The sequence below is a fragment of the Lynx rufus genome, unplaced genomic scaffold (genome assembly GCF_022079265.1).
Source record: "Lynx rufus isolate CCGP_SWC_20201006 ecotype Redwood Valley unplaced genomic scaffold, mLynRuf1.p SCAF_4, whole genome shotgun sequence".
NCBI classification, from domain to species: domain Eukaryota; kingdom Metazoa; phylum Chordata; class Mammalia; order Carnivora; family Felidae; genus Lynx; species Lynx rufus.
The window spans coordinates 145,539,118-146,027,234 of NW_025814856.1; the positions used below are offsets into that span (position 1 = coordinate 145,539,118).

General features: G+C 48.2%; 17 protein-coding genes, 1 long non-coding RNA gene and 2 other non-coding genes across 27 annotated transcripts in view; 12 read left to right on the top strand and 8 right to left on the bottom strand.

The window, feature by feature from the left end:
• LEP (leptin) overlaps positions 1–2,963 on the top strand; it is a 4,031-nt gene extending 1,068 nt beyond the window's left edge. The window contains exon 2 of the mRNA XM_047097669.1: positions 210–2,963. Within this exon, the coding sequence (XP_046953625.1) occupies positions 210–569 (360 nt within the window). The 3' untranslated portion in view covers positions 570–2,963. The remainder of the gene's footprint in view (positions 1–209) is intronic.
• Positions 2,964–46,963: 44,000 nt separating this feature from the next.
• Positions 46,964–78,046, bottom strand: RBM28 (RNA binding motif protein 28). Of its 2 annotated transcripts, none has more exons than XM_047097025.1 (19): positions 77,832–78,046; positions 73,524–73,682; positions 73,117–73,211; positions 72,619–72,694; positions 72,006–72,098; positions 70,833–70,904; positions 69,852–70,002; positions 69,547–69,689; positions 67,620–67,692; positions 64,157–64,266; positions 61,498–61,571; positions 60,193–60,328; positions 59,101–59,165; positions 56,667–56,825; positions 54,402–54,551; positions 54,015–54,089; positions 51,190–51,446; positions 50,469–50,568; positions 46,964–48,101 (listed from the first exon to the last, which is right to left on the bottom strand). In XM_047097025.1, exons 1-19 carry the CDS (start codon positions 77,947–77,949, stop codon positions 47,967–47,969), a joined length of 2,241 nt encoding a protein of 746 aa, XP_046952981.1. In that variant the 5' UTR covers positions 77,950–78,046; the 3' UTR covers positions 46,964–47,966. The 2 variants fall into 2 exon arrangements, with proteins under 2 accessions (XP_046952981.1, XP_046952980.1); XM_047097024.1 differs by having other exon boundaries at positions 69,547–69,710.
• A 5,466-nt stretch (positions 78,047–83,512) lies between these two features.
• PRRT4 (proline rich transmembrane protein 4) lies at positions 83,513–92,121 on the bottom strand. Its single transcript, XM_047097088.1, has 4 exons — positions 91,352–92,121; positions 91,162–91,266; positions 90,693–90,812; positions 83,513–85,852 (listed from the first exon to the last, which is right to left on the bottom strand). The coding sequence occupies exons 1-4, from the start codon at positions 91,995–91,997 to the stop codon at positions 84,027–84,029; spliced, it is 2,697 nt and encodes an 898-aa protein (XP_046953044.1). The 5' UTR covers positions 91,998–92,121; the 3' UTR covers positions 83,513–84,026.
• A 16,965-nt stretch (positions 92,122–109,086) lies between these two features.
• On the bottom strand, positions 109,087–125,041 carry IMPDH1 (inosine monophosphate dehydrogenase 1). 2 transcript variants are annotated; one of them, XM_047096175.1, is made up of 15 exons: positions 124,815–125,041; positions 120,582–120,680; positions 118,445–118,493; positions 116,353–116,454; positions 116,150–116,224; positions 115,679–115,885; positions 115,444–115,531; positions 114,447–114,646; positions 113,709–113,799; positions 113,365–113,460; positions 111,966–112,109; positions 111,715–111,859; positions 111,243–111,386; positions 111,029–111,112; positions 109,087–109,833 (listed from the first exon to the last, which is right to left on the bottom strand). In XM_047096175.1, exons 1-15 carry the CDS (start codon positions 124,982–124,984, stop codon positions 109,812–109,814), a joined length of 1,716 nt encoding a protein of 571 aa, XP_046952131.1. In that variant the 5' UTR covers positions 124,985–125,041; the 3' UTR covers positions 109,087–109,811. The 2 variants fall into 2 exon arrangements, with proteins under 2 accessions (XP_046952131.1, XP_046952130.1); XM_047096174.1 differs by having other exon boundaries at positions 120,582–120,683.
• Positions 125,042–162,099: 37,058 nt separating this feature from the next.
• On the top strand, positions 162,100–164,190 carry HILPDA (hypoxia inducible lipid droplet associated). The gene is given in 3 exon segments (XM_053722204.1): positions 162,100–162,207; positions 163,311–163,534; positions 163,537–164,190. Coding segments are annotated over 2 exon segments (189 nt in total). The 5' UTR covers positions 162,100–162,207; positions 163,311–163,380; the 3' UTR covers positions 163,572–164,190.
• An 11,983-nt stretch (positions 164,191–176,173) lies between these two features.
• Positions 176,174–188,010, top strand: GARIN1A (golgi associated RAB2 interactor 1A). The gene is made up of 5 exons (XM_047094590.1): positions 176,174–176,326; positions 178,389–178,573; positions 179,402–179,651; positions 183,097–183,215; positions 187,815–188,010. Exons 1-5 carry the CDS (start codon positions 176,174–176,176, stop codon positions 188,008–188,010), a joined length of 903 nt encoding a protein of 300 aa, XP_046950546.1.
• Positions 188,011–202,531: 14,521 nt separating this feature from the next.
• Positions 202,532–217,946, top strand: GARIN1B (golgi associated RAB2 interactor 1B). The gene is made up of 7 exons (XM_047095244.1): positions 202,532–202,780; positions 203,865–204,049; positions 205,160–205,412; positions 210,106–210,227; positions 212,896–212,933; positions 216,265–216,437; positions 217,887–217,946. The coding sequence occupies exons 1-7, from the start codon at positions 202,532–202,534 to the stop codon at positions 217,944–217,946; spliced, it is 1,080 nt and encodes a 359-aa protein (XP_046951200.1).
• A 6,512-nt stretch (positions 217,947–224,458) lies between these two features.
• On the top strand, positions 224,459–255,439 carry CALU (calumenin). Of its 2 annotated transcripts, none has more exons than XM_047096587.1 (7): positions 224,459–224,533; positions 234,658–234,889; positions 240,561–240,754; positions 244,429–244,595; positions 246,190–246,250; positions 251,338–251,537; positions 253,038–255,439. In XM_047096587.1, the coding sequence occupies exons 2-7, from the start codon at positions 234,669–234,671 to the stop codon at positions 253,140–253,142; spliced, it is 948 nt and encodes a 315-aa protein (XP_046952543.1). In that variant the 5' UTR covers positions 224,459–224,533; positions 234,658–234,668; the 3' UTR covers positions 253,143–255,439. The 2 variants fall into 2 exon arrangements, with proteins under 2 accessions (XP_046952543.1, XP_046952544.1); XM_047096588.1 differs by lacking the exon at positions 240,561–240,754 and adding an exon at positions 240,828–241,021.
• On the top strand, positions 240,114–240,221 carry LOC124525238 (U6 spliceosomal RNA). Its single transcript, XR_006965447.1, has one exon. It is a non-coding gene; the product is annotated as a U6 spliceosomal RNA (small nuclear RNA).
• Positions 255,440–256,514: 1,075 nt separating the features above from the next.
• OPN1SW (opsin 1, short wave sensitive) lies at positions 256,515–259,698 on the bottom strand. Its single transcript, XM_047097136.1, has 5 exons — positions 259,344–259,698; positions 258,859–259,027; positions 258,347–258,512; positions 257,573–257,812; positions 256,515–256,634 (listed from the first exon to the last, which is right to left on the bottom strand). Exons 1-5 carry the CDS (start codon positions 259,696–259,698, stop codon positions 256,515–256,517), a joined length of 1,050 nt encoding a protein of 349 aa, XP_046953092.1.
• A 6,369-nt stretch (positions 259,699–266,067) lies between these two features.
• TRNAP-AGG (transfer RNA proline (anticodon AGG)) lies at positions 266,068–266,139 on the top strand. Its single transcript has one exon. It is a non-coding gene; the product is annotated as a tRNA-Pro (tRNA).
• Positions 266,140–272,593: 6,454 nt separating this feature from the next.
• On the top strand, positions 272,594–300,579 carry CCDC136 (coiled-coil domain containing 136). Its single transcript, XM_047095245.1, has 18 exons — positions 272,594–272,669; positions 273,464–273,571; positions 275,412–275,666; positions 275,744–275,818; positions 279,951–280,274; positions 283,320–283,431; positions 283,996–284,164; positions 284,407–284,547; positions 284,890–285,048; positions 285,312–285,482; positions 286,327–286,512; positions 288,149–288,343; positions 288,834–289,061; positions 290,508–291,008; positions 291,346–291,567; positions 292,637–292,915; positions 293,621–293,920; positions 300,168–300,579. Exons 1-18 carry the CDS (start codon positions 272,594–272,596, stop codon positions 300,276–300,278), a joined length of 3,612 nt encoding a protein of 1,203 aa, XP_046951201.1. The 3' UTR covers positions 300,279–300,579.
• Positions 300,580–306,705: 6,126 nt separating this feature from the next.
• Positions 306,706–333,767, top strand: FLNC (filamin C). The gene is made up of 49 exons (XM_047095246.1): positions 306,706–307,060; positions 307,981–308,034; positions 311,391–311,660; positions 313,223–313,320; positions 313,469–313,619; positions 313,715–313,833; positions 314,042–314,119; positions 314,315–314,477; positions 314,654–314,854; positions 316,065–316,202; positions 316,598–316,724; positions 316,868–317,004; positions 317,219–317,412; positions 317,506–317,619; positions 318,223–318,366; positions 318,586–318,709; positions 318,845–319,005; positions 319,212–319,302; positions 319,392–319,561; positions 319,782–319,899; positions 319,989–320,251; positions 320,643–321,240; positions 321,903–322,076; positions 322,184–322,346; positions 322,627–322,787; positions 323,453–323,620; positions 323,701–323,824; positions 324,277–324,433; positions 324,509–324,698; positions 324,884–324,907; positions 325,030–325,277; positions 325,724–325,804; positions 326,106–326,205; positions 326,455–326,595; positions 326,865–326,993; positions 327,086–327,259; positions 327,887–328,048; positions 328,162–328,365; positions 328,785–328,937; positions 329,022–329,144; positions 329,258–329,500; positions 329,696–329,965; positions 330,066–330,203; positions 330,431–330,546; positions 331,123–331,255; positions 331,350–331,526; positions 331,677–331,895; positions 332,527–332,736; positions 332,861–333,767. The coding sequence occupies exons 1-49, from the start codon at positions 306,706–306,708 to the stop codon at positions 333,046–333,048; spliced, it is 8,238 nt and encodes a 2,745-aa protein (XP_046951202.1). The 3' UTR covers positions 333,049–333,767.
• Positions 333,768–337,853: 4,086 nt separating this feature from the next.
• ATP6V1F (ATPase H+ transporting V1 subunit F) lies at positions 337,854–341,001 on the top strand. Its single transcript, XM_047095983.1, has 2 exons — positions 337,854–338,069; positions 340,529–341,001. The coding sequence occupies exons 1-2, from the start codon at positions 337,912–337,914 to the stop codon at positions 340,728–340,730; spliced, it is 360 nt and encodes a 119-aa protein (XP_046951939.1). The 5' UTR covers positions 337,854–337,911; the 3' UTR covers positions 340,731–341,001.
• Positions 341,002–341,102: 101 nt separating this feature from the next.
• On the top strand, positions 341,103–343,657 carry ATP6V1FNB (ATP6V1F neighbor). The gene is made up of 2 exons (XM_047095982.1): positions 341,103–341,983; positions 343,548–343,657. Exons 1-2 carry the CDS (start codon positions 341,416–341,418, stop codon positions 343,655–343,657), a joined length of 678 nt encoding a protein of 225 aa, XP_046951938.1. The 5' UTR covers positions 341,103–341,415.
• Positions 343,658–344,294: 637 nt separating this feature from the next.
• LOC124523471 (protein phosphatase 1 regulatory subunit 37-like) lies at positions 344,295–350,924 on the bottom strand. Its single transcript, XM_047095247.1, has 8 exons — positions 350,417–350,924; positions 349,762–349,848; positions 349,524–349,685; positions 348,118–348,185; positions 347,708–347,811; positions 346,069–346,130; positions 344,610–345,758; positions 344,295–344,501 (listed from the first exon to the last, which is right to left on the bottom strand). Exons 1-8 carry the CDS (start codon positions 350,516–350,518, stop codon positions 344,295–344,297), a joined length of 1,941 nt encoding a protein of 646 aa, XP_046951203.1. The 5' UTR covers positions 350,519–350,924.
• Positions 350,925–351,700: 776 nt separating this feature from the next.
• On the bottom strand, positions 351,701–378,104 carry KCP (kielin cysteine rich BMP regulator). The gene is made up of 42 exons (XM_047095984.1): positions 377,856–378,104; positions 375,143–375,309; positions 374,099–374,288; positions 373,933–374,009; positions 373,152–373,236; positions 371,459–371,526; positions 371,165–371,261; positions 370,940–371,022; positions 370,618–370,711; positions 369,671–369,753; positions 366,839–366,932; positions 366,653–366,732; positions 366,482–366,575; positions 366,065–366,150; positions 365,909–365,990; positions 365,522–365,674; positions 365,328–365,434; positions 365,157–365,250; positions 364,317–364,490; positions 364,091–364,173; positions 363,845–363,938; positions 363,556–363,744; positions 363,089–363,259; positions 360,959–361,135; positions 360,254–360,339; positions 359,903–359,993; positions 359,688–359,770; positions 359,490–359,583; positions 358,348–358,521; positions 358,078–358,160; positions 357,381–357,501; positions 356,362–356,441; positions 356,064–356,163; positions 355,481–355,569; positions 355,036–355,138; positions 354,805–354,947; positions 354,338–354,510; positions 354,145–354,256; positions 353,957–354,058; positions 353,013–353,177; positions 352,274–352,580; positions 351,701–352,120 (listed from the first exon to the last, which is right to left on the bottom strand). Exons 1-42 carry the CDS (start codon positions 377,932–377,934, stop codon positions 351,870–351,872), a joined length of 5,058 nt encoding a protein of 1,685 aa, XP_046951940.1. The 5' UTR covers positions 377,935–378,104; the 3' UTR covers positions 351,701–351,869.
• A 2,270-nt stretch (positions 378,105–380,374) lies between these two features.
• LOC124523577 (uncharacterized) lies at positions 380,375–391,308 on the bottom strand. Its single transcript, XR_006965037.1, has 3 exons — positions 391,221–391,308; positions 382,621–382,737; positions 380,375–380,440 (listed from the first exon to the last, which is right to left on the bottom strand). It is a non-coding gene; the product is annotated as an uncharacterized LOC124523577 (long non-coding RNA).
• Positions 391,309–396,089: 4,781 nt separating this feature from the next.
• On the top strand, positions 396,090–407,645 carry IRF5 (interferon regulatory factor 5). 3 transcript variants are annotated; one of them, XM_047097570.1, is made up of 9 exons: positions 396,090–396,197; positions 400,243–400,448; positions 402,520–402,709; positions 403,124–403,188; positions 403,691–403,724; positions 403,892–404,164; positions 404,430–404,822; positions 404,908–405,026; positions 405,299–407,645. In XM_047097570.1, the coding sequence occupies exons 2-9, from the start codon at positions 400,254–400,256 to the stop codon at positions 405,545–405,547; spliced, it is 1,518 nt and encodes a 505-aa protein (XP_046953526.1). In that variant the 5' UTR covers positions 396,090–396,197; positions 400,243–400,253; the 3' UTR covers positions 405,548–407,645. The 3 variants fall into 3 exon arrangements, with proteins under 3 accessions (XP_046953526.1, XP_046953528.1, XP_046953527.1); XM_047097572.1 differs by lacking the exon at positions 396,090–396,197 and adding an exon at positions 398,398–398,925; XM_047097571.1 differs by lacking the exon at positions 396,090–396,197 and adding an exon at positions 398,978–399,424.
• A 199-nt stretch (positions 407,646–407,844) lies between these two features.
• TNPO3 (transportin 3) lies at positions 407,845–486,871 on the bottom strand. Of its 3 annotated transcripts, XM_047097569.1 has the most exons (24): positions 486,408–486,490; positions 474,449–474,609; positions 457,069–457,269; positions 456,031–456,104; positions 454,397–454,553; positions 449,137–449,280; positions 446,548–446,723; positions 445,945–446,083; positions 444,158–444,304; positions 441,847–441,954; positions 440,030–440,121; positions 437,953–438,092; positions 434,045–434,236; positions 431,480–431,571; positions 430,683–430,759; positions 428,672–428,732; positions 427,712–427,852; positions 424,695–424,811; positions 423,505–423,599; positions 421,790–421,946; positions 420,529–420,696; positions 416,748–416,860; positions 409,842–409,933; positions 407,845–408,202 (listed from the first exon to the last, which is right to left on the bottom strand). In XM_047097569.1, the coding sequence occupies exons 3-23, from the start codon at positions 457,189–457,191 to the stop codon at positions 409,873–409,875; spliced, it is 2,574 nt and encodes an 857-aa protein (XP_046953525.1). In that variant the 5' UTR covers positions 457,192–457,269; positions 474,449–474,609; positions 486,408–486,490; the 3' UTR covers positions 407,845–408,202; positions 409,842–409,872. The 3 variants fall into 3 exon arrangements, with proteins under 3 accessions (XP_046953525.1, XP_046953522.1, XP_046953524.1); XM_047097566.1 differs by lacking the exon at positions 474,449–474,609 and having other exon boundaries at positions 486,408–486,871; XM_047097568.1 differs by lacking the exons at positions 474,449–474,609; positions 486,408–486,490 and adding an exon at positions 464,875–464,898.
• Positions 486,872–488,117: the final 1,246 nt, after the last annotated feature.

Sequence of the window (488,117 nt, forward strand, 5' to 3'; positions counted from 1 at the left end):
TTCGGGAAGGACAGGAAGATAGAAGTCCAGGAGATCAGCTTGGAAGCTTGGCAGTCCCCGGGGCACAAGAATCAAGGGCCTGGGCCAGGGCGGTGAGGAAGGGGAGAGGAGGCAGCCAAGAGAGCGGACCTCCACATTCATGGGAAAGGCCGAGAGCCTTGCAGAACCAACTTCTCTGAGCCCCTGCTCTCCCTTTTCCTCTCGCACAGCAGTCTGTCTCCTCCAAACAGAGAGTCGCTGGTCTTGACTTCATTCCTGGGCTCCACCCTGTCCTGAGTTTGTCCAAGATGGACCAGACATTGGCCATCTACCAACAGATCCTCACCGGTCTGCCTTCTAGAAACGTGGTCCAAATATCTAATGACCTAGAGAACCTCCGGGACCTTCTCCACCTGCTGGCTTCCTCCAAGAACTGTCCCTTGCCCCGGGCCAGGGGCCTGGAGACCCTCGAGAGCCTGGGCGGTGCCCTGGAAGCCTCACTCTACTCCACGGAGGTGGTGGCCCTGAGCAGGCTGCAGGCTTCTCTACAGGACATGCTTTGGCGGCTGGACCTCAGCCCTGGGTGCTGAGGCCTGGAAGACCTCTCGTCCCAAAGTCGAGGAGAGAACCCATGGCTCCCAGGTGTCTTCAGCAGAGAGCCTGTGTGGGTGTCCTTTATCCAGGCCCCAGGCCATTAGTCTCTCACACCTTTGAGCCACTCTTCCAAAGGCATAAGCCTTCAAGGCACGAAACCAAAGATAGAATGCATGATTCCGTGCTCACCGGGAAGGGAGACCCACCCGGCAGTGAACCGGACCTGAGGATCTCACAAAAGCCTTCCTTCCTGTGCCACCTCCCCTCTCACCGCATGCTTCAGCGTGACCTGGGGTGATTTCAGGAGGCACCCGCTGAGCCTTTGGACCATCAAGCGAGGTTCTGTCTGAGAATTCTGAGAACACCATGACGGTTACATCCACATAGCTGCAAACTCCCAAGCAACACATGATTTATTCTGCGTTTTATCCTGGATGGATCTGAAGCAAAACAGCAGCTTTTCCAGGCTCTTTGGGGCCAGCCAGGGCTAGGGATGCTGCTTCCAGCCCCGCTGGTGGGCCTGGCTAAGGCAAACCCATTTCTATGTGACTTGAGGGCTCTCAAGTTAGTTCTTTGGTAACTGGTTTTGTTTCTACCGTGACTGATGTGAAATTACAGTGTTTGCAATGGCATTGCCCTGAGCAGATCTCCAAGGACCAGGTTCTTCCAAAAAGAAGATGAATTTTGTCAAGTGTGATATATAGATGTGTGCACCTGGAGGTGGGGGAACGTGTTAGTGGGAAGGGGAAGGATCAGAATGTATTTTCTGAATTACATTTGTGTGATGGGCTCTTCAGATGGGGTGGAGTCATTTTCTCATCTCTGCAGCCACTTAGTGTGGTTTTCTGGAAAATAACAAAGGAGATGACTCCTTTGGGGGGGTTGTGGGGTTTTGGCAGCCACCTATGGAGGGAGGCTGGGGACTGTCTGTTGGGACAGTTGTGAGCTCTGGACTTCTCCAATTGCGAGAGAGAGGTCTTTCTTATCAGGGAGTGAGGATCCCTCACTGGAGACCATGATCCCCAGAGCAGGGGTCCTTGGAATGGCCCTTGGAATGGTCTGGGGATGATCCCACACTGGATTTATTACATGGCAGTACCCCTACTTGGGATTTGCATGCCAAATTGTGGTTCTCATCAGACTGTCTCACCCAAAGCACGACCATATTTCCTACCCATTTGGTGTGGATTTTTATTCCAGTGGGAAGGTCTGTGGGCTTTAGCGGGTGGTCCCAAAACTTGGGCCAGCAATGCTGAGTGCCAGGACTCCCGGGCCAGGCTGCCAGGAGCGCCTTTCCCACTAGAGGTCATGGTTGGTGGGATGAATGAACAAGGAGGCTTGGGTTTTCCACCGTCCTGCCACTGTTAGGAGGCCATCACGTGACAGGTGGTGGATCTGTCCAAGGAAATTCGAATCAAAGCTATCAACGTTCAGACTGAGCACCTACTTCGCGCTCAGCCCTGATTGGTGCTATGGGCTAGAGAAGCTCACCAAGTAAACGTTAAAATCCAGTCTTGCCCTCAGGGACCTTGCATTCCCGATGGTAAAAACTTTACACAGCAGCGCTAAGGCTGGCCTTTCACCATGGTAACCAAGCTGCTGAAAGAGTGAGCTCCTGGGCAGGTGGGAAATGCTGGGCGGAGGGTGGCAGTCCTCAGGAGCCCACTGGCTAACCCTGCTTGCACTTGGTAGCATTTTTGCTTTTCAGGGCCCGGCAGCATTAATTACCGTGTAGTCACATCCCTTTGAAGCAGCTTGGCTGACAGTTTAAAAATGAGAAAATGCCTGAGACCATAACAGCTGATAGGTAGCTGGGCCAAGACTAGAGCTCAGGTCCTCTGGCTCCCCAGAGTGTCCCTGCAGCCAGGTAGTGCTCCCCGGAGGTACAAATAGGCACTGGGCAAGGGAGACCAGGAGTGATTGCTGGGAGAGAGGAGCTGGAGGCAACTTTGCAGGAGGTGAGGGATGTGAATTGCCTGGAGGCTGGAGGCTGTTTTGTTGGCGCTGAGACACCAGGGTGAAGGCACGTGCAGCCAGTTACAAAGAAAGGCAGACAAAGGACAGACACGAGAGGGAAAGGGACACATGGAAGAGGCCTTCTGGGGCAAAGAAGTTTGATATCGAAAGGGTTAAGAGTTGAAAGTTCCAGAGCAGAGCGATTCATGAGATGGACAGAGTAAGGCCCGTTCTGGAGAATACGACCTAGATAATCACTACCACCCAGTCAGGCTGGGATCTTTTAAGCCTTTCATTCACCAAAACCGGGCACTGTGGCTTATTCTCAGAGTGTAAAAGTTCTAGAATGTAAATGATTGTCTTTTTTTTTGTAACTTCAAAAATTTTTTTGGTTGTTAAAAAAAAAAATCCAAATAAATTAACTTTGCCCCATGGTCTTTGTTCTGCGTCACCCTTTGTGGAGGGGCTTTAGAAGAGCTATTGTGGGTGACAGGCCACGGCCTGGCTGGCCTCCAACCCCCACTGGGTTCAGCTCTGCCCAGGCTTGGCCACAGCCGGCCGCCAGTTATTCAGGCTAAAGGATTCCCCCAAAGCACAGAGCTGGCAAAATGAGCACATTCTGTGGGTCTGCAAATCAGCCTTGAGAAGCGCCAAATTGTTTTTTAAACAAAAAAGAACGACGACAACAACAACAAAGCTGTAAGCAAACAAACAACGTGCAGCCTAACAGCAGACCCAAGCAGGTGCATCGACCCTGGGAAAGACAGGACTCCTCTTGTTCCGGGCGCAGAGCACAATCGTCTCTGCGGTGCAGTTAGAACGTGACAGTTCCAACCCAGGGAGGACTGGAGGTGGGGGTGGGGGGCTGGCCCATCCAATAATCACTTCCATGGGCAATTTCAAAGTATAGTTGACAGCGGCCAGTCCTTTCCTGAGTACTCGTTTAAGCGGTGGAGGAAAGGGAGACAGAGCTGTGGAATGAGGAGAAACCACAGCCGGGGGGGCGGGGGGTATCGGATAAGGCAGGAACAGCCTAAATGGGTCACTTGGCAACTCGGGAAGTGGCTGGCCTCTGTACCCGTGAAGACTCCTGTAGCTGCAAGTGATGGAAACCCAACGCAAACCAACTTAAACATAGAAGGATTTGGGGCGCACATTGCTTAGAAGTCCAGCATGGTCTCTTACAAGACTTTCCTCTGCACTCATCCCCAAGGACCTAGAAAGGTACCAATGCCATGACCTCTCCAGTCCCTGCCTGCCTGAGGTGGGTAGCAGGGGCTTGGGGACAATGGGTTTGCCCCTTGGTGGCCACCTGGGACTGTCTGAGATGTCTTGTTTCTGAGTAGGCACGAGCCTTAGTAGCTCCCCGAAGTGGTCTGGAAGGCAGCCCGCAGTAACAGGGGTCTCGGAGCCGAGGCCTGGAACTGTCGTTCCCTTCTCGGTGAGGTGACTCCCAGGGTCAGAGTGGAAGGGTATGTTCTTCAAGTATCCTTCCAGAACCTTTCCCATCCTCGGGCATTCTCTTGCTCTCCCCCCCGAGGCTGAGCTCACATCTCCCAAAGAGCTGGCAGCGTCTGACCATGTCCAACCTCCAAAGGCAGGTCTTTTGCAGAGTCTGGTGAGAAAGAAGTCAGGTCAACCCAGCAGGACCTTTCAGAAGAACCCCATCTCAGATTCGTGCACAGCAGCATACAACCAAAAACATGACGCCCCGTTTCCCCTCAAAGAATTTAGAGTCGTTCATTCCAGGCTTTTACCATCAAGATCTGAGTCTAGTGCTGTCTGACTACCCAGAGTCACTGATTAGTTCACTGGTACATTGTCACCCTCAGCTCTTTGGGGTCCTTCCCCAGGAATGCACTGTCTCAGACCTGAGATGGTAGCGTGAGTCAAGGATGGAAAGAAGGTGATGGAGCCTCCATGCCCAGCCCTCATCTCAACCCCAGCTCCCAGCACAGAGGGTGCCTAACCCTTAGGCCAGTTACTTAATCCCTCTTAGCCTCAGTTTGTCATCTGTACAATGGGAATATAATATAGCACCTTCATCAGAGGATAGGACGATAAAATATTTGGGAAGCTATTAGCCCCATGGGTGAAGTACAAAAAGCAGTCAAAAAATCATGTTGTTGTTATCGGTACTAATGAGTCAAGGAAACAAAAGGAGTGAGAATTGCTTTCGCGGACAGCCCTCCTTGAGATAGTCACAGCTTTGGTAGGGACGCCTGGGCACAGGGCTTCCCTGTGGCTCCTTAGGAAGCCCTCTCAGCCCCCATGGGGCAGCCAGAAGGTGAGGGGGAGAGGGAAGGTCCCAGTGGAGCAAATCTCAACCAGTGAGGAATGGGGGTCTGTGGATAAATCCCCCAGCCTCCCACCCTCCGGAGGGGCAATTTTAAGGGGCAATCTGTAGGACTGGGGCCTGGGTGCACACGCCAGTCACATCCAAGGGGCATTCCTGATTGGCTTTTCCCCTTTCCTGGCCCCACTGTCCCTGCTCCTCGCTCCTGCTTCCTAGCGTCGCCTCCTAAATACGCCTCCTGCACCAGAACCCTTGTCTCCAGCGCTGCTTGTGGAGCAACACAGATCAGGCAACTACAGAGCAAATGGAGATAGATTTGGATGCTGGGAGAACTGTGAAGCCAGACTGCAGAGAGGTGTAGGAACCACACGCCAGAATTCAGAGAACCGTCCCTAGGAGCCCAAGGGAGAAAAGGAGAGAGGGTTCCTGAGGAGAAAGGAAATCCACTTGGGGAAAGTTTGACATGGGAAAGAAAGCGAGGACAGGAAAAGGAATCTACTAAATGGAAGAATTACAAGATTAATAAGGAAGGGAAGGGAAGGGGAAGGGGGAGGGAGGGGGGAGGAAAGAGGGGAGCAGAGGAAGGAAGGAAGGGAGGAAAGAAGAAAGGAAGGGAGGGGCGCCTGGGTGGCGCAGTCGGTTAAGCGTCCGACTTCAGCCAGGTCACGATCTCGCGGTCCGTGAGTTCGAGCCCCGCGTCGGGCTCTGGGCTGATGGCTCGGAGCCTGGAGCCTGTTTCCGATTCTGTGTCTCCCTCTCTCTCTGCCCCTCCCCCGTTCATGCTCTGTCTCTCTCTGTCCCAAAAATAAATAAAAACGTTGAAAAAAAAAATAAAAAAAAAAAAAGAAGAAAGGAAGGGAGGAAGGAAGGAAGGAAATGAAAAGAGAAGAAATAAATATAAAGTTAACATTGCCAGGGTCACCTGGGTGGCTCAGTCGGTTGAGCGTCCGACTTTGGTTCAGGTCATGATCTCACAGTTCATGAGTTCAAGCCCCAGGTCAAGCTCTGCGCTGACAGCTCAAAGCCTGGAGCCTGCTTCGGATTCTGTGTCTCCCTCTCTTTGTCTCTCTGCCCTTCCCCCACTCGCACTCTGTCTCTCCCTCAAAAATAAACATTAAAAAGCAAACAAAAAACATTGCCTGTCTTAGTGCATGTGGGCCTGCTAGAACCGAATACCTGAGGCTGGGTGGCTTGTAAACAACAGAAATTTACTTCTCACAGTTCTGGAGGCTGGAGCTTCAAGATCAAGGTGCCAGCAGCTTCCATGTCTGGTGAGCACCTGCCTCCTGGTTCGAAGACCACATCTGTGACTGTGTCCTCACCTGGTGGAAGGGGCAAGGGAGCTCTCCGAGGTCTCTCCTATAGGGTACTAATCTCCTTCATGACGGGTCCACCCTCACCCTAAGCACTTTCCAAAGGCCCCGCCTCCTAACACCTAACCTTGGAGGTTAGGATTTAACATGAATTCTGGGGTGACACAAACATTCAATCTATGGCATTGCTTTACGATCGCTGATTGGAGGAAAGATTAGGTCAAATCAAGGTAGTTTCAACCACTGACTATTTCTTGCATAAAATGTCTTCTTACAATAAAGGGACCTAATATTAGCATTTCTTCCTTCTACTGAGTTCCCATAGCCCCTGGTCACTCAGCACAGCTCACGGGGAATCCTTTCTGTTGAGGTCTCACCCCTACACCCTTCCCTGCCCCTGACTGTAAGCCTGTGCGGACAGAGTCGCCTCGCCCCGGGCCTGGCTGTTGTGTGCGGCTCAGTACAGGCCCCCCGCTCTTACTTGGTGACCAAAGGAACTGAGACTCCTATAGTAACAAGCCTGTTATATCAGGTCAGCAAATTCTATAAAAAGCCTGAAAACAGCCCTACCACGAAAGGGTAAACTTCTTAAAATTCTGCTTACTCTTGGGGTGCCTGGGTGGCTCAGTTAGTTAAGCATCTGACTTTGGCTCAGGTCATGATCTCATGGCTCATGAGTTCGAGCCCCATGTCGGGCTCTGTGCTGACAGCTCAGAGCCTGGAGCCTGCTTCAGATTCTGCATCTCCCTCTCTCTGTCCCTCCCCTGCTCATTCTCTCTCTTTCTCTTTCTCTCTCTCTCAAAAATAAACATTAAAAAAAATCTCTAAAAAAAAAGAAATTATATATATATAGGGTTAGATAAACAAGGTCAATAACATGTTGATAATTGTTAAAACTGGGTAATAGGTACACAAGACTTTATTACAGCAAACTCTCTACTTTGGGGCAGGATTTCCAGATCAACACTTTAGGGTAAGGTGCAGTCCAGCCTGGCCCCTCCACGGGTGGAAGCAGGAGGGGGTGAAGGGAAGAGGGAGAAGGAGAATACGATGTGGAGCTGAGTTGTATTCAACTTCACATTTGATTTCACTGCCTGGCAGATGTCCCAGGGCCTGGGGGGCTATGACAGACTGTCAGTGTGGGTGTGAAACAGCGAACTAAAACAGAGATTTAACAAATCAAACAAGGAGACAGTGGTGAGAGCCAGCTGCAAGATATTGGAGAGGCAAGTCCTGATGCTTATAAGAAAAAGCCAAAGGAGTGGAAATTAGACCCTCGGGCGTTGCCCTAGCTCTGCTGGGCCTTGGGGTGCCCCATGGAAGCCACGGAACTCCCCTTCTCCCTCCCCAACGGGGAATCGTGGTGTCCCCACCCCGTGGCTGTCCCTCTGTATTAAATACAAAGTATAGGGTGAGAAGCCCTGAGACCATTCGTGAAGGAAAATGGGATTCCTGTGTCTTTTCCCCAGCTTAAGTTATTGTAATAAAAAGGCACTTCGTTCCTACCTTCAAAACCTTGTCCCCGGGGTTCTGGATCTGGCTGCAGCCTGGAGCAGGGTCATCCCTTTTCTCCCCTGGCTTATGGCAGACCCGCCCGGTGTAGGAGCAGATCTCTGTTCCTCTCCACCCAGCCACCTGCGACAGAAACTTCAGAAGATTCGGAGGGTTCAGAGCGGGGCAGGCCAAGGGACCTACTCAGAGGGAGAGTGAGGCTTCCCCCTTTGGGTCTAAGCCAGAGCCCTTGGCATTGAATGCTATTGAACCTCAGACAGGCCCTTCCTGTCAAAGGCCAGTGTTTCATCTCAGGCAGATGTCCCCGAGGAATATCACAGACCAGAAAACCAACCCTGAGATCGCCTCGGCTGTCCCATCCTATTTTTGGCCGTAATTCCTGAGGAAACCCCAACCCTCGTAGTTTCAACTTTTCTGTTTATAAAATCTGTGTGTTTATCTGAGGGAAAACTAGCAGGTGCAGCACGAGTGAAGCTCCCCACCCCCACCCTGCCAGGCCTGAGACAGTGACAGAAGGGGACACCCCTGCTCCCTTCCACACTTGGGCTTGGACCTCCCATAGGACTCAAAATCTGGACCTGGTCTCCACAGGCCAGTAATTATTTGGAGATCACGGCAACGGCCCAGAACCCCCCTCCTTACTTCAGGATGGAGAGATTTGTGACCTTTCATTCCTTACAAGAGCAAGGCAGCGTGTTTGTTATTTGTCCCACATACTGGATGATGGCTTAGAGATTTGGCCCAAGACTTGCCCAAAAGCTCGTATCTGTGGATTAGAACCTGAGCCTCCAGACTCACCAGACCCAGAGGGATATAAGTGTCTATCTATCCCCCACCCCACCCAAGCCCACACCCACGTACGGATTTCCGGGTATCTTCTGTTTGCCGTCCCACCGCCTTCCCTCCCCATCAGAGGGACAGCCGTCTGGAAAAACACTCGCTGGCCACGTCACTGTCCTAATGTGAAGAGCTCGCAGTGTGGGTTGCTTGTGCACAGACACACACGTGGAAGCAGACGCCTGTGCAGAGGGCTCCAGGGTTCACCCTCCGTGTGCTTACCTTCCACCAGCACTCCTGAAGCTCCCCGCATTAGTCACCTGTCCTGTTACTTTTCCTGGGCAAGGAGCCCTTTAAACACAGACCAGAAGGAGCACCTGGGTGGCTCAGTCAGTTGAGCATAGGGCTTTTGATTTGGGCTCAGGTCGTGATCTCCTGGTTTGTGGGATCAAGCCCTGAGTCGGACTCTGGGCTGACAGTACAGAGCCTGCTTGGGATTCTCTCTCTCTCTCTCTCTCTCTCTCACTCTCTGTCTCTCTGCCCCACCCCTGCTCATACTTGCACTCTCTCCCTCTCAAAATAAATCAAAAGCTTTAAACAAAATCGCAGACCAGAAAACCAACGCTTGGGGCTCTTGGGCAGCTCAGTTGGTTGAGCGTCCGTCCGACTTTGGCTCAGATCATGATCTCGCAGTTGGTGAGTTCAAGCCCCACATGGGGCTCTGTGCTGACAGCTCAGAGCCTGGAGCCTGTTTTGGATTCTGTGTCTCCCTCTCTCTCTGCCACTCCCCTGCTCACACTCTGTGTGTGTGTCTCTCTCTCAAAAATAAATAACTTTAAAAAAAGTTTAAAGAAAAAAGAAAACCAACCCTCACCCGTCTACGTCCCCTCACTCGTATATATTTTATTTATACATTTGTTAACATTTCCCTCCTACCTCCACCCACCCCACCCACCCAACACATATAAGCCCCTGACAGGCAAGGATGCTCTTTGGGTCTGTTTTCTTTTCTTTTAATGTTTATTTATTTTGAGAGAGATAGCATGAATAGGGGAGGGACAGAGAGAGGGAGAGAATCCCAAGAAGACTCCAAGCTATCAGCCAAGAGCCGGGTGTGGGGTCGATCTCACGAAGCATGAGATCATGACCTAAACCGAAATCAAGAATCAAACACTTAACCCACTGAGCCGCCTAGGTGCCCTAGGTCTGTTTTATTTTCTACTCTATCTCTAGCACATTGGCCAGATCCTGGCCCAGAGTAAGTACAAAACAATTATTTGTTGGCTGAATGGGTATCCGACTTCAAGAGCTGAATGCACACATACACTTTGCATTTGGGCCATTAAGTTTAAGAACAGAAGAACACCCATGAGGGGAGGCAGAATTCTGGGCAGTCTGTCTACTTAGATGATCCCAAGACAGATATGGTTGCTAAAGCCTTGCCGTGTGGACAATGCTGGAGGAAGATTGGAGGTCAATAGGTAGAATTTAGCAGAAGGCAAATTTGGGCCTAAACTCACAGTTGGAGCTGCCCTACCATAGGGGTATGGGCGAACTTTTGCAGGGAAGCATCCCATGAGTCATGACTTTTAGTCTCCGTTCCCTTAAGTAGTCTCCTTCCACATGACTCAGAGCTTGGCCATGTGACTTGCTTTGCCCAATGGGATAATTACCATTCCATTGCCAACCATTCCGGTTGTATTAAGCATATTTTTTTAATGTTTATTTATTTTTTTATTTTTGATTAATGTTTATTTATTTAAAAAATTTTCATGTTTATTTTTGAGAGAGAGAGTGCAAGCAGGGGAGTGGCAGAGAGAGAGGGAGACACAGAATCTGAAGCAGGCTTCAGGCTCTGAGCTGTCAGCACGGAACCTGACGTGGGGTTCAAACCCACAGACCTGTGAGATCATGACCTGTGCCGAAGTCGGACCCTTAGACTGACCCACCCAGGTGCCCCTATTTTTTTGTTTTGTTTTTGTTTTGGCTTTGTTTTGAGAAAGAGAGAGAGAGCGCACAAGCAGGGGAAAGGCAGAGAGAGGGAGACAAAGCAGGCTCCAGGCTCTGAGCTGTCAGCACGGAGCCCGATGTGGGGCCCGAACCCACGCACTGCAAGATCATGACCTGTGCCGAAGTTGGATGCCCAATGGACTGAGCCCCCCAGGCGCTCCTAAGCATGTTTTTAACTATCTGTATTTTCTGATGCTTTGACATTTAGGGGCCTTGTTGACGCTAGAGGGACTGCACCCTCCATGGTTAGCTAATGCCCAGAGATAACAAACAACTCTGCAAGGAGCATTCCTTCCAAATGCAAACTAACCAATCAGCCACCACCTCTGTTGGGCTCTCACACTCAGGGCCACAACCCCCTGCTCTAATCACCCCAGGGCCAGGTAGCAGATAACTAGAGCTAGCCCCTGTGCCTTAAAATCTGCCAAGATCATTCAAACTGGCCAATCCTAAACCTGCCTTCCCTGCCTGGCCTTGCTTTTCTGGTGTGGTTAAACCAGTGCCCAAATCATGTCCATAGGAATCATTCTCTAACTCTCAGTTTTGCTTCCTTCAAAATTGGGGCCATTCTTAGGTGGTGGCAATGGTGACCACCAAAAACTCCAGGCTTCTGCTCTGCAGCTTGGCAACTCCCCAAAGAAGAGAACTTCTCCTTCCTAATTATTCCAGCAAAAGTCTCAGGGCTGACTCTCATTGGCTTAGCTTGGATTACATGCCTCTTGCTGAGCCAATCGTGGTGGCCAGGGGGATACAGTACTCTGGTTGGAGAGATTTGAGTCATCCCAGAAACTGGGGAAGGGCTCAATCCCACTTGGAATGAAAATGGGTAAAGGGTAATTTCCCAAAGGAAAAAAGGGTTCAATTGCCAAAAAGAAAGAGGAATGGATTCTGGGAAGGCAGCAACAACAGACAACCTGTCCAGGAATGCTCTGAGCTTCTCTGTCCTGGCCTCTTTGATAGCCTTCCGGAGCCTTGTTCCAACATGGATTTCTTTCTACGAGAGCAAAGAGAGGGGGGGTTCACTTTGACCCTTTACTAACTCGTGTGAAGAACCAAAACCAGTTACAACTGGCTTTTAACTTCAACCACACAGCGTCAAATTAAAAAATGATGTTTGACCTCAGGCTTTGAAGAGGGTGTGACAATTGTCCTTGGCCCTGAGAACTTCTGAAAAGAATGGAGGATATTTTTTGCTATTGGTTATATTGGATTGGGCCTTGGTATGAAATCACCCAAATTGTCATTGTTCACGTTAGGCTTATTCTATTGGTCTCTCTGCTTTGTCTGGGGTCACTCTTTTCCATTGAGAAAATTGGTTCCTTTTCTCCTCCCTTGTAATAGAGCTCATGCTCCCAATACTTTATCTTAGAAGGCATGGCTTTACAATAAGCATGATGCCCATAACAATCCTTTACAGTAGAATAACACCTTCCTTCTAGAAAGGACTTTCACTCATTATTGAATTTGATGCCCACAATAACCAGGGTGTAGGAGTGTAGTATTATACTCCTCTTCTTTAGATATGAAAATAGACTCAGAGAGGGCATGTGACTGGCTGAAGGTCACAGAGCCCTGTCGCCTTGGGCAGAAGGAAAATGTTGGCAAGGAATAAACAGGCATTTCTTCAAGGCTTCATTTATTTACCAAGATTAGACTTTATTGCTGCAAAGCTAATCAGGACTAAAACCCCAGAGGAGCTAGTTTGCAGTATGCAAACCACAGTGGCTCAGAGGGACCAAAACACAGACAGAGTCACAGGGCCACCCACAGCCATGACTAGAGCCCAGCCCAGCGTGTCTGCCCTTGGGCTCATCCACAAGCAGATCCAAGAGATGCAGTCCCAGCCCGGCCCCCTGGAGAGCAGTTCTCCATTCAGCACAAGCACCCGGCAGCCTACATCTGTGGCTCGGCTTTTCTGTGGAACTCCTCCGCTCCTACCTAGCGCCTTCTCTCCTCAGAGAGACTGGTAGTTGGGCCACAGATGGGACTGAGGCTTTGGTCTACAGAGAGGGAAGGGATACGTCTGGTAGGGCCTGGAATGCTGGAGAGATCTTAAGCCTGAGTAGACACTCCAGGCTGATATAGTCAGGGTTTCCCTTCCAAGGACTCTCTCCTTCCTTACCCACCTCCTTGCCTTTTCCCTCTGTGCCCATCCTCTGTGCTGAAATCCCAGTCAGAGAGCTAGCTGGCAGTCCTCTTTGGCTTGGTCTCCACGCAACTCACAAATTCTGCTTGCCACCGAAGAAAAGAAGGGACCCAGACTAGCCAGAGGAGACAGTGTCCCTATCACGGGAGGAAGAGCCTCTGGGGAACTGGGGGACCCTCCTCCATTCCTTGTCCTGCCTGTGGAAACTTCCAAGCCATCCTCTCACCCAGACACTCTAGACCCAGGACAGACTGGCCAGAGAGTAAGTGACCCAACCCCAGAGCACTCTGGGAAACCTACTGTGTTGGCCCCAGACCCCACGACGGGGAGGGTAGTAGATTTCCAGCCTTATCTGAGATGAATGGGACAGGGCTCATCAAAGCCTGCCTGGGCCAGAAAAGAAGGAACCCAGTGAGCTCACTATGCCTTCCCAACATCAGCGAAGCCTTGCCTAGAGGATCCAGGCTGTACGCTGTTGGGACACTTCTATTCTAGAAGTTTCCGCCAGGTGGCAGAGAAAAAAATCAGATGCCAGAAATGTATCCATCTGAAAGGATTTCCCCCACAGGACAAAAAACAAAAAACAAAGAACAATCATACCTTCTCCCAGTTAGAATGTCTGCAATTATGCACCCCCTGTAAGTGGAAAAAGGAAGCCAGGACTAATCAGATGACATCACTCTGGGAACCCAATGCATCCCAGCACCAATCTTTTTGAAAAGCTCCATATGGGAAGATACAAATTCAATTTGTCTTGTCTAGGGGAAAAATGAGTTTTAAATATGTTAGATCAAAAATGATATCTTATGTACCAGACATTAGTGATCCAGAACGAACGCCTTGGGAGAAAAATTGCCCTGAAAATTTTAAGTATTCAGGTTGCTAAAGAACTAGGAATTTATGCCGCAGTCCAAGCACAGAAAGTCCACACCGGACACCCACATGTCCCAGACTGGGCCACAGCCTCAGACAGAGCCCTGGTTCCTGAGGACCGGCCTGGCAATCTCCCTCAGTAACACCTCTGCCCACCTTTCTGGGACCTGCCGTTTCCATGGCTTCCTGTTCAGCTGGGTTGCCAAGGCCCGAAGAACTGGGAAATGCCCCGTGGAGCCAGTCCAAGGCCAGAGCAAGTTGGTAAGGGATGGGGGGAGAGAGAAAAAGAGGCCCAGTTTCCACTGGTTTCCCAAGCCTGGTGGACACCAAAGCTATTAAAAGGCCAGTTTACAAAAACACTGGAGGGCACTGGTTGTTCTCTTCCAGGACAAGCTGAAGGGACAGAAAGCCCCAGGAAGATCTGGGTTCGAATCCTAGCTCTGCCAGTAGCTGGCTAGTGCCAAGCGTCTTGGACAAGTCTCTTCTCTCTAATCCGTGGTCGATAAAACAAAGAGTTGGCTCTCAATGACACCCAGGTTGTCTTTCAATTCCGTGACAAAGATATTTTTCGTTCTTTCTGCTCTCTCTTTCTTTCAAGAGCCTGTAGAACAGGGTAAGAGCACAGTCTTTGCAATCAGTCTGCATGGGTTTGAATCCAGGCTCAGCTGCTTTCTAACTGTGTGACCTTGAGCAAATAACTTAACCTCTCTGTGCTTCCATTCCTGCTTCTGCAAAACGAAGATGACAGTCTCCGTCTCGTAAACGTGTGAAAGGATGAGTTAACTTTCGCAAAGGCCTCTGGGTAGCTCCTAACACGTAGCTGTTCTTTACTGAGCAATTACTGCATGCCAGGCTCCGTACCAGGCATAATAGATACAGAAATAAGCCAGAGGGATACGGTCCTTGCTCTCCAGGATGTTATTGTCTCCTAGCAAAATGTTGCCCAGGAATTTCCTCTCTTATGGTCACCGGTTTGTGTCCCAAAGGGCGGGAGACTCCTGGCATTCTGCCTTTGGCGTGGGGTTGGACAGGGAGTGAGTCCCCCCACAAACCCCCAAAGCACGCACCAGCTGCCCGACATCTCGGCTTTTTTCCTTCCTGCTCCTTTACTGCTTCCCACTCCAGATTCTACTTGCAGTCTGACTTCGCAGATAATAGAAATAAATAAAATCTGCAAACGAGCCTTTCTTTCTCCTCCCTCACCCCTTTCTCTCTCGAATCTTCTCCTGTCCCCACTGGCTAGTATTGCATCATGCAGCCTCACAGCCTCGCTCCACTTGCCCCGTTTGGGAACTACAAGATCCCTCGGTGCCTCCCTGCCCTCCTAAGAACACACTCTGGCCTCGCTCTTCCTAGAACCGGATGCAGCCATAATCTCCTTGGTTAGTGAGGACATCGGCTGTGGGAACATTCGGCTTTGTTTTCCCCCGCGGGACGGGGCCCGGGGAAATTGCCCAGCTCCTGCACAGTCAGCGGGGAAGGTAATAGGGATTAATCCGGGTGCGGCCAAATGCAGATGTGGCCCCAGCCTAGGAGGGAGGAAGAGCAGTTGCTGTCTCAGGGGCCAGCTGCGGCCCGCAGCGGGGGCCCAGGGACAAGAAGGAGGCACTGGCCCGGAACCGGCAGCCCCAAGGGGTTCCGTGCAGCATCCCGGAGGTCTGGGGCTGCCCTGCCCGGCCCCGCCGGGCCAGGAGGGCTGGTTGATTGATGCCTTTAATAGACATGCTGGGAACTGGCAGGCCGAGTGTTTATGCCCAAATGCACATTGGCTGTTTAAGGAATTCCCAAATCCCTCGCTGGAGACTAGATTATGAAAAACATTTCCAGAGGAATCCTGTGGCCTCCTTGCCACTCTGCTCATCCTGGGCTGCCAGTGGGTGGGAGGGTTGGGGGACGAGTGCAAAGGGCAGCCCTGTGGCCAGTCCTGGAAGGTTCTGGTCAGTCTAGGGTAAAGATAGTTGTAAACATTTCTTGGGTGCCTACTATGTGCCGGACTCTGGAAAAACAAAAACAATGGAGAGGAAAGAGAGGAGCTCACACCCCAATGGACAGACAGCTGCACAGAGGGAAAAGGAGGCTCCCGGAGTTGTGGGAACACACAAAGGTGGCCTTTGGGGTCCTGATGCCCCTGCCATACCCTCCCCACTCCCTCACCGCTGCAGGTGCCAAAATCCTTTTCCAGTCACAGCGACTTAATGAAGGGTTCCTTCCATCATGATTGGTTTAAAGAGGAAGTTCTTTTTTTTTTTTTAAGTTTATTTAGTTATTTTGAGAGAGCATGTGCACATGCAGTGGGGAGTGGGGGAGGGGTGGGGAGAGAGAGAGAGAGAGAGAGAGAGAGAGAGAATTCCAAGCAGGGTCCACACATCAGCACCCGACATGGGGCTCGACTTAGGGCTCAATCTCACAAACCATGAGACATTACCTGAGCCAAAATCAAGAATTAGATGCTTAACCAACTGAGCCATGAAGGTGCCCCTATAAAGGAAGTTCTTGAAACCTCCAAAGCCTCCAATAGTCAGGATGTTGGGGCACTATAATGGAAAGTTTTTAGGAATCCTGACAGATCTGGGGAAGGGGAGGAATCTAGGGGAAGGTCCTCAATAAATCACACACTGGCCTGAGTCAGGATATTTGGGATGTGGTCCATGCCTTGTCTCTCTAGCTGGGTGAGTTGGGGCAAGCAAAAGAAACTCTCCAGCCTACCCGCTGGGGTTCTGCACTGTTTAGGTGACATGGCAGATGGGACTGGGAAGGGGGAAGCACAGTGGGAGCCTTTTCTGTCTTCAGACCACAGTGATGACACATCCCTTCCTCCCATACCTAGTGTATACTTGCCGCTGAGTTTTGTTTTTTATTTTAAGTGATCTCTACACTCATTTTGGGGCTCAAACTCAGGACCCTGAGATCAAGAGTCCCATGCTCTTTTGAATGAGCCCCCCAGGCACCCTGCTGCTGAGTTTTGTATGGATCACTGTTCACACTCATTTATATGTAAATAGTTGTTGGGACACCTGGGTGGCTCAGTCGGTTGAGCCACCGACTTCAGCTCAGGTCATGATCTCACAGTTTGTGAGTTGGAGCCCCGTGGCGGGCTCTGTGCCGACAGCTCAGAGCGTGGAGACTGTTTCAGATTCTGTGTCTCCCTCTCTCTGCCCCTACCCCGCTCATGCTCTGTCTCTCTCTGTCTCTCAAAAATGAATAAACGTTAAAAAAAATGTAAATAGTTGTTGAAATAATACAATATTTAATGAGGGTAAACAGAAGACAAAAGGCTCTTATGCTTAAGTGTGTGTGTGTGTGTGTGTGTGTGTGTGTGTAGGGTGGCGTCTTTGTAACTGCCATATTTTGTGACCCTGCATCAGGCATCTGAAAAGGCAGTCTCAGGGCCATCCAAAACAGGCTAGATGGGAGCCAAGTTGCCCTGGGATCTGGGCAGGGGAGGTTATGGGTCTGCGATGCCCAGTTGCCAATCTTTCAAACTGATGTTCCCAGTGCCTGGTGGCCCAGCAAACGCTGGCCCTTCCTCCTACCCCACTGCCATGATGTCTGGGCCACAGGGACTCGCATCCTCACCAGACTTCCACCGCCAGGCAAGGTTGACCAGAAGGCCCAGCCTCATCCTCCACCCCTGATGATCAGGAATATGCACTTAACCTCCTCTGCTATCCCTTCCGTCCAGCCCAGAAACCACCCTGCCTTGGGGCTGACAACATGTGTTCCTGCTCTGCTTCTGGGCTTCTAAGCCCAGCTGAAGGGGGAGGTCAGGAAGCAAAGTCTAAAGTCTGGGGCTCAGGTATAGAGGCTGGGCTCGGGGAGAGCAGCAAAGTTATGTAAGAGGATTAACAAGAATCCTGTGCTGGGAAGCCAGACACAGCCATTCTACCTCGGATGTTGGGTGGCCCTGGACACGTGGGTTCACTTCTCTGGACCTCAGTTTCCTCATCTGCAAAATCTGCATGCTGGACTCCATTTCTTAGGTCTGCTCTAGATTTACCCCTGTACGAGTCCATAAATAAATGTATCAGGGGGAAAGACACCCAGCCAAGTCATCCAGCAGCCAGTTATAAAATTCTGAGCCAACATACCAATATAATGTGTGGAAAACAAATTTTATTTCATGTGCCAACTCAGGTCTGTGGGTAGTGTCTCTCCGGAGTGCTGGGTGAAGAAGGAATCTGAAGCCTTATCCAGCAGGAGACAGGATGGTTTAGGGTTAAAAGCTGGGATCAGAGACAGCCACCGCTCCCCTTAAGAGCTGTCTGATGTGAGCAAATTACTCAATCTCTCCCAGCTCTGGGCTGGTTGTGATGGTGAAAGAGATAATGCACAGTGAAATCCTCACATGGGGTAGGCACATAATCAATGCCCCACGCAGATGCATCAGGGCTGTCTGGGGCGGGCATAGGAGGGTCAGGGAGGGAGGTGGGCCAGGACGGAGCCCTGCCCTGTCACAGTATCTCCTTTCTCACATCGCAGTGATCATCCTGGCTGTTCACCCTGTTTCTCCCAGGGGTGAGATTAGGAATCTCCTTGGGACAGAATCAAGTCAGAGGAGACGGCCCATCCCCAAATCCTCATGAAATAACTACGTTGCTCCTTTCTTTTTCTTTCTTAAAATTTGTTTAACATTTAGTTTTGAGAGACAGAGTGAGACAGAGCACGAGTTGGGGAGGGGCAGAGAGAGAGAGAGAGGGAGAGAGAGAGAGCGGGGACACAGAATCTAAAGCAGGCTCCAAGCTCTGAGCTGTCAGCACAGAGCCTGATGCGGGGCTCGAACTCACAGAGCGCAAGATCATGACCTGAGCCAAAGCTGGCCTCCCAACCAACTGACCCAGCCAGGCGCCCCTTTTTTCTTTCTATCCCGGAGGAGATTTATCATTTCCAGAAATGCCTTTGCGGCGCCCCCATCCCGCTCTTCACGGAGCCCACCCTCTGCCCCTTTCTAGGGTCAGACGGCAGGAAGTGGGTGGCAGTCTCTGGTCCTCTGACCTTGTCCCGGAGGGGCTCAGGCCTCTCCTTATACAGGTCTTCCTCCAGATCTCGGTCCTGCCCCTGGACTCCAGAGGTGCGGGTGCTAAACGCACGGCCACCAGACGGGCTCCTTCCCAGATGCTCACTAACGTGCTGGGTCCAGGGAGAGAATTCCACCGGCTCAGCAAATTTCCCTTTGTTGTTGGTTTTGTCTGTTGGCTCCCCTCCCCCCCCAACCCCCGCCCCCCCCTTTCTCTTTTTCCTTTCTTCCCTTGAGTCAGCAACGCAGAGTCCAGCGAAGCAGATGGGGCGAAGGGGGATAGACGCACCCCCGCGCAGGCCCTCGGGTCCCTTTGCCTCGTCCCAGGCCAGCCCTGCCTTGCAGACACCCGCGCTTCTGGCCCTCTTTCTTGTCCCCGCCCCCACCGCCCCACCGGGAACTGAATGTCAGCCACTAGCAGGGGATGCAGGTGCCTGTCACCTGGGGTCTAGCTCCCTGCAAAGCCTCCTCCTTTCTCCTTAGCTCGTTGAACCCTGAAGACTCCAGAACCTCTAAGAAGTGCTTTACATTGAACTCATTTCAATCTCACTACAAGTCTGTGAGCGATCCTATTATTATCGCACACTGTTGCTGTCAGCAGGCAAACCAAGCAATAATAATAATATAATAATCCGAGCATAGCAAACCAGCAATTTTTCATCTGAGCATTAAGATTTGAAGGGATATTTGAAAGGCTCCTGCCCACAGAAATATTACCCTACACTCAGGTCTAAAAGTTTACCAGTAGATGTATTTAGCAGGAGTATGTCCCATGCAATATTTCTCTGTTGTTTGTCTGGGATATACTTGTACTAAAAAATGATCTGTTGTTTATCTGTAATTCACATTCAACTGGGTACCCCGTATTTTGATTTGCTAAATCTGGCAATCCCCTCCCGCTGGGGCCTGGGAGGTGGGGGGAGGGGGGGGAGAAGGGGTGGGAGAGGTGGGAGGCCCCAGGTCACTCCTGTTTCTGCTCCGTTCTACTGATTATACTCACCAGGATCTCTTCTTCTTCCTCCTCCTCCTCCAGCACTACAGCCTGTTGCCAACTTCACAAGCCCCCACCCCGGCTTGCTTGCCCAGCAAGCTTGCCCAGGCGAGCAGCTTGCCCCAGAGCTGGCCATCCAGGATGCTGCAAAAAGGATACGGGGTCTTGTCCAAAGTCCTTCCTCTGCAGCCCTAGTTCCATCCTGATGTCAGAGAGGAGAAAGACAAGAAAATATAAGAGGATGCAGAGCAAAGCTTCCAGATGTCTGTGCTGAATTACCAATGGAGTCTGCCAGAGAGCCAGTAGATTGATACATTCATGCAGCACGTGGTTATGTACCAGGGATACAGGAGTGAACAGCACAGCACATCCTGGTCCTGGATGAGCACACATCTAGCAGAACCAATTTCTAGGTAAGTAACGCCAGGTGACAAAGGTCATGCCGGGAGACAGCACACAGCAGGGTCCCAGTGCACCCAGAGGTCAGGGGGCTGGGGCAGAAAAGGACCCCTCAAAGAAGAGATGAGCTGAAACGCGAGGGCTGAGCAGGAGGTCTCCAGGTAGAGGGTCACAGTGGGTAGCTGGGGGATAGAGTAACAATATTTTTGAAGTTTCCAAAACAAGAGAGAGGCTCTTGGAAATATTATGCTGAGTGAAAAAAGCCAGACACAAAAGGCCACGTATTGTATGATTCTCTTTATATGAAATGTTCACAATCGGTCAATTCATAAAGAAAAAAAGTAGGGGGCGCCTGGATGTCTCAGTCAGTGAAGCATCCAACTCCTGATCTCAGCTCAGGTCATGATCTCACGGTTCATGGGATCAAGCCCCCCATTGGGCTCCGTGCTGACAGCAAGGAGCCTGCTTGGGATTCTCTCTCTCCCTCTCTCTGTCCCTCCCCTGCTCTCTCTCTCTCTTTCTCAAAATAAATAAATGAACCTTAAAAAAAAAATAAGAAAGAAAGTAGATTAGTGGTTGCCAGGGCTGGGGGATGAAAATATCACAGGGTTTAGAGAGAGGTAATGGTTGCACAAACTTGTGGCTATTCTAAAAACTACTTAATTTTACGCTTCAAAATGATGAATTGTATGGTATGTGAATTATGTCTCAATTCTTCAAAAAGGGTTTGCGGTGGGAACCCGAGGCCCTAATGAGCAGCTAAATGAAGCCCAGCTCACATGGGACGAAAGGGAGAGGTAGGCCAGGCCAGATCCTTCAAGATCACCTTCAGATGGACTTGATCTGAGGGCTGTGGAAAACCAGGGGAAGGTTTGAAGCTGAGACTGGTCAGCTTGTCACTTTAGAAAGACCCTTTGGCTGCAGTGTGGAGGGTGCATTGAATGGGGGCCAGAAAGACCAGTTAGAAGGCTGCTGCCATAGTCTAGATGAGGGATCGTGGGGACCTGAACCGGGGCAGCAGGGAAGGAGAGAAGTAGGATTCAAGGGAGAGACAGGCGGAACGGCAGGGCTGGGGATGGCTGGATGTGGAGGGAAGGGTGGGAAGAGGAAGGAGTGGGGTGTGCCCCAGGGAAACGGATTGGGAACCACTTACCGGGACAGGGAAGCCTGGGGGCAAGCCCAAAGGAGGAGATGTCTTGAGAAAAATGGTGTGGTCCACCTTGTGGAACACCACAGGGAGTCAAGCAGGTGAGGACACACAGGCGTCCACTGGATTCAGGGACAGCTCGGTCACTGATGACCCTTGAGGGGACAGGGCTGGACTGATAAGAGACTGAGGCAGATTGAGGAGGATGAATGGAGGAGGAAGAAGCAGAAACTGATTCTTGGAACAGGTTTGTGAAGGGGAGAAGTGAAGCAGGGGTAGAGCTGGCAGGGTGGGAGGGCTAAAGGTGGGAGGGAAGCAACCCGTTTGAATTCTGAGAGCCTGGACAGGCGGCGCTAAAAGCTGTATAGGGTTTCTAAGGAAGTGGGTGGAGCCAGGAGCACTGGCCTCCTTGTGGGAGGAGGGATGGACAGGTTTCTGGTTAGCAAGAGGGAAGAAGAAGGGGCAGAGCTGAGGTGGGTGGTGCCAGGGTTTGTAAGCCCGGAGAAGAGGGAAGGGAATCGCCACACGACTTCTATTTTATCGCTGAAGCAGGGCACAAGGTCAAACACGGAAGCTCTAGGCAAAATAGAGGGACTGGCCCAGCCTATGTCTGAACTGGCTCAGACAGCCTAATGTTAAACTTCCCAGGATGTTGTGAGCCGGTTATTGAACACAGCTGTTATTAAATTCTAGTAAATCCCCACAAAAATGCTCAACTATTTTTTTTTTATAAAGGTGCAAAAACATTTTGCTTTTTCAGTGAGTGGTTGCAGTTGGACCTCATCAGAATGAAAAGCTTTTGCTCTGTGAAAAACCTCCTTGAGAGGATGAGACGACAAGTTACAGACTGGGAGAAGATACTTGCAAACTACGTACCTGACAAGGGACCAGCATCTAGAACATATAAAGAACTCCCAAAACTCAGCAGTGTGAAAACCAAACAGTTCAATTAGAAAAACGGGCAAAAGGCACGAACGGACGTTTCACTGAAGACGGCATACGGATGGCAAATAGCACATCGAAAAAGTGTTCAAGATCATTGGACACTTTGAGAAATGCAAAATGAAACCACAATAAGATAACATGGCACACCTACCAGAAAGGCTAAAATGAAAAATAATGGTAACACCAAATGCTGTTAAGGATGTGGAGAGACTGAATCACTCATACATTGCTTTGGGGAATGCAAAATGGTAAAGCCACTCTGGACAAGAGTATGGGAAGTTTCTTACAAAACTAAGGGACGCCTGGGTGGCTCAGTCAGTTAATTGACTCTTGATTTCAGCTCATGATCTCATGGTTTGTGGGTTCAAACCCCTCGCCCGGCTCTGTGCTGACAGCATGGAGCCTGCTTGGGATTCTCTCTCTCTCTGCCCCTCCCCTGCTTGTGCACATGCTCTCTCTCTCTCAAAATAAATAAACTTTAAAAATAAAAATACATTAAAAACTGTTCCATACTGTATAATTCCATTGCTATAACATACTTGAAGTGACAAAATTAGAAAGATTGTGAGTTTCCAGGGATTGAAGGGTGGGTGGAGGGAGGGCTGCAGCTTTCAGGGGTCCTTGTGATGAAGCTGTTCTGTACTTTGACTGCAGTGGTCACACAAATCTGCACATGTAATAAGACTGCATAGAATTAAATACACAGAAACACAGAGACGTACACAAAGTGCGTGCAAAAGTGGCAAAATCTGAGCAAGGCAGATGGATTGTGTCAATGTCAACTTCCTGGCTGTGATGTGTCCTATTAGAGGTTATCCCTGGGTGAAGGGAGCTCTCTGTATTATTTCCTAAAACTGCACGCGAATGTACACTTATCACAAAATAAAATGTTTTAAAGATTAAATTATATAAATTACAATGAAATACATTATGTTTGAACCGATGAACACTGGAAACGACTCACTTCCTAATTATTTCACTACTATCTATGCTCCAGAGGCTATTTACATCTATTGTATCTACATGGTTGCTGACTGATGTCCTGCTGGTAGCTTGAAATGGGCCACGGTGGGAGTATTTATAGCGTAAGAATCAGCAGACACCGTAAATCAGGGCTCCCCCCGCCCCTCGCCACCACAGAGCCCGTTGTTTACTCTGCCAGCACACCACCGGGCTGGCCTGCTTGTTGGAGTGGAATCGTCTTTCCAGGGCACAGAATCAAGGGTTGCCTGGAGACACAAGGATTGCTAGGTGCTGCTGTGGTGGAGCTGAGGGTGGAGACCATGACTTCGAGGTGGCCCAGGCGGCCCAGCGCTGTGGAAAGCTGTTGGCTGCCTTTGTTGACGGTTGGGGCTTTGCCAGGTGCCTGCAAGGGAAGGACAAGATGGAGAGGGAATCTGGGATACAGACAATTCGTGCTTGAAGCTGGAGTGTGGAATCTGACCTGGGAAGGGGGGCAGGTGAAGGCAGTGGGGACTGGGTGATGGGGACGGTGCGAAGGTGTCCGTGGGCCAGAGGTCCCAAAGAGCCTGAGGAGCGGCGGTGTTGCAAGTGACTGAGCGTGTAGCCGAAAGGGTGGGGTCTGCAGTCAGGGGGACACAATGGCCGCAGGTGTTATCTCAGGGGGCACGGTCCTGGGGATGATGAATGGGCTGGGGCCACTGGATTCCAGTGCACAGCGTGGCCACGGGTGTGGGCTGGAATGGAGGGCAGGGCCCTGAGGATAAGGAGCCCAGGAGTTGGACATTTCCATGGAGGCTGGTGTCTCCAGGGACGGTGGCAGGACTTGGATTAGAGGGAGCACTGGGTGAAGAAGAGGATATGGGGGAGGGAACAACGGAGGGAGAAAAGGACAGAAGGAACAACGAAGGGAGAAAAGGACAGAAGGGAGGGGAAAAAAAAGAAAAGTCTTCTAAGGAGAGGCAAGAAGGAGAAACTAATGTGTAGAGCCGGAGGGTGTTTGGGAGCACCATTTAATGATATTAATCGCCTCTATTTTCATTAAAAAGGGCTAAAGGGCTTGGTGGAGAATCTAAATTCCCCCAGGGACCAGACTAAATTCCTGTCTTTGTCATAAGAGTCTGAATGTATCAGATGCTTCAGATTGTGTCCCAAATCACAGACAAAACATAATCCAGAAAACAAGTATCCCGTCAGTTCACTGGACCACCCTGCCGGCAGCTCCCAGAGGATGAGTGGCTGCCTCCAGGGCTTGTCTGAGGGAGGAGGCTTCAAAGGCAAAGAGGCATCAACCAGGAGGCAGGAGGTGGGACCAGATTTCAGCTGGCCAAGTCTGATTCCTCCAACGACCCAAACGGGGACCCAGAAAAACCCCTGTTCAAGCCCTAGGAATGTAAGAATGGTGGGAAGTTTTCTCAAATTGCAGAAACCAGGTCTTTCTTACTCACGTATGGATTCGTGCTACCCAGCCCAGGGTCATGCATATAGCAGGTTAGTGGGTGCTCAGTAATTGTTTGTAGAATTAAACAGAATTTATTTGAAGGGAGAGTGTTTCCGTGGAAGGGTGGGGGCCTTGTTATGCTTCCCTTCCAGCCAGATTTTAAATTTAAGTTCGGAGAGGGAAGGAAATATTAGCACAATTAACTCTCTGACGGTAGGCTTCCGGCTCTCTCCGCGGAAGTTTTCTTCCCGATGGAGGAAAGGTGGGAAGAGCCTTCCCTTTGCTTCTCAAATTGCCCCAAGGGCCCTGCTGCTCCAGCAGTCCGTTCAGGTCGCCCTGCTCACGGTGGCCTAGGTCAACTCCGCAGCTAGTGAGGGCCAGGCGCCCAGCTGAGCACTCTCCAAGTAGCTGACCCCGTTTCAACCTCACCACTGCCTCTGGGGTGGAGGGGGGCTGTTGTTACAGTCAGGACCTGCAGGCTCAGAGAGGCCCCTGGCTGACTGGCCAGAGGGGCGGGCCTGGGCCACGAAACCTCCTTCCGCCCTCCCAGCCCGAGCCCACTGCCGCTGCCCCCCAGCCCCAGCCCCTGGACTGAAGTCACAGCAAGTAGCCCTCTCTTCCCCAGCTCAGTGATCCATCCCTCCGGATAAACACCTGCCCCGTCTGTCCCCAAAGCCTGTGCCAAATCACGGTCTTGTTCTGTGTAGGTAGAGGGGAAGGCAGGGGACGGAAAAATCCAGATTCCACTTTGGAAAGAACTTCAATTTGGGGGCAAGGGCAGGGTGGAAGGAGGAGAGAAGCATAGGAAATGATTTAGAAACAGCTGAACTTTGAAAAACAGCAGAAACATCTCTCGGGTGCTGCAGAGGAGTGCATTTTTCAATGAAGCTGTGCCAAGGGACTGAAAAATTGCTTATGAGCACAGGACATTGGCCCAGGGAGCAGTCGAACTGACAGGGCGGACAGAACTGCTAGGAGGGCAGCTTGTTCGGAGGCAGCAAAGGAAACTTGGAGCACATTCGTAATCACTGAATTCCAGGAGGTCACCAAGTTCTACAGCCCCTCAATAATGTGACCGCTGCATAGGAGGGAGACCGAATCCGAGGGCCACGGAGTGCTACAGCCACTGAATACTACAGTAACCAAATCCTACACCTCACATAGAAAATTCTGGTATTAGTGCTCCAATAGATTAGGTCCTCCTTGACAATAATGTTTGTTAAAAGAGTAACAGTCTTGAGGCCCCTGAATTCACCAGTTGGTCCACTGTCTGGGGAGCCACAGTAACACGACAGTAGACATAGGTTGGGACCGAAGGGTGAGGAAAGGGAGAGAAGTCCTCCCTCCAAGCCTGGAAGCCAGCCCACACTCATCAGCCCCGCAACACTAAAATTGCTCGTGCCTATGTTTGGTCAAGGTGGATGTTTGTGGCCAAGAGGGATCTGGGTTGTAACTGTGTTTGGGATTTGGAAAGGAGAAAGTGTGGGGTTTTCGATTTTACCTGTTGGCCATTCTCCTGGGCAGCCAGGGAGCCCTGTTTGCCTGTGACTTTTCCCTGGCAGTTCACGTTGGCCATCCAGAGAGACTCCCGGAGGTGGAAGACGGCTCGGTCTTAGTGTGGTGGCCGCAGTCGCAGGAACTCGCCATGGTCAAGGGCCTCTCAGGGAAACTGCCTGCAAACACAAGGGACCTTGGCAGGACCTCCCCTGCCGCATGTGGTTCTCCTGCAGAGCCCGCATCGCCTCCCGCGCTGCCCCTACCCCCTGTCTCCATGCCTCTCTCTGCCCTCCCTGAGCCTGCCACAGGAGGACAGGACCGGGTTATGTCCCCTCCCCGTGTTCCCAGGCGATTTCACAGAGGGCACGTGACAACTCCTGACAGTTGCCTTGGGCTGAGCGTGGAGAAGGGCAGACAAGAGGCGGTCAGAGGGGGCCGAGGCCCAGTTCTCGTGTGCCTTCCCTTTCCCCCACACCCCTCCATTTGGCCTCACCCAGGGCTCCTGGGGTGGGTCACAGTTGTGAGGGACCCCCTAGGACCCACCCCCAGCACCCCAGTCCCAGGCACAATTCCCGCCTGCCCTGTGGCACCTTGATTCTCCCCTGTCTGAGGGGTCACTGAGGAGGGGGATGTGGCCGCTGGTCCAGCTGAGGGTCTACAGGAAGAGGACAGCCACATGGCCACGGCCCGAGGTGTGGAGGCACCCCCCCTGAACTGATTCTTCTGGGCGGCGAAGAGATTCCAGTACTGCCTGAGCCCCCGGGGTTTGCTTTCTTCCTTCCTTTCCTCATCACAGCGATCCCCGTTCATTGCGGAAAGTACGGCAAATGCAGAAAAATGTAAAGAAATGTAAAAACAATAACGGATGATCCGTAACCCCGAAGCAAGCGCGAGTAAAAGTTGCACAGACTGTCTGCAGCCTTCTCTGCTGTCTCCCTTCACGTGGCTTGTTTCTCTTATCAGCAGGTGATAAGCTGTCGGCCCCGGTGCTAAATGCTTCAAATACTTCGGGATGCTGTTTTAAAGGCTGTACGTGATGGTTAACTCAATTTTGTGTCAGCTTCACCGACCGGGCCGTGGGTTGGCCGGATTACATCTTACTTCTGGGTGCGTCTGTGAGGGTGTTTCCAGAAGAGACTGGCATTTGAATTAATGGGCTCAGTAAAGCCAGTTTTCCTCCCGAAAGTGCGTGGGCCTCATCCAATCCACTGAGGGCCTGAAACGAACAAAGGGCAGAGGACGGAAGAACTCGCCCCTTTTCTCTGCCCCAACGTGGAAGCTGGGCATCTCCCCCCATCTTCTGCCCTCAGACATTTCCCACCCTCAGCTCCCACAATCGGCTCCCAGGTTCTCAGGCCTTTGGGCTCAGACTGAATTACACCACTGGCTTTTCTGGGTCTCCAGCTTGCTGATGGCAGACTGTGGGACTTCTCAGCCTCCATAACCGAATGAGCCAATTCTTCATAATAAATCTCGGTAGATAGAAAATAGATAGATAGTTCTCTTCTCTGGAGAACCCCAACTAATGCAAAAGCCGTATCATATATCTACCCACGTATTTATTCAAAATGAGGTACTGAAACAAAGGGGGAAAAAAGAGAGACAACCCCCAAACGGACTCTTAACTATAGAAAATAAACAGAGGGCTACCAGAGGGGAGGGAGGATGGGAGAAATAGGTGAAGGGGATAAGAACGCAATTCTCATGATGAGCGCTGAGAAGTATCTGGAAGTGTTGAATCGGTATATTGTACACCTGAAATTAGAACCACGCTGTATGTTAACCACACTGGAATTAAAGTAAACAAACAAGCAAGCAACTTGGTTGGTCCCCTGGAAGGAACAGACGACACATCACACATAATGATACGGGGGAGGGGCGCCTGGGTGGCTCAGTTGGTTAAGTGTCCGACTTCGGCTCAGGTCATGATCTCACCGTTCATAAGCCTGAGCCCCACGTCGGGCCCTGTGCCGATGGCTCAGAGCCAGGAGCTTGCTTCGGATTCTGTGTCTCCCTCTCTCTCTGCCCCTCCCCTGTTCATGCTCTGTCTCTGTCTCTCAAAAATAAATAAACACTGCAAAAAAAAAAATTTTTTTTAAATGATACGGGGGAAGCAGTGAACGCCTAGGAAGGGTGCCCAGTCTCCAGCATGTGTGGTAGATGTGGAAGGCGGAGAGGAGAAAGGCTTCCAGAAAGAAGCTGAGAATCAGCTGGGAGAAGGAGGGAAAAGTGGGCACTCTGGAGAGAAGGTGTGGAAAGGACAAACAGCGAGTGGGGGGCAAAAACTGAAGGTGTGAAGTTTAGTTAGAAGAACAGGAAAATTTGGTCAAGTAAGCATGGCCCCAATTAAGAAGAGCTCTTAGTACTTCCAATAAAGTTGAACCTTTATCCTGCGTCTGATAGGGAGCCATCGTGAGGATGTAAGCAAGGGAGAGAGTGACATGCATGTTAGGGACGCGACCTCAGCTAAGGACGGAGCTTAAGATGACCCGTCTAGATGGCACGTGTCCAGGGTAAGCAAGGTCTGGCTCACGCAGTGGTGGCAATGGGAAGATCAAGGAGAGGCAGCCTCGAGAATTATTTAGGAGGTAGAATTGGTACAGCGTGGCAATGTCGCATAGAGGTGAGGGCAAGAGAGAAGTCTACAGCAACCTTGAGGTGCCTAGCTTGGATGATTTGGTAGATCATGATGCCACAAACTGGAACAGATGATGTAGGAAAAGGAGTGAGCTGGAAGGTATTTTAGTTATTTCTATTCCTGCATTAAAAACCTGCTTAAAATGTGGCCTTAAACAACAATTTATTATCTCTCATGATTCTGTGGGTTAAGAAACGGGCTGAGTACGGGGCGCCCGGGTGGCTCAGTCGGTTGAGCGTCCGACTCTTGGTTTCAGCTCGGGTCAATGATCTCACAGTCTGTGAGTTCGAGCCCCACATCGGGATCCACGCTGGTAGCGTGGCACCTGCTTGGGATTCTCTCTTTCCCGGTCTCTCTGCCCCTCCCCTGCTCATTGTCTCTGTCTCTCTCTCAAAAATAAATAAATAAACTTAATAAGTGAGTAAGTAAATAAAGAAAGAAAGAAATGGGCTGGATACTTCTGTTTCACACTCTGGGGTCATTCACTTGGCTGCATTGAGCCATTGACTGGGAAGGTCCATGGTCTTACTCACATGCCCAGCCTCTTGGTTCTCCTCCACAGGGCCTCTCTCTCCTCCCACGTGGCTAGCATCTGTCTTCTCCTGCCTTCAGACTCAGAAGAGGACCCAGGAGAACCTATGGTGAAGTTCCATCCCTATTCTGAGTCTGAGGGCCGGAGGAGACCAATGCCTCAGCTAGAAGACAGTGAGGCAGAGAGAAAGAATTCATGGAATGCCTGGGTGGCTCAGTCAGTTAAGCATCTAACTTCCGCTCACGTCGTGATCTTGTGGTTCACGAGTTCCAGCCCTGCATTGAGCTCTATGCTGTCAGCACGGAGCCTGCTTTGGATCCTCTGAAGCACTAAGCCACCCACCTCCCATTCCAGATGGAGGACTCGTTTCCCTGCTGGGAGTGCTGGCCGCTCACAGCTGGGTCTCTCTCCAGGAACCGTCCTCCCCCAAAGTTACACCCTCTCAAAGCACAGCCCCCACCCAGTGGCTGGAGGATGTGGGGGGCTACCAGAGCCCAGCCCCCTCACCTCTCTTCAGGACAACTCGGAAGGGCCATCCCCGCTGGAGATCTCCCCCTGGGATCAGCTGATGATTCTGTTGTAGCTACGCCGCGGTTCAACTTCTCCTCTGGTCCGGTCCTCTTCCCTCACTCCCGCTCCCATAGGGATGCTGCTCCCAATCCTTCCCTGTAACTAGACACAAACCTCTGTCAGGATGTGTCCCGCCAGCGCACGGAGGCAGAGAAGGAAGAGGCTGAGCTCTGACTGGGCCAGGAAGAGTTAGAGAGAGCCTCTGGAATGGAAGCAGAGCCTCCCACAGGCAGCAAGGTTTCTGAGGCTGCAGTCTGAGGGAGAGGTCTACGTGGAGTGGGTAGAAGGAGAGGATCAAGGGACAAAACACTGACCTAGCCGATCACTCATGTTAGGAATTTAGGTCGTCTCCAATTTTCATTGTTATAAAGAAAAAACAGCAGAATCCACGTCTTGATACCTAAATTCTTTTGTCCACAGTTCTAGTCAATTTTTTCTTTAGCCCAGATTTGAGCACTGAAATTGGAAATTACAGAATATAAGCATTCTTGAGGCTACCAGAACTGTCCAAGGCCCCTGTTCACATCGCCCTTACACAGCATTCATTCTCCTTCAGCCAAACTCCTAAATTTATAAGAGACTTGATTTAGGGAAGGTCATTGATTCAGCTAGAGAGTTAATTATTCATTTGAATTGGTTTGTGCAAAAGGCTCCAGAGAGCCTACAAGAATAAATTGAAATGCTATTAGAACTAACAGGCGAATTTAATAAAGTGGCTGCATGCAAAATTCAATAGCTTCCTCATCAACTAGCAACAACCAATTAGAAAATAAAGTGGGGGGGTGGCAGGGGGTAGAGAGCATAATTACAACAGTAATAACGGTAACAAAATGCTCAGGATTGACTTTAGCAGCAAACATGGGAAACGGGAAAACTACATCTTAAAACTCTGTGAACTTTCTAAAACACACGCTATAATTAATTAGATAGAAAGACACGCTATGTTTCTAAATGGGAAGAGTGAATGTGCTATAGCGTTAACTTGTTGATTTAACACCATCCAATTAAATGTCCAAGGAGGTTGTTGTTTTGTTCTTGTAAAACATGCCACAGTTATTCTAAAGTTTACTCAGAATAAATACACAGGCAGGAATGGCTAAGAACAAACGTGAAAATGAGCGAAGGAGGAATTTTGCTTCATCAGATATTAAATAGACAATGAAGCTAAAATTGTGAAAATAGCGTAGCCCTGATGCAAGAATTCGCAGATGCCCCCATGGGTCGCACTCACAAGCAGAAACTAGTGTGCAAGGATCTAGTGTCTGATGAAGTCCATGCCACAATCCTGGTGGAAGAGGAAGCATTATTTGGTAAGCGGTGTAGAGACAACTGGCTAACCATCTGGGGGGAAAAAATGATACCTTCTCTCCCACCACACATCCAAATAAATAAAATTCCAGTTGATGAAAGCATTAAGCATTGTTATAGGTTGAATTGTATCCCTTGGAAAAACTTTTTATAAATAAAGAAATACATAAATAAATATATATATGCACACATTTTAATAAAAATTATATCCAATTAAAAATTATAATGTAATATAAGACATTAAAATTATATATAATTTATATATTTCTATACATATATATTTTACATATTTCTATTATGTTATATAATATATACATTTCTATTATACATTATATATGTTATATTATGTATATGTTTCTATTATATATTCAATATAATATTAATATATAATTTAATATAATATTAATATATTTAATATAATATTAATAGATTTCTATTATATATATTATATATCCCAACTCCCTGCACCTCAGAATGTGACTTTATTTGGAAACAGGGTCACTGCATATGTAATGAATTAAGATAAGGTCATGCTAGAACATGGTGGGCCTGAATCCAGTATGACTGGTGTCCTTATATGAAGATAGCACGTGAAGTCAGAAGAGATGGGAGTCATATCCTCCCACAAGCCAAGGCACCTTGAGGCTACCAGGAGCTGGAAGAAGCAAGGAAAGAGCATTTCTGAGCAAGCATGGCCCGGTCCACCATCCCCAGACTTCTGGCCTCCAGAACTTGAGACAACACATTTCTGTTGTCCTAAACCACCCAGTCGGCGGTACTTTGTTACAGCCGCCCAAGGAAACCAACACAAACGTATAAATTAGAACCATTAAAAACATTCAAAGAAAATATAGGAGAAAGATGTATATACTTTTTCAAAAGCAATAAGGCCTTGATAAGCATAAAAGCAACGGAAAAATTTCAAAGGGAAAATCAATACTTTTTATACATTAAAAAAACTTAAACCTACATAAGAAATAGGTTTATCAAAACTAAAAGGTGAACAGCAAATTGGGAGAGTAAACTGCTACAAAAGGACAAGTGGCCATTATTCTTAATGTATAAGACTCTAAAACCCCAGTAGAAAATTGGGTGAACAACCCCCACAGACATTTCACAAAATGGGCATGACTGTGAACATTAAAAATGTTAATAATCATTAATTTCATTAATAATCAAAGCCACGTCAATTAAAAGGTGGAAATTTGCCTTTCAAATTAATAAGTATTTTAAGGGTGCCTGGTGGCTCAGTCAGTTAAGCATCTGACCTCGGCTCAGGTCATGATCCCCCAGTTCCCGGGTTCAAGCCCTGCATCGGGCTCTGAGCTGACAGGGAGCTCAGAGCCTGGAGCCTGCTTTGGATTCTGTGTCTCTCTCTCTTCCCTTCCCCAGCTCACACTCTGTCTCTCTCTCAGAAGTAAACATTAAAAAAAAATTTTTTAAAACCCAAATTAATATTTTATATGACAGTACACTTAGTAAGAGAATAGTAAAAATTGTCCTTCCTCCCATCATATCGTTCAAAGTATAAATTTCTAGTATTCAAAGCATAAAATTCTAAAATTTTTAGAATGCAATCTCTGATACTGGGTATAGAAAGTTTTAAAATCTCATATCCTGGGGCGCCTGGGTGGCTCAGTCGGTTAAGCGGCCGACTTCGGCTCAGGTCATGATCTCGCGGTCCGTGAGTTCGAGCCCCGCGTCGGGCTCTGTGCTGACAGCTCAGAGCCTGGAGCCTCTTTCAGATTCTGTGTCTCCCTCTCTCTGACCCTCCCCCGTTCATGCTCTGTCTCTCTCTATCTCAAAAATAAATAAGCGTTAAAAAAATTTTTTTAAATAAATAAAAATAAAAACTCATATCCTTAAAATTTTTTTTTTTTTTAATTTTAGAGAGAGAGCCCATGCTCAGTGTGGAGCCTGACATCAGGTTTGATCCCACAATCCTAGGGTCAGGACCTGAGCCAAAATCAAGTGACAGACACTCAACCCACTGAGCCACCCAGGCATCCCAAAAGTTCATACCCTTGGACCAAGTGATTCTCCTTCTAAAAATCTATCTTCAAGAAGTAAAATTTAGCCAAATATTAATCTACAAAAATGTTCATCACCGCACAATTTATAATAATGATAAATTAGAAACAGCCTCAATATCCAACAAGAGGGGAATCATTGCACAGCGTGTAATGTTAAATTATATAACCATTAAAGGAGGTGATTTCAACTTATTTAATGACATGGATGTATTTATAATAAAAATGTAAAACTAAAAAGCTCACTATTACATGTATGTTACAAAACACACACCTGCAGGGGACAACGGGAGATTGAAATGAAACAGAGTATCTTTTCTCCTAAACAGCATGATTTATAGATGGTTTTAGTTTTTTTATTGCATGAAATATATGTAACATACAATTTGCCATTTTAACCACTTCTAAGTGTATAATTCAGTGGCATTAAGTACATTTACAATGCCATGCAATCATCACTTTCATCCATTTCCAGAACTTTTTCATCATCCACATGCTGAAACTCTATACTCCTTAAACAAAAGCTCCCCATTCCTCCTTCCCCCAGTCCCTGGTCACCTCTATTCCAACTTCTGTCTCTATGAGTTTGCCTGTTCTAGGTACCTTATGTAAGTGAAATTATACAAATATTCTTCTTTTGTGGCTTATTTCACTTATCGCCATGGACTGAATGTTTATTGCCCGCCCCCCTCGCCATTCATATATTGAAATCCCAATCCCAAGGTGATGGCATTTGGAGGTGCGGCCTCGGGAAGAGAGTGGAGCCCTCATGAACAGGATTAGTGTTCTTATAAAAGAGACCCCAGAGAGTATCATCACCCCTTCTGCCATGTGAAGTGACAGTGACATGATGACCATCAGTGAGAAAGCAGGCTCTCACCATAGAATCTGCAGATGCCATGGTCTTGGACTTCCAGCTTCCAGAGCCACGAGAAATAAGTTTCTGTTGTTTATAAGCCACCCATACGATGGTATTCTGTTACAGCAACCTGAACAGATCATGACAGTTGGCATAGTATTTCCAAGATCCATCCATGTTGTGGCATGTATCAGAATATCATTCCTTTTTTACGGTTGGTTAATATTCCATTATATGTAACTTACATACCACACACTGTTCATCCATTCATCCATTTGGATGACATTTGTGGACATTTGTGTTGTTTTCCCCTTTAGGCTATTATGAGTAATGTTGCCATTAACATTAGCACACTCAAATGTTTGAGTTCCCGCTTTCAATTATTTTGGGTATATACCTAAGGAGTGAAATTGCTGGATATGATAATTCTAGGTTTAACTTTTTGAGGAATGGTTGGTTTTAAGTCTTAAAAATTTTCTTCTGCGTTTTTCAGATTTTCTCCACTGAGCGTGCATTATTTTTATAATCAGAGGGAAAAAATGAACATATTATTTTCCAATGCCTCCCATTGCTTTTCTTTCTTCTCTTTACACATAAAGCACTGCTCCCATGGAGCCAAGCAAAAGATTGCTCAAATTTCCCCCTTAACTGAGAGCAAGGGCTGCACACATCCACAGAATGACTATTCCAACATGCACCTGGGATTTGTTTTAATCAGGCATGGTAAGATGTCGGACATGGAGATGTTGCCTGTTTTTTTTTTTTTTTTCATTTTATTGATATATAATTGCCAGATAACATAATGTAAGTGTAAGGTGTGTAGCACGATGATTTGATGCACATATAGATTGCAAAGTGATTACCATAATAAGGTTAGTTCACGCACCTATCGCCTCATATGTTGCCATGACAACTGCCTTTACAAGAATAGCTTATTGCCTACAATTCCCAAGCAGAGGGGTCTGCCGTGCCACACAGGGAACCAGAGTCATTCAGAAGGCTGAAGGAGCAAGGGGAAAGCGTAGGCACAAGCGTTTATTGTGATTTCCATGGAAAAGGCAAGGCAAGCCAGTGTGGACAGATTTAGGATTGGCCAGTTTGAATCATTCCAGTGGGCTCTGGGCTAAAGGGGAGGCCCCTCCTTGTTGGGTACCTGGCCCAACAGGTGATTTAGGGCAGGGGGAATACTGACTTGGTGTGAGAGAGGTAGATAAAGGAGGTGGTTTGCATATGAAAAGTGCTCTCAGGCAAGGTGTTTACTATCCCTAGGAATGAGCTAACCCTAGGAGGACCATCAAAGTCCCAAGAGGGCAGAGCATCATAAAGTGCAGAAAATAAAAAACACGATTAATGCAGTGATGTGTGTGCAAGATTTCTCTTTAAAGCTGTTTGTAATAGGAAAGATTGGAAGCCAGTGAAATTTCCATATAAGGAAATAAGGAGCTGGTTAAATGTGATGTCACAGTAATAGAATCAAATGCTATTCAGTCATGAAAAAGAATGGAAGGATCTCCAAGAGGTGCCACAAAAAGGAAAAAACCCTGGTGCAAAACACCAAGGTCTCCATCATATGGACCCAGGTACTTGTAAGTGCAGAGAGTTATCTCTGGAAGGACGCCCAAGAAATTCTAACACGGGTGCCTCCAGGCAAGGGAACTCACTGGCCTCAGGACCAAGGTTAGGAGGGATAGAGAGGTACTATATCTTTTAATTTTGTGCCATGTGAATGTGTTGTTTATATCTAAAAGAATTATATTAAGATTTTTAAGTCATGGGCACCTGGGTGGCTCAGTTGGTTTAAGCATCCAACTTCGGCTCAGGTCATGATCTCATGGTTCATGGGTTTGAGCCCCACACTGGGCTCTGTGCTGACAGCTCAGAGCCTGGAGCCTGCTTCGGATTTTGTGTCTCCCTCTCCGTCTGCCCCTCCCCCGCTCATGCTCTGTCTCTCAAAAATAAACATTAAAAAAATTTTTTTTTTTTAGAGAGAGAGCATACTTGCACACGAGCAGGGGAGAGGGGCAGAGGGAGAGAGAGAGAGTGAGAGAGAATCTCAAGCAGGCTCTAGGCTCAGTGTGGAGCCCGATGCGGGGCTCAATCCCACAACCCTGGGATCATAACCTGAGCTGAAATCAAGAGTTGAATGCTCAACTGAGTCACCCATGCACCCCTATATTAACATTTTTGTTTTAAAAGAAGTGGGGAAAAGGCCAGAGGTCCTATTATGCCTGTTAGAGGTTGACCTGTATCTCCCAGAAAAATATACTGAAGTCCTAACCTCTGGTACCTGTGAATGTGACTTTCTTTGGAAATAGGGTCTTTGAAGATGTAATCAAGTTGTGACAACATCATTAGGCTGGGGCCTAATCCAATATGACTGGTGTTCTTAGAAGAAGAGAGAAATTTGGACACACATACACACACACACACACAGAGGAGAATGCCATGTGAAGACCAGACTCAAGTAGAAGGTGGCCAAGTAATGTCGAGGGAGAGATTGAAGTGATACATCTTATACCTAGGAATGTCAAGGCCAGGGATTACCAGCAAATGTCAGAAGCTAGAAGAGCCAAAGGGCAGATTCTCCCTCTGAGTCCTCAGAAGGAACCAACCTTGCTAATACCTTGATATTGGACTTCTAATCTCCAGAACGGTGAGACAATAAATTTCTATAATTTTAAGCCTCCCAGCTTGTCATGCTTTGCTATGGTAGCCTTAGGAAGCTAATATAGACCCTTTCTCAACTCCCCCTGGAAGCCCCAATTTCCTGGTTATAATGCTTGCAAATGCTTTGAAAGAAGCTCAGGGTGGAGGCACAATTTCTGGACATGAACCCTCAAGGACCATGCAAACTCCTTCCAGCCCGAAGCTCTGGCCTCTGGGTTCCTCTCTGTCCCTCCTCCAAGGAGCAGAGCAGGCTGAGAACCTGGGTCCAGACCAAACATCCGGGGGTGAATCGGGGCTTGGATCCTAGAATGTGAGCCCCAAGCTGGCTGGAACTGAATTCTGTTCACTGCCCTCAGCAGCTCCTATAGGAGCACCTGGCAGGAAGTCGGTACTCCATTAATAGTCGTTGAGTGAAGGGAGGCGCAGTCTCTCTTGGGTCTCACTTGATCATTAAATAAGCACACTAATCAGCATCCACCTCCTGACCTTATGAGGATTAAAGATGCTAATGCCCCTGAAACCCTTAACAAGATGCCTGGAATATAACAAGAGCTTGGTAAGAAGCAGTTATTAACACTGTTACATTTTGGCAAACAAGGCTGTTCCCTATAGCAAAATTGGCAAGAAGGTTTCACCTCACATGCCAACTCATTGTAGTTGTCGGGTGAGTTTGCCTAGACTGTTGTGTTGAAAAGATGCTGAGGTCAAGTCTGGGCTGGGTGGCAGGAGCCAGCTCCTCACCAAGGTAAAACATGGAAACCAGAGAGAATGTTCTCCCTGCCGTGTTGTGCGGAAGAAGGAAAGGCTGAGGAGGGCAGGTTGCCCTGGGGCAGAGCCTCGCCCACACATCTGGGTCTCCCTGCAGAGGTGGGGCCAGTGCTGTGCTCCTACCCTGAAGGACAGGGTGGGCTCCCTCACCCCAGGCAGGAAAGAGGTAGAAATTAGCCAGTGATCCGGTAGTGGGCAAACCCTTCTAGGACAATCGGCCCTTCTCCTCCTTCCTGTGAATTTACCCAGGGCACTGGGTGCAAAAGATATCATGGAGCCCCTTCTTCCTATGCACCCCAGATACTGCTGGCCCCGACCGAGGACTTCCCCACCCTTCACAATGCTTCTCCAGTCAGTACACACATAGTTCTGCAAAGTGGGCTTTATAGCCTCTACAGATGAGCAAAGGCTGGAGTGTCTGAGTGATGTGTCCAAGGTCACCCTCTTGTCCCTTGGCCTTTATCCCGTGTCACCACAGCCTCCTAGGGAGATGGACTGTGAACAGGGGCGGAGGGGGCGCTCCAGCGTCAGGGAGGGGCAGCCCCACTCTCTTTCCTTCAGCACCACTGGGGACACACTTGGCTCTGCATGGCTCCCGTGGTGCTTCTTACCCTCGGGAACTTGGAATCTCTTGGGAGGAGACTTGGCCTTTCTCTGGCTTTCCTTCGTTTGTCCCTCACTCCACTGGAGCAGGTCAGATTCTTCACTGCCTTCAGGAAAGGGGATACTAGTCCCCTGTTAAAACCCTACATTGCCTAAAGCTCACCAAGAGGGTCAAAACCCAGAGGCCCTGTGGCAGGTTTCTGGGAGCCATGTGGGCCCTGCCCCCAAGAACATTGATGTTCCCTGGAATATTGGGGCACACTGGCTCACCACGAGGGGCCTCCCCCCAACGGCGATTGCTCTCACTGCATTCACTTAAATGCCTGCTCTCTACATTTGCCCTGGGAGCTGGTCAGACAGAAGGAAAGACACTGCCCCCCACCCTCCTATAGCTGTACCCCAGCAGAGAGGACAGGCCCAGAGACTGTCAGTGGCGCCACTGAGGGATCTATTGGTGTTCCAGGTGCACAGAGGGGACAGGTTCAGCTAATTAGCCTAGGTCCAGGATGTATATTCTGAACTATATGGAAACGCATGGGGTGCTTGGTGCAGGTGGGGAGTCTCCTGTTCCAGAAGGTGTGCAAGCAGGCGGCAAAGGGACCTCCTGTCTACCTACACAGATTTCCCTTCTGTCTTCATCTGGGCCCTGGGTGTGAGGAAAGGGATGGGATACGCATTTGCTGAATGAGATGATCCTTAGCAGACACCCGACTGAGTGCTCAGGAATTGTCAGCTGCTATTTTCTGAACCACTGTACTTGATTGAGTTTAGGGCACCTATCGTCTTGTGGAGAGTAAGAGAACAGGAGGTAAAGGGTTCTTCCCCTTCGCCAGCCACATCCACACACAGCTGGCCACAGGGCAGGAGAGCCCGGCAGACGGGGAGCAAGGGTGTGTGATTTCCTGAGCAACCTCTTCAAGCTTAACATCCCTTTAATAGTCCTCGTTAAGTGCCCGCCCCGCTCACCCCAGAGATTTTCATGACTATGGAAAATAGCCATTATCTGACCTCCAGGGCAATGAAAATATCTGCAGAATTCCAGGAAAGGCTGTTATAAAACCCGAGTAGGGCCAATCCACCCTTACAGAAATGCAAAGCCAGGGTAAGGAGGAAATCATAAAGTAAATGTATTCACTGCTCCAACTCTCTTCACCTATTTTGATGTATATGAGTACATTTGGCCTCTGGTAGCATTGGAGAGGGAGAGACAGGGAGAGGCAGAGGGAGAGAAACAACAACAAAAATCAGTGATGACTCCTTTCTTTTGCCCTGGAGGGGAACGGAGGTGGTAAAGCAAAGGACTCAACGTTTAAGTTAATAATTTATCATGAAAACTTGGCATTATTGATTCCATGAATGAGGTTTTAAAAGGTTTTGCTGCCATCCAAAGAACATGTGAGAATAAAAATGTCCTTCCCTTTCTTACCACGTAATTTGAAAAAGACAAACCGTTTTTTATCCTAAAAATGTTCGATGTACCTGGCAAAAAGTGTTTTCAAATACAAGACAGCTCCTTAAATAGGCCCCAGAGATAACTTGGGGCCAGGTTGGAGTTCTGCTCTGGTCCCAGCTCAGGTGGCCAGGGGATCTTAGGAGGGGCATCCAGTTGTACCAGCTGTGAGACGGTGGGAGGAACGATTGCCCTTTGATGACCTCAGCCAGGACTGTGGCAAAGGGCACCTCAGGGGAGAGTAGGCAATGGCTCTGAAAAAGCAGCCCCCCCCCCCCCCCCGCCACTCAGGGGGAGGAGTGGCGCTCCAACCCAGCCCGCATGGGGGTGGGGGTGTGGGGACAGCGGGTCCTGATGCTGCTCTCCACCTGTCACAGCCGGACCACCTGCCCTCAGGCAAGCTTCTCCAACCACCAGGCCGCCCCCACTCTGCCTCTGGGAAGGGTCGGGAGGCGAAATAGAAGGAAGATGTTCTCTTTTGTGTTCTTTCTCCCATCAAGGAAAAGCCCCTCAAGTCTCGAGTCTCGGCTGCCCTCTCCCATGAGTGAGGGGGGGTGGCTGAGGTTGATGGGCAAGCCCCAGTCTTGCTTTGCCCACACTCCACTACGACACTGTCAAAACACAAAATTCAACTGAGTAAATCTGAAGATCTAATGGACTTAATTAAGCAATTCACGAATAGCACAGCTCCCATCTAGCTGGGGATGCTGGTAGAGGGGAGCTGCTGTGATGACGTACAAAATGGAAGGTTTTTATAGGAAGGAGTGTGGAGCAAGAAATTTATTAGCAGAAGAAAAGAAAGGAAAAGAAAGGCAAAGTCACCTCCCTTAAGGTATAAGGGCAGGGGGTCTAATTAGGTGGGCTCATCATTTTTCTTTGGGGGATGGAGAGGGCCCATGTAGTGCTTATCAGAAAATCCCTGATTGACAGGCTAAGATTCACATTTCTGGGGGAGACGGAAACTGCACTTAGGTTAGGCATTAAGCCCGGGTTTGGTGACCTGGCTTAAGTGATACCATCGTGGGCCTGTGGTTTGCCTGGGGTCTGATTAAGCGAGGGAGGCTGCTTTCAGACTTCCAGTGGACATCACCGGCCTGGTAGGAGCCAAAGCACTCCGTCTCTACGTTGTTCTTCATTTCTGGGTGGCGTTACTCAACTCTGAGGGAACACAGGCCTGCTCTGCTCCCCAGAACCCTGCTGCAGAGCCGGTGGTGTGTTATGAGGGCTAGACAACCTCACATACTTGGCAACTGATGGCCACTGGGTTACTGGAGCAGTTACGTTTGTTGGGACGCTTTTAAAAGTTACTGTCTACAATTCTGACACCAACTACAATTCTGCACCCAAGTCCAACGTGTGGATTTCCCCAGACTACGCGATTCTCCGACACCGGTTCAGTCGTCCTGCAATTCAATTCTGACACCATCTACCTGGAGATAACGTCAGATTCCACAGGTTAAAGGGCTCAGTTCTACAAGACTGCCTCCCACCTCCGCCCCCTTTAGATGCTGGTCACAAGCCCAGGTTGTCACCTGTGCTTCCGACCAACTAGCTATAAGATCAGAGGTTCCAGCAAGCACCCCCCTCACCTTGGGTTTGATTAATTTGCTAGACTGGCTCATAGAACTTACATTTTACTCACTAGATTGCCAGCTTATTATAAAAGGATAGAACTCAGGAAACGCCAGACAGGAGAAATGCATAGGACATGGTATGGGGAAAGGATGTGGAGTTTCCATGCCCGCTCCAAGTGTTCTACTCGCCCCTAATCTCCACGTGTTCACCAACCTGGAAGCTCTCCAAAACCCATCATTTTGGGTTTTTATGGATGCTTCATTACGTAGGCCCAAGTGACTAAATCATTGGCAACTGGCGGCTGAACTCAATCTCCAGCCTCTAATCACATGGTTGGTTGTTCTGGCCACCAGCCCTCATCCTTAGGTGCATCCAAAAATCACTTTTTTTTTTTTTTTTAAGTTTATTTATTTATTTTGAGAGGAGGGAGGGGCGGAGAGAGGGAGAGACAGAATTCTAAGCAGACTCTGTGCTGTCAGCATGGAGCCCAACACGGGGCTCGAACTCAAAAACTGTGAGATCATGACCTGTGAGCCCAAACCAAGAACCAGATGCTTAACCAACTGAGCCACCCAGGCACCCCCAAAAGTCACCTAACAGAAGACACCTTAAATTGCTCTCTTCACAGGAAATTCCAAGGGTTTTAGGAGCTCTGTGCCAGGACCAGGGGGCAAAGACCAAATATATATTTATTATAAATCACAATGTTATTAGAAGGTTGCACCAGCATTCTGTCCTCTCATTACAACAGAACAACGTTCTGGACCTCTCTCTCCGTCTAAGGTGCCAAGTGCCATGACAGGGTCTTCCCCAACATGAGCTAGCATACAAAGAATCTTTTCTGAAGTGGTCTCATCAAGACACAGCATCTGAATATCTTTTGGTTTAAGAGTGAGGTGGACAGTAGAGTGTCAATCCAGGAGAGAGGAAAAGGAGGGGAAAATGGAGAGGTTGGGAGTGAGCAGACACTTGAGAATCTGTTTCTTACAGCTGGGTTTTTGTGGAAAGAGCCTTTAACATCCAGCCCTATGCAGGAGGGCGGGGAGTCCCTTGGGCAGAGGGGGACAGGAATCAGATGGGTTCTGGCCACAAGGCAGACCAAGCAGCATCTGAGCAGACTGAAGGTCAGACAACAATGCAGGGAAGAGGAGGAGGACAAAAGGAGAGATGGGGAGGAACTGACACTTATTGAGCACCTACTGTAAGGAAGGAGATTGAGCAAAAAGAAAACAAAATGACAAGCTGGGGAGAAGTCACTGCAGCAGATATGTCTGGTTTACCCCTCGTCTTCATCATCCTCGATAACCAATCTCTACGGTCAGCCATGTGCCAAGTCCTGAGGCTGGGATTACAGGAAGCAGGTCCTTGCCATTGGAGGCTCACAAGTCTCCTTGAGGAAGCAAGACCTAAAGATACGACAAGCCATAGTAGCATATGCTCTGTCAGTGGATGCCAACTAGTTAAGTGTCAGAAACTGAGGGAGGGATTGCAGTTCCCTGGTTTGGGGAGGGTCCCCGGGGAGAAATCCGGCTTGAGTTTGGATGCTGGGTAGCACACAAGTGGAAAGGAGGGACAAACTGGTGTGGACAAGAACAGCAAAAAGGACATGGGCGGTGTGTTCAAAGGACTGTGACCAGCAGTTTATTATTCTTGTTCTGTCACTTTGTGTTTTGGGGCCCTTTCACATACGTCACCTCAGGAAATGACTCTCTTGTCCTTCATAAGCCCAGCTAAACCCTGAAACGGATGGCCTTCAGGGAGTTCCACGGAATGAAATGAACTCCTACTATGTGTAAATCATTGTTAAGTATTGCAGAGTATGCAGAAAAGTGTAAAATATAGTCCCTGCCCTCAAGGGCAGAAAGGATTTTCCTTCTGTCAGATGGCCAGTGAAAGAGATTCGGGATGACTCTGCAGCAGTGAAGTCCTATGTCTGATAAATGGCAGCAGGTTCTGGGCAGCATGGACAAGTCCAAGGAAAATTAGATTAGCCATCTATCAATGTTCCACTTGTGGGTGGTCCAAGGTATTCTGGTGACTCTGCAGTTTTCTTCTCAGAATTAGTTACCGGGCTCAGTCCTGTGTCTTCCATATTCTTCCCCAGGACATTCCTTAAGCACAGAAGCCTGTCTGCAGCCAAACACCAGTTCAGAATCAGAAGCCAGAGTAATTGCAGATGTACCCATAACCCATCCGTGGCTGGGCCACTGAGTAACACCCCAATCAATGAGCAGTCTCAGACTCCGCAATCCTGGTAAGGAAGAGGCATTAGAACAAGAACGAAAGAACCAAAACAAGACCACACATACGGATAACTTCTAAACTGGTCACCCTTGGACAAAGAAGTCTGAAAATCTCTATCTGGCCTGACAGAAACACAAAGCAACCTCATCCTGGCCCTTAAAGCACCAGCTAGGTCTGAGTACGAGAAAGCACAGGTGAGCACCATCTGAAACTAACTGAAATGCAAATTCATCTTGGGCATCCTCACAGTCTGATGATGGAGCTGCCACGATGGAGCGGGGAAGATTCTAGGAACTTTCCAAGTAGCATGGGCGGAGTTGCTACTTATATGACAGAAAGGGCAGATGTCTGTCAATCGGTTCTCAAAAAGTGAGTTATGGGGATATAAAGCAGAGAACTAGCCACATGGGTCAGTCAGTAGGCAGAAGACTGAAGATGGCCGGGACTCACTCTGGCATATTTGACCTCCTGCTTCCCCAGATGACTGAGGGCTAAATAGATGGGATCTCTGGGACCTTGAGGGTCTGGGCTCTGAATGTTTGGTTGGAAAAACTCTGTTCAAGGCTAAAACGTACCAAAGGATGTTTGGACGTATTCTGAAGAATGAATTCACATTCAGCCATAAAAAAGAATGAAATCTCGCCATTTGCAGCAACATGGATGGAGCTGGAGAGTATAACGTGAAGTGAAATAAGCCAGTCAGAGAAAGACAAATACTATATGCTATCACTCATATGTGAATTCAAGAAGCGAAACAAACGAGCAAAGGAAAAAGAGAGAGAGACAAACCAAGACTCTTAACTGAAGAGAACGAACTAATGGTTACCAGAGGGGAGGTGGGTGGGGGGATGGGTGAAAAAGGTGACGGGATTCCGAGTACATTTATCATGACGAGCACTGAGTAATGTATAGAATAGCTGAATCACTATATTGTACACTTGAAACAAATGTCACACTATATGTCAGCTATACTGGAATTAAAACTTAAAGAAAAAAAGAGAATGAATTCATACACTCTAACTGTAACAGAAGCAGCTGACAGATCTCACTTCAAGACAGCTGAAACATAATGCTAGCTGCAGGCTGACCCTCAACGAAGGGACTGTACATCCTGGGTCAGAGCGGATTCTTCAAGACCACCAAGTAGCCCCCCAAAAGCAAAGAAAGCACACAATCTTACAACTCTTTATTTAACCAGGCTACCAAGCAGGAAGATGCTACCGAAACCTGCCAGTCTGACTGCTGGCAATAGGTCTTGGATGTTAACAAGAGGTTTGTTGTTGTTGTTTAACTACGTACCTCCACCTTCATGTTTAATTCAGAAAGTTCCATTCCGTGAAACTTTAGGCCCTGAGGCAAAGAAGTGAGCACAAGTCTTGTGCATTAATACTCCCAAGGCAAAGGTAAATGGAGCTGCCCAGATAACCCGTGGTAAGGTGTCCCCAAGGACGATACCATATAAGGAATCCGGTTGTTGAGAAAGTGATGACTGGTCCACATAGCACTCATATCACTTTTTAAAAGAACTGAGCAATAACTTTCCAAGCAGTTGAACGATGTTTTAAACATACTGGGTTGCTAAAGCTATCAGAAGAAGCATCCAGATCTAAGAGAATAAGGCAAAGCTGTATGAATGAACCCCAATTTTTATCTATTCTAAATATGAATTTATACTTTTGAATGTTAATTATATATATTTGTATACCCCAAAAAAGTATCTGGTGAGCAGAGATGGCAAAGGGAAAACAGGTTAGCTGACCGGCAGGTGGTAGATATTCTTAATTATTATCATACCTATATGATTATTATTATATTATATACCTATATTATTATTATTATACCTTAATAAAGTATCTTACTCCCTGCACAGTGCACAGACCTTCCTAGGACAGAAGTGTGGCCAAGCTATTGTAAGAACATTTCAAACTCGCCAAGTCTCCAGTCTCAAGATAACGCTGGAGATACAGCCCCTGTCCTTTTGTTCTCTCCCAAGAAAGGTTTAATTAAATATTTCCAGGGTCTTTCCTTTATCCATTTTTAAATCAATAAAGGGCATTTTTGACCATTCACTGCAAGATACTGCATTGGCCATATCCCAAGGGTTGCAATGATTCTGAAGAAAGCATCATTTATTACAGCATCAGGTTGGACTAGAAAGTCCAGAACTTTGGACAACATTTCCAACTCTTCTCTGACCTACTGAGTACTGTTTCTTCCTCTGCCCATTTTTTTTTTTTCATTCAGAAAATATTTACTCATTACCTTTAAGTGCCAGGTTCAATTCCAGGTGCTGTTGTCTCCAGGACCAATGAGAGATCAAGTTCCTTTCACAAAGCATACATACTAACTAAGAGAACAAACAAATAATTTCAGATAGACCTGAATGCTAGAACAAAAATAAGCAGAGTAACACAGTTCAGTGATGGGGGCAGGACAGAGGGGAAGAAAAGCCCTTCTTTAGCCAGGAAAGAGCTCCTGGAGGGGTTTACAGCTCAGTTACAGATCTGAGTTGATTAGCAAAAGATCTGAGGGAAAAGCTCTCCAGGTGAAGGGAACAAACACAAAGGCTCTGAGGTGGCAGAGACAAAGGAACTGGAGGAAGGCCTGGCGGGAGAGATGGATAAAGACAAGTAGGGGAGGTGACAGGGGCTCCAGAACTGAGGGCACTGCATGTTACAGGAAGGAGTTAACATTTCAACCAAAGTGAGATGAGAAACCACTGAAGGGTTTTAAGCAGGAGCTACACCATCCCAACCCTGGGGCAGACTTATTGAGGACCACGGTTTGAAGGACACTAAACAGAGAATGAAGAGGTTTTCTCTAGAAAGGGGCCTCAGGGACCAGGGTGAGACATGAAGCACATCTTCAGGTCATCCTGGGGCCAAACATTAATGGGCTGGCCAATCCTTACCACCTCCTCTAGCCCAATCCCCTGGAACCGGAATCCCCTGGCAATAGCATGGACTTGCTCTACTCGGACTGTTCCAGACATGGAGCAGCCACACTGAAGTTCTTCTAAAATCTGATTCTTTGTGACTTTTACTCATCTGCTTCCACGTACCCTTCTGGGCTCTACTAAAAGCTAATAAGACCCCAAGAATTCCCTTCTCAGGCACGTCAGTACGAGTTTCCTTGAGTTACTCATGTGACTTTTTAAACTTTTTATTATGGAAAATTTCAAATGTCCACAAAATCAGAGCGAATAGATAATCTCCATTTACCTACAACCAGCTTCAACAATAATCAACTCGTGACTCACTGTTTTCCGTCTGACATTTTTATTTCCTTCGCCAACTTGGTCATCACATTTGTCTTACACATGTGCTCTGGCCAACCCAGAGGCCTAGCAGCTGACTCACCAGAGACATCCCATTTCCACTACAACAGCCAAACAGTCCGATTACACGTGTGGCAGCCACACTGTTGCTTCATAATGTGAATTCGGTGGACCCGACTTTCCCACCAGAACTTATGCAGTAGGGTTTTTGAACCCAAGTGAAGGAATTTATGTTTGTTCCCAGTGATTTTCACCTTATCAGGTTTAGCCCATTCCTCAGGCTATCATGATCTTTTTGGATCTACACTAGTATTTATTCACCATCCCTCCCAGCTTTTGCGATACCTCTAAAATTTTGGAAGTAACCAATCATCTCTATCCTGAGTTTAAAAGAGGAGTATGGGGGCACCTACCTGGGTGGCTCACTCGGTTGAGTGTCCAACTTCGGCTCCAGTCAGGATCTCGCGGTTCTGGAGTTCAAGCCCCAGATTGGGCTCACTACTCTCAGTGCAGACCCCACTTCGGATCCTCTGTCTCCCTCTCTCTGCCCCTCCCCAAACTGTGCACTCGCTTGCTCTCTCTCTCTCTCTCTCTCTCTCTCTCTCTCTCTCTCTCTCGCAAAAATAAAGAAAACATTTAAAAAAAGGAGTATGAATTACAATGAATGAGTTAGAAAACGAGCAGAGCCAAAAAGGATAAGAGAAAAAGTTTACATTCCTTACGCTATAGATAAGAAACCTACGGCTCAGAGAGTCTGTGTTTGGTTCAAGGCCACCCATTAGGTTAAGGGCAGGACAGGCTCGACCCTAGGCCTCATGTTCAGAGCTCCTTCCATCAGACCTTACCTCTGTAAGTCCTAAGGAGGAAAGAAAATGCGGGTTATCACCAGCTAGGCTAGTGTCTGTGGGGCACTGCAGACTGATTTCTACTCAACTACTAATAATAACCCACTCATCTGGCAAACAATGATCAGATGTTGCTCTCTGCCAGGACTCACTGCCCTCAGTGACTTTCCCAGTCACTGGGAGAAAGTGGGGGGGAGAGAGAGAGCAATCTCTCAGAGATTAGGCTGGAAATCATTTTTCTCCATTCTTACTTAATGCCTGCAGTATGTGGAACTATGTAACTGAATGAGAGGAAAGTCAAAAACGTTCATTAATAATAAAGGATTCACATCCATTAGAAATGATCATTTGTTATTAAAAAAAGCCACAAAAGATCTCATTTAAAGAAGACCCTTAACAAAATAGACATCTTAAAAATTCACCCCTCAAGAATGCTCTTTACAATTTTTTCCATTTGAGAAACAAAGGATTGAGTAACAGTTATAGACACAATTCACACGGTAACCTGGATAATACACAAGAAGCATCCAAATGTTTTTCTGAGCTTTCTCTTTGTGGTTCACTAATCACCCACTGGGGAGGGCCCAAAGTTCAACCATGCAGAGCCCAGGGGGCCTCTCACCAAAGTGGTGGTGAACTGGGTAGGAAAGGGAGTGTCCTGTCAGAGAATAACATGAGGGTGTGGAGGGAGATCTGGGAGCTTTACCAAGAAGTGCACAATCCAGCTTCTTATCCAGTCTGCTACCATCATCAACTATCAAACCATTTGCTCCTCTTCGCAAGAGGTGCTCCTTTAGAAGGTCCCAATAATTTCTGCTTATATTGTTCGACCAGCTGGTTGAAGCGGATTTCAGTCTTATTTCCCTTAGCTTTTCTCCTAGGTGTCTATAAATGAAATAGGGAAAAACAAGATTATGAATTTCAAGCACTGAATATCACCTCACCCTTAACACCACCCAAGAGAGAAAATAAGAAATCCTGTTCGCCACAAGAGGTGAACTTCCAGAGAGTGACCCTTAGAAAATGCAAAATGAATTGTCCACTGGCAAGAAACCAGACCAGGAATGCCTAAGAGAAGGGCCCCTCTAAAACACTGCAGGTGCTCCTGAGCTCTAGCCCTTAGATGCTCACATGAGTCTTCTTGCAAAAGAGTCAGCCCAGAGTCTAGACCTTCTCGCTGGCCCTTTCCCTTAACAAGAATACTGCTTATGGGATTTCAGAGACAGAGCTCCATAAGATAGTACAACATGGATCAGACTTCCCAGAGACAGATTCCTTGAGGAGGAGGAGAGGCTAATGCTTCCTTTGCCCTTGAAACTTAACAGAAAGGGACTAGGGAAGGAGAAAAGAATGCTTGACCTCAGATGTTCAAGAATGTAGAACAACCATTCTCTGCTAAAAGAAACTAGGGCTGCTTGGGAAAATGGCTAATGCCAGGACCAGGGGAAAAATTATGTAAGATGAGCTGCAACATCGGGTTGTACCAGAAAGCAAGGACACTACCACAGACAGGCTCATATCAGAAAGCATCGAGAGCCACCCTGAAGGGCTTCTGCTGGCCTAAGATGGGACAAGAATAATAACTATATCTGACTGAAACATATCAAGTATACAAAAACTTACGAATCTATAGTACTAAAAAAATCCCACTGGTAGGGCACCAAATCACTACTCTGAAAACGGACAAAGAGAAACGAAATCAAGCATTTATCCTGCCTTTCCAACACAAATGGTATTGCATGGTAACCAAATAGTTGACAAGGGAAAATTCTTTTCTCTAAAGTTCTACTAAAACAATGTAGAAGAACTGAGGAAAAACAAAAACAAAAACAAAACCCTAAAAACCCGCCATCTGGAACCCATATTGAAATCACAGATCTAGATAGCAATCATCAGTATGTGCTAAAACCATCAGGTGAGAAGCTGATGGGAACTTTACAAACAGAAGACAGGCAGACAACCCCTAAGCTTACAGATCTACTGATCAACCCCTGAGCATCACTAAACATGGGGCAACCAGACATTATGTGCCTTAGGGTGTCAACACACCAGAAAGCACCAGCACTACCCATGAAATACTCTTGCCAAGAAAAGTGAACTTGAGGGGCACCCGGCTGGCTCAGTTGGTGGAGCGTATGACTCTTGATCTTGGGGTTGTGCCTTCCAGCCCCATGTTGGGTGTAGAGATTACTTAAAAATAAATAAAATCTTTCAAAAAAAAAAGAAAATGTAACTTGACTCTAATCAAGCCGGGACATCTAGCTACCAGTTTACAGGCACTACATGGTTATCACAGGAACAAGTTAAATGATACCACAAGGAAGCAAGCAGCTAAAGTTAAAACGTAATACATTCTAAAGGGCAAATGACTCAGTTTCTCCAAGGAATTATCAGCATGGAAAAAGGGAGGTGATAAGGAAGAGTATTATAGGGGGAAAAAAAGATTTAAGAGATATAAAAACCAAATGTAATGTGTGGACTCTTTCTGGACCTTGATTTGTACTAGCCAACTATAACAGAACATTTTTGAGGCAACTGGGGGCATTTTAATATGGGCTGCATATTAAATGATATTAAGGGCTTCCTATTAATTTCATTAAATATGATAATGGCATAATATATGTATATTTTTAAGGCCTGGTAAGTTGGAGATGCATTCTGAGGTATTTTTCTCAGCAATATACCTCATTTTCTTATAAGGCATATTTATATGCGAAGCAGTTTGCTTTAATATGTTGTGGCCAGGGGACAGTACGTATGAGGAATAAGTAAAATAAGATAATTGTTGAAATAGAGTAACTGATACACTTGGTCCTCTCCACTATTTTATTTATAATATTTATTTATTTTTTATTTATTCATTTTTCAACATTTTAAAGTGCTCTCTATACCCAATGTGGGGCTCGAACTCACGACCCTGAGATCAAGAGTCAGCCAGGTGCCCCTATTTTTTTAACTTTATTTAATTTTTTTTTTTTTTTTTTTTTAGTAATCTCTATACCCAACATGGGACTCAAACTCACGACCCCAAGGTCAAGAGTTGCATGCTCTTCTGAGTTAGCCAGGTGTCCCAGATTCTCTCCACTTTGAAAACTATATATTTACCTCAACATCCTCTATAAAGCTGTAGTCCTGCATGTAGCTGCAATCCAGAAGCCCTTTCTTTTTGCTTAACTAATCAGGGCACAAAAGTGGATGCCAGCCCCGGGCAGAGCTATGCTATACCAAAGCCCGGTGCCCTATAGAACTCACCTGCTTGGAAGGTAATTTCTGCTTCTCTTGCTTCTGCTGGTTTATCTGGGGCTTTGGCTTTTTCGGAGGGAGAGACTTCACTTTGCCTTTGTCCCGGAGCCTGAAATAAGAGGTCAAGTAAGTGTCACTCTGAGTTCTTCCTCTAACTGGCACCTCTGAGGCTGTCTAAGCCAGAAGATAAAATTCCTTTTTTAACACTGGCTCTAAGTCCATGACAAGTCATTCTAAAAAAGAATACTGTAACAGAATATCCTAAGGCTCAACATTTTGTATTTGTTCTTGTTTCAGCTTAAAACCTCACAGGATCCTCAAAAACCTTCACTTATTTAACAAATATTTTGTAAAGACTGACTTTTGTGGATAGCACTAATCTGTTGCCTCAAATAGGATCTGCAAGATAACCTTGAGTAGGTGGGCCTCAGCCAACAGAGACAGCCCTGCAGATGGGAGGAGGCTCTTCATAAGAGGGAAAAAGGCACGAAGGCCTGCCCTAGAAGGCTGCCCCGAGGTCCCCTCTGCTAGTGCGTCTTCCAGCCTCCCGGTGGTCCAAGAGCACATCTCTGCTAGTGTAGAGATGCCTGCACACGAACCCCTCGTGGGGGACTGACACGGTACTAAACATCCCTTTCATCCAAACAAAAGCTACAATAAGAAAGCATTAAGTGAGAACAAACCCTTTTAGAAGCCACCCACTGCTCTATGCCACAGTCCTGCATCTCACCTGATTTTGGGGCCTCGGTGTGAGGGGAGCACCAGGACCTTCCTTCTCTTCTTTCCATCAGGCAGCTCCACCTGCTCCACTTCAGCCTTGGTCTGGAACCCCGTCCACGAGGTAGAATGCACCTTTCCCTTCTGCTCCAGGGAGGCCTTGCTTTGTTCCTGTGTGTGGTTTTGAGCTGCTTTCCGCTGCCGGTCTTTTCCAAGCACTGGCTGTTCCTGCTGGGGCTCACCAGTTGCAGGCTTGGATTTCACTTTTTGCTGCATAAAACAAGAGACTGCCATCAGGTTTCTGGATGAGGCTTATTTGCTGGAAACACTCAGCAGAAAAGGAGCTTTATGTGAGCGTAGTGAAAGCAGGGGAGTTTTTCCCCTGAATAGTTACAAATTATAGGAAAGTGAATACATAGTAACAGATGGTTACCAGTTTGGGGGACATAAAACCACTACTTCCCTCCCCATATGCAGAGACAGGGGAAAGTACATGTATGTCCAAGACTCAAAAGCCAGTAGGAACATGCCAGTAGCATGGGACAATTACCAAAGGTGTAATACGTGTGTGAGAGGAATCCAAGAGGGAGAAGAAATATTTGAAGTAACCGGGCTGAAAGTTTTCCAAACTTAGTGACAGACACTAAACCACAGATCCAGGAAGCTCAGCCAAATATATACCAGTAACTCAACACCCAGGCACATCATACAAAACTGCAGAAAATTAAAGACCAAGTGAAAATCTGGGAAGTAGCTGGGGGGAGGGGGAGGGTAGAGAATACCTTACCTACAGAGGATTACACTGAACTCTTCAGAAACCATGTAAGAAAGAAGAGAACACAGAAATATTTAAAGTTGGGGGGGGGGAAGTCACCAACCTAGAATTCTGTATCTAGTATAATTATCATTCAAAAGTGAAGGAGAAATAAAGATTTTCTCAAAAAAAGAAATAAAAACCACACACACACACACACACACACACACACACACACACGCCAAAAAACTAAAGGAAGGAATCTGTCACCAGGGGACCTATCTTGCAAGAAAGGCTAAGTGAATTTCTTCAAAGGAGGAAGATGACCTAGGTCAGAAACTTAAATCTACATAACGAAAGGAAGAACACTAGAGAAGGAATAAATGAAGTGAAGATGCGGAAAAGACGCTATGAGAAGGAAGGCATAAGGTGTGTTACAGATTTATGTTGCACTGTAGTAGAAGAAGAAAAAGCAGATTCACATGAAATTAGTGTAATAATTGACACAACAAAGATCTGCTATGAGCCTGTACTGTGCCAGTGTCAGTTTCTAAGGTAAGGGTCCAGAGGGAAAGAACAGTGTTTCCCTTTCAGTACTTTCAGCCTAGTGGAGACAAGAGATACACAAACAAAGCAAAGTGAAAAACTAAAGATCTTAGGGAAGTTCACGAAAGTACAAGTAAGGAGGTCTTACCTCTTCTGAGAGAGGTAGAAAAATGCTAGAGGAAGCACATTTGATCTGAACATGAAAACTGTGTAGAAGTATCCTTGAGCCAAGGGAAAGGGGCAATTTTACACAAAGAGCAGTATGTACACAAGTATAGGCAACAAAAGAGCCATCTGAGTAGTTTTCTAAGTCACTAGCTTCAGAATCACTCCACAGCAATAGCTTACAGCAGTAAATAAGTCTACATCTAGAACAACAAAGCTGCCTTGAACAAGAACCAGATCCCAGGTTTTCCGACCCAAGACCACTGTATTAACCACCGAAACTGCTCTTCTATTGGTCAGTCCACCATACACACCACAAAGAGTACAAATATTTGGTATATAAGCAAGTTTAGATATGCCATCAATGGAGGCTGTAGGAGTTATGGTATCAAGAATAACCTGGCCTCCTACGCCCTGGGGCAAGATGGGTAAGCAAATGAGTGCTGTGTGCTGACCATGCACTGTTACCACTTAATCCCTGGCAATCATGCAAGGTAGATGCTGTTGATCCTATTTTACAAACGAAACTGAAGCTGAGAAAGGTACTAACTTGCTAAGGAACTCAGAGGAAGAGCTTGAGCCCGACCATGACCGTAAGTCATGTGCTTGTTCTTTCCTTGACACCACACTGTGCTTGTTCTGTGCTTGTTCTTTCCTTGACACCACACTGGCTTAAAAACAACACTAAAACACTATCAGGCATCACACTTCGGGAGCCATCTAAGAATTCTGGAAGAGATAGATGAAATCTACAGCAATGTAAAACTTTCATCTGGGCCACTACCTCTGACATGTACCATCACCAAACACTGTACTGGCATTGCTCATCGCTAATAATATCAGCCTGATTCTCCTCTCTCCTTCCTTTCCCTCCTGTGGAGCTATCACAGGATAGGCTAGCAGAGGAGAAGATGGCCTGAGAGTTCTAGGAAACTAAGAGTAAAGGGTAACAAAGAACCGAATCAGGTAGAGAGACCTATTTCAAGGGTGCAGAACCACAAAATGAACAAAACAGGAGTTTAAATATATTGTTTTAACTGAAATAGTTTTTTTTTAAGCTTATTTATTTATTTTGAAAGACAGAAAGTGTGCACACGAGTAGGGGAGGGGCAGAGAGAGAGGAAGAGAGAATCCCAAGAGAGAATCTGCACTGTTGGTGCAGAGCCTGATGCAGGGCTTAAACTCACAAACCATGAGATCACGACCTGAGCTGAAATCAAGAGTTGGACACTTAACCAACTGAGCCAAAGTGTCCCTGAAATAAATCGTTTTAACTGAACTGTACACTTAAAAATAGTAAATTTTATGTTATGTGTATCTGACCACAATTAAAAACAAACAAACAAAAACAGAAAAACATTTCAGTGCTGTACCAGGCTGCGCTGAATCCTCAGTTCCTTTATTTTAAGTTTCCTTCGATCTTCCAAAGAGAACTCCACTATCGGTCTCTGTGTCAAAAGGAAAATGTCATTCAATAGATTTCTTAATTTCTGAGTGCAATGACCTAAGCTGTCCTCCACTACTCCCCTCTCTCCTGCTCACTTACTCTACTTAAAGGTAGGGGGCCAGCTCCGCAAGCAGGCTGTCCAATTTAGATTTCAATTCCTTCTAATCATCAGCTGAATCACTGCCATTCCCTCCACCGACTGGCTATTCTTCCCCACCACACACAAGTCAGAAGACACTGGACATAAAGGAGAGAAATGGTTTTCTGCAAATGGCCCTCAGAGGATCAGGTCTCCCCACAGGAAAAGGCTCACCTTCAGAGGCCCAAAGATCTCGGGATTGTTGTTGATGTGGCGAAGGGCTGTCAGGGCATGCTCGTGCTCCTGGAACTCTGCAAAGGCGTAGCCCAGGGACTGACCCTTAACCTTTCCATGCGCTCCTTTGAGATCTCGCATCACCCTACACTAAGAGTACAGCAAGAAAACAAAAATCCTTGATTACAGGATAAGAACATGAACAGATTCACTAAGTAATCAGGTTACTGGAACAGAATCCTGATCTATATCACCATCACAACAGTCATACTGGAAAATATACTTACCAGTGTCTGTCTTAATAGAATACACCTACTAGAAAGCACAAAACCAATTAAATAGATACCTCTGGCTTTCTAAGAGTTTACAGAGACCAACAAAAACCTATATATAAGCACGTAAATAAAACAAACTTCCTCCCCCCAAAATTATGACAGCTAACTGCTAATAATACATATAAGTTGAGAGGTTTATAGAACTTTAAACTATACAAGTTATCACTAAGGATGAAGCACCATCCATAGATCTCATCACTGAAGAAACCACTGAAAAAGAAAATTACTGAAGAAGGGAAAGAAGGCCTGATGGCTTTAGTTAAGAAATACATTCAGGTGTGGGGAAGAACCTGCCTAACATATAACCTAGAAAAACAGGAAGAAGCTTCAGCTGGCTTTGCTCAGAGCTCAGATTGTCTCTGGTGTGATGTTTCCTTAAATCCTTTACTTAAATGTAACAAGCATCCTGGGGCATTGAAGATACCATATCATAGCGGTCTATCTTAGGATACTGTTTGTATGCTATTACTCCTAGAAGCTGTAGTTACCACATAATGGAGAAATGTAGGTATTAAGGACATGTGGATGCTGCATTTGGTATACTTCTGGTACTTCTCTGTCCCTAGAGCTGTGCCATGTACTGTAGAGAAACCAAGAAAAGCATAAAATGAGGTTCCTGTCCTCAAGAAGCTTATAATCTTGCTGACATACTATACCTTCATGAGGTGAGCATATGAAAGAATTAAAGAGAAAATTCAATACAGTGCAAACACTGTAAACTCCTAAATTTTCCTAACTGATGATGTACAGGCACTTACTAAGTATTGTGGATGCTGATATGAGAAATTTCACAAGTGACCCCTACACCAGTAACACTTTGAACAGTTTTACTAAGAGCAGTGTCAGATATGTGCTGATATGTTCACATTCTCTCATGTAATTCTCCAAATACCAATGCCATACATTTTAAGAGATTTTCCAGGATTAGGAAAACAGCTTATAGTCACCAATCAGAGCAAAGCAGATTTATAATACTGGCTACGTTACTTATTCAATAGGTACTGATGAGAGATGACTATGTTCCAGGTACTCTGCCAAGGACTAGGAACAGTGGGATACCTACTCTCCAAGAGCTCAGTGTGGTCGGGAGAAATGACTGGCAGACAATTACAGGACAGTGTAATAGTAAGTGCTATCACAAAGGGTTACAGAGGGTGCTGTGGGGGCAGGGGAACAGTGTCTGCACTCACTGTGTAATCAAGTCTTGGTCTGAATCCAGTGTTTGTCTAATACAACTGTTGAAGACCCGTGTGGCTCTCTGTGCTTACCACATACCACTGAGGACTCTTTTTATACAGTACGGGCCTAAATGGCAGTAAAATGTTCTTCTAAAGACCAAACTACACAGATTATTTTCTCTGCAAAAAAATTAACATTACAGCACCTGCTATGATGCTGAGCACATAGCAAGCATGCAAATTAATTCATGAGGCAGACACTTCCTCGCATTCTGCTGCAACTTGGACAGTGTGTGTGAAAGGCCATTCTTTTTTTTTTTAAGACTGTCATTTAAAGTTTTTCTTTATTTTGAGAGAGAGAGAGAAGGGGCATGAGGGAGGGGCAGACAGAGAGAGAGAGAGGGAGAGAGAGAGGGAGAAGGCACATGGGGGTGGGGCGGGGGGCGAGAATCCCAACCAGGCTCTGCGCTGTCAGCACAGAACCTGACTCAGGGCTCAATCCCATGAACTGTGAGATCATGACCTGAGCCAAAATCAAGAGTCAGACACTTAACCAACCGAGCCACCCAGGTGCCTCTGAAAGGCAGTTCTAAGAAGAGAAAATAAACAAGCAAACGTGAAAACTACCTTAACTGTTGACAACGTGTCCAAAAAAAAAACCGCTGTCAATCTGCTAGCACCAGTCTGAAATAAATGCTCAAAACAACCCATGATGAGTACTGAAGTTGTGGGTGGGCAGGGCCAACTCTCACCTCCTTGAGGCGCACCCCTTTTTCCCCTCGTGTGGCATTCAGCAGCAGCTTTCTGAGCTCTTTGTCATCCACAGCCTTTGGGAGGTTGTGCAGGCAGAGCCTGGTCTGGGAGACAAAGATATTCTGGTCCTTGAGTTTCTGATGTTTCAGCAGCTCAAACTGAAAGAACAATAAACTGTTAACAATACAATCTACCTTTTAAAAATGCAGGTTCCTAATTCTCCAAAAGGAACAAACTGTGACCAACCCCCCCCCCAAATCCAATAACCACGCATATAGAAAAAAGAAAGGAAATCGCCCACCCACAGCCTTATGATGTGTAGCCTAGGGAAAGACAGGTTCAAAGAGGCCAGATGGTGGGTATGTGGTTAAGATCATGGGCTCTGGATTCAGACTAAATTAGAAATCCATCCTAACTGGCGAAGTTACATGAAATTTTTTAAGCCTCAGTTTTTCCCCCTACAAAGTGGAACTGTAGATCAAAATACCAATCTCTCAGCACTGATGTGAGGCTGAAATGAAGTAATACACAAAAAATCCCAAACTCAAAAGCTGACCTAAAGCAAATAATACATAATCCTGTGGTTAACGTCTATGCCCAGTCCTTATCTGTCCACCAACTCAAACTAATTTTCTAGTTTTTCCAAAAGGATGTGGAATTTATTTACAGAATACTTGCTAGAATGTTGTCTCCACTCTGCCACCTTGAGGCAGAAGACTGTCTATGATCACAGAGATGAATTCTGCTTCTAGAGCACTGGCCTCAAGGATGTTGCACCAGTCCCAGGGGTCCATTCTCCAAAGTGAGAGGATAACATTCTTTTATGCTTTGTTTTTAAAATTAGGTTAGTAGATGGGGGCGCCTGGTTGACTCAGTCGGTTAAGCGTCCAACTTGGGCTCAGGTCATAATCTCACTGTTTGTGGGTTTGAGCCCTATATCAGGCTCTGTGCTGACAGCTCAGAGCCTGGAGCCTGCTTCAGATTCTGTGTCTCCCTCTCTCTCTGCCCCTCCCTAGCTCCTGATCTCTTTCTTTTTCTGTCAAAAATAAATAACATTAAAAAATTTTTTTTAATTAGATTAGTAGAAAAAAGTTTTAAATTAAATTTTTTCTTTAATCAAGTCTCATTTCTGCTGTTCCTTATTTGGTAAAGGTCCTAACAAATTACAAAATGATCAGAGTCTCTGAAAATGAATATTAAAGGGTTATTTGAAGTGGCTCGCATGCCTACGTTCAACAGTCTTAAAAGAAACAACTGTGGGGGCGCCTGGGTGGCGCAGTCGGTTAAGCGTCCGACTTCAGCCAGGTCACGATCTCGCGGTCTGTGAGTTCGAGCCCCGCGTCGGGCTCTGGGCTGATGGCTCAGAGCCTGGAGCCTGTTTCCGATTCTGTGTCTCCCTCTCTCTCTGCCCCTCGCCCGTTCATGCTCTGTCTCTCTCTGTCCCAAAAATAAATAAACGTTGAAAAAAAATTAAAAAAAAAAAAAAAAAAGAAACAACTGTGAATTATGATGCATATAATCCAGTGAGTTTTTTGCTAGAAAAATTCATTCTAAGGGAAAATTAAACGTGTCACTATCACATTGTGATCAGAAAAGGGCATATAATGCCCCCCAAACACCATGGTTTCCAGATATTCACTACTAAAAAAGTTGTGAACATGAGTCTAGAAACTGTACACCGAAAAAACACACTACCTCTTGGTGTCATTATATTCTCATCTCTGTTCTCCATCTCTGTACCTTCAGACTCCAAAGCTAATTGTCTTTTTTTTTTTTTTTTTTTAACATTTATTTATTTTTGAGACAGCAGATACAGTGTGATTGGGGGAGGGGCAGAGAGAAGGAGACACAGAATCCGAAGCAGGCTCCAGGCTCTGAGCTGTCAGCACAGAGCCCGACACAGGGCTCGAGCTCACAGACAGGGAGATCATGACCTGAGCTGAAATCAAGAGTTGGCCACCTAACCAATGAGGCACCAGGCACCCCCTAATATGATTTTTCTAATCTGAACATAACCTCCTACCAAAAAAGGACATCTTAACTCTTCCAAGAACCCCATCTACCTCTTTCCCTACTAACTCCAGCCTATTCTCATCTTCCTTTCTTACGTCATTCTGTATTTACGCTGACAATTATACACAGCCTTGGCCTCCATGCTGTAGAAAGCATACTATATGGCCAACACTTACTGCTGGGCATCGGGAAATTACACAAGAAGACCCAGTCCTTATAATGGCATACAATGCTCATGTATTATGTTCAGTGTTGGCTTCTTTGCTGTTTCATCTGTATGCTTTCCTCTAACAAGAGCATAAGCAGGGTCTGTGACTGATGCTTAGCTCTCTGATAAGCACCTCCAGCATTCAACAGTTATTATTTACTGATTTGTACGAAGTCATGCAGATCTCGTAGGCTGGCGCCTAATCTACCCACCCGTTCTCTTTTGGCCATATCAGCGGCGCTCACACCCTCAGCAGCCTTAGTCCCAGCACGAATCACTGCAGAAAGAGGGAAAAAGGCCAAGACATCAGCAAGGGAATTTTCACTGAGCAACAAGAGGAATGTGATTTGAATGATGCAAGCTCTTTGTACAGGCCCAGAGGACTATGCTGGCCAGGACATAGTGGCATTTGGGTAGGTCCAGAAATAGGCTACAGGGCTAAGTTCTCAGCTCTGAGCTGCTCTCAAGGACTAAAAACTGAACATTTTGTGAATTTGTTCCTTTTCTCCTTCCCTCCCCTCAAAAACTTCTTGTGCATGCCCGAAGTCTAATGGAAAGGCCTAGAGGAAGGTCTGAAAGGAAGTACATTTTAGATATTTGGAATACAAAACCACTCTACTTGTAACCTGCCCTTGGAATTTTACTGTCCCTCATGTATTAAGTACTGTACTTAGTACTGCCAGTAGAAAGCAGTGAGTTAAGCCAACCCGAAAACAGCAATATGGCCATAAGAGGCCTAGAACTGAAGGCTAACAGCCTTACATCACCAGTCCAGGCTGTGCAGCTGTGCAGCAGGTGGGCTGACAAATACTGCATGACCTAGAGGAACGGATTTTTTTTTTAATTGAAGCTAATTTCCGATTATCTTTCTGACATTAAAGGAAAGGTACTGAGCACACAATTTATATTCATAATCCAAAAAAGCAATAATTTTAGTGATAATTTTCAACTCCTTCAGGAAAATTATCAGAACTCATGACAAGAAGCAAAGGCAATTTGAATTTTTCCTCCCTCTTTGCCCTGCTAATCCTCTGATCTAACGGTCTAAAAGCTAGCAGGCAGACAAGAGATGGGCGAAGTCTTCCTAACAGAAAGCTACATCTGCTAAAGTGGAATAATATAATGCTGTTATATTATAAGCTATAGTGTTATATTATAAGCTAAAGTGGAATAATATAATGCTGGTAAGGAGGACATGTGGGTTTTCAATTTGAAACATGCCCCCAAACATCCTACTGCTGCTCACTGCCACTGCACAGGGCCAGCTACTCAAGCCTGGTTCACCGCTCCCTCCCACTACTCACAGCCTTCTCTGGCCAGGTAAAGGTTCCGGGTTCCAGTTGGCTTCTTCACCTTCTTTGTCTGGAGCTTTGCAGCCTCGTCACGCGTCACGGCCAAGTCGATTCTGAGCAGTCGGCCATCCAGTTTAAGCCCACCACCCTGTAACAGACCGCAACTCTCTCTCTTAAAATTCATAATGGGTAGGGGCGCCTGGGTGGCGCAGTCGGTTGAGCGTCCGACTTCAGCCAGGTCACGATCTCGCGGTCCGTGAGTTCGAGCCCCGCGTCGGGCTCTGGGCTGATGGCTCAGAGCCTGGAGCCTGTTTCCGATTCTGTGTCTCCCTCTCTCTCTGCCCCTCCCCCGTTCATGCTCTGTCTCTCTCTGTCCCAAAAATAAATAAACGTTGAAAAAAAAAAAAAAAAATTTAAAAAATAAAAAAAAAAAAAATTCATAATGGGTAGAAATTAAGCACCTAACAAGGAATGCCAAGGAAAGGGAAAACAGCAAACCCCAATTATGCTGTGGAACCCAACCCCTAGGATGTTTTAGCCCAGGCGGGTGCAGGTGGACCACTGAGTCTAATACTTAGTATAGCTGTGCAAAAGGCCACATGTAGGGGTGCCTGGCTGGCACGGTCGGTAGAGCATGCGACTCTTGATTGCAGGGCTGTGAGTTCAAGCCCCATGGTGGGTGTGGAGCCTACTTAATTTAAAAAAAAAAAAAAAAAAAAGCCACGTGTACACTTAGGGCAGTTAGCAGTAATTTATTTTATAGGAGTTGATTAGTACCAAAATAGGCCCGAATTAAAGAAAACGATCTTTAAATTCTAAAGAAAGCTAACAAAATGGTAGTGTTAACTCTACTTAAGAGAATTTAAGAGATAATGGCAATACAGGATAATTTATCTCAGAACAATTTATACTGGGCTATAGAACACACAGAAAAATTCTCCATCACACATACATTTTCTCTCATTTACTCCACTTCATAGATGACCTTAATCCCTTCTTGTCCCATCAGCCTAGGATAGAGGCTGACGTACAGACAGTAATCAATAAACATTAGATACATTTTTAACCTGTTTCCTTACTTATAAAATAGGTATAATAATTTTACTTACGTTACATACCCCCGTAGAAGTGATACAAGGATTAAATAAGGTAACACATATAAAGCTCAGTGTCTAACACACACTAAGTTCTCAGTAAGTGTTGGCCTTATCTTATTACATTATTGACAGTAATCATCAAGCTGTATGTGAACAGCAGACTCTGGCCTTTGGAGCCATTATCCCCTAAACTATGGAGTAAAAGAAATGTCCTCCTTACCTCAGTCTCTGGAGAAGCAGCTTCAAGGCATTTCTGCGCTGCTTCTTGAGTCATGAACTGGGCAAATGCACAACCTGCACAAAGACAAAATTAAGTGACATGCCAAACTCCCCTGGCCCACCAGGGTGCCAAAGATAACACCACACATGGCGGCAGCCTGAGACGAAGTGGACAAGACTCCCATCTTGTTAGGGTGCTACGAGACAGGCACCGTGTCGGGCACTGAAGGTTCAAAGGCAGACAAAATAGGACAGGTGCTTATCATGAAATTTTACTATTACTTCATCATCTTTTCCAATGCTTCTTAGAACTTCAGTCTCACCATCGCTCTCCTTAGTAAGAAAAAGCCGCAAGATATGGTAGAGAAATTCCACTCGATTCAGCATCACTTACTGCTTGCCTTTTAGAGGAGTAAAAAATGAGGCAGGAACCACTTAACCTGAAATTAATTACATATCTCACTGTCATCAAAGCTACGTGGGAGACATCAGATATGGGCAGACTGACTTCTTGGAGTCAAAGTCCCTGGCCTCTATCGCATGAATACAGCAGTGAACCAGAAAGCCATAAGCTCAATTCCTGACTCATACTCTAGAATTTGCAAAGGCACACCTCTGACTGGTTAGACGCAGGGCCAATCAACCCATCCTAATTTCTGCTACTGATAAAAAGCAGTTTTTATAAGCAAAGAAAAAAAGTTCACCTTATAGTAGACTCCAAAAAAGAAATACAAGTCTCATAATATTTTGCTAGTATTCCTTTATACAAATTTAAATATTCCCTCATATATGAAAAAAATGTCAAACTTCCTAGAGCTACTGGGGCACTGATTGATCTTTTGTCCCCTACAAGAATGAATGGCAGCAGACTGACACAACACATGTGGCAGGCCGACCCAAAAGTCACCATCTAGGTGAGGTCTTCCCTGCCTCCTCCAGGCAGAGCCAAGTACCCCCCGCCCTCGTCCCCCTCAGTCCTCCAATCACATCTCTCTATTACAGCACTGGTCAGGTGGCATTATCTCAAACAGAATGAGTGTCTCAGGAGTAAGGCCCATGTTTCTTGGCTGTTTCTATATTGCTAGCACCTATCATAGTGTCTGGCATTAACAGACACTCACTAGAAGAAACGAACGATACAGAAACAAAGAAAGGAAGATGGAGGAAAATGTTTCTAATAGGCAGAATAGCTTATTCATCCAATATGAAAAAAATGTGTACTTCTCTCTGAATGGGTAAGAATTTTATTACTGGAATTCCCAGGGTCAGTATTGGGTTTAGACTTAACACTTTCCTAAAGTCTAAATTTTTAGCTCTCCTAGACAGCAAAATGGCACGCAGACAGAGATAAATGGTAGGAGGAGGCCAAGGCTGTGTGAGTAGGCAAAAAAATTTAGTATGAGCTAGAAAAAGACAACACGTTAAAAAAAATAATGAAAACTATGCTAAGATTATTAACTCTGAGCTAATATTAATAGACCAAGAAAGAGACTGAGCAAGTTAAGTACTGACCACATTCTGAAAATACCAACCCAATACACTACTGCACTCAAAAAGAAACAAAAGATATCATCAAAATAAAGCAATATCCTACAGTACTTGGAACATTCTATGCAATTCTAGTCATCTGTTTTTAGAAAAACATACTGGAAATGGAGAAGGTCCAAGAAGTATAGTTGAATATTAAGGGTTGAAAGCACCTTAAGTGATTACTCTAGTTGAACCCATTCATTTTACAGATAAGAAAATGAAGCCCGCAGTGGTTAAACAATTTGCCAAAAATCACCCAGCTGGTCTATGGCTCAGCTACAATTAGATCTCTAATCTCCAGGAAGCAGTTCAGTTTTCTTTCCATCATACTGCCCTATTTATATCTTTTTGGCTAAGCAAAAACCAAAACCAATCAGGTTTCATCAATTTGGAAAGTAAGGTTTAGAATAGAGGTTCTGTGAATCCTTGAGTAGATTCCAGAGAGCCCACAAACCCTCAGAAGTGGCATTTTTCTGGAGAGAGGGTTCATAGCTTTTGCTAGATCTCAAAGGAATCAAGAATCAGAATGAATTAAGAACTCACTGCTTTAGGAGAATGATTGCAGTTGATGAAATCAAAGATCATGAATAGGCTGTGAAGATGCTGCTTACCTAACAACAGTATACTAAAAGGAATTGTGGCCAATCCTTAAAGTTCAAAGGAAACAGCTTCAGGAAAAAAAATCTAAGGCAGCAGTCCTGCTATACACAGTTTTCCTTCTGACTATTGCTGCTGCAACAAAATTTCTGTTAGCTTCCATCTCTAACAAAAGCAACTGAAAAAGATCCCAGTAATTTCAAGCAATGTGGAATGATTAATACCCATGAGATGCTATCACATTTGAAATTCAAAGGAGAACAACAAATGGAATTCATTACCCTAAAGTAAATAAGCAAGGGCTTAAAAAGCTTAGACAAAATTGTGGCTGGCAGCACCATTAAAGATGCTGAGTGTGATATCTTAGAAGACAACCTCAGAATGTCCTTGGTGCTTCTATGGGCCACAGAAATCCAGGCTGGGTGGACCGTAGACCCCTCAGAATGGCACACGTTGTGCTTTCATGTAACCTAGTCAGTGCCCATGGCAGCAGTCTCAACCTTTTTAGGACCTGCCAAGCTGACAGCAAATACCTTTAGAATGCTCTGTGTCTGGATGTAAGACAACACGGACGTATTTGAGATCTCCAAATTGCTGGAGGAGCTCCCCGAGTTCTTCTTCCTCTGAGTCAAAAGACAGGTTTCTATGGAAGACAGGTCACAAGAAAAGCCAATTACAAAAGTGAGATCCTATGTTCTAGTACAAGGTAAGACACCAACTGAAGTGGCACTCTTGCTCACGGCCACCCTCTCTTGTTCGGGAATAGCACCAATGCACAGGGGCGGCCTCCACCAGCCTAGCCTCTGCTGTGTGATTCTGTCCCTCAGCCATTATTGACTGGCCTTTCTGCGTCCATCAGATTCTCTCCCCCAGGAATTTAAAACTTGAACAGGCATATAAAAAGACCAGAAGCGAAGATGTAGATTCATTTCAAAATAGTAGTACTCAACCCAAAGGAAACTCCTGGGAAGCTAAAATCTGAAAATATTCTATAGATTGATCTGGGTGGTGGTTACATGGACATACATGTATGAAAAATGTCACTGCACTGTACGCCTAGATTAATGCACTTTACAGAATATATGTTATACCTTAAGAAGGAATAAAAAGGGGCGCCTGGGTGGCGCAGTCGGTTAAGCGTCCGACTTCAGCCAGGTCACGATCTCGCGGTCCGTGAGTTCGAGCCCCGCGTCGGGCTCTGGGCTGATGGCTCAGAGCCTGGGGCCTGCTTCCGATTCTGTGTCTCCCTCTCTCTCTGCCCCTCCCCCCGTTCATGCTCTGTCTCTCTCTGTCCCAAAAATAAATAAAACGTTGAAAAAAAAAAAAATTTAAAAAAAAAAAAAGAAGGAATAAAAAAAAAAGGCAGTGTCCCCAGAGAAAAAAACCCCAGCCTCCTACAACTAGGGCCCCAAACATCCCAGATTTTCATCTCCTTAAGGTTTGTTTTTTTGACACCTTTGATTCTGTGAGCCACCCATGTTCATCCAACAAACAGACTTTTTCACTTAAATTGACCAAAATTAGTTTCTCTTACTACAACCAAAAGAGCAGGCTAATAAGAAAAGTCAAGATACACGTGTGTGTATCTAGCTCTCTCAATTACTCACTTCCCCCCTTGCATTGCTGTGAAAACTAGGTTTCAGTTAAAACTATATAAAAGTCAGAAAAATCCTAAAAACAAAAAACAACAAACAAACAAAATCCTTCAAATAATAACTCAAAAGCAAAACATGGAAAAGTTTACTAGCTACATGCAAAACAAGAAAAGAATAAGTATTTCTTTTTTTTTTTTTTTAACGTTTATTTATTTTTGAGACAGAGACACAGCATGAACGGGGGAGGGGCCAAGAGAGAGGGAGACACAGAATCGGAAGCAGGCTCCAGGCTCTGAGCCATCAGCCCAGAGCCCGACGCGGGGCTCGAACTCGCGGACTGCGAGATCGTGACCTGAGCTGAAGTCGGACGCTTAACCGACTGAGCCACCCAGGTGCCCCCTTTTTTTTTTTTTTTTTAATTTTTTTTTTAACAAAGAATAAGTATTTCTCTCGATGTAATTAAAAAGTGTTGGAAGATTTTGTTCTACTAAATTTCAATACATTCTAAGGATCCTTCATTTTCCCAGCTATGAACATCCTTCCAGGGTAAAAACAAACAAACAGTCCCAAATAAATATCTATAATTTTACTTCTCTTAGACTCAGTTAACAACCCCATAAACAATTCCATCTTATGAAGTAATCGAGACAAAAAAATGATGTTCTGCAATAAGACATATCCTAGCCACGTTATTTTTTCTAATTTGCATTATGGGTAGTTTTCTCTCTCCCACCTCTTAACTTTCCTCAGTTTTGTGTTTTTTTTTTTTTAAAAATTTTTTTTAACGTGTTATTTATTTTTGAGACAGGGAGAGACAGAGCATGAACAGAGGAGGGTCAGAGAGAGGGAGACACAGAATCTGAAACAGGCTCCAGGCTCTGAGCTGTCAGCACAGAGCCCAACACGGGGCTCGAACTCACGGACCGCGAGATCATGACCTGAGCCGACGTCAGCCGCTTAACCGACTGAGCCACCAGGCGCCCCCCTCAGTTTTTTATTAATTAAAAGATGTAGGAATGTTAAGAAATGGTATCCTTGGGATTGAGGTCACAGGCTCTTAAGTGTGACAGTTCTTCCTTCCTATCAGACAGAATCCTCTACAAACACAAAATTATTTATATGGCCAATTCCAAACGGTAAAAACAACTATGGAGAGACACTGTGTTAAGGCAGAAAATGGGCTACAGCATGGCTTCTATAGGTTAAACCCACCTTTATAAATAGCTATGATGTGGGCATGTGTGTGGGTGTTCTCTGAGCAATAATTAAGGTTAATATTTTTGGGTGTGTTTTTGCTCACTTATTTCCTCAATTTCCCACAATAAGCACAAATTACTTGTGTATAAAAACAATCTTAAAAGACTACAGGAAGGAGCTCCTGGGTGGCTCAGTTGGGTATGCGTCCAACTTCAGCTCAGGTCACGATCTCATGAGCCCCACATCGGGCTCTGTGCTGACAGTGCGGAGCCTGCTTGGGATTCTCGCTCTCTCTCCCTCTCTTTGCCCCTCCCCCGCACGCCACACACCCTATCTCAAAATAAATAAAACTTAAAAAAAAAAAAAAAAAAAAGACTTTACAGGCAGAAAGAATACACATCTTTAAAATATGACCCAAACAGCCCTAGTACATTGGCACTTAAGAAAAGACAAGAAGGCATGCCTGAGGTATACTGAAGACAGCCTGACTCTGTGAAAAGGCCAATCTACCACAGACTAAAACGGCAATGACAACATAAAATAAAATCTATTTCCACCTGACTCCCTCCTTAAGTTTCCCTGGAAACAGACGGGATGCCTTATTCTATTCTGGATAAAGGTGAGTTGGGAAGAAGACAGAAATTACTGGAGACAAGTGATGTCACCTCTCCCCAGTACTTCCCCTAAAACAAAGGCCAGAAGCAAAATGTTTCTAACAGCTGAAGAATTGATTTGTTCCAAATGATGCTACCCAAATTACAAAGAATGAAATGTAAATGAGGATAAAATATGAAGATCCCTGCTATTTATCTATTTATCTTCTGTATATAGTTCTGGTTCTCATAAATTCTCACTGTTGGCTATATTCCTAGGGCCCGATATATTAACGGTCTTAGAGGCATCTGATTTTCTGGCTTACCTAGAAGAACTAGTACAAAAAAAAAAAAAAAAAAAAAGAGTGGGGCACCTGGCTGGCTCAGTTGGTAGACCATGCAACCCTTGATCTCAGGGTTGTGCGTTCAAGCCCCCCAGTGGGTGTAGAGATTACTCAAAAATAAAAAATTACTCAAAAATTACTCCATTTTAAAAAAAATGGAGAGACAGAGACAGAAAGGGAAGGAAGGAAGGAAGGAAGGAAGGAAGGAAGAAAAAAAAAATCTGTGCAGACAACATAAACAGCAGTTCTCAAGGTACAAAAGCATACCTGATAAAAACAGTCTTCCCTTCATTCACATCAGAGGGTAACTTCCTCTTCTTTTTCTTTGAGACTTGTACATCTAAAGTAAAAAAAAAAACAAAAAACAGAACAAACTGAAAAAGACTTAGTGCCACCCACATGACAAGGGGTTACTCTACAGATATATAAAAATCTTGCATAAACGAATAAGAAAAAATCTAGTTAAAAGTGAACAAAGAATATACAACAAAACACTTGAAAAGATGCTCAAACTTACTCTCATAGCACAAGAAATAAGATGCTATTTTTCATTCCAACAGATTAGCAGAAACCAAAAAAACTAATGAAATCCAATGTGGTAAGGGTGTGGGGAAAAAGACATTCATACATACTATCGTGACTGTATAAACATTTAGAATATTTGAAGAGAAAAAAATACACATTCACATACACAAGGACACACTATATTGGATGTGCGTGCTCACACACATTTTTCCTTACAAAGGTATTAAATAGATACACAAGAAACATTTAATACTGGGTGTCTCCAGAGAGGGGCCCTAAGTGGCTGGGTACAAGGGAGACTCACTGATTTTAAAAATAGACGTATATGCTTACATATACATAGAAAACTTCTGAAACAATGTGAAAGAAACAACAGTGGTTACTCTGAGGGACTCTTGGGGGATTGGTGAGAAACTTTTTTTTCAATTTGAGCGAGAGAGCATATGCATGAGTGGAGGAGGGACAGAGGGAGGAAGAGAGGGACAAGGGGACAGGGAGAGGGGTTGAGGGAGAAGGAGAGGAGAGAGGGAGAGAGAAAGAGAGGGAAAGGGAGGAGAGGGAGAGAGAGAACTTCAAGCAGGCTGCACACTCAACATAGAGCCCAACGTGGGGCTCAATCCCACGACCCTGGGATGATGACTCGAGCTGAAATCAAGAGTCGGATGCTCACCCAACTGAGCCACCCAGGTGTCCCAAGAACATTTCACTTTCTATATTGCACTCTTCTGCGCTTTCTTTTTTAATTTTCTGCATTATGTATTGGCCCAGTAATTTTTTCAAGGTAAAGAATGGTACGAGATAGATGAACATGGCTGTTGAATGCAAGGTCTCATAGTCCCCTCAGTATACAAGCTTCTTTGATTCTAAGGTGTCTACCATTCTCTCCTCATGGAAAAAGCTTATTTCCTCAATTTTTTATATGGCCAAACCAATATGCCAGACTTAACCTAAGGAACCAGTTATTGGCCATTCCTTATTCCGTAATGACCTGTCCTCCTTCAATAAACAAGTTGAGTTTCACCCAACATTCTTTATAAAGGTACCAACAGGGTTTGATTACACTTTTACAAAATGCCCCAAGAGGCCCTTTATCCCCATCTTAACTCCTAAAAGTTGTCTAAAAGCCACCTCAGTGTTAGGACACAATATCCTGCTGATCCAGTTATTCACTCACCTTGGATGAGCAAGAGATGTAGTACCTCAGCATTAAGCCAGGTTTTAAGTTCCCTGGGAATCTTCACCCTCAAACATCATGCCAAACGTATTGAAAAATCAAAACAAGAACCTTTAGAAGGATTATCAGGTATCCTTTTTAGCACATCTGACAGAACATAAGTTAGGATCCTATTTAAAAAGAGGCCTGTGCTGAACTGCTGCACATTTCTCAGTGACTGATTTCACTTTATCAAAAAAAAAATTTTTTTTAATGTTTATTTTTGAGAGAGAGTGAGAGACAAAGCGTGAGGCAGAGGCAGAGAGAGGAAGACAGAATCCAAAGCAGGCTCCAGGCCCCTGAGCTGTCAGCACAGAGCCTGACGCGGGGCTTGAACTCAAGGACCATGGGATCGTGACCCGAGCCCAAGTCGGACACTTAACCAATTGAGCCACCCAGGCGCCCCTCGGTAACTGATCTTCAGTGCAAAGTCGTCTACAAAGATCCCAGGCAAACCTTCATCCTCTTGCTGTTCACTGTCGGTGTCACTCTGAGCCAGTTCGTCTCCATCATCGAAGCTATCGCTTTCCTCCGGGTCGCTGTCCTCGTCAGAATGATCCTCCTCGCTGCTCTCTACAGTTGGGGCCTTCTTGATGGCTCTGCAATGGCACAGTTCAGAACTGACAGGGTTAGGATCTAATCCTATCCAACTTCATGACACGCGTCACCACTGCGGTGATGGGGGCAGGGAAGACATCATGCTCCTCCCAGAGACCATCCTAAATCTTCCTCCATTATCTCCAACGAGCTGAGCTGCTTACTTCTTTGGAATTTGTGTAGGCTTGGTCACCCTTGCTTCTTTATTGTCCTCCCCCTCCTCCTCCTCCTCTTCTTCCTCTTCTGTACCATCCTCTTCTTCCCTGCCATTCTCTTTACTTAATTCCTGATGTTTAGGTCCAAGCCTCTTCTCACCTACACATGGAAGTAAAGAAAATCAGGAATTCACTTAGTATCCAAAACAAGGTTATTTGGACAAGAGTAACTAACACCCCAAGTTCCTAGTTCCTCGGGACTAGGGCTAGGACCTTAAGTGCCATTTTCCCCCAGTATTTTTCTTACTGTATATGAGAGAAAGCATGAGGGGAAAAAAGCTAAAACAACAACAAGAACCCCTCATCACAAAGACTGCCTGGAAGCCTGTCCCATTCATCAGAAGCCTGAGGGAAAATCAGACTCAGAAGGAGAAAAGCAGCCACTGAGACTCCACAAACAGCCTGCCATCGTGCACCACAGCCGGCAGGGTGCTCACCGTGGAGCCCAGGCATCAACTTTAATCTCGGTGAGTTCTGTTCTCTGAGCTCCTGGTGGCTTAAAAGCCAACTGTTTTCTAAGTAAAACTTAAGTTGTAAGTCTCCCTATTCATAATATTCTATCACCCTCTATTATGAGAAGTTGGGAAAAGAGAGCCAGCAGAGGGGAAAATGAACTCAGGCCCCACTCCTCACTCACGTTCACACCCAGGGGTGGGCTTAGATTCAAATGATCCTATGTTTTGAGACTAGATCACCAGATGGCACAACACGAATCAATAAACAGCTCTACGCTCATTTCTGAGCCTGTAGAATTCAGAGTTTTTCTTAATCCTCAGTCTCATTCTTTCCGTTAATCTTGTGCTTTTGGTATCTTTCACCCAAAATTCTGACAGACTAGCAGGTTCCCTTATAATTTTACCGTAGGTAGAGTTGTTTCCATACTCACCTCAGGACATACAATCCCTCCTGCCCACCACCACTCCATCTTACCTGGTGCAGAGGCAGACTGTGTATTTTTATATTTATCCTTTGCCACGGCCCAATCCACAGCCACTGTTCGCCCTGTCAGACAGAAAAGTAGCGTCAGAAGGTCCTCCTCTTTTTAACATCTCTTATAAATGACTTCCTATTCATCAAAGACATCACCAAAGATGGCCCAAGTCCTGCCAACCAGTCAGAAAGATGGAACCAAAACAGACAAAGAAACTGCCGATTCAGAGAATGTTCGTCCTAAAATAAAGCTCAGAGTAGCCTATCCTTTTTAAACCTTAAGCTTTTATTTTTTTTGTGATGTTTATTTTTGAGAAAAAGAAACATAGAGTACAAGCAGGGGAGGACCAGAGAGAGAGGGAGACACAGAATCCGAAGCAGGCTCCAGGCTCTGGGCTGTCAGCACAGAGCCCAATGCGGGGCTCAAACTCAAGAACTATGCGATGATGACCTGAGCTGAAGTCAGACATTTAACTGACTGAGCCACCCAGGTGCCCCTAAACTTTAAGCTTTTTATCAATAAGCAGTTATTTCACCTTTCTATACAACCACCGCACCTGGGATGAGAGAGTAAAAAAGTAAAGAAAGAAAGAATGGGAACAGTGCTTACAGTTAGACAAGTTTCCAGTTAGACTAAGCAAAAGGCAAAACAAATATCTGGAATAATCTGCAATCTACACAGAAGTTGCCAAGTCTGTCAGAATTTTGGGTGAAAGATACCCAAAGCACAAGATTAACAGAAAGTTACCAAGTCTCTAAGCCAAGCCCTTCTTTAGTACCTGGTAAATGAACACCCCGAGTGGCCTCACAGTCCGTTTAACAGCCCACAGGTGCTGAATAGTGATCATGACACAGAGGGAGAAATCTGCAAATCCCACAACCCCTAGACAGCAACCAGCATCTATCAGTGATTATTTCAGGGACATTTTTTCCATTAAGGATTTAAATGCACACTCATAACCAAATAAAGACAAGTGAATAATGTCATGGGTTCTTTCAAGTTGAACCCTAAGATCAAGCACTAGGAATATTTCACCAAAACAGCTTCTATATTAGCAGTAAGACTCTCAACAAATCAAACACCTTTTGAAAATGTAGAAAGTGGGTTACTGTGCTAATTCCACCCAAACACCAGAAATATCTGGGTGAACAGTAGGGGTATAAAAAACTTACCTTTTATCTCTTTCATGTTCATGCTTTTGAGAGCTTTTCCTGCTTCTAGGAGGTTTTTGAACTGGACAAAAGCAAAACCACGCATCTTTCCATCTGTGTGCAGGATGTACAAAGAAGTTAGAGGCAGCAGGTGAGGAGCCAACAAACACCAAGAAGGACACTGCAGCAACCAGGGCTGGAAAGATGGCCCAAGTCCTGCCAACCAGTCAGCCCTGAAGCAATAGCTAATGTCCTCCTGCTGAGTATACCCTGGCTCAAGCTTGGGGAGAGCAATGCATTTCCCTAAATTATAACTTGTCTTCTAAAACCAGTTCTAATCTAACTAAAAATGCCATCCAGGAAATAAGGACTATTTTTGAGTTTTTGCTGTGTCAAGCACTGTGCCTGATACTAATATATATATATATATATGTATATGTATATATATATATATATATATATATATGTATATATATATATATGTATCTCTCCTATCATCTGGGGCTCACAGAGAGTATGACGTGAACCTTGTATTTCTATCTCAAATAGTGGTTAGTTCAAGGGTGAAATGGAAAAAGACCATTATGTTACGTCATCTTAATCTAACTCACAACAAATGATGGCGTGCTAGTACCTGGCTTCCTGGGGATGCTTACTTCCAGGACAGCTCCATATTGAGCAAACACCGTTCTCAGGTCATCTTCTGAACACTGACACCAAAAGTGAAGAAAAAGAGATATTATCACAGAAAATAAACATGAAACATCAACCATTAAATTAGTCCATGACAAAGAGCTTGAATATTTTTACTCTTTTACTTTTGAGACTAGGACATAAAACATCTCTGAACAGAAGCCATCTTGCTTTGCACCTAATAGACAAAGAGGACAGATATCAAAGAGCTCTTCCTCCCTCCTCCCTATCTCAGCAGTAGTGTCCCAAAAGGAAGGCATCTTCACACTTACTATCCTTAATTAGTCCTTATTTATACAGGCCCATTTTCTGTATTCAACAAGGCTACAATTCATTCCCAGAAGGAATTATGTCCAATTAGACCATCCTGGTGAAGAGTTCAACCAATGAGCACCAACAGCCTTCAGAACAGGTAGTGTTAGTTTTCTCTGTCACTCACCTTAAAGCTTAGGTTCCGAATAATTAACCTGGCTTTCTTATCAGCCACTTTGGGATTTTTTGGCTTCAGCTCCTTCTTTGGGGACTCTGAATTTTCTAAAAAATAAGAGGCAACAGAATAAGTCTGTGATCCCAAACCACTCACCTCTAGGCCCAGAACATCACAGGAAAGAAGCTACTAGCAAAAGATGACATTTCCCACAGGACTAAGTATGGCAACACCCAGGACCACCAGATTTCCAAAGTTAGAGTTAAATAAAAGACAAAAATGAGTAATAAAATACATTAGATGATTTTGGACATCAAAGGGAAATTTAGGAAGCTTTCAAAGCAGAAGCTATCCCCCCAACCACCCACCTCTTCTTCCTCACCCTAAGGGAAAATTCCTTTAAGTTACTAGAAACTCACCATTTTCCCCCTTTTCCTTGGACTTCTTCCTCAGTTTCTTCTTGGCAACAGTCACATTGATCTTACAGCCTTCAAAGGTGGTAATCTCCTTGAGGGCCCTCTGAACATCTTCCAGCATAGAAAAAGTGACATAGCCAAAGCCTCGACATGCCTTACTTCCTGAACAGTAGGGGAAAGGGACAGAACTGTAAGCCAAGAGCCCTAAACCATTAAATTGGCAATGCCCTAAACTAGCAGATACTGTCAGGCCATCCCATTTATTAGTTTGCCAAAATTCTCAGGAGGGACAAAAATGAGATTGGCATCCGTGGCCCCTTCCCCACTTTGCTCAAAAATTGTCAGGCTTCCGGGGCGCCTGGGTGGCGCAGTCGGTTAAGCGTCCGACTTCAGCCAGGTCACGATCTCGCGGTCCGGGAGTTCGAGCCCCGCGTCGGGCTCTGGGCTGATGGCTCAGAGCCTGGAGCCTGTTTCCGATTCTGTGTCTCCCTCTCTCTCTGCCCCTCCCCTGTTCATGCTCTGTCTCTCTCTGTCCCAAAAATAAAATAAAAACGTTGAAAAAAAATTAAAAAAAAAAAGAAATTGTCAGGCTTCCTCTTCTAATTTGGTGCCTTCACTGTTAGCCTCTCTTCTTCTTCCTTTTCTGATCATCTTGAGAATATGGAGGGCCCATGATATCTATTACATCCCCAGTGAAGAACTCAACCTCAAATAGAACGGAACATCACCAGAGAAGGTGGGAAAGGGAAGTATGGCAGCTTTGAAAACTACAATATAATTATGCAGATCAGAAATTAATGCCTGAGGCCCTGACAAAAGAACCTCAATAAACAATAAGCATTGCTTTGGGAGCCTGCAGATACTATTACCATTATTACCAAGCCTTAGCAATCAATATCAAATCTAACCTTTTTCAAACTAGCTGTAAATCTCTTAACTCACTTTTATCTTCAGAACCACACTAAGGTAGGTAAAGTGAATACTATCATCCCTTCTTTCCAAATAAATAACTTAAGATGGAGGAAAGTAAGTGAACTGGCTAACGCACCAGAGTGTTAGTAGCTGAATGAATTCCTCATGACTTGCCCCATGTTCTTTCCATGGGACTCCACCAATATAAAGGCCACAGAGAAGAATATTAGGACCAACCAGATGAATAGTTGCAAATAAAAACTGTAACCCACCTTTGCCCTCTCTGGTTTGCTTTTCCTTGATAACATTTTTATGTACTAAAATGTTAAGTCATTTACTGCATCAAAAAGGAAAAAGACAGACCAAGTAGTCCGCCTATGACCCAAAGAAGAAATACATGCTCTGCTTCTTTTTGAACTACACTCGAACCTACTTCAAGGTAGAAGCCCTCAAACACAGGATGTTGATCCACATACACTGGTTCAAGCTGACACTGCATTAGGAAAGCATACTGTGATTTGGAGATTGGTGTCTTTTTTCTTGGGACTCCTTCTCACAAAAGCCTGCCCACTCAAAGTCAGAAAATTAGAACAAGAAAAATCAGGGCTCTTCCTGATCAAAGACAAAGCAGCTGAAATGTAAAGCAGTTCAGTACCAAAATACAAGTATGTGCTCACAACATATTTGCACAAAGCGTCATATTTTACAACCATCCTGTACAATTATTCCCATCTTAAAGAGGTGAAGTCACCTCTACTAAGACCTCATCCCACCCACCCCCAACCCCCACTCCTTGTTCCCATCCCATTAAGTACAACACTCTTTCCAACACATCTTGCCTATCTGGACAGAAAAATACATACTATTTTAAACAGGGAATAAAGCTTTGTATTTCTTAAGATTTAGATCACATACACAGAATACAAGGTAAGGTTATACTCTGTCTAAATTCTGAGGACACAAAAGAGAATTCCCATTCGATGGTCTGTTCTTCCCTGGGACAGAACCACCAAGCACTGGACAGTTTGACAACCACAGTAATGAATGTAACTTATAGTAGAACCCAGTACACATATGCCTTTTTTATATAAAACCAAAGGGATGCCTGGCGAGGTCACCCGGTGGAGCGTGTGACTCTTGATCTTGGGGTTGTTAAGTTCAAGCCCCACACTGGGTGTAGAGATTACTTAAAAATAAAATCCTAAAAACAAAAACAAAAAAGTTTTATGAATACTAACCCTTTACCAAGTATAGATAGATACACTCTATTTTAAAAAATTATTGACCCACTCAAGACCCACTAATGAGGAATGATCTGCAGTTGAAGAAACACTGCTGTTGAGCCCTCTCATCTCTCACTCGCCCATATCTATGCTTAAAATGACAAAGAACCAGGCAGGTGTCATAGCTTGTAGAGCAATCAGAGCCACGTCGACAATCCTAACTCTAACCTCTGTTACTAACAAAATAGAAGTTAATGACGGAGGATTATTAGCACACAAGTTAGCCTGTCTACTCACATACTCAGATACCATGGGGGAAAACAGGGATCCTCCAAATGCCAGTTTCCACCAGTTGTTCTGCTGCAAGGCAAAGAAGCAGCCACTTACAGAGACAGACTGATGACTTAGAAGGGAGTGAAATTTAACATCAGGTGCCTATCAAGTGTCCCCTGAAGTCTAGGTTAAGAAGAAGGAATGCTTCTACAATTAAAACCCTTACAATTCTTCCTCCTTCCAATACATGCCAACCCTTTCTCCTAGTGATGCGATGAGCAGCACACAGAGTATAAGCCATGTAGCAGTATTCCACAAATAAGCAAATATCCCCAGTGGCTCAAGCCAAAAATCTTGGGAGTCAGACTTAACTCCTCTTTTTCTCATACCCCACATCTCACCATCAGCAAATCCTCTCAGTTCTACCTTTGAAAATATCCGTATTCCAATCACTTTTTACCACCTCCACTGCTACCATCCTGGTCCAACACACCGTATTTCTTACCTGGATTGCAAGAGGCTAATGTCTGGTCTCCCTGCTTTTGTCCTTTTCTCCAAGGGCGGCCTCAGAGGATCTTTCAAAATGTAAGCCAGATCATACTTACTGCTCCCTATCCAAAACTAGTAGTTTCTGGTATCAGAGTAAAAGCCAAAGTCCTCCAAAATCTTTGCAATAGGTCCTACATGATCTGGTACCCTAGAATCTCATCTCCTAATTCTCTTACCTTCACTCACTTATTCTGTCATCCTGTTCTTGCTGCTATTTCTTCAATACACCAGGAGTAGTCCTCTTTAGTATCCTTGAGCTTAGTGTTTCCTCTGCCTAGACTCCTCCTCCCGGACAGACACATGTTCACTCCTTCATCTCAGGCAGGCCTTCCCTGGCTACTCTGTAGATAACTGTCATTTCTCACCCCCCACCACCCCCACACACACTCACCAACACAGAGACTCCTTATCCTTATTTTTCTCCTTCATATTTACCACCATTATCACTATATATATATATATATATATACACACATATATATATATATATATTTTAATGTTTATTTATTTTTGAGAGAGACAGCACAGCAGAGGCAGAGAGCGAGGGAGCCAGAATCCAAAGCAGGCTCCAAGCTCTGAGCTGCCAAGCACAGAGTCCAACTCGGGGCTCGAACCCTCGAACAGTGAGATCATGACCTGAGCCAAAGTGAGCCGCTTAACCAACTGAGCCACCCAGGCGCCTGTATCACTATACGTTTTGCCTATTTGTTTATTGGCTGTCTTCTCCATCTTGAAGACTTAAGAGCAAGTTTTTTGGCTTGGTTTGGGGCACTGCTGTATCCTAATGACCTACAACAGTGCCCAGTACACAGCAGACATTTGAAAAATATTTACTGAATAAATGAGTAAATGAATAACATACTAGTTAGGAGCTTCGGGTCTCATGATCAAATTCTGGATCCATTACTTACAAGCTGTATGAACTTAAACTAAAGTTACCAAATTTCCCCAAGCCCCAGACTCCTGTCTGTAAAATGAGGTTAAGACTGTCCACCCAAGACTGTTGAGAAAATTAAACGAGATTAACACGAGTGGAATTCAGCACGGTGCCTGGCACTCAGTTGACTCTCAACAAGGTTCATTAAAAGTTAACTATTACATTGTTACCAAATGAGACAGCATGTGTGAGCGCGCATACTAAACGGAAAGCGCTTTGTAAACCTAAGGCAATGCCTTGACTTTCAGAATCGGGCCTCTATGGACTCTTCCAGAGCCGAGTCAGTTTAAAAAAGAAGCTCAATCCCCCTTCCCTTCTCATTGGGGCGGGTCAAGAATTCTACGGCTCGCTGATGTCCTCGCCGGGATCCCGCTCCCATGAACCCCAGCCCTAGCCTCAGCAGCCCCGCCCCCTTACCTTTCTCAGTCACCACGAAGCACTGCTTCACCGGCCCCACTTGACTGAACAGCTCCTCCAGCTGCTCACTGCGGGCCGAGGGCGGCAGGCGGCCTACAAACAGGGTCAGCCCCGCCATGAGGCTGGGAAAAGAAGGCGCGCGAGACCACAAGCAAACCAGGCCCGCGCACGCGAGTCACGGAGCCGGCTTTAGCAGGCCGACCACGCCAACCTGCCCGGAGATTCCGGAAGTGCTCGTCATTCAAAAGAGTCCGGAGGAAAACATGGTGGGAAGGGAGAAAAAACGTTCCGGAATGAAGGGGGGGGAAAAAAAAAAGGTGCCGCCCAGTAGCGGAGCTTCTTGAGCGGGTCTCCACCCCTAGTCCCAGTACTTTCGCCCCGTCCCCTACACCCTGGGCTACTGTAGAGAACAGGTATCGCTAGCTCCTACCCAGTTTATTTATTTATTTTGTTGTTGTTGTTGTTGTTGTTTTTTAAGAGAGAGAGACAGAGTGTGAGCATGGGAGGGCAGAGAGAGAGGAGACACAGAATAGGAAGCAGGCTCCAGGCTCTGAGCTGTCTGCACAGAGCCCTACACGGGGCTCGAACTCACAAACCATGAGATCATGACCTGAGCTGAAGTCTGACTCTCAACCGACTGAGCGACCCAGGCGTCCCTCTCCTACCCAGTTTAAAATCTCACTTCCAGGATTATGGATCCCAAAGTACCACGGCAGGCAGAGGAAGTCGTTTTTTTGCTCGAGGCCTTACATATATTGGCTATTTAATAAATACTTTCTTTAGGGGCACCTGGGTGGCTCAGTCGGTTGAGCATCCGACTTCAGCTCAGGTCATGATCTCTCATGTTTGTGAGTTTGAGCCCCGCTTCGGGCTCTGTGCTGACAGCTCAGAGCCTGGAGCCTGCTTTGGATTCTGTGTCCCCCCCCCCCCCCCCCCCGCCCCTCACCTGCTTGTGCTCTCTCTCTCCCTCAAAAATAAATAAACATTAAAAATTTAAAAATAATAAATGTTTTCTTTAGTGCCACCACAGACTCCCAGATTATGTGTAAAAAAATGCAACCAGAATGCACATAGATGCACACATCAAACACATTATTCGAACAATTGTCATATTCTCAGAGAATATGAGACATCTGTCACACTATAACAGATAACTATAACTGTGCCAATGACAAATAAAATATAGCTGCCAAAGCGCGCACACACACAGATCACACACAATCATTCTTTCAATAAATATTTACTGAGCTCCTACTATGTGCCAGGCACTAGGATACAATTGGTGAGCTAAAAAAAAAAAAAGAGAGAGAGTCCCTGCTCTCATGGAGAATCAAGTCTAGTAGGGGTAGACAGACATTCATTTAAAAACTTTACAAATAAATCATAGCATGCACGCTACAAGATAACATGGGAACATACCCAAAGCAAACATAACACATACACATAGACCCAGAAGGCAGGTCCTCCCAGAGACAGGAGAAGACCTTCCCTCGGGTCAGCTTATGGGTCAGACCCAAGGCTGAGGGATCTTACTGACCAGTGGGAGATCTGGGTGCCCCTAGAACCTGGAAGGCAGAGACTATTTGCCATTTCACTGGGTTCGGGAACCAACCTGTGTGCAAGACTGCAGTACCCTGCAGGACATCCAGCTGAGAAAATGCACTTTTTCAATAATGATTTTTATTTTATTTTATTTTTTAATGTTTATTTATTTTTGAGAGGGGGGGAGGGGCAGACAGAGAGGGGAGACAGAGGATCCAAAGTGGGCTCCGCGCTGACAGCAGAAAGCCTGATGCGGGGCTGGAACCCATGAACTGGGAGATCATGACCTGAGCCAAATTCGAACGCTTCGCTTAACCCGCAGAGCCACCCAGGCACCCCTCGGTAATTACTTTTAAGTGGTATAATCTGAACACACGGTAGGTAGAAAATTCAAAAAGTACAAAAAGTACAGTGAAAAATAAGTTTCCCTTTCTCTTTTTTTTTTTTTTTTTTTTTTTTATTTTTATTTTTTTTAGTTTCCCTTTCTCTTCAAACCCCATTTGCTTTCAATACATTTTGGATAGATGGGATGACTGATTGATGGTAATGGCAGGGTGGGGGGAGGGGAGAACACTTAACTTTAGATTTATGAAGCTATGGGGCGCCTGGGTGGCTCAGTCTGTTGAGCTTCCGACTTCAGCTCAGGTCATGATCTCACAGTTCCTGAGTTCAAGCCCCACACTGGGCTCTGTGCTGACAGCTCAGAGCCTGGAGCTGCTTCGGATTCTGTGTCTCCCTCTGTCTCTCTACCCCTCCCCCGCTCATGCTCTGTCTCTGTCTCAAAAATAAACAAACATTAAAAAAAATTAAAAAAAAAGATTTATGAAGCCCCAGCTCCAAATAAATAGTGTATGCTCAAAAGAAAACACCAGTTATTTTTAAACACATAACTCAAGAGACGAAGTACTCAAATACAAAACAGATTTTTAAGGCTGTGGGGTTAATCCTATCCAGGATAAACAGAAACAAATAGACAAAAGAAGTAAGGTGGGTCATTGAAATAAAGTTGGTTTGGGATTCCACATTCCTCCCTCTTCTTTTCTCCTCCTCTTCTGCCCACTCACCAGTTTAGAAATCAAAATTCTATCCCCAAAAACTAAACTGCAAGCTTCAGGGCTCTAGCTATAGGAAAGTCTTCCCAGTGCTGGCTGCAGTATACACAGGGTAAAGAACCCTTAGAGGGCTGTTCCAACATCCCTTTGGGCTACCCCTACAGTGCGGTTTTATTATTATTATTTTTTTTAAGTTTATTTATTTTTGAGAGACAGAGAAGAGAGAAACACAGAATCCAAAGCAGGCTCCAAGCTGTCGGCACAGAGCTCAACGCGGGGCTCGAACCCACAAACCACCGCAGGATCATGACTCAAGCCGAAGCGGGAACCCAACCGACTGAGCCACCCAGGCGCCCCCCTACAGTGCTGTTTTGAATGAGTGTTGTCTCACTCAGACCATCCTTAGAGAACAAAACAAAACTGTGTGCCTGTGCCCAACAGGGGGCAGCAGCCACTCACTCACAATGCGGAGGACTTCTCTGTCCCCAAAGGAGGACATCGATTTCAGATACCCAGTTTCCGACCTGGCCCCCCCCCCCCATCTCGGGCTTCCAGCCTCAACCTCAGCCCCTCCCCTCCTACCCATTCACATCTGGGAGGCCACGTGGTGCTTCAGTCAGGAATATTTGCTCATCCATCTACCCAGGACACACGCAGCGTTCTTTATTAAATAGCAGGAATTGTGGTGCCCTGCACCACATCAGCAATGTGGCTTCCAGGGGAAATAAATTGTTGGCTTCTCTCTCATCCATCACTGTGCAGGAGCCCGGAAAGGAAGGAAGAAAGGCCTGGGCTGTGCTCTCTCCCAGCCAGCCTCTCCCAGGCCCCATCCCTCTGGTTCCCTTCCCCCTTGCAAGCCAAACCTTCATACAATACCACTTACTTCTTGTTCTTAGCACCTCTCACAGCTGTAGTTAGTGCTATTGTAATTATTTATATGATTGGCTCTTTTATTTAATATTTTATTTTTAAGTCATCTCTACACCCAACGTGGGGCTTGAACTCAAAATCTCAAGATTAAGAGTCACATGCCCTACCGACTGAGCCACCCAGGTGCCCTTGCGATTAGTTCTTCAATGTCTGCCCTCCCCCAAAGGCCTTCAGGTTCGTAAGTTCCGGGCTGGTGTCCACCTCGTTCACCTCTGTCTCTTCAGCACCTAGCACGTTGTAAGCATTCAATAAAATGTTTTAAAGACATTGAGTAAACAAGGGTGAGTCTGTCTCTCAGTCCCCTGCAGTGCTGAGAACTGAAGCTGAAGGGTGTACGCATTAGGATCTACCTGGCTCCTCTGGGAAACCTGCTTTGGGTAAGGGCTGAGGCATGGGACAAAAGGGAAGGGTTGTCTCACCAAAGTATTGGCCTCTATACAAAGTCGAAGGGCTGGGGTCATTCTTGCTGAGGAAAAGCAAAGAAGTTGGAGCTGGTGAACACTGAGCTATATCCCTCCTCCTTGTCTCACCAGCCCCATTCAGAGCCTCCAGACAGAAAAGGAGTGGGTGTATGGAGGGGGGAGAGACAGATAGACAGGCCAACAGACTGACTGGGGGTATGTGGGCTAGGACTGCTCTATCAGAGCGCGTGTGCATGAACTCCGGGGTCCCCTGGTGGGTAGAGTGAATGAGCAGGCTGGCAAGCATTAGGGCGAGGAAGAGGTGGCCGAGAGTTGAGTGTGAGCAGAGGCAGATGGGAGCATACGTGGGGAAGAAAGGGAGCAATTTATCCGAGCAGCAAGCACTCCTTGCATGAGACAAAGCAGCTCCGATGCTGGGTCCGCTACGGGCGGCGACGACAGCAGTGAGAAATGCCTGTAATTAGGAGGCTGGCAGTTCTCTGGGCCTCAGCCCAGAGTGACTATGCAGCAAGAATTTCTGAGCCAAGTTGAGCCAGGTGATGGAGGAGACACGGTCAACACCACTCTAGTTCCATCCCCCACGGTGCCTGCCCCTCCCTCTTCTCATTGTCTTCCCTACTATGACCCTCACTCTCCCCAAACATCACTGACTCTTCCTTCCTCTGAGGTCCCAGACCCTGGACACGCCCCTCAGGCAAGACAGATCTTCATGTGCAAGGAGAGCAGTGCATTAATTCTTCCACTAGTGCGTGGACCTGGTCTGGTGAGGGCCCACCCCTCCGGGCCTCTCTGCTTTCCTTCTGGGTCCCCCGCCTTCCTTCTCGGATTCCCAAGAGTTGATGGGCAGACTTGGAAGAAAAAACACTCCCATTCCTGTTTTTCCACTTCAAGCCCGATATGTTGTGCCCCTCTAGGTTTCTGTGATGTGCGAGACGTCTGCCAGAGCACCGGCAGATTTTCACTTTCAAACCTAATCTTACGACCCCGTTTTGGCGCCACTCCGAACTTCCTGCATTTTAGCCAAATGACAAATGCACTCTGCAGAGCGCAGAGCCAAATGCTCTGAACAAGGGAGGGGTTACAGAGTGCCTGGTGGCCAGGGTCTCTGCACGGTGAGTTCTGCTTTGGTGAGTAGGACGGGGCAGGGGTTTGGGAAAGGCAGGCTTTCTTCAGGGAGGATCTGCACCTGTGGGAGAGGAGTGCCAGGGAAGAGGGTTTGTGAGTCCGACCTTGAAGAGGCCCTATTGGTAGGTGGAGCAGGTAGTTTCCTCTGTGAATCCAGAAATCCTCTGTAACATGGCAGGGAGATGGCTGGGGATCCCAGATCAAAGTGATCCAGCCCTCGACGTATCATTTCCGTGAAGGACTTCACCACCAACTGGTCCCTAGCCAGCTGTCCACCACAACCTGCAGCCAGGCTCCTAGGAATGCAGACACTTCCACCAGTGACCGTGGAGTTCCCGCCTCACCTCTCAAGGCCGGTTTCATCTCTGACAAGCCACTTCCCAGAGAGTCAGAGGGCCTTCCAGGGGTCACTCCCAGGACCCTCACTCATTCCAGCTACAGGACAATACTTGCAGTCAGGAAGGAGGGTCCCTGGGGTCTGAGATGAACTCACCCCACCCCAACACCGCTTCTCTTCCCGAACTGATGGAACCGCTGCTGCTGTTGCCTCATCTAAGCTTTTCCAAGAAGATCAGACCTTTCTCTGAAAATATTTTATTGATAAATTAACTCTGAAAGCGTTCACCTCCCACCCAACTGCTGTAGAGTCTCCTAGATGAGCTATGGACCCTTCTATGGGGAAGGATCGCATGGAGGACAGGGAGGCTCACTCATACAGGAATGGGATTCCTGGGTATGGCAGAGGTGGGTTTGGGGACTGAAGCCGGTCTCGAGGTCCTCTGAGGACAGCCCCTCTCACTCAGCACCAGAGTGGGGAGTGGTGGTCAGGAGTGGAGCACCTTGGGGCTTTATTGCTGGTGAATGCCAAGGAAAGTGGGACCCCTGCCAGCCTAGAATTGCAGCAGAGGGCATCAGAGCCCAGGGCTCCAGAGGAGGTGGCACTAATTCCCAATCAACAGAGCCTGGCTGCTGACCCACCCACCCAGGGACCCCTGGATGGAGAAGGAAGCGGGGAGAGGTATCTGAGCCAGGCAGGATTGAGGAAGGGTTACAGTGTGCAGGTCTCGGGCAGAGCAGGCGCCAGGAGGGGGCGTAGGCTGGTGCACCTAGGGGGGGGCGCCTCTTCACAGGTCTATGGTGTCGCTGCCCACGCTCAGCTCGTCGATCTGTCGGCAGGCGTCCAGGAATTGCTCCTGCAGCAAAGCTTCTGCGGCCTGCAGCTCAAGAGTAGGCTCTGGGGAGTCGCGGGAGGGTGGGGACAGGGCCTGGTAAGAGCCTGAGCCCGGGAGGCTAGGGCTGCTTCCCGAGGGCCGCGGGGGACTGAGGACGCAGACCAGCGGACAGCGTGGAGGCCTGTCGGGGCTGGAGCATAGCAGCATGGACGAGCTGTCCCTCGAAAGTCCGCACAGTGAGCCGGAAGAGGCGCTGCTGCCCGCGGGCCAGGCCCCGGGAGAGGGGAGCTCCTGCGGTGCGGGAGAGCCAAGGGCCTCCTCAGACCTCTCATTGGGTCCGGCCCCGGTCTTCGCCCCCAACGAGGCGGCGCGGTAGAGGCCCAGCCCAGGCAAGGCTTCCCCGTAGGCAGGGCCCTGGAAAAGGCCGGGAGTGAGCAGGGCCTCGCTGCAGAGGGCCTCCTCAATGCTGCGCCGCAGGTTGATTGGGGAGGGCGGGCGGAAATCCACGGTGTAATCGCTGCAGGGGGAGGAGGCCGGAGAAGGGGCCGGGTTGGCCGCCGCGCCTTCGAAGCCCCGGCAGCCGCCTCCCTGGAGTAGGAGGTCGGGGCCCGGCCCCGCCAGGGCGCACAGCTGCAGCAGCTCCGCGTCGCCACGCGCGATGGCGCCACCCAGGGGCTCCTTGTCGGGGGGCCCGGTGACCCAGCCCCCGGGCAGCAGTGGGGCCGCGTGGCCCGGGGACAGGCGGAAGAGCTTGGCCCAGCAGCGCGGCGGCACACGGGGGCTGCAGAGCGCCGGGTAGAGGCCCAGCAGCGCCAACGGGAGCGCGACGCCCACCTCGCCCAAGCGCAGGCCTAGCTGGAAGGCCCACCAGGGCCAGGGTCCCTCCAGGCCAGGTTGGCCGCCATAGCCCAGGGCGTGCAGCACTTCGTAGCCCTGCAGGGCTCCGCTCAGCAGCCCGAAGGTGCCCGCCACCGGGGCTGTGCGGGCCGCGCGCCGCCAGGACTCGCGCGGGGCGAAGGGGCTGCGCGCCTGCGGCAGAGGGGTGGCGCCCTTGAAACCAGACCCTCCCAGGGGCGCTCCGGCCCGCCGCCGCCTTCCCCCCCAGCAGGAGAGCGCCAGCAGGAGCCCAGAAAGGAGGGCGGCCAGGAAGGCGTGCAGTCCGCGGGAGGCGAGCCGCAGGGGCCGCAGCGGGCGGTGGGCCGCGCTCCCGAGGGCGGCGGCGGCCGCCAGCCCCAGCCCCAGGAGCAGGAGCGCGGCCAGCCCGGCGGGACACCGCGGCGGGCGCGGCCGGGCCAGCAGCAGGCAGGCCAGGCCCAGGCCGGCGGCCAGGCAGGGCAGCGGAAGGTCCTGCAGCAGCAGCCAGGCGAGCGGGGGCAGCCGGTCGCGGTGCCCATAGGCGTCGTAGAAGAGCGGGAAGGCCCGCGTGGTCCCGGCCGACAGCAGGAGCAGGTCCAGCAGCGCCAGGCAGGGGGCGCCTGGCGGGCAGCGCCAGGGCAAAAGGGCTAGGGCCAGCAGCGCCAGCAGGGCCACTAGGCCGAAGAGCGTGCCTACCCCGTACACGTGGGCCTCCCAGGCCAGCCCCCAGCGAGCTCTGGCCTCTGCCCAGTCGGCCTCCAGGGTCAGGAAGAAGAGGGCCCTCGGGGCCACAGGAGGCTGCCCCTCGCGTTCAGGCAATTCTCCCACGCTGCAGGGCCCTGGCCCACACTCTGGCTGCACGGAAGGCTTCCCAAGGCTGGCAGGAGAGGGGTCATCCGGGCCAGAGGTGGGCCTGGTGGGGTCTGTGGGCAAAGAACGTTTGTCTGAGGCAATTATGCAGCCCTCCTCCTCCCCTCCCCACAGCAGGTGACCTGTATACCAGTCAGAGTCTCATAGCATCTAGGACACCCTTGTCTGAAATACAAGGCTCACCCTCTCAGCTGCTCGCCTTCCCCTCCCCATCAAACTCCTCACACAACACTTTCAGCTCTCATCCCTTCCCCCCCATCCCTAACCCACCCCCCACCCCCGCCCCCTGCTTTGTTCGTTTCCCTTCATCACTCTGTGATTCTACTGAAAAGAGTTTTTAAGAAGCCACAGAACTTTACAACCGGAAGGACCTGGAGAAGCCCCCTCTAGTTCAATCCTCTGACGAGAAAGAAAGCTTGATGAGAACAAAGATTTTTGTTTGCTTTGCTCACATCTGAATCTCCACGCCTAAAATGGTACCTGGCCCAGAGTTGGCACTGAGCAGATATTCGCTGAATAAATGAATCCTCTTTTTGCCCCGTGAAAACACCGAGGCTCTACAGAGAAGCGAAGTGACTTGTCCAAGGTCACAAATCGGCAGAGCTGCCACTAGAATCCAGACTGAAGCACCAGTCTGAGCCTCTTCTCGTGATTCCAGAGCTTTTTCATGACACTGATTTGCTTATCTCTTATTCTGTGCCCCTGACTCCCAACTCCCACCTTGGTGCTAAGAGAAGCTTCCCTTGCCCCTTTTCAACTGCCTCCCCCTTTCTGTCTCTTCAGGAATAGCCCCTACACACATATGCATGCAGGCAGCAGGGGGAGAGGTAAGACATTCCCGTCCCCAGCACCTGAGGAGAACACAACCTTTCCCATCCACAGGCCTTCCTGTCTGCCACACCCCCAACCCTTGGCTTACTCATGGCCCTCGTCCCCATCCTGACTCAATCACAAAGCCATTGGTCTAAGACTCTGAATATATAAGCCACTTCAGTTCTCCATTTTATAGGTGACATTGAGATGGACTCCCGGGGGGGTCTCAAGGCTACCCTTGAACTCCCAGGAAGGAACCACTGGGAAGATCATAGTGGGATAAGGTGCCATCTTCGTGAGTGAGCCCCTCAGGTGCCCTAGGGTTTGCTAACTTAGGCCCCTAGCCCCACTCTGTGCACCAACACCTTCCCCACCCTCCCTGGGGAAAGGGAAGTCAAGTCAAAGAGGGTGAGGAGTAAGATCCCTAATTTACTTTCCTGGAGCAAGAGAAGAGTTGGAAAGAGATCCAAGGATTCTTCCCACGGCCAAGCAGCAAAAGAAGATGCTTCAGGCTGAACCTCTCCCTACTCCACCTAGCAAGCTCAGCAGAACGGCAGCTGCAAACACTATGGAGGGAGAAACATGGTGGTGAAGGATGGAGACACCCTGGTGAGGAGGGGAAGGTGCACAGGAGGCAGATGCAGAGTGAGGGAGGGCGGGTCTTCTGACAGCCAGACCCCTGCCCCAGCAGCCTGGCCGCGCTCCAGCCTTGCCCCAGCTGTACAATATAGGAAGACCCCAGGTGCACTCCCACCCCCAGGCACTGCCAGCTCAGGCTGGGAACATGCGAAACACAGCAATCCTGAGGACAAGGAAAAGGAGCGAGGGGGGCAGAAAGCAGCTCTGGAGAGAGAGGAGGGGAAGATAGAATCAGACAACTGGGGAGGGCAGAGAGGGAGCAGCCAAAAATTAAATATACACAGCTTGCTGCCTACTGCAAATGGCAGTATGTGCCCTGGTTCCTGTTCCATCACATTCCTCAAGTCTGAATTGGGGAAGAGCACCTATTGCATAAGGCTGTTAGGAGGATAAATGGGCGACGTGTCCAAAGCTCCTCCGAGTGCCTGGTGCATAACAAGCATTCGAGATGTGATCGTTGTTGGTATCATCATCATCAGCTAATGTTTATCACCGATCAGTCATCGGTTTGTGTCCGCGGGAGTATGACTATTTCTGGCCTCAAACTAGTTCTTGATTTAACTAACGAAAGGCTGCTGTCTCTCAGCACGTCCTAAACTTGCTTAGGAAGACCACCGTTAGTCAAATGAGCAAACATCAGCACATCGTTTCACTGTGCGAACCCTATCTGAAGAACACCATTTGGATGGACTGACCACCCCTGAGTGCCTAATGAAGACACAGACAGGAATTAAAAGGGGAACCATTCAGCTGGGATGGCTTGCTCCTCAGGGGTAGGCATCAGTCCCACATGAACAGGTTCAAATACTTGCACCTCCTCCTTCAACCCCCTTCCTTCGTCCTCTCAGATGCTCTTGCCCAACCACTTCTGGAAAGTGGATGAGTTCGCTTGGCGTTTCCTCGGCTTTAGCAGGCTCTGCCGAAAGGCAATGAGACTGTGCCCGGGAGCCCCACACCCCTCACGGCCTCCTCTTTGCTCACTGTGCAGACAAGTACAGCTCTCAGAGGTCTGTCCTACCTCACCTTCCTCTAGCTCCACTTCTGACCCAAGGGCCAAAAGAAACCCCATCTCTCACCTCTGTCCCAAAGCACTGTGGCAAGGAGAGCAAGTATTGAACATTACTGAGAAGCCAGAAGAAAATCAAAAGCAGAAAATAGGCAAAGTGTAGGCATAGCTCAGGTGTCAGAGGAGGGAGTTCTGAACTAGGAGCCTTCCTTCCTTGGGAGACTGGGCATACCCTGTGTACCCGGGGTTGGGCCATGTTGTAGGCAGGGACAGGCAGAGAATACCCAGCTTCTGTCTTTGGAGAGTCCATTTGAGCTCATCGCCTGTTTTCCCACTTGAGGCTTGCCCAGAAAGAGCCCTCGGTCTCCCCCAGAGGAGTCCAGAAGATAGTGACTTCCTAGATCCCTCTCTGGAGGAGCCCTCTCTTACAAGGTAGTCCCACTCTGGCCCTGTGGCCCCTCTTGACCTCAGGGGCAAGAAAGGAGACAGGATGTCAATGTGAGTAATTGGTAAGGTCACAGCTGGCTGGGACGGAGTCAGGGAGAGGGGCCTGCTCGATTTATGGAAAAGTCAGGCCTGATTATCTACCAGCTGCCCAGATCAAAGGGCTGGGGAATCTCTCTCTCCCAATAGAAGCTGTGGTCCATTCAACGGCCTGGCCCCATTCCTCTCCCCACCCCCACCTCTCGGATCATAGAAGATTGATCCTCTTTGTAAGGGTCACTGGCATTTGAAATACTGGACAACTGTAAAGGGCACAGATGGCAGCCAATCAGAATAGATGTCGGCCAGGGTGTCTGGGGAGTGGAGGGGAGCGAGTGCTCAGGGGGCTAAGCCCAGTGGGTACTTATCAACTGGTAGGAAAGTCTTGTGATATGTTAATGACCTGCACAACTTCTTCCAGCTGCATGCTGGTTCTGTCCAAGGTGAAGGGGACCCAATTCAAAAGAGAGGTCCTAGAGTCAAAGGTTAACCACACCTAGGTTAGAAAGATCCCAGAGGAGACAGGGACTCCCCTTGTCCCCTAATACACTGCTGGCTTGAGCAAGGCCCCTTGGCCTTCTCTTCAAGGGGCCTGTCACCCTCCTGGGTTTATCTGAGAGAACTAGCCAGGAAGAGGCTGAGTCCCTGCAGCCGTCAGTAAGGAGGGGGGAGGGGGTGGGGCAGCGAGCTGCGCTTCCTCTGATACTGTCCAGACTCATTAAACCTGCCTGGCCAGCACTGTCACCGAGGCTGACAGACCGCCAGCCAGCATCCTTCCCCCGGGGCCACAGAGCCTGCCCCCCACCCCACAGCAGATCTCTGGATGGGGAGGGGACAGCAGCCTCCTCGCCCACATGCCGGGAGCGCAGTGACTGCTCCAGAGTGAGCTACAGTCAGGTGCTGTGTTAAGTCCGGAACTGGAAGAAGCTGGGGGACCAGAGCTTTCCACTGCGGAGCTGGTTCCTACTGTGAAGGGCTGAGCGGATTCACAGCTATAGTAAATGCTTTGCAGAACAAGGCTGGGCCTAGGGGTCCCTCTTCGTGGCTCCCTTGGCCTCACCTACCGGAGCCTGAGAGTGCTCTCTGCCCTGTGGGTCATGGTGGCCATCACATCTTGGCGCCAAGGTTGCGGGGTCAGAGAGGTAGGCTCTGGAGGTGCATCTGGGATGCAGTAAAGGCAGAACCAAGGTTAACAGCTACTATTTAAGAAACTTCAACTTCATGCCCAGCCTCATGCCAGGAGCTTACATGCTCTGGAAGCTTCACAATAACAAGATAGGTACTATTATTAAGCCCAGGATACTCAAGCAAAGTTAGGCTCAGGAAGAGTTAATAACTTTCCCGAGGTCACCCAGCCAGCTGGTCAGTGAACTGGGATTCTAAGCCAAGTCTCAAGATTCCAGAGCCCCTAGTCTTTCCTCTGCACCACCAGCCTGTCTGGGTGCATGTTCTGAAAGACTCCTTTAAATAAGGGTGGCGTCTGTCTGCTGAAGGTCTTCTCTTCACTGTCTTCCCAATGAGGGGCCCAGTTCTGCCCATATCTGACAACATGTCATGTCAGATCAGACGGCAAAGGAGAGAGCCCCAAGGTTGGGGTGGGGGGGGGGTGGAGAGGCAGGCCAGGCAGACTGGAGTGAAGGGTGGAGTTGGTACTGAGGCGGTGGGAAATCATGAAGGAGTCCCTGTGTCTGTCTGCCTCTGATACATTTGTCTACATCCTGCGCTGCCTGTGGTTGCAAAACTCCCGGAGGACCATTACTTAACTCTGTGTGGGACCGTCCCCAGCAACACTTGTTCTCAGACCATTAATATGTACCGCCATGGTGACGATGAAGAGAATGGTGATGATGATTATGATGACAACGAAATAAAAGAGCCCCAGAACGCCAATGAGTGGCTAGCATGTAGTAACTGCTAAATAAATGTCACGTGCAAGTGAACTGGACACTTACCTAGTGATGCTGTTGCAACCGTGACAGACCTTAGGGAAGCAGCTGGGTCCAAAGGGCCTGAGCTTGGGAGCTTTCTCTCCAGGGGGGTGGGGGGTGGGGACACAGTGGTGCCAAAGAACCCTGCAAAAGGAGCACGTGGGGTTCAAGCACTATCCTGCCAGCCAGTCTTGGCAGCTGGGGCTTTGGAGAAAATCCTGTCCTTCCCCAGATCTTGCCCTAAGGGAGCCAATGTATACCGAACAGGAATTGTAGCCACGTGTACGCTGGGAGCTCAGCTTCAAGGACCAAATCAGACTCAGTATGGCAAAGAGGGCATTTCCCCATAGGAGCAGTGGCCCGTGTCCCAGGCCCGGGGGGGAAAAGCAACACAGAGTCAAAGAAGACAGGGAGGTCTGATTAGGCCCCTAGCACAGTGCCTGGCACGTAGAAGTGTGCCCTAAGTGTTTGTTGCAACAAAATAAACACTCACCTGGAGAATCGGAAACTCTAGAGGCAGAGCTTGGGGATCGAGTGGGGCCTAGAGGGCTTGGGCCTGAGAAGTTCCGCAGCGGGGACAGAGTAGTGCCGAAGAACCCTGCAAAAGGAGCCCGGGCTGAAGCTTCCTCCTACCTGCCAGGCTCCCCGGCAGGGGCTCTTCTCCAGATGGGGTAGGTACTCACCAAAGGGTCCCAGGCGCCCAGCAATCTCTGCCAGGCTGGCCCGCAGGCTGGGCAGCAGGGGCAGCGTTCGATGCCCGAGCGTGGGGGCTGCGCCTGCTCTCAGTGCCATGTCAAACTTCAGCTCCAGCTCGCTCTGGCGGAGCCTGGGAGGACTGGATGGAGGTGCCGTAGCTGTCAGAGCAGTGTCCCAGGTGACAGTGCCCATCCCGGGCTGATAGGGAGCAGTGGGCCGGTCAGTGGGCCCAGAGAGGGGGAATGTGGACTCTGGAGACTGGGAGGAGGCCCAGGGCGTAGAGCTGCCTTCAGCAGAGCCCCACTCCGGGGGGGAGTTCCCAAGGGAGCCCACCAGCAGTTCCCAAATGGGGTCGGTCCTCAGCCCCCTGGCCACCTCTTCCTCTGGCTCCCGGCTGGGCCCAGGAGAGAGCGGCTGGGTCTCTGTGACAGAGATCCCCCAGGCAGCAGCAGGTCCCCGAAGGTGGAATTTGAAGTTAAGTCCCAGGTTGAGAGACAGCATAGAGGCCTCACTCTGAGGTGGTGGGGTCAAAGTGGTGAGAGGGACACCCGAGACGGAGGAGACAGGCTGGGGGCCCACAGGAACAGCAAGCAGGACCCAGCAGAACAGCCCCAGACAGCCATGCCCTGCCATGGCCCCACCCGGCCTTGGGTGGTGGCCTCAGTGGGCAGGGGGCTCAGTTCTTCAGCACCTTTCGAGCTTGAAGATCCTGGAGAGAGGAGAGGCGCTATGAGCGCTCGCTGCCTGGGATCAGATGCCCCAGAGAGAGGTTGCTGATCACAGAGAAGCAGGTGGTGGGGACAGGACGCAAAGGGCTCTGCCCAAGGAGAGTTGCCAGCTCCTCCCTCCATTCAGGCCCAGAACAGATCTCTTCCCTGCGGTTCCCCTTCTCTTCTAGCTAAAGCCCCTCTCCCCAAACCCCTGCTCCCCAACCTGCTCAATCTGGGGGCTGGGGCCTAAAGGCAATCAGCCGCCCTCATCCTCCCTGATAGCTGAGGGGGGGCACTCAGACTTCCCGACTCAGATCCTTTCCCTCCCTCATTCTGTCTCGCCTCCTGTCCTCCCTCAGATATTTATTGAGGCCTACTATGTGCCAAGCACCCTTCTGCTAGTACAACTGTGAGCAAGCGACACTCATGGAGAAGCCTCACGCTGCTCCCACCCCCCACCCTGGGCTCCAACCTGAGATGTTGGCACCCTCTCTTACTCAGACCCCAAGGGACACAGGGCCCTGGGAGGGGCAAAGCGCAGAGCCCAGCGATCAGGCTGAGGTGAAGGCAGCCAGGCTCCCGCCAGAGAGGCAGGGGGACCTGGTCTGGCAGAAGCTGTCCCTTCGGCCTTTCTCCTCTTTCTTGGGGCTTGGCCTGCTCCCTTCCCCTTAACCCTAGAAGTATTTGGGGGGAGGGGCAGCTTGGCCAGCTCCGGCTTCCCGGGGAAGATGGCCAGGCAGGCAAGCCCCGCAAGGGGCTGCTGCAGCCGCGTCCTACCTCCTCCCTGAATACCCCCTCCATGAACACACATCTGGTGGGGGAAGGGGAGGGTGAGCCAGGGATACACGTGCACCCGGCCCCCTTACATCACACACAGCCACACCTAGCACCCGTGACACACTCACCCTTCACACACCCCTGCACACACACGTGTGCACACACCCACATCCGATTCCGCCAAGCCCCCTCCCTCTTAACACGGGTTCAGACCCAAGCTCTGTGAGCTCCCAGCCTCCTCTCTCTCTCTCTCCCTCTCTCTCACACACACACACACACACACACACGCACACACACGCCTCTCACAGACACGCACAGTGTATACAGTCACACAGAGAGGCACACACACCCCTACACACACATTCACACACTCCGTGCAGACACATCACACACCTTCGTCCCCCTACACACCCACCGCCCCTCGAAGGCTCGCTCGCTCTCTCGCTCACGCTGCTCTCGCCCTCTCTCTCCCCCTGCCCGGACCCGCCGACCTGTTCCTCTCGCTCCCTCCCGCAGGCGGGTCTCCTCTGCCAAGTCCCCCGAGAACCGGAGGTCGCGGCGGCCCAGGCGCCCAGCTGGACAACGCTCCGCCGAGTCTCGCCCGTTCTCTCGGTCGCGCCCGACGCCCCCTCGGCGAGTCCCGGCGACCGCGGCTACGCCGCCACACTGCCCCCGGTCCGGCTTGGCCCTGCCGGCGACCCGCAGCGCGGTCCCCCGCGGCCGGCCCGGTCCGGCCCTGCGCCCCGCGCTCCCTCCCCGCGGCGCCGCCTCCTGGCTGCGAGCCCCCCGCTCCCCGGCAGAGCCGCCCGCGCCGGGCTCCGCGGCAGCCGCGCTCTGACCGCCCTCCCTCCCTCCGCCAGCTTCCCTCGATCCCGCCCCTCCCTCCCTCTCCCCTCCCCCTCCCCCTCCCACCCGCGGCCCGCCCCCTACCCCGGCCGGCAGGCGGGCGCGCACCGCAGCGCCCAGCGCCGCCGCCTCTGTGCCCGACGCCCCGACGCGCGCTCATTCACCCGGCGCCGCCAATCGGCCGCGGCGAGCGCGGGAGCCTCGCTCTCGGCCCGGCGCCGGCCGCCGCACACTCCCTGGGCGGCCCAGCACACACATCCGCACGCCCTCCTTCCCCGGGAAACACAGCCTTGGGCCGAAGCCCCCGCGCGCGCACACGCGTGCACACACACACACACACACACACACACACACACACGCGTGCGCGCGCGTACGCGGCAGCCTCCCCCAGGACGGCACCCCGGGCCGGAAGAACCACGGCGTTTGTTAAGCCGTGAGTAGAAGTGTAATATCTCATTAGTCCTCACCACAATCCTCTGGGTGTCCCCATTTCACAGATCGGTAAATTAAGGCTCAGAAAAGTACCGAATTTGCCCAAGATTACACAGCTTGTCAGGGACCTCGTACCCAGTCTCTCTGCTGCCCTCTCTACAACCTGGTGGCTTTCGACAGTTGTACCGCTACACGGAAGTGCCGGCAACACTTCACAGGTGAACTGCAGGATGTCAATCAGTGTGTACCCCTTTTTTTTTTTAAACTGATCTCCCCCCAAATACTCAAGAGTTTCAGAAATGTATGCCAGCCAGAATGCTGAGACTAAACTGCATGTGAGGCGTGGATTATAACTTTTTTCCAGCAAGAGATGAAAGGAGAACAGTGAAGTCAGAGTGTGCAGCTTCAGGAATGTGAAAGCCCAGGCCAAGGCCAACCCAGTGTTGAAGATGACGAATGAGCAGAGTGGTCACTGTGGATACTTTATGGACCCTATTATACTGTCCCAGCGACTGATTTAAGTAGTTCCAGCTCTTCTGTTTGTATTATCTTGGGTCTCTAAATCCCTCCAAGTGTTCCTCCAAAAATGCTAGTATTTAGGGGCGCCCGCTGGCTCTGCCGGTAGAGCATGCGGCTCTCGCTCTCGGGGTTGTGAGTTTGAGCCCCACGTTGGGTGTGGAGATGACTTGAAAATAAAATATTTTAAAAATGCTGAAACAAAATAAAAATAAATACTAGTATTTAAAAGTATCAAGAGAACATAAAACAGGGGGTTCCTTGCAACCCATAAAGCTGTCCTTCAAAATCCAGACATCCCGTTGTGTTCCAAGCATTTGTGCTAGATGCTTTAAGAATATCCTCACTTATTCCTTATCACAAGCCAGAGGGAGAAAAATTATTGTCACTGTGCTATGGCCTTGGATGTGACCCTGACCCCTTTTCCATCTCCCCCTCCCCTGCTGCACTGTAAGGTTGGGGAGGGGCTGCTGAAAGAGTTACCTAGGGCAGGTTCTGTCTCAGTCGCAGAGACCTCACATAGAGAGCTCACATAGTCATAAAGAGCTCACATAGAGAGATGCCCGGGTTAGGTGCTCAATGAATATTAGACGAGTAAATAACAAACAAACGAATAATTCTGGGGTCCTTTGGACCATGGGGTGTGTTTCAGAAAGGCATCTAGGGCTCACCTTCTCATCACAGAATCCCTTCAATTGGTGTAAGATAAAATCAGGCAACCCACCGATCCCTTTTCCAGGGGATGCCTACGATGAAGGCTGGTATTTCTTCTGGGTCGCTAAACGTAACATTGCGAAGGGCATTCCCTGGATGCATCCTCTGGGATCGCTATAGGATCCCTGTTTTAGTAGGGATCCTCCCCCCAAGCCCTTTAGGGGCTGCGTACTGGGATCCAGCCTCTAGTTTTCTCTCATATACTTAATAAAAGTTATCCTGCTAGAGACACTTCCCTTGAATCCTCCTCATAGAAGGGCTCATTTCCTGCTAGTCGTGTTCACTTAAAGACTTCTAAACGGGAAGACAGAAATAAACACACCCCAGAACATTAAAACAGCAATCTTCCGTGACCAAGTAGGGTTATTCCCAGGAATTATATTTTAAAAAATATATTGAAAAGGGAAGTTAGGGTTTTGGGTTAAGATGGTGATTAAATGCATATATCTAATTTCACTCCCTCCCAAAACCCCACTAAAATTTCGATAAAGAAATTTTTAAATCAAGAGATAAACCCTGAAGGATGGAGAGAGCAGGAAAACAGACAACAGCCACAGAATTTTTGAAGCAGGATGGCAGACAGCCATGCGGTTACTGACTTATCAGCCCTGAGGAAAAAGACATCTCAACTGGCAGTGGGGAAAATGGAGCCAACTTGATTTACATTGCAAGGTTCTCAGAAGGCACACAAACTCCCAACCAAGGTCCCTCTGGAACTGTGGAAGAGTTTGCTAAAATAAAGGCCATGATGAAAAGCAGTTAAATCCCTAGATTTCCTCCCTAACTCCAAGCCAGGGGACTACAAGTCCCTCCCCATCCCAGCCATGGTCTGGAAGATTTTCCTCTGAGGATGGTAAGATAGAGAGGGTAATTGGGGGCGCCTAGGTGGCTCAGTCAGTTAAGGGTCCGCCTTCAGTTCATGTCACGATCTCACAGTTCATGAGTTCGAGCCCTGCATTGGGCTCTCTGCTGTCAGCACAGAGCCTGTTTTCAGATCCTCTGTCTCCCTCTCACTCTGCACCTCTGCCGCTCTCTCTCTCTCTCCCGAAAATAAACATTAAAACATTAAAAAAAAAAAAAAGAGCGTATCTGGATTGGAGAAGCTTCAAATGCAGTTGTGAACAGCGATACCATACTGAAAACACTAAAAACAAGGGGATTAAGTGACCATGTCCTATGGCACAGAACCCTAGCCTTCTGTTGGGGTCCCAAAGTGCTCAGAGTAGGACCTTTGCTGTTTAGGCAGGAAACTGGAAGATTCTACTCTGGGGTATTTCACCAGCCCTAGAGGGAAGACCTAAAGATACTAACATAGAGGTTTCCCCCAAAACAACCCAGCTGTGTCACCCTACAGTGGCGAATCCAGCCTGTGAGTTGGCTCAGAGTTTTTGACTAGCCCTCTAGCCCTCCACAACCTTAATCATGGCCAAACATTCCCAGACATGCAGGAAATTTTCTAATGCAAAGAGAGAGACAAAAAAAAAAAATAAGAGAAGTAACTTGCAGGAAACACGTTATACAGAGAGAAGAAAGGGTCCAAAAAGCCCATTTTTAATATCCCTAGAGAGATAAGACAAGGTAGTACATCTATGAAACAAGAACAATATGCTATAGAAAGGAACACCCAGAATATAGCAAGAGCAACAATTGTGTCTCGAAAAATAAAATCACGACAGCAGAGACAAAACGTCAGTAGAAAGATAGGAACAGGGGCGCCTGGGTGGCGCAGTCGGTTAAGCGTCCGACTTCAGCCAGGTCACAATCCCGCGGTCCGTGAGTTCGAGCCCCGCGTCGGGCTCTGGGCTGATGGCTCAGAGCCTGGAGCCTGTTTCCGATTCTGTGTCTCCCTCTCTCTCTGCCCCTCCCCCGTTCATGCTCTGTCTCTCTCTGTCCCAAAAATAAATAAACGTTGAAAAAAAAAAAAAAAGAAAGATAGGAACATAAAGTTGACTAAATCTCCCTAGAAACCAAGCAAGCATACTAAGAAAATAAAGAAGACAAAAGAGTAAAACATTACAGGACAATTGCAGGAGTTCAACATCAAAATAACAGAAGCTCCAATAAGAAAAAAAAAAAGGTGAGGGGGTGGTGCCTGGGTGGCTCAGTCATTTAAACATCTGACTCTTGATTTTGGCTGGGGTCATGATCTCGCAGTTCTTGAGTTCAAGCCCTGCGGAGGGCTCTGCTCTGTGAAGCCTGCTTGGGATTCTCTCTCCCTCTCTCTGCCCCTCCCCCCACTTGCACTGTCTCTGTCAAAAATAAATAAACTTTTTTAAAAAAAAAGGAAAAAACAAGGGGCGCCTGGGTGGCTCGGTCAGTTCAGCGTCTGACTTCGGCTCAGGTCATGATCTCACGGTCCATGAGTTTGAGCCCCGCGTCAGGTTCTGTGCTGACAGTTCAGAGCCTGGAGCCTGTTTCAGATTCTGTGTCTCCCTCTCTCTCTGCCCCTCCCCTGTTCATGCTCTGTCTCTCTCTGCCTCAAAAATAAATAAACGTTAAAAAAAATAAAAAAAAAAAAGGAAAAAACAACCCAGGAAAATGGAAGAGAAGATATTCCTCAATGAACTAATTTGAGGAAATTTTCCAGAACAGAAGGACGTGAGTTGCCAGGTCATTAAAGGTGTGTCCACTAAGACCCAACACTTTAGATGGAAATAAACTCCCACCAAGGCAAATTAAAGAGAAGCATCTAGAAACTTCCAAAACAAAGTAACATACAAAGGATTAGATACCAGAAAGGCTTTGGATTTCTCAACAGCAATGCTAGAACTTAGGGTGACCTTGCCCACTGACATTTGCAGAAAAGGTTCTGGTAAACTCTCAGAGAAGCCAAAGCCACACCAAGAACCAGAGGCTCTGCTCGGCATCCCTCTTCCTGGAAGTCTCCACCTAGTACAAAACCATCCTGTCCTTTACCAGCTAGATCATTCTTGCTTCTCGGCATTTTTTTAGGAATACGCACAAATGTGGTGAAGGCATAAACGAGAGCTGCGTGGGGCAGCCCTCCCCTAGGAGGTCAGAGCATCTTCCCGGGCGTCCAGAAGGCCAGTGCCTGCAGGTGACTGCCGGCTCTCTCCAGGAGACACGAAGAATGTAGAAGTGAATGGAAGGAACAGCGGTGAAGGGAAGGAGGCCTGAGGAACAGAGATGGGGACCAAGGGGTCCTACCCTGCTCTGGTCCCCATCCTTCTTTCCTCCTGCCACCGGCTCCTAGGCTAGGGGAGCTGAGGCAGGCTGGCAGAGGGTCCCTCCAGTGAGTTCCTGCATTTCATCTCTTTGTGTCTTTAGCTCTTGGGGATTAGGGTGGAGAGGGCAGGGGTCAGGGAGGTCTGCTGCACACATTATGTTGTAATTTAAAAAAAAAAAAAGAAAGAAAGAAAGAAAGAGAGGACCGGTGCTTTAATCTTTTGACAAGGACAGCTGCTCCCAGGAGTCTGCTTGGTGGGTCTCTATCTCCTTGTTTCTGCAGCCCTTAGACTTAACTCAACCTTACTGTGCTCCAGTGTATCAGATTCCTCATTTGTAAAATGGGGATAATAGTAGCCCTTCCCTCACAGAGTCACTGAGACCACTAAGTGAGTTAGTATCTATGAAGTGCTTTGAACACAGATGTACCGTAGAAGCGTTTGCTGCCGTGTTACTATGGTGTTAGGGTTCCAGGAGTGACAAATAAAGCCGCTGGGCGGGGGGCTGGGGGGGGGGGCGGATGGAGGCGGAGAAGTTTGGGGGCAGGGGACCGGAGAGATCGCGGGGTGATGGGGAACCAGGGGCAGCGGGGACAAGGGGGAGATGAGGTGTCTGGGGGAGGAGGATTCCTACCAGGGGATGGGCCACCAGGGCCGCACTAGCCAGCAGGTAGAGGTAAAGAGGCTGTGGTTGGGAGGAGCTGTGATACCATCTGTAAGCTTGATCTGTTTAAGTTTTATAGGGCAGAGTAGGCCCCAGGGAAAAGTGTCCTGATTCTCACATCCCTGTGAAAAAGCACACGCCCTGCTTAGAGCAGAGGTCCGCTACTCTGGACCACCCAGGCGCAGGATGGGGGGTGGTGCTGAGCGGACAGGTCCATGGCCGAGCTGGGGGCTCAGCGGCAAGCCCCTCCTCCCACACATGGGGGGGGGCAGACTCAGCCGGGCTCTGGTGTTGGACAGCCTGAAGCCTTCCCACAACTGCCAGGGGGACTCAGCTGTTTCCCCGCAGCAGGGGGAGCGGCCACCCTGAGCCCCTGCTGCCCGTGACCCTCCCCCTTCCCTGGTTGTGTCCCCATCCTTCGCGGGCGGGCTCGGAGGACAGAGAGGAACAGCCGAGGGGCCTGTGGGGTGGGGGTGGAGGGCGCTGGAGGCCACACCAGAGGCGCTACGTTGGCACCCACGTGAGGCCTGGTGAGGGTGCCGCGGGAGGGGGGCACCCCCTTCCAGCAGAGGTGAAGCCAGCAGCCCCAGCACAGGCCCCATGCGCTAGCTCTCCTCAGCGGGCTTCCCTCACCCCTGCCGCCGAGGGCTGGGAAGGAACCTTAAAGCAATCTCTGTTCCTCATCTCAGCCCTCCTCCCTGCTTCCTGAGACGCGATGCCTTGGTTATGTAAATGGCAGGATGACCAAATGGCAAAGTTGATGCTGGGGACACTCAAAAATCCACCTCGCCTCCCAGAGGGCCTGGGCTGGGCAGGGAATGAGGGAGGGGACGTTCTCTGTGTCTGGGCTGGGAGAGAAGAGAGGAACCCTTCTGGACACCTTCCGGTCCTTTCTCTCCCTCACCCGCCCCTCCTATCCTCTCTCCTGGGCAGGGAGTGGGGAGTTCGCTACCAGGGTGCAGGCTGTGGGTACAGAGGCTTGTGTTCTACCTGTGTCTGCCCTCTGCGCCCTGCCCCCACCACGGGCATAGCCCCTGATCAGCTGCCTGCGGGAACTCCTTGGTAGAACCTTTCCAGGAAGAAGGGCACAGGTGAAGGGGACAAACCGGAAACACTATGGCTTCGGGCTATTGGAGCAGATTGCTTAAAACACACTTCTGGTTTTACAAGGTGAAAGCAGCCGTTCGGCGTGCTCTAGCCTCAATTCTGACACCCTAACGATGTGCCTGAATCAGTCTCACTCGGGAACCAGAAGACCCGTGTTCCAGTCCTGTCTTGGGCAGAGCTGTGAAGAATGTTCCATGGCTTCTCTCAGGACTGGGCCACTGCTGATAGGAGGGTGAGGTCATGTGTGCAAAGGGCGATGACAGGAAGAGCTTGGAGGACGGGGCCACTGGGAGGCCTGGAAGGTGATAAGGGGACCCAGAGGTGAGGAGAGCCTGCTTCATTCATCCTGGTCCCCCTGAGGAAGGCTGTGCTCCTCCCCGAAGGACCAGACTGCTAAGAGTAAGGAAGCGTCCTCACAGCCATTGTGTGCGTAGGAGGCAGGGTGGGGGGTGACATGGGAGGGAGGGCAGACAATGATATATTCTAAGAACTCAGAAGCATTGAATCATTGAAAGGGTGCAGGGGAGAAGGGGATAAAGGTGGCTGCTCTAGAGCCATGCTAATTCAGGGAGCTCCATTGACCAGCCCCTCTTCCCAGCACGTCCTCACAGCCTCCCCCCCCCAACCCCCCTGCCGCCATGGCCCCTGGTGCTGAGTGAACTCTGGTAACAGGCTGGTTCAGAGAAGGAAGCCCAGGAAAGGGGGCTGGGGGCAGACCCTAGAGCAGGATTTCTTGATCCTTAGAAATTGAGCCCCTTCTGAGAATCTAGTGGAAATTCTGCTCCCTCTGCCCAGAAAAATGAACAGACAGACACACAATCTTGGCACACACAGCAGGGGGGTCATAGGTCCTCCGGAGCCCATCCCTGAACCCCAGTCCACAAATCCGATCTTTCCTTCTGTCTCAGCATTGCCCAGGTACTTATTCCTCGGTGCCCCACGCCAGGGCCCCAAGGGCAGAGACACAACCCCTGCCTCAGGGAGCTTGCAGGCCAGATCAGGATGCAAACCCCAGGGACTTGGAGCCCAAGCAGAGGGCTTCCTGGAGGAGGCGCTCGTTTCCAGGCTGAGGAGACAGCCTTGGGATCACAGCAAACCCACAGGCTCTGGAGTTAGTCAGGCCCTTCATCTATAGAGTGGGGACCTACGCCCACCTCACAGGGATGGTGAGAGATAATATTGATGGTGTTTAGCATGGGGTAGAACGAGGCTCATCATAAACGTGCTGTAAATACTCCCTCAGCTGTGGAGGAAGTGAGCATCCTGGCTAGGTGTGGAAAGTTGAATAACGGCCCTCCAAAGATGTCCACATCCTAATCTCTAGGATCTGTGACTGTGTCACCTTACGTGGCAAAAGGGACTTTGCAGGCGTGACTATGTTAAGGGTTGGAGGTGGGAGATTATCCTGGCTTATCCTAGTGGGCCCAATGTAATCATAAGAATCCTTATAAGAGGGAAACAGGAGGGTCAGAGTCAGCGCAGATGTGAAAATGGAAGTAAAGGTCAGACAGACAATGAGCTGCTGCTTTGAAGCTGGAGGAAGTTGCCACGAGCCAAAGAATTCAGGCAGCCTCTAGAAGCCGGACAAGACAAGATAAAGGGTTGTCCTCTCAAGCCCCTAGAAGGAGCACTGCCTGGAGGATCTATTTTCGATTTCCAACCTCCACAAATATAAGATGATAAATCTGTGTTGTTCTGAGCTAAGTTTGTGGTAATTTGTTACAGCAGCAACAGTAAACTAATACGCTAAGCCTTGCCAGAAGAGGCCAGGGCCCGCTGGGGAGAAGTTACGGGACAAAGGGAGTTCGGAGGGGAGTTTCTGTAGCTGGGCAGGGCGAGGAGTGAGCCTGTGATGGGAGGGGAGGGCCGGGCATGGAGTGCTCAGCCTGTGATCTCACCCTTGGCCAGCCACAGCTGCCCTGGCATCCGGACGCCTGTCAGCCTGGGGTTACATGCCTCACTGGGCCAGAAAGGGATCCCTGTGTAGCCAGGCCCCAGGCAAGGGTGGGGGTGTGGCAGAGAAGGCCGGTGCCAGGGGAGGGAGCCCAATCAGCCCTGGGGCTGCAGAGGCCACACGAGTGGAGGGAGGAGGCCAGCAGGGGCTGGCGAGGTGCCCTGTCACCCAGGGCCCCACCAGCTCGGTCCTGCTCTGCTTCTCTCCTGAGGGGCATGAGCGTTCCCTTCCTCTCTCCTTTTTCCTCCTCCATCCCTGGGGTCTCCTGGGCTCCCCCCGGGAGAGAGGGAGGGGTAGGGAATTTGGGGCTAGGCAGCAAATGGTTGGGTCACAACTGGCTCAGTGACGGACCAGCTGGGCGACCTTGGGCAAATCACTTGGCCTCTCTGAGCCTCCTTTCTCCTCCAGAAATGAGGATGAAAATAATACATTAATTATTTCTGTATTAAATGACCCCACGCATGAAAACACAGTCCCCAGCATAGAGTAAACCCTATCTTTGCCTCCTCTGCTTGCTGGCCTCAGTGATGTATGTTAGGTGAGGAATGTTTTAGAGTTTCATTCGTTCTATTCAACACGTATTGATGAGCAACACCGTTTTTGATGAGGAAGACATACAAGGGAAAACAGACTATCTGCCCATAAGCGGAGAGCGCGCGATGTGTTATGGAAAACAACGAAGCAGGAAAAGGAAGTGCCAGGGATTGAGGTAGGGGAGTGGTTTGCAGTTTTGTGCAGGGGCCAGGGAAGGTCTGTCTAACCAGGTGCTGCTGGAGCGGAGACCTGAGGGCAGTGGAGGAGTGAGCCGCGTGGGCATCTGGGGGAAGCAGAGGGAACAGGCCTGGTGGGAGCACTGGAGGACAGCAAGGAGGCCGGTGTGGTTAGGACAGAGCTGGCGAAGGGAAACAGATAGACAACAAGGTCTGACGTAGCGGGGCTAGGTGGTGAAGGGCCTTGTAGGCCACAGTAAAGACTGGATTTTACTTTTACTCCAGGGAAGCCACCGGAGGGTTTGGAGCAGAAAATGATATGCTTCGGCTTACGTTTTAGTTATTTTTTAAAAAGAGTTTTGTTATGTATTTGTTTATATTTGGAGAAAGTGGGAGCAGGGGAGAGGCAGAGAGAGAGAGGGAAAGAGAGAATCCCAAGCAGGCTCTGCACCAGCAGCCTGGAGCCTGACATGGGGCCCAACCCCCCGAAACCGTCAGATCGTGACCTGAGACGAAACCAAGAGGGGGACCCTCAACCGAGCCCCCCAGGCGCCCCTGCTCCGGCTAACATTTTAAAAGAACCACCCTGGTTATGCTGTGAGAAGGTTCTAGTTGGGAAGCAACCCGGGGGCGGAGGGGTAAGAAAGCCCAAGCTCCTTGCAGTAACCGATGCAAGAGATGATCGTGGCCCAGACCAACCGATGCTGGGAGAGAGACTGGAAGAAGCAACCAGACTGACGACATATTGATGGAGTCTCGCCGACGGGATTTGCTGATGGATTTAACACAAAATGTGAGAGAAAGGGGAGTCAAGGGTGGGTCCGGGATTTTTTTGTTTTCGTTTTATCTGAGCAACGAGAAGGACGGAACTGATATTTTTTGACACGGGGTAGCTTTAAGGGGGACCAGGTCTGGCACGATGGTGGGGAAGTGTGATGGTTAATTTTACGGGCCAACCTCACTGGGCCACAGGGTGCCCAGAGAGTTGGTCACACACTATTCTGGGTGTGTCTGTGAGGGTGTTTCTGGGTGAGATTAACATTTGAATCCGTAGACTGAGTAAAGCACATTTTCCTCCCCAATGTGAGTGGGCCTCATCCAATCCATTGAAGGTCTGAATAGAACAAAAAGGCTGAGTAAGAGAGAATTTGCTCTCTCTGCCTGCCTGACTGTCTTCGAGCTGGGACACTGGTCTTCTCCGGCTTTGGGACGTAGACTCGGACTGGGTTGCTCTCCTGGTTGTCAGAAGTAAATGTTGGCGGTTACGTTCCGCGTGAGATCCTACTTAATATCTCATGGAGACGTGGAGCAAGCCGGTAAGTGAGATCGTGAGGGAGTGAGAGTAGATTAGATCTTTGGACTGGATGTGAATCCTCCAAATCTGTCCCTTGACCCAGTTCAAGCCGGCCTTCTCTACACGACTGCTGAAACGGAATCCTTTCCTGCACTGTCCGGGGCCCCAGCCGCATCCTTGGAGAGCACTCCTGTCCTTGGTTTCTCTAGAAAGTTCACATAAGCTCCAGAATTCCTAACCCCCCCTCCCCTCCAACTCTGTGGTCCTCCAACAGAGGCGAGCCTCACTGCAAGGTCAGGGGTGAGCGGAGGGGGTGCCCCACCCAGGCCAGGCAAAGGGGGGTCGCACTGCAAGGGGCAGATTCATCTTTGGTCTCTTCATCCACGCCTAGTACTCCTGGTCCCCCAGCAGGCCTCACCCCCAAGCCCCTCACACCAGCTTCCCTTAGGGGCTGGGACACCACACCCACCAGGAGGGAGGGTGGAATGGATGGCAGGATGTCCAGGCAGGCGCAGCTTCCTAACTGAGCTCACCTCTTATCATTTGGTGACTTGGGAAGTCACTGTCTCTCTGAGCCTCATTTTCCCCGTCCACAATAAAGGACTATGTGCTGCTCCTGCCTTATGGGATTGCTGAGAATAAGATGCACCTACCACAGTGACTGGTGCTTGGTAATAAACCGCCGTGGAAAGCAGGTCTTTTCGACTCTGTTACCCACTCCCAGCCGGCTTCTCTCCTTTCGGAGTGATTATTTTACTCCTGTGTTCCTCCTGTCCTTCAGAAGCCAAATTTTACCGTGGACATGGGCAACCAGGGAATGGTTGCCAAGGGCAGGGCTTTGGGAAAGGCTGCCTGTTGCCTAGGAAACTGCCCCACTCCAGGGTCCCTGGGGTTGCCCAGGTCGATGGGTACTGGCGCCACCTGCTGGATTCAGTGCCACACTGCTCTTAAAGCACTCGACCGAGGGATTCCCTTCTTCCGCAAGCAGGGAAGGCGCTCTGCCCCTGCTCTCCTCCCCCCCAGTATCTCCACCATGAAAAGTCCGTCCCTCCTTTGCGTCCCTGGATATTCCCAGAGACCAGAGGCACAGAAAGGAGTTAGAAGCACCGTGGACCATGAAGCAGCATCCTTCCCCACAGAGAAGGCCGGAGGGCTGATTCCCGGTAGTGTCGGATCCAAATGAAGTTCCTCCCCTTAATTGATTTCCTGGAGCCTGGAACATATTTCGTTCCCCACTAGCCTTTCCACAGGGAAAGAGCAGTAGGGAGGGAGAGGTTAACGTTGGGGGTGGGAAAGTGACGTGCAGGGTCATGGCAAGGTCTCTACACAACAGCTTCTGGCTCCCTCTTCCTTCCCAGCCGCTCTACCCCTGGTGACCTACGTCCTGATTTCCCTTTTCTGGAGAACCTTCCCACCCACCTTGCCAGCTTGTCAGAGGAGACCGCTGTGGCTTCAGACCAAGCCCAGGGGGCAGAAGAGAAGCAGAAACCTGCTCTGAGAGACCAAGTCTGCTGAGTTGGATGCAGGCAGCCCCTGATGTACATTTGCCCTGATGTGTGGGGTCAAAACACGGGAGGCTGTTGGCTGGGGTGGGGGTGGGGGTGGGGGTGATCTTCCATCACGAGTAGAGAAACTAAGGCACCCAGAGAGGGAAAGGCTGATCTCTACGTGTGCCAGGCTAGTACTGCACCCTGTTACCATACCATTCCTCCTCCCCGACACTAGCTGGGATGCGGGGTACAGCTCACTTGGGAGCCAGACACCCTGCAGGGTAGGTGTTGCCCGGGGTTGCATGCTTTGACCCTGGCCCTGCCTCTGACCAGACACCCTGCTCAGCTAGAGGTGGAGGGTCACTGGGGGAAGGGCATGAGGTGGAAAGAACTGGCCCCCTAGCCCCAATAAGGGAGGGGTCTATGTGAAAAGTGGGAGGGGACACAGATCCGGAGAGGTTGGGGTCAGAGTCTGGCTCTTACAAGCTAGGAGGAGTCCTGACGGAACAAAAAGCTTTAGTGTGAGGGTGGAGGGAGGAGCTGCCTCTCCCCCCATGGCTCATCCCTTTTCCTCTCTAGACCCCACTCCTGATGTGAGGAGATGGGACGGAGAGGGAATTGAGGGTAGCTGGGTCGTGCACAGCTGGGGTGCTGACCCCTCTCCAGGTTGGCTGCCTACCCACTTCCTGATTGGCACTAGAACCACAGAAGCTCAAAGAACCCTCGGAGGGCTAGCCTGGCCCCTCCCCAGCTGACAGGTCAAGCCATCTGAGCGCCCTTGCTCTCAGCCTGCAGATGTGGGGCGGGGGGGGGGGGTGGTGGTGGAGGGGAAGGTGGGGCCAGAGTCGAGGGCCACTCGCCACCTCTCCATCTGTCCTCCAGGGTGGGCCAACCATGGCTGCGCTGCTACCCACCAACTCTCTGACTCCTTCCCCTGTAGTGCAAGCCGTGCCTCCCAGGGTCCCCCCCGGGCTCCTGCCCTGGCTAGACCAAGTACCCGCAGCTCTCCCTGGCCCGTGGCTTTGATGTGCTGGCCACGGAGAGTGTGCCGAGCCACCTCCTGTGGGTAGCGGGGCAGGCTGCCTGGGGGCTGGCGTTGTTGGGGGGGACTGGGACGCTGGCCGGCTGCCTGCTGGTGGTGCACGCCCTCTCCCTGCGTGGCTAAACCCCCGTGCAGATGCTGCGACCCGCGAGCCAGGACCTGGGGCGCCGGAGCAGCGTGGCCTGGTGCCTGCGTGACCACATCTTCCATAGCCTGGTGGCAGCCAGCCTGGACTACATGGATAGGCGAGTGTGCCTGGGTGAGGGTGAGGGGGTGCCTGGGCCACCCGCACCAGGCGGGACCAAGTGGACACGTTCTGCTGACCCTGGGGTCTATGACCTGCATCTGTCCCAAATGTGGCTCTGGACTGCCTCTGAATGTCCATCTGATGTGGCCTTCCTACCCAGAGCGACTGTGCTTTTGTCCCAGCCGGGGCCTCCCCTACCGTGGCCGAATTATACAACCCAGAGCGAGCGTGTTGTCTGGGGCCAGCCCTGCGCGCGTTCGTCTCCAGCCTCCATTCCTTTGGGGAGCGTGAGGGCAAGGAGGACGCGGGAAGCCGGATTTACTGAGCACCGCAACCTTCCATGCACTTCTCGCATCATCCCTGCAGCGCGGGGATGAGGTAGACGCTATGCTGTGTCATCTGAAACTCTTCTTTGGCAAGTCTCAGAAATCGCGTAATTGGATTCCCAGATTTCCTCAACAGTGATTCGCTAACTTGGGTCTTGTCAGAATCACCGGGGCCCAGAGGCCCAGAAAGCATCCTGCTTCAGTGAGCCTGGGCTCGTTTTATTTTTAGTTCCCCGGGGGATTCTGACACACACCAAATTTAAGGACCATTGTGCTTGAACTTCCTCTAGAAGAGCCAAATTAAGGCTAACATACCTCAAGTAACGCAAAGGTCATTATTACAAGGTAACCCATTGTATTGGTCAGCTCTAATGGACCCCTTAGGTCTAGCTCAAAAGGAAAATTCTCCCTTTGAACCACTCACACCCTTGATGCTGAGCGGCTCTGTATTTCTCCAAAAACCCTTAGATCTTATCCATCTCCGTTGCCGGTCAAGCTGATTGTTGTACGGTTTTTGTAAAGCAATGTGCGAGACAAGCTATGAAACATGGCCTCGTTGTGGTCCATCCCTTCTCGGTTTTTACCGTCCCCTGGTATCCGTGCATCCTTCTCCCACCGAGCTGTGTCACCTCGGACTCTGAGGTGCTCACTGAGGCCACAGACACCAGGGTGCAAGGCCTCCAGGGACGCTGAATGACCCAGTCACTTTGCAACAGCCCCTGGAGCAGTCACTGAACTAGCTCTGAACCTACCCAACGGTCCTGCCCTCCAGGTCTTTCCTTCTCATCCCTGAAGATGCCACAAAACTGGAAAATGCCACAGTGGAAGGCTGGCCCCAGCCCAAGGGGCTCTTTCAGGAAGGGCCTGGGAGAGGGTAGGTACTGGCATGGGATGCCAAGAGTAGCCTGAGGCAAGCCCCCCACCCCCAGCAGTCACGGGGATGTTTCTGGCTGTTCTCCACCCACAAACTAGCGCCTCCTACAGCCTTTGCTCATTCCTGCCACTGGAGCATTCAGGCCATCTTCTTTGCTCCTGCTCCTGAGTGATGTCTGCACCTTGGTGGCACAGCTGTGTGTCCAATGACCAGCCATAACAACAGAGGCAGAGGAAGGCAACGTGAATGTCCCAGGACCCCCAACCCTAGGGATATTCAGCAGCCCGTGTGTCCCTGCTGTCCCCATCAGGAGGGGTTTGAGGCTAGGACACGGGTCCTGAGCAGCAGACGAACAGTGGGAGCTAACCCACTCTACCTGGTACCCACATGTGTGTCTCAGCTGGTGACACTGCAGGCCCTGGGCTCAGCGGTCAGGGCCACGGCCGTGCTCTACTTCTGCCCGTGTCCAGGCTGCACCGTCCGGCATCACCAGGCTGTAGCGGGTACTTTCGGGCAGCCACAGCGAGGCTCCCGATGCCCGTCTTCTACAACCACGACCACCCCTCTGCCACGCTGCCTGTGTGGGCTGCTGTCCACGGGTAGCAGTGAGCGTGCCGGTGTAGGCACAGGCCTGGGAGACCTCTCGTCACGCGGCCCACCTGCGCCAGTACCCCCTGGAGCACCGCCAACGCCCTCCTCACCTTCCTGGGGAGGCTGGGCCTGGTGCCCCTGCCCCACCCGGCCCAGCTCTGATGGGGGCTCTGGGCTGCAGCTCACCACCAGGATAGGGGCCAACTGCCCAGTGGATGAGGGGCAGAAACAGGATGGCAGAGGTATTGAGACCTCTTGATTTATTCAGGTTATTTAATATACAATGACGCAACTGTGACCCCAAAGTGTGCAAAGTTAAAGCCTCCGACTGCAGCTGAGAGGAGAGGGCAGGAACGGTACACCTGGGGATGGCGGGGAGCCAGGAATGACGGTCAGCCTCCTCCCCAGGGCCAGGAACAGGGGGAGTGGCCTGAGGAGCAGGGCCTGGGGAGCCTAGGGCCAGGGGAAGGGGGCAGAGACCTCCCTCTGGCCTAGGTCAGGAGCCCAGAAGTGCCACATGGCTGAGCGGGCAGCAGCCCAGGAAGGGGCCAGAGGCAGGGCCAGGAGAGCACCATTTCTGGGGTGGGGAGTGGGGAGGGAGGTGCCCTACAGAAGCCAGGAGGGGCCACCTGCCCCAGGGGTGGGAGCCAGGCCGGAGCAGGCTGCAGCGAGAAAGACCTGAGGCAGGCACAGGGCCTGAGAGCCCAGGCTGGCTAGGCTCAGGGGGACTGGAGGAGGGGGGGTCCGGGGGGCTCCCAGGGCATCCGAGCCCCAGGAACAGTCCTGACTCTGCAGGGGAGGGCCAGGAGGGGCCGCAGACCCTCAGGGGCTCCCCTCCTCTCTCCCTGGAAAGGAGCTGGGGAATCCGTAGTGCAAATCTATGGACCACTCAGTTATGGAGGGAGGCTGTGCTCAAAGGGGCATCCTGGGGTGCACCCCCTCCACTGCCCCGGCTTCCACCACCGTCCTCAGTACAGCCGCTTCTCGTAACTGTGGGGACAAGGCAAGAGGGGAGCCAAGAGTGGGTGTCTGGACCCTGCCCTCTTCCCGGATTCCCTTGCCATTAGGCCTTGGGCTGCCAGGGTGGCCCCACATGGGGGGCCGGAGGGGGAAAGAGCAGGCCCTGTGCCTCTGTCTTCCCCAGGCCAAGGCTCCTCAAAGAACCATGCCAGGTCCAGAGACAGCCATGCTCCTTCTGGCCACAGCTACAGCTGAGTAGACTGTCCTCAATGCTGGGGGTGGAGACAGAGCTCAAGAAGGCACAGCCCGGTCTCCTGGAGCAAGCTCAGAGCAAGCCGAACCTCTGCTGCCCGTGTCTCTGCCCCACCCCTGCACACACGGTGGCCTAGGCCCCTTGCGGTCATTGGGTCCAATCCAAGACGGGGAAGCCTCAGGCCTGCGGGCAGGGACATCTCTCTGCACCTCCGCCGGAGGAGGGGCTACTGTCGGCTGCCCCCAGCACGGTGCTAGCCCTAGGGTCCCTGTCCCACGATTACACCCCAGTGCCCCCCTCAACCCAGTGCCCCCCACCCCGAGCCCAGGTCCCACCCACACTGCCCCTGCTCTACTCTACACTTGGCCCCGGGCAGCGCGGTTACTTACACGGCAGAAAGGTATAGCTACGGGAGGATGGGGCAGAAAGAGACACAGGTTAGATGCCCGCCTACGCCTGGGGGGCCAGGCCCTCTCGACCAGGGCGGGGATGCATGCCTGCAACTTGCTGCCAACTAGCACTGCTCCCGCCCACGGTGGCCCCGGCACCGGCCCTGGCATCTGTCTCTCTGCCCTTCCCGCCAGAGGGCTCGTGCCCCCAGCCTCCACCAGCCTGCTCGATGCTGCCACCAGCAAGAGCCCAGCACCACCAGCCCCTGCCACCAGCCACCAAGCTTCTGAGCAAGCAAGGGACTGGGAGCCCGGGAGGGGCTAGCAGCCGCGTCTCCCATGCCCTGCTCGGGGAGATGCCCGAGGGGAGGGGAGGGGCCTTGTCTGCATAGGGGCTAAAGGACAGGGTTCAAGGGTGGGCTAGGCCCTGCAGGACAGGGTGATGGGGTCATCCTGCAGCAGCATCCATCCCTGGAGCAGATGGCCCACGGGATCCCTGAAACCTCAGCTTGGCCCCTGAACCACGGCCCCACCTGCCCGACCCAGTGCCAGCCAGATGGGGCAAGGAGGCCACCACACTTACGAGTGCAGGCCATGGACGCCACCCTCGATCTGAGCCGACATGGTCCGCTTCTCAAACTTGAGCTCCCCTGAATACATCATGGACCTGAGGGCGGGTAGGTGGAGCAGGTCAGGGACACCACAGGAAGAAAGAGAGAGGAAGCAGGGAGGAGCCAGGAGCCTCCCAGGTGTCCCCCCACCAGTGCCCCGTCCCGCCCACTCCAAGTCCCACTCACCGCAGGACTGACAGGCTACGGGCACCGATATCCTGGCAGCCGTGCTGGATACCTGCTATGAGGTAGGGCACGAACTTCTGAATGGAGCCTTTGTCCTGGATGGAGCCTGAGACCCCCTGTGCGATCTTCACCTTGTCCCCCTCACTGCATGGAGGGCGAAGAGACTGAGCCAAGCCGCCCATGATTCAGGGGAGCCCACCCCCCCCCTCGAGGGTACCAACAGAGGGGATGCCACCCAGAAGCCCCCCCCCCACCCCGAAAGTAGCCACTCCCCGGCTGCCGTGTAAAAGCGCCTGCGTTCTGAGTCAGATGGCCCGGGGGCAACCCCACGTCCGCTGCCTGTACCCTGTGCCTCGGTTTCCAGAACTATAATAGGGGGGACTGGGCACCATCTTAGGAAGTCAAAGGCGGTGGTGGAGGCCGAAGGGTTACGGGCCGATCTGCCTGGGGGCAGGGTTCAGAAGCAGGGCACCTGAAGTATCGTTTCTGGCTGCTGCTGCTCTTCTCCATGGCATCCAACGAGCCCATGCCCCGGTATTTCTTGAGCCTCACCCCATCCGAGAAGAAGTACTCGCCAGGGGCCTCCGTGGTGGCGGCGAGCAGGGAGCCCATCATCACTGTGGTGGTCGAGGGTTAGTGCCTCTGGCCCCATAGATCTCCTACTGCCCTCGCCCGGCTCCCAGCCCCCCACCAGCCCGCCCAATCCCCAGCAGACCCCCTCACCTGTGGAGGCTCCAAGGGCCAGGGCTTTGACCACATGACCCACGGTCTGGATGCCACCATCAGCGATGACCGGCACCCCAAAGCGCCGGGCATACTCGGCCACCTTGTACACAGCAGTGCCCTGGGGCCGACCGCAGGCCATCACTGCGGGAGGGTACACAAGTCAGAGGTGCCAGCGGCAACACAGGAGCCAGGGGTGGGCCCCTTTCTCCTTGTGCCCGACCTCTGGGAAAAGGAAAAGGGCTGGGTGGTATGTCTGAGGCACAAGACGGGTGGCAGCAAATAACACAGGGTGACTGTCACTCCAGGGACCCCTCCACCCGTCACAGCACTGTGCGGGATTCTGAGGGGGGTGTGCCAGTACTGGCCTTCCGAGTACAGCGCCCCCACCCCAGACTGGTGCGTCCCCAGCATCAACCTCTCTCATTTGCAAAGCCTGATACCAGGGTTGGGTGCTCACAGCCTCCTTGGGGATACTGGGTTGCATTTCTTTGAGTTTAGTTGTCCAAAGCCTTCAAGTACAAGGTTTTGCGTGGGAATTCTAAGGAACTAGGACTTATTGAGGGCTGGAGATAGAGAAGAGGCCTTCTCTCCAAGTACCCGTGTTTGTCTTGACCCTGTTGCATCCCAAGATTTAGAACAGTGCCTGACACATAGTAGGTGCTCAATTAATATTTAAGTTACTGAGGAAAGGCCCATGTTTTACCACAGCAGTCAGCTAAGGCGAAGGGTAGAAGCTTAAAAGCAGAGGCCCTAAAGACCAAACGGGTCACTCAGTGTTCTAGAGAAATGACTCTCACTACAGGGGCCGGATACATCCCCTCAGGTCAAGCCAGGACCCACAAGTCAGACACCAGGCTCCAGGGAGCACCCCTCAACCACACAGGGACACGCGTCAGGGTCTCGCACTGCCCCACTTCATGCTCAGGAGCGCACCCCGCAAAAGGGCTTTGTGACTGAATGGATCCCCCTCTCCCACTGTTGCCACGTGGCCATAAGGGCGTGTATGTCTTTTCACAGGCAGGGACGTGCTGTCTCCATGCCTTAAGCATCTGCCCGTCACAAAGCTGGTCCAAACTCTGAGCTGGCTTCCAACAAGCACCTCAGAGAAGTATTCACATCAGCCTCGGACCTCCAGATTGGGCCTTCCTGACCAGAATCTGAGAAGCAGGCTGGCACACACCCGAAACTCGTAGCAACCTTATCTTCCACCAGCCTCCCCCGAGTCAGTGGGCCGGACGGGCAGAGTCCGAGCCCAGGTCAGCCCCGAACCCACCATCCTGGGAAGGGGCCTGGCGCAGCAGGCATTTACCGCGCATCTGTGCAACGAGAGGGGGGCCCCAGCGCCTGTGGAGGGCCAGTGGGGTGTTCTGATTGGCATCACTCTCCTGACACCTACCTTCTTGGGTGATGCAGATGGAGCCACAGCCCATCCCCACACGCAGCCCGTCCACACCAGCATCGATCAAGTTCTTGGCCTGAGCTGCTGTCACCACTGGGGGTGGAGGGGACGGTTTGGAGGAGCGGGCAAAAGAGGAACAGTGTGAGGATGGGATGCCCCTGGCTTGCCCTGGGGCTGCCTGGGACCCCAGTCTAGCCCCCCAACCCAGAGTGACCACGCCCATTCATTCAGCCCCCTGTGCCCGTGCAGGAGCGACGCTGTCACCTAGGGATGCTGAAGGCCAGAGAAGTTACACAGCGAGGGGGCAAGGGCTGGGGGCTGACAGGGGACCCTGCACTCACCATTCCCCCCAATCACCTGGAGCTGGGGGTACTTCTGCTTGATGTAGTGCACCATGGCGATCTGATACACAGAGTTCCCTTGGGAGGAGTCCTGTGAGAAGGGGGATGGGAAAGCTTAGGCTTCGATGGCTAATAGTCCTCACGGGGGGAGGCGGGGATCACGAATGAAAAACTCCTGAAATTGTATGAAAAATGTCATGAGAAAGCTCTTCCCCTGCCCCCACCGGGGAAAACACTTGACGACTCTCAGCAGACTGAGTCTCAAAGAGGCCTGCTTTCCCCAAAAGGTTGAGCACCACTGGTTCACAGGCTCAGAGCAAGGCCCCATCGTACCCACTGTGTGGACTGGTCCTCACAGCAAGGAGATGTTGCCTGGGGCTACATCCCGTTCCCACCACTCACTACCAGACGAAATTACTGAATTTCTTCAACCCTGGCTTCTTCGTCTGACAACGAGACCTGGTATCGTACCTCAGGGAGCTGTTGTAAGGTTAAATGAGTTCATCTACATAAAGGTCTTGCAGGATCTGGCAAGCGGGAGGCTCTCGAAGAACGTGAGCTGGAAGTATTAGGGTCAGCTTACGAGTGCAGGGGGCCCTCAGAGGGGACTAACAGTTTGTTCTGAGCCGTCGGAGTACCAGTGACCCTCCTAATTCCGATTCCAAGCTGAGGGGCAAACCTGAGTCTTCATAAGCTTCTACTCTACGAAACCACCCTGCTCCAGGGCAGTGCCCGTACCAGCACAATGACATCGGCGCCTGCCTGGGTGAGCAGGTCCAAGCGGTACTTGTCATCCTCACGGGTGCCCACGGCCGCCCCGCACAGCAGCTGCTTGTGGGAATCCTTGGAGGCCAGAGGGTAATCCCTGTTCTTCTTCAGGTCAGTGCGGGCAATGATGGCCACGAGCTCATCACGATCATTGACAATGGGCAGCTTCCCTGGCGAGGAATGCAGAGGTTAGGTGAAGGAGCAGGCCTCTCAGGGCGGGGGTGGGAGTAGGGGACAGTGAGGTCAAAACAGACCAGGCTAGAGATCCCACTGAAGTATCCAAACCAGCCACTAGGGGACAGCACCCGCCCGGGAAATGCTCCTAGGGACCTGGACCTCTTCCCAAGGAACAGGAAGCAAAGAAACCTCGCGGCCAAGTAGGTGCCAGAGCTCTTCCTGCCCTGTGGCCTAACCAGGCTGGGTGGGTGGCCCCTGAGCACTGGCAGCCTTTCACCTGCTAGGCCACAGGCCACAGTGGTCGAAAACTTCTAACCAGGGCACAAATGTGAGGCTGTCCTGCAAGGAGGAACATGTGCCCTCCCCAATACCGCCCCTAAGAAACAATCCAGCATGAGCCACGGAAGCATTTCCCAGTGTCTCCCACGGGGACCTGATGAATATTATGTCAGCAGCCCCTATGTCAAATAAATTTAATTACAGGACTTCTCAGGGCCTTCAATAAGCTGACACACAATTTCTTATGGAATAAGGGGGTTAGAAAGCAGCATGTTTCAGACTTTTTTTGTGTGCGTGATGAGCATTTCACAGGACTGGCTATTTGGGGAGACATACTGTGGAGATGCTGAATAAGGACGTCAGGATTCATGCTCCAGGCTGGGATTGTCTGAACCTTCCCAAGGCCCAGCCTGGTTGCTGGGACAACCTGCAAAGCTCTAAGGAGACAGGGGGCCTGGGGTACAGGGAGCAAGTCTGGGGGGTCTTGAGATTTCCGCTTACTCCCAGGTACCTTTCTTGCTGCGTTGCAGGATCTCATTTGCCTCTTTCAATGTCACACCCGCTGGAGCCACCACCAGCTCATTCCGCGTAGTCATCACCTGTGGAGCCAGGAACATTTGCCTGCGGGTTGGCAGGTGAGAGAGAAGGGAGCCAGGCCTCCCTCTGGTCCCTGGTCACAGGAACCAGCGTGAGGCCCCAAGATGTCAGCCATGCCCCAGCCACACTCCTCCCTGCCCTGGAGGTACCTCACTAAGCAGGGTGGTGTGGTCCTTCTCGGCAAGAAAGTCAATGTCTCGGGAGGTTACGATGCCCACCAGCTTGCTGCCCATGGTGCCTGTCTCAGTGATAGGGATGCCCGAGAAGCCATGCCGGATCTTGGCCTCCAACACGTCGCCCACAGTGTGTGAGGGGCTTAGCACTACGGGGTCTGTGATGAATCCCTGTTCAAATTTCTGTGGGTAAAGACAGGAGAAGGAAAAGGCTAGAAGTCGTCGAGCCATGCCACAGAGAAGCCAGGGCCCTTAATGGGGAGAGAGGGTGGTGGGAAGATGAGGGCTGGGCCCCGTGTCCCCACCGTGGCGACGAGCAGACAAGACCCCACGGCCGTCGGCCAGGGGATGCACCAGCCTGCAGGGCTGGCGTGGGAGGGTAGGAGGATCTCTAAGGAGGCGGCGGCCAGGTCGCATCTTCTTTCTGGGGACAGGCCTGGTACTTGCCTTGACCTTCCGCACCTCATTGGCCTGGAACTCCGGGGTGCAGTTGTGGTGAATGAAACCAATACCGCCCATCAGCTGGGGGTGGAAGGGAAGCATGATCAGAGCCAGGGGCCCACACTCTCACGCTGCAAACCTCCCTTCTGAATCCAGCCCACCCTGTTCGGTTCCCCAACCCTGGGTCCCCACCCAGGTGTCTGACTCACAGCCATCGCAATGGCCATGTCAGCTTCTGTCACAGTGTCCATTGGGGAGGAGATCAGCGGTGTCTTCAGGGTGATCTTCCGAGTCAGGGCTGAAGTCAGGTCCTGAGAATAGAGGCAGGGTCTAGGTGAAGAGTTTTACCATTCACTCAACAAACATTTATTGAGCCCCTATGGGCACCCAGCACCAGGACAGGCCTGCAGCTATAGAACTGAACAAGGCAGGTGAGGTCCCTGCTATCCCTCCTGGAGGTTACATTCTACTTGGAAAGAAAGGTGACAAACACGAAAAACACATAGGAGATTATCTCAGTCAGGATAAAGGCTCCAAAGAAAGACAACAAAGAAAAGTGGCCACCGGAAGAAGGATGTGGTGGTCAAAGCCTCTTTCTTGGGATGTGAAAGTGAGAACCAATCAAGTCAAAGTCTGAGGGGCTGTCGTTGCAGGCAGAGGGAGCTGTGTGTGACACCTGCCTCTGGTTCCAAGTCTTTCTGAGGTGTATTTAAGAAAGAAAAAGGCTAGTGCGGTAGGGAGAAAAGGGAGGGGCGGGAGCTAAGGGGTGAGGATGTGTCGCCTTGAAGGCCACAGAGCGAAGCTTAGATTTGACTCTGAGATGAGAAGCCACTGGGGGGGGCGGTTAGGGTCTCAGGCAGAAGAGAGACATGATCTGATTTATGTTTTAAAGAGGTCACTTAAGGCTCCAATGTGGATAATGGACTCTACGTGACGAGGCCTGAGGCAGGGAGGCCACCGAGAAGGCCGCTGGACAGGGCCAGGTGGGGCCAGGACAGGGCCAGGAGGAGAAGGCACGAGAAGTCTATCAGGCATCCAGGAAAGTAAGTGACTAAGGGTCTGCCACTCGGAGAGAGGTCAGGGCTGCAAATACACATTTGGGAAGAATCTGCCTCTGAGATTCAGGCCAAGAGCTGGTGGATCCTAGCCCCCAATGCACTCACAGACTTTGGCATATAATTTTTGGAGATCCATAGGCCCTTGAAGCCCATCCACAGATCCTGGTTCAGAACCATGGCCCTGCAGTCTAGAAAACTCCCCCGTCTCCTCCTTCCCCCACTGTACCACAGGGCAAGAGCCACAGCCTTCCTGACACAGGCCATAGGATGGGGACATCCTGAATGGCCAGTGGGGAGACTTTTCCATCCCTTTCTTCCTCGCACCCCACTCAGGTCTGGCACAAAGCCAGAGAGCTTGGTAAGCTTTGTTAAACTGAACAGCTGAACCAAGACTTCCTGGATGCTGTCAAAAAAGACATATCCAGAATAGCCCGAATTTCCCCCTAAAAATCTGTCTGCGTCAGCCCTGGCAAGCAGGCTGGACATGAGTTTCCCCAACATAAAAGCGATCCAGGTACACTCAGGCCCTTTGGTCTTTCATGAGGATCAGACCTAAATAAATATCGATAACAGCAACAAAGGAAACTATTTTCTCAATGTGCACAAGTTCATCATAGAATAAGCTAACTTTTCCATGAAATGACTTCTACTCATCAGCACTTAACCCTTGGCTTCTGTGATTTTGTCACATACTAACTGTGTAAAGGACATTGTTCATTCACTTGGCTCCTCACTCATCACTTGGCCCCTCCAATAAAGCGAGGCACTGTGTTTCCTTGTATTTGTCCAAAATCTAATTCTTTCAAATCCTCTCGCCAATTCCTGTGCATTATGGATCCACAAACAAGTCTGTCCGCCTCATCCAAAGTCGCCATAATTTGACTGGCTTCTGTCATGTCCTGGCTCAGCATTTCAGACAAGATCCAATCCTTCCTGTCTAAGGTAATAAGGCCGCCACACCCACGCCCATCTTCTCTTGGGCCTTTTGGAACCTCACCGCGGGCGCGGTCAGGGACAGCCCTCCCGCTCTGTGCCTGGCCCACCACTCAGCGTACCCCTGAATCCCCACAGCTGCCTCTGCCCCATTAGACATAACCCACTGCACTGTGCCAGTTTCTGTGGCAGAAATAGAGGCTACATTCCCAAGAAAAGTGTCCCCCGCACCCCGCCCCTGAGCATGAAATCAGCCTCTTCTGCTACACACATAGTCCCCCTCCCCCAGGTCAGCAGAAGAGATACTCACCACCTCATCAGCTATGAAGTCTATGAATCCTGGGAGAATCAGGAAGTCGCTGTGAAGACAGAAAAGTGAGTGTTATTGGGTGGGGAGGGGTACCCGAAAGGGCCAGGGCCTGCCATGCCAGGGGAGGCAGCATGGAGGTGGGAAGAGGGGCAGAGAAGGGAGCCCTCCGGTCCCTGCTGTTCCCTGGTCAGGGCTGAAGCACCCTCATGCCCCCCCCACTAGCATCTTGCTGACTCCGGCCCGGAGACCCAGAGCCAAAGCCAGCAGAACGTCTGTGGACCTGGGGTGCCACCAAGGCAGTTGGCCCCAAATGTCTATTGCCCTCAGGGCTAAGAGTTCATCGAGGGGCACAGAAGTTCCTGTAACGACACATGTAGCAGACACAGGGCCTGCCCTTGAAAACTTCTCAATCTTCATAGGGGGAGACAGTAAGGAAACATAGAATGAACCCGAAAACAATTCACTGGTGCAGCATGGCATGGACACCACAGAGCACGGGACACGCTGCACAGCCCGGTGCCAGGGCTGCTGAGTCACACAGGGTTCAGAACAGTGTGGAGGGACCCCAGGGGGCTGAGCGTGAGGCAGGTTCTGACAGAGCAGGCACTCCACGCCAGTTGAACTGGAGCGACCTACAGACACAGCCCGGGATGCGGAAGGGAAGGAGGGGGCTTACAGTTGTTAGGACCAGGATGCTGGGGCCCTTGCCAAAGTATGACAGCTGCCAACCCTAGGGTGGGCCACGGTCACAGCAAACCCCAGAAGGGGAACGCAGGCCTGCATGGGTATGGTAAGGTGCCGTGCCATAGGCCCTATGGGCTCAGTCGGCCTGAAATCACAGGGCCTTCACAGACTCACCCAAAAGCAAATGCTCCACACTTTAGGAACACTCCTAGCTGGACTAAGCAAAGAAACGGCACCCCAAATGCAGGAACGAAAAGCTAGAGGGTGGACGGGAGGGGTGGGGTCTTTAACCTGCCCCAGACCTAGAGAAATTCCTAGGAATTTCTCTTAGGGAGTCTTCCTAGAAGACTCCAGTGAATGATATAGCAAAGAGATACTTTCTCCTCCTTCATCAAAGACCACCAAACGAATAAAAACCCCTAACTGCCCCTGCCCTTGGCAGCCTTTCTGTCGAGTGAAGAGGCCTCTGTGGCTCACTGAGAGGCAGGACAAGAAACGCGGGAGTCAAGGCCCCTTGACATTTTCTGAGTATTATACCCATCCCTCACCTGGCCCATGCCTTAGCCCAGGCAAGAGGAACCACTGAGGAGTGACTGGGAATCCTGGGGTCTAGGGAAACGGCCTGTCAAGCAGGAACACTTATAGGCAAAGGCAGGGACTGGCAGGAGACAGGGCAGAGATGCTTTCGGGTCGCCAGCATCCCTCCTCCTCCTGGTCCCAGGTTCTGATGCTCTTTCCTGGCATGGACACAGTCCTGCAGCCAGGAGGAGAGCTAGTGCCAGGCCCGCAGCCCGCAGGACAACTGGCCCAGAGCCCACGGAAAAGCAAACTAAGCCAGGGGCAAACAGATAGGTCGCACCCTCCTCCAAAATCCCATATGGGGTGGTAGTCACATAATACTAATGTCCCCGGGGGCACTAGTGCTAACCTGTGGGCAAGCAGGGGCACAAGTGGAAGGCTGGATGGGTCCCTGGGAACAAGGAGCCATCCCAACTGCCCAGCTGGGCCTCTCCTGGAGGCAACACCCAAGCAGCTGCCTTAACTGCACTCCAGGGTCCCTTCTGCTCTCATGTGACGCTGGGAGCCAGAGGGTGTCCTGGACCAAGGTCTGGAAAAAGTCTCTCCGTAACTCCCACATCTCCAGTTCCTACACACCCCAAGTCCCCTCCACGGGGCCAAGATGCCCAAGAGAGGAGGAAGGGGGCAAGCCGGACCCGGATCCGGCCATAAACGGGGCAAAGCACCGAGGGCCCGTGATGTCGCTGTGCCACGTCCGTCTGCTCTCAGCGCGGGCCTCCTTCCTTCCCTTGCCCAGCCCCCTCACCCCCCCCCCTTCCAGTCACTCGAATCGGGCGTCACCGAGGGGGGAGCCGTGCACGTGCGGCGCCAGGGCCGGGGGATCGCGGCGCGTTGGTGAGTGCACCGGTGTGGGGCCGAGGCCCCCGGGGCTTACTTGTAGGTGAGGCCGTCGGCGTTGGCGAAGAGCTGCTGCGCGGTGAGTCCATCCTCGGGCACGTAGCCGGTGCCGCCGCTGATCAGGTAGTCCGCCATGCTGCTGGGAGACACCGCGACCCGACATAAACACCCGCGCGGGCCGCCCCGCTGCTGTTGCTGCTTTCGCTGCTGTCGCCGCCGCCGCCGCCGCCGCCGCTGCTGCTGACGCCGCGCCGCGGCCACGCTGCCGCCGCGGGCCAGGCGGGCCGGGGGCGGGGGCTGCGGCAGCGGCAAGGCGGGCCCGGGGCGCCGCCCTCTCCTCCCGCCCCTCCCCCCGGGAGACCGCCGCCTCCGCCCCGCACCGCACAAAGGCCCGGCGGAGCCCGGCCCAGACGCCGCCGCCGCCCGCAGTGGCACAGCGGCCCCGCGTACCGGGCGGGGGAGGGAGTGTGGATCCAGCGGGGGAGGGGACTGAACCAGGCCGGGACACGCCCCCTCCACCAGTTTTCGTCCCGCCTCCTAGGCCCCCCGCAGCGCCCCCTTTGCCTCCCCCCCCCCATTCGCTCCCTACCTGGGTGGCCGATACCTGGCGCCCTCCCGCCCCCCCCCCCACCCCGAGCCTGCTGGCCCCCGCAGACCTGAGTCTCTCCTTGTCCTACTCCCCACCCCCAGGGTACCTCTAACACGGTTTGCCTTTACCCAATACTAAAGGCCAGACTCTGATCAGGGCTTGCAGCCCTGAGAAACTGGTTTGGGCTCACAGCTCCCCAACACACAGGAGTTTGTGGTTGTGCCCTCCCAGCAGTGTGGGTTCCCATCTCCCCCAGCATCATTCCTAGGGGGCGGGTATTCTTAACAATGACACTCCTTGACCTTTAGGAGGCCTTGAAGCCCTCTGCCGTTTATAAGGCATTTTTCATAAATGATCACATTTACTCTACAATCCATTAACTGACAATTATTAGGTATTCCCACTTCGCAGATGCAAAACCTTCAGTTCAGAAAGCAAGGAAGGATGAGTACTGCCTCTGATTCCTGATCCAATGCCTCTCCTATCCCCAGCTCAGAAAGTGGTGTGTATATCAGGGTTTTAAGCCCACAGAAGAACGTTTGTTTTTATTTGGGAGCGTAGTGTGGTAGGATGGTGAGGGAGGATCATAGGCCTGGCTTAGGCAAGTATGCACACAAATTAGGACAGAGGCTATGGAGGTTTTGAGGATTTCCCAAAGCAGAAGTTTGGTGGCCCTGTGGGCCCAGCAAGACCCAGATTTCTACATGGGGGCACTAAGATTTGGTAGCAAATTGATTCACATGGGGAGAGGAGGGGTGGCAGGGGGGCAGACCCTTCCCTCTGTGTGACCGGAACTGCTCACACTACTCCCTGACCAAAAGCTAGAGAGCAGACCCCCAACCCAAATTCCAGGGTACCCTCCCTCCTCCTCCTGTGGTCCCCACAGCTTACTTCTAGGTAAGGGAAGAGAAAGGCAGGGCAGGGACACAGTCCTCCCCCTGGCAAGGTGGCTGTCTGTGGTGCTCCCTCCCTCTCTCCCCAGCCCTGGGAGGCTGGATTTGTTTACCTCTCCGCAGTTTGGTGGCAGCCAGGCCCAGGGGAGGCTCCCTAGGACGCCCAGCCTCCCCCAGCGACACCCCGGGACCCTGCCAGGAAAATACAGACTGTTCCATCTGTATGCAGAGGGGAGGGGGACCTTCCCACAGAGCTAGGGCGATGAGGCCCATGAGGCTAGTGCTGGAGGAGACACACAGATTCCAGTGTCCTCTTTCCTCTTACTGTGAGGGATGAAAACATCACAGACCCCCCTCCCCCAAGCTTCCCTGCCCACCAGTGGAGCCCTGAGGAGGGCTCCTGATGGGGATTTCTGAAGGCGCTCTGGCACTGGAAGGGAGGGAGTGGGCCTGCCAGAGTTCTCTGCTGAGTAGGGGTTGGGCCAGCTTGCCTCTTCTGGCTTCTCAGCACCCATGGACTCAGCCTGAGGGCCCATGCCCTATGGGGGCACCTGAGGGGCACAGCACTAGGACCTCTCATTGGCCATCTGGAGGCAGAGCAGTGAGACAAGCCAGAGAAAGGACCTTAGCCATTCAAAGCTACTCTGGGGCATTTTTCTAGCTGCAGAAAGGCCATTGCAAGCGCAGAACACAGCTTCTCCTGTGGTCTCTCTAGATCTCTAAGGAACCTGCTCTGGGGCACTATGCTCTACAGCAAGGATCAGGAATGGATACGGTACTATTCAGGATTCCACCAGAGCTGGGGCCCAGGACAGCAGGTGGATTCTGCCATCTCAGATGACCTTAATGTGACATCGGCCCCAGCCCAGAACTTGGACCCAGGGGAGGAGGCTGCCAGGCTGAGTTATGGGGAGGGTCATTTTCCCAGTGATGACAGACCTTATGGTTCTACTCCCCTTCTGCTGCCTCACACCCCCTCCTGCTTTGACCTGTGTCAGGGCTCCTCATTACTCTAAGCTGCTGGGCTCAGCCCTGGGTTAGGCTGTCCTTTTCCAGAGACTGTTAATCCATCCCCGTGGCTTTCCTCCTCCCTCTTCCTGATCTTCCCCAGCTGCTTCCTCCATGGGGAGGAGACACCGAGGCAACCAGTGGGCCTTGTCAGCCTGAGGAAGGGCTTTTGGTCCCCGGAGGCTCCCCACCTAGCAGCTGTGAGGCCAGGAGGGCAGAGGAGCAGGCCTAAGCCCCTTCTTCAGGGCCGTGGGGCAACAGTGCCCAGGCTGGGAGCCTGGAGATCTCTGTCCAGGGCTGTTTGAAGGGACAAGAATTCAAAACAATTTTGAGGGAAGGGTGGAGATGAGGAGAAGAGGTAACAACAACAATGTTACAGCACTGTTGAGCTGGGACAGGGGACATGGCTTGGCCAAGTTCAAGCCAGGGAACAGTAACACTGGCCTCAAACTCAGGACCCAGGATTTCTTATCCAACCCTGTCCTCTTCCCACAGCTCTAAGCTAGTGATAGCAGATGGAGGTCTAGGCAGCAGGTTTGGAATCTCATTACACCACCTGGCTGGGGCTCAGGTTTTACACAGGTTCTTCCCAGACTGGCGGGGGCGGGGGGTGGGGGATGGCCCCTTTGTGCACAAGTACAATCTGGAGAAGGAATGCTACTTCGTGGCCCCAGCCTGAGCTCTGAAATGATACTTTTGCAATACCTGTTCTAACCAAGGCACTGCCTCCATCAAGTGCCCAAGTGCCCTAGCCTGTTCCCTCAACCTTGTCTGGCCTCTCCCTATCTATCACCCTGGACCCTGCACCCTAGAAGCTGGGTTTCCTGGATGCGGGGAAGGATAAGGCTGCCTGGACCTGAGTCAACTCTAGAGAGGCAGCCTGTGAGGGCAGGAGGGGCCAGGCTTCACCCAGCAGCCCCTTAAGCCTTTAAAAGTTCTTACATAAGCTGCCAGCCCCTGTGCCGAGCTGCAGGGCTAATTCCCCCAGACCACCCCCCCCCCCAAACCGAGCTTCCAGGTCACCTCTCCAAGCTGCTGAGCACCAACAGATGGGGCAGAGAAAGAAGTCCAAATCCTCTGGACCGGAAGGACAGTGGGATTGCCTTTCAGGCTGTGATACAATCCAGAGATTAACCACTGTCTCCTTTTCAGCCGGTCTCCCCCGGGGCCCAGCTCAACACCCCCACTCTTCCTCCAGTGACTCTTACAGACCCCAGCAGGCTAAGGGCAGGAGGGGGTCCTGAATCTTAGAAGAAACCCTGAGGTGAGCTGCACTGGCAGCCTCGTCAGACCTCAGCGAATGGTGAGGAGGGGACAGTGTCCTCACCCGGCTCTGAGGATGCATCCATCTGGACACCTACACCTGCCAGTAAGACTCTGGAGATAGCTCTGGGAGGAAACAACTAAAGGAGGAGTAAACAGTTTTGGACAGGGACTCCAACAAGCACTGTTTGAACCCCAGGAGTTGGAGCCACTTGGACCAGGTATCGTCGGGTGGTGTAGTGGAGGTCCGATACAGAGCTAAGATTTTACGGAGCGCTTTCCTGACCTGCTCCCATATGCAGCGCGGCACCGAACCCTTTGCCCTGCGCCTGCCCGCATCCCCCAACCAAAGCCAGGTGCGTGGCGTCGGAACCCGGTTTCAGGAAGTTAGGGGTTGAGGAGGTTAGAGGGCAAGGGTGCTGGGGCCTGCCCTTCCCCTCCCCGGCAGCGTCGCCCGGTTCCCGGAGCCGCCGCGCCCGCCCCGGACGCGCCCCGCGCGCTCTGCCCTGGGCGTCACCTCTCGGGCTCGTAGCCGGCCTGCAGCAGACGGGCGCTGTACCGCTGCGCCGCCGTCTCATGTCCGGGGTGTTGCCGGGCTCCGGGCTCCGGAACAGCGGCGGCTCCCCCTCCCTGCAGCGGCAGCGGGAGTAGCCCCGACCCCGCTAGAGGAGCCAGCGGCCCCTCCATGCGGAGGCCGCTGCTCCGGGCGGGCGGGAGCCTCTCCGCCTGGAGGCTCCCCGGGCCCCCGCTGGGGAGTGAGCGCCGCCCAGGCGGGTGCCGGGGAGGGGACTGGGCCTCAGGGGGTGGGGCCTGAGAGTCGGGGGCGGTGCTTGAGTGCCGGGGGTGGGACATCCAGGGAGAGGGAGGTGCGGCCCTGGCAAGGTGTTCGGACTCAGCCTGTCTCTCCCGTCCGGGGATCAGTGAGGGGATACCGGGAGATGACCGTGGAACTGCCAAGGAACCCGCCCCCACTATCACTTTTCCCGCCGTCTGGACCGTCAAGGTTCTCCCGGCTCCTTCTAAGAGAAACCAGAAGAGGACAGGAGCCGAGCGTCTCCAAAGACCAATGGAATGATCCTTTGGGGCGCCTCCTACCGGCCATCCGCAGACCTACCTCAGCTAGGACAAGATAAATGGAAATTATCCGGCTCCGTTTGCCTACTGCCCCCTTTACCTATTCAACAGACTCCCTAACACTGGAGGAAAATAGGTTTTCCTCAACTCTTAACTGCCACTGCCGGAGGAAGGAACAGATTAGGCTTCAATCTCCTTAAGGAAAAGGGCCTTGTCTGCCTTCGTTTGGGGTATCCCATAACCAGGGAGTGGGGCTGACCACACAGGTGTTCAAACTTGTTCATTTCCTGACTAGAAAACATAACTTTTCCTCTTTCACCATTGTTGTTATTCTTGTCGACAATGATCAAGCATCTAGCAAAGATGGCAAAGAGCCCTTGCCCTCAGGCAATTTCTTTGAGGAGACAGAGTAGATAGAAAATAAACAGTTGACAATTCTTATACCATACACTTAAAAAAAATCTGACAATCTGAGGGAGCAAATGGTAAATACTGAATGACTGGGGGTGTTTAAAATGTATTTCAAGAAGGCAGAGTTATGGATCAGACTTCTCAGCAACTATTTCACAAAGGAAATTGAATTTACGCTGTGGTAGGATATTTCATTTTATCCTGCCTGGTATCTTTTCCTATACATGTACACAGATCGACTCCCCAGATTTAGGATTAAAACACAGTTTCTCTGATGCTTGGCCACACACGAAATCCTGTTACCATAAATGCCATTACAGACAATATTTTTGCTATTGACTGTTTGTGTCCCCTCAAAAGTCCTATCTTGAAACCTAATCCCCATTGTGATGGTATTTGGAGGTGGTACCTTTGGGAGGTGATTAGATCACAGGATTAATGCCTTTGTAAAAGAAACCCCCAGGGGTGCCTGGGTGGCTCAGTCCCTTAAGCGCCCAACTTCAGCCAGGTCATGATCTCATGGTTCATGGGTTTGAGCCCTACGTAGGACTCTGTGCTGGCCGCTCAGAGCCTGGAGCCTGCTTCAGATTCCGTGTCTCCCTCGCTCTCTGCCCCTCCCCCCTCTCTCTCATAAAATGAATAAAGATTAAAAAACAATTTTTTTTAATTTTTTTTTCAACGTTTATTTATTTTTGGGACAGAGAGAGACAGAGCATGAACGGGGGAGGGGCAGAGAGAGAGGGAGACACAGAACCGGAAACAGGCTCCAGGCTCTGAGCCATCAGCCCAGAGCCCAACGCGGGGCTCGAACTCACAGACCGCGAGATCGTGACCTGGCTGAAGTCGGACGCTTAACCGACTGTGCCACCCAGGCGCCCCTAAAAAACAATTTTTAATAACATAAAATAAGATAAAAGAGACCCCAGAAAGCTCCCCCACCCCTTCTGCCCTGAGAGGACACAGCATCTATGAACCAAGAAACAAGCTCTCACCAGACATCAAATCTACCATTGCCTTGATCTTGGACTTCCCAGCTTCCAGACTGTGAGAAATAAGCATTTGTTGTTTAATAATATGCAGGAACAATGGTTAGTGTAAACTAAGCTGTGGCTAAGTTCTGAACTCTTGACTCACAGCTCAATGCAATATATTATAATTTCTATTGCATATTCATTCAACAAATGTTTACTGGGCACTTCCCCTGTACCAAATCACATGGTCATTGTCTCCGCTCTTGTGAGCCTTCGAGGCCACTGGGACAGACAGACAAACGGGCAAGGAGACTAACGGTGTGAGAGGGGCTCTGACAGGGAGGAGACCCTTCTACACAGCCAGACTTCTGGCAGCACACAGAACATAGCCAGTGGTTCTGAGAAGGAAATGAGTCAGGCTTCACTTCAAAGGCCACTGGAAGTAGGCAGTATGATAAATAAATGACACGCACAGGATAAGTAGCCCGGAGCAGTGATCGAGATCTGGCCTCTCACTACAGGGTAGTTCTGTCTTTTCTCCAGAGCTGCTGGCTACAATGAGATTTTTCTAGCAAACTATTCATTAAAACAATCACTTTTGATAGGATAACCCGAGGGCATCAGCGTTTCATATGAAGGGATTTTACCTGCAGTAATGTCTAGACCAGTGGTTCTCACTGAGATGTTTGGCAATGTGTAGGGACATTTTGGATTGTTACGACTAAGGGAGAAAAGGGTGTATTGCTGGCATCTAGAGGGTAGAGGCCAGAGATGCCGTGAAACACCCTGCAGTGCACAGGACAGAGTTATCAAGTCCCAAGGTCAATAGTGCCGTTATTGAAACACTGGTCTAGAGGAACTGTTTGAAGAAGCCGGAACTAAAGCAAAACTACTTAATCTTCCTAAGCCAGCAGGACAATGGGTGTTTCAGTCGTTTGTCTATGAAAGATCTATGTATCCTCATTGGGCCTGTTTCCTCATCTGAGAAATGAGAGTGTTGTTGGATTAGATCTTGTAGAAAGCCCTTTCCAGCTTGCAACAAAGTATATGAGCCAAATACTTAAAGGATTAAGAGGCAACTAACATGGGGCCGTAAGATTAAGGGGTGATGGTCAGTCCAGGTGCTAGTCTGTCTGTCCGTACTCCCTCATCTTCCAGACTTCCTGAAGTTAGGTACACCATCTATTCGTCAAAAATGTATGGAGTACTCCTATGGGCAAGGTGCTGTGCTTAGGTGTTAGAGGGGTACACAGAGGCATTAGATACATCTCTTGCCCTTGAGTTACCCACACTGTAGGAAGGTGGAAAAGGCGAGGATAACTGCAATATGAGAGGGAAACTAATGGCGAGACCAACACTAAGTATATACGCATCAGACACCAGGCTGGGCAATTTGCTTATCCTTTTCTCAGCAAACCTGCTTCTCATGATTTATGTCTATTTCTCAGGCGAGGAAACTGAGGCTCAGGAAGGTTAAGCAGTTTGTCCACCGTCAGAAAGTAGTGATTGGTGGAGCCCCACGGCTTGTTTACTCCAACACCTGAGCCCTCAGATGTCATCCTAGTAACTCTCATCTGCTCTACCCTGTACAGAACTGGACACCTTCGGCAGAGAATCTAATACAAGGTACAGCCTCTTGCAATGAACTTCAAAGGATGGTTCAGATTCTTTTGTGATTCAGATTTTGATCTGAACAAGTTTTTCTTGAGAGAAGTGGAGTGTAGCTTGGAAATATTTTCGTTATGGGACAGCTGGGTGGTTCAGCCAGTGAAGTGTCCAACTCTTGATTTCAGCTCAGGTCATGATCTCATGGGTTCAGGTTCCTGTGATCAGGGCCTGCATGAGGCTCCGGCGCTGATAGCTGATAGCACGGAGCCTGCTTGGGATTTTCTCTCTGCCCTTCCCCCCCCCCCCCCCCCCCCCCGCCAAGTCCCCACTTGCCCGCCTTTCTCAAAGTAAATAAACTTAAAAAAAAAAAAAAAAAAGAGGGGCGCCTGGGTGGCTCAATTAAACCTCTCACTTCGCCTCAGGTCATAATCTCGAACGGTGAGTTTCAGCCCCGCCTAGGGCTCTGTGCTGACAGCTCAGAGCCTGGAGCCTGCTTCAGATTCTGGGTCTCCCTCTCTCTCTGCCCCTGCCCCACTTGCGCTCTGTCTGTCTGTCTGTCTCTCTCTCTCTCTCAAAAATAAATAAACATTTAAAATTTTTCTGTAAGGAAATATTTTCTTTATGGGTCCCACTTATTGTAAAATTTCGTAGCAGACATCACAAAGTTCCTTGTTAACAATTGTTCCCCCGATTGTGGGAAGAAAGTGGACTGACTTTTTAGGGACAAACGTAAACAACTCTACCCCACAAAAGTGTACCTAGGCCTAAAGGAAGTTGTAATGATCATTTCCACCTGCACTTCTTACAATTGAAAAAGCGTGTTTGATTTGTTCAACAGATAATTATGGAACACATGACGGGTATAACAGTGTGCGAGGCACGTTAGGATAGATGAAGGAATCTAGCTGGGAAAATGAAATATCAAAAGCTAAATAACAACATAAGGTAATGGCTCTCAGCTGGGGGCGATTTTGCCTCCCAGGGTGCATTTGGCAATGAGTGGAGGCATATTTGGTGGTCACATCTGGAGGGGCGCTGCTGGCCTACACTGGGTGGGGGCCAGGGATGCTGCGGAACGTCTTAAAATGCACAGGATAATCCCTCACAACAAATGATTATCCAATTCAAAATGTCAATAGACCTGAGGTGGGGAATCCCTGATATAAAGCACGCACGTGCTCATTGGTAGTGCAAACTAAGCGTGTAGAAATTGTAAGAGGAGACCCAATGCTATCAGCTGGAGTAATCAGAAAAGATTTCACTGAAGGAAAAGGATGAATCTGGGTTTTGGAAGAAGTTACTTTTTTTCCTTTTTTTTAATGTGTATTAAAAAAAAATTTTTTTTTTAACATTTATTTATTTTTGAGACAGAGAGAGACAGAGCATGCACAGGGGAGGGTCAGAGAGAGGGAGACCCAGAATCTGAAACAGGCTCCAGGCTCTGAGCTGTCAGCACAGAGCCCGGTGCGGGGCTCGAACTCACAGCCCTCACGGACCGCGAGATCATGACCTGAGCTGAAGTCGGCCGCTTAACTGACTGAGCCACCCAGGCGCCCCTTAATGTGTATTCTTGAGACAGAGAGAGAGAGAGAGAACGAGCGGGTGAGGGGCAGAGAGAGAGAGAGACAGCAGATCTGAAGTGGGCTCCATGCTGACAGCAGTGAGCGAGGTCATGACCTGAGCCGAAGTCCGACGCTCCACTGACTAAGCCACCCAGGCCCCGCCCAAAGAAGCTATGATTTAGGAAAAGAGGGGAACCGGGGCGGGGGGGACATTCCAAGGGGGGAATATAGCATGGGCAGAACTGCTGAGGTGGAGTGAGGTAGGGGGTTTCTGGGACAGTGAGCAGGCTATCCTGGAGGGAGCACTATCTCCACTCCACAGACTGAGGGTGACACCAGGCAGGTGTTGACCTGTGAGGAAGCCGAAGCACAGAAAGCTTAAGAGAGGACCCTGTGATGGCCTCTGAGCTGGGGTGACAAGCCAGTCCTCCTGTCCCCTGGGCCCTGGGCTTTCCCCACTGTAGTCCAGCTCACCCGAGCCACCGCCCCACCTTGTACTGATATCTTTTACCAGGAGCCAAAAGGAATTTGGGGGGGGGGCATCACCCAAACCAAAGCTTCCCTCTGTCCTGAATCCAGCTGGTCTGCTCTGGAACATTACCATCTCTTTACCTGAAATGACATCCTATAGAAACCTCAACACACACACTCATACGCTTATCAAGTAAGAAGAGGAGGCTGGTAGAAATAGAGTCACGTTCTGAAGAGCACCAAACACACAATTAATAGTCAACAGACTAACTGAGGGAAGGGAAGCCAGCAGATCAATAGAAACAGACTAGCTTCTGGCTGGCTGTGGCGCGAACGAAGAAGCCAGTAGGCACGGGACAGTGGGGAGAAGGAGGAGGCCTGGATGGGCAGGTCCTCGGGGTTGTCAGAGCGGGTGAAATGGGGGGGAAAAATCTCACCTGGTGGAGGGGAAGGGAGACCGGGAGTTTCCCACTTAGACAATCAGAGGAGGCACAGGGCAAAGGTGCCAGAGGGGCAGAGGCTGTCCTGACTGGTTAGTGACTCTCTCCTCTCCAGTTTACATTTAGGGGACGGTGGAGGCAAGGCATCCAGGAGCAGGGTCAGAACAGGGTGGAAAGGAGAACAAAGGGCAGGTGCTTTAGGTCAGAGGAGAGGATGCGGAGCCTGGGATTTGGGGAAAGCACCGAGTGGATTGCCAGGCGCTGTCCACAGGTTCCTCAAAGAGTCATCCACCTGTGCCCCCAGACACTGAGGACATGGATGAGGTTAGGTGAGAAGGAGCCGCCCAGGGAGAATAGCAATTGGGGGTGCTACAGGAGGTGGAGCCCCAAACCTGGGTCTCAGTCCCACCCCTGCCAGCCAGCCAGCCCTACCCAAATGATGGGGGTAGATGGGAGGAGGCAGGACCCAGGTGCTGGCCTCAGGACTCTTCTCCCATACCCTTCCTTGTCCTAGTCCTGGCCTCCCGGGCGTAAACAGCCCGACAACTTGGCCCCATATCACTCAGGTAGTGCATGGTTTTCCTCTCCAGTGGGGATGAGGTTGGAGTCCGGCAGGGTTGGTACAGGGGTGAGAGTGGAGAGGGGTGGTGGGTGGAGGTCACCAGTCCAGGAAAAGAGCCATGCCAAGACCACAGCAACTCCTTGTGCCCATTCCCATAGCACCCTCCACCTTGAGTCCCCACCGAGACGCCCTTCCCTTCACTCCCAAGGGTGCAGGTGGCGCACGAGCCTGTCTTTGAAGGCAGTCTGCCCACCCTCTCTTGCTTCTGTTTCCAATCATTTCTCAGCCTTGCCTCATGAGAAAAATGTAAGCAATGTGCAAAGCACACTTTTCTCTTGCCTGGGAGGCCCTGACATTATCACAGCCACAACAAACCGCGGCCTTCACCCCAACCCACTCCTGCCTCTTGTCCAAGGCTGGAAAGCAGAGGGATGTAGGGTGATGGTGGGGCCAGTGTGGGCCCAAGGCACCAGGGCGGGCCCCCACCCTGGTCGCCAGGTCGCTGCATCCGCTGGCCTGGGGAGTGACTACTGTGGGTGCTTTGGGTTCCCAAGGTGCCGTGAGGACAGGAAGGTCAAGATGTTCCCAACCAGGTCGGGAGGGCAATTAGGCCCTAAGTTCCGGAAGAGCCACACCCTCTTTCCTTGTCTGCCTAAGCTTCGTGCCAGGTCACAGTGGACAAGCAGGACAGAGGGCAGAGGGGAGAGTGGTGAACGGGGGCCTCTGCCTTGGGGTGAAGGCTGGTCTGTTAGGGGGAAAGAGGGCAGCCTCAGGACCACTTCATCCCCCCAAGTCTCCCTCCACCCCCAGCCATTGCCTCCCACTCGCCTAATCCGGCCAAGGGTACATCTGGGAGTGTTACCTCTCCACCCTGCTCCCTGGGGGCTCCCACACTCTGTTCTCTCTCCTGCCCCATCTGCTCACTCCCCTGCCACGCTCAGAGGAATTACCTGTTTTCCTGTTTCCACCCCCTCCCCCAAGTACTCCAGCTCAGCCCTCAGGGTGGGTGTGAGGGCTGCCCCCGGGGGTTTCCTGCTGGAGACTTGGGCCTCTTGGCAGATCCCCAGGGCCCCAAGCAGGCCTCCAGCCACACCTGGTTACCTACAGGCAGGCCCTGTATCCACAGCACCGCCTTTCCCTCCCTTAGGTGTATCTGCGCCTCGGCCCAGAGCCGCTGGGGAAGGCTAGGGCACCAAATTATCAGAAAGGGCAATCTTGGGGGCAAGACTGAGGAGGCAATACCTCTACCCCCTCGAAGGTACAGAGGTGGGCCTGATGACCCCAGGTCAGAGGGAGATCTCGTTGGGATACTGCGTACCCTTCTTTCTCCTTGTCACCCTCGTTATAGTCCTACACTGTCTCACTATCCCCTACCAGAGCTGTGGAACCCTTGACACAATCCTACCCACCTTCCAGGCAGACCTGCCAGTGAGTGTGAGTGTGTGTGCGGTGGGGAGGGGGGGAGGGAGAGAGAGAGAGAGAGAGGAGAGCATGACCTGGGGCTCCTTCTCTCTACATACACTGCAGAAAGGAAAAAGGGCATCTTATCTGCCTGTAGTCCCCAAACGCTGCGAGATGCTGTCCTGTTTCTAGCCAATGAAACCAAGAACTCTCTCGAGACTGAGAACAGATTTAGGAAGCGGTTTGGAAAGTTTACATCAACGCCAGGGACCTGTCCCAGCGTGGGTTTCTGTGGCCCCTGGAAACCCGAGCCTCCGGGGATAGGGTTCTGGTGTGGGGCATTCCTGACAAGCCCCCTTGAGTGCTCTGGCCCCAGGATGGGGGGCGGCAGCGGGAGGCGGGCGGGGGAAGAGGCGTGAGACCCTGGCACTTGGCACCCCCACCCCCCCGGGCTGTGCTCATAACAGCGTGAGTAGGTAGGAGCTTCCGCAGCCACTCTGAAGCAGGTGGCCCAAGTACGCGTCCACTCCTGGCCAGCACGAAGTCTCTGCTTCCTGTGGTCCACCCTTGGTTCTTCTGAGGCCTGATTGTCATTGCGAGGGAGTACGTTACATGCTAGGGGAGGTGACAAATGCGGTAAGTTCCGTGAAAGTGCCTTGAGACGTGTTGAGCACTGTACCGACACAAATTCTTGTTCTCAGTGGTTTCGTCAAACAAGGAGCCCGGTCGAGGGTCCTCACCCCACAGGGGCAGGGGTGGAGTGGGGGTTGGAGGTGAGGTTCACCTAATCCAGCTCTTTTCATTTTGCAAATGGGAAATGTGAGACTTGGTGAAGCGAACTGGGTCTCCCAGGGCAGGACGGAGTGGTTAAGCCAGAACTGGAGTCCTGGAAAGCCGCTGTCATAGAGCATCCAAGGTGGGACACTGCTGTGTGACCCCCAAAATGGGGCCCTTTGCGTACATCAAACCCATGCCACACAACAGCCTGTCAAGTAGGAATATTAATTTTATAGATGAGGAAACTGGTTGCAAAAAGTTCTTTTTTTTTTTTTTAAACGTTTATTTATTTTTGAGACAGAAAGAGACAGAGCATGAACAGGGGAGGGGCAGAGAGAGAGGGAGACACAGAATCTGAAACAGGCTCCAGGCTCTGAGCGGTCAGCACAGAGCCCGACGCAGGGCTCGAACTCACGGACCGCGAGATCATGGCCTGAGGTGAAGTCGGACGCTTAACCGACCGAGCCACCCAGGTGCCCCAGAAAAAGTTCTTTTTTTTTTTTTTTTAATTTTTTTTTCAACGTTTATTTATTTTTGGGACAGAGAGAGACAGAGCATGAACGGGGGAGGGGCAGAGAGAGAGGGAGACACAGAATCGGAAACAGGCTCCAGGCTCTGAGCCATCAGCCCAGAGCCCGACACGGGGCTCGAACTCACGGACCGCGAGATCGTGACCTGGCTGAAGTCGGACGCCTAACCGACTGCGCCACCCAGGCGCCCCGAAAAAGTTCTTTTTTTAAAAAATTTTTTAAACGTTTATTTAGTTTCGAGAGACAGAGTGCAAGCGGGGGAGGGGCAGAGAGAGAGGGAGACCCAGAATCTGAAGCAGGCTCCAGGCTCTGAGCTGTCAGCACAGAGCCTGAGGCCGGACTCAAACCCATCAACCGTGAGATCGTGTGACCTGAGCCGTTGTCCGACTGAGCCATCCAGGCACTCTAGCGAGAAAGGTTCTTTTTAGTTCACTCTTCCAAACTGAGATATAATTCACATAGCATAAAACTCATTTAAAAATGTACAGTTCCGTGTTTTTAGTGTATTTGCAAGATTCTGCAACTCTTACCACACTAATTTCAGACCAGTTTTGTCACCCCAAAGAGGACACACCCCCCACCTTTTTGCGGTCACTCCCCATTCTCCCCCCACCCCTCCCCAGCCCCTGGCAACCACAAAATTACTTTCTGTCTCTATAAATGTGCCTATTCTAAACTTTTCATATAAACAGAATCAGACAATATGTGGCTTTTTATATCTGGCTTTTCACTCACTCGAAAATTTTCATTTACCCACGGTAAAATTCACTCTTTTTGATTTGCAGTTCTGAGTTTTGACAGTGTATGGGGTCATGGAACCACCGACAGGATCCAGATGCGAAACAGTTCCCATCGCTTCATGCGCCCCTTTGGAGCCAGCTGTCCCCCTCCCCACCGCCACACCTAGTCCCTTGCATCCCCTAATCTGTCGTCTGTCCCTATCCTTTTGCCTTTCCTGGAGTGTCCTGTAAGTGGAATCCTAGCTCTCCAAGTCTGACTTCTTTCACTTAGCACGATGCATTTGAGAGTCCCCCACATTGTTGCCTATGGCGGTGGTCTCCTCTTTTTTATTGCTCAGTAGCATTCCATTGTGTGGCTGACCCACCCACAACTGAACACCGTTTGGCAATTATGAACGAAGCCTCACACACAGGCTTTTGTGTGAATGTAGGTTTCATTTCTCTTGGGTACCACGGGACTGGGAGTGGCAGGACATAGAGTAAATGTGTAGGTAACCTCATAAGAAACGGCTAAATCAACTTCCAAATGGCTGTTCCATTTTGCGTCCTCAGTTCTACCGGTTCTGCATCCTTGCCGGCATTTGGTAGGGTCAGGGTTTTGTTTGTCTTTTTTGCCATTCTAATGAGTATGTATGAAAAAGGTTTTTAAAAAAAAATTTTTTTTAACGTGTATTTATTTTTGAGACAGAGAGAGACAGAGCATGAACGGGGGAGGGTCAGACAGAGAGAGGGAGACACAATCTGAAACAGGCTCCAGGCTCTGAGCTGTCAGCACAGAGCCCGACGCGGGGCTTGAACTCACGAACCGCGAGATCATGACCTGAGCCAAAGTCGGACGCTTAACCGACTGAGCCACCCAGGCGCCCCGAAAAAGGTTTTTAAATTTGCCTCAAATCGGGGCGCCTGGGTGGCACAGTCGGTTAAGCGTCCGACTTCAGCCAGGTCACGATCTCACGGTCCGTGAGTTCGAGCCCCGCGTCAGGCTCTGGGCTGATGGCTCAGAGCCTGGAGCCTGTTTCAGATTCTGTGTCTCCCTCTCTCTCTGCCCCTCCCCCATTCATGCTCTGTCTCTCTCTGTCCCAAAAATAAATAAACGTTGAAAAAAAAATTAAAAAAAAAATAAATTTGCCTCAAATCATACATACGGTGAGCGGCAAAGCTGATATTTAACTGTAATCTATGTGTCTCCTAAATCCATTCCCTTTCTTCTACGCATACACATCCTTGAACACTTCGTTTACCCCACCTTGACTCAGTGTGCAGTGATGGGGGGCCGGCGAATACCCTCTACCAGCCAGAATAACCTAGGTGATGTTGCAGTAAGAACAGCAACAACGAGGGGTGGCTAGGTGGCTCAGTTGGTTAAGCGTCCGACTCTTGGTTTTCAGCTCAGGTCATGGTCTCGCCATGGGTGGGTCTGAGCCCCACGTTGGGCTCCTAGCCAACAGTGCAGAGCCTGCTTTGGATTCTCTCGAGCACTCCCTCTCTCTTCCCCACCCCCACTCACTTTCTCTGTCTCTCTCTCAAAACAAATAAACCTAAAAATTAAAAGAAAAAAAAAAAAAGAACAGCAACAACTCCTCATTCCAAACTCAGGCTGATGGAGTATTATTCTCTTGCTGTGGCAGAGGAGAGAGCTCTGAAGGGCTTAAAAAGGCATTTAAGGACTAGAGCCTGAAAGCAATACCATTATTTCCACTTACATCTTATTGGCCATAACCGGTCTGTGGCCACACCCGTCAGCAGGGACCAGGGACCCAGCAGTGCAATCCTACTGTGGGCCAGAAAGCCGAGAGGAGGAAACATTGGGTGAGTGGCTTTAATATATACCATATATTTTATAGATAATTGTTGATTACTTAGAAGGTGCAGGTAACACTAAATGAAAGGGGTTCTTGTAAAACATTGCATTATTTAAAAGATCAGTCCCATCCAGGATTTTCAACGCCCTCTTCACAGTTGCGACAGAAAGCCTCGACAACAGACAGGCAGCCCTTTTTTCCTGGAGTCAGGAAGAGCCCGCATGGCTTACAAACATATGTTCCATTAAGGTTTGGCAATGGACTGAAAATCCAACCCTCCTGTCCCTTATTCCGTTCCCCAGGTTCATATTGCTGTTCTAGCCATGCCCTAATTCCCTTTGATCTGTGATTGCAGGCAAGGCTCTTTCTTCAGGGGGGGAGGTGCCAGGCACCCTCTGAGCCTCAGGGTCTTAAAGCTATAGGGCAGCTCATGCTAGATAGGCCAGGGAGATGTAGGCAAAGACACCTTCTCTACACAGTCCTGCCTGAGACCTTGGACTAGATGTGGGAAAGTCTCCAGGCCAAAGCTACATCGACTAGAACAGCTGGGTTCTAGTGAGTTCATGAGCTTGGCCAATAGATGGCCTCCCTCAGTTGTCCTCATATCAGCTGTGTGACTGTGGCCAGAAATTCTCAGTGTTGTTTCTTCATCTGGAAAATGAGGATGATCATGACCTCTGTTAAGCTATGAGAAGTAGCAGTTTATAAAGGAAGCACCTGGCACATAGCGGTTGCTTAATAAACAATAGCTATTATTATCATGACACTTGGAGCTAAATGGAAGCCCTGTGCATTTTCTTTTTCTTTTTTTTAATGTTTATTTATTTTGAGAGAGAGAGAGAAAGAGAGAGAGGGAAAGTACACACATGTGGGGGGTGGGGGGTAGACAGACGGAGAGAGAGAATCCCAAGCAGGCTCCACACTGCCAGCACAGAGACCCATGCGGGGTTCGATCTCACGAACCACGAGATCATGACCTGAGCCAAAATCAAGAGTCTGACCCTTAACTGACTGAGCCACCCGGGCGTCCAGCCAGCCCTGTGTATTTTCATACACAGAGAGTAAAAAATCTGCAGAGAGTGAGTTCTGAGGTGTGATTTTTCCCTTGACCTTGGGAATGAAGGTGTTATTGTTAATTGGTTAAAACTAGTCCTTTGTCTCCTGACTATTGAAATAACTCTTCCATTGTTATTGTTTTCATTAGATTGGCACACCTATTTTGCGTGGCTGACATATATGCCCAGTATGAATAAGATATAATTATTAAAACTCCAAATGGCGTTTAAAAAGAAATCTAGAGAAACTTCTTGCGAAGGTCTACTGCCAGAGAGCCTTAAGCAAGGAAAAAATAGCTTTCTTTTCTTTTACAGTTTTTACATTTCGTTCTTGTTTTAATTCTTGAGTTTGTAATTACTCTATGTATTATTGTACAATGGCTAATAAAGAGAAATAAACTCTAGAAGTTTAAACTTTTAAACTTTTATTCACTTAAACTTTTTCAAAACAAATTGGTTTGGATGGCCCTACTGAAACCCAAGTCTGGGTCTGAGACAAGGGTGCCCCCTTCTGGTACTTTTCACTACCGCAATGACTCCATAAACTGGTTAGGCTGTTGGCCTCACGGAGCTGAGAAGGGGTCCTGGTGAACCCCACCTTCTGTTTCATTCTTCTCAGCTGTGGGTTTGCGGGTCTCTGCATGGTGCACAGACCGGCAGAGGGCAGTGGCCCTCAAGTGTTGTGGGGTTTTACTCTTTGGGATCACATCTTCTAGTTCCCAATAATGCCCCTCCATCAGTATAGCACCAGCCACACAGTCTAAAGAGCAGCTCATGAAAACCCTATGATTTAAGACTGAACACAGTTATTATTCTCACTTTAACGGAAGAATAGAGGTTAAAGAAACAGCAAGTGATTGCCCAAGACCACACAGCCCCTGAATGGGAAGAAAGTTCTCGAACCCAGGCCTTCACATACCTAGTTATGTATTTTCTCTGCCTGACAACATTACTTTTATTTTTAAAATAGCCTACTCACTGTGTACTAGGTCAATGAATCTCAGCCCTGGCCACACATGAAAATCTCTTGGGGTACCTTAAAAAAGTAATTCCTATGCCTGTGCCTCACCCCAGCCAATTACATCAGAATCTGTGGGTAGGGTTCCTAGCATCCATGAGTATTATTAACCTTTCCAGGTGATTCTAACGTAAAACATCAAGGGCCATCGCATAGGTGCTTTACAAACACTTCAGTTCAACCTTATCACAACCCCCTCAGCTACTACGTATTATTATCCATATGTTACAGGTGAGGAAAACAAAGCACAGAAAAGAAAAAGTAAATTGCCCAACTGATCCTGGATAGTCCCTAATGCCCTAAGGTTCTCCACATTCCCGAACGGGGGTTTTCAGGAGGGGGTAACACCTATGTCTGTCAACACCCATGTGAACTAATTAGCTCAAGGCAGTTCACCGTTTCTACAATAGGCGGCGCTAAATTCCTTTCAATGACCTATTTTGGCAAAACTGAAAATTTCTCCCGGTAGAAGGGTGTGGTGTTCAATCTGATTCTAAGGTTTGGGAAGTAACACAACACCCAACAGTCACAATATCCCATTAGTAACTGTGGTCGTTTGAGAATTAATCAAAATATTTTTTCTTTGAATTTATGTGTACTATTTTTTCAAATGGTTATGTTGTTAGGATATATATATATTTGCTAAGTGGTTTGGTCTTGACTAGTTAATAAAGGGAAATTTATGCCATTAAAAAAAAAAAAGGCACTGATGCACTAAGGTCTCCACCCTAATGCCAAGGCCACCCAGCAAACGTGCAGAGGGAGGATTTGAATGCGTTCAATCTGACCCCAGAGCCTGAAAACCTACCCTTCCTTCTTAATTGGCCTCAAGAAGTACTTCACTTCTCCGTCCTGTCCTAGATGCCAAACCATTGGGTTAGGAGCCAACCTGGAAAAGATGGAGCAGACATAAATTGGACATCACTATTAAGGCCACAAATCATTTCGATGTCCTTTGGCAAGCTACCTAACGTCCATGAGTCTCAGTTTCCTCATCTGCAAAATGGGGATGGTGAAATCTACGCTAGAGAGTCACAGGTTGAAACAATGTTAAAATCATGAGGTGCCTGGGTGGCTCAGTAGGCTGAGCGTTTAGCTCAGGTCATGATCTCACCGTGTGTGGGTTTAAGTGGGCTCACTACTGTCAGTGCAAAGCCCACTTCAGATCCCCTGCCCCTCCCCTGCTCGTGCACACTCTCAAAAATAAACATTAAAAAAAATTTTTAAAGTAAAAATCGTAAAGTATCCGGTATAGGACAGGGTACTCAATGTACTCGATAAATGGGTTTGTTTGTTTTTTTTTTTTTTTTACCTCTCTTCCCTCCTCACTTCCATGACTGAACTGAAGGCATAGGGATACACCATGTCCACAGAGGTATGAAGCACACATACACACACACACACACACACACACACACACACACACACACTCTACACCATCTGTTAATTCCCAATCCTCAACCTCAAGCACATTATTTATACATACATACATACATACATGTAATCACAGCATCTCAGCTGATGAAATCAACACACAAAAAAACCCTGACAGAACGATGAAGCAGATGAGTTTTTGAACTAACTCTCCTTTTCCCACATAACCTTCATGGATGGCCACTGCTATGTAGAGACCCTCTGCCAGCCCCACAGTATTGTGTAGACTCTAGAGATCCAAACCCTCTCCCTTTCCAGTTTCCAACCACATCACTGTACATAACCCCACTGGCCCAAGGGGATGCTCAGGACCCAAAAGTGTCCTCCACTTCGTCTCCACACACAAAAACACTCCCACCATTCGTTCTTAGCAGCATCTGTCGCAGATTGGATGACCACCTCTCCCAGGTGTTATTTGCAGGAGGAACCCTCTACACAAGAGGGTACCTGAGCTTTCAACTTTAGATATCGTTTCTCTGGGCTTAAAGTCTTTTATCAGGTAGACCTCTGTCTGTGAGAGGCAAATCTCATGTCTCACCTGGCCGGTGGTTCAACTTCGGGTCAGCTTCTAGGGAGGAAGTGGATGAAGAAACAGTGTGCTTAATACATTCATCTCATAAATATCTAGTGAGTATCTACTATGTGCTAGGCACAGGGGCATGGACATGAATAAGATGTAATCACCGACTTCAAGGCTTATGGTCTAATAAAGGGCACAGGCTGGGAAACAGGCGATTACAAATCGCATGTGACATATGCTAACACAGGAAGGAGGCATAGGCATATGGAGCACAGGAGAAGGGCACAGAATCCACACTCAGAGGGTCAGCAAAGACTTCCTGGAAGAAGGGACATGTAGACTGACACTTAAAGGTTGAGAAGGAGGCGTGCCTGGGTGGCTCAGTCAGTTGGGCGGCCACAGCTCAGGTTATGATCTCATGGCCTGTGAGTTCGAGCCCAGCATCGGGCTCTGTGCTGACAGCTCAGAACCTGGAGCCTGCTTCAGATTCTGTGTCTCCCTCTCTCTCTTCCCCTTCCCTGCCTGTTCTCTTTCTCTCTCTGTCTCTCAAAAATAATAAACACTAAAAAAAAAAATTTTTTTTAACGTTGAGAAGGAGTGAGGCACGCGGAGAAGGTCAGGAGCATTCCGGGAGAGAAAACAGCAGCACGGGTAAGGTCCAGGGATGGAAAAACAGAGTGGATGAGAACTAGGTGCACCTCACAATTGTGCAAAGGATTGGGACATGGTTACGACCACTTTTGAGTCTTTTTTGAGTCTAAAGCTTTGCCCAAAGTTTTCATTTAACAACTATTTACTGAGCTCCTACCACGAGTAAGGACTGTTTGCTGCGTGGGGTCCGTGTGTGTGAGGAAACCCACACACCACACCAGTGTGAGCCCCACATTAACCTTTCTTCTCTTGCTGTGCCCAGACACTCACTACCTTCTTTAAGACTCTCGTGATCACGGGCCAGTGTCCTACCTGGATGGCAGGCCTCATTTGAGTCTTGGTTCTCATATATCCTCGCTAAGGTCTTGCTTTGGATTCTAGCAGCCCTAATGAGAACTGTTCCAGAGTTAGGCAGGGCTTGTATTAACCCTTCAGCCTCCAGGAGCAGGGGCTCAGAAGTGAGGTGACAGCAAGGTGGCACTGCATCCATTCTGAGTTTGAGGGGCCTGGAGCCACCTCGCTGCTGCATCAGAAACTTAAGCATAGGGAAAGTGGCAAAGATGATATTTACTTTTTAGCTGAGGGTTAAGCACCAGAATTCTGGAGATAACTAAGGGAGAGGATTTGGCCTATTCTATTTAAACCATTGGAGCTCCCGGGGTTGTGCAAGACAGGGGGTTGGGATGGGTGGGTGCCAGGACAGTCAGTTCAACATGCTTGCTATCTAATGTCCACAGAGTGGCTTCTGGGCATGATGTCCCCAGGGCCGGTCCTGATGCCCATCCCCCATCCCCACCCTGGGACTCTGAGTTACCTAAAATACCAACCTCGCCACTTTTGTAAAACACCAACCTCACCATCTTTGAAAATCAATAAATTAAATTAAAAGGTTGTAAGTGAAATCAGTCAGGACAGAAGTCGCCCCTAAGGAGACACTGCTGCTGAGAAGCCATCAGCTTCCAGAGGGCTGCTCAGCTCTTGACCTACCTGCTTGTGACTGGGGCAGGACCTGCCCACTTCCGGGAAAGACTCAGTCACTCTGGCCCTGCCCGCTTAGCCCAGGTGTGCTGACTTCGTGAGTGCTGATGGAGGCTTAGCTCAACTGATACCTTTCACCTCCTTCCTGCCCACTCACTTCCCTGCCACAGCGACCTCCCTACAGAGTGAAGGCAGACACCTGTCACACTGATTCCTCTGGTTGGGGGAAGGGGACTAGACTCTGCCACGCTGCGGGGCTGGGGGGGGGGGTGGACGTTTACATCTGGCCCAGGCTTTGGGGGCTCCCCAGGGCTTCTCCTCGGGGTGGCTGTGTGGCCATCCTCAGGAAGGTAGAGCGGCTGCCTCACTGAGTTCGGGGACCACCGCCTTCTGGAGGCCCCTCCACACAGGACAGTCTAGGACAGCCACTGGCAGCACCCCCCCACCCCACCCCCCACCCCCCCACCCGCCACCCCGCCACCCCCCCTCCCCCCGCCCCAAGAAGAGGTGGCTCCCGAGGTGAAGGTGACTGGGAGTCCTCGGTATCTCAAAGCACCTCCAAGCCCGCCTGCTCAGCCTTCCCCCGGGGAGCAGGGATTCTGGCCCCCCAGGGTCTGCTGCCTCTCCCTGCCTGGACGTCAGTCTGTTCCAGGGGAGAGGTGAGCAGGGACTCCTTCCCGTTAAGAGCGGCCCAGGGCAGTTTCCGATTGAGTCAGCCTCCCGGGGAGAGCACCGCTCGGCCAGCTCAGAGCTGGGTGGCCGCAGGGACTTGCCCGCTCCCTTCCTCCCAGCACGCGGGGCAGCTGGGCAGCCCCCGCGGCAGGGCAGACCGGCAGACGCGCAGACAGACCGACAGACACTCGCGGTGAGTGAGTTAGAGCGAGCTCCAGCAGGGAGCAGAGCCGGGAGCAGAGGGCGGCGCGGGGGGTTCCTGGGCCCCTCGGGTCGTTGGACGCCAGTGCTGTCCAGCCAGAGAAAGCACTTGACCGCAGCAAGTCGGGGGTGGGGTGGGGCTTGCTTAGATTTCTCTTCCCTCCTGGGACAAACTTAGTACCATCCAGGACCTTGCATCAAAGACTGGTACTTTCCGCACCCAGGATTTCCCCCGGGGAAGTAACTTCTGCCGCTGGGAGGAAGGAACGGTCGCCCCACCGCCCCTTCCACTCTCAGGAAACACACATGAGGCGTACAAGAGAGGCGATGTGGAGAATTAGTTAAGAGCATGGATTCCAACTTGGGTGAATCCTGATCTTGTCATTAAAAAAAAAAAAAAATTATGTTTATTTTTGAGAGAGTGAAAGCAGGGGAGGGGCAGAGAGAGGGGGAGACACAGAATCTGAAGCAGGCTCCAGGCTCTGAGCTGTCAGCACAGAGCCCAATGCGGGGCTCGAACCCACAACTGTGGGATCATGACCTGAGTTGAAGACTGATGCTTAACCAACTGAGCCACCCAGGCACCACTAAAAAAATTTTTTTCATGTTTATTTATTTTTGAGGGAGGGGGAAGGAGCAGAGAGAGAGGGAGATTCAGAATCCGAAGCAGGCTCCAGGCTCTGAGCTGTCAGCACAGAGCCCCAAGTGGGGCACCGTGAGATCATGACCTGAGCTGAAGCCCAACGCTTAACAGACTGAGCCCCCTGGGTGCCCAGTGATCTTGTCATTTTTGAGCTGTGTTACCCTAGGTGAGTTCCTGTGGTTCCTCAGACACCAGCTTCTTCACATGTAAAGTGTGTAATAATTACTATTGCACCTGTTTCTGAGGATTGCTGAGAAGATTAAATGAGACAGAATTCAGATCGCTTAGCTCCCTGCCTGGCACAAAGTTTGAACCCAGCACATGGTTTTCAAGTGTGCCTTTCACAGGAAAACACCGTACCCCAAAAGGTGGTGATTTCACACAAAAAGGAAAATACGTTTGGGCAGACGGGTTTTGGATTACCACCCAAATCGTATGGAACAGATGACAGCTTGTTTCTCACCAAGCACTTCAGTTTCCTTCTGGATAAAGCAGTCCTAAAGAAAGGCGAGCTGGATGCAAAAAGTGCTTCCTAAAACCCTTCAAACATGACTTCATCAATTCTCCCATCTGTACCCACCTCCCCCCCACACCCACACACACAAGATTTCAGCCCAGCCCCCCAGAGCCGCAGGCCAGGAGGCAAACACGGATGTCTCCCTGTTGGCCTCACATAATCAATATCTATTATTTTTTATTTTTTTTTAATTATATGGGTTCTTCCCTTTCCCTTTGTCCTTGTTGCCCTTGTCCGAAGTAGAGTCAGTTTCTGGAGGCACCAGAAATCTCAGCTGAGTCTGAAACGGTGAATAAAAGTTCCCCAGAGAAAGACAGAACAGGTCAAGTATTGAGAAGAGCAGAGGCAAGGCTCAGCGGCTTCGCCAGACGTGTTCTATGGAACAGCATGAAGCTCTGTGCAGAGGAAGCGAGGTCCCAGCTGAGGCACTGTGGCCTAATGGCTTCGCACACCAACTCGTGGGCTGCCCTGTCTGGGTTGGAATTCCAGCTCCCACCTTCATCAGCAAATTACTTAATTTCTCTGTGCCTCAGTTCCTCATCCATAAAATAGGATTTGCTGTAATAATACCCAGCTCCGAAGGCTGTTGGGAGGGTTAAACAAATTGATATGTGGAAGAGAACTGAGAACAATGATTACATATAACAAGCGTTCCATGCATGTTAGATATTACCCTTTGCAATTCATATGTAAGCTTTGGAGTGGCCCGTTTTTTTTTTTTTTTTTCTTCATTCAAAACCCCAAGTACACCCTGTATTTTTATTTATTTATTTTTGATGTTTATTTATTTTTGAGAGAGAGAGAGTGAAGCAGAAAGTGAGTGGGGAAGGGGCAGAGAGAGAGGGAGACAGAATCCAAAGCAGGCTCCAGGCTCTGAGCTGTCGGCACAGAGCCCAACGATGGGAGGCCTCGAACACACAAACCTCAAGATCACAACCTGAGCTGAAGTCAGATGCTTGAGCTTAACTGGCTGAGCCACCCAGGCGCCCCCACCCTGTATTTTGATTAATCCGTAATGCAAACCACCCAAATGCACTTTATTTTTCTGTATTAATGTCTTCATCAACGTATTCTTCAACGTTGGCCTGGGGGTTGGGCAGATGAGTAGAGGAATTTACAGGGGCCCCTGGTTGGCTCGTTTGGTTAAGTGTCCACCTCCAGCTCAGGCCAGGATCTCACCGTGTGTGAGTTCGAGCCCTGCATTGGGCTCTCTGCCGTCAGCACAGAGCCCACTTTGGATCCTCTGTCTCCCTCTCTCTCTGTCCTCCTTCCACCGCTCCCATGCCTGCACACTCATTCTCTCTCTCTCTCAAAAACAAACATTAAAAAAAATCGAGGAGTTTATTGCAGAAAATCAAGGAGTTGTCTTGTGACACAATGAGCCAGTTATACAATCAACATTAGTCAGCAAGGATTTATTGAGCACTCACTAGGTGCCAGGTACTATGTTTCACACACCTTCCTCTAGAGCCCCAAATAGGAGAGTTAGGTGGAGAGGGATTGATTTAAGGGTCTCAGAAAGACCAGCCTTTGTCTCTAATATCTCTCTTCGTGACTACTTGAAATATTCAGGACTGATTTCACTTTTTCAAACCCCTCTTAAGGGTGATGCATTCTGGTTGGGTCACTGTTCTACGGTACTCAGTGAGGTCACACATCTAATATCTAACACCAGTAGGAACTCCACTGTCTGATTAACTCATCTTCTGGAGCATGTGGATCTCTAAAGGCTTCAGTGGGGCTGCGAAGACTAGAAATCGGGTGTTTATTTGTGCATTTTTCCCCCTTGGGAGTCCTATTACAGGCAATATAGGAGCTAGGTAATAGGACAGCCTTCCAAATACAAAACACCAAAAACATGACAAACATTCTTTTAAATGCATAGCAGAGCTTGAAGAAAAAAAAGAAAGGGAAATCTACAGAGTCAGAAGACAAATACACGAAGCAAAGCAAGCGGACCTGAAGCCAGCCTGGGCTGTCCTGTGGGTGTTGGCTCATCTCAATAACCAGAACCTGGCAAAGAGCTGGAGCCCTCAGGGCTGTGCTCTCAAGGAAGGGTGGGCCAGGAGAAATCTAACCATCAGCAAAGGGAGGGGTCAGAAATATGTCTCTGTGGTGCATTCCAGACCTGAAAAAAAATTTCCCATGAGAATTTGCTATCATGCCCTTCAGATGCATTTGAGACTACAATGGATACTATACCTGGTCTGGTAAAACACTAGAGGAAACATTAACAAAACTTCAGAATGATTGGTGGCTCTTTAAAGAATTTTGCACCTGGGTGGCTCAGTCAGTTAAGCATCTAAGTCTTGATTTTAGCTCAGGTCATCATCTCACAACTTGTGGGTTTTGAGCCCCACATCGGGCTCCATGCTGACAGGGCAGAGCCTGCTTGGAATTCTCTTTCTCTCTCTCTCTGCCCCTCCTCTGCTCACTCTCGGATCTCCCTTTCTCTCTCAAAATAAATGAATAAACATAAAAAAAAAAAAAGAACTCTGCACAAAGCTTCTCTGGAGGAGCTACCCCTCCCCCAGATTCCATAGGATTCCCTCAAAAACAAGTTTGGACAAGTAACGCTCAAATACAAAACAAAACAGAGGAAAAAAGCCTCCGTGAGCAAATATCAGCATAACTAGCAAACTGCTGTGTAAGACCCCTTCTATCTCCTGATAATGGAATTATTAGGTACAGCATTAAAAAAACTAAGACTTTTGGGGCGCCTGGGTGGCGCAGTCGGTTAAGCGTCCGACTTCAGCCAGGTCACGATCTCACGGTCCGTGAGTTCGAGCCCCGCGTCGGGCTCTGGGCTGATGGCTCAGAGCCTGGAGCCTGTTTCCGATTCTGTGTCTCCCTCTCTCTCTGCCCCTCTCCCGTTCATGCTCTGTCTCTCTCTGTCCCAAAAATAAATAAACGTTGAAAAAAAAAAAAAAAACTAAGACTTTTTAAAAATGTTGAAGGAAAACAAGAAGACACTGAAAACATGAGAAAAGCACTACATGCTATCAAAAAAGGCAAAAGAGTTTTGATAAACAAGTCAAATTAGTCATGGAGAAATGAAAGCCATATTAATCCAAATTTAGAACTATTTAGGCAAGTTAAACAGCAGATTAGATAGAATGGAAGACAAAATTAGTAAACTAACAATAAACCTAAGAAATTACACAGCATGCAGCAGAGATGGACAGAAAGAAGGAGAATATGAAGGAAAAACTAAGAGACACAATGACCAGAATGACTAACATCAGGACTGATATTCATGGAACTGGCATTCTGTAAGGGAAAATAGAATAAAAAGAGGACCTGTTCTAAGAAATAGTGGCTGATAATTGTCCGGAAGAAACGAATGACAAGAGTGCTCCCCTTCCATCATTAATGTAAGCTAGATGACAAAGGAATAATATTTTAAATGTCTAAGAGCAAATAACTAGCAAACTACAATTTATACTGAGCCAAACTAGCACTTAAAAGTGAGACCACCAGGGTGCCTGGGCAGCTCAGTCAGTTAAGCATCCGACTCTTGGTTTGGGCTCAGGTCATGATCTCAGGGTTCATGAGATCATGGGGCTCTGCACAGACAGCACAGAGCCTACTTGGGATCTCTCTCTCTCTGCCCTTTCCCATCCCACACATGCATAGGCACTCTCTTTCAAAATAAATAAACTTAAAAAAATAAAAGTGACAGGGTCGCCTGGGGGGCTCGGTCGGTTGAGCGTCAGACCGATTCAGTTCAGTTCATGATCTCACGGTCCGTCAGTTCGAGCCCCTGTGGAGCCCCATGCTCTGTGCTGACAGTTGGAACCTGGAGCTTCCTTCGGATTCTGTGTCTCCCTTTCTCTCTGCCCCTCCCTCACTCGTGCTCTCTCTCACTCAAAAAATAAACAAACATTAAAAATAAATCAATAAAAATAAAAGTGAGAGCACCCATGGAATGGGAGAAAATATTTGCAAATCATGTATCTGATAAGGGACTTGTATCCAAAACATGTAAGAGCTCTTGCAACTTAATAACAAAAAGATAGTCCAATTAAAAGATGGGTAAAGGAGGGGCGCCTGGGTGGCACAGTCAGTTGAGCGTCCGACTTCAGCCAGGTCACGATCTTGCGGTCCGGGAGTTCGAGCCCCACGTCAGGCTCTGGGCTGATGGCTCAGAGACTGGAGCCTGTTTCCAATTCTGTGTCTCCCTCTCTCTCTGCCCCTCCCCCGTTCATGCTCTGTCTCTCTCTGTCCCAAAAAGAAATAAACGTTGAAAAAAAAAAAAAAAAAAAGATGGGTAAAGGAGTGGAAGGACTTTTCTCCAAAGAAGATAAACAAATAACCAGTATACATGAGAAAAGATGCTCAACATCATTAGTCATTACAGCTTAGACTTTTTTTTTTCTTAATGGAGGTACAGTTCATACACGGTGAAATCCACCCGTTCAAAGTATACAGTTGCTGAGGCATATAGTAACTCCATGTGTAACTTCCTGAGGAATTAGCGCATGTTTTTCCAAAACAGCAACGTCATTATATCCCCTGCTGCAGTTCCTGAAGGTTCCAGTTTCTCCACATCCTTTTCAACACTTGTTACCCTCTGTTTTATTGTTTTATTTTGTTTTGTTATTGCCTCTGCAGCTGAAGGTCTGTGGGAGTGGCATTCAATCTTGCTTTCATTGTATTTGTATTGTAGGGTCTGTGATCTTTATGTAGGGTTTATAGAGTTGGAAAACAAAAGACTCTACTCTCTATACACCCTTCAGAATTAGGAAATCAGCCTTATCCACGCTAAAGAGCGTCCCAGGATTATTTCCAATACTGCAAAAATCCTGATATAACCCACATTAGGGTTCTTAGGCTAACTGAAATGTCAAGTGATTTAATTTTTTATTTTTATTTATTTTTTAATTTTTTTTAACGTTTATTTATTTTTGAGACAGAGAGAGACAGAGCATGAACAGGGGAGGGGCAGAGAGAGAGGGAGACACAGAATCTGAAACAGGCTCCAGGCTCTGAGCTGTCAGCACAGAGCCCGACACGGGGCTCGAACTCACGGACCGTGAGATCATGACCTGAGCCCAAGTCGGACCCTCAACCAACCGAGCCACCCAGGCGCCCCTCAAGTGATTTAATTTTAACTAGAATTATTTTAGCTGAGGAAGAAAAGAGAATGCACTTCCTTCAGTCTGTTTCACCGCCAAAAAGCACAAACCTGGCATATAGTAAATGTTGAAGTGAATGAATAAATCATTATTAGTTCTCACTTGTTAATCAGAATCTCTGATTGGCAAATCATTGGGGGAGACAGAATCGAAATGTGGATTAATGGATGAGGCTCAAGAGTTCTTAGTGTCAGAAGAATGGGAACTTTGCCTCTGGAAAATCCAGAAGTGTGACCTGTCCCCAGAGTTACTCCTTGGTTAAGACTGATGGGACCACTCTCCTTCTAAGGCCTTTGCCTTCCCCTGGACCTCTGCTCCCAGCTCACTCCTGATCTGGCCCCAGATACGCCCATCCCCTAGATGCCTAGTGTCCCACAGCACAATCCATCTCCCCCCGCCCCCGCTGCCTTGCTCCTTTCCCCACCCCCACTGGTGTCCTAAAATGAGTTAATCTGACATTCCTGCAGATGTTAAATGATGTCAGTTTGTGTTAGAAATCTGTATGATTTCCCTAGGGCAGCCGTAACAAAGCACACTAAAACAACAGTGTGTATTCTCTCACAGCTCTTGAGACCAGAAGTCCAAAGGTGGTGGCAGGGCCATGCTCCCTCTGAAGGTTCTGGGGTAGAATCCTTCCTTGCTGTTTCCAGCTTCTGGGAACCCAAGCACTCCTTGACTTGTGGCAGCATATCTTCAATCTGCCCCTGTCTTCACACGGCCATCTTCCCTCTGTCTGTGTCCAAATTTTCCACTTCGTTAGAAGGACACCAGTCATTTTCCAAACATGTATCATGCTATTTGGTAGAACAAGAAATAAGTTCATTTTTTGCCCTCAGAGGACTTCCAGTCTGAGATTTTCCTTGATGTAAAGTGACTTTCTCCGGGCACCTCAGTCAGTTGAGTTTTGGACTCTTGATTTTGGCTCAGGTCATGATCCCAGCGTCATGGGATCGAACACTGCATTGGGCCACACTCAGCATGGAGACTGCTTAAGACTCTCTTAATGGTGAATTATTATATTAACCATATATTGTGCATTTTAAGTTAGAGTTTACTTTTTTATTACTTATGTAAGTGAGTTATATATAAATTTAAGTGATAAGGCCCAGAGCCTTATCAGCCAAAAGTATGAATATACTATTAAGCTTCTAGACCTGTAAGTTGAATAATCAGAGGATAAGAGGGAGGAAGTGTCCTAAAGGCAAGTAGTGTAGGCTCTAAAACGCCCTGCCCGGTGCTTATTCATAGTGACGCTTAGTAAATCATTGTTGAATAAATGAGTGCAAAAGAGAGGAAAACAATCATAAACAAAATTAAAAGCAAGTAGGGAAATATTTTTTCATAAATGCAACAGGAAAGGGCTCAACTTCTTAATACGTCCAGAACTTGGAAAGTCGATAAGGAAAACAAGAAATTTTTAACACAAAAATGGCAATGCCAGATAAACGCCTCTCCTGGAACTTAGCGTGTTAATTTTGTAAGAGAATATAGGGGGCCACATGAGGATAAGTGGACCTCGGGTATGTAAGAAGGGGGACTCAATCAGAAAATGCAAGGAGGCTAGCAGCAGATCTGGGTTGGACCTTTTTCAGATGAGCAAGAGGGCAGGAGGGGAATCACTCTGTGTTCGGACAGGATGATCTGATGTCCCAGGTTGGGGATAGCGGCCAGGAAAAGCAGAGGGATACACTGATGAGCTTCCTGCTTTGGGAGCAGGAATGTGACTTTCCTGGGAAGGACTTAGAGGGTGAGCCCATCCTTTGGGGAGGAAATCCAGCTCTGGCAGTGGACATCACCCCCGGGGGAGAAGGGTAACATCCTCCCTGGAGCTTGAGCCAGCTCTGTCTTGCCCTGACAGGTCCGGGGAGCCCAGGCTTGGGAATAGGGTTTGTTGAAATCTGGGCTCTGCTGAGAGCGGCAGCTTCTCATTTTTGTCTGGCATGGGAAAATGTCCTTTCCTTGGTCAACCAGGTAATGAGACTTGGGAAGTCAGTAATGCAAGATTGGTTACTGAGCTTGTTTCCAGGCCATTGTCTGGCCTCCAGACTGCGGAATAACTTTGACTTTATGCCCTTCCCACTAGGGGCCCCATGAATGATGTCTCATCCTCAGGAGATAGTTTCACAATGCGTCCCCTCTGTGGGAAGGGGCTGTTCAGGTGTGCTGGCCTCTGGGAGCATGGAGGGGAAGGATTCCCCTCCTTTCCTGGCTTGGAAGAAGTAAGGGAGCTGTAGGCAGCCCGTGTCCACTATTTACTGGGTGACTCATAATCCAACCAAAGAGCTTGAACTTCCTGCAGTGACTGAGCCCAGCACACAGTTTCAGGTACACAAAAACAGCAACAGTCACATGCCCGTTGACCAAGTGACCTGTACCAGGAGGCTTTGAAAGTCACCTGCCCAGGCACTCTGGGGCAGTAGGAATCACATCGACAATGAGAACATCAACAGGCTGAGAGCCACTCACAGTGTCAAGGTTCCTAAGTGTGCCCACACCTGCCCCGATGTACACACTCAGAGCCCCCTGGGCTCTACATGTCCCATTATATACCTGCTCCTTCTTCTGGGTGGCTCTCATTTTGCATGAGTCCCTAAGCCGGTGGTTTTCTTCACTGTGGAAGGAGATTTTCCACATCTACCTCTTTTTCTTTTCCCTTGATTCCTCCCTCTCCTGCAGAGACGGAAGAGGCAGGGGACAACTATGAGTTTATTCCAGAAGCCGGAGGACAAGAAGCTGCCAGGATGCCATGAAAGCCCTGAGTTATAGAATCTAATCCACTAGAAGGAGCTTTAGAGCATTACGTAGCTCAGTCCCTGTGTTTTAACAGAGGACCCTGAGGCTGCACCGAGGAAGGGATGTGCCCCTTTGCTTCAGGCTGGGCAGTGGCCAAGCCTGAGTTTGGTGATGTGGGTGACATGGGCAGGGAGGGTACAAGTTCAGTCTAGCTAAAGGGTTTAGTGACGTCAGGGGGCTCACTGATATTTACTGCTTGTGTGTGATAAGAGATTGATCAACAGATCACCACTAAGCATCTGGTCTGTCCAAGGCACAGATTAAAAAGACGCTATATTTTTAATTTTTAAAGTAATCCTTCCTCTCAAAGTGATGACAACCTAACAGTAGAGATAAATAAATCAGTAAAACATTTGTTCTAGGGGAACAGGAGGTTTTCTAGACAGAACACCTTTATCGATTGAAAGACAAAACGTTGAATGCTATGATATCAGGAAGTGATACTTGAGTATGCAGAAGAACCAGAGGTAGAGGGACTGGAGAGGTTCCCAAGGCCAAGTGAGAGAGCTGGGAGCCTGGCATACTGAGTGAATTTAGCTGCCTTTCAGGATCCATCGGGGTGTTGGGGGAAGTATGCGGGGGTGGGGTGGATTGGGAGGTTGGGGTTGGGGGCTGGGTAGGGCTCAGGCGGGCTGGACCATCCTATCACCATTGAAGGGAAGGGAGGGGGAGAATTCTGGCTGGATAGTCTTTGCCGGCAGCAGCTTCTGCCCTTCTTGGCTGGGATAAGAGGCAGCAGGGCGGCCCCCCTGCCCTCCACTAGCCAACTTGAAACAGAGCCCCGCAGTCAGTCAGTTGGCAGCAGAAATGTCTGGGCATCTGTGTCTGGGGGAAAGGTGCCAGCCTGACAGGAAGAGAGAATGTGCCCATGTGGGCACATATGTGTAAACACAGGGCATGTGCGTGTGTAGCCACATGCAGAAGAGACGGCGGTAGGTGTTGTAATTATGAATGAAAACGGCACAGACATCGGGACGACCCCATGCCTCCCGAGCCCCCCACCCCGACGTCCATCCCCCTAGTGCAACAGCAAAACACCTGCCTCCTTCTGAAACTCCTGCAGCCACTTGCCAAGCAGCACAAAGCCCACTCTGCTCCGTGCCTGGCTCGGTCACAGCTGACCTGGGCTCCCTGCTCTCCACCCACTGTGGTCACCAAGACAAGGACCAGGAGGAAGGAAGACTTCCTCTAGGTCTTAACATTTAATAACGTTATGATTCCATGAAGGAAAGAGGGAGCAAAATATCAATACACAGATTTACTCTAATTGTTGGGTGGACATAACTTAGTTGACAGCCCAGAAACAGAAAGCTGTTTAAAATACATGTTTTGAGCGAGTTTCCCTTCTGATTATTATTACCTACAGAAATCAAAGGACTAGGCAGTCCTCGGCCTTTGTGGAGATGAGGAAATAGTGCTTCTTCACCCTATATTTTCCTCGGCTTTTTCACGCACGTGCTTTCCCAAAGTTCATCGAAGTTTTCTTCTTTTTACTTATTTTTTTAACTTCAAAAAAATATGTATTTATTTTGAGGGTGGGGGGAAAGGCAGAGAGATAGGGAGAGAGAGAATTCCATGCAGGCTCCTCACTGTCAGCACCAAGCCCCATGTGGGGCTCAAACTCATGAGCCGTGAGATCACGACCTGAGCCAAAATTAAGAGTCAGAGGCTTACCCGACTGAGCTACCCAGGCATTCTTCTTTTTCTTCTTACCATATATGCTTAGAATAGAAAATTGGAAACTACAGGAAACTATAAATCTACCATTTACCCATTTTAAGAAACTTGCACGATTCCTACACATGCCTACGTAAGCTGGATGCCTCCAGCACATTAAAATACACCCATAGCCCACATTTCAAGTTATCAGGTTGAACTGAAATTGTCCAGTTGACATGATGTCATATTTGGAGAACCTTTGATTAAGTGTTTATTCATTTTAATTTTGCCTTTTAAAAAATCTTGAAGGGGCGCCTGGGTGGCTCAGTCGGTTGGGCATCCAACTTCGGCTCAGGTCATGATCTCCCAGTTGGTGGGTTCGAGCCCCGCGTCAGGCTCTGTGCTGACAGCTCAGAGCCTGAAGCCTCGTTCACATTCTGTGTCTTCTCCTCTTTCTGCCCCTCCCATGCTCATGCTCTGTCTCGCTCTCTCAATAATAAAAAATAAACGTAAAATATATATATATATATTAAAAATAAATAAATAAAATAAAAAATCTTGAAGCAATTTCTTCTCTTTTCCATATCTCAAATATTTTTAAGAGTCCTTGAAAAGTCTATAGGTCGCTGGCACTGAGCTTATTGTGATTAATGAATTAAAGGGCCCGCCTAATGAAAAATAATGTCAATGTTAATATTTCAGAATGCACCCTGTCAGTCTCTCCCATGTATATATACATATATAATATGTACATATTTATGTGTGTGTATATATGTATAGTTAAAGTATATGGTCCATATAGTTTTGAAAACTATTCTTTTCTACTCTGCATGGTTCATCGAGCAATTCCCAAATGGGGCTTGTGGACAGAGGTCTACAGTGTCTTCCAGACCCACTCCCACCCATGCCGCAGCTTCTGGAACCACACACCCCTGAGGCAGAAACGCTGAGAAGACAGTTCATTTGCCTCCTCCCTGCATTTCACAGGGAAAGTAACTTGTCCCAGGTCAGTGAGTAGTTAGCATCAGAACCACACTCAGAATTGAGGCCCCTGGCCCAGGTAGGGGGCGAAGAAGCCTCTGTTTGCCTTGGGTGCTCTTTGCCCATCTTTGGGGACTGGCTCTACCTTCCATGGCTCCACCTTCCTCTGGTGCCCTGCGCTGCCCTAGCCCGCCCAAACACCCCACCTCCACAGCTGCCACTGCTCTTGACCCAATTTCCCCATCCAAACTCCCTTGGCTGTCTTCCCCTCGTTGCATATCTGCTGTTGTCACAATGTTGCACAAGCAATTAATTTTACAAAATGTGAGTTTAAATTTTTAACGTTTTTTCTCCAGTTGTAAAAGTAACTCATGTGCACGCGAGAATAGTCTGGGGGATATCTCGTAGTTGTATCACCCGGTAATGCTCATTATTAAAATGTTGTACAACAAATACAAATAAATGAAACCAATCAGTGAGCAGCTGTTCCTTATTCACTCAACAAATATTTGCTGAGCACCTACTACATGCCAGGCAGCGCTCTGGGTTTAGCATAGTAATTGACAAAACAGTCCAAATCCTTGTCCTCAGGGAGCTACCTGCTAGTGAGGACAGATAGTTGATCCGTACATAAATATAAAACACGTTTGATGGTATTAAGTACTATGAAGAAAAAAATAAGCAGAACATTCCCAGCTTAAATGTTTACCATTTTTAAAAAAGTGGTATTATCGAAAACGGTTTTGTTCTTGTTTTTCTTAACCTTTAAAAGTTTTTTTTTTTTTGAATTGACTTTGGACTTAAAAGTTGCAAAGCAGTAGAAACACTTTCCATGCACTTCCCCAGCCTTCATATCTTGGCTGTTCCCGTTGTGATGGTCCAGCCAGCGGGTTCACACAGATGCAGCTGTATCCACTAACCCTGACGGGTTTCTTCGAGGTTTCATCCGTGGTTCTGCTGCCGTCTGTCCTGGGCGAGGACCTCTCCGATCTCACATGCTGCACTCTGTGGCCGTGTGTCCTACCTTCTTCTGGTCTGGAAAGGTAGTTTTGAGTAGTCATAATTTGTTCGGTTTTATTTCGTTTTCCCAGTGTTTATTCACTCTTTCTTCTTGAATCTCACGATTTTTTCCCCTAGGTTCAGTTTTCTTTTCAGGTACATGCTTGCAAGTTTCCTTAGTAAGGGTCTAGGGTGGTTCATTCTGTTTTTTGTTTGTCATTTGAAGATGTCTTCAATTTGCCTTCCTTTTTAAAGAATAACAGCTGTATGAAGATCCAATTCACATGCCCAAATTCACCCCGTTAAAGTGTGAAATTCAGTGGTGTAGAGTGTATTTACAGAGTTGTGCAACCAGCTCCACTGTCTAATTTTAGAACAGTTTCATCATCCCAAGAAGAAACCCTGTACCCATTAGCTGTCATTCTTTATTCCCTTCTCCCTCCAGCCCCTGGCAACCACTAACCTACTTTCTGTCTTTATAGATTTCCCTATTCTGGACATTTCATGTCAATGGAATCGTACAATACGTGTCCTTTTGTGTCCGGCTTCTTTCACTCAGCATAATGTTTTCAAGGCTCACCCATATTGTAAGCATGTATTAGAACTTCATTTTTTATGGCTAAATAATATTCTATTGTCTCACATTTTGTTGACCTGTTCATCAGCTGATGTACAGTTGGGTTGTTTCCACCTATTTGGCTATTAGGTATAATGCTGCTATGAACATTTGCATATAAGTTCATGGTAACTCTATGTTTAACTTTTTCAGGAACTGCCAAACTGTTTTCCACAACAGCTGACCACTTTACATTCCCAAAAGCAATGTATAAGCGTTCCATATCCTCACCCACGCTTATTTTATTTTCTTTAAAAATGGATATATAGGGGGGCGCCTGGCTGGCTCAGTCGGTTAAGCATCCGACTTCGGCTCAGGTCATGATCTCACGGCTTGTGAGTTCGAGCCCCGCGTCGGGCTCTGTGCTGACCGCTCAGAGCCTAGAGCCTGTTTCGGATTCTGTGTCTCCCTCTCTCTGACCCTCCCCTGTTCATGCTCTGTCTCTCTCTGTCTCAAAAGTAAGTACACGTTAAAAAAATAATAATAATAATTTTTTAAAAATGGATATATAGGGGCACCTGGCTGGCTCAGTTGGTTAAGCGCCCAACTTCGGCTCAGGTCATGATCTCACGGTTTGTGAGTTCAAGCCCCACATCGGGCTCTCTGCTGTCAGCACGGACCCTGCTTTGGATCCTCTATCTCCCTCTCCCTCTGCCCCTCCCTTGTGCGCTCTCTCTCAAAACTAAATAAACGTTTTATATATATATATATATATATATATATATATATATATATAGCTATATATATATATATATATATATATATAGCTATATATATATAGCTATAGCCATCCTAGTGGGTAGGAGGTGGTATCTCATTTTGTACATCCTGTCTTGCGGGTCTGTTTTAACACAAACTGTAGCATACGACAGACACACTACACACTTGGCTTCTTCCACTTAATGTATTGTGGCGATCACATCCGTATGTACAAAACTGCTTATTCTTTTTGCTGACTTTACGGTGACCCCCTGTATGAAAGTGCAATCCCGGTCATTTACTTAACCAGGTTCTCCTGATAGGCTGCTGTGCTTCTTCCCAATCTTCTGTATCGTAAACAGTGCTGCAACGATTGCCTCTGAATACGCCATTCTCCACGTGCAGGACTTTGCCTGCAATGACAAGTGAAGGTCTAGGTTAAGGGGCGTACACATTCTTTCGTTTTTACAGCCATTACCGAACTGATTTCCATACGGGGTACCCATTTGTACTCACCAGCAATGCAAGACATGTTCTTTAACCGGACCCAGGATCATAAGATAAAATTTGTGAGGATAGTGTATTCGTCACACAGTACTCCCACGTGGGCTGACTATGACTCCATAGGGGGTGTGAGATAAAGATAGGGTTCATAAGGAGCTTTTCTTTTCCTTTTTTTAAAAATATAATTTATTGTCAAATTGGCTTCCATACAACACCCAGTGCTCACCCCAACAAGTGCCCCCTCAATGCCCATGACCCACTTTCCCCTCTCCCCCACTCCCCATCAACCCTCAGTTTGTTCTCTGTATTTAAGAGCCTCTTATGCTTTGCCTCCCTCCCTCTCTGTTTGTAACTTTTTCCCCCTTTCCCCTCCCCCATGGTCTTCTGTTAGGTTTCTCAAGATCCACATGTAAGTGAAAACATATGGTATCTTTCTCTGACTGACTTATTTCACTTAGCGTAATACCCTCCAGTTCCATCCATGTTGCTGCAAATGGCAAGATTTCATTCTTTCTCATTGCCAAGTAGTATTATTCCATTATATATATAAACCACATCTTCTTTATCCATTCACCAGTTGATGGACATTTAGGCTCTTTCCATAATTTGGCTATTGTTGAGAGTGCTGCTATAAACATTGGGGTACATGTGCCCTATGCATCAGCACTCATGTATCCTTTGGGTAAATTCCTAGCAGTGCTATTGCTGGGTCATAGGGCAGCTCTGTTTTTAATTTTCTGAGGAACCTCCACATAAGGAGCTTTTCCTGATAAGCAGTCCCCAGTGAGGAGGTAGAACGCAAAGAGAGTTTGTCTTGGGACCCTACCTACTCTCCTTTGGTGGAACAGTGGGACCTTACTAACGATGCTGGGTAAGATAGTCATCTTTTCCTATATTTCTCCAATCAAAAATGCTTACTTTGTTCCCAGTTTTCCATTTACTCATGGTGAATGTTACAATTCCAGATCCCCAAACAAGGCATCTCCACCCTAGTTATGTTCTTACATCATATTTGCCTACCACCCAGTTCTCTCTCTTCCTCTATTTCTGGGCTCCCAAGAACCGCGGTACATTCACGATAGTGTGCTTTGAGAGCTAATTAGATGAATAACCACCATTTATTTTGCCCTTAGTCTATGCTTAGTATTTTACACCCATTCTTTAGTTTAATCTTCGTAACAGTCTTATTAGGTTAGAACTATTATTGCTTCCATTATATACATGAAGAAACTGAGGCCAGCAGAGCCCGGGGGCAACAACTAACAAATTGTGGACCAGGATTCACGCTCCAGTGTGACTAATTTCTAACCAATACTCCTACAGTACCTGGGGCTGGTAGTTAGATATTTTAGGTCTTATCTATCCAACTAGATGACAGCCTGCTTAGGATAAGAATTTGCCTCTAGGGGCTGGCTCAGTCAGTGGAGCAAGTGACTCTTGACCCCAGGGTTGTAAATTTGAGCCCCATGTTGGGCACAGAGATTACTTTTTAAAAAAGAATTTGCTGCAGGATCCCTGGGTGGCTCCGTCGGTTAAGCATCTGATGCCTGATTTGGGCTCAGGTCATGATCCCACTGTTCATGGAATCCAACCTCAAGTCTGGCTCATGCTGAGCATGGAGACTGCTTGAGATTCTCTCTCCCCCTCTCTCTGCCCCTCCCCTGCTCATTCTCTCTCTCTCTCTCTGTCCCTACCCCCCCTCTCAAAATAAATAAACATTTAAAATAAACATGTTTCTTTAAAAAGAAAAAAGAACCTGCTTCTAAATGGCTTAATAAAACAATAGCCACTACTTACTGAGCACCTCCTATTTATTTATTTATATATGATTTTCCCTAATTTACAGATTAGGAAACCAAGGCTCAAATAGATTGATTAATTTGGCCAGTGTTGGAGCCAGGACAAGAATCCTGACTTAGACATCCCAGTACCTACCCAAAGATGACAGCCAATAATATTTGTAGCTGATAGTTGGGAAGCAAAGGGTTTTCTATATTCACTCAAACCCTGGTTATCTTCAGCTGGCATGACATTCAAGCAATGACAGTGAATATGGGGGAGAGGGAATTGTCCGAGAGGTGCCCATCTCTTCCTTCCAGCTGTGTGAAAATAAAGATTTAAGGCTCACAATATGCAGACCCCAAAGGGTTATTGTGGAACTTCGGGGTTTGAGCACCAAACGTAGGCTACTATGAACAAAGTCCCTCTTTGGGACTTTTGTGGTCAATGATACAGATGATGTTAACACTCATGGAATGTTTTCTAATTTTTTTGTAAGTTTATTTATTTATTTATTTTGAGAGAAAGAGAGGGAGTGTGAGCAGGGGAGGGGCAGAGAGAGCGAGGGAGACATAGAATCCCAAGCAGGTTCTACACTGTCAGCATGGAACCCCCCCCCTCCCATGTGGGGCTCCAACTCACAAACTGCGAGGTCATGAGCTGAGCTGAAACCAAGAGTCCAGCACTTAAGGGACTGAGCCACCCAGGTGCCCCCCATGGAATGCTTTCTATGTGCCGGGCACCATTCTTTGTGCTATATACAAGGATGAATTCATTGACTTTCCAGCTAAGGGCTATTATCATTCCACCTAACATGTGAGGAAACTGAAGCACAACAAGATTAAAGGATTTGCCCAAAGCCCCCAACTAGCAAGTGATGGCTTTTGGGACATCTGGCAGTGTGATTTTGGCGCTCTAGCGTCTCCTAACAACAGAGCAAGAGTCACCGGGTCCAGCACAAAAGCAGACAAAACTCTAAGGAAAGACCAAAAATTCTTGCCGGCTAAACAGAAAATTTAGTTTCTAAGTGCCTGCCTGCCAGCACGTCTTCATCCCCAACTTTCTCCTTTCTCCACCCACTCCTCCTGGAAAACAGAAGACTGTGAACCCAGAAAGTAGGGGAAAGGTCGCAGCTGGGATTTGGCTCCTCCCTTCCTGCTTTTTCACTAAAGGGCAGAGCACGGCAGGGCTCCCGGGTTCTCCCCCAACCAGCCTCGGCACATGATCCTGGCACGTGGAACCACCAGTCCTACAGCTCCGTGGACCAGCCTAGACTCACCTGCCCCAGCGCTTTGGCCCACTGACCTCCTCCTCCTCCCCAGGAGGAAAGCAAGGAAACCACTGGCAGCCTTCTTGCCTGAAGGTTCCTTCCCAGGTGCCCGCTGACTCCTGGTGTCTTCCCAGGACTCTCTATTTTCCGAGATCCGCCTTTGGGTGCTCTCACAGTAGAACGGTTACATTTCTCTGGTTTTGCGGGGGTGGCGGGGTGGGGGTAGCGGTGGGATTAGCAAAGCTTCGCAGCCCCCAAATCTGAGACTGAACTGTCACCTCCTAGCTCTTTGGTTCAATCTGAAAGTATCTTTAAAAATCATCTTGTAGGGGCGCCTGGGTGGCTCAGTCGGTTAAGCGTCCTACTTGGGGTCAGGTCATGATCTCACAGTTCATGATCTCACAGTTCCTGGGTTCAAGCCCCGCTTCGGGCTCTGTGCTGACAGCTCGGAGCCTAGAGCCTGCTTCGGATCGTGTGGCTCCTCCTCTCTCTGCCCCTCCCATGTTCATGCTCTCTGAATAATAAGTAAACGTTAAAAAAATAATAAAATAAAATCATCTTGTGTCCACATTTTAAAGGTGAGAAAACTGAGGCCCAGTGAGTACAAAGTGACGTCTTTGTGACGTCAGAACAGGCACCAGGGCCAGCTGAGTGTTTCACATTTTCTAACACATGACAAACTTTCGTAGAAAGCAGAACTTAATACGATGCGAAAACGCCTCACCATTCCAATGATATCAGTGGTAAATTAAACCTCAGGCCTTGGACTGGAGAGTGGGGGTGGTGCCCGGAATGCTGACACTTCTAGAAAGTGAAAGTCAGCTCTTCAGTCCCTGGAATTTAAACACTGGGGGCAGGGAGTGGGGGTCTGATGCCTTCTGACAATCTGTGCTTTGTTGGAATGTCTGGTGAAGAAGCCCTCCTCCGCAGACCGGTCTTCATCTGACCTGAGGGTCCCTTGGATTGGGGCACCTCAGGTGTGTCTTCCAATCCACTTAGTACGGGGGTAAATGTGCTGATTCCTTCCAAAGTTTCCTGCAGCAGGAAAAAGCAGTCCGAGTTACCACACACGCTGACCTTACTGCCGATCTCAGTGACTCAGAACCCCAAGTTGCGTTCTTTCCCAAACAGGTCGGACTGAGAGCCCTGCTCCGAGACCCCGACCTCGGACCGCCCCGCTTGGGGGCGGGGCCGCGGACGTGCGTCCGGGCGAGTGCGTGCGGCCCCAGTGCGCATGCGCGGGCTCCGGGGCTGGGACGTGGCTATAAGTGGGCGGTGTGGGCGGCCTCCCCGTGTTGCCTGCGGAGGGCTGCGCTTTTGTGCTCGGAGAATCTTCTTGGTTGCGATTCAGCTCTGTCCCGGGGCTGACTTTCTCGACTCCTGCACGACCCGCTGTTACCGCGAGTGGACGGCTCCTGGCCCTTCCTCCTGGAGGTGAGCGACCCTGTGGGCTTCCCCGCCTTCCCGCCCCTATTCCCGGGCTGCGTGCCCCTCGGGCCGCCTCGGGTTCCTGGCCTGGGGCCGCGCTGCCTGGAGCGGGTGCTCCTTGCTCCGCCTCCACTCGGGTCCGGGAGTCAGCCGCTCCAGCTGTTTTCAGGGATGACCCTGTGTTACATGACGCCCTCCCCATGCTCGCTAGTGCTGGATTAGGTGTCCCAGTCCTGCCCTCCCGAAGAACCCTTCTTGTCACAGCACTTGGCGCGGTGGGTGGGTGGTAACTGCCTCTCTTGCTTAGATTGTCCGCCGGATGAGGACAGGGTTCGTGTCTGCCGGACCCCGTGTGGCCGTAGTACCTTGCAGAGCGCCTAACACACTGTACTATTCAGGGCGTAGTTGTTAAGTGAACTAGATAGATTTGACTGTCTTAGAATTATTTTTACTTATCAAAAAATTTATGATTAACAGGAACCTGACTGAGATGTGAGGGAGACCTCTAGACAGGTTGCTTTCTCAAGGGCATGTTCTTACAACTCCTCCCTCAGAAACAGACTCGGTTCTGGAAGATTTTTGGCCCCTCTGTGCCCTGAGCTGTGGCACAGGGATTGTGCATTGCACCAGGCGGGAGGAGTAAAAAGGTTTTGCTTCAGAAGAAGTGAAAGTTTTGTTTTTGTTTTTTTTTTAAAGTTTATTTAAACTTTCAAGAGAGAGGGCACCCATACATGTGGGGGAGGGGCAGAGAGGGAGAGAATCCCAAGCAGGGTCTGTGCTGTCGGAGCCCGATACTGGGCTGGAACCCACAAACCGTGGGATCATGACCTGAGCCTAAATCAAGGGTGGGGGGGAAGCTTACCCCTGAGCCACCCAGGTGCCCTAGAAGATGTAAAAGTTTTGAGGAGTGCTTTTGAGTTAGCCCCAGAAGTAAGTCTAGCTCTGGGGCCATGGAGTTTATAGAGTAAATATGCTGGGAGATTCTGTTGCGGAAGAACATGCGCTGGTCCCTATCTCCCTGTCTTAGCTCCCTAGGAAGACAGTAGTCAGGGCCAGATGCATGCATATCCCAGAAGGCTTACAGGTTAACCACACCTCTCTTTCCTCAGCATCCAGAGGCCTTCCAGAAGTGGAAGAAAGCTTTACTGCTCTGCAGAGGAGTGTGGGGTCCTTTCAGCCATGAAGCCTCTGTTGAACCTCTATCTCTTAGGTGTGGTGTTGACGCTGCTCTCCATTTTCGTTAGACTGATGGAGTCCCTGGGAGGCTTACTGGAGAGCCCGTTACCTGGGAGCTCCTGGACCACCAGAAGTCAACCAGCCAGCACAGAGCCCCCTAGGGCCTTCCAGACCATCCATCCAGAGGGGTGTGATAAGACCTCACTCCACCGGCTATAACCTTGGAACACCAGGCAGGGTCCGGGCAGGAACTGCGCAGGCAGGCTCCGAACATCAGTATTATCAGAACTGTTACCAGGCCCTTGAAGGGCCTCTCCGTCTGGATGCTCCTGTCCTGGAAAAAGAGCCTGTCCGATGTGAACGGGTTGCCTATGACTGTGATGGAATGATGTCACTCTTCCCGGGGTCTGCTGTACCCTCTGGTGTCCTTGACAACAGTTCTCTGACATCTCTTAGCTAGGGGCTTGTGCTTCATGTTCAGCCGTTGGGAGATGGTGTCGTTTTCGTCCCTGCTTCCTCAACATCTGCCAAGAGTTCCTTCGGACTTGCGCGTCTTATGGTCAGTCTGTATGGTGTTCAGCCTCTCTTCGGTGAGAGCTTGTCTGTGTGGGAGTGATGTATGGGTTGGTGTATGGGAGGGGGAATGATGAAATAGTGTCCAATTCTTATTGTTTCACATGTTAAATGCCCTCTCTCCAACATACAGCGAACTTGTGAATATCAGTCTGAAGGGGACACTGGGATGACAAAGCCTGCTCAGGACATGGCATTATGGCCACCATGTGGCTTAAATGGATTTCTAATGAAATAAAAGTTGAGTATATATTTCTACTTTGTGTCATGTTGACCTCTGCCCTTGAAATTAGTGGTAGGGAAGGGGCTTAATTCCTAGATCTGGGGTTTGACATCTTAAAAACTTAGAAGCAGAAAAGTACTTAAAACACTTTGTTTAAAACATAAGGTAAATACACCTGAATTTGGAGGCCAGGGTAGTTGTGTCTGCCTCATATCAACAAGTCTTCTGATCCTGGGCCAAGAATATTCCAGTATTCTCTTGACTCTCCATTTCTAAAGAAGAATGATTATTCTAGCACCCTTGCCTTCTGTCTCTGGGAGAAGGAGACTGTCAGTCCAGTAGGCCTTGGTTTTTTCCTTCTGCACTGCTGAAGTAAGGAGGGCTCAACTCTGTTCTCCAAGTCATTTGGTAAAATGCCCACATCTCACAACAGTTGTTTCTGTTCACTCCCAGATCTCTGCAGCGTGGCTTTTATACAGAAATGGAGAGCTATTTTTTTTCTACTTGTATCCACCACTCCTCCATGTTCAGGTGCATTCACTCCTCTGTCCCTCGTAATATAGATCCATTCACAGTCTCTTGATTTGTGTTATTTTATGTAAGGTGAGTTTGATTTACTTTTGCCCAAGGGTAAGACTGGAATATGGTCTTCTCTGCTGAACTACTTTTGCTTCCTGGGTTGTTCTGAAGCTTAAGTGCCACGCTCTAGAAGCTAGTGGTTTGGGCATTACTTCTTTTTTTATTATTATTATTTTTCAAATTATTTTTTAAATGTTTTATTTATTTTTAAGACAGAGAGAGACAGAGCATGAGTGGGGATGGGGCAGAGAGAGAGGGAGACAGAATCTGAAGCAGGCGCCGGGCTCTGAGCTGTCAGCACAGAGCCCAATGTGGGGCTCGGACTCACGAACTGTGAGATCATGACCTGAGCCGAAGCCGGACACTCAACCGACTGAGCCACCTGGGTGCCCCTGGACGTCACTTCTGTTTATTGCACAGTGGTGGTCACTGGTGCTATTTACCAAGTATTTCCAGCTTCCCACCTTCTGGGCACATAGTACGATTGGGCTCCCTGATCCTTTGTGGATGGCTGGGGTTATGTGAACTTGTGTTTCAGCAGCATAGTACAATCAAAACTATAGTTGGTTTTTTATCTCTGATTTCAGGCACTTTCATGTGCCAGTAGTTTTCCTAGACAGATTTCTTAAATTTGATATATTTTCTTATTCTCACATCTCTCCGACTCATTTGGTATGTTTCAAATTTTAAGTGGGAGAGTTGCATTTTAAGTCTCTTCCCCAAGCAGTTTAACTGCAATGGTTTACAGGGTGCCACAACCTTTGAGGTCTTTGCTCTAAGACAGTTGGATCTACTTGGAGGTTTTAGGTTTTAACAACAGATATGATGGTCATACCACTGTTACAGTCTTTCCTATGAGTAGGGTCACCTGCTGTCCCCACTTGGTTGGCAGAGGGGTTTTCTGGGGTGTAGTACTTATCAGAGCTAAAACTGGGACAGGTATAGGTAAACCTGGTCAAGGCAATTAGATGGGTAAGATGGCCAATCGGTTATTCTACCTGAAAAACATGAGTTCAAAATGGCGTCTGTCATTCCAAACATTTCTCAGCTTTATCTGTTAACCAGTTAGGGATGAGAAGCAGTTGCTTCTGTGAACCCTGCAAGCCCATTGATTTCTGTAGTCTCTCTGCGTCCCTTGTGCTGCTTGCAAACTAGCCAGTTCAGGTCTTGTCTGAGCTAATTCTGTACTTTGTTGATGGTGACCAATAGTACCCAATTCAGGCTGCTAAAATTCTGTTCTCTGACTTTCTCTTACTAGATAGATTAAATAATGTGTGTCTTCTAAGTTACTGTAGACAACAGTTTTACCAGATACTCTTCTACTGTATAACATGAGTTGTCCTCTTTCTTTCAATAAGATCTCTTTGCTGCCCTCCAAGTAAGTTAATGTCACACATACTAAGGCTTTTTCTTTTTTTAACATGCAACATTCCCCCCCCTCCCCCCCCCCCCCCCCCGCACTGCCCCCTGCAACACATACATTCCTGTCTCCTTATCAGTCAAGGACACATTAGATTAGGTTATGCGGCAGCAACAACCCTAAATTCTCAGTAGCTTAAAAGAGAGTACATTTGCCCAAGGCAGTACTCCTAGGAAGCAGAATTGGGGCCTAATCAAGGAATATTCCCTTCCTCGGGGTAAGGGGACTTCACTGCATCTGCTCAGTGGCACGTCGTAATCATGAGGCTGCTGTGTTTCCCATTCTCCCCCTTTCCCCTCAGTGCATTCATCTTGTCCCCATTCCACCAATATTTACTAATTTTTTTTTAACATTTATTTTTGAGAGAGACAGAGCATGAGCGGGGGAGGGGCAGAGAGAGAGGAGGAGACACAGAATCTGAAGCAGGCTGCAGGCTCTGAGCAAGCTGTCAGCACAGAGCCTGATGCGGGGCTCGAACCCAAAAACTGTGAGATCATGACCTGAGCCGAAGTCGGATGCTCAACCGACTGAGCCACCCAGGCGCCCCTCCACCAATATTTATTAGATGTGTGGAAGCACATGGCTTGTCTTTTTAGTTTATAGATCTCCATCTCAAGCCACATCCAAAACTGGTATAGAAACCATTGTGCATCACTTGGAGATTCTTCAGTTCGGCCTTGATGTTGTGGCTGAAGGGAATTATTGGATTGTCTCCTTCAGGGGAGGTATAGTGAATGGATTCCACCTGCAGGAGGGATAGTGAGCTGAATGATCATTCACTAGAAGGTTCAGTAGTGGTACTCATTAATGTTCTCCAAGTATTTCTGCCCTTGCCTTTCAAGCACATGATAGAAGTGTACTCCCTGACACCTTTGTGGTCGGACAGGGCCATGAATTAGTTCTTGCCAATGAGTTGTGAGTAGAAGTGATGTGTGTTAATTCTAAACTGGAACACTTAAGCACTGGTTCAAAAACCTCCAAAACCTTTAACCTTCTTTTTCCCTCCACTACAGTGACTATCAATGCTCCAAATGCAGCTGTTCCATTAATGTAGGTCCTGGAGTGAGGAAGTCATGGAGCAGAGCCCTTTATCTCTGGTTCATCTCTGGTGAACATGTAGTATAAATGAGAAAGAAACCTCTGTTGTGTTAAGCTACTGCAGCATAACTTGGCCTATCCTGACTGATACATTGCCTTTGGCACCTACTAGGTACCATGCATTGACTAAGATTTCATTACTACCTACTTCAGATAACATGCATAATACAGCGGGGGGGGGGGACACGTAAACAAACCCATAACCTCTCAAGATTCTGTGATAGAAATACGCGTACAGGATTTGAGTACATAAAGTTATTTACTGGCAGGAGGCAGATATTAAGGGAAAGCTTCTTAGAGGATCTGAATTTTTAAAAATGAATAGGTACCCAAGTTCAGAGTTTCCCACGAGAGGGAACCGTGAGCAAAGGACATGGAGATGAGCTTAAGCACCCAGAGCGTATTTAGAAAACTGGTAAGTACAAATTTTAAATCCCGGTTATTAGGTTGAAGTCTTAGCACTAGTGCCATCTAGTGGAGGCTAAGGAAGAAGGAAACACTAAATCCATGCTGTGTAATGCTTTCTGAATGTGAAGGGCTGTGCCTCTACAGCTTATGATAGATATCAGAATATTAAGGGGTGGAAGATATGATCTAGTCTAATATTGTCCAATAAAAATGTAATGCAAGCCACATAGGTAATTAAAATTTGTTTAGTGGTTACATTAAAAAGAAACAGGAAAAGATATATATATATATATCATTTGTTACAATATTTTTTATTTTAGAGAGAATCTTAATCAGGCTCCATGCTCAGCGCGGAGTCCAACACGGGGCTCGATCCCACAGGATCCGATCTGAGCTGAAATCAAGAGTTGGACGCTCAACCAATTGAGCCACCCAGGCGCCCCAGGAAAAGATATCTTAAACACATTTAACCCAATATATTAAAAAACATTATTTCAACATGTAATCAACTTAAAAAGCTATCTATGAGATACATATTTTGCATTTTATTTTGGTACTGTGTGTTTATATTGGTATTTTACACTTAGAACATATTTCATTTGGATTAGCCACATTTCAGGTGCTCAGTAGTCACACATGGCTAGTGGCCACTACATTGGACAGCATAGATCTTTTCATTTGACTGCAGAGGAAATGGAAGCTAAGTAAGTTAGACAATAGCATTGAATTAATGGGTGGTAATTTCCTAGTATGCAGCTCTTTTTTCTACAACATGATTTTTTTTTTTTTTATTAAAATTTTTTTTTTTTTAACGTTTATTTTTGGGACAGAGAGAGAGCATGAATGGGGGAGGGGCAGAGAGAGAGGGAGACACAGAATCGGAAACAGGCTCCAGGCTCTGAGCCATCAGCCCAGAGCCCGACGCGGGGCTTGAACTCACGGACCGCGAGATCGTGACCTGGCTGAAGTCGGACGCTTAACCGACTGCGCCACCCAGGCGCCCCCAACATGATTTTTTTTTAAGAACTCTCCAAAATGCAGTGTAGCAAAATATGTCAACAATGTGCTTTTTCACCCCCAAGGTAATTCTTGTCTGGGCACATGTGAGGATTTTTTTTTTCTAAGAAAACCTATTATTACAAATCAAAATTATGAAATGACTGTAACTTGCAGTGTTTACATGCTGCTTTGCCCATAGACTGTCAGTAATGCCTCAGACTTGACTTGCTTTGTATGGCAAACCTATATCAACTTAATAACTCATAATTCATCACTTAAACATTAACTTTTTATTGTGTTTCCTTCTAGACCTTTTTCATACACATTGGAGATTTCTATATTGTAATAGTATGAATGCAATTTGGACTCTTCTTTTCCCTGTTGCTTAACATTATGAAATGGAGAAATAAATAATTGATAAAAGTAGGTAGTTTTATTTAATGTGAGGAATTCTAAATTGGAAAATATGTTCATAAGACTTATTAGAATAGTGTACTCATTTATGTAAGAAGGGATAGAAAAAGTTAAATGTATTATACTGGTATAAGTATGTGTAAACTCTAAAAGAATAGAAAAAATAACAACAGTGGCTTCATTTTGGGGCAAGTGTGATGGGAACTAAGCCAATGATGAGGGTGGGAAGGAGCTCTTCACTCTCCCATTTGAAAGTTTATGATGTTTGTACCTCATGAATGTGTTATTCACAATTTTAATTTTTAAATGCCTACAGTCTTTTACAGTTTCTATTGTAACAGCCTTCTGGAATTTTAATTGGGATTTTATTGAGCCTACAGATCTTTTCTTTTTTTTTTTAAGTTTTTATTTATTTTGAGAGAGGGGCGGAGAGGGAGAGAGAGAATCCCAAGCAGGCTCTGTGCTATCAGCATGGAGCTTGATACTGGGCTCAATCCCATGAACTGTGAGATCATGACTTGAGCTGGAAATCAAGAGCTGGATGCTCAACTGAGCCACCTAGGTGCCCCCAGCCTATAGATCAATTTGGGATAAATTGACATCTTAATATTGAATCTTCCAGTCCATGAACATAGTATATCTTTCCTTCTGTTGTTGATAAAGAATTTTGTATCTCTCTTCATGAGTAATGCTGGTTTGTGGTCTGTTACTTTCTTTTCTTGCATTGTCTTTATCTGATTTTGGTAATGCTGGGTTCATAAAATGAGTTGGGAACTGTTTCCTACTCCATTTCCTGAGTTTATATAAGATTAATATTCTTTCTTCCTTAAAAGTTTGATAGACTCATCCAGTGAAGACATATGAGCTTAGAGTTTTATTTGTGGCAAGATAATTACAAATTCAGTTTCTTTTATGAATGTATATTTATTTGATTTTTCCTAAATCTCTTTTTAAGTCATTTTTTTCCTAAGTTTTAGTAATATCTGTGTGATGACATTAGTATAGAACATTTAAGTTGCCAAATTTACTGGCATTAAGTTGTTAAAACTATTTCCATATTATACTTTTAAAATGCACAAGATCTATAGTGATATTCCCTCCTTTTTTTTCAGATTGGCAATTTACATATTTTCTTTTTTTTTCTAGATCTCACAAACTATATGTTTTTCAATTTTTAGAAATTTAACTGCTCTTTTATTTTTTTAAGTATTTTTTAATGTTTGTTTATATTTTAGAGGGACATAGTGTGAGTGGGGGAGGGGCAGAGAGAGAGGGAGACACAGAATCCGAAGCAGGTTCCAGGCTCTGAGCAGTCAGCACAGAGTTCAATGTGGGCTCAAACCCACAAACTCTGAGCTGAAGTGGGACGCTTAACCGACTGAGCCACCTAGGCACCCCAACTGCTCTTTTTAAAAAATTTAACTTTAAAAAATTTTAAAAAAAAGGGGGGGGACCTGGGTGGCTCAGTTGGTTAAGCGTCTGACTTCGGCTCACGTCATGATCTCACGGTTCATGAGTTTGAGCCCCTCGTTGGCCTCTGTGCTGACAGCTCATAGCCTGGAGCCCATTTGGAATTCTGTGTCTCCCTCTCTCCCTGCCTCTCCCCTACTCATGCTTTGTCTCTCTCTCCTTCAAAAATAAATAAACATTAAAACATTTTTTTTAAAAATTTAGCTTTAGAAGTAGGTTAATTTCCAAATACCTTGACATTTTCCAAATATTTTTTCTTTCATTGATTTCATTGATTCCAATTTCATTGATTATGTTAACAGAACATACCTTTATAATTTTAATTAGCCAAAATTTATTGAGACTTATTTTATGGCTCAATATATGGTGTAATCTTGGTGAATGTTCAATGTGCACTTGAAAAGAATGTCGATTCTGCTATTGAGTGAGCTGTGTTTTACAGAAAGTGTACAAAATATTTTTATCAAAAGTATTAAAAAATACAAAACAATTTTTTTACAAAATTACATAAAGTTCGTTGATAGTGGGGCACCTGGGTGGCTCAGTCGGTTAAGTGTCCGACTTTGGCTCAGGTCTCACGGTTTGTGGGTCCGATCCCTGCATCGGGCTCTGTGCTGACAGCTCAGAGCCTGGAGCCTGCTTTGGATTCTGTGTCCCTTTCTCTCTGCCCCTCCCCCACTCATGCTTTCCGTCTCTCTCTGTCTCTCTCTCTCTCTCAAAAATAAACATTAAAACAATTTTTTAAAGTTGGTTGATAGTTATTTAAGTCTTCTGTATCCTTATTGATTTCCTATTTGTTTTAGTTTCATGTTTTTTTAAACTCTGCTATTGGATACATATACCTTCAGGATTGTTATGTCTTACTAAATTGACCCCCTTATCTTCTTTAAATGTCCCTCTTTATCAAGGTGTATTATTCCTTGTCATGAAGTCTTCCTTATATGATATTAATATAGCCACCTTAGCTAACATACGATTAGTGGCTGCAAAGTTTTATCTTACTCAATCCTTATAACTTATGTGTCTTTATATAGTGTGGATTTCTTGCAGATAGCATTTAGTTGTGCCCTCCTTTTTATACAGACTGGTAATATCTGATTTTCAATTGGAATGTTTAGGCCATTTAAATTTAGTGTAATTATCCATAAGGTTGGGTTTAAATCTTCTATCTTGTTATTTTCTATTTCCCATCTGTTCTTTGTTCCATTTTTCCTCTTACTTTCTTTTGGATTGTGAATTATTTAGTGTTCTATTTTATCTTCACTATTGATTTATTAGCTATAGATCTCTGTTTAGTTTTTTTTATTTTTTTTTTTTTAAATTTTTTTTTCAATGTTTTTATTTATTTTTGGGACAGAGAGAGACAGAGCATGAACGGGGGAGGTGCAGAGAGAGAGGGAGACACAGAATCGGAAACAGGCTCCAGGCTCCGAGCCATCAGCCCCGAGCCTGACGCGGGGCTTGAACTCACGGACCGCGAGATCGTGACCTGGCTGAAGTCGGACGCTTAACCGACTGCGCCACCCAGGCGCCCCTGTTTAGTTTTTTTTAATGGTTCCTCTATTCTAGGATTCACAACAAACATCTTTAACTTATTATAGTCTGACTTCAAATAGTATTTTATTGGGGCATCTGGGTGGCTCAGGCAGTTAAGTGTCCAACTCTGGCTCAGGTCACGATCTCACAGTTTGTGGGTTCGAGCCCCGCATCAGGCTCTGTGCTGACCTCTTGCTCAGAGCCCAGAGCCTGATTCTGATTCTGTGTCTCCTTCTCTCTCTGCCCCTCCCCCGCTCACGCTTTGCGTCACTCTGTCTCTCAAAAATAAATAAATGTAAAAAAAAAAAAAATTCAAATAGTATTTTATCACTTCAGGTATAATACCAAAGCCCTGCGATACTACACCTTTATTTCCCCCTCTCATCCTCTGTTCCTTTTTGTCTTATATTTTACTTCTATGTATGTTCTAAACCTAATGTTTCATACTACATTATCACTTAAAAATTTTTAAATGTTTACTTATTTTGAAAGAGCAAGTGAGAGAGTGGGGCGTGGGCAGAGAGAGAGAGGGAATCCTAAGCAGGCTCCACACTCAGCATGAAGCCGGACATGGGTCTCCAGCTCATGATTGTGAGATCATGACCTGAGTCAAAATCAAGGGTTGGATGCTGAACCGACCGAGCCACCCAGATGCCCCTGCATTGTTACCACGTTTAAACATTCAATTTTTGTTTAAAGAACTTCAAAAATTATATGTGTATATATATTAAAATGTTGACTCATGTATTTCAAATTTCTAGTGGTTGCTTACTCTTTGTGTAGATGTAGGTTTATAGGTTTTTATATATTTGAAGTCTTCCAGCCCGTATTTATTCAAATATGTGTCTTTATCTCAGGAAGTAAACAGTTATGTTCAATACAGCCCTGACCACATGTCCACAACTCTGGTCAGACTACTTTTGGAGCTAATAATGATTCTTCCAGTATGTAGCATACTATGTACATAGTTGCTTCTCAGCAAATATTTGTAGAGCCATGTACAAGAAATTTCTTTACCACTTTTTAAAATTTACTTAATAAGGAAACACTTGCTTATGGTAAATAGTTCAAACAGTACAAAAAATAAAGTGTGAAAAATAAGTCCTTTTTTCACCACCATTACCAATGCCCTACATTTTTATTCTCCCAGAAATGATCTGGGCATGTTCAAGCATATCCTTTTTTTAAATCCTTTTACCCAAGTGATAGCATTTTATATATACTGTTTTTCATCTTTTTCTAACTGTATAGGTCTCAGTAGTCATTCCATATCAGTATATATAAAGTTGCCATATCTTAATGGCTGCAAAACATTAATATAGAAGTATCATAATTTAACTGGTGCTTTATTGATGGACATTTACCTTTTATAAGGAAAGGAGAAAAAATGTCAAGAACAGAGAGTAAAATAATGCAAAAAAAGCCAAAATAATGACCTTGAAGGTTGTTTGAATATTTGAATTTCTACTATTATAATCTTTGCATCAATAAAAAATTGTAAGAGTTAATTTTTGCTTCCAATGAGCAAGTCTTTTTTTTTTTTTTTAATCTTTATTTATTTTGGAGAGAGAGAGAGCATGTGAGCAGGGGAGGAGCAGAGAGAGAGGGAGACACAGAATCTGAAGCAGGCTCCAGGCTCTGAGCTGTCAGCACAGAGCCCGACGCGGGGCTCGAACTCATGAGCTGTGAGATCACGACCTGAGCCAAAGTCAGACACTCAACCGACTGAGCCACCCAGGTGCCCCACGATGAGCAAGTCTTAAGAAGAAATAAGCCACTACGATACAAACTTCTGCCTCTGATGTAACAGGTTTGGAAAAATACCAATGAGAAGCAGGCCTCCCACCCTATGTTAAGAGAAGCACCAGGAAATTTAACTCTGGTCACAGGAGGATTGTGCCCGTGTGTCTTGAGGGTTTAAAAGACATGAAAGAACCGACTTACCTCCTTGGCTCGCTCCTGTACAAACACCAAAGCGAGAATGCCTGATAGCTATCCAGTCCTAGTCTGAGAGGATAACTAATAACTCACTCCTCCTCAACTTCATGCATCCTGAAGAAGTCTTTAAGTGGAAGTTTCTTCTCCTGGTACCAAAGATAGGAGATTGCAAGGGGAGGGCAGGAGTTGGTGCCACTAAATGGTACACTAGTAAATGTTTCACACCAGGTCTCCGAGTGGGGATATACATATAATATGTAAAATAATAATCATACATGCATACACATGTTATTATTACATATATATACATATACGATATGTATAGTGTTATATGCATTATAACTACAATTTAATATACATTATAATTAGTCATATTATATATTATAATCATATCATTATAATTATATAATATATATGTATGTATATATCTATATGTACATATACACATACATATAAGTATGTATATTTTCTCTGGTTTTACTGACATAAAGTGCGTATAGCACCCAATTTACAACTAACAATAAAATACACAGTGCTCTTGTACGTTTCATATAGCCAATTGATTCTCACAGAAATCTTTCACTGGTTTTTGTCAAACTCTTGTATTCCTAGCCAACCAACGCAACTGACAAGTACAGTTCCGACCAGAATGTTGGCTGATTTTTCCACTTATATTAACGAGTAAGATGAAAGTGAATTAACCTAGTTGTATGTTGGAACTTTACACGTTCATCAGCGACTTCGGCAACTTCTTTGCTAAATCAGATAATAGCTTTCAAATACTGAAAGCTACTGAGACTCCTCAGATTTTCTGTGTGCCTACAATATGACAGCAACAGCCACATGCAATTTACATCATTCTTTCTATCCCTTTATTTTTTTTTTTATGTGTATTTTTGACAGAGAGAGAGACAGAAGAGTGTGAGCAGGGGAGAGGCAGAGAGAGAGGGAGACACAGGATCCGAAGCAGGCTCCAGGCTCTGAGCTGTCAGCGCACAGCCCGACGCGGGGCTTGAACTCGCGAGCCGTGAGATCATGACCTGAGCCAAAGTCAGACGCTTAACCGACTGAGGTATCCAGGCACCTCTTTATCCTTTTAGGCAGCCAACAAAACAATAAATCGAGGCTTAATTGATTTCCATGGTGTAAATAACTCCCAACATGGCTGGTTTCAAGATAGTGACTAACATGAAGTGACCAACACACCCCGAGAAGATAGGACGAGGTAGTGCAGCATCACACAGTGTTTCTACCCTGTAGATACAATCGACGTAAATAACCTCAAGGGTATAGAGAGTAGTAAAATATAGTAAAACAATTAAGAAGTGGTGAGTTTGGGTCATTACCTTTGCTTTTGTATAATTTGTTGAAGTGTAAGTTTCCGTAGTTAAATTTTTACTATTGGCTATGTTTAACAATGGCTCGTAAAATGCCTGAAAATCCGAATCGTTTTCACAGGTCTCTTTTGTGCTGGCTCCAGCACGCCACTGTGCTGCACTTCATCTGCCCGCTGTTCCCAAAGAAATAAGCCTCTTTGCCTTGTTAACAGCCCGGTGTTTCCAAAAAGTTCTCATTTTCTCCCATGAAACGAGGTAGGGAAGATTGGCGTGAATTACTCGTCTTCGTCCCGAGCTCCTCTGGCCCGGTGAGTGCCTGACTTTAGGGAATTCACACAGATAAAGTTTTTGTGAGGGGCTTCACCATCTGGGGAGAGGATCGAAGGCTGTGGGTTTCTGGAGAAACTGCCTTGCTGTTCCGGCCAGCTCACCACTGTCTTGCCATAACCGTAGTGCATTTTCCTCATGTATGCAGAGAAACTGAGTGAAAAATGGAATAGACTACTATTACTGCTAGTTTGTAGTGCGTAGGAAAGGGGAGAAAAAAGCTCTGCTTATCCCCAATCCTCCCTTGCGTCTTCTTTTTTTCCTTTCCTGTTGTTACCCATCACATTCCTTGATGTCATGCCTGCCATTGTGAGCCGACAGGCCCTCCCTGGCCTGGTGGACAGCTTGTAAGTCAGGAGGGGAGGGGGAGCTGTGGAGGTTGGGGGGAGCAGTGGTCACACCAACACCTTGGAATTGGGCTGGGTCTGAGTGGAGCCCCAGAGATGTTCTCCAGCCCATTCTTCCCAAGAACCAATGAGTAAAATTAGGGGCCTCCCACCTGAGGTCAGGGAACCAGGCCCTGGAGTGGATCTGGGGGTGGAAGATGGCCTTCTTTGTCAACTGATTCATTCTCCAGAATTCAACTTGTTCTCCGACTCGGTGGTATTTGAAAGCAACTTTATCCAGGTACCTGTGTGCAGCTCAGAACCCACTTTCTTTCGCTTTCCAGAACTTGTTCCTAAGGGTTGGTCCAAAAGTGCTGGTCCAAAAAGGCCTCTGAAAGCCCTGGGGAGGAGAAGGAGGCTGCTATGGCTAGGGACAACCAGAGGGTCTGGATCCCAAGTTCAGCTCAGTCTGTGCCTACAGCATGATGGGGCTCCTTGAAGGTCATATGCTTTCAGGAAATAGAATTACAAACTGCAAAAGGGGACCTCAGGGCTCACCCTCCAGGCAGGGTCCATGGGCCACTAGGGAAGGAATGGTTGGTTAGAGGGAATGAAGGTTGTTTTTAGAATCCCTGCTCTGAAACCCAACCTCCTCTCCATGGGATGGTTTAGAAATAGCCTTGTTTGAGAGCCAAGCCCCTAGAATCGGCCTTGCCCAGATTCTACATCCCCTAAAAGGCGGTGCTATGGCCACTAGAAGTTAGCATTTTTGGCCTGGGAAGCATGAGGCCACTGGGAGTATGGGATAGTCATATGACATCTTGGGGCACCTGACTGGCTCAGTGAGTAGAGCATATGACTCTTTGTCTTGGGGTCATGAGTTCAAGCCTCATGTTGGGGGTAGAGTTTACCTTAAAAAAAAAAAAAAGTGCGTGTGACATCTTACTGAGGGCCTGCCCACCTACCTCCCTCTAGAAGTCTAGCTGGGATCTGCATACCTGTGCTCCTTTGCAAGTGCCGCATGACCAGCTTCTCATGGTCTGTGTGCTGTGTGCTGTGTGCGGGGCAGGAGATGCAAAGAGAGGCCAGATGGTATCCCGGCCAAGGAGCTCATGAATTTGTCAATTTAAAGGGCATGTTATAACATGGTCACTGCTAAGAAAGCTCTGGCAGGTGGTTTGGACCAGCTCATCCCTAAAGCATGAGCAGAGAGAAGGGTGCTAGTGTCCAGGGAGTTCAGCGCACTTTTTGGAGTTTGGCAGTTGAAGAAGGCTCCCCAGAGGAGGAGGTGAAGCCCTTCTTGGAGGTGTCCCTAAGACTTTGGTAAGTGGAGGAGCAGAGGGAGGACACTGCAGGCCAAGGGACTTCAGTTACCTGGGTGAAAGTGGGAGGCTAGAACCCATAGGGAGGGTCTGTGCTCAGGAATCCATGTGATGGGGTCACAAAGCAGTGAGGAGTCACAGGAGAGAGTGGAGACAATTTGAGCTCAATTAGAAGACGCGTTCACAGAGCAGCAAGCTACTCCCTGACGGAGCCCCCCAGATTTCAAAGAGCCAGTCCGCCGCTCCGAGTGCTCCCCGGTTCCTGCACTGCTCCCAGGGGGCTGCAGAGTGGGGCAATCAGCTGGCAGCCCGCGGGCGTGCTCCTTCCTAACACAGTCTCAGCGGAGGAAGAGCAGGGACGTGGCAGATCCAGACTCGGGATAGCGAATTCCAGTCATTTCTATCTGGGTGTGAGGTTTTGGCAGGAGGTTTATTCTCTTACTCTGTTCTCTTTGACCTGCTGTTAAAACTGTGTAGATTCTCTGGGTGGACACTTAGTGATTCATGCAGCAGGAAACTCGGACTGTTCCGGGGAGGGCAAAGCCCGTGGCAGAGTGAAAAGTTGACCTGAAAGGAATCACCCCACACAATTAGGTGGCTCCCTTTCTCCCCCCTCTTCAGTAGCACCTCTCTGCCATCACCTGTAAAAAACATCACTCACAAACCTTTACTTAGCACTTACTCTCAATGTGTGCCGCCCCTGTGTTTCGTAGTGCATGTGAATGTCATTCCGCACTGTGGGCTCCAAGAAATGTTTGTTTTTGTTTTTTCCTTCAAAACGAAAATGGACTTTTCTTAGCAGCACCATCTAGTAAGGCGTATGGGAACTGAAATTTCAGTTATTCCTGGGGCTTTCCCCTTGTCCCCGGCTCCACCATGGTTGTGAAATGGTGTCAATGGCCCTACAAAGCCTAGAACATTGGGAGAAGGCTCTCTGGTCCGAGCATGTCCCCAAGTTAAAGTGCTGCTTTCCAGCACCTGTATTCTCCCACCCTTGCCTTCCTCTTTCTCCCTGACCCATGTACCTGGGCTGATTTCCAGGTCACTAAGCCCGGGAGCTGGATGGATGTCTATGAAGGTTCTACCACTGTGATCCTCGGGGTGACCTCCTCAGTGCCCTCCTTGCCACTCCCCAACATCCTCCTGATGGCCAACGTCACCTGGCCCCAGGGTCAGTTTTCCACCTGGAGCTCACCTGATTGTGCTCCAGTGGTCACCCTCAGCAGGTAAAGAAAGGCTGCAGAAGGGGTGGGATGACCGCATTGTTTTGCAGCTGGATTTTAGATAAAAAGAAAGGACAGTATATAAGCTATGTGTATACACGATGTATAGTGTATAAACTATGTAGAATTCATTCATTAAAAAACATGTCTTTCGTATCTGGATATACCAGACACTGTGCTTGGTGAAGTGATAGAGCCCTGGTCTCTGTCTCAGCCTGGTCTTTGAGGATCTTGGCTTCCTTTTATTTACTTTTATATTGTCACTATAGACTTAGGGGGTTTCCCCCACAAAAAGGCGAGGGGTATGAAAGTCAGATGGGATGATGGAGTGTTACAATTGAAAAAAAAAACCAAATACTGGATGTACAGGACACATCCACCCTTCTTACTGTCTCAGCAAGGTTAACTAGGATACAGGGAGGAGATCTGGATGGAAATAGGGTCAGAACACCTGAGTTCCAGTTCCTACTTAACGTGGTCTAAACTTGGGCACATCAGTTAGCTGTTCTGAGCCTCAGTTTCACCATCTGTACAATGGAATGAAAAATACCTTTCTTTCATCAAAGGGTGTGAGGATTGAATGAGAGGTTAGACATCGTCTATCAGCCATTGTTATTGATGTGGGCAGGTTCTTTAGTGATGAAGGCCCTGAAAGTCAGAGAAGAGTTAGTTTTGTAATCATTCCCACTCCCAGACCATGAGCTTTCTCCCATGGGCATCCCCCAAGCAGAGGCGGGAGCCTAGTGAGATGGGGCCAGGCTCTAGGTAGGCACGCATGATTGATTGAATGCATGGGCCCCTCTGCTGTGGGGATTTCCCGATTGTGTCCAGGATTCTCCCCCTGAAGTTTGTGGAGCTACAAATCTGTGACCGGCTCCAACGCATCCTGAGGGTTAGGACAGTGACTGAAAAGATCTACTACCTGAGGCTCCACGAACACCACCCAGAGGCCGTATTTCAATTCTGGATCCGCTTGGTGAAAATTCTGCAGAAAGGTCTGTCCATCACCACCAAAGACCCAAGAATCCAATTCACGCACTGCCTGGTGCCCAAAATGTCCAACAGCTCCACCGAAATAACGGTAAGTGGGGCCTCCCGCCAAGACCTGCAGCGAGACAGGGGATGGGAAGCCCAGCTCCTTAGAGGATTGGTGGGCATTAAAGTCTGGTGTTGCAGGGGCAGACTTTGTTTTCAAGGGCCAAGGATACACACGCATCAAACTGGGGTCTACAAACATAAAAAGCAAATGAATTTCTTTTTCTTAAAAAAAGAGCTATAAAGTGGTTAACTCACTTAAAAATTGTTTTCTGTTGGGTTTTTTGTTTTTAAGTTTTAAAAAAGGAATAATGCTCACTGAGGAAAATTAGAAAATCACAGAAAAATCACCCCTACTTCTCTCCAACCCCAAGCAATCACTTGGAACATGCTGGCATACTTCCTTCCAGTCTTCCATTTTATGTACTTTTTTTCCTTTTTTTGTTTGATCTTTATTAGGTTTTGGCATTAGAGTTATGCTGTCTTCTTAATATCAACTGAAGAATTTTGCATATGCTTTCACATTGTTGAATATATTGAAACTTTGAAAACATTTATTCTTTAACGTTAGAGGCTAGATTGAATTTGCCAGGTTCTTTTTTTTTTTTTTAATGTTTGCTTGTTTATATAGTTATTCTTTCTCCAATTTTTTATTTAAATTCCAGTTAGTTAACATACAGTGTAGTATTAGTTTCAGGAGTAGAATTTAGTGATTCATCACTTACCTACAATACCCAGTGCTCATCACAAGTGCCTTCCTTAATGCCCATCACCCATTTAACCCTCCCCTGCCCACCTCCCTCCATCAACCCTCTGTTTGTTCTCTATAGTTAAGAGTCTGTTTCCTGGTTTGCCTATTCCTACCACCACCCCCTGATTTTTATTTGTTTTGTTTCTTAACAGTTTTCCATCTTTTTTTCCCCCTAGATCACTTTTTAAAAAAATTTACATCCAAGTTAGTTAGGATATAGTGCAACAATAATTTATCCATTTAGCCCATCCCCCCTCCCACATCCCCTCCAGTAAGTAACCCTCTGTTTGTTCTCCATATTTAAGAGTCTCTTATGTTTTGTCCCCCTCCCTGTTTTTATATTATTTTTGCTTCCCTTCCCTTATGTTCATCTGTTTTGTATCTTAAAGTCCTCATATGAGTGAAGTCATATGATTTTTGTCTTTCTCTGACTGACTAGCTTCGCTTAGCATAATACCCTCTAGTTCCATTCACGTAGTTGCAAATGGCAAGATTTCATTCTTTTTGATTGCCGAGTAATACTCCATTGTATATATATACCACATCTTCTTTATCCATTCATCCATCAGTGGACATTTGGGCTGTTTCCATACTTTGGCTACTGTTGATAGTGCTGCTATAAACATGGGGGTGCATGTGCCCCTTCGAAACAGCACACCTGTATCCCTTGGATAAATACCTAGTAGTGCAATTGCTGGGTCATAGGGTGGTTCTATTTTTAATTTTTTGAGGAACCCCCATACTGTTTTCCAGAGTGGTTGCACCAGCTTGCATTCCCACCGACAATGCAAAAGAGATCCTCTTTCTCCACATCCTTGCCAACATCTGTCATTGCCTGACTTGTTAATGTTAGCCATTCTGACAGGTGTGAGGTGGTATCTCATTGTGGTTTTGATTTGTATTTCCCTGATGATGAGTGATGTTGAGCATTTTTTCATGTGTCGGTTGGTCATCCAGATGTCTTCTTTGGAGAAGTGTCTATTCATGTCTTTTGCCCATTTCTTCACTGGATTATTTGTTTTTTGGGTGTTGAGTTTGATAAGTTCTTTATAGATTTTGGATACCAACCCTTCACTGATGTGTTGTTTGCAAATATCTTCTCCCATTCCGTCCGTTGCCTTTTAGTTTTGCTGATTGTTTCCTTCGCTGTGAAGAAGCTTTTTATTTTGATGAGGTCCCAATCGTTCATTTTCGCTTTTGTTTCCCTTGCCTCTGGAGACGTGTTGAGTAAGAAGTTGCTGCGGCTGAGATCAAAGAGGTTTTTGCCTGCTTTCTCCTCCAGGATTTTGATGGCTTCCTGTCTTACGTTTAGGTCTTTCATCCATTTTGAGTTTATTTTTGTGTCTGGTGTGAGAAAGTGGTCCAGGTTCATTTTTCTGCACGTCGCTGTCCAGTTTTCCCAGCACCACTTGCTGAAAGACTATCTTTATTCCATTGGATATTCTTTCCTGCTTTGTCAAAGATTAGTTGGCCCTACGTTTGTGGTCCATTTCTGGGTTCTCTCTTCTGTTCCATTGATCTGAGTGTCTGTTTTTGTGCCAGTACCGTACTGTCATGGTGATTACGGTTTTGTGATACAGTTTGGGGTCCGGACAGTCTTCCATCTTAAATTAATTTTTAATTTATATATTTGAGGATATTCAATACATAATAAATGTCTGAATGTTGCTTTTTTTCAGTTGAGATTATATCAGAAGCATTTTCCCATTTCTTTTTAAAGCTCTTCATACACATCATTTTGATAATTTCATGCCGTTCCAGTAGTTGTGTGAATGAATTAAAATTTACTTTGCCATTCTCCTGTTATCAGACATTTAGAGTTGTTTCCAACTTTTCATTATGGTAAATGATGCTAGAACAAGCATTTGTGTGAACTGACCACATTTCTGCTTGTTTTCTCAGAATAGATTATTAGAAGCAGAATTCAAAGGGTATGAGCATTTTTAAGGCTCTTGATACATATTGCCAGATTATTTCCAGAAAGCTCATGCCAAAGTATACTCTCTCCAGTAATATGAGTGTCTATGTCACTGTGTCCTTATCACAATAGAGAAGAATAAATTTTAATAACTTTTCTAGTATGATAGGTGAAAAAGTAACAGCCATTTGATTTTCAATGAGTTTGAACATCATTATACAGTCTTTTTGTGCCCTTTGGCTATTTCTCTATTGGCATTTTGTGTTTTTTTCTAAACTGGTTTGTAAAATAAAGCTTTTTATGTATCAAGAAGTTGAAGCCTTGAATCACAAGTGTCTGTAAACCTTTCCCCCAAGGATTCACTTTTTCCTCTCAGTTTATTTGAGGCTCCCCACCCCCCAGCCCTTTTGACACAGAGAAGGCGTTTCCAGGACCTGCTTAGGGTAGAAGCACAGAAAGAAAGAGATCGATAGGCTGGATTGCCTAACACCTTCAGATTTCAGAACCTAAACCCTTTCTTCCTCTTGTCTCAGTTGAAGGCCTTTCCGTATTACTATCACTGCCTTCCAAAGTCAGCTTCCCAGCCCTGCTGCTCTCGTTCTTAACGTTCAGGCACAGTAGCCATTGGCAGCCCAGCAGAGAGAGGACGTTATCCTGCCAGGGCCCAGTTGGGCTCTGATGATTCTGGGGCTTGATGCTTAAGGAACAGGTTTCCGGGTCGAGGCTGGAAGACTCAAGGCTGAGTCCCTTCAAGGTTCTGGCCCAAGGAGGCCGAGAACTCCAGGCAGACCTGGTCATCTGACTGTAACTTTCTCCACCCAGCCTGAAGGCAGCCTCCTGCCATCCGCCCAGCCCAGCGAAAGCTTCATGCTGTTGACAGCCGAACAGACCAGTGACAGTTTCTCGAATATCACAGGGAGGCCCCAGCTGACAGCGGACAGGTGGGTCCTCCGTGCAGGCAGCTCCAGCATCCCTTCCCGCAGCACTGAGCCGTGGGTGGGGACGGTGGCACCCTCGGCCAAACTACCTCAGTTCCTTCTTTTTATTCTAGACCATTATGCATATGATTTCTCCCCTCAGTTTTATTATAAGCCTGTCAGAAACAGGGTCTGTGGCTGTTGGGTCTGAATATTCCCTAGGCAAACTGCAGTGCTTTCATAGACGGTGCTCAATAAAAGGAACGAGGGGTGAGTAAGTTATCAGAGGAGGGTCAGCTGATCAGGCAGGTTCATGGAGCTCCATATCGACTACCTCCAAACCCGGTTCACCAGGGTCCCCTGGGTAAGACAGTTCTGAGTTCTCTTCACCTCACTTATCTGTTCTGTAAAATGGACAGAATAGACAGTAACCCAAAGCAGACATGGCTCCAAAGCCATTTACTAATTCACTAATTGTATGAGACTCTTTGTGCAACGAGCGATGGAAAACGAAAGCAAGATCACCCAATCAATACATTGAACAGGTACAACTTGCAGGATACCATCAAAATGTAAATTTATTTGGGGGGCACCTGAGTGGCTCAGTCGGTTAAGCATTCGACTTTGGTTCGGGTCATGATCTCACGGTTCGTGGGTTCAAGCCCCGCGTCGGGCTCTGTGCTGACAGCTCGGAGCCTGGAGCCTGCTTTGGATTCTATGTCTCCCTCTCTCTCTGCCTTTCCCCCGCTTGTGCTCTGTCTCTGTCTCTGTCTCTCTCAAAAATAAACACTAAAAAAGTTTTTTTAATGTAAATGTATTTTTGTCTTCCCTTTATAATTTTTTCAGTGGGAGTTTTCTTCTTGCCCTTAGATAAAAGCTGATTCTCTGACGGGCCCCCTAAGCATATGGGCTCCCTCTTAGAATATAAAAGGTCCTCTGGTCCCTTTAAACTGCAAAAGAAGCATCAATTCTGAAATTAAAATGTGGCTGATAATTACCAAAACTCTGAACTGTTCACACCTTCCCTCAGTCTGGCCTCATGTTAAGATGGCCCTTCACGGTGGGCACTGGGTTTTCACTCCTCTTCTCCTTCTGTTTCCTAACTTAAAAAAATTTTTTAAATGTTTATTTATATTTTGAGAGAGAGAGAAAGAGAGCGGGGGAGGTACAGAGAGAGACAGAGACAGAATCCGAAGCAGGCTCCAGGCTCTGAGCTGTCAGCACAGAGCCAACACGGGGCTCGAACTCATGAACTGTGAGATCATGACCTGAGCAGAAACTGTATGCCCAGCTGACTGAGCCACCCAGGCACCCCCTGTTTCCTAACTTCAAAGCTAATTTTTTCTCTTAGAAGCTTCCTTGGGTTCTTTAAAGTCCCACACCTGACACCCCCCTCACCCCCAACTGCAACTCTGGTGATGCTCTGACACCTTCCTTTCCTCCAGCCACCACCCCCCTCAGGCTCTGGCTGTAAGGGCGTTCTCTTGGGCAGGGCTTAACAATGGCTCCAGGCTGGCGCTCTCTGTCTCAGGTATAGTCCACGTCTGGCCCTCAGGAAATGTCCTCTCAGACTTTGATGAGCCCTGGACACAGGAATGACTCCTCTTCACTCCTCCACTCAAGAGACCTATTCTTCCATCTTTCCCGCCCTTCAGATTTCCTGCTCAGGACTTGTGTCCCTACCTATGGGGTCTCCGAGGACCCCTGCCTCCAGGGGGCCCCAGTTCAAAATCTCTCGATGATCCTAGGAAGCCCCTCTCTTTCAGCTTCAGGGGGAAAAGGCAGCAGCTTTAGACAAGGGACTCTCCACACCCCTTCTCTCTCTCAGTGCTGTTTTAGCCTCCCTCTGGGGCAGGGTCCCCGTGGTGGTCATGCTGGGCTGCTCTCCCAGGTCGTTGCGTGCCTTTATATGTGCTTCCCAGTCTTGTGGTTCTTGGGTTTGGTTTTGTTTTGTTTTGCTTTACTTTCAAGATAGTTGTATTGAATTATAATGCAAAATTTTCTCTTTTGGATACTCTTGTTATTTGAATATTGGCTCATCTTTGCCTATCTAATAGAGCTGTCATTTTCTCTTTTTCTTTCTTTAAGCTCTCCTTCTATTCTTTTCTTCCTCTTAAGGCACTGTCTGCTTTGTTTGCTCCTGTATTCTTTCTGGTTTAGGCTTCATTTTGGGAAATAATGGTTTCTTTAAAAATGTTTGACTCTCTCCTCAGTTTCATCACCCCATTTACAAATCTTTTAAGTTCTGACTTGGGTGGCACCCTCATATAGTCTATCACTTTCTTAATTTCTTTTAGCTCATTTTGAAATGCTAGGTTGTACTTTTCATTTGTTTTGCAGGCATATCTTTTTAGTGTGCTTTCATTGTAAGCATTTAGTATGCTTCATATACTTTGTTTTTCTAATTTTGTGTGGCGTTTGATTACTATCCTTTTCCGACAGTTATTTTTAATGTGAAAATGATTTTCCTGAACCTTTGGGAATGACGGTCAGTCCAGGTTGCTTTCTGGTTTGGTCTCTAGAGCTCCCTCTTGTGTGGCTTTTGGGAAGTGTTGATGGCCTTGCACTTCTAGGGCTGTGATCCTCTCTCCTGTCTTTAGCTGATCTTTCTCTTTTCTTTGCTTTTATTCTTCCCGTCCTACTCAATTTGGACCCCATTTCCAGTGGCTTTTCCTTAGTGTGAGGCTGTGTCTTGCAAGAGAGAGTGTTCCGATGGCTTCAAGAGACCATAAGGCATGTAGGGCTCCAGCCTCTTCTGACTTTACCGCAGCCAGAGCCCTTGTACTTACTTCCAGTTTCCTCCTCCTCAAACTGTCCCGGGCACTTTCCACTGAGAACCTGTGGAGGGAATAGGAGCTCCCCTGTCTTCAGATACATCAGATGCTCTGTTGCTACTCTGTGCGTCCTCGTACACAGATATGGACAGATACGCAAGATAACCGTCTGGGTCTTGGAGCAGTCTGTAGCTGGAATTTTTTTTATCCTGAGCTTTCTCAAACAGGCCTTTACCTTTGGGACTCATGTTGGCCTAAACTGAAGTGGGTAAAACCTGAGTCCGGGGCCACCAAGACTGGCAAGTCCCTCGGGCACCCCCAGCTTCAGCCCACACTTTGCCAGTCTTTAATTTTTGACCCCTGGGATTTTTCTTTGCTTTTTGTGGGCTTAGCAATACACTTTAAATTATGTGATTATATTTTATCTAGCATCTCTAGGTGTCTTATGGCAAAGATTTTGTAGACTATTTGGCCATTTTGCCAGGCTCTGGCTACATAACTCTAAACTTATTTTCACTTAAAAAAAAAATCATCGCATCTTATCTTTGAATAGTTACAGTGTGAGTGATTTTTATTTTCCATTTGGTGCTTTTTTGTGGTTTCCCTTGTTTTCTTTTTTTTTTTTTTAATTTTTAGAGAAAGAGAGCAGGGAAATGAGGCAGAGGGAGAGAGAGAGAGACTCTCAAGAAGGCTCCACACTCAGTGAGGAGCCTGGTGCGGGACTCAATTCCACGACCCTGGGATCACGACCTGAGCCAAAATCAAGAGTCAGATGCTCAACTGACTGAGCCACCCAGGTGCCCCAACATGGTTATTTTAAATGAAAAACAAAAACAAACCGGGGGTTCCTGGGTGGCTCAGTTGGTTAAGAGTCTGACTTGGACTCAGGTCATGGGTTCAAGCCACGCACCGGGCTCTCTGCTGTCAGCACAGAGCCCACTTTGGATCCTCTGTCTCCCTCTCTCTCTGCCCCTCCCTTCCCCCAAAAAATAAACGTTGAAAAATAAGATAAAATTTTTAACATAAAATAAAATAACCATGTATTTCACTTAGAATCAAAATTTTTAAAAATGTTAGCCACACTCTGTGTTTTTCTAGGCACATTCAGTGGCTGTAACTTTTTTCAAAGCTGTTACTGTTTTGGAGAACTGTCGTGAGGTTTTCTTTTCCTTACGCTGATAACTGTCAGGTTATAGTGGGCATCAGGCAGATCCCACGGGGCTCAGATCTTGCCTTTGAGTCTTAGTTAACAAATTAGGTTCTCACCACATAAAAGTGGTGCTTAAGATTTGGAGGGGTATCTGTTCCACTCCAGCAGAGCAGACCTTAGCCGGAGCCTCCCTCCTGCTTGGTTTTCTTTGTTCAAGTCACTCTCTCTCTGCAGACCTTAGCCGGAGCCTCCCTCCTGCTTGGTTTTCTTTGTTCAAGTCACTCTCTCTCTCTCTTTATGTTTATTTATTTATTTTGAGAGAGAGAGAGAGTGAGAGAGCGTGTGCATGTGAGTGGGGGAGGGGCAGAGAGAGGGAGAGAGAGAGAATCCCAAGCAGGCTCCGCACTGTCTGCACACAGATCTCACGGGTTCAAACCCATGAACCCGTGAGATCATGACCTGAGCTGAGGTCGGACGCTTAACCAACTGAACCATCCAGGCGTCCCCAAGTCTCTCTTGATGTATCATACCATTTATACGTGTCGTCCCTGGCCATCATTCCCACATCCGCATCTACACTCAAGGCACCTGTACTGGAAAATAGACAATTTAGAAACAGTTTTTTAAATTAAACTTTTAACAGTGCTTTCTCTTTCTTTTATTGCTTTCAATGACTCCAAAATTCCTGGGCTCCCACAGTAACACCAATGTCGCCATCAAAAGAGACAATTTGGACAGCTCTAAGACCACCTTGCGGGTGGCATCTCCAGTCAGTTTGAAAATACCCATGAGAGCTGCCTTGAGCCACAGCCTCTGGGAACAAGAGAATCCAAATGAGCACTTTCTGCAGGCTCCTGTTGCCAATTCCCTAGGAGAGAACTTTTTTGGACCCTGACACCTATCCGGAACGGGGCGATCTTCCCTGGCTTCATTCTGTGCGCTTGCCACGATCTCCTACCAATGCTGTTTTCCCACTGGGGGCCAAAAGACCGTGGGAGAGGTATGAGGGTGCTTATAACACAGTGCTTTGTACTTCCACCAATAAACCTCCAAGTGAGTTCCTAGTTGTTACGGGCTGTGCTCTGCAGGGCTTCAGGCTGGGGATGGACCGATTAGGAACGGGAGCTCACCCCTTAGGAAAATAAATGGGAAAAATGTTCTGTCTGCTCAGCTGGAACCCCAAAGCAGCCAAGCAGAGCCACGAAGTCCAGTCCAGAGGAACGGGCCTGAGGAGAAAGCCAACTTCCTCATTCAGGGGGGTAGGGGGAAACAGAGGCAGGGCTGCTGCAAACCCAAAGTGAGAGAAATCTTGACAATGATGCCGACCAACTATGACGATGACCACCAGTGACCAGGAGTCCTAACGGATTTGGCTTTTCCTAGCCCGGGCCTAATGAAAGCAAACTGGAAGACACAGTATCTGTGTGTATGAGGGGTGGGGCAGGAGCTCTGGCCAGCCTCTGGACAAATGGTAAATACTTACGTGGACAACACTACCACAATATTCAGTAACTATTTATCAAGCCCCCTCTAGGCGCCAGGCACTGTGCTTGATGCTGGGCATATTAGAGAGGCCCAAACAGACAAGTTACCTGCCTCGAGGGACGGTGTGGGAGAGATACTGAGCCCTATTCCGGAGACACAGGAAGCCCACTGAGGCTGGCATGGTGTTTGAGCCACGGGTCTGCAAATCAAGGCTAGAGGACCCACCTTTCTAGAGTCCACACGATAGGAAATAGAGTGACAGAGTGAGAAAGAACGTGCCCCTCTTCCCCTTGTGCACACTCAGGTGGGCTCAGCTATAAATCCTGGCTCAAGAGGATCATAAAAGACACGAGCTGGGCGTATGCCCAGTGTCTGTGGGTTTCTTTTCATCTGCAATAAAAATAAAAACCAAACAAATTTCCTTCCAGCCTGCTGTAATCAAGCTGAGCAGTGTTGGTGCTGGTGAGGGACGTCTAGCAGCAGAACTTAGAACAAGCTAATGTGAAGGGTGACCATGCTCCCCAATGTATGCTTGTGGTCCTATATCATTATTGATATGTGCCCATGCCACTCTCAAAGTGTCCCTGTATGAATGGCCAGTCACTCAACTGATGCAGTGTATTTACAAACATTTAGGGGCTCTCTGCCCTCATTTCTATTGCCTTGGTTTAAAACTCCATCAACTCTCACCTAAACTATTGCGATGACCCCAGCGGGTCTCCCAAGCTGTCATCATTATGCCAATAATAGCTAACTTCGTTAGCAACCTACCATGTGCCCCTCCCTCTGGTGAAACTTTACAGAGATCACTTAATCCACGCAACTCATTGGGAGGTAGATACTCTTGTTACCACATTTTACAGATGATGAATATGAGCCTCAGAGAGGTTCAAGAACTTGCTTAAGGTCATAGAGGGAGTCAGTAGCAGGGCCAGGACCTGAACCCAGTCTAACTCCAAAGTCCAATGCGTTTCCGATTTCTCCCAACCCACTTCCCTTCTTTACTTCGAAAGAGCGATCTTTCTGAAACACCATTCTGACCACAGCTTCACCCTTGATAAAAACTAAACTCGCTGTTATGAAATGGCCAGGCTTGGATCGATCTCCAGCCCCTCCGCTTCTCCAGAGGCTGCTTCCATTGAACCTCACGTTCCCACATGCTAAGTTTCTCGTGGTCTCCAAAACGCACGGGGTGTTTAGACACTACGAGGGTGTTGTTTGTCCTTCACTCTACGCAAGGAACTTTCCTTGCATTTCTACCTATTGCTGTCGTGATCCTTGTCCCTACCGATGGGAGTTCCTCTACGCTAATATCGTACTCTGTGTCTGCCTGTTTATTGCCCTTCTCACACCTTTATCCTTGTTTACATGTTCATTTCCTTGGTGGGGCTAGGAACCCTTTGGGAATAGATGCCACTGTATGTTAGAGTTCTTTGCCAATAAAAGAAGCTGACTCAAATTTAAACCAAAGGGAATTTATCGGAAGGATCTGGGTTAGCTCACAGACTCAAAGGGACCGTTAGGGAGCCAGTCTTGGAGTGCACTGACATCAGAACAGCTCTGGGCATTCAGGTGAGGGTGGCTAATTGAACATCTCATCAAACGCTGCAGCAGGCCGGGTGGTTTCCCCAAGGGAAATTGAGGGGTGTCACAAGAGAACGGCTAGGGGAGCGGATGTCTGGTGGCTGACAATAACAGATGTCCACCAAAATCTGACTCTTTGCTATCTGTTCAGGGAGGCACCCCTCCAAGCATCTCTGTACATCCTTGCTAAGTTAGCCAGGGTTCACTGGCTTGTTTTGCTCACTTGCATGTTTCCGGATAGGGATGAAGAGTTTAGACAGATTGTGTTACACTTTGCGTGTTCCCTTGAGACAGTTTTTCTACCCAACACTGGGTCTGAAGGATTCCAGTCTGATCGGCGTAGCATTTTGGGCCCCCCTGCTGCCCCCCCGTTGGTGTTAACTCAGAGTCAGTAGCCCGAGGTTCCCAAAAGTTTCTGTGTTTTCCTTTTATGAGGGCACATTATCACTGTAAATGGCCTAAGGTCTCTTTGGAGATTCCTAGAAGGAACATTCATGGCAGGTGGTTTTCGGTGTTTGTAATAAGATCCCCGGTTAAGGGTCCCGGCCTTCCCCTCATTCACAGATCCCGGGTGTGAGCACTGACTGAGGACTGAGGAGTGATAAGCAGGCATGATTCTCTAACCGTATTCATCAGAGCCAGCTTTCATTTGATGATACAAATGACCTGAGCCATTGCCTATCAATTTGATTCCTAGAGACCCCAAACCAGTCCTGATATTTTCGTTGTCAACAACCAACTCTAGTTCAAGCATGAAATGAACATCTCAAAGGATATCCAGTGGCTGACAGAGTTTCTGGAAGGGCAAGAGAGAAATGGCTTGAGGGCTTACGTAGCCGGGACAAGGAACAGTAGCCCAACCGTGACTGCTCCAAGGAGGACTCCGCGCCCCCACTGTGGCACGTATCCTTCAGCTCCCACCAGTGGCCCTGGCCTGGAGCGTGTCGCCGCTGCCTCCTAAATCAGATGCTTCCACTGCCGCCTACTCCAGAGAAACAAGAGGGTTTCACGCAGATGAGTCTGCCTGGCAGAACTCAGGTTACAGGATGCGCTTGGGCTGAAAAGGAGGCTGCGAAAGTCAGGCCTGGCTTCCGCCTTGAGGAAGTGAAACTCACGATGTGTAAATCCCCAGAAAGGAGGACAGGCAGCCAGATGGCATGAAAAATGTCCCGAAAGCATCCTTGATTAATGAACCACAGACACAGAATCTCGAAAGGTCAAACCATTCTCGGCTCTGATTATCATGCAGAACTACGCTTCTGGTCCTTGAGTGCTCCCTAGAACTCTCTTCTCGTCACTGAGATTACCGAGCCCATTTACGCGTTTAAAGAGAGCCTCTTAAACATGCTAGCGCTTTCTCAAAACCTTGAGGATGTGCAAGCGTTCAGGGCCTTCTCAAAGGATGGAGTCAGGCAAAGGGCGGCAGTAGGTACATGATAGATCCAAGTCAACTTTCTTGTCTCCCAAAGGCTTTGAATTCCTTTCTCTACATCGCATCAAGGAATTTCTGGCCTCTCACCATTCTTTAATGTGAGCCAGGCCGAATTGAGTTTCGCTTCAGCCAACTGTGAGAAATAGCACAATTATGATGTCATCTCTGGTAACAGCATTCACTTCAGTGAAATAATCCTCTCTAAAAATTATGTTCTCCCTCCCTGATGGAGTGCCTTAAAATTGGTACTCATCAATATTTACAGACTTTACAGATAGAAATTGCCCAATTCCTTCGATACGTTTTCCTAGGTAAATGCTTTCTCAATTTGACAATAAATTTCATATATTGAAAAAAAAATGCTTTCTCTTCCCTACGCTGATTCCCATACATACCTACCCACACCTGCTGGGGCATCATAGAGTTGAATTCTGGTTACTGGCCTCATAACACGGAAGGGAATCTTCAGCACCCTTCTCGCAAGGAAGGAACGGCTTCCTCTCACACGGGATGGGCAGTGGGGAGTTTTCAGAAGGACCCGAGGGTTTGGGTCTTTCAGGCCTTTTCCAATTGGAGTCTCACTCTTACACTGTGCCTCTGTCACACAAGAGACTGGTTTGAAGCTGTGACCTCGACAGCCTTCATAATTCAATAACCGAGAGAACCAAATGTGAGTTTTTCCCTTTAACTTCTGTTCTCTTTGAGTTATTCGGTGTCATCAGAAGCACCCATTCTACTCCAGTGTTCTGGAATTCTTCATACCCTTTATCTTGTCCTAAGGCAGCAACCGCCTGCCTCCAGCAGACACGTCTGTTGTCAAGTGGTCCTTGTTATCGACTACTGGTTATTTAATTAGCTGTGGACCACTGACGGCTAAGTTTTCACCCCAGAATGTTCATGGAATCTTGCTGCATTCATTCTATTCTATCTTGTTGGGGACCTATATGTCCTGCAGCCCATGCTGTAGTACCAATCCATACCAAACTAGTACCAACCAGAATTCTCCAGGTGCAGTCAACAGGGACATCTCTGAGGCAGGAGGAGCCTGGGTTTTGTGTCCTTGTGTCCATTTGAGAATGGCTCACAGAATCAAAGAGATCGCTGAAGAAACTGAAAAGACTGGAAGGAGCTGATCCAGGGCGCCACCAAGGATGTAGGACTTGGATTTAATCTCCAGTCTGTTTGGGACATTCAGTGGCATGAATAAGTCCCCACCATGTGCTCTTTGTGTTTATCCCCTTAACGTTCAGTGTCCCAGGAATCCTGACTCGGGCCTTATGCCTCTGTGTGCTAGATACTTCCCTTCTCCTTCCAAATCCAATCCTTTTTCCACCTTCTCCATGCCCCAGAACTCTGATTCCTGCCTGCTCTCCAAGCTGATCTGTATGGGCTACATCGAAGGGCCCATTGCCTCTGGTGTCCAGGTGGTTTGCCCAGTAGGAAGTCCAGGTAGGAGGTCAAGACAATCACTCCGTCTCTTGTAGTCACATAAGTGGGCTGTGTCCCTGAACAGAAAGAAGCTGCTCTTCTTATGGTGGCCTCTTCTACTCAACGCTTTCCCAGTTTCAGGAACCAGCCCTTCTGCTAACCCATCAGGTCCATTGTAAGGACTTGGCTGAATTTTATATACTGAGCAGGGGTATCATCCCCTTTACTTCTGACGTTTCCTCCTGGTAAATTGCCATCCATAGACCCTCATAGCCATGGCCAGGCAGCCCTTGCTGGACTTCCATCCAGGCTATTGCTTCTCTTTTGGTTTCTGCCTATCCCCCAAGCCTGGTTACTTTAACGTTCATCTGTGGTCGAGACCCGCCAATAGTCTTCCAAGAAATTCCCTTTGGCTAAGGTTGACCTGTCAATTTCTGTGATTACAACTGTGAAGTCTAACTAATGTGGTGCTGTTCCCAGAAAAGTGGATGCTGTGTTGGCAAATACACCAACCATAGGTACCTTATTCGCTTGTGTATCCTCCAGTGCCTGGTTCCTGCTGGACACCCAATTAAAGGTTGTTAAATAAACCCATTTCTGCCATAGCCAGCCCTGGCTGCCCCACGTTGTTCTCCCCTACCCAACCAACCCGGACCCCAACAAGGGAAGAAATGACAGCCTTTGTTTAGCGGACTTATCGTTGACATCAATTTCCCAGATGAAAATGAAAATAACACCACATAAGGGATAGTAAAGTTTTTAATAACCAATAAACACATAAGTTAAAAGAGAAAAGAAACAAAGCATTGTGATCCAGAGTCAATTAGAGCCCATCAGGATATGACATGTGCAAAAAACAATCCCCAAAACAATGTAAGGACGCATCCTAAAGTTTCTGAAATGGAATTCAGAGAAAAAAGAAAATGTCCTCAAGGAGTAATACCAAGAACAGACCCACTTAAAGTGTGCGATGGAATGAGATTATAAAGCCTCGCAAATGCCCTTATAAATCAAAAATAACAAATGGCTGGCCAACTAAGACTCTAGTGTTGTGGATGAGATAGGAGGTAGAGGAAGCAGAGATTCTGGGGACACTGAACATGTAGAAATGACTGGTCCTGACTTGCATCCTGAGCGGCCCGAGGGAACGACTGATGAACTCTCAGAACCACAGGCCTTTGATTTAGAAAACAAGACAAAACACAGGGGTCTTGTCTTCAGCAAGAATCCTATTAGGTCAAGTTCACCAGAATCCCCCTTACTACTGATATTTCCTCAATAATTTTCCATCCACCGGCTCTCACCCTGCCCTTTGGCTACACATTCCCACTTGCCCACGTAGCATTGGGAGTGGAGCCCAGAGCCTCTCCTGCACTGCAAAATTCCTTGACAACCATCCCTCTGCCTATTGTAATAGCCTGGCCCTGCCCCACCCCCACAATGAAGTCTCCCTTACTATGCTGGAAAAACAAACAAAACAACAAAAACAAGAACCCATAAAAGCCCGCAAGGGGTCAATCTTGAGAAATCCAAGACTTTGGTTTCAAAATAGGGAAACAACAACTCAAAGTGGTAAAGCTTCAGAAAACAAGCATTTAAAAATGAACATTTAGAATGATTAAAGCTGAAGTCACTTACAGAAGCTATACCATGAATGAAAACAGCCAGAAATACAATAATCTAGAGATATTTTGAAAGGGGGGCCATTCTGATTTTTGCTCTGTCTCTGATTCCTGCCTGACTAGGATAAATAAATTTCCCCATTGGGGATGTGGATAATGTTTTTTTTTATTAAAATATCACTAAAAATTTTAATTATGCCCAAACAAAACTCTGTTTTTGAATGTTAATAGTTGCAACAGAAAACATCCCATGTGTCCATGACATATAAAGAAATAGCCACAGATGGTTTATTCTAAAGTGGTTTTATGGGCCCCTAAAGTCTCCAGTCAGGCACACTGCCTTGCACAAAGAAGGAAAGGAATTTCTGTCACATCCACTCCCTCCCCCATTCAAGGGACAGATCTAGATGCAAGAAGAATGTGACCAGCAGTATGAGGTTACCACGCATGCACACTCAGGACATTCTATTTGTAAATGCTTTGCATTTTTAGAAGTGTCTCCACATCTACAACCTTTTTTTTTTTTTAATGTTTATTCATTTGGGGAAGAGAGAGTGGGGGGAGGGGCGGAGAGAGAGGGAAACAGAGGATCTAACGGAGGCTGGCGCTGTCACCAGAACCATGAGATCATGACCTGAGCTGAAGGCCGAGGCGCCACCGACTGAGCCGTCCCTCCACATCTGCAATCTAATGTGATTCTCGTAATCGTATGAGGCTATTTATTCCGAACCGTACTTCATAGATGAGAAAAGTAAGGCCCGGAATAGCTTGGCATGATCTTTGGGCAGCCCATGACTCTCCAAGTCCAGAGGGCAGTAGGGCAATGGCCTCTGGGCCTCTGCTCACAGACGTCAGTCTCCATCGTGCCCAATCCGGTCACCCGTCATCGCTGAGACCTTTGGTTGCAGGCTCAGCGAAGCCAAGGTGCCCGGCCAGCCCCAAGATGGGCATGCCTTCACAAGCACGTGTAAGCAGAGAGGATAACTGCCACCAGGTGGCGCCCCACCGCAGCTGGGACCCCGGTGGTTTGGATGAGCGTCTGCAGCCCCTTGGCCGAGCAGGCGAATCCCAGGCCTGTTGTTAACTCCGCTATAACACCATTCCATCTCCACTGACTACTTGGGACCCCACTTATAGTGGAGCTTTACTGTCCTCGAGTAACCAGTTCAAGACGCCCTTACAGGTCTAACTTTTTTAACTACTACATCCTGGGTATTTCTGATTATATTTCATTCCAACCTCGAATAGAGTCAGGCACAAGCCTTTACCTATGGGAGCACGTATTATTTTATTACAGTTTTTTTTCTTTTACGTTACGGCTAGGCTAGCATATCGGCTTTTTAAAGTGATATATACAGGTAGGTTAAAATCACTGCATTTTGTTTCACAATGGCAAAGGGGATGTTACAAAGTATTTGGCATGAAAAGGGGGCTTGGGTGTGACTAGGTCGAGAAGCACCGTATTGGAGTATTTACATTCTCCTTGATATTGCCCCGTTGATGTTGATGATACTTTGACAGCAACATTTATCCTACTATACTCTCTCCGCTCGTTCTAGTCCCACCTCACGCTGCGGCAGCTCCTCCAAGCTCCTTTGCTCTGCGGGTCCCACACCTTCTTCGCTCTCAGGGAGGCAAGTGTCGTCACAGCATCACGTGCGCCCCAGTACCATCCCAGCCCCGCCACCACCGCCCCTTCAGCCTCTCTCCTGCCCTTCCCGGGCCCCACAGCGACATCTTGCCTGTTTGACCTTCACCCCAGCTCACTTCTGGTCTCCGATCTCTTCTGAGCTGTCCGTCCAGTGAGGCTATGCTCTCTCCTTTTTTATTTTTTTTATTTTTTTTAATGTTTACTTATCTTTGAGAGACAGAGCAAGAGCAGGGGGCGAGGGGCAGGAAGAGAGGGGCACACAGAAGCTGAAGCAGGCTCCAGGCTCCCAGCCTTCAGCAGAGCCCAACGCGGGGTTCGAACTCACAAACCGTGAGAACATGACCCGAGCGCAGTCAGACACTTAACTGACTGAGCCACCCAGGCGCCCCGTCTCCTGACAGTTTTTAAAATGTGATCTTTTCTAGTTGGGGGTATATCCCGTTCTCGTGGGGTAAGCTTTGTCAATTCAGCCTGAAGACCTGAGAAACAGAGAGCCCAGAAGAGCTTTCCTGCCTCGGTGGTGAGACAGTGCTGTAATCAATAGGGGCTTCTGCTCTTGGAGGGTTTTCTATTGTTTTCCCTGAGCTGATTACTCACTCCCTCAGGCTGTCTCCCTCCAATTTGGGGGGAGTGGGGGGTGGGGTGAGAGTGGGCGTGGGTCATTTGTAAGAACACACATAATTATATTAAATAGCTTACTTTCTCTCTTATCAGGCCACATCCAGATTTCCCACTCTATTTTTTGGCCACCACTTAACCTCTTGTTCGGTTGTCACTAAATTTTTGCTATTAAAAAAATTATTGTGTATTTACTGTGGATGTCAGAGGGAGTAATTCGGTGACATGGCTCCTTTGCAGAGGCTGCCAATTATATACCGATATCCTTAACCCTTAAATAATAAATAACAGAACCCACCAGTTCTAGGAGGGCGCATGGCCATCTAGCTGAAAGCTACATGACCCAGCTTCCCTTGTACCTGGGTGTGGCCACGTGACTGAATTCCGACCAATGGGGTGTGAGCAAAAGTGATTATGCCCTTTCCAGGTCATGCCCTTAAAAGGAATGAGTGTGCCCTCCCCTTCCCCTTTCCCCTTCTCACTAGCCAGTATGCAAACATGATGGCAGGAGCTGGAGCGGGCACTTTGAAACCCAGAGACAGAAAGTGATATATTGCGAATGGCAGAGATACTCTACCAGCTCAGGACGGCCTGTCTGTGGGCTACTGTGTAAGAGGAAATCAAATTCTATTTTAAGTCACTATATTTTGAGGTCTTTTGATTGTCTGGACTATACTATAAGTAATACAGGTTCGTGCCATTACCTTTATCCAGGAGCCTGTGTACTTCCTAGTTATTTGTACTTATTTGTGTTTTCTTATTCAAATTGTATGTTTTATGCCTTCCTTTTCTAAAAAAGTAAACCGTTAGCTAGTGGTCTAATTTTTTTTTTTCTCAAAGAACCAGCTTATGGATTTATTTATTCAGGTGTGCGTAGTAGTTTAATATTATTTTGACTTCCTTTACACTTGAGCGAATGTCATTCGATTTAAATTTGTGGAATTCTTGGGTCACATCCTTTCTCCTCAACATCCTTTTACTTCGTTCCGTTGCCTTATGGCATCTAAGGAGGCTGAAGTCTAAAGCCAGTCTCATTTTATTCCCCTTGGTAGAACGTCTGCTTCTTCTATGCAGATATTTGTAGCAGGAGGCTTTTGTTTTGCCTAAATTCAGGAACTTCACAAGGGCTATGTTGGTCTCAATGGTTTCTTCATTCAGTTTACCTGGAATATAGTAAATCCTGTCTGTTTGCCAAATTGTTTTTTGTTTGTTTCAGAAATGGCTTTTTCTTTTATGGTTTTGACTACTTTTTCAGTTCCATTCGTTCCCTCTTCATCAGGGAATCTAGCTGTATGTTGGATCGACATAAATGTCTTACATAACTATCGTTTTCTTTCCATTTTCTTGTTGCTTGCCCTTCTTTATTGTGCTCTGTGTGAAAGTCTCAGTCCTGTTATCCACGTCACTGACTTGGTTTGCTGTCATGTCCCCTCCATTTCTTGTGGCTTCTAACGTGACTGTCAGACACTGAGTGGGTTTTTCTTCTATTTTCCCCTTAACTCATCAAATCCTCTCTTCATCTCATTTTGGCACCTGATTTTGTTTGTTTGTTTGTTTGTACAGAAAAGATTCTCGTCAAAAGCTTTATTCTGTTTCCTGGAATCGTTTTTCTCCTGATACCTATTCCTCCAATGTATTTTCCTGTGGACATTCTTTGGGAAAGAAGAGTAATATCGTACATAGATCCCAAGGTAGCTTGTCATTAAGAAATAGTGACTATTTTAATTAAAAAAAAAAAAACACTTTTACCTGAATCTATCAGCCCTTTAGATGTAAACTCTATTTCACAGAAAAGATAGTAACTAGAAAAGCAAACTAAACACAAGGAAGTAACCAGACAAATCTAGAAGGTGGGATTTTCTGTAGGACAACTGCCTCGATTGTTTAGGAGGAGTCCTAAAAAAGAGAATGTCTAGATTACACTAAACTTAAGGGGGATGTGTGGTCCTGGATTCAATGCTGATTTCGATAAATCAGTCATAAGAATAATTAGAGTTAAATGGAGGAGTTTTAATATGGCCTAGAAATTAGAGGAGATGAGATAAAAGGATAGTGAAACACAAAGGCAGAAAGTGTTGGCTAAATGATACAGGTTATAAAAAAGTCATAAAACCATTTTCAGAGTACAATCTCAATCTCTCTCTCTCTCTCTCTCTCTCTCTCTCTCACACACACACACACACACACACACACACATGCATACACAGACACCCAAGGTTGTTGCAGTGATGTTCTCTGGGAAGTAAGAAAATGCTGTTTGTTTTTTTAAACTTGTCTCTGTTTTCTGATGTTCTACAAGCACATGTGCTGCTTATGTAATAGTTTTCTTTTTAAAATAGTGACACAAATTTAAACGGGACAGATTTACCATGAAGATAATAAAGCTTACACTTCAGGGCCCTTTGTTCACATGGAAACTTCTGAGACCCTAGGAGGGCTCTGAGCAGTTTGTGTCATACTTTTGTGGGGACTTTTTATTTTGTCTTTTATGTTTTAGAAATGTTTTACTGTGGGAAATATACGTGAAACTTACCATTTTAGGTGTAGGGTTCAGTGGCATTACGTACATCCCCACTGTTTGTACAGCCATCACCACCATCCGTCTCCAGAACTTTGTCATCTTCCCAAACTAAAATTCTGTACCCATTAAACAGTAACTCCCTATTGTCCTGTCCCTCCAGTATTTTTATTTTTAAGTGTCTCCAAAATTATATAATCTTTAAGCTCCACAGAACCCAGGTCCAGCCCCAAATGACCACCAGATATCCTGGTCACTCCTGAGCAAGCTTTGAAATGATACATGACATGACCAATTGATTTTAGCCTCAAGCCGAAGGACTATCAACATTGGCAAGAAGACTCTCACCAGAGTGCTCATTACCAAAGGTGCCCAAAGCAGCAATTGTGGCGGCATTGACACCCCTGCATACACAGGAAGACAAGAGCCATGAGTTTCTCATGTTCTTGGGATATATATTTATACAACGTTCCTCCCTAGAAGCGACAAGTTTGTCATTCCTAAGATCCTAACTTCCTGTGAATTAACCCTATCGTCTTCATTGCTTAGAATTAGTGGTAAAGAGTACCATTATGTCCTGTAAAATTGGTCCAGAAGAGTAGATAGGAGTTTTATATAGTTGTATCAGCAAGTTTTAAGCCCAGCTCAATGTGACAGAACACCCAAATTTATTTCTCTCATCCATAAGGAAGTCTGGAGGTACGCAGTCCAGGACTGGTATGGCAGTTTTATGATCATCAAGGAATTGGAGCCCTTTTATATTGCTGTGCTACCGTCCTTACAATGCCACTTCATGGCCCAATGGGGCTGCCAAGCTCTAACCATCAAGTCTGTATTCCAGCCAGGAGGAACAACATAAGGAGTGAAAAGAGCACTCCCCTTCCTACAAGGTTTTCTCATAGCAGTTGAACCTTGGGCTCTCATCTCTGTCGCCAGAACATAATCACATGGCCTTACCTAGCTGTAAAGGAGACCAGGAAATGTAATTTTTATTCCAGATATGTGCCCAACTAAAAATCAAGCATTCCATTAGTAAAGAAATGGAGAGAATGGATACTGGGAAAGGCAACTAAGCATGTTCCAAATGGATTTTAAAAAGTTTCAGTGTGCTACTTTGGAGGGTTCGATAGGGGCAAATAGGAAAAGTAGACATCTTTTTTTTTTTTTTTTTAACGTTTCTCTATTTTGAGAGAGAGAGTACATGTGGAAGGGGCAGGGGGTGGGGGGAGAGAGAATCCCAAGCAGGCTCCACACTGCCAGCATGGAGCCTGATGTGGGGCTCGAACTCACGAACTGTGAGATAACCACCTGAGCTAAAACCAAGAGTCAGACGCTCAATCGACTGAGCCACCCTGGCGCCCCTGGAAGGGTAGACATCTTAAAGACATTTTATCATTGCTTGGCACTTTGTTTAGAGCCGAAAGCTCACTTTCTCACAATTAGCTTTCTAGGCTGGGTCCTAAAGTCTCTTCCACATACCACGGAAGTGGACTCAACAGGCTTGTACAGAAAAGAGAAAAAGTCATCTTCCCAGCTGAAGGGGACTTTTGGATGTCTCAAGGGCCAAATATATCCAAGCCATGCATCCAGGCCAATAAGCTTTACTGTTGTGGGTAAGCTTTAACTTATATCGGTGTGTTAATTGCCATCCCATTTGTATTGTGTGTTGTTCCTAGGGAAATGTAAACCACGGGATGGGGTCTCTTGGCCCCATCCTTACAGAATGTTCCATGGAGGACATTTTCCCCACATGATAAGCAAAAGAAAATGAGGAACGTGAATAGGGAAGTTGCTTTACCAACCTAGGAGCTGTTTCAGGTGCTTGAACAGGTGCATAATAGAAGTGACCAGGTGAGGGGCTGATGGAATCAGATCAGGAAAGCCTCATGACCTTTCAGCCATCTCTCAGACTTGACAATGAATACAAAAATAAATCGCTCTGCCTGTACGTCACATATATTGGTTGTCAAGTTGTTTTTCTTTTTTAAAAACTTTTTTTTAAGTCTATTTTTGAGAGAGAGCAAGCATGAGCAGGGAGAGAGGGAGCACAGAATATGAGGCAGGCTCCATCGAGGCTCCGAGCTGTCAGCACAGAGCCCAACGTGGGGCTCAAACTCACAAACTGTGAGATCATGACCTGAGCCGAAGTTGGACGCTTAAACGACTGAGCCACCCAGGTGCCCCATCAAATTGCTTTTCTAAATTGATCATATTTGATTTTGATGGATAATACATCATTTAGTAAATTCTGGAACTTTGTCCAAATTAGAATACAATTTCTCCCTGAAGTGGACTTGAACAATGGTCAGCCTGCTGGGTTCTTTGCCCTTGACCTAGCCACCGCAGGATATGGGCTCTCGCACCTTCTGGCTCCAGGATGAGGAACGCTGTCACTCTCCGAGAAGGGGAATGGCTTGTTGATTCAGCAGAAACGCCCATCCCAGCTCTATTCTTCTCAGCTGACACCCTCACAAAGCCAGCCTCTGGGTAAGAAACTGATTACTTTACTTCTCCTTCAGTTTTACCTCCTAAGGAAAATAAGGCCTGTAGAAGTAACCACCCAGCCGTAGCAGAGCACGGAGCCCAGCAATTCCTTCTAAAACGGAACAGGCTCCTGCAGATAAACCAGGGCATGTGTGCTCCCGCATCGTGCAATGCTCTGAAGGGCTGGGTTTTAAATAGACACCGGCCCTTAAAACTGATTGCGGCAGGTTGCATTAGGAGTAAGAGAGGGTTGACAGGCAGGGAGGAAAATGCCCTCCCAACAGCCTTCCTTCCTTCCTTGCTTTCTACCTGGCTCACCACTTGCTCAGCAAGTTCTGGGGGCACTATGTCCCCGGTTCCGACAGGGGCTGGGGGGCATGAGGGCATAAACAAGCCTTGAAAGCGCTCTGGAGGAAAAGGGAGGCTCCTCTGCGTTTCCCTTTCCTGCAGGCCTGCCCTGGTTTTTTCATGATGTCATCCATTCATCATTGTGAGCTGATTGGCGGTCCCAGGCCTTGGCCAGCCGCCCAAGGCCAGGAGGGAAGAGAGAGTTACCAGGACAAACTTGTGGTAGGCCCCTGAGCATGTGCAGAAATGTTGTCATCAGTTCCACAGAGAAAGACTCAGTGGAAATCAAAGAAGACAGTACAAGTCACGAGATCCTATCCAATCTTCCCCTCCCTGAATGTCGGGGAAGAAGTCAGGGGCCTCTTGACTGTGGATGGGGAGCCAAACCCTGGAGTGGGCCTGGGTGTGGAGGAGGGATTGCTCTGCCAGATGGTTCACTCTCCAGAATTCAACCTATTTCCTGACTCAGTGGTGTTTGAAAGCAACTTTGTCCAGGTACTCTTGGGTTGTGCAGAATGGCACTCCTTGATTCTTCTAGACCTGTTCCCAAGGTGTGACTGGGAGAGTCTGTCCCTGGGACTGGCGTGGAGTGAGAACGGAGGTAAGGAGAAGTCAGTGGGCCTGGAATGCATCTGACCCTGACGTTGCAGAGCCCCAGACAAGGCTTCTTCTGGAGACGCTTGTCATCGTGGGGACAGAGGTCAGGTGTTCTCTGCTCTGAGTAGAGGATCTGGTATCCGAATCCCTCAATTTGCTTCCTCCTCCAGGCTGTCAGCCCAAAGGCATGAACAAAGAGGCAGTGAAATGAGCTGCCCTTTGAGGGTTTGTGACAGAAATGCTGACTGGTGAAAGACCAGCAGCTGGGCACCCGGAGAGACCAGGGCTCAGAATCTGCTCTCTCATCAGGAGGTGTCATCGTGCAAGTGACCGGCACACCCTGAATCCCAGTTTCCTGTCTTGTAAAAGGGGTTGGACCAACCTGGTTATTACACGCAAACACAGGAAGCAAAGACCTAAGTACGAGGGCACTCGGTGCATTTTTGTTTCCTTGCCTGGGTTCTCCTCAGGCCAGCTGGAACCCAGAATAAACAGACCTTGGGATGGCACGGGACCTTACGGTTCAGGGAAAGGAGATTATAGGGCCCCTCAAAAAAGGGCCTATAGACAACCCTGTCTAAGAAAATCCAGGAAACTGTGGGGGAGGGGTCACAGAAATGTAACACATGTCCAGGAACTCCGGGATTATGGTTCTTATAGGCGTTTAACCAATATAGGTTAAAACAGTGGTTTCAGCAAACATTGATTTTGCACCCACCCCCCCACACCAGGGGGCTTTTGGTAACATCTGGAGATATTTTTGATGGTCACAACTCGGGTGGGGAAGGGATCGCTGCTGGCCTCTAGTAGGTAGAGGCCGAGGATGCTGCTAAACATCCCCAGAGCACAGGAGACCCCTCTCCCCCAAACAAAGAATTATCCAGCCCGAAGTGCGTAGTGCCAGGGTTGGGAAACCCTCAGCTAAAATACACTGCTCCTTCTGCCAAACGCTCAGGGCTGTGCCCACGGGACTGCTTTGCAGGTCAAAAAGGGCAGGAACTGGATAGACATCTACAAAGCCTCCAACACCATGGCCGTTGGGGTGACCTCCTCCGTGCCCTGCCTGCCCCTTCCCAATATCCTCCTCATGGCTAGTGTCAAATGGCACCAGGGACAGAGCCAGACATGGAACAGACCATCTAAAGCCCCAAACATCATCCTGAAGAGGTAAGCAACACAGAGGGGAACAGAAGAGGAGTAGGGCGAGGGGCAGACCCAGAGCGGGAGGCTGCTTTGGGACTCAACTCAAGACGGGGAGAAGCAGAGAAGTCATTGGCAGTGACGTTAATTTTTTAGGCGACGGTAGCCCAAGCCCGGGTGCACTGGGAGCATCAAGGCTAAGGGGTGGGGGGCAAAGGGAAGTGTTCTGTGGCCGGTAACGAGAAGCGAGTCAACAGCCCACTTCCCTTCTTGCTGCACTCACCGCGCTGAATTCATAGGGAATCTCTCCGCCTTGGGCCGAGCGGCCAGGAAGCACTGAGGTCCAGCAAATGGAGCACCGTTTGGGAGAACACGGGTTCTAGTCTTTGGTATCCAACTGACCCCAATAATTTTTGAGTCACAAGTTATTTGCTGCCTCTCAATGTTCCTGCTAGTAAAATGAGCGGAACCAAGTCTCACTTAGAACCGTAACATACAGGGACATCACACCCCTCTGGGATGAAACAGGTCTATGTGATGTTTGGACCTCTCCAAGTAATCTGTAGGATATCTCAAGAATCCCTAGATCTTCCCAGAAATCCAGGTAAACGCGTGATGTCTCCCTGTTGACTCAGTGACCAACCTCGCCTTTATGTTCTGCGTGGGGCGATAGCCAGCCCCCTGAACTTTAGCCCCATTGCGAAGAGTAGTTGAAGCATTAGGGTCGATGAATGTGCCAACTCTGTGGCAGAGGAGGGAAGTCCCCTGCATGCTGTCAAGGAGGAAACTAAAAACCCTCTGACCCCAGCCACCTTACTCCAGGGCTGTCTCTCTCAAGCAGGACCCCAGGGAACACCGGCGTGAGAATCATGGCAGATTTCAGGGCCACACCCCAGACCTGCTGAATCGGAGTTTCGGGGGCTATCTTCAGGCGTCTTCATTTTGATCAAGCTCCCCAGCTTGATCTCTCCAAAGTGCAGCCGATCTCTCCAAAGTGGGAGCACCACTGTGCCAAGCCCTCTCTCTCCTACCCCCCAAAGCCTCAGTCCTGTGGGAGACGCTCCTCATTTTAACGAAGAGAGGGTTGGATCAGAAGCAATAGGGGTCGCCCATGTGTGTCTTCCCTTGTGGCTTCAGGATACTCCCCCTGAAGTTTGTGGAGCTCCAGGTCTGTGACCGGCTTCAACGCATCCTGCGGTTGAGGACAGTCACTGAGAAGATCTACTACCTAAGGCTCCACCCTGACCACCCAGAGACTGTCTTCCGCTTCTGGATCCGACTGGTTCAGATTCTGCAGAAGGGCCTGTCCATCACCACCAAAGACCCTAGGATTCTTGTCACTCACTGTCTGGTACCCAAGAACAGCTGCAGCCCCTCGGGAGACTCGCACGTAAGTGGGCACCAGAGCTGGCCTGTGGAGTTTAGGTGAGCTGGTATGTGAGGGTGATCCCTGCCTTAGGCCTTTGCTAATCAGCTTTATTGAGGTAGAGTCTACAGTCATGAAACCCAGCATTTTAAGGGTATAGTCCGACACTTCTCCGCAACTGTATAGAGTTGTGCCCCCTACACTGCAATCCAGTTTCAGAATACTTCATCACCCTAAAAATTTCCTTGGTCCCATTTGCAGTCATTCACATGTTCCCATTTCCTGCCCTAGGCAGCCATTGACTGGTATTCAGTCTCTATAAATTCATAGTTCTTGGACATTTCATATATATGGAACCCTACACTCTAGAGTCTTTTGTGTCTGGCTTCTTTCGCTTAGCGTGATGTTTTTCAGGCCCATCTGCGTTGTAGCATGAGGCCAACTCTGGCAGAGTCAGACTATCAGTATTTTCACTGCTGAGTCGCATCCCACGGTACAGATATAACCACATTTTGTATGTCCGTTCGTCAGTGGGTAGACATGAGGATTTTGTCCAGATTTTGACTATTATGAATGATGCCGATATGAACATTTGTGTCAAAGCGTTTGCGTAGACGTGTGTTTGATGTGTCTGGGATACATTCCGAGGAATACAATAGCTGGGTCATATATTTATGTGACTTCAAAGTAAGTTTCTATTTAACTTTTAAAAAAACTGACGAACTGTTTTTCAAAATGGCTGCACCATTTTACATTCCCATTAGCGATGCGTGAAAGTCTCAATTTCTCCGCATCCTCACCGACATTGGTGTTATCTAAGTTTTTTAGTAAGGCCATTCTAGTGGATGTATGGTGGTTTTCATTTGGGTTTCCTGAATAGCTAATGATCTTGAGAGAGTTTCTCATGGGCTTATTAGTCATTTATGTATCTTCTTTGGTGAAATGTCTATTCAAGTCTTTTGCCCATTTTTAAATTGTGTTTTGTCTTCTTATTGAGTCGTTAGAGTTCTTTGTGTATTCTAGATATAAATCCTTTATCAGACATATGTCTTGTAAATATTTTCTCCCAGTCTGTAAATTTCTTTTTCGTTTTCTTAACGGTGTCCTTTGTGTAGCAGAAGTGTTTAACTTTGATGAACTTCAATTTATCAATTTTTTCTTTTATGGATCAGGCTTTTGATGTTGTAGCTAAGACTTTTTTGTTCAGCCCAAAGTCACAAAGATTTAATCTATGGTAAGAAATATTTACTAAAGGTACTACAGTAATAGCTCAGTCACTTGCAATCATACGTTGCTGTTTTAATGTGTATCCATTTTTGAGAGACAGAGCACGAGCTGAGGAGGGGCAAAGAGAGAGGGGAATAGAGGATCTGAAGCAGGCTCCACACTGAAAGCAAAGAGCCTGACACAGGCTCAAACTCATGAACCAGGAGATCATAACCTGAGCCAAAGTCGGACACTTAACTGAGCCACCCAGGTGCCCCTAATCTATCTTTACTTATAGAAGTTTTATAGATATAACTCTTCTATTTAGGTCTATAACCTATTTTGAATTACTATTTGTGTATGGTGTGAGGTAAGAATCTAAGTACTTTTTTTTTTTTTTTTTTAACATGTGGATACACAATTGTCCCACCACCATTTGTTGAAAAGACTATCCTTTCTCCATCGAATTGTCCCGGCAGCTTTCTTGAAAATAAGTTGACCATAAATTTAAGGATTTACCTCTGGGTCCTTAATTGAGAGTTCTACTGATCTGTTTGCTTATTCTTAGGCCAATACCACATTGTCTTGATTAATATAACTTTATACTACGTTTTGAAATTTGGTGATGTACATTTTCCAAATTTTTTTCTCTTCCACATTATTTTGGCTATTCTAGATCTTTTGCATTTCCATATAAATTTTAGGATCAGCTTGTCAATTTCTGCAAAACAGCCTGCAGAATTTTTACAAGAACTTGTTGAATTTACATATTAACTTGGAGCCAATTACCATCTTATCGATATTGAGCCTTCCAGTACATGAATATGAAATGTCTTTCCATTTATTTTGATCGTCTTTAATTTCTCTTAATGTTTTTGTACCTTTCAGTAACATGTTTGCATCCTTCATTGATAGTATACAGATATACAATTGATTTTTGTGTATTAATCTTGTTCATTAGATATAGCTGGTTTTATGGATTCCTTGGGATTTTCTACACACACATATACACACACATACACACACAGATGTCATTTGCAGGCAAAGACAGTTTTACCTCATTTCTAGTCAGGATCCATTGGTTCATTGCCTTACCCAGAATCTTCAGTGCAATGTTTGTTAGAAGTGGCAAAAGTAGGGGCACCTGGGTACCTCAGTCAGTTAAGCATCTGACTCTTGATCTCAACTCAGTCCTTGATCTCAGGGTTGTGAGTGCCAGGCCTGCATTGGGCTCCACACTGGGCTTGAAACCTACTTGGCTTGTTCCTGATCTTAGGAAAATAACATGCAGCCTTCCGTTAAGTATGATGCTCATTATGAGATTTTGGTTGCTGCCCTTTATCATGTTGAGGAAGTTCCCTTCTATTCCCTGTTTATTGAGAGTTTTTACCATGAATGGGTATTGGATTATGTCAAATGCTTTTTCTGCAGCTACTGAGATGACCACGTGGTTTGTCCTTTATTCTATTAATACAGTGTCTTGCATTACTTGAGTTTTAGATGTTAGACCAACCTCATGTTCCTGCAATAAATTCCACTTGGTCATGGTGTGTATAGTCCTTCCTCAATGTTATTGGATTTGGTTTGTTAGCATCTTTTTTTTAAATATTGATTTTTATTTATTTTGCGAGAGAGAGAGAGAGAGAGAGAGCGAGCATGAGCAGGGGAGGGGCAGAGAGAGAGAATCCCAAGCAGGCTCCCCGTTGTCAACGCAGAGCCCAACATGGGGCTCGATTGCTCAAGATTATGACCTGAGCCTAAATCAAGAGTCGGACGCTTAACCAACTGAGTCACCCAGGCACCCTGGTTTTTGTTAAGGATTTTTGCATCTATGTTCGTTAGCGATATTTGTCTGTAGTTTTCTTGGGACACCTTTGTGATACTCTGGCTTTGGTCTTAGGGTACTATTAGCCTCATTGAATGCTTTTGGAAGTGTTCTCTCTCCCATCTATTTTCTGAGTCTGTGAATAATTGGTATTACCACTTCTTTAAATATTTGATAGAATTCACCAGTGAAGCCACCTGGGCATTGCCCCAGGCCTTAAGATGTGACATAAGACCAATTTGAGCTGGCACATAAACTCTTTGAAGGCAGGGGTTTTTCTCTGTCTTCTTAGCATGATCCCTAGTGTGTGGCACACAGCTGACATCTAATACATACTGAATGAATGAATGAACAAATGAACGTGAGGAGTATGAACAGCTAGAGTGCCTTTGGGGACATCACAGGCAGCAAGAAAGAGGGCAATTTGACCTTCGTGTAAAAAGCAGCTCAAAATGGGATTTTTCTTAGAGAAATTAATTTTTAAACCATTCATTAAATTCTTACAACAGGTATTTGATTCCCCCTACATTTAAATATAAAAACAAGTAACAAGGGACACCTGGGTGGCTCAGTCGGTTAAGTGTCCAACTTCGACTCAGGTCATGATCTCGCGGTTCATGAGTTCGAGCCCCACATTGGGCTCTGTGCTGACAGCTCAGAGCCTGGAGCCTGCTTCAGATTCTGTGTCTCCCTCCCTCTCTGCCCCACCCGTGCTCATGCTCTGTCTCTGTCTGTCTGTCTCTCTCTCTCTCAAAAATAAATGAACATTAAAAAAAAATTAGAAACAAGCAGCATAAGCTTTTTTAAAGCTTATAAGAATAGGCTATTCAGGGGCGCCTGGGTGGTGCAGTCGGTTAAGCGGCCGACTTCAGCCAGGTCACGATCTCGCGGTCCGTGAGTTCGAGCCCCGCGTCGGGCTCTGGGCTGATGGCTCAGCGCCTGGAGCCTGTTTCCGATTCTGTGTCTCCCTCTCTCTCTGCCCCTCCCCCGTTCATGCTCTGTCTCTCTCTGTCCCAAAAATAAATAAAAACGTGGAAAAAAAATTAAAAAAAAAAAAAGAATAGGCTATTCAGTAACACAAGAAGGTATGTTAATAAGAATAGATTATTGGGGAGCCTGGGTGGCTCAGTTGGCTAAGCGTCCTGCTTCGGCTCAGGTCACACACGATCTCACAGTTCATGAGTTCAGGCCCCGCATCCCGCTCTGCACTGACAGTGCGGAGCTTGCTTGGGATTCTCTATTTCTCTCTCTTTCTCTGCCCCTCCCCTACTCTCTCTCGCAAAATAAATAAATAAACTAAAAAAAAAAAAAATAGATTATATACCAAGCACTAGGTGTAAGTGATGAATCACTAAATTCTACTCCTGAAAACAATATTACACTGTGTGTGAACTAACTCGAACTTAAATAAAAATTTGAAGGAGAAAAAGATGAAAAAGATTATCTACTAAATGATGTCTAAAGTTTTCAATGACTATAGTATCCTTAAGGCACCAAAGGATATTTACAAGAATACAGGGAGTATAAACAAACAGATATGGCCTCAGAATTGCCTCTCTGAGCAGCTGACACGGCAGCCCAGTCGAACAGTTTAAGCCCCAACACTCTCAGGTCTGGACCACGATTAGGAAAATGCAGACACCCTAAGGCGTTAACCACCTGGCTTTGCTTTTTTTCTCCATCTAGTTAGTACAGAAGAAACCCCAAGCCTCCCAGCCCAGCGAGAGCCTCATGCAGCTGATGGCGAAAGGGGAAAGTGAAGCACTCTCTCAGATTTTTGCCGACTTGCACCAGCCCCGCCAGTTAAGGTACGTGACTTAAACTGGGCCAGTCTGACACCCCTTCTGTGGCCCAGATGGCCTGGGCCATGAGATCCAGAAACCAAATAACTTGGGAAAGGAGCAGAGGGAGGAGCATGGAACGCTGCACTCAGTACCCAGGCTTTACCCTTGACTAGGGCCAACCTTTTGCCGGTTCTCTTTGCCTTATTCTCCTCCACACAGCAAGCACTGTAGGCTTGACTCCAGAGGAGGAATGTTATAAAAAAACAAAAGTAACTCTTCAATTATAAGAACACATTAGTAGCACAGGTGGGAAAGCAAAACCTTGTTTTGAATCCAGTTCCTAGTTCTACAGAGAAATAACTAAAACATTGTTTCAAACGTTATCTACTCACTGAGTTCACCTGGCCTCTGCTGGGATTCAGGGAGCCTCTGTGGTTGTTTTCTAAATGTATAATCTGTTCTGGAAAACTCCATGGTCCAGGCCCATCTTATCCATGCCTGAGGAAATGTCCCTGTGTTGTGCAGGTGACTTAGGATGTAGTCTTAAGATTGGTTGACGTGAGACAGGCGTTGAAGGCACTTAGATCACAGGGCACCACGAGCAGAGCACAAAGATAACGTGGGAACCGGTGTCCTAGAGAACCGAAATCAGTTGCTAAATGTCACCAGAAGAGAAAAATGACGTTTTAGAAGATTTTTGTCACAACAGGGACCAGCAACTCAGAGACACAACAGAAAAAAAAAGAGGCTTTTTTCCCGAGTGCTGGGGGTAAACCAGTAGGGTTGGATAATCTCTTAGTAAGAATAATCTCTTACTGTGATTAAGAGCTCATGCAGTCCTGGGCACAAGTCACTGCTCTGACCGTGAGCCCTTGGGCACATTGTTTCATTTTTCTGGTCCTAAGTTTTCAGATCTGCAAAATGGAAACTATGATAGTGCCAACCTCATCCAGATATTGTAAGATTAAATGAGCTCATACGCATCAGTACTTGGCAGGGTCCTCAGCAGATTTAGAGGCAGACATAAGGAGATTCTCAATATTAACTTGAATCATTAACTTGGGCTGGAAGCTGTAAAGTATTAACACAAGAAAAAAACTTGTTAGTTGCCCACTGCTAAAGAATTTATACTGGAGGTTGTCACGCTGTGTATCACACAGAGACCTGCAGTTAAGAAATTTCTAGGTAAAATGTAGCATTGCTGAGCTGGTGACCCCTGGACTCTAATAGAGAAAGATAGATTGAAACAACTTTATGACTGTCTCAAAATGTTAAATCATGGATTTTTTTTTTTTTTTGCGGAAGGATAGCTTTTGTTTATATTCATGGCCGCAATTCAGTCGCATGGCCATACCCAACTACGAGGGAGCTGGGAAACGCACTCATCATTGTGCATAGAGTACATAATCATGTGCCTAAAGCAAAATTAGATGCTCTGTCCCCGAGGGAGAAGGGAAGAAGGGATACTAGGGGTCTATTGGCCAATTCTGGCACAGGCAGCTTTTAATATTTCCAGAAGGTCAGAGCAGTGTAGGAGCATTAGGCACTAACCAGATAAAGGGTGGAGAATGCTGTGCAGGTTAAGGGGACAAACGAGGTTTCGTCCTGAGGAAGAGACTTGGTGAGTTCGGAGAAGGAGAAGGAAGGGCCAGTGGGGAAGCAGCGGTGGCGGAAGGACCTAAGTACAAGTGGGCAGGGTCTGGGGCACCTGGGTGGCTCAGTCGGTTAAACGTCCGACTTTGGCTCAGGTCATGATCTCACAGTTCGTGGGTTTGAGTCCCGTGTCGGGCTCTGGGCTGACAGCTCAGAGCCTGGAGCCTGCTTCTGATTCTGTGTCTCCCTCTCTCTCCACCCCTCCCCTGCTCACGCTCTGTCTCTCTCTGTCTCTCAAAAATAAATAAATGTAAAACAAAACAAAACAAAACAAAAAAACAAGTGGGCAGGGGCCGAGCGGCAGCTGGGAAGCCATGTGAATGAATTTAGAGTTCAGTGTAATGGGAGCCTTAGCCTCATCTTAAACTGGGAAGTGATGTGATCCAATTTACATTTTGGAAAGGTCATGCTGGCTGTTCAGTGACAGTTGGTTTGAAGAGAGGGAGAGTAAGTGTGGAGAGACCAGCCAGGAAGCCGGGGCAACCTAGTCTGGCTTGTCATGTCCCAAATGGATCAGAGAGATGTGAGAAACAGGGGAAATGACTTCCGGCTGCACTGTTATCTCAACAATTTCTTTGTGCAGGCATTTGGTTTCTTCTCTTTAATTTCCCGGGACGAGGCCCCGAGTGATGATTTTTCTCCTCATTCAGGCAGGTTCTAGTCTGGTTGCAATTATATCAGTTTTTGCACATTGGCAACAACAAGCAACTCACAGCAAATAAAAATAAATGGCTGAGACAAAGGACCAAACAGATGGAGTCACACCCATTCCTCCTCAGCAAAATCAGCGGCATGGATTCTGCTCCCCGTCCCAGCCCCCTCCCTCCTCTCCCTTCCCTATTTTTTCTTCTGGTGCTTTAACATGCGTCGCACCCACCCAGTGTAGCCACAGCTGGTCTTTTTCATATTTATATCTGCCTCTCAAGCTTTTGCATCAAGCAAAATAGAACTAGAGACAAGATTTGAAATGAGAGTTTCATGCTCTGTTCTTTTCCTTTTGACCTTCATCTCCTTGATCCTGAAATGGCTGGAGTTCCAGGAGCAGCAAAAAGACACAGACCAAAAGGGACAGCCCAGGTAACGGAGAGCACGGGGCGCCCATTTCTTGGAGAACTTTCTGCTCCACAGGTGTAGGAATAAGTTCCCCCTCCAGCTCCCCACCCCAGCTTTCCTGGATCTCTGTCTTCCTTCCGTACGTTAGTGTGAGTTCCTCTAGGCTCTTTGGCCACCAGAGTCAAGTTGGCAACAAATCTTACCAATTTCTTCCTTTGAAGTTTCTCCATATTCTTTACTTCTGTTCTACTCCCGCGGGTTCTCCCCTAGTCCACCTGGTCAGCTCATGCCTGGCCTGCGGTCATTTTCCACGAGTGCGTCCATTTCCTCATTCAGAAACACGCAGTGGGCACTTGGTAAGCGCCAAACACTGTTGAAGGCTTCCGATCACAATGAAGAAAGAGACACAGTACCCCCCTGGAAAGCGTTTACAATTTGGTGGAGTCAGATGGGTAAATCCTAAAGTCACAAAAACTCTATTTCTAGGCAACATTCAAAACTCACCCCTGGGGTCCCTCACTCCTCCCAGGAAGCTGCTCAGGAAGGCGGGGGTCTGAGCGGAGTCAGGGAGAATGAGTACAAGCAGGGCTGGCCGAAGCGGAAGAAGCAGGGCATGCTAGGAGGAGACAGGGTCTGTGTGAGAGAGCATGAGACATTCTGGAAACAGCAGCCGGTTCCCCATGAATTTCCAGGTTCTGTTTACCCCATATCCACTCATTTTGGCGTGCATGACCCTGCATAAACTTCCCCTCTTACCCATCTCACCCGATCACTTTCTCCCCCTCAAATAGAAGCCCCGTCCGTGCCTCGTCTTCTCCAGCCCAAATCTGCTCCATTAAGCCTTGGCTATGCTTCTCTATGCCTTATTCATCCCGTCTGCTCCACCCTAAATCCTACCTGTCCTTCTGGATAAATCTTTCCTTAGTCATAACCTCTCTTACATTATTCCCTAATTGCTACATAGGCTTAAGTCTTTTTTTTTTTTTTTTAACATTTAATTATTATTGAGAGACAGAGTGTGAGCATGGGAGGGGCACAGAGAGGAGCAGACACAGAATCTGAAGCAGGTTCCAGGCTCTGAGCTGTCAGCACAGAGCCCGACGCAGGGATTGAATTCACAAACTGAGATCATGACCCGAGCCGAAGTCAGACGCTTAACCGACTGGAGCCACCCAGGCGCCCCAACATAGGCTTAAGTCTTATCTCTTCAACCAACATTCATTCTTTTCATGCCTCTGAATTATTTAGCTGCCGTGGCAAGCACAGGGCTAAGAACACAATAGGGCTTCCATAAGTATCTGTGTACCACACCACTAATAAATTATCCCTCCACATTGGCTCAGAAGGCAACCGTAATGTCACAGTTAGGAATTTAGAGGAGCGTGTAGATCCCAGAGAAGCTCTACCAACTTTCGTCCAAACCAGGGATTACAACTCAAACATCTGGAGAGTCTAGGTGTCATATAAGAAATGGTTGACTTACGGGGCACCTGGGTGGCTCAGTCGGTTAAGCGTCCGACTTCGGCTCAGGTCCTGATCCTCACAGCTCGTGAGTTCGAGCCCCGCGTCAGGCTCTGCACTGACAACTCAGAGCCTGGAGCCTGCTTCCGATTCTGTGGGTCTCTCTCTCTGCCCCTCCCCTGCTCACATCCTCTCTCTCTCTCTCTCTCAAAAATAAACAGTAAAAAAAAAAATTTGAGAAATGGTTGACTTATCTCTCAACTCCACTGTAAGTTAAACAACAGCTGGGCTGACACCTGGAGGTCAGCACTGAGGAGGCAATAGGACATGGCAGGGACAGTGACAATGACAAAGTGAAGGTTTCAGTGGAGCCTTTAATTGTCACCATGCTGGAACACAGATCTGGTGTTGCCAGATACCCTGAGTTTTCTTTTTCTTTTTTTTTTTCCAACGTTTATTTATTTTTGGGACAGAGAGAGACAGAGCATGAATGGGGGAGGGGCAGAGAGAGAGGGAGACACAGAATCGGAAACAGGCTCCAGGCTCTGAGCCATCAGCCCAGAGCCTGACGCGGGGCTCGAACTCACGGACCGCGAGATCGTGACCTGGCTGAAGTCGGACGCTTAACCGACTGATACCCTGAGGTTTCAAGAAAAGCCCCAAATCTGGATTTTTATGTGACCCTGCCCCATAAAAATGCTAAAGCACAGCATAGGCTGACAGTGGGTAAACTAAAGGTATCTGCAGACCAGATTCAGCCTGGAGGCTGCCAGTTCACAGCCCCTATTCTAAACGGTGAGTAGAGCTGGCCCACGTTTTCCCCAAGGCTAAGAATGCTGTCTCCTGTCACGTGACAGATAATACAATGGTGATGCATTGTATTGAATGTTTTCACACTTACATTCAATCACACACCCACGCTCAAAACATACCCCATGGGATTATGGTTGAGGAAGACAGAATATTTCAGTTTCAGAGTCAGAGGATATGTGTGCCATGGGAACTACCACTCCCGAGCCGTCCCAAGGCTGTTTTCGATGAATTATCCTAGGACGTCCTCAGGACCCTTCTCTTTCCTTGAAACTGAAGAACCGTCTTTCCTCCGCGGGCCAGGTAGCATACCCTTTGAGTTTGGAAGGATAGTCACACTTCAGCCTCCTGGAACTTCTGGATGAAAAGAAGGAGAGAGCTACATTGGGAAAAACCAGCGTCCCAAAGCTTACCTGTGTGGCTGAACCTTTCAACTCCCCATCGGTGTGGGTGGTGGGGCGTATTGTGGGGCTTCCCAAGCTATAATGTGCAAATAGTCCCCGGGGAATCTTGTTAAAAATGCAGATTCCGAGTCAGTAGATCCGGGTGGGCCCGAGACTCTGCATGCTCCCGGGTGATGGCAAAGCTGCTGGGCTGCAAGCCACCCTTTGAGTGGCTGAAGCCAAGTGGACCAACAACAGGCTCTGGCCTAAGGCCATCTGGGTTCCAGGCCATTGCCAGTTCAGCTAGCTGAATCTCCTGGGGGAAATTCACTCAGTGATCCTCTCCAAGCCACATGGGTTCTCTCCTTTTACTGGCACTGCCTTGTTCAAATGGTAGGATGGTTAAAACATGGGCTCTGTTGCCTAGCTTTGAATTCTGGCTTTGAATTCTGGATCTGACTCCTCATTTCATGACCATAGGTAAGCAAGTTAACCTCGCTGGGCCTCAGATTCCTAGGAAAATGGAGACTAGAGCAGCACTGACCTCTCGGGGTTGTTGTGAAGATTAAAAGAGCATTAATACATGGGATTGTTTGGAACCATATCTGGCCCATAATAAGCACCCTACACGTGTTGGCCATAACCCGTGAGACTGCTCTGTGAATTAAAGTACAAACAAATGCATTCCCTTTTTAACCTAGAGAAAGATACTCCCAGTGAAGACAGCATCCCTTGTACCCGAGACCTCAGCTGGAGGGACTCGTTCACTTATGGAGAGTGGGAAAGAGAGAACCCCTCGGGTCCACAGCCCCTTTCACTCCTCAGCACCCTGGCAGCCTCCACGGGGCCACAGCTGTCCCCACTCATAGGTAAGGTGATGGGATTAATCTGACCGCCTTCGTGGGACAGGCCTGGGGTTCCACCTCAGGCCCGGGGTCAGGTCCTAGGATCCTGGGGGTGATTCCAGGAGGCCGTGAGTGGGAGTGGGGGTGCCAGCCAAAGGCAAGTTCACCATCTTTGTTTGTGCCCTGTTCTCTACCTCCAACTGGGCTGAGCGGAAACCTTAAATGTTGCAGTTGCAAAGCCCGCAGAGGCCCCTGGGAATTCCTGCAAGTGGCCCTGAAGGGACAGAGACCAGGACATCACAGTTGTGGCTAGCCCTGCTTTCTCCCCCGCTGTGCGGGGGAGTGCCTCTGGGGCTCTTCCCCTGAGGGAGTGGGAAGCTGGCTCTCCCTTTGCCTTTCCAGAGCTCTCGGGGAGCCCCAACCTTCTGCAGAGAGTGAGAAGGAGCAAGGCCAAAACGGGTGGGGTGGAGGTGATACTTCTCTGGAGCCCAGCTCTTATCTTTCCATGTTCCAAGGCTCGTCCATCCATCCATATATTCATTTGGCAAATATTCGTTAAGTACTTCCCATGTGTCTCTGCTTGACCAGAGATGATCTCCCAAGAAGGGAGGAGTGGTTTGTGTTTTCTCAAGTCAAATATTATTAATAAAGCACTAACTCTTACAAGTACTTGTTATTAATAGTTGACAATTTAAAAAATAGCATATCTACATGCCCATAGAAGAGCTTTTTAGGCAAGCTATTGCTCATGGGACATCTTTCTCTCCTACACTAACAGGAAATTGTATTTGAACCACGCTTTCATTCTGGGGAGAATCTATGCAGCCCTCACCAATGCCACTCTGCAGCCTTCAGCTTTCTGAGGGACTCTATCTGGATGTGGAGGAGGAGAAAGCTGCAACTAAGGAAACACTAGAATCATCTCACGCTGATAGCATAGCCTTTCCTTGGAGAACCACTTGCGAGCACGGCTCCGGGTGAGAAGTATTATTCCTGCATCGTTCTAGTATGTAATTCCACGTACTCGGGGTCCGCACCGCCACCTGTCACCACACCTAGCCTCCATCCCACCACCAGAGCGAGCACAAGAAGACACGCTCTCAGAAGGGCCAGGGCCCAGAGGTGGAGAGAAGGAAGGAAAGGGAAGCAGGACCGGAGGAGACGTGGAAGAGACCAAAGTGGAGACGAAGAGAGGAGGTGGAGGGAGGAAGTCCGAGAAGAGGGGAGATCTCGCGGCGAGGCGGTAACAGAAGGAAACAGAGGGACCTGAAAAAGAAGCTGGAGAGGATAAGAGAAGAAACACACCACTGAGAGATGCCTCACCAAGCTTCTATTTATCTAATTTAAAACTTGAAAGTAAGGCCATAAACCAAAAGAGAAATGTCTTTTCTTCTCTGTCCAGATTACTCGGGGTAAATAGGAGGGGCCAGAAACTCATTCCAGCCAAGAGCCTCTCCTTAAGTTTCCTTTTTTGCCAGTTTTTGTTGGTGGTGGTGGTGGTGGTGGTCATCATCGTCGTCGTTGTCCCTCTCTTCTGATTCAAGCTTTGCACCTCCTTCCTTAGGACTTGCTAGCCTAGCCTTGGCGATTCAAGTGAAGGTTTGGGGTTGAGACTGCAGTTTCCTGCAGGAGGCAGTGTAAGTGTGTGAGGTGGGGGGAATTTCTCTTTTTGTGGTCAAACTTTCTAAGTTTGCTGTTGTGCCTCAGTCCTACTAGCACTGGCTCAATTTCTTTTGCATATGACACCCCCATGAAACGTCGACATACCTCGTTCGTGCTTATTAAACTAGCGATTCCGCGGAGAGGAGGTACGGCCTCAAAGCGTGGGGAAGTCAGAGGTTCCAGGGTCAAAGCGAAGGTAAAGTCAGAGGTTCACAAGTTATAGGTCAAGGGAGACACAAAGGAGTGTCTGTCAGCTGGCCGATGGACTGGCCTCTTTGTTTAAAATGTACACTACTTCATATTCAGTAAAAAACAGGCTATGAGCGTTTCCAAAAAGCTGCCCAGACTTCCAAGTGGAAAACTTTTTCAGGTGTCTTGCTTTGTTTTAAGATATTCTAGGAAGGTCTTTTCCTTCACTGGAGTAATTTTCAGATTGAAATGGTTGGAGGACTAAAAAGTCAGTTCCTGGATCACCACCGCTCTTTCCAATTGTTTTGTCCTAATTCTTGGTGATTTCAGTATCCACCTAGATGATTCCCCCCATGCCCTGGTCACTGTTCCTTGAGCTGCTGCCCAGTAATCCTGCCCATTACTCTCATCGGCCACTGACTCCCATGATTTTATCCTGGAGTCTGTCATTAATAACTGCACCCCTCCCCCATTACTCCCACTCTCCACCTCCACTGCCTCCCCTCTTTCCCTGAGTCCAATAATCCTTCCACCCACCACAATCTTCTGCTCCTGCTGGGTTTCCACGGTTCCTCACCCTCCTCGTGTCCTCATTTCCCTCCCCTCCAGCCTCGATTCCATATTCCATATTCAGCATGCACCCTCAACACCTTGTGTCTCTTCCACTTTATTTCATTCACTTGGCTAAGTCCAGTTCTGCCCACTCCATGCTCGCATCATGCTGCAAAACTTGCTTGGAGAAAACCATGGGACATACCCACCAGTCTTACCTCCAAGTCGTCATCTCAAGTCTCAGGAGGGTCCTTAATGTTGCCCAGAGATGCGTCCCTCATCTGCTGTGACAGCTGAATGGCTACTTCATACCTCTTGCCTCACACACACACCCCCAGTGCCTTCTGATGACCCAGCTTCCTTTTTTTTTTTTTTTTTTTAATTTTTTTTTTCAACGTTTATTTATTTTTGGGACAGAGAGAGACAGAGCATGAACGGGCGAGGGGCAGAGAGAGAGGGAGACACAGAATCGGAAACAGGCTCCAGGCTCTGAGCCGTCAGCCCAGAGCCCGACGCGGGGCTCGAACTCACGGACCGCGAGATCGTGACCTGGCTGAAGTCGGACGCTTAACCGACTGCGCCACCCAGGCGCCCCCCAGCTTCCTTTTTATTTATTGTTTTATTTAAAAAAATGTTTTATGTTTATTTATTTTTGAGAGGGAGAGAGACAGAGCACAAGTGGGGGAGGGGCAGAGAGAGAGGGAGATACAGAATCTCAGCTCCAGGCTCTGAGCTGTCAGTGCAGAGCCCCAAGTGGGGGCTTGAACCCAGAGACTATGAGATTATGACCTGAGCTGAAGTCAGACGCTTAACGACTGAACCACCCGGGTGCCCCTCCTTTTTTTTTTTTTTTAAGTTTATTTATTTATTTTGAGAGAGAGTGAAAACCAGAGGGGGTGGGGGGCAGAGAGAAAGGCAGACAGAGGACCCATGTGCTCACAGCAGAGAGCCCGATGTGGGGCTCAAACTCACGAACCGTGAGATCATGATCTGAGCCCAAGTCGGACGCTTAACCGACTCAGGTACCCAGGCACCCCTCAGCTTCCTTTTTCACCGAGAACATAGTAGCTAGCAACTGAAAGAGAACTCCAAGCTCTCATGACCATGTCCACCACTTACCAGGCACCAGACCTGTAGATCTAGTTTCTCTCCTTGTTACTATGGAAGAACTGTCTGAGTTCTTTTTTTTTTTATTTATTTATTTTTTAAATTTTTTTTTTCAACGTTTATTTATTTTTGGGACAGAGAGAGACAGAGCATGAACGGGGGAGGGGCAGAGAGAGAGGGAGACACAGAAACAGAAACAGAAACAGGCTCCAGGCTCTGAGCCATCAGGCCAGAGCCTGACGCGGGGCTCGAACTCACGGACCGCGAGATCGTGACCTGGCTGAAGTCGGACGCTTAACCGACTGCGCCACCCAGGCGCCCCAAGAACTGTCTGAGTTCTAAGCAAAGTTCAACTCTTCCCCTTCAGTACTAGATCCTATCCCATCTCTTCTACCCAAGGACACTCCTCCAACAATTCTCCCTTTTTCTTACATCAGTTTTATCCTTGCTCCTAGATCCCTCCCAACAGCAATAAAACTGGTGTTGCTTGTAGAAGAAAATAAAACAAAACCTCTCTCGGTCCCTCTCCCCCTCTGCTCCAATTTTCTCTACCCCTCTAAAGCAAACTCCTTGAAAGGGTTTCCAATTTCTTGCTTCCTATTCTGTCCTGAATCCCTCTAGTAAGTTTTTGAACCCACTTCCCCACCAAACCTGCCCCTCTATTGCTCAAGTCAGTGGCTAATCTGTCCTCATGTTACTGTTACCAGCATGTGACATATGTAACTACTCCTTTCTCTTTGAAATGCTTTCTTCACTTGGCTTCTAGAACACTGTATTCTCTTGGCTTTCCTCCTTCACTGATTTTACTTCTCAGTTTCCTTTGCTGATTCGTTCTCATCAACACCCTTATACCGTCTCCAAAGCAAAATTTTTGGTTGCATATCACACATAAACCAATGACTCCCAAGTTTGTATCTCTAGTCCAGATCACGGTGGCTTGTTTCTAATCTCACCCTCTTCAGCCAAATGTAGCCTCGTGAAACTCTTAGATCACGTCATTTTTCTGCAAAACCTTCCAATGTCTTCCCATCTGCATCAGTTAAGGAAATGCTAGCTCTGTAAGAGATAAATTCTAATATGTCAGTGGCATAAAATAGCCAATAGAAGTTTATTTCTCAGAAAAAGTCCCCAAATGGCGTCCCTGTTCAGTAAGCAGGTTTTTTTTTTTTAAGTTTATTTTGAGAGAGAGAGCACGCGAGCAAGCATGAGTGGGGGAGGGGCAGAGAAAGAGGGAGAGAGAGAATCCCAGCAGGCTCCGCACTGTCAGCGCAGAGCCCAATGCGGGGCCTGAACCCATGAACGGTGAGATCATGACCGGAGCCAAAACCATGAGTCAGATGCTTAACCAACTGAGCCACCCAGGCGCCCTCCGTGAGCGACTGTTTAACAAGAACCTGGGCTCCTTCCATCTTGCGACGGCCCATCTGCAATACACGGCTTCTAGGGTTGCCACAGAAAGAGAAAGAACTTGGAGAATGGCATGCGGCAGGTTTGTACGGCAAGGACTAAAAAGTAGACATCATACCTGCTACTTTTCCTTTGGCCAGATCTGAGTTACCTGTGCACACTGCAGCCTAGCTGTGTCCATAGAAGGAAGAGGAAAGAGTCTGGTAAATAGCCAGCTCAGCCACAGGAAAAGGGAAAGTCCTTACAATAGCCTAAAGGCTCCACGTGGTGTCCCTCTCCTCCTCACCGCCATCTCTCCTGTTACCTCCTCTCCGGCCTCATTTTCTCCACTCTCCTTAATTACCACAGTCCAGCCAAACTGGCTCCTGGCTGCTTCTCAAACACTCCAAGCATGCTTCAGGTCAGGGCCTTTACTCTTGTTCCCTTTTCCTGGAATGTTCCTCCACCACCTTCGGATGTTCACTTACATGTCCCTCTCTTTATGAGCCTTCCCTGGCCACTCTTTCTAAGATTACAACACCACTCTGGAGAGTCCCAGCACTCTCCTCTCCTTTCCTGCCTTATTTTCTTCCTTGGTACCTATCACTACCTCCCACTCTATATATTTTGCTTTTTTACCTGGATTATTAGCTGCATACCAGAACACAAGCACCATAAGAGAGTTTGGTCTATTTTGTCTGTTGCTGTCTCCCAGTGCCTAGAACAGCATCTGGCACACAGGAAACAATACATTTATTTGTGGAGTAAATGCTTAGTGGCACCGTACGGGCAGAACAGGGAATGCCTCAAGAACATCAGCCTTTTGAGGTTGACATCACACCTGCCGTAAACATTCCCTCAGTGCTTCTCTCAGAGACAGAATCCAGGGCTAATGGGCTTTGGGTACAGGTAAGGTGGCATGTCTTGTGTGCGTCACCCCTTGCGTCCTCTTCCTCCTCCACCTACTTTCTAACTCTGGGGCTCCCTTGAAGCTCAATGTGCTTTCTTCTCCTCGGAAAGCTCACTTGTTCTCATGGCTCCCTCAGCTGTCTCCTGGCCAATGACCCTTCTAAGGATCTCCTCCAGCCTATCGGCTCTCTCTTTTTAGTGTTCTGCCATCGTCTTAGATTTCCCATGTCTTGAGCTCAACTCATTTCTCTTCCACCTACCTAGCTCATTCTCCCTGTTTCCTATGACTAAAACTTTACATTTCTGGGTGCTTCTTCATTTCTGTCATCTCAGCAGTCACTGGGTCCAGGACTTGTTATTTCCACTTTAAGAACTTTTCTCGTATGTAAGATTTCTTTCCTACTTTTCTTGCTCTGCCTACGCAAAGCCCTTATCCACGGGGATCTCAGGGTTGCAGGGCCCCATCCCCGGCAGAGTCCCGTTACCTTACCCACCTTCCTCTAGAACGCTTCCGAGATGGGTGGCTCTCCCACTGGTCTGCAGTTCCGTGAGGGCAGGGGCCATGTCCTATCCATTGTGGGTTTACCAGCACCCGACTTCAAGGAGTCACTTTTTAAAGTTTTTAAATTACTTCCTGATGCAGTCAGTTCTGTAGTTAATCCCGATTAGGAGATATTCCTCCTAGAAAGAACCGATTTCAATCTCCTACCTCCCACACAGGTGCAAGCTTAGAAACCTTCAGAAGACCGACAATTCCTACTGCCTTCAGCTCAGGCTCCTCAGATTAAGACTTTGCATTACTTTGAGAAACTTATATCTGTGTTCTCTCCTCATCTTCATGCCCTTCCCCCACCTTTTTTACACCTCTCATCCCCAACCTGGCATGAAAATTTTCCTGCTCCTCTGTTCCCCACTTGCCCTTGTTCCTGTTACTGCTGTTGCTGAGTATTTGCATTCAAGAATTCCTTAGTCCAAAAAAATAAAAAATAAAAAATTCCTTAGTCCAGCCTGAGTCACACCTTCTTAGGAAGACCTCTCGGGCTACCACCAAGAGTCACTGTCACTCCTGTGTCTGAATTCCCAAAGCATTCAGTCAGCCTCTCACCTTGGCACTTAAAAGTATATTAACTTGCTTTGTATTTAACTCTCTCATCAGCATACTATGCGTTTCCATTGGCTTTTAAATTATAGAGGCTTTGCTAAGAACATACGTTTATGTTCCATTTGTTTCGCAAACGTAGTGGCCCTCATTTAATGCTTCTTTGAATTTCGTGACATGAAAATGAGTAAGTGAAAAATTTCCTATATTCCTCTTAAATCAGGGAAATACTATGGGTTCCACCCATTCAGTTTACTTAACATCATTAACCATTTACTCTGAACTGGGCAGCAAGGTCAGAGCTGTAGATAAAAAGATGAGGAAGTCCTGTCTCTGCCCTGGAGCTTAGCCTAGAGGAGGACATATGGATAAGCAGCTTTTTATAGCAAAATTTGGCAAAGCGTATTGAAGATACAAAGTGTTAGGAAGGCAAATAAAGGATTATTATGTCTGGTGGGGTCAGGAAAGACTTCTAAAAAGCTAACCGGGACTTCTATTGACATTCATAACGCAGAGAATCAGGAAAACGCACTTCGTCCAGGCGGAGAAGGTCACTTGAAGGCAGAACACCAAAGAGATGTGAAAGGGCCAGCCAGCTGTTAGGTAACACCGAGATAATGGTGGACAGAGCACAAGATCTGTGAGAGGGAGTAGATAAAGCAGAAAGATACACTGGAGCCAACGACTTTAGACCCTCTTGTAGGCCACCCGATCAGAGAAGTAGGAAAAAAATTGGTATTGTTTAATACAGCTGGGGACTGATGCAGGCGAATTAATTCGGTCCTACGTGCTAGTGGGCAAGGAGATAACTAGCAGAGTAATCCAAGAAGCCCTGTGGAGGCCGAGTCATGAGCTGTGAACTGGGACGTGGCTGCCAGACAGCCGCGCCCACAAGCCGCCCGGAGTCGGGGGCTGGGGCTCATCACCCCCACACCGCCGGGGACCAGCGTCGGGCGGGAATCCGGTCCACGCACTCGGCGCGCTCGCGGGGACGTGGCGCTTTCCAGCCAATCCCGGCTACGCGACTGTAGGGCCAATGGGTGTCCGGGGAAGCTGTGCGTCAGCGGCGGGCTCGTTGATGATTGGTCAGGAGGCCGCCGGCGAGGCGGATGGGGGCGGGGCGCGGAATCGCTTCCGGTTGGGCGGTGCTTGCGCGCGTGAGCTGAGCCCGTGGGTGAGAGGCGGCCGTGGCAGCCTGGGCTGGGGGCGCTACGAGGAAAGGTAGGTGTCGTGGCCCTCCGTCCTTTCCCTCGTCCTTTCGTCCATCTCCCTTTTTCGCTTTCTTTCGGTCCTCGCTCTCGACGCGGCATAGGTCCCCTTCGTTCGGGGCCCCTGTTTCTGCTAGCGCGGGGTTACGGGCCTTGAGCCTGCTCGCGACCCCCGAGCCCTCAGCGCGCAGTCTGAATCGAAGGCCGCCGCTCGCCCTCCCGCGCGCTCTGGGAAGGGGCCTGGTCTCGGCGAACTCCGGCTCCCGGCTTTGCGTTGTGTGGGGTACTGTTTTGTGCCTGGCTTGCCACGTCCGCCGTCCTTGGGTCCCGTCTCTCAACGAGTCCCTCGGACTAGAGGGTCACTCTTGTTTGCCAACTGAAGGTCGGAGGGCAGTGGAATAGTAGTATTGTAACAGTTCTCTGCCACCTCCCACTAACCGGCCTACCTGTGTCCTCCAGCTCAGCCCCAAGGCCACATCCCGAGTGCGTCTGCCAAGAAAGTCGTGTTCGCCGACTTTGAGGGTGTAGAAACGGGGCGGGGGGAGCGGGGAGAAAGCGGGAAGACATTTTGTGATTTAAAATAAAACTTTGTGTAATTTTAAAGAAAAGCCGACTATTTCTAGCCTTCATGTTTGGCTGCATCGTTCTGTCAGCGACAGAAAAGAGTTTTTAAACCTTTATTAGGGAATTGTAGCTTTTACCTTGTTTTGTTGCTTCTAGGTGCAGACCCTAGTTCTGTTTTTTGGCATATTATGTTCAGAAGTAAACTTAATTCCCTGTAGCTGCCCTGATTAAGAGCATAGTTGGTGATCGATAGTTTTGAGAGCAGCTTTTGCATCAAGGCAAAAGTTTCCTGGGTCTCTTGCTAAAATTTTAGGGCCCTTGATCTCAATTACTGAGCGTGTAAATTCCCAAAATAATGTCTCTGGGAGTTGAACTGCATTCACTTCCTGGCGGCAGGGACCATAAAGTCAACGTTAATGAATTGGCAATAAGGTTGCTTCTAATACGATTTTATAACTGGGAAGTAGAGAACGTATAATCTCTGATAAAATTTTTTTGCCCTGGAGTGGAAGACACAACACAAATGCATGTCTGACCTCATTCAGTAAATTTAGTTAACCAAGTAACAAACGATGGCCATCACTGAAGAATTTAAGTAGTATAGTACACATTTACAGTACAAACCTGTAAGTTGTAATTGTGTGTAGAGGATAGGTTGCCTAGGCCTTATCTGAGTTTTACAGTGATTTAGGGATGCCCAATAGGATTTTTTTTGATGATTACAGCTAGGAGGCCCATGAACCCATAAAGATGAATTGGGTATGCCTGAGTGGATGGTACTGGGTTTCAGCTGTGAAATCAGTTCATCACTCTCAATATAATTGTTTGCTTCCATTCATCCAGTGATGTGTTAAGATACTTACTGGTGGCATTTTATTTACATTGCACCTGTATCAGTAATTGATCAGTATGTTGATGTTAACATCAAATTTCTAAAACATGGGTGTGGCAAGGGTGTTGGAAAGACAGAGGTGTAGCCAGGCCTAGACACTGGAGATGCTAGGCCATAACATCCTAGATCCTCTGTGAATTCTTAAATATGGGTGTGGTTGATGGTGTAATTTATGTATTAGAGTTAAAACAACTGAAAGGCGCTTTTCTGATGGCCAGATCCGGTAAGGGGAATTGGGGGTTGGGAGCAGGCAGGAACTGCATTTCTGCCAAGTACTGTCCAGCTAATCTAGTAAAATGGTATATAAAAAGTGCAAGACACTGTATTAGGGACATAGAAAGATACCAGTTTCGGGGCGCCTGGGTGGCTCAGTCGGTTAAGCGTCCGACTTCGGCTCAGGTCATGATCTCGCGGTTCGAGAGTCAAGCCCCACGTCAGGCTCTGTGCTGATGGCTCGGACCCTGGAGCCTGTTTCGGATTCTGTGTCTCCCTCTCTCTCTGACCCTCCCCCGTTCATGCTCTGTCTCTCTCTGTCTCAAAAATAAATAAACGTTAAAAAAAAATTAAAAAAAGATATCAGTTTCTACTAGCTGAGAGTCCTGCCTTTTAAACATGTAATATTTAGGAGCGCCTGGGTAGCTTAATCAGTTAAGTGTCTGACTTCGGCTCAGGTCATGATCTCATGGTTCGTGGGTTTGAGCCCCGCGTCGGGCTCTGTGCTGACAGCTCAGAGCCTGGAGCCTGCTTCAGATTCTGTGTCTTCCTTCCTCCCTCTCTGCTCCTCCTCCACCTACACTCTGTCTCTCTCTTAAAAATAAATAAAACATCAAAAAAATAAAATATCTGTAGGGGAGCTAAGGAGACAGAGTAGCCTATGATCTGTTGTGGAGTGGTACAAACAAATTTTATACAAGTTGGGAGTAATTGGTATAGATTACTTCCAGCTGGAGTAATCATAGTAGGTAGATCTTTTCATCTAGGACTTTAAAATTATTTATAGACATTTGGCACAGAAGGGGAGGTTGAGCTAAAATAACTACCAAATTCTCAAGGACTTTATGCATGTTAAACATGCATGGCAAAGTTACAAGTAGAAAACAAAACTCCCGTGGCCACTTTGCAAAGCATTCCTGTGGCAATTAATTATGTTTTAAAGTTTCATCAGCCCCAAAGGAAACTTTTTTCTCTCAGAATTTTCTGGAATTTTTTCTTAAATTTTTTCTCCATAGCCGGAACAGTGTTAAATTTGTACTCTGTCGCCCTGGGTATAGAACTCATGAAGCCCGAGTAATAGTTTGTCATTCTTAAAGCTGTTCTATTGCCAAATTTTGCAGTTTTCTGTTCTCAGCTCTTATAAATGTGTGCTCTCAGTACCATAAATAGTGTAATCAAAAGGTGTTTGGCTTGGGTCATGACCTCACTGCTTGTGAGTTCAAGCCCCAAGTCAGGCTCTGTGCTGACAGCTCAGAGACTGGAGCCTGCTTCAGATTCTGTCTCCATCTCTCTGCCTCTCTCCTGCTCGTTCTGTCTCTCTCTCAAATATAAAATAAAAAATATATATTTAAAAAAGGTGTTAATGAACTGTTGTAAATTTGTTTCATCACTAGAAAAACATTGAATAAATGGCTGTCATAACTTTTATCAGATCACGAAGGATGACATTCCTTTAATGTGATAATGCATTGGTGGTACTTGTACTAAAGTCATAAGTAAAGAATGTCAGATAACCAGATAGCTTTAATTTCTAGATTTCATAACCTGGGCCTTATTATAGGCCCAGCCTGTTCCCCTAATTCAAAATTGAAGTAGTCACTTAGGATTGCCTTTTTTGCTGAATATCCAGCTCAGAGAACGGGAATTTTACTGCCACACCCATTTCTCTCACTTGTTAACTTTGAGCAGTGGGTCTTTGATCAACCAGAGTATCTGTGGGATCACTCAGTGGTAATGTTCTTGAGAAGTTGTATTTAATCCAGACATCTAAATTTCCCTGAAACAATTTAAGTACTCTATGACCAATGACTGGGAAGGAAGGGAGGGAAATAGCAAGAATTAGAGCTTTCAAGGAAAATTTTGGATGACTAAAATAAACTGATTCTTCAGGCTAATCTTTGTTATTGAAAGAAATTCAAGCTTATGATATTAATCTTTTCTCCTTCTAAATTAACTGGAGCAATTCATGAAAACAACTTTGCAGAAGACCCTTATTGGTGACATACTTCAAAACGATGATAGTTACTTGATATTTTTTTCTGTTCTATTTAGTTTGTGACTAACATGCCACTATCCAATAAAAATACAGTACAAGTCACATGAATACATTTCACCTGAAATTTTAAAGCAGGTTAAATTAATAATTTATTAAATCCAGCACGTACAAAATACCCTTCTTTCTATGTAAAGTATAACACATATCACATCTTAATTCACACTAGCCACAGTTCAAGTGCTTAGCAGCCCATGTGACTGTTATTGTCCTGAACAGTACGGGTCCAATTTTTTTTTTTTTTTACGAGAAAATATTAGATGTTACCCTTGGTGAGGGAGGGGCAGAATTTTAGAAAGAAAAAACTTATAGGTCATTTAAGAAATAGATGGGGAGATGCTTTTTGCACAATCATTGATTTACCTTCTAGATCACATGGTAAAAATTCATACAACTAAGTCCTTCATTTATGTTTTCCTGATATCTTGTTATCCATTGATGTGTAGCTGTGATGAAGAGGGAAGGAGAAAAAGAAGGGCCATTTCGTTTTCTATCATTTGGTCTCAGTTTGGTTGAAAAGAGAAAGATGCTTCAGAAATTAACGGCACTCATGTAGTTCTTCAATACCTCGTGTAAAAAGTTGTACTGTTCTCACATCTTCCCACATAAAATATCCTTTGTCTTGGGGGATATTCTTTGTTTCTACTTGAACATTTTTTGTATGCTATATGGATTTAGATAAATCTAGTACAGTCTTTTTTTAGTATCCATATTCATGGAACAAGAGGCCTTTGTAAAGTTTCTAATAACCAGGAGTTGATATATGTGAGCACAAAGAGTGTATATTTTTAAAAAAAAAAGTTATTTTAAGTGCAGGGCTTTTCATTGCCCACTGCAGAGAGATGAAGTTAGGACCATAGGCTTTGTCCATCAAGTGGTCTTTGATGACTTGTTAAAGCAGTTGCATCAGTGGTAGATAGCTAGATTTCAGGGTGGCAGTAGGTAGTGAGGAAGCAGAGATAGCAGCAGAGACACTCCTACGGGTGAAGGAAAGGGAAGGGCAAGCTTGAGTGAATAGCAAGGTCTGAACAAGACTGATTTTAGATTTTGGAGACCTGAGAAGTATTGATTGACAGAATGGTGGAAGGAGACTTTACAGGGGTGGGATTGGAAGATTAATTGAGAGAGGGAAAGGAAAAAGTTGGATAGATGATAAAGCAGGAGCTCTTGACTTTTACTCTGGAATTCTTCTCTTGTTGTCAAGATGTTAAGCCTGATGGGGCGCCTGGGTGGTGTCCGACTCTTGGTTTCAGCTCTGGTCATGATCTCATGGGTTTGTGGGTTCAAGCTCTGTGCTGACAGCATGGAGCCTGCTTGGGATTCTCCCTCTCCCCCTCTCCCCTCTCCCCCTCCCCTCTCCCCCTCCCCCTCCCCCTCTCCCCTCCCCCTCCCCTCCCCCTCCCCCTCTCCCCCTCTCCCCTCCCCCTCCCCTCCCCCTCCCTTCTCCCCTACTTCTGTGCCTGCACTGTGTGCCTGCACGTGTGCTCTCCCTCTCAAAATAAATAAACTTTAAAAAAGAAAAGCTAAAAAAGAAAAGCGATGTTAAGCCTGAAACTTAAATGTTTTCCCTCTAAATCACAGTGAATCAGTTACATTTCTCTGTTACATGTATCAAAACTTTGCACGTATCTTTTCCAGGCCCTGGTAATGAGCTTAATGCATTTATTCATATTGTAACATTTAGGGTTTACAAGAGTTGTTAAGGTATTATGCCAGAATTGTTAAGGTATTTTACTCTGGGGATGTAATTAGTCATTTATAAAACTTTTCTAAATGTGAGGTTCCCGTACTAATAGGCATAAGGAAAATCTGTTGCAGTGACTTGATTTTACTTGATTTTGTAAACCTCTAGATACTGTTTGGATGTGTAACAAAATAACAGAAATTTGTTGTCTCTGGAGAGTTTTGTAAGTCTCAAGAATTGTTTCTAGTTTGAGATGGAAGTTTTATTTTGCCCTAAAATAAAGGCATACTCACTTTGGCATTTAAGAGAGCCACTAAATCTCTAGTTTTCTCTTTACTGTTCCACAGATTTGATTGATCAGTTGAATTATTGAAGGGTAGCCTGAAGTTTTATTCTAGAACAGCATGTTTTACTTTAAAAAGTTTGTCTTTGTCTTAAGAGTAGTTGTTTTTGCTTCAGTTTCCTCTTTCAATCTAGAGAAATGGCTTGAAAATGTTTGTTTTGCAATACTGAAAAGAGTTTTTATAATATTGTTTAAAAACACAAAGGGGTGCCTGGGTGGTTAAGTCAGTTAAGTGTCCAACTCTTGATTCCGGCTTGGGTCATGATCTCACAGTTCTTGAGTTTGAGCCCCAGCCTGCTTTGGATTCTCCCTCTCTTTATGCCCCTCATCCCCCCACTCAATAAATAAATAAACCTAAAAATAATACCAACAGATAATACACATGAATGTGTACTCATTTACAAAATATAGACAACAGAGTACGGTATTAAAGTTCACTCCAAGCCAGCCTCACCACCCCACCCCATCTCTTCTCCCCTGAGCCTGGGGTTACCACCATTTACAGACAGATGTTTATCCTTCCATGCTATTTTTGTGCATGTGTTATATTGTATACAAATATAAACAATCTGGGAGGCTGTTTGGTTTTTTTTATGTAAATGAGATCTTGACATTGATTTGCAACTTGCTTTTTTGTTGTTGTTCAACTTAACATGTCGGTAAATTTTCCATTTCAGTGCAGACTGATCCACCTCATTCTTTTTAACCTTTGCGTACTGTTCCGTAATACAGATTTAACGTGTATTTACTAGTTCTCTGGTTTCGTTTTCCTTTTTTTTATCATTATAAACTGTCATTGTTCAATATCTTTGTGCAAGTGCCTTTGTATACAAATTTGGGTGTTTCGATGGAATAGCATGGAACAGAATCCTTATAAGCTTTCAGAAGCATATCTGAGTTCTAACATTGGTGGGAACAGCTTAAGTACCACCTTCCTGTTTCTCTGAGTCTCTTGTTCTTTCATGTTGCTTCTCATGGGTTTTCATCAGTCTTTTTTATTTTTATTTTTTAATGTTTATTTTTGAGTGAGAGAGAGTGTGAGTGAGGGGAGCACAGAGAAAGAGGGAGACACAGAATCCAAAGCAGGCTCCAGGCTCTGAGCTGTCAGCACAGAGCCCGAGGTGATGCGGGACTTGAACTCACAAACCGGGGGGATCATGACCTGAGCTGAAGTTACATGCTTAACTGACTGAGCCACTCAAGCACCACGGGATTTCATCAGTCTTAACAACCATCAAGTGAAAGTACTTTTGGGGTGGGGGGGGTTGGCATTCGGGGAGTGACTGCCTTCCATTATCTCCTTAGCTGAGTTTCTGTTTGACTTATTGGCAGTGTCCTATTTACTCTCTACTCTATTGACAAATCCTCCTCTGCCATTTCAGGACCTTCTCACCCTTCTCCACTGCACTGCTTTCCCAGGTGTTGGAAATCCTTGTATGCATTTACAGGCTGAAAGTTATTCATGGAGGCCTCAGGTTTTGCTTTTGTATAATCAGCTCTCTAGGTTGTATTGGGATTAAACATATTTCTCCTATTTGCTTTCCTTCTGCTTTATATAACATGCTCACCAACAGCTGTGGTAAACATTTTTTAGTTTATTGAATCCAAAGGACTCTAGAGGTGCTGAGTCGGTTAAGTGTCCTGACTCTATTTTCGCTCAGTGTGATCTCAGGGTTTTAAGATCAAGCTCTGCATTGGGCTTGTTGGGCTCCATACTGAGTGTGGAAGCCTGCTTGGGATTCTCTCTCAGCCTCTCTCCCTCTCTCTCTCTCTCTTTAAAAAAAAAAAAAAAAAAAAAATCTCTCTCTCCCTAGAAGTAATTTTTATTTTTTTAATTTTTAAAAATTTTTTTTTAATTTTTTTTTTTTTTTTTTAATTTTTGAGACAGAGAGAGACTGAGCATGAGCAGAGGAAGGGCAGAGAGAGAGGCAGACACAGAATCCGAAGCAGGCTCCAGGCTCTGAGCCGTCAGCACAGAGCCCGATGCGGGGCTCGAACCCACGGACCGTGAGATCATGACCTGAGCTGAAGTCGGACACTTAACCGACTGAGCCACCCAGGCGCCCCAATTTTTAAGAATTAAAAAAAATTTTTTTTTAATCAAAGAATTCTGTAAATCCAAGGTAATGCAATGTAACTTCCTTTAACTGCTCTTTGGAGGTTACAAGAAAGATAATTAAAATACATCTAATCTGGCGTATTTAATTTCTTTATCCCCTGGAGCAATTCATTCTGGTTCCCAAAGTTTTGAGGCAGGATCAGATATATGCAGTTTGTTTATATTAAGTATACTTCCAGGTCAAACTTCTGAAGCTATCACTATGGCTGTTTGAGAGGTTAATTAAAATAGTGGTTCACAACCTGACTGCTTTTTAAAAATGTTAATAGTTAGGAGTGGGACCTAGTGGTCATATTTTCTTGAGTTTTTGGGTAATACTAGGGTGCAGTCAGTCTAGATTGAGAACCCCACTGAGTTAAGTTATGCTGAAAGAATTTTCATGTTTTTAAAAATATTTACATAAAAATTATGAGCCCTTGGACCAAATGGTTCCACTAGTGACATCCTGTGGAAAGTGAAGTCTGGCTAGTTTAATCTGCAAATTAGGATAAAGTAATGCGTTTAACTTTCATGTGATGCAGTGACCTTCTGCATACTGAGCCTTTTATTACTTTCCTCCGACTGCTGTAACAAATTACCACAAACTGGGTGACATAGAAGTTCATATAGTCTCTCCTAGTTCTAGAGGCTAGAAATTAGAAATCAAAGAGTTGGCAGAGCCATGCTCTGTCTTTAGGCTCCAGGGGAGGATCCTTCCCTCCCTCTTCGTAGCCTCTGGGGTTGCCAGGAATCCTTGACTTGCAGATGCATCATTCCAATCTCTGCCTCTTTTCATAACTTGGCATTCTCTTCTCTGAGTGTCTGTCCAAACTTCCCTCCTTTTATAAGCATATCAGTCATTGGATTAGAGCCCACCCTAATCCAAATGACCTCATTTTAACTTAATTACCTCTGCAAAGATCCTGTTTCCAAATAAGGTCACATTTGCGGGTACCAGGGTCAGGACTTCACATCTTTTTAGGGAGACACAGTTCAACTCACAACAAGCTTCATGCCTAATAACCACCTGTCTACCCAGTAAGGGAGCCATTAATCACAAACGGAAATGAATAAGAGATTACATGAATTTACAAAAACTTAACTGCAGGGGGAAAAGCATTCAGAATCCATATTCTACTGGTGAAAGGTTAGTTAAAATACAAAAGTTGGGAAAATCTTTCCTTTTGATTTTTAATTTTATAGTTTTTTCTCTAAGACCATAACCTCTCTAGACAATACTGAGGGGTATCTGTAGAGTCTGATAAACAAGTTGCCATCCTGCAGCTTCTCTGCAAGTTTTTTTTTTCTTTTTGGTATTTTTATTTAATTTTTTTAAATTTACATCCAAGTTACTTAGCATATACTGCAACAATGAATTCAGGAGTAGATTCCTTAATGCCTCTTACCCATTTAGCCCATCCCTCCTCCCACAATCCCTCCAGTAGCACTCTTGTTTGTTCTCCATATTCTTTGCAATTTTTAATCATTTTTCAGTAAAGCGTTCCAGCCTTGTGCTTGTTCATTAGAATCACCTGTGACTGCCGAGATTCTGACAGTTGGACTAGGACCTGGGAACCTGTACTTTGAACAGCACTCTAGGCTGTCTTTATGCCCGGGCAAGTTTGGGAAACACAGTATATGGAATGCTGAAGCAGTTGTTATCCATCACTGTACCATCTGAATGGTTTGATCTTTGAAGATGATTTGAGATTGAGCATAAATAATGAGAGACAACTTGGTGCTATATATAGGAGAAGGACTCTGCTCAAATGTTTCATGGTTCCTAATCTAATGATCATCAGAATCACCTGAGAAGCATTTAAAACTACAGATGCATTCATTCAACTTCAAAGATTCTAATTCAATAGGGGGAATTTTATTAAAGCTTCTTAGGTGATCCTAATAACCAGCCAGGTTTAAAGACCAGACCTCTGATGTAGTACAAAAAGTAAAGTTGTTGGGAGTCAGTAAGTTAGTTTGAATTTAAATGTTGGTTCTTTGACTTTTTAAAAGGATTAATGTTCTACTTTGGTGTTTTTTAAAGGGGGCCTACTTACAAGGTGGATATTTTAACTGATTCCTTGTCAACTTCCAATCAGATGAAGGAAACTTGGTGAAAAATTATTACCATAAAAATGGAAAGTCTCATATTCTACCATTCTTATTTTATGGATTAAGTAGTAATATTTGGGGTGAAATCAAATTAGTAACTGGATGTAAGCTTTTAATTTCTTGTTTAATTACAAAGCACACTGCTTCTGGAATTAACTAATCTTTGTTTTTCTTTAAGATCTGATTATCATGGACCTGCGACAGTTTCTTATGTGCCTGTCCTTGTGCACAGCGTTTGCTTTGAGCAAGCCCACAGAAAAGAAGGACCGTGTACACCATGAGCCTCAGCTCAGCGACAAAGTTCACAATGATGCTCAGAGTTTTGATTATGACCATGATGCCTTCTTGGGTGCTGAAGAAGCAAAGACCTTTGATCAGCTGACACCAGAAGAAAGCAAGGAAAGACTTGGGTAAGGTGCCAGCTCTCAGGGGGCTAAAGTAATGACATTTCTTTATAAGCCAGCTCATTCTTTTTTTCTCTTTTGGCTTGGCAACCCAGTAAAGTTGTTTTGAACTGCATCTTCTGAAAGCTAGCCACAGGATTGCTACCACTAAAATGTAATTAATTGCTTGCTTTCATACATTGCTCCACTGAATAATGGTTTTTTACCTCATTCTACAAAGCAAAGTCATTTTTGCACAAAAGCACCAAATGCTACAGGACCCAGATTGAATTGCGTCTTGTTCCCCGAGGAACATTACAGGGGAGGCTTCTCATCCCCAATACTTTTAATTTTTAAAAATGATCTGTGACCAAGTATTCATTGTGCCCCAAGCCAAACCATTGAGTGGATAATAAACTGCAAATGAGACCCCTGGGCTAATTTCTATAAAGTTGATGATTTCTGAGAACATCCTTTATCCTCTTTGTTTTCATTCTCAGATATTTGCTTAATTAAAAACAAAAGCAAACCAATCATGCCTTTTAGAAGATTGTAATAAGTAATGGTCTTAATGTCCAAGTATTAATTGCCGTTTCAGTAACAGCTGGGTCATAGTTGGGTTCTGTGGTCTTAGCAGGCATCTTTGTACCTGGAAAATTGATGGTATACCAGTTGATAATTTCTGAGCATCTGAGAATGTTTTTGTTTGTTTTGGGTTGTTTTGTTTTTTGTTTGTTTTTGGCTCTCCTAAAGCCTTGTTTTTTAAGGAAATGCAGGTTATTTGTTTTTGAGAGGGGTAGGGGGACAGAGGCTCTTAAGCGGGCTCTGCCACTGACAGCAGAGAGCCCGACGTGGGACTCAAACTCACAGACCGTGAGATCAGGACCTGAGCCAAAGTGGGATGCCCCCAATTTATTAATTTATTAATTAGTTAATTTAGTGAACATTTTCTCCTTAATGAGCACCATTGGTGTAACTTTCTGAACTATATTCAAGAGGTTTGTTTGGAAAGTTGTACCACAGAGGAATTTCCAAAAGTATTTTGCCATCATGGATAGTGCTTTGATTAGAAGACATTATGGGGTTTGTTTGGGGGTGATACTTCAGAATAAATTCTATCCTTTCATTGGATTATCTGCTAACTGATCGGTACTATATTTTATTCTTTTAAGAGTTTAAAAAAAAAATTTTTTTAACATTTTATTTATTTTTGAGACAGGGAGAGACAGAGCATGAACAGGGGAGGGTCAGAGAGAGGGAGACACAGAATCTGGAACAGGCTCCAAGCTCTGAGCTGTCAGCACAGAGCCGACGCGGGGCTCGAACTCACGGACCGCGAGATCATGACCTGAGCCGAAGTCGGCCGCTTAACCAGCTGAGCCACCCAGGCGCCCCTTAAAATTTTTTTTTTATGTTTATTCCTTTTTGAGAGACACAGAGATAGAGTGTGCATGGGGGAAGGGCACGAGAGAGAGAGACACAGAATCCCAAGCAGGATTCAGGCTCTGAGCTGTCAGCACAGAGCCCGACATGGGGCTCAAACTCACAAACCTTGAGATCATGACTTGAGCTGAAGTCAGACACTTAACCTATTGAGCCACCCAGGCGCCCCGAAGAGATTTTTTTTTTTAACATTTATTTTTTTTGAGAGACAGAGTGTGAGTGGGGGAGGGGCAGAGAGCGAAGGAGACACAGAATCTGAAGTAGGCTTCAGGCTTCGAGCAAGCTGTCTGCACAGAGCCCAGTGCGGGTCTTGAGCCCACGAGCTGTGAGATCATGACCTGAGCTGAAGTTGGACGCTCAACTTACTGAGCCACCCAGGTGCCCCCAATATTTTATTCTTAAGCACTGACAGAAATACTCAAAAGATTTTGCTATGTAGAATGAGAAACTATCTCCAAACATTTGAAAATAGGAAAAACAAATACATTAAGGACTCAGTCTTCTGTTAGGTTGCTTTTCTAATTTTAAGAGACCATGCTCACTTTTAATTTTAATCTTATAACTATGCTAACATTTGGGCTAAAAATAGGGGTGCATGAGAGTATTCTCGGTCTTCATGTCTCACCTATTAATAATGTGCATGTCTGACCCATATTTGGGTCTGTACATGGCTCTTCACAGAGTTACTCTTAAATAATGAAGGGCCTTTAGACTTGGTGTTAATCAGTGTGTTCTGGCTCTATATAGGTGGTGGAGTAGCTCTGCTGGCAGTTTTCAGTAGAGACAACGTCCCTTTTTGTCTTCAGTAAATAACAAAGGTTCAACACACATGAGCAGACTCCATATGATTAGAATAAGATGGGTAAAATCATGTTTTTCATAGAATGTATGAACAAGTACTATATGCTTCTCCTAAATTTTGGAGATAATGACAAATGAGGTGATATACTATTGTAAGCAAGGATTCCAGATGAACTTTTTTTTTTTTTTTAAGCTTACTGTGGCATTTTAAACATTGTTTTGGTAGGTGACTATATACCAGAGGTTGGGAACAACAGATTCTCCTCCTCTTTTCCATCCATATAGAAAGCAAGTGATGGACAGAAGATCATTTTCATACCTGTAGTTGCAAAAATTCACTACTATTTTTAAAACAGTTTAATACAGTTTTCCCTTTTTCTTTTTAATTTTTTTTTTTAATGTTTATTTATTTTAGAGAGAGAGAGCACAAGCTGGGGTGGGGCAGAGAGAGGGAGACACAGAATCTGAAGCAGGCTCCAGGCTCTGAGCTGTCAGCACAGAGCTTGACACGGGGCTCGAACTCACGAACCATGAGATCATGACCTGAGCCGAAGTCAGACGTTTAACTGACTGAGCCACCGAGGCGCCCCTAGTTTTCCCTTTTTCTTAAGAATGTTAGCAAATAGAACATACTTTCTTATGTGTGTATTCTCCCCCAGTCACTCACAGTGGTCTTAAGTCTACTTAATTTTCATTTATGTGTCCTTCAAATGAGGGTTTGTTTGTTTTGAGGTGGTGAGCCTAAATATTAAAAAGTTCTCACACTTGGTGTAGTTGCTTTAGAAATGAACTAGAGCAGTTCATCATCCTTTTTTTTAGGTCACAGGTCAACCCCTTTGAGAGTCTAAGGAAAGCAAAAGACCCTTCCTCAGAACAGTGCACGTAGGAATATATATAAGATTTTGTATGCTGAATATTTCAGGAATATTATGAACCCTCCTGGAGCCTACTTACTGATTTGCTTTTTGACTCTTGAAAAAAGTAGAGTAGAGGCATATGTTACCTCTTAGGAGAAATAACATAAGGTCCACTAAGTGCATTGTGTCTACCCTGGAATAAATGCTTACTTGATGGCATCATAACTTACATCTGTAGGTCACAGGAAAACAACACCATTAGCTTCATAAATTTGCACCGGCCTTTAGAGCTAGTGCCTAAAATGGGACATACCCACTTCCAGCGTATTTTCACAGCTGCCTGCAGGCTGGATGGCCAGCAAGATAAGAATGGCTTTTATATTTTTAGATGGTTATTAAAGTATAGACATATGTGACAAACCATATGTGGCCCACAAAATCAAAGCTATTTACTATCAGTCCCTTTTCGGAAAAAGTTTGCCAACATCTGGGCTAAACCATTTGAGATATTTCTGTTGGAATAAATGGAATGGCATTCAGCCAACTTCATTAACAAAAGCCCCTCTTGAGCAGTTATGTGCTCTTTATCTGAGAGATCCTTATCTGAGTGACCCTCTTTAGGCTGTTTAAAATTTTCATTTGAGAATGGGAGGCATTCTGATACCTTACCTTTTTTTTCTTAATGGTACAGTAGCACTATTGCACTATTGGTAGTTAGTACCATTTGGACATAAACTAGGTCCCATTATAGATAATGCAAAAGTTTTTAATACTGGTATAACTTAATGTGTTAATATTTTTTAAAATTCCAGGGTTAAAGTTACAAAAAAACTTTTATGTCCGTGTAGATAGAGGAAGGTATTTAAGAGATAGCTTCTTCCTGCTTTCCCTTTTCTATTAATACTTTAGAGCAAAAGCTGAAAGATTACATATTTCGTGAAGGAGTATGCTTGTTAAATTAGAGAGTTTAAGTACTAGCCAGTTAAGGCTAACAACATACCAATATCAAGATGATATCATACGATATCTTTTCATCGTATCACTAGTAGTCTGTGATTTTTTTTTTTTTAAAGTTTTTTTTTTTTTTTCAACGTTTATTTATTTTTGGGACAGAGAGAGACAGAGCATGAATGGGGGAGGGGCAGAGAGAGAGGGAGACACAGAATCAGAAACAGGCTCCAGGCTCTGAGCCATCAGCCCAGAGCCCGACGCGGGGCTCGAACTCACGGACCGCAAGATCGTGGCCTGGCTGAAGTCGGACGCTTAACCGACTGCGCCACCCAGGCGCCCCTTGTAGTCTGTGATTTTAATCACTTTCCGATGTAGTATTCATGAAACGAATGCAGACTGGGAAAAGACATTATTTGCTACCAAGTGACAGTCTTTGTCCATCTTGCAAATAATAGAGCATAGGAGTATGCCAAGATTTCACTTGGACATCTTGATTTGAAGTTCCTATTCCATACTGGGCCACTTGGTTGACTTTTCATAGGTTGTCTTAGCCTCTATAAGTGAGCGGTTGCATCTTTAGGGATTTTCCTATCATGCACTTATTTTGAAATTCTTAAGTTAAACTGAGATGCCAAGTCTGGAAGAAAAGCTCATGAAGGGTGAAGTATATTGATTGTTTAGCTTTGTAGTTTTGCTTTATCATCTGTATTCTCACCCTCTCAACTTATTAACATTCTCATAATCTCATGTATGTCAGGGGTGGACATTCTTACCACATCATTTCCTCAAAGTTCTCTGTTTTTGTGGTTCTATGTGAAAATCCAAGTCAACATAGTATATAATTAGCTGTTAGCTATTTTTTATAACAAGCATGCATCTGTCCTTTTGTCTTTGTGTACCTGTGTTGTTTTTTTTTCTTTTTTGGTTTTGGGGTGTTTTTGTGTATGTGTGTGGGTTTTGGTTTTTTCGCTTTTGTTTTTTAATAATCTTGACTTGAGGTATAAGTGATCCCAGAACTATCTTTGTTATCTTTATATTTTTAACAAAAGTGTTATTTTCTTTTTAAGCAGCTGAACTTTTTAAAGTCTGGTTTACATTTTTGAATTTTTAGAAAACCCTATCAGTGATTTGTGATTATTTACCAATAAATTGAGATTCTCCTAAAGCAATAAAGAAAAGCATAAGGATTTGCTTGTCATGCTCGCTTCGGCAGCACACATATTGGAACGATACAAAGAAGATTAACTTTAACGTGGCCCCTGCACAAAGGGCAACATGCAAAGAAAAAAAAAGATTTGCATGTTGTTTGATACAAAGAATGGAGAACCCAGATAGGAATGGATATTCACCCCTGGATTCTGACCATTGGCTGTAACTGACCCCTAAAAGGATGAGAATGGGTTTGCTTTTGCGTGTAAGTGCACCAGCCATGGACTGCGCTTGCCTTGTCTAGATGGCTCGTTACCAGTAACAGGCCACTTAAGAGAAATATTTTCAGTTGCTTATCTGGAAGGTTTTTTTTGGAGACAATTTTTATGTCCATGCTTTAGCCCTGGGCAACACCTGTGGTCACAACACACACCTGGCTAAGTCTGGAGCCTTGTGTCTTTTTAACCTCTTGCTGGATTTCTCTGCATTTTCTACAGAAAGATTGTAAGTAAAATAGATGGCGACAAGGACGGGTTTGTCACTGTGGATGAGCTCAAAGACTGGATTAAATTTGCACAAAAGCGCTGGATTTACGAGGATGTAGAGCGACAGTGGAAGGGGCATGACCTCAATGAGGACGGCCTCGTTTCCTGGGAGGAGTATAAAAATGCCACCTACGGCTACGTTTTAGGTAGGTCCCTACTATCTGGGGGAAAAAGCCTTGTGGAGCTGGCACCTTGAAACGTAACTGTTTTGTCTTGTAGAATGATTGTAGATAAAATAGACGTGGATAAAGATGGGTTTGTGACGGAGGGGGAGCTGAAATCCTGGATTAAGCACGCCCAGAAGAAATACATATATGACAATGTTGAAAACCAATGGCACGAGTTTGATATGAATCAAGACGGCTTAATCTCCTGGGATGAGTACAGAAACGTGACTTATGGCACTTACTTGGGTAAGGGGCAAGATGTCAGCCTGATAGAGACCATGGTCTTGAGTCAAAGAAACAAATGGGTCACACAGTGAAGGAAAGGGAGAAATTGTGCACTTTAAAAATAGTCCAAATGCTGTGAACGGATTTTCCTTTATTAACTTTAAATGTGTATATTAAGTATTTTAGTTTTGTAAGGTCCGGCATCTTCTACATCTTTAGCATTTCAGTTATTATTTTAGCAATTTTTCTTTCTGTGATCCCTCAGATCATTTTTGGAGCAAATCTCCTCTAAAAGGCATTATTTCAATAATGCAAAGCAAGAGACTTTGAAATATCTCTTGACGTGGTCACGTTAAAGTGGTGACCCTGAAATTCAAGCTAGATTCCTGTATAACTGGTGAGAATAGGAAAATTACTGACCTTCCATAATAAAATAAAGATCAAATAGCTTTCCTTAATAAAATTTAACAATTTTAGTATGCTTACTGAAGTTTAGAAAAGAAAATTTCCCATTTGTTTTCTCTGGCACATGAGTTTATCAGCCTGCTATGCAAATGCTTCAAGGCAAATGTGATTGCTTTCTGTTGATTTGGTAGCTTGTATGCTTGGGCCACCTGTTAGTAATCTTCTTTTACTTATTACACTTGCCTGTTGTTGAATGCTAGGTGGCAGTCTTACTGAGTTGATGATTAGGGTGTTTTTGTTATGCGATTCCTCTTCGAAGTTACAATTTGAGATAATGTATAAATGTTACTTCTTGCATTTTTATCCTGGAAATGAGGCAAATTTCTGGGTGAAAGCAGGCATTCTCCACCACTGATTAACAAGCAGTGAGTGTATAATGGTCTGTTTCCCCCACTGGATAGCCAGCTGTCTGTGTTAATTACAGGACTGCATGCATTTCTAGTGAAGAGACTTTTATTTCTGTATTGAGCTTGTTCTCATTCCTAAGACGAAAGTGGCAATCTTTCTTCATGCTTGACACTTAGCCAAGAACCAAACATATCCTTCACCCAATTAAGAACATGTGTATTAAGAAGTCAGTGCAGATGGAGAGGCACCCGTGTTTCTTGCTTTCTGGCTGAGACTCAGCACCCTCCTGATTTATTTGGACTTATAAATATAGAGCAAAGGCTAGGTTATTGGTGATCTAAACAGAATGGTGTGTTAATAAATCTCAGTTCAGACCTAGGCACTTACTTGCTACCCAAAATGAATATTAAGCTCTTTGTATGATTATGTGCATAAAAATCTGTTGAGAGCTCCATTGCGCTCTCAGGTCAAATGATTCAATGTAATGGGTATTTCTACTGAGACTGAATAAGCTGAAGCACTGGCTAGAGAAGCAATATCTTTATAAGGCATCTTTCCCTGGAGGCATGTGGGTGGATAGCACTCGGGGTAATGAGGTGGCTTAGAGGAGCGCTGAGGGTTTTTTTTTTTTTTTTGGTGAGAGTATGTTCTTGATTTAATCTTGAGTTCAGGTATAAGTCATCTTAGCTTTTAATTAAAATCTGTCTTAATGAATCTGCTTTCCACAAAAGGAAGGTTACACTGTTTCTGCTACAAGCAAAATATGGAATACTAAGATCCATCCTGGCTATCCCAAAACTAGATCAAGAGCCTACTTGAAACTGCAGGCTGGCTAGCACAATAAGCTGGTACTTAGGATAGATACGGCACCCCAAACAAGGACAGCAAACACATGAATTTAATTATTTAAAATAAAATATTTTATCTTTTGTGTGCATGTTATCAGGCTACTTGATTCCAGTCACCACATTTTACCCTGAGGTGGAGAGAAGGGCTCTTAGTTAAGAATCTAGTCTTGTTGTGTCAGTTGTCTGCTGTTATCTTTATTTTTTACGGAGTCGGTACTGAAACTTTGTTTAGAAGAGACGACTTAGTGTCTTTAAAAAGTGTATTTTCCTTAAATTCTCCATCTTCAACCTATTATGGTTTTGAGTATCCTGTATAGTCACGATTCAATAAGCTGTCTTACTGAATTTTGACGCTCAACAAAGCGTGAAGTTTCAAACTGCCCAAAACTCTCTCAAAACAGAGTGGTAGTTTGTTTTTGTTTTCCAAACCGTGCTTGAAATTTGGAAGGACTGAACTTTGGTATCAAAAGTCAGCAGTGTGATGTTATTGTTAAAGGGGCCTTGTGGGTTTTTTTATAAAACTAGTGCCATATCTTTCTTTATTTAAGCAATATGTTCTAGGAACAATTGTTTCTTAGCTTGATTGTGGTGTCTTACATTTCATGATATCTTCACATGCTTTCTTTTGGTCCACGCAGCAGATTGAAAAGGTTTTTTTGTCCATTTATTTTGGGCTTTTTCCTACAGATAACTCCTTCAACTTAAACTGAGTTTCATTCTTCTAGAGACTAAATAGCTACTGCTTATATAGTTCAACATCATAACAGATGGATAGGTCCAGAAACAGTTTGGTTGTAATCTAATGTTTACTTTTTGTAACAGCTGTATTGAGGTATAATTGGCATATATAGGACACTGCACATATTTAAAATGCACAATTGATGAGTTTTGACATAGGTATATGCCAATGAACCCATTCTTACAATCAAGATAAACGAACTTCTCCATCACCCGAAAAAATTTCCTCATGTCCCTTCGTAATCCTGTTTACCTTCCCTATCCCCTATCCCCTATCCCTAGGCAACCTCTGACCTGTTTTGCGTAACTCTAGTTTTACATCCTAGAATCTTACATAAATGAGGGAGGGGGTGGCAAACGGTACCTGTAATTCATGGTAGATAATCTGAGTTGGCTGAAAAAACTGAAGTGTGACTTTTCAAACGGTAATAATTCTGTTGCTTGAATCAAAGTGACCTTAATATGAGATAGAAAACCTTTGATACCTAGCTTCTCGGTGGGAGTCGAATCTTTAATAAAAATAGCAATAGCTAACATTTATTGAAAGCCAGCTATATGCCAGGCACTATTCTCAGCACTTAGATTTATTTGCTCATTTACCCTCATAGCAGTCCTATTATTACCTCCATTTAGATTGAAGCACAGTTACTTGTCCACAGTCACACAGCTAGGAGTGGTAGAGTTAGGATTCAAACCCAGATAGTATGATTTTAAAACTACCACTGCCTCTCAGATATAACTAGAAAGCCGGAACCCTCTAGTAGCCTTAACACCAAAAATAGTGAAGCGGTACCTAGGTTAGCCAAGGAGCCAGGGTTCCATGTTGGATGGCAAACATTTACATTCAACTTGGACCTGACTTTGATGACCAAAACTGAATGTTTTCACACTGTTAACAATTTTACCTGTGTAATCAGGTTGTTTCTTCATTGCTTGGTTTATCCTTCTTGGAAATTGATTCCTCAGCCCATACATTTTCATGTTTTGTGGAAGTCTGTTAAAATTTGACCTAAATGTTTTGTTTTCTAGATGATCCAGACCCTGATGATGGTTTTAACTATAAACAAATGATGGTTAGAGATGAGCGGAGATTTAAGATGGCAGACAAGGATGGAGACCTTATTGCCACAAAGGAAGAATTCACAGCTTTCCTGCACCCCGAGGAATATGATTACATGAAAGACATAGTAGTACAGGTTGGTGGAGAACAGTGATTCTCAGCAGAAACTCAGTTTCTCTTTTTGGGAGAATGACTTATTTGGGAGAATGACTGTATTTGGGAGAATCACTTATTTAAGTAAGCTCTAAGCTCCAGGGTAGGGCTTGAACTCAGTGACCCCGAGATCAAGAATCCCATGCTGTAATGACTGAGCCAGCCAGGTGCCCCAGGAAAATCCTTTTTTTTTTTTTTTTAAATGTTTGTTTATTATTTTGAAGAGACCAAGAGTGAGCAGGAGAGGGACAGAGAGAGAAGGAGACACAGAATCTGAAGCAAGCTCTGAGCTGTCAGCACAGAGCCCAATGTGGGGCACGAACCCACAATCCTCAAGATCATGACCTGAGCTGAAGTTGGACGCTTAATGGACTGAGCCACCGAGGCACCATAGGAATATCCTATTTTTTTTTTTTTCAACGTTTATTTATTTTTTGGGGACACAGAGAGACAGAGCATGAATGGGGGAGGGGCAGAGAGAGAGGGAGACACAGAATGGGAAACAGGCTCCAGGCTCCGAGCCATCAGCCCAGAGCGTGACACGGGGCTCGAACTCACGGACCGCGAGATCGTGACCTGGCTGAAGTCGGACGCCCAACCGACTGCGCCACCCAGGCGCCCCAGGAATATCCTATTTTTAAAAATATCTCATAACCGGGACACCTAGGTGGCTTAGTCAGTTAAGCATCCAATTTCGGCTCAGGTCACGATCTCACGGTTGGTGAGTTTGAGCCCTGTATGGGGTTCTCTGCTGTCAGTGCGAAGCCCACTTTGGATCTTCTATTCCCCTTTCTCTCTGCCCCTTCACCACTCAACGTCCCTCCCTCCCTCCCTCCCTCCCTCCCTCCCTTCTCTCTCTCTCTCTCTCTCTCTCTCTCTCTCTCTCTCAAAAGTAAACATTAAAACAAAATCCCATAACCAGTGATCAGACACTACTGAAGAATTATCACAGAAGGCAGTTACCAATAAAACATAAACTGTAGACTTTATAGTTTTGTAAACATAAAACATAGACTACATAGTTACAGACCTACGGGTCATATCTGTTAGAATGACTTCATGACTAGGGCTACTCCACATCATTATCGGCTTGGTGGGATAGGTCATTATTAAATAATGCCAGTGTTCCTCCAAGAAGATTCATAATTATTTAGGGTTAAAGCATAAAAAATAGTTAATATTTTACCATTTTTTCGGCTAGAAAAACAGCAACTTCCTATGCTTTAACCATACCCACACATGTACATATTTGTTTTTAAAATTTTTTTTAATGTTTATTATTTTTGAGAGAGAGACAGATAGAGTGTGAGCGGGTGAGCACAGAGAGGGAGAGAGACATAGAATCTGAAGCAGGTTCCACGCTCCAGGCTGTCAGCACAGAGCCTGATGTGGGGCTCGAACTCATGAACTGTGAAGTCATGATCTGAGCCAAAGTCAGATGCTTTAACCGACTAAGCCACTCCCGTGCCCCTAACCATACCCGCATGTTCATGTGTGTTTTTAATGAATGATAAATGCCTAAACGAATTCATCCAGATACTAACTTTAATAGTCTCTTCTTACTCTCTTTTGTCCAGGAAACAATGGAGGATATAGATAAGAATGCTGATGGTTTCATTGACCTGGAAGAGTATATTGGTAAGTCTGTTTCTCCTGTTTTTCCTAGAGGAAGCTGAGAAGTTGTGGAAGTGTGTTTGCCCATAGAAATAATTTACCCCAGGTAGCTTCGCCGGTTGAGATTCTGACTTTTGATTTTAGCTCAGGTCATGATCTTACCATAGTGAGATTGAGCCCTGCATCGGGCTCTGCGCTGGGTATGGAACCTGCTTGAGATTCTCTCTCCCTCTCCCTCTGCCCCTCCCTGTGCACACCCACAAGTCTGAGCTGTCTCTTTCTCTCAAAATAAACAGGGGCGCCTGGGTGGCTCAGTCAGTTAAGTGTCTGACTAAGGCTCAGGTCATGATCTCACAGCTCGTGAGTTTGAGCCCAACATCAGGCTCTGTGCTGACAGCTCAGAGCCTGGAGCCTGCTTCAGATTCTCTGTCCCTCTCTCTGTCTGCCCCTCCCCGCTCATTATGTTCTGTCTCTCTCAAGAATAAACATTTTTTATGTTTTTTATATTTGAGAGAGAGAGACAGAGTGTGAGCAGGGGAGGGGCAGAGAGATGGAGACAGAATCTGAAGCAGGCTTCAGGCTCCAAGCTGTCAGCACAGAGCCCAACATAGGGCTCAAACTCACAACCATGCCGAAGTTGGTGGCCCAACCGAATGAGCCACCCAGGCACCCCTCAAGAATACACATTTTTTAAAAATTAAAAAAAAATTGTTTTAAATGAAAGAAATTTTTTTTAATGCAAATTTAAAAATAATTTGGGGTGCCCGGGTGGCTCAGTCATTTGAGCGTCCCACTTCAGCTCAGGTCATGATCTCACAGTTGGGGGTTCGAGTCCTGCATCAGGCTCTCTGCATTCAGTGTGGAGTCTCCCCTTCAGATCCTCTGTCCCCCAACTTTACTCCTCCTCTGCTCGCTCGCTTGCTTGCTTGCTTGCTTGCTCTATCTCTCTCTCTCAAAAATAAACATTAAAAAAAAAATTTACCCCATGGGTCAACTCTTAGCACATCATTAAGCCAGACCAGCATGAGGAATAGTGGGTCATGATAAAGTGTCTGTAGCAGCACTGTCCAATCAAAATGTAAATGTGAGCCACATGATATATTTTTACTTTAAAAAAAAAATTTTTTTTAATGTTTATTTTTGAGAGACAGAGCACGAGTAGGGGAGGGGCAGAGAGAGGGAGATACAAATCCGAAGCAGGTTCCAGGCTCTGAGCTGTCAGCACAGAGCCTGAAGTGGGCTCGAACCCATGAACCGCGAGATCATGACCTGAGCCAAAGTCGGCACTTAACCGACTGAGCCACCCAGGTGCCCCGTGTTATTACTTTTCTAATAGCTAGATCAAAAGTTTTTTTTTAGGGATTCCTGGGTGGCTCATTCGGTTAAGCATCCAGCTCTTGGTTTTGGCTCAATCAGGTCATGATCTCATAGCTCCTGAGTTGGACCCCTGGGTCAGGCTCTGTGCTGACGGTGTGAAGCCTACTTGGGATTCTCTCTCCCTCTTTCTCCGCCCCTCCTCGGCTGGTATGCGCGTTCTCTCTCAAAATAAATAAACTTAAAAAAATTTTTTTAGCATGATTAGTTTTAATATATTTTATTTAACCTAGTAATCTAAATTACTTTCATCATGTTATCAATATAAATTATTAAGAATTTTTTTCATACTGTTTGCAGAAGCATCTTTTATACTTACAGCACATCTCTGATCAGACCAGCCATAGTTGAAGTCCTTGATAGCTCCATGTGGCCAGTGGCTGCCATATTGGATAGCACTGATACAGTGCATTCCAGATGCCCATGGAATTGACAGTAAAGAGTTGTAGGGAGCCTAAACTGGTGTTAGGAAACCCAAGAGAAGAATATAGGGAATAGGATAAGAGATCAGTGGGTTACCCCAAGTTGCCGATTTCTCTTAGAGTATTTCCTCCTTTCTACGATATTCTGTTTGTATTTTCTGTCTAGGTCCTCTGTTCCCTTTTTTTTTTTTTTCCACCTGTCCCTTGAATTGAGCAAGTTACTTTTCTCAGATTTTGTCTAATTATACTTGCTCTTTATATTTAGGGTTATTCCCATTGAATTACTCCCTGAATATTTACTATTCTTCAAAGACTCAGTGATGTGTTTTGAGTTTTTTTTAGAGAAAAAGGAATGAGCAGTGGAAGATCTTCCTTCCTTCCTTCCTTCCTTCCTTCCTTCCTTCCTTCCTTCCTTCTTTCTTCTTTCTTTCCAAAATGATTCTTTTTAGTGGAGTTCATCAGCACAGAGGAAGTAAATGTCTGGCTGCATTTACTGAGACTGCTTCAAAGTTGACTGTTTCTACTTTTAAATATTTTATCTTTTCATTCCTGGCTTTTGCCATTTTATCACTATTGCTAAAACTGAGGAACTCATTTGAACCTCCAGAGGAGAGGAATTAAGTTTTATAACTGGTAAGTACCATCATTTGTCAAGCATCGAGGTCAAATAAGGAGATATTTCTTTCTACTTCTCCATCATACATATCCAAGGGCAGAGGAATTGTATTTTGAAACTGTTAAACCAAGTGTGTGTGTGTATTTCTTTTGCAAACCATCAACTAACATAAATACTTACACCAGGGATGCTGGATTTTGTAAACCTAAAAGTCCCCAAACAATATCTTCCAGTTTCTAGGGATATGCTAGTTTCTGCCCTATTGAGGAGAGAGATCATAAACAAATGGTCAGTGCCTCTTTCATTTAGCATTAATAAGAAGTCCCCAGAGTTATGCTGTTGGATTTTTTATTTAAACTTGTTGTAGAACATTGCAGACATGTACAAAATTAGAATTCCATGTACCTATGCCCAGCCCTAACAGCCGTCTACTCATGGCCAATCCCTTCACATCTGTAACCAATCCATTTCCTTACTTTTTTTATTATTTTGAAGTAAATTCCAATCATCATCTCATTTCATCTCTAAGCATTGCATTATGTATCCTAAGAACATTTTAACGTAATCTCAAAAAAATTAATTTTAGTATCATTATACAGATTAAATCCTTTTTAAATAGAAATTTAAATAGTATTATTTTTATCCTTACTCATCTATCTTTGAAATGCACTTACATTACATTGTATATTCTAGTTTCTATTAAAAGGATGTCTTTTGGGGGGCCTGCGTGGATCAGTTGGTTAAGCGTCCGACTTCGGCTCAGGTCATGATCTCATGGTTCGTGAGTTTGAGCCCCACGTTGGGCTCGGTGCTGAAAGGACCTTGCTTTGGATTCTGTCTTCCTCTCTCTCTGACCCACCCCTGCTCATACTATCTCTCTCAAAAATAAACAAACATTAAAAAAAAATATTTTAAAAAAAGTATGTCTTTTAAGCACACATTTATTTCCTCTGTAATTCAGAATTTCCCTATATGTGTACTATGAAAGGTCTCGACCCACAGGACAGCTAAGGCAGGGCACTGGCCCGGTGGATCATACAAATATTACATTTTCTGAATGTGCTGTAGCATAGAAAAAAACAGGCAAGTCCTGTCCTGAGGTACTCCTCCTTTGTTTAAAACAGAAGTAGTTCGGGGTGCCTGGGTGGCTCAGTCGGTTAAGCGTCCGACTTCGGCTCAGGTCACGATCTCACCGTCCGTGGGTTCAAGCCCCGCATCGGGCTCTGTGCTGACTGCTCAGAGCCTGGAGCCTGTTTCAGATTCTGTGTCTCCCTCTCTCTCTGACCCTCCCCCATTCATGCTCTGTCTCTCTCTGTCTCAAAAATAAACGTTAAAAAAATTTAAAAAAAACAAAACAAAACAGAAGTAGTTCTACTCTTAGCCCTCAAGTTCAGGAAAATGACAGTACCAACTGTCAGGTGACAATAATACATTTTAGTAATGAGTTCATCTTTTATTCAAGGGAAAACAGCCTATAGACTGGGGATCGTTGTGCCCAACAAGCAGTGGAGCGCTCTCTCTTCCCAAGGGATTTTGGGCAAGAGCCGAGTTTTATAGAGCATTAGAAGCAGCAGCGTAGAAACAGCATGACTGGCTAGCAGGTCCTATTTTCTAGGGTCAGGTAAAGTAGCTGAATCTGAGTTGGAGGATTGTGATTGGTGTACGTTAAATTTCCTTGGCAGTATGGTGTTTCCTCTAAGTGCAGGCTAACTTGTGTTCAGATTTGTGACTTGGGCTGTCTCCATTTTGTGGGTTCCTACATATAAAACCTTTACCACAACTAAATACCTTTGCTTAGAACTGCTGGAAACCATTTAGACGTATATAAGGTATGCTCCCATACCTTGCATACAATGCACACACACTGATGTATATACCTCAGGAATCTTCAGACTTTTTCATTCACATAAGTCTAAAAAAATTTTGACAAAACAGTATTTTATTGCACATTTTAAAATTGGTATCTTTAAATAGCTGTAAAGAAGAATCTCTGTTGGTTGTAAATACTGAATTTCAAAGTACCTTAACTCTTAAATCTAGTAAAATTCAGGTATACAATAACAACTTCTTAGCCACCAGCATTCATAGAAGTAATTTGAACAAACTAGCTTTAGAAGATAATAGTAAATTCAGATTTGGATTGAGTATTCAGTAATACCAAAAAATTGATTTTGTGAAACATGATAATGACATTATGGCTATATAAGAATATACCCATTATTTTTAGAAGCAGGTTCTTAAAAAAAAATTTCTGAAATATACTTAGTAATTGGTAGACAGTTTGGGCTTCTAGTCTACACTTCTCAAGTTTTCTTGAGAATTTAAAATAGCACCTTTCTAATACCAATAGTCAGGTTTAACTAGTTACCTTGGATTGAAAAGGAATGTAGGAAACAACTATCTTTTGAAAGTTAGTCTTTATCTTTCTGGATGTTAGTCATCTCCCTTTATTTTTTCAATTTTTAAGGGCTAAGGATTCTTTTTGGACTCACTAACTCAAAATCAACAGCTGGAAGTATTCTTAAAGGTCATTAGTTAAACCTCAGGAAAATGCCTTGCTTTCTCAGGCCTCTCTGACCTATAAAATAGCCTTGTAACTGCTACTACGTTCCAGATGGGGGAAAAGTTAGGCCAGATTAGCATGTGGCAGTCTTGGGAAAAATACTCACCTTTTGTATTATGTATGTCTATGTACGTAGGTGACATGTACAGCCATGATGGAAATGCTGATGAGCCAGAATGGGTAAAGACAGAAAGAGAACAATTTGTTGAGTTTCGAGATAAGAACCGTGATGGGAAGATGGACAAGGAAGAGACCAAAGACTGGATCCTCCCCTCAGACTATGATCATGCAGAGGCAGAAGCCAGGCACCTAGTGTATGAATCAGACCAGAACAAGGTAAGTCTGGCCAGGCCCAAACAACCTAGCAGTGATCAAAGTCTGTTTCTAGGGGATTACCTAAAACATTCCTGTTGAGGTACATAGAGCATGTAAGGTCTTAATTAGTCTAAGTCTGCTGCAAATCTTAAGTTGGCGATTGAAAATTTACAGGGCAGTGCTAGCTATCTGATCTCATTTTAGAAATCCCTTTGCCCAGTGTTCACACCATTGGAGGCATTTGGCTTCAGCAAAGAGCCTCTGTACGTAGCCTGTGCCCAGCGTGCTTCATCTGTTACCTTTGGATCCCCAGGAAATTTTCCCTAATTTTTTTTTCCCCATTATTTCCTTTGTTCTTTTATCTATCATAGGCTCATTTTCCCTACTCAAAGTTGGTCATCTCCCTCTTTTTTTTATTTTTATTTTTTTTTTTATTTAAACAAAAATTTTTTTTATTAATGTTTATTTATTTTTGAGAGAGACAGAGCTCAAGAGGGGAAGGGCCAGAGACAGAGGGAGACACAGAATCTGAAGCAGGCTCCAGGCTCCGAGCTGTCAGCACAGAGCCCAATGCAGGGCTCAAAGTCACGAACCGTGAGATCATGACCTGAGCCGAAGTCGGACGCTCAACCGACTGAACCACTCAGGCACCCTGATCATTTCCTTCTTAAATATGCTTTTTAAAACTAAATTCTTAGTAGTTACGTTGTAAATCAGCTTTTCTCTGGAGCCTGTTAAAATTGTCCTCAATCAATTATCTGAGGCATTTGGTTCATTAAAAGAGTGGTATTATCACTAAACCCTGTCACCTTTTCAGCAATATGAATGCTTTGCTTAGAGTGAGCTGAAAGTCAATCTAAAGACGGGCGGGGTTTGCATTCTGAATATTTCTCCTGTCTAAGCCTGTCTTCTGTTTCAAATGCAGTGTTTTATCATCAAGCCTTTTTAAGGGTCGGTCTGTTTTGAGTTCTTGCTTCAGTCACTTAAAGTAGCCAAGTGCTGTGTCCTGACTGAGCTATGTGAGAAAAAGAAACTCATAAGGTCAAATCTTGGGAATCTGGCTTACGTAATGTTTGAGATGAGTGTCTCAGCCTTCATTTGGGGTTATGTCTGGAATCTGATTGGTGGCTACAGTGTAGTGGGGGTGAGGACTATGTAAGGATGTTAGCAGATTTCATTGTTCCTGTGAGGCAGTGACTTGATTCACTTTATTTTACCCAGTTCTTCCTATCTCTTACCTATACCTAGAAGATGTCCCACATCTTGCTTGACATATCTCTAGCATTAAGTTATTGAGCTATATTATTTCCATTCTTCCAGTTTTAACTTAATAAGAAAAATGTATTAATTGTTGCTTTCTTCCCTCTGTATGTGGAAGGGGTCAGGGATGAGGATTGAGTTCCCATTTAATTTAGTGGAGTTAGAATCTCAAATCCTCACCCCTTTTGTTCTATAGCAGTGTTTCTAAATTTGAAATGGGAAATCTGTTTTGCCGCAATTCACTCTTCTCTCTCGTTTCAGGATGGCAAGCTTACCAAGGAAGAGATTGTTGACAAGTATGATTTATTTGTGGGCAGCCAGGCCACAGATTTTGGTGAGGCCTTAGTACGACATGATGAGTTCTGAGCTGCAGACAGAAGAACCTGCATTTCTTCAAAAGTAATTTATTTTTACAGCTTCTGGTTTCACATGAAATTGTTTGCGCTACTGAGACTGTTATTACAAACTTTTTTTAAGACCTGAAAAGGCGTAATGAAAACCATCCCGTCCCCATTCCTCCTCCTCTTTGAGGGACTGGAGGGAACCGTGCTTCTGAGGAACAACTCTAATTAGTACACTTGTGTTTGTAGATTTACACTTTGTATTATGTATAACATGGTGTGTTTATTTTTGTATTTGTTCTCTGGTTGGGAGTATGATATGAAGGATCAACATCCTCAACTCACGCTTGTAGGCAAATATTAGCCCTTCACTCTTTCTCAACCCTTGCCATATAATTTTTATAATTCTGACTTAACTAATTTTTTAAAGCCTGAGATCAATAAGAAATGTTTAGGAGAGAGAAAAGGGAAAAAAAAAATGCCCCACAATTAATATTTAGAGAGAGAACACTTAACCTTGCCTGTTGAAAGTATGTTTTATAAGTAGTAGGGGCCACATAGTCCATTCAGTTGCTATAGGTCCAGCAATTGATCGTGGCATTATCTGGGCAAGGACAGATCCCTGTGCTGTCAGGAAGCTTGGCTCGACTTGATTTTGTTCATTTTTTTTTCTTCCCAGTAGGACTAGCTGTTTGCTAATTTTGCTGGGCACAGCTGTGGTGGGAAGAGTTAGGGCCAGTGTCTTGAAAATCAAGTAGTGAGTGTGATCTCTTTACAGAGTTATACATAGAAACAGCTGGAAAATTAAGGGAAAAATACAAGTGTTTTCAGGGCACTTTTTTCTGGGTGTGCATCTGTTGAAGTGCTCAAGACTGTCTTGCCTATTGAATCACTGTAAGTGCCCCATTCAGCTCCTATCTCCCCAGGTGTTCTGGGAATTAATCTTGCTTTCACTGCAGTCAAATTGTATTCCTTTCCAATTATGTCATTGAAAGTGCCTTTAACAAGAGAAATGATCACTGAATGAGGGTTCTATTAAGAAACCCTAAAATAGATTATTTGGACCCCCTTATATGAAATGAAGCTTACAACCTCCCAATGTATTGGGGATTTTTTTTTTTTTTCTTTCCTTTCTCTTTCAGACAGTGGTTAAATAGCAGTATTAGTTAGGAGCTTGGTTGCAGTGTTCTTATCTTGTGGGCTGGTTTCCAAAAACCACATGCTGCTGAATTTACCAGGGATCCTCATACCTCAGAATGCTAACCACTTACTACCAGGCCTATTTCGGTGTCAGCTGAAGAGCTTGAACTCAGACTCAAAGATGAGAGGGCCTACATAGAGGACTCTTTGGTTTGAGGACCATTGCTCAACCTTCTTGCCTTTGACCCAACACTCCCTTTGCCCCCATTTCCCCTTCTCCCCACTGCCCCCAAAAAGTTTATCATGGATCAGCAGATTGCCAATCCTTGTCAAAGAGGGACATTGTAGAAAGAGCTGAAGAAGCCACCTTCTGTTCCCAACACACTTTGCCCATATTTTATGTAACACGAACTCTGTCTTTTTTGGTCCCTTTCTTACAGATGGACCTCTTTTGAGAAGAAGAATTGTATTCCAAACTTTTTTAGCCCTCAGGTTATTAAGATAAATGTATGTATATCTAACCTTTATTATTTCATATATCTTTATGGATAATACATTCAGGTGGTGCTGGGTGATTATTATAATCTGAACCTAGGTGTATCCTTTGGTCTTCCATGATCATGTTGAGGTGGACTACTTGGCCTGGTAAAATGCCGGATTATCATGTAACTTCATCCTGGCCTTTGCATTGAGCTCTTGAGAGTAGATAAACTCTTTTAAAGTTTAACCCCAGCATAGGGGAGTGGAAATCTCTGCTCTCCAGATTCCCCATTTTTACTGTTAAGATCAGAGATAATAATGTCAGCTGGGATTAAAGAGAGCACATGAGTTGTGTGGCAAGACAGCCTCACAGCTCACTAGGTACAGAGAACCCAGGCCTTATGTTAAAGTTACTCACTTAGAAAGCAAACCTTCATACGCTAAAATGGCAACTTCTGGATGCTGGGTGCTCAGCAGCAAGTGTTATACTCTAATCTCTAATGATCCCCCTGGATTATCTTTTTGGTTTAAGTCAAGCCTGAGGCTGGTGAACAGTGGCTACACACCCACATTGTGTGTTCTGTGAATGCTAGCTCTCTTGGATTTGGATACTGGTAATTTTTTATAGAGTGTAAACCAAGTTTTATATTCTCTAATGCAAACAGGTACCTATCTGTTTCTAAATAAAACTGTTTACATTCATTGTGGGGTACATATGTCCTTTATTCTTTTAAGAAGTGGAACTCTTGCTTAGAATTACAGGTGCTATAAAATGTCAAAGAAAAGGAGGTCTCCTAGAGGTTTACTGTACTCCCTCCCATCCCAGATAAGTTCTGCCTTCTCCCAGATTAATTACTCCTTTCTTAATTCTGAAATCTTCTGTCATCCTTCTCACTACAGCTGTACCCCTTCTCTGCTTTCCTTAGGCTGTATAACTGGAGAAGAGCCCAGCTGCTCATTACATAATTATCTGATACCAAACACAAGTCATTCCTGAATGTACACACGACATTTATCTTGATTTTTATTTCAAAAAGGCTTTTACAGGGGGAGCATGAAGTATAAGGTAAAACAGTTTTTTCAACACTTTTTGAACATTATAAACTGTATAAAGGTGTGTAAATTCATTCTGAGAACATGAAGAGAATTAACTGTTAATACACAGCTTAAGACAGATATATAGGTTTAGCCAAATTGGGTGGGGAGCACCTGGAATAATTCATGCTGGCTCAGGAGCTTCTGGACACAGCTGTCCCTGCCAGAGCTATAGTGATGATTGGAGGTAATGGCATAAAGAAGTTCTTTCAAACCCCTATTTTGGGCCTACTTGAGGTTTAGTTTGTTCTTTCTTTCTATCTCTCCCATTTCTAAGATGTTTATGTTTGTTCTAATTCAGATTGTATTATCTTAGAGCCCCAGTAAGGGGGGAAAAAAAGTTTTTGAAAAGGAAGATAATTGTTACCCGTACACTGAAAAAGCAGCCATACTCCTTTATAGTTGCCCCATATGTAGAAATCAACTCTCCGGTGCTGTCAGTGGTGCCACTTAGAATTGGAGGATTGTTGACATGGCCTTTGGAATGGTCTATAGTAGACCCAGCTGGAACAGCAGCTTTGTAGGCAGGAAAGGAATGGTAGGAAAATGGGAAGTTGATGCCCCAAATTTGCCATATTCCCCTTCCCATCTTCTGCATTTGTTAGTAGCTTGGTTTTTGAGAGAAAAAAGGAATTCCCTAAATGTGAAATCCTAGTTGCTGCAAATAAGCCAATATGGCTCCTTAGTTTGGGCCAACCTGGCTGGAAGAGAGAGCAGAAACTTCAGTTTTCTGGGAGCTGGACATTTCAGAATCATCTGTCATGGACTTCCCACACACCATCTCCATGATGCAAGCTCGGAACTGGAAGGAAAGGGCAGAATTGGAGTTAGTCCCATGCAGACCAGTACAGAAGAGACGACATCGGGAAATGGCAAGAGATCTCATTCTCCGTATCTCCAAAGCCTCGCACAATGCCATATACCCAGCATCTCCTCGTGGTTTTGAATACATCTTCCCAATCCTGAGAGCTACTGCAGGGCCTACAACAGTAATCCCTCCACATTTTGGCTCAGAGGTTCCACTGTTGGGAAACCTCACGAAGCAACCTGCCTCAGTAAGACACTCAAAAGTGGTGCCAGAGTAGGCCCACCCACCCACCCCTCCATTACTAGAAGGTGCTCCCAATTGAAAAGGATTGCCAATTTTGTTTCCATCCAGCAGTTTTGAGTCCCATCTCTGAAGACGAAGGAAACAAAACAGCTATTAAGAATTCTCAAAGCAGGGGGTTTGCCCCACAAGATAGGAACTCTCCTAGATTCATCTGAGCTTGGGTTTTTTTATTAGCTCAGATTCAGGATTTGGGATAGGAGGCCACCTGGTACCTTCAGATGATAAACTGTTTTAGAGACTTACGCATATGTTGTTATTTCTGTGCTTTGCATATGCTCCTGCAGGCTGGAAGTTGGGAAGGATTAAGAACTTGTGAAATGGAAGCACTAGGAATTTAGGGTGATGGTTAAATCTGTTTGTTTGTCAAGAAAACAAAACCCTTCCACTTCACATCCTTCCCTTTGGAGCAACCTGACTTTTATGGCTCAAATTCTGTTTTCTCTGGGTTCTATTACATTGTTTCAATGACCAAGCCTTTCTCCCTGTGCTTATTACTGAGAGCTTCCCTTGTTCACCCCTAGAAACCTTTTGAGTAGAGTCCAAGGTGCTCTGAATTAAAAGTCATTGGTGAGAAAAGAACCAGGTCTCATGAACTAGAGTCTCATAGGAATGTAAATAGAGAGCTTTACCTGCTTATTCATGAAGCAGTAGATGATGGGGTTGTATACACAAGCACTCTTGGAGAAGAAGGCAGGAATGGTGACAAGCCGTAAGTCCAGCCCATGGTTACGGTTGTTGACCATGTACATGGCCATCGCAGCGTAGGGTGTGTAACAGACACAAAAGGATCCCACCATCACCACCACCATGCGGCTCACCTCCCGCTCTGCCTTCTGGGTTGAGGCTGACTCCTGTTGCTGGGCTGCGACCTGGGCAGAGCACAGAGAAACATCCTCTTCCCGGCCCTCAACTCCCAGATCTCAACCCTTTTCCACCAGGGCGCATCCGCTCCAATTGCCTCTCTCTGTCCCAGCTTCTGGCCTAGCGCCTCTTGTTCTCCTTCCTTGAGGAAGACCAGATGGAGATGGCTGTCTGGTCTTTGACGTTGGAAGGGATCACAAGAATCTCTTGACACACATTTGAGCAGAGAGGACCCCACCCTACTCTTCACACCATTTCATCATTCTCCCTGCCCCACTTCCTTCACTGCTTTCAGGCATCTCCTCTACCTGGCTGTGAACATTTCCAGATGTCAAACATTCTTTCTTTTCTTAAGTTTGTTAAGTAATCTACACCCGACGTGGGCCTCGAACTCACGACCCCAGATCAGGAATTGTGTGCTCTTCCGACTGAGCCAGCCAGATGCCCCCAGAGGTCTTATGTTCTGAAGCACTCACCCATTCTTCCCTCCCATCTTGGAGCCCCCGACCCCCTCCTCCCTGAGCCTCACACAAATCACTCACGACTCTGAGGGCTCCCAGCAGCTGCATGTAGGAGAAGCAGATGAGGGAGAGAGGCACGATGAAGCAGAAGATGAAGAGGAACCAGGTATAGTACTCGCTGCGGTATTTGGTGCCCACGGTGTACCAGTCAGGGCCACAGGAACACTGCAGGCCCTCGGGGATGAACCTGCATGGGACCAAGCACTCACCCACTGGACAGGCACTTGCTCACCGCGGGGTTCACCACAGAAATGAGTGGAGTGGAGCTGAGATCCTGGATTATGCTCTCCACTTAGAACCCAGAGGATGCCCACGGACCTTCAGGCAGGGGCAGTTTCTGTCTTTACCAGCTGAGGCTATAGCAATTCCAACTGCAGGATAAACGTTAGCAGTTGCCTCCCACAGCCCTTGCCCTCACCTACTCCACCCGCTCGTTAAAAGTGGAGGTCAGAGACGAAGGTTATCCCCAATTCTTTCTACCCACGCCAACCTGAGCTCCTAGCTAAATTAGCACCACTGCCCTACACTCTCACCGGCTCCAGCCAAAGAAGGGTGGGATGGAGACGCCAATACCAATGGTCCAGGTAGCCAGGACCACCATCAGTGCGTGCTTGGAGCTGAAGCGGAAGTTGCCGAAGGGCTTACAGATGACCAGGTAGCGCTCAAAGGCCAGGAAGGCCAGTGACCAGCCTGTCACCAGACCTGTAGTGAAATGTGAGGGTAATTGGGGGTAGATGGGCCCACCCGGCCTGGCAGACAGAATGGAATACTGACAGGGTGGAGCAAGCATAGGGAGACAGAGCATTGGACTGAGGGTTGGTGTGGAGTTTGGGACTCAGTTGGTCAGACTTCTAGTCTCTGCTGCTTTACACCCCGGTGAGAAAAAGCACCAAACTCCTTTTCCCCAGACTCCTCTTTAGGGGCCCACTCTAACCCAACAGTCTGGTTCCTGGTTCCAATCCTAGAGCAGTCCTTTGTCTCCCCCACCCCCCCCACCCAGTCTCCTTCCCCTGCGTACCTGCCGTACAGCCCATGAAGGCCTCCCAAGCACAAACATGGCGGCCAAAGATGAAGTATGCGTGACAGCTGGTGATGAAGACGATGGAGACAGAGGAGACGCAGTAGAGGAAGCCCCCCAGGGACACATTGACCAGAATATAGTTGAGTGGCTGCCGCAACTTTCTGTAGCGGAGGGTGGCCACCAGCACCGTGGCATTGAGTGGTGTTCCTACGAAGAAGACAAAGCCCATGAAGACCGCCTGGAGGTGGAAGGCCCAGACAGGGGCAATGTGGTACTGAGGCCCATCCCATGGCCCCACCAAGGAAATGTTCTTGAACAGATAAAACTCCTCCTCCCCTGACATCTTACTCATGGGACGCCCCCCACCCTCTGATTCCTCTTATAGAGTACCGTCCCGCCACTTCTCCCCCACCTTACAAAGAACCCTCTCTCCAAAGCCACTTTTGGTCTCCTTGAACGATCAGTACTGATCCTAAGCCTCCTAAGGACAAATTCTGAGATTAGAGATGTCCAAGCCCCCACCTAAACCTCCTTTTGTGGACCCAAAGCCGATTGCGTGTTGAGAGGATAAAAATATTGGGCTCAAAGAATCGACATGCAGTGCTGGGTGCCGGAATGAATAGGAGGAGTCAGCTCACTGCAACTGGGAGATGCTGACCCATATTTAATAGAGATGCTTCATCACTTTTTTTGTGTGTGCGTTCTCTGAATGGCGCTATTGAGGGCGCGACTTTGCATTTGGCTTCTGACACCACCACGTCCCTACAGGTTTCCGCACCCATCTGCTCTTTTGTGGAAGGTGGCCCCTAAGTCTCCCTTTCCAGAGGTCTTGGGCTCACGGCCAGCCTGGGAACCGGCCTCAGGCTGCAGGAAGGGGCAGGGAACGGGGAGCACCCAGGGAGCACCTTAGTCAACAGCCTTCACAGATGGGTACGGGGCACCTTGAAAATGCTTGAAGTCTAAGGCCTCCCTGGATGCTTCTGTTTCTTCGTGTTGAGTCTACCCAGAGGATGTATGTTTTCTACTCAGACCCCACCCCACCCCCAGCCCGTCTGAGGTTGCTTTGCTCACGGCCCCCACGCCTTTCGCTCAGCAGTACTCAAGTTACCACGGTCTTGCCCCATCTGCCCTGGAGTCCTGCCGGGCTCTCGAAGCCTAAGTCAAGACCTCTTCCGTGCAGCCCCCCCCCCCCCCCCCCCCGCAGTGAGGCCAGCTGTGCTCTAACCTCCACCTGTGCTTACACTCAACACTATATCTCAGCTCTGAATGTACCGTCTTCCCCACCTCCGCAGACCCAGAATGCAGAGATAAAGGTGACACACTTTAAATACGGATACGTGAAAGGATGGCCCCCTGATGGCATAGCAGTTTGTATCAGATGAATCCCTCCCGTGGGTAAAAATCATCAACTCCGGACAAAACACGAAAAACCACTACTGGAAAGTGCTATCAAGTACCCCAAAGCAGGCAGAGATGTCAACGACCCAATCCTTGAATGACCAGAACCATCTCCATTAAAGTGGATTCTTTCCTGAGGGCACTCCCCAGTCTAGATGGCAAGGCACAGCCGGAATTCAAGCAGCAAGGCCCAGCCGTTATGGCTTGCAGAGTCAGAGGACAGTCTGGAGGACCCCAGAGTAGCTGAAGACTGACGGTGGGTTTTCTAAAAGGAAGGAAGCCACAGGAGAGGAAGCTTTCAACTCTGCATGCAAACTCCCCTCAAATGCTAGGCTGCCTGCTGAGCTACGCACCGAGGACTAACTGAGGAGCCCAGCAAAAAGCAAGAGGTGCTTCAGATGTGAAGCCTGAGCAGATTGTTTCGGCTGCCATCCAGGGCAGCAGAGAAAGAATTTTGAGTTTGATTCCCAGCAGGTTAGAGGAGCTGGGCAAACACTTCTGGCTTTCCATTTGGGACTCCAAAAGGCCACTTGGAACTCCAGAAGGCCACCCCTTAGGACTAAAGTCTATGTCCTTTGAATCCTGAGCTAGAAAGGCTAGAAGGAGTCTTGTCAGCCATTTGTGGAGACGACGTCCCCACGTACATGCGTGCATACAGACACACACACACTCCACAGACGCTCGCCCGCAGGTAGGATCCTGGCAGAGACCCGGTCAAGCACCCAGGAATTGCAAGGCCGCTGGGTTTCCACTAGGTTGCCTGGGTCAGCTGTCCTCTGTCCTGGGCAGGCCCTTATGACCGGGGCCAGAGGCCATCCCTAAGGCTGTGTCTACCTCTGGGCAGGGCAGGTGGCCCGTGAGACCGTGCTGAGTGGAGCGAATCAGCCTCTGCTGTCTTCAGGGCTCAGCTGAGGTGCCCACCTCTGTACACGGTTCTGACAGGAACCCTTGGGCTCGGCCTGCCAAGGCAGCTGATGTAGGCCAAAGACACCCAGGCCCTCTCACTCGCACTACCCAGGCCAAGAGGCTGCACCCTTGGCCTCTCCTAGGTCTGTCCTGAAACCTTTCCACACAGTCCCTTCCCACCTTATTCCACACACCCTCAGAGGGAGGGGCAGTGGGCCCAAGCTGGGAGCAACCCAGCCCTCGGTGAGATGGGGCAGCTGCTCTGGGAGCCGGCGGGGGAGGGGCGGCAGCTCAGGCCAAAAAGAGCCTTAGCCAAGTACAGGGTCTTACTGGTACCTTCTACGCAGGGGACAACACGTTTTTGGAGTCCGGAAGCCATGGAGTAGGGAGCAGGAAGATTTTGAGGATGGTGCCTGTGGTAAAGGTGGAGGGTAATGATATAAAAACTGAAGGCATGTTAAGTACATTCAATGTAGACAGTGCCCTTTTCAAGTTTAAAGGCACTTTATTAGTTTAAGAACATGATAATATATGCTAAGGCTTTACACAAGATTATGTTAGGTATGTTTTTTTTTTTTTTTAACGTTTATTTTTGAGACAGAGAGAGACAGAGTGTGAGCAGGGCAGGGGGCAGAGAGAGAGGGAGACACAGAATCTGAAACAGGCTCCAGACTCTGAGCTGTCAGCACAGAGCCCGACACGGGGCTCGAACTCACAGACCGCGAGATCATGACCTGAGCCGAAGTCGGCCGCTTAACGACTGAGCCACCCAGGCGCCCCGGTTAGGTATGTTTAGACCAGGGTTTCTTTACCTCCATATTATTGATATATTGGGTCAGATAATTCTTTGTCGTCAGGGGGCTGTCTACTGGATTGTAGGATGTTAGCAGCAATCCTGGCCGCTGCCCACCGGATGCCAACAGACCTCAGTCGTGATAGCGAAAAATGTCTCCAGACACAGATATCCCCTGAGAGGCCAAACCACCCCCTGCCCCCTCCCCTCCAGTTAAAAACCGCTGATCTAGATTTGGATGTATAAATGTCCAGAACCAAACGGAAAAGAGTCAAGAGGAAATTTGTTTTTCTAGTTGTTCTGATTGTCCAGAAAAAAAGGAAAGTCCTAGAAAAGGAGGATATTTTGAATAGTTTTAGCATATGGGTTTTGTTTTTTTTTTTTTTTCCTATTCTTTTTAGGAGTTTATTCATTTATACGCCCACCTTTTCCGGAAATAGTTTCAGGGAGGTTTGCGGGAATATATGGGACACAACAAGAAGTCCTGAATCAAATGTAGAAGCAAAAGGAGAAAGAGAACAGCAGTGGGAAGTTCAAGAGTCAGAAATTGAATTGAAATAGGACCGCACATTGGTGCTTTCCAGCAGCTACACATTGGCAGAATTCAGTGTCCGGAAAATAAATGCAAACCAACTCTTCTTGGTTTTGTGTTCTTGGGGTTATGACAGACAAGAATGCCTCCCTCGGGACCTCACAAAGGAGACATCAGTGTCTTATGACAAACACTGTCCTCAACAACATTCCCGAGTAGACACAACAACCAGTTTCACAGGATTGGGTATTGAGTATGACCTCTCAATAGGGACTCAACACAAAGCATAAATCAGAACTGGACATAAACCAGAACCATTAGGCTGAGCACCGAATACCCACTCTGCTGGGTTGCCCTGATCCCAAGGACCTTTTGGGTCCCTGGGGGCTCGAAATACATTTCTCCTTGCCCTCTCTAATCATTGCTTCTCAATGCTTAGATGTCCATAATTTAATTTCTGTTTTTGAGTGGATTATAGATATGTCCAAGACTGAAAATTCAAAAAGTACTAAGGAATATACAGTGAAAAATAAGCTTATTTCGCACCCAGGCTCCCAGACACCCAGTTCCCCTCTCCAGATGTGGCTTTTGCTGTGTCGCTGGCACGCAGGAGGTGACAATGAGCTTGAGATGATGTGTTGTGACAGTGCTGTCTGTTAAATACTGACCTGTAAGGCCCCTCCAGACAGATGCTGAGATCAGAGTAAGGTCTACCCACTGTTGTAGAAATGAGGAATCGTCAAAGGATCTGCCTGACCGAAAGCCATCCCCTCTTGGGAGGAAAAGGAGGAAGCCCCTAGAAGTAGCGTCACCATTCTCCCCAGAGAACTCCATCTGTGGCTTGTTAAACGCAGAGTCAAACAAGTCACCGAGGGCCTAATGTCCCAGTGCCCACAGCAAGGCCGCAGTGATTTTAGCCCGGAAAAGAAATGTATGGTAGGTGCCAGTGGGTCCCCACCTGAGCAGTTCTCCTCTCCCCAGACCCCTGCCATCCTGGAGGCATTTGGAAGTGTGCGGGGCGGCGGGGGGCGGGGCGGGGGGGGCAGTGTTTTCCGACTGTCTCCACGGGGAAGAAGCGATTGTTGGTATTTAGTGGGCAGGGCACTCTTCCAGACAGGCCCCACCAAGAAGAATGATCCTGCCACAAATTCGAACAGCACCCCCAGAGAGAAGCACTGGCTGGAGTCCAACCCCTGTCTCATCCCTGAAACATTCTCACCCCCTAGGAGCCTCTTCTTGGAGCGGCCTCACTTCCAGGCACATCCACCAACAGGAGCAATTTAGGGAATGTGTGCTGAGGTCAGGGAATGACGCGTTGAGTGTGCTATTATTTAATCAGCCAGTTTATAGCTGGGGAACAGCTACCCCAAAAAAGTCTCTTCGGTTTTACAAGAGATGAGCTGTTGCCTTTCTCTCTGGCCACGATGAGTTGGAACCAGTTGCCCGGCCCGGCACTCCTGGATGGAGACCATGAAACTCCCCCCCAGATACAGACGCAGGCGCGCCGATCCTGTCCCTAAAGCCAGGGGCCATCCTTGCTGCCTATCCCAGAGAGGAGTTAGTTCGTTAGGAAGCCTGCTTAAAAGGTCGGAAAGCAGGAAGGGTTCTTCAGCCTTGTGGTTTCTACTTGGAGCCAAGAGATGCGGACTGACCTGAATATCTGTTGCCCCTAGCGATTTTTTTGTGTGCTCTCCCGAGACTTTTCTTTCACGTACGCACTCACTCCTTCATTCATTCCACAGACGTTTGCTAAGCGATGTCTACAACAACAGTTGTGCTGTGAAGATGAGATGAGATCAATCTGGTAGAGTGATCACACAGAGCCCAGCACACAGACGTGCTTGGGCGTCGCTTGTCAGCAGGACTGACAAGCGCCAGACGCGAGGCTGGACCCGGAGACCAAGAAGACAAGAAGACGGGGCTCTGCCTCCCGCGAGCAAGAAGGTGGTGGCGGCAGGGGGGGCTGGGGGGGGGGACGGATAGAAAGAGAGCCTGGCAGCGCCCACTGGGATCTTCCACAAGGCTCCAGGCTCCGAGCCTCCCCCTCACTCTCATTTGGGAAACTCCCAACCAGAAGGAAACCACCCAGGCCACACTCAGCCCGTTAGCGTTAGCGGGTTTTTCCTGCCGCGTCCCCAGGCAGGGGGAGCAGGGTAGGCTGGGGCGTGGGAGGGAGTGTGAGTATTTACAGGATGTTTTCCCACCGCCGCTTTGCTAGAAAGGCTGGGTAGCAGCGTGCACTGCGTTTAAAACAGCCTTCGCATTTAGATAAATGTGCCTCTTGTAAGCCGAATGTGGAGAAGTTTCTTTTTCTTACGGTGGGGATGACACCTATCTCACAAGGTTGTTACAAGATCTGTAAAGCACAGAACACACTGCCTGGCCCATACTGAGCATTAAAGGGCAACTTTCCTATGATTTCCCGCCCCCCGCCCCTTCATGTTGCCATCATAATAACCCCTCTGCCTCGCACAGCACCTTACAGTTTGCAGACTGCTTGCACAGACGTTGCCCCACCTGATCCTCAGGTGAGAATCACCCTGGAAGGCACACAGGGCAGGTGTCACTTCCCCAGCTGACAGACGAAGACACTGAGTGACTTAGCAAGCGTCATCTAGTCAAGGTGACCCGCGTCAGTCTTCCGCTTCCTCGTCGAGGAGGTTGATGGATTTGGAGGATTTTTTTTTTTTTTTCCTGGTGATCTGATCAGGAGGTAAGAAAGAAGTGTTGTTCTTCATGGGGTGCCGGGGCTGCTAGACAGGCTCCCTCAGACCTGGGGCTCCCCTGGAAAGTGGAGGTCGCTGGACCCCGGCTTTTTCTCTGCCCTCTCCCACAAAGTCCACATGGTGGCCCTGGGGGAGAGGCGGCTGGTCATGGGAAGAAGGGGCCTGCCTGGAGCGTGGGGCATCTGTGTGGCCCTGCCGTGGGCCAGGGAGGTGCGGAGAGAGCCACGGGAGAGGCAAGGCCCGCTGGAGCGCAGCCGGCCTGGGCTGGCTGCCAGCCTGGGAGAAGAGTCCGCCTCTAGGAACCACACACTGTGCCTGCTGCTGATGTGGCAGGGAAGGCACATCTGGCCAAGCATAACCATCAGTGGCTCGTTGGTCTAGGGGTATGATTCTCGCTTAGGGTGCGAGAGGTCCCGGGTTCAAATCCCGGACGAGCCCTGGCTTTTCTGATTTTTTTTTTCCTGTACCCCAACATACACATATACAGTACTTGCCCTTTTTAGTGTAGAGGCATAAAGATGGCCTAGCGATGAGTGAATAAAGGACCGTAAGGACAAGCTGCTGGTCTGTCTCTCCATTGGCCGTGGCCTGTATATACCCCATAATTTCCACTGAGGCCAAATGGGGCCGGAGGGGACTGGCATAGCATGGGGAGCTGAGCTGGAGAAGGTTAGAGCCAAAGGGCTGTGCTGTGTCAGGCAGGAGGAGGCTCTCAGAGGGCCTTACATGAAGAGCAAGTGATCAGGACAACTTGGGGGTGGGTCCGAGCTGGCGGTCAAGAAAAGGCAAGCTCCTTTTATAAACCCAAGCCATGAAACGCACTGGATTCGAAGTCCAAAAGGTAGGATTAAAGTTACACTTTTGAGTCTCAGTTTTCCTCTTGGTAAAATGGGAACAGTAATACTTATTTCTTAAAGTTGTTGGAAGGATTAAAGCAGAGATTGTATGTGAAAGCCCTTTGCAAACTATAATGTACCTCACAGACATAGGGATTGTTTGGAATAATGCTAAAATAAAGGAAATCTAAAGGCACCTGGCTGGCGGAGTCGGTTAAGTGTCTGACTCTTGATCTCAGCTCAGGTCTTGATCTCAGAGTTGTGAGTTCAAGCCCCATATCGGGCTCCGCACTGGGCATGAAGCCTACTTTAAAACAAAACCAGAAAAAAAAAAAAAAATCTAGAGAGGAACTTCTGGCAACATGACAGACTGAACTAATGCAGCTATTTCCTCACCCAGTGCCCTCCTAAAACACACGCAGAAAGATTGCATAGAATAGACTTAAAATTTTTTTAATGTTTATTTATTTTTTGAGAGAGAGAGAGAGAGAGAGACAGAGAGAGAGAGAGCCCACGGGGGAGGGGCAGACACAGAATCCGAAGCAGGCTCCAGGCTCTGAGCTGTCAGCACAGAGCCTGATGCGGGGCTCAAACTCACGAACTGCGAGATCATAACCTGAGCTGAAGTCGAACGCTTAACCAACTGAGCCACCCAGGCATCCCTGCATAAAATAGAATTAAAAAATTACTATCTAGGTTGGGCATCTGTGTGGCTTAGTCAATTAAGCATCCAACTCTTGATTTCAGCTCAGGTCATGATCTCAAAGTTTGTGAGTTTGAGCCCCATGTTGGGCTCCAGCCCCGTGTCGGGCTCCGCGATGACACATAGAGCTTGCTTGGTATTCTCTCTCTCCCTCTCTCTCTGCCCCTACCCGGCTCACGTGCTCACTCTCTCTCTAAAAAAGTAAATAAGTAAACTTAAAAAAAAATGAATATCAAGGTGCCTGGCTGGCTCAGTTGGTAGAGCATGTGACTTTTGATTTCAGGGTCATGAGTTCAAGCCCCACACTGGGTGTAGAGATTATTTAAAAAAAAAAACACTAAAACAAAATTAATATCTGAATAATGCAAAAATTTATTTTTTAAAATGAAATTCCCAGGATTAAAGAAGGAATACAAAGCCAAAGAAAAGAGAAGAGGAGGCTGTCACAGTGCCCCGTGGTGGGTTTCAGACACAGATATATGCCCAGGGACCTGGGGCTGTGTTTTAGTGCTTCCGGTTATAGGATATATTGCTTCAGTCCACCGGAGACAAAAAGCTGGGACTGAACACCCTGTTCAAGATCAGAACACCAAAGATCAGAACACCAAATATCAGACCGCCTGGATGGCTCAGTTGGTTAAGCATCTGACTTCAGCTCAGGTCATAATCTCGCGGTTCATGAGTTCAAGCCCCATGTCGGGCTCTGTGCTGACAGCTCAGAGCCTGGAGCCTCCTTGGGATTCTGTGTCTCCCTCTCTGTCTGCCCCACCCTTGCTTGTGCTCCATCTCTCGAAAATGAATAAGTCTTAAAAAGAAGAAGAAGAACACCAAAGATCTACCTTGTCCATGAAAAGAAGATGAAAATGACACACAGCAATCCAAGGAAGCAATGAAAAGGAATAGAAACACAAGTCAACTCGGAGAAACTGAAGTCCCAAGCCTGAGCAAATGCTTAAGTTGCTTCTGGATTTATGTTATCTACATGATGCTGGATCCTCAAGCGGTGAAATTAATTCTAAACCTGGTTTAGGATCCTTGGAATACCATATAGCCCCACAGAAAGCAAGAAAGAGCTCTGTCACCATGTTTTCATAACCCAGGGCAAATGGGACTCTCACTAAACAAACAAACACCTACTGCAGAAGAGCTCACGATAAAATATCATAAACTAGACAAGGAAGCAATCCACCATAAGGAAGAGTCAGCAGACACAACAAATAGGAGAATTAACATTCCAAGAACTGTTCATGATAGAAAAACATGAAAACCACTCTACAATAAGCATACTTAAAACTACCAAAGATTAAAGACAAGAAAATAAACCATAATGAAAACATTGCACTATTAACAAAAGCACTTTACTGAGGGAAAAAATAAAACCTAGGGAAAGACACACCATTGAAATTAGACTCAATGACCCATTAAACAGTAGACTGGATCCAGCTGGTAAGAGAATTAGTGAATTGGAAGATAGAGCTGATGAAATCATTCAAACTATGGAGAGGGAGAAGTGAAGAGATTGAAGGTATGAAAGGATAGTTAAATGACACTAGGGAAAGCTTAAGACAGCATTAGCAACAAAAGAGTATAGAAAAAAAAAAACCCAGAATATCTTCCAAAGGCCAAGAGAAAACTGTCAAACTAAAATTTTATGTCCATTAAATTTCCATGTAAATTATAATGATATAGGGGCACCTGGGTGGCTCAGTTGTTTGAGCATCTGGCTCTTGATTTCTGCTCAGGTCATGAGCTCACAGTTTGTGGGATTGAGCCCCAAGTTGGGTTCTGTGCTGGCTGCACGGAGCCTACATGGGATTCTCTCTCTCCTGTCTCTCTGCCCCTTCCTCATGCTCTCTCTCTCAGAATACATAAATAAACATTTAAAAATATAAATTATATGAAGTTAAGACATTTTAAGGCAAAGATTGAGAATGTTCACCAAAGACTTTCACAAAAATACCACCAAAAGATATATACTTCAGGGGCGCCTGGGTGGCTCAGTTGGTTAAGCGTCCAACTCTTGATTTTGGCTCAGGTCATGATCTCACTGTTTGGTTCATGAGTTCCAGTCCATCGATGGGTTCTCAGCATGGAGCCCACTTGGGATCCCCTATTCCCCTCTCTCTCTGCCCTTCCTCTCTTGTGCTTTTGCTCTCTCTCAAAAAATAAACATAAAAAAAAAGATATACTTCATAAGAAGGGAGCAAATAAGAAGGAAGGAGTGAAATGCAAGAAGGAATGGTGAGCAGAGAAATTTATAAATATGTTAGTGAATCGTGAATCTAAACAAGCACTTGAAAGCCACTGTTAGTGGAGTGTAAATTGATCCAACTACTTTATAGAGCAGTCTGGCAATAATCGATTTGCACATATTCTATGACTCCGAGATTCTATTTCTTGGTACCTACATTAGAGAAGTGCTTACCTATGTGCCTAGGAAGCATGCACAGCACTAACCACTAAGGTATTGTTTTCTAACACAGAAAACTCAAAACAACCTAAATGCCCATTACCAGAGTAATGGATAAGTAGATTGTGGATATTCAAACACTGAAATTGTATTCAGCCGTTAAAATTCATGAATTGGGGCTAAATAAAACTTGGAGAAATGTTTAAAAAATTTTTTGAGAAAAAAGAAAAAAAGAACGTTTGTAGAATTTTTATTTTATTTATTTTTTAAGTAATCTCTGTGCGCAAAGTGTGGCTCAAACTCACAACCCGGAGATCAGGAGCTGCATGTTCTACCAGCTGAGCAAATCAGTATTTTGTTGCTTGTGGATACATACATATAAAGAAAAACTGTAAAATAATAAATAGGAGGGCTATCTGTGAATCAAATGTGGCAAGAATGGACAGTTGGATTTCAGCGGTGAGTACGTGGATATTTGTGGTTATACTCTGTACTGTACCTTTCTGGTTTGTTGTTGTTGTTTTAAATGAAGGGATCTTGGCATTTTAGAAATAAGGGTAAAGGGGGATAAATGGCTGCATCGATCTTCAAAGAGGATGATCTGATGGGATGGGATTAGGGGAGAGGCTGAGTCCAGAGTCCAGGGATTACAAGGATTAATTCAGATCATCCCCCTAAGCTGATTACCTGGCTGGCGCCCCCACCACTCCTGGCCCTTCAGATATGCATCCCTGGACCACAGTCAACTCCCCCTCCCCCAATGCCTGCCAAGCCCTTACCTCCTGACTCCTAACTTCACCCCTACCTTCAACCCAGTACTGACGCGTCCAGGATTTGCCCAAATTTGGGTCCTGAAAATAGACTGGTTCAGGTCTCTCCTGAAAGCTCCCCAAATCAAAGGTGAATAGTGACCCATACCCCAGGAGCCAGGGAGAGATGAGTCCTAATACTCAGGATCAGAACTCCCTGAGGAGAGCCTGGATCACTGGATGTCACAGTTGACAACTTCCTCTCCTGCCCCTCCCTCCATGAACCAAGAAGTCAACGGTCAAGGTCAAATGCTAACTGAACTTGCTGGCTGAGCCAGGACTAGAAGGAGCTGTGTTTGGGCAAAACAGCTATTGGGGTTCCAACGTTCCAGTCTCTGTCAGTCTCCTGAACTCTACACCCCCATCCTGACACCTCACCACCCCCATGCCAGTCATGTCCGGACAGGCCTGATATCTACCGCAGGCTCTCTGAAAAGCGTCTTTGTAGGCTTGTTCAACAGCCTTGCCCCACAAATGGATTACCTTGACCACAGGATCTGGGGTATAATCCTGTCCCCCGGGGGAGCAAATGAAATCTCCTTGATCTGTGCTCATCATCTCTCAGAGCACCAGGCTGGGGGTTTGAGAGGGAGAAAAAAAGGAGGGAGCGGGAAGAAAGAGACTTATAGGGCAACATTACAGTTAATAGGCAACATTTAACTCCCTAAGTGTGAAATCATCTATTACATGATAAGACAACGTGTTAACTGTGTAGTTAGAGATTTACCTCTCTCATTTATTGTGTCAGGTGTCAATGGAGATGCTGGAGATACAAAAATGACTAAGATACCTCCCAATCTTCCAGAAGCTGGGCAGACACAAGAGTCAATTGAGACCTCAAATTGACAGGCGCTGCCCTAGAGGGAAGGAGGCCAGGGTAGAGCCCAGCAAGGGCCTCTCCTGGTCCAGGGGTGGGCATCAGGGAAGGCCGCCTAGAGGTGACTCCCGACTGAGGGTTGAAGAATAAGTGGGGGGTGTCCAAGCAAAGAAGGGCTTCTTTCCTGAGGAATGTGGAGGGCTTGTGAAACTGGAAGCCTGTGGGGGTGAACACAGACAACGTATGCCCATAACCTGCCGAGTGCACATGCAAGAAAAGGGATTGGTGTGTGTCCCTGGCTCAGAAATCTAACACTTTTCTGGGTGTGCTGGGACTGCCTGGTTCCCAAGTGTACCCACTTCTTTCCTGGCTGAGACCTGTAGAGACATGAGAACAACTCAAGATCCGGCGCCCGGTAGGAGTTCCTTGAATGAATGATTGAATAAGCGAAATAGGCTGGGTTTCCACATCTGCTATGTACGAGAGCGAAAATCAGCAGTGCTCACTCTGAACAGGCTACAGGGGCAGGGTAGGTAGTGGTTCAGGCTCACAGCGCACAGGGTGTGGGGCCAGGTGGGAAGGCGCAGTGGTGGAGAGAAGAGGTCTTCAGGCAGCGAGGGCTGCGTGGGGTCAGGAGCCGCCCCCCTGAAAGGGTCTCCGGTTCTAGGCTTGTTGCGGGCGCGGGGGAAGCAAAGAAGGAGATCAGGGCCCCTCAGTCCGTATCTCTCCGCCTTGGCTTCCCTCCTCCAGCCCTCACGCAGCCCTGGGACGCAGGAGACCACCGCGCGGGAACCGGGACTGACTGCGGAAGTGGGGGACGCCGGATCCGTTTGGTGGGCGTGTGAGTTTCCGCGCGTTTGGAGGAAACAGGACCGGAGGATCCGTCCCGCTTTGTCCCTTTCCTCCCCCATCACTGCGCGGGACGGGGCTCTGACACCTGGCCCCGAGGGGTCCCCGCGCGCAGCCGACTCCGGGCAGGACCCTTCGCCAGAACCAGGGGATCTCGTGGCCACTCCTAGGGCAACCTCCAGCTCCGAATAGCTCCCGTCCGCTCCCTCTCTCCTCCACGCGGGCCCTGAGGTTTGTCTGGGGACGCGCTCCCTTGCCCTCGCCGCGCCCGCTCGCTCGCCTCCATCAGGTCTGGGAGCGGGGTGGGGGGAGGGCTTCCGGGCGGGGGCGGTGTCAGGTGGCCGGGCCAGGCCCCGCCCCCTCGGCCCTCCCTCCCTCCCCCTGCGCACCGGCTCCGGGCGCCCGGCCTCACGGCTGCGGCGTCTGCTCCGGGCGGCGGCGGCGCGAGCGGCGGCGGCGCGAGCGGCCATGGAGGCGGGCGCCGGGGCCGGTGCGGGCGCCGCGGGCGCCGCGGGCGCCGCGGGCTGGAGCTGCCCCAGCCCAGGTCAGAGCCGCCCCTCCCTCACCTCTCCACCGCCACTCCTTCCTCTTCTCCATCTCTCCTCCCTCCAGACCCCCTCGTCCTCCCCCCCTCCCTCCGCTGCTCCCACCTTTCCCTCCTGTCTTCCTCCCTCCATCCTGCCCCCCACCCGGGCCCGATCTCCATCTTTCCGGGCGGGTCTTCCCCACACCGGCCTCATCCTCCCTGGTCGTCCCTCGCCCTGAACCCTCTCCACCCCAACTGCCCAGCCCTGGGGGCCCCAGACCCTGCACCCACTCCGCCCCAAAGGCGTCTGAGCGCAGGGCGAGGGTGGGGTGGACGAGGTCCACTGAGAGAATGGAGGGGAGGGGAGCGGCTCCGGCCCAGATCCCCTTGCCACACGCCCCCCACCCCCCCACCCCGCAGCCCCTCCCTCCCCTTCCCCGCACCACCTCACCATGTCAGCCTCTTTTTCCCAGGTTCCTGCCCTCTCTTCCATCCTTGCCGGTCTCCTCCCTGTCCCCTCTTGGCTAAAGAGGCACACACCCTTTCTGTCTGTGCAGGGAGAGGAGCCTGGAAAGGGGGTGCTGGGGGGGTTGGGCAGCGCAGGGCGGGGTCCCCGTAGGCCCAGCTCGAGGGGTGGCTGAGGGAGGGGAGTCGCAGCCTAGGCCAAGTGAGCCAAACACTTCCACCGGGATTAAGAACTCCAGGGCTCCAGAGGGCTGGAAGGCACGTCCCCATCTCTCTGCCCTGCACCCCAGTCCCAGCACCCCCCCCCCCCCACATTCCCACAGTACCTCCTCTCTCCCTGCTTACAGGACCCACAGTGACCACTTTAGGCTCCTATGAGGTGTCTGAGGGTTGTGAGAGGAAGAAAGGCCAACGCTGGGGGTCCCTGGAGCGGCGGGGGATGCAAGCTATGGAGGGTGAGTTTTCCCAAAAAGCGTTCTTTCTCTCGCCTCAGCCAATTTCCCTTCCCTCCTCCTTCCCCCATCTGGCCCCCAGAACTCTGAGCCAGGACAGAGCCCTTCCTCCTGCTCACCTGAGCCCCCTCTACCCTTCAGGGCTGAGTTTGACCCCTCCTGGGGTCAGGCTTTGAGGGGAGGCTCTGGGTGCATTCCCTTTGGGGCCCTAATCACCGGCTAACCAGGTTGTTTCCTCCCGGGGGTGGGGGATGGGGGAGCTGCCAGACAGAGAAAGAGGCCTCGTTGGGCAGCTTTGAAGTAGCCTTTCAGCAGGGGGTTTGTTCTCACTGCCACCCGACCCAGATCCCAAGCTGTCTCCTATTTTTGAAAAGCAAGGAAGTGAGCCTGTGAAGTCAGCATTGTCTTTCTGGTGCCATCACCACTCACTTTGAATGTCAGCCTGTGGCTTTGGTTCTCTAGCATCCCTTACCGCCTGAAAGAATTGCCTGGAAGGGGGCAGGTGAGAAGGCCAACCTCCCAACACTCACATATCACCACTGCACCCATGTGACTTGGCAGTTCCAGGCCCCTGGAAGGATGCTGTTCCATTTTCCAGGACTTCCTGTGAAGTGTCCCCAGGCCCCTACGCACACTGTGTGGGCAACCCTGCTCCCCTAAAGGTGACAGATGATGCAAAGGGTTCCAGATGAACCTCAGGCTGCTGTTGTAAGTAAGGCCAGGGATTCAGAATTTTAAAACAAAGCAAATAATCAGAATCCAGACAAAATTTTGCTATTTCAAGGAACTGCATTGCAGCAAAAGAGGGGGTACTCGCCAACCAGAGGCTGTGGACCAGTACACCCCAGTTTCTTGGCTCATTAAGATGGCAGGCTTTCTTTTCCACACAAGTCCAACCTCAGACTTCCCCTGAAAACTGCCCTATGGTCAGCAGGGGAGGAGGGCACTTACAGCACCTGGGGAGGGGGGAGGCCTCCTGACACTCAGCAGAGATAAGGAAGGTGGACCTTGCGGAAACTTTCAAAAAGGCTTTATGATAGAATACGTTTGAAGGGGCCCCGGGGTTTGTCCAGTAAACCATTTAGAATCATTTCATCCAGATGTTTTCTTTCTCTGCCTACTGAGAGCAACACTTTCTTACTATGGAAAGGCTAATTTCTCCCAAGCCACCTGGATACTTTTTTAACCGGACAAACCCCCCAAACTGTAACTCTTGCCCCATGTGGCCTAAAGACACACCCGGTGTCTGAATCTTTTCTTCTTCTTTTTTAAAATGTTTATTTATTTATTTTTGAGAGGCGGCGGGGGTGGGGGGGGGTGGGGAGGAGGGGCAGAGAGAGAGGGAGGCAGAGAATCCTAAGCAGGTTCCGTGCTGTCAGCACAGAGCCCAGTGCGGAGCTCGAACTCACAAGTTGTGAGATCATGACCTGAGCCAAAACCAAGGGCTGGATGCTTAACCCCCTGAGCCACCCAGGCTCCCTGAATCCTTTCTTGAGTACTTGTCCCACAGAGACCACCAGGTCTGGAAGAAGCAGGTGTCCTTGTACAAGCTCACATGGCTGCCAGCACCCAGCTGCTCAGTTTGCCCAAAGACAGTAATAGGAGGCCACCTGGTACGATATTGGTCCCGAAAGGGCCTGGGAGGGAGATGAGCCACCTCCAAATTTGACCCTTGCACCTGAGGACTCATCACGAGTGCAGGTCGAGCCCAGGAGCTCCTTGGGGGACAGCAGGTGGCACTATGATACCATCGCTGCCCTGGGACAGTGAGCTTGAGAGCCTTCAAAAGACTCTGGAAAGGAAGCTGACTCTGACCCCCTGGTGGGATGGGTTTCTCTCCTAGGGGAAGTGTTGCTCCCAGCTCTCTATGAGGAGGAAGAGGAAGAGGAAGAGGAGGAAGAAGGGGTGGAAGAAGAGGAAGAGCAGGCGCAGAAAGGTGGCAGTGTGGGCTCCTTGTCTGCCAGCAAGCACCGGGGACTGAGCCTCACAGAGACGGAGCTGGAGGAGCTGAGGGCTCAGGTGCTACAGCTGGTGGCAGAGCTGGAGGAGACCCGGGAACTGGCAGGGCAGCACGAGGATGACTCCTTGGAGCTGCAGGGTGAGTGTCCGGGATGGGGCCAGAGGGCCTGGGCTCGCTGGATCCCAGGATCACATCTGCTCCCCCTCTCCCTGCAGGGCTCCTGGAGGATGAACGGCTGGCCAGTGCCCAGCAGGCAGAGGTGTTCACCAAGCAGATCCAGCAGCTCCAAGGTAATTCCCAGCACTTGGACTGGAGGGGAGGCGGCCATCCACCTGAGCGGTTGGCTGAAGCATTAGCAGACAAATATAAACTAATTCAGTACTTCTTCCTCATTTCCCCTTACTATGCTCACCTTTTCCTCCTTCTCTCTCTCCATTCTTTTCTTTACCTAATTGATGTTCTTTGCATCTCTGCCTGGCTCTTCTGCCCTTCTCTGCCCTTTCTTGCCCTCCCACTTCACATCTTCTCTCTCTGGCTAACACTCTCCCTTTTCTCTCCTCCAGACTCCTCCCATCACACCTGTATCCCTTTTTCTTTGCTCTCCAGGTCTGGGGGTAGGTAATCAGGGCTGAATTCCAAACCAGACTGCTTTTCCCTGTCCCTCCAGGGACACCATGGGAAGCGCGGTGAGCCAATGAGAAGTGACTGGAAGGGATGCTGCATCTTTTAAGGGAAGCAGATGAGAAGGTTTCTCTTGCTTCCCAGGACCAGAGCTTGGGGCCCTAAATCCCTTTCTTCTAACGCCCACATCGCTTTGTCTCTGGGAAGCAGCAAGGCAGGTGTCCCACATTCCACTGCACCACCAAATAAAGAAGGAGCTTTTGTTACTTCTGTGGGCTTCCAGAAGGTTTAGGGGAGCTGCCCTAGAAAACAGCAGGGACTCTCCAGGGAGAACTGAAATCAAACCAAAAGAAAAATATAAATGGAGAAAAAAGGAAGGCCGGAAAGCAGGCCTGAAGAGCAGCAAGCAAAGGTGGAGGAAGGGGAGGAAAAGACAAGGGAAAGGTACAAGCCAAGGTAGATGCAGGGAAGTGGACAATGAATGGGGAGAAGGTAAAGGAGAGAAATGGCAGGAGATGTGTTGCACGGGGAAAAGCATGTGAACATTGGTCTCAGAAAACCTAGATTCTTGGGTCCAGTTCTGCCATGTAACAAGCTTTGGGATCTTTGGCAAATCACATTTATCTTTCTGAGACTCAGTTCCTTATCAGTAAAATGAGGCTATTTTATCTGTTTATCATTCATTTATTGAGTGCCTATATACTTGGAGGGCAAGCTATGGACAAGACAGACCAGATCCCTGCCCTAATGAAGAGTGCATTCTAATGGGGGAGAAGCAGAAAATAAATAAGTTCAGGTAGCAATAAATGCTAGGAAGATAATATAACAATATGATATAGAGGGGCAGCTGGGTGGCTCAGTCAGTTGTGTCCAACTCTCTTGATTTCTGCTCAGGTCATGGTCTCATGGTTTGCCTCGGTTCAATCCCCCCATCGGGCTCCATGCTGGTGGCACAGAGCCTGCTTGGGATTCTCTCTCTCCATCTCTCTGCCCTTCCTCCAATTGCTCTCTCTCTCTCTCTCTCTCTCAAAATAAAAACAAAACAAAAAAAATTTAAAAACAATATGATATAGAGAGATGGGGTGAGCTGGGAATTTATTCTATTTTACTTTATTATTTTTTATTTGAGAGAGAAAGAAAGAGAGAATGCAAGCAGGCGAGAGGGGCAGAGGGAGAGAGAGAGAGAATCTTAAGCTACCTGATCAATGTGGAGCCCGACGAGGGGCTCAATCACACGACCCAGGGATCATGACCTGAGTCAAAATCAAGAGTAGGGCGCTCAACCAACTGAGCTACCCAGGCACCCTGGGGGATTGATTTTTGATAGGGCAGTTAGAAAAGGCCTCTTTGAGAAGATGACATTTGAGCTATGACCCAAATAATGAGAAAGATCTGAGGGAAGAGCATACCAGGCAGAAGGAATAGCAACTGCAAAAGCTCAAGGGTAGGAATGAGCTTCATGTGTTTGAAGGACAGAACAAAAGTCACTATGGCTGAAGCAGACTGCATGTGGAGGACCCTGGTAAGAGACAGTTCTGAGAGGCAGGCTGAGGCCAGATTACAAAGGGCCTTGGAGTCCATCTGAGAGGTTTGGCTTTCATTCTAAGGACTGTATAGTAAAAAGACATGGCAGAGTCTTATATTGAAGGTGGAGCCCTCAGGACTTCTGATGAATTGAAAGGGGTAGGGCATGGGGATGGGGTTGGGAATCGGAGAGACACAAAAGATGACTTTGCCTTAAGAAACTGGTTGGACAGTGCTATCATTTACTGGGGTGGGGAAGACTTGGCAAAGAACAAGTTTGAGGGCTAGGGGAAACATTTAAGACATGTTTTTGTGTGTTGAGTTTGAAATGGCTATTGATATCTAAATAAATATGTTAAGAAGGCACTTGGATATATGAATCTAGAACCAGGAGGGAAATCAAGGCTGGAGATATAAATTTGGGAGTCATTAGCGTATATATGGCATTTGAGTCCCTGAGACATCACTATGACGTCATATGGAGAGATATAGAAAGAAGAGGAAAAGGCCCAGTCCCAGGGATAGTCCAGTATTTAAAGGTCCAGTAGAGGAGATATGAACAAAAATGACTGAGGTAGGAGGAACTACAGAAGCATTTCATGTCCTGGACACCAAGAGCAGAAAGTGCTTCAAAGAGATAATAATTAACTGTGTCAAAAGTTGCTAAATCAAATAAGATGGCCATTGGATTTGGCAAGATGGAGGGCTCTGAGATATTTCAGTGAGGACTGAGCCTGATTGGATTGGGATTAAAGAGGAAAGGGGAGGTGAAGTAGAGACTGGAGAGTGTGCATAGTTACAGTGGTCATGCTCTGAAGGGAAGCAGAGAAATAAGGGAAGAGGAAATGAAGTCAAGAGAGAGTTTGGTTTGTTTGTTTGAGATAGGACCCACTACACTAGATTATGTTTGCATCATGAAGGAAACGATCCAGTAGAGCAGAAAAAGGCCTTTGCTTGGAGAAGGGACATACTTCCTTGCAAATAGGGAAGTCAGTAGAGATGCAGGTAGGCAACTACTTGGGGAAACGAGTTCTGTAGCGACTCCTCACTCCACTCATTAGGGTGTTGACAACTGGGCAATGGATCACGCGCCAGCAAGCTAGGGGCTACGGGTCTGAAGAAGACGCTCAACTCCCCCCCCCCCCCCCCCCCCCCCGGGGCAGGAAATAAAGGCCGTCCTTGCGCACGCGCGCTGCCCGTTTCCGCCAAGAGGGGGCGCGCGCGGCCTCAGAGGTAGCTGGTATCGAGAGGCCGTTCCGGCCGCCACAGCCCCGCGGGGGCCGGGACCGGCCGGCGGCGGGAGGCCCCCCAGAGAGACCTCTTGCGGGGGAGCCGACAAGATGGAGGCCATAACCAGTGAGTAGGAACCCACTTTTTGCCCCGCAGCCCGGTTCCCAGGCTCTCGGCTTCGCCCCGAAGGTCCCACGCCCCCTGGCAACGGGCACTACCTCTCCCGAAATCAGAAAGGAAATCGGAAACCGGGTTTGGCCCTTCCAACTCCCAGCCAGGGTCCGCCCCGCCCAGCTTTTGGATAAGCTCCTCCCCCTCGGGCCTGCAAATCCTGGCCCTCCACGGTGGACAGGCCCTGTCCCTTTATGCTCCAAATTGCGAGCTTTTGTGGCTGAGGGAGACCTTTCTCCATTCTCCAGTGAATCTGAGAAAGCGGTTTTTGTTTGTTTGTTTGTTTTAGGACCAGACCCCAGAGGGGAACCTAAGGGAAATTTGAACCCTAACATCAAGGATGTAGTGGGAAGTGAAGGTCATAGCCATATTTGGTTATCATGTGATGAGCCTGCATTTTAATTTCAGCTGTGAACTCTGTACATTATTAGGGGGCCAGTACTTCCCACAGGCAGTTCATGCGAGCTCGGAGGCTCTGTAATGTCTAAGGTTCCAGACTGAATAGATGAGAATAGTCTGTGTACATTTTTTTAGACAGGGAATTTTTGGAAAGACGAGGTGCATCAGTAAAATACTGTCAGTTAGTTTTGGTCTTCAGTGTAGATGCACCTAATACTTTTTGTTTGCAGTAGCCTAAGGTGTTGCTTTGGTGCCAGGCCTCAAAATCTCCCTTTCTACTGCACCTTACTTACTACATTCACTCTTCTTAGGTATTCCCTTTATTCCATATCAGATGAAGCTATACTTCTCTAATGTGCTAGAGAATAGGTTGAAAGTAGTTTCCAGATAATAAGTCTGCCTTTAACTTTCTGCCTCTAGAACATGATAGATGAGTTTACTTCTCCTCTTGACCATCCCAACCATTGGACTTTGCAGGTGAGCTGCGGTCTCTACGAGAGGAGATTTCCCTGTTAGAGCGTGAGAAAGAAAGTGAACTTAAGGAAATAGAACAGGAGTTGCACATAGCCCAGGCTGAGATCCGGAATCTGCGGCAAGCAGCAGAGGATTCTGCGACTGAACACGAGAGTGACATAGCATCCCTGCAGGAGGATCTCTGCCGGATGCAGAATGAACTCGATGACATGGAGCGCATTCGGGGAGAGTATGAAATGGAGATCACCTCCCTCCGTGCAGAAATGGAAATGAAGAACTCTGAACCATCCAATAGTTTAAGTGTCTCAGATTTCTCTGAGATGCAAGGTATGAGAGGCCAAACCCTCTTCCTGGTCTGTCAGTAAAGTCAAGCAGAGAGAGTTATATGCAAGAAGATGGTGGAAGGTAGTCTTAGATCATGAATTGGGAACCTCTAGAAAAAACCTCCAGGTTGAATTTAAGGGAGACTTAAATTGTGACTGGGTGTCACACCAGTCAGTGGTGGTATAAGAAATAGCACTATGGAGGTGTACCCTGAGAATTCTTCTTCCGAGAGACATTGGACGTTTGTTGATTTGACTGTGGGAAGGCCCTTTCTGAGAAAGTTTCCAGTTCCAGGATGGGAGGATGAGGGGCCTGTCATCTTGGGAAACTTCTTGCTGCTCTGGCATCACGATGATTGCCTGGACTGTTTTGTGGGGGGCCTCCAGTCCTGCTCCCAGGTCCTAGGTTGCTAATTTTAGGCTCCTTTAGCCCTGTCCAGTGTAGAAGCTTTAGGGGACAACAAATCAGAGCACAAGACAGCTGGAGAGGAAAAGAGGTTATTTCCAGTAATACATGAGGTACTAAAAAGCTTAGAGCTCTGCTTTCAGACAATGAGTCTCCCAGCTAGTTGCTAGGATTCATGACATCAGAGAGTTTGCCTTTATTCTGAGGCTAGATTTATGATCTGGGTATAATGGGAGGCCCTGTATTAGGCCAGGTCAAGCAGAGGCAATCAGCAAGGAATCAAAGAACTGCAAATTTTCCCAGCTGTAACAGGCTTCTCAGAAGAGCCTTTGGACTGGTGGTGCCAGGAGAGGGCGGCCAGCACAGTGGGAAAGCTTGGGTCAAAGTTAAACAGAGCTGAATTCAGAATCTCAGTTCTGCTAATTAGCGGGATGAACTTGGCTTGGTTATTACCTCTCTGAACCCTAGTTTCTGTGTCTATAAAAATGTTGGGTAATAAAACTTTACAGCCGTAGGGGATCCTGGCACAGGGAAAGGACCTTAGAACAAATGGAGAGAAATCTGTTGATGCCTTAGTTGTGACACATGTACTGTGGTAAGATGTTAACGTTAGGGGAAATGAGGTGAGAACTCTCCCAGGGAATTTCGCACTATCTTTGCAATTTTTCTGTAAATCTAAAGCTATTGTAAAATTAAAAGTTTATTTAGGGGTGCCTGGGCGGCTCAGTTGGTTAGGTGTCCAACTTCGACTGAGGTTGTGGTCTCAGTTTGTGAGTTCAAGCCCTGCATTGGGCTCTGCACAGTGTAGAGCCTGCCTGGGATTCTCTCTCTCCCTCTCGCTGCCCCTCCCGCGTGTGTGTGTGTGTGTGTGTGTGTGTGTGTGTGTGTGTGCGCGCACACGCGCATGTGTACACTCTCAAAGAAAAACTTTAAAAAAAGAGAAAGAAAACCTTATAGTGCTATTTTTGGGATTAAATGAAATGCCTTGTATGTTGAAGTACTCATACAGTAACTGAATCTGAGGCTGAAACCATCAAGTCTAATGCTTAGCACGTGGTTGCCTTGTATTAAAGATTAGTTTCCTTCCTTCTGTGGTAATCTGTAGTATTCTAAGGAGTTTTGATTGGAACAAAGGGGGGACATTAGAAGTGAATTTCAAGGTGTTAAATCTTACATAGGTAAGATAGGCCTGTGTTCTAATAGAGCAAGTTAATATTCTTTAAATATTGGGGGAGTTGGTATTCTAAGAGAAGTAATTCTTTTTTTTTTTTTAATTTTTTGAATTAAAAAAATTTAACTTCTTTTTAATGTCTTTTTTTGAGAGAGAGAGAGAGAGAGTCCGAGCGTGAGTGGGGGAGGAGCAGAGAGAGTGGGAGACACAAAATCCAAAGCAGGCTCCAAGCGTTGAGCTGTCAGCACAGAGCCCAATGCGGGACTTGAACTCACAAACCATGAGATCATGACCTGAGCTGAAGTCAGATGCTTAACTGACTGAGCCACCCAGGCGTACCCTGAAAGAAATTTTTTTTTTAAGTTTATTTTGAGAGAAAGAGAGCGAGCATGGGAGGGTCAGAGAGAGAGTCCCAAGCAGGCTTTCACACTGTCGGTGTGGAGCCCGATGCAGGGCTCGAACTCACGAACCATGAGATCATAACCTGGGCCAAAACCAAAAGCTGGATCCTCAACCAACTAAGCCACCCAGGCGCTCCATAAGAGAAATAATTCTTAAATCAGGAAAAAACAAAACAGAGGTGTTTGTATAATTGTAACTTTAGAAAGTATTGGTTCCTGGTACTTAGGGACATGTTCTGCGACATTTCAACCAGATCTCTGCTGATGATTGAGGAAGATATGTCGGTCTGGTTCGGATGGGCTCTTTTGTCAGCAGATAAAAGATCATTAGAAAGAATTCTTGATTGCATGCGGTCCAGTGTATTTAGTGTGGTGGTGAAGTAAGTAAAAGAATGTTCAAGATGCTTGGGCTGTCTCTGAAAGGCCAGGACTGTCAGTGTGACATCTGGCAGTTCACGTCCCTCAGCTTTTGTACGAAAAGAGTAATAGGAAGGTAATCATAAACAGTTTGATGGAAACTTGAAATCCAGTGATCCAGAAACTCAATTAAAACCTTCATGAGTTGGGGCGCCTGGGTGGCTCAGTTGGTTAAGCGTCTGACTTTGGCTCAGGTCATGATCTCACGGTCCGTGAGTTCGAGCCCCGCGTCGGGCTCTGTGCTGACAGCTCAGAGCCTGGAGCCTGCTTCTGATTCTGAGTCTCCCTCTCTCTCTGACCCTCCCCCGTTCATGCTCTGTCTCTCTCTGTCTCAAAAATAAATAAACATTAAAAAAAAAAAACCAAAAAAACCTTCATGAGCTCCTGAAATGTCAAGACTACCTTGGTTGGGGTTTTGAAGATGGGCACACAGGGCAGATCTGGGAAGGTGCAAAGAAGGGCAGCTACCTGCAAGAGGACAAAGACACAAAGCAATGTGGAATTTTCAGGGCCCTGTCATCTAAGCCGCTGCATGTGGTGTCTCTTCTGTCTTTAGAAAAAGAGAAGCTGTCAGATTTCGAGGCAAGAAAATTGGGGGCTGATCATCTGTGCTTTCCCCCTAGGATCTCACATCTCTCCATTTGTCTTCTGCAGAAGAGTTGCAGCAACTGCGGGAACGCTACCGCTTCCTGAACGAGGAGTACCGGGCCCTGCAGGAGAGCAACAGCAGCCTCACGGGGCAGCTCGCTGATCTGGAGAGTGAGAGGTACAGCCAGCAGGCTGCTGGGGCTCCGTAGGACCCTGCTTTGGGCTTTTGCCTGCATAGAGTCGGTGAAGGCAGATGCCAGGCTAATGAATGTCCCTCTGCTCCTAGAGAGCTGGTCCTTTCCATGGTGTCCAAAGGGTATGGATGCTGCCTAGAAGCAGGCATGGGGATCCAACTGTCTCAGCACTCAAGTCCTAAAATTGAGCTTTCTTTCATTCTGGGAATTGGGGTCTGGTTTGCTCTCCCTGGAGTAGATCAGAAATGATTCCTTTGTGGTCTGCGTCTAATGGTGTAGGGCCTCCAGATTGGAGCTGGCCTGACACGAGGCCCGGCCTTGAGCCCAACTGGACTAGAACTCTTAGGTCTCCCAGAGCCAAACATGCCTTGATTGAGGTGCTAGGAGTTTTTCTTCACCTGCTCAGCACGTTCATTTGGGAGATAAATCACAAGAGAAGGCTCTTACCATCTTTTGCCTAAAATAAAGACATCAGGACCGAGCACACCCGGCAGGCGATGCCAGACAGAACACTTTCCCAAACATGGCTCTGGGGTTCTGGATTACAGGACACGAAGAGCAACAGAAAAGTGGCTGGAGTCCCAAATGGTAAAGAATACGATGTCAGCAGAGTCTCAGACTTCAGAAATGGATTTTCTAGAACCTGACCCTGAAACCCAGTTGTTGCGACAACAGCTTCTGGGAGCTGAAGAGCAGATGCATGACATGCAGAACAAGGTAGGGGGACAGGCGCCTTCCTGCCTCTTTTACCCTCTCCTGGCCTGTGGCAGAGACCTCTCCTTAGGCATAGGGCTGACAAAGGAGGCATGTGCTATGGCAGGTGGTGGCGCTCTGGCGTCTCGCTGGCTTGCCTGGTGTAAATATTTCAGTGAAAAGAATACCATATTCTTCTAAGCCTCTTCTTAAAGTGCCTGTGGAACCTATACTCAATCAGCCCTTCCGTTCCATGTCCTGCCCAGTGTAAGGAATTGTGTTGTGAGTTGCAAGAACTACAGCATCATCGCCGGACCAGTGAGGAGGAGCAGAAGCGGCTGCAGAGGGAGCTCAAGTGTGCACAGAATGAGGTGCTTCGGTTTCAGACTTCCCACAATGCCGCCCAGGTAAACACGGCTGGGGGAAGGGCATTTGGGGAGGGCAGAAGGGCCTACGTGGAGTTGCTGCATCAGGGAAGGATGAACGCAGAGCACGGCTGTGCTCTGCTGCCTCTTGCCCTACGATCAAGGGTACGGTCTGCTGGAGACCGGTTGGAGAAGTCACGTAGCATTGGCATCGCATTACAGAAATGGCAGTCATTGCTGAGTGTCTGCCTCAGAGAAGAAACCAAACCATAGACCCGTGGGAGCTCGTCAAGGTGTCTGCGTCTGGAAAGGAACCAAACTGGTCTGTAGAGGGGTCTGCTGTTTCTTGAGAGTAACTGTGCTACCCACATCCTCCCACCACAGAACGAGGAGCTGAAGACCAGACTCTGTGCCCTTCAGCAAAAGTATGATGCGAGCCAGGACGAGCAGAACGAGCTCTTGAAGGCACAGCTACAGCTTCAGACTGAGCTCCGGCAGCTCAAAGTCATGAAGTCCACAGCCGTAGAAAGCCCGAGTGAGAAGGTAACAACAAAAGGAGGTGAGGGGCGACTTAGGTGCTAAGAGGTTTTGGGGCAGGTGGACCAGAGCAGAGGGTCACGGTAAGTGCCGCTGCCACCTGTGCAGCGCCGGTGACCCTGCGGCCACCCTCGAGTACTACGCTAGATGAGAGGACAGCAGGGGGCGGGGACAAGTCGGGGCTTAGACCGTCCGCGCCTAGAGGGACTCTGGCAGAACGAGCGGGTTGAGGATCCCAGAGGTGCTGCCCAAAGCTCCCTCCCCGGCAGGAGTTAATGTGCCGGCTACAGAAGCTGCAGCTCCAGTACCAGCACATCACGTGCGAGAAGGATAAGCTGCTGGACGTGCAGCGACAACTGTGTGGGGACCTGCGGTACCACGAGGCGGAGGTGCAGCGCCTCAAGGACGTCGTGGCCTCCTTCCAGGAGAGCAGTGAGAAGGTAAAAGAAGCTCCAGGTGAGGGAGAATGTAGCCAGGTGGAGTCTTCTGTGAGAGCGATACTACGGAGGAGGAGGGGGCATGGTAGGAGTTCTGTGGTACAGCCATTGGCGGGGTTGTGGGGGGGGCTGGGAAGAGGTGCTTAGTAGAAAGGTAATCTCAGAAGGTCATGGTGCTTTCAGCTTCCTTTTTTTTTTTTCTTTTAAAGTTTATTTAGGGGCGCCTGGGTGGCGCAGTCGGTTAAGCGTCCGACTTCAGCCAGGTCACGATCTCTCGGTCCGTGAGTTCGAGCCCCGCGTCGGGCTCTGGGCTGATGGCTCAGAGCCTGGAGCCTGTTTCCGATTCTGTCTCCCTCTCTCTCTGCCCCTCCCCCGTTCATGCTCTGTCTCTCCCTGTCTTAAAAATAAACGTTGGAAAAAAAAAAAAATTTAAAAAAAAATAAAGTTTATTTATTTTGAGAGAGAGAGAGAGAGAGAGCGCGACTGGGGGAGGGGCAGAGAGAGAAGGAGAGATGAGAGACCTGTGAGCTCATGACCTGAGCCTAAATCAAGGGTCGGGCGTTTAACCGACTAAACCAGCCAGGTGCCCCAGCTTCCTTTGTTTTTAAATCAGAAAATCAGCCTATAAAAAGGAAGCCCTCTTTCTTTCCCCACCTCCCCCAAAAGGAAGCCCTAGAAGGTCTCTGTGTGGAGCCCATTAGGGTCTGGTCCATCTTGGGTAGCACCCATTGGGATGAAATTGGGACTGGAAGGGACCGGGTAGGATCCCTTCGTCCCTGTCTGAGAGGAGAGAGTGCAGCTGCAGGGGCTTCTGGGATGATGGCGGGGCCTGCCTCCCCTACCCCAGAACGCAGAGATGCACACCCAGCTTCAGGAGATGAAGCGGCTGTACCAGTCCAGCAAGGAGGAGCTGGAGCGGCAGAAGCACATGTATGATCAGCTCGAGCAGGACCTCCTGCTCTGCCAGCAGGAGCTGAAGGAGCTCAAGACCACCAAGCCCATCCCAGAGGACAAGGGGAAATGTGCTAATAAGGTAATTGTGATTAAGAGAGGTGAGCTCTCCTGGGTACTTCCTCTGGAGAAAGGAGGTGTAAGAGCAAAAGTGAAGCCATCCAACCAAGGGGCTTGCTGAGCTCCCGGTCCAGTCACAGCTGAGCATGCAAGGCAGGAAACAGAGGCAGAGTCTCGTGCTGGTAACTTTTAAACAGTTTGCCTTGATCTTGACTTTGAGTCCAAGCCACAGCTTAGTAGGAGCAGTATAGCTGGATCCGGTCTGAACACCTGAAGGTTTTGCACTTGATTCCATGTGTGTAGACATTTATACCTTGTTCTTCAAACTGTAGTGATATATTATCTTATCATTTGTGGAGAAGAACATGCACAAAAGCCCCTACACACAACTTTTATCACCGGACCTAGAAAGGGAAGGTCCAGTTTTCTCAGGCAGATGGCAGATGTTCTTGTCAGAGGACACGGTCTTGTGCCCCGAGTGCTGATTGGGTATTAGAAGGACCTAGGTTCTCCCAGGGTTTATGCTGTGACTTCAGAATAGTGAAGTTCTCTAAGCTTGAGTTTTACTCTCTTTAAATTGAACAGAATACTGCTCTTTTCTCACCTCCTTTAGTAATAAATCATGGTAGTGATAAATAAGGCCTTCTTTACTCATTTTTTCTTTTTCCATAGTGTGTAAAATGCGGGTCATTCTCAGTTACCCTGTGTTGAGCACTTTCAGCTCCTGATCACTGATAGAAAATGGAAGGTGTTAAAACGTGATGGAGAAAAGGCACAAGATTCTCCAAAGCTGGTGGAGCAGGTCACCTTGTGCCCGATGACTCGGTGGCTCTTTCCTCTGCCAGCAGCAGGCCGTGTCCCCAGAGAAAGGCCTCAGAAGACACAGAATGGGGAGGCTATGTGGGCCACTCCAACAGTCTGCCTGCCTTTCTGCGCCCAGGCTCACATTTCCTTCTTCCATTCCTACTCAGTCTAGAGGCCCAGCTTGTCCACGACTTGCTCATCCCCTCCTCTCCTAGTAGAAGAGACTGTGGGGAGGGAGGAGCACGCTGACACAGAGGCAGCTTTTCCTCTTGTCCTGAAACAGCAATGAGATGAGTGTGGTATTAGGAGGTTTGGGTTTTTGGAATCATGGGATAATTTAGTCTTCTCAACCCAAATTCAGCAGTCGCTCGTATTTTTCTAAAGATTTAAAAAGCTGATTATGAAAACAGAATGGGGACAGATAGGGTGAAGTTTTTATTGGTAAGAAGTATAATTAGGTATAAAACCAACCGGGGATAGTGACAGTGACGGGAACTAGAACTCCCAGCAGGGCGGGAGAACAGTGTGCACCGAAGGGAAGGGCCAAAGGAAAGGAAGGTGGGGAAATGGGAAGGGAGGGGCGGCGATAACCCTCCCCTCACAGGACTCTTGGGGACCGGGAGACAGAATTTACAGCACAGCCAAACGCTTCTGAGCGGCCCGCTGGGGCTTCCCGTTCGGTGTCTAAACCCGTATGGGTGCCACGTGGCTTGGGACGGTCAGTCCAAGGGGACCGCATGGGGAGGGAGCCCCTGGCGAGCCACAAGAGGCAGGAGAGCACGGAAGGGCTCTGCTAGGCACAGTGCCGAGAAATACGTCCGAGTAACCACCGTCCGCACCCGCCCCACCCACAGTGTGACACAGTGCTATCCAGACTGACAGAATTGCAGGAACAGTACAAGGCCAGCCAGAAGGAGTTGGGGCAGCTGCAGATGGAGCAGTGCGAGCTCCTGGAGGATCAGAGGAGGATGCAGGAGGAGCAGGGCCGGCTGCAAGAAGAGCTGCACAGGCTCCCGCTCGCGTTCCCCAGAGCTGGTCTCTTCTGTAAGGTAACCCCAGCCAGGGGACGGCTGCTGACTATGGAGAGGCTGCTTTGAGAAGCTTCCCAGGTGCGACTGTACTTGGGAAAAAGAACAGGGTGGGGACTGAACCTTTTCTGAATCAGCCACTCCTTACTTGGTCACCGATCTCTTCGAGCCAGAAAGTTCACTCTAGCCGATTAGGGTTTTAAAGCTTAAAATACGCGTTGTGCCCTGAAACCTGTCCAGCTTTCTATTTAGAGTTTTAGTCCATCTGGAGAAAACTTACTCCGAGTGCTCTCTGTAAACTGCAGAATACCTGCAGACTTGTGAGATCGTGATTCGTCAGCCAGCAGGTCTCCATAGAAAAGCCACTCCCCCATCCTGACCCCATCCCAGATGGCCGTCAAGAGACCACTCAGAGACTCCCAAGGGAGGGGTCCCCAGCAGGAAGGAGGCATGGGTCTTCCCATGTGGCCCCCACAGTTCCTGCCCGCTTCCTTCCCACTCCACCTCACAGAGTCAGGAGCTGCTTACAAAGTTACAAGACCTGTGTGAACTACAACTGCTCTACCAAGGCATGCAGGAAGAGCAGAAAAAACTGGTACAGAATCAAGAATGTGTGCTCAGAGAACAGTCAGACCTGCACGAAGAGCTACATCTTTTCAAAGAGGCTCGTTTCCAGGAAGTCTTCAAGAATCCCGATGATTCCAAATTGTCTAAGTCCTCCAAGTGTGGTCCTAACAAGGTAACCAGAACAAGAGGCAGGGGGACAGTTCTGGGGACGATAGCATGGTAGGGAAGAGGGTTCCGTGGAAGGGTCAGGGTTAGGAAGGCCTGTCTGGCCAGAAGTAAGAATGAGACTGAGGCTCTGTCCTTCTTCAGCCATGACCACCCACGGGCTCATTAAGATGTGGCTTTAGCTACGGCCTGAGGACCTCAATCAGATACGTGCCTAATCGAAGTGCTGTCAACACTGAGAACCAGGTGACCTGGGAATCTAAGCGTCTGATAATTTGATGCGGCCCCTCCAACATACCATTTTCCAGATTTATAATATCAGCTTAGTATTTGTCTGGATTCTTTGAGACTGACTCTAAGCATGTCATCCTTTTTTTATAAGCCGGCTGATAATTGACCAGTGCCACTTTTCAGTGACCAAAACCTGTGTTGGTATTCTGCATGAGACAGATCTGGGGCCATTCATTCCCAAGGGAAGAATTCCTAACATGTGGCATTCTTGCTACTGACCACACTGTCTTCATGAAAACTTTGATAGCAATAAGAGCCACGTCGAGGGGGGTTGGACCAAAGAATCCATGCATCTCAAGCACCAGGAAGGGGTCACGCCTCTGAGGTCATGCTGGTGGAGAGTTCCACATAAGTCTGTTCAGGATTATGGGATGCATTTGGTCTGAGGTCTCAGGGTGGGCAAGGAAGAGCAGGGGGACAGTTTCAATCTAGGCTAGATCTGTTCATGCAAATATTAGCCTCGATAGGGAGAACAAGGGAATTGCAGAAGTCCAAGCTGAGATTTGGTCAGATTCAAGGGGCATCAGATTTCAGCCTGGGTAACACAGAGACCAGGAACCAGGTATAAAATATTTCCTTAACTGATCAGATCTCATCCTGGGCATCAGCAGCCAAGAAGCCAGGCCCAGAGGGCCTGGGAAACGTGCCCAGAGGCCAGATTCAGAATTGGGGCAGGAGGTACAGGGCCTTGTAGTGAGACCTTAATTCCAGGTCCCCATCTGCTGAGGGAGGAATTCTTTGTAGGCTCAATTCAAGGCCAGGGCTGATTTTAGACTTGGGGGCAGGGGAGGGGACTGAGCCCCAAGATCAGGATAATGGGTATATCCTGACTGAGAAGAGGGGAGGGTAGGGAGCCAGAGTGTTCCTGCTACCCACTCAGCCTTGCTGCCAGGAGAGTTTCTAAACCAGAGTTTAGAAACCAGCAGAAACAGGAGCCCAGAAATCACAGAGTAGCCGCCCTGGGGGGATTTCCCCCCAGTGAGCAAGAAACCGACACATGCCAGTAGCTGGGGGCTGTTGAAGACCTAGGCTGTGGTGACTGGAGTGTGGGTGTGCAAGCCTCTGAAGTGTGCTGTCAGATGTCTGCCCCAGGAGGGGCGCAGCTAGAAGCGTGGCAGTGTCTGGAGTAATGACAATGTCTCCCCCCGCCCACTCCTGGCAGTCCAAGATGATCATCGCCCAGATACAGGCTCTGCAGGGGCTGTACGAGAGCACTCAGACCGAGCAGGAGCTACTGCAGCAGGAGCAGGGCAGGCTCCTCGAGGAGCGGAAGAGGCTGCAGGCCGACTTGCAGCTCTGCCTGGAAGAGATGCAGCTGCTCCAAGTCCAGTCCCCTTCTGTAAACAGGAGCCTTGAGTCCTACCAGAAGACCTACGGCGGCATGGCCGCCAGCACCGAGTACGATCGTAAGAGCTACGGTAGCAGCGTTGATGACAGCGAGAGCTATCACAAGAGTTACGGTAGCACCCAGGCCAGTGATGAGAGCTTTCTCAAGAGCTACGACAGCAGCACCAGTACCCACAAGACCTGTGATAGGAATTACAGCAGCAGCAGCAGCGTCACCTATAAGAAGAGTTACGGTAGCAGCAGTAGCTCTGACACCTGTTACAAGAGTTACGTCAGCAGCATTGAGGATGAACCTGCTGAGCCTGAAGATGTAGAGGTAAAAGTAGCCAGATGAGAGGTCTCACAGGGACAGAAGGCTCTTGTCCTATTCAGAGAGAAGTCCATCAGGGAAAGGTGCAAGAAGTGAGGTGGGCAGCGGGGTCGGAGGTGAGCTGGGTAACTCACTGGAAATGAATGAGGCGCTCCATGTGTCTGATATGGAGATGCTGCCATCACAGTGCTGCTGCTTCGTGGGAAGAAGTGCAGAATTCGCCCCAGGGCAGTTTCAGATCCTCGTGGCCATTATTCTGTACCCACGAAAAGGCCTAGCAAAGAGAGCGGGCGGAGGGCAGGTGCTTCTCAGGGTGCAGACGTTACTCCCCCACCCTCCGCAGCGCTGTGAGGACATGGTGGCCAAGGTGTTGATCAAGCTGCAGGGAGTGCAGGCCATGTACCAGCTCAGCCAGGAGGAACACGACCAGCTGCAAGAGCGAATGAAAAAGCTGCTGGAACGGCAGAAGGAGCTGAAGGAAGAGCTGGATGCCTGTGAAAAGGAATTCAAGGAGTGCCTGGAAAGCCGCGAGAAGCCTGTTGCCTCCTCAAATGACAGGAACGAGGTAACGGCTGTCTGGGAGGCAAGGTTTCTTCTAGGAGCCCCTAGAGCCAGAGGAGGTCCTAGGTCCTGGCCATTTTGGAGAGGCTGAGGAAAAAGGGCCAGGAGCTCACTGCTTGCTCTCGCTCCCAGGAACGGAGCAGGGGCTGAATCCCAGGAGGCTGGGCAGTCTGCTGCGTCACTGGCGGACATTCCTCAGGTGCTCACTGTCCTGAGATTTACTCACCAGGACTCTCAGAATAACTTTTCTCTTTTTCCTTTTACCACTCTTCTCCTTTGCCGTGTCCCAGAGCACTTCTATAGAGTTGTATTTTTTTTCACCTTGAGTTATTTTTGGGTGTATTGGTCCTGTGTCTTCAACTAGACTGTGAGCACCTCAAGGGCAGAGCCTTGCCTCCTCTTGGATCTCTTATAATGCCAAGAAAGGTGCCCTGCATCCATGAGGAATGGGACAGAAGGCATCATTTCTGCCCTAGAGCAGTCCACAGTCCGGCAGGGCTCACTGTATATGCGTGGGAGAGTCTAGAGAGCAATCAGCATGTGGGCCTAGGTTGCTTAGTATCGCTACCTACCAAGGAGCCTGTGATGCCAGAAGTCGGGAAAGACGAAACCAGAGGTTAGGGAGCAGGATTAGAATGTGCCTCTGTTTCCAGGGCGAGGCACTGGAGCCCAGGTACACTCTCTGGAGTGGACAAGAACACGGTGTCTTAGGCAGTTGTACCTATTCGAGAACTTGCTTGGATGAAGCAGGTGTCTGTAATAAAGTCGTGGGGTTCAGAAGGGGTAGCCCTCTAGCTATTCCCCAGAGAGGTCACAGTAAAAACATAATTTAAATCCTCCTTTTTTGAAGATGTTAGAGGTAAATCAGCAGGGGCCTCAGGTTAGAGAGAAACTATTTGCGGAACCGCTTTAGAGGCTCGCCTTCCGCAGGTTGATGTTCCCTCTCTCGCCTACTTCCCCGAGGGCCTCAGCAGGGGAATGTCGGGGCAGGATGGGGGCCGAGGTTACCTGTGAAGATGACAGGCTGGCCGAGGGGGTGGTGCTGGGGGTGACTGGCACTCCACCACCAACAGATCAAAGAGCTGCAGGCCAAGCTGCGGGAGCTGCAGCTGCAGTATCAGGCCAGCATGGACGAGCAGGGGCGGCTTCTGGCCGTGCAGGAGCAGCTGGAGGGACAGCTGCAGTGCTGCCAGGAGGAGCTGCGCCAGCTCAAGGAGAGGTCCTCTGTCGCCACAGAAACCAAGGGGAAAAACGGCAATAAGAATATGAACAAAAATGCCAACGGGGTTAAAAATAAAAAGGTGACCAAACCAAGCCTGGACGGCTCTGAGTACAACTGTGAGGACGAGAAGGTGAGTGATAACCCTAGTGCCCAGATAAGCAGAAAGGCAGGGGAGACCCTGGGAAGAAAAATCATCTGCACCACCGTTTCGACCAGGTGAGGTATTTGTAGAGAAGCTGCTGGTCTCTCTGATGTGTTAAGAGTAGTTCCCTCTTGGTAGCAGTTGGGTCTTTCACCCTTTTCCGGTGAAATTTTTTAAGGGGAGTGGAATGCAGACCACTTCGACCTGGAGGCACAGCCCCCAAGGCCCATAGCCCCTGGGTTGGACGACTGCTCCAACGAGCTCAGCCCAATCTTCTGGGGCCCCTTTTCTTCCTGGGTTATGTGCCCAAGAGAGGGACCAAATGGATGAAGAGAGAGGAATTTATTCAGAGCAGTTGGAAATAAGTGAGAGCGGATTGGGTAAAAGAGGAGTCACAGTTGCCCTGCGGGGGTAGGAAGTAGCAGTTGAGGGACAGAGCTCAAGAATGTAGCTGTGGTAGCTGTCTGAGATGGCCGATGGCCAGTGGCCAGACGGCTGTGTGGGGCCCGAGGCTGGGCATGACTGCCCTCCACACTATGCGCAGGGAGAGACCTGGTCCCAGAACGTGGGGCTGCTCGCGCACCGTGACATGCTGGGAAGCAGGGTGCTCTTGAGATAGTCCAACTTTGTCGTGAAGGGAGTCATCTTCACAGGTAACCGCAGCCCCCATCCTGCCCTGCCTCCACCCTGCAGAGTCTGGAGGTGGTGCTCTACTACAAGGCCAACCACACGGATTTATATGATCTCACAAAAGAGGAAATGGAGGAGGGAAAGAAGGAAACCAAAGAGGAAACGAAGCAGGAGTCCTGGGAGGAAGTAGCTTCTCAGGCATCAGACCCTGCAGAGGTGAAGTCCACAGAAGATAAAGAGGGGGCTTATGAAGAGTCCCAAGAGCAGGGGGGCAAGGAAGAAGACAACAGAGATGAGAGTGACGACGCTTGCCCTGAAGCTTCAGAGGAAAACAGCCCCCTCAAGCTTTCTGAAAACAAAAAGGTAACCGCAGTCCAAGACTGGATCAGGTGGGAAGTGGGCTGTCGGGCTCAGGTGCCCGAGGATGGACTCCTGCAGGAGGAGAAGCCGGCAAGCCCTGAGGCGTGGCGCTCAGGGACAGTGGAGATGAGCCGGGAGTGGCGGAGACGGTCTCTCCGTGGGAGATGGCAGGCTTAGACCGATCTGCTGTGGACCTGGGTCTCAAAGATCCCTTTTTTGGAAACTAGGGTGGGCTCATTGCAGTCTGACCTTTCATCTATGTGGTAGCGCTTGTTCCTTACATCAGGAGGGTTCTTCACCCTTCATCTAGCCCTGCGCTGAGAACGGGGATGGTGTAAGATCTAAAGGCTGTTTGTCAGCCTGGGCAAGTCGCTCTGTCCTGCTTCCCCAGGGTGCCCTATGAGGTTGACCTCTGTTGTTGCTGTTAGGGATGTGGGGAGGCTGGTGTTGCTTGCGGGCTCCGTATATCACGGGGGCATGAGGTGGGGAGCTGCGGGTGGTCAGAAGTAGAATATTTCAGTCCGTACGGCAGGGGCGTTGACCAGTCTGAGGAAGGGCAGCCAGAGCCCTAACCAAATTAGTTGTTAGATCTTGAGAAGTTGGGATGGGAGTTTCCTGGGTGACTTACCAATTGTACAAAAGTGTTTCTGTGTTTTAACTACTGGTACATCTGTACAGGAATGTACCAGCTGAATTCCTGCCCTGGTTGAGGTTAACTGGGGGCTCTGATTCCTTGAAGAGTGAGTACTTCCTGAATAAGTCCTTGGTTTGCACTACAGGCTCTTTCCATCTCTCTAAACACAGGGGAAGAAAATAAGTCTCTTGTGGGACATCCCAGTCAGCTCTAAGGCTACCTGGAATTTTCTGGTAGCTCAGCAGTTGTCAGCACTGGCTCACAACCCAGCGTGCAGCTCTCTGTTGACCTTGTGTCAGAGAACCATTACTTAGGATGTAAAAAGTAGGAGCAGCCGCATCCTCTTCCCCAGTGTTCTGTTTCTTTGAATTCATCGTATTCCACCACACGATGGGTCAGAACCTCCTAGATTTCCTTGTCTTGGGTGCCACATCTCTAAATGTCAAAACGGATTCTTGTACTTTGAAGTCGAGCACACTCCTCGTTGGCTACATATGGAGGTGTCCCTTTGCCTCACAGGTCCTGCATCTCTTGCAGGCAGATCTGATGGCATGTGTGATACTACCTGCAAATTCACTTTCTCTCTGGAAGATTGTTGCAGTCAAAGAACTAGCCCTTCTCCACTGTTAGCCTGGTTTCGTGCATTTTGTCTCACAACAACGGCATTAGACTCCTAGGGGGTCACAGGGATCAGAGCCCAGAACACCGAGACTCGGTGGAGAGCAGCCAGAACATGTGGCCTCACAAAGGGACAGGTGGCCTGGCAGGAGACTGGCTCTTCCCTGAGTGACCTAGAAGTGTGCATCCGCCTCATCTGGAGAGCCCAGCTTTACCCTCGGAGCTTCACTTTTCCAGAGTTACTGACCTGCAAGAAAGGTCTAGTGCAGATAACCCCTGCTTGACAAGATGTGAGAGGGGTATGACAAGCCAGGAAACGACCCACCACCTGATTCAGACCTAAGCAGCTGCTTAACCCGTTCAGGTTTGCATCTTCCGCAGGCCGCCAGTGGGAAGAACCAGGCCCGGGCGCAGAGAGGAGATGCGGCTGCCCTCGCTACCTGTTTAACCTCTTGATCTCTTTCTCTTTTCCCTTTGTTTTCTCATCCTCATTATCCATTGGATTCATATGTTTATGTCTTTTTATACCACCCCTCATCTCCTGGCCTCTCCTCGTGCTTCCTTCTCATTTGATATGTCGCAGCCATCCCCTGCCCCCGAGCCCCCCATCTTCTCCTTGCCTCTCGTAGGCCTGGTGGTCATATCGGCTTTGCTCTGGTGCTGGTGGGCCGAGACGTCGTCCTAACGCAGGTACTGGTATCGAGTCCTCTCCTCCTGAGGGGTAGAGGGGGGGTGCAGGTTGCCCTGGCCTCTCCTCTTTCCTTTTTCTCTCGCTTGCTTGCTTCTTGCTTTAGTCCTCTGACAACAGATTACTCAGGGCTGAGTTTTCGCCCTGGCTTCTCCTTGGGCTACTGCAAAGCCCCCGTAGCATCCCTGAGCACGTCTTCCTAACACACAGCGAGTGGGAATGCATATCGCTGACATGGCTTGAGTTTCTGTTTTCTGGCTGGGAAAACTCTGGATGATCCCAGCACTGTTGCCACTTTGAGAAATGCCTGACCACTTCTGATGAGCTGATGTCTGTCTGCAAGGCTGGCCTGGGTGCTCTTTGTCTTTGTTTAGCCCCAGAGCCAAGCTCTCGACTGCTGTCGCCACCCAGGACGGCAAAATAAGGAATCGCTGCCTCCCCCGTTGAGTGAGAGAGGAGTTCTGGAGAGCTGTGACCAACCCCAACCCTAATCCTAAACCCCCTCTCAGGGGCATTTGGAGGAGGGCAGCCTCAATTTGTCCTTCAAACATGGTGAAAGTAGAACAGAACCCCCGCCATATTATGTGCTTTCTACTGAGAAGTTCTCTGCTTTGGGACTTCTGGTCTTCAGAAAAATCAGAACAAGAATGCCAGGAAATGTTTTATAGTTCTCTCTTTATCCATTTTGGGGGCCAGATTCTATTGTAATTGGCTTCCCAAGCCAGGCTTTTTGGAGAGAAAGTGGTACTGGTGAAAAGAATGAGGTGCGAGGATTCTCAGGGCACCAAGGCTGACATATTCTGGGCACCTTCCACTTGGCTGCGGTCCATGTAATCTGGTCTGTCAACAGGATACCAAATTTAGGAGGCAGACTGTGGTCCTGGGGCCCAAGGTAGAGCCCTAGGGTTCCACCTGTCTTCAGAACCCATCAGTTGTTCTCTCCTGGTCCATTCTGGCTCCTTTCTCCTGCTCCCCCCACCTCCACCACACCTCCCCTTCCCTTCTCACCCCTGCAAATGGAGTGGAGCTGGCTTAATGCACAGGTTAGGGTGGCAGCTGAAGCTTATGTTGGTAGCACTTTCCTCCTTCCTTTTCCCCTCAGATTTTTCCCTCTTTTTCCTTTCTCCTTCCTCGTCTTTAAGGCACTCCAGTTATTAACTCCTTTAGTGACAGGGTCTCTCCCTGTACCTGTTCTCCCTCTGTCCACATCCAGATTTCTCAGTCCCTAGGGGAGGAGACCCAAAGCACTCAGCCGTAACCTTTCTCCACCTCAGCCAGGCCCAAGCAGAGTGAGAGGAAGGAAGTCCAGGGTCAGGGTGCTCTGGGGAGCCTGGCTGTGCCTCACTCTGCAGCTCCCCGTCCAGGAGCTGAGTGTAGTACTGTAGGAACGTGGCCGACAGGTGGTCAGAGAACCTGGCCAAGTCTGTCTCTGCCTCGTACCGCTTAGTCCCAGTAGGCAAAATGCATAATCAGAATGTTAATTTCTTCAAATAAAAGCAAAGGACAGTAAAATCTCTGCCTTCCTAATGTGAAAATCACCTGAGTTCATGTTTATGAAAGTGTTTCATAAATGATAAAACACCACAGAGATAATTTAAAAAGAACATACACTTAACATAATACATGCTCTGTGCCAGGCACTGTTCTAATTACCTTATGTATATTAACTCATTTAATCTTTGCAACAACCCAATGAGGCAGCTTTTAGTATTTTATATGTAATACAACTAAGGCATAGAGAGGCCAAGTAATACAGCCACCGAGCTGTGAGGTGGATTCTAAAGACTGATATTAGCAACAGATAAAATTCCAGTCCTGCTTCCCCCTTAACCATCTCTCCTCATTTTGAGCAGTTTTCCTTGGTTGCTTCCATGTAATTAGGAAGACCCCACGCTTGTCTTCACACAGCTTCCAATCGCATTAGCCCTCTTGACAACTAGAATCAAACCTTGTTAACTTCCTGCATGTATTGTTTACAGAGCTCCTTTGCATGTTGCATGTGCTAAGCATCCTCCCCCCATCCTCTACCTGCAGTTGGTTTTTTGGATCTGAGGCAGAACTTTTTATTCATCCCTATTAGGTATAGTCCATTGATGTAATCTGTGAAGTTTTTTGTTTGTTTGTTTGGTTGGTTTTGAGAGAGAGAGAGAGAGAGAGAACAGAGGCAGAGGGAGAGGGAGAGAGAGAATCTTAAGCAGGCTCTATGCCCAGCTCAGAACTCGATCTCACGACGTTGAGATCATGACCTGAGCCCAAATCAAGAGTCGGATGTTTAACCAACTCAGCCACCCAGGTGCCCCTGTTTTTTCTTTTTTTAATCTTGACCCTGTGGTTTCAAATTACCCATTTCCCTGCCAGCTCTACACCCTCCTCAGGGGTGACCAGCCCACCTCCATATGTTCGCACACATTAAAGTGAGGGCCGAGCCTCCGGAGTGTTGTCTTTTCCAGGCTCTCTTTTATCTAGCTCCTTGGTCACTTAACAAATGGTCACACAGCAAACTGTGCAAACATCCTACTTTTATTTCCTCCTGTTCTCCCCAAGATCATGGAAAATCTGTCAGATGTCTCAATAAAGTCCAAAACCATTTCTTTGATCTGTCAACTCAGTAACCCAGGCTGAAAGGAAAGCCTGACGTGACTTACCAGCCCTCCACTCAGCCAGTCTGGAACTTGCCTCTGACTGGTATAAAGGGTACCAGTTCACATTTATGGGTCCAGCTCCATAAATGTCCTCCTTCAAGAATGTCAGACTGACATATGTATGTATGTATGTATTTAATGTTTTTATTTATTTTTGAGAGAAAGAGCATGCAAGTGGGGCAGGGGCAGAGAGAAAGAGGGACAGAGCATCTGAATCAGGCTCTGTGCTGACAGCAGAGAGCCCGATGTGGGGCTGTGAGGTCATGACCTGAGCTGAAGTCAGACACTTACCTGACTGAGCCCCCCGGGCACCCCTCGACTGATGTTTTTAGCAGTATATATTAGTATATAAGCATCTGAGCATGTACATATTTTTCCTAACTTCCTTTCCAGTTCTTTTTTTTTTGTTGTTTTAATTTTTTTTTAATGTTTATTTGTTTTTGAGAGAGAGAGAGAGCAAGCAAGGGAGGGCAGAGAGAGAAGGAGACACAGAATCTGAAGCAGGCTCCAGGCTCTGACCTGTCAGCACAGAACCCAACGCGGGGCTCGAACCCACGAGCTGTGAGATCATGACCTGAGCTGAAGTTGGATGCTTAACCAACTGAGCCACCCAGGCGCCCCTCCAGTTATTTTCTTACATAAATTACTCTCTGTATCTGCTTCCAGCATTGTTTCGCTTTCCATTTCATTTGTTCTGTTCTTTTTGGTAACTATTTCTACAAATGTGAGAGATCTTGCTCTTTATAGTTGACTTAAAATCCTCTTCTTAGATCCATTATTCTCTAAGCAAATGCTTTCTTAGGATCAATGGGCTATACTCTGTTCTTACCTAAAATCATCCTTCTGTTATTACACCATAGCTATGACTCAAAACCCAAATTCTGTCTTTCAAGTAATGCAGTAAGAAAAGGTAACAAAAATAGAAACTACTTCCCTAAGTATGTATTTTCTTGTCCAGGATTTCATGTTCCCTAAATGATGCTTCTTTGTTGTCCCACGAACCGGCAGGATTTGCTATGGTCAGTGGAGTCTGGAAGCCTCAGTGCACCGGCACATGCTCAGGAAGTCAGTCAACACACTGGTGACCGGAGATGTTTTCAGGACCCTGGCATTTGCCGCCCAGGGCCAGTGACTGGCTTCCTTGAGTTTTCTCAAACCAGCAGCATTCTCCACAAAAGGTCTGGGCTGCCTCTGAACCTCATATTTGCCTGCACTCCACGGTGCGCCCTTTATTTCCCCTCAGTCTTACCATTTTGACCGAGTTCATTTCTCCTGTATAAAGCCAGTGAGGCACTTCCGCTTTCCCCAGAGGGCCCAGTTTACCCTCTTTTTCTTGCCACGGCGCTTGATCCTTTCTCATCGCAACCATCTGGATGCTCTTTGACGTCTGGCTCCTGAGCTGGCTTCTACACACACGAACGGGTATTCTCTTCATTCCGTGGGGCCTGAATACACGGAGTCACCTCAGGTGATACACGTAGCGTTGTTCCAGATACCTAGTGCTGCCGGGACTAGGACTGCATTGTCTTCAGCAGTCACCCAGGAAGTGAGAGAGACCCGGACCAGGAGGTTCCTGATGTCTCTCCAGCGCCAGTAGGCAGGGAAACCTCTGGCTTAGGGAAGGGTTCAGAAGGCTGGGCACTCACCATTTGTCTTTGGTCCCCACAGAACATGTTTGGGATGTGGAAGCCTATCGTGTTCTTGGCTATCGCGGCTGTGGCTCTGTATGTGTTACCCAACATGCGACCGCAGGAGTCAGAGTTCTGCCTCACGGAGTGATGGCAGACCTGGGCCAGCGTCGGGGGCAGATCCCCAGCGGCCGCTGCCCTCACACTGTGCCAGAGTCCCCACCCCACCCGTGTGTCCCGTGTGTCCCCATCTCCTCAGCCTCAGTCACCCAGGCTGAAAAGGTCATGGGGAGCTGCTGGCTGCCATCTCCTGCCTTGTATAAGAACCTGGGTTCCGTGTAATTAAATATCAACCTAATTACGTGAGACTCTGTGGCCTTTTATTTGCGAAACACCTCACAACACAACCAGAACAGAGCAGTTCCCCTTTAACGGGGTACCTCACATACGGATCGGGCTCCTAAATATGATTTCTCACCCTACAGGTGACCTCAGAGATGAGGGTGGCTCCTCGCGTTGCCAGCCAAATCGCAGATGCATTGGTCTGCACATATAAACCCTATCTCCAGCAGCTCATCCGAACACAGAGAAATGGAATGAGCTGGACACTGTGTGAGGGGGGGCAAGTGACTTGCCCTTAGGTCCATGCCCACACCCATCTGCTGTGAGAAGAGTGCCCTGAGAAGATCTGCATCTGAGCCTTCGTGGCTCTGCCCTTGTGATGCCTCATGGGATTCGCTCTCAGAGAGGACTTACTGTCATGCAGAGTCTGACGGTGAACAGGTGGCACACTCCAGAGCCTTAACTTGAAGAGTGTTTAAATGAAGGGACTCTGTACACAGGCAGAGTTAGAGAACCAGCAAAGAATAGTGAAATCCCCAGATACCAGCAACAGTGTCTCCCATCACAGACCTGAAGGAGAGGGGAGGAGGGCAGGGCTAGAGGACTGGAAAGGGGCCCCGGACCCACAGAACGGTACGGCCCTTGTCAGAGCCTGACACCCTCTCCCCCCACCTGTCCGTTTCCTAACGGCACTTCTCATTGGCCGATCCCAGCTGCGAGCCAGAGAGCAGCGATGCCCAGGTGACACAGGTCAGTCTCCTGGAATTCAGAGTAGGGCAAAGGATGGAGAGGGGATCAAAGTGGAGATAGAATGATAAGGATAATTTATGAGTGTCCTTGGTTACCGTCGTTGCTGTGGAACCCTCTGTGATTGGTTGTTTCATATGAATGTTTCCATAGGAGAGCCCTCAAGTGCATTCATGAGCCACAGTGGACAAAATGGCGCCATGACCGCTGGTTTCCCGGAACGCCTCTCTGCCTCTTTTCTACCTGATGCCAAAGGAGTTTGTTCCATTCACCCAAATGTCCGAAGTAACGTACCTATAGAGCATGTACCGTAGTGGGCACTGCTAAGCATTAAATGAATTCACTTCTTCCCCGGCCTTTTCCTAGGGGGCCTGGGGCCAGTTCTAAAATCGTGATCAGTCACTGTAAACAGGGCTGCACCTAGGCAGATTGAGGGCATTGCCACGCATTCCTTTCTCTCCCTTTAAATGACTCCTCTTTGAAGGCAGTGCTGCTTTGGGGTGGCCTAGCTCCTTGCAATTCCAAGTGTGGTCCACAGACCAGCAGCATCAGCATCATTAGCTTGTTAGGCGGTATCTCAGGCCTCACATCAAACCTACCAACACAGAATCTGCATTTTAACGAGGTCCCCAGTTGATTAGTATGCGCACTAGAATTAGAAAACTGCCCTCGGCGACATTAGGTTGTATGTGCTCAGTTGTAACCTAAATTGAAGAAATTCCTTCACAACCCATCCGGTACCACTGGCCCCTTGCTGTTGAGTGTAGGTAGGGGGACCCTGTTTTTAATCCACTTAGGTCCGGCCACCAGTCGGCTGGAGAACATTTGTGGTGGAAAGGACTGGAAGATGACTTACCAGTGAGGATCACTGATTTAACTTGGAATTAGAAGCCAAGATGGAGGTCACGGTCTGGGAGGCAGTCAGCCTCCAGTTAGGACTGCATCCCATCCTTCCCAGGCCTGAGCCTAGAGCCTGAGCAATGCGCAGGAAAGTGGTCCTGCTTTTCGTCCCCCAGCCCTTTTGCTCATTTTAGAAAGCCGTCCTCTTCATCATTTGGGTCTTTGTGCCTCCTGGTCTTGTTGATATACTGTTGCCAGAATAAAGAGGACTCTCTGTGTTGAGTGTGAAACAGCCACTTGAGCTAGCTTTAAGTCCACAAGGGTGTCTCTTAGAAGCCACCACCAGGCACGCATCCAGGCTGAGGTACAGCTAGAACCAAACACCTGGGGGCCTCCATCTGCCCACTGCTGTGCTCTGCACGACTCTTCCCTTTCTGCACAACAGCCCCTCTGCTCGCTCTCCCCGGGCCACCACCTGCCACTCCTGGGTAGTTCTAAAGATCAGAAGTAGTCTGGCTCCAATTCTGGCAGATGCAGTGTTAAGATACAGGGGAGGGGAGGGGAGGGGAGGGGAGGGGAGGGGAGGGGAGGGGAGGGAAGGGAAGGGAAGGGAAGGGAAGGGGGAACAGTGTAGGGAAGGGAAGGGAAGGGGGAACAGTGTAGAGAAGGGAAGGGAAGGGAAGGGGGAACAGTGTAGGGAAGGGAAGGGAAGGGAAGGGAAGGGGGAACAGTGTAGGGAAGGGAAGGGAAGGGAAGGGAAGGGGGAACAGTGTAGGGAAGGGAAGGGAAGGGAAGGGGGAACAGTGTAGGGAAGGGAAGGGAAGGGAAGGGAAGGGAAGGGAAGGGGGAACAGTGTAGTGATCCCGGCAACGGACTCTACAGGGGATAGGGATGGCTGTGAGGAAGCGCCTGCTCACTAGAACCTTCGTGGCCCAGGGGCGCCTGGGTGGCTCAGTCGGTTGAGCATCCGACTTCGGCTCAGGTCATGATCTCACGGTTTGTGGGTTGGAGCCCCGCGTCGGGTTCCGGGCTGACAGCTTGGAGCCTGGAGCCTGCTTCCGATTCTGTGTCTCCCTCTCTCTCTGCCCCTCCCCCACTCATGCTCTGTCTCTCTCTACCTCTCAAAAATAAAGAAACGTCATAAAAAAAAAAAAAAAAAAGAACCTTCGTGGTCCATAAGGCACCAGCACAGGAAACAAACTTACTTTTTTCTGGTCACCTATTAGCTGCTAAGCACTGAGCTAATCACCTCGCATGCTCTCTCTTCTCATCTTCACACATAAAAAATCTCCTAATCTCCTACAAGGGTACTATTAACTCCATTTTACAGATTCGAAACTGAAGCCCCAAATCATTATATTACCTGCCGGAGGTGGCAGAGCCAGAATTGAAGAGGGCTATGGATCTTTCTATCCTACCAGAGTGTCCCTGGCACATAAGTCAGGGCCACAGTCAGTATCACTGACTGATCAAAGTGCCAACTATGAACTTGGCCAACTTGGTATCCTCATAGGTGACTCTGGAAATGTCCCTGACTCCAGAAAAACAAGATTTCCAAACACAGCCCATTGGACCTGGTCACTTAGATTCTGCTCACCCCAAACCATGGCCAAAGTCAGTGGCTGACAAGCAGTGCCCCTTGATGGGAAAGGCAGGGCCAGGTGAATAGCCAGGCAACCTGGTCTCTTGAGACAGGTCAGTGGGTGGTGAGTCAGGGGGTTATAAAAGGCGTATGGCCCCAGCCAGCTCTGCCCCAAATACTCAGCTGATGAAACCCCCTGCAAACCCCTCTCTGCGCCCCTGCCTGACTCAGGGAGGAGGAGCACATCAGCCCTCCTCAGGGAGTGGGGGGGCCCACTTGGCAGGCCCCAGGACTAGCATTGTGCACGGTTTGTTCCAGCACTGATGGCTGTGCCTGGGCTCATGGGCTATATTCAGGGCTGAGTCACCAGCCTGCTCCTGGGTCAGGCTGACTATGACTGGCTGGCTGGGGCCTGAGTCAGGCCCCGATTTATCCTGGAGAGCAACAGGTTCAGGTTTCTGTGGGAGGGGGTGAGAAGGATGCCGGGAACCATCCTTGGCACTGGGCACCCTTGTCTGCCAACCATTCACTTACTCCTCTGGGGCTGCACGCAAACCTTTCTTGCAGGGAGGGTAGGAGAAGAGGGAGAGAGGGGAGAAAGAGAGGGTAGGCTACACTTGGGAGTTCTTTCTTCACTCACCGGCTTCCCTCTGAAATCCCCCCTCCTTAACGGATGCCCTCAACTTACTGGGGGACCTCAGGTAATGCCCACAAAACTGTGAGCCATTAGAGTTTGTAAAGAGGCTGTCAGCTCCAAGCAAACCCACCCTACTCCTCTCTCTCCTCCCCAGGAGAGCTGTCTCAGATCTGTACCTCAGTTTCCTCATCTGGGCTTCAATGACAACCTCGCTGAACCCTGAGCTGGCACCTCAGACTGGGTGTCAAATGTCTACGTTTTTACACACACACACACACACACACACACACGCACACCCCTCCCTCCCTGTGAGACCGAGCTATGTGTCATGTGTCCCCAGCTGGGCATCTCTCCACAGGAGAGCTCAGCCTCTCAAGTAGATGGTCAGTACTGATGCCTGATGGTTGGTTTTGGACATGGGACAAAGGTGGCATGGGGGGGAATGAGAGTTCTGGAGATGGGGGCGTGCCAATAGGAGAGTGGGATTCCTGAGCACCTCGTCACAGGCAGCCGACAGAACATGAGCCGCAGGGCCCAAGCTATTTATACCTCGCCTGTCATTATCAGGGCCCCCAGAGCTCCCCCCTCCCAAGCCACGCACAGCAGGTCCCTCTTCTGTTTCTGGTCCCTTCTCTACTCCTCCCCCTCCCTACCTAATGAGAAGGGAAAAATCATTCATGGACTCCTTTTGCCATAAGCACTGCCCCCCCAAACCCCCCTTTTTCTGAACTCCATAACAGGGACTGCCTTCATTCTGCCCTTGAAGAGACAGCCCTCAAAGATGCCCACTGTCTTCTTCCTTTCCACACTGCCTGGGGGTAGAAGAGGAATAAGATAGAATGATTCACCTAGAAGGTCCCAGAACCTTCTCAAATGTCAATCATCAAACAGCTTGAGTTGGGGAATGTCTGGCCCAACCTTACTGTGTCAAGAGGGATGGGGCAGCTGAGGAAATTTGGCCTAAAAGGGGTACCAGGAGATATGGAATACATGTACGCTACACAGAATTGCAGGCTGTATATTCTCTATATAAGTACATTTGATAGCTCTTTCCCCTCACTCCAAGCAGCTCCTCTGAGTGCCTCAGTTTCCTTGCTGTCACCATACCCTAGGCCTCCAGCTGCCCTTGGCTTACCCTGAGCCCAGTCCCGCCTAGGCTTTCTGCCTGGCTCCCTTGGGCTCTCCCTGCCCACCAGCCCCGTCACGTTTCCCCTTGGCTGTTCTGGGCAAGGCTCTCCCTGTTTCTGTCTGGCTAACCCGCCCTTTTGCTGGAAGGATCTGCCTTGCGGCCCAAATGGGCACATTGCCCAGGGGGCTCCCTGGCACAACGGGCAGTCTCTCCTTGCCCTCTCATCACCTTGGTTGAGTCAGACATGGAGGGGGGACACGGTGTGACTCATTGGGTACTATCTTCCTGAGCTCAGCTTCATTCTGAGGGGATGAGGCCAAGCAGGCTGGTGACAGGGACACTGAGTCAGGGGCAGCCTCAGTCTTTCCCCTGGGACCCTGGGTTTGGGCTTCAAATGAGGCTTTTCTACCTGTAAAGTGGAGCACCCCCAAGCCTTCTTCCTAATCGGCCTGGGCAGTGTCCCTGCTTCCTCTCAGCCCATCTGTACACAAGCACACACACTTCCTTTCCCCTGCAGGTGGACAATACCCTGGGCCAGGAGCCAGGACTCCCAGGCCCTGTCAACGGCTCTGCCACCAATTCACCCAGAAAATTCTGTCAGCACGACTTCAGTGTGTTTTGCCCCAACCGCTAGCCTCAGTTTCCCCATTATGTCTTTAGTCCCACAGCGTATGAAGGGGGTGTATTTCATCTCCGTCTGGCGACGCTCAGTTTGGGGGTATAGGGTGCGCTCACCCCTCGCCTTTCAGCTCTGAGATCCACCTCCCCAGAGCGGCTGCGCAGGACCGAGCCGCCTGGGCCGCAGACCCAGGCCGAGGCTGGGGGGCGTGTGTTGGGGCGGGGGGAGCCCTCCCGCCACCCGGGCCCTGTGGGGGGAGGGGAGGAAGGAGGCGGGGCCGCCCGCTCCGCTCAGCCCCCACCCGCGGGCCGGGCGGCATTCCTGGGAGGCCGGCGCTCTGACGTGGACTCGGGGGCCGCAAGCGCGGCGTGGGGGGGGCGCGGCCCCAGGGGCTTCTTAAACCCCCCGCCCCGGCCCGGCCCGCACTTCCCGAGCACTGCTCCGCCCCCGGAGGGAGAGAGAGAGAGACAGAGAGAGAGAGCGCGGCCGAGGAGCCGAGGAGGCCAGCCGAGTCCCACCAGCCAGGGCGCGAGACAAGTTGAGAGCAGCGCAGCGCAGAGCTGCGAGTCCCGCGGTCGCGCCCCGACAGCGCCCCGACAGCGCCCCGACAGCGCCCCAGCCCCAGCCCGAGCCCAGCCCGAGCCCAGCAGGCAGAGCAGCCCCCGCCCCAGCCCGCGCCAGCATGATGAACAACAGCAGCTACTCAGAGGCCGCCGGCCTCGGCCTGGGCGACGAGGTGGACGACATGCCGTCCACGGAGAAGGACCTGGCGGAGGACGCGCCGTGGAAGAAGATCCAGCAGAACACGTTCACGCGCTGGTGCAACGAGCACCTGAAGTGTGTGGGCAAGCGCCTGACCGACCTGCAGCGAGACCTCAGCGACGGGCTGCGCCTCATCGCGCTGCTCGAGGTGCTCAGCCAGAAGCGCATGTATCGCAAGTTCCACCCGCGCCCCAACTTCCGCCAGATGAAGCTGGAGAACGTGTCCGTGGCCCTCGAGTTCCTGGAGCGCGAGCACATCAAGCTCGTGTCCATCGGTCAGTGCGGGCGAGCAGTGCACGGACACAGCGGGGAGGGGGAAGTGCCCCAAGAAAGGGCTGGCCCCTGGGGGCGGCGGACACAGGTGCTGGGTGGGTGCCGGGAGCTGAGGTAGGACAGAGAGTGGCCCCCTGGCCCAGGGAGAGGGCCCTGGCCCCTGCTCTCCTGCCATCGATGCAGGCCATATGGGCAGTGCCTTCACACCCCTTTGTCCCTTCAGCGGGATATTGGGGTTCCCCAGGGGAGTCCACACCTTACCGTTTCTAAGTCGTCCAGCTCAGCCTCCCGGCACACACTCCCATCAACCCGCCTCTACTCATTGTCCCCTTTCTTGCCATGGGGCCATCCCAGCCCATGCTTGAGAAGACAGGGTGCCCATTACTGATTCCTGGGGGGCATTTACTCCCTAAACAAAGCAAAGAGCTTCTTTGCCTCCCAGCACGTCCATGGGGGAGAAGCAGGCTGAAGGCAGGTCAGGGAAGCTGGTGGCTAGGCAGGCATGGTGGGGGGGGGGGGGGGGGCGGAGCAGGCGGGCTCCACAGGCCTGTGCTTAGCAGCTGGGTTCAGGCCCCTGGGCCAGGGCAGGCAGGGCCCAGCCTCAGAAACCTAAAAAGGCACTAAGAGAGGGCAGAAAACCTTAACCCCTGCCTATCCACCTCCTGCTTTAGCCTGCGCAGGAGGGTGCTCCCCTAAGTCCATGCCAGGCCCCAGCCCACTCCCTAGGACTGGATTGGCTGCAGCTAACTGTCTGGGTTGAGAGGAGGGAGGGGAAGGCCTGTAGAAGGGAGGAAGTCATTGAGTGTAACCAGATTTGGAAGGTGTATCAGTGCTGGTGGGGGTGGGGAAGCGCTCCAGGCTTGGGAGCTTGGGGAGCTGAGGGTGGGCTCTGAGTGGTCAGAGGCTGCTCCTCCCCTCACAGCCCTGCAGTCCTCCCTGCTGGCTGGGGGCCTAGGGAAGACCCCCTACCCCAGTGGTGAGCTCTTAAGAGTCTTGCTGTGATTTACAGGAAAGGGCCCCTTGGGGTGCACCCCAAAACCCCAGGAGAAGAGTTTCACATGGGGTCCGATGCCTTCCCCCACCAGGCTACCCCAAAGATAATTGAATATCTGTCCACCCCCACTCTCCCTCAGGGCATCTCTAGGCCTCCTGAATTAGCAGCTGAAGTCAGTCCGGGGCCCTTTGCCCTGTCCAGTCCCCTCTCTAGGCCTTACCCCTCCTGCCCCAATACTGCCCCCCCACCCCACCCGCTCTGGCCTGGAAATAGCCCTGCCTCCGTGACACAGCAGATGTCTCTGAGCTTTCCAGAAGGACAAGCCTGAGGACAGGGGTGGGGGAGGGGACCCTGGTGTGTAGTGGGGTGAGGGCTACAGAGTGTGTGTGTTGGTGGGGGGTTGGTCGGAGGATTTGTGTGGGGGAATCAGAGACAAGTCAGTCCTGGGGCTGTCATCCCCCTGCATGCTGAGGTTTGACCGACAGACTGGCGGTCCCAGGTGGGGTCTCAAGAGGAGGGCCTGCGGCCTCACCAGGACTTTATAGGAAACTGCTCAGCCTTCCTCTCCCCTCCCCGCTGCGGGGGCCGCCGGCCCCTCTCCAGGCCTCATCCTTCCTGAGCGCACCTCTCCCCTCCCCCATGGTGGTGCCTGGCTCCGGCCCCTTGGCTCAACAGCGGAGGGGCCGGCTCAGAGTAGAGGGGGAAGAAGGAAAAGATGGTTTGGGGGCGGGAGGGACGCTCCTGGGTTCCCGCTGAGAGGAAGGGGAACTGTTCCCCATTTGGGCCAAGTGGCTCACTCGTGCTGATGAGATAAGCTGTCAGCAATTTGGGGCCGGGCCTGAGGCTGAGGGTGGAGGGAGGGGGCACAGGGGGCGGGGCTGCTCGACCCTGAGGAGATGTCAAGGGATTCCCCACCAGGGGCGGCTTTCTGCTTCCTCTGGTTCCCTCTGGCCCGATCAGTGGTGGGAAGGGGCTGTGGGGGGGTGGGGGCCTCCTCTGGGCCTTATCTCAGGACTGCGATGGAGCATCTGGGCACCTGGGAGGGGGTCAGAAAGACTCCCCACTTCCCTTTCCAGGAGTGGGGTGGGGGCTGGGGGCTGGGAAGTCCAGCTAAAGAATGGGGTGCTCAGCCCGGGTTGAAGGAGCTGTATGCCCTTACCCCAGCACCCCAACCCGGCCCCCACCAGCCCCTCAGCCCCTCCAAACAAAGAGGCCTAATGAGGCAGCTCTGTGCCGCAGCTGTTCCCCAGTTGCTACTCCTTCTAGAGCCAACAGCTGAGGGAGGGGCCAGAGGGGGGCAGCAGCTGTGCCGGCACCTCCCTCGCCAGGGCCCTCTCTCCTTCCCCACCCCTGAGGCCTGGGGTGGCCTCAGGGTCTGGCTGTAGGGCTCTTCCCACCCCTTTGGGGGTGTCCCCAGGCTGGAGAAGAAGTGGTGGCTCAGGGTGGGAGGGAGGAAGCCTGAGCTCCCCTTTTCTGCCTGGCCTGGGGCAGGAATGGGTCTGGAGAGGAAGGTCATTGCTCCGGAGCAGGACTGTAGGTCCCTCTCCTGCCCCAAGCCGCAGTGGACCACTTGCTGTCTGGCCCAGGGCCAGTCACTGGGGAGAGACTTCTCCTTGCGGCAAATATGAATGACACCCCCTCCGACCCCAGCGGCCTCAAGGCCTCCCTCCCACGAATCTGGCCCCCCCCCACCCCCCCGGTTTGCAAGAAGCTCTTCTGGGTGTGTGAGCACTGGCTTTGGAGGCTGTCGGGGTGGTGAGAGGCCTCGGGGCACTGGGTGTGGGTGTCAAGACTGTGTGAGAGTATGGCGGCCTGTGTGTTTGAGAGAGCGCCCTGAAGCACCGGGAGGCCGGGAGTGAGTTGTGTCATGGAATCTGAAAGCTGCCAAACCTTTGTGCTGCAGCAGAGCCAGGGGGAGAGGGGGCGGGCTGGGGAGCTGCCGGGGAAGGAAGGATGAATCAGTGAAAGGGTGGGGGAGCCAAGGGGGCCAGAGCTGGAGGCCAGAGGGATAGAGAGGCTGCGATTCCCCCTCCTGGGGGCTGGTGGGGATGGGGTGGGGGATGCTGGGGTTCCCCAGGCCTTTGGTCTCCGGACTGTTTTCTCCCAAGATCTAGGGGAGGAGGAAAAGTTGTGTAAGGGGTGTGGGGGGGGGGGAGGGGGGGTGCGCCTCCAGCCCCACCCTCTCCCATCTCTCAGGCAACACCAGTAAACAAGGCTGAATCTTCTGTCCCCCCTCCCAACCTCCTAAAAGTAGTGTTCAGGGAAGCTGATGGATTTCAGGCCTGCATTGCCCTTTACAAATAAGCTGGCTTCCAAAGACTCATACTCTAGGCCATCCCGGCTCCTGGATATTTCACTCTGGCTGTTGAAGGAGAACGAGGTCTCCCAAATCTTGAGGAAGCGATTCTGGTCCCTAGTATTCCTCCAAGGTGGGGATGGGTGAAGAGTCTCAGCTTCTGAGACTTGAGTCCACACGGGTGACATTCCTCCTGGCTCATGTGAAATCCCACTGGCCCCAGCATTTGAAAACATGATTTTCAAGCCTTACCCAAGCATGCACTGTACCCCCCTCTCCCTCCCCCTCCCCGAACTTTGTTCCAAAAGCCTTTTATGGTGTTCAAGAGGAGAATTCGGCTGGAACCAGGTTAGTTCTCATTCCTCTCTAATTTCAGTTTTTTTAATATTCATTCAACTAGTATTTACTGAGATCCTACTAAGTCCTAGGCTCTGAGTGTAGAGAAATAGTGTCTACTGTGAAAGAAACCAAAGAGTACTTACTATATGATTCCATTTGTATAAATCTCTAGAAAATGCAAACTAATCCATAGTAACCAAGGGCAAACCAGTTGTTGCCTGGAAAGGAGGACAAGGAAGGGCAGGCGGAGGGACCACAAAGGGGTACGTGCAAGGAAATCTGGGGAGAGGTGGATAGGTTTATGACTTGTGGTGATGGCGTTATAGGCACATACATGTTGTCAAAGCTTGTCCAGTTTAATACGTGCAGCTTGTGTGTCAGGCACACCTCAATAAAACTTAAAAAATGAAAACGGCACAGCCCCCCCGCAGAGGCTTACAATCCCGGATGATCGCCAGGGGGCCTGTAGCCGGATGGAGGCCCACGCACGCGCTGTTCCACAGGTGAAAGTACCTGCCGTGGGGCATGCTGTAGGTAGACCCAAAACGTTAGGCCTCTGGGCGCGGCCTTGGCCTTGCTGGAGGGTGAGAATCCGGTAGGCAGAGAAGGGGGCAGGTTCCGAAAGCGGGAGGCCTGACCCCCTCTGCTCTAGCAGCTGCCTCGTGAGCTGAGCTGTGGAGGGCAGCCCCCTCGCTGAGCCCAGCGTGTCCCCTCCACTCTGCAGACAGCAAGGCCATTGTGGATGGGAACCTGAAGCTGATCCTGGGTCTGATCTGGACGCTGATCCTACACTACTCTATCTCCATGCCCATGTGGGAGGATGAGGAGGACGAGGACGCCCGCAAGCAGACGCCCAAGCAGCGTCTGCTCGGCTGGATCCAGAACAAGGTGCCCCAGCTGCCCATCACTAACTTCAACCGTGACTGGCAGGATGGCAAAGCTCTGGGCGCCCTGGTGGACAACTGTGCCCCTGGTAAGTGGACCAGTGGGCCCATCATGGAGCCCTTCGCTGGTGGTGCTGAGGGCTGTGGCTGTCAGAATGCATATCTCCGCGCTGGGGGATCAGGACGGCCTGTGGGGCTTGCCCTCTGCTCCAACTGAGAGTCATTGCTGGTGACAGGCCCTTCCTGCGGGTGTGACAGATACTGCAGCTTGCAGCAAAAGGTTCAGAATTCCTCATTTTGCAGACAAGGGCAATGAGGTCCAGAGAGGGCCAGTGATTTGTCCAAGATCACACAGTTTATCTGTGGCAGAACTGAACTTGAGCCCAAGGTCTCAACTTCCTGCTCCATGAGTGTCCTACTTTGCCATACGCGTACCATTTCTGCTGAGCTGAGAGAAAGGAAATATGGTAGGACTTGTAGCAAGAAGCCCAGAAGTCAGACCCTGAGAAGGTTCTTCTTTGTGAGGCTCTGGGAGAGGTTTGAGGAGGGACTGAGGCTGGTGTGCTGCTGCCCAGTGACAGGTGGCCCAACACTGTCCTCTCAAACGTAGGCCCTGGCCTGGTCAGGTGGGGGGGGGGCAGTCAGGGCCCGTGAGAAGACTGAGGCCCTGACTGGCTAGAGCCCTGCCCTATATGCATCTCTCTTTCTGACCATCACCTCCCAAGAAGATAGATCGCCTTCTAATCCGAGTCGGTCAGCTCTGCCTCTGGGGAGCCACGGCCCCTTGGGAGAATCCTCCCCAGTCTGGGGTCAGCTGGGGAGCAGGGGGTGGGAGGCGGGGGCACCAGCCGCCTGGGAAGCATTCCCAGCTGCTGAGCCATTGCCCACAGCTGGTGAGGCCGCCAGAAGTGAGCTCAGCTGTTCCGGCCGGTCATGGATTCCAGCCTTTGAGCCGGCCCCCTCCCAGCCAGTGAGCACCACCCCTCCTCCAGCTCTGGCCTGGACCAGGCACCCCCTGACCTTTGCACCCCTTGACAGGAGTGATCTGGAGCTGCCTCAGCATTCTTCCCATTAGGAGGGCTGTGTTTTGGGTGGCCACAGAGGAGAACCTATCCTCTCATAACATGCCCTTATGTGCCTCAGTTTCCCCAAGTGCGTAATGAGGAAGGAGAGGGTGTCTTAGGCTCTAAGGCTGACGTGGGAAGTGTTTGGAGCTCTAGGACTTGAGGGAGGCTGTGAGGAGACCTTGTAGAGGATGGCGTCAGAGGCATGTGCAGGATGGAACCTGCTGCCCCGAGGCAGCAGGAGTGAGGCGGGAAGGACTGGGAGGGGGGCGGTCCTGACAGGGTCTGCGCTGGGGCCTGGGCCAGCAGAAGGCTGACTGGCAGGGCTGGTGCCAGGCTGCATCAGCCAGGGCAGAAAGGCCTCATTGTTGGTGCTAGGGAGGGCTGCCGCGCCTCCCAATGGCGATGGGCATCCCAGCGATGGTCCGTAATGTAGGGGGGCAGCAAGAACCTGGCTGGTCAGGGGCCCAGAGCTGCGCGCCAGCGGGCGTGACCCCGCAGCCTGTGAGGGTGTCGGGTGAGCAGATGCTCTGCATCCTGACTGGCTGCCTTCCCCTACTCATCGTCTCCCTCTACCATCTCTCTAGGCCTGTGCCCTGACTGGGAAGCCTGGGACCCCAACCAGCCTGTGGAGAACGCCCGGGAGGCCATGCAGCAGGCGGACGACTGGCTCGGGGTGCCCCAGGTACACGAACAAAGAGGGTGGGGGAGAGTAGGGGGCCAGGAGGGCCAGGACGGGGGTTGGGTCTATGAGAATGCCCGGTCAAGAGGGGGGAGAGCACCAAGGTCACTGGGTAGAGGGCACCCTGTAACTCCCTTCTTCCCTGTGGCAGGTGATTGCCCCCGAGGAGATTGTGGACCCCAACGTGGATGAGCATTCTGTCATGACCTACCTGTCCCAGTTCCCCAAGGCCAAACTCAAACCTGGTGCCCCTGTTCGCTCTAAACAGCTGAACCCCAAGAAGGCCATCGCCTACGGGCCTGGTACGTGTCGAGTCCCTGCCGGTCTTCCCTGGGCAGTTGGGTCCATCCTAGGATGGGTCTCCCTAAGTAACGTGGCTCTGCCGTCTGTCCCTCAGGCATCGAGCCCCACGGCAACACTGTGCTACAGCCTGCCCACTTCACCGTGCAGACGGTGGATGCCGGCGTGGGGGAGGTGCTGGTCTACATTGAGGACCCTGAGGGCCACACCGAGGAGGTATGGAGAGCTGCTGAGGACGAGAGGGAATGGCATGGGCTTCGAACCAGAGACCACGGGCTGCTAGCAGGACTGGCCTGGAGATGGCTGCCAGAATTAACTACTAGGCCGGGTTCTGGGGGAAGCATCACCGTGGGTGCTGCCAGGCACTGTGGGGTCAGCAGGGGCTGCAGCCTCTGTGACTTCCGGTCTTTTCCCTTCCCAATAGGCCAAAGTGGTTCCCAACAATGACAAGAACCGCACCTATGCTGTCTCCTATGTGCCCAAGGTTGCTGGGTTGCACAAGGTATCTCCCTGCCGACCCTCCCCATCCCGCTCACGTCCTTGGCTCTGTCGTCGTGGAGCCCTCTCTCAGCTCGCAGCCCACCCCAGCATGCCCAGCAGCCCACCTCTCCCCAGCCTTGGTTGCGCCCTGCCCATCCACCCCCTCTCAAAAGAACTGCTTTCCCCAAGAGGCTAACATTTGGCCCCTGACCTGCAGGTGACTGTGCTCTTTGCTGGCCAGAATATCGAACGCAGTCCCTTTGAGGTGAACGTGGGCATGGCTCTGGGAGATGCCAACAAGGTGTCAGCCCGTGGCCCTGGCCTGGAGCCTGTGGGCAATGTGGCCAACAAACCCACGTACTTTGACATCTATACTGCGGGTAAGGATGGGCCCTAGGGGGATGTCAGGCGGGCAGCGCATGACTACATGGGGTGATGTGGATGGGGGACAGGGGCAGGGTCTCAGCCAGAGGGTGGGTGGTCCCAGAGCGAGGGAGCCCCGAGCAGCTGTTTGTGTCCAGAGAGGGGGTTGCTGACGGCTTTTTGTGCACGGCAGGGGCCGGCACTGGTGATGTTGCCGTGGTGATCGTGGACCCGCAGGGCCGGCGGGACACAGTGGAGGTGGCCCTGGAGGACAAGGGCGACAGCACGTTCCGATGCACGTACAGGCCTGTGATGGAGGGGCCCCACATGGTGCATGTGGCCTTCGCTGGTGCCCCCATCACCCGCAGTCCTTTCCCCGTCCATGTAGCTGAAGGTAAAAGGCCCTTCACCCAGCCCCACAGTCACCCTCCCTGAGGCCAGGACACAGAGAGAATTGCCACCAAATTCCGGGGCTGAGGGTTTATGGGAAACGAACCACTAAATCCAGGGGTGGGAGGGGAGCCGACGTTAAAATAGGTAGAATATCCATGGGGCGGGGGCAGGGGGTAGCTCTGGAGAGATGTCATCCTGGTCATCTCTCCACCTACTATCCCAGGGAGGGTCTGGAGACCACAGCAAAGTATACAGACAGGTGCCACCTTGCAAGGGTTGTGGGGGCATATGTGATGGGCACTCATACCCCAGGCCCTCGGGTGGTGACTCCCGCCACTTGGTTCTCTCCCTGCCGCTCAGAGCCCTTGCCGTCACACGTCCCCTCCGTGCCCATCATCCACCAGGCCAAGAAAGTGGTGCCACGTTAGTACTGTCCAGGGGAGGTGGGGCCAGCATGGCCACAGCTGACTGGCCTCACCTGTGCTGTGTGGAATGGCCCAGGCAGTGTGGAATTGCCCCCCTTCCGTGGCATTCTGTGACGGGCCCCAGGTTCTGTGCCATTGCCTGTGTCCTGTGGTAGGCCTGGATTATACGTCCTTGCCTGTTTTGTGGCATCCCGTTGGGTCCTATGCCATTTTATGTGTTCCGTGGCAGTCTGAGATCACTCTTCTTTGGCCTGTGTTCAGTAGCAAGGTCTGGGTTCATTGCCACTGGTAGTGTTCTGTGGCAGGCTGATTTCCATGCATTGCCTGTGACCTGCAGAAGGCTTCATGTTATGTTGAATATCTCGTTCTGTGGCCTCGCTTAGTGTTTTATGGCATGACCTAGTCCTAAAGCTGCTATGGTGGCTCTGCCTGAGAAGGCTCAGATGGCTCTGGGTGGGTGGCTTTGGGTGGTTTGGGGCCTTCCCCTATCTCTCTTTGCCCCACTCTCTGCCCAGGCTCTGCCATGTCTGTGTCCCAAGTGACACTGACTCTGAGAAGCCCAGCAGGGAGGGTTTCTTGTAGCCGGCTCCTTGTTCAGCATGGCTCCCAAGGGCCCCAGTTGTGTCGGGGGCCCTGGGGAGCACGGGGGAGGACTGCATGAGGCCATAGCCTGTGCCTGTGAGGGTCAGGAAGACTATGTCCAGTGAGGTGGGAAATGAGTGGTGAGGGGCTGAGGCTCTGTCTCCAGCCCCTCAGCACCCCTAATCTTCTTCTTCCAACCCCCAGCCTGTAACCCTAACGCCTGCCGTGCCTCTGGGCGGGGCCTGCAGCCCAAAGGTGTGCGTGTGAAAGAGGTGGCTGATTTCAAGGTGTTCACTAAGGGTGCCGGCAGCGGGGAGCTCAAGGTCACAGTCAAAGGGCCAAGTGAGTGCCGGGGCCCAGGACTGGGGGGTGGGAGAGCAGGGAGGAAATATGGCCTGTGGTTCTGGCTTCCTGAGGGCAGTGACAAGAGCACCATGCCCCGCCCCGGAGAGACTCCAAGAAGAGACTCTGCCCAGAGGTACCATGGGACCTTAGGCATGTTGTCTCCTCTCTTGCCTCAGTTTCTCACCTGCAAACTGGAAATGATCCTTTTCACCCTACACGCTACTCTGGGTGTCATGCACAGGGATGGCATGTGGTCCCTGCCCGAGTTTCAGCTCTGTCCACTAGTCGCACTGCCCTCAGGCTGGGCCCGGGTGCCGGGGTCCCTGAGGGGATTGAGGACCTGTGGCTCTCAGACTGGTGATCACCTCCCTGTGTGCTCCCCGTCTCCTCAGAGGGCACAGAAGAGCCAGTGAAAGTGCGAGAGGCTGGAGATGGCGTGTTCGAGTGTGAGTACCACCCTGTGGTGCCTGGGAAGTATGTGGTGACCATCACGTGGGGCGGCTACGCCATCCCCCGCAGGTAAGCACCACGCACCCGCCAGGCCTGCCTGTCTGGGGCCTCACAGGCTGGGGAGGGGAGGACGGGCTGCCTGAGGGAAGAGAGGACTGGTACCTCTGGCAGAGGTGCTTCCCGGCATTGACCCCAGATCCCTCTTCGCCCAGTCCTTTTGAGGTACAGGTGAGCCCAGAGGCAGGAGCGCAGAAGGTACGGGCCTGGGGTCCCGGCCTGAAAACTGGCCAGGTGGGGAAGTCGGCCGACTTTGTGGTGGAGGCCATTGGCACGGAGGTGGGGACACTGGGTAAGTGGCTGGGTGGCAGCAAGCGGGAACGCTGGGGAGTGGTGTGATGGAGGGACACGGGGCGGGGGGTGACTGGGGATGGGAGGCGGGAACGCTGGGTAGTATCAGGATGAGACGGAGTGGGATGGAGGGGTGACTGAGGGAGCGATAGGAGACCTGCCCGAGTGTCCAAGCTGCCTCTTGGACCCCCTGATCTTCCCTCCATCGCGCCCAGGATTCTCCATCGAGGGGCCCTCACAGGCCAAGATCGAGTGTGATGACAAGGGGGATGGCTCCTGCGATGTGCGGTACTGGCCCACGGAGCCTGGAGAGTACGCCGTGCACGTCATCTGCGATGACGAGGACATCCGAGACTCACCCTTCATTGCCCACATCCAGCCAGCCGCACCTGACTGCTTCCCGGATAAGGTGGGGTCCTTGGGCCTGCATACTAGCCCGGGATGGGGTGAGCAGACCCTCCTCCAGTCCCTAACCTAGCCCTCCGCTCCTCCCCCTGCACAGGTGAAGGCCTTTGGGCCTGGCCTGGAGCCCACTGGCTGCATCGTGGACAAGCCTGCAGAGTTCACCATCGATGCCCGTGCTGCTGGCAAGGGAGACCTGAACCTGTATGCCCAGGTAAGTCACTGCCCGGTCCTGCTACCCCCATTGCCCTGGGCAGGAACCCTGGGAGGGCGGAGGCAGGTGAGAGGCAGAGGAAATTGTAGCGTCACTGGCCCGGCTTGACTCTCACAGATCCAAAAGAACTATGGGAAATTTAAAAATGTTGTGTTTTCTGATGATAACCTTATGAACATATTTTACCAAAAGTGTATTTTTTTGTACTAATAATTTTGCAATTGAAAGACGATTTGAATATAACATTGACTTCCCAAGTCCGTTTCTCATGCTGCTGTCCGCTAATCCCTAGAAGTTAATGAATGTACTCTTGGGTTCAAGAGGATGATTTTCCTTTAACATGTTCACTATTCAATTTTAGAAACATTGATTTAACTCAGCCTTTTCCCAGCTAACACATTGCAGATGCCTGGGTTGGGAGGCTGGGCCACACAAATGGCTCCCAGGGCGTGCTCCCCGCCACCATAGCACGTGGCACTGGGCTCTTCTGGCCTGAGGTCTGAGGCAGTAGGTGAGGAGGGCTGCCTGAGGCCAGCAGAAGGCGTCAGTGCTCTGAGGAGGCCGGAGTGTTCTTAAGACTCTCGTTTGGTTACCCCCCCCCAGGATGCTGATGGCTGCCCTGTCAACATCATGGTCATCCCCAATGGCGACGGCACCTTCCGCTGCTCCTACGTGCCCACCAAGCCCATTAAACACACCATCATCATCTCCTGGGGAGGCGTCAATGTGCCCAAGAGCCCCTTCCGGGTGTGTCCTCCTGTCCTGCCCCCCTGCCGCCTGGGGTCCCAGAGGGAGGGTGGAGCCCCATACAGGAGATGTTGGTCGTCCCTGGGCCCTTGTCTCCACTCCCCACCTCAAAACCCACAAAGAGGCTGAGTCTGGTCCCGCTGAGGCCGGGGCGGGTAGTGATGGGGTATGGGGCCTGTGGGAGGGGCCCTGGGCTGAGCATCAACCTCCTCCCGACAGGTGAACGTGGGAGAAGGCAGTCACCCTGAGCGGGTGAAGGTGTATGGCCCAGGCGTGGAGAAGACGGGCCTCAAGGCCAACGAGCCTACCTATTTCACGGTGGACTGCAGCGAGGCTGGGCAAGGTGTGCCTGGCTGTGGTCAGGGGAGTGGGCGGGGCCTGGGAAGGTGGGGCTTGCACTGTGGCCAGATCCTGCTTCTAGCTAAGAGGGGGCGGCCATTGAGAACCCACTCATGGCCCTGTGCCTGCCTCCCCTCAGGTGACGTGAGTATCGGCATCAAGTGTGCTCCCGGAGTGGTGGGCCCTGCAGAAGCTGACATCGACTTTGACATCATCAAGAACGACAATGACACCTTCACAGTCAAGTACACCCCCCCAGGGGCCGGCCGCTACACCATTATGGTGCTGTTTGCCAACCAGGTACCCTACCCTTGGCTTCTGGCCGTCACTGGTGGCCTGCAGCCTCCAAGCCTAAGCCACAGCTTCACATCCTGTCCTTTGGGGACAGTTGCGCAGCCATCGACAGAGCACTTTCTGTGTGCGGGCGGTGGGCCTCAGAAGGAACAAAGGGGCTGTTTCAGAAGCCACCTTTGCCTGCCCTGACCAGATCTTTTTTTTCCACCCAGGAGATCCCTGCCAGCCCCTTCCACATTAAGGTGGACCCATCCCACGATGCCAGCAAAGTCAAGGCTGAGGGCCCTGGGCTGAACCGCACAGGTAGGCGTTTGGGCGGGGGCTGGGCTGGGCCGGGATCGATGCTAGGTGTCCACCAGGCCCTCACCGCTGTCTTGGGGTGGGCTCCCCAGGTGTGGAAGTCGGGAAGCCCACTCACTTCACGGTGCTGACCAAGGGAGCCGGCAAGGCCAAGCTGGACGTGCACTTTGCCGGGGCTGCCAAGGGTGAGGCCGTGCGGGACTTTGAAATCATCGACAACCATGACTACTCCTACACCGTCAAGTACACCGCCGTCCAGCAGGTGTGTCCCGCTTCCTCCCCACCCCACCCATCCTGGTTGACGAGGGTCCTGCATCTCCTTCCGCCAGTCTCCTAGGACCACTTCTGGGTCGTCTTGGCCCTTTCCTGGCACCTATCCTCTCTGGCTGTGCCACTCTGAGCCCGAGGTCCACATCAGCCAAGGGCATGTTGCCAGGCCGTGTCTAAGCCACCCAGTTCTAACCTCTTCTTGTATCCGATAGGGCAACATGGCAGTGACGGTGACCTACGGTGGGGACCCTGTCCCCAAGAGCCCCTTTGTGGTGAATGTGGCACCCCCACTGGACCTCAGCAAAGTCAAAGTTCAAGGCCTGAACAGCAGTAAGTGGGGCAGGAGCCGCCCTGGAAGGGAGAAGTGCTGTGGGGTGGGCCGGAGTCTCTGCTCACTGTGCCCCTTGACCTCTCTGCAGAGGTGGCTGTGGGGCAAGAACAGGCCTTCTCTGTGAACACACGTGGGGCTGGTGGTCAAGGGCAGCTGGATGTGCGGATGACTTCACCCTCCCGTCGCCCCATCCCTTGCAAGCTGGAGCCTGGGGGCGGAGCTGAAACCCAGGCCGTGCGCTACATGCCCCCTGAGGAGGGACCCTACAAGGTGGATATCACCTACGATGGTCACCCAGTGCCCGGTAGCCCCTTTGCTGTGGAGGGTGTCCTGCCCCCTGATCCCTCCAAGGTAAGTAAGGAGATAGGAGTTGAAGGGAGCTGGGATTTGAGGGTTTATAGGGAAAATGAATAAGTCACGGAGGCAAGAGGGCCCGTGTACCTGGAATGACTACAGCCCTGGGTCCAAGGCCACGGTGATCCCTCCATCTCAGGACCTGCCTTTGAAACAGCCTAGTTATGAAGAGTGTGGCCTTTGATCACACCGGGCTTGGGCTCCAGCTTCACTAACCGAGACAAACTATTTAATCTGTCAGCCTCCGTTCCCTCATCTAGAATTGTTGTAAGGACTCAGCCTGTCATAGCTGCTACAGTTAAAGGTGCTTAGTTGGGTGGGGAGCCACGAAGACCAGGCACGGGAGAGGCCGGATGTACGGAGACTATATACCTGCTCCTCTCCCTAGGTTTGTGCTTATGGGCCTGGTCTCAAGGGCGGCCTTGTAGGCACCCCGGCACCGTTCTCCATTGACACCAAGGGGGCTGGCACGGGCGGCCTGGGGCTGACTGTGGAGGGCCCCTGTGAGGCCAAGATTGAGTGCCAGGACAACGGTGATGGCTCATGTGCTGTCAGCTACCTGCCCACGGAGCCCGGCGAGTACACCATCAACATCTTGTTTGCCGAAGCCCATATCCCTGGCTCACCCTTCAAGGCCACCATCCGGCCCGTGTTCGACCCGAGCAAGGTGCGGGCCAGTGGGCCGGGCCTGGAGCGTGGCAAGGCTGGCGAGGCGGCCACCTTCACAGTGGACTGCTCGGAGGCTGGCGAGGCTGAGCTGACCATCGAGATCCTGTCGGACGCTGGTGTCAAGGCCGAGGTGCTGATCCACAACAATGCCGACGGCACCTACCACATCACCTACAGCCCCGCCTTTCCTGGCACCTACACAATTACCATCAAGTATGGCGGGCACCCTGTCCCCAAATTCCCTACCCGCGTCCACGTGCAGCCTGCTGTCGACACCAGTGGAGTCAAGGTCTCAGGGCCTGGGGTGGAGCCTCACGGTGAGTGAGAGAAGCGGAGCTGGTCAGGGAGCCCTGGACATCAGCAGGAGGGAGGGAGCAGGGCTGAGGGCTCAGGGAGGGCCAAGGCAGAGGTAAAAGGAGGGTCCTTAGGACTCAGGTACCCCAGAGAAGGAGCCAAGGACCAGAGGCTGGGCATGGAGCTTTGCCTCTGCTCACGTGGCAAAACTGTGTCTGCCTATGTGCGTCTTTCCGGGGAGATCCCAGCTTTCAGATCAGGTGCCTGATCTGAGAAAGCTAAGGACCCCAGTGTAGAGAATAGAGTGGGAAAGCTTTGGGTAGAAGGTCAGGAGATAGTTCAGCCCAGTTCAGTGAGTGTGAGTGGCCACCTGTTGGAGGCCAGCCCCTGGCGAGGCATGAGAGTGGAAGGTCAAGGGAGACAGAAGACCCAGACCCACCCTTGAAGGGCCCACAGCCTGGTGGGGTGCATGACATGAACAGAATATCACACGGTGGTGATGGGAGCGAAGCAGGGGCTTGGAGCACACGGGGGCGGGGGGGGGGGGGCGGGCAGAGGGTGGCTGGGCTCAGGCTGGGAAGTAGCGGATAAGAGCAAGAGCCTGAAAGCTGGGGAGGGTGGAGGCATGAGCGACTATGTGAGGCTGCCCTTGACTCACACGGAGTACTCCTTTCCTGGGACCCAGGTGTCCTGCGTGAGGTGACCACTGAGTTCACTGTGGATGCAAGATCCCTAACAGCCACAGGTGGGAACCACGTGACAGCTCGTGTGCTCAACCCCTCGGGTGCTAAGACGGACACCTATGTGACAGACAACGGGGACGGCACCTACCGAGTGCAGTACACAGCCTATGAAGAGGGTGAGGACGTGGGCCGAGCGGGGACGGTGGGGAACCGATGACTCTCAGTGCGGATGGGGTGCTAGGGGCTGCGCACGCCCTGATCACCCTGTGTGGCTGGCTTCCAGGCGTGCATCTGGTGGAGGTCCTGTATGATGACGTAGCTGTGCCCAAGAGCCCCTTCCGAGTGGGCGTGACCGAGGGCTGTGACCCCACCCGCGTGAGGGCCTTTGGGCCTGGCCTGGAGAGCGGCTTGGTCAACAAGGCCAACCACTTCACTGTGGAGACCAGGTATCCTCCCCCTTTCCTAATCTGGACACCGATGCTGTAGCCACCCTGATCCCAGCTACTCACCCTTCTCCCTTGTCCTTCCGGTGTGCGCCTCATCCCACCCCTTCTCCAGGGTGACCCAGGAGCCTACCTCCCCTGGTGTTTCAAGATCAGCCCCTTTGTCCCTCCTCAGCTGGGCACCTGGCAGCCTGCCCTCTGTCCTCCACCCACCCCCTTCAGCGGCTCTTCCCTCTCCCTACTCACCGTTCCTAGCAGAGCTGAGAAGGGTGTTGCCTTGCAGGGGAGCTGGCACCGGAGGCCTCGGCCTAGCCATCGAGGGCCCCTCAGAAGCCAAGATGTCCTGCAAGGACAACAAAGATGGTAGCTGTACCGTGGAGTACATCCCTTTCACCGCTGGAGACTACGACGTCAACATCACCTTTGGGGGGCGGCCCATCCCAGGTGTGCAGAGTGGGTGGCGGGGGAGGGTTGTGCAGGGAAGGCATCAGTGACAACGCGTGGCTGCTGAGGCTGTGGCCAAGAGGCAGGGCAGTGATTGTCGCTGATGGGACAACCCTTCGGTTCATTCCCACAGGCCCAGGGCTGGCGTCCCGGCCCTTTGCCTGGAGCGCCAGACCTCACGGGTTCAGTCACTCTGGCACAGTCCAGGCCACTCTCGCCGGCAGAGGAGAGCCTCTCTCTCATGCCTTCTCGCGCTGTCCGCAAAGAACAGGGCTGAGCTGCTTGGGCAGGTCGTGTCTTCTGTTATCGCAGAGCTTAGGCATGCTGAAATTGGACATTTTTTTTTCCACCTTAACTTTTCTAACTTCATGGTCAAAAGTGCATTTTATTTTTAAAATAATCCATTTTTAGCATTTTATTAAATTAAGAAGGTCTTCTTCCAGGCCTGTGGCCCAGCACATAATAAGGTTTGCCCCACCTTAGTCTGCAGCCAAGTTTATTTGTCCCCGTTTATGAGCAAGTTCCTAAGCATTTGTACATGTTGGTCTGGCCTCTCTGAGGGTATTTCAGAGGCAGGGAAGGCAGGGAAGACCTCTCCCCTGCCTCCTTGGCGTCAGAGAACTTTCTGGGCAGGTGGGTAGGGGCTGATGTCCTTCTCCTTGCAGGGAGCCCGTTCCGGGTGCCGGTGAAGGATGTGGTGGACCCTGGGAAGGTCAAGTGCTCAGGGCCGGGGCTGGGGGCCGGTGTCAGGGCCCGGGTACCCCAGACCTTCACGGTGGACTGCAGCCAAGCCGGCCGGGCCCCACTGCAAGTGGCCGTGCTGGGCCCCACAGGTACCGAATGTCTGGGGCAGGGTGGAAGGAGGCGGGGCGGGGCACCAGGAGGCTTTGCTGACCCTCCCCGCCTTGCTCAGGTGTAGCCGAGCCTGTAGAGGTGCGTGACAAGGGAGATGGCACCCACACCGTCCACTACACCCCAGCCACCGATGGGCCCTACACGGTAGCCGTCAAGTATGCCGACCAGGAGGTACCACGCAGGTGAGAAGCACTCTTGGGCTCCCATGCTGTGGCTGAGCGCTGGGGCGCTCCCACTGGGGCCACACCTGCCGGCCACTGGCAGGGCCCTGGGGGTGCCCGCCCCCACCGTTTTGGCCTCATCCGGTCTCTGGCTCAGCCACCCCCGCTGCTCTTCCTTGGGGCTCCCTGCCTGTCACCACACAGGCAGCACAGCCCCAGGGGCTCTCCTTGGGCCGGGCTTTCCCACCACGTAGCTACAAAATGAGTGCCTTGGGAGAAGGCGGCCTCCTGCACCCTCTTCTTTAAACCGACCACAGCATCTTCACTGGGAACGCAGGAATTCTTAGGGTCTGTCACGGGTACCTTCGAGTAATCCTCCCACAAAACTCAGGATGTGGTCTGCCCCCTCCTCCCCGCCCCAGAGTCCTCCCCCCAGACCCCCGGCCAACTGTCCATCCTTTCTCTCCCTCAAGCCCTTTCAAGATCAAGGTGCTTCCTGCCCATGATGCCAGCAAGGTGCGGGCCAGCGGCCCCGGCCTCAACGCCTCTGGCATCCCTGCCAGCCTGCCCGTGGAGTTCACCATCGATGCCCGGGATGCCGGTGAGGGTTTGCTCACCGTCCAGATCCTGGTGAGTCCATGTGTAGTACGCTTCCCCGGTCAGGGTTTGGGTACAGGCAGGCCCTGACCTCTGCTTCTCCCCCAGGACCCGGAGGGAAAGCCCAAGAAAGCCAACATCCGAGACAACGGGGATGGCACGTACACTGTGTCCTACCTGCCAGACATGAGTGGCCGGTACACCATCACCATCAAGTATGGCGGCGACGAGATCCCTTACTCACCCTTCCGCATCCACGCCCTGCCCACTGGGGATGCCAGCAAGTGTCTTGTCACAGGTAGGCACCCACCCCATGTCCTCTGCCCCTGCTCACCATCGAGCACCCCTCATTGCTCTTCCAGGTCCCTAGCCCAGTCCCCAGGGGACTGCTGGTCAGAGAGCCCACCTCTCCCACCTCCCCTGCCCCCACCCCCCCACCCCCTCTCACCAGCTACGTGGCCTCACACTCTTCTCTGTTTCCAGTGTCCATTGGAGGCCATGGCCTGGGTGAGTGCCCTTTTTCTTCTCTTCTCACTGTGGGCTGAGGTGGCAGGGGCAGCTGGGACTGGAGAGGGACTGAGCACAGCCCCCACAGACCTTCAACCTGGCTTGGCTCTTCTGGGTGGCAGGTGCCTGCTTGGGACCCCGCATCCAGATCGGGGAGGAGACAGTGATCACGGTGGACGCCAAGGCGGCAGGCAAGGGGAAGGTGACGTGCACGGTATCCACTCCGGATGGGGCGGAGCTCGACGTGGATGTGGTTGAGAACCACGATGGTACCTTTGACATCTACTATACAGCGCCCGAGCCGGGCAAGTACGTCATCACCATCCGCTTTGGAGGCGAGCACATCCCCAACAGCCCCTTCCACGTGCTGGTAAGTTCCAAGGCCCTGGACACTGGCTGGGGAGATGGGCCCTCTTAGCAGCGGCAAGGAATCACGAACCTGTCCGCACACCTGATAGATTCTGGGCCCAGAGTGTTCCAGAGTCAAGCCATTGATTTCCCACACCCTCCCAACTTGGGAGTTGAGCACAGCCCGTTTTCTGGCCCCTCCAGTGGTTGGTCGGCTCTCTCTGGAGGAACTTGCCATGTTCTTCTCTGATCCTCAGGCCCACTGTCCCTATACATACCCCCAAGGTGGCCCTGCAGGACGATGAAGCCCTCTAGAGGGTAAAGCACTCAAATTATTCATACTGCCTCATGGGCAGCCTGAGATTTCAGATCTCTGGGCCATTCTCTGAGTCCGCTCTCACTCACTCGAGCTGGCAGGAACTGGCCTACCGGGTAACAAGCCATGCTCTCCCGTGCCTTGTCTCCCAGGCGTGTGACCCCATGCCCCATGTGGAGGAGCCTCCCGATGTGCTGCAGCCGCACCGGCCCGGCCCCTACCCCACACACTGGGTACTGCCGCCTCCCACACATCACCCTCCTCCTGCTCCTTCATTTCTTCCTTCTGATCCTCAGTGGCCAGGGTTGGGGCATGGTCTGGGGGCCATCTTGGGGAGCAGGCGGGAGTCAGGCTGGGCAGACACCTCCCTGAGCTGAGCACGGCACCTCTTCTCTTGCAGCTGACACACCTCTCCTGCCACTCTGGTTTCACCATTAACCATCTTGTTCTTTCCTATCTCTGACTTCAATTGTGACTCAGGCCAAGCTCCCCAGGCCTTCCCCAGCCAATGACTGTTCCTCTCCCCTGCCCCAGGCCACAGAGGAGCCAGTGGTGCCTGTAGAGCCAATGGAGTCCATGCTTAGGCCCTTCAACCTGGTCATCCCCTTCACCGTGCAGAAAGGGGAACTCACAGGTACTGTCCGGGGGCCCCAAGGCAGGAGAGCTCAGAGTGGGGACTTCTTCCAGGCCAGAGGGGGGAGGTGAGCTACCCAGGGTTACACAGCAAGTTGGGCAGGGCTGCAATTCAGACTTGAGCCTTCTGTGTCCCAGTTCGGGCTTCATCTCACTGCTCCAGGCTACCTCATAGTGCCTGGGACAGCAGGGAAAGGGTGGGCTGTGGTAGGATAAACAGGGTCCCCTACATAACTGTGTTCTCTGGCAGGGGAGGTACGGATGCCCTCTGGGAAAACAGCCCGGCCCAACATCACCGACAATAAGGATGGCACCATCACGGTGAGGTATGCACCCACCGAGAAAGGCCTGCACCAGATGGGGATCAAGTATGACGGCAACCACATCCCTGGTAAGTTGGGACCAGGCTGAGAGGAACCCACAGTGACTTCATTCTTGCCTGCCTTCTTTTGACAAATATTCACTGTGCACCTGCTGTGTGCAGACACAGCACACACCCCCAGGCCCTGGGGAGGCTGGTGTCTCGGTGGGAGGCAGGCTTCCATCAGACAGACCCCCACAGCAGACAGGGAAGCCACAGGAAGGCACTTGGGACCGTGCTGGGCTCAAGCAGCTCCCGTCTTCACTACTGACCCAGTCCCCTTTTTCTGTTTCCTTCAGGAAGCCCCCTGCAGTTTTATGTGGATGCCATCAATAGCCGCCATGTGAGTGCTTATGGGCCAGGCCTGAGCCATGGCATGGTCAACAAGCCGGCCACCTTCACTATTGTCACCAAGGATGCCGGGGAAGGTGAGGGGAGCTGTAGGCAGAGGGCTGGAGTAGGAGGCCAGATGCAGGGATGAGGGCAGGACCTCTGATCTCAGCCCCACCTCCCCCTACAGGGGGCCTGTCCCTGGCTGTGGAGGGCCCATCCAAGGCAGAGATCACCTGCAAGGACAACAAGGATGGCACCTGCACTGTATCCTACTTACCCACAGCGCCTGGAGACTACAGCATCATCGTGCGCTTTGATGACAAGCACATCCCAGGAAGCCCCTTCACGGCCAAGATCACAGGTGAGGTGGAAGTAGGCACACAGGCCTCCAGTATACGCCCCCAGCACACCATGGATGTGCAAGACCAGTGTGTTCAAGTAATCAAGGGTTGTTAGCGTAGGGGCCCCTCTGGGTGGAAGAGGGCATTTTTGTACAAATATCAGGAACATTCCATTCCCTGTAGCAGGTGAGAAATATCCACCCCTCAGGCTTTGAAATACATCATCTCAGTGTTTGGAGTAACTCTTAATGAAGTTAGGATACTGATAAACCTCCTTGATAGATTGGTAGGCCCAGAGAGGCTAAGCAACTTGATCAGAGCCACATAGCAAGTAAGGGATCCGTGCCGACTGGTCTAGTGTTTTGGTTCCATGAAACTGTGTGACTTGCGATTAAAATACACAGATTAGGGATTTATCCCATTTGGGCCGGAGGCATCCACAAGGCAGCTGGGGTAGGGGGCCCGACTGGAAGCTTTGGCAGCTAACACGTGAATGAAGACCAGGCTCTCTTGGGCCTTCGGCCTCTCTGCCCCTTGGGTGGGCAGGTCTGTGGAGTCCAGCGGGGTCTGCCAGGAGGTCTCCTGAGCCCCATAAGAACACGCTACCTGGAGTCCTAACCGCCTGACATGTCAAACTCCCCCACCAGGCGATGACTCGATGAGGACATCACAGCTCAATGTGGGCACCTCCACGGATGTGTCACTGAAGATCACGGAGAGTGACCTGAGCCTGCTGACTGCCAGCATCCGCGCCCCCTCAGGCAACGAGGAGCCCTGCCTATTGAAGCGCCTGCCCAACAGGCACATTGGTGAGTGTGGGGCCGTGGGGAGGGACCTCAGGAAGAGGAAGACCTGAAAGGAGCTGGGAAGGGGTGCTCTGCCAGGCCTTGGGCACCATGCCTGACCACCCCCCTTTCCACAGGCATCTCCTTCACCCCGAAGGAGGTTGGGGAGCACGTGGTAAGCGTGCGCAAAAGTGGCAAGCATGTCACCAACAGCCCCTTCAAGATCCTGGTGGGGCCATCTGAGATCGGAGATGCCAGCAAGGTGCGGGTCTGGGGCAAGGGCCTGTCCGAGGGACACACCTTCCAGGTGGCGGAGTTCATCGTGGACACTCGCAACGCAGGTGCTTCTCGCCCCCGAAACCCCTTGTTTTGGCTGGTGCTTCCAACAAGGACTTGAACTTTCCTGCCCAGCAGCCCTTAGTCATCGCCTCCTCCCTGGACTTCCCGTTCTGGGGTCCATTTGAGGGAAAGTACATGTTCCAGGTCATTCCTCTTAAATGTTAAGAGAAAGTTCAGCTCTCTTAAGTTTCTGACTGTCCCTCACTCACTGGAACCCAAGAGGCCCACCTGGGGGAATTTTCCATACTGCCCATCCCAGACTGTCTGGTTCAGTGTCTGGCTTACCCCTCCTCCCACAGAGCCAGCTTTCATTGGTGGTTATACATGCTGGGTGCCTGGTCCAGACAGAGCCTGTAGTGGGGGGGGCGGGAAGAGCAGGGTGGCAGGGCCTGAGGGACACGTGTCCTTTGCTTCCTGCCAGGTTACGGGGGCCTGGGGTTGAGTATTGAAGGCCCTAGCAAGGTGGACATCAACTGTGAGGACATGGAAGATGGCACATGCAAAGTCACCTACTGCCCCACTGAGCCTGGCACCTACATCATCAACATCAAATTTGCTGACAAGCACGTGCCTGGTAAGCTTTGGGCCACAGCTGGGCAGGGAGAGGCCGGGAGGCCGGTGTCTGAGCCATCCGCTCCCCCCGCCTCTCCCCCTCCAGGAAGCCCGTTCACTGTGAAGGTTACCGGTGAGGGTCGCATGAAGGAAAGCATCACGCGGCGGAGACAGGCACCTTCCATTGCCACCATTGGCAGCACCTGTGACCTCAATCTCAAGATCCCAGGTAGGAGCCAGGAAGAGCCTGGCAGGGCTCGGGGGAGGGCAGCGGGCCCAGACCCTACCCCACGGGGCCCCGTCCTTCCGGCACACTCACCTCCACTGTTCCGTGCCCCACAGGGAACTGGTTCCAGATGGTGTCTGCCCAGGAGCGCCTGACGCGCACCTTCACACGCAGCAGCCACACATACACCCGCACAGAACGCACGGAGATCAGCAAGACGCGCGGCGGAGAGACCAAGCGTGAGGTGCGGGTAGAGGAGTCCACCCAGGTTGGTGGAGACCCCTTCCCCGCGGTCTTCGGGGACTTCTTGGGCCGGGAGCGCCTGGGCTCCTTTGGCAGCATCACCCGGCAGCAGGAGGGTAAGCAGGGCCGTGCTGGGCCAGGGTCCTCACAGGGAGGCTGGGCCTTCTGTCCCCTGGGACAGGATGGGGAGGGCACAGGCAACTGGCCAGGGTGTTCTGGGAAGGGGAGGGGTCTTACTGAGGGAGGGAGGGAGGGAAGGTCCAAGGCTGGGGGCAGCCCCAGCGTCAGCCTAACCATCCCACCTCCTGCAGGGGAGGCCAGTTCCCAGGACATGACTGCACAGGTGACCAGCCCATCGGGCAAGATGGAAGCCGCAGAGATTGTCGAGGGAGAAGACAGCGCGTACAGTGTGCGTTTTGTGCCCCAGGAAATGGGGCCCCATACAGTCACCGTCAAGTACCGCGGCCAGCACGTACCTGGCAGTCCCTTTCAGTTCACTGTGGGGCCGCTGGGTGAAGGTGGTGCCCACAAAGTGCGGGCTGGGGGCACAGGACTGGAGCGAGGTGTGGCCGGTGTGCCAGGTGAGGGGCAGGTGTCCAGGAGAGGGGGTGGGGGCAGGGCAGCTGGCAGGATGGGCAATCGTGCTAAAGAACTGCCTCTGCCCTGCTTCCCTGTCCCCAGCTGAGTTCAGCATTTGGACCCGAGAAGCTGGTGCTGGAGGCCTGTCTATTGCCGTGGAGGGTCCCAGCAAGGCGGAGATTTCATTTGAGGACCGAAAAGATGGCTCCTGTGGGGTCTCCTATGTTGTCCAGGAACCAGGTGGGTGTCCATGATGGAGGTGGGAGCTGGGCCTGCCTGACCTTCCAGACTGGGTTTCTGCTCGCTGACCAGAGCAGAGAGATGGGCTACAGAACTCCCGCTTCACCGGGGCCCCTGCTCTTTCTCTACCCCATCTCCCTCTACCCCACGCCCCTGGGAGTGCGAGTCTGTCTCCAGACCTGAGCCCTGGCCCAAGGAGCCTGTCCTGACCAGCCTTCTCTCCCCAGGTGACTATGAGGTCTCCATCAAGTTCAATGATGAACACATACCAGATAGCCCTTTTGTGGTACCTGTGGCCTCCCTCTCAGATGATGCTCGCCGCCTCACTGTCACCAGCCTCCAGGTATGTGCCGTGGGGTGGGGCCCCTCTGCCATCCTGAGAGATAGGCAGGAGGTGAAGGCAGGTCCATGTGTCCAGGGCTTAGCAGTGACCTTGGAAGAGACAGTCAGGCAGATGTCTCTCCCTCTTTCCCATCTTTCTTATTTGTATAGCAGGGGGCGCCATGCCTCACCCCAGGATCATCTTCTCACACTCCCACCCCCAGTTGGCCTCCTTGTGCTTCTTCAAGTCCTCCCCAGTGACTCACCTCCTCCAGGGAGCCTCCCCAGGGCAGTCTAGGCCACACCCTTCCTCCTCTGGGCCTCTGGGCATTGGCCTGCTTTATAGTGTTTGAATCTTATCTCTTTAGTCAGGACAGGATACGTCATGTCATCCTCCACTGTGCCCAACACAGCCAAGTGGGCCCACCTCCTAGCAGATGCCAAGGCCATAGGCCCAGCCCCTGCCTCCCCCTCCCCTCCCAAGGGAGCCTTGGTGAGAGCCTCCCTGAGCCGGGCCAGGCTGGGATCAGTGTCAGGCTGCAGACAGCAGTGCTCCAGACCCTCCCAGGATTCTGAGCACTGGCTGTGGCCTCTGCAGGAAACAGGGCTCAAGGTGAACCAGCCGGCGTCCTTTGCGGTGCAGCTGAATGGTGCTCGGGGTGTGATTGATGCGAGGGTGCACACGCCCTCAGGTGCGGTGGAGGAGTGCTACGTCTCTGAGCTGGACAGCGGTGAGCTGACCCTGGCCTTGCCCACCCATGCCAGGCCCTTCTGGGACGGGGAGGGGAAGAACAAAGGCTCACTCACCAATCCTCCGCCCCACAGACAAGCACACCATCCGCTTCATCCCCCACGAGAACGGCGTCCACTCCATTGATGTCAAGTTCAACGGTGCCCACATCCCTGGCAGTCCCTTCAAGATCCGCGTTGGGGAACAGAGCCAGGCTGGGGACCCAGGCTTGGTGTCAGCTTATGGTCCTGGACTTGAGGGAGGCACTACTGGTGAGTGCCTGGGGCTAGGGAGGAGGGTCCGATATTGGGGCACTCAGCTTCTGGTCCTGTACTGCCCTGTCCCAGAGGGCTGAGTCCTTGCAGAGGTCTGTTCTCAGAGCCTAGGGCCCAACCTACCGCCTTGCTACCTCTGGTCCCTAGGCGTGTCATCAGAGTTCATTGTCAACACCCTGAATGCGGGCTCGGGGGCCTTGTCTGTCACCATCGATGGCCCCTCCAAGGTGCAGCTGGACTGTCGGGAGTGTCCTGAGGGCCATGTTGTCACTTACACTCCCATGGCTCCTGGCAACTACCTCATTGCCATCAAGTACGGTGGCCCCCAGCACATCGTGGGCAGCCCCTTCAAGGCCAAAGTCACAGGTGAGTGCCTGGGGTGGGGGACATCCCTCCAGCCCAGCCTGCAGCCCAACCCAGCTTGGATGACTCCAGCAGCCATTCATATTCAGTCATAGTCTGACCTAAAATCCACGGACAACTTACCAGGAATAAAGTGGACCTGACCTTGCACGGCACACCATTCTGTGGAACCACGGAGAATCATTTTTGAAAACCAAGTCCTTCTTCTTTACTGTTGTCTGTCACGGGATTAATTTTTCCCTGCAGTGGCTCCCAAGCTTTAGCTTAACTTTCTTCGTATGTTTCTGGTTTCCTAAAACACAAAGCTCAGTAAACATTTAGCAAGCTTTCCTTTTGGAAGCAGCGTGAAGGATCAGTTGGATATATGTTCCTTTTTAAAGGAAGACTCTTAACCCTGGGACTTGAGTTCCCAGACCGTGCCAGGGCTGGAGCCATCAGAGGCCCAGGGTCTCAGGATGAGCCATCAGAGGCCCAGGGTCTCAGGATGTGTGCACAGCCGGGCTCACTAGGAATTCTGGGTGCCGCAGCGGGGAAGGGATGTGGCCCACGGGGCTGTTGGTGCTGGCTGAGGGCCTGCCGCCTCAGGAAGGCAGGCCTCTGACCCAGCTTGTGTTTACCCCACGCTGTCCCTCAGGTCCCCGGCTGTCTGGAGGCCACAGCCTTCATGAAACATCCACAGTTCTGGTGGAGACCGTGACCAAATCCTCCTCAAGCCGTGGCTCCAGCTACAGCTCCATCCCCAAGTTCTCCTCGGATGCCAGCAAGGTGGTGACACGGGGCCCTGGGCTGTCCCAGGCCTTTGTGGGCCAGAAGAACTCCTTCACCGTGGATTGCAGCAAAGCAGGCATGCCAAGGGAGGAGAGGGTGGTTTCCTAGAGTGGGAGAGTGCACAAGAACATGGCAGGTGGGGGGCACCATGGGGCTGTGGGCCCCTGGTGTGAGCCAGCCCCTTCCGTCTCCCCCTCCAGGCACCAACATGATGATGGTGGGCGTGCATGGGCCCAAGACCCCCTGTGAGGAGGTGTACGTGAAGCACATGGGGAACCGGGTCTACAATGTCACCTACACCGTCAAGGAGAAAGGGGACTACATCCTCATTGTCAAGTGGGGCGACGAAAGTGTTCCCGGAAGCCCCTTCAAAGTCAACGTGCCCTGAATCCCTGAAGCGCCTCCCCCAGCCTCAGCCCCCACCTCCGGCCAATGCACTCACACACACACACACACACACACACAAACACACGTACCACACCTAGATGCACACGCACAGAATCAGATACCACAAACACCTGCCCTGGGGTGTGAAGTGAACGGCCTAGCCTCCCCACCCTGCCATGCCCCCAGGGGTTGGAGGGCTTTGTCTGTCTCAGGGCAGTGTTCCTCCCGTGAATGTGACACGAAGGTGGGCTGGGGGAGGGCTGAGGCCAGTGGGGAAGCATGTGTTTGGGGGTGTCTGCGTGTGTGAGAGAGGGCACCCTCAAACCGCACTGCCGGCCAGACCACCTTGCTGCTAAGGACTGTGTCTGGCCCCTCTGGTGGCCACGACCCCAGAGTGTTAAGGACTTGGAAAAGAAAGCACAATCGGAGGAGAAAACAGACCCAGAACCAGCAGCAGCGCTGGCACGTGGCCTGGCCCACAGCGATTTATATCTGCCCCAGCCAGGCTTCCTGGAGGACTGCTTTCTTTCTCCCTCTCTCTTTTTTTTTTTTTTTTTTTTTACGGTTGCACAGCTCTGCCCCATGGGGGGCCTTTTTTACACACTGCGAGGCCCAGCTTTCTGGGGAGACTTTTGCACATGTCATGCGGCTCTGCTGGGAGTCGCGTAAGTGGAAAACTCCAAATAAAGTTTGGCCTGTCGCAGAGGCTTGGCTGTTCTTGTGCATGTGCTTTCTATGGGTGGCCACCATGTATTTGGTAAGGCCTGGGATCTTGGTGAAATACCTGAAAGAACCAAGGACTGGTTCTCAGACTCCTAGAGAGCTGGTGGGTGGGAGAGGGAGGTGAACACTGTGTTCTGGAAGACTGCCCTATGACTACTGGCAGGCTTCCCTTTAGCCTGACCTCAAAGACTCTCAACAAACTAGGTCCTTAAAACAGCACAGACTCCAACAGAAATGTTCCTCACCCAGCAGGCAGGCAGAATCCCACGCAAACCCTGGAACGTTTAATCCAGCTAAGTCCAGGGTCAGATCTGGACCTGCTCTGGCCCCACCAGCAGTTCGGACCTTGCTCAGGACCCCAACCTAAACCAGCCCCTAACTAGTCACCCTAGCCTGATCTCTTTCCTTACCTTCCTGGCCCACAAACCTCTGAACTCATCTCCTAGGCCCACCACCTCTTCAGTTAGCTCCCCTGGCCTCTTAACTAGTCTCCCTGGTCCACCAGCTTATCTGTTCTCCCCCACCTGCAAACCTCTGAACTAGTCTCCCTGGCCCTCGGGCCGCTGACAAGTCTTGAGGGCCCCTGCCTCTTCCCTTAGCCTCCTCTCTGACCCACCAGCCTCTTCTCATAGCCTCCCCGGCCACCAGCTTCTCACCTGGTCTCCCAGGCCCACAGCCTCCTCCCTTAGCCTCCCTGGCCCACCAGCCTCTTAGTCTCCCTAACTGCCAGCCCCCTCACAAGTACCTTATTTGTAACTAGCCTTCTTGGCCCATCAGCATAGTCACTATTCTCCCTGGCCTACCAGCATCTTCACTAGCCTCCCTGGCCTGCAAACCTCTGAACTAGTCTCCCTGACCCATCAGCCTCTTAACCAGTCTCCATGGCCCACTGGCCTTTTCACTAGTATCTGTCCTACCAGCTCTTAGACTAGACTTTTTGGCCCATCAGCATCTAAACTAGTCTCTCTATCCCACCAGCCTCTTCACTTACCCACCAGGCTCTTCTCTTGGCCTCCCTGGCTACCACCTCTGAACTAGCCTTCTGGGCTCGACAGCCTCTCCCCTTAGACTCTCTGCTCCGCCAGCCTCTAAACTTAACTTCCCTGATTCACTGGCCTCTTAACTGGCCCCCCAGGTCCACCAGATTCTTCACTTGTCTCCATGGCCAAGCAATCTGTTCATTTACCCTCCCTGGCCCACCAGCCCCTTAACTAGTCTCCCTGTTCCACCAGTGCTTAACTAGTTTCCCTGGCCCATCAGCCTTTTACTAGCTTCCCTGGCCTGAAAGTCACTTCACTTGGTCTCTCTGGTCACCAACCTCTGAACTAGTCTTCCTGGCCCTACAGCCTTGTCACTTAGCCTTCCTGGCCCACTAATCTCCCTGGACCACTAGCCTCTTAACTAGTCTCACTGGCCTGCCAGCCCCTCCCCTTAGCCATCCCGGCCCACCCTGCACACTGCAGCCTGAGAGGCTCACATTATAGGAATCTGCCCCTCTCTGGCTTGAGGCCAGTCCACAGCTCCCTCCTGTTCCGGGCTAACATCTACCCTTCTACCAAGGCCTTTAAGGCCTCCAGATTCACACACCAGCTTCCCCAACCTGTTCATGCAAGAAGTCCTGAGTCAGTGTGCCCTCTCTCCACCACACCCTCCGCTTCAAACTCTCACAGCTTCTAGCTTCCTGGGCACCCATGAGGCAGTCTGGGACAGTGCCTGGCAACACCCTTGCCTCTCCATTCTCCTCATCTTCCTGGCCCCCTCTCTGCCCCTCCTGGATCTGCCCCCCAGCTCCCAAACCATCTCAGGGGGACATCTATGCCTGTGTTATCACACTGATCTGTGACCTTGTGTCTACAGACCCTCCTCCCCACGAGCCTGGGCTCCCTGACCCTGGAAGGTCTAATACTGACAGGTGTGACAAATGAGTAACTCAGTAGCTAGAGCAGGGCAGAGAAGCATTTCACTCAATTGATCCCTCACCTCTAGACCTGTCCTGGACATTTCAGCACACAGTGGTGGCCCAGCTCTGAACTACCCTCCTCGCCTCTCTACTCGGTAGCCTATGTGCCTCCTTGCTCCTTTTCAAGTTTCTTCTTTCCTTTCCTCCTCCTTGCTCTGAATCCTGCCCCCTTAAGGCCCCTCCAGGGCCTCTTTATTTTTTTAAAATTTCTTTCTTTCGAGAGAGCAAGTGAACGAGCAGGCAGGAGGGGCAGAGAGAAAGGGGGAGAGAGAGAGAGAATCCTAAGCAGGCTCCGCACCACCAGTGCAGAGCCTGACATGGGGCTCTAACCCACGAACCGCTAGACCATGACTTGAGTGAGACACTTAACTGGCTGAGCCACCCAGGTGCCCCACCAGGGCCTCTCTTTATTGTATGTCTGACCTCCTCCTCGTGATATTTTTTTCACCCTCCCCTCCATCCTGCAGGGAGCTCCTTGAGAACAGAAATCATACTTTATCTCGCGTCCTCAGCCTCTTCAGGGCCACATGTGATAAACGCTGGTTGAATGATAAATGTACCCAGCTCCTCACTTCACCTGTTATAACCACTAAAGGCAGGATGCATTCTCTTAAGTACCCTGCCATCTGTGACCATTGTGGGCCAGTTCTGTGCCAGGCACTAAATCGGGTGGTTCTACACCCACCCTTCCTCATTCTCTGCCCTCCCTCCCCACTAACTCCAGATGTGAGCACTTTCCCAGATGGCCTGCTGGCCTCCTCAGCATCAGCTGCCTTCCACCTGTGTGTCTACAGACAGCCAGCTGCTCTTCCCCAAGCACAGTATGGCCCTGGGTGCTGAACATTTAAGGGCTCTACCTCACTTAATCCCAAAAGCCCTATCAGGTGGGCATACTATTATCTGAAGAACTCAAGGCCTTGAAAATTTTGCTGATAAACCCAAAAATCATGCCTCTACATAGTGGGGCCAAGATTCAAACCAGGTGTGCCCATATCCCAAGCCAATCATACAAATAACCACTAGATGAGACCATCTGGAGGTTTCAAGCACTCTAAACTCACAAACCACATGCTGAACACCAGGATGCCTGTTTGTTAAAATGGAGGAGGAAAGCTGGACCTTTCTCTTTCAGTCTGTATTTCACAGAGCTTACTCTCTCAGGAATGTTACTGCCATCCACCCAGTTGCAATGGCCAGAAAGCCAGGGGTCACCTGGGTCTCTCACTCCCCAAACACATCCAACCTGAAAACCAGTTTTGCTCATTCTGTCTCTAAATAAATATCTCTTGACTCCATCTCCACATTCCCATTATCACAGCCTGAGTTCTGGCCACCATTATCTCTTACCACAGTGGTATCCTCCTGCAGTCTTGCCTCTGCACACAGCACCGGAACAGCACTAGCTCTAGAACACCTGCCTCAGGACACCATCTTCCAGTGGCTTCAGGATAATTTGTCCTCAGGATAACTTCCAGATTCTTTAACTCTTCTTGAGGGCACTCGTGCTCTCTAGTCGCTAAGCCTTTGCATATGCTGTTCCTCTTACCTAGAACACTCTCTTGTCCTTATTTCTATCCCCTGCATCCTTCTGACGACCTTCTTTGAGCACCCTTCCCCCACCCCTCTGTGGGTTAGTTACGCCTTCAGTGGATGCTTCCATGTACTTCTCATATTTTAGCATTAACCAACCGCTTTGTAACTGCCTGTTCACTTGAAGCCCTACCTCCCTAGTCAGTGTCACCATTAACTTGTTCAATCTTTTATCTACTAAACAAATATGTACTGGTCGTTAACTGTGTGCCATAGTTAAAGACTTAACGTACACGGTTCAGGCTCGGACCTCACCCTCGAGAACAGAAACTACGTCTTTTCTTCTGAGGTCTCAGGGTCTAACAGCGCTAGGTTCAACAGGTTTACTGAACGAGCGATGGAACGCGCCTGCGTGAGTCCGTGGTGCCGCACGTCCTTCTGGGACTCGTAGTCCCCAGGTTCGGGCCTCTCTTTACGGCGCAGGCGTATTCAGATTGAGGCCGTGTTTCTATTAATACGCATGTCCCGGAGGCGGAGTGTTGAACTGCGCATGTCTAAAGGGTGGAGGTGCGATTGAAAAGGCGGCGCACTGCGGGGGTGGGGCTTCGGGGACTTCAGGCGGTCTCTACTGAGCTCTACCTGTCTGCGAGAATGGCGGGTAGGGGGAAGCTAATTGCGGTGATCGGAGACGAGGACACAGTTACTGGCTTCCTCCTGGGCGGCATAGGGGAGCTTAACAAGAACCGCCACCCTAATTTCCTGGTGGTGGAGAAGGATACAACCATCAATGAGATCGAAGACACTTTCCGGTACGGTAGCCCGTGAGGCCTGAATGGGTCCCTCTGCTTCGGGTCGGAGCGAGGGGAATAGGTGGGGGCAGCTCGGAGACCCGGCAGTCGGGGCCTGAGAGGGGCTTCCAGACCCTGCCCTCGAGGGTCAAGGAAGTCGGTCCGGCCGCCCTTCCGGGGAGGCCTCTGTGCCCCAAGTTCTCTTTCTGCACTCTGGGAGACCCGGGTTATGTCAGGTCCACGAGCTCATCCCTCATATGACTGTGTGTCAGGAAAGAAGGGGAACAGAGCTCGTGACAGGCGCCGCCCCACGGCCCAACCGGCCCCTGGGACCTGCCTCAGCTCTTTTGGGAGTTGACCTCTAAAGGAACCACACACTGAGCGAACACCTAGGCAGTGGGGTCGGGCTGTCTTGTATTTTCATGCCCTTCAGAGGCTCACAATCATCCTGTAAGGTAGGGGTTATTATTCCCACGTACAAGTGGGAAAACTAAAGCTCAGAGAGGTTAAGGCACATTCCAAAGTCACGCCATTTGGAAGAGAGGGAGTGGAGATTTGAACCCTAGGCCCAACTCTCCTAAGCCAGGTCCACACTCTTCAGTCTTGGAATTTCCCATTGTCCTGAGCATAGCCTGCAGAATATTAGGACTGTATCCTACTTTGTGCTAAGACCTTGCCTTTTTTTTTTTTTTAATCAAAAGAAGAAAAACTTCATGTGTGTATGGCATGATCAGTACAGAGAATGTAAGAATCTTTTCCCCTCCCCGACTTGCACTCTGTCTCTCTCTCTCTCTCTCTCTCTCTCAAAAATAAATGAAATTTTTTTAAAAAGGGGGGGTTTGTGCCTGGGTGGCTTAGTCAATTGAGCGCCCGACTTCGGCTCAGGTCATGATCTCCCGGTTCGTGTGTTCGAGCCCCACGTGGAATTCTGTGCTGACAGTTCAGAGTCTGGAGCCTGCTTCAGATTTTGTGTTTCCCTCGCTCTCTGCCCTTCCCCAACTTGTTTGTTCTCTCTCTCTCTCTCTCTCTCTCTCTCCCTCCCTCCCTCCCAAAAATAAATAAAATAAAAAAAAACTTTTTTTAAAGAATCTTTTTAAAAAGCCACCAGAATAAGTGAATTTAGCAAAAAGACCTTGCATTTGAAGTCCTCATTTCCCGCTCTGGGTCAAGAGTGATAGCTTCATAGTGTGGATGTGGGCATGTCCCTTAACTCAGGAGGTGTCCTGGTGACTTGAAACCAGGATGCCAGCCCCCTGTGCTTTCTCACCCCTTCTCTAAGGTCCCTGTTGCCAAGTCTTAGGAACAAACCACTCTCCCCTGTTTTCCCCTAAACAGTCCAGCCTTGAGCTGCTGGCTGAGACTGGATCCTGCTGCCTGGGGATGATAGGCCCTGAACTGGCCTGATCTCTAAGCATTCTGGTAAAGTGACCCAAGTTGTCATAGGAGAAGGACAGATTTTGCTCCAAGACCATTCCATGTTTCCATCCAAAGGGACCCAGAGATCAGTCATCAAGTCTAACTGGCCCTCGTGCCTGGCACAGAGCAAGTGCTCAGCAAAAATAGTTTTATATATAGATATATATTTTTTTAATGTTTATTTATTTTGAGAGAGAGGGAGCTCATGCCAGTGTGTGAGCAGGGGAGGGAGGGAGGGAGACAGAGAGAGAGAGAGAGAGAGAGAGAGAGAGAGAGAGAGGATCCCAAGCAGGCCCTGCAGTGTCAGCACAGAGCACAACACAGGGCTCCATCCCACAAACTGTGAGATCATGACCTGAACTGAAACCAACAATCGGTTGCTTAACTGACTAAGCTATCCAGGCGCTCCAGTCGTTTTTAATATATTAATGCCTGGGTGATTACAAGAAAGGAAGATCCCAGTGCTAGGTCCTCTCTGTGGGGAAAGGATGATTTTCCTCTTCCTATGTTGTATTCTTAGCTCATGCCAAACTTCAGCATAGACCTTAAGGCCTTTAGTGGTCTCATCAGCCCCTTTAAAGAAATTGTTTTCCTTTGAAAAGTTAAGGTATTCGTGTGGTTTGCAAATTAATATTTCAAAGGTATACATATTGAGAAGTATCACTCCTACCCCCATCTATTTCCACTTCCTTACCTCCCTTCTCCGCCCCTGGAAGTGCTTAATTCCTTATCTTCCTGCTTTTTTAAATGTACATACTGGGGACAGACATATATATTCTTATCCTCTCTCTTTTTCCCACAAACGCAGCGTACAGGTCACATCAGCCGGTGCCCTAATCTTCAGCACCAGCTCACTTGGGAGCCTTCCAAGCAGGGGAGGTGGAAGTTACCCCTGACAGCCAGGGCCCCTAGATTTTGAGTGAAGTTGGTTCTGGTTAGAATGGAGAGAGTTCGGTCTAGCAACCTTTGCCCTTGGCTTCTGCACTCGCTGGGTCAAGCACATTTGCCTCCGCCGCCCGGCCTCACCACCTCGGAGTGGGCTCCCTTCTCATTTCTCCCAACAGGCAGTTTCTAAACCGGGATGACATCGGCATTATCCTCATCAACCAGTACATCGCAGAGATGGTGCGGCACGCGCTCGACGCCCACCAGCGCTCCATCCCAGCCGTCCTGGAGATCCCGTCCAAGGAGCACCCCTATGATGCCGCCAAGGACTCCATCCTGCGCCGGGCCCGGGGCATGTTCACAGCCGAAGACCTGCGCTAGGGCCCTCCCTACAGCCAGGCAGCTCCTCCCCAGGCTTGCCCTCAGTCCTTCTGTGAGTTTTGAGCCTCTGATTTCCAATTCCCGTGCCCCTGCCCACTCCATTAAGAGGCTAGGTGAGGTGCTTCCAGGTTGCTGGGGCTCTGCCATTAAAGCCAAGGCTGGTTAGGGAACAGGAAGCCTGAGTGTCTTCTCTCCACCACCTCTTCCCTGTGCTGTTACACGGTGTCATTGTTGATGTTAAATTAAAGTAACGTTATTGTTTCTCTCCAAACTGAGGCTGGGTGCTAGAAAGGACACGCGTGGGATGAGGCTGTTGGGGAGATTCGACTGGCAGGGCTGGAAAAGCTTCTGCCAAAGATATAGGCATAGAAGAGTTGCACCAGGAAGATTGTCCCAGGAGGTCATAACTCAGGGATGGGTCCTCTGAATCAAGTGACCAGCTCTGGTGGGGAGGAGCGGGAGGAGGCTTGTGTCCAGGCCTCTGGCTCCCCCACTTCAGTCTCTATTGGGCTGGGAGGGAACCTGACCCCAAGGGGCTGGAAGCAGAAACACAGGAAACCTAAAGGCCTGTGATACGAGACTGAGCCCGGATCCCGCAAGAGGTTTGGAGATCGAGGCCTTTCTCCGGCGGGCCCTGGCCTGAGGCTGCCTGTGGATCAGGGTCTGCTTGTGGTCTGCTAAGGGCATGGCAAATAGAACCCTGGCCCTATGTGAGGTGAGGCCTGGTTGCCGGGTGACTGTCCGTGGCAGCCACCTGCTGTCCGAAGGACTCTGCCTCCTGTGTTCACCCCTCAGCTGCAGCCACCCTGCTACCTCTCCTGCCCTTGCTATCATGTCGCGGCAACTCAACATGGATACGCTGCGGCAGAACTTCTGGAAGGAGGAATATCTGAGGGAGAAGATGTTTCGCTGTGAATGGCACCGCAAGTACGGGTCGACGGTGAAGGCCAAGCAGAAGGCTAAGGCTGCAGCCCGCCTACCCCTCGCGCTGCCCACCCTGCACCCCAAAGCCCCACTCTCGCCCCCACCTGCCCCCAAAGCAGTGCCTTCCAAGACCCCCGGCCCTCCCCTGGAGACGCCCATTCAGTCCGAAATGTATCCGGTGCTGCCTGCCACACGGGCCCTGCTGTACGAAGGCATCTCCCACGACTTCCAGGGGCGCTACCGCTACCTCAACACCCGAAAACTGGACGTGCCAGAGATGCGCTACCTCTTCCCCATCACCACCAACTTCATATACGGCTGGCAGCTGGGTGAGCCCCAACCTCCCAGAGATTATTCACTTCACAAACACAGAGCTCCTGCCATGAGCCAGGCCATGCTGTCGGCCCTAGGCACACAAGACACACGGATGGGGGTGTCCATTCTCGCGGGGGGTCCAGGCCGTAAACATAAGACAAAGGAAACATCTGAGAAGGACAGGTTCCATGACGAGACTAGGGAGTGATGGGAGAGAGGGGCAGGGGGCATGAGACGTTTTAGATGGGTCTCGGAGGACCGACCTAAGGGCTGGAAGCTAAGTGACACAATGGAGGAACCCAAGTGGGAGAGGAAGCCGTGGAGAGCTTTAAGCAGGTGAATGGTACTGATAGGATACTAACTGTTCTGTAAGTAATGGCTTTTTCAGAGAAAGAATCCGCTCTGGCAGATGAGGTCTGCATCTATTTTGAGTTATCCTGGCAGGGAGGATAATGGCTTGGGCTAGGGTGATTAGCAGTAGAGCTGAGGTAGATTCAGGCTATGTTTTGGAGGAAGAATCCCTGAAGCCTACTGATGGATTGAATGACAGAAGGAGAAAGAAAGCCATGGCGAAGCGCAGGTGTTTGGCTCAAGCAGCTGGACAGGGAAGACAGAAGAGCAGGGCTGGAGGGGGTGTGAAGACAGATCAGCCCCGGCCATGCTGGAGGTGCCAATGCAGTGGCTGTGTACGGAAGTCCCCCCTCCGGAGTGCGGTCGGAGCTGAAGTGCACATTGGGGGGCAGCAGAATATAGGTGCTATTTAAAGCCTGAGGTGGGACAAGCTCATCCAGGGATCTCCAGATGCTGGAATCTGACAGGAGAGGCCAGGGGCACAGAGAAGGGTAGGGGAGACGGTTTTGGTGGGAAGGCTATCCATCTGGACTGAGTCTGCTTTTTCTGGGAGGCTTTTTCTCATCAGGGAAGAGAGTGGGGAGACAGCGGTGTAGTGGGAGATGAAGTTATGGCATGGGAAAGGGACTACACCGGGGAGTGTTGCGGGATTGCTGGGTGACGCCGCGTCCGTCCCTTTGCTATTTGTGGTCATGAATTTCAAGTGAGACTACAAAGTCATGGGTTTTTCTCCACAGGCTTGAATGCCATCCACAGGTAGATGGTTGGGATAAACACAGTTGACATTTTGCCTAAAAAATTCCCCCCACTTTCCCCAGGGTGCTAAAGGGAGAGGAAAGAGTTTTCCAATAAAAGCAGGAAGCAAGTCCCAGGGGAACAGGAGGTAGAAGGAAGCCCTGTCTCTCCCAGAGACGTTTAGCTCTGTCCCTATGATAAGCAGTGCTGGGTGTCCCACCACCCACTCTGCAGAGGACCCTGAGGTGGGGGAAATAATGGCACATGGCTGACTGGCTGGTTCTGCCCTCACTGCTGATCTGGGCACCCAGCCAGCTCCTTCCTTTGCCCACAGCTCCCATTCCTCAGAAGCACTTTTTATTCCTTCACAAAGGATACAAAGTGGATACAATACAGGCAGATTCCTAGGGCTAGGAAGGCAGGGCTCCCATGCTCTGGCCAAGTTCCCTTTCCCAGGACCCATCATTCCTGGCCTCTGACATTTTTTCCCAGGCCCCCCGGTGAAGCAAGAACTGGTCTCCTGTAAGATGTGCCGCATCGAATCATTCTTCCGAAAGAATGGGGCCTTCGCACTGCTTGACCCCCGGGACCTGGCTCTCTGACCTTGGCCGGGCAGTGGAGTTAGGGGAGGGAAGACGAAATAACACGCCTTCTAGTGGGACTGAGCTGCTGTGTGTGTTTCTGGCCCTCCCAGGCCCCGAGGCAGCGTTCGGGGCCTTTCTTGGAACTCCCTCTAACCTGCACTTGCTTTTTCTTTAATCATCATCTCTTTAATCATCCCTTTGAGGATTCAGCAATGACTAGATGGGGCTGCGAAGGGCGAGGGCTCCTCTCCTGGCAAAGGGTCCTCAGTGTGAGGCCACAGTAACTGCTGGAAGTTCTGGGTGTTCCTGAAAGAGGGTGGCCGGTTATTCCAGATGTCCGAGAAAGAGAACCATCTCGCTCGCTCTCCCTCTCGCTCTCCCTCTCTCTTCCTCTCGAGGAAGATCGCCCCATAAGCCTCCCCATCCTCCCCCTCACCTGGCCCCGAGGGCCCGCAGCCGCCGGGTCCTCTCCCGATGCACTTGTTGCAGCTGCTGCCGCAGGGCTCGCCGCTGCCCCGCCGCGTCCTCCTGGGGCGGTGCAGAGCGCTGAGCGCCCCGGCCTTGGACCCCGCGGGCGTGATGGAGCCAGCAGGGGGCAGCACCCGGACTGACGCCCCCCTCCCGCCCTCTGTCGGGGTCAGTGCAAGTGTGCACTTCAAAGGCATGCAGGAGGCGCGCCCAGCTCGGACCCAGCCCTCCCCTCCCCCATCCCCACGTTCCCCCCCGCCCTGGCCCAGATAGTGGCGACGCCACCGCCTTCTGGGAGCCTTGCCTGTGGCTGGAGCTGAGCTGGGCTGGGTGGGGGCCCCAGAGGGTGCACCCGGCAGTGGCGGTTCCTGGCGATGCGGAGGCATTCCAAGACCTGGGGTGGGGGGAGGGGGCGTGGAGACGGCTGTCAGCGGCCGGCCGGCCGGCCGGTCCTCGGCGGGCCCCGCCTGCCTCAAGCCGGCAGGCAGGTGCGGATACGCACCCGGAGCCGCTGCTGCTCGCGATCCTGCCGCCGCCGGCGCCTGGCCGCGCGGTGCAGCTCCAGCAGCCGCTGCAGAGCGGTCTCCTGCTGCACCGCGCTCACGCCCGCCGACGCCTTCTCCCTGCCCGGGGGCCAGGGCCACGCGGCCTTCGAGGCCTTGGGGGCCTCCGCGTCGCCCCTCGGCTCCCCGCCGGCGCCCGGCACCTGCTCCGCCGGGCCTGGGCTTTCTTCCCGGTCCTGAAGCCCGTGCGGGTCGGGCACCAGCCCTGGGTGCCCCCGGGGAGCTGCGGGGCGCTCCTGCTGCCCCGAGCTCCCAGTGCTTGGGGCCTCTAGCGTCTCGGCCCCTGGGCTTGGGAGCAGCGACCGGGTCGGGGGCCTCGGGGGTGGAAGGGGAGTCCGTACCCGCTCCCCGGCGGCCCTCTGCTCTCCCGCGCCCGGTGCTGACTCTCGCCGCTGGGCGGCCCTTTCCCCGGAGCCAGGGCTCTCCCTACCCCTTTGCTGTGGCATCTGTTCTCCCAGGGACCTACAGAGATCCCTAGAAATTCCCAGGGAGCCGCCTTCCTCCGGGGGTTGTGTAGGCACCTCTCCCTCAGCCACCTCCCAGTTAGGGCCTGGGGAAGTCTGAAGGGTCTTCATTTCTGGCTCTTGTGGCTCCTGGAGAACCTCCGTTCTCTGACACTTAGGGCTATTTCCTCTCTGACCTTGAGGAGACTCTCTCCTCTCACTCTGGGGAGCCTCACACCTGGGATACTCAGAGACCTCCTCCCTCAGAGCCTGAGTGGCCTCCGCACTCTGACCCTGGTGTGTCTTCTCTCTGTGTCTCAAAGGAACTTCTTTGCTCTCCCCCTGGGGGGCTTCCCCTCTCTGACCCTGGGGGCTCTCTTCGTTCTGCTCCTGAGGGTCCCCCTCTCTCTGCCTCTGAGGAATCTCAATCCTCAGCAGTTTCTGAAGTTTTGCTCTCTCCCGGCCCAGGCTCCAGCCCAGCCCCTCCAGGGGAACCTGGAGTTCTGGCAGGCCCCGGGAGGGCAGGCCTGAGAGCCTTGGGGCTCCCTGAGTGAGCTTTCGACCGCCTACATTCACGGATGGCTGTTGACAGGGCCTCTGGGTTGTGGGTCCTGCTTGTCTCCTCTCTGCCCTCTGGGCCAGGTTCTGGGAAGCAAGAGCATTTGGGCCCAGGCTTGTGAGGGAATCCCCGTGCCAGGCCCACTTCCCCCAAGGGACCCTGGAGACCTCAGTGGCTGTCCTAGTGGGCCTCACTTCCATTACAGTCCTCGCCTGATTCCTGAATTCATTAAACTTATTTTATGTTGTGTAAAAGGTACTTCAGTGGCGGTCCCTTCTTCCCCCTGGCTATAGGAGGTAGGACCACCTCCCCCCAGTAGGCTCCTCCCAGGCAGACCCCACCCCTGCTCTTCCCAATCCGAGAGGGCCCTTGCCCAGGGCACTTTGACTCTTTCACCTTGAACTCAGAACTTCCTGGGTCCCCAAAGCTGGTGGTGGGGTTCAGCTCTTGTAGGCAGCCTGAGGGAGAAAGACCAATGTCGGGAACCCTCTGCTCATGCCCCAGCCCCTCACAGACATTCCACCTGAGCTGGAACCAGGAAGCCTAGGGAGTCGCCAGCACATGAGAGAAGGGGATGCCCTGAGGACTGATGTTTGAACTCCAAGGCTATGACAGTTCATGGGTCCACTAGTCTTCACGTTGCCTGTCATGTGCCTGCTTGTCGGATTTGCCTGCCAGCAGCCGACCACATCTTCCTCATCCTCCCAGCTGAGGCAGGACACCTTAGAAGAATCTGCACACCCCTGTCCCCAAAACCACCAGAGGATGCTTCGGGGCAGGAAGGGTCTGTTGGCCAGGTTGTCAGGCCCTCGTAAGAACACCCCCCTTCATCCTGGTGGGCCCGCGTAGGCCCATAAAGAAACCTACTGTATACGCCTTATTTGACTATTATTAAGAAAAACCCTCTGTCGCTCTTTCTTGGTTGCTGACAGTGAAATCAAATGAAACTCAAGAAATGAAATTTTAGGCTGGAGCCTGGCCTAAAAACTGCAAGTTTCATAATTAACAAAAGACATCTAAAAAAAGAAATGAAATGTCACTGCTCCCTTGCAGCTGTGGAGGAAGGAGAGTCATCCTGCCTCCATAAAAGTAGTTAAAAGAACTTGATTTCGTAAGGTCCTAAATGGAGAACTTTCACAAGTCTATTCCATCTTTATGAATATTCACACATCCACATTGCATAACAGTAACCAAATGGGCATGTTCTCTGTGAAAAGAAATGTCTTTTGAAGAATTTTTGAGCAGAGGAGTCTGTGACCAGGCTCCCAAGCCTGTAGAAATCATTGCCATGAACAGGGAACATAACCCCCAGAACCTGTCCCCTCACAGTTTGATTTGTTGTCTTGATAGTTTATTTCTCTGGTTATAATGTTGTCCTTGGTATCTCCGTTTCCCCAAGAGACCCTCTATTTGTAAAACTTTCCGTCAGTCAGAAAAACAAGCATTGGCACTTCGCTCTTCTCTCACGCGCACGACGGAACAATTAAAGGCTTATGGCTACACTAGGCTAATTTAACAAATAACTGGAGAGTCTGTTCCATTTAAATGAATAGGCCCAGGGTTCACAGCGTCCATCTCATAGAATTCGAACTGCCTGTTTACTGTCACGCTCTCGCTAGGCTGTGATCTCCTCAGTGACAGGGACCAAGCAATGGGGCCGAGTCTCTCTTGTGCTCTGTATGTTCTGGGTGTCTGATGCGAGGGTAGGACGCAGGGGCAGGAGCTACTGTTCCGTTCCCCCCTCCCTAGGCCGCTGTGAACAGTCCTTCCCAGCGTGCTCTGCACCCCCCCCCCCCCCCCGCTCACTTTAGCTTCAGAATCCTCCTGGACCCTGTGCCTGGGACAGCTGCTACCAACCAGGTGGAACTAGGACATAAAATAAAACCTGCTTGTTGTCCCTGGGCGCTCCTGGCACCCAATATAAAGTATGAGACAAAGAATGAGTGAGGAAGGGACTGGAATCCTGGCACTTGGGGTGAGGACTTCCCACCTCCTCCAGCTCTAGTCTGGCCGCCCGGCCAAGGTGTCCGCGTACCAGGTGTGGAGTCTGCAGGCAGAGCAGGGCTTGCCCGCCTTGGGTCTCTGTGACTCGCAGCTTCACCCAGATCCAGGGCTGATGATGGGACTACCGCCAGCCCCCTGCGGGAGTACAGAGGCTGTTTCAGATACACCTCCCACGGCCCATGGGCTCTGGAAGGGGGAGGAAGCCTGTCTGCCACCCCAGTGCAGGGCAGCCTCTCCTAGCCCCTGCACCCACCACTGGATCCCAGCAGCTGGAACTCGGGGTCACCCTTTCCAGGGGCTGTGGGGGCCCCAGGATGAGCCTTGGGCCCAAGAAAGAGATGCTAGGCAGGGCCGTGGAAGGAGACAGGAAAAAGGGTCCAGTGCTTGGCCCTTTTGTGTGGCAACACGAAACAAACAGGATTTCCCAAGAGAAAGACTCACCCCTCAGGAAGCTGATGGTTCTGGCTCAGGGAGTCCCCAGCCTGAGGCAATGGGCATGGCCTGGAACTCTGGAAAGTTGGAGGGTGCCCTAGTCCGCAGGGCATCATTCCCCAGTGTGGTAGGCAGCCTTTAAGGTGGTCCCCAATGATCCCTCCTCCTGGTATCCAAGCCCATTATGACCCTGTCCTCTTCCCCTCCTTGTGAGGAAATGGAGCTCTCCTGCCCACTCGAGCCTTCAGATGAGACCGCAGCCATGACTAACAATGTCAGCTGGACACTTCCTTAGCAGTCACCATGAATGCCCCCTCTTGCTACAGCTGAGGATGCCTTGTCTCTCAGAGATGGCCGTCAACTTGCCCAAAGTGCCTTGGACAACTGGTGACTGGGAATCAGACTAGGAGGCACGGTCCTAGTTCCCAGTCACCATAGCACCCTCCCTCCTAGATGGGTCAGCCCAGCCACCAGCCCTGAAGGGAAAGGTCCGTGCACCCCAGGCTAGGCATCAGTGCCTCTGCCCTCAGGAGCCATGCCAGGCTCGTGTTCCTCCCATGCTGCAGCCGTGTCTAAAGGCTTCTCGGGGTGCCTGGGTGGCTCAGTCAGTTAAGTGTCCAACTTCGACTCAGGTCATGATGTCACAGTTTGTGAGTTCAAGTCCCGCGTCAGGCTCTGTGCTGACAGCTCGGAGCCTGGAGCCTGCTTCAGAATCTGTGTCTCCCTCTCTCTCTGCCTCTCCCCTACTCACACTCTGTCTCTCTCTCTCTCTCAAAAATAAATAGACATTTGGGGCGCCTGGGTGGCGCAGTCGGTTAAGCGTCCGACTTCAGCCAGGTCACGATCTCACGGTCCGTGAGTTCGAGCCCCGCGTCAGGCTCTGGGCTGATGGCTCGGAGCCTGGAGCCTGTTTCCGATTCTGTGTCTCCCTCTCTCTCTGCCCCTCCCCCGTTCATGCTCTGTCTCTCTCTGTCCCAAAAATAAATAAAACGTTGAAAAAAATTAAAAAAAAAAAAGAAAAAAGATTCTGTAAAAAAAAAAAAAAATAAAAAAAATAAATAGACATTAAAAAAAATTAAAAAAAAAAAAGCTTCTAGATGTCACCATGCAGTTGATTTGACGCAGATAGTTGTTAATTGCAGCATGATAATAGCCTGTATGTAGTTAACAGGTCCTGGGTGCCACTAAACCCTTTCCATGGATGAGTTCACTGGTGCTCCCTCTGAGTAAGATCTACTATCGTCCCCATTTTGCAGCTAAGAAAACAGAGGCTTACAGTCCACGGGGAGCGTCAAAACAGAGACCCAACCCAGGTCCGTATGTGCCCAAAGCCCACACCCCATTCACCTTCCTCCCCACCACAATCACCCTGATGTCACACTGACCCCCTTGCCTTCAGCCATGCCCCTGCTCACCCAGCTGTTCGGCTGCTCGGGGCCCCTACCCATCCTACCACGGGGCTTGCCGCGCTGGCTCCATGCACACTGGGCCCGGTCCCTCAGACCGCAGAACTGGGCCCGGGGGGGCCAGAAGAGGCCCAGCCCCGCCCCAGTCAGCAGCTCCAAGTCCCACAGGAGCTACAAAAAGACGCATTGCCAGAGCATGAAGGGGTGCCCACACTGCCCTCTGCCATGCCCCTCGGCCAGCCCCTACCTGTTCCTGGGCCCGCCGGCTCCGCTCCATCTCCAGCAACACAGCGGGCAGCTCCAGTCCCGAGGGACAGGCCCGACTCTCTTGCACCTGGGGGGACAAGATGGCATCAGGCCTCCACCGTGCCCTTTGGAGACAATGCCCCACCTCCCTCACCTGCTGCAGCGCAGCCTGGAGTGGGCCCAGGCCCGCAGGGCATCTAAAGAGGTGCTGGTACAGAGCTAAGGCCTGCTTTTGGCTACAAGGGAGCCCTTGGCCGCCAGGGGCGGCTGCCTGTTCCATGGGGTTGGGGAGCCAGGGCAGATGTCCCCTCCCTCCTCTCCTCTGCTGCTGGAGCGTGGAGAAGGGAGGACCAGGAATGAGGAGGAGACAAAGGCTCCTGAGCTCAATAATGCAGGGACCTGACATCTGAGCCAGGGCCCGGACCCAGCCAAGTCTCACAGAGACTCTGGCCCGCCTCCGATATGGGTTTCCTGGCTGTGGGGGATGGCAGTGTGAGGGAGAGGTGTCTGCATATGCTTGTTTGCAATCCTGACCGGGTACGTGTTTTACGTATACATGTGAAGCTTGCAACTGCATTATAGCCACACGTAATTTGCCCAATACGAACAGCGGCTACCAACAGCTTACTATCTGCAGGAAACAAAATGCTACATACAAGCAATCCGTCCTTGAAGCAACTCCGAGAAGTAGGTGCTATCGTTATCCCAATTTTACAGATTAGAAAACAGCCTAGACAGTAAACTGCCCTAGCTAACATGTGGCAACGTCCCCCTCATCTGGAGGCAAATGGCCGTGATAAACAGGCTTGGGGGAAACACGGTCCCAGGCGCAAGCAGCCACGGGCCGGGCGACGGTGAGCACTTCCCAAGGGCTTGTTCCAAGCTGTCCACGTGCAAAGTGCTGGCCACAGGTCACTCTGTTTACTCCTCACAACACGCGAGATGCATCAGGCGAGGACACGGTTTGTACAGGTCATAACGAGGGGAGGTGCAAACACACGAGCTGGTCTGTGACGTTCACACGCTGTGCTGTCACGAGCAGCCTTGCGTGCCTGCTGCTTTGAAACGGCTCCGCGAGAGAAAGAGGCCACCTCTCTCCGGTGGGCCTCAGCAGAAGTGGGCTAAGCTCACAGGGCAGGCCATCTCAGTTTAGCCCAACACTCTCTCTTCACTCCTGTTGAAAGATTAGGGACCTGGCAATGAGAATGGAGGACCCTCCCACCCCGATCTTTTAGCCAAGGTTCCTAAAACACCAAGGTCACAGCCAAAAAAAACTAGAGTTCTTTTCGAAGACAGACTTTTCAAGGAAATAGACTTTTTGTCTATTTCAAAAACCATGCTCCTTTCCCTACAAGGATGTCTCCTGCTCACATGTCCGTCCAGGGTGGGTGTGGCTGTGAATGCACACATGGGCCCATGCATGTGCCGCACATGTTTATCTGGGTTTCTGAGGTGTGTGTGTGTGTGTGTGTGTGCGTGCACGTGTGTCCATATTTCATCACAGTCTGTTGTGTCTTCTGTTCCCCACCCCAGGCATGGGGTCCCTATGTCACCAGCTGTTAGAGTAGCCCAGGAGGTGCCTAGCCTTTGGTATTCCCCAAATCAAGAGGAAAGGGAATGCCATGTGGGGAAACTGAGCCCCTTCTCCGTGCCCCTCAGCCTCCTAACAGGATTCCACATGGATCCACAGAGGTACCAATGTGGGGACCATGGGCTAGGCTTGTGACATAGTGTGAGCACGGAGCTGGGACCAGGATACCTAGGTCCTCCTTCCATTGCAGGGTTTCCCAGGCAACACCAGGGTATGGTAAGTGCAAGAAGTGAAGGCTCAGCTCCCACAGCTGCCACCTCTCTGATCCTGGGGACACTAACCGCTGCTGTACCCCATATTCCAAGCCCCCACCATCCCAGCACCAGCAGAAAAGACACACAGACACAAGTAAGCTGTAGGAGAGGCCCCGATTTTACTGCTTCTGATTGAACACGATGAGGTCTTTGTGGGACACAGGACCCCAGTGCCTGGGTGGGGTACTCTTTCCATGGCTCTGGCCAGGGTGGGAGCTGTTCTCAGAGGAGAGGCTTCTGACCTGATGAGTCCTGGCGTCCTGGCTACTGGCCAGGGCTGGGCGGAGGCCTGGGTGGCTGGTCCCCAGTGAGCTGGACTGGGGGGCAGGCCTCGGGTGAGATACAGTGGGCCTCGTGCTCCACCAGGCCCGCGGGGCACTGGCAGCCAGGAACGCAGGGCCTCACACAGTGGGCGGCCAGTTCCCCCAGGGGGATGTGCTGGTTGAAGCAGGTGCGGGGACAGGGCGGGCCACACTCATCGAACACGAAGCCGCGGTCCAGGGGACAGCCCACCACTGCAGGTGGAGCGGAAGGCAGGGTCACAGGGGCACCCTGGCAGCGCTCCAGGTGCCCCGCTCACCCCTGCGGTTTACCCTGTTCCTACCACATCCACACCTGAGCCCTGTGCCACCCTCTTCCCCAACTCGCGCTGGGCATTTCCCCCTCACCGCAGAGTGTGGGGCCCCGCCAGGCAGGTGTCACCCCTGCCTGGCGACAGTGACTGGCATAGGCTTCCAGGGCATCACAGAGGCAGGCGTCAGCCAAAGAGCCGGGGCCACAAGCACAAAGGTCATACACGCAGGCGGCAAAGAAGGGCTCTGGTGGCACCACAGAGTGGCAGCGACTGAACGGGGAGGACTTAAGCACACCACACCGGGCGTTGGCCTCACGCCTGGCACGGTAACCCGCTGCCCTGCACGGATCCACCTCGCGGCCCTTGGAACATATCCGACTGGGTCCCGGCCCTTCTGGGACCTAGGTGGCAAGAGTGACCCTGATGTCACAGCATCCACTGGCGGCTGATCTCTGTGTGCTACGTGCTTCAAAAACACTTTCCACTAAATATTTTGGTTTAGCTCCAAAAATCTCCCGACAAGAATAGCAAAGGAAGCACCAGCTACTTTCTCCTTGTCCCCATTTTACAGCTGGACAAGCTAAGGCCCAGAACAGGTTAAGTGACTCACCCAAGGTCACACAGCCAGTGAGTGGCAAGGCAGGGCTTGCGGATTCGGATGATGAGGCCTCATTCAACAGGCCACGCTGCCTCCCCCAGCACCACGACAGAAGCAAGAAGCCCCCAAATCACCCTGAAGCTGCAAAGCCCATCTCGTGCCCACCCCCCTTTCCATATAAGAGGGCTGCTCTATGATCACACTCAGCCACCCGGCTCCTGCGGGCGCCACTCACCTGCCAGCTATTCCCAAATGCAGCCTCTGTGGGCAGGAGCAACCCCTCAGGGCCCTGCAGATCATCCTGGGCAAAGCCATTGAAGTTCCCACAGAGCCCACACATCTGGCCCCTGTAGGAGCTGGGCACGCTCACCTCCACCTGAGACTGCCCATCCCACAGCACCTGGGCAGAGAGGTTGGAATCGGGGAATGGGGAAAGGTAGGGACCCCCAGAAGCCCAGGGTCCACCCTGGCCCCATGCACTGTCAGCACACTCCACGCTGTGGGGGAGGAGAATGGGCGGGTAGAGGTTCCCCGTGGAAAGGAGGCTGCCCTGGCCAAAGCCAAGTTGGCACGTGCTCTGTGAGTCCTGGGCACACACAGAAGACATGAAGAGCTGCCCACAGCTCCGGCAGGAGGGCACCTTCTCCCATCGGCACCCCTGAACTGGGCCCCCTGGTGAAATGCTTCAGAGATTCACTTTCTCATGGGCATTAGGGCCTTAGGGAGGATGAAGCACGATTAGAGTCCAGATCAGAAGTATCGACGAGACTTGTTTTAGGCATTTACAAATTGTACTTCTTGCCGAAGGCAGGGAGAAATTTACTCTTCGACATGGGATTTGGAAGGAATTTCAGAAACCACGTAGACCTTAGTTGGCATCCCCTGAATTGTTCCCCCTTTTTACCAATAAGAAAACAGGCCCAGAGAGGGTTGGTACTGGCCTAAGAGTCCCACTGCGTTGGTGACTGAATCAAGATTAGAAACCAGGCTCAGACCTCCCTTCCCTGCACCCAAGGTCTCCGACCATGATTCCTTTCCTCCCCCTCAGAATCCAGCAGAACTTTCTGACCTCACTGGCCTGATTTGGCACGGGACCCAGCTGGTATTCCCACTCCCTCTACAGACAGAGGCCTGAACAGGTCCAAGGCTCCCACACCCCCACTGGCCCTTGCGCCGCACCTGGAGCCCGGGCTGGGCATGCAGGATCACGGTGCGTCTCCGTAACTCCACGTACAGCAGCGGCTCCTGCAGAAAGGGCAAGGCCACAGGGCGCCCGTCCACCTGGAGGAGGGAGGCAGGAGGAGGGCCGACGTCGGGACAGCGGAAAGCACGGGACCGACCATCCCTGGGTCCTCAGCTTTGCTCACCGTGACCTCTTTGCCCTGCAGCAGCCGCACCGCCACGTCCCCGAGCAGCACCGCCACTTCCTGGGTCCAGGCCACACCCCTCCGGCCCCGGTTATCGTTGGTCACGTGCACGCTGTGGCGTGAGAGGCCCAGGTGCAGTAGTCAGCAGGGACAGGTGTGGGGAGTTAGGGAGAAGGCAGAGGGGGTTGCGCACCTGAAGTCCCCTCCGCGGCAGTCCTTGGCCAGCACATAGCTGCAGCTGCCCTGGAAGTGCAGCAGGCGGCCGTCGAAAGTTCGGTAATGAGGGTCTCCGAAGGCCATGCAGGAGGCGGGTCGGGGCAGGCAGCGGGGGCAGCAGCTGCCGGGACTCAGGGCGGGGGCCTCGTCCTGGCCTCAGCCCCGGATCCCGTCAGACACTTCGCCCTCCCTGCGGTGCCCCTCGCAGAGGCTCCCCTGGGACCGAGGATCTCCTGGGAATCTCCCCGGCTCACCGCAAGCGGGCTCAGGGCACCGCCTTGTGGCCGCGCCTAGAACTGCACGACCGCAGGGTCTCTCTCCCCGCCCCCCTCCCAACCGCGCCGCGGCCGCTACCCAAGCGCTGCCTCCTTCCTCCCGCCGGGTCTTACCAGGAAGGCCTTGCCACATGCCCACTCACCCCACCGCCCTAGACGCGGCACTCACGGGGCCACAGGAGAGCGGGGGGCAGCGCTGGCTCTGGCAGCGCACGGTGCCTGCCACGCAGGAGCAAGTGGTGCAAACGTCCACGGCCCAGCGCTCCCCGGAGGCCACCGCCCGGCCCTCGTGCGCGCACGACTGGGCGGGGGCTGAGGGGACAGGAGCGGGGTAGGGTCAACTGCCCGTCCCTCACACTGGGTCTCGCTCGTCCCCAACTCCCATCGTTCTGGCTGGCACCTTGGCATCGCTCACAGCAGCTGCCAGCCTCTCGCACCTTCGCCCAGCCCTGGGGGCAGGAGAGGGCGGGGCACTCCTCCAGGTGGCACTCCACGCGGCCCCGCTGAGGACAGATGTCATTGTTCTAGGGACTTCCTGCAGGGCCTGGGGTGCCTGGCCTCACACTTCTGGGAGCCTCTGGGTCACAGTCTGAGGCAGCAGCCCCTTCTCTCTGCCCCTGCCCTACAAGAACACCCATTTCATGTTCCAGTGGGGGTGAAATCCAGCCCTTAGTTCCTTGCCCCGGCACAGGGATGCCACTGCCCGCTCTCACCCAGAGGGGGCGCCTTTTACTAATTACCTCAAAGACCCCATATTCACTGGTCCAGTGTCCTGAGACTCCTCCCTTTATCCATCTGTAAGGTCCTCCGCCCCACCCTCTACCTGCCCACCACCCCCAGCTCACATGGCAGGCGCAAGTAATGCAAGCGTTGCTAGGGTCCCGCCAGCTCTCTCCATCCGCCGCTCTCCGGCCCTCGGCCTCCACCACGCATTCTGAGGAGGAAGAAGTGAGGAGGGGGGAGCATGGTCCTCCCACCTGCATCCTCCTCCCTGGAGCGCACCCTGAAGGCCCGCGCCATTCCGCTAGCACCCTGATGGTGCTGATTTCTGCAACCGGTATCCAGACGACCTACCAGATGGCAGGCCCTGCAACCAGTGCGAGGGAAGTGGAAAGGGTCCTGGAAGCCCAAAGAGTCACAGGGAACCTTCCCATGGGCCAGCTGCCAGCTCAGTGCAATGCCTGTCCAATGGGCCTGGGGCCTCCGAGCCCAGTGACAAGCCCCAGGCCAGGCCTTGAATATCCAGACTTCATCCTCTGCTTTCCTCTACCTTCTGCACCCCACTGAATGACCCTTCATTTCGACAAGAGAACGAAGCCCACATTTGAAGTACAGACCTCAGGTTGCCCCCTTAGCCTTTGGATGCCACCCTTCCCGTCTCCCCCCTGGGCTCGTGTTCACAGGATGCAGGTCAAGGCCGGCACCTACCTCGGCACTCGGGGCAGCAGCTCCCAGGGGGGGTGTGGCGCTCCGATGGGGGACAGCTGAGCTCAGGACAGGCCTGGTGAATGCAGAGCCATGTCAGGTCCTGTGGAAGGGCATGTGAACGCCATCAGTAGAGAAGAACAGGGAGGGAGCAGGGTGGAGGCCAGATATGATATTCAAGGTGTGCGGACGCGTGTCGGAGTGGGCGGGGAGCCTGGAGTGGCAGGAGAGGAGTTGTTGCCACAGTGCACAGAGGAGGAAGAAGAGAGAGCTCTGGGAATCCCCAGGGCGGGGGGCTCACCTGGCACTGGCAGGTGTAGCAAGGGTCCGGCGGGGCCACCTCAGACCCCAGCAGGCCCTCTGTGCAGTTGCTCAGCGCCTCTGTGAAGACAAGAGTTCAGCGTCGGGGATGGAGAGGGGAAGCAGGGGGCAAAAGCCCACTTACCCGCTGTGTCCCAGGACTTCTTGGGCCTGGGACATACCCATATTCCCAGCACCTTGATTCCAAGAGGATGAGTCCTCCTTCCTCTTGGGTCCGCAAAGAAAAGTTGGGGCTTTTTAAAAAGAACTTTGCAGACTACTAGGGTGGAGGGCCTGGGAGTGGACAAGGTGTGGCTTCCTTAGCCTAAGGTCACTAAGGACCCTCAGACTGCCGGCCTCGCCTGCTCCCTCTCCTATTTCCTTTTATATTACCTGGCTAAAACAGCACAAGGAAGCACAGAGAGCCAGGTAGGTACTCCAGGTTCTAATCCTGGCTCCAGCATTCAGTGCCTGGGCCATTTTGGGCAGACTAATCAATCTCTCTGAACCTCAGTTTTTTCATCTGTAAAAGGGAATAATAACACCACTCACTGGGTAAATGAGAATTAAATGAGATAGTGTTTATTAAAAACGCCAAGTACCAGGTACGGCATACAGTAGGTGCTTACTAAATGTTAGTCCTTTTCTCTTTCCCTGAGGCACATGCTAACAAGTGTTGGTAAGAATACCTCCCCACCTCTGTAGCCCCTCTGGCCTCACATTACGGCCCTCAAGCCCGCAACCTGCAAAACCCCATCCCACAGCGCCACCTGCTGGGCAAGATGCTCCACACACTGCGCCTGGCTTCAGAGTCCAGGGATCCCTCCCTGCCAGCTTCCCCAGTCCCCCCTCTGGGGGTGGGGGAGAGGTGCAGGCCGCACCAGCCAGGGCTTCCTGAATAGTCCATTGGACTCAAAATAGGGTGAGAGCCAGGACTATAGAGGAGAGCGACTGACTTCCGGTGTCACTCTGGGGATGGCAGTCCTACCCTCTTGTCTACCCCCACATCCAGGGACTCACGGGCACAGGTGGGGCAGCAGTGCTGTGGCCCAGGGGGCAGGAGCTGGCTGGCGGGACAGCCCACCAGGCTGGGACACTGCCGCCGATGACACTGAAGGCTCGGGGGCCCCTCAGGCTGCAGCTACAAAAATGAGTGAGCAAAGGGGGTGGGTCCCGGGCCCTGAAAGCCGAGAGCCACCCTCTTTCCCTGGACCCCAAGCCCTTTCATCTGCCTGCTGCTCCTCCTGCTGGGTGTACCCTGCGCAGGTTAAACTCCAGTCTGCAGAGACTCAACGTCTCCCCAGATCGCTCCTCACCCCATGCCCTAGTCCCAGGAGATGACGTCCCCTTCTCTTTCCAGTTATCCAGGCCTGAACCTTCTTATAAGTGTTGAGCCCCTGCACTCTCATGCCATTTCCTCCCCTCCCCTGCCAAATCCCTGGGCACAGGGCGTCATTCATCGGCTCACCATTACTTTCAAATGTTATTCCCTAACAGGCCCCCCAACCACTTCCCAGGGGTCCCCCTACCTCCCATACACACCCACCCTAAACTCCAGCCAGGAGGGCTGCCCACTGCCCCCACCCCGCTCAGCGCCTGTCCTGCCCCACGCTTCCTGGCCCCGGGGGGCACATTCCTATCTCTGACCCGCATACTGCTTGCTCCCCATGGTTGCCCCCTTTGTGGTGCCCAGCCCCTCGGCGTTGCCCTCACCCACCTCACAGATGCACACTTCACACGGGTCTGCCCCAGGCTGGAAGCTTTCCCCTGGCTCGTACTTCCGACCTTCATGTTCACAGTCTGGGGCAGAACAGGACCAGGGAGACTTCAGGCTGGCAAGAATGCTAGGGGATGCCCCCAGCTCCAGATTTTGGGGTGTGTGCAAGAGTGGGGGTCACTTCTCCTGGAGCAGCCTGTCTCTGCGGCCCAGCCCGGAGAGAAGTGCTGCCTCCCCGCCCTCCCTCACCCGGCCCCAGGCTCCCAGTACCAGAGCATCGAGGGCAGCAGTCACTGAGCCCTCGGTGGGGCTGGGCACAGGAGCTGACACACTGGACGCGGGCACAGGTGACGACGCCCTCGTGACACATGCAGGAGGAGCAGGGGCTTTGGGGGTGCACCCAGCTACTGCCTTCCGGGTGCTCCTCCCCGTGAGCCAGGCAGCCTGTGTCCCAGGTGGGCAGGGACGAGCTCTGAGTCTTGGTTCTGCACGCGTGCCCCTGTCCCCCCACCCTGGGTGGCCAGCAGGGCATGCGGGTGCCAGGAGGGGCATCTATAGGGATATGGTGGAAAGATGGCCTGGGGCAGTGCTCCTGCCTGTGGCGGACGGGAAAGACCCTGGGCTAGGCTCGGAACACCCGGTTCTTATCCCCTTCCGTGCCTGCTTGCTTGCTAGACGTTGTGCCAGGCAGCAGCCACTGTTGGTGGTAGCCCAGCACCTGGCATGCAGCAGGCATGTAATAAATGCATGTGACATGAATGAAAGGCTCCATCACTAACCATGTGCCCCAGGTAACAATCTCTCCGAGCCTCAGTCTCCTCACCTGTTAAATGGGGATTTCATCTGTCCTGCCTACCTCAAGGGCGCGTGAGACGCTGTGACAGTTCTGTGGAAGCTACACCCTGCTGAGCAGCGTATGAGGGTGAGGGCCAGGAGGCAGCCTAAAACAGGCTCATATTCTAGAACCAGATGGCTTAGATGCACATCCTGACTGCCACCTACCAGCTGCGTGCCCATAGGCAAGCGATGTTATCTCTTTGTGCCTCAGTTTTCTCATCTGCAAAATGGGAGTGATAATAGTACCTATTGGACCGTGTGCGGATTAAGTGAGCTGTGTGTCAAGTGCTGAGCTCAGAATGTGGCACACGGTACGATTACGATGATGACTAGTGTGGTCAGGAAGGTGTCAGTCTTGAGGGGGTGTGGTCTGGGCAGGCCAGGGGCACGGAGGGGTAGGAGGAACCAAAGGCCTGCAGGGATGAGAGCTTCAGGGCCAAGGTGTGGGAGGGCCAGGTGGGTGGCCAGGGAGGGGGGAAGGCCGGAGGAGAGCTAAGGAGAGGGAGGGGGGGCCGGTACGGGGCATCGGGCCCGGGGGCAGAGGCCAGGGGGCAGCCACGTGGGGCTGGGCATACCTCTGCAGCGAGGGCAGCAGCCCCCCTGCTCCGTGACCTGGAGTGGGCAGGACAGAGGGGGACATTGCAGCCTCACACAGCTGACCTGGCCGGCCTGCAGGAGATGCAGGTTCAGGGACTTGCCCTCCAGGCCAGGCGCCCCAGAGGCATGGGGACCTAGCCCCGACGCCAACGCCCTCCCCCCCCGCCCCACCATACCTGACAACGACACCACTCGCAGCTGCCTGGGGGCCCCTCAAACTCTGCCCCATCCTGGTGCTCCTGGCCCTGGGTGAGGCAGCCTGTGGGAAAGACCTCTCTTGGGTGGGGGGCTGTGCCACCTCGCCCTGTCCGACCTCGCTCAGGCCTGACAGAAAGAGGGGGGAGGGGTGGGGACGAGCATGGGGGGCTGGGGCACGCGGAAGGCAGCTCACTGTGGCAAACAGGGCAGAAGCAGCGTCCTGGAGAGGGGTGGGGGCAGAGAGCTGGAGGACATGGCTTCTTCTGGCAGCGCACGGAACCTTCCTGGGGGGAGAGAGGTCAATTGCTACTTCCCGACTCCGTGTCATCACAACCTGAAACCAGGCTACGCACTGCCCCCTGGCAGGATGCCCCCACTGAGCCTGCCGGGCTCAAACCTCCCTCCCTCGGCCCAGGAGACCAGAATCCAATCCTCTTCCGCTAGATGGTCCCCCGTGAGACCTGGGTGAGGAGACGAGCTCTTCCGGGCCAGAGAGGAGGATCGAGGGATGAAAGGTCACCACGTTCCCCAAAGGCCACCTCACCTGGCAGGTGCAGAGGGAGCAGCTGGGGTCGAGTGGGTCAGGAAGGGTCTCTCCATGGGCTGCGGTGACCCCATGATAGAGGCATCCTGGCAGAGCAGGAAATGCATTGAAAGAGCAGCCATCAGGGCAGCCCCCCATGGCCACACACACGCAGCTGGTCCTGACGACCCCTACCAACGCTTAGGGAGTCAGAGAGGGAGAGATAAGTGTGGCCCACGGTGGCCGGGAAGGTGAGGCCTTGGCCAGGCTGTGAGCGGCGAGACCTGAGTGCACGAAGGGAGTCAGGTCTGGAGGTGGGGTCAAAGGCCGCTGGGAAGTTTCTATCTGTGGGGCCCACGTGACGAGTGGGCACACACACGCGGAATTGAAGGCAAGAGATGGGCTGGGCTCAGGAGCATGGGCAAAGGCAAGCCAGGCGGGAGGGACGCTCCCCCTTGTGACTGGTCACTCAGGGGGCATGGGAGCCATCGAATGGGTTTGAATCTGGCGATGTGACATCTCAGGAAGGCGACGAGACAATTTGAGAGCAGGGAGTTCTGGAAGTGTAAGGCAGTTTGAGGAGACAGCAGGGACAGCCAGGAGGGTGTGGATCCTCAGGGGTCTGAGGAGAGCACGGGGCGTGGGTGTGCTGTGTGGTGACGGTGGTAAGACCAGTTGGGCCCCTGGGGGCTCCAGGAGGGGCAGGAAGGGCAGGTGCTGTCCTACCCTGGCAGGTTGGGCAGCAGTGTCCAGCCGGGGTGAGCGGGTGGCTGCAGCCCAGAGGCTCACAGGGCTGGCGGCCACAGGTCACAAAGCCTCCAAGGCAGGTACACAGATTGCAGGGCTCTCGGGGATCCGGGAACTCCTGGCCGCTCAGGTAGGACTCCCCTAGATACTCGCAACCTTCAAGAGAGGACAGGGAGGGGCAGGGCAGGGGGCAGAAATGGTGAGAGGTGAGCAGTCATCCAGTTCTGACCTTGGGCCCCAGTTGAGGCCTCAAAGACCCAGCAACTGGGGGCAAGGAGAAGGCTCAATCCTGGCAGGAGACGGTGGGGGGGGCAAAGGAGTCTGGGATGGGGCACCGGCCAAAGGGCACACTTTCCCCCTTTCAGCCCGTAATCTCTCTGGAAAGACCCACAGGGAATCTGTCCCTAGAGTTGGATGCTCAACAGGCCACACCCAGCCAGAAGGTACCAATTTCTCCAACTTGGGGACAGTTGGAGATAGCCCGAGATGGCTTTGGAGACACTGATCAAGGTATCGTCTTTCCAATATTCTTCCGAGCCCCCTGACTAACCAGGGACCTGGACGGGATCCCAGGGTTGTAGCAAGCAGCTCTCTGACACTTGCTGAGAGGGCGCTTTGGGTGATAATGAGGTGTCAGTAGTAACCACAAATCCCTGGTGGGGGATATTGATAAGGAGGGAAGCTGTGCATGTGTTGGGGGCAGGGGGCACTTGGGAAATCTCTGTACCTTCCTCTCGCTTTTGCTGTGAACCTAAAACTGCTGTAAAGAAACAAAGTCTTAACAGAAAAAAAAGAGAGAGAGAGAGAGAGAGAGGCAAGTCTCCGTCTCAAAGCCTTGGCAGGCAAAAGTTTCTGACTCAAATTTAATGTTCTACTTTTAACTGTATTAATAATTATGGTAATCTTCATTCCTGGAAAATCTAACTCATTTACAGTATGATATAAAGACTCCTTTCTTTTTTTTTTTTTTAACGTTTTTATTTATTTTTGGGACAGAGAGAGATAGAGCATGAACGGGGGAGGGGCAGAGAGAGAGGGAGACACAGAATCGGAACAGGCTCCAGGCTCTGAGCCATCAGCCCAGAGCCCGACGCGGGGCTCGAACTCACGGACCGCGAGATCGTGACCTGGCTGAATTCGGACGCCTAACCGACTGCGCCACCCAGGCGCCCCTAAAGACTCCTTTCTAAGTAGGTTTAAAAACAAAAGGATGGGGCGCCTGGGTGGCTCAATCAGTTGAGTGTCCCACTTCGGCTCAGGCAGTGATCTCGCTGTTCACGAGTTCGAGCCCTGTGTCAGGCTCCGTGCTGACAGCTCGGAGCCTGGAGCCTGCTTGGGATTCTGTGTCTCCCTCTCTCTGCATGCCCCTCCCCGGCACACACTCTGTCTCTCTCTCTCAAAAAAAAAACCTAAATAAACATTAAAAAAAATTTTTTTTAAGAAAATAAAAGGTTAATTTGAAGAAAAGTAGTTAAATAAACTTACAGGTGCAAGAGGGTATGTAGCAAATGTTGCTAAGATAGTACAAGAGTGACCGAAGCCTGGGGAACTGAGTGGGCCTTGTTCAACCCTCTCTTTTTTTTCAGGAGCTAAAATTAGAGTTACACTTAAAACTGGTTAAAGTAGGGGGGCCTGGGCGGCTCAGTCGGTTGAGCATCTGACTTCAGCTCAGGTCATGATCTCACGGTCCGTGGGTTCGAGCCCAACGTCGACTCTGTGCTGACAGCTCAAAGCCTGGAGCCTGCTTCAGATTCTGTGTTTCCCTCGCTCTCTGCCCCTCCCCCGTTCGTGCTCTGTCTCTCAAGGGTGAATAAACGTTAAAAAAAATTTTTTTTAATGGTTAAAGCAGTAAATTTTATGTTATATGTGTTTTACAAAAATACACAGTTTAAAATGTATTTTTCCAATTAAGAAAAATTAGGCCCAGAGAGGTTATGTAACTTGCCCAGGGTCACAGAGCCAAATAGCATCAGCAGCAGGAGAAACCCCAGGTTTTAGTCCAGTGTTTTCTGTTACGGTGACAGATGTTGGGGACTCACTCTAGGGCAGTAAAGATGACGCTGACCTGGCCTTCCCAGCCCCTCATCCCCACAGTCCCCTGCCCCTCACCATCACAGGCAGGGCAGCAGTCACCCCGGGTGGGGAAGGGGCACTGAGCAGGTGCGCAGGCCCTGGGCTCGCAGCTGACGCTGCCCTCCCAGCAGAGGCAGACGTGGCACGAGGCAGTGGGCGAAGGGAAACGCTCCCCGCTGGCAAAGTCCTTCCCCTGGTACAGGCAGCCTAGGCGGGCAGGCGAGCAAGGCGGGAGCAGTGGCGGTCGTGGTGGCCGTCTGCCAGGACCACGGCCTCCCTGGCCCTGCCAACCGGGTGGTGTCCCCCCACATTCTTAGTGAGAACCCCGACGTGGGAGTGGTGGGCCCGGAGGAAGGGGGGGGTACTGGGGTCGCGCAGTGTTAGGGGCTGGAGGAAGGGGGACATGTCATAAGAGGGGACGGAGTAGGGTGAGGCTGGGGGCAGAGCTGGAGGGAGCAGGTGGGGGTGGGGTGCTGCCTAGGCCGGGAGGGGGCGCCAGTTACCGTCGCAGGACGGGCAGCAGGGCCCTTGGCGCGGGTGGGAGCAGGGCGCAGGCGGGCAGGGCAGCCGCTGGCAGGACACAGAGCCATCGAGGCAGAGGCAGCGGCGGCAGGGGTCGTCGGGCTGGGAGAAATACTCTAGGTGGCGGGCCGGGACCCCGCCCCCTGGCCGCGGGCAGCCGGAGGAGGTGGCTGCAGAGAGCGCGCGCGCGAGTCAGGGCTCCCAGGAGAGGCTGCGGAGGCTCGCCCCTCCCTCCCATGCGGATCTGCCCGAGGGGTGTGCGCATCCTACCGGGGCACTGCGGGCAGCACTCTCCGGGCAGCAGGACCGGCTCTGGACAGGGCAGCGGCGGGCAGCGGCGGGAGAGGCACTGCACGCTTCCGCTCTGCAACAGAGGGCCCACGCCAGGCCGGTTAGTGGTGGGAGGCTGAGGAGACCCCCACCCCTCTGACTGCCACCTTGGGGGCCCTCTCCTGGTCTCCCAAGTCCCACCCCTACTCCCCTAGCCTCCTCCTCTCACCCAGGTGGCAGACTCACCAGACAGCGACACTGACGGCAGGGATCAGACGGGTGGGGGAAGTCTGCTCCGTTAGGGTACTCTTTCCCGCCAAAGGCACAGCCTGGGGGAGGGGGCAGCTATAGGCCTGGGAGGGGCCCATTCCTCCCCGGGTAGGCTGCCCTTCCGACCCTAAAAGCTCGCAGATGGGGCCAAGCCATCCCAGGAGACCGCCCCCCCCCACCTTCCCCATGGCATCCACCTCACCATTGCAGTCGTTCTGGCAGCAGGTGCCAGGCAGTGGATGGGCACAAGGGGCCCTGGGGCAGGCCCGAGGCTGGCAATGGGCATGGCCTTCCTGACACCGGCACTCCTGGCAGGGGTCTCGGGGGTGGGAGAAGCTCTCGCCATCCACAAATACTTGTTCCTCCAGGATGCAGTCTGAGCATTGGGGCAGGGAGAGGGGCAGGAGTGGGGGCGAGGACTGACGGTTCTAGGCATGGGCTGACAGCCCATCTATCCTTGGAGTCCAGGGCCACTGAGGAAATGCCAGCAGGAAGCACCACAGAGAGAGTGGAAGAAGGGTCTGTGTATGCAGGCATTGGTATCTCTCCGAGCACACGCTCGCATGTGGAGGCATATTTGAGCCCATTTACCTGATGCATGTGTGTATGCCTCTGAGGGTGAACAGCCAAGGAGCTCGGGCATGAACGTGCCCGTGTTTGTGATACACGCTCTGGTACAGACTCTCCAGGAGGGCGGGGCAGGGACCAGGTTACACTGCATCCCAGCACCCAGTCTCCCGCACATCAGACCCAAACGTTTGTGGCATGGAGCTGCTTTATATAGACACAGGGATATATCTGACCGGTAAGGGTACTGGAGGAGGAAATACAGAACAGGAGGGAAGGGACATACAGGAACATGAAGGGATAAACATCTCTCTACTCTCCCTCCTACCCATACCCTGTGAGTTCCAGAAAGTCCAAGCTGTGTCTGAAAACAACTCAGAAGGCTGTTGCTTGCTAGGGTATCTGTTGAGCCCGTGGGGCCATGGGAGAGCTGGCTCCGGGGCCCCCAAGCCAGACAGGTGTCATAAGCACATACCTGGGCACCTGGGGCAGCACTGGTCGGGTCCACTCTGGGGCCTGGCACAAGTTGTGGGAGGGCAGTCAACCAAGGAGCACCTCACAGTCCCAGCCTGGGAGCAGGGGAGAGGGCAATGGGGGTGGGCTCCAGGAGGGCCTCAGCAGGGCAGTAGCAAGCCTGGGGTGGTACCTCGCAGCGGCAGGCGCGGCAAGGGCTATCCGCGTCCGTGAAGTTCCGCCCATTGGCATACACTTGGCCGTGGTAGGTGCAGCTCTCACAGCTGGGGCAGCAGGCACCTGGGGGAGGCAGACTGATCAGAGCCGCTGATCTGGGCGGGCTGGACAAAGCAGGGGGGAAAGGCCAGATCAGGGTGGGGCACTCACCGGGGAGCTGGGTAGGGTGCTGGCAGGGGGGTGGGGAGCAGAGCACAGCCCCACACATGGGCACGCCATCATGACAGGAGCAGGCCGTGCAGGGCTGACCATCAGGCTCCCACTGGACCCCCTCAGCAAACTCCTCTCCATCCAGCACGCAGGCTGCCGCAAGGGGGGCTGTCACCATGGCAACCGAGACACCTGCTGCCACCCCTGACCTTCCCAGACCACAGGGCCCTGGCTCTGCCAGGCCTACGGTGGCCTCTGACCCCACGCTGGGAGTGGCTGGTGGACCGGACAGTGCCCCCCTTATTGTGAAGGAACCCCTGCGTCTTCAGCGCCTGCGAGCAGCACTCCTTTGAAGCTGTTCCTCTTTCTCTCCCTCCCCACACATACCTGGGCAGAGCTGGGGGCCAGAGTCAGGCAGGGTGCAGGGGGCAACCGGGCACGCCTGCTCCTCACAGGACACCTCGCCAGCCTAGGAGGGATGCCGGGTGAGAGGTCCTCAAGGGGTGAGACAGATCTGGGGTGTGAGAGGGCGCGACTGGCTACCTGGCAGGAGCAGCGGATGCAGCGCCCCCTCTCTTGGAGTCGGAAGGTCTCCTCACTCTGGTACTGGTGTCCCTGGTACTCACAGCCTGGTCAGGAGGACAGGGGGACCGGGGGCAGGGCTGGAGGCTGATGGGGAAGCCTCACGTCACCTCAAAGCATCCACCCCCCCCAACCCTGATGAGCCAGCCTCCCCTACCTCCAGGATCAAGGGCCCCGCCATGGTGCCCAGTGTGCCATGAGAAGGTGAGAACGTGACCCCCACCCGTGGTGACGGGAGCCTAGGCCGATCAAGGACTTGTCCTGCACTTTAGTTCAAGGGAGCTTCCTGTAGGTCTAAACGCCCGACCCCGCCCCCCTCCCGAGCCTCTCTTGGGCCAGTGCTTGCCCCTCTCCCGGTGACTCGAGTCCCCAGCTCACCATCACAGACTGGGCAGCACTGGCCAGGGATCCTGCCTGGGTGTCTGCAGGGCACGGGCGGGCAGGGCAGAGGCTCACACTGGACACTCCCGTTCTGCCAACAGGGCCTGATCAGCATTCAAGAGGCAGGCCCAGAAGCCAGGCCCTCCCTGCCAGGTCAGCCACACTCACGGCACAGTGGCAGCGCGAGCAGGGGTCCCCAGAGCCCACGGGCTCTCCGCTGCGGTACTCCCGCCCATTTAGGAAACAGCCTGTTGGGGAATAGGGTGCCTTAAAGTCCTGGCCTTCATGGGAGACTGAGCTGGGCCACAGGTGAGCTTTCTGGACCCCCACTCCAGACTCCACCCACTGACTCACCATCGCACAGCGGGCAGCAGGTGCCTGGACGAGGCCGGGCAGGGTACGGGCACAGGCTGGAGCATTCTCGCTGGCGGCACTGAATGTGGCCCTCCTGGGAGGGGGCACAGCGGGCAGGGGAAGGGGCCATTAGAGCTCCGTCAAGTGGCAGAAATGGCAGTCGAGTTCCCATGATGCGCTTACTAGATGTTGTTATGAGTTGAGCTGTGCCCCCCTCCAAATTCATATGTTGAAGTCCTAACCCCTCGCACCCCAGAACACGACGTATTTGGAAATAGGGTCACTGCATATATAATTAGTTAAGCTGAGGTCATACTGGAGTGGGGTGGCCCCTCCAAAAACTGCGTCCTTAAAAAAGGGGAAATTTGAACACAGACACACACAGGGAGAGCAACATGTGAAGATCAAGGCAGAAGCCAAGGGATACCAAGGATTGCCAGCAAACCACCAAAAGCCAGGAGAGAGGCCTGGAACAGATTCCCTCTTACAGCCCTCGGAAGGACACCTTGACCTTGGACTTCTGACCTCCTGAACCACGAGATGATACATTTCTGTTGTTTAAGCCAAACCCCTTTGCGGTACTTTGTTATGGTGCCCAGCGCGTTACTGAAGCTCTCTGTGACTCAGTTTACCCATCGGCAAAGACAGTAATAGTCCTGTCCTCACAGCCTTGTCATGGGAATGAAATGAGATATGGTGTCCGGTGTGACAGCCACCTCTGGAAGCTGGCGAGTAAACAGTAGCTGCTGCTACTCGCCACGGCTGTTCCCGGACAGACCCCCGCCCTTTGAGTTCCCACCTACATCAGGGCTCACTATGTCCAGTCCCGTAAGTGGGCAGCCAGTGACTCTTCTCACAGGTGTCGGGAGGGTGGTCCATGTGAACAGGGAAGGGAGGCACGTGGTTGCAAAGGGGATGGATGCCCCATGGCCTTCGCAGTGGAGTCTTCAGACCTTGGTAGGCTGTCAGGAAGCTGTATGGCTCTGGCTTGAAACACAACCCTTCTCAGGATGCTCCCTGCCTGGACATGACGTTTCCACGTCCCCACCTTCTTCCCCCAGGCTTCGCCCTGACTGTTCCCTACACCTGGTGTCTTAGTCCACTTGGGTTGCTGTAATGAAATCCCATAGGCTGGGGGGGGCTTATAGACAACAGAAATTTACTTCTCCCAGTTCTGGAAGTTGGGAAGTCCAAGATCAAGGTGCCAGGAGATTCAGTGTCTGAAAAGGACCGGCTTCCAGGTTCCTAGACACCTGCTTTTTCACTGTTTTCACGTGGCTGAAGAGAGGAGCTAGCTCTTTGGGGTCCCTTCTACAAAGACACTAATCCCATTCATGAGGGCTCCACCCTCATGACCTAAGCACCTCCCAAAGGCCCTACCTCTAAATACGATCACCTTGGGGTTAGGATTTCAACATATGAACTTGGGGGAGACACAAACATTCAGTTCATAGCACCTGGAATGTCTTCCCCCATTTCTTCCTGCTTAAACGCTACTCACCCTTTAAGACCTAGGTAAACACCATCCCTTCCATGAAGATTTTCTAGATCTGTGTTGCCCAGTAGAAACATAACACAAGTCGTAAGTCATTTTAAATTCTCTAGTAGGGGTGCCTGAGTGGCTCAGTGGGTTAAGTGTCCAACTCTTGATTTTGGGTCAGGTCATGATCTCATGGTTGTGAGATCGAGCCCTGTGTCGGGCTCTGTGCTGGGTACGGAGCCTGCTTGGGATTCTCTCCCTCCCTCTCTCTGCTTCTCCCCTGCTTGCACACACATGCTCTCTCTCACTCAAAAAAATAAAATAAATTAAATTACTCTAGCAGTCAAATTTCAAAAAGGAACAGAGGAAACTAAATAATAATATATATTCCATTCAACTGACTATATCCGAAAGTTATTTCTTTTTTAAAAAACTTCAAAAAATGTTTATTTATTTAAAAAAATTTTAATGTTTATTCTTGAGAGAGAGAGAGGGAGAGACAGAGACAGAGCATGACTTGGGGAGGGGCAGGGAGAGAGGGAAACACAGAATCCGAAGCAGGCTCCAGCCTCTAAGCTGTCAGCACAGAGCCCGATGCGGGGCTCGAGCTCACGGACCACGAGATCATGACCAGACCCAAAGTCAGATGCTTAACCGACTGAGCCACCCAGGTGCCCCTATTTATTTTTGAAAGAGTACCAGCAGGGGAGGGACAGAGAGAAAGGGAGACAGAGAATCCAAAGTAGGCTCCACATTGTCCATGCAGAGCCCAACTCAGGGCTCGAACTCACGAACCTCCAACCATGGAATCATGACCTGAGCTGACGTCGGTTACTTAACCGATGGAGCCACTCAGGCGTCCCCCCAAAAGTGATTTCAACATAAAGTAGCAATGAGATGTTTTATATTCCTTTCTTTTGTCCTAAGTCTTTAAAATCCCACATTTTGCACTTCAGCCCATCTCCAACCGGACAGCTACTTTCAAGGGCTCAGTGGCCACATGCGGTGGTGGCCACAGACGGGACAGCGCAGTTCTAGATGTCTCCACGTAATCTGCATTTCTCTCTCCCCCGAGCTGTTGCTGCCTGTCATATCCTGACCTGCCTCACTTCCGGAGCTTGCAAGCTCTTAGAGTTCATTCGCAAACCCACGCTGCACATCTACGATGCTCAGAACTGGGCATACAGCTGGGCACAGCCCCATCCTCACCCTCATAGCGCCCAGGATCAGGTCTTCTCCACCTCTGTCCCCTCCCAGTGCATAGGGGATGTGCTCAGTGAAATGAAGGGATGAATATGGTTGGCCTGGGGATGGGGCGGGGTGAGGGGTGTGGGAGCAGCGGAGGGACTCACCAGGCACCGGCAGATCCGGCAGGGGTCCCCAGGGGCAGTCCACTCTTGGCCATGATCCCAGCGAGAGCCACCTTCCGTGCAGCCTGGGGTTGAGGTAAAGATGGACACAGAGGAAGCCTGGAAGGAGCCGGCCTGGATAGCAGCTTCAGCCGGCCCCGACCCTCCTTCACATGCCCTGAGCCCAGACCAGACCAGGCCATGCCTCTGCCTAGACTCCTGAGGGCTTCCAGTGCAAGGCCTCCCGGGACGCAGTGTGGCCACGCCCACCTCCCCCCAGCTCTTGGCCCCTCCTCACCTCTCGCTGTAAGCGTTGGCCATTCGCGTACATTTGCACCTTCCCGCCTACCACACACCCACCTCACATGACTGTCAGTCCCGAGCCTTTGTGCAAGCTCTCCTCTCTTCCTGGAATGCCCTCTGCCTTATTCCACCCTTCCCCTAGCTAACTGCTCTTTATCCTGAAGGTTCACTCAGGACGCGCCGCCTCCAGGACGCTTTCCTTCCTGTGTGTCCAGGCTGGATTAGGTCTCCTTCCTCTGAGTGTCCACAGTGCCCGGCACCTGCTTCTAATACTGCCTTTGCGACAGTGCTGGTGTGTGACTCAGTGTCACCCTCTAGTGGTCTTCTTGGAGGGGGGGCCCCCTTGTGTCTTCCGTGCACATAGCAAATGAAAATGCTCAGCATTTATCAAGGTATAGAATGGCATTATCCACACCTCACAAATGGGGAATCGAGACCCAGAGTAACTCCCTCAGAGGTACCCGGCCACGAAATGGCAAGGGCGGGATTTGAGCCCAGGCACCTCAGCTCCAGAGCAGCGTTGGCCGGGCATCGCTTCCCCACTGACCAACCCCCCAGGTCAGGGCCAGCAGAATGGGCTCTGGAGCTGAAGAAATGCTGTGATGTCCCCACCTGGAGCTCTACCAGGGAAGGGTCAGGGCTCTCACCTTGGCAGGTCGGGCAGCAGTGGCCAGGCCTCAGGACTGGCTCAGGGCAGGGGCTGGGTGGACACTTGATGGGTGCACAGCGAACCAGGCTCCTCTGTAATACACCAGTCTCTGTAAAGCCACCCGGTCTGGCTCCCAGACAGGGCAGGGTGGACAAGCGTCAGACATCCTTGGAGGGGTGGGGCACAGGACCTCGATGGAGGGTGAGCCTCACCGGCAGGAGGTCTTGGGAGGTATATGAAAAACCAGCAGGTGTGACCCAAGGGGGAGCAGGGAGAGTATATGGAGGAGCAAGGCCTGAACGAGGCGGGTGGGGACTCACCAGGCAGGAGCATTGGAGACAAGGGTCGGTGCTGGACAGGAAGTTGGCCCCCTCTTCATAAGGCCGCCCCTCATACTCACAGCCTGGGGAGGGTTGTCAGGATGACAGGCGGGTCAGCAGAGAGCAGGGCGAGTGGACATCACCCAAGGGAAGGCATGACCCCAAGTAGGTACCGGACCCTCCGGGGCTGAGGGGATGGAGGGGCAGGGTGGGGCGAGAGGTCACCTGGCCGGCAGACAGGGCAGCACTCCCCAGGTGGGGTGTAGCTCTCCAGGCAGTTGAGCTCTGCACATGAGGGCCCCTGGCACCGCACGGTCCCTGCCTGCAGGGCAGACACTGAGCCCTCCCTCCCTCTCCACTGCCCGAGCTGAGTTACTCCGCAGGCCTGGTGGGCCTAGCAGGCTGCAGGCCTCGAGGCCTGGGTGGCAGCAGCAGCTCTGTCTGGCCCCCAGATTGGGCTCGGCATGCCGAGCATCAGGGATGTGCGTGGCGGCCGGGACTAGGCTCTGATTCCCTTACCTGGCAGGTGCAGATGACACAGGGCTCTGGTTGCCATGTTTCCCCATCCCTGTGGCCTCCAGGGCAGCCTGAAAAACCAGGGCCAGGCCCCCGAGTAAGAGACCCAGGGTACCGGAACCAAAGCACCCACAAGGGAACCACATCAAAGGGCACCGTTCAGGGGGCGCCTGGGTGGCTCAGTCGGTGAAGCGTCCGACTTCAGCTCAGGTCACCATCTCGCGGTCCGTGAGTTCCAGCCCCGCGTCGGGCTCTGGGCTGATGGCTCAGAGCCTGGAGCCTGTTTCCGATTCTGTGTCTCCCTCTCTCTCTGCCCCTCCCCCGTTCATGCTCTGTCTCTCTCTGTCTCAGAAATAAATTAAAAAAAAAAAAAAAAAAAAAAAAAAAAGAGCGCCATTCAGGAGACAGATTTTTGTATTTACTACAACTTTCCAGCAGATGGCAGTAAAGCGTCTGACTCAAGCATAATCAGATTTCCACTATTTTACAATAGATGCAAGTGTTGAGGAAAGGGTGCTTTTTAAAAAATTTCACGGAAGATATCATATGAGCTAGCAGTGGCCTTGAGGCACCACGTGTCCTGAAATCTGTGTGCATGTGTGTGTGTGTGTGTGTGTGTGTGTGAGAGAGAGAGAGAGAGAGAGAGAGAGAGAGAGAATGTGTGTGTCCCTTTTCTTTGGGATCCATCAACTCCCAAGACTCCACTCCTCATCTCTGGCCAAGACTCCCAGTGTACATTTCCAGACCTCGCTGGTCTCCTGAGCCTCTGACCCACCCTGTGTCCCGTCAGCTGATATTCTGCCACATAAAGTACAGGATGCCGGGTCGAATTTGAATTCGACGTAGACGATCCATATTTTTTTCAGTATAAGTATGTCCCAAATATTGCATGAGACAGACTTACACCAAAAAAGTATGTGTTGTTTATGTGAAACTCAAATCTAACAAGGCATCCTGTATTTTTGGGGGTAAATCAGGCAACCCCATCTCCCTGACTCGGAGCTAGTAACATCCCCCAGCAGAGCCACTGCTCCTGCCTCCACTTCCGCCCAGTTCCCTTCATGTCACTGGCACCACTGCCTTCCTAGTTCCCCACTATTGCGTGGGGTCTAACCCACCAGCTCCTGCCCATTGTTTTAGAAACACCCCGCCCTCTGCAGCCACTGCTATCCCTGGCTCCATGCCTAGACAACCACTGTACTAGCCTGCTAACTGGTTCTGTCTGCATCCAGTCCATACCAGATGGTTAGTCCTAAAACACTCCTTTGAACAAGCCACACTCGGGCTCTGCAGCCTTCAACGGCTCCCCATTGCCCACAGAAGAAAGTCCAAAATGCAAGGCTTACAGCAGTCTCTTACCACCGAGCCTCCGGCAGCTAACCACATACTGCCCTTCTTTACGTTCTCTTACTCTATTCATTGGATCTTAAATCTTGTGTTATGTTGGCTGTTTCTTTTCTCAACTAGATTAGAAGCTCCCTGGGGGCAGGAAAAAGATCATACAGAGCTTTTGGATCGGTCCCAGGCCGGAGTGAGTATTTGCTGGCTGTGCTTCCGTTCTGAATTCCCTAACTACTGCCAGAGTGGGTGGGCAGGCACTCTCTGGGCATGTGGCAGGGGGCAGGGGGCAGGGGGCAGACGATGGCTCTGGGGGCCCCAGAATGAGTGCAGGAGGCGAGGCTGGCAGGAGGCTGACCTGGCTCACAGTGAGGACAGCATGTTCCTGGCTCCGGACAGGGTCCTCTTGGGCATGGCTTCTGGGTACACGTTATGGTTCCTTCCTGTGGGGAAGCAGACTAGTGGCTGCCCAGCCATCAGAACCCCGAGGACCTGGCCTCCAGAACTGAAACCTCACCCCAGGCTGTGACACACCAGAGGAGCAAGAAGTTGAAGCAGCTCAGGGTACATGGGTTACCTTCGGTCTGAGGGCAGGAAAGAGACACCCTACCCCCACTCCCATCATCTCCTACTGCTCTTGGCCCCCAGAAAGCATCTCTTCCAGGTGCCAGCAAGTTCCCAGAGTGGAGAGATCCTAGGAAGGGAACTGAAAACTTCCTCAACGGAGGAGCGAGGAAGGAAAGGCTGGAAGAATGTGGATGTGGAGCCGAGTGAGGGGGAATAGGCAGGTAGATGACAGGGACAGGTGGATGGGCAGGGACAGTGAGGGTCCACAGGAGAGGGGGCATGTAGGAAGACAAGCAACTCCATCCTCTCTGCCCTCCATGCCACTGTTTGCCAGGCCCAAATCAGAGAGGTTTGGGGGCCCCCGCCATGTGCATGTGGTGGGGGGGGGTTAAGCCCCAGAAAATATAGCCACTTGGAATCAGCCGGAGCCACTGGCGGCCAAAACTTTGGGGGAGGGGCAGGCAGACCCCATTACATGACATTGAGCACACCGGGTCGCAGTGGCTGGTAGCTTAAGTGAAGCAGGTGAGGGGGCCAAGTATGGGATATCCAGGTGGGTCGCGGGAACTCACCAAGCAGTGACAGGTGGTGCAAGCGTCCGGGGAGAAGGTCTCCCCGTTGCCATAGGTCTGACCATTGTGGCTGCAGCCTGGGGAGAAGATAGTGCTGTCACTCAGGCACTCGCGGCCATCTCTAGGTGCCGAGGTGGTCCTGGCAGGCAGACGGGGTGGCACTCACCGTGGCAGTGGGGCAGGTCGGGCTTGGGGTCACAGTGCACGGTCCCATCCTGGCAGACACAGGCGGTGCAGGTGTCAGGCTCCCAACGAGCACCCTCGGGCCAGGCCCGCCCCAGCCCCCAGCACTGGGGAGACGCTGGGCGGCATTCACAGGACTCCAGCTGCCTCACCCTCGCCTGCAGCTCTTTGTTCTGGGGAAAGAGGGAGAGGGGAAAGTGGGGGGCACTGGCTCAGCTCCCCGCTACAACACATCCCGCAGATTTGTAGGGTGTGAAGACCAAGCAGGACGAGAAGGAAATCTGACAGTTCCAGGGGAGAGATGGGTGCCCTCCACACAGCGTCCAGTTTAGACACAGGTTCTCAGGACCTAGAGTCTGGACAGACTCCCAGAGGGACATGGCGCGCCCACACCTCTCCTTTGGAAAGAAGGGGACCCGATCCCCTCTCTCTAACAGTTTAAGTCCTTTACCCATCCAAAATCTTTCCTGATGATGCCTTATGTATCGTAGGTCCTCCATAATATTTGTCAAACACATGAAAGAATACGAAAGTCTAGATGGAAAAAACAAATACTCCGGAGGCTCTTCGTTTATATGAAAGAATCGATGTGAAGAGCTGTTCATATAAGAATTTCTCCATGTGCGTTTAAAATAAAACTCGGGGTGCCTGGATGGCTCAGTCGGTTAAGCGTTAGACTCTTGATTTTGGCTCAGGTCAGGATCCCAGGGTCGTGGGATCAAGCCTCGAGTCAGACTCCACACCGAGCATGGAGCCTGCTTAAGATTCTCTCTCACTCCCTCTGCCCCTGTCCCCCGCTCGTGCTCTTCCTCTAAAATTAAAAAAAAAAAAAAAAATAAAATAAATAAATAAATAAATAAATAAATAAAGCAAAAAGCTGGCATTAAAAAACTAATAAAATAAAACTCTGTTTTAGAGTTCCCGGGCCCCCTCCCCCAAGTCCAATCCTTCCTTCCTCTCACTACACAAGACCTGCCCTACCCCCCCACCCCCCACCCCCCACAAGCCCTCCGGCCTCCAGCACTACCTTCTCTCTGAGTTCCATCATCTGGGCCTCCAGCCTTTCCAGTCGCTCCTCCAGGGGGCGCCACTGCTCCTGTGGGGCCCCAGCATGGGATGAGGAGGGGGCTGGTGCCTGCTGCTGGTAGTCCTGGATGTCAGCAAGCCCAGGGGGCTCTGGGAGGATGACCCCACCTGAAGAGTACAAGAATCCAAGGTGGCCCTGTGGGTGAAAGGTTTCCTAGCAAGGTTTCCTGGGTCCTGTCTTCCAAACCATGCAGGGAAGGAGGGGTCGCCCCGTGGCCCACCCCTGTCCATCTGCCCACCTACCTTCCAGAGAAGGAGATATGGTCTCTGAGGGTGCTGGCATGGAAGTGTGGAAGGAGAAGGGAGAAGGTGAACAAATGTGACCCAGACCAGCTTTCCCAAGTAGCAAGAACCTCGGTCAGATATCAGCCCCAGGGTCCCTGACCTGCTGGGGATACGACAGAGAGTGTCTAGACCGGGGCCTCCCTGTAGCCTCCCTGATGCCGGAGGGGTCCCCAGCCACGGGGAGCGTGTCAGGGTCATCCATCTTGACATGGGTCAGGGTCTTGGCCAGGGTTAGCCCCGGGAGCTGACGAGTCAGGCTGGGAGGGCCCAGAAGCCAGTGCAGGCTGCAGGGCAGGAGAGGGAGACAGACATGTGAAAGGTGGGGCTGCTTTATGGGGCCCGGGGTCTGGTGTGAGCAGCCCTGGCCCCCCAACTGCCTGTCCTCACCCGTCAGCAAGGGCACTGCTTCCAGAGAATGTGCACAGGGAGGGGCAACTGCTCCCTCTGCTCCACCCCCACCCTGCGCCCAGCCTTGCCACTATTTCCAGGCCTGTGGTAGAGGGGCCTGGGGACCCCCACATCGGGAGCCCGCATTCTGTACCCGACAGAGGTTCTTGCTACTCGGGAAAGCTGGTCTGGGTCACTTTGGTCCACCCAGGGCTGCCTTCTCCTCCTTCCACGCTTTCAGGCCAGCACCCTCACAGACCATTTCTCCTTCCCTGGCAGGGGAGTGGGCAGGTAGACAGGGGTGGGGCACAGGGTGACCCTCCTCCCCTGCATGGTTTGGAAGACAGGACCCCACACTGGGCAGAGGGGGCTGCATTTCTTGAAGGGTTTGGGGAAGGAGTTGGCAGGGCCCCCACTAGCTCCCAAGGCACCAGGCTGAATAAAGACAGCCTGTCCCTGGTTTTTTTGATGACACTGCATCAGAGAAGGGGGTTTCTCTGAGTTCAGGCCTGAGGTTGGACAGCCATTTCCACCTCACTTTAATCCCTCCCCTTCAGTCAGGAAAGTAAAAACCGTGGGGCGGGGATAGGCTGACTCCACTGACATCCCACAGACCAGATCGCTCTTCCGGGTGGGGGGTGGGCAGTGGAGGGGCTGGAGGAGGAAGAGGAGGACGGAGAGAGGAGGGTCTTTCCCTCAGAGGCAGCTCATTAATGAGGCCGGGCCTGGCTTTCTCGAAGACACTAGTCCTGTGAGGTAAGGGACTGTGTCACCCACTCCCTTGTCCCCACACCCCCAAGCGGGGGTTGGAGAGTCTAATCTGAAACCCAAGTTGTCTTCTTTCTTCCAAACCTGCTTTGGCCTGAGTTTCTTGGCTTGGGAAATGCTATCCCCGCCTACTAAGAGATCTGGGGCTCAGATTCCCTGTTTTGTACCCCCCAACCCACCAGCCTCTGGTCTCGCCCAGGTGTCCCCAACCCACTCCTCCCTCTTCTCTCCCCTCTTTCCACTCAGGAGGCTGAAGCCAAAGCCCACCTCCCGCCTCCACCTGCTCCTCCTCTCTGGCACCCACCTCTCTAAGTCACACATCTGAAGGTTCCCAGCAGCAAGTCCAAAGGTGACCTTTTGCAAATGCCCCCGTGCCCTGCTCTTCCCCACCTTCGGGGTCTAACGCCCCAACAAACGCCAGCACCCAAACCTCTTGTGCACATTCCCATCCCCCTCCCTTGCGGGGTATCCTGTCACCTGGAACTGTGCTCCCTTGGTATGGCTCCAGTATCTAGCATTCTTCTTGGCGCCCTGAAGGGCAGTTGCAGATGATCAGTACCGTCAACCGCCCCCCTTCCCGCCCCGGCTTGACACCCCCACCCCATGACCCCTCCTCCAGACCTATTTAAGCAGTCACACTAAGGGAGGCAGGGAGAGGCTGGGGGGTCTCCGGCAGGGAAGACAGGACCAGTCCCTTGCCTGGAGAGACCAGCAGAAAGAGCTCCTGATTGTTTCACGGAGCCTGATTGCTCCCCACGGAATTGTCCTCGGCTCCCCTCTCCCCAGCCAGCTGCCAAGTGCTTGCACTGACCCCTCTTTTCCCGCCTGCCCTCCTAGGAGAAGGCCAGACACAGCCTCAAAGTCGGCTCCCATAGCGGGCCTCCTTTTTTCCCCCTTTCTCAAGACAAATAATTAACTTCAGACTCCCAGATTCCAGGGCAGCCTCTCCCCCACCGCTGCCTGCAGGAATTCCTCTCCAGCCATTGCAGGGAGCCCCCCCCCCCTCCTCTGGGACCGGGGCCTCAACCTCAGGGCCGCGCCCCCTTGCTGGCTCCTCCACCGACGGGGAGGACCGAGGCCGCCCGAGAGGCGCCCGCACCCCGAGGCTGGGGGTCGGGAGAGGCAGCCTGGCGCCAGCTCCTTCCCTCAGGCTGGGCTGAGTAAGAAATGGGGTCCTTCCCGGCCGCCCCCAGGCCCTCAGCGCCCCGACTTACCTCCGTCCGTCGCGGAGGCCACGGCCACGCTCGTGAGCTGGAGGACGAGGGGCAGCAGAGCGGCCGGGGCCCCCGCCATGCTCGCTCCGCCTCGCTGTCTGTGGTCGCGGCTCAGCAGGCGCTGGGGGAGGCGGGGTGGGGACACACCAGGCCGCCTCCCACCCAGTCTTTGTTCAGGGAGGGCTTCTGGAGTCTGTCATCCCGCCCGGGGTGGCGCCTGCCTCCCTGATGGGCACCTCGCGCCCTGGACCCCAGCTCCATCCTGACCCCAGCCCTGTCTCAGAGGTAAGGCGGTGGGAGAGCAGCCCCAGCCCTGCGGGAAGCTGGGACCGTCTCCTGCACGTGATCCCTGGAGAAGACTGGACAATAAACACGGATTTGTCACTCTGGGGCCCTGGGACAGCTGGTTTTCCTGCCCCCTTAGGGTTATTCCATTTGCCCTTGGGTTCCCAGTTCAGCTTTTTTCTTGCTTGCAGGAGAAGAGGATTGGGCTGGGTTCAAAACCCTATTTAGCCAAATCCGTGTGCCCTTAGACAGACCCCTAACTGTACCTCACTTCCCCTGTTTGTAAACTGAAGATTATACTATCTACTTTATAGACTGGCAGTGAGAATATAAAACTAATTTAGGGTAGTGGTTGGCACACGCTAAGTGCTCAGTAAATAACAAATAACAGCCATAAGTGCTGCTCCAGACCTCTGGAATCAAGGGCTCCCGCTTTCGTCCTCCTTTGTCCACCTATACATTTCCTTCCTGGGCTCTACTCCCCACCCCTAGCCACCTCCAGTAAGCCCAGGCTTGGCCCCAAATGCCAAGCCCTCCCTTTGCTGGCTGGTCCCTGCCCATTTTCCAGTTCCTAAAGTCAGGCCTAGGGGCGGGGGTGAGCCTGGACTGGGGGCAGGGCTGGGCCCTGGGCTCAGCAGGCAGAGGGGGCCAAAGGGAGGAAGTGAAGAAAGCTGGCCACAAACTCCTCAGTGCAGCTGGGAAGCAGGGGGAGGTGGGGATGGGCCCCTAGCTCACAGGCAAAGGGACACTGAGGGTGGAGCCATGAGTCCTGCCAAAGCAGTCTCCGTCCCTGCTGTAAAGGCCAGCAAGTCAGAAGCCACCCTTCCCCCAGCCCAGGCCGGGACTAAAGGTCCCGCCAGCCCACTCCCCATGCGCCTTAAGAGAGGACAGCATCTCTCCCCAGGAATGTGGACCCCTAAAGAGGCCTAAGACATTGGCAGTAGGGGGAGGGGCGGCCGTGAGCCAATGCTGAGACCTGGCCTCAGCGGGCCTGGAGCTGGGCTCACAGGAGCAGAGGAGAGCTAGGGCCAGCAGGCCAGAAAAGAAACAAGGAAGTAGCAGCTCTGGTCCCATCAAGGTTAAAGAAAGCGATGCCTGTTACAAGGCAGGTCCCCTGGGAGACTGGGTGGAGCAGAGGCTAAGCGCAGACTATGGTGAGAGCTGCTAGACCAAACCCTGGGTCTGTTGGGACTTTCTACCGGTGACTCCAGACAAGTCATTTAACTTTCAGTGGTGAATTTTTCTTAGCTGTGACCTGTAGCTCTAACAACACCCCCCCCCCAGTTGAGTGTTTTGTGAAGGTTATGTAAATTAATGGCTGGAAAGAGGGCTCGGTACATTCTTTATCTGCAACAGAAGGTAAAGAAGCTTCCGGAAAACCCAATCCATGACATAAAAGCCCAGGGCCCCAAGGAAAGGGCATCCGGAGAGTCATTTGAGTTCCACCACGAGTGATTACTGTGAGCCTCTTTTGTGCCGGGCATCAAGCACAGATACAGGGATGTGGCAGTAAACAAAACATCGTCCTTGGTGGAATGCCCCATGCAGGTCAAGAGAAGGGGAAATGGGGTTCCTGGCAGAGGAGGAGTGTGAGCACGGGATCATAGGTGTCGGGCTTGGAATACAGGACTCACGTTTTCTGCCAGACGCAGCTGTCCCGACCCAAAACCCAGCCCTTCCCTTAGAAGAGGACATTCTGGCCAGAGAAAGAAGGAAAGACTCGGGCTTGAGCCTTTACTTGGCAAGATGGCCCCACAGACAGAGTGGTGTGTGGGAGCCGGGGGGACGTGCGGGCACAGGAGCACATGTTGCTACGTAGGACAGCTGAAGTTCTGAGGTCAACTCCTGCTCCACACTCGCTGTCTGTGCTGGTGGTTCTCCATTTCTCCCTCCTCCCATTCATTCTCCTCCCTCTCTGCCCCTACAGACACATCCCCCTGGCGGCCTCTGGGGTCAGCCAATGAGAGGCACAGGCGAGGCCTGGAAGGCAGGAGAGGAGAGTGACTAGGGGTATTTCTTCCCTCCTTCTGCTCACCTGGCTCCCGTGATGACGCTATTCCTTCCCCTTGTCCTCTCAGCCCAGGAGTGGTGATGGCTTCCCACCCTTGCTAGTCCCTGGTCTTCAACATCCCTTGTTGATTCTCTTACCGCCGAGTCTGCAGGTCGATGTGTGTGTGCGCCTGACGTATGCACGGTGCCCGGCCCACAGAAGACCCCAACATAAGTTGCCTCCCGCTCTTTACCTGCTTCAGGTTGCACTGCCAATAGCAGCAGGTTGGTTTTCTCTCTGGATTTGCTGGCTGGGAGCAAAAGGCAGTTGTGAGGAGGGAGAGACAGAGAGGATTAGTAAATGATTAATTTCTTGTACTTCACTTGATATCTTTCAAACCATACTGGTTGTGACAAATGAAATGAGATACTACAAAGGTATAAAAACAAAGCTTATCGTTTACATCTGCCCCAGGCCCTTCCCTTGCCCATGTACTGCCACCCCCAGGTGACCAAGGGTGACACGGGTATGCTCTTCCACACCCTTCACCTGGCTCACACAACCATATGCAAGCATGTGTAGACCATGCGATTTCGTTTAGAGCTGGCATTTTGCAACAGGCTGTGCAGGATCCCAGCCCCCATCCCCCCCCCCCCCAACCCTTGTCAACTTGCCCCTGAGTCCACAATCTCAGCAGCTCCTCTCTCAGCCTCCCGATTCCCCCAGGACCCTCCCTCCCCACTCACAACATCATATCCACCCCAGGCAAAGGCTACCCCTGGCTGACCAGCTGAGCTGCTACAGCAGGTGGGGGCTGTGTTGTTTATCAGAGATCTGAGATTTGAATTTCACAACTGTATCCCACAGCCTGGCTACCCCTCCCCCAAATTCAGAGTAGGTAGCCCACCGGTCCCCCTCCAGGAAGGTCATCCTTTGCCTGTCCTTAAAATGCCCGCCAAGGTCCACCTTACGATGTTCCAGGCTCTGTGCCAAGCTGCGGCACAACTGCTCAGTACGAAATACCAGTCCCCACACTTGACCAACACTGCACAGATTAATATTCACAGCTGGAACCGAATACTTCCTTGTTGGATTGAACCTGCTGGGATTTTAGGAGTGTGTGTACATTTGTTGTTTTGATTTTGGCATAGAGAGACCGATGCAATCAGATTGCATATCTGAATCCTGCAGCAGAGCAAGGACCTGGGGGGGGGGGGGAGCGGGGGCGGGGAGGTTTCCAGGAGCCCATACAGGGACCTCCAAGCCTTGAGGTTCTCCAGCCTGGAGGGGAGCTTGCCAGTCATTCTTGTGCTTATTCCAACCTAGGGTGTCTTCAATCTCTTTTGTGACTTTCATTTCTCAAGCTAAGAAGTTGGGGGAAGAGGAGACAAGATACATACGTGTAGCTTCCTGCTGGCAGTTCCCTCTTCTTCCCACCCATTTCTCTTCTTGCTGTCCTTAATGGCTCCAACAGGCAAGGAAACGGGGGCTTGGAGAGTTTAAGCAGCCTAGGCAAGCTCACTCAGCTGGAGAGCGGGGGACTGGCGCTCCACCAGAGCTCTGACGCCTAACCGCTATGGAGATGTTGTTGATCTTCACCCACCACCCATGACTCCTGCACACGGGGAACTTCCGCTTCTCCTCGGTTCTCCCACAGCACTGGGAATGCATGCAGTTACAAGATTTATGCGTGCAAAATTTACAAGATTTATGCTCCCTCGCACAGTGGGCTGGGAGCGCCCCTCCAGCAGGTCCACTTTGCCAGCTCCGCCCCTTTCTGCTTTAATCCCAGGGTATGGCCATGGGGGTTGCTTGGCAGGTACCGGTGGATGGGCACACACAGGGGTCTCTCTTCCCACTGCCTCAACCCCATTATAAAATCCAAAGATTGGGTTGGGGTTACTGAGTCTCAGAAGTTCCTTTGGCCCCTATTCCTGCGATCCTGGGTCAGGGCCCCAGACTTCAGATCCCAAACAGAGGCAAAGCCTATCATTGACAGCCTGCGTCAGAACTGACCCAACTCAATTTGTGGCTCTGAGGAGCCAGATGGAGGCTGGTCAGTAAGGGACATTGCCTACACTTGCCCAAGGCCCTCTGCTTTGGATTAGCTCAGCACCCCTCTCTGGACTCCCTTGGCAGTCAGGGTCCACACTTGCCTTCCCACATAGGCTGGCCACTGGAGTTTGGACCAAGACTGGTCAAGGGGGTTCTTCTGGTCAAGCAACTGGTCTCACCCAGCACCACAGCCCCACCCCACAGTTTTAGAGAAAAACAAGAGCTAGAATAGGGACTGAGGGAAAGGAATAGCAGCTCTTCCTTCCAGGTAATGTGAAGAGAGGGATCAGATGACAAGGAGGAGAGGCCAGCAGATCAAAACCACAGCTGGACTACCATGAGGCACCAGATGTCCTAATACCCACAAATAACCTCAGGTTCCCTTTTTATGGTTTTTGTTTTGGTAACAGCTTTATTGAAATATAATTCACATACCATAAATCCACCTGTTGAAAGAGCACAATTCAGAGCCCACAAGATGGCGGCAGCGTGACCTTCTGGGGCTGCTGGGCAGGAGCTGTGTGGAGGCTCCAGGTGTTTCGGGGTGCGATCCTGGCCCACCAGGGAGAAGGTTACACACATCCGTCATGTTTATGATAATAACGATTAGGAAAATTCGATTTGTAGGTCACCAGAAAGAGGCGAATGAAAACTTTGCCATTGATTTGATAGCTGAGCAGCCCATGAGTGAAGTTGAAAGTCATGTGATCACATGTGACAGCAGCAGCGGGGGCGGGGAAGGGGGCACCTGACAGTGTAGACAGTGTATATAAAGCTGAACAAAGAAACTAAAAACTGGGACGTGTGGCTGTGGTGGACTGCAGCTGCGACAGCACCGTCACTAAAGCCAGCCCTGCACCTCGTCCAGTCTGTGCACGCGGGCTTCCCAGGGCACTGCTGGTGCCCAATAAAGGATGTTGTCATGGGGGGGGGCGGGGAGAAGTATACAATTCAGTAATTGGGTATAGTCACATGGCTGTGAATATACTAAACTATCACCACGATCAACTGTTAGAACATTTCGTCACCCCCAAGGAATCCCTGTACCCTTTGCAGTCACCCTCTATTTCCTACCGCAACCCATTCCCCAGCCCCAGGCAACCAACCACTCATTTTCACTTCTGTACGGATTCATGTGCCTATTCTGGACATTTCATCTGAGTAAATTTTACAACATGTGGTCCTTTGTGTCCCACTTCTTTCACTTAGCCTATTTTCTTTTTTATTTATTTATTTTTTTTAATTTTTTTTTTCAACGTTTATTTATTTTTGGGACAGAGAGAGACAGAGCATGAACGGGCGAGGGGCAGAGAGAGAGGGAGACACAGAATCGGAAACAGGCTCCAGGCTCCAAGCCATCAGCCCAGAGCCTGACGCGGGGCTCGAACTCACAGACCGCGAGATCGTGACCTGGCTGAAGTCGGACGCTTAACCGACTGCGCCACCCAGGCGCCCCGCACTTAGCCTATTTTCAAGGATCTTCCGTGTTGTCGCATGTATCAGTACCTTGTTCCTTTCTACTGCCGAATAACATTCCAGTTTTTATTTTTTTATTCCATATTTTATTTATTCACTCATCAGTTGATAAGCATTTGGATTGTTTCCACTTTGGGGCTATTATGAATATTCACGTGCAAGTTTTTTTGTGGATTTATGCATCAACGTCTCTTGGGTGTCTGCCAGGTGGGATCGCTGCATCATGTGGTAACTCTATCTTTAACCTTTTCAGGAAGTGCCAAATTGTTTTCCTAAGTGGCTGTACCACTTTACATTCCCACCAGCAGTATATGAGGGTTCCGATTTCTCCACATTCTCTACAACACTCATTATTGTCTGACTTTTTTTTTTTAATATCCATCCTCGTGGGTGTAAAGTGGTATCCCAGTGTGGTTTTGATTTGCATTTCCCTAATGACTCATGATGTTGACATCTTTACATGTGCTGATTAGTCATTTATATAACTTCTCTGGAGGAATGTCTATTCAAATCCTTTCCCCAAGTTTAACTGAGTTGTCTTTTTGTTTATTCAGTGTAAGAGTTCTTTGTATATTACAAAGAACAAAGATTTGTAAATTACAAATCACTTATCAGGTATATGGCTAACCCCTGTTTTCTTCCATTCTGTGGGGTGACTCTTTTCTTACTGTGTCCTTTGCAGCACAAAAGCTTTTAATTTTGATGAAGCTGAAGTTCAATTTATCTGTTTTTTTTTCTTTTGTTGCTTTACTTCAAGTGTCATATGTAGAGAACCATCACCTAATCCAAAGTTAAGATTTATTCCTATATTTTCTTATGGTATTAGCTCTTACATATAGGTCTTTGATCCATTTTGAGTTAAATTTTTTTTTTAATTTTTTTTTTCAACGTTTATTTATTTTTGGGACAGAGAGAGACAGAGCATGAACGGGGGAGGGGCAGAGAGAGAGGGAGACACAGAATCGGAAACAGGCTCCAGGCTCTGAGCCATCAGCCCAGAGCCCGACGCGGGGCTCGAACTCCCGGACCGCGAGATCGTGACCTGGCTGAAGTCGGACGCTTAACCGACTGCGCCACCCAGGCGCCCCATTTTGAGTTAATTTTTGTATGTGCTGTGAACTATAGCTCTTTTGTTAGGTGCATATCTGTTTCTAATTGTCACCACTTAGATAATTAAACTTCTATCACGATAAAATGTCCCTCTTTATCTTTAGTAACTTCCTTTGTTTTAAAATCTATTGGGTCTGGGGGTGCCTGGGTAGCTCAGCAGGTTAAGCATCCAACTCTTGAGTTCGGCTCAGGTCATGATCTCACAGTTCATGAGTTCATGCCCGGCATCCAGCTCTGTGCTGGAAGCATGGACCCTGCATGGGATTCTTTCTCTCCCTGTCTCTCCCCGGCTTGCTCTCTCTCTCTCTCTCTCTCTCTCTCTCCCTCTCTCTCAAAATAAATAAATAAACATTAAAAATTAAAAAAAAAAAAAACAAAACGGGGCACCTGGGTGGCTCAGTCGGTTAAGCAACCGACTTTGGCTCAGGTCATGATCTCATGGTTCGTGAGTTCAAGCCCCGCGTTGGGCTCTGTGCTGACAGCTTGGAGCCTGGAGCCTGCTTTGGATTCTGTGTCTCCCCTCTCTCTCTGCCCCTCTTCCACTCATGCTCTTTCTCTGTCTCTCAAAAACTGAATAAATGTTTAAAAATTTTTAAATAAAATAAACAAATTGAAAAAAAAAACCCAAAGACACAAATAGATGTAAAAAGCTATATCATGCAAATAGCAACCATGAGAAAACTTGAGAGGCTATACTAATATCAGACCCAGTCGATTTTTTTAAGGTTTAAAGCAGAACGTTTATGTTTAATATATACAGTAAATGTAAATTTAAATTAACCATTAGATTTCTAACATATACCATCATCATAATACTTTTTTAATTGAAACACAATATTGTATTAGTTTCAGGTGCCCAACATAGTGATTCCATATTTATATACATTACAGGATGGTCACCACCAAGTCTAGCTGCCATCTATCACATACAAAGTTGTGGGGTGCCTGGGTGGCTCAGTCGGTTAAGCATCCGACTGAGGTCACTATCTTGTGGTCTGTGAGTTCGAGCCCCGCTTCGGGCTCTGGGCTGATGGCTCAGAGCCTGGAGCCTGCTTTGCATTCTGTGTCTCCCTCTCTCTCTGCCCCTCCCCCGTTCATGCTCTTTCTCTCAAAAATAAATAAACGTTAAAAAACAAATTCAAAGTTGTTACAACATTATTTTCTTTATTCCCCTGTGCTATACTAGACCCGATAGATTTTTTTTTAATTTTTAAAAATGTTTATGCATTTTGAGAGAGAGAAAAAGAGGGAGAGAGAGAGAGAGCACCCTTATATCTTTAAATCTAAAATCTGTCTCCTATAGATAGCATATTGCCGGATATTGGTGTCGGATCTGATGGTCTCTGCCTTTTAATTGGATTCTTTAATCCGTTCACATTATTGATAGTTGTATTTGCCATCTTGCTAGTTTTCTAAATATCTCATGTCTTTTTTGTTCCTCTATTTCTCCCAGACTGCCTTCTTTTACAATGTGAGTATTTTCTAATATAAGATTTAAATTATTCCTAAATGTTTTTTTTTATACCTACTTATTTAGTAGTTTTCTTAGTGGTTGCTCTAGGCTAACTGTGGACAGCTTACTATACTGTCTTCCTGTCCCATCCAGGTAAGATGTCCCCAGGGAAGGTCCTGGGCCGAGTGTGTGGGCAGGAAAGCTGCCTGAGCAAGAATGGCCTTGGAAAAGGGATGCCACCGAGAAGGACTGAGGCATTGAGATGGCCACATGGTGGCCCCAGTGAGCGATACGGAGGATGCAGCTTTGATGGAGCATTTGGGGGGTTGCATGGCCCTAGGCATCACCTCGGATTTCCTGAGTCAGATGTTCAGGCCCAGGAAAGCAAGTGTCCTAAGGTCTGGGAGCAGCTCATTGGTAGCCCTGGGGTCAGGCTGCCCTGGCAACTGCCCCTGCTGCTCCTTCCTACACCTTAAGTACTTCTCGGTATAACCCCTGAGCTCGTCCACATTCCCTTCTGCCCCCAGAGACAAACAGGCTGTGGGGGCAGGGCTCCGTGGCAATGGTAGCTACCTTCTGCCCTTTCCCTAGAGTATCCTAAAATTCGAAGCCTGAGCTAAGCTGGGCTGGAGGGTAGGCAAAGCATGGAGTGGGGGGATTTGAACATGAGGAAGCTTGGCGGGGGACAGTCGCAGAAGGCTTCCGCCTATCTCATTCAACCAGCGGCCCTGCTAAGAAAGCAAACGGTCTCTATTGGAACCCCACTGTCAGTGCATCTGGAAATCTTTGGGAACAGACCTGGGAGCAGGGAACGGGTGGAGCACAGGACAAGGTGAAGACCGAGGTCACTCACACACCAGGGATCAGTTCACTCACTGGGGATAGGGCTCCGTACTACTCACTCAGACTTCTATGAAGGCCGCGACTGAAGACTGGGTCGGGGCAAGGCTGAAGCATAATGAGGGGTACACTGCCCTTGAACCCACACCCCAGGCCCCTGACCCTCATCCCAAGTGATGCTCAGTCCCATGATTTGCTGCCTTCCAAGCTCCAGTCCAAAGTAGAAGTGGGGGATGTGATCTCTGAGGACCCCCAAGAGAGACCTCTCAGAAGGGGACCTGCCTTACGCCTCCCACCCTCCCATCCTGACCCGCACCGCAACCCCAGTGCTGGTTCTTGGACTCCAGAAACTGAGCCTTCATGAGGTTTTCCCCATGAGATTTGGGGCTCCCCACCTCTCTGCCTCTGCCCCCTCGGACTCACAATAGCCTTCGCTAAACACCCAGCCTAATTGAAAGAGGCACAGGGTGCGGGAGGGGTGGTTTGCAACCTGACAAAGTATCTAGGTCAGACAATGCACATGTGCAAGTGTTCACGCGCCCAGCACAATGCCAGGCCCCTCCTGGCACTGCCAGCCGCGGAAGGGAAAGCCGCCCCCTCCCCATCAATCGCCACCATCCCTACCTCCCAGGGCACTCTGAGAACATTCGAGGTCCCGAGGCCAAGCTCTGCTCCTCCCACCAGGAGGCTTGCGCTGGGGAGCTGGTGCTACTCTGCAGATGTGCACACTATACTAATTGGGGTGACAGGTCCCTCGGTCTCCAGTCTCCACCCTGCTGTCCCTCACCTCCCCTCCCCTGCAGCATCAACACCCAACTGAACCCAGCCCTGAGTGGCCCAGATGGAGAAGGTGGGGCCTTGGTGAGGGGTGGGGGTGGAGCTAGGGGGTGGGCAGCCCCTGAGTGTGTTTCCAGTGAGAGGGAGGAGAAGCAAGGCCTCCCGGGCAGGGCAGGGCAGGGCCACACAGGCTCCCCAGTGCCTGATGGCACCCCCGCCCCTGCCTTGGCCTCTGCTTCTCTAGCTCAGGGTCCTTTGCAGGGCCTCGAAGTGGGTACTTAGGAAACAGTCCTTAAAGGCCTAGAAGGGTGGAAATCCTGGGGAAAATAATCCACCTTGTTCTTAGTGCCAGCACGAGCCAGCCTCTTCCCATTATATCCGTCACTCATCCATCCTCAAATTCGTCATTCATTCATTCATTCATTCGTTCATTCAGGAACTCCCAGCCTGGAAGAGCAGCTGGGAGGCTTGGTTGCCCCCGGGGGAGAAGCCTGAGGTAACCTTGGGCCCTAGGGCATGTCCCCCAAACCCCCCCCCATCAGATTCCTCCCTTTCTCTCTGCTTGCCACCCCTCCCCCCATCCATCCTCTGCTTTCTTCTGCCTCACTCCATGCCCCAAGGAGGCTGGCCTCCTCAGTCCGCATGCCCCTGGCTCTCTTGGTCTCTGGATTCTGGGTGGCTTTGGCTAGGGGGAGGCAGTGGCAAGAGATAGGGGGACAGGGATACGGAACAGACAGTGCCGTCGCCTTGCTGTGGCAGGTCCTGGAGGTTGTCCCTCAGAGGGTAGTAATGGTTCCCGATGATGCTAAGCCCTGGGTGCCTGGACATTCCCCACTGGCTTTCGTAACCCTGTTTAACACTTCTGCGAACTTGCCTCCATTTAATGCCACCTGTGTCCTGCCAGGGCCCCAACTTGTCCGCCTGTCACCCGCAGCCACCCATACTGAGGGTGGGCCCTTTGTCTGAGCCCCTGGGACAGTCAGAGAGCTTGACAGAAGTCAGCCTCTCGAGAGCTGGGAGGAAGTCAGGGAGGCACAGCAGGGCCCTGACAAGCCAGGCTGGAGGGAGGGAGACACAAAGGGTAGGGACAAGGTGCCACTCCTGCCTTTCTGGGAAGGATGTATTCCTTTTCTTTGCTTCTCTTTGTTTAATTACTTAGAAATTTTATTTTAGGTTTATTTAAAGAGTTCTCTAAGACATATTTATCACATTTGGGTCTTTTGCTTGCGTAAAAAGGAAACTACAAACTAAATTTGTTAAGCTATTCCTAAAACTTCTTGACATTTAGAATTTGGCTCTTCTTTCTTTTTAATTACTTACTTAATTCACGTAATCTGCCCCCACAGCCAACGTGGGGCTCGAACTCACAACCCCAAGATCAAGTTTCACACGCTTCTCCTGAGCCAGCCAGGCGCCCATAGAATTTGGCCCTTCTGAATCACTTTTTACAGTTTTGTCATTTCCATACAATAAAACTCATTCTTTTTAGTGTACCCACTAATCTGAGTCTTCCCACCGCTTCGTGCTGCTCCTTTGTGGTCAGCCCCATCCCTGTACCCCCAACCCCTGGTCTGTTCTCTGATCCTACAATTTCTCATGGGCTTGTCCCTGAGGAAGAGAGGGTGAGGCAGCTGGGCAGTAGGCAGCCTCCCTGAGGGGCTGTGGTCATTCTCTGAACACCCGGGCCACCTTTCTACACAGACAACACCCTGGGGCCTGGGCACGGGAAGGAGGCCCCCAGCTGCCAACACCCTCCACCCTCCCCCTCACTTGTGGCCCAGTGGAGAGGAAGAGTTGGAGTCATGTCTAGGGGGTGCAGCACCCCAGGGAGCTCTGGGTGGCCAGGGTGGACTGATCTGCATGCCTCCCTGACTGCCCTGGGGACTCAGCAAGGACAGGTGGTCGTAGGGAGGCAGCCACCCAGAACCAACAGAACACAGGACATGCCCTACCCAGCAGCTACTGCTACATTTATATCACTATCATTTCTTCTACTCTGTGTCAGTCACCGGGCTAGACCTCATCCTCACCATTGAACAGCAGCACTTTGTTGTTGACAGGGCAATATTGACCCTATTTTTCAAATGAGGACACTGAAGGCTAGAGAGGGTGAATACCTCTCCAGGCCATCCAGTTAGGACCTGAACCCCGGTGTGTCTGACTCCGGCATGATCAGACGTCACTTATGGTTTAGTGTGGTTCACATCCCTGGCTAGTTGCTGTGTGCCTTTGGGTGAACCACCTAACCTTGCTGAACTTCAGGGTCTTCATCTGTAAAATGAATGTGATACATTCTCCTGCCTTCTACGGTTGCCATGAAAATCAAATGTGACCCCAGTGTTTGGTGCAAAGTAGGTTACATGTTAAATATTGGTAGGGGGTGCGTTATTTCCCCTCAAATCCGTACGTTAAAGTCCTAACCCAGTACCTCAGAATGTGGCCTTATTTGTACATAGGATCGTGGCAGATGTAATTATTTAGGTTAAGATGAAGTCATTAGGGTGGGCCCTAATCCAATATGACTAACATCCTCATGAAAAGGGAAATTTGGACACAGGACACAGAGATACGACATGGGGAAAGGCACCATGTGAAGATTGAGGCAGAGATCGGGGCGGTGCTTCTATCAGCCGAGGATGATACTAAGACTACAAAGAAGTACACAGATTAACTTGTTCAAGTTCACGGGGTTAGCAAGTTTCTCAGCTTGCCTCTTTGTAAAGGGAGATACTAATAATGCCCACTTCATGTTGGCTGCTCATGGCAATTACATGCAGTAATAACATGAAACATGCTTAGTAGCGTGTAGCATGTATTAAGGGCTCATTAGGATCGTCTGGTTGTAGCTGCTCCTCAGATCAGCCCGGCATGGGGCCTGCCCCCTCCACACCACATCCATTTCCAACACCGCCTTGACCCAGCATTCCCGTGGGGCAGGCGGTGACCACTCCTGGCTCTTCTCCAAGGCCTGGGATAGGCTGTTCCTCTGCAAGGGGCCTGCGGCCCTACCGTCTCTCCCCTGAACCCCGGGCCCCGAATCGCAGTGAGGACGCAGGATTGAGCGCTTGCTCTCTGGATGGCCAAGTCCCAGGTGGGACCCAGGAGCCCCGGGATCACTGTCCCCCTGCCCAGTTCTTTTGGACGCTCTGTGACCTGCTACTTGCAAAGCCAAGCCTTTGCAGTGTGTTGGGGGGTGGGGGGTGGGCATGATGAAGAAGCCCCTGGGAGCTCTTTCCTGCTTGAGCAGGTAGCTCGTTCTTCCTGTCTCCGTGATGGGCCCCGGATAACTGTCAAGTCATGTCAGTCCCCCTGCAGATCTGGAAGAATGCGCTGCCCCAGCAAAGAAGAAGGAGGATAGGCTGAGAGAAACAGGACATACGTGGCCTTCCAGACTGGCACAGATCAGTGGAGACTCCTGAATCCCACAGGCCCACCAGCATCCATGTGGCTGCAGTCGGCCTGGCATGGGGACTTGGGCGGGCATCAGAGTTCCAGTTGGCTCCTGGCTTGGAGACCTGTGAAACAACGAGGTTCCAGAACACTGGCCTGGTAAGAACCACCGCCGGACTCCCCTTCAGAGAGGCCTGACAGCCCCCTCTTCTCTGGGACCCAAGAGAACAGTGTAGGCCTGTCCTAGGAGCCTCTCAGGGTCCTTTAGCCCCTAGAACTTTGTGCTTTCTTGACTTTTCACTGCTGGCATCCGAAGCTACCAGAGCAGTAATCTGGGGACACCCCAACCCAGCACCCCCCCCCAGAGGCCTGACCCCCAGGAAATAGTCCAGAAGTGTCTGCTTGGCAGGAATCAAGCACCTGTTCCCACAGTTCTGTTTGGCTCCCACCAGCCCCCAAGAGCTCCCACTCCTCCCCCCCACCTCTAGTGGGAGATGCTCAACCCACACCCCCCCACCCAGCCTGCCTTGTAGAAGGCCAAAGAGGGGCAGCGGACATCCCCCTTCCGCGATGAAGTGTTGAGAGGCCACGCAGGATGAATGTCATGCCTCGTGGCCCCATCCCATGACCTCATGCTTCAGCTGCTCCAGGCCACACAGAACACCTCTTCCGGAGTCCCAGAGCCAACCCTAGTCCTCTGTCATCTGCCTACCACCCTGAGGGCTAGACGTGAGTTGGGAGCACCCCTATGCCTTTGGGCTGACCCTGACATCCTAGACAGAATTGACTCCCTCCCTCACTTCTCACCTCAGACGGACACCAGTCCTGCCCCGGGCAGGGTCCCATGCACTGACTGGTTCTAAGCTGCAGGGACTGGAGATGGGTCTGGCTGATAAGCCCACTGCAGCCTGTGACCACAGAGTCCCCTACATGCCAACCAATGATGGGTAGACCTCATGGACCTGGATGGGACCCCTCTCCCTGGTGGGGACATATAAAGAGTCTAGGCTTCAATCAGGTCTTTTGGGGGACAAGAGAGAACACCAAGGTCCACAGCTGGATCCTATGAGGCCAAGTGGCTTCTGTCCCCATAAAGCAACTATTTGCACTGCAGAAGCCTAGAAGGTTTCCTCCTCTTTCTTTTCCTTCTTGTCCAGGTGCCTCATGCTCTACCAACAGGCAGGAAGGAGGGGAGCCCTGATCTCTTCTGTGACAGAGCCCAGCAGTAGGGACGGAAGTGGTTTGAGTGAAATGCTGAGCTCAGCAGATTTTAAGAGTGCTAGAATCAGCACCCGTGCAGCAGTGGGGGCGGGGGTGGGGGTATCAGGATGTCTGGGTGGGGCATTCTGGCTCTAGAAGGATATGAGTGGGGGAGGGGTCAGCAGAAGAACCAGTGACAAATGCACTGAGATTCAGGGCAGTACCAAGGAGGGGGGACGACAGGAAGGCTCTGAGCTGAGCTAGGAGAGTCTCCAGCATCTTTCTTTAAAGAGCTGATGAGACCTCCTGGCACTAATGAAATCCCAGGCAGGATCTGAGAGTCTACGTGAGAGAGATGCTGAGACTGGAGATTCTGAGGCGTTCCTGGGAGTACCAGGGCCTGCTTGAGCTGTGGAACCAAGGCCCAGAGCAGAATCCATGGGAAAGGCGTGGAAGCCAGGCTGCAGGGGGTCAGGGTGAGGAAAGGTGCTGACCACGAAGGAAAAGGGAAGTAACATTTGTTCTTAAAAGGGCCAAGGGAGCAGAGAGCTGGGGCCTGGGATGATGGATGCAGGAGACAGCACGGCGTCTTAGGCCTCAGGCCATGTGAAGAGGTAAAGAGAGCTGCAAATTGGGAGACGAGGGGACATGAGGTCTAGAGACGTGCATGTGACTGTGCAGGCCAAGTGGGGGACTTCCAGGTCATGCCCCAGAAAGCTCTGAGGAGGTGGCAGTTGGTAAGAAATGGAGAAGAAGCCCCGATATGGCCTCCTGGGCGTCACTAATAATAAAGCTGTGTGTTTACAAAGTCAAGAGTGGCCAAGTTAAAACCTAAGTCGGGTCATGTCGTGCCTCTGTTATCCTGCACAGTGACCCACGAGGACCCCCGATTTTGTTACTTAAGCATTTACTACCTCTCACCATAGATAGGGCAGGGCATTAGACAGAATCGACTTTTGTTCTCCGTTTTATCCTGGCCTGAAGAAGGTGCTCACTGAGCATTGGTTGAATTTAGGCCCCACAGCCAACCTGCTACAGTGCTGTTATTCTCGCTTTACAGGTGGGAAATGGGGGTTCCAAGAGAGTTGGTGGTTTGCTCGAGGTCACACAATGCCTCAGTGGTAGACTGGGGAGTGACTCGGGCCTGTTAGACTCCAGAGCCCGGTGTTTAGCCAACAAGTTCCCCAAAATAGGGGATATCCGAGGAGAAGGCCAGCCTGGGGAATCCCAAGGGCTGGGCCTGAGGCGGTGGGTCTCCTGGAGGGGAGGTAAGGGCAGCTGTAATTTGCACAGAACTGCATTGACGGGGGCGGGTCCAGAGTTGGGTGGGAGGTCTTGTCCCACTTACCCCTTACACCTCTATCTTCTCTCCCTACCGCTCACACTAGGCTTCTTTCGGTTCCCTTTGGTGACACAGCTCCCCCCACCCACATGCTCATGCACCCTGGCTTCTACCGGAATCAAGCCTCTGACCACACCCTCAATCTGCCACTCCAGTCAGGGGAAGTGGGGGCAAGGGCTGGCTTACTGCTGGGAGTAAGGCTCCTGGGGCTGTGGAGGTCTGGTCCCGTGTGGCCAGGCCCCGGTGGCGGGGTGCAGAGGTGGGGTGGGGGATGGGGAGTGATTGCATGGCAGGTGGTCAGGTGCACCCTCACTTCCCCTTTGCTTTTTCTTCACCACAGACAGCGTTGGGAGGCAAGGGGACCCTTCTGTTTTGGAAGAGCCTGAATGATGCTCTCTGCCCCTGCCCCTTCCTCGCCATCCCATGTCTCTGTCCCAGAGTGGTTCTTCGTTCAGGTTCCCCCGGTCTGGACAAGGCAGGACCCTAGTGGAGCTCCCCTATTGCTGGAACCTCGCGCCAATGCTACGAGCTTGGTAATATCGTCTCCCCCTTACAGACAGGGAATGAGATTCACAGGACCTGCCCAAGGTCACTTAGCAACAGAGATAGATGCCAGCTCAAGCGTGGTGAACTTCATGTACACATAGCCCCTGCATGGTTCCTAACAAAGTCAGAGTCTCTAAAAGTCGGGTCCTCACCTGAGCAAAAGGGACAGTGTATAGGGGGCAATGTGCAGAATCCTAGAGTCTCATGGTCCCTCAGACTCTGTGTGGGGCATCTGACAATAAAAGAATTCTCCTGATGGCTATTGTTCCAGATAATTTTTTCTGGACCAAACAGAATATTGTTTATCAAGCATAACTGGTCTCTGGTAAAAAAAAAAAAAAAAGGTTCCCATTTTGTGATGGCCACTTTCAATTAAATGGCAGTTTCATTTTTACAGAAAAAAATATAAAACCATCTACCTACCCACATTTTCCCCATCCACACTTTAAATTTTAAAAACTATGAAATAGTGAAATAAGCAGCAGATACTATGAATAAAACCCTTGTACATAATTAGATTTCCATTTTACATTAGGGCTGGGGGTTGGGGGAGAGGGAGAGAGATGCAGAAAAGAAGAAAAAAGACAACACATAGTAAGTAATGACACAGATTAGTAGTAAAGACGAACCCAGATATTCCTAGAGGGAAAAGGAGAGGGGAGGGGAAGGCCAAAGTTCTGATTCATCAACTAATACTGGATTTGTGAAAAACACAGGAGCCTCTAAACTTTAAAGGGCAAATAATACTATCTAGAACGTATATATTTTAGTTGCTATCTAAAATTTGGTCAGTTAACTTGGAAATCTTCATTTATAATTTTTTTTTAATTACTATAGAAAACAATGAAAAAACAAGAGTAATCCCTGAGTAAGCTGATTCCAGTGGGAATCAGACTTTAAAATAAGAATTTCATAAGGGAAACCAGTGAGGATGAACTTTAGAGCTCAGAAACCCGACCAAGGAGAGGAAGTCAAGGTAGGCTTTCCAGAGGAGGCCATGCTGAAACAAAATTCGGAGAACAGTCATTATCAAGCAAAGAATGCTCCAGGAGAAGGAACAGGACGTATGAAGTTTGGGGCCAGTGAGTGAGACCCATTTGTGAAATCAAAGAACGTTCCGAAGACAGATGGATGGTCAAGGTAGCAGTTAAGTGTGGGACAAGAGGCCACGCACTGATTCTGAGAGGTCCCAAAGGCAACCAGGGAGGGAGAGCTGGGGCAGGCAGGTTGAGACTCAGAAAAAGGGACAGAATGGCTTGAGGATCCTTGTCTGCAAGCACGTCGAGGAGGGGGGTGTCCGGATCCAGATGCCAGCAGCTTGGCCCTGGAGCGACCCTCCAAGGAGCCCGGGCGGGCAGGGAGAGGACCGAGAAGCTACCTATCAGTCGGCCCTACCGCGCCCTCGTTTGTACTTTGTTGACGGCCTGTGTCTGACCCGAACTTGAACTCCCGGAGGGCGCGGGCTAGGGAAGTTCCCGGGCCCCTCCGAGCACTTTGGCTTCGTGGGGAGGGGGTCTGGGGCTGTCAAATGACTATTTTGCGGTTCCAGATTGCCGAAGGAGCCCAGTAGTCGGTCCAGGTCACCGCTCGGCCTGCCGTTTCCCCCAGAGGCCTTCCTTGGGCAGCCCTGGGGGGCCCGGCCTGGCCCGCTCTGCAGCCCTCAGTCGCCGGGTCAGAGCCGGGGGCGCCCAGGGTGGTCCCGAGGGGCAGGGCGGGGCGCCGCCGGCGCGCAGAGGCTCGGCGGCCGCGATCCAGGGGCGGGGGCGGGTGATGCGGAAGTGCCAGGCGAGCGGGAGGCGCAGCTCCGGGAGAGCGCAGCTCGGCCCCGCCGCCCGGCCCGTGCTCCCGGGCGCAGCCACGCGGGTGCATCGGAGACAGGTAGGTCTCCGCCGCCCGCGCTCCTCTCCGCGCCCTGCGGGCACCGGCCGGCGGCGGGCGGGGAACGGAGGTACGGCGGGCGCGCGGGAGGGGTCCGCGTCCGGCTCCTCCGGGCGCTCTAGCTCCCGCGGTGGCGGGGGGCAGAGGGGGCGCCCACGGCAGGGCGTGCCCCTCCGGTCTGGCGGCCTCCAAGGTGCTTCCTACGTCCGGATCAGCCTGGGGTGCCTCACACCCGCAGCCTTCGTCCCTCAGGCACCCGGGGAGCCCGGGGACCGGCGGAGGGGTCACCGCTGCCAGGAGCCCTAGGTCTACTCTGCTCTCCCTCCGTCTCGCCGCCGCAAGGATGGGGAGCGCCTGGGCGCCCGACAGCGGTCTAGCTTGGGTCGTAGAGGGGTGAGCCCCTATTCCCCCCTCTTGCACGCTTCTCATCTCTTCCCTGGGCACCTGCCAATGACAGGAATTCGGGCAGAGTGTGTGGGAAGATGGTGTCGGGCGGAGGCGCCGTCTTTTGACTAGTGGCCGAGAACAAGAGGCACTGACCCTCCTAGCAGAGAAGAATCACGGGGCGCACTTCTTGGACTAGTTTCCTTACAGACTTCCCTCGAACTTAAAAACAAAACGAGTCTAAAAGTAGAGGGAAAGTGAGATGACTGTGGCCGACGCGGGTAGAAGGTGCCCGCCACCGCGCGCAGTACTCTCTGGGCAGTCTCTGAGCAGGGGCAGGGGATGGGCGGCGGGCACGGCAGGGTGGGGGAAGAGACAGGGGGCGCCATCAGCCCGCGGAGCGTTCCAAGAGGCAGAAGCTGAGCCCGCGCCCCGGGGGTGGGTCCGCGGGATTGGCCTGGGCTCCCCGCGCGCCCCAAACGGGGATAAGTGACCAGGACCTGCCAGGACGCAGGCGGGGCCGATGGAGGAGAATAGAGGGGCAGCAAGGCCACAAGCATCGTCCCGCCCTCCCTGGAACTAGCCGGTGGGGGCGCTAAGGCTCCGCCAAGTGCAGGGAGGCACTGGGAAACCACCCTTTTTTGCCTAAAGGCCTTACTTTGGGGTTTCCCCCTGCACCCTGGCCTTCCCCTGAAGGAAGCCTAGAGAGGCATCTGGGCCTCAGCTTGTCTCGGGATGTGGTCAACTCACCTGGAGGCGGTGGGATTTAGGGTCACGCCAGGCGCAGGGAACCCTTTGCCTTATCCCTGAACTTAGTGTGGGATTTACCGGGAGGCTGTGTGAATCAGACAGGTAGCAAGGGGCTTGCTGCTCCTCCCACTACCGGGCTGCAGAGCTCCTCCCCTAGGGGGTCCCTGGTCTCCGCAGGGTTCCGGGCTCCTCAGGTGGTTGGCTCCGGGGATTCCAGGGCCTTGGCGTGAATTGTGGGGCTTTCCTACCCCAGCAGAGGTTCCTGGGCTGCCCTTCTCGATGCTTCACTGTTACAGAATTCACCCATAAGGGCTTTCTCAGGTCCTCAGCAGCCCACACCTTTTCCTTATTTCCATGGAAACTGATGCAGGTTCTTCTGGCTTTCCCCACTCTCCGGGGCTCAAATCCTAGGTGTGGGGGCCGCAGAAATGTCACCCCAAGTCTCCAGAAGGCACACGTGTTCAGCTGTCAATGAGTCAGGGCAGACCCCCTGGCCCTCTACTGAAAAATCAAGTCCTCCCACCGGCAGAGCACAGTGTGGATGGACTTTCTGAGAGCTGTGCAATAGCTCCTGAGGTGCCCGGGAAGTCTGGGCCACTATTTCTACCTGGAGGGAAAGTGGGACGGGGCCCAAACGCATTGAAATTCAGAACTCTTGGCATTAGGATAGTCTGAAGCAGATCTAAGCCCACCTCTAGGCAGGAGGAAGCCTCGCTGGGAAACACACTGAGCCTGGGCCTGGTGCACCTGAGGCAGAAGATCTTTCTTTGGCCTGCTTGCCGGATACCCTCCCTTGGCCCTGGCTGCTTGTTATGGGAGCCCTTTCTCCATACTCCCCTCCTTAGAATACCCGAAGGGATTGTACATTACTGACGTGAATAATTTCAACATCTTTCTACTGAACAGCACTGCTGGGCCAGGCTAGGCGGCCGGGGAGGGAGTCACCCTAACTTCCTCCTTGCCCTGGGCAGAGAGAGGAGTAGGCCTGTCTGGTGTCCCGGCTCCATCACCCCTGGCGCAGCTGCGGGCCTGACCGTGTCGGGGGCTGGTCGTCAGGGAAGCTTGCCTTCCCCTCTGGGTCACCAGAACTTTCCTCTGTCCACTTCACATAGCCAGAATGGCAGCTCTTGGTGGCTATCACCAGTCATTCTAGGACCACGGCCTCTCGTCTGAGGATGCGGGTGGGAGCTACAAATACAAATGTGGTGGGTGAGGCCATCCCCACAGCTGTGAACCACACCAAATGTACAGTGACCGTCAGCAGGGGACTGGGGAATGGGCTACGGGGTGAGAGATTGAGAATTTGGTCTTGGGGACCCAAATGTGAATTTTTCCATGTAGCTTTCCCCCAGTTCACAGTGAGTCAGATTTCCGAGTTGTCTGTTCTGGCCACTTTCATTTCCCCTGGGGCTGGGTGGAGGCTGGTGTAGAAAGGGGAACTGAACCCTCAATCTTTTAAGGCCTGGGGGCAGGGCTGGGGGCTCTCCTAAACTCCCTGTCCTAGCCCAGAGCTGGGCACTGCCCTGAGGAGAGGCCCGCAGATGGAGACATCTTAGCAGCGTGGAGGTGGCGCTTAGCAACCACAGCCAAAAAGGTACTGGGCAGGGAAACCGAGGTCAGGGCTCCCAGCAGGCCTGGAATGATAGGGTCCAGGCCTGAGAGATCATCTTGGTCAATCTGCCACCTAAGGCAGGCCACCTGGAAGCCCACCTGGGCGTAGGTACCCCCCAGAAACCAGTGGCTCCCAGGCCGAGCCTATTGATTGCATAGCTTTAGCTGTTAAAATTTTTTTCAACCTGGGTCTAGTCTGCCTCAGTGGAGGCTGTCCAGGTATTGACTCAAACCCTAGTCCTTTTGTCACATGGTGGTGCCACAAAGGATAGCTCTTGTCCCTACCCACTAATCCAGACGCCCTAGTTCCTTCAGCCATTCCTTCCCTGACAGGCCTGCCCCCCCTTGGACCCTCGCCTGTGTCACAGCCCCAGCGGCCTTCCTCTTATGTCTGGTCTTAACCCCCCTCAGAGGAGGATCCTGGAGAGAGCAGGGCTGGTCAGGGAGAAGTAGCTGGAGGACAGAAGCTTCCAACATCTGAGGTATATCAGTTGGCTGGTATTTCTCAAGTCCCACCTAAGGCTGCTGCCCTGGTGAGGCAGGAGGTAGACTGAGTGGGCTGATGGGATTTCTCTCAAGATGTCCAGGTGTGGGGAAGCTTCATCCTTGGAGGGAAACTGAGGAAGAAAGGAAGCTCTGAAGAGTGGGTGTGAAAACCCTTCCTCCATTCACATGCTGGGACTTGGTCTTTGGCCAAGTTTCCTAGAAGGGGGCATAGTGAGGGAGTTCTCCGGATAAGGAGAGGGAGGGCAGAAGGGGTGGGGAGAGGAGGGGAGCAGGGTGGGGCAGGAAGAAAGCTAAGCAAGGAAGTGGCATCGGCTGCAGATGGCCTTCGGTTTGACCCCACACGGAGCTCTGGAGCGCCTGTTGCACCGGTTTGCCCCATCTGAAGCAAGGGGACTGGCTTTTTGTCCCCGTGTATCAGTCACTCACCGGCTGTGGGCTGCCTAGCCGTGGAGTGAGGCAGCAATGGGCCGCCCTCTGCCTTTGGGCCGCTGCAGCCTCACAGCAGCTGGGGAATTGATGCCCCACCTGGTAAAGCATGCCTGGGCGGGGCACGCATGCACCCCCTCTATCTGAACCCCACCCCCTCTCCCACCTCCCAAACACAAAGCAGATGCAGTGACCCTGTGACCAGAAAGCTGACAGTTGGAAAAGAGAATTGGCCGTGAGCATCTGGGCAGACCAGAGAGGAAGAGGAAGCCAGCAAATCCCTGGCTTGGCCCCCTGCACATCTTCCTGCTGCAGGGAGCGGCCAGCTGCAGAGCTTCTGATGTCCCCCTCTGGCTTTCTCCTGCAGATCCCTTTGCCATGAACCAGCCGGCCCCCAGGCCCCCCCCTCCACCCCGCCGTGTGCGACTCAAGCCCTGGCTGGTGGCCCAGGTGAACAGCTGCCAGTACCCAGGGCTTCAGTGGGTCAATGGGGAGAGGAAATTCTTCTACATCCCCTGGCGCCATGCCACACGGCACGGCCCCAGCCAGGACGGAGATAATACCATCTTCAAGGTAAGCCCAAGATGGGGGTACTCCTGGACTTCTGATGCACCCCCCCTCCCTAGAAGAGGACCTCCCCATACATCTTAAACTGACCGCTGTCCCAGCTGCCTTGCCGCAGGCGACCGCAGGCTTGGACTAAGGGGAGGCAGGCATAACCACCGTGTGCCTTTTTTTTTTCTAACGGAGCCACGAGGTGCCCCTAAAGTGTGCTTTTTTTAAAAAATTTTTTTTATGTTTATTTGTTTATGAGAGAGAGAGTGTGTGTGAGAGAGCAAGGGAGGAAGAGAGAGAGAGGGAGACAGAGTATCTGAAGCGGGTTCTATGCTGACAGCAGAGAGCCCGATACCGGGCTCAAACCCATGAACTGTGCAATCGTGACCTGAGCCTAAGTCGGACGCTTAACTGATTGAGCCACCCAGGCACCCCTGCAGTGTGCCTTTTTTTAACCTTGTGCCCAGAGCAAGGTGGGGACTGAAAGGCCCCCAGGAGACCTTCCTGTAACTCCTCCTCCTCCTCCCTTTTCTTGTCACTTTCTCATCACACGAGTATGTGTGCAGTGTGCGTGTTTGGAGTGCACATACTCTAAAAGACCACAGAATGCCCCCATAATCTTAACACTAGGAGGTAACAACTATGGAAATTTTTTGCTTGTATGTTCAGTTTTCTGCATATATATCTATAAAATTCAAAAATGGAATCAACCTGGAATATCCTGCACTTTTCACCATCCAACATCGGAACCAGCTTTCCTCTGCCCTAAATGCCACGTCACTTTCCGTGACCAGTGCGGGGCTTAGCAGTTTAGACATCCAAACCCAGTTTTTGGACACTTCACATTGCTTAGTGCTTAGTGTTTCAGTGTCGAAGACCCGTTGCCACGGATACCCTCTAAACTCTTACCCGTTGTACATCTTAAATGATTTTCTTTGGGATTAGTTCCTAGAGTTCAACATTGCTGCGTCGAAGAGAATCCTTATTTTTAAACATTTGGATAGGGTCTCCTTAGTCTTTGCAGGTTGATATTTACCCTTTGAAGGTTCTTTTCAAATCTGTTTCTTATTTTTGACGAGGTAACACAATTCAAAATTTAAAAAGTGTAAAATGGTTTGCAGCAAAGTCTCCCTCCCACCCCTGTCTTCAGCCACCCATTCCCTCCCTGGAGGCAGTTAGTATTGTCAGTGTCTTGTTTATCCTTCCTGAGAGATTTTTGTGCATATGTGCAGATATGTACCTATCTTTTCTCCTGCTTTTTACAAAATGATAGGTGTATACATACCCTCCTGTACCTCGTATTTCTTGAAGAATATGACATGTTAGGATATCAAAAGCCCCCCCTCCTTTTTTTTTTCTTGCTGCCCACTATTCCGTTCTAAGGATTGGCCATAATTTAACTAGTTCCCATTGAGGGACATTTATTTGGGGTCTTCCGCTTTTACAAAGAGTGCTGCAATGAATAAACCTTGTTTATGTGCAGAATTTTGTGCGGATGCTTCTGTACCCCTAGGATAAATTCCTGGAAGTCGAATTGCTACGTTAAAGGGAAGAAACCTTTGTAATCCTGGTATTAGCCAACTGACCCTCAAAAATAATACCAACGGCTAAAGTGTATGGAGCCTGTCCAAAGTGCAGGCACAGTTCTGAGAGCTTTGTGGGCCTTGGAGACTCTGCTACCACCCTGTGAGGTGGGCACTGTGATGAGGACATCACAGCAAAAAGAGGCAAAGTGACATGCCCCGGCACAAAGCTGGTGGGTGGCAGTTTCCAGATTCAAACCCGGTCCCACTCCAGATCCTATGTTCTTATCCACCATTCTCCTTAGAGATTTTACCTTATTGACCCTTGCAGGAGCAGTGGATAAGATGCCTTTCAAAGCACTTAGGTTTCCTTTAGTTTCTTGGAGCCCTAAGGGCTGGGAAGGCCTAGAGTCATATCCCCTACCTTGCAGAGGGACACTCAGGTCAGGCTGTGTGTCCCTGAAGGTCCCACTGGCTCAGCAGTGACTCCCAGAGGCCAGGAGGGGCTGGGGCTTTGGCGAAGGTCGAGATTCTCTGTGGTTGCCTTATCTTTTCTTCCCGCCCAGGCCTGGGCCAAGGAGACAGGAAAGTACACCGAAGGGGTGGACGAGGCAGACCCGGCCAAGTGGAAGGCCAACCTGCGCTGTGCCCTTAACAAGAGCCGTGACTTCCGCCTCATCTATGATGGACCCCGGGACATGCCACCTCAGCCCTACAAGATCTACGAGGTCTGCTCTAATGGCCACGCTCCTGCAGGTATCACGCCTGACCCCATGGGCCACCTAAGGAAACTGTGCGGGAAGGGGCAGGGCCCTGGGCCTGCGAGGTCATTACACCCTGGGCTTCCAGGAGTGGCCTGCGACGGACCATTTGTGAGGCCCGGGATGGCTTGGCACAGACCAGGCTTTGTGTCTATCTTGCTCACCTTGCCCTTGTTCTTGGCTCCAGTGAGTGTAGGTCTAGCGGCCTAAGGAGCTTAGTGCCATGGGGTCAGAGAGGTCCCTAGTGATTCCTGGTGGCTGTGTGGCCTTCCACCTTCCTGTTTGGGCAGCTCTCGGCAGGGAAGAAGCCACAGCAGGAGCTGCCCCATGGAGCCCCGATGGCCTTCTCCCATCTCCTCCTCCTCCACTGACTGCGTTTCTGTTTTTGTTTTCTCTCCCTGCTCTGCAGAGTCACAGCCCAGTGAGGATTACGCTTTTGGTGCAGGAGAGGAGGAGGAGGAGGAAGAGGAAGAGGTGAGCTCCGGGCCACTCTTGGCAGTGTCTGCGTGCACTGACATGGTGGGCCTTGTTACGGCCTTTCTGCTGTCCTGCTCTGCTTTAGGATTAAGCGGCCCCTTTCCTCCAGGGCCCTACTGCCCTTTCTGTAGCTCTTCTCTGGAGCTTCTTCTTGGGAGTTCTGATAGGAACACAGTCAGCACCCTGAATCTCCTTAGGGTTTTGTTGGCACAAAACATGACCAGATGTCATCTGACACACCCTCAGGAGTTGGGGCTGAGTAGGTATTACTACCTGTAGAAGGCAGATGAGGAAACGGAGGCCCTGAGAGCTCACTGACCTGCCTGGGAGGGCAGAGCTGGGACTGGAGGCAGGGTCTGGCCTTGCTAAGCTGAACACTGGGGAACTGCCTTTTGTGGTGCTCATGTGTTATTTCTTTAGCATCAGATCAATTCATTAACCTGGCCTCCCTTCTCTCTCTCTGGCCTCTTCCCTTCTCCTTTGCCTGTCTTCTCTTCAGCTCCAGAGGATGTTACCAAGCCTGAGCCTCACAGGTGGGGCTGGGAGGTGGTGTGGTTGGGGGCCTAGAGTAAGGAGAAGCTGCAGGTACCACAGGCACCTGGGAGGGGGCTGAAGGGAGGCCCAGGGCCAAGAGTAGGTGGGCCTAGGGGGCGGTTACCAGAAGTGGCATTAAAGCTCTGTTTGCCCCCACCCTCTGTAGAAGCAGTGCAACCTGGCCCCCCCATGGCACCCTATTCCTTACCCAAAGAGGATGTCAAGTGGCCACCCACTCTCCAGCCACCTGTGGTGCTGGGCCCTCCTGCACCAGACCCCACCCGCCTCCTGGGCCCCACCCCTGGCAACCCTGCTGACTTTGGGGAGCTTCTCCCTGCGGTCCTGCCGAGCCTGCAGCCTGGGTCCCTGGCTGCCAGCCTGCCCCCCACAGGCGAACAACTCCTGCCCGACCTGCTGATCAGCCCCCACATGCTGCCTTGTAAGGACCCACAGGAGAGCTGGGGGTGGGGGGGGTTGCTGTGTCCAAAAACAGTGCTGGGGGGGGGCGGGTTTGGTTGGTTTGCAAGAAGGGTGGAGGATGAAGAGCAAAGATGCTCAAGCCAGTCCCTCCTTGGGTGGGGGGGAGACAGAAGTGGGAGAGCTGACTAGATGGCCTGGCTGCTGGGCAGAGAGCAAGTCAGTGGGCTGCAGAACGAGGAGGCACAGGGCTCACAGACTGGGCGGGCCTACCCTCTGCCCCACAGTGACTGACTTGGAGATCAAGTTCCAGTACCGGGGGCGACCACCCCGTGCCCTCACCATCAGCAACCCACAGGGCTGCCGGCTCTTCTACAGCCAGCTGGAGGCCACCCAAGAGCAGGTAGAGCTCTTTGGCCCCGTGAGCCTGGAACAAGTGCGCTTCCCCAGCCCTGAGGACATCCCCAGCGACAAGCAACGCTTCTACACAAACCAGTTGCTGGATGTCCTGGACCGCGGGCTTATACTCCAGCTGCAAGGCCAAGATCTGTATGCCATCCGCCTGTGCCAGTGCAAGGTGTTCTGGAGCGGGCCCTGCGCCTCAGCCCACGGCTCACAGCCCAACCCCATCCAGCGGGAGGTCAAAACCAAGCTCTTCAGCCTGGAGCATTTTCTCAATGGTGAGGGACCCACATTATGTTCCTCCTGGCTTCCTATCGTCCAGGAGCATGGTTCTAGACTCTAAGGGTCTTGATCTTGCTGCAGAGCTCATCCTGTTCCAGAAGGGCCAGACCAACACCCCGCCACCATTTGAGATCTTCTTCTGCTTTGGGGAGGAGTGGCCTGACCTCAAACCCCGAGAGAAGAAGCTCATCACTGTACAGGTATACCACCATCTCATCTCTCAAGCCCCCACTCTGCTTTGGCTTGAATATTGGGAAATCCTGGGGCTCAGCTCTTGCCCCAGGGTGGAGGCTCAGGGCTCTCTGAGCAGTGTGAACTTGGCGGCCAGTGATAATCAAGGCCCAGGGCTATCCACACGTAACTAGCCTTTGTATGAAGTAGAAATTGGTGGCCCTTCTTCCTGATGGATGCCTCAGGCACAACTGGATTTGACAGTCCCGCCAAGGTTCTCCTGTCCCTCTTTGCCTCCCAGGTGGTGCCTGTAGCAGCTCGGCTGTTGCTGGAGATGTTCTCAGGGGAGCTTTCTTGGTCAGCTGATAGTATCCGGCTACAGATCTCAAACCCAGACCTCAAAGACCACATGGTGGAACAGTTCAAGGAGCTCCATCACATCTGGCAGTCCCAGCAGCGGTTGCAGCCTGTGGCCCAGGCCCCTCCTGTGGCAGGTCTTGGTGCTGGTCAGGTGGCCTGGCCCATGCACCCAGTCGGCATGCAACAATGAGACTGCGGATAGTGACCGGCACGGGCTTCCCAGGTGTCTGTGTGGATTCATGTGGAGGTGCAACGGCCCCAGTTGGCACCTGATTGGCTCGCAGGTCCTCTCTGGGTCTTCTGGAAGTGGATTTGTGCTAAGGAGAGGGAAGAGAGCTCTGTGTTCCAGGCTCTCCTCGCAGCATCTGAGGGAAGCTAGAAGCCACTTTTGCTTTCAGGGCTCAGTCTTCCTGGATGTGCCTCGCCTCTGCTCACTCTGGAGGAACTCAGCCATCAGCCCCGGTGAGCAGAGAACTCCCCCAACCCTAGGGGCCTAGCTGAGAGGGATCTGTCCCAGAGTAGTGGCCCACCCTTGTGGTTGCCCCCCAATTCCTCAGGCAAAGACAGTCAAGTGCTGTGGGCCATGCTCTCTCAACAGGGCATGGGCCTGATCTGATTTGGGGGTTCTCTAGTTTGAGCCTCACACCCTCATATCTGAGACAGATATGCACATAGGTATTATACCAGATGCTTAAGGCTGGCAGCTACCTCCTTGAAAGAACATGGAATAGAAGTGGAATTTTATGTATTTTTCAATTAATAAATATTGAAAAGATCCAGTTGCTTCCATGCTGTTCTACCAGACTCGATTTCTGATATCAGCTGGCTCTATTTCCCCTAGCACCTGCCCTCCATCTCTGGGGCCATGACAGAGGGCGGGTCTGCCTTCTAGGTTGATGAGTCAGTAGGGCGCCAGGAGCACTGAACTGGCTGGCTTTGCTTTCCAGGAGGAAGCTAGCTGAAGTAAGGGTGTGGATTTTTAAATGTATGCAGCCTAAGATCCTGTCCAAGTCAAACTCTGAGTACAACTGATGTTATGCAGGAAGGTTTGTTTCATTGGTTTCAATATTAGATAGAGCTCTGCAGTCAAGCTTATTAGCTTAAAACCCAATTACTTTAACATACTGAATGATCCTATTTATATAAAACTAAAGAAAATGCAAACTAATCTACAGTGACAGCAGATCAGTGCCTACTTGAGCATGGGGTGGATGGTAAGAGGCATGAGGAAACTTTTGGGAGTAAAGGTATGTTCACTATCTTGTGTTAATGGTTTCATGGGTGTATCCTATGTCAAAGCTTATCAGCTGTATAACTTCAATATGTGCAGCTTATTCTATGTCAAGCATACTGCAATACAGGTTTCTTTTTTTCAAAGACCAAATATTGTACTCAGTAGGTTAGGAATTAATCCATCTACTTGGGTGGCCACAGGAGAAAGAATATACGTACCACAAATGTAGCATGAGCTTTAGGGTGAACTAGAATAAAAGATGCAGAATGAGCCACTCCCCTGAAATATGAAGGGTCCGTGGCACCAAGAGCAGGCGCCTGCTGTTTAAACTCCATAGGCAGCTGTCTACCAGGTAATGGCTTAAACTGCTCACTCGTGTCGTCTAGCTGTGTCATTTCAGAGCTCTGAGGCAGTAAAAGGAAGGAAAAACAAACACTGATTAAATTTTAAAAATTTATTTCTTTTCTTTTTTTTTTGTTTGTTTGTTTTGTTGCTGTTGATTTGTTCTTGAGATGGCTGTAACACCAGACAGAACAGTGCCCTCAAATCTAACACCTGTGCAGGGCTGCAACTCCTTTAAAACATTAAGATCAGCTTTGGGCTTCCCTCTCCCGCCTCACCCCCCAACAAAGTCAAATAATTTCCACATTTTTTAGTAAAATACAGTTAGCCCTGTAAACACTTTCCCTCATATTCCCACCCACCCTCCTTTTTCCCTCTCTCCTGTCTGTGGGTGAAAAATTAAAAAAAAAAAAAATTCTTAAAAAAACCTAAAACTTAGAATATACATTTATATCCCACTCACCCTAATTTTGGCTGATGACAACCCACTGTGGATTGGAAGTGGATTTAGAGATTGGATAGAGTCAGGGTTGGGATATACATGAATTTTGGCCCTCACAGGTCCTGGTATCACTGATGTGACCATGATATAAAACAAACAGGCTCCTCGTCTGAGCAACTCTAGAGGTGGGAAGAAACGCTGGGAGAGTGCGATAAATTTCTACTCGTTTTTCGTTAAAAGAGGAGGGGCAAAGGGCAAGAAGGGAGGGTGGGAGAGAAAGAGAGGAAAAAACAATAGAAAACCTTAAGAGAGGATCCTGACCCTTTTCTTCCAATTGCAGCGATTTCATCTGAATTCCCATTTTCTCTAAGTAAATGGTTTCTGCTTCATAAAAATTTGTACTTTTATTTTATTGTATGTGCACATGCATGTTAGCATGTGTGTGTAGGTACGTGTGTGTATGTGTGCATGTCACTGCTGCCAAGTGAACGTTTCAGTTCTGGTTTCAGTTTAGTTTTCCTTTTTTTTTTGTTTCCTTTTTTATTTCTTTAAAATTACTTTTCCTTTTGAAACAAGTTCACCAGGAAACCAGCTCCCCTCCCACCACACCGGACAGGCCACAGCCATCTTTTTTTAAACCGCGCTGATTTTCCCTCACACCCCCAAACAGGAACTCCTCAGGATGGCCTCTGAAGGCTGGAGTCTCTCCCTGTCTGGCGGGACGCCCTGGTGGCGGTGAAGGCCCCTCTGCCACAATGGAGGTTTCTGATTGTGGGACACAGTCTGGTTTTTGTTTTCTTCCTGTCTTCTAATTAAAAAAGACATTCCTGACAAAAGAGAGGAAACAGTCAATAATTGTGGTCCAGGACATAGTAAGCTTCTTATAAAGTCAAGGCAGACGTTTCTCTACTTGCTCAGGTACCTCATTCTACCCTCTGCAACAAGGACTCAGTTTAAAAAAAAAAAAAAAAAAAGAAGAAGTAGTTGGATTTTTTACTGGTGATTTCAAGACAGCTTCTGCTTTAACGATACAGTCTGCAGCCCTTTTCTGATTCTGAGTGTGCTGTGGAAACTAGGGAACGTATGTTGGGGGTAGAGCGAACCAACAGGTCCAGGCTGCCCACCCCAAACCAACCACAAAATACCGATTTCAGTCTGTTTATATACTGGGGTTTCATGCAAGAGTTTAGCCTGAAGGAAGACTCTGCCTGCTCACAAAATTTTAAAAACCACTGATTTAGTCTGTATGAAAAGGTACTCTGTAAAAGTATTAAGTACCATGGTTAAGAGTGAGGACTCTGGCACCACAATGTCCACACCTGAATCGTAGCTCTATAAATTACTGACTGTGACAATCACGCAAATCGTTTAACATTTGGAAGCTCTATTCCCCTGTAAAACGGGAATAAAAACGGTCACTAACTCACCGAACCGCCTGAGGATTATCTTATAAAGCACTGGAAACAGTATCTGACACACAGTAAAGGCACCATAAACGTTAGCTATCAACATTCATAGCTGTCCACTAAGAAGCCTGAGTGTATCAATGTTAGCTATTCCTGACACTGCAAAACTTGAAGATCCCAAATGATATCACTACTTATTAAAGAACCAAAGTTTAGAAATAATTTCTGGTGTGGTTAGGCACTGCTGAAGAGTCCCTTAATCTACTGGTGCATTTAATAACAGAAACCGCCAGGGAGGTGCTGCACATTCATTGAGAATTGCCTCCTGGGAGAATAAATTCTGCCTAAGACATCAAAGGTGGGGCTTAAGAGGAGAGCTGCCTTCCTTCTCTCAGTGAAGAAACTGGCACCCAAATCCCACTACCCAGTCCTTTCTGTCCTCAGTTAAGCTTCTTGCTTTACCTCAGAACGAGTGTTAGGAAGCACACGGAGAAAAACTGATGATCAAGAGCTAGACAAGGAGGCTTTCCTACACCTTCCCTATACCTCTGGCCTTGGTCACTTCAGCATTCAGACGATAAAAGTGATAAAAACCTGGCATTTCAGCATCTAGACTATAAAAGTGGTAAGAATAAGTATCTTTGCTCATTGATCTGAAGGTCAATTTTAGGGAAATGGTGTCATGTAATCACAGTCAACTTTAGGTCAGCACTGTTTTCACCAAGGTAGCCAGGTTAAAAAATACTTATTCGTTTAATATACACATTTACCACCCTAAAATGTCTGTAAGGAGATTACAGGAAGATTTTTATTTATTTATTTTTTTTAGCTCTTCTATAATAACTTTCCTGTGGGGGTGAAGACGGCATGCAAAAGCAGCTGACAATACTGGCTGCCTTAGCCCAAGAAAATCAGGGCCCTGCATTTCCTAGCTGTTCAGCAGTGTTAAACTGTGAAGTCCTTCCCTGACCAGCTATAGTAATAAGTCCCATGATGGGCATTAAAACCTACGTCATCCCCAAGCATTCCTGACAGCCAGGGAAAAAGCTGAGACACTCACCTGGGTGACAGGCACAGTGCAGGAGTGTGAGCTATCGAAACAACCTGGTGAAGTCTCGCAAGGCCCAGCAAACTTGTTTACATTCCTCAGCACTGGAAAAGAAAAGGCAGGATGGTTCCCTGACTCAGGAGAAAGATACAATATGCTGAAAAACAACCGCAACACTTAAGTACACACAGAAGGATCTCAGCTCTGCTTGGAGCTCTCCCTCCTGTCTCTCGACTGCTTCTGATCTTTCTGTAACTCAAAGGCAAATACTAACTACTGCATATGATAATAATTATATGCTGTATGGTTTCCAAAGAGTATATGGAGAAAAACTGCCAAGGTTTGAATCTTGGGTCCACCACTCTTGGGCGAGTTACCAAGCTGCTTCAGTTGCCGCATCTATTACTGACCTCATAATGTCTGGAGGATTAAATCAGTTCAACACTTGGTTGAAGTCCCTGACATAAACACAAGAAAGCCAGAACTCCCAAGTAAAAAAGCAAGCATATCCACCTCAGGCTGATAATTTTAACTCTACAAGCTGAACTAAAAGACCCTGGTTTCCTCGTTCTCTTCCAAAGGCAGATTTTGTTTACAAAGCCCAGTCCAGCAACTAAGTCTCTATCAGTCATTGATTTTCTAGTTGAACAGGCTGCTCAGGGTTTCCTCCTGTGGGAGGAGAAGGGAGAGGAGATAGGAAAGGCTTAAGACATGTAGAAAGGGAGAAGGAGGAAGCAGGACTTGGTCCTTAGGCAAGCAGTGAGATGGGGTTTGAATAGACCAATATTCATCTGACCCTGTTTTTTCAAAAGGCCTCTTTTGTCCAAAACGGTCACCAAGAAATCAGTTGACGCTCGCTTCATTCTTTTGTTGTCAGTCTGCATAACCAGTGTTGGTAACTAACCATAAAGCTGAGCTAAAAACAGTGGAAAAGGAAGTACTTCCTAATATGCTCATCCTTCTGCAACCCTCTCTTTGGCTCAGAAAAACTTAGGAACCACAGACTCCCACCTAGGGTTCATCTTCAGAAGAAAAGTGCTCTCTCCTTCTCTTAACAGTTAAACACCCGGGAAGGAATTGCTAACATAATGACTCCACAGAGAAGAAGGTGGAATAAGAACTATCCCCTTAGTGCCTACATCTGGATTTCCCCACCTATTATAAGGTCTGAAATATCATTATGAACCTTGATTTAGACTCCAGGATTCGATTCAACAGAATATTCCAGAAACTTTCTTCCAGTCTCTCTTCATCTTAGCAATGTAATGAAAATGATGAAGTCTTCTGGGTTTATTGAAATTCTGCCATTTGTGAATTTAACATGTTTCAATACAACCATTACCTTCCTCAGTCTATTTCCAAATCAATACCGACTACAAAGGAGGTAGTTGGGGTGGCGAGCACATATCACTCACGCTTCCACTGTCACAAAGGAAGAAGATGTGTAACCCAAAAGAAGCCACTGTGAGGCATGCTATTGTAACGAACTATGGTAACAGGAAACAGTTAAACTGTGGGACAGCAATGGGGACTTAAGATTCTTTTGCTATCCTAAAGCCTTATGTGTTTTAAATTCGACCCTTCTCAAACAGACAGCTTGGTTTAATCTGGAAGAGCACGATAACTCCACTCCTTGCCTCTCTTGTGACACAGGAGAAAAAGTGCCGAAACCAAAATGCAAGTACAGAGATCTGTGGTGAGCCAGGGTGAAGGAGGGGTAAGGCCAGCATCTCGAACCAGCTCAGCTCCACTCCTAGTCCTGTGGGCAAGTGCTCTGGTGTCCGGAGCTGCAGCCAAATGTTTAATGTGTCCTTCCTTGGTGATTAAGCCCAAAGAAATGAATTTTTTTAAAAAAGAAAAACGGAAAAGCTACAAGTATTTTGTTTTCTGTCTCAAACCTTCTGGCAATTATTTTCCATTTCATTCATTTAAAATGGCCACTATTTTTCTAGGTTCTATTTTCTGGCTTCCAGTCCCACAATTCCAATCCTTTCATCATACTTCTGAATACTTTTATGGTGACCATTCCTCAAGCCCCATAATCCTAGTAGCGGTTTGTTGAGAAATGCAACCCTTTTCACCCAATGTTCTGGTGCATAACGGAGAGTAAACAGGCTCTAACTAACAACTTGAGCAAGAAGACAGCCCCATACTGGCCTCTAACTCTAGTGTCCATGCTTCCTTTATTCAACATCTTCTGACCTTGAGATCATCATGCAAGTGATAAGAGTCAGAGAATAAACACCAACATAGAGAAATGGGAAATGATGGCAGGATTTCTTCTAGTCATAATTAGTGGTGCTTGGAGACCAAGAATGATTATTGCAGAATGAAAAGCCCCAGCAGAAGCTGACCAACTAAAGATGTTAGGGAATTAATTAATTACCAGTACTATGTGAAAAACAGGCTTGGACTTGCTGAAATGAAACTGAACCAGTTTACCTTCCCTGCTAGAATGGCAAACAAAGCAACATGTTGAGGCAGGAGTTACAGGACCGCAACTTCAAAAGGGAGACTGAGTCATGCATGGAACAGAAGGTTCAAGGGCAACGTGCATAGTAGAGAAAGAGAATTACTATGAGGAGGTGAGCAATCTCAAACCTTTTCTCTAGCACCTTAACATTACATCTTCTGTTCATTTCCCACCACTGTCACAGCCTACTATAGGAGGAGCTGCAAAACTTGTTCAGCGATGAGAGATCAAGTAGGCCAAGTTGGTAGTGCATCTTCATTTCCCCGTATCACAGGGCAAAGATCACAGATGTTTTTGTTTGTAACATTGCATTGTTTGCGTTCCTTTTCTGTGCCCCTCAGTTCTCCTTAAATTAGGGAATTCCATGACTTTTCTGACTTTCTCTATCATTCTATTTGTCACAGATTAGCCCAGATAAGGGAATACAGGTTTGGTGGAGACTTATTTTAGAATGTGTGGGTGGTTGCCTTAGAGCTGTCAGGAGACATGCTCCGGCTAGCTTTGTAAGTGTATAATGACATTCCAGCAGGTTCTTTTCCACGGAGAAAGTTAACATTCACTGATCACCTACTACGTGACAAATCTTCAGATTTCCATGTGGTATCTCATAATAACCCTTGTGAATAAGATAGGTATTACTAACCCTATTTTGCAGATGAATAAGCTGAAGTTCAGTGACAACATTCAAGCCAATAGCCTTGACTGTAAGCCTAGTCCTTTGACGGTTCTCTCCCCAGACTCCCATTTGCTTTATGGAAATTAGAGCCAGTCTGATCCTGCTCTTCTACTGACCAATACTAGATGGAATACAGCAAAAAATAGCAGAAAGAAGCCACACTCTTTCTCCTGAGACTGCTTGTAGGTGGAATTCTACTTCTACTGTGAAGACTCATAGTGAAAAGAACATAATTTTGTGAAGTTATCCCAGTCAATACACACCTATCTAGAAGAGGGGAAATTCCCTTCTTCTGCCAAAATGTGGCATGAAGGTAGTCACATGCTATGTTTCAGTCATGCATGTCACTTGATCTGTGGCTAAAAGTCAGTTACTTTGGGGACATGATGTTAAGACACTTAGTAAGCTACAAAATAACATCACTCATAGGTTTGGGATTTTAACAAATTAACACAATTACTGGAGAAACTCCGGGAGATGAGAAAGTAAACCATTTTGCAAAGTAAGATTAAGAAATCAAGTCTCAGAAAAGAAAAGTAACCCTTGTACCATTGCCTAACCTTTATTTTCTTCCCCCTTTAGAAACTAGGTCTGGTGTTATTTATAAAAGTATACCACAGGGGCGCCTGGGTGGCGCAGTCGGTTAGGCGTCCGACTTCAGCCAGGTCACGATCTCGCAGTCCGTGAGTTCGAGCCCCGCATCAGGCTCTGGGCTGATGGCTCAGAGCCTGGAGCCTGTTTCCGATTCTGTGTCTCCCTCTCTCTCTGCCCCTCCCCCGTTCATGCTCTGTCTCTCTCTGTCCCAAAAATAAATAAACGTTGAAAAATTAAAAAAAAAAAAAAAAAAAAAGTATACCACATGCTCCTGAAAAAAAGTAGAGAAAGTTATGAAATAAAAAGTGAAAAGTCTTCCCTCCTCTCCGATCCTGGTCCTAGCTGCGTATCTTTCCAGAAATTTACTATGTGTATGTATAATATATACAATAAAACAGCTTTTAAGTGCAAGTTGAGGGGCACCTGGGTGGCTCAGTCGGTTAAGCATCCAACTTTGGCTCAGGACATGATCTCACGGTTCTTGGGTTTGTGCTAACAGCTCAGAGCCTGGAGTCTGCTTCAGATTCTGTGTTCCCCCCCCATCCCCTGCCTCGACCCCTTCCTGACTCGAAAATAAACAAACATTAAAACAATAACAACAACAACAACAACAACAACAACAACAACTAAAAGTCTTTAGGGGCACCTGGCTGGCTCGGTGGAGCATGTGACTCTTGATCTTGGGGTTGTGAGTTTGAGCCCTACACTGAGTGTAGAGATTACTTGAAAATACATACATACCATACATGAAAATTAAATTAAAAAAAATAAAGTACAAGTTTGTTCATTTATAGAAGCATCAAAAAGACTATAATACTTAAACTATAAAATGTTACTGAAAGAAATTAAAGACACCAATAAATGTAAAGACATCTCATGTTCATGGACTGGAAGACTTAAATTGTTAAGATGTCAATACTACTCCAAGCAATCTATAGATCTGATGCAATCCCTATCAAAACTTCTAATGACATTTTTTTGTGAAAATAAAATAATCTACCCTAAAATTCACATGGAATCTCAAAAGACCCCGAATAGCCAAGATAATCTTGGACAAAGAACAAAGTTGGAGGTCTTACACTTCCCAGTTTCAAAATTATTAGAAACCCATAGTAATCAAAACAGTATGGTACTGACATAAAGACAAAGAGATCAATGGAATAGAGGAGAGGGCCCAAAATAAATCCCTTGCATATATGCTCAAATGATTTTCTTTCTTTTTTTTTTAAATTTTTTAATGTTTATTTTTGAGAGAGAGAGAGAGAGAGTGAGCGAGCACAAGCAGGGGAGGGGCAGAAAAGAGAGGGAGACACAGAAAGAATCTAAAGCAGGCTCCAGCCTCTGAGCTGTGAGATCATGACCTGAGCTGAAGTCAGACGCTTAACTGACTGAGCCACCAGGCACCCCTCAAATGATTTTCTTTTTTTTTTTTTTTATAAATTTTTTTTTTCAACGTTTATTTATTTTTGGGACAGAGAGAGACAGAGCATGAACGGGGGAGGGGCAGAGAGAGAGGGAGACACAGAATCGGAAACAGGCTCCAGGCTCCCAGCCATCAGCCCAGAGCCTGACGCGGGGCTCGAACTCACGGACCGCGAGATCGTGACCTGGCTGAAGTCGGCCGCTTAACCGACTGCGCCACCCAGGCGCCCCTCAAATGATTTTCAATAAGGGTACCAAAGACCATCCAGTGGGGAAAAGGACAGTGTTGAGAATTCTTCTCAATCCAAAAGAACTGAAAGCAGGATCTTGAAGAGATATTTGTACACTTATGTTCATAGCAGCATTACTTACAATAGCCAAGAGGTAGAAGCAGTCCAAATGTCTATCAACAGATGAGTGAATAAATAAAATGCAGTATATACATAAAATGGAATGTTTTTCAGCCTTAAAAAGGAAGGAAATTATGACAAATGCTACAACATGGATGAACCTTGAGAACATTATGCTAAGTGAGTCACAAAAGGACAAATACCATATGATTTCACTTGTATGAAATATCTAGAGTAGTCAAATCATAGAAACATAAAGTAGAATAATGGTTGCTGGGGACTAGGGGACAGGAAGAGAGGGAGCTGTTTAATGGTTATAGTTTCAGCTTTACAAGATGAAAAAAAATTCTGGAATTGCACAACAATGTGAATGTATGTAACACTACGAACAGCACACTTAAGAATGGTTGAATGGTTGAAACGGTAAATTCTATGGTATTTTATGACAATTAAATTTTTTTTTAAATTGTCAGTACAAGTTGGGTTATATGATACTGTTAATTTTTTCCCTGTATCATACACTTTCTATATCATCACATGCATATTCTTCCATCTTTTTTTAGTGCCAATTTAGTTACATTCTATTAATTATTCTCTCTTGATGGGCAATTAGAATATTTCCAGTGTTTTCACTATCACCAAACCTTACTGTAACACACATTATCAGACCTATAAATCATTCCACCACTGTATGAATATAAGTCAATACCTAAAGGAGTGTCTGGGTGGCTCAGTTAAGCAATCTCACTCTTGATTTTAGCTCAGGTCATGAGCTCATGGTTCGTGAGATGGAGCCCCACGTCAGGCTCTGTGCTGACAGTGCGGAGCCTGCTTGGGATTCTCTCTCTGCCCCTCCCCGGCTCACGTACATGTGCACGCTCCCTATCTCAAAATATTAGAATTTCAATATCTTTAGGTGTGGTGAAAATTTTCCAACTCACTGCAGCTTACATCATCTATGTTTCACAACTAATGGTTCACCTATTCACATCTGCATTCCTGACACCTGAATATGGATGAGAACAGAGAAGGACTTCAGAAAGATAAAGACAGATCTTATGAAGGGCAGTGGGCTGCTCAATGCACTTTTCTTTTGGAAGAAATAATGCTTCCACTTACCCATTAAGATCTGATACCAGTTAATACATTTGTACAGTAAAACTGATGCACACCTATACAGCATGATGATATTTCCCCCCCAGACTGGTTTCTTTCTAATGCCAATTTGTGCAATTCAGTGTAAACAGACAGTAAATTGTGAGTTTACAAAGGCACACAAGAAATATACTCTTAGGTAAATTTGGTATAAGAAACAAAGATGTATTTTTTCCTGCACACCTCAGCTTCTGTTTATATTCCTTAAAAAGACAAAAAAATAAACCCCAAAACCCCACATCACTCACCTAGTGACTTGTTTGTGGAAATCTGTAAGTTGTTTGTGTGTCACTGTGACGGCTCCCACGGTTGTCTCCTTTGGCAAACCTTTCAAGGAATTCTCTAACCATCGACAAAAAGTCTGTGCAGAGAAGAGGGTAAGAGTTATAAGAGGAGACAGGACTTACTCAATTGGACCCTACAAGTAATAACAAAGACTCACAGGTTTTTCTTATCAGCCTTAGTTCTTCCAGACTTGGAAGCAAGTAAAGGAATTAACAAAGCAGTACTATCTTTAGGCCTTTCAACCCTCTGGGGTTTGGAACAGTTTGCAAAGGAAGGCAAACCTAGACTTCCATTCAAAGTAGTAGTAGCAGGCATCATTTCAGAAAGAGCCCTTCTACTTTGGAAGTGAAGTCTTTTCTGGATGATGCTACTGTTCTCTTCCTATCATTAAACTTCTGCTAGAAGTTTAATGATAAACTTTTTAATTTCAAAAAAATTAAACAGCTGCCAGAAAACTCTTTGGTGAAAAGGTCAAAGGCAAAGGTTCAGTACCACAAAAAGCAAGGGCAAAAAGTACAGTAAGTAAACATGTCAAAATTATATATACATAATATAATATGAATCCAGAGCCCTAAGGATTTTAAGGTCATCTCTCTTAGGAGAACGGTCATTTCCAGTCACTTCTTTATGATACCTACCTGTACTCTGAGTCAGAAAATTTTGTTGCTCACTCTGGTTGCTATTTAAAAGAATATTATTTACTATCTGAGCATAACCTGATAGTAATCTGTCTGCCCCTATTCCCCTTACTTCCTTCCTCTTCAAACTAATAATCAAAATTCTAGAGACTTCCTCTGGGTTCTTATTTTCAATGAACTGTTTTTCTTTGAGTCCGCTCTAATTTTTCATGCCTTTCTTAAATAGGATGTATACTTTGGTCAGTTTTCAGCAGTAAAATAACCTTTTTTATAACTGAACTTTTACATTATATATTCCCCCAATATGTTGACTTATGATAACAAACCAGAGCAAAAGTAAATATTCCATTACAAATGCTCAAGAAGTATCGCTCTCCAAATGCTGCCCCCAAGAAAGACAACACTCTACTAAAGATAAAAACACACAGGGAAAAGAGATACAGGAAGAACGCTTAATTGATAGTTTTGGCATCCAAAAATAGCCTGTGAGTTAACTACAGTACACCCCCAAACAAGAACAATAAGAAACAGAGCACCTGGGTCCATTAAGCGTCTGATTTCGGCTCAGGTCATGATCTCGAAGTTCGTGAGTTCGAGCTCCACGTCAGGCTCTGTGCTGACAGCTCAGAGCCTGGAGCCTGCTTCAAATTCTGTCTCCCCTCCACCCCCCTCTGCCCCTCCCCAGCTTGCACTCTCTCTCTCACTCAAAAATAAATAAACATTAAAAAAAAAGAACAGTAAGAAACTAAACTAAAAAGCAAAAACTAGCTAGCACACAATGGGTTTCAGCATCATCTGAAAAATTTGGTTGGAAACAACGAATAAATTTGCCAGATGGGTATCCAACAAAGAAAAGGAAGAACAGAGGTAAGAGTTTAAATAGTTTATTCAAGTCACACAGCAAAGATGATATACCATCTTCTACTGAAGAAATTTGTGTGAATTTTGGAAATGGTATGACTATGAAAGTGCTCAAGAATGCAAATTTTCGGGTGCTTAGGTGGCTCAGTCAGTTGAGCGTCTGACTTGATATTGGTTCAGGTGGTAATCTTGCAGCTGTGAGATGGAACTCCATACTGGGCTCTGCTGAGCGTGCGGCCTGCTTGAAACTCTTTCCCCTCCCCACCACTCGTTTTCTCTCTCTCTCTCTCTCTCTCAAAAATAAATAAACTTAAAAAGAAAAAGAATATAAATTTTCTTTGGGTTTACGTCATTAGAATTTTAATCAGTTGTTGGGGTACAGACAACCCAAATTTATGTAAGAGTTCCTTTACAAAAACTCCATTTCAGGTTGATATTTATATAAAACAATCACTTTAAATTTCTTGACACACATTCTGTGGGTATCTATACAGTAAACTCTTAAGAGCCTATGGCTATCTGGTTTTTGTTCCTGCTTAACCTTGCTGTTCTAATTTTCTTCTTCTGTTAGCACTTAACCACATGTTTAGAAATCAAGAATGTTTTTATAAAGTTAAATTTACAAAACAAGTTTTGTTAGTTGGGAACCAAGTATATTTGTAAAAAAGTGAAAAGAGCATGCAAATTTTTTTTCTCATGTCAATGACTTCTGGAATTAAACTTGTTGGTCTTGAGGGGCCCACTGAGTACTTTCTTTAGAAAAATACAAAAATATTGCTGTATAAGATTGAAACAGAACATACTGAACAACCAGCAACAGGAACTGTAGACACTATTTTATTCCTGAAGCAAGTTCCCATGGAAGAACTGCAGAGGTATCTGATGGAACCAAAGTCACATAGAAGTCTCAGAGTTTGATATATAGGAATTAAAGTTCAAGTGGCTATTTCTGAAGTATAAATATAAAGAAAATGTTAAAAATTCATTAAGCATCTGCCCTATATATGACTGTCTTTTGTTTGATTGAGCCAAAGATCAAATAAAGCAAATGCTAAGGCAATATACATTAATCACTGAACTTTGGAGATGAACACATAAATTGAAGGCAGAACTTTCAGCTCAGTGATAGAGATTTTTTTAAGTTAAAATAATGTTTTTAGTGTTTACTTTTGAAAGAAAGAATGCGAGTGGGGGAGGGGCAGAGAGAGGGAGGGAGACACAGAATCTGAAGCAGGTTCCAGGCTCTGAGCTGTCAGCACAGAGCCCGATGTGGGGGCTCAAACTCATGAATTGCAACATCATGACCTGAGCTGAAGTTGGACCATTAACCAACTGAGCCACCCAGGCGCCCTTCAGTGACATGAGATTCTAACAATAAAAGTATACTTTGTTTTGTGAAATTGCTGAAATTGAGGCTAACAACTGCCATCAATGATACAAAGCAGGAGACAACGTTGAGATGTACACAGACTTAAAGGTTACAATAAACGTATATCTAGAATTTTCTGTGGTTCTGGAAGACAGCTAGCTCACTTTAACTAGAACCAACTATGCACTTTTCTGAACTGCTTTTATATTAATATTAAAGATTACATATCCTAGTGTACAGGCTATATATATACTTTACCACTATGCTCAAAACTTTCATGCAGTACACATAACCCTGATTTATGATCATGTGGCCCATACTGAAATTACTTGGACATTACTGGATAGCCTAAAAAAACGTTCCATGCTCAGGTGATAAATGAGCTGGTGCAAGAACTGAAACAAGATGCAAATTAATCCAAAGAAGAAACAAATCCAAGTGTATGTACATTGTGAGCTAATTTTATATTTCTATATCCCCAAAAGCTTTGGCTAGATTTACCAAGGAAACTCATACAGTGCTATCTAAGGAGCTTGAAGTGAATTAACACTTCTCGAATAACCTGTAACACTGTATAACTGACACATGGGCATCTCACAAGTGAACAAATTTCTCAGTGGTCAGCCACATAGCTGAATTCAAAGCTTAGTATTCACTTCAGGGAATATAAACCCTATGACAGTGACACAAACATACTTTCAAAAACCTAATTATGAACTATTGGCCTTCCATAGGCCCCTTCATCTAATGAACTTAGTAATATGCCTAGGTTAAGCTCCATGGATATACAACAGGGCTGGTTTCAAAGTTATAGTCAGCCTCCCGAAACCAAAGTTTAGAACTGTGAGAATGGGTTCTTCATGAAAACAAGCTTACCGGTCTGTCAACCTGCATGATCTCCCAGAGCACTTCAGCCACATCCGGTAGGGTATAGGGAGGGAGACAAAAGCAGCACGTGTGGAGCAGCTGGCTAACAAGTTGCTGTCCAAGCTGGTTCATCACCTGTCCAATCAGTTCTTTCCGTAATTCAAAGTCTTCTTCGTGCTATAAGGAAGTAAGAGCAAAAGATATGTTCTAATTTCAACTTTCCACCTAGTAACTCCTCTTTCCTGGAGAAGAAAGTGTATACTTAATAGCTGGATTCAAAAACTTATTTTCTTCCTTCCTATAGTCTTTGAATATATATATATATATATATATATATTTCTAGTATCTCAGAAAAAAAAAACTTTTTTTTTTAAATTTTTTTTTTTTTTTCAACGTTTATTTATTTTTGGGACAGAGAGAGACAGAGCATGAACGGGGGAGGGGCAGAGAGAGAGGGAGACACAGAATGGGAAACAGGCTCCAGGCTCCGAGCCGTCAGCCCAGAGCCTGACGCGGGGCTCGAACTCCCGGACCGCGAGATCGTGACCTGGCTGAAGTCGGACGCTTAACCGACTGCGCCACCCAGGCGCCCCAAAAAATAACTTTTTATAAACTGCTTTTCATTTCTAGTTTCTTAAATAAGTAGCCCATTCAAATAGTGGCTATTTCTCCACTGCTGTTACCTTCAATTCTATTCCACATTTACCCAAATCTAACTTTGAAAATTTTGTGAACCATTTTACTACTCCAGCCAAACAGGTCTCTTAATTGTCTAACATACTTAGAACTATCCTGACTTTCTCTGATTATGATTTATGCTCCAGTTAAGACTATCTTCCCCTCTCCAATCCATCCAAATTCTACCTATATCTAATGGCCCCACTGAGGTCCCTCTTTGTCCAGAAATTAACCCACTTCCCAACCTACTTCTGACCAAAAAGCTTTCCCTCCTCTGATCTCATAGCAATCATGACTTTTATCACTCATTTGGCAATCAAATACTACCTTCCTATTATTATTTAAATGTTTATATCTATTTACCTTTTCAACTAAACACTGAATGACATGGGAGGAGAAATACTTTTATACTGCTTTATACAGCTTACAGCACTTAGTAGAGGCTATAAATAGTTGATGTTTTGGTTAGTGAATGGTATATACAAATCAAATACAGATCAAAAAGGAGAATCTGGAAATTCTCTAAGAAATAAGGAAGAGCTACGAAAAGATGATGAGCTGCAAAGTAGAAAGGTACAATGTTTATACTTACATCATTGGCAACCCCTGTATGGATGAGGTCTCGTAGGAACCTCATGACACTACAATTGGCATCCCGGTGGTCCAGGGTAGTAGAGGCAATGGCCCACTGCAAGATAGGGATGACCACTTGGCTCCTCAGCAAGGTAACAGGACTACGCTGAATAAACCTGGGTTGGAAAGACAGGCTAGGTATAAATGACAGGATGAGACTCTAAAAGCAGCCAGACTAAATGGCAAAATTATAGATAGAGACAGTAAAAAAGGTCAGTGGTTGCTAGGGGTACAGGGTGAGGGAGGGCTGAACAGGTGGAGCACCGGGAATGAGGGTATTAAACTATTCCATGTGACAGTATAATGGTGGATACATGCCATTATACATTTGTCCAAACCCATACAAGGTACACCACCAAGAATGAATCCTGAAGTAAATTATGGACTTTGGGTGATAATGATGTGCCAATACAGGATTCATCAATTCCAACAAACAGACCACACTAGTGGGGATGCTGACAGTGAGGAAGACTGTGGAGGTTGGGGGTGTGGCGGAGAGGTGCAGTGGGTACATAGGAACTCCCTAAACTTTCCACTCAATTTCCCATAAGACTTTTCAGATCCTTTAACATACATGGAGAATCTCCATGAAAAAGATACTATATATTCTAAATTTATTTCACCAGGTAAGCATTTGTGTAAAGAGCATCTCTGGGGATTAGTTTTTCAAGGAAGACACACTGGGAAAACAGAGACTGGAGAGCTCACCCAACAGTTCTCTCATATCAACAACAAAGGTGTTTCTAACTTGTCCAAAAACTAACCAAAAAAAGTGTTTGATATTTAATCCTGAGATGAAAGAGTCGATACTACTTTCCATTTATAAATGATAAAACATACATTACTTGTATAATTATATGTAACAATTTATTTTGAATAATTTTTAAATGATTTTATGTTCAGGGTGCCCGGGTGGCTCAGTTGGTTCAGCATCTGACTCTTGATTTCAGCTCAGGTCATGATCTCACAGTTTTGTGAGTTCAAGTCCCAAGTCAGGCTCTGTGCTGACTCTGTGGAGCCTGCCTGGGATTCTCCCTCGGTCTCTCTCAAAGTAAATAAACAAACTCAAAAAAATTAATTAAAAAATGCTTTTATGTTCACTAACTGATTTGTTTTCAATTCTTTTGTCCAGGGACTAAATAAGTAATAATATTCCTGCAGTGTTGGGAATAATATCATCAGTATTATTGGTAAAAGGAATTTAAGCAAAGGGGGTGGAAGGCTGGGGGCAGAACTGCAAAGTGAACTTCTAAGGCACCTTAAAATCCTAAAAATTTTTTCACTCTGAGATATGATATCTAAAGGATGCCAAGCTTCCTCAAGGAAAATGTGAAGTGAAGCATGATATCACAGCATCATAAAAAGTTAAAACCACAGGGGATTCTGGAGATTTTCTATTCAAATGTTTTTACAAAGCTGGTTTTATTGTCTTGTGCATGTTCCCTCCTTTGTGACAGAAACCCAGCTGCTTTCTCCTGCTCCCATCCAGCTTCTCTTCCTCACTTACAGGGATATTCCAGCTCACAACTTAACTTTGGGCTATGAATCACTAACCTACCTCTACTCCACTGACCTCATTTTATAGAGAAGCAAACAGTCAAGTGTTATGTGACAAGACGAAGCAGTGATGGGGATGAGCAATAAAAGAAAGGGTTGCTCTTCAGAAGGACTGACCTGGTGGCCAGCCTGAACAGGTCATCCACGGTGTCAGGGTGATTCTGGAGCCCATTCTGCTGTTCTAGCAGCTGAAAGGTGGGGATGCACAGTGCCTAAAAGAGAACAGTGATTTTAGAATAAACATGTGTATATAAATGCAACAGCATTCAGACTTGTTAAATATCACAATATACACAAAAGGAACAAAGGGAGGAAGAACGGATAGGAAAAGAAAAAGACGGATGAAAATCAGTTCAAGAAAAGGAAGACAGAAATCTTTCTCAGTTGATACAGTTTTTATATGTGAAGTCCACATTTCAGAAAGGGTTAAGGGTATAGATTTTAGTTGATGAAACTGGATAGATGTCCTCTCAAAATTTTAGAATTTTCTCAAAGTAAAGACTGCTTATGTATTAGACATGGTCTAGTCCACTAAGGAGATTTTTATAAATTTTAATAATAATAATAATAATAATAACAATGAAATGTCAGTTTAAAGGAAAGACATCTTGGGAAAAAGAGCATCATAATTTAACTCCCTTATATATTTTCTTCCCTATGACGAGAAGGGGAAAAAAACCAATATATCAGGAGCCTTTTCCAATGCTTACTATTTACTCTAAAACCAGCCCTGCTAAGTGAGCTAGTTCACTGATTTTTCCAGGCAAGAAATTAAAAACAGAATTATGCTTGAGCTTAGAGATCCTTTGTTTTACATCCATTTGTTCCTTTCTCTACGCTCAAAAGACCGTATCTCTAGAGACTATAAAAAAATTAGGCCGTAATAGCTGTAATGACCTTTACATTCATACGGTCAATCTCTTCTCTCATTCTCCTAAGCCATGTCTGTCCAGAGAACAACTAGAAAGTTTCTACCTCCCAGGGCACCTGGGTGGCTCAACTGGTTAAGCGTCTGACTTCGGCTCAGGTCATGATCTCACAGCTAGGGAGTTCAAGCCCCAAGAAGGGCTCTGTGCTGACAGCTCAGAGCCTGAAGCCTTCTTTGGATTCTGGGTCTCCCTCCCTCTCTCTCTGCCCCTCCCTCTCTCAAAAATAAACATTAAAAAAAAAAAGTTTCTACCTTCCTGTTATTAGGAAATCAACATGATTGGAGGAGAGACATAGAGAAGCAAGAGAATTCAAGAGATGGTGAAGAACACACTGCTAAGCCTACAGACGCTCCAAGATACTGCCCAGGGAAAACAGACCTGGAGCATGTCTAGTAGTCCCTGCCGACAGCCCTCTTCCATGCCGTATTCATCCACAAGGATACTGCCAAGGTACAGGAAACAAGAATGCTGATGTACGTGGTACACATTCACCATCTGCCAAGGGAGAAACCAGTTAATTCAACTCTTATACCCCCAAAAAAGTATCAACTTAGGAAAGTGTCTGGAGGAAGACATTCAGACACAGAGTGGTTTCTTCTCTTTAAGACAATATAGTAAAGCTTGTTGGCAACATTTCCTAAAACACAGGCTCAATTCTTCAATAATTTTCAAGTACTCTCTTTAGAGTCCTATCAAGCCTTTTACCTTTTATCTTCCCAAAACAATGTTGTAAGAGGGTTGTATAATACATCAAGCTGGAAGCCGTTAGGATGCTATCATCCAAGCTATTTGCAAACCTGTAGCATAAATCCCAACACCTAAAGGTTGTTCCTTTTGCCTTAAAGATGAACTCTTAAAAAAAAAAAAAAAAAAAAGGCACATATAGCCATAGCAGGGCTAAAAATACCAAACATCCTGAAGGAGACTCTGAAGGCACTGTTTAAATTTTGAGTTTCTCCTAAACCCCTCTATTTAAAGTAAAACAGTATTCTCAACCAAGATACCTGGATCTCAAGAAAATAAAAATGTTAATACAATATACATATTTAAATTAAATGATTTGTTTAGGATTTGTACCCTACTCTCCTCCAAAAATTAAGAGGTATCTGTACATTCATATGTTTAAAATGCCATCACAACACACGTATTGATTTTATTATATAAATTCAACTCAATGAATGGGGTGGGGGCTGAAAGACAAAGTAACTGACTCTTACTAGCATGTACCATGGAATGGAATGGGCAGGTGATGGGAGCTATGAATCTGTTTGGTACTTGGTACTCAACTGTATGCTCTACTGCTTAATGAATGATTTACGTCAGTTGCTGACAAACTTTTTCTTCAAGGGCCAGATAGTAAAAATTTTAGACTTTGCTGGCCTTACAAGTCTGTCTACGCAACTGCGCCATAGTAGCACAAAACTGGCCAATAGAGAATACTTAAATGAATAAGCATGGTTACCTCTTCTTTGTAAAACTGTATTTATAAAAATACGTGGCAGGCCCACTGGTTCTAGTTTGCTACCCTGTGAATTTTGGATTTAAAAAAATACTTTTTTTCCCCCACATGTACTGACTTTAGAACATACTTCCTATACAAGGTGCTCCTCTATTAGGCTGGTCACATACTTAATTAGCAGGAATTAAAAAAAAAAAAAAAATCCAAGTCACGAGGGTATCCTCTAACAGCAAAGGGCCATTAAATCAAGTTCTCTTTGACCCAGAATGTATTACACTAAAGGGGACACTTAACCAAAGGTGGAAACATATGCAGTGCAAACATATGGCATCATCAGGATATAGTAAATGTAAACTTTACTCAAATCTGCAACATAAAGGAGGCAGGGTTATGCCTATGTCAACTGATAGGCACTTACTGCAAATGCAAGGTTGACACTCTGCCTTGCCTCTTTTAATTTTGTACCCATGGCACCTCACTTGCCTCAATCCAGTCCTGGCTCTGCTGTAAGGTTAATATCAACACAAATTACTTAGTGATCTAAGTCACTAGCTATAGGCATCTCATACAGAGTAGTTCTTGATGTGAATATGATCTTGGAGAACCTCATACAGTGAGTCACACCATTGCAATTACCTATCAATCTTGGTGATTAAAAGAGTCAAACTTGGGGCATACGGGTGGCTCAGTCGGTTAAGTATGTGACTCCGGATTTTGACTCAAATCATGATCTCACGGTCTGTGGGATCAAACCCCATGTTAGCTCTATGCTGAAGCGTGGAGTCTGCTTGGGATTCTCGCTCTCCCTCTATCTCTCTGCCCACCCCCCCCACCCCTCTCAAAACAAACGAATGAACAAACATTAAAAAAGTAAGAGTCAAACTTATTTCTTGACAAATAACAGACTTATGTGACCAACTGTGGTTGAGATTAAAAAAAAATCTCTTTGGGCCAAGAGACAGCAAATTTTGACAGGATACATATTTTCCTTTGAGAGCGCGCGCGCATGAGAGAGCACGAGTCGGGGAGAGGGGCAGAGGGAGAGAGAGAATCTTAAGCAGACTCCATGCTCAATGCAGAGCCCAAAGTGGGGCTTGACCCCGGGATCGTGATCTGAGACAAAACCAAGAGTCAGATGCACAACCAACTGAGCCACCCAGGTGCCCCAACAGGACCCATTTTTAAAAAGAAAATTAGTGGGGTGCCTGGGCGGCTCAGTCAGTTAAGCGTCTGACTTCAGCTCAGGTCATGATCTTGTGGTTTGTGAGTTCGAGCCCTGCACTGGGCTCTGTGCTGACAGCTCAGAGCCTGGAGCCTGCTTTAGGTACTATGTCTCCCTCTCTCTCTGCCCCTCCCCAGCCTGTGCTCTGTCTCTTAGAAAAAAAAAAAAAAAAAAAATTTAGTATAAAAATGCCTAGCACTGCTATAGAAGAGCTGAGCATTAAAGTCATTCTCTTTTCCTGGGGCGCCTGGGTGGCTCAGTCCATTAAGCATCCAACTTTGGCTCAGATCGTGACCTCGCAGTTAGTGGACTTGAGTCCCGCATCGGGCTCTGTGCTGTCAGCTCAGAGTCTGGAGCCTGCTTCAGATCCTGTGTGTGTCTCTCTCTCTCTGCCCCTCCTCCACTCATGCGTGCTCTCTCTCTCTTCTCTCTCAAAAATAAACATTAAAAAAATTTTTAAAAAAGTCATTCTCTTTTCCTAATTTCACACGGAAACGTGTTACTATTTAAACTATCACTACACAGAATAGATTACAGGCTGCTTCCCTCAGAGGCACCATACTTACCATGGGCACTACTTACTGCTTTCAAATATTTCTGAGTTTGTATTTAATACGTACAAAAGTGTTTCATTTCATCAGCAGAGTTTTTGTTCTAAAGACTCCTATGTCAAATCCTGTCCACGTTACACTTTCCAGCTTCGGGAGAATTTACCTGTGTAACTAGCGGCTGCAGTAGGGCTGCAGATCCTTTGCCTACACAGCGAACAGCAAAGCGGAGGCACCTGCAACAACGCTCTACAATCCGATTGTCAGCCCGGTGTTTATTTAGAGTCTCAGATAAAACTGGCCATATCTGAGTCAAAGAGCACAAGAAAGAAAACAATGAACTAAGAGCTGAAAAAAATGCTCCCAAGTTGATAACATCTGATTTGGTTTTCAAATAATTTGGAAAAAGTTTTCTTTACAGAAAAAGTTCAATACAGTATCCATCACCAAAACACAACCACTTCTTGAGAGAAGCACAGCGACTCTTTAGAACAGGAAGAGGAGCATGTCTAACTTCACTAAAAGATAAAGATAAATTTTCCTGAACTTTGGACTTTCTGATTTAGGATGAAAAGGATTAGTACGAGCTATAGAGAAAGAGATGTTTAAAGATTATAGTTCCAACTCAGAATATTTTGAACAGAAGGACTGGAGCTAATGAAATAGCATTATATGATACTGGTGAATATTTAAGGATACTTGGTGTTTTCCCCCCCTGGAGTCTGAATAGCACTTCTCAAAACATGCCTTTTGATCCTCATATCACCCTCAGTGAAAAAAGAAGTGCATCTATATTGGGGAAACAGAAGCCATGAGGAAGAAATGGCTTTGTCAAAAAAATTTCTGCTAGTATTAATCAGGCCTCCTAGCAACTCTAAGATTCACGTAATCTCTCTCTACTTCTTTGGGTTTTCAGTTCATTACCCCACAGTCTGTTTTCTTATCAAATCTAAAGTAAAAAATATTTGAATAGTTCTATTCTTCTGTTGATTGAAATTTAAACTGTATCAACAAATTGGATCTTCCTATGAACCCAGAAGACAGTACCGTCTCACTTTAGTTACCCACAGCCTTGTAAAGAAAAAGGAAGAAAGCCTTGTTCCACAAGCATCTGTTAAGCACTTACTTCCTGTATGACTTTTTGGCACGGATGAGTTTGTCCATTTTCCACAATAGGATTGGTGTGTCTGGGGAAAGGTAACAAACCAAAATAGTTAAAGAGCAATGTAACTGAAATTCCACAGCCCCAAAGCCTGCTAGCTTACTTAGTCACATTGTCACCATAAAAAGAATGCCAAATAATTAAGTTATGTATGACTCAATACCTTTCCTTTCTACTCCATTCAAACATGAGCACAGAGTTCAAACCAACCTCCTCCCCTTCTTTTGCCACGTTTAAGCTACTTCCATTAGAATATGCAAACTCAATCCAACTCTAGCTTAAACGGGTTGTGGGGCACTACAATTATCTTTTCCATTTTTTTCCTTTAAAAATCAGAATATATAGGCTCTTCCAAATTAATTAAAAGTATTAATTAAAAACCAGACTGTCTACAGGGGCCTGGGTGGGTCAGTGGGTTAAGTGTCTGTCTGACTCTTGGTTTCAGCTCAGGTCATGATCTCATGGTTTCATAGGTTCGAGCCCCACAGTGGGCTTGCACTGGCAGCGTGGAGCCTGCTTGGGATATTCTCTCTCTCTCTCTCTCTCTCTCTCTCTCTCTCTCTCCCCACTTCCCCACTCATACTGTCTCTGTCTCTCTCAAAATAATAAACTTAAAAAACAAAAAAACAAAACAAAAAACCCACAGACTATCTAAATCCACTATGAGAAACCAAGTACTGCTCCATTCCCAGCATTAAAAGGCAAAAGCTTTAGGAATTCTAATTTACCAAAGATGTTTCTCATGGTTCTAGTCTGAACCCAATGACATAGAATACGAGCCCACCCACAATATGTCAAATCCAATTATTTGCCTAGTTCTAGAATCCACTAATTTGAAAGAAAGCAGGAAAAAAACAAAAACAAAAAACCCTGTATGATTACCAACCTCTTCAAAGGAAATTCTTTAATTTAAATGAGCTCAACAGCAACTTAACAAAAATCTCATTTTCTTTAAATTGGGGGATTTCCATCTATTGCAGATTTTCTTCCACTTATTATGAAGTAAGGACTATTGTTAATAGGCTTTCAGAATGTCATGTTAACAGGGTTATCATAATTATACAAGAAAAGCACTGTATCAAATTAAAATAAAAACACCAGCTGACAAGAAAAAGCTAAAACACCTCAGTTTTTTTTTTTAATTTTTTTTTTTTCAACGTTTATTTATTTTGGGGACAGAGAGAGACAGAGCATGAACGGGGGAGGGGCAGAGAGAGAGGGAGACACAGAATCGGAACAGGCTCCAGGCTCTGAGCCATCAGCCCAGAGCCTGACGCGGGGCTCGAACTCACGGACCGCGAGATCGTGACCTGGCTGAAGTCGGACGCTTAACCGACTGCGCCACCCAGGCGCCCCAAAAACACCTCAGTTTTAACTTACTCCACATAGGCTTTTTACACAAGTACTCTCATATTCCAATTGATACAATTTGTGGGTCTCACAAATTATGTAATTCAATAAGGATCACTCTTTGAACATTGTTACTCAAATGCCTTTTTAATCATTAGGCTCCTCTTGTCTTCAAAGAAGGATTAATTTCACCTGATCAATATTTTTTTGCACCCCTACAATCTACAGCAATAGTTCTGAAAGCGTGGTCCTACAAATAGCAAGCAGCAGCAACAGCTGTAAATTCTTGGGTCCTACCCCAAATCCAATTGAACCAGACACTCTGGAGATGGGACCCAGCAATCTGTTTTGATAAGCTGAGCCCTGAAGGTGACTGTGATGCATGTTAAAGTTGGATAATGACTGATCTAATTACATTTTAAAGGTCTTTGACAGAGGTCTACCAAAAACTAATTCTTAGAATTTATCTTTGCACCAAAGTTTCAGGTAATGGGCTTATCGGTCCTCTAACAGAAGATTGTCAGATGTACCTGGAAGTTTAGGGAAAAAACACTTGCTTTCTTCAGTACATAATCATCTTATTTGAGCTTTTAACCTAAGGCAGGCATCCAGTCTCCCTTCTTACCTAAATATTACTGCAAGGCGATCTAAGAACACAGTGGGATCTGAGGATATGCCATTGCTGGGCTCCTGAGACAACAGCTGAAGAGACAGAAAGACATTAACACTCTGTTGTAACACATACAAACCTACAGCAAACACTGTTAACATACACCTTTAGACATTAACCTCTTTCTCAATCTCTGCTTATTTCCCTATAAGAGATTCCTGATAGTTACTCAAATGGTGCAAACTTTTATAACCATTAAGATATTATATATACTATAGTTTATATATGACATTATTTAATCTATTTTAATTTCACTTTCTATTATAACTTTTAAATTATTATGGCCTCATAACATATATTAAGAGATAAGGCAAGTTGCTTCTTATTCTTCTTACCCAAAATTTCTTAAATACTTCTACCAGCATATTCTTAGAGATAAACTTTAGAATCACTATGTCAAGTTCTCCTATTATTTTGCTGTAAATATAAATGTAACTTGATAAGAGCAGACATCTTTATGATATTCTTTAACAGAACATTGTAGGTTACGGTTTTGGTTGCTAACTTGGTGTTTTCCCTGTTGTATCTTCTAAATGGTACTACTGATAGTGGAAATCTACTGACTGTAGAATACTTATACCATTTATGCAGCTCCTTTGATAGATTTACTAATTTTAAGAATGTTTTAGTTCATTGCTCTTGACTTATCTAGGTAGACAGAAGAATACCTGTGAATATATAATTTTGTCTTTTCCTTTCTAACATGTACTCATGACATATAGGTATAAAACCCCTCATTTAATTGGGCTCACCTTTTTCAATGCCATAACCTGAACAGAACAAAGTTCACTAAGGCATTCAGTAATCTTATCCAAAGGTAATCTGGCTAGAACAAGCGCTGTCCCTGCAAGACAAAGAAAAATACAAATAAAATTAAAGCTGAAATTGAGGCAACTCACTGGTCTACATCATTGGCTAACAGAAGAGGCTGGCTGGTTTCATTCTTTTAAAAAGATCATCACTTTTTTTCAGGTACAGTATTTTGTTATTTAGGGCTGATTTTTCTTTATTTAGCTTAGACGACTAAGTGACTTTCACACTAACATTTACAACTGAAGTTAATATTATTTCTCCTCAGTAGCCTATGGATTGAAAGACGTTTAAATACATCTCCCCTTCCAATTCTTCATATACTTTAAAAACCTCCTTTACAAAACCAATGCCAGGGACACCTGGGTGTCTCAGTCGGTTGAGCGTCCGACTTCGGCTCAGGTCATGATCTCGAAGCTCGTGAGTTTGAGCCCTGCGTCTGGTCTGTGCTGAAGCTCAGAGCCTGGAGCCTACTTCTGATTCTGTATCTCCCTCTCTCTCTGCCCCTCCCCCACTCATGCTCTGTCTCTCTCTCAGAAATAAACATTAAAAAAAAATTAAAAAAAAAAAGAAACAAAACGATGCCAAAGCTATTTTTATACAGCATGGTACAAGGGTTCTCAAACTTCCCAGAGATTCTGATTTAGGAGGTAAAGGAGAACCTTTATTTATTTTTTTACAAGTATAGACAAGACATAATTTTTTTTTTTTTTTTTTTTTTTTTTTTTTTTGTAAAAAGGGCTGAAATTAGAGATCTGATTCTAATTATACCTAACAGAATCTATGAGCTAGGTGAGGTATTATCTCTGGGCCTAGTTTCTTTATCTGTAAAATTAGTGCTTTGAACCGAAGAGTAAGTTAAGTGTGCCTTTCTTTCATTTTTCAAATCATTGAAAAATCACTTTTTTTATTAAATAAAATCTTAACTTGAAATTCCAATAAAATAGGTTAAAAAAAAAAAGTAGCTAGGTTAAATTAGAATAGAAGGCCCAGACCCTTCTCACTCAGCCTTCCTCTTGTCATACTCCCCACCAAATGCTTAAGCATATCCCCCAAATCCAAATGATTACATATTAGCCTAGGTTCTCTCAAGGTATTAAAAAAAAAAAAAGAAAAGAAAAGAAAAGAAAATCCCTTAACTATGATTTTTCTCATCTCCCAAAATTTCATTCAACAGAACAGTCACAGAACAGAACAAACAAACAACAACAACAAAAAAGAACAGTAATCAATCCATACGTCTTCAAATGTGAATTAAAAAACTAAATGATTTCTTCCGGTAGTCTATAAGCCATAAATGAGTTAGACTTACTTAAAACTGAAAGGGGGAGAAATCTAACTTAAAAATGACTTTTCCTTTCAATTCATCCCTACAGAAAAGAATGTTACTACAAAGTTTTCTTTATCTAGAAGATAAAGATAAAGATAACTGAGATGCCACATCCTACTACAGTTAGACATCACTTCGGCATCAAGGTTCAATTTCACTAGAAAATTACAAGATGGCAACAATAACCACTAGCAGTAGGTCATAAGAAATAAGAATATTTGACTCTGGTTTAATGCTTTATTATCTATGCTATGAAGGGAAATGACAAAAACCCATGCTACAAAAAGAAAATGTCTTGGAAAATGCAAATACACCAGAAGGAACTTCGTCAGATATAAGAACGAACAGTTAGTTCACGCACAGGTCATCCAATCTAGCCTAGACTAACTTGTTTGCTACTCACAGAAGCTTAAATGATGCTGCACAGGTTATGTTACCCAATCCTTTATTTGATATATCCTCAATCCCCTCTAACTACCAGCTGTAAGGATTTTATTACCTCACAGGGCACCCCAATCTGCTTTTAGAGTTTAGTTAGAAAGCATTTCCTTTCTAAGAGCCAGTAAATATCAACAACTGACCACTACTCATAAAATAAATCTGTCCCCTCTTTTATAAGGTAATCTTTCAAATATTTAAAAATAGCCATCATGCTTAAAGTCTCTTCTGTCTGTGTTCCTAGCCTTTAATATCTCCAGTTCTTCTTACTCAACTTTATCACCACTTTGGCTGCTTGCCTCTGGATAGGCTGTCACTGAGTGTAAAGCTGATCCATACTGGATCATACTGCTAAAAGACCAAGTTTCTACTACAGGACTGATCCACACACACTGCCTTTAAATTTCCACCTACCTCTTTGGTATGGCAATGCCATTTGGTCTCCCTTTTTATTCTCCCCCCAACTCAAAAACGAACTATGTTTAGTTGGAATGTGTTGTCTCTGCCCAAAATCTAGGTCTGTGCTCTACACACTGTAAGCAGTTTTAATTAGTTATATAGCCTTAAAACATTCTAAGAGAAGAGCACATGTGTATATAATCAACACCCTCCCCTGAGTGGAAAGGTCACCTTCTCCATCAGTAAGTATGTTGCAACTGAAAAACTGGGATGTGATTAATGTAAGATAACCCCCAGAAGTGGCTTAGAGATGTTACTGGTTAACATCTGAAGTAAATACCTTTTAGCAAGCCCACAGCAGCTTCCGGAGACAACATGAAGGAATCAAGGGAACGGGCAATCTCCAGGAGTCCATTAAAGTGCTGAGCCATGTGGTCTCGGCAGACAGAGCAAATGTTATGAATGGCTTTGGCTGCAGCAGAAGCCAGAGGCTTTTCACACAAGCCCTTCATCAAATAGCCCAAAACAGGGTCTAAGGAGAGAAGCCACAAAGTAAACATTAGGTATGTGAAACTCAATGAAAACTTCTGGTTTCTTAGAACAGAGGTTTACATCCCCCTCCATTTTTTTAAAAAGCAAAAGAACCATTAAAAAAACTTTAATGTTTGTTTTTGAGGGAGAGGGAGAAGGAGAAGGAGGGGAAGAGGGACAGACACAGTGTGAGCGAGGGAGCAGCAAAGAGAGGGAGACAGAGAATCTGAAGAAGAATCCAGGCTCCTTGAGCTATCAGTGCAGAGCCCCATGCAGGGCTTAACCTCATGAATGCGAGATCATGAGCCGAGTCAAAGGAGGATGCCTAACCAACTGAGCCACTCAGATGCCCCACAAAAGAACCATTTTAAAAAATGAAATGTGGGGATGCCTGGGTGGCTCAGTCAGTTAAAGCCTCTGACTCTTGATTTACGCTTGGGTCATGATCTCATGGTTCATGGGTTCAAGCCCTGCATCAGGCTCTGGGCTGACAGTGCAGGTCCTGCTTGGGATTCTCTTGCTCTCTTCCCCACCACTCTGGCCCTCTCCCTCTTGTGTGCTCTTGCTCTCTCAAAATAGATAAATAAACATTAAAACACACACACACAAATGGAGCTTGATTTTGCTGACTTAGTGTCAGGAAGCCCTGGGTCCTCTCTATTCACCTTCTATTTCTTTCTTCATGGCTAAGCCTTCACACAAAACAGTCTGAAAACCACTAGTGGATATCATCATCCAAGTATTAAGAATAAGGTAATGTAAGAAAGAATATAAAGTTCAGAGAGCTACCATTATTTATACTCAGAGATAAGTCATTATGTAAAAACAGCCTACATTAATTAGGACAATGGCAGTTATCTAAAGTGGACACTTTTATACTTGCTTCTTTATAGTTACAAAAGGCCTTAAAAACATGCAAATGGTGCTTTAGTGCTTCTGGAAAATTATGTTTTATCTTTTAAACAATGGAAGTACACCAAAGAAACTGATTATGAAAATGAATTTCTATAAAACAAATTTTACTTATCTTTTACCTTACTTTATAAAAATCAGAGTGATTTTCTATGGAAAAATCACGTATGATTAAAGAGTGCTTCATGAGTACTTTAGAATAACCTCACACCAAACCATAAAAGGAGTAAATAATGTCTTCAAGCGCACTAAAAAGTTATTTCCATTTCCAGTCTAATAACCAATATAATGTACCAACCAGGATGAAACCCTGGCCCTCTCCACAGAAGAAGCCTTTTTGGGGCACCTGGGTGGCTCAGTTGGTTAAGCATCCAACTTTGGCTCAGGTCATGATCTCACAGTTCGGGAATTCTAGCCCCACATCAGGCTCTGTGTTGACAGCTCAGAGCCTGGGGCCTGCTTCGGATTCTGTGTCTCCCTCTTTCTCTGCCCCGCCCCTGCTCATGCTGTCTCTGTCTTTGTCTCTCTCTCTCTCAAAAATAAACACTAAAAAAAAAATTTTTTTAAAGAAGGCTTTTTAAGCCTAAAAATGAGAAGAAGTAAAATGCAGAACCTAGTATAGGCAAACCATAATATTATAGACTTCTGTGATTCTCAAATGGAATATTTATTGTTTTGACTAATGCAAAGTAAGTACAAACATCTGTCTTATTGTCAAACTGCTTCAGGATTTGTCTTACTGCTGAAGCACACATTTGAATCCAACACTGCAAAGTGGTACTGAATGATAAAGCTTTTTTTTTTTTTTTAATTTTTAATGTTTATTTTTGAGAGAGAGAGTGTGAACAGGGGAGAGGCAGAGAAAGGAGACAGAACCCAAAGAAGCCTCAAGGCCCCAATGTCAGCACAGCGACCTACGAGGGGCTTAAACCCACGAACTGCGAGATCATGACCTGAGCCAAATGAAGGTGGCTGCTTAACCAACTGAGCCACTCAGGAACCCCTGAATGATAACTCTTAAACAAAAAAAAAAACAAACCTACTCTGTTTCCTGTGGAAAAATCATTCAGAAAAGAAAGCCAAATAACGGAAGTGAAGAAATCTAGGAAACAGGTATTTTGAAAAGATTTTTATTTTTTTTTTTTTTTTTTTTTTTTAAATTTTTTTTTTTTTTTTTAACGTTTATTTATTTTTGGGACAGAGAGAGACAGAGCATGAACGGGGGAGGGGCAGAGAGAGAGGGAGACACAGAATCGGAAACAGGCTCCAGGCTCTGAGCCATCAGCCCAGAGCCTGACGCGGGGCTCGAACTCACGGACCGCGAGATCGTGACCTGGCTGAAGTCGGACGCTTAACCGACTGCGCCACCCAGGCGCCCCTTTTGAAAAGATTTTTAAATGGTATGTTGAAAGTATCTCAGCTATAATGTGAGGATATCTAGGCTCTGTATACAGAAACAAGAAAAAAAGAAATATACATCACTTTTTTTTTAAGGTTTGTTTATTTTTGAGAGTGAGCACAAGCAGGGGAGGGGCAGAGAGCAGGTGAGACAGAGGATCCAAAGTGGGCTCTGTGCTGACAGCAGAGATGCGGGGCCTGAACTCACAAGCTGTGAGATATGACCTGAGCGAAGTCAGCTGCTTAACCAAATGACCCACCCAGGCGCCCCAAACATACGTCATTTTTTAAGCAAGAGTTTCAAACAAAAAAAAGATATGTAAAACAAAATCAAGCTGAAAAGTGGTAATAAATATATAATCCACTAATTCCACTACTGAGTATTTACTCAAAGAATACGAAAACACTAATTCAAAAAGATATATGCACCCTCCTATGTTTAATGCAGCATTATTTACAAGAGCCAAATTATAGAGATGTCCCAAGTGTCCATCGGTAGATGAATGGATAAAGCAGATGTGTGTGTGTGTGGGGGGGGGGGTGTATACATATACATACAATGGAATATTACTCAGCCAAAAAAAAAAAAAAAAAAAAAAAGAAATAAAATCTTGCCATTTACAGCAACATGGATAGATCCAGGGAGTATAATGCTAAGTGAAATAAGCCAGAGAAGGAGAAATACTGCGTGATTTCACTCATGTACAATTTAAGAAACAAAACAAAGGAATAAAGAGACAAACCAAAAAACAGACTCTTAACTATAAAGAACAAACTGATGGTTACCAGAAGTGGGGTGGGTGGAGGAGATGGGTGAAATTGCTGATGGGGATTAAGAGTATACTTATCTTGATAAGCACTAAGTAATGCATAGAACTATTGAATCACTGTATTGTACACCTGAAACTAATGTAACACTACTACTATGTTAACTATACTGGAATTTTAAAAACCCAAAAAGGTGGTGATTAAGATAAGTATAGGAAATATATCAAACTTAATGATATAATTAATGATATTCACAAGTTTGGTTGGGGGTTCTTAAAATTCTCAGAATATATCACTCTTGAACATCAAGGGGGCTTAATATATACTACCCTGGATAGTCTCTTTGGATTGTTATCTAGAAAATGAGAGGGATAAAAGAAATGACTTCTACCTTTACTTTCAATTCTAGAAGCAAACTGTTTCCCTATATAGAGATCTAATCTTTCAAAGATGCTTTTTCCAAGGTCTGATCAGAGTATAAATGTTGCGTCAAACTAAACAATAACTCATATCATTACTCTCAATGTCTAGAAACATTCTGCCTACCCGTAAAAACAGAAAAAGAACAAGAGCAAAAGAGGAAGAACAAAATCAGAAAAATCAGACACAGCAGCTACAGAGGGGTGAGTTCACACATACCAAGAAACTGAGGATTTCGATCAACCACTTCGCTCATCTCTCCAACCAATTCAATGCTGGTGTATCGCACAGCTGTATGTACAGTCTCTGGAAGACGGACAACTCCTTCTAGGACCTCAACAAGTGTTGGATTGTTCTCCCTGAGTACAAAAGGCAAGTATTCACAGTTACTGATTTCAGAGGTTAGGTTCTGGCCTGTTAACAGGCTGCAATGAGACGAATCATTGCTAAAGGGCTTTTTTCTAAACAACCATTTGGATAAAAGTGCTTAACAGCTGGTATGAAAGTTTATTTGAGTCCTCGAAAAAAGCGAAAAGACAGAAATGGAAGATATCATTGTTTAAAGAGAAGCATTCTGCTCCTTAATCTTCTAAATGACAGTAAAGTGTCTAAAGACACATCCTGCTATCAAATAAGGCTCTTTAAATTGGAGAAGCAGGCATTTACTGTGGATGAATGTCTTCTTTTAAAGAATCCATTTTATTTATTCCTCTATCTGCAGTTCCTAGAACAGTGCCTGGCACATAGTGGGCACTCAATAAATATTGCTGAATGGCTAAATTAATGAATGAATAATTCTCACAGACCACTTGCTATTGGTTATTCTCCGAAAGATTTCTTATAACTGGATACTGAAGACTTTAAGAACAGAGAAGTATGGATGATCCAGCTCACTATCTAAAGGAATAAGAATACAAGCTGCAGGAAGAGGTAAAGGTGCCCTGACGTGGAACATGAGGGAAATTAACCAAATACTCTCCACAGCTCCATGAATTTATTTTTTCCCTTTCCTTTTCTTTTTTCCACTCCCCAAGAATACTGGCTGAAATTCTTTACAGAGTGGAGGATGCCCTCAAAATGGTAGGATACGATCCAGAAATGAAAGATGTTTAAAATCCAAATAATGTCCTGGATTAGAGCAAAAGCACTCCCTGCTGATAAACTAAGTCTATTGAATCCTTTATTTACACTAAAAAACTGTAACCAGGCAGTTCACTTGAAAGGTGGTAAAATAAAAAACAATGTAAAATCTTCTCTCGTTTATGCCTTATTGTTTCCTGGGGGCACTAAGCTAATTTTTGAGACTCTCTACCCATCCTTTTTCACATCAACACATATCAGTTAGAATATTAGTGATTTTAATATCAGACTATCACTGAAGGTTCCCAAAGATACCAAAACGAGTTTAAGAGCAAATAGTGGTATACAATTCAGGAGACCAGAACTTCTTGATAGAGAAAAACAAACCTACTCTATCTCCTTGAATATTTACTGGGTTAGAAACAATGTAAGATTTCATTGACTAAGCCCTGAAAAGCAGCTAATAAAGAAGCACTATACTTTTCATAAATACATGCCAACCAAGGCTTTGGATAGAGAGCTCAACGGCAGGTATCTGATCACAATACAAGAAAACTTGATAGATATCAGCCTCAATTTATAAACTCAGAGCACAGAGTAAATTCTGCTTTTAGGAATTCATGTTAAAATCATAAATAGAATTTCTATGCTTATCAATTAGGAATCAAATTCTAATTAACTTAAACATTTTCAGTGGCAATAGCAAAATAACTGCCCCTTAGATTTTGCTCCTCTTTTAAGGTGAAAACAGTGTCTATGTCTTGCCTCTCTGAAACTCGCAAATGATTCTCTAAGGCAGACAAAAAGGAGAACGATATAATGAAATATTTGTAAGAATAACTTACTGAAGGTCGCAAAATCAGATGAGAGCCAATTAGTGCCTATTCAACTGCTTTTAATCAAGTACCAAAAATTTAACAGCCTAACAAATTTTTGATTGTACCAACTTTCACAAGGGAGCCTCGGTTGGAAAGATAATCAACATTCTCTTCCTAGCATCAAAAACAAAACAATTTTAACTCTAGGAAATGTGGTTAAAACATGGATATCAGCAATGCATGCTACTCTAGAATAGACTCTGGAAGTCAGAAGACTAGGCAGCATTATAGAAGAAGTTCTAAGAGAATTTCCAAATATATACCATATAAGAAAAAAATGGTAATTTTCCTTCCTTTGATATTTAGAGTTCCCAGCAAAAGACTTATTAGACACTCACGGATCAACACTCTTTGCTATAGCAGCCATGATAAAGAGAACCGCTTCTGTCACCTCCCAGGGTGGGTTGCCTTCTTTCAGAGTAGAATATAACTAGAGAAGAAGAGGTGGATTATGGATCCATTAAAAGGAAAACAGAATAGAATTCCAAAACAAACAAAACAAAAAAATCCTGTTAGTTAAAATAAATCTAGCCCCTTGTTTCTAAATCTAATTATCTCTCAGAGCCAGGGGAGAATATTTTTTTTCACATCTTCACTGACTATAAGTAAATGTTATTTTAATATCTAAAATAAACCCAGTTAGATCCCCAAGAGTATATCAAGGTTATCATCTGCGCCCACAAAATGAATATTATGGAAAAGCAAAACATAATACTTAAGTGTCTTTTCCTGATCCTGATCATAGCTGATAAATACATATATACGCTTAAAACTGAAATACAATGTGAATTTTTTATGTATGTATTGATTTTACATTTCTATTGTTTTAAATACTTGTCTGCATCAAAACTGGCAGTACAGATTAAATTCCAAAAAAGCAGCTATTTAGAAGTATCTATCACAATCCTATATCCAAGCAAGGGGAAGAAAAAGGAGACCAAGCAGAACACTCAGAGATGTTCTAGTCCAGAAATTTCCCAGGGCATATCCATCTGTGGAATGTGACTGGGTGTTATTCTAAATAGGATTCCTGTAGTCAAATAACAAACACTGCTAAGTAAGAAAATTAAAGAATTCTCTTGTTGTAGGATTTCACAAAGCCTTTCATAGACTGCTTCAGTCATTTCCTAAATTTAATTGAGGATAGTTTGGTGTTTTGTTTGTGGGGTGTTTTTGTTTTTACCAAAAAACATCATTTACGACTGGTGCTCCAAGGAAATATCTTGGATAACACTGTTAATTTATGTAAATTTGTAAACTGAGGTCTGAAGAACAAGTAACTTGCTCAAAGCCACATTGCCAATGAGAGAAGAGTTGAAATCTGAACACAGGTCATCTGCCTGTGATCTGGTGATCTCATTGAATCTGCTTTCTAAGAATCTCCAACCCTTTGTAATTAGATCAATAAACACACTTTGCTTAATATAAAGAAAATAATTTTATTAACACTTTCTAAATCAGATTATGCCCCAAATACACAAAATGGCTGGGTTACCAAAAATAATAAAATAAAATAAGGGTTAGTTCAGTATTGCTGACAAAGCATCAAAACTTGTATTTTAGAGCTTAGAGCATGATCCAGTAATATGAAAACCACCTGAAATTATGCTAATGTTAAGTGATGTGGAATGGTGATGACTGCAACCTCATGAGGGAAAATGTTACTGATTGTCAGGAAAAATCACAGGACTATGAATCTTCTACTCTAGTATAGTCACCTCTGGGATGAAACTGCACAGGAATCCAACCGTCAGTGTGGACAAAGGAAATGCCAAATAACTAAAAGAGTTGCCAGGAGTTGGTACATAATTATTAAAGCAGAAAAACTTGCCTACTTTTCCTGGCTAGGTCCAAGTTCCCTATAAATACTTGGGGCTTTAAGGTTCATCTATGATTTTCCATTCCAACTGGACAAGTGGAACAGCTTTCATTAGCAAGAATAAAAACCGTAACTGAAACATCCATAGTCTGCAATTTGCTTGTAAGATACTAAATAAAGCTACTATATGCCAGGCAGTGTGCTAGGCACCTGCATATCTACTGTCCCATTCAGCCATTAAAACCGAAGAAAAAGGTGGAACATTTACAGAAGACACAGAAGTGAACACACCTAAAGTGATCAGTTAAACTGCTAAGCATCTCCAAATGGACTTACCTGAGCAAAACACTCCATAGACCCAATCAAGAAAATCAAGTCTTTCACCAGGTCTGACACCCTCATACGAAACTCTCCAAAATCATCAGTTTCCTCAGGAACTCCCTCCTGAAATTTCAAGTCAGATAACATTTGTTTTAAATTCACTAAGGCTTTCACTGACCTCTAGAAAATCGAGAATAAAGAAAAAGCCACTCAGCAGTTCAGAACCAATGAACAAGAGATAAGTTGCCTAAATCAGAGGGTATTTTACTATACAGGGTGTCCTAAACTTTTAGGTATGTCAAGTCAATACAACCTATCTTTTACGTTTACTATGAGAAACTGTTCTCCCTATTTTGCTCCCCATTTCCAAGTCATACCTTGCTCTGTTGTTGGAAAAATTTGGGAGTGGTCAGAGTGGGAAGTGATCTGGAAGAGGTGGTAATTTTAAGAGCTTTTAAGTTTATCTAGACAAGGTCCAGTTTTTTAGTACTGAAGAAGCCCCTGAAGCTTCATGGTTCAAAATTTACCAAAATCGGGGTGCCTGGGTGGCTCAGTCAGTTAAGTGTCTCACTTGATTTTGGCTCAGGTCATAATCCCAGGGTCATGGGATCAAGCCCCACAATGGGCTCCAGGCTGAGCATGGACTCTGCTCAAGATTCTTTCTTTCACCCTCTGCCCTTCTCCCCAGCTGGCGTGTACGGTCTCTTTCAAATAATAATAATTAAAAAAAAAGATTCACAAAAATCATTATCACAACTAGATGCAAAACAGAATTAGACTTTAAGAAGAATTTTATGTAGGTACACAGATACTATACTATAGATAGATACAGTATAGTAAAATATTAATGGTAGAATTTAGATAATAGGTATAGATATTCACTGTAAAATTTTCATCTTTGCCAAACATTTGAAATTTTTTCATTAAAAAATAGATCATTTTTATTTCATGCTTCCAATTGTGAGATGGTTAAGGGCATGTATAAGAATCTTTATCCATGACTATCTGGAAAAAAAAACCTTAGTACTATTGAGAATTGCTGATCGAGTCCAACCTCCTTGCTTTAAGATAATGTAGTTGAAGATAAGATTCCTCAATTAAAAAACTAAAGAATGGTGCCTGGGTGGCTCAGTAAGTTGGGCGTCCAACTTTGGCTCAGGTCATGATCTTGCAGTTCGTGAGTTCGAGCCCCTCGTCAGGTTCTGTGCTGACAGCTCAGAGCCTGGAGCCTGCTTTGGATTGTGTCTCCCTCTCTCTCTGCCCCACCCCACTCGCATTCTGTCTCTTTTTCTCTGTCTCAGAAATAAACATTAAAAAAAAAACAAAAAAAACAAAAAAACACTAAAGAAAGAAAGATTGAAACCAGACTACATCATCATGAAGATTCTTGGAGATGGAAAATACCATGACTCAAACAACAATGTTAACACTAAAATAAAGAGAACAAAGGCAGTTACAGTTTTCATGTCAGATTTAATTGTAAGAAATGGAAAAAAACCTCTCCAAATCCTAGGTTAAGGGACAGGAATTAAACCAACTAACCAACCAACCAAAAAGATGAAATAAATGCTGTAAGATTTGAATAAACTAAGCAAGAAGGGGGTTAAAGAGTTTTCCAATGGACTATTTTATTACTATAAATTTATTACTATAAATTTATTACTAAAATTCTAGTATATATTCTTCTAGGCAAGTAGATTATTCCTATATTTTAAGTTATAAAATCAGTATAAAGAAAAATGTGTATTTTGTGGGGGGGGGGAGGGAAATCATATATAACTCTCCACCTCCTCCTTTACTTTTGTGTTAGTTTTAAACCAACCATTATACTATTTAATTATACTATTACACTATTAAACATTATACACTATACTATTATACTATTAAAAATACAGCATATAAAGTTTTACATTCTGATTTTTTTCATTTAGCAAACCAATTCCTACTACTTCAGAAGTCACTACATTCAACTGTTGCATAATTGTCCATCAAGTTGCTGCATCATAATTTACGTAACTCTTCTTATATTGTTGTACATGAGTTCACCGTTTTTTTATTTTACAGATAATGCTTTGTACATAAAATAGCCATTTTTTTTTTCTTTAAAATTATTTTAAGGTAAATTCCCAGGAGAAGGATTCCTGGCGCAGCAGAATTAATTTCTTTCTATATAAGTTTTATACTCTTCATTATACTGGTATTGATTCCTTCAGTGTAAGCTACAGAGTGATAGGAAACCTGCGGATTCCTTTTTTCAGTTCATTTTCAAATTAGCACTGAAAAGTGTAGGAAACTAAGATTTGAAGAAGTGGAGAAGGAAACTTACATGGTCTGGTTCTAGCTGGCAGTGTCGAGCCAAGGCATGGAGCAGCCTCTGAATGTAAGCTTTGAAGATTCCATGAATAACTTCATCATTAGTTTTGTACAAATGTTCCCCAAGTCGGTACCAAAAGTTAAAGGAAATTTCTACTACCTGTCAAATTAGAGAAAAAGAAAAGATTTATTTGAATCAGAAAAGGAATGGAATATGAAGACAATTTTATTACCAGAGCCTTATAGGAAAGAATATATACTTTAAAATATTATGAGTAGAAGTTAAGAAGGCACCTGTTTTCTCTAGCAGATTTATTATTATCCTCCCAAACTATCTTCCCATGTTAGGACCCAAACTCTATTTAGGATGACTGGCTATGCAGTCCCTATATTTAGCTGATAACTTCTCAACAGTAGATTCTGAATTTAGAGAAACAGATACAGAAATGGAAGTCTCTTTTAAAGTATTTTTTCTCAAATCTATAACCCTTTCATTTATTTATTTTTTTAAATAGGATTCACACCTAGAGCAGAGCCCAATGTGGGGCTTGAACTCATGACCCTGAGATCAAGACCTGAGCTAAGATCAAGATTCGGACACTTAACTGACTGAGCCACCCAGGCACCCCTAAAATCCTTTCGTTTTGAGATTAACACACCTTTTGCCAGACAAACCATCTGCAAATCCCTGAAAATACCAACCTTATGTCATTTTTACTCCGTTTCTTGAGTGGGACAGAAAGGGAAGAGTCTGGGACTTTATCCACAGTTCATCTTACTCATGAACTATTTAAAGGAGTGATAACTATTACATAGTGCTGTACTTCCTCCCCAAAATGTTTTGCGTTTCATCCAAATCTAGATATCCTCATGAGATCAAGCCAAACAAATAAACATTATTTTTTATGTAATAAGAGAAAAAGGGATGAGAATCACAGCACTCCTGTGCTTCTCCCTAAGAGAGGCCTTACCACCCTTTTCCCATCAAGGATCCAAAACAGATCTATTTAAAACAATACCCAATTTGGGAGTTCCTTCTCACTTCTTATACTATTAAGAGGAGGCAAAATTTCTTGAATAAACAAGATTTTAAAAAATCTAGCCAACTCTTTTAAGAGGCAGGGTATTGTAGAGATTTTGGAATATAGACTTTTAAATCTTTTCAATCCTTCCCCCCCACCTTTTTAAAGTTTATTTATTTTGAGAGAGAGAAAGAGCGCGCATGTGCACAAGTGGGAGAGGGGCAGAGAGAGGGAAGGAGTGAGAGGATCCCAAGTAGGCTCCATGCTGTCAGCGCAGAGGGGGCTTGATCTTATGAACTGTGAGATCATGACCTGAGATAAAACCAAGAGTTAACACTTAACCAGCTGAGCCACCCAGGCACTCCTCAATCTCTTTCTCATTCCCACCCACAACTTGGAGAAAAACTTTGGATGTTAAAACTTATAGATGCAGAGTGAAGATTTTATATGAGCTGTAAAGCTCTAAAAAGAATAACTGGAAGTAGAGAAGGGACTCAGTAAAAAAGTACTACACTTTCTTTCTAATGGGTTCCCTAAGGTGCCCAGGGCAGTCAGCCCAGCTAACCAGGTAAGAAAACAGAAAATAATTCAAAGCAGAAACCCAAATATAATTTAAAAAGAAAAAGCTCCAATTCAGAGGAAATTCCTATATCACGTTTATCAAAAATAAGACTACAGTTTCCCACAAATAAAAAGCGGGACGAGTGGCAATGGAATATAGGTAATATGCAACATACAGCTTGGGAGAATAGTGGCTTTAGCATAATATAGACACTACCTCATATTGAGGATGTCCCGCACAAATGAGCAGCAGCTCCAGAGTTCGTAGGTCCCCGAGACCTTGTCCTGGAGTACAAACAATTTTTTCAAGAAAAGTTTCACACAGTTCAGTGAAAATACGGCAGTAATTCAGAACTCTGTAGATGAAAGAGTAATGAGAATACCACGTCAGAAATCTGTATATTATACGTACAGACTCAGTTAATTAAATCAACAAAAGGATCCTTACCCTAAGGGACATGTGGTGATTATTTGCTATGTTGTATCAAAATCTCCCTAACAGCTACCTTTTTTTTATATTTTATACAGATAAGCAAATGACTCTTAAGTCAGTTCAAATTCTCAATTACTAAAACATCTGAACCAAATCCTTATCGAATCATACTTGATACTCCAAAGTTCACCCCTAATTCTTGGAGCCTTATCCTTTGTGAGGATCCCTTCCATAATAACAATCTCTCTTTTTGCATCCAATTTACCACTCTAGGTTCAGTTGAGAATAGTAGACCATCTTTAGGATGTGGTGTCTTTATTTACAAATAGAGTCATAAAGAATCACGAAGGATGGAACCCAGGGCTACTGGCTGAAATAATTACTCACTTGTCTAAATCTTCACGTGCCACAGCCATATGATATGCAGTCTCCAATGTCAGGACTCCTTGAAAAAGTTGCATGGCTAACGGCAAGTTAGTCTCCACATTCTCAATGGCATAGAGAGCTGAGCACACACAATCTGAAGCAGCTTCATGTAGGTTGGATGAGGTCTTATCTTGTTGCTGGGAGATAGCAGGAATGGGGAAGTATGAAGTATGATCACTGGGCCGTAATCCAAGTACTAGCAAAACAATTACAGCCTGTTTCTGAACATGTACTTTAAATGTATAGCCTAACAGTCATGGCCTTCAATCAGACAATATTCATCAATCTTCCCTGTCCTATTTCTATTTCCCTATAAGCCAAGCAAATCAGCCTTTTTGTACCTTAATCACAGTCACATGACTTCTAAAATTCCATGTTTTTTCTCCCCCCATACCAGTTCCTTCAAACAGAATGCCATGTGTTCCCCGCCCCCTGTTTTAGTCTGTGGAAATCTTTTCCATCTTTTTTTTTCTTCTGATATTCAAGTACTACCTAAAATAAAAGCGTCCAACAAGTCTCAAACACCCATACCTAACACATTATCATACTATTTCAGAATATCAAGGTTCAACGGAGGTTCTTGTAACTTCTGGGGATGAGAGGAGAAGGTAACTTTGAAAGGAGCAAAGATCAGTTATTCAGCTTCTCATTGGCAATGATGCCTGCGAGTATACAAGAGAGAAAGGCCTGGGAAATCTTGAAGGGAAAAAATACTGAACCTAGAACTCTATATCTAGTTAAACCACCAACCAAGAACGAAAGCAAAATAAAAATGTTTCCCAGGAATGCAAAAATCCAAAGTTTATTTCCCACATATCCTTCTGAGGAAGGTATTTAAGGAGGTTCAAGAAACAACCCAATCCAGAAGCATAGTAGAGAGAAGTTCCAAGATGACAGCTGGAGAGCAGATCTAAAGAGCAACTGATACAAATTAGAGCAGATCAGAAGAAGGTTCAAAGAGCGAGACCTCTAGGGTTTCTATTCAGGAGAATACAGTTGAGAGGATGGATAAATTTAGTAAAGGCATATTAGTCTTCTGTGAATAATAAAATACAAGGACATTTAGAATCTCCAGAGCTGTACTAGCAAGGTCAGGAGAACACACAGATATATGTAAATCATTCATTAGATTATTCTTAGGTTAAGAGGTAGATTCATAAATATTTCTGATTATTACTACATTGTAAAAATTAAATGTTCAAATTTATTCTTTTGTAATGTTATACGAAGTATCATATTTGTAAAAGCTTTTTAAAAAAGAACTATGGGAGAAAAGGCTGTATTTATAATAAAGTTGTGGTCAAACTATAAAGCAAACTGAAATATGCCATGATTTTGAACCACAATGAATCTAAGAAGAATGAGAATATATTTGACCCTGACCCTAAAATCACTCTTCTTTTAAGTGGCAGAGAAGTCCCGACACTGGATCAGTAGAGAAGATGGTATCATGCTGGCACACTACTGAGCTCATTCCTTTCCCCAGTCTTAATTCCCAGAAGTAACACTGTCTTGAGTTTGAAGTGTATTCTAGACTGTGCTCCTTTCATATGTAATCAATCATAATCATAAATTTTTCAGCCAACAGTGAGATTTTAATTTTATACTGACTACTCTTCACACAACTTGGTGACATGAGAACACAAATTACCATTACTAAGGTAGGGCATCAATAGACATGATAGCAAAATAATTATTAGCATCCTAACTTTCCTCTTAGCTCCTGATGCAAGAATGCAGCATAAATACACTGACAACAATGAAACACAAAAATGTCTCCTTGAATATGCCTTCCTTTTCCTTTTCTTTTCACAGCAGTATCAATCCAGTATCATGCTACCATCTTCTAAATAGTAGTGCACCAGCACACAACCAGTATCCACAGAGCTTCCATACTAATGACTTCGTGGAAGGTAACTATCCAGGAAAACGGGACAAAGTCACTCCCATCTCCAAAGACCTGTTCAATATGTCCTTGAGATACTGCTGTTCCTTGTGTTAAAAAGTAGTCTTATTCCACATGCTTGCTTAGTCCTATCTACCAAGACAAAGGAATGTATTAGGAGGCATTATCACTTTCAAAGTTTATGGAAGACATGCATAAATATATAAAAAGATACTACTGTTTATTCCATTAATCTCAAAAGCCCTAAATCTACCCTATGCTTAAGTGAACCCTGATGCTTAAGTGAACTATCTCAATTGCGAAGATAATATTCTCACCTATAACTGAGACCCAATGACCATTATTATATTTTTAAAACAGGTAAAAAGAGACCAATGGTTTTTTGTTACTTAGAGTTTAATATGTAAATCACGGATCTATGTATAAGACCGCTTTCCTATTAAATCTAACTACATTCTATTCTGAGTATTAATACTAATACCTTAATTTGGTACTTGGTAACAAGGAAGGGACACTGCTGCTTTCTTACTATACACCTTCCAATCACCGTGCAGAAATCTGAAAACACGATGTCCCAGAAGGTTAGTTATTACCGAAAGCGACTATGTGGTACAAATACTTTCATAAACAAAGCCATTCCTTACCAAAACCTCAAAAAGGAGTGCTAGTAACTTATTGTTAGCCATGAAGTTACTGTCCAAAACTCCTAAGTTAAACCAACTTCCCAAACAGCGGAAGACCTTCATAAGCATCTTCTCATCTGTTCCTGCTTTTTCTACACAGGTCATCTGAAAAAAAGGAAAAAAAAAAGTTAAATAATGCCCAACTTTATATTTAAACCACTAGGTCCAATCACCTTATAGGTGTAATAATGAGAAGGATAATAATAACAGCTAACAGTCAAAAGTGCTTTGTAAGTGTCGGATGCTGCTCTCAACACTCTTCATTAATCCCCACTAAAGCTATAGGCAGGCACTATTATCTCCACTGTGTCAACTGGGAAGCCGAGATAGATTACAGACTTCCCTCAAAATAGCTGTGTTTCAGAAATAACTGTTTCTTAGATCCCACTTCTTCATTAATGTAATCTCATCAAAAAATTGTCTATAAGGGCAACTAGGTGGCTCAGTCGGTTAAGCGTCCGACTCGATTTCAGCTCAGGTCATGATCTCACAGTTCATGGGATCAAGTCCCCTATCAGGCTATGCACTGACAGCGTGGAGCCTGCTTGGGATTCTCTCTCCCTTTTTCTCTGCCCCTTTCCCCGCTCATGCACGCTCTCTTTTTCTCAAAGTAAGCATTTTTTTTAAAGTGTCTTTAAAATAGTACTCGTCTATGCAGGTGATTTTACAGAATAAAAATAAGCTAGCCCGACTAATGTACATCCCCACATGAAAAGCTGATGTTTCAGCTTCAGCACTTGAACATTCTAGCAAATACGCCATTCCACACAAAGTGACTCTACTATAAATATGGTGGGTTGATAAAAGAGATAAAATGAAAACTCAGACTAAAACTCACCACTGTTTCTCTCTGCAAACTGTTTTTGTGATGTACATTTTTTTCCAAAATTAAGTGTAATGTAACTTTTTCTGGATTAAAAAAATGTTTCAAAATAACTTTTACAAGTAATGGGTTAGAAATATAATTGCCATGGGGTTTGGGGGGCATGTGTTGGGGTACAGAATCCCACAGTGGTCTAAATGTTGACCCTTGTACTTCTAGGTAGCCACAGTCCCCTTATGTTTGCAGTATCATCAGGCAATTATAATTCATACTTCCCAATTAGTATGAATTGTACTGAACTGAATTGAAATCAAAGAAGAAAAACAGAAATGATTCAAGTTAAGTTCACTGCAACCACACATAAACTTGAATTGATGAAGCTCTTGATGTAAAGTCATTACAGAACCATTTGGCCTTTATACTTCCTGAATGACATTTCAATTTACTAAGACAGGATGTTTACAAATGAAATGTATAGAGTGACTATACATTCTAACTTCTGACTCAAAAACAGAATTTTGGAAAAACCCTACATCTAAATCTAGTTGCTTTGAAGGGAAAAAAATCTGCTAATTAAATCAAACACACACCATAAAGCTTCAGAACTAAGTTACCCTGGGTTCCTCTTTAAGAACTATATTATTGGGGCACCTGGGTGGCTCAGTCGGTTAAGCGTCTGACTTCGGCTCCGGTCATGATCCCACAGTTTGTGAGCTCGAGCCCCGCACTGGGTGCTGTGCTGACAGCTCAGAGCCTGGAGCCTGCTTCGAATTCTCTGTCTCCCTCTCTCTCTGCTCCTCCCCCGCTCATGCTCTGTCTCTGTCTGTCTCTCTCTGTCTCTCCTCCAAAAATAAATAAGAACATTAAAAAAAGTTTTTTTGAAGAACTATATTATTAACAACTGTCTCTGAATAAAAAAACAAAACAGAACTGTCTCTTAAAGCAAAGCCTCAAAAGCTGAAAGAAAAATGCCAGAAGAGTTCACCAGTAAAAATATAGCAGAGGTAAGAATTGATCTTGGATTAACAAAATGAAGCATAAATGAAGGGAAAAAAATATATTAGAGGACAGGCTCAGTTCAACTGTAAGAAAAAAAGAATAATATTTGAAATTTTTAAAAGTTCAACACAATGTTTAGGAATGGCTCCCCCTGAATAGAAGACAAAAGTATAATACTGACAAAATGAGGTGGAATAGAACGAATAAGGGAATGTGGAGGAAACCATGAAAAAGGTTTTAAGAGGTCTTTGGTACCTTGGATTACAGCCAGCCTATTTTTCCTGGCAATTATGGACTAATTTCATTTTCTAGATTCTGTAACATGACAAGCGACATGACACAATTATAGACCTTATTAAGTTTAAGTACCACAGGGAAAAATTTTTCAGATGTCATCACAACAAATCAAGCTATTGTCTGTTGTCAATTACGAGGAAGTGTTAGTCAAGCATATGACTGGAGAGTCCAAGCGGCTGCTGCACTTGACCACTGTCCCAGTAATGATGACTGTAAGGACTGTAGTGTCAAGTGGATTCTTTTGACTTCACTTAAGTGCTTACAAAAAGAAAATGACAGGGGTGACTGGGTGGCTCAGTCAGTTAAGCATCCAACTCCAGCTCAGGTCATGATCTCACAGTTCATGGGTTTGAGCCCTGAGTCAGGTTCTCTGCTGTCAGTGTAGAGCCTGCTTCAGATGCTCAGTCCCTCTCTCTCTCTGCCCCTCCTCGGCTAGTTCTCTCTCTCGTTCTCTCTCTCTAAAATAAATAAACTTTAAGAAAGAAAAAAAACGAAACAAAGAAAATCACAAGCTCGGGTCCCTTAACTCAATTTAAGCCACAGTCTGAGAACCAAAGCTTCCACAACCACTGTAAATGAGGCCCTTATTTTGTGTAGCTACAGGGCTAATATTTATACACAAAATTGTGTGGCTTGCTGAATTACAAACAACAGCTGAAATCACAATCTCATAAGATTTCTCATGTGGAAAGTAGGAAATTGTAAAGCATGGGATTCTGAAACTTGGAATGGAGACATGTGGTTGGACCCTAATGAAACAATCTTGAACTCCCAGATTACCACATCTCCCTTACTAGAAGTAGTCTGCCTTCCAGTGTCTGAGAAGATGCCTTCTTCAGCTGGAAAGCCCTGTAATAACCTTATCTAAGATAGGTGCTTTCAAAGGGATGCCTATTCTCTTCAAGACCTACCACAACCATTTCCTGTGCCACCCATAATTATGGCCAAATCTTAGCACGTTCCGGGGGACAGGTACCCACAGAGGAAATAACTTACTAAGAGAACTCTGTAACTTTGCTACCATGTATATGAAGAAACCTAGAGAACATATGCGGAAGTGATTCTAAGGGTGTTAGACCAAGAGACACTGGAATATACCACTAAACTGAGGTAAACTCATTGATATGAATGTACTTCCTAGAGAGTCTGGATTTAATGAGTACATGGCACCCCTGAGAAGTACCAATAGGAAGGAAAATCACAGTACAAATATCTAGGATTTGGGAGTAAACCTATACCTTCTCTTTTGAGAAACAAGCTTCTGGCTTGCTACTGATTCTTGGCAGAGATTAAACATATGCCTGAGGTTCCCATCATGAACTAAGTATTGTGTGAATTACCTAAACATAAGGTTGGGTATGCATAACAGCAACCTGTCATTGAACAGATATGGAATATAAGAGACTGAGTTCAAAAGGGTGTAAGAAAGTTGCACAAGCAGGCAGATCAGATTCCTCTGACACCAACTCTTCTTGCATTGATTCATCTCCCTCAATCCATGCCTGTTGCTTCCTGCCTCTAGTGATGCTCCTTAAAACTAGATAACTAAAGAAGAAAACTCAAGCTTGGATTACAGATGATCTGTCCAACATCATGCTGGTATCACCTAAAGGTGGACAGCTGCAGAATTACAGGCCCACATAGGGGCTGTAGTGAAGGACAGTGAGTGGTTGAAGGAAAATTCTTATGGGCAGAACTTCAAGCAATAGAATTCATTGTTCACCACATGTGGAGTAAGAGATGACTGAAAATATGGATCTACAATATGGGGCACCTGGGTGGCTCAGTCGATTAAGAGTCCAACTTCAGCTCAGGTCATGATCTCACAGTTCGTGGGTTTGAGCCCCTCGTCGGGCTCGGTGCTGACAGCTCGGAGCCTGGAGCCTACTTCAGATGCTGTCTCCCTCTTACTCTGCCCCTCCCCTGTTTGCACTCTGTCTCTCTCTCTCTCTCTCTCTCAAAAATAAATAAATATTAAGAAAAAAAAGAAAATATGGATCTACATGTATTTATGGACAATTTTCAGTGCTATGGATGATCAGGGATTTGGAAGAAGCATGGTCAGAAGATTGGTGACAAGAAGTCTGAGGCAGAAGTACATATGAATGGTATACAAATAGGCACAGACTGTGGAGTGATTTCTGTCCTGTGTGAATACAGAGGAATCTTTCAATGACAGAGGGACAAAATGACAAACTCTATAATATCAGTCTCTTTCCCCAGCCACCCAGTGCTTACTCAATGGCCTCATGAACAAAGTGGCCACAGTAGCAGGGATGGAGGCTACACTAGAATTAACATGGACTTCCACTAAGTTAAAACTACTGATGAGTATCAAACCTGCCAACAGCAGAGACCAACACTGAGTCCCTAAAATGGCACCATCAGCCATAGGAACCAGATTGACTGATTATGTTGCACTTCTATCACAAAGGAAGCAGAGATTTGAAGGACAAGACTCATAGGAAGAAAGGAAGGAAGAGACTCATATTCTGGATATGGATATGCCTTCCCTGCTTGCAATGCTTCTGTCGGCAATGTATCATTTATGGATTCACCGAATGCCATATCCAACCATATGGAATCCTGTCTAATCAAGGAACTCATATCAGGGTAAAGGATGTATAGTAAACAGCGAATCTGAGCTCTGTTGGTTTTGAGATCTTGGTCCCAAGGAAGGAATGCTTCCACCAGGAAAACACAAACATGATTCCAGTAAGTTGGAATAAAGTCCACCACCTGGACAATTTGGGCTTCCTATGCCACTGAACCAATAGGGAAAAAAAGGGCAGGGGGTTAATCTGTAGGCTGGAGTGACTGATCCCAAAAACCAAGGAAAAACTGAGTTCCTTCTACACAATGGAAGCAAGAAGTTCTTGGTCTGGAACCCAGAGAATTTTCTAGAGAGCTTCTTAGTAATTCATGCTCAGTAGTAAAGATTAATGTAAAACTACAGAAGCAACAACAAAAAACAGCAGGATTGCTGATGGCTCAGATTCTTTGGGAATGAAGGTGTGGGTCACAATACTGATATTGAATTAGAAAATAACAACCATGGCTTTTTGCCTCTAGGGAGCAACTTAGTATTTTAAGCTTCCTCACCAATAGAGATACCACTGTACTAGAGTAGAAAGCCAAATCTTCTATAATTTCTGTGCGCCGGTTAGCTCCAATTCGTAAGGAACGGCTATGTACTTCTTCAGGTAACACTGTAAGGATCTCCAGCAAAAAAGGCAGAGAAGTTACATCATTGCTATATCTGGAAAAGAAAAGGGGAGAGACAGAAGTTATTTAAAGTCAGAAAATAATCACATAAGATAACAACAGGCCTCAGAATAACCTACAAAAGCAGCATTTTTACTACTGCTAAAGTGGAAAAGATACATATGTAATTTTTTGGAGAGGTATCTGGAGATCAAAATTTCAACTTGTATAATCTTTGACCTAGCAATTCCACTTCCAGAAATTTCTCTCTCAGAAAAATCTCACATACACATGCAAAGTATACAAAAATATGCACTGTGGTATTTTTATAATAACAAAAAACTGGGAAAATATAAAGGTCCTCCATAGTTAGGATAAAAAAGGTTACAGACAGTCATACAATGGAACATACACAGCCATTATACTGAATGAAATATCTATGTCCTAACATGAAAAGATGTCCACAATGTATTAAGTAAAAAAAGTATATGGAATATATTACATATGAACAAATGAATACATAGTACATTAAAATGTATATGCACTTATTTTAAAATGCTTAAGAGAAAAGTCTGGAAGGCTATACAGCCAATCATTAATAGTGATTACTCATGAAATATAGGAATAGGGAGACAGAAAGGCTTTTACCCTGAAACCTTCCATACTATTAGAATTTTTTCAAGAAGCATGTGTTAATTTTCTTAGTAAACATTTTCTTAAAACAAAAAAAATAAATTATCCATATAAAGGCCTTAATGATGCACTGTAGTGGGAGGTAAAAAGGACATCCACTTTGTTCAAAAATAATTTTCTTAACCAAAATGCAAGCAAATACCAAGATTATCTTGCCAAGACCATGAGGAAATGCTTTTATTCAAAGTAGCAGGCTCTGTGTATCTAAAAATGATACTGTCCTTTTGAACAGATAAGAAACAAACCCCAATTAATAAGAACTTTTATGCATAATGACTTTTAAAAAAAATTTTAATGTTCATTTTTATTTCTGAGAGAGACAGAGAGAGAGATGAAAGCACGCATGGGGGAGGGGCAGAGAGAGGGAGACAGAGGATCCCAAGTGGGCTCCACACTGACAACAGAGAGCCCAATGTGGTGCTCGAACTCACAAACTGTGAGATCATGACCTGAGCCAAAGTCGGACGCTTAACTAACTGAGCCACCCAGGGCCTCATATGACTTTCAATTTAATAATCTTTAAACATTCTGACAATGTTTTTATAGAACTGCTGACATGTCAGTTAGTGGGAGTGACCCACAAGACTGCGAAAGACTTTGTTGCAGTTAATTCAAGGAACGTGTGTGTGTAATTTTAAGGGCCTTTTATGTCCCACGCAACATACTTCTGTAATACTTAAATTTTAAATGATTTTCTTTTAATCCAACAAAAGTTAATAATAAATAATTCTACGTTAAAGGTTTGGGAAAATACTCCAAATATCTAGCTAATGCTAACAAATTTCTCTTTGTAGCTTAATAGTTATTCCAAATGCTAGTATACAGTCAGTACAACTTACTTTTCCACCAATGTTTGCACACATCCCTTCCAGGAAGGCATCTGTAGTGCAAGATCTGCTATTGCTAAAGCCAGCTGAATAAGAGAGAATAAATAAATGAATCGATGAACAGATACAGGGTTACCATCAACACTAGTTGGCAAGCAAAGAAACTAAACTTTTTCCAAACAATATGACAACGAAGACTGACACCCCCCTACCTCTCCTCACCTCCACAACTACATATCCATGTAAACTCTTCTGGGCTGGCTACCAATTGCTAGGATTTAAAAAGTTAACCTCCAAAAATGAAAAAACCAAAACAACAAAAAGAAGCCAGAAAGAACACACTATAGATTTTCCTCAGAATACATTAATACTTACTTTTATTTGGCAATACCATAGAACTTCACGGACAGATAAATTATACTTTGCCAAAAGGCCAAAGCTACTGACAAAGTCAGCCCTTTGACTCACTTCTCAAGTAATGGAATGCCATTTCCCTTCTCTTTCCATTTCTCATCTTGAAGCCTTAGGCAAAAGCCTCCTTCCTCTTCAAGGGCACTTCTACGCCAGGCAGAGAACACATGTGAGTATGTATTCACTAAAGCTTCCAGTTTTCCTTTCCAATGTATTTCCCAGTCTAAGGGGGAAAGGCCAGATGGTTCACTATTTCATTCATGAGAATTTTACCAGCCAATTGATCCAGAAAGGATTTTTTTTTAAAGCAACTATGTAGACTTCTGACCCAGAACAGTAAACAGTACTTTTATCATCTGCAATTTTAACAGTGGGGTGGGGGGAAGGGCACATTCCTGCCTGTGAAAACTTCTACTCACCTCCCCCACTTCTGGTATTTAAATTGGTTTTAAATCAAATGAACTCTAAGATCAATATAGAAGATTTACATTTTCACTTTCTATCCACTTAAGAATATAGCAATGAGTCTGTAATAAAGTTGTTAACATTACTTAACATGGCCTAGCAATGTCAATCAAAATTAATTTGATGAATCCAAATGACCTTACAAATTTCCCTAATGAGAAGCACAGGATTTACCTGCGTTACAATGACAGGTGACAAGTCTTTCAAGTTCTGGATATGGGTTAGTAATGAGTCCCGTAAAGAGGCATGAGAGTCTGTGGGGAGCTCATAAAATGAGGTCTGAATCTTCATTTTCATGGTCTGTGCAGCAAAATAGCATGATTCCACATCCTGTCGGATCTGTAACAATTGGTCTGAAATCTCCCATGCATGAACCTGAAAGCAGACCAAACAAAAATGTCTTAAAGATTATTTTACTAAATAATTTTAATGTATCTCAATACACATAAAAACACATATAGACCAAAGTATAACAAAAATCTGACAAGCTAAATCACCCACTAATTCAGCCAATACCTCAAACTATGTATTTATAGGCCCTGTTCAACAAAAGTATTACCTAAATTCTTCTGACTCATTCTGGGAAGGCATGAGAGTTACCAATCAGGTCAATAGATCTAATCTTGCTGATCAGAATCATTAATTGTGTAGGGGGGAGAGTATGAAGAAAAAAAGTCCCAAAAGCTCCTACTAAAACTGGCACTGTGTAACTTCCAAACCTATCTATACGTTGGATGTTTCTTTTCCACCTGAATAAACTTTTGTTCACTCTGAGAATGGAGTCTAGAAACCATTTTAATATACCTATAAATAGAAGAATATATTTCATATTGGTCTCAATAAGCCTACCTTTCAGTCTTTAGTTCCTGAATAAGACAACAAAAAAATTATCTCACCCCAAGTGAATATTTCTCGTACTCCTATTATTTTCTGATGTATTTATGTTTGGCATAGTACTACACATAATGCTAAAATCATTTTCACAGGAGAAAATAAATATATCTATTAAAATAATAATGGAACAAAAGCACAGGAATTGGTCTCTAACAGCCAGGCACAGTTATAAAAGAGAGTTCTATTTTGAAAGATAACTTTGAGAACAAAGTCCAGTACTACACAGCAGACAACTAATTAACAACTGATAAAATTCTAATCTAATTCTACTAAACTGCCTCTTCTTGGGAGAAGGCTAAAATGTCTGGCAATAAGGAACTGAAGAAAAAGTTTCAATCTTAGTTCAGGAGTAAAGGCAATTGTGAAAAGAGATCACACAGATCTGCCTAGTCAATGTCTTATGATGATAGAGTACTTCACAAGTAATATATAATGATTCTTCAAGATCTTTCCAAAGATAAACAGAAGTTAAGGAAGAGAAACAGGTAGAATAAATGGTCTGCACAAATTCCCAAAGTAAACTGAAAACAGAGAGACCCTGAAATTCATGACAGGTTTATTAACATAAAACTGAGCTTTCGGGGCACCTGGGTAGCTCAGTCGGTTAAGCGTCCAACTCTTGGTTTCGGCTCATGTCATGATCTCATGGGGTTTGTGAGTTTGAGCCCTGCATCGGGCTCTGCACTAATAGTGCTCACTGAGACTGCTTAGGATTCTCTCTACCTCCCCCCCCCCCGTCATGTCCTCTCTCTCTCTCAAAATAAATAAACTTAAAACAAATTCTTAAAAAAAACCCAAACCTTTAGCATTCAAATAAGATGGTGGAAAATAAGCATGAAACATTGTATCACAAGAAATCTTCCAGTCACCTAAGTTTTTAGCTATTCAGTATCTAACCAGTAACTCAAGCACACCTGTAGTTTAATGACATCAAAATATATTTTGCTCAAACTGATATTTTATAGTCGAGTCTTTTTTTCTTTTTTTGTTATTTTTAAAAAAAATTTTTTTAAGTTTATTTATTTTTGACAGAGACAGAGTACAAACATGAGCGGGGGAGGTGCAGAGAGAGAGAGGGAGACACAGAATCTGAAGTAGGTTCCAGGCTCCCTCCAAGCTGTCAACACAGAGTCTGACACGGGGCTCGAACTCAGGAACTGTGAGATCATGACCTAGGCCGAAGTTGGACACTTAACCGACTGAGCCACCCAGGCGTCCAGTCTTTTTTTTTTTTTTTTTTTTTAATGGTTATTTTTGAGAAAGAGAGTGCAAGCAGGGGAGGAGCAGAGAGAGAGAGGGAGACACAGAATCCAAAGCAGGCTCCAGGTTCCGCTTAACTGAGCCACCCAGGGACCCCTAATCTTTTCTTTTTCTTTTTTTTTAAAGTAAGCTCTATGGCCAACATGGGGCTTGAAATGATGACCCTGAGATCAAGAGCTGCATGCTCTACTGACTGAGCCAGGCAGGCACCCCTCAAACCGACATTAAAAAAAATAATTGCAGAAAGATTCTATGAAGCCTTGTAATCTCCATAAATGCCCTCATAAAAACACACCAATTAACGAACAAAATTAAAGCACTATGGACATTTAAAACAAAACCGGATATTATTTAGTTATCTCTAAGAACCCCAAAATATAAGTTGCTGGAGACAAACCAGTAACATCTATAAGACCCGTGTAGTTTCAGCTTCAGTAAAAGCAGAAGCAGAGGAAAACAACAGGGTATCTAATGGATCTAAGAGCAGAGGAAAACCTATAGAGCCAAAAGATATTCAATGGAAAGAAAGAACAGACAGACAATTTGAGAACTGAAAGTGGAAGAGTTTTGTCTAATCCAAAAGCAGGTGAGTAGAAGAGGCCTACATTAAATCTAAGGAGATGGTGCAGTCTAGCTCCTATAAACTCTTGTAATTGGAAGGACAGGATAGGACTCCAAACTGAGGACAAGTGCTGTGAACTGAATCAAAATAATGCAGGACAAGTAAAATGAGACAAAGGAAGAAAAGGAGAAGGTAACAAAGCTAAGAAATCTTAGGAATCAAACTACCATATTTGTAAATACTATCAGAAAACAACAGAAAACGAAGTTCTTTGTAGATGAAAATACTACCCTTAACCACACCTCCTAAAGTTCAGAAAGACTAATTTCACACACAAAAAAACAACTGAGGTCAAATGCTATATAGCTACAGGAGGAAAAAGAAAATAATGAACAGAATAACATCTTTACAAGGAAAGTAGGCCAGAAAAACATTAAAAAAAATTTTTTTTTAACGTTTATTTTCGAGACAGAGACAAACAGAGTATGAGCGGGGTACAGGCAGAGTGAGAGGGAGACACAGAATCCGAAGCAGGCTCCAGGCTCTGAGCTGTCAGCACAGAGCCCAACGTGGGGCTCGAACCCACGAGCTGTGAGATCATGACCTGAGCCGAAGTCAGATGCTCACCCGACTGAGCCACCCAGGCACCCCTAGAAAAACATTTTTAAAACTAGCCTAAAGTCCAAAGGACATAGAAGCCAACATGAAAGGGCTCAATGGCCAAAGATAAAAAACCTAGTGTAAGAAAGTAGATTATTACGATAGTGTTGGGTTATAACTCAAAAACAAAGCAAATACCCATGAGTCCACAATGATGTGAATAATGATCGAATAAATAACTGCAGAGAAGTTATCTGTAAGATGTGAGACATCTTTTTTTTTTACAGAAGAATGCTTAGTTAATAAATGTAAGAAGGAATGAGAAAAATAGACAATCACTATTTCAATACCACAGTAATAATTGCTACAGCAAGATTCATGGATGGGGGATAAAATCAGTGCACTTTAAAAAGAAAAAGGGTATATCAAAGCATCTCCCCAAAATATTTATTGGTCTTAATACATGTCCACAAATTCTTGGACAATTACTATGTAAGAACTCGGACTACTCTGCTGGAGAGACAATGTAAAGACACCTAAAACTACATGTAAACAAGAGGAGCCCAGCTAAGTCCAGCCTTCCAGCCATTTCTACCAGAGTGTCAGGCATGTAAACAAAGTCATCTTAGAACCTCCAGACCAGCCCATCCACCAAACTTCATGGAACAGAATTATCATCTACAGAGCCCTGCTAGAATTTGTGACCTACAAAATTAAGAGATACAATAAAAGGATTTTTGTTTTAAGTCAATAAGTTTTAGGGTAATTTGCTTCACAGTAGATCACAAGAACAAACCACCAAATATTATGTGCATCTTGATAAAAGAGGATACCAGAATGACAAGAGGATCAAATCTGTGTGTCACCAAGTCTCTGGATCCCCTGGCAATTTGCAGGAAATACAGAGGAGACTAGAACTGACTCATACGTATACAACTGGCAAAATCCACACTTAGGAAATTCAACAGGTGAAATGGCCCAGATTCTTCAACAGTTAAATAATCTATATATAAAGAGAACCTACAGATTAAAAGACACTCAAAACACATATTCTTAAAAACAGCAAGGGGCTCCTGGGTGGCTAAGTTGATTAACCATTTGACTTCGGCTCTGGTCATGATCTCACGGTTCTTGAGTTCAAGCCCAGCATAGAATTCTGTGCTAACAGCACAGAGCCTGCTTTGGATTCTCTGTCTCCCTCTCTGTGCTCCTCCCCAGCTCATGCATGCACACACACTCTCTCTCAAAAATAAATATTAAGGGGCACCTGGGTGGCTCAGTAGGTTAAGTGTCTGAGTTCAGCTCGGGTCATGATCTCATGGTCTGTGAGTTCGAGCCCCACGTCGGGCTCTGTGCTAACAGCTCAGATCCTGGAGCCTGCTTCAGATTCTGGGTCTCCCTCTCTTTCTCCTCCTTCCCAACTCATGCTCTATCTCTCTGTCTCTCAAAAATAAATAAACGTTAAAAACTAAAAAAAAAGAAATTAAAACAACAACAGGGGTGCACGGGCAGCTCAGTCAGTTGATTGTTGGACTCTTGATTTCAGCTCAGGTCACCATCTCACACTTCATGGGTTCGAGCCCCCCCATCAGGCTCTATGCTGACAATACAGAGCCTGCTTGTGATTCCCCGCACACTCGCTCATAAAAATAAATAAAAAATAAACTTAAAAAACAACAACAACACAGCAAGACTAAAAACTATAAAGAAATACAAAGAAAGAATTACTATCAAAGGACAGTGGTTACCTTTAGGGAGAAGGAAGCAGTTATGTCAAACAAAGCACAAGGAAAACTTCTGGAATGGCCAGTAGAGTTCTATTTCTTGACTTGGGTGGTAACTATATGGATACCCACATTCAGTAATTTACCAGGTTATACATTCGTCCCATGCTGTTTTCTGTATCTGTGTTTAAAAACCAAACTGGAGCGACAAAACAAACTAAAAACTTCAATGTAAAAGTTCATTACTGGGGTAAGCATCCGACTTCAGCTCAGCTCATGATCTCGAGGTTCATGAGTTTGAGCCCCACATTAGGTTCGGTGCTGACAGCTCAGGGCCTGGAACCTGCTTCAGATCCTGTGTCTCTCCCTCTCTCTGCCCCTCCCCCACTCATGCTCTGTCTCTCTCAAAAATAAACATTAAAAAAAAATTACAAAAAAAGGAAAAGTTCATTAATTGTACAATGAATGCCATACTGTGCTTTAATCTGAATGGCAGAAACCAGTAAAACTTCCAATTGTATCATTCTGGGTTATCTATATTTCTAACTTACATCTTTCTACCTCTTAAAAGTAGAGATCTTGGGGAGCCTGGGTGGCACAGTTGGTTAGGCATCTGACTCTTGGTTTCAGCTCACGTCATGATCTCACAGTTCATGGGTTTGAGCCCCACATCAGGTTCCGTGGTGTTGGCGCAGAGCCTGCTAGAGATTCTCTCACTCCCTCTCTCTCTGCCCCTCTTCTACTCGTTCTCACTCTCAAAATAAATGTTTCAAAATAAATAAAACAAACATAGAGATCTCAAAAGGAAGGGCAGAATCAAAAGTCAAAACAAAACAAAACACTACTTTCTTGTGGACTGTTAAACTTGGGGGTAGGAGTGCAAAGATTTATTTTTCAAGCATCTTTTTTAGACTTTTTTAAAAAGTAACCTCTACACCCAATATCTCACAAACCCAAGATCAAGAACAGCATGCTCTTCTGACTGAGCCAGCCACATGGCCCAAAAGTAACACATACTAAAAACAACCAATGGGACAAGAAGGGAAATTGAAAATATCTTAAAAGAAACTGGAAACACAACATACCAAAATTTTTTTATTAAATTTTTTTTTGACATTTATTTATTTTTGAGACAGAGAGAGACAGAGCATGAACAGGGGAGGGTCAGAGAGAGGGAGACACAGAATCTGAAACAGGCTCCAGGCTCCTAGCTGTCAGCACAGAGCCTGACGCGGGGCTCGAACTCACGGACCGCAAGATCATGACGTGAGCCGAAGTCGGCCGCTCAACCAACTGAGCCACCCAGGCGCCCCTCAAAATTTTTGAGATGCAGCAACAACAGCTCCAAGAGGGAAATTTATAGTTACACACATTTATGTTAGAAAAGAAAAAATATCTCAGATCGACAACCTAACCTTATACCTTAAGGAACTAGAAAAAGAACATACTTAGCCCAAAGCTAGCAAAAAATAAATACTGGAAGAATAAAAGTTGGAGCAAAGATAAACAAAATAGAGAATAGAAAAACAAAGATTTGATTCTCTGAAAAGATCCAAAAAATGCACAAACCTTTATCTATGTTAACTAAGAAAAAAGAAATAAAATTAAAATGGGGACATTACCACCAATTTTACAGAAATTAAAAAAAAGATTTTAAGAGGGGTGCCTGGGTGGCTCAGTAGCTTAACCATCTGACTCCAGCTCAGGTCAAGATCTCAAGGTTCATGGATGCAAGTCCCACATCGGGTTCTGTGATGACAGCTTGGAGCCTGGAGCCTGTTTCGGATTCTGTCTCTGTCTCCCCCATGCTTGCGTGCTCTCTCTCTCTCTCTCTCTCTCAAAAATAAACATTAAAAAAAATTTTTTTTTAAGATTTTAAGGGTTACTATGAACAACAACTATATACCAACAAACTGGATAGTCTAGATGAAATGGATAAACTGCCAGAAACATACAATGTACCAAGACTGAATCCAGAAGGAATAGAAAATCTAAATAGACTATATTACTATAACTAATAAAAAGATTGAATCAGTCATCAAAAATCTTCCAATAAAAAAAAAAAATCTTCCAATAAAGAAAAGCCCAAGGCCAGATGGCTTTACTGGTATATTCTACCAAACATTTAAGGAAAATCAACTTTTCTCAAACTCTTCCAAAATACTGAAGAGAGGAGGGAAAACTTCCTAATTTATTCTATGAAGAGATCACTACTCTGATACTAAAGCCAAAGATATTACAAGAAAACTAGACTGGGCACCTGGGCGGCTCAATCGTTTAAATGTCCAACTTTGGCTCATGACATGATCTCTATGGTTTGTGAGTTCGAGTCTCACGCTGGGCTGTCTGCTGTCAGCACAGAGCCCACTTCAGAAGCTCTATTCCTTTGTCTCTCTGCCCCTCTCCCACTTGCACAGTCTCTGTCTCTCAAAAATAAACATTAAAAAAAAAAAAAACTACAGACCAATATCCCTTACAAATATTCATGCAAAAACCCTCAGGAATATGCTAACAAACCAAATCCAACAGTACATTAAAGGATTATCCACCACGACCAAGTGGGATTTATTCAAGGAATGCAAGGTGGTTCAACATACAAAAATCAAAGAATGAAGAATGAAGGAGAAAAAGACATAAACATCTCAATTGATGCAGAAAAAGCATCTGTCAAAACTTAACACTCAACAAACTAGGAAAAGAAGGAAACTATCTCGACATAGAAAAGAACCATATATGAAAAACCCACAATGAACATCTTACTCAATGGTCACTGACAGCTTTTCAAAACTCTTAGACCAGAAACAAGACAAGGATCCCCACTTTTGCCACGTAAATTCAACACAGCATTGTGTTGGAAGTTCCAGCCAAAGCAATTAAGCAAGAAAAAGAAATAAAAGGTATTCAAATTAGGCAGGATGGGGTAAAATGATGGTTACTCACATATGGCATGATCTTCTACGTAGAAAACCCTGAAGCTTCCTCAAAAACCTGTTAGAACTAATAAATGAAGTCAGCGAAGTTGGAAACTACAAAATCAACACCCCAAAATCAGTTTTTATACATTAACAATGAACAAGTTGAAAAGGAAATTAAGAAAATTGCATTTACAATAGCATTGAAAAGAACTGAATACTCAGGAATGGAGAAAGAAGGCAAAGAGACTTGTTTTGTACATTGAAAACTACAAAACTGCTGAAAGAAATTAAAGACATCATCAATAAATGGAAAGACATCCTGTGTGCAAGGACTGGAAGACTTACTATTATTGTCAATACTATCCAAAGCCATCTACAGATTCAATGTAATCCCTATCAAAATCCCAATTATGGGGGCGCCTGGGTGGCGCAGTCGGTTAAGCGTCCGGCTTCAGCCAGGTCACAATCTCGCGGTCCGTGAGTTCGAGCCCCGCGTCAGGCTCTGGGCTGATGGCTCAGAGCCTGGAGCCTGTTTCCGATTCTGTGTCTCCCTCTCTCTCTGCCCCTCCCCCGTTCATGCTCTGTCTCTCTCTGTCCCAAAAATAAATAAACGTTAAAAAAATTTAAAAAAAAAAAAATCCCAATTATGTTTTTTAGCAGAAATGAAAAATCCATCAGAAAATCTACATGGAATCTCAAAGGACCCCCAGAGGGCCCAAACAGTCTTAAAAAAGAACAAAGTTGGAGGTCTCACATTTCCCAATTTCAAAAGTTATTGTAAAACCAGAATACTCAAAACAGTATGGTCCTGGCATAAAGACAGAGATAAACCAATGGAATAAACAAAGAGCCTAGAAATAACCCCCCACAAATATAGTCAAATTATCTTCGACAAGGGTGCCAAAACTGCACAGTGGGGAAAGGAGAATCTCTTCAACAAGCCGAGTTGGGAAAAGTAGACATCCATATGCAAAAGGAAGAAGGTGGACCCATGTACAAAATTAACTCAAAATACATTAAATTAAGACCTAAATATAAGACCTGAAAACTGTAACTCCCCAAAGAAAACATAAGGGGGAAAACTTCATGACAATTATTTTGATGAGGATTTCACGGATATAACACTAAAAGCAAAGGAAACAAAAGTAAAAATAGACAAAAGAGACTATATCACACTTTGAAGCTTGTGCATAGCAAAAGAAATAATCAACAAAGTGAAAAAGCAACCTATGGAATGGGAGAGACTATTTGCAAACCATGTATCTGATAAAGGGTTAATGTCAGGAATATATAAAGAACTTCTACAACTCCAAACAAATAAACCAAATAACCCAATTTTATTTATTTATTTATTTATTTTTTTAGTTTTTTTTTTTTTTTTTCAACGTTTATTTATTTTTGGGACAGAGAGAGACAGAGCATGAACGGGGAGGGTCAGAGAGAGAGGGAGACACAGAATCGGAAACAGGCTCCAGGCTCTGAGCCATCAGCCCAGAGCCTGACGCGGGGCTCGAACTCACGGACCGTGAGATCGTGACCTGGCTGAAGTCGGACGCTTAACCGACTGCGCCACCCAGGCGCCCCCAAATAACCCAATTTTAAAATGGACTTGAAAAGGCATTTCTTTAAAGACAATATAAAAATGACCAGCAAACACATGAAAAGATGCTCAACATCACTAGTAATCAGGGAAATGTAAATCCAAACTACAATTAGATATCACTTCACACCTGTTAAATGGCCACTATCAAAAGAAAAAAAAAACAAACAGAAAATAAGTGTTGGTGAAGATGTGGAGATACTAGAACTCTTTGTGCACTGTTATAAAACAGTAAATGTAAATAAAACAGCACAGATGCTATGGAAAACAATATGGAGGTTACTCAAAAATTAAAAATAGAATTACTATATGATCCAACACTCCACTTCTGGATATATATCTTAGAAAGATATTTACACACCCATGTACACTGCAGCATTGTTCACAATAGCCAAAAGTTGAAAACAACTCAAATGTTAATTGACAGATGAATGGATAAATAAAATGTGGTATATACTTAGCAATGACATATTATTCAGTCTTAAAAAAATAAGGAAGTACCATTACATGCTATAACATGAATAAACCTTGAGGACATTATGTTAAACAAGTAAGTCACAAAAAGGCAAATGCTGCATTATTCCACTTATATGAGGTATCTAAAGCAGTCAAAATTAGGGCCAGAAGGAGGGTGAGGTGGGGTATTTTTCAGTATGTCTAGAATTTCAGTCAGGCAGAATGGGAGTGGGGCTCAAGGGATCTATTATACAACAATGTATATGTAGTTGACAATATTATACCACATACCTGGAAACTGCTGGGAGGGTAAATTCATGTTACGCGTTTTTGGCCAACATTAAAAAAAGTATGGTATTGGGGGCACCTAGGTGGCTCAGTTGGTTGAGCATCTGACTCTTGGAGGTTGAGCATCTGACTCTTGGTTTCAGCTCAGGTGTGATCTCATGGTTTGTGGGTCTGAGCCCTGCACTGGGCTCTGCACTGACATTGTGGAGGCTGCTTGGGACACTCTCTCCCTCTCTCTGCCCCTCCCCTGCTCGCGTGCTCTCTCAAAATAAACATTAAAAAAAAAAAAAGTGTAGTACTGACATATGACAGACACAAGACCAACAGAATAGAATAGAGAACCCAGAAATAAATCCTTGCATATCTGGTCAAATGATTTTCAACAAGGACAACAGGACCCTTATTTTACATCATATACAAAAACTAACCCCAAAAGGATCACAAACTAAATATTTTTATAAAACTATAAAACTCTTACAAGAAAACATAGGGGAAAAGCTTCATGAATATTGGATTCGAAAATGATTCTCAGATCAAAAGCACATACAGCAAAAGTAAAAGATAAACTGGACTGTATCAAAATTTAAAATTTCTAATTATCAAAAGACAGGATAAATATGAAAAGGCCACCCACAAGTGGGAGAAAATATATGCAAATGATAAATTTCATAAGACGTTCATATCCAGAATATATAAAGAATCCCTACAACAAAAACCCTCAAACAACCCAATTAAAAAATGGGCAAAGGCCTGAATAGACACTTCTCCAAAAAGACACACAAATGACCAATAACCACATAAAAAAATGTTCAACATCACTATTCATTAGGGAAATGTAAATCAAAACCACAATGAGATACTTCATTCTCATTAGGATAGCTACTATCAAGAAAACAAAATGGTATTGGATGTGGAGAAACTGGCAAACTGTGCGTTGCTGGTGAGAATTTAAAATAGTACAGCCACTATGGAAAACAGCATGGCGGTTCCTCAAAAACTTAAAATTACCGTATGATCCAGCAATTCTGCTTCTGAGTATATGCCCCAAACAATGGGAAGTAGGGACTCAGATATTAACACACCAATGTTCGTAGTAGCATATTTCAATTTATTTTTTGAGACAGAAAGTGAGGGAGGGGCAGAGAGAGAGAGGGACAAATGATCCAAAGCGGGCTCTGCACTGACAGGCTGACTGCAGCAAGCCCGACGTGGGGCTCAAACTCACAAACCACGAGATCATGACCTGAGCCAAAGTCGGAGGGTCAACAGACTGAGCCACTCAGGCATCCCATAGCAGCATATTTCAAAATAGCCAACATTGAAAACTCAAGTGCTAACTGACAGATGAACAGATGAACAAAATGTGGCATATATATACAATGGATTATTATTCAGCCTTAAAAAGGAAGTACCATTAAAAGCTACAGACACAAAAGGACCAATATTGTAAGATTCCACTTATATGAAGTACCTAGAGTAGTCAAATTCATAGACAAAGTTAGAATTTTGATTGCCAGGCATTGAAAGGAGAAGATAATGAGAGTTACTGTTTTTTTCAGTACAGTTTCAGTTGAAGAAGATGAAAAGTTCTGGAGATGGATTGTGGTGATGGTAATATGTTGATGTGAATGTATTTAATGCCACTGAATGTGTACTTTAGAAGTTAAAATGGTGCTAAGTGAAATTAGAGAAAGACAAATATCATATGACTTCACTCATATGAGGACTTTAAGATACAAAATAGATGAACATAAGGGAAGGGAAGTAAAAATAATATAAAAATGGGGGGGGGACAAAACAGAAGAGACTCATAAATATGGAGAACAAACAGGGTTACGGGAGGTGTTGTGGGAGGGGGGATGGGCTAAATGGGTAAGGGGCACTAAGGAATCTACTCCTGAAATCACTGTTGCCCTATATGCTAACTTGGATGTAAATTTAAAAAATAAATTAAATTAAAAAAAACAACCTGTATGCACCATTAAAAAAAATGTGAGATGAGAACTCACTCGACTTGTGGAAATTATATAGAAATATAGAATGCAGTTTGTGTACAAAGGAAAAAATAAATAGTTAAAATGGTAAATTTTGTTACCCACTGAAACAAACAAACAAACAAACACAGTTTAGAATCTGCTCAATCTCTTCTTAAAGGGATTTGGCCCTACTATAAAGATCCACCAGAAGCAAAAGAACTCATGTCAAGTGGAAAACATCATTTATTATCTGTTAAACTTTTCATAAACAATATATCCACTATCAAATAAAAGCAAAACTAGTAATAACAACAAAAGAAAAAGAAACAGACAATAGAAAATAACATATCTAGATGGACTAAAACAACTAGGATGCCTTAAACGAAGTGGTAAAATTTAATATCACCAATAATGGAACAAACAGATTTTATGCTACTCCTGATGTGATTCACTGAAAACAATAAATTATCATCCATGTAGTATTCCTCCAAAAATTGTTTCACCTGAATGCAACCATGAGAAAATGATGACACAAATCCAAATAGCAGGGCACATTAAAACCAAAGACAAAACGAGCCTGGATTGGTTTTTTAATGCCATTATCATAAGACAAACAAAAATACCCCAAAGAACTAAAAAGAACAACTACAAGCAATGCATTTTCCTTGAATGAATCCTAGATTAGAAAAATAAACACTTTAGAACTACCCTACGACCCAGCAATTGCACTACTAGGCATTTATCCAAGGGATACAGGTGTGCTGTTTCGAAGGGACACATGTACCCCCATGTTTACAGCAGCACTATCAACAGTAGCCAAAGTATGGAAAGAGCCCAAATGTCCATCGATGGATGAATGGATAAAGATGTGGTGTATATATACAACGGAGTATTACTCGGCAATCAAAAAGGATGAAATCTTGCCATTTGCATCTATGTGGATGGAATTGGAGGGTATTATGCTAAGTGAAATTAGTCAGAGAAAGACAAAAATCATATGACTTGACTCATATGAGGACTTTAAGAGACAAAACAGATGAACATAAGGGAAGGGAAACAAAAATAATATAAAAACAGGGAGAGGGACAAAACAGAAGAGACTCATAAATATGGAGAACTGAGGGTTACTGGAGGAGTTGTGGGAGGAGGGATGGACTAAATGGGTAAGGGGAACTAAGGAATCTATTCCTAAAATCATTGTTGCACTATATGTTAACTAATCTGGATATAAACTTTAAAAAATAAAAAAATAAAATTAAAAAAAAGAAAGAAAAAGAAACACTTTAAAAGCAACTGGGAAATTTTAATATAGACTATGTATTAGACAATACCATTATATCAAAGTTAAATTTCTAGAGCGTAACAATGGTTTTAGTTTAGTTTAGAAAAATGTCCTTGTTCTGACAAGATAAATGTCACTGTTTAGGGGAACGGCATTATAAGGTCTTCAATTTACTTACGAAAGATTAAAAAGATACATACACAGAAGGACAGAGAGAAGCAAATGGAGCACTGTCAAATTGAGGAAAAGGGTTTATCTGTGTTCACTGTACAATTCTTTCAAGTTATGAACTTGTCAAAATAAATAGTTTGGGGGGATGCCTGGGTGGCTCAGTCAGTTAAGTGTTTGAGTTCAACTCAGGTTATAATCTCATAGTTCACAAGTTTGAGTCCCACCCCGGGCTCTGTGCTCTCAGCTGACAGCTCAGAGCCTGGAGCCTGCTTCTGTGTCTTGCTCTCTCTCTACCCCTCCCCAGATCTCACTCTCTCGCTCTCTCTCAAAATTAAAAAACCATTTAAAAAATTAAAAATAAATCGTTTGAAAAAAATTAAGTAGCTAATTAACATACTCAAGGAATTAGAAGCCAAATTGGAAAATTTCCATTAAGAAATGAAATCTATAAAAAATAATCAAATAGGGGAGCCTAGGTGGCTCAGTCAGTTAAGCTTCCAACTTCGGCTCAGGTCATGATCTCACAGTTTATGAGTTTGAGCCCCAGGTAGGGCTCTGTGCTGATGGCTGAGAGCCTGGAGCTGCTTTGGATTCTGTGTCTCCCTCTCTCTCTGCCCCTCCCCTGCTCTCTCTCTCTCTCTCTCTCAAAAATAAATAAACATAAAAAAAAAAAAAAAAGAAATTTTAAAACTGAAAAATACAGTAACCAAAACTAAAAACCAAATGGAAGGGTTAAAATAGCAATCAGAGAACTGAAGAAAAGATTACTATGCTAGAAACAGATCAAGAGAAAATAACGAGACGGAAGCACAAAGTCAAAAAAGATGAACAGTAAAAAATGGGAAGAATCCGAGTGACATGTGGGACACAGTGAAAAAGTTTAACATACATATAATTGAAATCCTAGAAGGAAAAGAAAAAATGGGGCAGAAGTACTAAAGATAATGGCTAAGAAATTTCCAAAGTGACAGAGACACCAATCCACAGACTTAAGAAGCTCTATAAACCCTAATGACAGAAAAACCAGACCTATGCACATCTTAACACTCCTAAAAAGCCAAAGAGGAAAATCTAAAGGGCAGAAAAAAAGATGTATTACCTTTAAAAGAACAATTAGACTGGTAACTGACTTATCAACATAAACAATGGGAACCAAGTATCTTCAAAGTACTGAAAGAAAATAACCGCCCATCAGTTATTCTGTACCCAGCAAAAAAACTCCAAAATGCAACAAAATTAAGATAATCGGGGAGCCTGACTGACTCAGTTGGTAAAGCATGTGATTCTTGATCTCCAGGTTGTGAATTTAAGCCTGATGTTGGGCCTATTGCTTAATCGCTTATTTGCTTGCTTCCTTTCTTACTTACTAAGTAACTAACTAAAATAAATTAATTTTTTTAAAAAATAAAGGAGAAGAAGACAGTTTATAACCCAAAGACCCAAAAAGAAGAAAATACTAAAGGGTGTTCTTCATGGAATAGGAAAATAATTCTGGATGTAAACATGGAAATAGAAGAAATGAAAAGTAAGGGGAAAGGTTAAGTAGGAGAGCAAATCTTTATGGACACTGACTATATAAAGCATATCATCTTGTGAGGTTTAAAACATATGAATACAAATACCGGAGAGGAGTTCTATACCCATGTAAGAAGTAGAAAGTCAGAAAGAACACTGCTTTTGCGTTACCAATAAACAAAAGCAAATAAACTACAAAATAACTTTTCTTAAAATGCATCAGAAAGCTGAGATCCCAAGGCAACCAAGTAGACTGAAATCTAAAGACAGACCTCTCCAAGGAGACAGGAGGCAAGCACTGAATCATCTGTGGCAGAACATATGAGGAAAACACTCAGGGCACCAGATAACCAAGTAATAAAAATTCTGCTAAAATTATGAACAAATTGATGAATGCTGAGTGTGGGCTAATGTGAACATACAAAATCCCTAGGGCTCACAGGCACAAGGGTCACAACCACCTACAGGCTCCTCTGCACAGACCTCTCCCAGATACTCAGAACAGACTGGCCAGTAGGGCAGAAGGCCGGTGAGAACTCCTTTGGCAGGATGATCCTGGACAGGAACAGCCTTAGCCGCAGAAAAGGCACAAAAAGCTGACTCGACAGACCCTCCCCCTCCCCTACTGAATAAACGCCTCAGACTCCGTGGGGACAGCAAATCCTGTCACCCTCAGGGCACAGGCTAAGACCTATGCTGATGCAGAACCGTGGAGGTCTCCTACGACCGAGGGAGGGGCAAAAAAATGTATCCTGCACAAGACCTGCCAGATGCAAGGCAGAGACAGACTTCCACAGGTGAGGCCAGGATCACTGAGACAACCCACCACTGAAAAGGGCAGCACTGCAACTGTCTAAGACTATGGTACACTGGGGCAACAGAGAACATTCCCGTCCCCTGTTCCCCCACACAAATAAACACTGAACACATCACATTCAAACTCCTGAAACACAGAGATAAGGAAAAAACACTGGAGGCAGAAATCCATTTACATTGGCTCTGTAACAGCTCAACTGTAGAACTTTGTACTGTAATTACTTAGACCACTGTTCATCTTTTCTAATAGGCTGTAAGCTCTTCAAAGGTAAAGAAAGACCTTAACTGTATCTACATCTCTCAGAATCCTCTGGCCCTACGAGGTACTTTAAATAAAGTATGTATTAAATTTTTAAATATAAAGTGAAATGACACAACACCATCATCTCCTAAGTCCTTAACACCTCTTTGTTTTCCCAAATGAAAAAGCCCATCCTTTTACTAGGTAGCTAGATACTTACTGGATTGGCAGTCAGCTCAGCTCTAAGAACAGAATCCAAAATGTTTAGAAAGAAAGAGCAACAGAGGACAAGCAAATCAGTTCTTTACAGATAAAGAAAACAAAGACCCTGGGAGGATGAGATGTTTTTCATTCAGAATCTTCACTTGTAGAACTTCACTTGCCTTTCCCAGATGGAGCCTTGGTTTTGTTTTGTTTTAAACATGTATTTTGTTTTAGCAATGAAAAGAAGGTCAATAATTTCCTAGCTAAAATCTGAAGATTTAGAATTTTCAGAAAAATGTCAGTGAAGAGAACCTTAAAATCTCCCTAAAATGGGAATCTTCTGGAATGAGTGTACTTTAAAATATTACCAGTATTTCTGAAACAGGAAAAAAGAGAACAGTATTAAAGCAACTAAATCAAATATAAAACTTGTATCTTTTCATGCTCATTATGTAATTATCTTGGGGTTTTTTTTGTGTTTTAAGTAAAATATAGATGGCAGCTATATGAATTTCCTAGGACACTTCTATGAGAAACTGGTCTTCGAAAAATTCCCAAATTGCTCTTTGTGCAAATACATCTGGTAGAACCAAAGCAAAAGAGCTGTCTTCTCATTTCAACCACTCTTATCGTCAAGCTGCTTCACCCACTGGTCAAATGTGCCTCTCTTTTCAACTATTTGTCTTTTGGAATAAGAATAAAATACAAGAGTGACCTCTAAAGAAACCTGGCAAACTTAAATATCATGGCTACTAAGTAAACTATCAATGAAAAATTACCTGGGATGATACTGTCAGTACTATAGATTAAGGGGTCATAATTTATCACTTTCTTTTGAATTCTAGGAGTTTCAGCATTGTTGGCATCCCCAAACAAGTAATCTTGTTTTGGTCACTGAATCATAAAGAAAATGCATCTAAATCCTGATATCCTAGACACTATAGTGCACTGCTCATTGTACTTCCCCTCTGCTAAGGCTGAAGAAGGAAGAGAAGGAAGGAAGGAAGGAAGGAAAAGGGATTCTTGACAAGGAGAGAATAAAGCACTTACACTTCATGGGACTTTCTAGCCACAGATGCCAGGTGCTACCCACTGAAATCCAGGCTTGGACTAAGCTCCACATTTCTGAAAGGACCATCTCAACCGAAGCCTGGGGCTCAGAGTCAGCAGGAGGAAGCTGCAGCTCCCACCAGCAGCACATTTCAAAGAGGCTGCAACAAGAGAACATTTTCCATTTAAGCATCTAATTCCAATCTTCCATTTCACATAGCAGTAGCAGAACAGGCCTGTGTATCAGTCTTTTCAAAGATATTTCCATGACTATGTGATGAATATGAATGAAGCAGGCTATGGCCCAGCAATCCTTTCACTAACATACTCTAAGTCTTTCATTACGCTTCACAGCAGATCCTAATAGTACTTGCCCTTTCCTTTCTTTAATGATGCTCTGTTGCTCCAAGACTCACTTCTATACCAACAGTTCTAAAACTGCCGAGAATTCACCTAAACCACTGAGCTGGCGGGCGGTCAACAATGCAAGCACACACCCAGATGGAAGCCTAAGGATTCCTTAGCTGCCAAGAATTAGAAGTGGATTAGAGCTGCTAGTTAATCCTACAAAAAACTCCTCAAATTAAGCAGAATTACTTAAAATACTTCACTGAGGACAGAAGAGCCCTGGCAAATGGAAAATGAAATTCTGTAAATACAAATATTTCAGTGAAATTTGAAAAGTAACATAAAAGTGTCAGGTTGCTGTACTTTTTAAAGCATTTCAATTAGTGAATAATATATTTATTAAATAAAGACTTTTAAAGATTTACAGTATATTGAGGGAGGGGGAGACTAAGAGTAGAGTGAAAAGAACAAAACAAAAACAAAAAAACCTATCAAAGAACACATTTTAGGCACATGTCCTATAGCAATGTGGCATAGAGCTAGAAAACCAGAATTTCCCAGATCAAGAAAAAAAAATCATTCTCATGAGACAGGTAAAAAAAAGAGTAAGTCTAATTTACCTGAAACAGAGAAAATAACTTTTTAACTTGGTCAACTATCTTAAGTTTTTGTACCTAATCTTTTATGAGAATTTTACAAATTTAGGACAAACTGCTGGGTCTGTCACAAGATACCTTCTGCTGGTTTTCTAAGACAGCAGGGAAAGAAAATGGTTTGAAGGGGGTATTATGAAAAACACAAACTATGGGCTAAAAAGATTACTACCTAAAAATTATATTTTTCAAAATAACTTGTTTTGTAAGACGGCCTGAAATGCAAAACCCGTGATGAAATGAACTTAGCTAATACCTTCATCACAGCAGTGATGAGTACACAACCCCCAGCTCCAAAAGGAGTGTAAATGAAAAATAGTCATATAAAGGCCCTAGCAAGCTCCCAGACCCACAGAATACTCTTGTGTGCATAAATAACTTTTCTAGAAGCAAAAAGGCTCATTTAGAGACAAATTCAGCCAACTTACATTTTGACAGCCATCTCTATAATGACTGAGTAAATAATTAAGAGAGATATTATTTCTCTTATGGGAGGGAAGAGATTCCAAGCTAAAAATAATTCCTTAAAAGATCATAAGCAAAAAACAACAAAAACAAACAAAAACATAAGCTATTCAAATTCCGTAAGAAATGCCCACTTTTAAGTCAGCTTTTAGACTAGCACCCATATGCACTGTTCCATCTTGATTTCAATGAAAGGAATCCGTAAGATCAAATGACAAGACTGCACCCTGTGGTCTCCTCCATTTCGGATGATATCCCCATGTTTCTGGGACAAGCATTTTCAAACAATCCTCAGTCGTAATAAACTCTGCCAAATGAAACTTGGCTCAAATTTGTGCTACTGTGGCTGTCAGTCATGTATAATATGGTACTGAGAAATCTTGCCGAGATGTTTTCATGACAAGAGTAAAAAAATCCCTATCCAACTTTAAAATCCTTAATAACCTATGTATGTGAAATTTAACCTCAAGAAGGGCCCTGAAAAAAGATAAATCTGGATCCATAAAATCACCTTGGGTTGGGAGTGACCGAAGTATGCCTTGGTAATCACCTTGCTGTGGGCCTTACTAATTATACCAGGCAGCCCTACATTAAAAGCAGAAAATGCCAAGCTTGAAACCATTTGAAGCAAAGCCGATGTCAGTACTTCCTGAAAGCCAAAAATAGAAAAAGTGTATTTCCTTTAATCGCTGGTCCCTATTGCTGCCCATCTGAACAAGTTTTATAACAACTCATCTAAACCAGAAGAATGAGAATATCATCAGACATATTAAGCATATATGTTAACAATGTGCTTAAGATTCAACTTTTTCAAACTTATAGGAATATGAAATGTCTAGCTTAAAGTACTGTTTAAAAAAAATGCACTGGAGTGTTAAAAAACTCTGAATCCTTATATAAAAAACATGTATATTTTCAGGTCTCATTCCAAGTATATTCTTCTGTTTGGGGGCTACTTAAATAGGATTATACTATGGCTGAGACAAAATACAAGGAAACGACGAACACAGAGGAAAAACTGAAAAGAAATGGGCTATGGGCTTGAGGAAAAAAAATAGGTAAAAAAACAATGTAAACTCCATTAACAGAAAATTTCTCACCAAAGGAAAACAATATATGTTTCATAATATTGTCATTTTAGAAACTCTACAAGAAAGGAAAATTAAGCCAGTATTTTTAAGTGACTTTTCTCTTTTTTTATGTTTATTTATTATTTTTGAGAGAGAGAGCACGAGTGAGGGAGGGGCAGAAAGAGAGGGGAGACACAGAATCTGAAGCAGGCTCCAGGCTCTGACTTGTCAGCACAGAGCCTGACGAGGCGCGGGGCTCAAACCCACAAACCTCAAGATCATGACCTGAGCCGAAGTCCGACGCTTGACTGAGCCACCCAGGTGCCCCTAAGTCAGTATTTTTAAGGAGTTCTGCACGTCAAACACTACAAAATTATCCCCTTTAGCCACACTATGAATTTCCAATTAAAGACAAATAAAGCTTCTGAGACTTCACTTGTACAGCAGTAAAACACTCTGGTAGTATTTCAGTACCTGAGTGCAAGCTAGAAAAATACAGGAGTGATAATCTGAGCAATCTCAACTTCCTATGAATTAAATGCTTATAAATTCAACAGAGCTTAAAATTCTATAAAATCTGGAAAACAGTATGGCGGTTCCTCAAAAACAAACAAACAAACAAACAAACAAACCCACTCGCAATAGCCAAAAGGTGGAAGCAACCCAGTTTTCATGGATAGATAAGTGGATAAACAAAATGTGGTACATACATTATTATACAGTCTTAAAAGAGGATGATACATTATTATACAAACTTAAAAGAGGATGAAATTCTGACACATGATACACCACGGATGAACCCTGAGGAGACTATGCTAAGTGAATAAGTCAGTCACAAAAGTTCAAATACTGTATGATTCCATTCATATGAAGTACCTAGAGTAGTGAAATTCGGAGACAGAAAGCAGGTTGCTAGAAGCTAGGGTGGAGGGAGGGGAAAATTGGCAGTTAACTTTAATAACCAGAGTTTCAGTTTTACAAGAGGAAAAAGTCTAGAGATGGATGTTGGTGATGGATGCACAACATTAATATACTTAAACCCACTGAACTGTACACTTTAAAATGGTTAAACGGTAGGGGCGCCTGGGTGGGTCAGTCGGTTGGGCGTCCGACTTCGGTTTAGGTCATGATCTCACAGCTTGGGAGTTCAAGCCGCGCGTCGGGCTCTGTGTTGACAGCTCAGAGCCTGGAGCCTGCTTTGGATTCTGTGTCTCCCTCTCTCTCTCTCTGCTCCTCCCCCATTCATGCCCTGTCTCTCTCAAAAATAAATAAATGTCAAAAAAAATTTTTTTAATAAATAAAATGGTTAAACAGTGGATCTTATGTTACGTATATTTCACTGCAATTTGAAAAAAGGAATGAAACTCTGACACAACCTACAACCAGAACAAACATTAAAGATATTATGTGAAGTGAAATAAACAAAACACAAAGTACAACAGTGTTAAGATTCTACTTATATAAGGTACCTGAAATACTCGAATTCATGGAGACAAAAAGAATGGTGTTGCCAGGGGCTGGAGTTAAGAGGGAATGGAGAATTACAGTTTATAGATAGAGTTTTAGTCTAGGAAGATGAAAAGTTCTAGAGATGGGTGGTGGTAACAGCTGCACAACAGGAAAGTACTTAATGCCACCAAACTTTATACTTAAAAATGGTTATTTATGCTATATTTTACAAAAAAAATCTATACCATCTATTTTCCATTTCCCTTATAAACATCAGTGCAAACAACATGAAAAAAAAATGCTGAAGGAATATCTGGAAAGCTTTGGAAGAAACCTGTGTTATAATTAGAATATACAGCACTGCCCTGATAATTTTACATCCTGAATCACACCACCAACTCTAGTGCAAGGCCTGAGAAGACAAAAATTAAACTAATCCAAACATGGACGAATGCCACCAGATAACAGACTACTATGCCAACATAAATACCATCACAAATGCTCATTCACAGGCTCCAGTACACCAAAGACATGAAATGTCTATATCTGCAAGGTCCAAGACTTGGAATGTGGCAAATAAGGAACTGATTTTCACTTTTTTATTTAATTTTAATTTAAGTAGCCATAATAGCCATCTGGCTAACGGCTACCATATTAGATGACACAGCCAGATTGGTCAACTCTGGAATAAAGGTCTCTAGTTTTTATCATTTATGTTTTTCTAGTTTCCAGCAAGGCAAGGCAGAGAGTAGTCCTATGTTCATTGAATTAACTGATCCACAGAATTTGTAGATGAATATTTTCTCTTTTCTAGAAGGTTTTTCTTTCAAAAGCATGTTACAAGAGTCACTTAATTGGAGGATGAGAACAAAAGCATTAAAAAAAAACCCAGATTTTTAGATGTCAGCTCAATAACTGCAACTGCTAAAAGGAAAACCAAAACACTGGTTTTTTGAACTAGGCTAAACAATCAACAAATTCCAAAAACGAAAACTAAGAAATTTGAAACTGAAATTCCATGATCCCTGACTTTCCTGATATGATATGTAGAAGAAAATTCCCAAGGATATGTGATAAACCAAACATGACAATGTCAACATAGTCCATCAGAGCATGATTTGACTTATGCTTTTTATGATTTCGTCTTTCCAGACTAAAATTTTTGAGGTAACCTCTGACCCACAGATTGTATTTGTAAAAGTAGTCTATAATCTAAATTCCAAACTTAAAACAAATGCATAGCATCATTCATTAGCCATATAAAGAGATGGTCTTTCCTTCCATTGCTTTCTACACTGTCTACTGATTTGGGTTACCAGAGGTAAACAAAGTGTTCAGAATAGTTCACTGATAAGATAGGCTTCCTTCAAAATCTGTCTCAAAATAACCTTTTTAAAAATACACTGGAGGGGCGCCTGGGTGGTGCAGTCGGTTAAGCGTCCGACTTCAGCCAGGTCACGATCTCGCGGTCCGCAAGTTCGAGCCCCGCGTCGGGCTCTGGGCTGATGGCTCAGAGCCTGGAGCCTGTTTCCGATTCTGTGTCTCCCTCTCTCTCTGCCCCTCCCCCGTTCATGCTCTGTCTCTCTCTGTCCCAAAAATAAATAAACGTTGAAAAAAAAAAATTAAAAAAAAAAATAATAAAAATACACTGGAGGGGCACCTGGGTGGCTCAGTTGGTTGAGCATCCCACTCTTGATTTTGGCTCAGGTCGTGACCTCTCAGTTCATGAGATCGAGCCCCACAACAGGCTCTGCACTGACAGCCTGGAGCCTGCTCTGGATTCTCCCTCTGCCACTCCCGTCCCGACCACACTCTCTCTCCAAATAAATATTTAAGAAATAAATAAATAACAATTAATAAATGAGGGTGATACAAACTTATCTCACAAAGATAAATTTGTTTTTTAAATAAAGGATGAAAAGACTGAAAGCAGAGCATCATAGGACACTGAATAATAATGTTTATTTTCAATTACCCATAGGTATGGTAGAGAGGCAGCAAAAATAAATGAAATTCATAAAGACAAATTTCAGATATCCAACTATCCCTTTGGAGATGCCTACAAGCAGCTATTCATTCAACACACATTTTTAAGAATCTGTCTGTCAGTCATCTTGATCACTGCTTACTTAATAACCATTAAGTTATTCCCTCAACTGGGGCGCCTGAGTGGCTCAGTCGGTTAAGCTTCCGACTTCAGCTCAGGTCATGATCTCACACTCCATGAGTTCGAGCCCCACATCTGGCTCTGTGCTGACAGCTCAGAGCCTGGAGCCTGCTTCAGATTCTGTGTTTCCTTCTCTCTCTGCCCCTCCCCTGCTCACACTCTCTCTCTGTCTCTCAAAAATGAGTAAACATTTGGGGCACCTGGATGGCTCAGTCGGTTAAGCATCTGACCTCAGCTCAGATCTCACGGTTCTTAAGTTCGAGCCCCATGTCAGGCTCTGTGCTGACAGCTCAGAGCCTGGAGCCTGCTTCATTCAGATTCTGTGTCTCCCTCTCAGTCTGACCCTCCCCAACTAACGCTCTTTCTCTCTCTCAAATAAATACATAAAATAAAATAAACATTAAAAAAATTTTTTTTAATGAATAAATGTTAAAAAAAAGTTATTTCCTCAACTGTATCATATAAACAATTCTACAGTCTAGCAGGGAGAAGAAAACAGATTTCCAAAAGGTAAAGAAAATTATACAGATTATAAATGTAATTAGATAAAGTGCTCTAGGTGCTCAGTGGAGGCAGAAATGATTTCCAGTTGAAGAGAATCAACTAAGACTTCAAGGAAAACCGGGCACCTGGGTGGCTCAGTCAGGTAAGTGTCTGACTGTTGATTTTGGTTGAGGTCATGATCTCAGGGTCATGAGATCAAGCTCCATGTTGGGCTCCACACTGAGCAAAGAGCCTTGCTTAAAATTCTCTCTCCCCCGGCCCTCCCCTATGCATGCGGGTGCATGTTCTCTGTCCCTCAAAAAAATAAAAGGTGGGGGGGGGAGACACCTGGTGACTCAGTCGGTTAAGTGTCCAATGCTTGGTTTCGGCTCAGGTCCTGATCTCATGATTCCTGAGTTCAAGCCCCCACATCAGGCTCTGCGCGGACAGTGTGCCTCCCCACACACTCCACCCTCTCTCAAAATAAACTTTAAAAAAAAAAAAAAACTTAAAAAAAAAAAAAGACTTCAAGGAGAAAGAATTTAGGCTGGGGTTTGAAAAGATAGGTTAGTTTCTTCATTTGAAGACAAGATTGCGAGGGTGCCTGGCTGGCTCGGTTGGTAGAACATGCGACTCTTGATTTTGGAGTTGTAAATTCAAGCCCCATCATGGGTGTGGACATTACTTAAATAAAATAAAATAAAATAAAATCTTAAAAAAATAAGTAAAATAAAATAGGACAAGATTGGGAAAGAGTAACAGCATAGACGTAGTAAAAGAATCAAAGAAATCACAAAATTGGACAAAGGTAGCATTCTCTACCACCACCCCCTCAAAACCATTTGCTTACTATTGGAAATATTACAGCTGTATGAATGCTGATGGGAAGGGCCCAGTAAAGAGGGTGTCTGAATGAAGATGCAAGTGAGAGGGTAACCAAAAGATCAAGGTTCCTAAGAATTCAGAAAATGAAATGCAGAGCACCTAGAGCTGACAGGAAAAGGGAGAAGCAGTTGATTACAACTATGCTAAAGTTTTACCAAAAATGAGAAGTGAAGAATTGGTATTATAGTATATTTAAGAAAATGACTAGAATGATAGACCCTGTAATCCAAATTAGATAGAAGTAAAGACAAGACCTAATAAAGAAAAAGTAGGAGCCAGTCAACTGAATAAGGTTTTGATGAAATTCAAGAACTAATGCAGGGATTTGTTTAACATTATTAAGTTGACTGAACACATCTGTTTGCCCATAGGTCCCTTCCAAAAATCCATTAAAATCAGTGTAAACAGATTATTTTAAAGAGGGTGGGGGTAATGCTACAAGGACAAAAATGGATTTGTCCATTGATTGTTAATCAATCATTTGATAAACAAAACAAAACTAGAAAGCTAATGGAGGAGTTAATTGTCTTAGCAGGTCTGAAAAAGTTAAAACTTTTTCAGAGGAAGGACAGGATGAAAATGGGGAAGCCAAGGGGCAAAATGATTCATGTTGCAAAATCCTAATCAGGCTCAGGAATTACAAGTACCAGGCACATCTGAAGGCAGATGCACAGGTGGAACAAAAAACAAAGTGGGTTCAAAATCTGCATAAGCAGTTAGACCAAGATTTTCTCCCTAACACAGTGGCAAGGCTACTATCCTCCCACCATCACAGAAGACTCAAGAGTTACTTTGCAAAGACTGACGCAGAGGGACTCTGGACTCTTAGTAGACTCACCTAAGGACAGGAATATCATACTGAAAACCAGTTAAATTAAAGTCAACATACTTAGTGGTAAGATCCATCCCTGGCTCATTCTCCCACCTGCCACCAGCAGCCTCATTTATATCCAGAGGCTTGATCTCAGGATAAAAGTGGTCCAAGAAAAAAGACCAACAGAAATACAACAAGAAAGAAGGAGTGAAGGTTCTCAATTACCCATCAAATGAGAGAGTATTCCAAGAAAAGATCATGGGATCCAGGATTCAGTGCATTCATCCAACACAAGAAAGAGAAGGGAATTCCTAGGAGTGTTAAAGAGATCCCAAGACAATAATTATGCAACAGACTTGGAGAACAACAAGGCCAGATTGGAGGAGAGAGATAGAGAGCTCTCAGAAGAGGTTTCCTTCCACTAAAAAAGGAAACAGATTACCAATTTGAACATACTAAGAGGATATTTACATACTAACATAGAATTTGGGACGAATTACTGCAGATACACAGAAAATGAAGCAAATGTGAAAGAAAGAAAAGATAAGGACTATCACCAGGAGGAAAAAAAAAAGTTGCACAAAAAGAGAAACATTACCACAGTACATATGCTACGTGGTGCACAATGTGTATTTATTTAACCAAAACTATGTTAGATACAATGGAAGAGAAAGTAGAGGGAGCCCAAATCCTCATCTTTCATAGAGGAAAGTCTACACATAACTTCTCTTTTACATCCTAGGCCTTTTTCTTGTAAAGTTTCCATTTTATAACTTTTTAAAGTTTTAAAAATTAAAAAAAATTTTTTTTCAACGTTTATTTATTTTTGGGACAGAGAGAGACAGAGCATGAATGGGGGAGGGGGCAGAGAGAGAGGGAGACACAGAATCGGAAACAGGCTCCAGGCTCTGAGCCATCAGCCCAGAGCCTGACGCGGGGCTCGAACTCACGGAGCGCGAGATCGTGACCTGGCTGAAGTCGGACGCTTAACCGGCTGCGCCACCCAGGTGCCCCCAAAATTTTTAAATTTTAAGTTTTAAAAATATAGATTTCAAAAAATAAAATTATATGAGATTACTTAAATCCTTAAGCCAACAAACTGGAAGAGTGGGTTGTGATCGGAGCAAATGTCTGAGTTAGTGATGTGGGGAGACTGGTGACTTTTTTTTTCTTTTACATGTTAAGTTCTACATACGACATAGGTCTTGAACTCACCATCCCAAGATCAAGAGCCACATGCTCTACCAACGGAATCAGCCAGGGACTCAGGGTGGTAACTTTTTAATAATGACAAGATCCAGGGTTTGACTGTGTGACCATGTGGCTGAGTTAGTGACTTGAGAGGTTGGTGACTTCTTAGTAATGACAAGATCCAAGATGTGACAATATGACCACATGGTTGAGAAAAAGAGGTAAAGGAATTAAGGAGCTAAAATGTTAGCTGTGTTGTGAATCCAGATGCCTAAAAATGACACTGTGGGACTGTGCTAGACGTTTTCCAGTTCTATTCTTCTACCCTCGCCTACCATGCTTTTTGCCTCGGTATGCTGATCTCTATGGACTGTATCAACAGGTTCTTGCGTCCCCTAACTTCTGGTTGGGTTTGCCCAAAGAAGAATCCCAGGAGGTTAGGAGAATAAGGTCAAGACATTTATTCCTCCAGCCCCCTCCCTGAAAAAATCACCTCATGATGGTTGTGTCCCTTCAACTGCCATTCCTCTCAAGGCAGCCAACTCCATAGTTTCCTTAATAGTTCAAGTAACCACTCTTCTACTCTTTCTGGCCTAGAGATGTTAACAATTTGGCAACAGGTTACTACACTATTGCCACATTATACCAACATCTTTGGAAACAATACTTTTATAAAATAAACCCTTTTTGAATTACTCCATTTCAAGCTTGCCATCTTTTCCAGTTGGGGCCCTTACTGCAAATAGAAATAATGATGATAATGTAAGGTTGTAACAGAGCATAGCGGAAAGTAAGAATAGTGACTACCATTTAAATAATATTTACTAACTTAAAAAAATTTTTTTTTAAATATTTATTTATTTTTGGGAGACAGAGTGCAAGCAGGGGAGGGACAGAGACAGAGGGAGACACATAATCTAAAGCAGGCTCCAGGCTCCAAGCTGTCAACACAGAGCCCGATGTGGGATCATAACCTGGGCAGAAGTCAGGATGCTTAACAGACTGAGCCACCCAGACGCCCCTAATTACTAACATACTTTAAGCTCTGGGTTCCAAGAGTTTTTCTAAGCTCTTTGTAGATATTAACTCAATCACCACAAATCTATGTGGCAGAGATTTTTGTCTGGATCATTTCCATATACCATCCCCTAGCACAATTTCTAATATAGGGTAAGCACTCATTATTTAAAATACACACAACAATAAGCAGGTTTAGTAGGGAAGAGATGACTTTTGGTATGGCGTATGAGACTTGTGACTCCCCAAAAACTAAACACTAAATAAGACCATATATGAGTGATTTTCTTGTGTAGCCTACAGTGAGTCTAATTCCTTTATCTTCCCATGAGGTTATCCAGAACTTGAGGTCCCAAATTTTTTAATGTAACATTTAAAGCCAAAGTTGAGAAATTTTAAAATACTATGCACCTGAAACCCAGAGGCTCATTTAAGAGGGCAGAGCACCTCTAAGTACCAGTTACAAGTTTTTTAAACAAAGGGAAGAATTTTAAAAATATGCTTGGGAATATAAAATGCAAAAATAAGAAAGGTAGAGTCAGCAAAATCATTAAGTATACACACACTCTCTCTCTAACACAACACACACACAAATAAAGCATAAAGCACAGAAAATGTGAATATAAAAATTAGAGGAAGGATAAGACATGTGAATCAAAGAATGCAGAAATAAAGTATAATAGGTTGAAATTAAACCCCTCACTGCATGTTCACACAATCATATGGAATAATCAAGGCAGCTGTGATAAAGAATCTAAAGTCAGAGAAAAAACAAGATTAGAGACCAAATATGCAGCAAAATGTGAACTGTAAAGATCTTCTGAAACCAGAATTGATATTTTTTTCCCTTCACATCACATTGCACTCGAAAACACGGCGGAAATTCACGTGTATAAGAATCTAGAAACCTGAGAATTTCGAGAATAATAGACTCAAACTAGAGTGAAAAATCAGCAAGGAACAGTGAGGTGAAAGCTACGATTGAAAGCTACGAAGGAACTGCCAGGTGCAACACTGGTACACCGAGAAGAGACTGATAAAAAAAAGCATCCCTAAGTGGAAGATGGAGAAAGACTGGTATTGGATTCAGCTGAAAGACTAAACGGAAAAGCAGAACTGAAGAAGCATGTAGCGAGCTTAAAACTTAAACAGGACCAAATCGATGCCAAGAGCGAGTACAGGACCTACAAATCAGATTCTACGGGGTGGGGTAAGGGCCAGTCCGCGACCGACCAGCTGCGACTAGTTTCCGAAAAGCGGCGTAAATGTAGCTTCGCAGCCCCACCCCGCGGCAGAGCAGCTCCTCCCTAAGGAGCATCACACGAGGCCAACCGCCCGGCTCAGGCTCCAGTTCGAGCCTAGGTCCCACCCCGCCCTTGCCCCGCGGCGCAGAACGGCCTCTCTCTGGGCCCCTCACCGAACGCTGCAGCTCCCCAAGCCAAAACGAGGCGCGCTCCTTTCCGCTAGGATCTGGGTCGTGGTAAAGCGCCTGCACTGCCTGGTACACGAGCTGCAAAGTCGGCTTTGCCCCTTCCATGGTGGTGGCAGTGGTAGCGGCAGCGACGGCTCTGGCGGTTCTCCCGAGGGTTCTCCGGTTGCTCCGCCTTCAGGCTTCCTCACTGTGTCGGCCACGGCCGCTCCCTGACTGGCGCCATCTCCTCTTTGGCCGTTACCAGGGCAGAGGGGTTCCCGTGGAAGTTGCCCCCTCGGAAACAGAGGTTAGATTGTATTCGGGTTCCTGGCCTTTTTTCTTATCCTCCCCCTAGACGCCAGACTTCTAATTTCAGCCGCCGTGCTCGCCTCTTTACCCACCTACTTGTCCTCAAAAGTCTGTCCCGGCGCGACACAAACCACGCAGCGTACCTAAGCCGCGTTAACCCGGACCGGAAGCCGCCGCACCGATACTTTTGGTACACTTCCGCCTGGTGCAGCGCAAACGGCCTCCTTCCCGGCACGCCTCCTCCTGTCTCCCCGCCCCCTCCCGGAAGTGGCCCTGCCAGGCCAGGAGCCGGGAAGCGGCAGTCGGTAGTGGGTGTCTCGATTACTCGCGTACGACTGGAGCAATAGGACCGATGTGTGTTCCATACGTGAGCCGCGCATCCCTGCTTGGCAGCGGATCCGAGGTCTTTCCAACCTCTTTCGGATTTCTCTATACCCGTGGACAAGGCGCCTCAATTCAACTATCCCAGCAATGTCCACAGGACTGGAAGTGCAAAGATGACCAAAGACGGGGTTTCTGTACTGATTCTAGTGGATGAAACAGACACGTAATCAAATAATGTACAAAACTGAAATATGTGCCACATTGAGATGAATCCAAAATGCCTTCAATCCCTGTTCAGCCCCCCTTTCCACTAAGTTCTCACCAAAAAGGATATTTCATTCAATTGCCAGGACGCTGAACTCCAGAGTATTTATTTGCATACATCTTTAGGGTCATTTCCATATTGAATTGAATTTTTATGTATGCCTCGCTTTCCGAATCAAAAATCAGCGGTGTAACAATTCTCAATTCACAAAAGAAAATAGGATTCTTGGAATCTGTTCTCTGAAGAAATTTTGGACATAAGGTAGCATGTGAAAGGATTTCCCAACATTGCTGCTAGTCCTTTGCAATAATAAATGCCACTATCTGATGAATGCTTGCAGTGTGTTAAGCACTGTAGTTAAAATATCTGATTTGATGCTTTTAACAACTATACCAACTAAATCCCCATTTTGTAGGCTAGGTAGGTAATGTACTTTGCCCAAGGTTAACACAGTTCTTAAATGAAAGTCAGGATTTGAATCCAAATCAGTTTCACTACCTCAAAGCCTGTTAAATAATACGATTCCTAGTATCTTGTGAATTAATTTCTGAATTGTTATTGTCAACAGATTAGAACAGAAAACATCATAATGAAAACTGTGTTAACGCACAGAATTGATATAATTTCACACAAAAGAAAAGAAACGATATTAAGGCTACCTAACTCACCCATTCATTAAGAAAAAATTTAAGGACATCTGGATGGCCCTGTGGATTGAGTGCCCCACTCTTGATTTTGGCTCAGATTATGATCCCAGCCCTGTGTCAGTTTCCACACTGAGCATGGAGCCTACTTGAGATCCTCTTCCTCTCCCTTTG

Bases quoted from the DNA above. Each gene is read 5' to 3' on its own strand.
- ATP6V1FNB (XM_047095982.1), top strand. From the start codon at position 341,416: ATGGCAAATAGAACCCTGGCCCTATGTGAGGTGAGGCCTGGTTGCCGG. The intron at 341,984-343,547 runs GTGAGCCCCAAC...ATTTTTTCCCAG, and splicing joins CATATACGGCTGGCAGCTGG to GCCCCCCGGTGAAGCAAGAA.
- TNPO3 (XM_047097566.1), bottom strand. From the start codon at position 486,527: ATGGAAGGGGCAAAGCCGACTTTGCAGCTCGTGTACCAGGCAGTGCAG. The intron at 446,084-446,547 runs GTGAGTAATTAT...TTTCATCTACAG, and splicing joins GCACGTGAAGATTTAGACAA to AGTTCTGAATTACTGCCGTA. The intron at 421,947-423,504 runs GTCAGTCCTTCT...TTTCCAACCCAG, and splicing joins CTGTTCAGGCTGGCCACCAG to GTTTATTCAGCGTAGTCCTG.
- FLNC (XM_047095246.1), top strand. From the start codon at position 306,706: ATGATGAACAACAGCAGCTACTCAGAGGCCGCCGGCCTCGGCCTGGGC. The intron at 313,834-314,041 runs GTATGGAGAGCT...CCTTCCCAATAG, and splicing joins CTGAGGGCCACACCGAGGAG to GCCAAAGTGGTTCCCAACAA. The intron at 314,120-314,314 runs GTATCTCCCTGC...CCTGACCTGCAG, and splicing joins AGGTTGCTGGGTTGCACAAG to GTGACTGTGCTCTTTGCTGG.
- KCP (XM_047095984.1), bottom strand. From the start codon at position 377,934: ATGGCGGGGGCCCCGGCCGCTCTGCTGCCCCTCGTCCTCCAGCTCACG. The intron at 364,174-364,316 runs GTGAGGTGGATG...CCCCTCCCCCAG, and splicing joins CTGCCAGAACGACTGCAATG to GCTGTGCCTTTGGCGGGAAA. The intron at 361,136-363,088 runs GTGAGGGGCAGG...CCTCTCTTGAAG, and splicing joins CTGCTGCCCTGCCTGTGATG to GTTGCGAGTATCTAGGGGAG.
- PRRT4 (XM_047097088.1), bottom strand. From the start codon at position 91,997: ATGGCAGGGCATGGCTGTCTGGGGCTGTTCTGCTGGGTCCTGCTTGCT. The intron at 91,267-91,351 runs GTGAGTACCTAC...CTCCTTTTGCAG, and splicing joins TGGGCGCCTGGGACCCTTTG to GGTTCTTCGGCACTACTCTG. The intron at 85,853-90,692 runs GTAAGTGTCCAG...CTTTGCCCACAG, and splicing joins GGTTGCAACAGCATCACTAG to ACCCCACCAGGCCCACCTCT.
- RBM28 (XM_047097024.1), bottom strand. From the start codon at position 77,949: ATGGCGGGGCTGACCCTGTTTGTAGGCCGCCTGCCGCCCTCGGCCCGC. The intron at 73,212-73,523 runs GTGAGTTTCTAG...CTTATTTTTTAG, and splicing joins CAAGGAAAAGGGGGAAAATG to AAAATTCAGAGTCCCCAAAG. The intron at 61,572-64,156 runs GTATTTGCTGTC...GTCTTTGTGCAG, and splicing joins AGACACAGAGCATTCTAAAG to GTTGTGCATTTGCCCAGTTC.
- CCDC136 (XM_047095245.1), top strand. From the start codon at position 272,594: ATGGAGGCGGGCGCCGGGGCCGGTGCGGGCGCCGCGGGCGCCGCGGGC. The intron at 273,572-275,411 runs GTGAGTTTTCCC...TTTCTCTCCTAG, and splicing joins GGGGATGCAAGCTATGGAGG to GGGAAGTGTTGCTCCCAGCT. The intron at 291,568-292,636 runs GTAACGGCTGTC...CACCACCAACAG, and splicing joins CCTCAAATGACAGGAACGAG to ATCAAAGAGCTGCAGGCCAA.
- CALU (XM_047096587.1), top strand. From the start codon at position 234,669: ATGGACCTGCGACAGTTTCTTATGTGCCTGTCCTTGTGCACAGCGTTT. The intron at 234,890-240,560 runs GTAAGGTGCCAG...CATTTTCTACAG, and splicing joins GAAAGCAAGGAAAGACTTGG to AAAGATTGTAAGTAAAATAG. The intron at 251,538-253,037 runs GTAAGTCTGGCC...CTCTCGTTTCAG, and splicing joins ATGAATCAGACCAGAACAAG to GATGGCAAGCTTACCAAGGA.
- IRF5 (XM_047097570.1), top strand. From the start codon at position 400,254: ATGAACCAGCCGGCCCCCAGGCCCCCCCCTCCACCCCGCCGTGTGCGA. The intron at 400,449-402,519 runs GTAAGCCCAAGA...CTTCCCGCCCAG, and splicing joins GAGATAATACCATCTTCAAG to GCCTGGGCCAAGGAGACAGG. The intron at 402,710-403,123 runs GTATCACGCCTG...CCTGCTCTGCAG, and splicing joins TAATGGCCACGCTCCTGCAG to AGTCACAGCCCAGTGAGGAT.
- IMPDH1 (XM_047096174.1), bottom strand. From the start codon at position 124,984: ATGGAGGGGCCGCTGGCTCCTCTAGCGGGGTCGGGGCTACTCCCGCTG. The intron at 116,455-118,444 runs GTGAGTATCTCT...CTCTATTCTCAG, and splicing joins ACTTCATAGCTGATGAGGTG to GACCTGACTTCAGCCCTGAC. The intron at 115,532-115,678 runs GTACCTCCAGGG...CTGGCTCCACAG, and splicing joins ACACCACCCTGCTTAGTGAG to GTGATGACTACGCGGAATGA.
- GARIN1A (XM_047094590.1), top strand. From the start codon at position 176,174: ATGAGTAAAATTAGGGGCCTCCCACCTGAGGTCAGGGAACCAGGCCCT. The intron at 178,574-179,401 runs GTAAAGAAAGGC...GATTGTGTCCAG, and splicing joins CCAGTGGTCACCCTCAGCAG to GATTCTCCCCCTGAAGTTTG. The intron at 183,216-187,814 runs GTGGGTCCTCCG...GGGCTCCCACAG, and splicing joins CCCCAGCTGACAGCGGACAG to TAACACCAATGTCGCCATCA.
- LOC124523471 (XM_047095247.1), bottom strand. From the start codon at position 350,518: ATGTTAGCTAGGGCAGTTTACTGTCTAGGCTGTTTTCTAATCTGTAAA. The intron at 349,849-350,416 runs GTATGTAGCATT...TTGTCCCCCCAG, and splicing joins GCTTCAAGGACGGATTGCTT to GTGCAAGAGAGTCGGGCCTG. The intron at 348,186-349,523 runs GTGAGCAGGGGC...CCAACTTTCCAG, and splicing joins CCGAGCAGCCGAACAGCTGG to AGTTCCAGGCCATGCCCATT.
- GARIN1B (XM_047095244.1), top strand. From the start codon at position 202,532: ATGTTGTCATCAGTTCCACAGAGAAAGACTCAGTGGAAATCAAAGAAG. The intron at 210,228-212,895 runs GTACGTGACTTA...CTGGAGTTCCAG, and splicing joins CACCAGCCCCGCCAGTTAAG to GAGCAGCAAAAAGACACAGA. The intron at 216,438-217,886 runs GTGATGGGATTA...CTTTTTTGCCAG, and splicing joins TGTCCCCACTCATAGGTAAG to TTTTTGTTGGTGGTGGTGGT.
- ATP6V1F (XM_047095983.1), top strand. From the start codon at position 337,912: ATGGCGGGTAGGGGGAAGCTAATTGCGGTGATCGGAGACGAGGACACA. The intron at 338,070-340,528 runs GTACGGTAGCCC...TTCTCCCAACAG, and splicing joins GAGATCGAAGACACTTTCCG to GCAGTTTCTAAACCGGGATG.
- OPN1SW (XM_047097136.1), bottom strand. From the start codon at position 259,698: ATGAGTAAGATGTCAGGGGAGGAGGAGTTTTATCTGTTCAAGAACATT. The intron at 258,513-258,858 runs GTGAGAGTGTAG...GGTCCCATGCAG, and splicing joins CCCTTCTTTGGCTGGAGCCG to GTTCATCCCCGAGGGCCTGC. The intron at 256,635-257,572 runs GTAAAGCTCTCT...CTTTCCTTCCAG, and splicing joins ACTGCTTCATGAATAAGCAG to TTCCGAGCTTGCATCATGGA.